Source organism: Osmia bicornis, chromosome 9 (assembly GCF_907164935.1).
Source record: "Osmia bicornis bicornis chromosome 9, iOsmBic2.1, whole genome shotgun sequence".
In the NCBI taxonomy this organism is placed as follows: domain Eukaryota; kingdom Metazoa; phylum Arthropoda; class Insecta; order Hymenoptera; family Megachilidae; genus Osmia; species Osmia bicornis.
The window spans coordinates 8479893-9056608 of NC_060224.1; the positions used below are offsets into that span (position 1 = coordinate 8479893).

General features: G+C 36.5%; 23 protein-coding genes, 4 long non-coding RNA genes, 4 other non-coding genes and 5 pseudogenes across 56 annotated transcripts; 19 read left to right on the plus strand and 17 right to left on the minus strand.

Annotated features, from left to right (window-relative positions):
- The first annotated feature begins 6295 nt into the window (after positions 1-6295).
- LOC114878228 (transferrin) lies at positions 6296-14552 on the plus strand. Of its 5 annotated transcripts, none has more exons than XM_029191794.2 (16): positions 6296-6741; positions 7119-7254; positions 7771-7879; positions 7995-8128; positions 8216-8343; positions 8421-8565; positions 8646-8803; positions 9837-9958; positions 10036-10181; positions 10363-10609; positions 10679-10827; positions 10954-11121; positions 11199-11297; positions 11369-11484; positions 12294-12449; positions 14075-14552. In XM_029191794.2, the coding sequence occupies exons 2-16, from the start codon at positions 7161-7163 to the stop codon at positions 14255-14257; spliced, it is 2154 nt and encodes a 717-aa protein (XP_029047627.1). In that variant the 5' UTR covers positions 6296-6741; positions 7119-7160; the 3' UTR covers positions 14258-14552. The 5 variants fall into 5 exon arrangements, with proteins under 5 accessions (XP_029047627.1, XP_029047626.1, XP_029047625.1 ...); XM_029191793.2 differs by having other exon boundaries at positions 6298-6741; positions 7161-7254; XM_029191792.2 differs by lacking the exon at positions 6296-6741 and adding an exon at positions 6748-6868 and having other exon boundaries at positions 7161-7254.
- LOC114878240 (isoaspartyl peptidase/L-asparaginase-like) lies at positions 12460-14063 on the minus strand. 2 transcript variants are annotated; one of them, XM_046287007.1, is made up of 3 exons: positions 13814-14063; positions 13509-13737; positions 12460-13449 (listed from the first exon to the last, which is right to left on the minus strand). In XM_046287007.1, exons 1-3 carry the CDS (start codon positions 13973-13975, stop codon positions 13067-13069), a joined length of 774 nt encoding a protein of 257 aa, XP_046142963.1. In that variant the 5' UTR covers positions 13976-14063; the 3' UTR covers positions 12460-13066. The 2 variants fall into 2 exon arrangements, with proteins under 2 accessions (XP_046142963.1, XP_046142962.1); XM_046287006.1 differs by lacking the exon at positions 13814-14063 and having other exon boundaries at positions 12460-13013; positions 13094-13735.
- Positions 14553-14637: 85 nt separating the features above from the next.
- Positions 14638-18993, minus strand: LOC114878225 (cytoplasmic dynein 2 intermediate chain 1). The gene is made up of 15 exons (XM_029191787.2): positions 18930-18993; positions 17929-18648; positions 17750-17869; positions 17504-17673; positions 17207-17357; positions 16997-17137; positions 16494-16940; positions 16256-16428; positions 15963-16179; positions 15740-15891; positions 15520-15665; positions 15391-15449; positions 15164-15318; positions 14950-15082; positions 14638-14883 (listed from the first exon to the last, which is right to left on the minus strand). The coding sequence occupies exons 1-15, from the start codon at positions 18939-18941 to the stop codon at positions 14761-14763; spliced, it is 2919 nt and encodes a 972-aa protein (XP_029047620.2). The 5' UTR covers positions 18942-18993; the 3' UTR covers positions 14638-14760.
- An 8483-nt stretch (positions 18994-27476) lies between these two features.
- On the plus strand, positions 27477-30762 carry LOC114878233 (CCAAT/enhancer-binding protein delta). Its single transcript, XM_029191804.2, has 5 exons — positions 27477-27585; positions 28708-28947; positions 29228-29409; positions 29539-30249; positions 30364-30762. The coding sequence occupies exons 1-4, from the start codon at positions 27477-27479 to the stop codon at positions 29746-29748; spliced, it is 741 nt and encodes a 246-aa protein (XP_029047637.1). The 3' UTR covers positions 29749-30249; positions 30364-30762.
- Trnah-gug lies at positions 27795-27866 on the plus strand. Its single transcript has one exon. It is a non-coding gene; the product is annotated as a tRNA-His (tRNA).
- On the minus strand, positions 28413-28485 carry Trnar-ccu. Its single transcript has one exon. It is a non-coding gene; the product is annotated as a tRNA-Arg (tRNA).
- Trnam-cau lies at positions 29050-29122 on the plus strand. Its single transcript has one exon. It is a non-coding gene; the product is annotated as a tRNA-Met (tRNA).
- A 1181-nt stretch (positions 30763-31943) lies between the features above and the next one.
- LOC123988119 lies at positions 31944-33486 on the minus strand. The gene is made up of 2 exons (XR_006829657.1): positions 33423-33486; positions 31944-32999 (listed from the first exon to the last, which is right to left on the minus strand). It is a non-coding gene; the product is annotated as an uncharacterized LOC123988119 (long non-coding RNA).
- A 141-nt stretch (positions 33487-33627) lies between these two features.
- LOC114878232 lies at positions 33628-40635 on the plus strand. 2 transcript variants are annotated; one of them, XM_029191802.2, is made up of 5 exons: positions 33628-33716; positions 36831-36965; positions 37068-37351; positions 39812-40045; positions 40120-40635. In XM_029191802.2, the coding sequence occupies exons 1-5, from the start codon at positions 33644-33646 to the stop codon at positions 40588-40590; spliced, it is 1197 nt and encodes a 398-aa protein (XP_029047635.2). In that variant the 5' UTR covers positions 33628-33643; the 3' UTR covers positions 40591-40635. The 2 variants fall into 2 exon arrangements, with proteins under 2 accessions (XP_029047635.2, XP_029047636.2); XM_029191803.2 differs by lacking the exon at positions 33628-33716 and having other exon boundaries at positions 36914-37000.
- On the minus strand, positions 40584-45614 carry LOC114878235. 4 transcript variants are annotated; one of them, XM_029191807.2, is made up of 7 exons: positions 45523-45614; positions 45035-45199; positions 43315-43535; positions 42222-42339; positions 41942-42079; positions 41607-41793; positions 40847-41549 (listed from the first exon to the last, which is right to left on the minus strand). In XM_029191807.2, exons 3-7 carry the CDS (start codon positions 43325-43327, stop codon positions 41505-41507), a joined length of 501 nt encoding a protein of 166 aa, XP_029047640.1. In that variant the 5' UTR covers positions 43328-43535; positions 45035-45199; positions 45523-45614; the 3' UTR covers positions 40847-41504. The 4 variants fall into 4 exon arrangements, with proteins under 4 accessions (XP_029047642.1, XP_029047640.1, XP_046142967.1 ...); XM_046287011.1 differs by lacking the exon at positions 43315-43535; XM_029191809.2 differs by lacking the exons at positions 40847-41549; positions 45035-45199; positions 45523-45614 and adding an exon at positions 40584-40636 and having other exon boundaries at positions 41550-41793.
- An 85-nt stretch (positions 45615-45699) lies between these two features.
- On the plus strand, positions 45700-46877 carry LOC114878236 (general odorant-binding protein 56d-like). Its single transcript, XM_029191810.2, has 5 exons — positions 45700-45839; positions 46055-46130; positions 46251-46342; positions 46415-46523; positions 46672-46877. The coding sequence occupies exons 1-5, from the start codon at positions 45792-45794 to the stop codon at positions 46749-46751; spliced, it is 405 nt and encodes a 134-aa protein (XP_029047643.2). The 5' UTR covers positions 45700-45791; the 3' UTR covers positions 46752-46877.
- Positions 46878-47704: 827 nt separating this feature from the next.
- Positions 47705-48756, plus strand: LOC114878237 (general odorant-binding protein 19d). The gene is made up of 5 exons (XM_029191811.2): positions 47705-47821; positions 47920-47998; positions 48069-48160; positions 48407-48512; positions 48580-48756. The coding sequence occupies exons 1-5, from the start codon at positions 47774-47776 to the stop codon at positions 48657-48659; spliced, it is 405 nt and encodes a 134-aa protein (XP_029047644.1). The 5' UTR covers positions 47705-47773; the 3' UTR covers positions 48660-48756.
- Positions 48757-49190: 434 nt separating this feature from the next.
- LOC114878229 (signal recognition particle subunit SRP72) lies at positions 49191-52345 on the plus strand. The gene is made up of 8 exons (XM_029191797.2): positions 49191-49340; positions 49452-49569; positions 49652-49907; positions 49977-50456; positions 50536-50898; positions 51228-51532; positions 51621-51833; positions 51911-52345. The coding sequence occupies exons 1-8, from the start codon at positions 49241-49243 to the stop codon at positions 52044-52046; spliced, it is 1971 nt and encodes a 656-aa protein (XP_029047630.1). The 5' UTR covers positions 49191-49240; the 3' UTR covers positions 52047-52345.
- LOC114878230 (coiled-coil domain-containing protein R3HCC1L) lies at positions 52332-60378 on the minus strand. 5 transcript variants are annotated; one of them, XM_029191798.2, is made up of 8 exons: positions 60137-60378; positions 57917-58063; positions 56605-56738; positions 56410-56527; positions 55376-56321; positions 54504-54744; positions 54194-54430; positions 52332-53452 (listed from the first exon to the last, which is right to left on the minus strand). In XM_029191798.2, the coding sequence occupies exons 1-8, from the start codon at positions 60214-60216 to the stop codon at positions 53388-53390; spliced, it is 1968 nt and encodes a 655-aa protein (XP_029047631.2). In that variant the 5' UTR covers positions 60217-60378; the 3' UTR covers positions 52332-53387. The 5 variants fall into 5 exon arrangements, with proteins under 5 accessions (XP_029047631.2, XP_029047632.2, XP_029047633.2 ...); XM_029191799.2 differs by having other exon boundaries at positions 60088-60224; XM_029191800.2 differs by lacking the exon at positions 60137-60378 and adding an exon at positions 58178-59436.
- Positions 60379-61013: 635 nt separating this feature from the next.
- On the minus strand, positions 61014-63585 carry LOC114878234 (polycomb group RING finger protein 3). 2 transcript variants are annotated; one of them, XM_029191806.2, is made up of 5 exons: positions 63384-63585; positions 62762-63055; positions 62540-62685; positions 62321-62464; positions 61014-62254 (listed from the first exon to the last, which is right to left on the minus strand). In XM_029191806.2, exons 2-5 carry the CDS (start codon positions 63036-63038, stop codon positions 62129-62131), a joined length of 693 nt encoding a protein of 230 aa, XP_029047639.1. In that variant the 5' UTR covers positions 63039-63055; positions 63384-63585; the 3' UTR covers positions 61014-62128. The 2 variants fall into 2 exon arrangements, with proteins under 2 accessions (XP_029047639.1, XP_046142964.1); XM_046287008.1 differs by having other exon boundaries at positions 62762-63585.
- Positions 63586-63901: 316 nt separating this feature from the next.
- On the minus strand, positions 63902-113016 carry LOC114878227 (fibroblast growth factor receptor homolog 1-like). 3 transcript variants are annotated; one of them, XM_029191790.2, is made up of 11 exons: positions 112402-113016; positions 80919-81060; positions 70173-70517; positions 69668-70060; positions 69174-69355; positions 68101-68233; positions 67531-68019; positions 65815-66313; positions 65598-65738; positions 65406-65511; positions 63902-65318 (listed from the first exon to the last, which is right to left on the minus strand). In XM_029191790.2, the coding sequence occupies exons 2-11, from the start codon at positions 81001-81003 to the stop codon at positions 65211-65213; spliced, it is 2481 nt and encodes an 826-aa protein (XP_029047623.1). In that variant the 5' UTR covers positions 81004-81060; positions 112402-113016; the 3' UTR covers positions 63902-65210. The 3 variants fall into 3 exon arrangements, with proteins under 3 accessions (XP_029047623.1, XP_029047621.1, XP_029047622.1); XM_029191788.2 differs by lacking the exon at positions 69174-69355 and adding an exon at positions 68539-68726 and having other exon boundaries at positions 112402-113013; XM_029191789.2 differs by lacking the exons at positions 69174-69355; positions 112402-113016 and adding exons at positions 68539-68726; positions 95299-95674.
- A 283-nt stretch (positions 113017-113299) lies between these two features.
- LOC114878241 lies at positions 113300-138167 on the plus strand. Its single transcript, XR_003789714.2, has 4 exons — positions 113300-113464; positions 131817-131982; positions 132524-132773; positions 135162-138167. It is a non-coding gene; the product is annotated as an uncharacterized LOC114878241 (long non-coding RNA).
- An 8944-nt stretch (positions 138168-147111) lies between these two features.
- Positions 147112-147183, plus strand: Trnah-gug. Its single transcript has one exon. It is a non-coding gene; the product is annotated as a tRNA-His (tRNA).
- A 25-nt stretch (positions 147184-147208) lies between these two features.
- Positions 147209-156010, minus strand: LOC114878244 (E3 ubiquitin-protein ligase MARCHF2-like). 3 transcript variants are annotated; one of them, XR_003789718.2, is made up of 8 exons: positions 155614-156010; positions 155203-155514; positions 155028-155141; positions 153686-153857; positions 153086-153260; positions 152829-153019; positions 147686-148116; positions 147209-147595 (listed from the first exon to the last, which is right to left on the minus strand). XR_003789718.2 is itself a non-coding variant. In XM_029191824.2 (7 exons), the coding sequence occupies exons 2-7, from the start codon at positions 155243-155245 to the stop codon at positions 148074-148076; spliced, it is 738 nt and encodes a 245-aa protein (XP_029047657.2). In that variant the 5' UTR covers positions 155246-155514; positions 155614-156010; the 3' UTR covers positions 147209-148073. The 3 variants fall into 3 exon arrangements, 2 of the variants coding, with proteins under 2 accessions (XP_029047657.2, XP_029047655.1); XM_029191824.2 differs by having other exon boundaries at positions 147209-148116; XM_029191822.2 differs by lacking the exons at positions 147209-147595; positions 147686-148116 and adding an exon at positions 152231-152774.
- An 18761-nt stretch (positions 156011-174771) lies between these two features.
- LOC114878253 (dentin sialophosphoprotein-like) lies at positions 174772-181076 on the minus strand. Its single transcript, XM_046287181.1, has 7 exons — positions 180884-181076; positions 180344-180683; positions 179980-180257; positions 179797-179910; positions 178962-179126; positions 177337-178817; positions 174772-177300 (listed from the first exon to the last, which is right to left on the minus strand). The coding sequence occupies exons 1-7, from the start codon at positions 180930-180932 to the stop codon at positions 174940-174942; spliced, it is 4788 nt and encodes a 1595-aa protein (XP_046143137.1). The 5' UTR covers positions 180933-181076; the 3' UTR covers positions 174772-174939.
- Positions 181077-197661: 16585 nt separating this feature from the next.
- On the plus strand, positions 197662-199610 carry LOC114881787. 2 transcript variants are annotated; one of them, XR_006829678.1, is made up of 4 exons: positions 197662-197750; positions 198561-198756; positions 198902-199047; positions 199196-199609. It is a non-coding gene; the product is annotated as an uncharacterized LOC114881787 (long non-coding RNA). The 2 variants fall into 2 exon arrangements; XR_006829677.1 differs by having other exon boundaries at positions 198561-199047; positions 199196-199610.
- A 7767-nt stretch (positions 199611-207377) lies between these two features.
- On the minus strand, positions 207378-208241 carry LOC123988145. The gene is made up of 3 exons (XM_046287182.1): positions 207933-208241; positions 207700-207859; positions 207378-207490 (listed from the first exon to the last, which is right to left on the minus strand). The coding sequence occupies exons 1-3, from the start codon at positions 208239-208241 to the stop codon at positions 207378-207380; spliced, it is 582 nt and encodes a 193-aa protein (XP_046143138.1).
- A 9490-nt stretch (positions 208242-217731) lies between these two features.
- LOC123988146 lies at positions 217732-219350 on the plus strand. The gene is made up of 2 exons (XM_046287183.1): positions 217732-217820; positions 217929-219350. Exons 1-2 carry the CDS (start codon positions 217732-217734, stop codon positions 219319-219321), a joined length of 1482 nt encoding a protein of 493 aa, XP_046143139.1. The 3' UTR covers positions 219322-219350.
- Positions 219351-221261: 1911 nt separating this feature from the next.
- LOC114880681 lies at positions 221262-226549 on the minus strand. Its single transcript, XR_003790119.2, has 2 exons — positions 226421-226549; positions 221262-224080 (listed from the first exon to the last, which is right to left on the minus strand). It is a non-coding gene; the product is annotated as an uncharacterized LOC114880681 (long non-coding RNA).
- A 2762-nt stretch (positions 226550-229311) lies between these two features.
- LOC114880683 (prion-like-(Q/N-rich) domain-bearing protein 25) lies at positions 229312-257575 on the minus strand. The gene is made up of 14 exons (XM_029196957.2): positions 257547-257575; positions 256186-256321; positions 249671-249865; positions 247072-247212; positions 246859-246999; positions 242808-242966; positions 241959-242084; positions 239054-239176; positions 236707-236994; positions 234108-234224; positions 233889-234008; positions 233166-233321; positions 231314-231475; positions 229312-229414 (listed from the first exon to the last, which is right to left on the minus strand). The coding sequence occupies exons 2-14, from the start codon at positions 256244-256246 to the stop codon at positions 229341-229343; spliced, it is 1863 nt and encodes a 620-aa protein (XP_029052790.2). The 5' UTR covers positions 256247-256321; positions 257547-257575; the 3' UTR covers positions 229312-229340.
- Positions 257576-258968: 1393 nt separating this feature from the next.
- Positions 258969-268998, plus strand: LOC114880687 (stress response protein NST1-like). 3 transcript variants are annotated; one of them, XM_046287117.1, is made up of 5 exons: positions 258969-259077; positions 262672-265131; positions 265249-265369; positions 266399-266804; positions 268719-268998. In XM_046287117.1, the coding sequence occupies exons 1-4, from the start codon at positions 259050-259052 to the stop codon at positions 266580-266582; spliced, it is 2793 nt and encodes a 930-aa protein (XP_046143073.1). In that variant the 5' UTR covers positions 258969-259049; the 3' UTR covers positions 266583-266804; positions 268719-268998. The 3 variants fall into 3 exon arrangements, with proteins under 3 accessions (XP_046143073.1, XP_046143071.1, XP_046143072.1); XM_046287115.1 differs by having other exon boundaries at positions 262672-265369; XM_046287116.1 differs by having other exon boundaries at positions 262672-265369; positions 266399-266791.
- Positions 268999-280300: 11302 nt separating this feature from the next.
- On the plus strand, positions 280301-297103 carry LOC114880686. Its single transcript, XM_029196964.2, has 4 exons — positions 280301-281189; positions 282061-282210; positions 294865-294999; positions 296270-297103. Exons 1-4 carry the CDS (start codon positions 281042-281044, stop codon positions 296350-296352), a joined length of 516 nt encoding a protein of 171 aa, XP_029052797.1. The 5' UTR covers positions 280301-281041; the 3' UTR covers positions 296353-297103.
- Positions 297104-297195: 92 nt separating this feature from the next.
- LOC114880685 (EEF1A lysine methyltransferase 2) lies at positions 297196-302065 on the minus strand. Of its 3 annotated transcripts, none has more exons than XM_046287119.1 (5): positions 302036-302065; positions 300459-300527; positions 300282-300380; positions 299538-299950; positions 297196-298033 (listed from the first exon to the last, which is right to left on the minus strand). In XM_046287119.1, the coding sequence occupies exons 2-5, from the start codon at positions 300512-300514 to the stop codon at positions 297918-297920; spliced, it is 684 nt and encodes a 227-aa protein (XP_046143075.1). In that variant the 5' UTR covers positions 300515-300527; positions 302036-302065; the 3' UTR covers positions 297196-297917. The 3 variants fall into 3 exon arrangements, with proteins under 3 accessions (XP_046143075.1, XP_029052795.1, XP_029052796.1); XM_029196962.1 differs by lacking the exon at positions 302036-302065 and adding an exon at positions 300592-300684 and having other exon boundaries at positions 300459-300517; XM_029196963.1 differs by lacking the exon at positions 302036-302065 and adding an exon at positions 300592-300680.
- On the plus strand, positions 300834-313858 carry LOC114880684 (ferrochelatase, mitochondrial). 2 transcript variants are annotated; one of them, XM_046287118.1, is made up of 8 exons: positions 300834-300917; positions 302056-302257; positions 302343-302564; positions 302688-302789; positions 303076-303241; positions 303334-303441; positions 310176-310340; positions 313467-313858. In XM_046287118.1, the coding sequence occupies exons 1-8, from the start codon at positions 300884-300886 to the stop codon at positions 313662-313664; spliced, it is 1197 nt and encodes a 398-aa protein (XP_046143074.1). In that variant the 5' UTR covers positions 300834-300883; the 3' UTR covers positions 313665-313858. The 2 variants fall into 2 exon arrangements, with proteins under 2 accessions (XP_046143074.1, XP_029052792.1); XM_029196959.2 differs by lacking the exon at positions 313467-313858 and adding an exon at positions 310485-310730.
- Positions 313859-322002: 8144 nt separating this feature from the next.
- LOC114881651 lies at positions 322003-322122 on the minus strand (annotated as a pseudogene).
- A 9272-nt stretch (positions 322123-331394) lies between these two features.
- Positions 331395-331514, plus strand: LOC123988181 (annotated as a pseudogene).
- A 12494-nt stretch (positions 331515-344008) lies between these two features.
- Positions 344009-344128, plus strand: LOC123988182 (annotated as a pseudogene).
- Positions 344129-382799: 38671 nt separating this feature from the next.
- LOC123988183 lies at positions 382800-382919 on the plus strand (annotated as a pseudogene).
- Positions 382920-441144: 58225 nt separating this feature from the next.
- On the minus strand, positions 441145-444308 carry LOC114881447. 2 transcript variants are annotated; one of them, XM_029198249.2, is made up of 6 exons: positions 444185-444308; positions 442843-443090; positions 442578-442664; positions 442418-442480; positions 442281-442328; positions 441145-441536 (listed from the first exon to the last, which is right to left on the minus strand). In XM_029198249.2, exons 2-6 carry the CDS (start codon positions 443036-443038, stop codon positions 441493-441495), a joined length of 438 nt encoding a protein of 145 aa, XP_029054082.1. In that variant the 5' UTR covers positions 443039-443090; positions 444185-444308; the 3' UTR covers positions 441145-441492. The 2 variants fall into 2 exon arrangements, with proteins under 2 accessions (XP_029054082.1, XP_046143076.1); XM_046287120.1 differs by lacking the exon at positions 444185-444308 and having other exon boundaries at positions 442843-443159.
- A 25547-nt stretch (positions 444309-469855) lies between these two features.
- On the plus strand, positions 469856-469975 carry LOC114881381 (annotated as a pseudogene).
- Positions 469976-519153: 49178 nt separating this feature from the next.
- LOC114881400 lies at positions 519154-521010 on the minus strand. The gene has a single exon (XM_029198181.2). It carries the CDS (start codon positions 521008-521010, stop codon positions 519154-519156), a length of 1857 nt encoding a protein of 618 aa, XP_029054014.2.
- Between the last annotated feature and the right edge of the window lie 55706 nt (positions 521011-576716).

The window sequence follows — 576716 nt, forward strand, 5'->3', positions numbered from 1 at the left end:
ATGAATGCTCGTAGCTTCTGCCTGCCCAAGCTCTGGGCAGAATCAAGCAGCCACAGTGGAAATCCCTGTTAGTGTTTTAGAACCATCAGTAAATATTGGGGTGGATCCTCTATAACTAGTAGAAAGGATCTCTTGAAATTTTGAATTAATGTCATCTGAATTCTTCAAACTGAGCCCTGTAGTGGTGTCACATAGAACTGGGAGTTCAGACTGATCTTGATAAGATCCAAACAAACACTCCTTAGAGTTGATGAGAAGGGGTTTCAGAGACCAAATTTGTTGAATGATACGAGTAATGAGATTAGTAGGGCGACGGATCTGTGGTCTGAGATTGTCAATACTGGACAGATATGCAGCAAGTTGACTATTGAGAAAGTGAGCAGAGTTTGTCAGTATCTTTGTAGTATGCTTTTTACCTAGGTACTCAGCACGTAAAGCAAGGGGTGGAAGTTTGGCTTCAGCGAGGGTGACGTTGCTAGGTGTGGAATTCCTCAAACCCAATGAGAGTCTAGTGGCAGCTAGCTGAATTCTCTCCAGTTTTTGGATGAGCCCATGCTGGTGAGGAGAAAAAATGTGAAGACAATATTCTATTTTGGAGTGAATGAGACCTCTATATATGGACAGAAGAGTGTCCTTTTGAAGCAGGAGTAGCAGATTCAGCAGATTGTTGAATCATCTCAACGAAGACAGAGTACTGATCGAAAGGATGTAAGTCAAGAAACTCCCTAGAGAGGAAAACAGGAGTGAGAGATTCAAGATGGTCAGAGTAAGCGCGCCAGTCAATTCGTTTTGTAGTGAGTCTGTTTCGCCGTTGTTTGAAGATGAAACGGGTAGTTTGCACGGATATGTGTAAGGGGAAGTGATCGGATCCCCAGGGGTCGTTAATTTGAAAAGTAAGTATTTTGTGAGCAAAATTGCAGGGAGAAATGACAAGATCAAGATTACTGCCTTGCTAGTTGAAGTGTCCAAGATATGTCGGATGGTTGATATTGTGAATCATACAGTTTGTGTCTTCAAGAACTTGAAGAAAATGTTCCCCTGCCCGTGAATTATTTATGCAGTTCCATGCTTCATGGTGACAGTTAAAATCACCGACCAAAATAAATGGTCCTTGCTGTTGAAGTTGCTGCAGGAGCTGATACCACTTGTCCTGATCGAAATCCGAAGACGGGGGTCTGTAGCATGTACAAATAGTGAGATGCAAGTCGCTTAGACTAATACGGATGGTGAGTGATTCCGTCAAGTTATCATCGATGAAAATGGAGCTGATGTGGGACCAGAGGAGGTTCTTCTTTAGGAAGATGGCGATACCACCACCCCTTCGACAAGATCTGTCTCTTCTGATTATAGAGAAACCAGGAAGACTAAATGACAAGTTGGGGTTGAGCCAAGTCTCAACGCAAATTATAACATCATATGAGGACGAAATAAGCTCTAAATCTGGCTTCTTGCTGACAATGTTCCGGCAATTCGAAAACAGCACGTTGAAATTGGCTGTTTGTGCAGTATCCATGTTTATTTGTTTTTGGAGATTGAAGAGGAAGAGATGTTCTTGACGAGAAATTTGCTGGTGGGAAGAGATTTGGATTTTAAGCTGCTGTTCAGCTACTGGGAGTCCAGGCGACAGTGTGACCGGCACCGGGTGCGACCCCTGGTGTCGGATGCTAGACACTCGGTATGGGCACCGGTATGCCAGGCGTGGAGGGCTTCGGAGTAATATACATAAGGTCTCGGAGCTCTCCTCTATCGCCAGTGTTGGTCGCCGTGGGGTTTTAGTCAGTAGGAATCTGACACTCCCCCGTCGACCGCCCCCAAAGGACGGCGGGGGGTCTTATGCAAGATTTCCCCACGTTAACAAAAAAAAAAAAGAAACAATCTGTAGACACCGATACGAGTAAAGGTAGCTGGCTGTGGCACCGTTGTCAACCGTTCGACCTAAAGCGAAGTGAAACTCCCTCAGTCTTATAGCGACTGCTGAGGGGTGCATATCTACCTGTTAAACATACATATACCCTCATTTTATTTTCTGCATATGTTTAATATGCTGTATTTATCCTCTTAGCTTATTAAATAAACACTTCGTGACATGAATTCGTAACATTGTGGCAAAAACGCGTAATCGAGGTCTCGCGTTTTGCAACATCGTTGTGTATTCAGGATCAAACGCCTCACAGAATTTCAGTTTCCTTTGATGCAATAGCGTTCTGGAGCGTAATAATATTGCAAAACATGAGGCCGGGGTTGCGCGTTTTGCAGCATTGTTGTGACCTCATAACAAGCTGTACCCAGAAAATTCTAGCATGTCATGGAGCAACAACACTGATGCAAAACGCATTGGATATTTATTGTTGGATATCCAGGATCAAATGCCTCACCGAATTTGAGTTTCCTTTGATGCATTAGCGCTCTGGAGCGCAGCACTGTTGCAGAACGTGAGGCCGGGGTTGCGCGTTTTGCGACAATGTTGCGGCCTCGTGAGGAGCAAAAATTCTGTGAGGTGCTTGCCCCCTGGCCGCGTAACAATGTTGCTAAACGAGAAATCCTGGTTGCGCGTTTTGCAACACTGTTACGAATCCCGAAAGCGCGATTTAAGAAATGTAAGTGACGGCGGGATATAAGGGTTGCTGGAGTATGAGGAATGAAGGGATGTGAGGCAAGCAGAGATACATACAAAGGATGCTTATATGTAAGGGATGCAGGGATATAAACGAAGCAGAGATGCAAGGGTATAGGTATGTAAGGGATGCAGGGATATAAAGAAGGCAGGGATGTACGATCATTGTCTTTTGGTATCGGTAGCAACTAACTGTAATTAATTATTTTGATAACCGACTTTCGAATCGAGTTCATTATTTATTTTACTGGTTAATGAACGAACCGATGTTACTAGCACAGTAGAAGCTGGATAAATGCAAGCGAGATTGGGACCCAAACATTGCATATATCCAGGCGAGGTATCGATTCTATGTTGTTTGTTCTATTATTATTTTTTATTTACTGTGTTACGGCGCAACCTCGTATCGGCTCTTTACCGTTAGCTTGTAAATTAGTTTAATTTTCAATAGGAAGAAACTGTCCGATTTGAAGGAAATTACGGACTTTTCCTAACATCATAAAGCACCTAATTTGCAGTCAATAATTCGACTGCTCAGAAATAATCTGAAAATGGCGCAACAATAAGTTTATGAAGTCATCGACCAGTTTAGTACTTGCTAGAAATGTTTAATAAATAGATATAATTTAAACTATATCGTGTTTCGTTTCATTTTAATTAGAAACATCTCACAAATGCGTTAGTAATAGTTTCATTAAGAAAAGGTCAAAAATAAAAAAATTGTATCGTTGAATTAGTATTAGTCACACCGATATTACAGTCGGATCATATTACACGGTTTCCTCGCCTAGCAGCTCGGTTCGGCTTAGGGGGATCCCCCCAAGTGGAGGGGATAGCGATGTTGCATATATCCAGCCAAACTTTTGTTGCATATATCCAGCTTTTACTGTATGCCTTTCCGACAGTGAGAATCGTACCGACCTACGGAATCTGTATTACCATCACCCCACAAACCTATGGGGGCTTATCCTATATTAAAGATTAAAAGTTAAAACATTCGATTGTACAAATTAAAAGATTTATTGAAAAGGGAATTTTGAAAGGCTGACATGTCTTAATGGTTCGAGGATTTAGTACAGAATGAATGTTCATAAAAGCAATTCCAATTTGTTTTAAACATGACAAATGAACGGATAAATATGGTTCGACAAAGGTGGTGGTGAAAAATCCTGATAGCGTAATCTTCCTTATCGACATCGACGTCGGCCGCCACAATACTCCCCCCCGAGTGAAGAAGTCATCGTAGAAAAGATTCTTCAGGAAACGTCTAAAGTTGAGGCTTGATCAAGTATTGGGCTTTTTCATACCGTGGGGAGTGTGTCGTCAATGGTCACCCTAGGAGAGGGGTTACGATTTCTGGTCGCAAATGAGGTCCTTGTAGGTCCGTGCCTGCGTAGACGCATGATGTGTTGCTCTGCTGCTGCAATTAGGACTGTTGCATGATACGTTGCTGTAAAGAGCTCTAGAAGAATTAAGACTGCTCGCTGTAGTTGATCTTCTTCCTGATTATTGGATATTCAATACAAAAGGAAAAAGGAGAGAGAGAGCGTTTCGTCTGGTTACTACTAGTGGACTCGACAGAAAGGCATTCTAGGAAGATCGTGCTTTAGATGCGGGACAATGAATAACGTCAGAGGTTGGTTGTATTTGGCCCGTTGCTGACTTAATTGAGAAACGTACAACCTCTGGAGTAGCGTCGCCATGAGTGCGAGGGGAATGGTGCCATCACTTCCATCCTGCTCAATGTGAAGAAACCACGGGATGAGATTCAACCGTGTGTGTCCCGGTGCCTCTTGAATGATGTGTAATGTGTTGTAAGGCGTTTGCGACCAATTCTTCTGCTTATTTGAGTGAGGCGAACGTGTTGCTCAAGCCGATGCAGTCGTATACGCTGCTGTTCTAGGATTACCGACCATGGAAAACATTTCTTCGCCCGAGAAAATTAAAGTTCCTTCTTCCTTGTTGTTTTCAAAATTGTTGCGGATTGTTTTTCTTTTTTATCACGTCGGGGTCACCAAAAATGTGGGAGCTTATTTCACATTTAAATTGAACGAATTGCGTATAAATTGTAATAATATATTTGGAATTGATAAATTTAAAGGTTTACATGTCTGAATGGATTGAGAATTTGGCGAGGAATGAATAGTTATAAAAGTAATGCTAATTTGTTTAAAATGACAAATGAACAATAAACGTAGCTATAAAAAGGTGGCGGTGAGAATAATCTTCAATCTTCCTTATCGACAACGGCCGCCACAAACCTATGGAAGATTTATTCCATGTATGAAATGAATAGTTAGAGTTTTAATATTGAAAATATGTATTTGAAAATGTTGTTATAAATGCAGATACGTGTTTTAGTTTGAATTGCTCAGCGAAGAATGAATGGTTACAAAAGTAATTCTGATTTGTTTAAAATAACAAAAGAACAATAAACGTTGCTACAAAAAGTTGGCGGTGAGAAAATTCTTCAATCTGCCTTATCGACAGCGGCCGCCACAGACCGGGGAACACTAGCGCTACCTATCAAGCCACAGCGAAAGCTATGCGACAACTTACCGACTGCCAAATGATCGATTGATAAGTCGACAACCTAGCGATTGTCGAATGATCAGTCGATAAATTGGCAACTTACAGACAGCCGGCAGGACGACCGATAAGCTGACAATTAACAGCTTCAGCTGCTTCCTAATAGATGACACAAATGTTCCCCAATTTATTTTCGAGTACTCACTGTTTAATTTCACATACTTTGTTGAGAGATAATTTGAAATGTAATAGGAACATCAGTATACATTATAAACGTTGCTGTCAATGTTGATTAAAATTATCTCATTAGTATGAAGTCCGCTGTTCACCGGATATGCATTTATATATTATTTGTTAGCTGCATCAGAAAGAAAATCAAAATATAACTGTCTGAAATATAAAACTTCATTCATCAATCTAATTATTTGATTACTAAAATATCTTTTTATCATTTTATTAAGACGTATTTAGCTGAATTAGATTGGAAGATGTGAATTTCTCAACAAATTTTTATACAATGCAAGAAAGTAATACCGATAATAGAAAATGATAGAACGGACACGTGTCTGGTTGAAACTATGCTGCATATGGATGACAATAATTCACTCGCAATCGTCGTTTCTGACAATTGTAGCATTAACAAAGTAATTCAGTAGCAATTGTCGGGTGACTCAGGTTCCTTTATGAGCAGGCCAATATCAAGAGAAATTGTCATTGCAAGAAAAGTTTGAAATTTTAATAGGAGATGCGGTGCAATATCAATTCCCATATTATGTCTCAATTGAGTCTCTAAAATGGAATTCTAATATGTAATTAGAAACTTTAAAATAAAAATATCTTTCTTGTAGCTATAACTATGGTAATATTAAAATCCATGACGATATTTGAATTCCTATATTTTACATTCTGAGTATTACAGTGCTGTCGTAGACTCATCGGGAAAATACGCGGAAAGATCGAACAAAATCTTCACCTGCGTATAGAAGGTGAATTTTTTGTACAAACCATTTCAAGTTCCATAATTTATCAAATGTATTGCTACGAATGCAATCTTTGTTCAATAAATACTTCTTATTTTTTCAATTATCTAAGAAAGTCTGACAATCAATGATCATCGTTGTTCTTCAGCATTTGGATTCATCTGAAGCTATCGAGGAACATTAACATTATCTACTGTACCGTTGCGTGTATTACGCAGAGCCCCCACCAGCTTCAATAATTCCAGTTCCCTACTGGACTTTTGGCCGCATCAACAGCCAGCGACGATTTAATCCAGTCTTCGTGCGACTACATGTGTGCATACGTGTTGAACGCAAAGAAATTCTCCATGTGTTCGAGCACCATGTGGTAAACTCTCTCTGATCATCGCCTGTTGAGTTTCTAGTGGTCATCGAGTTAAGCTTTTGTTCAATGTAACCGAACCATCCGATTTTTTCTTTTCTTCATAATACACTATTAGTTATCTCGGTTCCGTTCTTACGTTACTTCTGTGCCATCGTTTTATTTATTTCGAGCGTGAAACGTGGTCAGGTTTATACATCCAGAGAAACAAAGAACTGGTCACGTATGAAGAGAACCCGGTGTTTCATTTCGTAGAGGTACGTCCGACGAGCGTCGGATAACTATGTACTGTTTCAATGATGTCATCTTGCGGTTCGTCTAATTAATAAAGTATAGGCAAAAGTTTTGTGTTTCATTAACATCGTCATGCTTCTAGTCAACAAGGTATCGCTTGATCACTGAAACTGTTAAACCGATAATGTTTCTTGAATGTATTTTGCGTGAGAGATTGATGTAATATTTAGTAGACGTTTTTTATAAATTTCTGCAATGAATACGAATCCGTAAGCTGTTTTTTTCCATCATCCTTAATTCTTGAGAAATACATATTGAACAGTGTTATTACTAGAACAGTGTAATTTTTCTGTATAATTTCGTATAAGATAGAAAACAATCGTATATGTATGTTCTCTAGCAAATTAAAGTGATTAAGGACTTATCAATTTTTCCTCTTAAGATGTTGGCTGGTCAGACACCGAAAATGGATATTCGGTTGTTCGTTCTATTACTTCTTCATGCGTTCTTCCATGAACATGTAAACGCTGAACACTGTAAGTATACGAGATATTATTATCTACCATTTATTAAAAAAGAACGAATTGAAGAGGCATAAGATTTCCAATAACAGTGATAGCACTGTGTTTGTAAATTAAATACGAATGTAACAAGTTAAATATGTACATTCTATTTTATAACGAGTTTGCCGAATCGACAGTAACCTTGAAATTGGAACCGTGGTATGAAATCAGTATTGCATACTGTTCAAAATAACCGGTTTATAATTATGCACAAATGAAACCGTACAATATCAATCATTTTGTAATTTCAAATAAATTATTGAATATTCTAAAGCTTTTATCAGATGATTATATTAATTATTCTAACGCCTTTATTAAATAATCAGATTTATGATATTTGCTGCGGTTAAACTCGAACGGACACTATGATTGATATTGTACAATAAAACAAAATAGTTTGTTAACGTTGTAAACGTGAAGAAATGTTTATCGTGAACAGTATGTAATTTTAATGCAATTATTCAAGTAAATAAAAAGGTGGCATTTCAGTGAAACTGTGCGTGGTGGAAAGCGTTCACACGTCAAAAAGGATCAGTAGACTATGCCCGCAATTGGTAACCACGGGGAGTCAGGTAGAGTGTGTTATAGGAAACGATAGGCGAGTATAACAAATTCATAAGAAGATTGAAAAATCTCGTATCCGTTTAAAAATCATTAATCAGCATCATTCGTTCACCATGCTTATCGTTTGAACGCGTTGTCGAATTGCGTAGATTCAATTGCCTGCGACGATTGACTATGGCCAATGCCGATTTTGCCGTGTTGGAACCAGAAGATCTCGTCGCGGCCTCCGCGTACAACGAATACAATATTCTAGTCACGAACGAGCTAAGATTATTCCCAGATGGTAATTACAAAGTAAATCGAATACCATCAAAATTATTCGTACATTTGAGGGATCTCTGATGTTCCATCGTTATTGTTACATTCGTAGAAAAGCAGCGTTACGAGATGGTAGTTTTGGTTCACAAGGACGTGAAGAACATATGGGACGTTAAGAGTAAAATCTTTTGCCATCCTGGACTCGATAACACCGACGATTGGACCAATGCTTTCTCTACGGTTAATGTCTTCACAACAATCGTTTTATACTTTCAAAGAGATACCATACAAATTAAGAATACCTGTCTTAATTACAGTACTTCGAAAAGTGGGTAATACTGAAACAATGCGATCCAGAGAAGACATTGATGGAGAACAGAATGACCGGCTTGTCTGATTTCTTTGACGCGGCGTGTATCGCTGGTCCCTGGTCCGCGGACTCTGTATTCGATAGCAAATTAAGTAGGTGTACCGATGGTTAAAGCTAGTCAAGTGAACTTACATTCGTTTATGAAGAATTACTCCGATCTTCTTAATCGTAGAATCAAAGTACAGGAATCTTTGTGCCGCATGCGACAATTCTGCTGGCTGTTATTCGAGTGATAAATATCACGGTCGAGAGGGTGCCTTGTTATGTCTCACCGACAACGCAGGTGACATAGCATGGGTCAGATTAAACGATACTCTAGAACATTTCAAGGTAGGCAGATCAGATCCTGATCCGTTCAAGATAATTAGAGGATTGTTTAAATAGTTTTACTCTTATTAGAGATTCATCGTGTTCACCTGAATTGCCTTGGAATTTGATATATTCTACAGGATGAGTCAGATAAAATGTTACAAAGTATTATCTCCGGAACCGAAACCTTATCGACCTAATTCTTTTTTTTAAATTAAATGGTACGAAGTACCTGATCGTGTGGTGTATAAAAGATTTTTCTAAAGTGGCTACCATAAGGTCAAAACAACCTGACATCGTCTTTCTTAAATGGAATGCTTTACCTGAACCATTTTTTAATATTTCTAACAGTTAACGATTTATGGCAAAGGGAATAATGGAGTAACGAATACGCAGAGGCGTTCAAGGAAAATGAAGCAGATGTATTTTGTGTTAAAATTCATTTCATTAAATATTGCAAATGACGATCATTTACTTGTTAACATTTATTTCTTCTTTTTCCAATACTATGACTCTTACAATATTGTGTATCGGACAACATTATTGCAGGTACTAACTTACAAGCATTTTGCATTTGATTTTGTATTCGAAAACTCGAATACACGATGCTTGTCAGTTGGTAAATGCAACAGTCTGATGTACGTCATAACATTATGAAAGAAATAAATACATGTTTACAAGAAAATGGTCGTCACCTTCAATACTTGATAAAATGAATTTTCAGGCAAAATATGTCTGTTTTAATTTTCCTTTGCCATAAATCATTAACCATCATATAAATGTTATCCAAAAGCTATTTAAATAAAAAGAAATTAGTATAGCTTCCAATTTAAAGAAGACGACGAATCTATTTTAGAAACAGTTTTATACGCCACACAATCAGGTATCTCGTATCATTTAATTAAAAAAAAAGAATTAGGTCGATAGCTGCAATAGTTTGTAATATTTTATCTGATTCACCCGGTAGATCCATAGAAACACGAGCCTCTAATTGTTTTGAACAACACAGTATCCTGAGATTTCCATCAGCTAACGAATCAACATGTAAAAACAGGATGAACGAATTAACAAGGAAAATTACAATTACCTTTGTCCCGATGGTACCACGAGGCCGGTAAAGTTCGACAAACCCTGTGTGTGGATAACGAAACCATGGCCAGTGATTGTTGCTAGATCGTTAGTAGAAACGTTATAAGCTGGACAATTCGTACCATCAACAGTATGGTTTTTAAGCGATTGTTGCGTTTTACCAGAGAGATAGCGGAAAAGGTTGAGAAGTTGATGAGCTCCCTGAAGACGGAGAAGTACGGTTGGATACTTCGCGACTTGTTAGAGAACTATCATCCAACGCCGGTGAGCACAGATACTCTGGAAACGCCGGAGGACTTCCTAATCAGATGTAATTAACAATTAATTACAACGTTGATGAAGCAAAAGAAAACATTCGTAATTTTACAAAATTTTTCAAACCTACATACAGTAGCTCTTTTCGTTAATCTAAAAATGTTTGATCCTTCAGACGATAATGAAGCTTTCAGTGCACTTTATAATAATCACAACAACGATGTGTATAATCGTAGTTCCTCGATTCATGAGCGCCAACAACCATGCAACGTGCCATCCATCGAGAAGAGTACGATGGTGCGTCGCGTCGAACCTAGAAGAGAAAAAATGCCGATGGCTTAGAGAAGCTGCTATCGTTTACGGCGTGGAACCAGCAATTTCCTGCATCCAAGAGCCGACGAGAGCGTCGTGCATGAAGGATTTGAAGACTCAGCGAGCGGATATATTTGTCGCCAGGCCGGAAGAGCTATTCGAGGCCAGAAAGTGAGCAAATATCACTCGTAAGTTCATAGAAGATAGACGTTTTCTATAGTGTGTAGAGTGCTGTTTCAGGATGGGTCTTAAAACGATCGTACAAGCAACACCTAAGAAGAATAACCAGTTTGTCAGAATCGCGGCAGTGGTCAAACAGGATTCATGGTTCAAGAGTTTGAAAGACCTGAAGGGAGCTAAGGCATGCTTCACGGGATACAGAGATGTCGGTGAGGATAAAGAAACAATTTCTCCAACTGCAAGCGGATAAATCCTGTTAGAATATTTTATGAGAAATATTTATACAGAATTAATTTACAAACAGCTGGGTTTTTTTTGGAACGATTCCCTTACAGGATGGAACGCCTTCGTGACTGCTCTGAAGAATATTTCAAATTCGAAGTACGGTTGTTCGGATGTGAGCATGATTGGAAAATTTTTCGAAAAGAGCTCTATCCTTGGTTTGAGCGACAATAACGAGCAAATGCCAGATAATTTTCACTCTTTACCTAAACCTATACAAAGTAGGTACACGTGTCTGGATTAGCAAGAGAGAAGACGTGACTTAAACATTGATCGAAATAAACAAATTAATTTGTAGCAAATAAAGCTGGAATCGATTTGAGTGCTCTTTACTGTATGATGTCCGGTCTTGGAGATGTGGCTTTTGTCGACCTGAAGAATATCGATGGGAAGACTGGTAAATATATTTTAAATATCAAGGATATCTGAAACATTTTTAACTTACTGGAGATATTGTAACAATCGTAGGAAGTTCAACGCAAAATAGCAACAATCAGGCGAGAAAAAAAGATTATCGAACGCTATGCTTCAATGAAATGGATACCGATGAAGTGTGTTTACTTGCATGGGCCCCGTTGAGCGCGGTAATTTCTCTGGAACAAAGACACGATTAAAATATTCTAGAAACGACGTTTAATTTAATATACAGGGTGTCCAAAACCATCCGTCCAGGGATGTTAACTTCTCATTGTCAGATAAGCATATTCGACAAAAATGTTTGGGATAAAAGTTGCAGAGATCAATGGAGGACGTAAGTCCATGACCTTGTATTTGATCTTCGGATCCATTTTCAAGGTTATTTGGAAGTCAGTACGTGTTTTTTAAATGGGAACCCCTAAACGCGAAATTTCACGTTCAGATATGTATTTATGTCCTACATTAAAATGACTTCTAGAGGCCATTCAAAGGTCAAATCACTATCCAAACTCGAGGTCAAGCATAGAGGCCTAGTATAATGTAAGTCGACCTATCAATGACCTCGGAAATGGAGAACAAGCTTAACGTCGGAGACAAGTTTATGAATCAGATGCCTCGTTCAATCTTAATGCCTGTATTTAGTGTCATTTTTTATTTACCACTAAACAATGATTTGATCTCTGAATAGCCTCTAGAAGTCATTTTAATGTAGGACATAAGTACATATCTGAACGTGAAATTTCGTGCTCTTTCAGAATCCGTAGTCAAAAATAGGGGTTCCCATTTAAAAAACACGTACTGACCTCCAAATAACCTTGAAAATGGATCCGAAGGTCAAATACAAGGTCATGGACTTACGTCCTCCATTGATCCCTGCAACTTTTATCCGAAACATTTTTGCCGAATATGCATATCTGAGAAGTTAACACCCCAGAACGGGTGGCTTTGGACACCCTGTATAATATATTGTTTTCAGGTGATAGCTCATGAAAATATAACAGACTTACGACGGGAAGAGATTTACACGATGCTGTTGGAAATGGATAAACTTTTCGGGAACACCTTCAAGGGTCAAACACCTGCGTTTTCAATGTATGGAATATATGATACGAATCATAGCATCATATTTCCGGTATGTGAAAGTATATTTCTATCTATCCGTAAACCAATAAATAAATAAGAATATTTATAGATGTATTATATTAACAACTATTTAATCTTCGTCTGAGGAATTGCACATGCAGTCTAAAGGTCGTTCGAGCACATCTACTTTCTCCCAAAACTTTTCATTTTGCTCTAAACCGTAATAAACGTAACCCTTCTGACAAAAAGCCCAAGGAAAATGCAAGCATTTAAAAGAAACGCAAGGATCGCCTTTTGCGTTCAACGCAATGCAACCTATATTAGACTCTCCCGTTTCTTGTTCAAAATTGTCTAGCACTGCGTTTACTGCGTTACTTATTTCAGCATCTTCAGATAAATATCGAATTATTTTTCGCGCAGGAGCATAACAATAGATATTTGTATCGTTGCCAGAAATGGAAACGGAGCCATGTTCATCAGTGTAAATGCCGCAGCCAATCACCGTGCCAGTTGCACTTATAGAACCAATCGGCTTTCTAGGTTCTCCCGCCGTTGATGTACCGCTTGCGAGTCGTCTTTTTCGATCAAATGCAACTACCCCAACTGCGCTAGTCTAAAAATAATTTTCTTATCCATCATTTGCAACATACCGCATTATTTTCATAGTTAAAAAAGTAAAGAAACAAAGCATACCTCCAAAAGTATTGGCTCGTCGAACAAGCCGTCCGAATCAAACGATGACACGCGATAAGGATACGATTCTCCTTCCATGGATCGCTTCAAAATACAGTCTGAATCGCATTCTTTCTTTCCTTCGGCATTATCTTCCCATTCGTTATTATCGTTATCCTTTTCGTTCAAATAATTTGGACAATCGAACATTGTGCAAGACCCATACGACTTGTATTCACCCGAACTGTATGACGTTACGGATTCGCGCATGCTCAGTGTTCCCGGCGGTAAAATTTGAATTCCGTTATCCAAGGCAAACTTCTGAGCTCCATTTTCAACGATTAGCACGTGGTCTGTATTTTCTAACACTTTTCTTGCTATATAATAGATCTAATTTTACGAAATTTTATTAAGCAGCCGAGTAATTAAAACGAACCTAGGGAGATAGGATGTTCTATGTCACGAACAGCACCCACACAACCGGCATCATTTACAGTCATGATAGCAGCATCAGTAACAACTTCATCATTAATATCTAAAGAACCTCCTTTAGCACAATTAAACAGTGACCGACTTTCCATGTACGAAATTGCTTTTTCTACTGCCACTACTGCTGATTTACCATTGATAAGGGCGCTGTACGCTTCTATCGCTGCATTTTTAACCTATCAGCGTAAATCAAATGAGTTTACAAGCATCTTTGCAAAAGAGAATAGCAGTCAATGAAATGTTTTCTGTAACCTCGAAAAGCATACGTTCCCGTTTCTTTCGTGGTATTCTTCCTGCACCTCCATGAACTATTATAACAGGATCTACATGAATTTGATGCTTCTTTTTCTCCGGCTTTGCCTCAGCATTGATCCGCGCTAAAATCTGATCGATCCAAGAGCAATAATCGCACATTGTATATGTGTAACAAGAAATTTTTATAGAAAATTATTGCATGTATGAATTAGCATGAAATATCAAAAACAAATTCAAATGTTTCTTTTTTTTTTGCAGGAAGAAACGCAACATTTACAAATCGAGGTTCATCAGATACAACGAGTACCAAGTTACACCAATATTGTTGACGATCTTGCAAATCAAACTCATTGCAATGGCGCGAAAAGTTTAGATTTCCATTGCAATATGATTTACAGCCTCGTTTTTGTTGTATTTTTAAATATAGTGCTGAATAAATAAAAATAAATATTCTTCTTTCATTTTTTAAGTGTATAGAGATCTTAGCATATCTATATTTGGATAAAGTGATACTTAGATTAATAAAAATTTGTTTCAGAGTAATATTTTTATTAATAGTATATTGTTTAAATGTCTCGTTATATTATAAAATGATCGTTTGTATATAATTTATGGACGGCTTCATTTTTGTGAATGATCGTGAAGAATGTGCATAGTAAATAACACTACTTTTGTACAAATGGTGATTGTTACTAATTGCAAACGAATGCAATAATTAAAAATTATTTTAAATTTATACACACACTGTTTAAAATTTCTTCTTCAGCTCTCTGTGAATAAAAATGCAAAATTAATACCAATATCACATGTTCATCACTGCTGTACAAGATTGTCCTTTAAATTAAATACATAATTTAAGGCACAAAAAATCCATGTTTATGTTCACTGGAAGTATAAAAAGCTTCAAATCCCTCGAGCAAACTTCAGTAGCAATGTTCTTTCTATTATAAAATCGTAACGTATCGTAGAAAAGTATTTAATTCCTCTAAATAATCTTCTTTTTTAGTATAACGAACATTTGCTTTTAGTTTATGTATTTCTACATTTCCGGACTCCGTTCCAAAGGCCTAAAAACATTGTTTTGTTTGTATTATCTTTTTATAAATTATGATACACACGAAAATTCGACGTACTAAATATTGATGAGACATGTCTTGCTTTGTTTTACAGGATGATAATTGCATACTGCTTATATATCCACTGTTTTGCATGTTTACTGTGTACGTTGGATGTATATCACTATTACTCAAGTCCCACATATGTACACTATAACATTGATATAAAAATTTGTATCACAAAAATATTTAAATTATTTAAGGTAATCATTGTTTTGTCCGTCTTCCTTACCGTGAATTATTGTCCAATACAAAAATTGTGAATGGCTTCGATTTTGACCACTGTACCGACTTTATTTCATATTTATTCTCCTCGTCCTTTAATTGTAAAATTGGTTTCTCAATATTTAAAGAATGTAATCGAATTGTTCCATCATCACAACCAACCTACAATGAAAAAGATAAAAATCATTTTAGGTAAGGCGAAATTTAAAGTACAGAAAATGCAAAAAATTTTACCAGAAAGAAAGAATGTCCAAATGGACATGTCTCTATACAAGTTACATTTCCACAGGGATCTGAAATATTATATTTAATATAAATTAATAATACGTTACTTAAATTTGATTTGCGTTGTTTATAACTTACTAGTATCAAAGTTTCCATATACAGCAGGATTAGCTTTGTTACCAACGCAAGTAGCATGCAAAATATTGCTACTGTTAGTGGCAATATAAAGATTGTTGCTATCAACACAATCCACATGCATATCAATAAATGCAGCTGCATCAATCCTTTTAAATAGTTCAAAACTTTTAATGAGATCTATATTTTACACATGGTACATAGATTGTTATAGGATATTTACTTTTTTCGATTATCAAATTGTAAAAGAACTTCCTGACTTTTAACCAGTCTTACGCTACCCCAAAACGATAATCCTAAATCGTCAACATTTATTCCCATGCTATGCAAAACGCTCCATATTATAAGAGAACCTTTTTCATTTAAGCTACATATCTGTTATTTTAGAAAACACAAGGATGTTAATCAAACATTTTTAAATTACGCATATAGTAATTTTAACAAACCTGTATTGGTACAAATTTATTGCTACGCTGTTCTAATGATTTTTCTTCGATCTTAGATAATATACGTATTGCAACTATTTGTGACGTATGAATATTTGTTTCTGTATTTGTTGTTGTATAAGTGGACATTCGTATCGTCCAATTTCGTTCATTTGCTTTATCTATCACTTTGTGATGCCACATTTCATCTTCCTTCAAATCCCAAAGACTTATTGATCTATTATTTAAAATATTCAATAGTTTTACTAAAACATAACTTGCATTAATTAAAAATAAATGATAAAATAGCATACCCATCTTGAAGTCCAGCAAATACAACATTATAATTGGTCAAATGGAAACAACACGCAGTAATAGGACAGGTCGAATAAAATAATTTTATTGGCATGGATGGTTCAGAAATATTCCAAACACATCCAATACAACAATCAGTTATGTAATCCTGTATATTAGATGTTTCAATTTCCTATTAAAAATAAATAATGTATTTTTTGTTGCTTAGATTTCATTTTTTAATATATAAATTCTTACCTCTTCAACAGCTGAATGAATAGTCATTAATATTTTATTTAAAACCTCAGAATAATGAATTATTGTCACTGGTCTGCCAGCCAAAAATGTAATTGAACCTATAGAAAGTTTAACAACTCCGTCGCTGAAAGGCACTTGCTTTTCATTTTTAAAAACATTACCCCCGGATCGTCTTTCTTCTAATAAAGACAATACAACTCTTCTTGCACGACTGAGAAAATCACATAATCGTAATACATCAAACGATGGTGATGATATAGAGTTCACAGTTTCAACATCACTGTCATCTCCAACTCCAATTTGATCCATTCTAAACAAGTCTAAATCTTCTTTGGTTTTTAAATTACTTCTACAAGTTATTGGAAATTGAGTCCATTTATTTCCGAGTACAATCTTCTCCGTTTGTGTTTCTACATCGATATTATCTTCACCGGTTTGTGTAGATATCTATAAATCAGGTACATTAATTGTTTAGTAAGAATACTATTATGTAGTCAACATACTTGTTGTGTATTTAATTTTCCATAATTTCGAATGAATTCCTCATACGGTATAGGCGAACACTCTAAAAGAGACCACTCCATGACATCTAATTTGATCATTTCTAATAGCTCTTCTCCTCTGCTTAAACTTTTTTTCGATTTCTGAAAGTAATAGTAGTTAATGATAATAATACAAAATTGAATTACTTTATTTTAATCTATATTTATTACCTTCATTTTATGATTTTCTTTGGGTTTACGAAACTCGATAAATGAAGTTTGTGAGAGCGCGGGTGATTTTGTAAAGTCGCCAGAACGACTATCTTCAAAGCCTTCGTCAGTAGATGATGGTAACGATTTATTTTCCGACAATCTATCTTCACTGTATTAAAAAAAAACAACATGTATACGTTAAATTATAATTCAAATAAATTACTAGTACAATAATTATTAAATCATTTAATGGAGAGATACAAATTATACAGTAAAATTTAGTTATTTTGGAAGCTGATTTTATTCAGAACAAACCTATAGGTTTTATTAATTGGATGTCTTATCTCAAGGAGAGAAGATATCTTTGGATCATTTGCAAGTGATTCTATTCTCGCTGCCCTTTTTCTAGCTTCTGTAAGTTCATAATGACCAGAATCATGCATGTGTTCTTCCTCCTTATGATCAGCACTATTCACAACTTTTCGCTGTAATGAAATGATGATTCGAAACAAAAGGCTTATTACATTTAACATTATTTTAGAGCTAAATAAATATTAATACTTGTTTTGTTGTTTGTAGTTCAATTGGGTTTACAGGTAAATTATTCTGGCTGTTGCTGGTTTCCTCGCTTACTTCAGATGTTTCACTATCGGTACACTCTTGGAAATCAGATTCATAATCCTGCAAATAAATTTTAAAAATTTATCAACTGTATTTTATCGTTTAATTTTGTATTTTACCTCAAAATCATCTTCATAATCATATTCACTATCTATTTGATTTGTCTCTGACTGATTATTTTTACTTTGATCTACTTTTTGTGTAGAGTCTGATCTGTTTGTAGCAGAGTGTAACATTCTTATTTCACTAGGGCTCAATGTTCTGGATAGTCTACGTTGTCTAGACTCTGTTTTTGTCTCAGGTATTTCTGCAGTTGACTTTGATTTAACTTTTACTTCATTCTTTGGAACTGGATTAGTATTTTTGTTAGTTAATCTAGCATTAAGTTTGTTTGTCACTGATTGTGGTACATATATCGTACTCGTTCCTCTTTTTTCTGAATAACTACTCTGAATTTTTTCATTAGATTTGTGGCTTTTTGGTGCATTATTACTACTTGATCTCCTTATAAAGTTATCTGATGTTTTAGAAGATGAAATGTTTCTCGTAGATGTTTTAGAACTCTTAACATTTAATACAGGTGTAGAGGATGAAGTTTCTCTGATAGATTTGCTTTGAGGTGATCTAACTGATTGTTTTGAAGAGATTTTAGACGATTGTGATAATTTTGGGCGACTGTCATCCTCTCTCTTTTGTTCAGTGCTCTTAGATGTTCTAATCCGTCTTGATTCCAACTTTTCAGAATCCTCTGATTCTTTATTAGAGGATGAACTTTTTGATTTAGACTTGATATTAGATTGAGATACATCTTTGGTGCTTGAAACCTTTTTAATTGCTCCCTGAAAGAAATATTAACAAGTTAATGCTTAAAAATTGAAAAGTCTATATCATTATAACACTATTACATGTACATGTCTCGCTAGTACTGTCTAAAGAAAGTCAATAAATTCGAGGTTGATTGTTGATGTAAACCCTTAGCTTGAAATGTCAAGTTCATGAAACTATAATGACTACGCATGAAAGTGTAAATGACATAAGCGTAATCGTATATATTCAAATGCGCTGTGCAAGAAAATAAAACATTAAATGTATTTCGTTTCCAAATATAAGAAAATATCACCTTATGAAACATTATTCTTCTAATAGGTGTTGACAGCTACACGACCACCATGATGTAAACTACTATCATCATTCCTCTAACAGCGCTATTCGTAGCTATCGAAAGAACTATGTATTGCCTTCCTTTTTAATATCGTCTACCGGTAAAAACTTTAAACACAAATTTGTAATTTGGCACATTTATATTATTTCTTTAAAAAAATTTCAATTTATAGAAATAATACAAAATTAATAAGTGCTATTAATTACACGAGAGTGTCTGTATTTCAAATCCTTTTTTAAAACATTCTTCTTCCATTCTTCTTAATGATTATTCAAATATAATAAAATGAAATCAGAATGAGACCAAAAAACAGAGGTTATTGGCCTGAGCCCATAGAGGTAGACCAAAGGAAGAAACAGGAAAGGTAAATGGAATTGCGACTATTAATCATTTTTATTCTCATTAATAATTGTACATGATAAATAGCTTAGCAGCTCGAGGTAAAAATAATACAAATCCTGAACAAAATCTACTCCGAAGACAAGATCAAAAATCGACGGTTACTGATTTGGTATACAAGTATTTAAGAAAAGTTGCATACACAGATAGCGTTCGAAAACAGCGTAACAATGCATGCAGTAAATTTCGTAAAGGAAATGCGAGAAGGAAAACCATTCATCCACCTCGCAGATATTCAAACGCAGGTATAGTTTTCGCACGGAATCAATTATATTACGAGTTTATTGCGTTTCAAATTTAATCAATGTATTTTGCGGACAGAGCGACCCCATGTTGGTTGCGATCTTAACGATATTCTTACGAGGCATATTAATGTTACAATTAATATTAATATTATTTTTATATACAGGGTGTTTCGTTTAAAACAGGCCACCTAAATATTTCCTCTATCTCTGAAAATACAAAAAATGTTTCTGACGTAATCTAACTGGTTTCAGAAGACGAATCAGATGGAAGAACCGTTTTTTATAAATTGTAATTTTTTAATCGTTTTTTTAAGGTTACTCGTGTTTAAATTTTAGAGTCCACGGTCACTTCAAGGTCGTGCTATTAAACATGTATGAATGCACAATAATATTTGCTATAATATACAACAACAAAAAATGTGTGTACATACGTAAAAAACACGAGTGACCTAGAAAAAACGATTAAAAAATTACAATTTATAAAAAACGATTCTTCCATCTGATTCGTCTTTTGAAACCATTTAGATTACGTCAGAAACATTTTTTGTATTTTCAGAGATAGAGGGGATATTTAGGTGGCCTGTTTTAAAAGAAACACCCTGTATTACATACCTTTAATGTTTTAGAAAACAGCGAGGTAAAGTCCTATCTACGAAAGGCACTTTCATTCGCGATAGATTCTGGTTATTTAATTCCAACCGATCGAACCGGAAAGTTTTTGCGCATCTCTCCAAATATGTTGAATCACGAAGAGTAAAAGTACAATTAAAGGAAAAACAATATAAAACCAGAAAAATATCGTACAGTAATTTTAGTGAGAGATACGTGTAAAATAACGATGTATAATAACGATATATAATAAAATGACATATGTTTTTATATAAATTTATAACAATTTATGCACATCAAAATTTTCATATCACAATGAGAAAGGAGGTTGCATACATGGATTTACAAAAGTGAAGAAATCTGTAATTTAAATTAAAATATCTTGTAAGAAAAGCACGGAATTAATAGAGAAATTTAATTATTCTGAGGGCGTCGATCTTTTCGTCGCTCGCATTCTCTTCGACAACGCTCAATCCATCTTTCAAGCTCTTTTTCTGTTTCTATGGCCTTTTTGGACCGTATTTGATTTTGCGACTCATCCGCATTGTTTATTTCAAAATCCTCTTCATCCATTTCTTTCACAATTTCTGCTGCTCTATCTATTCTTGTATCACCAGTTTCCATTGTTTGATTATTAATTCGTCTCATGCTCGGGGTACCCATCAGAGACTCGTGAACCGACTTTCGTCGTCTTTTATCTTTCTTTTCTAACGCATGCTGCATATTTTCTTGTATTTTGGAAACGTTATCTTCATCCGTTAAAGTTGAGCTGCAAGTGCACTCTGCTGATTCTTCGGTTAACTTATCTTCTTCACGATTATTCCGTTCTCTTTTTGTATTTGTTCTTTCTAAATCTCTAGCTGCTGCACTTTTGGAAACTCTTCGGCGCTTGCTCGTAGTTCGTCCTGTTTCTTCATCATGCGGTGTTTCACAGATACAAGTATTCTTTGACCTATCTTTCTTATGGGATTTTGGAATTTTGGATTTTGGATAGGATAAGGAACAATCTTTTGGACTATTGGAGCATGTAATTCGATTCATGGAAGCGGCGTCTGGTCCGATTAAATGATATTCATTTTCAAGTAATTCCATAGCGAATCTGTAGTAAAATTCCACGAAAATAATTATGAATTGATATGACAAATTGATTGACTCGCAAGAAGAACAAAAGAAAATTCAACATGGGGTGTACTTCCTTAAGTTCTTTCTGGAGTAAATCTTAAAACTATAATTTATGTTTCATCAAGCTAGCTCGACTAAAGGAAGCGTTACAATTAACAGTCTGAACAGCAAACGAAATTGGTCGATAGATGCACGGTCTGCGAACGAGATAAACGGTTTGCATTTGCCTTGAAACGCGATCGTGTCTCACGCGAGACACAATTTGCGCCTGACGCAGAACTAACCCTTGGGAACAGACCTGTTTCACCGCGGTTCGCACCTGAGCGTAAAGGTCACCGTCGTCGCGGTAATTCTTCTGGATATAGTCGACGATATCGTCGATCGAGGAGGTCGGCAGGAAATCATCCTCGTCGTTCTGCAACGACCTCATCGCCTCCATGACACGCAAGGAAAATCTTGACGAGTTTTCAGCGATGCGAATACACTCGCAAAGTTTCTGCAAGAACCACAATCTTTTTACGACGAATAATAAAAATTTTATTCATTATTCTCAGCGACCAGAATTTTCTGTCCTCAACTTTTTCGACAACAGGAAGAACATCCTCCGCACAATCTGCCGGACAACCCTCTGAGCTGTCTTCGTCTTTGTCTTCTTGCCTGTCTTCCTCAAGAATTTCATCGAATATCTTGTATGCCTCTTCCGTCGATAATCTTCTATGCGTCGAATTCTGCATAATTGCTTTCAACGATTAATAAGGAAAATAATCAAATGTAAGAGAAGTAGCCTGTAATTTTGTTGAATGCATGAATTTCGAGATTATGTGGAATCAACCTGAAGAAAGCTACACATGATAACAATATATTTACAGTAATTTGCACAGCTCAGTCGATATAATCAATAGGTAGACCTTTTTATACATATACAGGTACTAATTCTACTATTATACATAGATTCACTGAAGAAATGGAAAAGAAAAATTTTGATAAATATTAGTGAAGAAAGAGGTGTTTTTTTTCTGTGAAAAAAAATGACATTTTCTCTGATTAGGTCTATGGCTTCTGTTTCAACAGAATCGTCTAATTTCTAATCGTTTTTCTGGCATCAAACAGAGGCTCGCTGATCAATCCACCAGGAAGGCTGGATTGTCCCTATCAAATCCATCTTGCTTTCGCGTTACATGAGTTTCCTTTGTAATTGTGTTTTCCACGCGGCGGTATCGATTTGCAATTTAAATAACAGTACAGTAAAGGGGCGGTGTGTTGGACTTGGAGAGGAAAAAATAGGAGGAGCGTTTGATCGCTGGAGGGAGTACCGTGTAAAATATTAATAAGAAACAATCACTGGATGATGCCTGTCCTTACACGGAAACGACACGCTCTTTTCTATTCAGCAACATTCTCTAAAAAATGCTATGAATTATTCAGCCTTTGATGTTTGTAATGTCGCTTCAATAATGCCATATAATAAAATTACACGTAGTTTCTCTTTTCAAGCGATAATAAATGTTCTCTGCGTTATTGCAGGTGGAATATAACTTTCTACAGCATTCTTTTTCATTTATTTCGTTTGAAGAATAATTTCACAGGAAGTAGAACATATGAAATTGAATTAATGGGAGAATTATTTTTGATCAACTAAGAATAGAGGACATCGTTTCCAAATGAAAACAGTCCATTATTAGGTAATTATGAATTTATAAAATAATACTTCCATGAGGAGAATCATTATATTATTTACACAAACTCCAAATCACTTTATACCGTAGTTTTCAGGGAAATATATTCAATAGATTCCCAAACTTTCAGGAACCGACGCGAAGAAAAATAGAAGACGAAGAATGGTAACAAGCTCGGATGAGTTCCTAGTTTTCTCTTCTTTTCCCTTGAAATTTCGCGGAAAGTGTGGGTTGTTGTTTCAAGCCTGATAACAACAACGAGTTGGCCTGCCAAGAATTACCTAGACGAGTGCGGATAAGAACCGTGCTGGCACGGTAAGCCACAATTTGCCAACAGCCTGGGAACCGAAGGGCTGCTTATGACTTTCATGCCCTACACAAGACTAAACAGTCTAAATGATTAAGTTCTGGTTACCGAAGAATAGCGTTTCGATGCATCCCATTAGAACTTGCAATGTCTTGATTAATTTATTTTCAAACAGAGGATCAGAAAGATCAGAAATGGGTTTGTAATGTTTCGAATTTTGTCAAGTTATCATTCTTAGAATTCTACTACTCTTATTTACGGTATATAGGGTAAGAAGATACGTTGCTTAGGGCGTCTGGAAAATATCGCCTGTTACCCCCGTTGAGGGCACTCGGACAGCCCTTTCTCAGAAATTGCGGTGCTGAAAAAGAAAGATCTTTGACCAGCAATTCTGCATTCTTGTACCGAACTTGGTGCGAAACGCATCATTTTCAAAATGGAAGTATACATATTAAATTTAACAGAGTTTTGTGCGTTTTCTCGATCATGTGCTTTAATAATAATAATAATTTGTCATTACTCTTTTTAATAATAAAAAAGGTGTAAGAAAGTAAAGTGAACCGACAAGGTTTCAACAAGTATTTGTTTCAGTAGCTCGCAAACGGAACGTCTGTTCTCCGTGTACGAAGGTGATGAACACGAAGGAAGATCACGCACTGCACCGTCTTGTACACCTGTAAGCGACATCATGGCGAGGGGGTCGCGTGTCTGACCCTTAATTTCATCCTCCGTGCCCGTTCACCTTTTTCGCGTAGGAGGCACGGTTTCCTTTTGCCCTCGCACGAAGTCACGATTCGTGACGCCCGTTGTTTCACAACTCGAGCGAAGTTATCTCATCAAGTCGTCACGAGGACGCGATTCCGCCGACTGTGCTCATTGCCGAAGATGCGATTAAAGTTTCTTAGTATATCACCTCATCTCTTCTTTCGTTCCGTATCAGGTATGTACCGATTAGCAAATTTTCCTTTACATTACTTCTTCTTCTGTACTTTCTTGCAGGAAGAAACGCGTCGCACAGTGGTCCAGAACTGAAAAACTGTTCAAACCTTGAAATGAACAGAATAATCTGTAATCTTTTAAATGATAGAATTTATCATTTTACATTGTAGCTATATGAAAAATATTATTTATAAACAAAAGCAAAAATAATTGTTATTTAATATTAATTATCTAATGTAGAACTTTATAGTAGCCATTTTAACACATCAGGCAATTCCGGGGACGGCTACGCTTTAAACAATAATAATTTTCGTTATGAGACGAAGTGGGACGTGATTTTGGCATGATTATATAGGGAAAAGTATGATGAAAATATTTCACTTTGAAAAAATGCGATACTATTTGGAGCTCAAAAGATAATGTGGAAAATTATGGAAAACTGACGATTCTCTTTAGTCCATTGAGTATTATTATTTTTTTTTTAGTAAATTATAAACAAAAAATTCCTAATTCAAGGTGCATTCTCATTATAGACAAATATTCTTCCTTCATAAAAAAAAAAAATGAACAGAAATATTAAATATACTTTGCAAACTTCAATAAGAACAAAGGTAAATTTTTTCGGTAGAAAATGGTGTTTATGAAATGTTGATCTTTAAACACTTGTTTCAATCACAATCGTCAATACATTGACTGCCATGGAGGTCACCGGTGACCGACACCTCACATTTTTTACAACTGAATAAGTAGTTACAGAAAATAGAAGGCAAACTTTAAATAGTTTCAGTATTATACTAATAATGTAAGGTACAGTTCTGAAAATTTTCATTTGAAAATGAACTGATCATATTTTTAATACTAACATGTTTAGTATTTTTGACTAGACATGGCCTTTTCTACCGTGTCAGTTAATGCGAATAAATTTCATTATTGTCATCATTTTGGAAAGTGGTGGACATTTGAAAAGCTAAATACATTCGATAAACATCGATATGAGGAAATTAATCTTTTAGCAAACGAACAGCTAATTCTTCGATCTGGACCACCGTGCGTCGTAGATCATCGAGATTCCTATTGGCCTTTAAAAATGAAGAATACAGTAGGCGAAAATTGATGGCGGCACGAAGATATCGGCCGTGTGTGTAATCCGTCGTTTCCAGGACAGCGATTAGGCAGATTAGCCTGAGGTCGCGCATCGTTATGGGGTTGAAGGGGTTTCGGGGTGAGTCCGGGGCTCAGGAGGTCACATGACGTGATGTCACGTTACTCGTTGGTCGCGGACAGGTGTTTGGGTTCGCACGAGCAGAGAGACCAAGCAAGCAAGAACCATTGCGGAGGGCGTTTGCTATCGCAAATCCAGCCACATAATGATAACGAGCGGCCGACAAAGCGACGAGGATAACATTCGTAATGCCAGAAGGGGCTCGTTCATCATTTCTGCTTCTTTGGAAGAACATTTTGATTTAACAGACGACACATGCAGAATACAAATAAACTTAATATTATAGGTCTCTTTCATAGCTGTATAAAATGAAAAGTAGAGAATTTTGGTTGATAGATGAATTAAAGTTCTAAAATGAAGAATTAATATCGAAGGAAAAAATGATTCATTCTGTTTCTTAATCGCACTTACACCTGGCGAACTTACGGAAACAGACTGTTGTTTCTAAGACACCTGTACTACGACCTCGTGAGATCACGGCCACATGGTACAAGCGCATCACCCTTCAACGCTAAATTAGATATTACGATAACAAATGGCGTTATTTAACCCAGAATGCGCCCCTGAGTTAAATTTGAACAGGTAATAAAACTCAAATTGCTCGTCCCCTTTTTTCGTCTACGAAAAGGACACGCTATCCCATAAATCGTCGTAACACCTGCAATCTTTTTGCGAGGAGTTACAATTCTACGACAAGGATCTCTGTTACAACTTTACTAGAATTTGTAAACAATATATTATAAAAGGTTTGGAATATTTTATTTGCTCGAATGATATTCGAGTAATGTTTTTCATACTTAGTTGAAGAAACACTTAACTCGCGCAGAAAGCAATCGATCTTTTGACCAATAATTTCCACGCGATCGTATAAAGGGGGCTGTAACATTGATGAGGAAGAGTAGAAACAATTTGAAGTCCCGTTTCGACCTCATCAATGTTGCAAGCCCCTCGATGTTGGCCGTCGTCGTCTAATTTACTTCATAATAATTACTGACGCATTAAACATTCGTAAGTAACATGAAAGTGTCAGCTGCTGATTGTCCCAGAAACATTAGAAACACGTAGCCGTCCAGTGGCCTGGTACCGTGTGGAAATGTTCTTGTGTAAGTAATATACAAGTACAGATAGTCACAAAGTGTAAGGAAACTTTGTTGAAAGTTGAGGGTAGATTGTACTTTTTGAAAATGGCGAATGGATATGAGGATATCAAAGAAGAACCAAAGTAAAAACTTTCATATTTAATTAGTTAAAGCTTCAAAATTGAACTTTATTCATTAATTTGATATTATTTATAATATTAAATACTCCATCAACTTATACTGGTCTTTTCTTTTTATAGGGAACAAAAGCTCTTTAGCTTGCTCTAAGACTCTTGAAGAGGAGGAACAATGAATTTCAATATATTTCATGAAGAATAGCACTTCAACGATTTTCGACGTTAATGTTATTCTTCTTCATTTTATTATTGTGTGTAAGAGTTTGACAACCTGGGATTGGCCAGTCAGCCTGGCTTTTGACTTGCTTGACCACTGAAAGTCCTTGCCGCCTGTTCACCCTTGGCGACTCAGGGGCGGAACAATCGTTCTGTTGAACGGTGCGCATGTACAGAAGGGCGGGAACCACCCCTTGCGACGGCGAATTGGAGGATTTGCCCGTAGAAAGGTATGTGGTAATAGAACACGTGACTCAAGACGTTAATAGGGTCGACAAGAAGTCGCGTCATACAAGTTCAGCATCGAATAGTCGAATTATCATACGAATCATCGGAACTGTGAAAATATTTGTGGTGAACAGACAAGCATCGTAAAACTTGTCTGTATTCATTTTTAGAAATAACGAAAACGAGGATTTCGGTGACTGATGATATTTAAACAAAAACTTTGACAGGCTCTGCTGTTTCGTTGGAAAGGAAGAAGGATGGTTTGACTGTACTTTAAGAATTACTCCGTCGGTGTTTTGAAGTTTCGAGCAATTTGTTTAGGAGGAATGAGCTCTCACACGCATGCAAGAGCTATTTGCAGCGGAAGTACAGTGTCCAGCGCGTTTTCTGCATTGCATCTTTTAAGAAGCTACAGCCTTTTCACGCCTACTTCGGGTACTTTGGATAAATTTACTTCATAATTATAATAGCATTAAGACTATTCAATGGTATTAAACATTCTAGTCGGTTCTTAGCTATGAATTTTGTGCGCGATTCGGTGAAAAAACTCGTGGGATTACGTATTGTTATGGATAAATGAACAAGTTGGTCGATATGAAGTTCGACTTTGGTCACTTTCCGCTTTATTCTCAACTCCTTCGATAGCCGTGATCGTCTAGTGGTTAGGACCCTACGTTGTGGCCGTAGTAACCCAGGTTCGAATCCTGGTCACGGCAATGTGCCCATGACACATTGTCACGGTGGAGGTTTTCTTTTTTTCTTTTCATTTTTAATTTTATTTCTAATCACATTTATTATATATCCTTTTCTTCTTTAATTTATTCTTATATTATGATTCTTTTCCTTTTTTTTGGTAGATGTGAAAAATATACAGATCATATAGTTTTTTTTTACCATATATTTTTCTTGTTACACTATCATTAACAGTGATGCAAAGATATTTATAAGACCGTAGCATTCATTATAATAATCGTATGCATATAAGGATTAGCTGTTGTAAAACAGACTGAGCGAGACAAGGATTTAATGAAGCACGCAATGTTGCTTGTTTAATATCTTTACGATTGATCGAATGCATGAATTCAGGTAATATTACTGAAACTATTATCCTTAGGCAGATTATGAAATATTGCTTAAAAATGAATTTCGACACTTTTTTCTTTTTCACTTGATTTGATATCTTCAATAATTTTATGTAACGTTTTTTATTTTATTTGGAGTATCATTAGATGGGAAAAACTATAAAAAAAGAATTTTTGTTTTACCCCTGGTGGGACTCGAACCCACAATCCCCGGTTTAGGAGACCGATGCCTTATCCATTAGGCCACAGGGGCGGTTGGTGAAGAGGATGTTTAACATCGATTCGATTCTGCTACCGCATAATACAATTATATACTGTTAATTTATTTATTATTATCAACTATAAGATACAAATGAATCATTACCTGCAGATAATAATATTTATAATACACTATAAACTTGAAAAATAATGCAATATTTGTTAAAATTGACTGATTTGAATTATGCAAATCCTAATAATTATACTCAATTTATAGATTTATGCAGATACGAGCCATATAATTCCAAGGATTATGGTTTTGGAAATCCGGAAATTTTAGCAAATTCTAATACATCGGATACAGGAATCGGCCGAACATTATCGCCATTGACACCCTCGTCCTTATCAGCTACATTCTCACTTTCGGGTTCTCTGATTCAACCCCCATTCTTAACAACAGTACCACCTTTAATGCAATCTATAAGCGTACCGCAACCATTTACGAATGCCAATGCAAGTAAGTTAATTTTTTATTCATTTTTTAATTTATAATATTAAATAACATATCAATTTTTACAATTTACTATAAAGAAATTATTTAAAAAACGAGTTGCCAACGGTCCCGGTAGCGCAGTAGGCAGCGCGTAAGTCTCATAATCTTAAGGTCGTGAGTTCGATCCTCACCCGGGGCAAATTGTTTTTGCATTTTTTCTCTCCAGTCAAAAGTACTTTGCATTCTACGTTACATTAATATAAGTTTTATTGTTAGATTAATTAAATGCTTGTCGATAAAGCAGGTAACGCGGTAGCACATCACTTTTTGGGCGCGAACGCTATTGCCAGTGTTCATAAACGACCTAGAAGTGAAAAGAAACCAATTCCCGATGATCAGAAAGACGAGAAATATTATGAAAGACGTAAACGAAATAATCAAGCTGCGAAGAAATCCCGCGACGCTCGTAAAATTCGAGAAGACCACGTGAGTAAAACTGTCTCTATAATTGCTCATTGAATTTCATACTACGTAGTAATTTTAAATTAATGATTATGTTATAAATGAACACCAATGTACATGCTTCATATTAACTTGAATCAAAGTATATTGCAGATTGCATTACGAGCAACTATGCTGGAACATGAGAACGCTATCTTGAGAGCACAAGTAATAACCCTTCGGGAGGAAGCCCAATGTCTTCGACACATGTTGATTAAACAACAGGCGCCTCCGTTACAATCCATCGACCGTTCGATTTCCTCGATGACACCTGTTACATTATCACCCCCACATTCCGCAACGACTTTGGATTGCCAGATTTAAAACAAAGCAATCCTCGTAAACAATATTTTTGATATTCTAAAAAGATTAAGTTAGAAAATATGTTATAACATAATATTAATTTATTTTGTATTATATCTCGTTATGTTGAGGATTCTTCATTTTACTTTTCTCATAAACTTATCAGAAATTACGTGTTACGTTTTCATTTTTTAAAGTAAACAAGGATTATAATGTAAATAGCAATAAACGTATCATTTCATAACTGTTAAAGAATAAAAAAATTAATGTATTATAAATATGTGACCTTATTGTTATGTAACAATTATTTAATATGTAGATCACTTTGATGGTGTCAGAGATATTTTTGGTAAGCGAATACTTATATATACGAGTTGGTGTAAAAATAAAAATTTCAACTACGACGTTAGATTATTAAATCTTTATTATTACCCACATCGCAGGTATAAGTTAGATTACGAGTTACATAACAAAGCAATACTCTAATGAGTTTAATGCAACTATATGTAAATAAATAACGGAGTAAGTTTTTATTTATTCTGAGATTATTAGGGAAAAATCTTGTCAGTAACTTAGCTTTTGATTACATAATTTATACAATTTTATTTATTCAGACGTAGATGTTTGTATTCACAGTTCTAAATTACTGGAATCAGAGTTGGAGTTTAGAAGAAATTTACAATTCACTATAATTTCAATTTCTCTACCGAACTAATCGTAAGAATTTTGTGTTGGCCAACCTGTTTAAAAGCATGCACTATTGTGCGCGAATCCATATATCGTATTTTGTTTTATGTATTTAGAAGTGGAAGAAGGGAGGATTATCGTTTAGCTGTGCTTGACGTTTTTTATTTTTCTCGTTGTTTATAGTACGGGATTTTACGAATATTCTTGAATTCTTTTCATATTGCTATCAAAAACTGAAGCTGTATCAATGGATTAGTCTTGTAGATTGTGCGAATGGGGATACTTGAATTGCGTTCATTAGATTTGTGCAGTTTTTTATGAATATTTCAAGTAACGATAATAAAAAAAATGGCATATCCGGGTATAGCATGTGTATTAATCGGAGTTACCTTAGCTACACTTTTATATTATATGTTTGGAAACAATGAACAAGAACAAACACACCCTCCATATAATACGGGATCCAGGTACAGAGGGTCAAACGATCATTACGAAAATAACTACAGTTCTTACTCAGAGTAGGTGTTAAAAATATAAAGGTGATTAAGTCTTATAATTAAATAAAAAATACTGTACCTCTGTTCTCAGTGATTATCACGAGAGGAGACGGGCTTCTAGTGGCTTAAGGGATTTTGACGAATGTACAATATGTTTAAATCCATTGACAAATGGCAGAAAAATTGTACTAAAAACATGTAGTCATGCTTTTCATAAAAAGTGTATCGAAGAATGGAAGTCTAGATCTTATCAGGTAAATTCTATGAACAAAGTCGTTTCTTAAAATGGCAGTTTTTCTTTGCGATTATTCTATTTAATAATTTTGCATTGCATCAAATTTCATCTAAATGTTACAGAAATCATGTCCCAATTGCAGATGTCCATTTGAATAGGACTGCCAAATTCAATAATGAATAAATATTGATTAGTACAAGACTTTTGTACTCGTTGAATGTTTTAGAATGTACATTAGAAACTAAGATAACATTACATCAAAATTTCTTTGTTATCAATATTGCTAATCAAAAGGGACTATTGAACCATTTGTTATGACAAAGAATTCTACTTGGAAATAATTTTTTACACCTGACAAATCGAAGCAAGAAAGTGTTATCTTATAAAGGGATACTATATTTAACATAAGAATTTTGTGCTCCCTTATATTAACGCTAAAGTTATTATACAGCTACCATATTTGTATAAAACTACATGCCTTATCTTTTCAATATAGTATATATTACAGGGTTATACATGTTATGCCAGATGCTGTGATTTAGCAAATTTACTGCGATATATTTTTAATTATGAAATTTAAAATATGTTGTATGGTATAGTTTAAAATTACTATTTAATATTTTAAATAACAAGTATGTACAAAAGTAAAAACATGTGAGTTAGTTACTTTAAAAGTATACTTAAAATATAAGCATTTTATGAAATGCATATTACAAATAATATTATATAAGTAATTCTACAAGCACTTTACTTAGGAGATTATCCATTAAATAATGTTATATTCTTATACACATAAGGTTTTGATATAAATCATGTGAAGCATTTCTATTGAAATATAACATTTATAGCCCTGTGAAAAAACATGTTGATATATACATATAAATTTCATTAGTAATAATACTTCATTCTCTTTTATATACTAAATTGAAAATAATCATGAAAAAATGAAAGTTAAAATACATTTCTCAGTTTAGTGTTCTTTTGTTCTTTTTTGTTGTTTTGTATTGATTCATAAATTTAATTGTTTGGTAGTAACTTCATTCTGTAAATAAGTTTAGCTATTGATACATTTCATACCACTCATATGTACTTTAGCTTATTTATAGGACTCATTCAAATACTTCATAAATTGTTTTATTTAATAAGGTTCCAATTCCTATTGTTATAACTATTAACAAAAAGTGAAATGTTTAAAAATTATGTTGTTTAAATCTTAACTAAAAGTTTAGTGAATTATCTTACTGTATAAGTTAACAAATGTCATTATAAACACCATTAAAATGAGAAAAGTGTGATGTTTAAATGAAAAACTGTTACATACTGAGATATAGCTTATGAACACTAGATTAAAAAGCGCATTCTTAAAAGTGTAAATTAGAATATGCTTTTAAATAATAAACCGTGTGATTGAAATTATATTTAAAGTATTTTAATAGACATAGCTCATCCATATATTACACAATCACTTTTACTGTATTATTAGAAATTCAATAATATTAATATTTCTATCACTTTGTGCTTCTAACCTTGACAGTGTAAAGTTTTAGGTTTAACGTTTAAAAAACGAAAAACAGTTAGAGAATGTGTGAAACGAATTAATGATTGCAGGGAAAGAAAATTATTGTATACATAAATAAAAATATAAGAAATACAATATGTATATATATATATATATAAGTATTTACCAATGTAATCCATATATCTGCCCGTGTAGTACACTTTCCATTTCACTAATCGCAAATGGCTAGCGTGGTTTCCGGTTCACTTGTTTTGTCTCCCTTTCGTAACCGTGACCATAAATCGTGATTGCTTTCTACTTCTCGTATTGTTCAATATCAAGTCAAGTGTAATACCTAAGCATTACAAACTTTTTCTTTAATCAACAGATGTGTAATAAAGGTTAAAAAGTTTTTAAAGTTATATATCAATGCGCGTACAAATATTATGCATATGTATAGTAGCGATAAGATATTTAATTTGCGGAAAAAATTAAAATACTTAAATTTAAACCAGCAAGATTGAAAAACTCTGTTGACAATAATAGCGCGCAAACATTTGAAGTACGTATGTAGGAAATGAGCATGCGCGCGTAGATAATAATTTTCAAATAAAAAGCGCGCAACCATGTCGAAACTTTCAATTTAATACGAGGGTTAATATGTTATACGTCCGTAATTTTCTTTGGCATCCTCGTAACACCATACACGATGGCTGTAAGCGAAGGTAATGTTTGTCCAGTGAGCGGCACGAGGAAATGGGAAGAATCGGTCAGTTACCTGAGAAACACTCAAACTGGTAGCAGGACGATCAGTGTTGTTGATCGTTAACCTCAAAGTTCTCTGGTGTTCTCCAGCGGTCAGTAACGGTAGCGACAACTTATAAGGGATATAAAAGTGGTGGGATAAAACGTGTCAACAATGACAGACATTTAAAAATTTTTGAGTTTCACAGACTTTCTGCCACTCGACTGTCAAAATGTGCGAACAATCCGAATACGATGCAGTGTTTGCTGATGATTTTGTGTATTATTTGTATGACCGCAACTTCAGAAACTATCGAGGAAGAACGAGGTAAGAGATTGAAACACAAATAACTTAATAACGGTTCCCGCATAGGTATTTTTTTTTTACTACTAACAATAAATATTTAAAATTCATTTGAAATATTCTATTTTCTTCTTTGCTTCCTCTCTAACAATTAATATGCGACAACTTGAAGTAAAAACGATTAAACTTGGTACTATTTTATTAAAATTAATAAATAAATCTTCAATAATCATGTTCTGCTGCTATATCCTTGAGTACACATTGATGCTGTAATTCAGATAATCGTAATTACATGGTTACAGTATTTCCAAGTGAATCGCTGTAATTTTAGCGCGCATAAAGGATTCCACGGTTGTTTCGATCATGAATTATATTCGGAGGGGTATTCGTTATAAGGCGACGACAAGATCGTAAAAGTAGCACCATAGCGTCTCGAATCGGGACACGATCGTCATGGTAACCGCTCGAAGCCGAGAGCTATTGGATTAACGGTGAAATTATTTCATTCGATGGCCATCAATGAATCATTGCGGCATAGTTAACACAAATGTCTTAATGTAAGACAACGTTTGTATTCCTTTTGAAATTAGCCGATCTATTTTGCAAAGACACGACACGCGCGACCGTGAATCGCTGCGAAGCTGAAAATCGATTGTCCCATTTCTCTGGACCGGTTTCACGATTGTCAAGCAGGCCAAAACAAGTTTTCATTAATCTTCGATTTCGCTCGTATTACACGCATGTGTAGAAGATAATTAAACGAATTCCAGTTTAACCAAGTAGCGCCTTCGGTCGCTCTTCTTTTAGGAAAGTCTGTTATCATGACAAAATTTGCCTTCTTCTTTTCCTTTAGCCTTTCTACATTTTCTTTCAAGTTAATCTACAGACTTTTTTCTTTCTTCCTTACAGAATGAATTCGCACGAACCTCGTTGGCGTTTCTTTATCTTTTCATCTAGTCACGTTGGATAAAAAAAAAATTTTTTAAGAGTAGACATTTATTCTCACCTCTGAATGGCCGCTTGCAATTAATTATTTCCGTAGCAGTCTAAAGCTAAACGGTGAGATAATTAACTCGACGACAAAATAACGTTTCTCTGTTAAAGCACTGACCAGAAACCCGTTCCCGTTTGTGGGCGCCTGTTCTTTAATTGCGGAAGTGTGATGGGAAACGTGCCGTAACACCAAACACGGTAACGTTGTATCGGTTGTACATAATAATTATGGTTTCAATATTGAACCATGTATTATACACGCGGAGGAGAACGGTGAAAGCTTTTCCTGGTTGCAACTTTTAAAACATTTAAAGCAGGAACTTGCAATTTTGTGTCGAAAAATTTCCTCTGTAATTATATATCATTGCTTTATCATGTTCAAGATCTTAGAAGGTATTTAATCATCATTGTATAATACACCCTCCCGTCCACCGTTTAAAACAGAATACATACCTCGTTTAAAATTGGATCAAATGACTTCAGGTTTCTCGAGAAGCTATACAAATTAATTTACTAAGATATGTGCCTTTGTCGTTTTAAAAAATTAAAGTTTGCCGAAATCGGGAATAAAATAGTAAAAGGCAATTTTTTAACTTTTTTATCTGAACCTGTAACGAAAATTTTAAATGTAACATTTGTAAATTTAAGTATATTATGTGTATGCTGAAAATTTCATCGAGATCGGTCGATGCACTTAGAAGTTATAAGTAATTAAAATTTCCAAAAATCGCGACCTTTAATTACTTATAGCTTCTAAGTGCATCGACCGATCTCGATGAAATCTACCAAAGACATATTTTAAATTTTCGTTATAGGCTTACATAAAAAAGTTGAAAAACTGACCTTCACTACTTTTTTTCACGATTGCAACAAATTGTAATTTTTTAAAACGACAAAGGCACATATCTTAGTAAATTAATTTATGTAGCTTCTCGAGAAACTTGAAGTCATTTGGTCCAATTTTAAACGAGATACTTTGTTTTGAACGGTGGACGAATACTTTTGCGGCAGGGTATACGTAAATCTGATATTATCCTTATCTCTCTGGGACGGAGTTTCAAGCGAATTTACAGATTGTAGCGAGGATCATTGAGTACATAACGAGGTTTTGAGTCCTTTGGTGACTTATAGGTCGCCTGGTACACATGGTGTAACTGTTTAAACCAGGTTCGAGTTGCAGCCGCGTGGGGGAGTATGTGGGATGTCGCACACACTCGTACACTTGATAATCCTAGTCGACGATGCAATGAAAGCAGAAACCCTCTGGGGTTTTCGTTTTTTCTACCTGAATAACACGTGAGACACGTTGAAACGAGGATCTAGCTGGGTTTCTAATAAACATATTATGTTATTCTCGATAATATTATTTGCATCATTAACTGTGGTTCACAAGGGGCAGTATAGTTGTCCGCGTTTCTCCTCCGCAAGATCTCGCTACTTAAATAGTTCCATGCGAATCTATCCTTTCGACTTCGTACGCGTTGAACTTTCTAGCTTCGTCGAATCAGGTTTAATTCACCTATAATGACACCATAAACGTGTTTTCTCTTATCACAGCGAAATTACTATTACTCGAATTGGGAGGATATTGAACACCTGCGACTCTTGCCTGATCGTTTATTAGCCAATCCGTATCTTAGATTGAAAATCTTGATAAGGGGACTATAGCATTTAGACTTTCTGTCACTTTTATACAGGCTAAACAGTAAAAGTTATCGAAAAAATTCTTACGCCATTGTCTTTAATGGCCGAAAAAAAAAATTTTTCCGGTCTGACCGGAAATTACCGAAAATGACCGAAAAAGAGTTGGCTCTAGAGCGAATCTCACTCTACTTCACTTTAGCTTGTTTTTACCCTTTGTGTATTCCTGGTAATTAGTCTGTCTGTAATTAGTTTTAGGCGTAGTTGGAGACTTTTTCGTGTCGTTACTAGCGAAGAAAATGATGTCTACAAATTACTTCCTCTTAGAGTTTTTCTGATTAACTGTTACGTTATGTTATCACTCCTCCTAGTTACTGTAGGCGTAATACAAATGTAATTTTATTTATTATTTTTACATTTACTTGGGCTTCAGCCCAAGATGGCGTATCAGGGGAGACGCCCCCTATATTGCCAAAAATGTAATTTTAATTTATTTAATTGCAGTAAAGGAGTTGGTACGAGACTGGGCACCTCTGGTATGGCTTGCACCTGGTGAGTTGTTTCTACCCCTTGGGGTACCCGAGTTTCTCGACAACATGCAGTCGGACGACGATTACCTTCGCACCAGAATCGACGTAGGTAAATGATGAACGGAATACCCTTTGAAGAGACGGGTAGGAAAAAATGATCAAAGTTGTTTCTTCTATCGATCCAAATTCATGCGTTAATTTACGTTGGCAGAGATACTGCTGAGGAACCGATCGTCGTTCTTGTACGGCAGAAAGCCAGCGGGCACGGTGCCAGTTTATGCTGTGATCAAGAATTGCGCCACTTCGGACACTACCATAAATGTGATCAATCTAAAAACCATCAGAGATGAAAGAAAGTTGCGTAGAAAAAAAGATGAAACATCGATAGTATCAAGAAATGCGCTACAGACTGATCCAGATTTTGGATCGTCAATGATCCTTACCAATGATGTACCAGGTACAATCTGGAACGGTGCTACTAAAGCTGGTGCAGAGGTAAGTTCAACCTTTTATAATTCATACAAGGCGTCCCGTAACTCCCGGAAATGGGGGGTTGCTGGGGTGATTCTGAACAACATTTTCCGTTACCAAAATGTCGTTTGAAGTTTCGTTTTTGAGTTATTAACGAAAAACACTGGCCAATCAGAGCGCGTCTTTAGCGCGGACCGAACCACGAGAGCGTTGGCTTTCAGACGCGCTCGGTCGTGGTTGTGAACAAACCCATTGGCACAGCGTCGGTATCAAGCGAAGCGTGCGATAAATGTTATATCGTCTTAAATTAAGAACAATGTGGAATTATTCGTTAGGATAAGTTTCCGAATGTTCCCACCAAAATTGAGAACTCAGGTTCGGTATATAACCTAAATTGACTACCAGAAACCGATTAAAATTCGTTTTAGAGCGAATGTCTTACCGTTTTTGAGATATCGATGTAAGCAATTGTTGTACGGCTGAACTTTACTTTACCAGATCCAAAATTTTTGACATTTTTTTCTTTTAATCTATAGTTTTTGATGTGTAGAATCCAAATATGCAAGTCTTAACTTTAGGAATCCAATGGTTAAAAATTTATAAGCGTGTAAAGTTTGACACTTTTAGTGCATTTGCTACGTTACTGTGACGCCATATTGGCTTCTTGTCCAATGAACGGTGTCGCTAGCTGCAGACAGACGCATGTGGGCATAGACATATGAAATATAGACGGAGCCTTTCTACGAGGGGAAACTGATAATCGCGGCAAGGGGGGAACTCATCTGACTTCGACTATTTTCGTAAGCGCAGACTCGGGTATGTTCGGCTTTTCGCATCCGTACGATGAGTTGCATTGAACTTGTCGCAGTGAAGTTGGCTACAAATTCACTACGCATTCACGCCGCGTCGACGAGTGAATGCGTGGCCAACTTCGCTGCGACAAGTTCAATGCAACTCATCGTCGGTGTATGTATGTAACACTCAGTCCCATCGAAGTTGTCGCAGTGAAGTTGGCTACAAATTCACTAACGCATTCACGCAGCGTCGGTGAGCCAATGGCGAGATCGGTTCACCGACGCTGCGGCGTGAATGTGTTAGTGAATGTGTAGCCAACTTCGCTGCGACAAGTTCAATGCAACTCAGTGTACACTCAGTCCCATCGAAGTTGTCGCAGTGAAGTTGGCGCGCTAACGCCGCCGCGGCGTGAATGCGTTAGCGCGCCAACTTCACTGCGACAACTTCGATGGGACTGATCTATCTATCTTGGATTTCGCCCATAAAGGGCTGGCGTACTTTGGGGACTTATCCGTCCCCTTTTGCCCAACGAAAACTAGCGTCCACGCGCATAGGGAGATGTGCTGGCAGCGTGGCTGCCAGCACCAAACTCTCGCGCATTTTTGAATTTTTCTTACTCTTACATTTTTCCTTCTATTATTATCGTTACATCGTCATTCTATTTTAATCTCTTTCTCTTCTTTAGGGTTCGCTCGTCTGTGTATATGTGTGTGTGTACGTGTGTGTGTGTGTGCGTGTATGTGTACCTGTGTGTATGTTTTGTGTGACCCCTTTTAGTCGCCTCTTACGACAGGCAGGGGATACCGTGGCCGTATTCTAAGCCCCTCGAGCCACAGGGGGCCGACGATGGGACTGAGTGTATTATACATCCATGTGAAATGTGAGCCGAATACTACCGAATCTTGCCGGAATAAGTCGAAGTCAGACGAGTCCCCTCCTCGCCCCGATTATCAGAGCCCCCCTTACCTAAAGTAGCAGTTTATGCTCCGTCTATATTTCATATCTCTATGCATGTGGGTACCGATCACTTTAGCGGGTACAGTCAAACCGTAAATTTGATGCTGTCTGAGTTAGTTAGGTTTATATTTATTTTACAAACAGACTGTATTGCCCATGTGAGAACCAATCAGGTTATACATATAAGGAAATATGGCGTCACAGTAACGTAGCAAATCCGCTAAAAATGTCAAACTTTACATACTTATAAATTTTTAACCATTGGATTCCTAAAGTTAAGACTTGCATATTTGGATTCTACACATCAAAAACTATAGATTAAAAGAAAAAAAGGTCCAAAATTTTGGGTCCGGTAAAGTAAAGTTTTACCCTGAAATCAACTTTAATCGGTTTCTTGTAGTCAATTTAGGTTATATACCAAACCTGAGTTCTCAATTTTGGTGGGGCCATTCGGAAACACAGCCATTCGTTATTCATGAATAATGAATGCGTTTGTTCACGACCATGACCGAGCGCGGCTGAAAGCCAACGCTCTCGTGGTTCGGCCCGCGCTAAAGGCGCGCTCTGATTGGCCAATGTTTTTTGTTAATAACTTAAAAACAAAGCTTCAAACGACATTATGGTAAAGGAAAATGTTGTTCAGAATCACCCCAGCAACCCCCCCATTTCCAGGACACCTTGTATACGTTGGATCCGATAACAGGTGTATTTGAAAGGTGGAACTGTTTGCAGAAAGCTGGGGATTTTGAAATGAATAAGAAAAAAGGGAACAGATCCCGGAAGCTACACTTTCACGTGACCTATTGGATGTTCTATCCGTTTAGCGAGGGAAAGGCAGTTTGCGTTCTGGATCTCGGATTTTTTGGTAGTTGGCCGATACCTACTGTGGGCGGTATGTGCTTTGGAATGCTGAAGGAGTACGGGAACCACGTGGGCGATTGGGAACACATGAGCTTTTACTTTAAGGTAAACTCCCAGTTAGTCCTTAGTATGTTTTTGCCTCTGTACTGAATTGACATGAAATCATTTTTTAAATCTAGGATGTTAGTTACCCTTCAGCGATGTACGTGTCCGCTCACGATGCGGGAGCGTTCTACCGATACGACCTACGAAGCGGTACATTCGTATATGAAAGTCAAGAAACGAGAAAAGGCATCTTCCAGAAGCCTATATTCCCTGAAAGAGTATTCACTGCTGGTGGTTCTCATCCGATACTGTTCAGCGCGAGAGGATCTCACGGGCTTTGGACAGCGCCAGGGAAGCATAAGTTCGTCAGATTACCGCGTCTTTACGATGAAAGTGGTTTTGGAACCGCATGGCCAACGTGGAAGAAGATGGAATTGCTGCTGAAAGAGGATAACAGTGTCTTACCTAGCTGGATGACTTTCAAGGGTAAATGGGGTAATCCTAAAAGCAATTGTCATCCTTTGGCCAGGCTTGGTTTCAACATCTGCGAATTCGTTGACGGACCGACAGGTATACCCATGAAACGGTCGAGTTTTCGTTGCTGACGATCATTTCTTCTATGTATTTGTGTGATGTTTTCAAATGTATTGACTGTGAACGCAAAAATTGAATAATGTTAATAGCTAAGAGACATGTAAGTATAACGTTTGTGACTTTGCATCATTAGTACAACGTGTAATGAAATTTTAAGCTTGTTCAAAATTAGTTGACCAAACTCAATGATCAATTAATTTTGAACAAAAATACACGTGATAAGGTTTAATGAGAGATTATTGTTAATAATGGAAGAAACGTAGGACATTTTACATTGTTGAAGTTATTTATTTTAATAGGTTGTGTCAGTTCAGCAAAGGATTAGAAAACAGCGTCGTCAATCGTAAAGTTCACTTTTGATTAATGATATCTTTCTCGTGATAAGTTTATACTCGATGTAAAACGATCATAAAATACAATTTCGTTATTACAGATAGATTAATGATAGACGCTCAAAGGTGTAATAGACTTTGATATAGGCATTGCGTGATACGTTCTCGTTTAAGAAGAAACAGTAGGCAAATGCGGTATTTAGCGATTACTTGTTAATTACATATCTCGATGTGATCCTTTAAGAAGGCTGATTAAAAGAACACTTAAATTCTCACGTCGAGTTCGTCGTTGTAAGATCGTCGACGCGAGAGAAGATACGGAGTCTTGCAGTTGTCTTGTAGGCCTGTGAAATCAGGCCGAAAGCAGCATTTTACTGAACATTGCATATTTCGAAAGTTACATCGTGCATTTAAGTTAAGATTAATTCTATATTAATGTAACGGGTGCACATACGATCTCTTATAACTAAAAACAACGATCACGAATCATTGCTAATTGACTGCAACGATCACGAATCATTGCAAAAATCCGGCTAATCGCACGATTTAAGTTCGAAATAAGGAACGTTCTCGTGATTTGCGTTTATTCCCTGCTATTGTGTTTTATCCGAAATCGTTCTTGATTTTCCACCCCTCACCTGTGAAAAGAAACATTCCAGTAACAATATTGTTATCAACGAGATCTACTCCGAGACCTCATCCATGTTTGCTTTGTCCACTCCAACGTTGTGTATTCCATTCCTCAGCAGCGGTGTACCCTTGTCTTTTCCTAAAACGCGGGCGTTCAACTGAATCTGCAACGGGGTTCCTTCCTTGCAACACATTACCTGCACTTCCTGCTTTAAAATTTTTTCCTTATATGCTAGCAGCTCTATTTTTAACCTGTTACAGAAAAAAAGGAGCTTTTTGAGATTCTTATTTTACCAACTGTACAAACTATGAAAATAGTGTTTAATATTTTTAATAATTTATAAAAAAAAAAAAAAATAAAAAAAAAATGTAACTGCTTTTGCAAAACAATGTGTTTTACTTTAGGCCATCTTTTTCCTGTTTCAAATCAATGATATGACTATTAGGATTATGACGTCCGGTCGTTATTGCTGGGGGATTATTCTGTCCACCTTTGTGTGTACATGGGTTCCAAGGAATCGAGAATTCTACGTGGTATCTGAAAAGAAAAACAACAAAATCGGTATGATAATGTATTCGTTTTATTTATGGAACTAACTGAATTCCTTAGCAATTAATTTACAAGGTGTTCCAAAGAGGTTGTACACACATTTTGTTACATAAAAAGAAAAACAAAGAACCTGTGATTAAGTTGTAAAAATCCAAGATGAGCATCTATTTGTCCATGTCGTTGTGGTTGTATCATAATATTGTTGTCTTTCCCGAGACCGCTTCCCCCACTAAAGTGTACGTGATGCTCTAAACATAGTTTTTATTATTAATAAAAAAACGAAAAGGATAAGAACAGTATACACAAACATATCGGGCGTCTCGTATATATTATGTAAATTCACGATTAGAAGTACTGATATCGCGAAATACCCAGACGTTTCTGAGATCTCTTTTTATCTAAATGTAACGCGATGTAAACATACTTATTTACAATAACAGACATTAATGCTGAATGTTTTGATGTTGTAACATGTTAATGCAACATTGCATTATATTTAATTGGATGAGTGACCAAAAAACGCATCGACAGATAATATGTATACGTAACTTTAAATACTAATGGATTAAGCATGATAAGATTACAGGGAGTTTTAGAAATCGATCAAGTGTAACCACGTAAGTTTTCTGTTTATACCTGGACGGAAACATGTTCAAAGACAAGGTTGCATCAAATTAGTATTCTATTCGTTAGATAATCTCTAATGTTTACTAATGTATGTTCAACATTAGAATAATTGTATCAATTTATACAATATTATGAGTTTCTAAACATTGATTAGATATCGACTGATAACTAAACAAGGTCGTAAATTTCGAAAAGGTTATGATACACCTTTCATGTATCGACCTTGATAGTACACAAAGCTTACGCGGGAAAACTTTAAAAAATCGAATTCTTCGAAGTGAATAAACAATGAGAGGTCATTCGATAGTTGACATATTCGAAATGGCGCGCTTTCAAATGACCCAATTATGAGCGCATTCTAACCTAATACGTTAACCATGAACCGGCATCGGATCAAGTGTTCAAGCGTATGATTTTCGATGACAAGAACAATCGAGAATGATTTTTTAATCGTACAGATGGATTTACCGATGCTCATTCATAAATCATCGATAATAAGTCGTTAATTCAAAAAGTACAGAGCGATGAATTTTAATTACGTTAAAAGTGACAGGCTGAGATGGAAATGATTCTATCGTCAAATTATATTCTTTTACCTTTATCTCCCATGTTTTCTAAGACAGTGTGACAGTTGTACTCTCATACTACACACAACTAATTTAATATTCTGTAATTCAACGACTAAAGTCCTCTTCCATGTGTAGGTGTATGCATGTCACTTGGTGCATCAAATAATTTCATATGTCCCTACAGGTGGCAGCACTACTTTCCACCGATGGTAACATCTTTTTTTTTTTAAATTTCATTGTTGAAAATTCTATAAAAAATGATTAAAAATATGTTTCTCACGATATTGTAAAATCAAAATTATATTAACGATAACACACATGATATACTGATTTATAAATGAACTATTTGATGCACATTATCAATATCTTTTTTATAAACAAAATAGAAGTGGTTCAGTTTCCTATAAATTACAGAAATTTCAAAATTTCTATGACGAACAAAAATTGCATTCAAGAAATATTGAAATGTTACAAGAAACGATTTTCATATAAATCTTTTCCAGATAAATATTCTTGTATAGATTGTGTTTAAAATGCAGCGCTAGTTGCAATTTTAATTAACCACATGACATAATCACACTTGATTATTGATTATTCAGTGTTTTCATAGTTTCGAACGAGTAATGGAGCGTTGGAAATAACACGAACGGTATTCGAAATGAAATAATTGCAATCATTACTTGCTAATTCGTCGTGTTTTCTTAGAATTTTCAAATGATGATTTTCTTGAATCAATTTTCAACACGACAAACTGTTAACGCTACATCGGTGGAGTGTAAATTAATTAGCATTTTAAACGCCACATTTCAGATATACATATATATATAGATTCAATTTTATAATTTATCACTCGTCTGCAATGGAAACGTGCGAGGTGAACAGTTGTCACTCCTTTTTTTTCAATTCTACAGAGATACTTGCATACGTGCTTATTATGTTATCATTTAAACAGCAACTGACCCCCAAGAAATCTCTCGAACTTCTTATCACCTCATTTTTCACGCCAAAGTCTCTTTTATAGAAGAAACATTTTATTATAAGACTTTCTCCTTATGTATTAGGTAATAAGAAGAAAACAATAAGCGTAATGTTTCTAATTCAAGTTAAACGCACCGTAGAAATATATTTGTAGCATCGGGCTATTAGTGATATTCCTTAGTCGTTACCGTGATAAAAATATCAGGAATTAATTTTTTAATCTAACATTCCAATGTCTCATCGTTTACTTTGTAACTTTCTGAAATTAAATGAGATAAATCCATAACGCTGATCACTGCTGACCCGCATGGTTATCAAAGGATTAACAATTCTAAGAATTAATTTTATAATATAATATTTAGAATTATTGTCGACTCAAAATTATAAACTTTAATCAACAGGCAAGTTTATACCGAATAATTACTTGCGTAACCGCGTTTTACACTTGTGCACCTTACGTTAGGATAATTAAAGCGCGCATCTGATCATCGCAAGATCGTCGCGGTGATTCTTCACAGTCAGGTACAGACTAAAGCTATACGGTTACAAACTTCACCATGACCTTCGAGAACAATAAAGGATCACAAAAATCACGCGCGATCGGCTCGATCCAATATCGAAATTCGATAACTTGCTCGCCGCAAGAAAATAATACTGGATACGTTAGTTACTCATGAATTATTTCATACCAGTTCGAATCATTCGACAAACGATAATACAAATCATTTCTGGTCTTTTTTTATAACAGTACCAAGAGAAAAAAACTGACCTTTCGAATGATATATTATTTCTTCAATCGCTTAGGGCGTTGCTTTTTTTAGGATTGGTGAGAAGAAAAAAGTTTGATCGATTGATTTGGACAAACCGTTCCGGGAATAAAAACGAAAAGTCCCGTACGATTCTGCTCTCAATCATCTTTGATATCCGGTGACTCCTGAAACGTCCAAATAAAAACAGACAATTTATTATACAATATTTCGTTAATACACGGTGTTAAAACAAATTAAACTAAAGAATTAAAAATTACTTAATCCTTTTGTTACCGTTAAAATTTTCTTTCTTCTGTGTAACTAACAAAAATAAAATTACCACAAAATTCTCTTTCTAATAACTTTTTGCTTTTAAAATATTATATATCAAGAGTAAATTATTTAACAAATTATTTAAAAAAACAAGAAAAGAAAGGATAGAAGACATATTTATTTTACTGAACTTTTTTTACGTGAACCATGAAAACAAAATAAACATAGTACGTACGTCCTGGAACAGTTATGTAAGCAAGGAACATTATATCTCATCAGAGGCAAAATATCGGTGCGCTTCTCCCCGAAAAATAGACAACCGTTTGTTGACCGATGGAGGGAGGGAACCTTGGCTTGCCCCATCAACATCTTGCGAGCAGTGATTGCAACTACAACTATAAAAGCTCGTGAAAGATTCGATGTGTTATTCAGTTCTTCTTGAACATCCGACCAGACTTCGCTTGTATATCGCAAAAAACGAACTCGAAAAATAAATAATAAACCATGAAGACTATCGCAGTTATCTTTGCTTTCTGCCTCGTCGGTGCTTTGGTAAAGAATTTTGCGATTTTTCGTTTCTCTTCGTTGCTATTCGAAGAGTATCTTTTTATATCAATCGAGCTAGAAAGAAGAAAATTATGTTAGAAGAATTTTTCTTGCTGTTATGTTTTTATATTACTTTGATGCCTACACTTCTTTCCGTATTTACTTATTTTTTATGCTTTGTTGCTATTCATTTGTCGCTTATTTATTATTACACTTTCCAGGCACTCACTGAGGAACAAAAAGCCAAACTGACCCAACACAAGAATGCTTGTATCACCGAAACCGGAGTTGACGCACGTAAGTAGAATTTAACGACACACTGCAAATAAGAAGGAAAACAGTCAGAACACCTGTTAGTAATTTATGTAAAAAAAAAAGTAGTATTGTTAGAATTAATCGAGATTATTTTCTCTTCAGAGGTGGTAGAAAATGCGAAATCCGGTAACTTTGCTGAGAATGACGATAAATTGGCCTGCTTCTCCTCTTGCATGTTGAAGAAGATCGGCATCGTAAGTGAGAGATTCGTTTAAATGAAATTGTTCGTGGAGAAACGAAAAATTACATTTTTCTTTTCATTATAGATGGGTGAGGACGGTACCGTGAACCTTGATGTTGCCAGACAAAGGGCTCCCGCCAATGTTCCCAAGGATCAGGTTGAGAGTGTCATCAACAAGTGCAAAGACAGCGCTAGTAAGTAATATTCTGTGGACTTTAGAATCTTCTTTTTAACTATTCAAGCTACTTGAACTTTTAATTTTTCAAACTATTCAACTGACATTTGGAATGAGGTGGCCATTGTTCAAAAGTAACATTACTTAATAATTAATACTTCTTCCAGCTGGACCAAATGACTGTAAAAAAGCAGCCAATTTGGTGAAATGTTTCGTGGACAACAAATCCTTCAACGTACTCAACTAAATTATTCATCCAGAAAGAAGAAGCAATCTAACTACTAATTGTAATCTTTTTTATAATAATTCGCACATCAATCGGCAGATACACTTGTAAATATAAATTATGAAATAAATAGTTGACAATACCTAATTTTTTTTTTTTTTTTAACTTTATACATACGTTGCGATAAAGTTTCATGTAAAGAAAAGTTCCAGAATTTCAAAAGCTTAAAAATGAAAGAATAATGTACTGAAGTAGAAGTTACATCTTTGAGAAACTTATTTTATATTATGTATTCGACAAAAGCTTATCAAATGTTTTATAATTTCTTAATCTCAAGTGGTACGCGAATCATTGTGTCTACCATTGCTTAAATATTATTAAATAAAGTTAAGAAATTTATTTACCCAACAAATCGATGAGCTGGAGCAGATGTATTCCATCCTCTAACCAGTCAAGTTTCATTTTTATCCGACTTCGAAAAGGAGGAGGATACTCAATTCGATGTGTATATTTTGTCGTTCCCCAGTTGAATTGGCAAGTATCGTTTCCATCGTCCTTGCATTTTTACGACCATAAATTCGTTCCAGATTATAAATCTCTCTATTGTATAAAGCGATAATAAGATCGCTCATCTTACCAATGTCATCAACGAATCTTAATAAGAATTAGTACTACAATCAATACCTTTTAAGAAAAGAGATAAGCTATGATCTAATACATTCTATTAATTATTTTATATTTACAAAACTGGTAATAAATATAAATATTTAGATTGATATATCGAAAAAACGAAGCGCATACTATTGTATTCATTTTTAATTTATACACATACTATAAAGATTATTGTAAATTGTCGAAGACGAAATAAAACGATCTCACCTGAAGAACAATAAGTCATTAATGCCAAGATGGAAATGTATATCAAAGATAACAAAAATTGAACAGTGATGTATATAAGAGCTGTTAGAATAGTGCACGTATCAAAGTCTGCTGTGCATTCCTTCTGTATTCAATAATTCACTTCAATTTTATCCGAAGAAATCATGAAGACCATTTTTATTCTTCTTACTGTTCACTTGACCTGTTCATGGGTAAATTTCACAATCCTTATATCGCTATATAGTAATCGTCTCTATTTCTAAATTGTTACAAAATTTAATAGTAACTCAATTTTGTTTGTACTTTTCAGGCATGGCTGTCCAGCGAGGATCAAGAACAGATAAAAAAATTTAGTGCAAATTGCTCAGTAGAGCTTGGGACTACCATCGGTATGTTAAAAGTAAAATAAGTGATAAAAATACAACAGGAACGTAAAATAAGTTGATGTTTAAATTTTAGGAGAGCTGCAGCTAGCATTGGTTGGCGAGTCTCATGCATCTGAAGACAAACTTAAATGTTTTGCAGCCTGTCTCCTGAAAAAAATGGATATTGTAAGATTTTGAACTGTGGTTCCATTGTTATTTTCTGTAAAAATTACAAAATTTATATTTTCCGTACCGCTCCGCTATATGAAATAGCGCTATCTGTGTTGAAGAGAAGAACTAAAATTTTCTACTTTATCATGTAAATTCATCCCCTGTTCAATTATACCACTAATAAGTCGGAAACACATTGTATTTAATATTTGCACGCGTAGACTTCGAATTCAGAATTCAAATTTTGTAATCTTATTACAGATGAACGAAGATGGTACTATAAATAAAGAAGTTATCAAATCAAAAGCACCAAAGGATATGCCAGAAAAAGAAATCGAAGAGATTATTCAGAAATGCACCAATACAGGTAAATATTCTCAATTTTAATCCCAATTTTTAATAACGAAATTTAATTCAATTAAATAATGTTTCAGGTGGAAAAGATGATTGCGAGAAAGCAGGTAACTTTCTGAAATGCGCCATAAAAACCGTCGTTAACAAAGAGTTCAATTAGATCTTGACATTAGTAATATATGGAATGGATGTGTTAATTAATCAGGAAAATGTATCTGCAAGTGAAATTTAATAAATAAACAATTCGTATTGTTAAATATGTAAATTTTTATTCATGGTCTTTCACTATCTTAAAAAAGATCGCCACAAAAATTGAACCACTAAAGTCATCTGGCGGAGAATCTCGAAAATAACAAAAAACATTTTTAATTTCCGAATTTAACCCTTTTAGTGAACTATAATGCAATTATTTGATTTATATTACAATAGTGAATGATCTATTTACACAATAAAGCGCAAAAGTTATTTATTTTATAATAAAAAGCAATTCTCGTTGTCTACTGTCAAGTGGCGCTAAACATATCTTTTTGAAAGCGCGCATTGGTATAAAATTAAAAAAACATATAAAAATAAGGCCTGCACAGTAATTTTAGTTTATTACATAATTACTTGATAATAAGATGATGGTTTCTTTTACTACTGTATTAATTAAACACTTGTAATATTTTCATTAGTGGTCAATCCAGTACCTTACCCCTTGTTCCGCACTTCCACGTTGGACACGGTCGCAATCTCGGCAACATGGCCGCGAAAGAGAGTAACCTTCCTGCTCTTTATTCGGAATTAAATAAATTAGGTCAGAACGGAGAGTACGAGAGAGCTATAAAAGTTGCAAATCGAAGTAAGTTTTTCCAAAGCTACCAATTGCACTGGTACCTGTACATTTATTATTAGCATAACCTGTACTCTGTTTCTTTTAAAAACAGCATGTGTTTAAAAACAAATGTTTTAGTTTTAGGTATTTCTCAAGATGAGGAAGCTGCATTTCATTGTAAAATTATTTGCTACATTCAGTTGTCCAAATTTAATGATGCTCTTCAGTTTATTACTAAAAATCCCAAACTAGCAGGGTATGATAATTATTCCATATGATAATGCACATAGATGTACTTTGAAGTCATATTTTCTAAGGAAATTAATTTTCTGTTTTAGTAACTTGGATTTTGAGAAAGCATATTGTTTATACCGGTTGAATCAAGTACCAGAAGCTTTGAAGGTGGTAGAAAATGTCTCAAATCCTTCTTTAAAGCTTAAAGAACTCAAAGCTCAAATACTGTATCGTCTTGAGAAGTATGAGGAATGTTTTTCTGTATATAGAGATATCATAAAGAATTCCCACGATGAATATGAGGATGAAAGAGAAGCAAATCTTGCAGCAGTTATTGTAAATCTAGCAATTGAGGGTTCTGTAAGTTTTTAATAATTAGAATTATTGTAATCTAATCCAATAATTACTTTTGACGTATCATTTTAATAGGATTTAGAAGTTCCTGTGCTACGCGAAGATACATATGAATTAACATATAATACAGCATGTCGTTTAATTGCACAAGGCAATAGAGGAGATAAAAGTATTTTAATCGAGGCAGAGAAAAAGCTTAGAGTAGCAGAGAAAATGTGCAAAGAAGGTTTGGAAGAAGATGGAGTTGCAGAGGAAGAAATAGAAGATGAACTAGGAATTATTAGAGTTCAGCTTGGATGCTGTCTACAACTCCAAGGCCGTGAAAAAGAAGCTCAAGCATTATACACTTCTGCTTTAAAAGCAAAACCAGATGATATAGCTTTAGTAGCAGTTGCAAGCAATAACCTTGTGTGCCTCAATAAAGATCAGAATGTATTTGATAGTAAGAAAAGAATGAAGAGTGCTACTCATGAGAGCCTAGAACATAAGTTAACTTCCGGACAAAGAAGAACTATTGCATATAACCAGTGTTTATTAGCTTTATATACTGATCAGGTATGGATCTAGATAGTAGTATAATATTTCATCGTTACAGTCCATGTTTTACAGTATGCATCTTTTTATCTATACACAGGCTGAGCAATGTCAACAACTTTGCAATAAACTTGCTAAGGATTATCCTGCATTAGCTGCAGATGCAATGTTCGTAAAGGCAGTACAACTTGCTAAAGAGGGTAAAGCAAAGGAAGCAGTAAAATTATTAACACCATATGCTGTTGGAGAAAAGGAGTTACAAATGAAACTGGTTTGTGTGCAACTTTTGTTAAGTCAGGATGAAAGAGAAGAAGCAATTAATATTCTAGAAAATTTGAATGAAAGAGATAGATCGTTACCTGGTGTAGTCAGTGCTCTTGTAACTTTGCATATGGCTAACAATAATCGTGAAAAAGCATCAACCGCCTTGAAGAATGCAGTAAATTATTACAAAAAGAATAAAGTAAGTATATTTATCTTTTACCGCTTTTTAGCCAACCCGTATCTAACGATAAGATTGAAAATCTTGAGAAGGAGGCTAAAGCATTTAGACTTTCTGTCACTTTTGTACAGGCCAAACGGTAAGAGTTATTGAAAAAATTCTTACGCTATTGTGTTTAGTAGGTCAAAATCTCAACTAATGGCCGAAAATTTTTTTTTTTTGCCACTTCAAAATAAGTTGATGAAAAGTTTTAATTTAGTTCCAAGGGTTGGCTTTAGAGCGAATCTTGCTCTACTTTTACCTAGTTATTTTTCTAATTTTACTACTTTCTATTCAATAATTACCATTAGGAAACTACTGCTAATTTGGGAGAGTTGTGGCGGCAAGCCGCCGATTTCTACCTGCGTGCAGGGGAAGTTAAAGTGGCAGCTGATATTTTACAAGAAATGGTAGATGCATCGCCTTCTGATACTAAAACATTAGCACAATTAGTAGTAGCGTACGTGCAGTTCTGTCCTGAGAAAGCACAGCTCCTATCTAAGCGCTTACCACCTCTTCACGACCTCTCTGAAAGAACCGATGTCGATGCTTTGGAGAGTAGTAACTGGATAATCGGTACCAAAGTGATTAAGAAAAAAATAGAACCATCTCCTGGGTAAGTTTACTCTTCCTTCAAATCGTCTATTAAAACTTTCACTCGTTCTGTAAATAACTCTATGACTAATAATTAATATGTTGTGTAGCAAACCTGCTGTTGATGTAACCCAAAAGAAACGTAAAAAACGCAAACGTAAAGGAAAATTGCCCAAGAACTACGATCCAAATATTCCACCTGATCCTGAACGATGGTTACCCAGGCACGAACGTAGTGGATTCCGAAAGAAACGGGATAGAAGAAACCGCGATGCCGCTATGAAGGGCACCCAAGGCGCTGCTGCAGGAGCCAGCGATCTTTAGTATGTATTATTCAAAATTTATGTATGTAGGTTATTTAATAATTAATAATTGTTATACTAATTTGTATCTTTTACAGTGACATTACTAAAATGCCTACGAATACTAAACCTTCTCCTAATCCACGACACAGCCCGGCGGTTGAAACTTCTGGACCGCGACAACAACAACGGAAAGTTCAACAGAAAAAGAAAAAGAAGGGAGGAAAATGGTAATGACAAATGTTTATCGTCACGTTGAATTTGGTTGAATTATCATGTACGAAATATACAGCATAGTTAATAGTGCTACGTCAATCGATAACCGAGGGATATCAAGTCTAATGAATCGAGTAACTTTTCTAGTTATACATACATTTTTTACCATTGTACATATGTACTGTACATGATACTGCCATTTTAAAAGAAACATAATATACATCAGTTTGTTCAATTAAACAAAAACTTTATGTTTCTGAATTTGTTAGTAAGCTAAGAATAAGTAAAAATATATGAAGAAAATATGGTACATAAAATATTTTTTATTCTTCATCATTTTTTTCTTTTAAATTCATTTGTCAACTTCTGACAAAATTCAGTAATATAATATACAATATAGGTAACATGTTTTCTTGTGTACATTGACTAGGATTTGGCGCTACATACTTTTATTCCTCTGTTGGTAACAATTGTATATAAAAATACAATCTGTTTTAAGCTTTCTGTTTTTCTTTAAATAAGTCTGTAATATGTGTAGACAGATTATGATTGTGCGTCAGATTTTAACATTTAACAGATTTATATACGTACGTGTATATATATCTATACAAGTGATATTATTTATATATGCTATATTTTGTTTTATACAGCACTATAATACCACATTGTATTTTAGTACAGCTTTATCATCGTGAAATCATAACTTTGTGAAGACACTTTTTTATTACATATCACTGCTTGCAAATCGATGTATGTGCTCGCACTTAATGCATTCACGTGTAAAGGGATACATCTTCATTTTCTACTACTCTAACTTATTGTCTCGTATTATCATTGCACAACACAGCATTCTTTATCGTCATATATATAAATTTCTAACAGAGGCAACTGTCGAGGTAAGAATAACCACGTATCGTAAAACCTTTCTACTTCTGTTTCATAGATTTTTCTAATATTTAGGGCTGTAAATTGCCCAAGTCTAAAGAGTTTTACTTAAAATACTTAATACCCTTTCATTAAAAAATAATGCAACAGGCACGCTCGTTTAACTGGTCTGAACATTATGATATGCATATATGTGTATATATATATGTGTGTGTGTGTAGAAAATAAACAAGCATTGGAAACTCATTTGTCAGTTCGAAGCAAATACAACATCCGTTACGGTATTCCGTCATGCCACACTCATCTATTGGCAAGTTATCCCGTGTTCCCAAAACCAATCGCCAAATCAGTTCGACAAAATGAGTTTGTCTGAGATAAAAATAGATGAGTAAGGCACAAAATGCATGTAAATGTCATCAAACACTTACATATAATGTAAGTCATTATCAATTATCACATTACCAACAAACGATGCTACTTTTCGGGAATTATACCTTCCCAAGCATCCTCTCGTTGCTTATTGGCCAACCTACGTTTTTCTGAAACAATCCAAAGAACCATGTTCTTTTTACTTTTTCATCACTTAACACGTATTTCGGCTGAACTTTACTTTAGTGGACCCAAAATTTTGGACCTTTATTTTAAATATATAGTTTTTGATGTATAGAATCCAAAAATGTAAAATCCAGTGGTTAAAAAGTTATGAGCGTTTAAAGTTTGACACTTTTAGTGCATTAGCTACGTTACTGTGACGCCATATTGGCTTCTTGTCCAATGAACGGTGTCGCTAGCAGCAGGCAGCAGGTGCCGACCACTTTAGCGGGTTTAGTCAAACCGTAAATTTGATACTGTCCAAGTTAGTTAAGTTTATATTTATCTTTGTTAGACAGAGAGGGTACAGCCCATGCTTATTGCTTCTACTGTATCAATTTTATGAGTAATTTAATAAATACCTATTTGTACTGCAACCGGTCAAATGACCTGTCGCGTTAAATGACGCTAGGTTACACGTGTTTATCGGATTTAACAAATAAAAATATAAATAAATGATGTAAAATTAATTGTATATATTTAATAGAAAAAGTCATAAAGTCAAATGTGAAAAAGCGATAACATTTTATGCGAATTTTCTAATCAAAAGTTTACAACCGGTTATTTGACTGGTCCGTGGTACGTTTAGTGTTAAATACAGCTAGTGATGGAAGCCATACCCAAAAAAATTTGATGTCCCCTAAAGTAAAGTTTTACCCATATTTCCATATAAATAAAATGATATTTACCTTTCGCTTCACGCAGTATGTTTTTCTCGTGTTCGCGTTCTTGCCTAGCAGTGGCTAATTTCACTCCTAAAGCACCTGTAACCAAGCGTCTGGCTAATGCCGCGCAAGTTTCTGGACGACTCCTGTAAGGTTGCAAGAATTCTGCGCTCCTTTTCGCTTTTGTTTTACTCAAGGCCGTTGCCTCGCTTAGCGGTCTTGTTTTAACAAACGGATGATCGGATGCCAATACCTCGGCAGCTAAAAATTAATCAAACATAAATATCCGTCCATAGCAACAATTCAAACCATGCCAGTTTGTTTTTTTAATTACCAACAAGAGGACTACTGAATACTCCAAGACAATGCGTATCGTCCACCCATTTCAATTCGAAACCACCATTTTTGAAGGGACTGAAAACAGCCGCTAAATCGCTTGTCTTGAATTCCGACGGAAAATTATATATTTCAACAACATGAGCAAATTCGTCGCTGGATACTTCGATGTGTTTAGTGTATGTCTTGTAATCGCTTTTTGGTTGCTCGATCACAACATCACCAACTGCAGACGTTAACTAAAAGCGATATTACAATTTTTAATTGATAGATCGAGGAACAGTAATCGTATGAATACAGTAAAATCTCTCTAGTTGTCCATTTGTTGCCCTGCTGACAGTGTCCTTTGGTTTTGTCCTACGCCTACATATGTATTTCTCACCCGACGCCCTATGTTCTATTCGTTCCAGTCAGTCAGGCAATACGCGACGCGGCTTTTTTGATGATAAAGCACTGTAACTTCTTTAATATTAATTTTCTTTACCTACGGATTACCTGCTGATTAAAATGAGATCAAACACGATATACTTTGGAGCACATTTACTTAATTTTATGTACACAAGGGAACATCCCAAATGCGAATTTTTTTTTCGTCCATATAGTCCAAATTATGTCATCTTTGGTCTCATTTTAATCAGAAAAATTGTACCAATACGTTAAAACAATTTGCATCCAGAAAATTCTAAAAATAAGAAAGTTAAATTGTTAATTTCTCGGCTTCTACGGCTCTTATGCTATCCTTCTCATTTACGACTTGTCGCAGGAAATCAAAAGCAGCCGCGAGGCTCCAAAAATCGTGTCTATCCTGCCTACATTATCCATTTTCGCTTCTCAGCTTACGGACAACTAGAGAGATTTTACTGTACTTACCTCTTCTATGAGCGTTGGATCCAGACAGTCACCATTGTCATCGAATAAACTATCCCAGTCACATTCGTCCCTATTTATTTTTTTAATGGGCGGAGAAGGTGGCGGTGCCGGTTTACTTTTATGTCTTACAACTTTTTTCACCTTTTTCGATTCCGGTGGCGTGATAGGAACAGGAGTCGATTCTTTAACAGTTTGCGGTTCTTTCTGTACAGCATTTGAAATGATCAATACCTCCGAAACAATATTACTGTGTATCATTTGCGCATTCTTTTGATTCGTTATCTCATCTTTATTCGAAAGCTTCGTATTATTCATGTTATTATTCGTTGCTGGATCAGTTGTGTTAATATTATCCTTATATTCATCAGATCTGTCTACTTCCTCGTTAATATTAACTTCTTCGCTATATACACATGTTTCAAACGAATCTAAACTACTCTTATTTTCGCTAGAATTATTAGATACTTCTTGTTCTTCGATCGTCTGCGACGGAAATGCATTCGTTATCTCGCATTTTACATCATTGATAATAAAATTATTTGTCTCCTTTGGCACGTCGTCATTTAAGCTATCCGATTGTTTAATTTTCTCTCTAACATTAGATTCTACAGTAGATTCCTCCGGCACAGTTGTAGACACTGTATCCTTTGAATCTCCCCGAAGACAGTGACTGTCTTCGCGCTCCAAGTCACTTTGATCCTTATCAGAACACATGTTTGATCCCTTTTCCGTACATTCTGCGCTTTGCTGAACATCAGCATCCGTTTCTTTTAGATTTACGTTAAACTTTGATTGTCCATGAGACACAGAGGATGAAGACGAACCGTCTTTAACAGTACGATTAACGTGAACGGCTTCTACAGATTGGGGGCTTCCTTCGGTTTCTAAACTTCTACGATGTCTTGGTACATAAACAGCGCGATCCGGTCTTCTCTTACGAATAGTTCTATTGAAAATGACAGATCTATTAATATGCTTCTCTTAAGAAACATTTACAAGTACAATATCAGAATCTAATTCGCCTAATCTATTACTTTATAGACGACGAATCGGTAGGCTGCGCTTGAACTTGGTCCACGTTTCCTTGAGGCTCGTTTCTGGCTCTCCTTGCAGCTGGTGGTCTATAGATTTCAACCGTTGGCGTTGACTTGGCTAAAACGAATTAGAATTCGATAACATTCAGGTCAGGCTGTTAATTATAAGGAGTTTCGAAAATTTTCGTCACTCACCTTGTCTTTGAACTCGCACACGTTCTGGCGAAGCGGACGGCGATCGGCGTCCTTCGACGCCCATCTCGAGCAGCTTGTCGCTATCCTTCGTGGCGCAGTTCGGCTTATGCTGCACACCATTCAGTTTTGGATCCCTTAAACGTCAAAATGAAACAATTATAGATTACAATGTTATTCGAACGTTATTTTTTCTTTTTAAGTTAAACAAACAGTTTTCCGATACATTCGACCAGCACGATGCGACGACCTTGAGTTGGTCAGTTTCACTTTCGTTTGCCTCCGCTACACGTAGCGTCGTAGTAAGAATTCCAGTCTTGTAAACTCATTTCGTAATCGTGTTAGACCTGTCTGCTAATTTCGCATGAATCTGATCCAATTGATAGCACGCCCTACTTTTGTAACAGTTAATTATTCATTCACAAACTTTGAGTTACTTATTCGTCGATAACTTACAAGTACTTTTTACCACAAAATATTTATATTCTATATTACAGGTAATAACAGATGGGCATAGTCGTTTTAATAGTTTCAAAAATATCGCTAAAAAGTACTGACAACTGTTATCTTTTACGATTATATTGACAAACGAAATGAATTTACGCAAAAGGCACCGATCACATGTCACGATCAATACGCATTTGTCAGATTTTCAATCGGCAGATTATCGATCGGAGGAAGATCGATAAATTGTACGTATCGAATTCGTTTAACCCATTTCTTCTCAAAAATAAAAATTGTGAAAAAATATGGTATTTTGTCATCAATTTTACTTTAAAATAATCGAAATAACATTATAAATATTAAACACTAGTTTAAACAACGTTGGGAGTTTTCTGGTAAAAAAATAAAAAATTTTTATTTGCTCAAAATGTACAACATCGTTGATTACATGAAAAAACTGACCAAATTTTGAGAAACACTCTGTGTTGCATATGTTTTCAGTAATTAATTTTTTTCACGAAGTGTTAGACCAATTGTGAAATATAAACACATAGACAGTGAGTTAAACTTCGTGTTGTGTGCACGCAACACTGGGAAGAAATGGGTTAACCCTTTCAATACGGCGAAAAAAAATCAGTTCGAATGCGCCCCATTACCTGGAACAGTTATTTCTCTTCCAGGTGATTATTACAATGAAATAACTTTTCTGCCTGAAAGGCTGAAAGTCTTTTAGAGACGCATAAACGACGCACCATCAACAACAATGTTGTTACAAGCTTCATTGATGGGCCATCATATGTCCCAAACTGGGACAGCATATGTCCCGTCCGGTGTGAAAGGGTTAAATCACAGAAACGCAACGCATTGATACCTTATCACGTCACTCTTGTAACAAACGACGGTTCTTCTCGCCGAACCCTGACCGATGGAGAAGGTGTGCAGATCGACGAACCGATCTTGCACCAGTTGGTGTATGATGAATCTCCGATAGTTGTTTACAGGTGGAAAGACGAGTACTCTGTAAAAGTGAAAAGAAAACGCGTTACGATCGTGGCTGAAAGCGAGACCGTACTGAAGACGGCTGACGGTGAACGTAACCGCCTTGCCCCGGGCCCGGGCCACTCGACCGTACTTATCGTCCGTATCCCGTCAGATGAACACCATGAACGCCGCGCGGCGCCGGCTTAACTTTTACATAACGTTCACTTTCTCCTTCGTTACTTTCCTTAAATTAGAGTCATCCTTGCACTCGTAACCCTATCGCATACCGTTACCGTCTTACGACCTTGCTATAACGTTTCACCGTGTAACCGCTGTTCGAGCTTTGGAAACCGGCTATTACGTTCGACCGGCTCGGCGCAAAACGCATTTAATTTATTAAATACATGTATACATAGGACGTAACCAGAGGCATGCATGCTTTTAGAAAGTACACAGATGATATCGTAATAAGAGGAGGAACAGGAAGTGTATTTGGAAGTCGATACAGCCGATACAGTAGAGTGTTTGCAATCGTATATAAACGATCCAAGGAGCGTAACGAAAGCGAGATAGGTTTTCACCTTTACGGATTGTTAAATTACACGTCGATCCGTTCAAGTGGAACGAAGCGTGTTGCGCGCGGTACAATCACGCGGCTACGTGTGCTTTCATGAACCAAAAGAAATGAAATCAGTCGAAGAAAACAATCGTGTACATAATCCTGTTTTTCTCTGACTCGTTCCAAGTTCTATCTTCTAATTACGTTTACCGTCACGAGCAAATCGACAAGCCTTGAACTACAAAGAAGAAACAGACTGATGAATCTCGTAAGCGTTGCGTGGTTCACGTAATCGCGCGTATACGTGAGCGTCATACGCTAAGCGAGCTCTTGCACTCGGTAGATTGACAATTATCCATGTCGTTGGCCATAGGTTATTCAAAATCGCTGCCTTCTTTTTTCACCCGTCATTTCGATAGTTACGCAACACTGCGCACGCTTCGATCTTCGATTTGAAAAATCTTTTTTCTCTATCCGACTAATCAGCTTCGTTACGGAACGAGGGTCGTGAATATTCGCTAGGTGAATGAAACGAGTAAAAATAATATTAATAACATTAATGGTATTACAAATATTACAATGTCCTTATGTAATATTTTCATTGGTAGTTAACCTCAAACAGAGCGCAATTGATTATTTTCGTCGTCATTAATGAAGATAATGCGTTTCATTAAACTTTGCGTTTCGTATAAATTTTTCTTCATTATCTAACGACGGATACAATTTCCGTAGCTTATGAAGGGCTACTTAACCAATATCCGCGGTTTCAAAACCTGTCGTCTTTTATTTACTCGTACAAAGTGCAAAGACGAAAGATAACCGCAATTAAAGATCGATGCAATGGTTGAATAATAAAATAAAAACCACCGACTCGTGAGACGCTTTTTTATTTTCATTCAGTTTGGTAAAAATAGATAGGTTTGGGAAAAACGTGTCGACGTTCGAAGTACGCGGGCTATGCAAATAAAAAAAAAAATATATGAGGAATTTACTAACGTAACGGCACTATCTAAAGATGTACGTAGCAGCGGCTACGAAGACTGGAGAACGATATCAGCCATTTACCTTTGCCACGAGATATTTATATACCGTATACACGGAGACCGTAAAAGAATTCTATAATTCAGAGGTAGCACGGTGTCATTATAAATCTTCTTCAAGATCTTAAAAGCTCGCTTTAATTGTCTTCGAATTACGATACAATTGCAAGTCAAGGATGCGGATAAATTGAACGTAACTCAATTGTGCCACGTAATACCTGATAAATCGATATGATAAATTGCGATTTTTTAAACAAACGCTACTTGTTATGTGTATCATTTTCGTTTTTCTTTCTTTTCATAAAAATGACAGACGTCACATATCTACGTATTGTATTTTCGAAGCGGTAAGATCAATGACTTTTTGGAGAAAGCTGTGCGATTCACCGTAGTAAACACTGGTAGAAATCGAAAGTGAAGAATAATGATCGAAGACAAGTAGTAAAAAACTACTGATCTAACCTTTAAAGGCGCGTCGTTGCATCAGGAAACGTGATCGTTTGGCTCCTACCTTTTCCGTCTCTTGTCCCTTGAAAATAGAGTCACGTCGTGCTCCACGTCTTCGGAGAAAAGACTGTCTTGCAAGCTCATTTATTTGTGAAACTACACTTCAAACTTATACACAAGAAATCACCGAAACATAAACTTAAATTCATTGAAAAATTATTCACTTAAATCACATTCGTCGTGCTGCCGAACAGCAACAGTCCCTGCTTAACGCGCATTGACCACAACTACTTGCAACTACTTTGGAATGCTTTGCGCATGCGTTGTCGTTTCGACGTTTGCGCATGCGCATACATGTTTCAACCTGCTCGACGTCTGCGCATGTACTCAGTCAGTCAGTTTGGTTAGTTTTAAACCGTAAATAGTTGAATTTGGTGCGAAAGTGCCCGCCACGCTGCTGTTTCTCTCTACTTATTTATTCAGATAATTAATGTAAGTCTTTAAATTCAAATACTAATTCTACATAGAATTGAGTTGTTTATACTTTTGTGCAATTTTTTTCTACGAAAAACAAAATATTGTGTTAATACTTGCGAAGTTGAAAGTTTAACAATTTCTAGAAATCGCACCATTATAATAGAAGCACGCTATACTTTTTTGATAATATTATAATTTGTCAAGTATTTGTTTCATGGCTTTCATTTTTTTCTTCATTTAATGATATTTATAAACATAATTTTGAATTATTTTATGCATTTGATTAATATTTCCATTTTATAATGGCAATTTTGCAATTACGTACCATTAAGTAATTCAAACGCTATTTTGTTTTCAGTAGTTACGAATAATGAAAAAATTGAATGAAATGACTTTTAAACTTTCAGCTTGTTCAGTCATATACGATCATGTACAAATTGTTTAGAGTATTAATTAGACTGATACTGTACAAAACATATTTATTTAATAATTTATGAAGATACACACATAGTGTACAACATACAAGCCCTAGCATTCGTAAAATGCCGCTACTTTATAAAGTCGATTTCATTTCATTTCATTTCCCTAGAATATTTATATACAATCACACGGTTCTTTTTTTTTTTTGCTTTACACTGTTTGTTTAAATTTCATTTACTACAAGCGATAAGATGCCCCGTGTTTCGCTCAACGCGTCGTTGTCCTTATCAAATCACTCGAGAAAATATGTCACATCTGATAAAATTCTGTTATTGTTCGGCATTGAGAGAAACTCGGGGCTGAGTTAGAATGTGTACAGCGCATAAACATACAAAGTTAAAAGGGCACCAAACAATCCCGTCTGGTGCCGGCTTCTTTTCTTTCCTTCTTTTCTCTAATACAAAGCTGCGTCTACGCGCAATATTATCAGAATTCTGTCAAAAAATATTCTATATACAATTAGGGTATGTATAAAAAGAAAGTCACGTCTTAAGATTATGAAGAATTGTTCCGTTGTCGTGTACGGAAAAAGTAACAAATCTTCATTCGCGGTAGACACTGTCCACCACTTTCCTATCTCAGAACAAAGAAGGTCCAAGTTTTTATAAAAGAACGATAGAAGAATACGTAACATTTCAATTAAATAGATATACAGTTCTGCGATTTTGTAGACAGACACAAAGCTTTTTTTCCTCTCGTGTACAGTGTCGCATTGTTTTCTTGGCCTACTTATGAATGTACGTTAAGGAAAGCTAACGAAATAAAACTTAAAGAACTGAGTTAATGTAACTCAGTGTAATTAAAAAGTAAGTTAAAAGATAATCGAATATAGGAGAATGGAATTGCTACTTTTAAAAACATGTTGCTAACGACTATTCTGGTTAAGTTAATACAGTAGAAAGATATAAGTCTAAAGTCATTTTTCTTTTGCCACGAAAAACCGTTTCCGCCTGCGAAATTCAATCTTGAATTCTTCCTGTGCGGGAATATAGAAATAAGTACTACAACGGACAATACACGGATAGAACTTGGAAACATATAAACAAAGTCACAGATTTGTTGTGATTTCCATCGGATACTGAACACAGAAATATTAGTCTTAAATGTCTATTCGTGGTCTATATTGTAGCCTTAAGGGTGGGTCCCGGAACCTCCATCTTGTTACATAAACAAACTTTAACGTGTGGTCCTTACCTAATAGTTCATCATTGCACAAAATATCAATCTGCAAACGAGGCACATCAATTAACTGAAATCTTTAACAGAGATATCTTTAATACTTTATACTTACATCCCGATATTTTTCCATTCCGTTCAATACCTTCTTTGCAATGAATTTTTTCAAATGCGTGATAGTTGCTTGGGCAGAGCACCTAATAAATCTTCGTTTCAAAGTCTTCAGACTTGTGTTCATACACTCCAAGCATACATTAACCTTTGAAAATACATAATAGTTAGATTAATTGAAATGTAATTTGAAATATGGGCTTGTTGTTTTAAATATAATTACCTGTTCATCTGCACGATGGTAGTCTGATTCGGCGTGTGCATCCGCAGTTGCTTTTTCTTCCTCAACTTCTCCGGCATTAGGTAGGATATCTTTGGGGCAAGGTAAACCTCTTGCTCTATAAAATTCTCTTTCTCTTTTAATTTCATCTGAAATAATATATCATTAAATACATAGAGAAACCCATTTATCTTTGTCGATTCCATTCAGAACAGAGTTACTAACTTTCTTGAAGATCAGGAACTAATTTGTAGACAATATCTTGCATAGTTCTGTCGAAACTTATATATTGAAGCGGATGCGACTGATGTATAACTATCTGACATGTCGGACAGGTGTGTTTTTCTTCTAAATGTTTTACTAAACAACTCTTGCAAAAAGTGTGTAAACATTCTGTCACAGTAGTGGCGTCTATCAAATATCCTCTGCATATCTTGCATGTTATATGACTGTTTAATGTCTTCAATTTGATTCTCCTCTCCATGACACTGGTGATCACCATTTAATAAATGTCACTACCTGCGATATCACATAATTATCGTTATGGGTATCATGGAATTGTTCCAAAATTATTATACTTCAAAGACTTTGAGCATACACGTCAGTGTGCAAAATTTTTATTTGCAAAAATGATCATGCAATTTTGACAGAACTCTTGGAAAGTGACAAGGTATTGCAAACAAAGTAAATTCTCTGTAGAAATGAAATTAAGTCAAATCAGTTACGATCGTCACATCATCTGACGGGTTTGTCGTTTGACGAGGACCGAAAGAAAGTCCAGTGATGAACGATTAGCGTGAAGAAATAAATTCGTTGCTCCAGAAAAAGTGGGTTATCGGATTCTAACCTCAATGTCGAGTGTAGGACACAACGGTAACTTTCACTCGATCTATTCGTTAGGAAGTTTCGAGAAAACGGTCCGTACCATCCTTGGCATCTTTGATCATAAAATCGAAGCTAAATGGAAGAATAAAAACTAAAATGTTCCACTAAAAATCTGGTAAAAACAACTTAGCATAAATGTGGCTGATGACAACAAAACGAACTGATCGCAGCGCCATCGGTCCTCCATAGTTAACTTTTCTCTGAACACGCGGTTTCGTCGAATGGTGGGGGTTCGATATCCTCTTATCGTTAATCAATCACGGGACTTAGGCAGATCAATTTGTCTGATTGTCTCATTACGTTAATTATCATGTCTTTTTTTAGAGTCGTTAGAACTTAATTGTTTTCGCTTCTCATTTCTACTCCGTCACCAGATTCGTTATGACTCTTATATCTTTCAACCATCTGATTTTATACTTAACAAAGTAGAGTATTGATAAAAGTAGAAAAAACATTTGAAAATAATAAATAGACAGAGAGTAATGTGGGTACAGTTTCCAGTGATTTATTCGAGATGAAACTCACGTTACAATAATAATCCAATATTTGCGCAGACTATACATACGATCCTACCTTGGTAAATGCTGATTTACTGGCTACCTTTAGGTGTGTCGGGTAACAGGAGAAACATTTTTTAAATAAACAATCATCGCCGCTATATACAAAGTTTTCCGACTCTACGAACGCGCGTTTATATACTCTCGTTAAATCAACGTGGTGTGTCCTTTTGTTTCTTTATTTTACACATACATTATTCCGCTTGACGTTGATACAAAAAAGAAAGAAAGGAGAAAAATAAAACAGAGAATGAATCCCTAAACAGGCCCTAAGTAACAATATACAAGAAATAAATTATCTACGACTAAACGCCACTCCTCGCATGTATCATTTATACATCTTTCACATTTTGTGTACATCGGACTTGGACGATTAATGATTGGAGAAACTTTGCAAATCTCGCGCGATCAGATATTTAACGTTAGACAAGCAAGCACGCGATATCGCGTGAGCCAAATGAGCTCTTCCCCCACGTAAAAATCTTCAAAAATGCGCGAAAACTCGCGGTTCAATGTCCTTTTTCGCGTATAAACACTTAACTTTGTATACGATTTATCGTTTACTACTATATATTACAGAGAAACGTAAAACTGTATCAATTGACTAGTTACAAACACGTTTCGCATCGAGATGAATCGATTTCCTGTGTAAATTATCTCTTCCCATTCCTCTATCCCTGGGTAACAAAAGCCCTGGCTGAAAATTGCCTAAGCTTCTCACATTCTTCCCAAGGCACTTGTTAATGGCACGGTAATAAACATGTACAAAATTCGACGACGTTGAAACGCTTTGGGTTATTCTTCTTCTCTATTCGAAAACAATATTGTTCGTTGACGCACTAAAGTGTTCAATGTGTTGATCGAACGAATCACGATATCATTGCGAAGGTGAAAATGTTCCAACGTTTGAAAGATCGTCGGGATACTACAGGATAACAGGAAAATAAATACAGTGTTTTCTCCGTATGAAGATCAGTCTCTTCGAAGGCCTCGAGTTCCGTTTTCTTGATAATCGTTCTTCCTATCATCTTCCTTAACACTACAGGATACGCGCTAACAGGTCAATACTGATTTATATTATTTGGCGTGTTCGTTAGGTCAGTCGATCGACTTCCATACCTCGGAGCTTTTCCTTCGTTTCATTTTTTTTTTTCTTTTTTATTATTTTTCTTTTTCGCTTCGTTTTTATTCGTTATTCTCGTTGAACGTTTCAATGGGCATTGAAATCATCCTCACAGGAGGTATGGAAAGTTTTCTTCACTCCCGTCGTCGTCCGCGTCGCTGGACTCTTGACTGGAAGGCGGTGTATCTAATTGCGGAAGACCAAGGTCCAAATATTCCTGAAATTGAGATCACGAGAGAAAACGTAAACGGGAAATTCTTGATTCGTACATACGATAAATTTGATTTGAACAACTATTTCTCACTTCGTTCGCAGTTATCGTCAATATCCTATCGAGATCTTCTACCAGTTCCCCAAACATTGGTCTCTCGTTGGGCTGATAGCTCCAGCAGTCTCTCATCAACATGTATCTGTAGCAAGGAAATTATTATTTTCTTTTTTCTTATAATGGATAATTTAATAGGTAGAATAAAGAGAATGGTCTCGCCGTTCTTACATTTCTATGGAACAACACGGTGGTTTTTCCATTCGGTGTCCAGTCCTTAGTAACTGGAACAATTTTTCCACGGACGGTACGGACGGATAAGGGGTGCCACCCAATGTCATGATCTCCCACAACAGAATTCCGTACGACCATCTGAAACATTGAATATTGTCAGAAGAAATCTCGATGAATTTTTTTTTGCCACTTTAAGATTTCTTTATTTACTTACACGTCGGACTGAGTGGTATAGACCCGATGAAACAAAGCCTCGGGCGCCATCCATTTAACCGGAAGTCTTCCGTCTGTCGTTTTCCTGTAATAGTCGTGACAGTGGATATCCCTGGCGAGTCCAAAGTCCGCGATCTTCAACACGTATTCGTCGCTGACCAGGACGTTCCTGGCCGCCAAATCCCTATGAATACATCTTCTGCTAGCCAAGTATTCCATACCCCTGGCTACTTGGTACGCGAACGACACCAAGTCCTTTTGCGTGAGCGTTTTTTTCTCCTTCTGCTCTTGGCCGATCGTTGGTTCGTATCCTGACGATGGTCTGTGATCACGAAGGAAGTCTCGTAAATTGCCGTGTGGCGCGAATTCCACGACAACGTATAACGGTCCTCCTTGTGTACACGCGCCTAGCAGATTGATGATGTTCACGTGTTTACCGATCATCTTCATCATCTCCATTTCGGAAACCAAGTCCATCATCTCGGCGTCTGTGTGGCCCTCTGTAACAGATTTATCGTATAATTAACTTCTGTAATGTGATTGGTGATTGTTTAACTGAGCCTTGTGGGGTTGATAACCCGCTCTGTCATTCCCAAGGTTTTGCTTATACTGGCGGTGGTAAAGGGCGCTATAGCGCTAATTAACTATCCACTCCGCAGCAGCCACCACCCTTCAAGTGGCGCCGGGTATAGATAAATTGTCCACTCATGGGGAATCACAAACGTGCCGTTCGGGGCCTTGCAGCCAGCCCCAGCGGGGTCATGTGCCAACCCCTCCTCCCCGTGGTGTGGCCCAGGCACCGGTTTACCGGTGGAAAACGGGGCTCTGGCTGTGGACATGAAGCGCCTCGTGGGTTGAGCTGGGACCACGTAGGTAAGCTTGTTAAAGTAAAAGCGTCCTAGAATAAAACTCCTTACACGTCGACGAAGAGTTTGGTGTTGGATCTTCTCCCCCGTGCGATGATCGGTTCGCCGCGAGCGTAATTGCTCCGGCCCGTCTCCGCGGCGGGAGGTTGAGTTGGGTGGTAGATAACTCAAGCGCTACGCGCCATTTAACATCGCCGGTATAAGCGAAAGCTTCGGAACGGTAGAGCGGGTTTCCCAACCCCACAAGGCTCTTTACTGACAATAACCCACTGATGGGGAATCACAAACGTGCCGTTCGGGGCTTTGCAGCCAGCCCCAGCGGTGTCATGTGCCAACCCTTCCTCCTCGTGGTGTAGACCGGGCAAACGGGGCTCTGGCTATGGGCGTAAAGCGCCTGGTGGGTGTAGTTGCTAACCCACTCAGGTTAGTTTGTCAAAGTAAAAGCGTCCTAGACCAAAATTCTTTACACGCCGACAATGAGTCAAGTGTTGGGCCTTCCGTACTTGCACGATGATTGGCTAGCCCATGAGCGCAATGACTAATCCGGCGCCACTTGGTTGGGAGGTGGCTGCTGGGGAGTAGATTTAATAGCGCAATCGCACCCTTTAACACCGCCGGTATAAGTGTAAACTTGGGATTGGCAGAACGGGTCATAAACCCCACGATGCTCATTTAAACAATAATCTACCCACTCATGGAACTTGTCAATCATTGTGTTCGGATCCGGAAGACCCAACACTTGACTCTTCGTCGACGTAAGGAATTTTGATTATGGGTCGAAAAAACTACACCCACCAGGCGCTTCACGCCCGTTAGCTTTTATAAGATATGAAATAATAGTGTTCACATACCTTTCAGCATTTTTACAGCGACGACGTTAGGGATTCCAGGTTTGCCAGTGTTCGTTTGCGCTCTGACCACTTTTCCAAAAGCACCCTCTCCCAAAGTGTTTCCCAAGATCAAATGTTCCCTGGACAGTTCCCAGGCACTGTCCACCGGGAGTTCGTATTCAGAAATGCTTCCTCCGTTGCTATCCTCTGCGGCGACGGTTGATTTTTGTTTCTCGATTTTCACCACAGGCATCAGCAAGGGTTCTTGAACGTTCTGAGCGTTCACCAGATTCTGTTTCTCGACGATCACCTTTTTGGTCCATTGAGTAACAACCGCGGCTCTCGCTGTCTCAATGGCCAGCAATTTCTTCATCTTCTCGCGTTTTAAACGGTGGAAGATATATATGACCACCACTACGCCCACGGCGAAGAAAATGAAGAGAACAGCCGCGAGGACGTTGACGAGAATCTGTGGTTTCGCTGTTATCGGCATTCCCTGTTCTTCCAGAGCTAATTATCAGAAAAAAATTAATTTCTCACATTCGAATAACGTCTGACTGTGTACTTAGGAATTATCAGGTATTCTCTTACTTTCGACCACTCGAAGATAGGCACTGCTGAAAGTTTCTCCCAAGGCATTTTGCGCGATACAAGTGTACCATCCTTCGTCTTGTTCAGTTACATTATATAACTTCAGTACTTCAGGATTCTCTGCGCCTCCAGCCTATAACAAAGAAAAAATCAAGTTTGTCTACTTCGGTAATTAATCTTAAGCAGGAAGTATCTAACAAGCGAAGGATTCTAATCGTCGTTAACACTACTATCGAGGCACTACATGACCAAGCATTTCTTTCCATGAAAAAATATTTAATATAAAATATTGCAGTTGGGTTTTAATTATAGTGTAAGGTTTTAGGAAACGAAAGCGTTAATCACAAACACCGCTGAGTTAAGAAGAATATTTGATTAAGAATAGAGAGGAGGTAGAAGCAGAGTGTCGTGCAGTTTGAAATAGTTCTACGTGCCCACCTTGACCTCCACCCGGAAACTTTGATTGGTTTTGTTGACAGTGTCGAAAGAGGTGTGATAACCGTGATACCATTCGAGGTGGCGATGCGCATCCGATAGAACCTCACAGGTCATAGTAACGTTGTCTCCTATCAGAACGGTCGTGTTTCTCGGTGGCCTGGTCAGTATTGGCCGATGTTTCACGGTCTCTATAGGAAAAAATAGACCCAACCACCTTCTTTACCAAGCTCGAGAATTCTAGGATAGTAGAGAGAAAAAGGGAACCACTTGGAACCGAGCAATTACGAATTTTCTATTATTTAGATTCTATTATTCTATTATTCAAAGTTCCAAGTTCCAAGGCTCCAAGTGATCAGTCCTCAGAAATTAGACAGGAACAAACACAGAATTATCAAGAACAGATACACGAATGAAACAACGAGTTGTTATTAAAAACGAGTTCTTCCAGCTGGAATCTGAAATTGTATAAGGCACAAGAGTTCCTCCACCATCGTTAGTCACTACGGTATTTATAATGATCTGCCGCACCAGCCTGGTCAATATTCCACGTGTAAATGAATCTAGGATTAAAGAGGATCGTTTAATTCGTCGAGAAGACACAGGAACCTCCACCATCGACAAGCTGCTGTCTGTACCTGGAGCAGAATTCCATTCGGTGAATTTTCTTGGTCAACCGGGTATTCGACTACCTTCAGCCACTGTATGTATGGCTCTAGATCAGACACGATCGGACACTTGAATGTCACCGTGCTGTTCATCACCGCTGTCACGTTCTTCGGGAAATCCTCGTTGATGTACGGTTTATGAGGGAAACGTTCTACACATTTATTTCAGCAAAATGTCACGACAGGAATTTTTCAAATTATCGCAGACCATTCGTCCCCATTTCAGGACGGTGAATTTAGAATTTGAAAGAATAGGAAGTAGAATTTTCTTCGTGGCTGGTGTGAAATTAAAAAGAATTTAATTTCAGCGTCCTGAAATGTGGATGATGGACTTATAATAAGCTGGAAATTCATAGGGAATTTAACTTCTTCTCAAAATCTAAATCACTCAGGACAGCTACTTAACAGAAGCAACGAGTAACCAGCAATTATTTCTTTCTGTTTAATTAATCAAGCTCACTCACCGACAATATCAACCTTGGAGGTGCGATTGATGCATCCCAGGTAATTGCACACGACGCAGGTGTAATTACCACTGTCTTCAGGTACTAGATCCTCCAATCTGAATATCCACTTGGTGATCACCGGTTCGCCGAGCTTCCTTTTCGGTTCTTTGTTGTTCTTTAACCAGGTGATATTTGGCGTTGGATTGCCAAAGCTCGGACACCTGAGACGTAACATATTTCCAGCTGGTTTCACCACTACATTAGGCATCTCGACGCTTTTGTTGAACGACGGTGCTCGTTCTGGAGCGGTGTTGTTGTGTTCACCAGCTGTCTCGTTCTCGTTCTTATCGTTATCAAGATCGCTGTCCACGTTGTCGCTGTCCAGATGCAGCGACCGCGTCTCTGGCAGGTCTGCAATGATTAAATTGATAATTGCAAATTGAAGTTTACAATCTTCCATCTAACATATCTAATTAGACGCGAAGCAGAGATTTAGAGAGGGTGTTGTCAACCGTATACTAACTTCTCGGTTCCATTTCCAATTCGTTGGTCTCCTCTTCGGGTTTGTGAGCAGTCAGTTTCTCGGTTTCGTGCTGGTAGCCATCGTTCTGTAACGACTCAATTCGTATCGTCACGTTCCTCCATTCGAGCATCCCGATCGATTCGACCAGACAACCGTACGAGCCAGAGTCTTCGGGTTCGACGTACTTGAATCTCAAGGACTGCTTCATCAGCCGTATTCTAGGCGACGACGGCCGGAAGGTCTTGTCGCCCTTGTACCAGGACGTTTCTGAGTTCGAGCTCATAGAGCATCGTAGAATCAGTTTCTCACCGACCGGTACCGTCATCTCCTCGGGATGATCTAGATCTGTAACAATTAATTAAGATATCTCTTGATTTTCATTATTCGACTAACCCAGCAGAAAATTAATATTCCTGTTCATTTAACACGATTCAGTCTCCTAAACGGCGAATTTACGAAGATAAATCGAAAACGTTCGCTGCTTGGCAACAGTCTTCATCTTCTAATTCGATTCTTCCGCGAATCGTGGTTGCAATAAACACTGTCGAAATTGAGTCGAAGTTGAAAGTTGCGCTATACGATCCGAATTTCCAGCTGCTTTACGCGGAACAGCCTTCTTCTCATTCTAAAAAAGGTACCCCGAGAGAAAAGCTCGATCGTAATTGCTTTCAGTTGTCAAAACAATCTTTGTTCGATGATCAACTTTGTTGTTCCCTTGCTTCGTGGAAATTAAAACATTCATAATTTTGCAGGATACAAAAAGGAAGGTAAAAATCGTAAGAGTTATAGGTTGTTAAACGAATTCCAGTAGCGGAATAGGTTAACGATAGTTACAGTTCGCGTTTGGAATTTCAACAGACACCAAGCGACGCGTGTAAAACGGTGATCCAACATCAAGTAAGTTGAATCGCATCTCAACCTTGAAAACGAGCGCGTACGCGTCAGGTCTGATCGCGCAAAACGAAGAGTTTCGATTATTACTTGGCTCTGGTTGCCCGCTTCGCGAAAATCGCAGCCAGCCTCGAGCAAGGAAACTCGTTTTCCACGCGGTCCATTCATGAATTCTCGGCGTCGAGGTGTCGCCATTTGGACATCAGCCAGAGACGAATCGCGACACTGTCCCTTTTGACGTTCCATCTGGAATCGTCTCGTCCCTCTTTCCTCCTCCTCTTCCCCTCGACGACGATTTCGTTTCTTCCCTGTGGCCAGAACGCGTCTGACTCTGACTAAATTTAGAGGTCTGACGAGGGCGTCTGCACTCCTCCTCTCCTTATGGCTCGAAAGCTTGCGATTACGCTTTGAAAGCCTGTCTGTCCGTTCGTCTGTCTCGAAACCATTATTCGAATCGCAGGTATCGCTAATGAAAATATCATGGAAATTTTAAGGTTCTGTCATTTGAATTCTCTCATCCTTCCCCGTAGGCATCCTTAAAGAAAATTACAATGTATAGGGGGTCCCGTGTGTATAGTCAAAAATTTTGCCGTTTGAATTTTCCCGCCCTTCTTTGTAGGCATCTGTAGAGAAAATTATAGCTGTGTTTCCGAATGGCCGCACAAAAATTGAGAACTCAGGTTCGGTATATAACCTAAATTGACTATAAGAAACCGATTAAACTTGGTTTCAGAGCTGGATGTCTTACCGTTTTCGAGATATCGTGGTAAGGTTAGGTTAGATTAGGTTAGGTTCTGTGTATGCGCAGTATCGAACAGCGCATACGTAGTCCCAAAATTGTACAAAAATTTCTTACCACGATATCTGAAAAACGGTAAGTCATCCAGCTCTAAAACCAATTTTAATCGGTTTCTGAAGCTGAGTTCTCAATTTTGGCGGGGCCATTCGGAAACTTATCCAAAATTATAATGTAACGAAGGGAAGCCCACGCATATTGTCAAAATTGGGATTTTCAGAATTTTTGCTTTCCCTAAGGAAGCCTAATTTAATCGCTGAGTGTACTCCTCTGCAAAACACTGAGTGTGCTTTAATTCAATCTCGTTTCTCGATTTCTTTTGTCCACGATGTCTAAACATCCTCAACATTCGAGCACAACAAGAGCTCTCTTCTCTTCCTGTCGACGGAAGTCGATCAAGTTTATTGTCTTTGCCGCCAGTTCCGTTCCCGCTTCGTTTTTATTTTTCTCTCGGACACGTGTCACGCGTGTGTCAAGCAAACATACTATGTACCGTCGTCGCTCCATCGATTTCTCCAAATCAATCCTCTGACTCACAATCAGCTGGCTCGTTGTATTTATATTTCCTCTGAAATCAGTAATGACTTGATTTGTTTTTCAAAGTTCGCCAAGATGTCTCGCTTTTTCCGAGGATCATCGGCAGTTCGGATGAAATTCGATTTCTGTGTATGTACAAGAGGGAAGGTGGGCCATCTGGTGGAATCCAGGCGCCAGGAATAGTGATAAACATTTCGAGAGGCTCGCATTTTGCTTCTTTGTCTTCTCTTTGTCGCTCCTGTGAGCTTGATCGCGCGAAAGTCCGCTGCTTCTGGCAAGTCTACTCGAATAAAACGCCATACACCAAATCCAACGATTGGCATAAACAAATTCTGGCAAGGTTACACGAAACGAGCATACGTACGTGATCCCTTTAAAGTTTCAACTTTGATATTTCCATGTTGAATTTCAATAGATTCTATTGAACTGTACCTGATAAATTTTCATTTCGAATTTGAAGATTTAAAAAAATCAATCAGTCAGATCGAGACTGAACGCCTTCAACCCTATTTTCTATTGCATTCAATTGCAACTGGCGCTCATTGTTCGAGAAATAGAACGTGAGAATTCATCGTAGTTTCGTTTAGGGTGCATTAGCCATTTAGCTAATGGTTTAGACCTGAATCTCTCTCGTTTGACAACCTGAATCAAGCTTCCACGTTTATTTACTCTCGTTTCCATTCGGACGTCCACCTTTTCACGCGTTCCATTACGCGGCGGCACGATTTCCTTCCCGTTTTCCTTCACCGATACGATCAAAGTGTGCCCGATTTTTCAACTTTTAAACACCATATAAATATTATCGTTGGAAGCCACGAACTTAAGTATATAAAGTTTAACTTGTTAGATTGATCGTGAAATTAGTTCAAAGGCGAATGCTATGCAGAGCGCTTGACCGAACCGTGTAAAAGAAACAATCAAAATCGATACAGTTTACGCTATCCCTACAATTTCCAGGCACGCCAGCTTCTGTTTAGAAACGGCATAGCATTTCGTTACACCCAGCCTCCTCTGGTCAATATACCTTGCTAACTATTTTAATGAATTTAAAACAAACCGACAGACCTTCCTATTTATACGTGTGTATATCTACTATTAACCATCAGCTGTAATTACAAATCAATACCACGGTCAATAAACAAATTATTGACTTTTCTAACAATTTACCAATTACTTTTTCAGATACGTCTAGTTTTTATGTATCCCATGGGACGAGGTTGTGCGTTGAAGATCTTCAGAAGTTACCGCATTAAACGGCGAGTTAGTACCATTAATTCCCATAGAAATCAGTGATCTTGTTTCAAGAAGATCTTCTATAAAACCTGAGTCTTTGATAGTTACTTTACAACCGTGTTAGAATTGTAAAATAAATTTTATAAGAAGTTTCTTGGTTTTTTGCGACGCGAAGAAAGGAAACGGTAGCTTCCTTGTTCGATACGCCAATTAATCGATAGAAAAATCTAAAGTTTCCGGCTATTAATTATTTATCGACAAATACCGCGACGAACACGTGTATCTCGCCACGGCAATCAGCGTCACGATAAGATAGAAAGAAGGAAAAACGGAGCAAAACCAAATACGGTTAACCTGTTTTTATTTCAGTGTAGAATTCATTCCATTTACGGTGGAACGAAGTTGATAATCCCAAGGGAATGTCCACTTGAGGTTGATTTTTGCGCAATTCTAGCATTCGCGATTTTGCCAAATTTGGATACTGGCACACGCGTCGATCGCTATTCTTTTCTTTTTTTAACTGGAACAGTTAGATGACAGTATTAAAAAATACCACTTACACTGTACCAATTTGAAGCTCAAAGTTTAATGAAAATGATTGTATCAACGTGTCATTAACCCTTTGACTGCTGAGGATTCTAGACTTGGACGTTTTGTGTGTACGAAATAAGAATCAAGACAATAACACTTATTACTTTACTTTTTATTCCATTTCATTTCTCAGTTTATTTTCTCATTTCTTTTTCTTTTTCAGTGTTTTGTTATATCATTATAATGTGATAACGTATGGTGTGTAATTAGTAATATGCGTTGATAACTATTATTTATGATTAGTATATACAAAAAATAATCTATGGACGTAGATATGCTTCCATTGTTTGCACCGATAGCTTCCATCGGACGCATAGCAGTCAAAGGGTTAATATTTTAAATAGAAAATGACTGGTACGTTGAAGCAATCGGTATGTTGAAATAAACCGTGTCTTCAGCTTCGTTAGAGCAGTGCTACGTCGATTTGGTCCTGTAAATAGCGTCTGAGATGTAACGAGGTATCGTAGGGCTAGTCGTAGGACAGCTTAGTGATTTATGTCCCTTTAATTGCGTTGCCCCTTTAACACCTTCCAGTCAGAAGCTGCACGGTTATCTTAGCTTTCTGATTCTTTGGAGTCGACCGAGGTAGACCACTTACAGTAGGCAAGTCGTTTACATTCGTATCGGGAGTGGATTGAATCTCTCGAGATTTATGCTCCTTTCGCGTGAAAGATAAATTGGATCGTCAGCAAGAGATTTATTTGAATTGCGTAATGAAGATCATTAGTTTTGTAATAGTAATATTTTCAACGCGCACAAAATTATTTTAGATAATTATTTCGATAGACTCGTGTGAAAAAGAAAAAAGCAAAGGGAAACGAAAGGGTTCAAGGTATCGAGTTGCTTTTATTCCATAGAATTAATTACGGATACTCAATCCGCTTGGTACACGGGTTAGTTGAGCGCGAAAAAGCGTTCTCCAAGTCAGATCTCGGGATTAAGACGATCAAGATACGATCTAAACCGCGTGGGATCAATGTAATCCGAAACCAACGTGGAAAACCATCGGAGTTTCTGTTTGGCCCTTGTACTAGAAGGGCCCCTCTTTATTCCACGAGACCAGCTGAAAAATAGAACCGGCTAAGAGGAATTAATCTGACTACGTTGTCGGGTACGTGGTGACAACGACTACGTATTTATCCTTAATTTTCCAGCAGAAAGATAACCGGCCTTTCGACACAGTAATAAGTAACTTCAATAAGTGTCTCTTTAAATGAAGTTAACATTCTTAACGCGACAAACGAGTTTTCTATATAAGCCAAGTCAACTTGATGGTAATCTGTTGATGTCTGTTTGGTTGCTTTTCAACATTCTTCCCTTCGTTAGTTTGCTTCTCGTACCATGCTTCCCTATGCCTTCCGAAAGCTCGGCGACGCACGGTACTTGGGATCTATGTAATTTTTAATTTCTATTTCGCCAGTTATTTTAATATTCGAAAATTCCAAAATTTCAGTATTCCAATTCATTCTACTACCTTTAATATCGCAATATTTAAATTTTCGGTAAAAGTAGGGGATTACTCCCTAACAATCTTGGGAAGTTTATTGTAAAGTACGTTGCTCGACCTTCGGTGCTCAATCAAAAGAGACATATCCGGAGATAAACAGATAAAACTAAGATCAACGTCAAAGTTTTCTGGAAATGACTCAACTACTTCAGACAGCTTGTTATTGTCACGTGAGAGCTATTGTGTCTTAGAGACATGTCGTGTGATTTATAGGACAAGTACAAGATACCAGGATTATTTAAATGAGAATCAAGTTTTAATGAGATCGTATCGTTTTATCGTGTTGGGACATAAAACCTTATTTTGTTAGAATGACGATAATCTGGATTCTACGATACAAGAAACAACAAAACGACGACAGTAATTGCGCAATTGATATAAACGTCAAAGAAAAGAATCATACAAAAATAAAATTAGTATATTCTGTAATGGGTTTGATATTAAAGATAAGTCATTGAACCTTCAGAATTTTATCAATTTGACGCATTTAATTTTGCTGATTATACTAAAGTAAAAGTTAAACAGTCTTCACCGTGTAATGACTACGTTAATTAACCCTCGATCTGTGTTAATTCGAGTCTCAAGTACATCAGTGGCAACATCGAAACGCTGTTTCATCAGAAAGATGAATCACTATCCATCATTGAACATTAACGAATCATTAATCTTTGATCCGTTGAAATTAGAACTGGTCTAATTAAAAGAAAATTAGTTCATCAAAAAGATAGCACTGGAGGTTATTAATCTTTATTATTGGAATTAAGTATTCCAATAATTTTTGGTTATGGAAGAAGAACCCCTCCGCAGTTTTGGAGTCATATTCACCCTGACCTCTACCTAATTACTTCAATGGTTAAAATTCACCTCCTTCTGCTATTTGTAGAGGACTGGGGGAATCTATTAGAAACGCAGTCAAGATAGAGAGCTGAAGACTCGTCGTCGGACATCTTGGACGTTCTAATTAAGATTCCATCTTGGTGGGTTCGTTATTTGATATAAAACAACGGTCGATAAAAAAGAGAAGACGTTCAGAAGGATACGCACGACTGACAGATAGAAACGTTGAACGATTTGACGGCGGGAGATTCAAGTGCGGGTTGGTCAGGTACAAAACGACCTACACGGGGTTGTCTGCATAATTATACCTTAAAAAGGATGATCCCTTTCGAGAGATTAAGGGACACTGCTCAAGACCGGCTGCTATCTTAATGAGCGTACGCAGCTAAGGCTTGTCTGCCCTCGTCTAGCGATGCCAGACAATCGTAATTAAGCTACGGGCTTTGTCCGAGGTCAAGCATACGTGTTTTCAGCCTTGCGATCGCTCGTTATCTTCAACAGAAATATTGGGAAATATAAAGTAGGTACACACGATAACCGTAATCCTATGCTTTCATTGGGGCAAAGATTCTTCTTTGCTGCGACCATTCATTTAACGATCAGTTTAACTATTCATTAGGCAGCTGGAATGATTATTAACAATATTTACTTTGGGAATAATTATTCAGTCGGTTTATGTATTCGTGAATAGATTAAGTGAGATCACAGATGAATCTTGGATAATGGAACGTATCGCAGGAAGTTTAATTAGTCTATCCTCGATAGCCTTGCTTCAGCCGTTCGTATGGAAATAAAGGTGGATTTCGAATTGTTAGATGATCCAGCTAACGAAATCTTCGTGTCCTGCTGATGGTCCGTTCGCAAATCGCGCTCCTCTGCCATCTCTTTCATTGTCCAATTGGTAATATCAGCCGCTATTACCCTGTTGAATACATTTAATAGACAAAGGATTGGCAGAGGTTCTCATTCGGTGGTGAAGAAACGGCACACGGTTCTGAGCCGTGGAAACGCGGTCGACGAGGTTGAGAGTATCGTGGACGGTTTGCTAATAACGGGCGAGCCCGGCTGTACATATGGCATTCAATGACCGGCCAATTGGACAATTGAGCTCAATCATAATAATACACGTATATACACGGATCGTTGCAACGCTCGCATTTCGGCTTGTTATCAATAAATTTATTTGCCGGAAAGTAAATTCACCCGTTCGCGTCCTGGTTTCAATGATTTTCAACATTGTCATACCATCTAAAAAATTAATATACTAAAAATTGTTCGAGCGTTAGTGGCAAATATGTTAAGAGTTAGGCCGCTCTAGAGCAAGAAAAAATAGGCATATTTTGGGAATATTTTTTTTTTAAATGATGAAATAAATCCAAATTCTTTAAGCATGCCTTTATTTTACAACTAATAAACTTTAAAAATTAATTTTTGTACAGTGATTCAAGTCAAAATATGGGCTCTGCAGCATTTCTTCGATGACGCCTCTTTTTTGTAGGGCTAAACGGCCGGACCAGCAGCTCTTGCAATTTTTAACTTAGAATAAAAAACCAAAATATTTTCGATTATACATATATGAGAAAAGTTACCGAACTACGTAGGACTTTTTGGATATATCAATTTTTGCAAAAATGGCGTATTTTTTAAGAGAAAATGTAAAATTTCAAGAAAAAATCGCCAGAAAATTATTTATAACAAAAGAACTATGCAATATAATGAAAAAATCCTACGTAGTTCGGTAGAGAATTTAGTTTCCAATATACTGTTAAATTTTCCAATCAATTGCTGATGATCTGTTTCATTTATGAGTCCGGCCAGTTTGAAAAATGCGGTTTCGAGAAAAATGCGTTTAAAGTCGTCAGTAACAGGCACAGCAGACCGGAAGGGGCTGCGGCAGAATTCGAAATTCGAGTACTTAGAGATTTTTCCCACCCATAATTTTTTGCCATATCATTTTTAAAATATTAACGCGTTGAACGCCACAGTGAAATTGGGTATTTTTTGGGGGGACGTATTAAAGCTCTAATTGCTTATAATAGTAATAATTAATTTTTAAATTTCAAATTTCAAGCTTTCTATTTGCCATTTCACATTATTTGTACCATAGCAATATTACTTAAAATAATGTTTTTCTATTGTTTTCTTCTAATTATTCAGGCCTATGTAAATTGCGAAGCCGGTCACTGGTGACCTCCATGGCATTCAACGTGTTAAGGCACCTTTTAAGGAAAAAAAATTTCGATTTTTTCCAAATTCTAGAGTGGCCTAATCCCTTAAGGGTTGAAATCCTTGCAATCCTCATACATTTATCTTTGCTTCAAACTTCATGAAAATCCATACAACTGTCGATATTATCAGTGACCCAACACTACCAAATTTTCATACAAGCATACCTAATCTATAATCTTCTCCTTAACATGGACAACGTATCGCGTCGAGTAAACAAAGATTAAAGATTAAATTAAAAAACTCGCATGGAATATCCGCGTTTCCTCGGATATCTTAGGTAAATTCTCGTTAAGGAAAAGCGAAGAAAGGAAGAGAATCGGCGTTCAGGGGGATCCTAATAAAACGCCAGGTAGCTTTTGGCCCGAACTTCACCTATCAATGGGCGCACACGTGTGCAATTGCTGGGAATTTCCTAGGAAACGTCGACTTCCAGCAAAATACCGTTTAGAGAAAGCGTTTAATGGCAAGCTAGGGCTGCATGCCAGATGTTGGCCTACGTTTTCCATCGGTCGACCAATGAAATTCGACTTTGACCGTGTTCCTGGAATAATCACTGTCCCATTGTGCGTGAAAAACTTTAATGAAAGCAGGCCAACGTAACGTGTTTATTACGCTCCGGCAGGTTCTCGATCCGACGTGTCGGAATCCTAATCGATTTCACCACCAATTCAGTCTCAGTATGTTTAAATGACTCACGAACAAAGTCGATGACATTCGAAGAAATCGATAGCCATGGAAAAAGCAGCATTTAATATTTCGTGGAAATTTTGGGTAATTTGGAGGGAAATTTCAACGTTTGAGGATGTTTGAGGGTGTTGGAGGGAGAATGATCGTGCTTGAGAAAAGACGATTATTATTTTCCAATTAAAAAACGATTCACTTTTAAAAGATTCAAATTTAAAATCGATTTGAATTGCCAAATACATTTAAATGGCTTCGAAAAAAAAAACAATCATGATACGATATCGGCTATCGCAAGTCATTCTAGTCATTCTATTAATACGTTGAATGACATGTCACCCATATCTGGGTGACACTTGAATTGTCAAAGGAAACCATTACATATCTATATTATTAGGAATTTGATTACTTATCTAATTAGAAATATTTTTATTAGGTATTTGAAATAACGGATAATGGAAATAACAGCATATTCGGAAAATAATAAATAAAATTTAAAAAAAAATAAAAATATCTAACGAAATTTTCAATAGCGTTTGCCTGGCAGTCAACGTGTTAATCAAGATATCTACTAATATTTTATAATTCGGGAGAAGACGGTAACAGAATAATCCAATGATATGAGATTAAATTTTAATTAAATTAAATCGTAGTCGTGTTGATTATACACTTTTTGAATTTATTTATAGCTGCAAAAGGTGCCAACAAAGTTTGTAGAAAAATCTATACAAATCACCCAAAGTTTCTTCTTGCATTTCCCAAAACACATTATTTTATTCATCATCAAAGCGCAAGAATGCGTCTTCCTGTCAAAGAGACGAAAATTAAAAATACTTGCGCGGATAGAAGCAGTAGGATAGTCTTTCTTACGATCATGATCCGACGTCTTTTATCATCCTCGAATCTTTCCAAGTCCCTTCTTTCGTCTTCTCGAATCTATTTTAATTTTTTTCCCCTCTTCGTTCCATTCATTCCACCCCGTCACCATCTTCTCTTCGTTTCTCTCTTTTTTCTTGCCCCGCGAAAATATCCTGACTTTCCTTTATAAATCCACTCGCGTCTATGCTCGTAAGCATCTTACCACTTTTTCTTTTCTTCCAGCATCTTTTTGCTCGACGAGGAAAGAAAAATTTAGCATCAGCCAACGGACGAGGAAGAGCGAACCAAAAGTAGACGTTCGAACGCTAAACTTAATCGCATCGCGACTGAAAAGGAATCCCCGAGGACGGTGTAGTTTGTATTTTTAGCTTTTTTCATTTTCATTCCTGATGGAATAGCGACGATCTTTCGTTTGCACTTTTCCTTCGCGAAACATTTTCTCGATTATTTACATATTTCAAATTCTTCGAATTTTTGTCGAAAGCGATTTGATTTTTCACAGTTTGCTCATGCTGAATGGAATAATATACGAGCTATTGTGTACACGTAATTAATGATTTCTTACCTAATCGTACGAATTGTCCTTGGATGGATCGATCGATCTTCAGGATCAGTAGTATCCCAAAGATCAGACATTTCGCGATCGCCATCCCGACTTCTTCGACAGTAGATACACAGATAGCTAGTGGCGCGGCATTAGTGACTTTCTGAAACAAAATATACACCATTATTGAAAATTTATTGAAAAACACAAATTCAGAATTGTAAGCATAAAACTGCGTCATCGATAGGTTTAGGAACATTCCCAAACTTTCCTTACGCGTCCGAGGCAAATTCAGACCGATAGATAGTAGAGGTGTGCGAGTACTCGATTTATTCGAGTACTCGAATTTCGAGTCGAACAATGATCGGTCGGTCGAGCCGAGTCGATCGCTTGAATTTACTACTCGAATATTCGAATATGTAGTTCGATTTTTTCGAGTAGTTCGTCGATTTCGAGTAGCTCGGCAAATTCAAGCGATCGACTCGGCTCGACCGACCGATCATTGTTCGACTCGAAATTCGAGTACTCGAATAAATCGAGTTTCACAAGGGCTCGAATATTCGAGTAGTTCAATTTTTTCGAGTAGCTCGCTTTTATATCAAACAGTTCGTCGATTTCGAGTAGCTCGGCAAATTCAACCGATCGACTCGGCTCGAACAATCGAAGCGAGTTCAGCTCGGCTTGTAAATTACGAGTACTCGCACACCTCTATTAGATACATAGATTCACGACATTCTTGGACGACACGGCGTGGTTCCGCGATTTACGATTAAACGAGTATACGGTGAATAAATTATATTTTGTGAATCCTGACTAACTCACGAGTTTATTTAAAACGTCCAATTTATAAATTAAACTGGAGAGAATATCAATTTTCAAAAAGGATTTCTTAGAAAAGCCAATCGAGCTTTTAATCAAAATGTTGAACAGCAACAGATCCTGCAAGGGAAGCTGAAGAACTTTCCTAGTTGTACGGTGCACGTGATCTATGGGGGTCGAGTGCATCGCAACGATGCACCGGACGTGTTCTGGTACTCGAATTCAGGCCTGCTTCGAAGGCAAGGAGCCGGCCATGTGTTTTCTAGGGTAGGTCTATTATTTCTTTATGGCGAAGGACGACACCGCGCGCCCGATAGTAGTACATTCTATAAAGTATACCCAGTCGAGCGTACTTTTCGATCGGATTTATGACAATTCGCCACGCGTGCCGCGATTCTGATGTTACTTTATGGGACCCCTTACAAACCGGTCCCCTGGTTACCTTTTAAACGCCTCTCTATTTATAAAGAGGCTGTCTTGGTCTGTTACTTTTGTCCCTGTTATCCCATAGATAGTGTCTAGTTAGTTATATTTCATGAATTTTTTCATGGTATTTCATCTGATGATCTAGGATCATTATTTGGTGTTTTTTTTTTTTTAAATGAAATTATGAAGTATCAGCTGGTGATGGAACATTAAATTTATGGGGAATTATATGTAGATTAGTACAGGTAGGTGCTTGTAAGTAATAAAAGGATATTAAGTGGTGATTATGGAATATTAAGTAATTATAATATTTTATATTTTCATGGGAACGATGATGTCAAATTACTCGTCGAGTACTAAACGTTCCAAGATAATTAAAACGACCATAATCTAACACTTTAATTAAACGGTATCAACATATTTCTTCGGGTCAGTTTGAAATATCTAATCAAGCTTAATTGCAATTTACGAGTTCACCAGAAATCTACAGAACAATTCTGAAACAGGTTTTCAACGACTTATATTGTTGGTAACAGAGTCGGTAAATCGAGGTGAAATATTTCAAGCTGATTGAAAATTATTACCGAAGTTCTCAGTTTGAAAGATCACGTTTGCCTAGAGATCGACCGTCCGCGAAACTGCCTTCGTAAAGATCGCATTAACGACACCGGAAATCCATAAAACCGTACGATGAGTTCAATTTCGAAAGATTTACTTGCACTCTCGGCGAACTTGTTTACCCCGCAAAAAGACACATTATGTACCACGTTTGCGGTACCTAGACAAGCATCCGGCTAAGGGTCTTCACCGTTCGTTTATCTTTGTGTGTCGCAAATTGCTTACGAGTCTGTTCCTAACAACCGTGAACCCTGTAACGAAGTTGTATGTACAACCTATTGTTTCAGTCTAACAAGGTTCAAGTATTTTTCATTCGCGGAGACACGTTAATTACAATTCCGCCTCCAGAACTATCCTATTTTCCATTTTGTAATATTTGGAAATTGAATTTTCCGTTTGAAACACTTTCAAGTCCCATCAAGATCAACGCCAATCCACATAACAATCAACGATTGACTTACTTAGCCGGCAGTTTAAATAGATCGGGACGATAACGAGGCAGGAACACGTAGGCAATCCAATTTTCCAATTTTCTCGACTGACGAGTTGCTCTCACTCTCGGTTCGTCAATTACGGTGCAGCCTTTCGTTCCGCCAACACGCGATAACAAATTGAAATTCGTCCATTTTTCTTTCACTCTGAATCTACGATTTTCAACCATCCCCTTTGATCGACTCGATTTCCATACGTAAATGGAGAAAGACACGTGTACACCGTGGAGAAAAAAAAATCTATTTCACTTTCGAATTCATATCGACACCCATATACATATTGTATACGTATATAAAAGCTTGAATATTTCGGAGCCTCTTTATTTATGCGTTCACGCTTTATCGAGCGTAGAGAGACCTGCTGTCCGGTAAATAAGATAATGTATTCGATCCTGTCATGCAACAGCTACGAGAAAGACCTCGTCCCACCTCCTATCTGATAAGATTAAAAGCAACGTCTATTCACGCGACTGTCGCGGCTAATTCGAAGCGTATCGCGTGCGATGATCCTCGCCTGCTCGCCCTTTCCGAGCCGATTACACTGTCGCGTCGCGCCTCGTCTTCGTAATTCGCGAGTGATCAACCGACTAGAAGCTCGCCTTACACTTATCTTGCAACTTTTCGAGCATCCCTTTGCTCTTCTTGGATAAGTTTCCGAATGGTCTTACTAAAATTGAGAACTCGAGTTCGGTATATAACCTAAATTGACTACCAAAAAAGGATTAAAATTGGTTTCAGAGCTGGATGTCATACCGTTTTTGAGATATCGTGGTAAGGTTAGGTTAGGTTAGGTTAGGTTTTGTGTAAGTTGTATCGAGTAGCATATGATCAATATCTAATAGCGTATACGATTAAATTATAATTCCTTAGGGAAAGCAGAAATTCTCAAAATCGTAATTTTGACAATATGCATGGGCTTCCCTTCGTTACATTATAATGTTGGGATAAGTTTCCGAATGGCCCCACCAAAATTGAGAACTCAGGTTCGGTATATAACCTAAATTGACTACCAGGAACCGATTAAAATTGGTTTCAGAGCTGGATGTCATACCGTTTTTGAGATATCGTGGTAAGGTTAGGTTAGGTTAGGTTAGGTTTTGTGTAAGTTGTATCGAATAGCATATGATCAGTATCGAATAGCGCATACGATTAAATTATGCTTCCTTAGGGAAAGCAGAAATTCTCAAAATCGTAATTTTGACAATATGCATGGGCTTTCCTTCGTTACATTATAATGTTGGGATAAGTTTCCGAATGGCCCCGCCAAAATTGAGAACTCAGGTTCAGTATATAACCTAAATTGACTACCAGAAACCGATTAAAATTGGTTTCAGAACTGGATGTCCTACCGTTTTTGAGATATCGTGGTAAGAAATTTTTGTACAATTTTAGGACTACGTATGCGCTATTCGATACTGCGCATACACAGAACCTAACCTAATCTAACCTAACCTTACCACGATATGTATCTCGAAAACGGTAAGACATCCAGTTCTGAAACCAACTTTAATCGGTTTCTTGTAGTCAATTTAGGTTATATACCGAACCTGAGTTCTCAATTTTGGCGGGGCCATTCGAAAACACTGCCTTCTCCTTTTTTCTTCATTCGATTCAAGAGATCAAAAATTGGCTCATGTTTTCGTCAGCCACCCTGGCGTATTTGAAATTCAGTTTATTTGCACTAATTCGCCATCTTTTCAGACAATCGAGAAACTACTATTACGACATCGACGCGCAGACAATGTTTGTTTTTCTTACGATTCGCCTGGTTCACGATGCGTGTCTAAAAATTGATTGTTATTCTGATTTCGTCCGTGAACTAACGCGCATAGAAATCAAGTTTTATTTTTAGTTTGATTCGAGCTAATAAAAGGAGATTTGCAAAATTTATAATAATCAATTTGGTATACTTGGAAGAAGTTTGATTATACCGTAAAAGGTGATAATTATGTATTGCGTATGACGTTAAAAGGTGTTCATATAAATCTACATCGAAAATTTCAATTTGTCCGCGCGGGAAAGATCGAACGAAAGGTCGTTGATAAATTCACGTGGCCATTAATTGTTGAAGTAGGGTGGAATATATTGTAAAGGGACACGAGAATCGGCAGCTTTGATGTCGGTGAATGCGTAAATCAGCCGATTTCCTTCGACAAATCTCGTGGAGAGTGGTACCTGCCCATCCCCGAAATTTATGCTAAGCGAACCCCTCGGGTGGTCCTTCGTTTAACATCACAGACTGCCACTAAATTTGAATTCCTTCAGGGATGACCATGACTTTCGTCCTGTCATATTATCCTATCGACTGTACGATATATTGTTCCCCGAGAAAGCGTAAAGGACCCCCTTATTACACGCCTTAAATCGCACCCTTCAAGGAGGCGTTGCCTGTATTTTACATTTTCTCAATCAAACTAATCAATCTGAGGTCGGTTTTTCATTATCAAACAAAATTTCGACGATTTCAACCAATTTGGAAGAAATTCATAATATTTTTATTTTACAGTTTGAGTAACCATAACCTTGGCCTTTGAAATTTTATGATGGCACAAGAAGCCATTAATTATACCAGAAAAGTTCATCTCGTAACATTCTTCTTTTTGGAATTCTTCAAGTCAATCTGGCGACCAGATTTTCGCCATCGACTCCCAAGGACCCTGAAGACCCGCAAATTCTGAAACTCGACTCCTCGTCCATGTCCTTTTCCCTCAGACCTCAAACAGAGTGGGTTTTCTCACGAGAATCTTTTTGAGAAACAAAAAAAATGAAGAAACCAGACACACCGTACGCGTGTGCCCAGAATACATGTGTGGAGGGTGGAACAGGTGACAGGATCCAAAGAGAATTTTTCCCTCGGAAACTCGTGAGAGAATCTTTTGAATCTCTGGATTACCTCTAAAGAATATTAATCGTCCTCTGAGGATTCATAACTTGTTTTTTTTTTTCTTTCTTTTGACTTATTTTCTTAGGACTTGTTGAAAGTGACAGCACACCTTGGTCAGTCGTTAGAAGGTTTCAAAAAAATGATCTCTCAGGACGAAGGATTCTCAAAAACTCGTTTGGATGGTAATGAAGAAATAATTGTTGAAGGGTACAAATGGGTATTTTGAGGTTCGATTTTATTGAAATTAGCTTCAGAAGCTCGTTAAGATGGTAATGAAGAAATAAGATATAATAAATGCAAGATAGTTTCTAATTAGAAATTGATAATTACGAACGAAATATTAAAACAGCGTTTCTATTAAGATTGATCAAATTACGATGTGATCATAATTTGTCATCAAAATGTTCAAAGTCTAAGAATTATCGGATCAATTTTCGGTGACGTCTGACCGCGTGCTTGATTAACTTTATCTTGAGAACAAAAATAGGGATGACGTTTTCAAATTGACTACGATGGATTAAGCGAATTCAGATTTTGAAGCAATCTCTGGCATCGTTAGAGATATTTAATAACGTAATTATTCCTTATCGAGACAATAAAATCTAGAAAATAAACTGAGAGAGATGGAATCAAAAACGACCTAGTAACTCAAATTTTCTATTAATAAGAATCTGACATCGATATCATGATTTCTCTTTTGTATGATTATAATCTTTTTTCTTTAAACAGAACTATTCTCTAAATTTTCTTCAATTTTTCTTTGAAAGTTTCTCATAGCATCCTCCTCTAAAGTTCTGTACATTGAAACTTTCCCTCTCGAAAAACGTATCCCACCGAGCATCCTTAAATAACTGGCGAACACCTCGAAACTTTCTCTTCAACAATGAAAAACGGCGCCGTTAAATGAATTTCCGCCCAGTCGGTTAATAAAAACTGCACCGGTCCAGCGAGACAGTGTTCAGACCGTCAAATTACCACCTTGTCGGACACCAAATTTCCGACCTAAGTCACTATAATTATGGGTGGTCTTTAGTACGCCACCCCGATGAAACAAGCCCGATCGATTTCGTTCAATTTGTTCAGCTTCGAGAATACTTGTTCTCGAGAAAGAATGTTTAAAAGAAGAACAATATTTTCTAATTAGAAAAAATACTCTCCATCCCATACAAGACACACATTTGCTTATAAATGACTGATTTTTTCCCTAAGACTCGGGTGTGAACGAGGATTTTATGGGAAGAATGCGGTTTCTTAGGTTTGTTTCTTGCTTTTTCCCCTTTCTGGTTGATACGTTGATACCAGGATCGTTTGCTATCGTGATCCAGGCTCGTTTACACGAAAAGGGCATTAGCTTCATTGTCTCGTTAAACGAAGATGCGAAGGATACCGTAGATAACGCTGCTAATTGAGATTCGATGCGATGGAAAAGTCGGTTTCCGTGGATCGAAACGATCGGTGGCTGGTCGACGTTTTACCAGGGGTTTGTAGAATCGCCGGGGTCTTCAGGGTGGGAGAGCGTTGGGATAGCTTAAGAACAATGTTGGGAGTTCCTAAGGATAACAGTAGAATCTAGGGAGATCGTACGGCGTATCTAGGGAAAGCTTAAGGAGAGCCTAGGGAGATCCTAAGGGGAACTTAGGGAGAACCGAAGGAAAACCTAGGGAAGCCTAATCTAGAAACCTCCTTCCCTTTCACAAAATGAAAATTCTTCAACTTTATGACCAGACGAAGGAAAAGTTTACTTCTAGCCTCATTCAAAATGCGTGGATCAACCCCGGAGCTGATGGTTTTTTAGCGGTTACGCGTTTTCGAGGCAACTGGCGCCCCGTTTACGTTGCTTTTACGAGACGCGTCGTAAAGCAATGGAAATTCTTGGATTTTATGACCGAATGCCGGGGAAAATTTTGTTTTCATAACGTGACCGTGGGTTTTCGAATCTAACAGTTTAATTTATATGTTTGGAGAAAATGATGGATCGGTTGGAAAGAGTTACTTTTGTCAGATAAACATCGAGGGACTGATAATAACTGTTACATTCTTATGAGTAAATTTATTCCACGATATTTCAACAGTGGGTCCAAAAAGTCTGTGTACACTGTTTAAAACAGAATACCTCATTTACACTTGGACCAAATGACTTGAGGTTTTTCGAGAAGCTATATAAAATAATTTACTAAGATATGTGATTTCGACGTTTTAAAAAATTACAATTTGTTGAAATCGTGAAAGAAATAGAACGTGACTAGTTCCGTTCTTAGATGAAAAGTCGCGATTTTCGGAAATTTTAATTACTTGTAACTTTTAAACGCGTTGACCGATCTCGATGAAATTTTCAACACACACATAACTTATTTGAATCTACGAAAGAAATATTTAAAATTATCATTATAGGTTCGCATAAAAAAGTTGAAAAGTTACTCTTCACTATTTTCTTTCATGATTTCAACAAATTGTAATTTCTTAAAACGACAAAAGTACATTTCTTAGTAAATTAATTTATATAGCTTCTCGAGAAACCTCAAGTCATTTGGTCTAATTGTAAATGTGGTATTCTGTTTTAAACAGTGTACGCAGACTTTTTGGACCCACTGTATGTATCTAAGAATATCAATGTTGTCAAATGCTTATCATATCTAACACCTTTTGATTACCAATTATCAGAAGAGCTCTGGCTTTTTTCTAATCATAAATGGAATTCTCCCGAAATTACAGTGATTTAACCAGCGAGTCTTCTTTCATTTCCATGTTATTTAAATGAGACAAGGGTAGAAATTGATAGTTCGAGGCTTCGAATTTGCTACGCTTCTACTCTGGCATTATTTCTTTCGAACACGTGGGTCTAATATCTGTTCTCCAGATTTTACAGCCTAGAACCTCGTTTTAATGAATAAAAATAACACCCTTCTTTAACGCGTTCTCACTTTCAAATTCCACAAGACATTCCATCATTTATAAAACGTTCTTTAGTTACTTCTTTCGAGTTGTAAAATCAGAGTAGCAGAGAAGGGAGTAAGTTTGTTTCTTTCTTCTGAAAGAAATTAGGAAAGAGAATCTCTGTTGGACCACCCACACTGCGAACGGTGCAACCTTACGCACAGAGTCACATGGGGTTGGAACGGATATTCCCCTGTAAGCGGCTTACTTTAAGAATCGACACCCTTCCGGATATTTCAGGATAACGTTAACCCCTGTCAACCTGTTTCGAAAATAATTTATCGCGATAATCAATTTCCGCTTTACATCGATTCAGATAAAACTGTCCCGCAACCAGATAAATTGAAAAAAGAAAACAGAGAATACCTCGCAAATCACGGACATTCTTGCGAAAACCGGAAATCACCCAAGGGTCTTAAATTGTTCGCCTCGCGAAAGGACAATTTCTGTGTCACGTTTACAAAGTTGTTCTGAAAGGACATTTTCAAAAGCGTGCAACCCGTATGAAAGAAAACAAGGAACCAGAGCGCGCACACATAGGTACACGTGTGTAGGTACGTGTGTACGTTCTAAGAAAGGATTCGCTTGTTGCGTTTGTTGCGTTGGCGTGAAATAGTGACACCGATGGACGGCCTAGCACGTGCTTCCGGTTTATGGCTCAGCCAGTTGTACGGTTTATGGTGCAGGATTTATGGGCCGGACTACGGTTCACAGGAGCGTTGCCTTCCAGAAAAGCAGACTGTACCTTCACGAACCCTTCCCTTCTCCCTTTCCCTTTGATCCAACGCCGACGAGGTGGGTGGACGAGATTTCTCAACCGCGAGAAGTTAACGAAACGGCATCGATTAAACGCCCTTTCTCCGCGCGAACCGAACGCGAGCAAAACGTTCTCCTGTTTCGGGATCGGTTCATAAATTTTCGGGGATCGCATCGCTTTGTCCTGGAAATCGACCCTATTTATTCCTTACGATTTTACACCTAACGCTTCTCACCCGATTCTTTTTCACATTCCCCGTATGTTAGGGTGCTTTTTCTTTCCCGTCTTGTTTGATTTTTATAAATCTTTTATAAATTCTTCCAAGTTTGCTATCTTATAATTGCACAAGCTCGTTCAAACCAATTACGTAAAGTGACGTACTAACAAGATTTCGATAATAAAAAAAGAGCTTATCGAATATTTACTTTTTCTACCACCTCAACCCTTTATCTGATTGCTTCTGCTATTGCACAAACAGTAATCTAAGATCGTTCAAAATCCATTACGTAAACTTGTATCCTAACAGTAAGAAAAAAGAAAAGAAAAAAGGAAACTTATCATTTTCTTTTTTTCCAATTAGAAACGATGCGAGTCACGCCTACCTACCCATCCCTATTTCGTGTTTGCATTCGTACGGTTACCTATTTACCTTCCACTCGAACAGTGCGTATCTTCGTCTATTCTCCGAGTAGGGTGAAAAAGGAAACGCGAAAGTCGTCTCTAAAAGCACAGAAGCTCGCTGAAGAAGCAGCAGAGGCGCAAGAACGGATTCTCGATCAATATTTAAGCAAGCGCGGTAGGTTTTATCGAACCGACCGCGCGGGAATAATTTGTTTCAGCCTTTTAGGGAGCTTCTAAAAAGAGAAGAGCAAACGGTTCGATTAAACGGAGCAAATTTAACCCCTCGCGATACGACCGCTTTTACGTCAAGGATTAACGACCGATTCTGTTTCTATAAACCGATTGGAATCGTTTCGAACGACGATGAAATTTGTTTCACGACCTTCCGTGAGTCAGCCGGCTTTTAAGCACCACGTTTCTGGAATTTATCCACTTCCTTTCGTTCTCTGTTTTTTATTTTATTCTTCAAAGTATACAGAAAAGGGATTTTATAGGAAACTTTAATGATTAGGGTAGCAGAACATAAAGTAGACATTGCAGTTTACTGAACCATGTTTGCATTTTTTATGCAAATTTTATTTATCATGCAATCTAAGTTGCTTTCAGCGTCTCAGAAAAAAGATTCTCTTTACACTCTTACTATTTGCAAAACTCTTCAATCTCTACGTTTACACTGTGTCTTGTCTAAGATAATGAAACATGGATCTTATAACTTGTATCTTGATCAGAGTAATTACGTATCGATTAAGGGACCACTGATTGATATTTCACCCGTTTGATCGAGGGATATCAAAAGACAGTAAATTTTAATAAAATCATGATTCTCTATTTTTTATTTTATTCTTCAAAGTATACAGAAAAGGGATTTTAAATGAAACTTTAATGATTAAAGTAGTAGAACATAAAGTAGACATTGCAGTTTACTGAACCATGTTTGCATTTCTTATGTAAATTTTATTTACCATGCAATCTAAGTTGCTTTCAGGGTCTTAGAAAAAAAATTCTCTTTACACTCTTACTATTTGCAAAACTCTTCAATCTCTACGTTTACACTGTGTCTTGTCTAAGATAATGAAACATGGATCTTATAACTTGTATCTTGATCAGAGTAATTATGTATCGATTAAGGATCCAGTGATTGATATTTCACCCGTTCGATCGCGAGATATTAAAAGACAGTAAGTGTTAATAAAATCATGTTTCATTGAAGTTTAATCACTGTATTCGAAAAATACAGTGGACGATCTCTGGTAGAAAATTCTATCACGTTCCTCGTTGCCGACGCTGGTGACGTTTATTACCCATCGATCACCATCTTCTTCGCTACCTGTCTTACAAGAAGCTATATGGTACATCGTATCAGAATTTATAAAATCTATGATACTTGTATCGTCGCGCAGGATCATAGTTTAATGGCAAAAAAATTAGGAATCCATTATTGACTATTCTGTCAACGTGAAATTTGCTTCCATTTTCTCTAAACAATTTTTAAGAGTGTTCAATCTTTTATGGTAAATCAAGGGATGTATTCATAAGCATGAAGGGACGTTTAAAATAGAGTGCAACTACTCTATACAAAAGAACTGTGCTTTCAGTTCAACCGGAAACCACTATCCATACAATTTAAGAGAAAAGAAAAAAAAAATGTTAGCAAGTAAAGCAACAAGTACGAGTTTTAACCCTAGAGCAAACAATAGAGTTACCTAGTCACGGAGGTACCTTTTCATTGCCATTCTTCGCGCGAGCCCTCGGCAGTTCCGCGAAAAAATGGACTTGTGAATGCAAACGAGCAGGAAAGATGAGCAAATGAAGGAAAGCTCTTACAGTGATGGAACAATTTTGAATGTTGGCGCCATGTAATAGAGTTGTCCGGTCACGAAGGTACTTTTACCATTACCATTGTCTATGCAAATCGTCGTTTTCCTTGAAAGCTCGCAATTCTGTTAGAAAATAGAGTCGCTAGAGCGGTGTAATAAATCTGAAATCCTAGCGCCATGTGATAGAGTTAGCCGGTCACGAAGGTGCCATTTCATTGCCATTCTTCGCGCGAGTCGTCGGCGCGGCGCGGCACGGCGGCGTTTCCCTCGTAAGCTCTTGCGAGAAAATCGACTCGATCGCTTTGCTAGCGCGAATACGCGATCCGAAACGTACCGTTCGCGATATAAATATTCCAAGTACGCGCACGCTTCTCCCTGTGTATGCGCCTCACGGGGCCATTCTCTATCGTGGCTGCTCGATCGCGAGAAACACCCAACATGGTGAATGTCGCGTCGTACGGAGCAAGACGAATCCATAGGGACGGACCGGGATCGTTTTCAGACGTTTTCGAAAGCCTTTTGCGATCGTTCCGTCGCGTTACGTCAACTTGTTCGAAGCAGCGAGCAACGAGTCAAGTTCCTCGAACACCAACAACCGTCCAATCGAGGCCATTGCCAATGGATACTTGAGACGTTTTTGTAGTTAGTTCATCTTTTTTTTTTTTAATTTTACCGCCTTCTGGGAAAGGTACACGACTATTAAGATGTTTTGGAGCGTAAGAAGGATACTTTGTGAGTACCGTTTAATTCTAAAGAAACGGTATTACAAAATTAGGTAAAGTTTCAAATAAAGAGTTCTAGAGATACTAACAAATTTATTGCCCTTCGTCCTTTCACTTGACGAATTGAAATTCCACACCACGAACCAAGGAAAGAAACATTTCCCTAACCGAAGAAACCTTCCCTTCGCGACACGATTTTTAATAGGGACTCGTACGATTCCTAACGTGGTCACCGCTAACGGTCCTGCCTATTGATCGCTATATCAATCACTATGTCAACAAAAAAACACCTAACAGAGGAAATATTCATTGATAATGATTCAGAAGCACTCCTTTCGATTCAATACGCAAGCAGAGAATTTTAAACAGAGAGACCAAGGTGACTTTACCTAACCTTGGATAATAAGAAAGAATCTGTAGCTCTTTATTAAAATAAATAACAAGGAAATTATTCGATCGAATTGATTATTACACAAGAGGAACTGCAACGACAGGATTGATATAAATATTAACACGGTGTACTCGATTCGTTGATAAAGGAAGTACGTTTTAGGATCACGGCTACGTGAAAACTTGAGGAAGAATTTATAAACACGTTTCAAGGCGATGAAGACTTCATTTTCTTCGCCAGTATATCTTTAATACGTGAGCAGGAACGTGTCGTTGGTGATGGTTTAAGCTAGCTGACTGGCTGGATGTTTCAGCTAAAAAGGGACACTCGTGCTACACCCGCGTGAATAACAAAAGGCTAATGGAACGTGCGTTGCCTTCCGAGCAGAGCGAAGGGAGAAACAGGGAAGTGCGGCGCGTGATTGTAGAATATATTCAATCTACGATCTTACGATCGTCAATACGATGAATTTGTCGGCGAATCAGCCGAGAAACGGACATTTTTATCGCCTACCTTAACCAACCCTCGCCAAAATAACTTACTAATTACTATGAGACGTGACAATAATCACCTTCCACTCCGTGTAACGACCGATCAGTGTGGTTTCGAGTTTTCACGTCACGAACGATAACGTTTCTATCAAATTTTCTATCTTCGGTGTTTGCCCAACACCGTTTATCGTTTCCGCGTTATCAAAGGTTCACGGTTGCAGGTACCTTTTTCGAGTGGGCCCTTCGGTTAGATAAGAGATTATCAAGCGTTATCGTTAACCTAGCACAAGAATCTTTGCATAGACCCATCACGGTACATTTCTTGAAAATTCAAGTTCAACCCCTCGGTAGAGAGGCTAACGAATCTAATTAGAATACCCTAGCAAGAAACGGTCTATAGAACAGGAAACAAGAATAAAGCACGGAAGCGAGCATCTTTTTGCGCTGGCAGTGTATCTATTCGCCTGGGACGCATTTCTGTCTGGAAAGTTTATTTCGTTCGGCACGGCGCGCCTTATGTGCCCGCTTCAGGGAAGCGCCTTTGTGACCTGGACCCGTTCTCTCTCCTGTCACCCGAAAAACATCTGCTCCGCGACAGAGAGCACTAGAAAGACTTTTTTTTTTACGAATCGCGCATAGATCCAGCGAACAGTGAACGCCTTATGTGTTCGAGTCGAGTAAAGTAGAAAAAAGAAAAATACAAATCACTTCGTTAACCGACGAAAATTTATACTCCCCCTATGTGCTCATTAACAAACGTGCACCGTATATGGGACACATAGTGAACCTTTTTTTCCCCCGTTCCTTTACGGTAGGCCGCGTTTTATTTCTCTCGAAAAGGAATCGCAAAAATTCGGTCGACGCGACGGTTGCTCGTGTTTCAGAAAATTAATTAATTCGAAGTGGGTCAACGAGCAAGGGGGGTGGGATTTCAAGAAAGTTTTCCAACGACACGTAGAACTGAAAGGCAAGCGATCTTGATCGTTTATCAGTTAAAGGGAAAAATTGAAGGAGAAAATCGTAGATTACGACGGTGGTTATTTAGTTTAACTGACGTTAAGTCGATGATTTACTCGGTCGTTTAACCGGAGAAAATTTGTATTATACGTACGTTTCGATATTTCCGCCTACCGTCTAATGGGTTTTATTAAGTGCGCGTACTAGCTCGCTTCTTGCTACCAGTTGCCCGATAAGAAACGATCAAGTGGCCTGAGAAAAACGAGGGAGTGCCGTTAAATTAAGTCATGCTTTTCCACCGGCCTTCTTGCTCCATTTGTCTCTCTAACTGTAACTCTTAACGATCGCTTTGAATCTTCTTCAGATAGGTATTCTTTTTCGCGCAGATAACTTAGAAAGCCTTTACGAGTAACCTGTGAAAAGAAATGAAACTACCCTATTTCGGATCCAAAGAATCCAACCAATTCACTCACCAATTATCAACCTTCTACGATAGCCCTAATTTCAAATCCTTCGTGGTACACGATCCTTGGGAGATTCATGTTCGAACCGAATCGAACACCAAAGACTGTTTTCTTCGGTTTAGTCGGTGACACGGTACACACAATCGCTAGACGCGTTCGCCGATCCTCGTAATGGACAGTTTCCTGAGCAGACAGGGACTACTATGACGGCGATCAAACAGATGCATAATCCGCGTGGACGCGACAAAGAGAGACGCACAAGACACGAGAGACAGGCAGACGGAACACGACAGACGGTCTCTTGACCCCTGCACTATCTCTTTTTCTCCCTTGTACGACCGAAATTACCAACAGAACGAGGAGAATCACGCGCGATGTTTGTGCGCCGGCGGCACGTTTTCATCTGACAGACCGCGGCCCGCCGCGTGTCGTACCTGCTGCTGCGCACGCGTATTGCGCCGCGCCTACTCATTGGCTGCCCATTGATCGAAACTGCACGTGGTTTGGTCACGTGCGATGCACAATTCCGATGCTCACGAGTAGGGTGAATGGACGAGAGGGTGGAGGTTGTATTGTTTTCGCGTTTCGCCCAATTAATGAATGAACCTTTTTGTAACCCCTTATCTTATGATTTTCTCGATAGTCACGTCTGATACATGTGGATTTATGTTATGGATTTGTCTAATTCATTTAGCCGTTACTGCGGATCAACGTCAATCGGCAAGGAAATGTCTACCTAGGTTACTGACAAATTTCTTCATTTTTAAGAATTACGATCACATGCATGGTTATGTCATATTCGGTTACACTCGATCGCAGTTGAACTGGTCTCGCTTAATCAATCGAGGATTTATATTGATCCAAGTCGAAACGAGTTTCTACTATTTATTCGATATCGCGGCCAGTATCTGGCAACTACGTTCCAATTGATTAATTGAAACTAATTAGAATGTACGTGTAAGCAGATAATATAATCAATATCTACTTGATATCAGAAAGCGTAGAACGTTGAAAATAATAAAATATAAAAAATGATTGTTTACGGGGACTTAGATCACGGATGATTATAAATGTTTACTCATCAGTAAATCCTCCATCTGTCGTCATAATATCGACGTAGATGGATAGACGAGCCACGATTTGTTTTGCAACGCTTGTTATATGCACTACGAGTCCCTGGCATGTTTGCGAACCTCGTCGTACGACCACTTTTATTGTCCGCTTGCGAAAGGTGCGAACTGTCAATTCCTGGGCGCTGTTCAACAGCGTTGGCGTTCATCTTGACCCAACTGAACAATGCAATGAATCGGTGAACGACCCCTTCCTCGCTTTTCACCACGCAAATTTTCTATCGTCGATCGACGGTCCACTTAACGAACGACGAATACAAAATTAGCAATCAAAGTCTGGTAAGAAATAAGATCTCCTCCCATTTGCATCTTACAATTTTTCATCCCGTTTCGAACCGTTGTTCGGCGATGGTGTTTTCGGAGGTTGATTGTCCGTTGAAAAATGAACAGCATCCCCGAATCACCGGATTCCCGGAACGCGACTGAATGAATGACAAAAACGACGACGCACGTGCGCCGTTTCCGGCGTTGCAGCAAATCACGAGGTGCTTCCGGTGGATGGGTTCGGGGACGACGAGATCCACGATATGTATATGCCCGACACGAAACGGGACGCGTACTTTTTCTAAATTACGTGAATACATTCACAATGACTGTTTAGCAGATTAGACGCCGATAAGATTGCCACCCGGCTTTCATTGATGTCTCGATGAAAATGCTTTTCGAATCGATCGGATACAAGTAAATCTACGCTTTCTTATCCATCCCTTAAGAGAGGAAATGGAAAAAAATTACAGAAAGATTTAAGAACCATTAACGATCGACTTTCTCGAGAAAACATTATCCATTCCGTTTAAAATGTGAAAGAAATCTTAACATTCCAGCAAACGTTGACTCACGCGTACTTAAATGCGTCTACCATTATTTCTTCGAAATCAAAACGCTGAGTGAAGATTTCTTTCAATCCGTATCGTTGACATTCTTCGCTGTCGACGTTTTACGCGCTCGAAACACTCAACGCGGCTCCCATTAAAAATTCCCAAAACAAATCCATGAGTCGTTGAAGGGGGTAATAAAAGAGCGGCGAGACAGCAGCCAGCCGTTTTCGATTTTTCCACAGCGCGGCTATTATTTCGGGCCGCGTTTCGGCATAATTTCTAAAGTTCTTAGAAAACGACATCCAAAGGTTCCGAACGGGCCGGCATTACCGGAAAATCATGGTAGACGTGTCCCTTCCGTTGCCGAGGAAGTCCTCTAATGAACTTTCTTTCGAATAATGCACAGCAGATGCAGGACTCTTCCTAACTTTCCTTTCTCGACGTCTATAGACTCTTTTCCTGGACAAACCGCGTACAGTTGTTTCATTTTTTTCCATCATCGTCTCGACAGTCGATGTAATCGATCGTTGAAAGAATTCAGCTTAATCGGTCCGTGACTTCACGAACGAGGGTTCTCGTCGTACGATAAACGCACGGGGAGAGTACGGTGGGCGTTTTATGCTAATCAACCGGAGCGTTTCGCCTCGAAGGACCCACCACGGAAAGCAAAAAATTCTCGGCACACAATGGGCTTGACACGATCGAGCTTTCACTCGGTCGACGCATTATCGTTGCTCGAGATGAAACCCCCTGACGGTTTCGCTACTATCACTTCGACAATGTTCTTCTATACAGGGTGTTTTATTAAACAATTCATCAAAGAAAATAAGAAATTTCTTATGTAGGAGAGGAGAGAAAAAGGCGTTTCGTCTCGGGATCGTCTGCCAGACTCGGCAGTGGAGTTGACAACAGATCCCTGCCCCACACACCTATCATACCGCAATTCGGAACTCCTATATATTCGAACTGCCAGCGAGAACACTGTCATCTCGTCGCCACCTAGCGGTCCCTGGCCCGAACTAAAGGCGTCCGGAGAGACGAAACCCTCTCCCGCTCCACTAAATGGCTACACGTCTGTATTTTAAATTTCTTTATAATCTACATAAGAGAAGAAAAGTATTTTAAAAATAGTGTAATTTTATTTAAAAACGTAGAAGAATATTATTATTGGTATCGTATAACTGTTTTGATGGAATTTTTGTTCGTATTTCTATAAATAAAGTAGAGACGATTTCGTTCTATATTTGATGGGTCACCCTGTATATCGAAGTCTGTCTCCTCGTCCAATATAAATCTCTTCGATCAGGAGCGCAGAGACAAATACTGTTGTCACCGGACGACAAGCCGTTTACAAGCAGAGGAAACGAACGTTGTTGGTAGCCTCGTCGGAGAGATAGTCGTTCCGAGATCATGGATCATTTGTCCGTAGTGATCTTTCTAACGCTGTCAAACGGCTCTAGCCAAGTACAGCCGTGCCGTTTTACCTGTAGGTACGATGTGATTTAAAGTCACGTGCAATTTCGCGGACACTCCGTGTAATGGCCTTTTGTTTCCTCGCCTTCAATGCTTCATCGTGGGACGTCTTGTTACCAGTCTTGTTACCAGTCGTTCTTTGATATAGTGTTCCCTATTTTCTTTTCTAGAGCAGGTGTGATACTTTTGTTAGTAGATACAGAAACGTAACCCTTTGTTTTATTTAATAAAGAATATTTTACTTAATTTTCGGCGAAACTGTAAACTCTCACCATTCGAATATCAAGGATGAACACATACCTATGTAGAAGATGCAGACTCTAGAGAAGAAGTCTCCGACTGGTCAGCGCTGAATCAACGTTCTAGTGGTTTCTTTTCTCATCGCGAACTCGACAATGAACCGTAAAACCAGGCTTTTACATTAGAATGAGCCCACATGTGACAGAAGCATCAAGTTCTCAACGGAACGTCGCACAATGACCGATTCACGGTCACGGCACGATGCGACAATACATGCTTGTTTGCCAGCACAATGAACAAACACGGTTGATCCGCACTGGGACAGCTGCACGTGAGAAAATATTTGGGAACTCGCGGACATTTTCAGAGAAAAATTCGTCCAGGGGTAGTCTTCTATATGTAGACACCTGTTAATATCGTTTCGACGATGCCAGGGAATCAGAAGGGAAAAGGGACCAGTTGCAATCCGCGTACACTTTTCTTGCCTGTTATTCCGATAACTCCATTAGTCGAGCTACTCGAGTATTCAATTAAATTCACGCGTACATCCACTTTATACACGAGATGATCCGATTAACAAGATCGTAGCTGGTATTCGATTCAGTGGACGATCGTTCTTGTCCAATCAGCTCGCGGTGACTTTGCCAACTGATATTTCACTGATTCCTTGTGGGTCGACCAGGTCGGACGCGTCACCTTTCGTAACGAGGGCTTATTTATCCGACTCGCGATCTTCTGGACCACCGCGACGAAAACTGGTTTCCCATTGAATGAGTAAAGACGACACACGCGAAGGATGTACCGGTTTACATAACGCATCCACCCTGATCCTGATATCGGGAGCCAATGATGCACGATTCCTGTATTTATGACTCTACCCGAGGGAACAGCTACGAAATTTGAACGTCTACCAATGTTGCAGCCAACAAAGTTGGTATATGCACCTTAATATTTACCGAGGACACAATCACGCTATCCTTTCTCATGAATCTCTCACGAATCTCTTCAACTAATTATCATCCATGGTTCTGCTAAGAGCAAACATAAATCTCAATCTCTACGCTCTCAATCGGCCGGCTAAGCCCTCCATTGAATTTCAAATCAGCCCCGACGACTCTGTCAATGAAAAGCAACGAGATAAAAGAAAGCGAATGAAACGAGATGGAGGGAAAGAAAAAAGAAACGGAGAGTGAAGTACGTGCAGAGGATCGATCGTGGATCGTATCTGGTCCCGAAGCAATTATTCCGAATGTCCCTGTCGTGATCGCGAATAGGGTAGCTCGTGTATCGCGATAACTCGACCATCTCGCACCTGTACGAGTTTCGAGGGTACCGAGGGGAATCTTATCAACGGAAGCTGTACGGCGAGAAACGTTACGCGATAAGAAAGTGGAGAACGATCGTTCGATCGCAATCAGTCTCCATGTTATCGCCTCGATTTACCGTGGAATTATTGTTCTCTTTTAAGCCGGATTGACATTGCTGCTGTTCGATCGAAATGCAATCAGCATTTGAACGATCGCTTAATTACCCAAGGACGATCTTGTATCGCGTTTCGACGTTGCTGCTTCTTTGAATCTGCTTGATGTATGAACTTGGATTTCTTTTTCTGGAAGACATTCAAGTGTTTGAGGCTTTGTAAGTTTTATTTTGTACTCGTTGATGATGAGTATGATCGCGTGAAGTGTAAAAAAGGTTCAGATAAATATATTTTTGAAATGAAGATAAAATCAGAAAATTTGAAACACAATCTATATAAATGAAGAATCGATAGCTATAATCATCCAAAGAATGAGCCTCGTCCATTTCTTTTTCTTCAACTTCTTTCTTCGGTTCTCAATCAATATACTCAAGGAAATCAGCTTTATTACAAGGTCATCAAATTTCGCTATTTATGAAGAAAAAGAAAAGGAACGACCGCCACGAGGTTTCAACGCAATAATACATTATATCGAAGGTTAATTACCGCAAGATTCCCTCAGTCGTCCAGCATAGTTATTATTTACGGATACGGTTATTACTTGACCAACTATATTTCTTTCAATCATACATTATATATAACAGTTGCGAGCGAAGGTAACGGAGAGAAAGAGATGCCCGGCGCGTTCCTCGAGGGTGCACAGGGCGACATAAAAAGATAGGTAACATCGTTACGTTTCCCTGTTACCCATTAGCATATCCGATTATGGTACGCGATGCGCACTGGAACGAGATAATTAGAAAAGATTGCGTCAAGAGTTCGTTTTGCAGTATACGTTAGCCAGACAACGTAACACCTCGAATATACCGCTTCTTATTCTTCTATTTTTCAATACTTCAAGCTCGCGTTCACCACCAGGAAATGAATTATGATCGACAGACGCGTATATCTGTTCCAACGAAAGGAAAACATCGTCTCGTTGATTTTCATTAGTCGCTCGTGTTTCTTCGAACGATCGGAGATACGATCAGGAGACGACAGTGAACCCGTCAACCGTTTCACTGAAATAACCACAAAGATTTTTCTTTTTTTTTCTTATGATGTTCTGCAAATTGGATCCTGAGGAGATCTTTCGGCTGTGTTTCCGAATGGCCCTACCAAAATTGAGAACTCAGGTTCGGTATATAACCTAAATTGACTACAAGAAACCGATTAACGTTGGTTTCAGAGTTGGATGTCTTACCGTTTTAGAGATATCGTGGTAAGGTTAGGTTAGGTTAGGTTAGGTTAGGTTAGATTCCAACAGGAATTTAAATTCAGAAAAAATAATTTGGTAGATTAAAATAAAGAATATTTCAAATCGCAGTATTGAATATCGCATACGTAGTTCCAAAATTGTACCGAACCTGAGTTCTCAATTTTGGTGGGGCCATTCGGAAACTTATCCGATCTTTCTTATTTCTCCACACGCGTTGAAAGATAAGGGCTGCTTTAACGTTCATTTTTTTTTAAATTCGAGTGCTGTCATTTTTTATCGATACTGTATCTTTGAAAATTGATGACAACATCGTTCGAATACCTCCCAGAAGGTTCGCGCATCTCTTTTCTTCAGCATCCCTTTGGTCATCGATAAAATCTCACGCTAACCTGTGAACAACTTGTGGTATCCTTTACGAAACAAATGAGAAAAATGAAGATAAAGGAAGAAAATATGTCTAGTAGCCGTGGTATGTTATTCGATGCCAATCAAGATTAAGAGAGCACGATCTTCGAAGAAGAACAGTCTCATTATTTCGTGGCAGCGGTTACCACCGATGCTATACTTGCCTTAATGATGATTAATACAACTCGCTACTTGTATCGTCGTCTTGGAGAATAACAAGGATCGTACAGTTTCTTACGTAAATATTGTCTCATTAAAATTAGACATATCGATTAGACAGACGTTCTTTCTATTTTAAGCTTCTCTGGTGTTTGAAATTGTAATAATTTAAATATGTATAAACGACAGGCTATGTTGGTTCGTTTCGAGGAATCTTTCTCAGATCCTTTTGTCTTCTGTTCACGATCTAGTACGCATCGTCGCGTAGTAATTGGCGGAATGAGCACAACGAGGTCGAGTGATTGGCGAGTCTCTCTCTTCGTAAACTTCCTTCGAGTCTTCGACTTTCGTCTCGTCTGCTGCTTAATTATTCCATCAATTAATTTTCGAACAATTCTCCAGGAAGTCCTTTAAACAAATCCTGGTATCTCTCCTTTTTTTTTTTTAAATAATAGAATCGATGAGCTCGAGGCGACGGATTCTCACGTAGCCAAAACTTTTTATTACATTTGGCTCGAGTCATCTTTTCTGCGGATACTACGCATGCAGGATTCTATTTTTATTCGTTTTCTTTCCGATCCTCCTTGTATATTTCACTCGAGAAGATTGCGGCTTGAATTCGAAGCAGACACAAACATCCATGTATTTATATTAAAAGAAAAATAGAGTCGGGCTTGTATTTTGAACAGGGGACTATACTTACCCGTCCATAAGCAAACGTGCTTCTTTCAAACTTAATATTGGTAAATGTCTACAATTAGGGCCCTAATGAGAAATCAATTGAAAAGAGGTAAATTCTATGTATTTTTGCCACTCGAATCCAAAACTGTTGATAAAATTTAGGGGTCGCTTGAATTTTTTAAGGTACATAGGTTAGGTTAGGTTATTAGAAAAAATATAACTTACCTCACGGTAAAAGCTTGACCAGTCAACAATAGTCTCCTTGAAAAGAATAACTTCAAAGTGTGAATTTAAACGAAGTGTTAGAAGTGGTACGTGGCTAGCCAATTCTAATCTTGAAATCACGACGATTGCCCGTTTTATTGGATATTTTCTCATGATGCGTTCTCCGCGCTGTGCATTCTATGAACAGGTATTAGAACTGAGCAAGGAGACTATTGTTGACTGGTCAAGTTTTTACCGTGAGGTAAGTTATATTTTTTCTTCTAATCTAATCTAACCTATGTGGGTTAGTGACGCGCTTTAAAAGTACTGTCTACCCCACGAAGTCAATAACTTTTGAAAATAATGATTTTATGTCAACATTTATCACAATATCTTCAAATTTTATCAACAGTTTTGGATTCGGGGAGAAAAAATACATACAATTTACCTCTTTTCAATTGATTTCTCGTTGGGGCCATAATTGTAGACATTGACCTTAATATTTTCTACATTTTCCAAGTAACTGGCAAAATTTGAAGTTTCGGTCAGAAAATATTTGAGATTGAATTGTTGCCATCGCAGTTACAAAGAGACTCACGATTTCGCTCCACCCCGTGAACACATTCCATAGAACAATGCGGTGCAACGAACGTGATCCACGGTTACTCGAGCGTTGCACGATTTACGTATCAATTGCGATTAATCGGCTCGACTTCCTAGTCGACTTAACCCGGACACGTTGTCCCAGTCTCTATCGATGCACGAAAAGAAAGGAGGAACAGCGGTGAAGGAAAACGTGCTGGCGAACCGTCGCGTCGCGTCGCGTCGCGTCGAACCAATAATTTCCCTTGGCGATAGATCATCAATATTTATAGTCGGCGGCTACGAGGAACGCCTTATAAACCTATTTGCGGGCAACGATAATACAACCTCCTAATAGTCTGATTGCATAATAATGCTGACCGCAGCTGCGGTGTACCGCAAATAAGAGATGCCTCGATGACTTCTCGGCAACTTTTCTTTTTCCCTCTCTTTCTTTCTCTCTCTCTCTGCCAATCTTCCATCCGTTTTCTTTCTGGCTATCCTCCGACTGTATTCAATTCGCAGGAAATTTTAGTGGTTGACAATCCGAGTAAAATAAAAGCTTAGGGGAGAGTTGCCGAATTTGGACCGTCGCTTAGATTGGACCCATCACCTTATATTACCTCCTATAACAAATAATATTGCAGTATAGGCAGCATATCTAACATTGATGTATACTACGCTGATGCAACCATTCATCAATGTTAGATATGCTGCCTATACTGCGATATTATTTGTTATAGGAGGTAATATAAGGTGATGGGTCCAATCTAGGCGACGGTCCAAATTCGGCAACTCTCCTCTACTAGGGATGTGCGGGTACCCGGTATTACGGGCTCGGGCGGGCGTCCAATACATGCGCGCAGTCGGGTAGCCCGACTATTTCGGTTTCGGTCGGGTACAGTCAGGCAGATCCGGACGAGCTCCCGCTACCCGCAAAATCTGTTTTATATGGAATTTTGGAATAAGACAATTTGCCCGACTGCTTTCCGAACCGACCCGACTAGTCGGGAACCCGAGACATTAGTCGGGCCGCGCATCGCTAAAGCTTACATTCCAAAATGTACTTAAACTGATTTCTCGAAATAATAATAAATCATCGAAGGTGGTTTATACCAACCCTGAAAATACGTGGCTCGATGTACTCGGACGGCAGTTCGTTGGTGCTTCGCGAACGATGATTCTTGTCCAAACAAATCCAACGATCCTCGGAGGAAACCGCGAGACCGATGTTTCAAAATAAGTGAACGTTTGTTTCGTCGGTAGGTGGATCTTGAAACGACCCTAACACGATGAACCGGGAGGCTGGGGACGAGGGGTTGAACAAGAGCAAGATCGCTCGCTCTCTCTCGTGGCACGCGTCGGTGTTTTTTTTCAGGCTCGTTGAAAGACGTCCCTGACGAGGCCCACCTGGCCTCACCGATGTAGCCAGATTGATGATTTAAGGTTCTCGATGATACACTTTTAACCCTTTCGCTGACACTTCATCGCCTGGTCGCATTATAGGTTCTTTCAACGTTCATTTTTCTATTAATAGATCCTTGCTTTTGAATCAGCCTGTGATTTGTGAACAATCATACGCTGCACGCGTATCCTCTTCTTATCCTGTTATCTCGTAGCCTTTTTTCAAATAACAATAGTAAAGAAGAAACTCGGTTGCTCCGTTTTTTTTTCCTTCGGCATCTAAGGATTCCGTTTCGTTGGCCGATCCGCTTTGTCTCGCACGCACGCCTCCCGTGCGCACTGAGCGCGGCAATTAGCGAATTCAGATTTCAAGCGATAAATTAAAGCCACGAGCACGAGTCGGTATGAAGCGCACGTGCACCAGGTATATCCGGATACCTGGTGCACTCGGGATGCTCTATCATGCGTGCTAACATTCCCTCCTATCATCCTGTAATTGCGTTCCGTTTATCTTCAGTCGTGGAACACCAGTCGATAAAACTGAGGATTTTAATTCGCATTACTTTCTTGCCATTACCTGATCGCCATTAGAAACGTTTATTGTCGAACGATACATTGATCTTGTTCTAATCAATTTTATTGGCTCACCGATAATTCAACGTTCCTATTTTTTATTGCAAACCTCATCGACACTTTGAAGAAACTCATTTGCATATTAATTAGCCGGTTTTATTACTGTTCACCGTCGAGTATTTAATAAGAACATTAATAGCGGTATAAATAATGTCATCTGTCATAAAATTCCATGTCTCTTAACTCGATTTCACGTACTGTAGCTTCATTATGTCGCGTCTGGTTATTAGCGGATAGAATCCGATTTATTTCCTTCCGGAAACCACGTGTCCGGCGTAATAAGTCCGGCCACGATTAAATCGTCGCCGGTGAATCTTTCCTTTCCGTCGCTCGTGTATCAATTAACTCTCGCGACGCGTTTTCGTTTTATCGTTATTAGCTCGTCGAATCTTCTCCGTTAGTCGGTTAAAACTTTATTAAACCGATACAAGCTTAATATCGTTGCGATTATCACATAGTAATAGCTGATCGAGGAGCTCGACGTCAACGAGTCGAATACATAACTCGATAACGTGCTAGCGATCAACGTGTTCTTTCAACGGGGATCGGTTAATTACGACTTGTTGCTGGTACGCGAGATTTAGCCGGTTCACTTGATGATTTCAGGCGATAATTTTATGCCGTTGATGAGAAAACGAGCAAACTGGACGTGTTTCAGACGCGATGATTATTGATGAAGGCTCGTGGAGTAAGATGAGATGTAATTAGAAGATGGAGATCGATGCTTCTGTGCTACGATTACTTTTGTTTCTTTTTTCCGAGGATTTTGGCGATGAGACGATGATGATACCGCAGTTAATGAGGATCAAGGATTTTCAGACGATGAGATACTTTGAGAACGATGGCGGGAAAAATGAAACATAAGAAATTCTCGATTTCTGATACAAATTAATTATCAATCATTAAACCGATTTAAGAAGACTTCAGAAGGGACAATAATAATTTATTTATATACAACTTGTATACGATCTTCCCACGAACGTCACCTTAGCAGAGAGTCAAAGTCTCGAGCTTAAGGCCTGGTCGGTCGAAGCATAGTCGAGGACGAAAAGTGGTCCTTAACTGCACTTGACTTTCGAGACGAAGGCCAGAAAGAATGAAAGAAGAAGAGGGGCTCTCCGCAGGGTGGTGGCCGGCTTGTTTGGTCAAAAGGAGGGATAGAAACGTCCATTATTCTATTCCGGCGAAGTGAGGCCGGCAATCTGGCCTTATAAAATAAACCACTCTAGCACGGTTGCTCGTGGTCGGTGCGATCTGTCAAATAAATCGTAGCTCGTTTCTTACCGGCTTTACTTACCCGTCGCCTCTCTCTCACTCTTTCTCTTTCTTTCTCCTCTTTATCCGTGTTTTATTTCGTTCTCTAGCCACCACGATCGTGTTCGTGAAACGAAACGATCGTATAGAGACAGTGGAGAAAGAGATTCGTCTTCGACGAGATCTCGTGAAGAGGATTAAGAAGACGAAGAAGCTCGCAGTAAAGCGTACAATGCGTTCCACTGTGTGGATCTACCTCTTCTTCTTCTTCTTCTTCTCCTTCTTCAGCTTCGACGTGGAACGCGATTTCAGCTTTGTTGGGCAGCGTGTTTAATGCGGACCAGAGATCTGATTGCTTCCGTTCTTCTGCTACTTTTCGCATCTGTTTTTTCTCTTCTCTGCTAGCTCCTCTCAAAGGAACACTTTTCTTTCCATTCTTCTTTTATTCTCTGATCATTATTATTATTTTCTTTGGCTTCGTTGAAGTAGCTTTACGTTCTATTGTTTCCTTTTTCTTTAAGAGACTCTTTCATCTTCTACTTATTGTCACTGTAATTATAATGGTTTTTTTTTAGTCTGATTTGTGTTCCATTATGTCTCGTGTTTTATACCTTTCTTCATTATTAATTATTATTAATTTGAAACGTTTTCGAGATCAGTGAATTGTTCGATCAGATTCGTTACAAAAGGAAACGTGTACCTATTAATGCACCTTTATCTAAGAGATCTATTTTAATGATTCCACGAAGGTATACCCCTAAACGTCATGCGATACCCATTAAAAGTAATGATTAATCTAACCTAAAGTCGAATTGTAAATTGTAGATGCTGTTGAATTCGAAATAACAACGAATCCTAAAAAGGAATCTCCGTGTCTTTAATTAAACGTTGCCTCGTGCTAATGAGGGCCAGCTAATGATCACGATAATCGACGGGAGTTTAAATCGAAAGCAGAAGAGTACGAGGAAAGAGTGAATCGTTTAATCGAACGAAGGATTCATCGTTCACCCGTCTAATTGGAAATAAAATTCAAAGGCTATTAGCGAATCCTTCAAACGGATCAAATTATTTTACCATTATGAAGAAACAATTCGTCATATGTCATTAATTTTTTTCTCTCTCGTCTTGTTTGTGCTGCTTATTTATCTATTTTTTATTATAACGGATATACTGATCGAACGAACGATGCCTGTTTCCTGGCTACCACCCGGCAATTAGTTCCAGTTAAGGGTAAAGTTATTCCGTTCTCGATTTATAATTCATTATTCGTTTAGAGTGGTACAATAATAATGAACTGCCATCCATTCTCTGCAAACATTTCATCGACATTGAATTTCTGCCCTGGTGAGCGCTCAGCTTGGTCGTTTTAATCGCCATCCAGAAAAATAACCATAATTATGCTGACCAGTCGGCGGAAGTTTCGCGAGAAGAGATGTATAATAACTGCGAGTATTATCAATCGCGTTTCTTTCATTCTGCGATAAAATCATGCAACCATGATTCCATTTAATTTTTCTTTATGCATTTCCGATTGGAAAAAGGAACTGTCTGTTAGTTGAAAATTGATGTATGTAACGATAACGAACGTAGATATTGTACAAAGATATTCCTTGAAATTTGCAAAATCAAAAAAGCACCCCCCCCCGTTTGATATAAAAAGACTCGAATCTATCTAAAGAATATATCGCCTCGATTAAAATGACGTCGAATCTCGACACTTGATCGTTAACCAATTGCTTTTTTAAATATTTGCCCCGATATTAGCAGGCAGATGATCAAGTTAAAGGGAAGAAAAGGTTGTAAAACTAATGGCCACTTTATTACGCGTGTGATTGATGTTCGTAGCGAGCAGACACTTGAACGTGTCTCTTTAATCTGCCAAGCAACGTATAGTACGTTCCCGTCCATTAACCGGAAGCTACAAAACCCACGGTCCACGCGATCACTTGCCCGTTCTAGCTGCATACGTACAGACGTATATACGCGTAATTCATCTCGCGTGTATATTATCATTTGCGAGGCTCGATCCGCTCGTGTAAACACCGGAAGCGGCGCATCGCTACTGCACGATCATAGAATCCGGTAAAATCGCTCCCAATCGCGACCTTTACCGCTTCTACCTTCTCTATCGTTCAAACGCTCCTTTCATTCCAAAAGAATGATCCCTCTTAGCGGGATCGTACCGTTGTTTAAATGAGTTTTAAGGGGTTAGGCCACTCTAGAATATTGAAAACATCGAAATTTTTTTCTTTTTCCTTAAAAGGTGCCTTAATGTCTTAAAAATGATATGGTAAAAGATTATGGGTGGGAAAAATCTCTGAGTACTCGAATTTCGAACTACCGGTCTGCTGTGAGCATTACTGAAAACTTTAAACGCATTTTTCAAACTGGCCAGACTCATAAATCAAACAGATCATCACCAATCGATTTGAAAATTTAACAGTAGATTCTCATTTTCATTATATTGCATAGTTCTTTTGTTATAAATAATTTTCTAGCGATTTTTTCTTGAAATTTTACATTTTCTCTTAAAAAACGCCATTTTTGCAAAAATCAATATATCAAAAAAATCCTACGTAGTTCGGTAGCTAAAATATTTTGGTGTTTTATCCTAAGTTAAAAATTGCAAGAGCTGCTCTACAAAAAAGAGGCGTCATCGAAGAAATGCTCTAGAGCCCATATTTTCACTTAAATCACTATACAAAAATTAATTTTTTAAGTTTATTAGTTTTAAAATAAAGGTATGCTTACTGGATTTGAATTTATTCCATCATTTAAAAAAAAAAAGTTCCCAAAATATGCCTATTTTTGCTTGCTCTAGAGTGGCCTATGATGAGGTTTGAGAGGGTTAATTTTACATTTTAATTCATTGTTTTTTTTCTAATCTTCATTAATTATCTACGTTTCTTCGATCAGTCCCTTGATCGTCAATTAAAATCTCCATAAACATCAACTAATCCTCTTTAGACCGTTTTTAAACACCTCGATCGTTCATTTTAACCATAGATATCTCTAATCTCCTCGTCTATAGCTCCATAAATCGTTGATCACCTATTGGGTTACACTTTTGCTTTACTTTCAATCGATCACAAGGACATAGCACATATAATCCGTGATGATCGGCATGAGAAAAAATGGGATTAATAATCGAATTCTATTCACCTAGAATTCGGGATTAGAACAAACAAAATTCAACGTCTCGTTCCCTCTCTGTCAGTCCTTGTCAGTCGATCTGGAATCTGGATTAAAGAAGCTTAGCAAGTCGCGTCGTCGAGACGCGAGGGAAGAGATTAAATAAAGCCGGAATAAATTATCCTTCCCCCTTGTTACTTCTATCTCTTTCTTTCGCGCTTTTCTACGATCCTCTCTCTTTATCGTCGACCGTTCAGACCAGTAGCCCGGTTAAACGACGAGAATTGGGGTAATTTCGCCGTATACTTTTCATGCAAACTGAACGACCACCGAAATCTTACGGACCTCCATGATTTTCGAGCTGATGAAAATCGTAAGGACAAATCCTTGATTGCTAAGATTTGTTATCGCTTTAATGAACGATTCCGGATCGATGAGGCGCGAGACTGTTGGAATATAATAAATATTTAAATAAAAAAATATTTTTTAAATACCACTTTTTAAGACGGACAAAAAAATATAAAATAATTTTTCCTAGCCCCATACAGATTCATAACCCCATATAGATAGTCCTGAAAATTTGTGATTGTGAATTTTTAATAGCTATGAAAATACTTGGAAGATTTAAAACGAAAAACGTGGGGCGCATGCAATAGATAATTGATGCATAAATAGTTCACCTAAGACACTAACAATTTCATTGCACTGCAGATGATATGAACTGTTGTGTGAGTTTTCTCAACGGCAGCTACTCTCTACACTCCTTACTATTATCTTCCGCCCTAGGTTTTTCGTTTTAAATCTTCCAAGTATTTTCATAGCTATTAAAAATTCACAATCACAAATTTTCAGTACTATCTGTATGGGGCTAAGAAAAATTATTTTATACTTTTTTATCCGTCTTAAAAACGTGGTATTTAAAAAATATTTTTTTATTTAAATAATTATTTTCTGCTTTTTAGTCTTGTGTGTGTGAAATTTTTAAATTTTTAAATATTAAATAATAATAAGTAATACTTTGTATTAAAAATTTTAATTAAAAAAATTTTCGCTGTCCCTGCATTTTTTATAAATGCGTCGAATAATAAAACAAATGAATCGGGCAACGCCAATGTAATCATTCTCAATCGAGCCGTTAACGAATAAAATTTACAAATTTCTGCCTAGCCGAATCTAACGAACAGACAGACAAGAAAGCGAGTTGATAAAAACGTGGTAAAATACCAAGTGAAACTGATGATAAGTTTTTCAGTTAAAAAATAAATTGATGGAATTTTGATTAGCTGATAACATTTGGAAATATCGCAAGGATCTATCATCGAATTTCTATGGTGGAGAATGACGAGACGGATGCACAAAGCGACTTCTTTGTGGATGATCATCGATCGTAGATCAGCCAAGCCGATAAGTGAGGTTCGCGATCGAGAAGAACGTAGTGCTACGTCGAAATGACAAACGCGAGATATTCATGAGACTGATAGTCGCAATGTTTACAGGCTCGCGTTCCTTTCCTTTATTTTCTAACCTTTCGCCTGTACCTGTTTGTTTTCTTCCTTTCTTTGCATACGACAGCTTGGTACTCCGATCGATAGGGAGTTCCATGTAGTCTGGGGATGTTATTGATCATACTAATATCTTTCCATGCGAACATCTCGAGACGCCGTATGATAAATCATCGGAGCTATCTGTCAATTTTTATTCAATCAAATTTGTAGAATATAAAAATGTTCCTGTCGGATTGATATTTTAATAAAGGCGCGTTAATATTCGACTGATGATTATATTACGCGTTTCAACAGATCAATCAACAGTGTCAAAGATGATTCGGCTCAATCTATAAATCGTTGTCCGAGTGACGCACGGATTTTCGTCCCATACTCGCGCGTTTCGATCGAGAAATTGTACGGCCGGGACCGGAAATGCGTACTCGCCACCGGAAACGTGATTTTCGCGCGTCAATCTGTCTCTCTTTCTCTTGCTACCAACTTTATGTTTACACCCTTGAGGTTAAATTTAGATTTTTCAAATATCACCTTATTAATTTGAATTATTTAATCGATATTGTTTACAAATTTTTGTAATTTTTTGAAATAATTTAGAAAATATTAAGTAGCAAAAATGTAATGAAGTATTTGAATACAAAGCTGGCAGAGTATTTCTGTTTCCAAACAAAGTCATCATCGCTTTGTATCCCCATCGATCAACAAACATTACCCCTCCTTCTAGTTTGTGTTTCGGAAATTCTGCCAGAAGGTCGATTTCCGTGAAGCATCGTTAGTTTGCGAGCATGTTCGAAGCGCAACAGAGCATCGTACTTACCAGTCGCGATCTCCTTTCCTTCCAAGAAGAGCCGTTTGTCGTAACGATCCCGAATCTGGGTTGTCGGTGGTTCTGGCTTTTCTCACTCGATCCCTTGCAGTCGATCCAACGATACGGCTGTCGAGGATCCTCGTCGATCCTGGAATCGCGTGCTCGCCGTCAGGAAATTCGCTTCTCTCGCGGAGGAAGCTGATTCACCGCGCGCGCATTCCTCCTGTTATTTCAGGCGAGCTAAACAGCGTCGTTATAAATCCTCCTCCTCTTCGTTCCGTACTCGTTCCATCCTCAACGAGAACCAAACTCGAACACTTTTGACAGTACTGTCAATAATTTATTCGCCAAATATTCTGTTTCTTTTTTTCGTGAAAGCACCTGTTCCACCCCCGTGAGACACTCACTGAACAACCGAAAGTCACACTTGTTATAATCCAGAATTAAGAGTACGCTGGTTCGCCACTATAGGGTGCAAAGATCACCCTCGCTGATCCTGCTGCGGGGATCACGATACATTGACGATGACGAAGAGACACCGGTCCAAGATGACTGACTGGCTGTGACTGCCGTCGCGACACTGACACGAAGAGTAGCGCGTTCGAGGATGCGCTCGAGGAAAGCTCGGGGCGAAGTGCCAGAAGAGTCGTCGCTTGAAATAACCGCTCGTCCACGAGCTCCCTCCGCCAACCCTCGTAGCTTCTAGTTCCTCTCCCCACTACACTCTTTCGCTGCACCGGCTAAACTCTTGCTCGCTCCCCACTTCACCCTGATGCCGTGACTTTGAATCGTTCTGTCTTTCTTGATCGTTATACAGTGCCATCATGCTTCTCCCTCTTGTTCTTTTACGACACTCCGCGCTGCGCCGCGTGCGGATGGACGCGCGCTCGCGCGCACGTGCGTGCAGCGTCACGAGTTTTCGCGCCACTAACGCCGTGCCGGCCCGCGGCCCGCGGACCGTGAAACGCACGATGGAATTTATTGCGTCGCTAATGGGAAATGGAAATGCTACCAGGGACAACCGAGACAGCTCATGGGACGTGGAACCGATGATGACGAAGAGATTGGAAAGGTTAGTGGAAAGTTTTATTGTACAAATGTTCGAATTCGATTGGGATAAGTTTCCGAATGGCTCCACCAAAATTGAGAACTCAACTTCGGTATATAACCTAAATTGAGTACCAGAAAGCTATTAAAATTGTATTCAGAGCTGGATGTCTTACCGTTTTTAAAATATCGCGGTACAATTTTGTACAATTTTGTATAGTTTTCGAATGCCCGCTCTCAAAATTGAGAACTTAGGTTCGGTATATAACCTAAATTGACTACTAGAAATCGATTAAAATTGCTTTCAGAGCTGGATGTCTTACCGTTTTTGAGATATCGTGGTAAGAAATTTTTGTACAATTTTGGAACTACTTATGCGCTATTCGATACTGAGCATGCGCTATTCAACACTGCGCATGCGCTATTCGATACTGCGCATACACAGAACCTAACCTAATCTTACCACGATATCTCAAAAACGGTAAGACATCCAGCTCTGAAACCAACTTTAATCGGTTTCTTGTGGTCAATTTAGGTTATATACCGAACTTGAGTTCTCAATTTTGGCGGAGTCATTCGGAAACACAGCCTTCGATTGATATCAGTGCCAGTTTAAAATAATTATCTGATGAGAAAGAAATCATTATCCTTATTTCATAAAGACGGTAGCTATCTCATTTGAACAAGTACCTCGTACTACTAGGAAGATAAAACTACACCCTTTTGTAAAAATGAAATGAAAAATAAAAAAACTAAAAATAACACCGGATCGTGGTCGGAAAGAATGTCGATTGCACGTTGGTTCAGGAGGAAACACACTCGTTATTCAATCAGTAGCCGTCTCTATCGATGGCTGGAAACAAGGAGTATGGCGAACTGCTGTTGGGTAATCATGGGAATAATCGAACAGCCTATGGCGTTTGATCGTGAAAAATATGAAAGTGTAGTTTGATCCTTTGGTTAAACACTTGGCATTGCTTTGGAAGCTTCCAGCGAGCAGGTAATTCCGGATCCGTTCACCGAGCAACCCCTATTTTTCTTCCGTGCCCTGCCATCGTTTCTGTGCCATCAACGAAACACGTTTTCGACATGTGTTACCCAGGAATCGTTTCTCCCTCTAGACATTGAACACCATAACAGCATTTCCACTCCCTTTTCCGTAGTATGCTGGTTATTTATAGAGGGAAACGATGACTGGTTCGATCGCGATGACTAGCTTACACCTTGGGGCAAGTGTCATTCAGGATGTTGGAGGATCGCGGCTGATTTTTCTGGAGGTTCACCTTGGTATCATTAACTTTTCACTTGTTTTTTGTTTCATACATAAATTGCTTTTCAATTAGATAGAATAATGAAAAATATTAGTAAGCAAAGTTTCATCGCAGTTTCAACAGTCTTCGATTCTCTGCGATCTAAACGGCAATTACTATCTTACCCACCTTTCTCCGCGCTCTTTACTGCCTCGAGAACCAGTTTCTCTTCAGCAACAATGTAGAAAAATGGTTAATTAAGCCCTGGCACGAGTTACGTGCGGGCAAAGCAGCTCGCAATTCATCTGTCCGTTGGTTAATCCCGTTAAAGAACCTCGTAATTTACCTCGATGATTCACTGATTTATTTTTGCCCCCTAATTCCATGCTACGGATCGACGTAGGTGTTTCGTGATTTATCTAGGATATATTGAATGAAAGGGTTCTTGTTATCAATTTCCTACATAAATCTACGTTCATCAAGAATAATTGTAATCATTGAATTTTCATTTTCAAATGATTTTCACATTAGCTTTGTGCGTCTGAAAGTTACAAAGATGTTTGTGGATTCAACGGATAGGACAGGGCCCGGAAATCTGAGAGAACATAAATCAGGCGAAAGTTGACCTAAAAAAATCGCCAAAAGGCCGACCCTCCAGTCACTTGATACATATCTTAACACCATCAGTATTGTTTGACCGCAGCTTTACGACTTCCAGCTGTTTTCAGTAGTGGTGCGAAAAAAAAAGGATGCAGAAAATTTCCACCCTCTTCCTTCTTCCTGTCTTCCAGAAACTGTTAAGAAATTTTAGATTGTTCTGCTCAATGTTAATTACCTTTAATTTTTCAAATGAAATTTCTATTTTTTTACATCACGAATCGATGCATCAGTGTTTCTGGAAGTTCAGAAAGATAATTCGAGGAAAGCTGAAGGGTGAGAGGGGTAAAAGGGAAAAGGAAAGGAAAATCTTTCAATGGGAGTGCTCGTAGTCGTTCGACTGTCATCGAGGGAGAACCATGAATTGTCTCACGCTGTTGGGACACTCGTTGCTCCTTCCCGTGACTTTTTAAGATTTTTATTTTTCCAACCGGCCAAAAGAACCACGGTTTCAGGAATCCCTGTACATCCACCCACGCTCATTTGAAATAAGTCCTTGGTAGGATGATCGACGTTCTCGTTCTGGGACACTGGTCTCGTGTACCCCTAAACACATCTTTGTTCTACTTAAAAAACCATCAAATTGTGGGAAATTCTAGAAACATTTTTCTTTTTTATTTTTTCTTTAAGTAAATTTCAGTAGCTGAAAATTTGTGTGAAATTCGATCGGATTGATTTCTAAATCGGATTTTCGAATAATCGCACGTTCGAATGATAGATTAGAAATTGAAACAACGGAAGTTTTCGAGCCACAGAGCACTCGTGTTCCGAAACTATCGCGAAACGTTTCGATTTCAAAGTTGATTCTATGCTCGAACGGATAAACACCGGATTCCGTCACTGAAAATAACCTGGAAAATTGATTGAATTCTTGCGGCTAGCAGCGAGTCGCGCGGGTTACCGCTGAAACTACGCTCTAGTTTCTTTAAAATATTACTGAACAAATTCGAAATGTTTGATTTTGATAGATAACTGAAAAATTGTGAAATACAGGTAAGTCTCGATTAATGCTAGTTCACATAGTGCGATAATCGATTTAGTGCGAATTTTAAAATGATACCAGGTCACATTTAATGCGAACAAAAATTCAGTTAATGCGAGGCTTGCGAGATTTCTTTCGATCCAGACATGGATCGAAGCATGCAAGTTAACAGAGACTTGGATAAAATACTGCGGGCTTATCATCACATATGCGAAGATATGAAAAAGCAGAAGAAAGTGCAATCAACACTGTTAAAATACTTAAAAAAATAATAAACATGTATATTTCAAAATTTTTATCGTATATTTAATTTAACTAAGAACCAATTCCTATATTTCAAGTATTCGAATAGTACGAATTCAAATAATGCGAACAATTTCTGGGAATTATTACTCGTACTAATCGAGACCTGCCTGTATAACTTTTATTCAACGAGCACATTGGGATATAGAATTGAATTTTGGCGAAGCATTTCTTAGGATTTAATGGGAAGTTCGATGTTAAAAACGATTATCGAAGAGCGTAGGCGAAGTGGCCACTTCGTGCTCGTATTTCCAGCACGGTTCTTTTTCTATTCGCTTTTCAAGTGGTTCAACATCCGCTGTTAATTGCATCCTGCGATCGTTTCAAGGAACGTGCTGTACAATGAATTCCTCTGAACTTCTGCAATCTTCATATTTGCACTCTGATCGTATTATAAAATCATTCAGAGCCAACTATTACAATCCATTTGCTTTTCATCTATTTTTCTAATCAAATAATCGTCTATGTTTTAATTACACGTACATCGTATGATAAGTGCTCATTTAACCAGCATTAAATTTATCCATCTCGTAATCAGATTTGACAAAGTTTCTCGCCCATGAAAATTGAATACAAGGTATCTTGTATGTTCATTCATTCATCATCGTGTTCGATTAATTGAAAATTAATTGGCGATCTGTCGGCGATTTTTCCATCTTGGTATTTGACACAGAACCACGCGAGGTCTTCTGTAATTAAGATCGTCAGCTTAAGCATGGAACAGGTTTCCCATTAATTACTCGCGATCCCATTGATTAAGTCTACGCGATGTTTGCCACTTGAGAGATTTCTTTGGATACTCATTTCCATGTTATTAATTAACGAATCAAATTAATAATAATATTTATAAATTATTATGCGATGAATTGAGATAATGTTTTGCGTAAATTGTTGTTAATCATCGAAGTTGGCGAATTTTCTCCATCATTCGTGAATCCCTAGCTCGTTTCTATTTTCGCGAGATTGATCGGCGCACGTGTCGACGCGAGTAACCGAGAATGACAATGATCATACTGTCGGCTAGGATTTAAATGAGCCGTGAAATCGTGGCTGATTGCTGGCCACCAGAGAGAAGAGGCTTCTAGTTCACTGACATTTCATTGAAACGACTGGACGCCACTGGTGGACAATTATTGAAGGAAAACCGATGTAAATGAAACGTGTCTGATTGTTGAAACACAGCGAATTCAAAGTAAAAATTTAAAATAATTTGAATTTAAAAAAAAATTATGTAAATATTTATATTTATAGAAACGCTCGTGGTCTTTATTTTAGATTCCAAAATTTCGATTGCAAAGTTAAAATTCATTTAAATAGGGATATGTAAAGAAAGCGAAAGATTCGTGTGCAACTTCTTCCGGCGCGTTTGCCATCGCGAGACCTCGTTTATTATTAACTCTCATTCGAATCGAAACATATATACGTACACAGTATGGTAGATTCCCTTTGAAGAGCGCTCGTACGGGCCCGTAACAGACTAAACAGCGTTTCCAGGTATCGAGTTGGTGAAAAAGCACGCTTTCGTGGACTCTTTTTAGCGAGCAAGCGCGTAAACGTTGTCATAATAACGCGGTATCCCAGAAACTCACAGCGACCAGTTTTCCAGGAATCCCTGTGTATATTTTTCAAACTGTGTATTCACTTTTCAAAAATACCACCCTTATAAATTAAAGTAATTCGAAGGCTGTTCAATTTCTAAGCAGAGTAAAAATAAACTCTTTGCGAAACAATCTACCGTCGAGGAAACGGGAAATTAAATCAGTGACCTCTCCATCGATCCTTGAAAAGGTCAAAGCATCAATTCCACGGCTGGATAAACTTCGTTTCACCGAGTTACTGAAAAATTTGAAGAAACCTCCTCCTAGTCTTCGCCCTAAAATGAAATCGTGTCCCAAGCCAGGCTACAAAATCAGAGGAACAAAATTGAAATTGAAATTGGAATTGAAAAACTCGTTTAGCTCGTGTCCGGAAAACAGGGCATCTAAGCGTGAAATCGTTTCCTGGACCGATACACGAGTTGAAGGGTGTGTACGCGTCGCATGGTTTTCCCATAGAGCTGGTCGTATGCGATCCACCTGAAGGAGGACACGATTGCCACGGCTGGAACTGGTCATTAGCGATGGAAGGAAGCAACGAGGATGACCGGAAGCCACGCACGGAGATGTGACTCGCGGGGCTGGGTCCTTTATGTCGGCGCGCCCGCTTGTCGACGTGCAACGGTCAACAACCGACGACCATTCGTGTCGATTCGTTTATTCTTTCGTCATTATGTTTACTATCGGATAATGATAAATTAATAGATTTCTAGAATTTATCAAATATTTTATTGTTTGCAAATTACAGTTTGTAGATGTTAGAGGTATTTGGAATGGTATGAATGATACCTAATTTATTTTGTTTAAAAATTTCTTCTTTTATTTAAAGTACATTTGTTCACGTATAAACAAGGTGAGTCGGATAGACTGTTACAAAGAATTTTTCGGGAACCGTAGCAGCTGTCGATCTAATTCTTTTTTTAAATTAAATGGTACGAAATCCCTGATTGTGTGGTGTATACAAAATTTGGATAAGTTTCCGAATGGCCCGACCAAAATTGGAAACTCAGGTTCGGTATGTAACCTAAATTGACTACCAGAAACCTATTAAAATTGGTTTCAGAGCTGGATGTCCTATCGTTTTTGAGATATCGTGGTAAGAAATTTTTGTACAATTTTGGGACTACTTATGCGCTATTCGATACTGAGCATGCGCTATTCAATACTGCGCATACACAGAACCTAACCTAATCTAACCTAACCTTACCACGATATCTCGAAAACGGTAAGACATCCAGCTCTGAAACCAACTTTACTCGATTTCTTGTAGTCAATTTAGGTTATATACCGAATCTGAGTTCTCAATTTTGGTGGGGCCGTTCGGAAACACAGCCTAAAATTTTTCTAAACTGGCTTCAATAGAATGCTATACTAATCTTTTTTATTTAAATAGCTTTTATCAAACTGAATAACATTTACCTGGACCATTTTTGAATTAACGATTATGGGAAAGGGAATAATGGAGAAACGAATACGCAGAGGCGTCCAAGGAAAATGAAGCAGACGTATTTTGTGTTAAAATTCATTTTATTAAATATTAAAAATAACGACGATTTACTTGTTAACATGTATTTCTTCTTTTTTAAATACTATGACTCTTATAATATTGTGTATCGGACAACATTATTGCAGGTACCGACTTACAAGCATTCTGCATTCGGTTTTTTTTTGTAAGGGCTTGTGAAGCATAAAGTAATGGAAACTTCACTTACCACAAAAGAAAAAATGAAAATTTAATTTAATTAATAGAAGTATATGACCCTTATTCAAAATCTGACAGACACACAAAAGTCGTGACACAAGCACATTCAATGGAGCGTGCTAAAAAAAGAATTAGGTCGATAGCTGCTATAGTTTCTGAGATAATAGTTTGTAACACTTTATCTGATCCACCCTGTACGATGAGAAGGTAGAACGTGTCCTCCCAAATTTAAAATTCAGCCCGTCATGAGAGTCAAAGTTTCGGTGTCTTATTGCGATGCAGTAGTCATATCCGTGAAGATGTATCGCTTCCGGTTGAAACCTCCCCTGCGAAAGCTGCTTTCTCGTTTTCTCCTGATCGAGGAGAGCCTGAGAGTGTCCTTGAGCCTTCGTGAGGATACTCTTGAAGAGATGTAACGTGTCTTGCTTAGAAAAAAAAAAGGTTATTCATGCACGTCCTTGTGTTTTCACGTTCACTGGCCGAGTAATTCTATCGTACCTCTCTCGTTTTATTTCAAAAATAAAAATGAATACTCTCAGAGGTCTTGTTAATTATTCGTTGCAACTAAAATGCTTCGAAAGTCATCAATTAGAAAGCGATGGGGAAGCTAGAAAATTTTGCTCAATTTTCATGGTCCTGACCGTGGGATTTCGTGGGCGTGTCGTGTTCTTCCGTGTAGAAACATGCCGGAAGAAAATCTTTCCCATAAAAATGTCCGTAGGAGAGGCCACTCGACCAACTGTTGACCGTGATTCTGCACCGGGCCGGAAAGCCTCCTGCGACCATGTAATCTTTCCAAAAAACACCGGAACAGCTTGAACAAGAGATATTCTGTATCACAGAAATTCCGCAATAATTTTTCTCTTTTCATCTCGTAAAAAAAGAATTCCGTTAAATTTTCAGCTAAAAATTTAGTTTCTGTTAAGAAAAAAATTAAGGAAATAGTTCTACATAGTAAGGTTAGAAAAAATATTATTCCTCGGTCGGTGTCGTTCCAGAAGGTGGAACGTTCAGGGAATAATTTATAGAAATCGGAAATAATGGAGGGATGGGAAGGAAAACACAAGAAAGATATAAAGCTGTCGCAGCGTGGTGATCGTCAGCTAGTTGTCATCACCCGGATACATTTCGTTCCACTTTTCTCCCACCTTGTCGTTTTTCTCGAGATCGAAGATCCTTCGGTATCTTTCACAGAAACAGAGGGCGCTGGATTTCACGCTTCACACGAGAAGCTTCTCAAGCTTCGAGTAAACGATAAATAACCTTCAAATTTATATTTGAAGATATCTAATTGTAAGTAGAATCTCGTTTCCTTCTTAACTTTTGTTGGCACGGAGCAAGCGGAATGGTTAATCAGCGTATTCCGATCAAAAAGATGCAAGTCTGGAAAGGAAATGGGTGTAATATACACCGGTGTAATATTTGTAAATCACGCAAACGGAAGTTCGGGATTGAAGCTCATTTTTAACTCAGCTAGAAGAGATTAATTCCAGGACGTGTTTCTTCCTAGTTTCTTTTCATTCAGAAACTTTACCATCCATTCAGTCTACTTCCATGTGGTTTATCCATTTTTTATCCGTCAGAATGTAATCTATCGTTGATAAAAAATTTTCAAAATGCAACCGGTTGGATGATTTTTTTTGCATTAGTCTAATGGTCGCTTTGAAAAGAGCGAGCAGGAACAGGTGAGCAAGTAGAAGTAATTATCGCGTCATGGTCGAGTCACAGGCACACCTGGCGAACAAAACAGAAAGCTTCGCTCGATGAACGCTAGAAAGATAGTTTGCGTGCTATCGCAATTATGCACGTGCGATTACGTTTACCTACCACGAGTATCGTCGCTGACCTCCACGGGGCTCAGTGTCAGGTTCAGTGTTAATTAGCGTGAACCGAGTGCCGATACCGGGCTTCGCTTTCATCGCTGAACAGACCCTCGAAAAGATTGCCAGACGATAAGCACGCTTTTATGCCTCTTCGAGGTCATCAGGCCAACGGGCTATCATCCTGTATCCTGCTTCAGAGACACTCAATTTCAATGCTTAAGGGGTTAGGCCACTCAAGAATTTTGAAAAAATCGGAAATTTTTTTTTTTTTGGTTAAAAGGTGCCTTATGTCTTAAAAATGATATGGCAAAAGATTATGGGTGAGAAAAATCTCTGAATACTCGAATTTCGAATTCTGGCGTAGCCCCTCCAAGTCTACTGCGCCTATTAGGCCAGACTCTTTTGTTATAGTTCTTTTGTTATAAATAATTTTCTAGCGATTTTTTCTTGAAATTTTACATTTTCTCTTAAAAAAATACGCCATTTGTGCAAAAATCAATATATCCAAAAAATCCTACCTAGTTCGGTATTTGTTCTCATATATAATCGAAAATATTTTGGTTTTTTATCCTAAGTTAACACTAGAACTACCAAAGGGGTCAAAATGACTTGCTTCAAGTTTCTTATTTTAAGATTTTAGAATTCTATCGTGGTATTTTTGCTGGAATGTATGTTGGCTATTATCGAGATAAAGAATGGATATATGTATATATTAAATTGTTTCATCCCGTGTTTATTTAATTTTCTGTATTATTTTCAACTTAGAAATTAGTGTGCATCAAACGTCGGTAGTTCTAGTGTTAAAAACTGCAGGAGCTGCTGGTCCGGTCGTTTAGCCCTTTAAAAAAGAGGCGTCATCGAAGAAATGCTGCAAAGCCCATATTTTGACTTGAAACACTATACAAAAATTAATTTTTATAGATTATTAGTTGTAAAATAAAGGCATGCTTACAGAATTTGGATTTATTTCATCATTTAAAAAAAAAATTCCCAAAATATGCCTATTTTTTCTTGCTCTAGTAGAATGGTCTAACCGCCTAACCTTTCTCTAATTTCACATGTGAACAAATTCATACAGGTTTGAAATTATATTTCAAATTTTACCTGTTTCGGCTACCGTTGCCCGTAAAAAACGAGATCAGGCTGCCAGTTTCACGTAAGCTCTTCGAAGGACGTACCTTTCATAAGTTTCCCTTATTTCGCGCGAAAGGGCAGATGTTTCGAGGTAAGAAAAAAAGGAACCTGTCCCATCGGGTCCGGTGAGAACGTCTGGTCGTTTGAAGAAACTGCTGACCTTAAGATTTGCAATTTAATTGCAAGGAGCGACACCGCTCTCCTACAAATTGAATATTTTGTGTCCACGATTGCGATCGACAGGAAATAGTGACGGCGCGACGTTCTCCAATTCAGTCTTATAATTATGCAAAACGAGCCGACCACCTAGCGATCGTTGGAGGTTTTAAGTAATTAGACGAACTTGGGGGATTCGGATTTATTTGATAGCCGCTTGAAAAGATTGTCCGAATGAAGATAAGATGGGAATTCTTTCGGATAATTCAGCGATTATTTTGCTCCGATTTATCGGCTGATCGTACGAATGAAATTCTGCAAAGGTACGACGCTCAAGTAATTGCTCTGTCCACGTTTCGCGATAAAATCGAACGTTGAGTTAAGATAAGCACCTCATTGACAGCGCGAGCCACAACCAACGCAATGATTATACTCCGCATGGCGGAGTCGTAAATCAGTTGCAATTGCAACCTGTTGCTCGCTTCTGTTCGCGTGTTCTACACCTTGTCTCGAGGAGATGTTACATCGCGGAAAGACGAACAGTATCGTGGGAAAACGTGTTCCGATCATTCCAGTGAAAAACTACTTATCGATTCCATGAAATCGATTAATTTTACTCGTCGAATCGCTTGACTCGTAGAGAAAATAGATTTCTCTGATTAAAATTCGATACATTATTCAGAGATAAACATTCTTTGAGACTTTGTAAACCATTCGGTAGATCCTTAAGGAAATTGAAATCAATTTTCATTTTTAACCGAAGTGAAATTGATGATCGTGTAATGGAACCGGTCAGCTTTCAACCGGAAGTGTAGCAATGTCTACGACAGTCTCGAGTGTTTGCAGTGTTAACCAATGAGCTGAGGAAGTTTTGCATCATGTTTAATGGGAATTATATAATAAATCACGGTTAGAAAGCGTCCAAGGGGGTCGAAACTTGGTACAAAGTACAATTAGAAAATGGCATTAGAAATGCATATTCAAGAATAAACGATTTCCTTGTGTGTAATTACTCTGATAAGAAGTTAATTGAACAATAATTTTTCTGATAAATTTCAATTAAAAGACGACTTAATGAGTCGAAAGCGATAACCAGTTGTTATAATGTTTCTGAGGCAAGTAATATAAATAATTTACACAAATGTAAATCGTCGATTCAATTATGTAACTTGTTAAACGAATGTCTGTTACAATCTCGTTAGATAATACTTTGGCTTGGCAATTATCCTAATTGCTTCGATTACTTATCTTTATCAATTAATTGAATTTATGTTATCTGTGTAATGAAAAGATATGTTATATCATTCAATTACAACGTATACCTTCGGTGCAGAATGGGAAAACAGTGGAAATGAAAATCGTGTCGATGGATCAATATAAAATTGCATCCTTGGAGAAGCGTGTCTCTCAGCTGGCTAAATATAATTCGTCCTTGGGCATTCTTGGTTCGAACAATCTTGCAACGATCGGTCGACGACGACCAGGAGGACGACGGAGAGTAGAAGATCGGCAGGATCCTCACGTCGGACAAGTTAACAACCCCTTCGAATTGGAAATAAGGATTCATTGGTTCGTGGAAGGGGTGGAGCGGAGGGCCACTCGAAAATCAAGATGTCAACGATGCTCGACGATTGTATAGAATTCGGAATCAGTCTCGCCGGATGCGCGGCCATTTTAGAATCGACCAACGAACGCTTTGCTTCGTTTCGCGAGACGATTTCGTGATATTTTTGATAATCGATCGGTGATTGATCAATGATTGAAGATTTTTTATAAAATTCCATTATTTTTTTTCTTAATCCTCATTAGTATGGGTGAAGGATTGAAATGATTTCGTGGATGAAATAGTAAGACAAAGGGTTTCATTAAATTTGTTAAAGATAAAATTAAAAATATAGTTAGCATGTTTTTAGTTAATGTTTCGACGCAGGAAGGTGTCGATTGAAATGCATGGGACGTTCTTACCAGTCGACGGATACAAACGTCCATCTTTGTTTTTGATTGCCGAAACGACTGCCGCTAATTAATTATTCTTCTCTCTTCTTTGCGCGTGAGCGTTCGGATCGAAGATTTCGAAACACATCCCAATTGCGAGGCTTTCGATTGCTAAAAGTATTTTCTCGTTGCAGTTACTTCATTTTATTCTTTCACTAATAATTTCAGCTCCTTATTATGTATATGCTTACCATTGCTATTGAAACAATCCTTTTCTATAATTAACCGAATGATACGGCCTTCCTTCCGGTCGATAGAAATGACCGAGTCATCGTGCGGAATTGCTTCTATCCAGAACAATGAATCTCAGTACAGGAAAATGTATATTTTCAAGAATACCATAACCTGAAGAAAGATCCCTTATGATTTCCCTTTTCCTGTCTTAAAACGCTAATATAGTTGATGCATATTAATAACTAATTTTCGATGAAACTAATTGCAAGATTCATAAGATTCCACTTCTCTTCTTAGGATCTGCCCAAAGTTCTGCCTAGGCTCTATTTAGCTAATCGAGCAAATTGAAAATTCTTAAATGAACTCGAGCAATTATTCAGTGTAACAACTTCCTTTATTAAATAGCAAAGGCATCCACGTGTTAGGTTGGTTGGACGAATCGCGACCCAGTGCACGTCTCGGAGATACGTCGAGCGCGTGGCTCGTGGCGAATAAATCCTTTAATTAACCCACCGGATCGGTTCTCATAGGAGGGTGAAAGCAGGTAAAGAAGAGGACGCGGCGGGGAGGTTGGTGGATCACAATGGGAGGGCAGACACATGTCCCGTCATACGAATATGCCTGATTCGAAGCGGTGAATCGCAGGAAGCCTTCCTACGACACGTTCATCGTACACCTCTTCCTGCCGTCCTCGTTGCTTGCTTTGCCTGTCTGCCATACCGTCCTATATTTAGAAAGCGGCCATTACGTCCACTTCCCTAATAAATTCACCATAATTGCGAGCGGCCGAGTGTGACGCGCGCTTTTATGCAAATCCACCGGTTTTTGCGACCTGCCTCCGCCATAGAAACCGCTCGTTACACATCGCCGCGGCGTAACTAATTAACACCGTAATTAACGAACTGGACTTGGCTCGATTCGCGACCCTAAACTGATCCTTGGAAGTGTGCCGAGTTTCGTCCTTCCTTTCCACTCAATTTCGGATGTGTCATTTGTATCTTTCATTTTGCTAGAATCGCATCCACCAACGGGATATACATACTTAGAGAGCATAGTAAATCTAATAGATAGACCATAAATCCAGAGATGTTAGGAAAAACAAAAATTATTGGTTGTAAAACCGGCCAAGCATCGTAGATGAATAAAAGCGAGTTCGTGCATTACCAGCAAAGTATTGCTAATTACATATCTAGAATTCGCGCTGTGCACATAACCGGGGGCGGTAATTAATACGTGTCTCCAATGTCCCATCAATAGAATTAATAACGTACTTCCGGTGATGATCGGTAACAGGACGATCGGCGATTAAATGCAAATATGGATCGTCGATTCAACGACACCACGAATTATTCCCCTGTACTTTCGTTTATATCTCTTGAAATATCCTACATAAATTTTCTATAAAAACCTTCCTACGCCTCGTCGATTTGGATTACAGTTTTTATTATTATTTCATTATTTCACGGATATAATTCACTTAATCGAAGGTGGAGCATAACAGTTATATTAGCAGGCAAAAACTGTAGAGTAATTGAAGAATTAACTCGAAGTTTCATCTAATATACTGTTCCAGGCACTTATAAAAGGCAAGAGATGATCGCGATTAGATCTGCCGGTAAAGCGTAGCCATGCCTTTTAAAACGTTTATAAAGTCTATTCGAGAGATTTTATCGAGCGATTCGCGATAGATTCACCGAGATAAAGGCTCGTCGTGAATGACCGTTCGAACTCGATGCAGACCCTTTGAAAATCGTTTTCACCGCCATTGTTATCCGGGATGATCGCGTCGACAGCGGAACACGTTTCGTTCGCGCAATTTTAATCGCGAGACTTGGCCTCACACGAAGCGTACATCAAACGATTCTTATTCCCGACAGGTAGAAGGATAAAGTAATAATCGTTTATTACTATCCGTGGAATTGAGAAGGAAACGCGCGTGCGTATTCCTTGTTTTGTTTAACGGTGTTTGCGAATGAAACTGAAGTTCTATGAGTTCTCTTCGATTCAACAATTGTAGAATTTTAGAATATTACAGTATTTAAAATTTCGGGTATTAGAATATTTGAATGTTGAGGAAAAATTTCCGAGTTCTAAAGTTGGGTACCGTGCGTCGCCGACTCCCCGGATGAACCGAAAATTCAGATATTTCCTCATAGGTAATCAAGAAACAAATATTTCCTTACACTAATATCTCGAGGCTTTTAAGCTTCAAATACGAGAATCACGAGGATTCAGAAGCGCAAATTATTCTTGGTAACAGCTTATTTTGCTCCATCCGCGCCGGACTTATTCGTACGGACAGCTGCTCACAAGAGAACGAGATTCGCGATCATTCAAATTGCAGTTGCGCCTGTAATTTGCACGAATAATTCGACCGTTTCGCGTGTAATCGTCAACAGAATCATCGTGACTTCAAATTGCTTCGAAGCGAAACGCAATGCTTACCTGCTCCGCTTCTGATTGCAACAATAATTAGCCTCGCGATCGTTTCGCTTCTAATCGTAAGCATAATTAGTGGAAATCGTGTTCGCGGACGTGATTAATACGGGACAAGTAATTAGTGTGACTTTTAACTGTATTGGTTGCGATTTGTGGCTGTAATTAATATCCTTCTCTATTCTGACGTTTGATTAGCTACATTTCAGAGATACATATATTATTTTAATTAGTCTGTATGTTTTTCTTAGCGAACTCTAGAATTATTTCCAAGATAAATTTAACTTAACTTTTTCAGCAAAATTTACCGCAGAAACAACAGAGAGTTGTTAAAATATCCTCGTTCACGATACATTGTAATTCGTTGGCCCGTTTTACGCAGCAGTGTATAAATAAACGAATGAAATAAATATACGCGTTTATGTGTTTTAAGGAAGATCCATGCGTTTCGAATTAAGCCGCGCGATCGGTGACGATTTAAAAAGTGGGGGTGATTTGCGAGATCGAAAGGGAAGGAATCCTCGATAAAAATTCGCTGGCTACGTGGACACTGTAAATTTTCCAGACTCATATATATATCTCGATAAAATACGGAACACCAGCTGAATTTATAGCCAACGAACAACGTTTTCACAGTTCACCGGAGAACGTTGCTTAAAATAATACGCAAGAGTATGAACCCGATGACGCGTATGAGACTCGTTTGCGTGGTAATTTGTTTAAATGAGGGATGCTGTTCAAAGACACGCTTGATAAATTGTTCGAGAAAGTAGAATTTCTTTACTTTTTATTTAAAACGAGTTGAAGTTTGATCTCGAAGAGATTAAGAAGTATGTAGCAAATGCTGAAAGCATTTCTGATCAATTAAGTCTTGAATTCCAGAAACAGTGGAACTAGATTAAATTAATTTTCAGATTTATCGTTGCATAAATTTCTTTTTATTTCGAATGCAAACAGATCGGTGTTATTCTTTGCTTCCAAAGAAAGAAAAATGATGAAAACACAAATTTATGCGATGTATACTTAATTTTATAAAGTGTAATTTCGATGATAAATCAATTGGATGACGCGGTAGGTAGGTGTGACATTAATTGCTCGTATTTCATGCGGCAAATACTGGGAAAACTTGTGTAACATGCCATTAAAATCCGAAGACGCGTAAATTTATGGAACAACGGAATAAATATCTTGAGAATATTAGAAAAATTTAATAGCACGGCGATGCTGGCTTGGAAAGAAAACAAATATTCTTAGGTTTTGTAAAATTATACCCCATAAATTAGATGTCAAGTTTCTAATCAGATCGATGATCGAAAATCAAAGTGATCGATCGAATTGAAAGGATATATGTAGAAGAGAAAAAGAAAGATTGGTGCATCTTATGGAGTCGATATCGACGCCCTCCGGAGGATCGGCCTTTAATACCAGCCGGCTCGCGAAACACCGGTAATGGGATTTTATGGTGGTGAGCGGCGGCGTTTCGCGGTGTAAATTGCACGTTGCATCGATTTACGAGGCGAACAGTAATTTCCATCGTCTTCTAGCCGCCGAACAGAGCGTATATATGCAACGCGGGTACCCGCTTGTGATAAATACGTCGAGGGAACGTGTTCTAACCAGCGCGCTAGAAAATTGTCCCTCCTAGAATTATGGTTCCCGTAGGTTTTGCATCCAACAGGATCAGGAATCACGCGCGACTTGCTTACATCGAAGTTACGCTTGGAATCCTCGTTTATCCTTGCGAAGAGGTGTTAAAATTCCGCTTTCAATCGAACATGTGCTTGTTCTTTATAGTTTCTTATGGAGTTAGGCCACTCTAGGGCAAGAAAAAATAGGCATATTATGGGCATTATTTTTTTTTTAATGTTGGAATAAATCCAAATTCTGTAAGCATGCCTTTATTTTACAACTAATAAACTTTAAAAATTAATTTTTGTATAGTGATTCAAGTGAAAATATGGGCTCTGCAGCATTTCTTCGATGACGCCTTTTTTTGTAGGGCTAAACGACAGGACCAGCAACTCCTGCAGTTTTTAACACTAGAACTACCGACGTTTGATGCACACTAATTTCTAAGTTGAAAATAATACAGAAAAGTAAATAAACACGGGATGAATATATAAATATATCCATTCTTTATCTCGATAATAGCCAACATACATTCCAGCAAAAATACCACGATAGAATTCTATAAATTAATTTATAAATTAAATTAAGAAACTTGAAACAAGTCATTTTGACCCTTTTGATAGTTCTAGTGTTAACTTAGGATAAAAAACCAAAATATTTTCGATTATATATGAGAACAGATACCGAACTAGGTAGGACTTTTGGATATATTGATTCTTGCACAAATGGCGTATTTTTTTAAGAGAAAATGTAAAATTTCAAGAAAAAATCGCTAGAAAATTATTTATAACAAAAGAATTATGCAATATAATGAAAAAATCCTACGTAGTTCGGTAGAGAATTTAGTTTAGAATATACTGTTAAATTTTCAAATCGATTGGTGATGATCTGTTTGATTTATGAGTCTGGCCAGTTTGAAAAATGCGATTTCGAGAAAAATGCGTTTAAAGTTTTCAGTAATATTTCGAATTCGAAATTCGAGTACTTAGAGATTTTTCCCATAATGCATAGTCTTTTGCCATATCATTTTTAAAACATTAAGGCACCTTTTAAGCAAAAAAAAAATTTCGATTTTTTCAAAATTCTAGAGTGGCCTAACCCCTTAAGCATTTTTGTGTCTATGGAATTAAGCGATTCTTGATTATTTTTTATCATTCTCTTTTTCCACTAACTATGTCTTGTGGTTTTGGATAGCACCTTCTCGTGGTTCACGTTCGTTCATCCTAGTTTTCTATTTTTCTCGACCGTTTCTCCATCGTCGGAGCAAAAATAGCCTCGTTATGTTACTTGCTGCTCGATATTTTTAGCACCATTCGGAAAATTATGTAACCAATACGGATTTCGTTCGGATTAAACCGTTCTCCTCGACTGATTTACCCTTCCTTTTTCCTTAAAATTTATTTTTCATTCTTTTATTTACACAAATATATCGGTTAGATTTAGAGGTGTTTTTCCGAAGCCAACAAACGTATAATATAATCTACTTAAAAATATTTGAATATTCGAAGAAATTTCAGTCGATTTGAGGAACATATCGTCAGTTCCACACGTGTATTACAATTTCAGTTGGAAAAACAAATCACACATCCCAGGAAATGATTGCGGTTTGCCTCGAATGGAAATCACGAGAGTCTTGAAAAGAAACTCCATGAAATTATTTCAAAATACACTTTGCAATTACACCGAGCATTCCTTTCTCTACGTGATATAATTTCATCCGTAAAAACTTGCACATCCATCAAAGATTTCTTCGTTCGTTATCAAAGAACAAAACATTCCGATTCCCTGCTCACAAAATCAAATAGCAAATCCTGATCATTACGTATGATGATTCTCGAATATCATCTAGCGTTGCGGTATTATACCGTTTCCTTCTCGAAGAAATATCGAGCCGATTCGAGTTTCTCGAGAAGATATTTCTTTTATTTCGATTCTTTTGGAATTCGAGGATATTCTTGAGTTTAAGCGACTTGACGGGGGACTTTATGCTACTGCAGCTAACAAAAGCCACTGTGACCAATAAAACTAAGTAGCGGCTAATAGAACGATAAAGAATCTGAGATAGTATCGTTGCAGGTTCTAAATAAGGGTTTCTTCCTTTTATGGCGTAAGGTATAATGATTTGAATTTCCTATGATTTTAAAATACAGAGGGGGGCATTAATAGCTGTCGTAAAATAACAAAGTAAATAAAAATATTATGCAAGGATAGTTTTATAATCTTTACTATTTTGTTTTGGCAAATAATATCGCAATGAACCTAAATATTATTTCTTCAACTTCCCAATTAAAGAACCATTAAGAAACCTCGTAAACTCATCGTCTTACTTTATTTCCTTGCAAGTTACATGAAAAGGCTTTCGCTAGAGCCGAAGGGGTAAGTGTCGAGAGGGTTGATCGAGTTGCCCGATGGATCAGAAGGAAACGTCGAAGGAACGAAGACCCGGGGCTCTATTACTTATGCAGTCTGCGCTAGTATACGGCTTGCATTGCTGCACGACTGCTTGCTTACCCTTCGTAACGTGTACTTTATTCTTTCCAGATGCGCTCGCGCCGATAGCTACTGGCGATTCGCTCGTTTAACAGCGTAACGGCGAGCCAGCAGGAGTCAGGGCCGGTGACTGGCATCGTGGAAGAAGAAACAGAGGGAAACAGAGACAGAGGGAGAAGGATAAAAACGTGGCTGGACCCTAGGAGGGTGCTAGAAGGTGGGTACAGTCGCTAGAAAGGATATAGAAAACGAGAACTTGATTCGTTGCTCTTTTTATTTTTTCCTCCTTTCTTCATCGCCAAACCTTCGACGAGGGACAGAATTTATTTATATAAAGTACGATAGTATTTTATTCTAAATTTTCAATTTATTTTCTTATTTCCGCAATCTCGATGCTTCGAACCCAACAAATTACCTCGCAGTTTCAAATAATTAGCAGATCAATGTCCGATACGATTTGCATCAGAACGTGATCGTAAAATAGAACGTTTATGAATCGAAATGTATTAACTGGTTACAAACTCGAGTATCATCAAGGTAACACCCTTGACACGAGGCACCGCGTAGATAACGATACGAAAGAGTGGTTGAATTTTCAAGTGCGTGGCAATAACATTCCTTCCCTGTCCTGTAATCTTAGCGAAATAGCGCGATATTACCTTGGTTCGTTTACGGCCGGTAGCAGTTGGTAGCAGTTGCGTGTAGAACACGCAGTAAAGATTTTATTGCGCTAAACACACGCCGTTTCTTTCGAGCAGGGTAAAAACCTGATCCGACTAATCATTTCGAGCAGTGTTACCACGCATCCATAATTGGAAGCGTAATTGGAACCTGACCAGTGGTCAGGTGAAAAGTCGCGGTTTTTTCCCCCTCAACGTCGGACACGGATTAATGCCGGGCAACTTGATGGAAAGTAAAAGGAGAAGAGCTTGAATGTTGGGATAAACGGAGGTCAGGAATAAGGGCAGAGAGAAAAACGCGTCGGGATCATTCTGAAAGTGACAGAGGGTGAGTACAGTTAGCAGAGAATTTTATTCACTCGATGACCCACGAGGGTACTCGAAAAATGTTCAGTTAATTAATTGGGGTTTTAATTTTAATTAATTAGGTCCCAAGTCTTCACCGATCCAATCTGCCCCTGCTTTTACCAAAATATCACTTACACAAAAACGTAGCATCGTAACAGGCTTGAATGCGTGTTAAAAGCGTTCACGCTCGAATTTCCATCGCGCGTGCAAGCGTGCTAGTAACAAACGTGCCCATGGATGCGTGAAAACGAACACGCGAAACGCTTCCTTCCGTTTCGAGAGAAAAAAAAAAAAAAAAGAACATTTCCGCGCCTCGATCCTTCCTCGCGAACGCTCCGATAAAATTATTCGATCAAACTTTAATTATCTTGACGCCCGTGTATCGCTTCGATATGAAGTTAACAACGCGGTTGAGCGTGGTTCCCGAACTACAAGATGGCGAGCGCAGAGAGGAAACGCTGTTAGATCGGATATCCGTTGAACAAGAAATTAGGGTAATTTCTGCCCGCTCTTGTAATTGATAGCGGGGTTGAATAATTCATCGGGGTGGGTATGCAAAACGAAAGATCCTTATCACGCAGCGATTAGATTCTCGTTATTAGACTCGGCTTGTACGTTTTTCCAATTTAAAAAACATTCATAATTTTCTTTTTTCATTAAAACTATAAAAAGTCATGAAGAATCCTTTATTATTTATTTGTATTATTTATTTGAACACTAGGAATTCGTTATCGTTCCTTTTTTTAAATAATCGATACAATGATAAAATATGATTTCAAAGAACGAATACCACAGACACGCGTCATTCAAGCTGAAGCACGCAAAAGAAATGCAAAATAAGCGATTAAAAAAGGTTAATGAATCACGCAAACGAGCGACGGCGTGAATTAATATGTAAAGCAGCGTATCAGAGATTTAGAACGAGTCTCATTATTGCCCATCAGCTTCGTTATCGTCGTCATTACCCTTGATCGACTGATTCCCGTTAAACGTTCGCCTCTGATTACATTTATTGAGATAATCGATCGCCCTTAGTATTATGCTAATGCACACCCTTCGGTACCTGCAGTGTTTGCGTCCACATCAATTGACGCGCCACCTGTAATTTCTTCGCTTTCCGTCGCTTCTCCATTACGAGAACCACCTTCACGGATCGCTGATCCGTAGACGTTCGAAGAGTGATGTAGTGTTTATTGAATTTTTCTTGAAAAATTTTCCTTAAAGGATAGATGAAATTTCGGATAACTTTCCGAATGGCCCCACTAAAATTGAGAATTCAGGTTCGGTATATAACTTAAATTAACTGCCAGAAACCGATTAAAATTGGTTTCAGAGCTGGATGTCTCACCGTTTTTGAGATATCGTGATAAGAAATTTTTGTACAATTTTGGGACTACGTATGCACTATTCGATACTGCGCATGTACAAAACCTAACCTAATCTAATCTAACCTAACCTTACCACGGTATCTCGAAAACGGTAAGACATCCAGCTCTGAAACCAACTTTAATCGGTTTCTGGCAGTTAATTTAGGTTATATACCGAACCTGAATTCTCAATTTTGGTGGAGTCACAGGGAAACACAGCCGAAATTTCTGTTCTATAAGTAAGAAGAATTCAGCAGCTTTCTCCGTCGAACGAGATTGGCAAATGTTGGAGAGGAAAAGAAAGAAGTGTCACGTCGTGGGGGCCAAGACGAGAAAATAAATAGCGTGTATCGCGAGAGGGCGGATGTCGATGGGAACGAAAGTGGGCGGATATAACCATAGAGCACGTGGCCGGCTCGCGCTTTCGATCACCATAAAGATCGAGATTTATCACGATCGACTTGTGTTGCACCGCTTGTTCCTTCCTTCTGCTATAAATTTACCAACAATCCATGTTCGGTGCTTTGAAAATTCATTTCCTTAGTGTCTCGAGTCGCTTTTGTATTTTATATTTCAAAGTACCTATTATTTATCGTTAATTCACTTACCATTAAAATGGATCCTCCTAAACGAGAAAAAAGGATTACCCCCATAACGAACCTCTGAACCATCATAAAGTAGGTAGAAAAAAGGAAAAGGTGCTTTATCAGAGCTGCTGCCAAAACCACTAGAAACTCGTTTTAGAGAGGGATCCTCGGCAAGGCTCGCCGAAAACTGTCCCCCACGAAACGATTAGCCTGTTATCGTAATTTTCGCCAGGAAAATAAGAAGTCACGGAGAGTCGCAGGCTGAATAAATGGTGGGGTGGGACACATTAGAATGATTAAGGCGGGGCTTTGACTATCGTTGACACGCGTGTAAAACCGGTTATCTGCGCCCACGATGCATTATTTCGCTCTCAACGCCGGTGTTTCGCGATAACGAACCGATCTTTCTTCCAGCATGGGTCCCCGTGGTCGGGCCGTAGGAAATTAACCGAACGTACGAGGGGAAAAAGAAGCTGACCGAGAGGAGAAAGAAGAAGAAGAAGAGGAAGAAGAGGAGGAAGAAGAAGAAGAAGCCGCGGCTCGCGCGCGACCAACACTCGTAAACCGTTCAATCAAACGAGCCAGGATGAATCGTAAAGCGTGGTGCTGGTCGCGGTAGCGTTTCACAGATTAAATAGAAGTTTTTACGAGAAGGAACGAACCACCGGGAATCACGCTCGATTATTTCAAAGTGTAGAGGACATTCTACGTTGTGGGAATAATGGGGATGTTGGAATGCTTGGTAGCTGAAAGGGAAATGGGTTTGTAGATTATGGGGTTTCGGGTAATGTCTCCTGGCGAATGGTACATTGCATGAGATTGCGATTCCCTTGATGATTTCTCCAGATCTTTTTATCCTTTCGAATCGTGGAGATTGTAGATTTTATGAATGAGACGTCGAGAGAATCGGGCATACTGTATAATATTTACTATGTCTCGAGATGAGTATTCTCCGTGCAAAGAGTTAATATTATCCTATACCGGGTACTTAATGTCGAACACGTTTTCGAGCGTACGTCAGCAGGGCAATAAATACGTGCTGGCTCGCAGATAAGAGCGCATTAAGCTTGAAGGGGAGCAGAAGAAACGTTTTCTAGGAGCGCATAACTTCTTCTCCGTTGTAATTCAACAGTTATTTCGCCGGCACGGCAACGAGGATAGTTAAATCATCGCGGGACGCTAGCATCGATCATGCCGAGGGCTTGTTACCGTCTCACCGTGAAACTGTTTGTATCTGTCTATCTCGCCAGTAAAGAATCTTATCCGTTCGTCCATCTACCTTCCCTATTTCAAGCTGCTACCACGCAAGTAGCGTTTCCTCGGTGACTTAAATACCTTCAACTCCCCCTAAAACACCTGAACCGTCTACGGGATCCTGCTGAGTCTTTGTGTCACTCCTACTGGATTCCGATCTGCTTTTATCGAGTTCCTTCGCTCCTTTCTCCCATTCCTTTATCGCTATGTTGAATAAGGACAGGCGAACACCGTAAACGGACCCTGATCAATCTTTTCCTATCTTGGTCGAAAGGGTTGCTTTCACTGGAAGGTGATATGGGTAGATTTTGGCGAACATCGAATGAAAAGAAACGAAGGGGCAATTATAGAAGCAAACAAAGGTAAATGTCTATAATTAGGGCCCTAACGAAAAATCAATTGAAAATAGGTAAACTCTATGTTATAAATCTGGGGGTCGCTTGTGGTAAATATTGACATAAAATCATTATTTTCAAAAGTTAATGACTTTGTGGGGTAGACAGTACTTTTATAGCGCGTCACTAATCTACATAAGTTAGGTTAGGTTATCAGAAAAAATATAACTTACCTCATGGCAAAAACTTGACAATCCAATAAAACGTGCAATCGTCGTGATATCAAGATTAAAATTGGTTAGCCACGTACCACTTCTAACGCTTCGTTTAAATTCACACTTTGAAGTTATTCTTTTCAAGGAGACTATTGTTGACTGGTCAAGTTTTCTGATAACCTAACCTAACCTATGTATCTTAAAAAACACAAACGACCCCCAAATTTGTTCAACAGTTTTGGATTCGAGGTGCAAAAATACATAGAATTTACCTCACTTCAATTGATTTCTCGTTGGGCTCCTAATTATAGACATTTACCCAAACAAACACCCACGAGCCGGAAGTTTCATGCTGGTAGCTTTGTCGGTGAATTGTAGGAAAAGTCGGTGCCGAGTAAATTAATCGCGTGGCCCGGCGTCAATTAACCAATACCCCCATTACCGTCCATCAAAACGATATTTACGAAGATTAATCGAGCGAAGAGCGTACCGTTAATCGAGTCGAAGACGGTTTTAAGGCACCGTTCACAACGCCGGGATCACCGTGAAAGGAGCGATCGTAACGCGTTACGCTCGTACATACGTAACACGCGCAGCTGCTTCCGGATGCGATTGCCGGAAGTGCTGCTAGCTACATTCTTATCAACGCGATTTATGCACGTGCACGCCGATTTATGCGATACTCGTTACGTTCGCGACACGAGATCACGTATCAAATGTGAAAAGAACATTTTCCGTGGAAAGTGCGAGATTAAAATAATAAACAAAATGATCCTGCATTTTGCGTTCGAATCTAATTTTTCGTTTCTTTCTTTTTTCTTTTTTTTTACAGAATTCATTCAATTTTACTCGCCTCTTCGTATATTTGTATTGAATTGTACGTTCACCAATGGAAACCAGTTTGAACATCCTATAAAGTATCCTCTCAATTGAAAGGATTTTTATAGTCAAGTAGCTACATTCAATAAAACCTGTTTCTTCGTTTTCAAATGAAAACACAGACACCTTCATAAATTTCACGCCGCGTCTTTAAATCTTTCTTCTACACTAAAGATTGTCTAGGTGTTTTATAGAAAAACTTCTTCTCCCGATTCATAAATTTCATACACATACCCGATTTCTTTGTATCACCAATGATCATCGATTCAATCGATCGCTCTGCCGCTTGTTAGCGTAATTCTATATTGTCGACCGGTCGAGTTAATTGCTATCATTCAATTACAGTTGTTCGTCACGAATCGCGAACGATTCCTAATGCTGGACGTACGATTGAATCGATCGAAGAATGACGAACGAGTAACAGTAGTTTTCTTGACTGGTTCGAAGCATGAAATATACCGGAATACAGTTATGACTCGTTTCTATGTCCAACCGGGTCTTAGATGCATTGACAAACGATAATTGCAACGTGGAAGTTGAAGACGTGATTCGAAACTCTAATGCGAATATATTAGGCGAAGATAACGTTAACGATGCTCGAAGAGATTAATAGGCGATCGATTTAAAACCAATCACCTTTTATAAAAAAGTTCATCCACGAATCGATCCATCCTGGATTAATTAAGTTCGATGCAATCATTGACGTGTGAAATTACTCTTGTAACTCTAAATAAAAAATCAAGGCGTTAGATTTGGAAATGAATTATTTATAATATCCTTGAAGATCGTGTAAAAAAAAAAAGTATATAGAAGAATCAGTGCATGAGGTACCCGGTAGTGGTCAATGAATACTCGTACAACCGTTGCGTTGCTCGGATTAGACGGGAGTGTCCACAATGACTGTATTATAGTTATTGCCTAGTACGAACACGCTGATGACGGTATTATACTGATTGCCATTTAACATAATCACTGTCACTCTGCTGTCGAGCGTCGCGAGTACATACTGTTTCTGGAGGTTGACGACCCTTGACCCCATAGATACGGGACACAAGTGTTTCCTGAAAAGAAGAAACAATTGTCTGTCTGATTGTCGCTTATATTGGAAGTCTCTTGTAAACTTGCGAATGATATCGTGTAGGGGAAATTGGGAAGGGTCACTTCATGCTAGTTTGCGCTGGTTGGATGTTGTATGAACAATTGCTCATTCCTTTTACTTCAGTTCCTTTTTTTTATTTATTACCATCGCGTTTAATTTGATTGAAAATGTTAGGAAAATGAAAATCAATTGCGAGATTTGGATGTGTTTGAAGTTTATCGTTGATAATGGCTGGAAAATGCATCGGCGCGATGTAAAATAACGAAGAAGCGTTACGTGGAATCGTGTACGAGGGTTAGCCGAGGAAAGATTAGTATATCTGCCGTGATATAGTAGCGGCGGGTAACGAGGGAAACGGTCGGTGTTGCTCGCGTGTGCTGCACGAGCGGAGAGGTTCTCGCGAGCGCAAATTGGACGATGGGCTTGTGCACTCGAGATAAATAAACGCCATAGGGGGTTAGGAGGCCGCATGCGGGTATGGTGGAAGTTAGTGGTGGACGACAATCGAATAAATTTGCACGAGTCTCGATCTTTCTTCGTCCTTTGCCACTCTCTTTCCTTCACACTCCTCAGAACAGTCACTCGGTAATAACTTGTACCCAGTTTAGCATTTAGGATTATAATAGGTCCTTTTTTACACTTCACAGAATTTTCGAAAGAAATTTCTTGCGCAATTCATCGACAGATTGCTCACTCGATCAGACGCTACGAGTTTGTCACGAATGGCTGGGGGGTACGATGAAAAAATACGATAGGGCTAATAAAGGCTTAGAAAGCGACGTTTGCCCTCGGGAACCGCGGCACGATTTACGATGTCTCGTGTATCATTATCGTATTCCACTCTGAGTACGATTGCATCGCGTAATAGAAGGTATCGTGCAATCGAACGATAATTCATAGTGATGGTAATGTACGTCACGCGGTATGAATACTATACTCGATTGATTATTTATCGATATAGCCGTAATATTTCTCGCGTGACAAAATTGCTAGAACAAGCTTTAATTTTTAAGTATTACGCGTTACACTCTAGCTCTTACGAATAACTTCGAATTTATAATGGCTGTGTTTCCGAATGGCTCCACCAAAATTGAGAACTCAGGTTCGGTATATAACCTAAATTGACTACAAGATTAAAGTTGGTTTCAGAGCTGGATGTCTTACCGTTTTCGAAATATCGTGGTAAGGTTATGTTACGTTCTGTGTATGCGCAGTATCGAATAGCGCATGCGCAGTATTGAATAGCGCATGCTCAGTATCGAATAGCGCATACGTAGTCCCAAAATTGTATACAAATTTCTTACCACGATATCTCAAAAACGGTAAGACATCCAGCTCTGAAACCAATTTTAATCGGTTTTTGGTAGTCAATTTAGATTATATACCGAACCTGAGTTCTCAATTTTGTTGGGGTCATTCGGAAACTTATTCTACATAATAAAATAAATAAGAATACTTTGGTTTCGAATTTGGAGATTCCAGTAACAAAGAAATTGAAATAGAGGCGATTCAGCGTCGCGACGCCTCGCCTGCTGACACTGTGTTTACATCGTGGCACGAGCGAAACAGCGACCACGTGTACCTCGCTGACACGCAAACATAAACGAGCTAAAAAAGCTTCTGCTAGCACGTGGCCGTGATTGACCCCTTATCACGCGATTGAAAAAATGTCTTCTGCTTCACGCTTGGTAAAAAAATGAATAACATAACCAGACCTCGTGTACCTGTTTTGTGTAAGATCGTCGTTTATTTTCGAGGAAAATTGCGTTGTCCAATGACACGAGAAGCGTAAGTTGGTGCACATGCTGTTATCATATTTTGTAGCTCGCGCCAGATGCCAGACCCTTGCGGCTGGTTACTTCTCCTCTCATATTCCTGCGCGTGGATATTTTCGGAAGTTGTCGAAAAAAAAAGGGTTGAGAAAGAAGGGGAACAGTCTAGTTTGTACACGGGGTTGCTTCGAGGAACACACCCCTTTTTCCCAAGAGAAAAGAAAATAATCCTTCGAAGCATTATACGGAGCAGATTGAATTAATTTAATCGTCCGTATCTGGATCTCGATCTTCCAAAGATGGTGGTGCGATAATAATTCGTCGATCGATCGAGTCCATGCAAGGATTATATTTATGAATATTCCTGCAACGATATTTCAGTATTCGCTTCTTTCTCAACAGTTAAAGATTCACACTCATTAACGCGAATCGTTTTAATCCATAAAACCAAGAGGGTATCATAATTGGTTGGTGGAGGATCGCAGAGAATTTAATCCATCGACCGGTCCGTTTGTCTTCTGATTTATCGGAACGTTTACGGTAATGTCCCGAGGGACTTTGCTCGAGTATCATCATCGAAACGATTCTCTGTCTCGTTACAACTTCGTATTTATTCGATCCTTCGATTCCATGCTCGTTACTCTGTTTCGGACGTTCCTTTGGTAATTTCTAAGTGACACTCGTAATAATAATCGTATTAACCGTGGACAGGGGTGAATTTAATTTTGCAGTCGGAAAATTGACCACGGCCAAAGGGAGACGCGGCATACCGACTAATTTCACCTTTTAACATGTTAATATCTCAATTTCTCAAGCTTTATTACAACGATATTTTAACACCTTAATACGCCGAGCATTAAGCGTCTTACCGATCGTGTGTATCAGGTTTTGGTTTTCGATTTCATGCGTAACGCAACGGGATTATAAAGTATGATATTTCAGTGCCTTAATATCCTGCTTAGCTTTAAACGCTATACAGCGTTACGAGAGGTTTTAATGGTTCGATAGGTTCGCTATTAAAATTGATATTAAAATTCCTGTGTATCGGTCGCTTTGGGTATTAAACTTTAATAATTCAATATCACATGTCCCCTAGTATCTCGATAAACATCCGACCCAGAACGTGTTCCAGTTTCGCGATGTATCAGCATCTTAATCCGCTCAGCTACAATATGTAGTAACATATCAATATCGGAAGATTGACTTCAATAAATTAGATATGTATTTACGTCTAGATGTCTCCTGCTAGTAACCAGCTCCTGGTATCGGTACCATTAATATTTCAACCTTTCAGTCTTCGATAGATAAATACCCATGGTGTACCAACATTGCACATAATCTAGTACCGGAACGATGGGATCTTGTTAAATCGATGTCTCAAGGGTGTGCGACTTCAGTGGTGCAATATTTCTTGGTACAGGGTAGTGAAAAATTAACGGTTATGGTTTATAATTGTACCTGAAATTTTACATTGTTGCACTATTGTTCTAATCATCGATAGGAGAGACCGTAATCGAAAGTAACGTTAGAAATAAATCAAAAACTATTGGGAGCATTATCGCAGATTTTGAACATATAATGCAAAATTATAATTGAAATTCGTATATCCGTGTTTTTTATCCGACTTAAAGGAGGAGGATATTCAATTCGATGTGTATATTTTTTTTTTTTTCAAGAATATAGATACGAAATTAATATATATATTTAACAAAATGACTTTTCGACACCTTAAAATTACTTTTCTTTAGTGACTTCAAATTGTGATACAAATATTCCTTGTGCAAGTAGGTGCTTTTTCTTTCTTTTAATCTTTAATTTGATTCTTCTGAATGTAATACTGGTCGTTAGCTGACACATTTAAGCGGATTGTTAGTGAAAATTTATAATCCAAATTCAAAAGCATGGTCAGGGACGATTGTAACATTAGCAGCCAGGGTCGGTTTTAACTTTACAATCCACCCCCGCTGATACAACGTCTAGTCATAGAAGTATACTTTATAAAGCGTGAAGAAAAACAAAGAAACAAAAAAAAAAACAAAAAACCATATAATCTGAATTTGAAAGAAAAAAAAATCGTAAAAACAAGAGCAAGAACGAGAATGAGAAATGTAATGACAAAGAAGATAATGAGTATTATTATCTTGTATACTTTGATGCGTATGTACTTCAGTAAGGCAAAGGAAAAATGAGTGCAGTGCATGGAACGTCACGATTGGACGCACAAAGAATGCACTAAATAATATGATTTATACGTCCGTGATAACTGTAAAACCGTGTAATCTATACTCAAGTAAAGCTATTGTAATTTTTTTTTAAATTTCATTTATATTTAGTTTTTTTTGTATAAACACAATTATTTTATTTCGCTGTAAGTTGTCGAGGAGGTAAATGAAAAATCGTTTTTTCATTGACGACGTGTATTCAGCAACGATATTGTGCAGATTACGTCTCTTGTTCCATTCCCGCTTTTATGTTTTCACACGCACGCACATTCACGCGTATCCCCAGAATGGTTTTGGGGGGTTGCAACGCGACAAAATTACCATCCGATTTCTTCGAAAGGGTGGCATCACTTTTGATGCCGGCTCGTCGTCGACGAAGCAAGGCACGTAGCTAATCTTCGCCATTTCTTACATCTTCATGTTAGAAAATCCGGTGACGACGACCGAAGGCTAAACTACCCAACGCCTAATTTCACGGTCAAAAAGATGTTGGCCAAATTTACAGGACCTCCCCCAAATGGCATGCAAGGATTCCGGGTTTTTCAGAACAAGAAGACTTTTTCGAGCAAGGAAAGTCAATTCTGCTTGGCCTGCCATAATAGCCGCATCGCGAAATTTATTTAAATCCCGTTTTATTAAATCCGATCCCTTGACTCTTCTTACATTCATTTATTATTATAATTTAGTTTAATTAGTTATAATTTATTATAATAAATTAAATTTATTATAATTTAGTTTAATATATTGATTTAAAAAGAAAATGTATACCATCAACCGCCCAGTCGAACAGGACGGTGGTAACACTTTTTCTCGTCCCCATTTGTTTTTAATAACTTATTAGTTATTATTTGTTAAATATAAAGCGAAATTACTATAACTTAATAATGTCAAATAACTATGTAATATTGGTAAATGTCTACAATTAAGGCGCCAACGAGAAATCAATTGAAAAGAGATAAATTCTATGTATTTTTGCCCCCCGAATCCAAAGCTATTGACAAAATTTGGGGATCGCTTGTATTTACTAAGATATTGGGGTAAATATTGAGATAAAATCATTCTTTTCAAGGAGACTATTGATGACTGGTCAAGCTTTTGCCGTCAGGTAAGTTATATTTTTTCTGATAACCTAACCTAACCTATGAACCTTAAAAAATTCAAGCGACCCCCAAATTTTATCAACAGTTTTGGATTCGAGGGGTAAAAATACATAGAATTTTACCTCTTTTCAATTGATTTCTCGTTAGGGCCCTGATTGTAGACATTTACCGTAATATTTTAGTATAACCATTTTTCTTGTCAATGTAATAGTTTTTGCGTAATTATAGTCCAAAGTGAAATTGTTACTTTCGACTCCGGTCTTCCCTATTTTACCGTCGTTATCCAATAAAATTGAAAAAACATAACGCGTATTGCGATGATCGTTACGGCGGGTATATATCACCCTACAGTTACTGGATCAATTATTTTCTCATGATAACGAGACCGAGAATATCCAGCCTAAACGCGGCAGTAATATCGTCCATCATTTACCAACGCTACGGGGCTTAACAATCCTCGTTAAATCCGCAGAAAGGAGCAAAAGTCCCAAGATCGATATCGGGTCGACGTTAACGCGAACTAACGAGTGTCTATTTTGTTTTCCCTGTTTTTGCTGCTCGTGGTCTGGAAAACGCGGCGCGTTGAAAAACATAGCGATCGTGTTCCTTTCTCGTGTCGTTACATCGTTAACGAACAGACAGAGGATGTAGTTTCGCGGTTAAATACGAGCCGATTATGCGACCGACAAGACATTCATCGGACGGATAGGAAAAGGAGAAGAAACGTGGCAGCAAAAGGCTTCGTGTCACTTCCTTCTACTGTCTCGAGATTAGTGCCACTTATTTATTGTTCCCGGTATCCTACTTTTATCTCTTCTCGGTTGCAATGATCTTCTGACGAGATTCTTTATTTTTTTAATACATAACGCAGGTTTTTCTTGGATCGGATGAGATCTACTCGACGATTTACTTGTTTTTGCAGGTAGACTAATTGTAAGTCTCGCTTACTGTTTTGGTAGCTGAAGGTTCATTAAAATATGTATTATATTTAACTATTATCGATTACATGATATAAAAGTATCGCAAAGTTTTCGAATTCCTTATCAGTTTCACGACAGGTATAAATTGTTAATACAAAACATGATGTAAATATGCGCAATACGTACTTTGTTCTATTTATCATAAATTTGATCCTTGATATTTAAAAGTAATTCCTGGATGATAACATTGTACATGAAACACGATACAGAGTATGCAATTTATAAAGTAATACAATTTAACGTGTAGAAATCACTTGGTGTACGTAACTTGATCTATTTGCATAATTAAGCTGGTGGTTATGGCCAATAATAACATGGCGACGGCATGGTAATTACTGGCATTACTGATAATAATCGTTAATAGCAATAGTTAACGCGGTTAATAACAGTAATGAATAACAATATTTCACGGACCATAGAATGTATCGTGATAATAATCGTTAATCAATGGTATGGATATTTTTTAGATGTTTTATTTATCGAATGTACCGGGGAATGCCTTAATTAACGAACATCTAATAAATGTAGTATGCAACATCACCGAGCTATATCTTTGTACTCTTTATTAAAGCGCGATTAATTAACTCTCTCGCTGTGGTTTCCATGAAACTTGATAGATAATTTATTCACGATTTATTTCTATATTCATAGGAAAAATTTATTTCTTCATCTTAATTAAAACACATTTAATTAGGTAACACATTAAGAAATATTATAGTAAGTACAAATATTGTATTATCCAGTTTACATTATTAAGTTTAAGGGTTCTCAACTCTTAAAAAAAAAAAACAAAAATAGTTATCAAAGAGAATATTATAAATTTAAAAAATGACATTAGGTTCTGCTAAAAATTAATGAATTTTGATACCCGTTATATACACACTTCCGGGGTGTTTTCGTAGGATCAGCCTTTCCGTTACGACTCTTTTTATCTTTTCCGTCCACGTGACACCTCGAAGCGCAGAAACGTGACCGGGTTTCCGCATTAACATTTCGACAGGAAGACACGTTGATACCGCGGAAGGGTTGTTACCTTTTACCAATTAACAAGCTGAACATAGTGTATGTAATAGTTTCTTGTACACTTTCGTTCAAAAATTTCATCGTATTCGTTAAAACACAGTGTATAATTAAAATTAGAGAAAAATACCTATTTCCACACATGTTAAACGTTTACATGACAGCCACTTCGTTCAACATGAAAATTAAGATAATATAAAATCATATGATGTATCGTTATTTTATCTGCGGGTTTGGTGAGGTCATTTATCAGTGTCATTAATGTTTGCAATTACAGTAAGTTCTGACATGTTAATCTCTCATTATCGGAATTAATTTGGATAATTTATGATTGCAGTGTCATAAAAGAATACCGAGTTATCTTATTCCAAGTGGAATATTATTAGTATACTCGCGATCAAATCAGGAAAAATGAGATCCCGGCTACCAACCTTTTCCACCTTTCCCACCTGGGCCCCATATACGTATAAAACACACCTCTTAATTTTTAATCACATTTTCACTCGAGAAATTAAAGTGAAAATTTGCATTCATTTAATTAATTATATAAATGGAAGTGGATGTTTTATTGTGGGATTAAAAAAAATTAAACACTTTCATCTTCTATGATATATATATATATAATTATTATTTATTATATGTAAGAAAATACTTGGAGCTAAACACATATTAAACTCTTAAAATACAGTAAAACCTCGATAAGTCGTTACTCAAGGGTTTTTGATTTTTCACGACTTCAGTTTTCAATCTAACAATCTGAAAAAATTCTGTAATATGTGCCTCGCAAATAGAAATGTGTCTGATTTTTTTCAGAATTTTCGAATGTCATTAAATAGGAGCAATTGGCCAAAAACCTCATAATTACATTTTTACCCATAACTACCCTCCCAGATGAGATACGGGGTTGAAACTTGGCACAGACTAGTTTTTTTTTATCACCTATCGAATGGTTCATAGCAAGTCGAATTTGGTTTGGGGGCACTTTTGACCATCTTATCCGGCTATACCCTTTTAACGACTTAAGCGGAGTAAAAACCATATAAATTTTAAAATGACGAGGAAAAGAATATGACGATTTATCCGAGTGACGACTTATGGAGGTTTGACTGTAATTGAAACAAAAATATAAATTGCATCATTCATGAACACTAAAACGTAGAACCATAATTTCTAAGCCAAAGAACTAAAACGCAATAAGCTTTAGCTTCAACTGAAAAACATAACGTCTCTTTTTGATTTCACTCAGGTTCGCCAACCCTCCATCACCAAAAGCCGCCGATCTCAGTCATCCAATATATGAAAAAAAAATTTGCTACGCGACATCCCATCACGTTTGAAGTGTGCAGAGGTGATTGCATAACTGGCACAAAACTAGAGCTAACGCAATGGCTGGTTGAATAGAAAGGCTTTCACGGTCGATCGATCAAGTCGGCCGCTGTTAGTATCGATCATCGACGATCGTGGTCGATTCAATGAAATCCTCCAACAGCCGTGATCGTCTAGTGGTTAGGACCCTACGTTGTGGCCGTAGTAACCCAGGTTCGAATCCTGGTCACGGCAATGTGCCAATAAACGCATTGTCACGGCAGAGGTTTTCATTATTTATTTTTTTCACAAAGTTTTGATAACAAATATTCCAAGGTGATATTTGAACATCGTTGCAAAATATCTAAAAACATTCTATTCGTCAGAAGAACGAATTGTGCGGAATTGTGCGCAAGAAATTTCCTGTTGAATCAACAGGAAGTCCTTGGATGGATTTTTATTTGCCGCTTGTACAAGCATCGCGGGCCGGTGAACTGCATCGTGACAGGTTCGTTGGAACATGTAGCACGTTGCGGTAGGTCCTTGTCACGGGAGCGATAAATCTCCCATGGATTCACCAATATTTGCGCCGAAGACAAGATGTTGTCTTTCTCTCGTTCACGTTTCCTAGAAGTTCTAGCAAAAGTTCCTCCTCGACGCGTTCGTTCTCCGAGAAGAAACAAATTGACTGTTACACGTTGTGCGTAGATAGCCAGAGGCAATAAATTCATTAAGTATCCTCGATAATACCACCAACCGGTAGAATTTCATGTATTTTTGTCGTGAACATGCACGTTGGTTCCGTGGACCGTGTCCCATGACGTAACCCTTGCAATGTGGAGTAATGTGTATGACGAAGAAAACGCTGCACTTGAATTTTTTTTTTTTAAACAAACCATCTTATAGAAGTGGATTACAATTATCAGGTCGTAAAGATTTTTAAACGGTATAAATTCGGAAGAAAGAAAGCTGACCTCGAACTCGTTGAAAAATTCTAAATATACTTGGCTGTCGATTGGTCTCTTCGTTCGGCGAGGCTCGCATACAATATGAACGTTAAATCGTGTTCCTTGGCACAGTTCCATCGTTTTCGTTCCCGTGGCCGACATACGTTATCATCTCGTGGAATTCGATTTTCAATCTTATCACGTGCACACTATGCAATACACATCCTTCCCTCCCTTGCACCTTTATTGATAACAGGGTGTAAATCATTAGCCAATATTGCAATTGTTGGATAACATGTAAGAAGAACGAAAAAAAAAAATTAATGGTCCCCGAATTAGCAATATTTTTAGCAGTACTAAATATTTCTTCGAAAAACACGAACATAATAAAATCACGATTACAACGAATGAGTTACAAGATCACTCGTTAATTTCACCAGGAGAGTGCTTGTAAAACGTCTCGTCTCACGAAAGAGATCGAGGGTGGCGGTGAAAAAAGGTATAGGATGATCCTAAATGAATGGCGACGTTGCTGAAAAATTATCACCAGCATTAATTATTTATACTGTATCGTTTTAATTATTAATAACCGCGATAAATAAGTATCACGATGCAATTATAAGAGGTCGAGATCGCCGAAAAGGAGAAGGGTGCGAGGGGGTGTGTTGAGAAAATAAAAAGGAACGAAAGGGGGCTAAAGAAAGTGATTCGAAAGGAGAAGGCGTTTCGATTTATTGGCTCGCGTGTTGGAAACTGGTGGTGCTTGTTAAACCGCTTTTACAGGCGGCCAGATACCTTTATCATCGACTATAAATTTCGGCAGCGCCCCGATAGAAAGGATCCACGTTCGTAATTGGCAATAATTCAGCTGGCAGCTCGCGGGAAACGAGTATGTCGATTCTCGATGCTTGCTTCAGGATCGCGTTCGACCAAACTGATAGCCGGATCAACGATTCTTCGTGCTGTATATACAAATTGAGACGTTTGTACTCGGTTGCTCGTTTGGAAATCGTGCAAATTCGAATCGCACCTTTTCTACACTGTTATTCAGAAGTTTCTAATTAAGAATTAATCGATGGTAAGTCAGGAAGGTTAGGTTTGGGTTTAGGTTTAGGTTAGGTTTAATCTAACATTTAGGTTACTTTAACTTCCTGGTAGAAAACATAAAACATGGCTATTATGAAATTAGGTATTGGGGGATGCAGATAAGGTAGAGATTCTTAGGTAAAGTATTAGATTCTTTTAGGTATTTTTAATCATTAAATAGCCAGCCATGAATCGCGAAACTGGAAAGAAATTATCGTCTGCACATCTCTAATCTGGTTCGACAAGGCTCTTAACGAGGGTTAAAAATACGAGGCCGACAGGGCGAAACCCATGGATTAGAAAACCGGATTATTTATGCAGAAATTTCACGCGTTCCTGCCCCCGATTCGCTCCTAATCCTCCAAGGATACGTATCCAGTTGTAAACTTTCTTCAAGGTGTCGTCTTTCAACGCCCACCAATCTTCCTTTTTATCGTTGCCAACTCTTTGCCAAATTCGATGAATTTATTCGTACAAATCCTATAATTTGAGAACGTACACTTAACACGTGACGGGCTAAAAATTCGTGTACCTCTGTTTTCGATCCTCTTTTTACCCTTTCAAGTTCACCCTGTCAGAGGGAAGGGTTCGCAGTTGCCTGTCGTTCTTCCCGTTTTTTCTCGATCGTCTAGGAGGCTAGAACGCGTCACGTGCCGTTGTAGAATCTGGAAGAACCGGATGCAATCCGCGGTGATGGCGCGTAAAAGATTCATTTCTTCCTCGAGTCGAATCCACGTGGAAGAATCTCGGCGCAGACCTTCTATTTTCAACCGAACCCTTGGATCGTCGGGATGACAGCGACCCTTGTATTTGCTCTTTTTTACCCCGTCCTTTCGAACCCTTCGCTAGCATTTTTTTGGCGGACGTCGAGGCAATATCAATTTGTATAATGGCAATCGTTTGGGGTTGCAAGGCGTGCCTTGAAAGATAATAAAAAATATTCTACATATATCCATGAAATTGTTAGATCCGCAGATAATTGTCACTTAACTCGAGATCAAGTCAATTTATATAATTCCCGGAATGTACCCCAGGTCGTTGAGTTTCGCGTGATACGTAAAGATAAGGATAGTCCTCGTTATTTGGTACGTTGTTTCATTTCCTGGATAGAAATCGCCTGGAGTTATGCAAAGTGGCTGTTGGCTCTTGTACCGTGTTCTTCGAGAAAAGTAAATAACGCGTATGGGGTCGAATTAAAAAGAAACTAGGATGCAGAATACACGCAACCTTTAATGATTCGAAGAATCGAACAAAGTTGCAGAAATGGTACACTTGAACCATAAGTGCGCTTGTCTTAATCTGCGAGAATCTGCAATAAACGTTTAATCGACTTCTAACGATACATGATGGCTTTTGCATTAAGCAAATGAGTCGGGGATAAAGCAACGATCGTGCATATACAGGGTGTCCCGGCTTAAGTGTTATAATTCCGTTATTTCGTAACTATTAATGATACAAAAAATTGTTGATATGGAAATTGCATGGAAAAAGGAGGCCTATGTTTTGGCAGAAGTGAAAAATCTTTTGCATTAATAGTTTAAGAGATATGATGGTCAAGTTTCGTTTTTCAAATGGAACTATATATTTTTTTTTACTTCATGTGATAGTGCTTCTCAAGACGAATTCATTAAGCTTTAATGTATACACTGGATTTTAATTAATTTTCAAGATATAACGTTTACAAATTTACATCCTGGTTTGAATGGCAAGTCGTGGCCAAAAGCGGCCCTATTATTGCGGTAAGTGCCATAGCGACTATTCTTTGGATCTGCCGTTCCTAGTGTAGACCTCCGCTGTGGCACTTGCCACAACAATATCACCGCCTCAAATCGAGACGTATCTACTGAAAATTTGTAAACGTTATATCTTGAAAACTATTTAATTAAAATCGTCCCATTTAAAAAACAAAACTTGACCATCATATCTCTTAAACTAATAATGCAAAAGATTTTTCACTTCCGCCAAAACATAGGCCCCTTTTTGCCATACAATTCCCATATCAACAATTTTTTGTATCATTAATAGTTACGGAATAAGGGAATTATAACATTTAAGCCGGGACACCCTGTATGTATAGATAACGATATGCGGACTTTCTGAGTGCAGAGGAAGTACAGTAATTAGTTGATTACTCGTTCTAACAAGGTCTGAAATGAAAACCTGAGAAGTGGCAAATAGTTTTAGTTAATAATAAAAAATATAGAAGATTACGCGGTCGTTTCGAACATTTGCAATTTAGTTTATATTTAATAGAGTAACTCGGTCGCTGTTCTTCAATAGCCATTTATTCTACTATTGCAGTCAAGAACTTAAAAATTCGATAAAGCGAAGGCATGTATGGAGGTGGGTGTACGTCGCGGGATAATAAGTGTCGGCGGCATACAGAAACTGTTAACCGCAGAAGACGCGTCCCCTTGCAATTACGAGAAACCTGATTAAAACGCTGCCGAGCAACTGCCGTTAATTTCACGTGGAACAAGTAGAAAATTGAGTTTCCTCCTGCGGCTAGAAAGGATGTGCATCGAGTGAAAAATCAACGAACGATCGACGATGCGGCGGAGGAGATACATAACGCGACCGCAGCGAAATTTCCTCAACATAGTTCGTTCATCTCCGTTCTGCTTTTTATTTTTTAAACAATTATTCTTCTACGTCCACGAAAGAATCGGTTGAATATTTTAGAATGTGATTAAGTGAACTGATATAATGAATTTAATTGAAGGAGAGAACGTATGGGATAGTTTTATGAAATCTCTTTCTGCTTTTTATTTTTTAAACAATTATTCTCCTACGTCCACGAAAGAATCGGTTGAATATTTTAGAATGTGATTAAGTGAACTGATATAATGAATTTAATTGAAGGAGAGAATGTATGGGATAGTTTTATGAAATTTTGTATGGAACTGCTTGGTTGTTTATTGAAATTGCAATTAGTACAGGGAGATTCTCGTAATAACTCGTAATCAATCGAGAGTGAAATCGAACAGGATACATCTCGGGAGCTGGTTTACCCAGTCACAACTCGTTTCTCTTCCTTCCGTTCTATATAAACTCCCCTTTTCTTAATTCAATAAATCATAGAACGTTTCAACCATCAATTTATTAAAAGTTGTCAGACCGTAATCGATAAAATACATTGTACAAATTATTAGTGTAAACTTATTCGTATATAATCGTTTTACTTATTAAATTGATTAAATTATTCAGAACATAGAACAAAGAATAATGGATATTGAAATTTCAACGAATAATTGCTTTGCCTTTGAAAGAAATAAATGTAGATAGAATTGAATTTAACCGTCCGGTAAATTAGATGCAATTATCTGAAATTTAACGATGAATTTAACCATGTTCTCGTTTACATTCAATATCAGGTTTAGCAGTAATATAAGCACCAATATCGTGACAATCATGGAAGGAAATTAGAAGGGGTGTACTTCGCGAAACAGAGAACCGGAAACTACGTGGAAGCTCGCGTTCTCTTCTATGCAATTAATTATCCTTGATGGTCGTTAATTAGCTTCGATTAAAACCGCCTTTTAATTAAATGCAATTACTAGCGATTAAATCTTGCGTGGCGTGTGTACGATGCGACGCGACGGAGGGAATCTTTTCTATCCCGATCGACCGATCGCGTCCCGGGTATCCGTCGATTCATCGTTCATGCTTCTCCAATGATCGAATTGTTCGATCGGCCGATCGGAGGATGCTTGTTCTCGTCTCAAAGTCGATTCCGCGAGAATCGCGTCGTCGGGAACCAAACGAATCACAAAATTGCTTCTCCAATAACGACGCCATCGACGACCGTGCAATCTAACGATATCGATGTAAAAATTCGAACTTTCAAATTTTATTTAATTAACATACCTGCCCAAAGTTATTATCCAGCCCCAATAGGCGACCAAAGTTAGGGAACAGGTTGGAAGCATAGCGACGATCATCCATGGTACATTGTGCAATCTGTTTTTTATCAACATTCTTAGAGCCAGTGCGCAAATATAGCAAGAAAACAGAGCCAACGGTGTAGTGACAATTAGATAAAGCACATCCAAGAACATCTGAAAAACGAGCGACGGTTCTAAATAAAATCACCATCTTTAGATTCCAGAATGGTTTGGTGTTACCTGTCGGGTCACTATCACGGTATTGAACCATATCGCGATACTCCTAAAGATATTGTAACGCGGCACCCTTTTAGTAGCGTATTTGTAACCACAAAGCTCGCACCTCGTGTGACCCGATTCCGTCAACCATCTCTCGAGACACTCCGCGTGTACCAGGGCCACTGTTCCGCGACACCTGTTCGATCGTCGCCGGATTAAGGTCAAGAATGGAACGGTATTCCGAACAATTTGTCTCTATAGAATCTAATAGAATCTAATTGAATTACTGTGTCGAGTTTGAAACCCCTATTACCAACTTGTGATTCGTGTAATAGTTACAAGCCGTGATTCTTTCGTGCCAAGTTAATTGAAAAGATCGTCAACGTAATCGACTCGTGCCACATTCTCCCCCAATTCGAAAATACTTCTAATCGAGTACAATAAAACAGAAGCCAGTTCGAAAGGAGTGTAGCACTCTCCTGTTACAAGAGTTGTGTTTGACAGTAGGCTAATCTAGATGTAACCTAGATTCGAGTCGAATCAAATGCAACTACCGTGGGCACAACCGCGTTATCTGATCCGGTGAAATTGATAAATTGCGCTAAGTATTGATAAACTCACTTGCAAGCTGAGATCAAAGGACCGAGATACGAGTAGGAGGATATTGTCGATGTCTCGCTGTCAACCTGTCCCACAGTTCTGCTCTGTCTCGTACGAGTCCCTCGATCCTCCTCGTTCCGCGGATAACCGCCCATGTGACATATTCGACAGATATCGCCTGAGATACGAGATTCTAAAATACAAATATAAATAATTTTAAATACCGAATATACTAATTCGAATCCCAGCGGCCGAGATGTTATCACGTTGGCGGATGACTATAGCGTCACTTTCAGTAGCGAAAGGATTAAAAAGGCAAACTGAGAACTCGAAAGTTCCAATGGTCAAATTATTACTCCTCGAATTCCGATATGGGCGTAAAACGCCTGGTGGGTGTAGTCGCTAACCCACTCAGGTTAGTTTTTTCGGCCCAAAATCAAAATTCCTTACTCCGACGAAGAGTCCCATGAGTGGACAGGTTGTTGTCTAAACCTGCTCTGCCGTTCTCAGTTTAGCTTATACTGGCTGTGTTCAAGGGCGCAATTGCGCTAAAAACATTAATCCCCAGTAGCCACCACCCCCAAATAGCGCCGGGTATGGATAAACTGTCTGCTCATGGACTTGCTAAAAAGTTAACCTGAGTGGGTTAACGACTCCACCCATCAGGCGCCTTACGCCCGTCCCTATGAGTGGACAACTTATCCATCCCCGGCGCCACTTGGAGGGTGGTGGCTGTTGAGGGATGGATATTTATATAGCGCTATCGCGCCCTTTACCACCGCCATAGCGATGTGCGGCCCGACTCGGGTTCCCGACTAGTCGGGTCGGTTCGAAAACGTGCAGTCGGGTGGCCCGACTATTTCGGGTTCGGTCGGGTACAGTCGGGCAAAGTCGGTCGAGTTTCATGTCAATTCTCATGTACTTGTTAATACTTGCAATAACCATGTGCAAAATCGGTTTTATATATGGAATTTTGGAGTAAGATAATTTTTATTATGTGGGAAAATAATACTTGTAACGAATTGCAAGTATTAACAAGTATATGAGAGTCGGATCGCGTGCCGTGGCCCGCGGGAGATCGTCCGAATCTGCCCGACCGTACCCGACCGAACCCGGAATAGTCGGACTACCCGACTGCACGCTTGTATCTGACGTCCGCCCGAGCCCGTAATATCGGGTACCCGCACATCCTTACACCACCGGTATAAGGTTAAGCTTCGGAACGGCAGAGCGGATCGTAAACCCCACAAGACTCATTGAAACAATCACCTTAGAATTCCGATCATTAAAATGTTAATGATGGATGACCTACAGTCATCTGTAGTACCGTAAGGGTTAAAAGTCTGGCAATAAACATAGGTACCATTATTGTTGTCCTTCGAATCGTCCTTCGTTCTGTAACACTGTTTCGGATCGGTGGTTATCTCTCGAAGAATATCACGTCTTTCCACCAGGACGTGCTTATCTTCGGGCTGATCTAAAATGGGAAAAATTAAAGGGTGAACCATGACACGAACATCGTTCGGCCGTTTTCTAACCTGTACCGTTCGCGATATCGTCATCGAGCTGATCGGTGGACATCAAAATGGCGATGGTAACATCGTGTATCCACGTATCCTAACGTAGCGAATTTTTCGGATGTTCTTATTTGTCGCGATGGTGAGGATCTTTATTTTTGACGATACATGGGCACCGATTCCTGCGGGAAGCAGGAAAGCTCTCCGCAGCCTCTGACAATTGAACAACGACTAAAGTCTCGTTCACACTGACAAAAACTTGTCAATCCAGCGATAGACCTTTTTTCGTCCTCGCATAAAACTTGAGGTGTACTTTCAAGAAATTTCATATTCCTGTGAAAATTAATCCTTGTTTATATGAAAATTTCTTATTAAAATATTCTTATATTCATATTCTGTATATGGACTTTTTATCGCTATACAAACTCTTACGCTAGAATCCGATAGTTTGCGTAGAAATGGAAAATTTCATGGTACAACATCAAAAACGCGATACGATCATTTATTAAATGGCCCAATTCGTTGCGGTTCACCTGCGGTTACCGAGTAAAATTATGTATGTATATACCAGCAATAATGTGTCTTCGCCATCTCGACACGCTCATTTGCATGAAACTCATGGGCATAAATTTTCAATATTATATATTTTACAATTTGACTATTAAATGCTTATGGGTTCGTTAAATAGCAGTGTGACATGGTTGGTTGACAGGAGATTATACCGCGTTTATGGCTCGAAATAAAATTCAATCCGATGTTGCAATCTTGGCACAAGCTTTTCCACGGAAGTGGGCAAACTTCTCATCATATTTAACACGTATCAATTCGACACGATCCCCCGATAATCGCCGCTCGAACGCACGTACACGCCTACAATAGCGCGCGCGTTCGAGCGTAATCTGGTCACACGAGTTTAACATCCGTATAGAGACTTGCAAGCTTGTCACGTAACGTTTCCATGCTATGCAATATAAACGTGTATCGGCTTTCATCCACGTAGCAAGCGTGTACATGTTGCAGTTAAATGTTGTAACACAGCCTCGTCCTGCAATTTCAGCACGTTTGCAGTCAAACCTGCACCTATCGTCAAACGACGACACGCCCATTACGGTTAATCAGCTATAATACGTATAATAATCGATGATTGCTCCGGTAAGATTTTTTATAGCTGCCATCAATTTCAAACGATTAACAAATTTGTTGTAAATTTGAAATTTGTCACGTTCAATCCCTTGGATTCAGGTATTTTTTAATTAACTTTCATCTGAATGGAAAGTTAAATTCGTAAGTAATTTTATGCTCGATGCTTAAAAGTGTGCATTCTTCAATTGCCACGTTTGCACGAAAGATGTAATCAGCGTATCCTTAAATTAACTAAATAAGTGGTATTCATAATTCATGGGATGGTTTCGCTTAATTCACTTAATGAAGAGCCCCTTATTAAGAGGAGCGGTGCCAAGTGAGCAAAATTTAGCAGAGGGACGAAGATGATCCAGGAAGAAGATCTGTTTCTGCACGAAGGGCTCCGTAGCTCTAATTAGGCGCGTGCTCCGGCGAATTTTCAACAGGAAGTGGCAACGCGTGGACACGATAAATCACCAGGACTAGGGCGATTACAGCGATTTCCTGAAAATCTTACGTGTGTACCTTGATGAACGAGACACGCAAGAACGAACGAGATTCGAGCTTAATATTTCCGCAGTCTAGACACTGGGTATTTGGGAAACGGTTTCCGGTCCTGAAAATTAACTTAGCACGTGATTATTATTAGATTGTTGGTTGCCGACTTCCGGTCACCTCATTCTAGATTTTATCAAATTCTTCTACTAAAAGTACTTACTTCTTTTCCTCTTTTTATCATTTTCAAAAACTACTTGATGACATAAAAGTGTTTCGAAATAGTATCTGTAGTATACCAGATTAAAGTTTAAATTTTATCAAAAATGACTGTAGAAATGCCCCATAATGCAATAGTAATTTTCGTGAAATTTCAATGAAAAAGAAAATTTAGAAGATGAGGAAACATCCTTCAAGAGAAATCCAATCAGAATTTCCGCGTTGAACTATCAACGAAGAGTATGGAGCTGGAAGCATCCTCTCGAGAGCAGGTGCCAACTTGGCGTTTATTTCTTTATCGTTTTTCCTTCCTCACTCTATCCCGTGGTTATCTTACTCGTGTCCAGAGCGAAACGTCAAGATGCATTTCCACGTCTTGATATTTCTGCCAGGTGGCGAGTTAGACGGCTTTCTGCTCGTTTTCTGCTCGACGTTTTTGGTTCAAGATTAATCAAAACCGTCTGGAAATAGTTTCAGACCGCTGGCCATCATGCTTTCCCAGGGATGGAAAGGGGCGTTGGTGGACAACGCAATTCGGTGGCACAACATGCGATGTTAATTTTCTTCGTCTTCTTCCTTTTACCAGGGAACACACTTTACCAATGAATGCACTTAAAATCGCTGTTACGACTATTCTGGATTAAATTTTCGTTTCTTTCATTTTCAATGTTCAACCTTACTTTCTGTATAAAGTAGCATTCTATAGTGTATAATATAATACGCAACATAGTATTCTGTTATCAATATTAATAATTCGAGGGCCATTATCACTTATTCGAGATTTTAATATTCACTGTTTGTTTAAAGTGAAATTGTATATTCTGAAAATTTTTTTTAATTTCTGAAATATTTTAAATCTTCTAGTGTTAGAAGCAGTTCTAACAGAAACTTAAGCTTTATCGCAGAACGAAAGTGACCGAAGTAAATGAAACTCGGGGATGGACCAAGGCTGGGTCATGTTCAAGCTGAATGAACCTGGAGGTCCATTCATAATCGATCTACTTACCTACGTGATTTTATTTGGCTAACAGTGCCAAAAACCATTCATTGAGCACTGATCCTCCAGTGTGAATAACCTTTTATACAGTTGGACCCATCACAAATCTTACATGCGTTGTCGTCTCTATCTTCAAATTACTATTCCCTTCAATTTAACCTTTCCACTCGATAAAATATGTCTTCAACATAATATAAATATTTAAATTTGTTATTCTTTCTTTCTCAATTATTCCTGACGCCAATCATCAGCGATGTCCTATGTTAACCCTTTCGGTCACGACTTATTTTTTTCTTGAAAAAAAAGTCGAGGCTCTGCACAGCAGTTCTTTGAATGAAATGATGATTTTTCAGTTGTATAAAATATCTCGAAGGAGGTCCCCGGGTTGGAGGGGGGAGGATAACATTATGATTAGGTGGACATAAGTTAAAAATTCAAAATGTTAAACAAGATTTTCTGCATAATCTTGTTGGTTTTCACCTTCAAAAACGCACTTTTCTACCCAAAACTACAATTCTGCTTGTATCCTCAGAAAACTAAGTGGACAGGGTTCACGCCAAAGATGGGTGACCGTATGCTGTTGGCAACCGAAAAAGAAAAAAGTAATGCAAAATAATTAACAAAATGTTCGTTGGGCAAAATAGGGGCTAAAGAGCCCCTACAAAGCGCAATTCTGGAGAGAAATACTCCGGATAAACCGGTTCACAGTTTAGTGTTTTTTGTGATCATACGATTTAAAAAGAGAGGTCGACACCGGTGTCAAATAGAATCTATGGTTGTGGCCATATGAGGACAATGTTTAAAAACGGTAAAATTTACCGAATTTAGATAATAATATATGTCAACCATGTGTATAGTATGTCCTCATATAAAGATGCCATGACCGAAAGGGTTAAAACCATCATTGACCATCGAGAGTTCCATTTTACCAATAAAATTCTATTCCAAGGAAGAAGCAACCGGAAAGAGCGTATCAACGTCAAAATCGTTGGCGAAACGCAAGAAACAAGAAGCGAAGCAGCTCGACAGGTCCAGTTATCGGTGCATTACGATTCCAAACGACATCCAGCGCTAAATTTAGCGATGGAATTCGCGCGAGCGAATGCCAGTCTGAAATCGAACGCTCTTCGATGTTCCGTCGCGAATTCCTTCGCGACAAAATAGCAGCGCGAACCGACGGACAAACACAGCGTGGAATTTGTTTAACGTGAAAATTCGATGTACGGAATCGAATGGGAAGGAAGGGGCTGTTGAACGCAACCCTCTAAAGATAGCGTGGAGCTCGGTTCAGCGCGGGCCATTTTCCTTTCTCGTTTTCTCGTTTTCTTGTTCTTTCGTGGATCGCAATTTATAGAAGCACTCGGCACCTGTCACCTTCCCTGTGGCCAACATGCATTTCTCCACAGCAACAGGAATAGCTGGCAAACAGGGGACAAGTAAAAAGAAAATGGTCACAGTGGTGCTTTCACCCTTCTGTTTTCGTGATTATCGTTAATGGACCCGCTGGTCCATTTGCGGAATGACAAAAGGAAACTTCATTTCATGACATAAAAGTGTCCCAAAATAGCACTTGTGGCATATCAATTTGTAGCTCAAAGTTTGATAAAAATCACTGTATAAATGATTAATACGAAATTGGATAAAAAATAAGTCTAACCAACTGACTGCTTAGCGAATATGCAATTACCAATTACTCGAAGAATGCAGAGAAAAGGCGGCAAACGCGATGTCCGGTGGAAGAAATAACCTGGCGCAATAAAAATTTGTTGAATAAAACACGAAACATCGTGTTGCGGATCCGTGTAGCTTGTTAACGAGCTCGATACTCACGGTATCGTCTTCATGACCGGACAATTCATATGATAATATCGTCGACACGCGTTTTTTGATACAACGTAGACTCGTCTCGAGATTTTCACCGCGTAAAAACTGGTTCTGAACGAAGCGAAATACTCGGATCAAATTATTGACAGAGATAGTTTAAAGGATTTCCTTGAGAGATAAAGGATTTACTTGAAAATCCGTACCGCATATTTTACGTTGAAATTTTCATTTCTCTACATCAACAACTTCTGTTTCACGATAAATAATCAAATCTAATCAAACCTTATTTGCATAAAATTCCACAGTCTATTTTCTGAAATAGTGCACGATATTAAATATCGATGTTACTCGTAATTAACACTTCCTATCAAGATACAAGTACATACAGAACCGTACATATGTATCGATAAATCGGACACACTGAAGCGATTAATCATAATTAATTAAAGAACATGGTTGCACGGTTTGTAGATTGTTATTAATGAAGCATCTAATGAATGCAAGAAAGCAGGGATCATTATATCGGTTTAATACAAGTTGGTCTCTTCGAGACAGGATTAATCCAATTACCATGGTGCAGTCCTGAGAAAGGATCTACAGGATCGAGATCGATCGTTGGCGGACGCCTTCAAGGACAACCTTGAGTAGAAACTAACACTTGCTTCACGTGTTAACAAACCATAACCAATTAAAAGGAGATTTCGAAGTATTTTTTGCTCCTGCTCGTTGGCTATCGATCATGCTCGAGATCCATCCTGATCCTCGTAGATCATTCGAAACGAGAATCATGTTAAAACAACGAACAGACAGACAGTTTCGTCGTTAACTCTGGAACCGCCTCGTTTTGTTCTCGTTTGGAAGATAATTTCAAACGAGTATATTAGCGAAATTTTAATTGTTTGATAACGATCAAGAAATGGAAGCGTTTCAGGTAAAAATGGAGTGAAGATCGCGAGCTGGTACGAATCTTCTCCACCCCGTTCACCGAAAGAACAACATCGAGAGGCAACGAGCGAGCCCAGATGGGTGTCGCTTTACGAGCGACCGTTTTTTTGCCGTCTGTGTTTGCGTTTGTCGTGTAAACGACACGAGTGCCATGTCCAACGACACGCGGGTGGCATTTATCGCCCCGAATAATGCAAACTAGCCTTGCCCGAACCCGAACCGCTCGCTAGTTTCTTCGGAGGGCGATCGTCGTTGAATGGTTCCATCTTTAGATACTCCACCGGACATATTTGTCTCGTATCGCGCGAATAGAAAAAGCTGCCTCATCGAGCGTGTTAATCGATGCACGGGACATTACCGGATCAATATTCCAAGGAAATAGTGGCTGGCTACTGTGTAATAAGCAATTGAATCACGTAAGACAAGCGCCGTCGCTAATGCTTAAAGACGTCGGCTCACGTGGCCAACCACTTCCTGTTAATGTTCCGTCCGCTGCACCGTGTACTAACAACAGCCTCTGTGTCTTCGCTTTGTTACCACTCGGATATTACAACGCGAAACGCGGTCATCGCGATATCCTCGAGTTCGCTGCCATGCCGTCTACAGGCTGATCCATAAACCCTGGAAAAATGCAGAAGCGGATGAGAAGCGGACGGAATGCTATTGGGAAACTTGCAAAGCGTATTACAGTTAAATGGAAGGGAAGCGGACTATGAATGGACAGCGAGCGGATCGAGTCACCTTGTTCTGTCTCCTAAGAACACCAACGATAAAACCCAACGATCTCATAACTTCTCCCGGTCTCTCAAAGTTTCCGGTTCCAACACAAACGAAGACACCCCGTGTTCGGGATCGTCGTTCCAGAAACAGTCATCGCTTGTTCCTTTCTTCCCCTCTGAACAAATGTATTAGATTCCACGAAGAGAAAAAAGGATTGCAATCGCAATGGAACGAGGCTCGATGTGCGATCGAGGGGCAAAAACCGTTTCGAGGATCGATGCTTTTCTACCGATCGCTCGATTCCGCGTCGAACATTTTTCTACGCGTTTCCTGTGATTTATCTAACTGCCTGTCGCTGGACACGATTTCAGAAGACGGGGATAGAAATAATGGACGCGCGAGAAAGAATCGTTTTGGTCATCTTTCCTTTCAGGAAGATCGCAGTTTGCGCTTCTTGCTGTTGCCACAGAGATTCGTTCCGCTCTGTACGAACGATTTGTTAACGGTTCCGTTGATCGAAGGGAAGTTATCTAGCGTAAATTCAGCAAAAACCAAGCGGATTCTAAGGTGCATTGAAAACAAACCACCGTAAGACGCAAGATAGCCTCGATTTTCCGTGCTTTCGACTACGTAACAGTCGACGATACGCGCGACAAACACGACTGAATCCTATTTTTGCGGATGCACTAGACAGTTGGACGTCTCCTCCGGTGATGCTATTTGCGTATCATCGACGGACCAACTATAACACCGGTGCACCGCTGTTTTCGTTCCCGGTTCTGTTGTTTTTCGACCGGTGACGTGCCCGTCCGTAGATCGAAAGATTAGTGAGAAAAAAAGATACGATATTATACGTGACACGAAAGATAAGTTTCCGAATGGCCTCACTAAAATTGAGAACTCAGATTCGGTATATAACCTAAATTGGCTACCAGAAACCGATTAAAACTGGTTTCAGAGCTGGATGTCTTACCGTTTTTGAGATATCGTTGTACAATTTTGGGACTACGTATGCGCTATTCAATACTGCGGATTCACAGAATCTAACCTAACCTTACCTAACCTTACCACGATATCTCGAAAACGGTAAGACACTCAGTTCTGAAACCAACTTTAATCGGTTTCTTGTAGTCAATTTAGGTTATATACCGAACCTGAGTTCTCAATTTTAGTGGGGCCATTCGGAAACACAGCCAACACGAATTTCTTTTCTGACAGAAAGCCGAGAAACAGTTGAAGATAAATAAAAGACCAGCTATTGGTGATTACCAAAAAAACTAAAGCTAGAATTTGTCCCAATTTCATGGGACACCTTGTATATTTGAACGATTCCTTTGGAAGGCTTTTTCCAAGAGCGAAAGCCAGTACCTACACCTCGTGGAAAGATGGTCAGCCGACAATAATAGTTGGTGTAACCAGCAGCGTACGATAATACATCGGCGAGGCCTTAGGAGAGTTGATGGAATCCAAGCATGGCGGAACGAGCGTAGTTGTAGGGCCAGTGAACCGCGGAATTTATAGTCTAGGATGGTCCGTCGAGCGGGGTTCGCGGTCGAACCACGATGTCCGAGTTGCCTCGTAACGTTCACCGCCATCTGAAATAGACGACACTAAGCGACTCTAAATGCAACGCTTGCGAGCTGCGTGTGTCATCGTCTGGCCACGCTGTTACGCTTTCTCTCCTGCAACAACTGTTGCACACCCTAACGAACCTTGCCGGAATATAATAAGAAGCCGGACCATCCACCGCAGACGCTTGATTCCTGGCCAAATTTATCTTTTCCTTCTTTCCAGACGTTCCAATGCTTTCTCTTTGCTCTTTGTATGTACTTTGCGCTCTGTTCTGCGGGCTTTAGCCTTCCCCCAGTTATGCGAAGGGATTTGAAATCGTACAGTATTTTAAGAAAATCTCAGGTGTCTGCTAAGAAAATAACAACCACCATCCATAGTAGTATCGATATGCGAGTCAAAAGATTTCGAAATCTCAATATCTGAGGCAATACTTTAAGGCTTTCCACTGAAGGGGGATCGTAATTGTGCATCATTCGCCCCTTACATACAAATAACAAGTTCAATTTTCGGCTATGGAGATCATTTTTGATGAAAAATATGAGAAAATTCTGAGAAATTAAAGATCTAGGTAAAAAAATGATGCAGACGATTACATTTAGTGGTGAAAATGATCCATTGTATGGTGGAGAGCGGGGACAAAAGTAACAATTTGACTTTAAATTATGATTACGCAGAAATTATTACACTTAAACGAAAACATTACATAGTTATTTGACGTTATTAAGTTACAGCAATTTCGCTTTATAACAAGTAATATTCAAATTATTAATAAAAAATGGAGACCGGAGAAAGTGTTACAATCATCCCTAACGGATGGTCGGTTGTAACACTGCATGAAATCGTAACTAATACAAATCTGTCTTTAAAAGATTAAAATATTTATTAATATAAAGGATAATAATAAATGGAAAAAGGTAAAATTTGTAGTGAATTATTGGGTATCGCAATTGTAGAAAATAAAAAGGTACGTTTTGGCTTCATATGCCCAATCTTTATATTCGCTATATTGAACCTATTTTTCATTTTGTTTGTTCGTATTGTAGGATTTTATATAAACAAATCGTTACAATTGTTCTCGAGCATACGTTTGGATTTACATTACAAATTTTCACTAAAGAGACGCTTAAAAGTGTTAACTATCACTATTACACTCAGAAGAGTCAAATGAAAGATTAAAAGAAAGGATAAGCACTTACTTGGGTAAAGAATATTTATATTACAATTTTAAAACACAAAGAAAAAATTACTGTAGGATATCTAAACGTCATATATATAAATTGATATCATTTTAATTGGGAAATTTAAATAATGCAGGAATTTAATTTTATTTATAACTTAAATGTTGAATTACTAAATAAAGAATAAACACGTTGTCCACAACATATTTTTTAATAATAATATTATCTTCAATGTAGTATTAATTTCAAACATAGTTTATGTAAGTTAATATGTAAAATACTGAAGTTACATATGTGATTGTATACAAAAAAAAGAGAAAAAATTAAATCAACAGCATTATTCTATGAAAAATTTATAATAATTTAGGGTAGATTAAAGTTTTTATTTCAGATTCCGTTAACAGTTCTTTTTTAACCTCAATTGCGTATTTATCTTCAAGGGATATTAATTTTTTAATTAATTCTTAATTAATTTAATTTGAATTAATTACTATTAATTGCCTATCTATATCGTTAGAACATATTTGCGTGTACTTTAATTATAATTCCGCATTGTATGTCCCTTTGCGATAATAGCTGTAATAGAGTTTGAATTATCTACAATAATACTTTCGCCTCCCTTTCCCCTACATATATCAATTTTGAAATATAAAATTGCCAATGTCAACGCAGTTCCCAGCAAGCTGACATTTCACCGAACGAAATCGTCTCGCGAATCGTTGATCGTACAGTGTCAAAATCCGCCACACCCAAAAAAGCATATCTCAGGATCAATCTGGAATCACTTTGAGAGCCGGTTTCATCCGACGTAGCTTCCCACCTGGAGCGATACAATAAAGACATCCTGTAAGACGTCGAGCAATAAAGCCTTGTTTCTCTAGCGTCGATTTCCTGGAAATCGAAGGATCTTCATCAATGCGAGGTAATTTTCTTTCCTACGAGGTACCTATAGCTTGTTTTAAATTACGTTGAAACTAATGACGGCAATAAGATCGGTCAACGATGATCCGTAAACGCGGACACGAAGACTGTGCCCTTCCTGAGATACTGATGATTGCTCATACCTCGTCTAAGAAGGAGGGTACACGCAGTGGGATATCCTGGAACCGAGTGATTCGTTCTGGAAATGACTAATCAACCAGAATCATTGATTTAAATCGTATCTCGTTTCGTGATCTGTTTAAATTACTCACTTGTGTCTTCAAGATCAGTATCGAAGAAACGATTTTGGTTTATTAAGGATTATTATTCCAAAAAGAGGCATTAGAAATGAGGCGTAGCCATCAGCAACAACGAACAGTAGTCACATAACGTTGGGTCTAAACAGGTCTAACCGTATGTCACCAGAACGTGAGCAAGAACCGCAAATACCTACCGATATCCGAGCAGCATACAGGCTCGATACCCATGGCAGCTGATCCCAAAAGCCTCGTGCCGTTTTATTTAAAGAACACCGTATCGTTGGTTGGATCACGGCGAACGAACGCTGCCACCGGTCTAAATCCGCTGTCCCGTAAATCATTGGACCGGTTTATGGTGTGCACACGCGGAACGCGTTCGAAGGCGCGTGTCGAATGGTTCGCCCATGAAATCCTCCTATCGATCAGCGGATCCATCGATACTCTTCGCCTTAACTCTTAACGATCCACCAATCGTTCGATCGATGATTTACTCGTTGTTTACGGATGTTTGCTTTCGGTTCAGACGATCCGAATTGCCAATGATTTACATAGGTGCTTTTCGAAGTGAAACTTCGCAACAACAAACCGAGGATCCGTCCGGAAGGTCGGCGACGCATGGCATTTTGGTTCCAGTCCCTTTGTCTCGAGTGGAACTTCGATCCTTCTTAAAACTATTTTACTTTACAAACATATTATTTAACACTCTACTATCCAAGTCCTTAATACTACCAGTACCCTAATAAATTCCATGTTCCAACTTGCATCATTACCAACATGTTGGTATTACGTTCTAATCTTAAAATATCCCTAGCATTCCAACCAATTGCACGTGCCAAACGTTCAGCCTAGTAATCCCGAAGCAAAGTAACCAAATAACTGGTTGAAAACACAGCTCCCTTTCCGTGAACAGGCACGCCACGGTACAGCAAAATAGCAAGCACGAGGGCATAGCTAAATTCGCGTTCGCGTAAATCAGCATCCAGCACGTGCTCCACTTGAACACGTGCTCCACGAAAGGTGCGTACACGCATTCACAGCCCGTTCCAGACCTTTTTAATTATTTTCTCCGCCGTGCCCGTTTTACCGCTAATCTATTTGCATTTCGCGCGATGACATGCGTTTTCGAGAGTTTACCCTCTTCCTCTTTTGCAAAAACCTGCGTCATTTATACAGTAGTAATGGAGAAGAAAGTATGAATAGACATAAATAGAAAAATCAAACCGAGAAATTTGTGGAATTTCATACGGAACGTGCTGTATAAATATAAATATTATAGACATTACCTATCTTCTGTTTTTTCTCTTTTTCAAATTTGGCCTAATAGAAATTCGGGTAGTAATATGAGACAATGTTACTTTTGAGAAAAATAAAGTTGTAAAACTAAGATAGAACATTAATAATGATAAATTATATATAACAGGACGTCAAATATAATAAGACAGCGTGATAGGCATTAAATCCACAATTCCCGTTTAGAAACTTTAGAAAATTTTTTATCGCAAAATAGCACATCACAAATATGTTCATTTTATTATTTAGTAATAAATTAAAAAATGTAATAGTAATATAAGCATGTCTTATATTGCTACCAATTGCTATTTATAATTATTTATCATAATTAAAACACAAATACTTTAAATATCCTTTGACGTACTAATACTATGACTATTATAGTATAACTTACCCCTTTTGCTTTTTTAAAACTCACAAATTAAACCAAAATAAATTCAGACGTAGTAACTTTCTATTACTAAAAGTTAAAAGTTAAAATGTTTGTTAAACAAAACACAAGTCATAATACTTGATATACAATCATTGTTAATAGTGTTAATACTACATACGGGTTAAAACCTTAGTATCTCATATTTCTACCCTATTTCATATTCGTACCTTCTCTACTCTGGCGGGTTCTGAAAGAAAAAAGGAAACGGCGTTAATGTCGCGAAACTACCCGCTAGACGGTTTGTCTGCTCGAAACCTTGTCCCGTCTGCCCTTCAGGTTTGAATTTAGACAGAGATCAATTCTAGGAAAGGGCCTGTTCCTCGTCCGTACCCTCGTCATGCGCTTTTTTGCAAACTGCCACCAAAATAGCTGAAACTTATTAATTGATAACTGTTTCAATCTGTCGAGCAATGTCAAGAAAATTTTCAAATTCTTTTCAAAAACTCAGCAATTGAAATACCTATAAAGTTTGTTTAGAAAGGGATAAAAGATTCTCAGGAGAACTTGGAAAATTTAGTTCCGTCTCTTTTACGTCGTTCCGGATTTTTTCACAGATTTGTCACAGCGGGAAGAAAAATTGTGAGAAAATACAGAAGGGAAGGTTCTACCCTCGCTATGTGTACTTCACGATTTAAATAGAACCCAAAGCGTATCCTGACTTTAAAGTAATTTTTTCATCATCTTTTTTTCTTTTCCACCCTCGAAGAGTGGCAAGAGAATTTCAGAGCGGCGTGAATCTTAATTAGCGACGCCATCGTGTGAAAATTGAGCGGCGGTTCATTTTCTTTCTCCGTTGTAGAAATAAAAATATCTCAAACAGTGGTGTAATAATAGAATTTAAAGCTGATACAACGTTCCTTTGTGTCTAAGGGTGCGAAGGGTTAATCTCAGCGTAAAGGCGGCAATTAAAACACGAAAATCCTTATTCCAACTCGTTACCTGGTTCATCTCCGAATTTTCATCATCGTGAACGATATTCTCCTCTCATTAGGGACGTTTGTCAGTCACCTCTCGCCCCTTAACTCCACTTCACCCCACCTCTTCTCCTCTACTCGCATTTTCCAAAGACTATTCTCGTATCCTCATTATGTTCCCGTCGGGCTAAAAGAAGAGAGAGTAGAATGGCGAAGAATGACGACCCGTTGGCCACCAAACGTTTGTTTAGCTTTTGAGTGAAAACGGGCCACCGATGTCGTTGGATAAAAAGAAATGGCGGGGACGAAAGTAGGAAGGTGTTAATTGGACAGCTGTCCAAGTTTTTGTAGCGCGTGAGCTTCGAGGGTGTTCGGTGCAAAAATAAGTAGCTATCAGATTGATTAGATATATAATTTCAAATTAAAGAGGTTGACACTCGATAAGGCTGGAAAATCGAAAGAAGAGCATCTTTCGAATTCCAGCAAAAGCGAAACGTTTCTTTTCTTATTTCCAGCGTGGAAACCTAGAAGAGGTTGGCGTCGCCACACGTGTTGTCGCGTCGCTCGTGCCTTTTTCGGCTTCCTTTTTATTTCTTCGCTTCAACAGGACGCGTAAGGACGTCTCTCCTGACGCGTGCAACCAGGGACCGAGTTTTTTTTCCAAGCATCCTTCTTTGATTTAAGCTCTTTTGTTCCTCATTTCACGGGCCCCTTTTTTCTCTCAATGCTAAATCATTTTTTCTTTTAGCCTATTTATTTCACAAACGAAATGTTTGCTCCGCACAGACAAATTCTCATTGCATTTTTTTGCAAGTGTAATCATCCGATCGCGTGGGAAATAGTCGCGAGTCAAACCAGGTCGACTTTCGAAACCGATCGATTCTCATACGGTATTCTAGATACAGTTTCCAAGAATCTAGTGAAACTGGTAGAAAAATTCGCGAGAAAGTCGGGAGAAAATCGTATATCAAAATGCATGAGCTTCTTGGTGGAATGAACTCCAGGTAGACGGAGGACAAGTTAAAGCAATGAAATTTTAATTACTTTAACTAGTCAATGAACCTACATGATGAGTCAGATAAGGTATTACAAATTACTATATCAGAAACTATAGCAGTTATAGGCCTAATTTCTTTTTTAAATTAAATGATAAGACGTGTACAAAAAATTTTCTGAATGGCTACCATGGGGTTAAATTAAGTATAGGATGCTATACTAATTTTTTTTTATTTAAATAGCTTTTATTAAGCTGGGTAACACTCAATTTTTAATATTTTTAAAGCTGAAGTATTTTGTCACAAAATACATTTTAATAAATATTGAATATGATGACCATTTAGTTGTAAACATGTATTTGAAGCATAAATTAATGGAAACTTCACTTACCGCAAAAGGAGATATGCAAACTCGATTACAGAATGCTTGTCAGTTGGTAGATGCAACAGTATTGTCTGATGCACGTCATAATATTAAGAAAAGAAGAAATACACGTTTATAAGTAAATAGACATCATTTGCAATATTTAACCCTCAGACGGCGGACCATGGAGAGAGTCCCAATTTTAATTTAGTTTTGTATTTCAAAGTATTTTCATTTTCTAAATTTTACACTACTCCTTTAAAGATTATTCTACTAATATATGAAACCCTTTCGTTGCAAAATTATATACAGGTCCTCCTACAACATGGCATCCTATAACACGGTTTCGCTCTAACACGATAAGAAAATTTGCGAAAGTGAAGATGATATCGTTCAACCAAAAAAACATTCTCGTTTGATTGTACTGACGATGAGTAGTGATGAGGAAGAAATTTATTAAATTAAGGTTACATTAAATGAAAATTGTTGATATATATATATGTATATATATGTTTATTAATATTATGATATATATGTAAGTATTCTATTTGTATAAGTATATATCCATCGAGACTTCTTTTCGACACACATTTCTTTGTTCACTTATGGTTCTACATCTAACAATACAATACCACTGACAATACTACCACCTTCAACCTCTAGTTACTTTTTGTCTTTTTTTACTCAGCCTACAGATGTCGCGCTTATAATATAAATTTACAAACTAACAAAAATAATATTTTTTGTCTTTTCTTTTCGTTTTGTGTTATACATACATTTATATTTTTAATAAAAATTGAGTTGCGTATATGGAATTAAAAAAAAATGTTTGTTTTTAATAAGTTTTTGAAACGTAACCCCCCTTTTTGTACTGGCTCTGGGTCTCATAACACGGTTTCACACAACACGGCATTTTCTAGGAACCTATCTACCGTGTTATAGGAGGGTTACCTGTATTTAACTTTGTAACCATGATAAATTGGTAACACAAGGAATCTGTTGGACAGACAGGATTTATTGAATTAGCTAGGATTACATGGTCAAGGTTTAAGATACAGTTGCTTTCATTTATTCGTAGAAGACATTTTACGTTTAGCGCAATGCTCATAATTCTCCCGTTCGATAGACGTCCAGGTATTATCGCCGAACTCTCCATATCGAACGGGCGGGTGTCCAGAAAACTAATTCTATGTACTAGGGTGTCCAGGAGATGCTCTATATTCTCTCGATCGATAGAAATCGGTCCAGGAATTATCGCCGTACTCTCCTTGGCGATCGAGCGTCCAGGAACGGTTCTCCCGTACTCTCCTGTCGGAGTACCTAACCTGCCGATCAAGAGCGGTTGATGGTCTTACCTTGTCCTCTCTCCCTCGGATAACAGCAGGCAAAATTGCCCGAGTCGGTCGCGAGCCCTTAATTTATATCTGTTCGTTGCTATATGCGGCCGCCATAATCGACGATCGCGTTGTCAAGAATGAATTTGACGTTTTCCGCGCTCGCGTTTCGCGGCTTTGCTCGCGCCTCGCGTCTCCGCCTCCCGCGATAGCCTATACTTGACCTTTCTCGAAATTGTCTGGACGCTTCCAGACCGTGTCATTTTCGCAAAGTTTCTTCTACCATTGTTACAACTTTAAGTTAACATCCTTATATACGTTCTGTAAGTTAGGGTCACGATTGACCCAGGCTCCGCTGTTCAAGGGTTAATAAAATTAATTTTAAGGCGAAATATTCGCACCTTCAATATTTTCTTTGCCGTAAATCGTGAATTATTAGGAATATCAAAAAATGGTTACAGTAAATGTTATTCAGTTTAATAAAAGCTATTTAAATAAAAATAAATTAGAAAAAATTTTTACGCACCACATAATCAGGTATGCACTTTGTAGTATTTAATTTAAAAAAAGAACTAAATCGATAGCTGCTATACTTTTCGAAATAATAATTTGTAACATTTTTTCTGACTCACCCTGTATAATGAAATTGTAAATTAACACGTAGACTGCACGCAAAAACTGTTGAAAATTTCATTAAATAATTCTAAGAAATATAGTCTATTTCGTTTTCAATCGGCATTCTGCTCGCTTAGCCGTGTTTGCAAGGAGTGGTAAAAGTATTGAGATTCCGAGTAATAACGTTTATCAATTCCAGCGGGAGATCGTCGGGTATTCGTAGCATCTGCGAAGTAGTAGCAAAGTTGCACACTCGAGTACACTTTTCTTTCCTCCCTCTAGTGCAGATGGCGATCGTTACTCGCTTATACGGTGCCGCTCGTAGATCTACGATTGCGTTAAAATTACGACGGATAGATTGGCCGGTGGTCGACAAAAGCGACGTTTTGTCGCGCTCACGGTTCGTGTGAAAAAGCACAAGAATGCTAACCGAATGGAGGAGAAGATAAAACGCCAGCCGCTTTTGTTACTGAATTTTCAATACTGCATCCGACTCGAATTCCTTAGGGATCTTCTGAATCTAGATTGTTAACGTTCCTTGCGACAGAGATCTTCGCTGCTAATTTCAAGGGAATTTTGATGAATTACTTTCTTCATTCCATAAAGAGACTTTAGAAAATCAGACCGAAATCAATATTTCAACTCTATGTACCTTCAAATTTGATTTACCATCGTCTTTGAAATGATATCTATCAAGTTTTGGCAAGCGTCTGGGTCAATATTTTGTCAGAGAATTTTTATACGTGGACGGGGTACACGGATCGTTGGAATTCTTAAAATTACGATGAAATTGCGCGAAATAGATTGGCGATGCTGGCAAAACCGTTTCGTCGTGCTCACGGCTCGCGAGAAGAAGTCGAGGAATGCAGAGGATAGATAAAAGAAGAAGCGAAGGAAACACGTGCAGCTTTTCATCGCGGGAAACGGGGATTTCTGAAGCCTGTGAAGGGAGCAGCCGGGTAATAGAGCCGCGAAACAACGCGTCCAGGTTAAATGAACTCGTTAATTGTTCTTCCGCAATAGAGCGTCGCGACGTGCAGCCAAGTGCATCGGTTTAAATCCACTTGTTACCGGCCAACCATCGTCATTTCTTCCTGAATCGTTCGAATAGAGGAAGCCTTTCTTCACCCTTCCATTGGTAACACCAAATGGTGGTAAATAAAAGTTGCGTTTATATGAAAACTATTAAAAATTTGCAATTTTCACGCGGAATCCAATTATAGATAAGATAGGCTAAATAAAAAAAACGGTATTATACTATAATACAAAAGCAATTAAAAAGTAATTAATAGATTAGTGAGCAATTAAGTCATTCGTATTACTGGCATAAGTTAAATATGAAAAATTAAATGAAGGTGGTGTAATTATAAAAATCTGAATTCATTTATGTTTCAACCCAAGATGAAAGTATCAAAGGAGATTGTAAGGGAAGCCAGTGACAAACCTGGTTGTTTCTGTTAGCGGTTTCTCAAAGAAGAAGGGGTGAAGTCGATGCAAAGCGCGACGGTTCATCGTTCCACGAATAATAAGCCGTTCTTTTTTGTCAGTAGTGTAACAGAAATGCCGATGGCCACACAAATCTGGCTCGTTTGATCTCGCTTGAAATAGTAAGGCCGCACACCGACAACGTTTCTCTTTTCTTTTACCCTTCCCTGCATTTTTTCCACTGCATTTTTTAGTAGTAGTAATTTCCTCATGGTGTGTAGAAGTCGTATTAATATACATAACTCTCCATGACGATTTTAATGCATACCAATTGTAAAATTAAATATTTTTCAAAAATCAACGGCATGTCAATTGCTTTTTAATTCAACCCAGCGCTATCCACGCAGTGACACGCAAAAACGGCCTAAACTACTCAACAACTTGTCGACTAATTTTCAGAAAAGTAAATTAACTAGAGGCACCATCTATTAAAAACCGGCGGAAGCGAATAAACAACTTACCAGCCGGTTTTCCGAAACTGGTATGACATCTACATCCGGACAGCTGTCTCGCCAAAAAGTGTATTTTCACTAGAAGTGTGCGGACAATCTTTTTGCGAATAGATATCTAAGTACTTTCGGAAAGTTCGGATTTGGCTGAGATTCTGCAAATAGCTTCATTTTGCATAAAAACAATATTTGCGAGAAGGATTTTTGGTGACTCATAGGCTAAGACTCAAAATTTTGCGAAAAATGTTTTACCATATTAGTGCAATTTCCTGCATTACAGACACCGCGTAAAATAAGGTTACCACAGTATTCTGTATACGTTCTTCCAATAATGTCTTCCAATAATTGATAAAATGGATCTTCTCCGCTTTTCTTTTCTTTCGTCCTCAAGAAAGCTCGGCATTCCCGTTCCCGGTATTGACACTGTATCGGTAAAGCAGAGAATGACATTACCGTAGTAATATTACAACAGCACTTAAAATATTTTTGGTACTGTTGCACAATATGATTGTTCAACAAATCCCCACCCCATAAAATATAGCATAACTTAAGGTGATGCGAGCGTCGAGGCCGAACTCCGAATTCCGAGTCGATAAAACAGTCAACGTTGCATCGAAAATTATACCGAACAGAAACTGATTTCAGCGCCACCGCAGTTATTGCATCCAACTAACGGCATCCTATTCTACGTCACTTGTCGCATACACCTAAATGACACACGGATGCTACGATAGCTAAATGTATGTCACCGCCAAAGTATAAAATACGATACTGCATATATCAACTAGGAAATGTATGAATGACCTAATTCCTTCAGCCAAATGTTATATATACATTTATTGTAATATAACATAACCAACCGAGTGAAAGTAAATGTCAGCGACATCTGTCACTCGTACCACCGATAGTAACTTGCCTGCAGAAACAGTAAAAAAGCGGCGATCCCATATCCTATACTAATGCGTGATGCGTCGTGTCACAGACACAACGGATAGGCAGAATTCAATGATAGTTTCGACAGCTTTCCGAAAATATCTCTAAAACTAAGGCCGAGTGACAGTTATATATTTAGGAAAAAGTTGTTCAAAATGTTGATTTCTACACATATTTAAAAATCATCGGAATCGGAGGAAACCCATTTATTTTTAACTATTTTTAATGTTTTCATTACAAGGAAAAATGCTACGCATTACTGGTACTTACAGATATAATAATATAAGAATCTGTCGTGTGAACAACAAAATAAAAAGTAGTTGGAATAAACTATAAATTTGTTATATTTTAACATTCCGGTTTTTAATGAAGATTTGGCAACATTTCATTAAAATATAGGAACAATTTACATTTAAAACTGCTATTACTTTACAATCATTATCACAGTGATTACAATTCAGTTAAAGTACTAAACTTTTAATTTATTTTTCAAATTTAAAAGTAAAAATAAATGCGTAAACGATAAAATAACAAACATTACTCAGTCATTTTATAAAAACATACAATTACATTAAATTATATTACACGTACAACTATATTACATATACAATTACATTACATCATATTTAAACTTATATATTTTTAAAACCTGCAGATTATGTTTCAGAAAAAAAGTAAATTCAAACTTCGATATCAATGTTTCTCTAAATACCTTGAATTTGTAGCGATCACTTTTCGCTTAAACGAAACTACGCTTCGAATTTTCTTTTTCTTCTTTATTTTTTGCATGTTTACAACAGCGAAGTGAGTTGTACTTCCACAGGAACTTAACGACTCGAAATCTTCTTCCACATATACATTTTCTACTTCTTTAGCCTTTAAATTAAACATTGAACGGGATGGTAATATTTGATCTTTTATCTTTGATAATTTCCTCTTTTTCAGTGGTTTCGATGGAACGTCAGATAAATCTTCAAGCAGTTCAACAGATAGTCGTTTAATACCCCGTGTACTTTCTGCTTTATTATCTTTAATTTTTTGCTTTTTGGATTCTGGTTTTTCATTTTCAAGTTCTCTTTCTTGCAATCTTTTTTTTTGTTTTTTCTTTTCCTTTTCTTTATTAACTTTTATACTATCAGTAACTTTTAATGCTTCCTTTAGTGGTTCAGAAAATTTAACGACTGTTGGTCCTTCATCTGAATCCGGCACTATGTCCGTAGATTGTTGTGATTTATTAGATTTTTTAACAGGTTTTACTTCACTTTTTGCATCTTCTGCCACTAATTTATGCTGTTTCTTTAACAATTTTTCAGCTGAAATGTTTTTATCTTGTGAAGTATCATTTGGTGATACATTTTGTTTTTTCTTGGGTAATTTATTAGTTAAAATTTTTTCTTGTGAAGAAGCATCTTCCGACACTAATTTTTTCTTTTTCTTAGGCAATTTGATAACTGCTGTTTCATCATTCTGCACAGCAATGTCTTTTGATAATTTTTGTGTTTTCTTAGATATCCTGGTAGTTGGAATTTCTTCATTTGACAAGGCTTCTGAAATTTTCTTCTTCTTCTTCTTCTTCCCTGATACTTGATTTTCTGAACAAATATCTGAAAGATCTTCAGTTATTTCTTTTTCCTGTTTCTTCTTTACTTTTTTAGGTTTCTTAGCAATTTTTATCGTCGTATCAGTGATTTCTTCGTGTGATTCTTCTTCTTCTACATCTTTATTAATATCAATATGTGCTATTTTCTGTTTCTTCTTCTTTTTCTCTTTCTTCTTCTCTTCATTAAAAGATACCTCTTCAAACTTTTTATTCTTATCAGTATCAATGGTAGAAACAACATTTTTATCTTCATTTACGATTTGTGATTCTATTTCTTCAAGAAAACTGTCTTCAATTAATATAGTAGCATTACTTTTCTCCGCTGTTTGTTTTCGTTTTTTATGCTTTTTCCGACGGTCGACTTTTAAAATATTGTCGGCTACACTGAGAAGTTTCTGTTTTAACGAAGTATCTAAGTCTAGTACTGAATAAGATAATGTCTCTGAATTTGGTGTATTAACATTTTCACTTTCTTCTCTGGGCTGGTTCAATGCATTATTCTGTTCATCATTATCATTGGCATCTACTAATTTTTTAAATACAGTGTCCAACTTTAATACTGGTGCACTTTCATTTAATTTGTCTTTTTTCAAATATTTTGTTGTTGGTGTGTCACTATCGGGAACTAAATTCGACTTATTTAAGTTTGCTATTTTAGGAGACAATGGTTTTGAAAATTTCGTTTTTTCCACCAATTCCTCTAATCCACATGAAAAACGCTTATCCACCAGATTCTCTTTACTTTTTATTTTACCTAATTTTTTAAAAGTGTCTTTTGTTTTTAAACTTGTATCCTCAATTTTATCTATATCTGAAGAAGCATTTACTTTACCATCATTTGTATTTTGTGTCTTTATGCTGTCATCAAACCCATTTGACTTAGGTAAATAATGACTTTTAGGTGTACTGCATTTCATAATTGATTTACTAAGTTTCTGACTTCGTTTATTAAATATTGATTGAGAATCATTCAATGATAACTCTATATCCTCAAGTATAAATTCACTTGAAGCGTGCTTTTTCTGTTTTGTTGTTTTCATTTTAAGAGAATTTGATAACGATGAATCGGATAAGTTGTTCTCTTCTTCACTTTTTTCGCTTTGAGATATATCTACTTTTTTAAGCTTTTTCTTCCTGCTAGTTTGAATCGTGCTTAAACGATCAGATATCTCTAATTTGTTTTTTTGTTTGCTAGAGGTATCTATTAATTTATCTACATCTTCTTCAATATTTTCTCGTTCATTCTTATTTTGTGATTCTTCTTCAGTCATACCTCCTTTTATTTTGTCCTCAATTGCATCTGGTTCTTGCACTTGCATTGCTTCGTCTTGTTCTTTTATTTTTTTTTCCTGACTTTTTTCAGTGTCTTCATCAGTATGTAATTCTTCAATTTCAATTTCTTCATTTACTTTCTCTTCTTCTTCTTCACTTTCTTCATTGACCTTCTCTTCTTCTCCTTCACTTTCTTCAATTTCAATTTCTTCACTGGCTTTCTCTCCTTCTTCTTCACTTTCTTCATTGACCTTCTCTCCTTCTCCTTCTCGTTCACTTTCTTCAACTTCTTCAACAATAAAATCTTCAGTGTCTTTATCAGCATGTAATTCTCCAATTTCAATTTCTTCATTGGTTTTCTCTCCTTCTTCACTTTCTTCATTGATCTTCTCCCCTTCTCCTTCACTTTCCTCATCTTCTTCAACATCATCAACAATAAAATCGTCAAGATCTGATCCATTATCTTCTGGATCTGATGATTCCGTTTCTGATGCTCTGCATTCGTCTCCTCGTACATCATCATCGGAAAACTTAGAAATGTCTTTACCAGCAAGATTGTATTCTTTTTCAATATCCGAGTCCATACTTTTATCAGATTCGTTACTATCAATATTAGATGCTTCATCTAACATAAATTTAGGTAACTCTATAGTTTTATTTTCTGAATCACCAGATTCACTTTTACTATCATCAGAATCTGATTCAATGGTCCTTATTGCTGAACGGTTTCTACTGAATTTCTTTTTAGCATTACTTTTCTTTTCAGGAATACTGGAATCTTTAGATTCATTTTCAGATTCTTCTATACAGTTTCTTTGTTTTCTTGAAGAAATATTTAAGGACCGTTTCTCTTTATCATTTCTAGCTGATTTATTTATGACACTTTCACTTTCCATTTCTTTTTGAATAGATTTATTTAAAGATTTCCTGCTTACATCTACTTTAGAGGTTAACTTGTTAAGCGATTTTCGTTTTTTTGTAATACTTTCGGACAAATTCTCTTCCGCTTCCATTGTTTTATGAGATTTGTTTAAACTTTTTCGTTCAGGTGATTTCCAACTCGAAACATTACGTTTAAAAGTGGAATGCTCATTCCATTTTTCTGTTATTGATTTATCCTGATTTTCATTTTCTGTTTCATCCTTAAAATCTTTCATATTTGTCGCTTCGTTATCTATGTCATTTTCATTTATACTTGTGTCTTTACTATCATTCATCTTGTCTACTGATTTATTCATTTTCATTTTTTCATTCTTCTGTGCTTTTCCAGAATCCCTTTGCATTTTTAACAGAACAGTATCATCCGAGTCATAATCAGAGGCTTCTTTCTCTTTTGCTGTTTTTATATTTTCAGCAGCCAACCATGCTTCTCTGTCAACTAAAACGAGATCACATTCAGTTTCCATTTCAGTTTCAAGTCTCTCTGTTGACATTGAATGTATCGAATTCTTATCAATATCATCATTCTTTTCTTTCCATTCAGCAGATGGAATATTTTGAAATAAATTCCCTGCAGTTATGCCAGAATCATTATCTTCAACAGCATCATTTTCTTGATTCTTATTGCATGTTTCTTGAATGGACTCGGATTTTTGTGCATCCGATCCTGATTTCTCAGTAGATTTGTTTTTTAACGTTGATGAATCACTCGCATATTCCTCTTCTTTCAGTTCTTCTTCATTAAGCTCAATTGGCGTCTCTGTAACAGTGAAAGGTGGACTACTTTTAACCACGTCAGTTACGTTATCTTGATCTACGTTAGTAAATTTAGCACTACCCTTTTCTTTTCATTCAGCAGCTGAAATATTTTGAAATAAAGTTGCAGTTATGTCAGAATCATTACCTTCAACAGCTTCACTTCCTTGATTCTTGTTGCATGTTTCTTGAATGGACTCGGATTTTTGTTCATCTGATCCTGATTTTTCTGTAGATTTATTTTTTAACGGTGATGAATCATTCGCAGATTCTTCTTTTTTTGGTACTTTTTCATCAAGCTCAGTTGACATGTCTGTAACAATGAAAGGTGGACCACTTTTAACCACGCCAATTACGCTATCTTGATCTGCATTAATAGATTTAGCATTATTCATATTAGGGAATGATATATTTGTTTTACTTATACTTTTAAGTTCAGATGTCCAACAAAGGTACTGTCTGAAAAGAAAGCAGAAAAAGTAGCTAACTGGATTACATACAGAGCTGACAGGGGATTTCCAATAACCAAGACTGTTTTATTAGATAGTGTGCAAAATTATTTAACCAGTTTAAAGAAACAGACACCATTTAAAGATAATCGACCTGGTCGACACTGGTATCAAGGATTTCTCAAGCATCACCGTAATATAGCTCGTCGAATCCCGCCGATCCTACACATTATTAAAATACTGTAATATAAACACCAGTGGCATTGTTTAAATAATGAAATTATTTTCTCATACTGGTTCTATAGTTACGAAACGTCGTAAAAACAGTCCTTGAATTATTTTACTTTTCTTTTTTAAAAATTTATTTTGTTCATTTTATTTGCAATATAGTTTTTCAACATTTCCCTTTATATCATGCATTTACTTCAATTCACTTTAAAATGTATTATTTGGAATTAGGACATTTTGAAGTGGTTCTATAGTTATGATACACAGTATATATACAGGTTATTATAACGAATAAATCAAACTTACCGCTAATATCTTCTATGCTTTTCTCATTCACAACATTGCAACTTGAGTCAAAATTACCTTCTGCATTTGACATTGATTCATGTTTCTGGGCTGATTTAAGAGAACTGTTTAAACCTAAAATTTTTCTCAAATATATACATCAAATCATTAACAACGTTAAATAAAAAAGAAGGAGTAATGTACCCATTTCTTTAATTTCGCTAACATTAGGTAATGTGCGATCTAATGCCACCACTAGAATTTTCATAATCTCTTCTTTCTCCTCTACAACAGTAGTTTCTGAAGGTACTATTGATGCTCGTGTTCTCATCTTATTGGATGTATGTATAAATTCACACTCATTTTTATCCATATGCTTATTTTCTTCAACGCTTTCAGGTTCCATAGAACTGGCTCTGGTATTACGTGTAACTCGCATTGGTGGTGTTTTTGACTCTGAACCAGCTCTTGTAAATCGTGTACTGTAAAAATAAAGTAATACAAAGTAATACAAAATTATTTCAATGGTAAGAATTGTGTTCTGATAATAAATAATTACTACACATACTTTCTTCGATTATTAGTTTTGTTAAACACATCACCCATAATACTATTTCTATTTCTTTTAGTTGGTGTCATAGTATTAGCATCACTTTTTGTGTCTTCACTAACATTTGAAGATATAGAATTCATCCTAGAACGTAAGGGCCTTTGTTTTTCAGTTGTAGTAATATTATCCATTGTATCTGTTCGGTTCCTTGTTACTCTTGTCTGGGTATTACTAACGTTACTAGTATTACTTGAAAATGATTCGGGTGAGGATTCATTTTGCTTAACTGTTTTAATTCGGGAGCTGCGACGAAGTGATGAATCGACTGAGAGTACATCAGCTAAACGAGTCTTGCGACCTAATATTTTTAAATAAATATAAAAAACTAAAAATAAACATCGTATAAAATGTAAGATATTTATTTTACACCAGTGTAAAAGAAAAAATGTTATAGTTTATGAAATTAAAAGGTCTGTAAGGGTGAGACCGAATTGACCGTTACAATCAATGATCTGGTGAGTCGCATGGGTGTAAAACCAAAAAACAAAAGATACGAACCGGGCTTTGGATCTACATCTTCTTCTGAATCTCTTGTAGAACGTGGCATTTTATTTATGAATTAAATCATGTATCAGGCAGTAATTAATATTAAAAATAAATAACACTTGACATGAAACGAATTACAAGCACGTGCTATGCCTGAATTTAAACTGCTAGCTAAACTTCTCAATACACGGTGCGCAGTGCGCAAAACATTTGTCGTTGAAAAAGCATGCAGAGACCTCAAGTGACGAGATATTAAAATATTTCGATTTCTGTGACAAAATTCGTTATAAAGTTTTATTTAAAAGTAACTTAAATAATGAAACATCAATTAAAAATATTATCTACATGAAAAATCGCAAAAATCGTTATGCATTATAATTAAAGTAGAAGGTTTTATAATTTTATAACAGTTACAAAATATATTAGCGTAGTAACAAAAATGCGGGAGAACTGTAACGGTTTGGGGCAGAGATGGGATATGGGACGGGTTTTCTTGCGCATGCGCGGCGATTTTAGTATCAGTACAGTACAAGTTTCAATAAAATGGAATACCTTAATCACCCACCATAATTTTGCAAAAATAGTTATAATCTGATTGTAAAAAATGAATGTATAACATATATATGTATACATAATTCACACGTTTCCTTTTTTGGGGGGTGTAGGAAAGGGACGGGTACTAAAATAACTGTAAACAAAATATATAATGAAAAATAAAATATTTTATTTGGCAGAATCAATTAAAGAATACCAACATTTGCTGCTAGGAAATAACTGCCAAAGGAAAATTGCCAAAACCTTGTCAGTATTCACAAAACAAAAGTTACATTTATAAAATCAACATAAATATTAACATAATTATAAATATATAATTAATAAAAATAAAAAACAATTTGTAAAATAATTATAATCCCTAGTTGCGCCACCACATAGATACGTCCCTGTAAAAGTCGAGCATGCGCAAGAAAATCCGTCCCATATCCCATCTCCCATCACTGGGTTGGGGCGTCGCGTCATGGAGTTATTAGACGATCCCTACCCCAGACACCTATCGTACCGTTATTCGGAACTTACATATATCCCAATATATCCCAACGGCATGCCGGGCGAGCGCATGCGAGAGGCTCCGTTCAATCTCGCCGCTATCTAGCGCTCCCCGGCCCGAACTCAAGGCGTCCGGGGAGACGAAACTCTCCCCTCCATTAAACGTCTACAAACTAAAGATGATATTCTCACTTTATTAAAAGTAAGAATATCGGCGAAATTTCACGGCTACGATTTAGTATATGGGCTGCCCCCCCCCCCAGGGAGGTGGGGAAGATAGTCGGATAGCTTGGAGGATGAGGATCACAAATATGGTGGTTCCAGGTGTCCAAGTCTTAAGGGGGTGGAGATACAGGGGTTGGAAGTTACGATGAACTTGAATTTCACTCGCCGCAAGCGACCGAGCGATAGGGATCGTATGACAGAGAGCAGTGAACGTGACAGAATGAATTTGAAGTACGAAAGACGAGGATGAGCGTGAAAGAAAGACAGAGTTATTGGAGGTAAAAGGAAATGCATAACGCGGTGTGAGGTCAGTCGAAGACGATAGCGAATGGAGAAGAGAGCGAGGAAATAAACGTTTTTACCAGACTATTTTAATAAAAGTGACTCGACTTTGTAAATATAAAGCTTTAAAAGCAAATACTGAAAAGCAAAATTGAACAACTGTGACGCAAAAATACTGCACTACTAATATCAGCTGGCAAATGTGGTTTTCAGGCCACCTAGGCTTGTGCCAAACGCTACGCACCATCCACCCCGCCTAGACATCGCACAGAGGGACAAAACGGCTTTCGGCGATCAAAATTCGATTTTCGTGAATTCGAAAATTGAAAAACTATTTGCATACATCGATAGAGAACAAACTGTTGTTTAACGTAGTGTAATCCGTTTTTTCATATTTTCTTCCGTTTTGCTGTGGTCCGCACTAAAAGTCAGTAGAAATTCATCAGAACAAAACGCTGATGATATTACCCGTAACTTCAATGTACGATTGTAAAGAACTTTACTCGAAAAGATAAAATTCAAATGAATTATAAAGTTTACTAGATTAGTATAGATTCTATTCAGTGCATAAAGTAAGTTAAAATGTTAACAACTTTTTAAATAATAGGATCTGATTGAAACGAAGTACATTTAACTAAAACCTTAACTTTTTGTATGATTTTAAAAAATTGCAACCACTTGCGGCGGGTTTAATTATTACTGCCATAAAGAGTGACCCTTCTATTTTATTACTAATTCTCAAGGAATTAAACACATTTGATTTATATGTAGGTTAGGTTAGGCTAGATAAATTTCCGGAAGGCGGCCGGCAACGCTATAACAGTCGTCGTATCTCCAAAGTTTTGAATAGGACACCCTATAGATAGTCAGGTTGGAACCCCAGCTGTGTCAACGGCTGTTCGACACTTGACGATGTCAGCTTACTACATCGAAGACGGTTGTGTTAGTTACGTCTGTATAGGAAAAATTCTATGTATTGTACGAAAGTTTTTAATTAATATCTCGGAAACTAATAGGAAGCCGAAGACACCACTTTATATTTGGGGTCCCCTCCTCCCTCCCCCTGCCCCTCAAAATTTCATCTTGATCGGCGACCGGTCGTATTCGGAACTTCATTCCAACTTTTTCCTGGTCCAAAAATCATCGAAATTGAGGAGGACGTATTTGTTCTGCAGTTTTACGAAAAAAAAAATAATAATAGCAACCAAAAATAATCACAGCCAAGCGTGAACATAGAAAGGGACAGATAGTGGAGGAGATAGAGGTCCAAGGATTCAAAGCGAGGAGCCGAAACGTATCGCTGTGACTAATACTAATTCAACAATAAAACCTTTTTACTTTTGACTTTTTCTCAATGAAACTTTTACTAATGCATTGGTGAGATTTTTCTGATTAAAATGATACCAAACATGATACAATTTGGACTAATTGCCTTGACGACCTCGCTAATAAGCCTATGCTCCAACAGTGCATATGTTACCGCTAAAGTGCGAAAGCCGTTAATGTTCACATTACCTAGTTAATCTGCAGATTAACTGATCTGCTCCGTTAATGGGCGGAATCAAGAGCTTTCCACACTTTACCTGGGTAATATGCACATTAACGGCTTCCGTGTCGTTAAAGTGTGAAAGTTTGTTTCCCTCATTTCCTTCCCTCACTTCTTCACCTCTATCGCGCCACTTTTAGTTTGGTTACGTTAGTGTTTTGTCGTCGCCGCTTGTTTTTATTTCTCATAATTTGCGTTTGCTGCTAGTGCGTAGCAAAAAAGTTATTAACATTTAAAGTATTCAATTTGTCCCGTCTACTGGGGGGCTGTGCCCCCCAGACCCCCCCTACGAACTACACTAACTAGTACCAATAGCCATTTTTGATATGATGTAATTTAATATAATCGTTTTATTTAAATAAATATGTTACATTGTATATTGTGTTTATTATTTCCTTATAATAAAAATGGGTATCAGTATTAGTTAGTGTAGTATATAAGGGGGGTCTGGGAGGCGCAGCCCCCCGGGCACCGAAACGAATTTAATATATACATAGTTCAACTCGTGGGAGATGTTTTCACAGAAGCCGTAATTCTGTAGATTTACCATTGATTCTACAGGGAGATTCTCTCGGCGCACTACACAATAGCCGCCCCGCACAATGGAACCCTGCTGTGTTTGCGGGCAAAAAGCCCAGGAGGTCAAGTCGCCGGACTGCTCTGTGTTTTGGGTCCGGCGTCTTGACCTCCTGGGCTTTTTGCCCGCAAACACAGCAGGGTTCCATTGTGCGGGGCGGCTATTGTGTTGCGCGCCGAAAGAATCTCCCTGTATCAACTAATTTGTTGATTGTTTGATTGTATTAACTGGATTCTTTAGATATCTAAAAATAAGTAATTAACGTTATATTAATTTAAGCGTATAGAAACGTTGGTGTTGTTCTAACAAAGATCTTATTTTCACTTTAACGAGTGCCTAGTAGGTAATGTGAGAAATGAAATAATTTTCAGCACATTAACAGATCACCAGTGACTATAGATGGTAGAAGACTGGACATGCCTTTGTTCTCAAAGGCTCGTGAATTTGTGCTTTGGGTGCTGGCCAGGTCGGTAACGTCGGTCTTGTCCCTTGTTATCCGCGTGTCCCACTATCCGACCATCCAGCCCATATATTTATAAAGCGTCCTATTCCACCCGCTAATTGTTCGGGGTGCGCTAGAAATAATCCGACACGTTTATGGGGAAAATAGCACAATGTTTATTTGTAAGGCTTTAACAATGAGAACCAATTTTTGTCGAGCACGCTAAACAACTTAATCGAACTGGTCGAACTAGAAGTCCTAACGCGTACCGTGACGGTTTGAATTCAGACGCCATGAAAGTCGTTGTTACGAACTTCAGGGAAGACCCGAAAAGGCATCCGAACCTAGAGAGTAAACTCTAACGCGACAGCGAGCCGCTGTAGGCGCGGTAGCGCCACAGTGCCTCGAGAACGAACGCCATCTGCTCTATCCTAATATAAAAATGTGAAACACTTCGCACTACAACAGTCTAATACGCGTTGACGGTAACAGAAGATTGCTTCGATACCCAGGATTGTACCCCTTTGCTTATAGCCTTCAGCTCAGCGTTGCCATATCTTAGTAGACAAAGAAAGAGAATACACGCAACGAGATAAAATGAGATAGATACATGTCTAGTCACCGACGAGATACTGTTAAAGACTGCCAACTCCTGTGTTAAAGTTCGGCACGCCAAGTGGGCCCAGTGGGCCTGGGATACGATCGGTAAATAGGAATGATGGATAATGTAGAATAGTGATATTACCCATTGTACCCCCGAAAAAAACTGTTATACCACCAACGAGATGATTTAGCTTTGTGACAGTACAATAATTATCTCGTCGGTGCTGCTTGGAAAACAATTATATTTTACCTTATAATTGTATTACATTCTTATTGTAATACAATAATATAATTATTGTAATAATCGATACTAAATAAATATATGAAAAATAAGAATATTTGATATATAACATTCTGAAAAAATACAAGAACTGAATAAAAAATAATTCGAAAATTACTGTTATATTTATAAAATAATGATTCTTAAACCAAAAATATCATTTAACTGTTAACAGAGACTCGTCTCTTAGCAGACTGTTAACAGGTGGGCATTTTTACCTTTTTCACAGGTAGCAGAAGTAGGCATTTTTAACAGAGAATGACATACTAAGCGCTTAGTATATTCCCTTATTCTGCCATGTGGTGAACAGAGTCGAACGTCCCAAACGTTTGAAAGTTCGCGTCCTTGCATACCCCGCGCTGACACTGGCGCACTCAAGGGGGGGCTACGGGGCTCTAGCATCCCCCAAAGAAAAAGGAAGGGGAGCAACAGAAAATTTTCCAAAACCTGTTCCTAATTAAATTAGTGTTACTGTTTATGTCACATATTAATAACACTGTTTTTTGTATTAAAAATATTTTTATTCGTTCAACTTAGTTACTTTTATGAACAAATTCTGAGTGCGTCATTGCCCGCACATACCCCATCATGGCCCATCATTGACTGTCCTTTCTTTTTCAAAGTTTTATGGCAAGACTTTATAACAGAAAACAAACCCCGAATATTCTGAAAGGTCGCAGACTGTGTCAAGCAGTGGACAAATTTGTATATACTATTGTGGTAATTTTAGATATTTATTTTTTCGTGGAATACAAATCTAACACTGAAAATACCACGACTTACAAGGAAGGGTTTTTAGATGTCCGCCTCCGATTGTTTGGATTTTTGGATATGTGTTAAAGGATCGAAAAATAAGGTATACGTATTTTTTTATTTTTGCCCGTTTTCATATTTAGGGGGTGAAACGACCCCTTAAAATTTTGGGGTACAATAGGCTATCTCGGAAATTATCATAGATAGAAGAAAACTTTTGAAGGAAAAGTTTCATGGTTTTTTATGAACATATAACAACTGGTCATAAATTTTGTAAAAAATAATTTGTTTATAACATTATTTTAAAAGTAATCACAATTTACATAATAACAAAAAAGAACATAAATTTTTTTCTGAATCCATTGATGTATTATATGCTGTTTGCCTTTTACATTTTTGCATATTTTAAAATTAAATATGTATCGCGCACATACGCCGGGTCGCGGTCATACCAGATATGGATGTACGGTTAATATCCATTACGATATCTAGCGTTTACCACGTATACTAGGCATTAATACAGTTATTTAAAGCTTACAATATTAATAAAAATTATATTAGTATTATGCAGTATTATTGAACTCATTTCAAAATCGATGAAATTATTTATCAATTTAATTTAATTTAATTTAGACAAATTTCTAAATATATTATAAATATATTAAATTAAAAATATATTAAATGTCTAAATATATTTAAATATATCAATTACCTTCAGTGTTACGATGCACATGAAACAGCAATGTTAATAATCATCTCCATGATTATTGAAAAAGGACAATGTTAATTTTTCAGAGATTTTTTCGTTGCCGTGTATTGAAAATTTGCCTGTTGGTTTGTGATACGGAGGTAAGCATCGGGCCGATCCGAAAATTGTACCTTTTTTACCGTTCAAAGGAAGGGTTCGGAGATTACTTGCAGAGTAAAAACAACATACTTGTAAACCCAAGAGAATACATGAAATGCTATGTATGTCAAGTGAAAACATGACACTTGAGGCACGGATACAATCATTGATAGTTTCTATGCGAGCGAATATGCATTTCTTGTTTTTTTAACATTTTCAATTTTTTAAAACTTCCGAATATTAAAATTACGTTATTTTCAAACATTCTATTTGACGGTATCGGAGAAATTACAAATATAATTGGTGCGCCCCATTTCAGGCAAACTTTGAATCATCGACAACGAGAAACTCTTTTACACCATGATTTTACACGTGTTAAGAAAGAAAAAAATGTTCAAAAATATTTTTTAAAGTTCTACAGTAGGTACTAAGCGACAGACTCCTACAATAAAGAAACAGCATGGAGCAAGCCGTACCGATTCTTTCAACAAACGAAGAAAAATTATTAGTATTATTTTCATTTTCTAAATTTGACACTGTTTCTTTAAAAATTATTCTTCCAATGTATGAAACTCTTTCGTTTAAAAATTATACATTTAACTGTAGTATTATATCCTTGTATGTGTTTTGTAAGTTTAGATCATGATTTACCCAGGCTCCGTTGTAAAAGGTAAATAAATTACTCTTTAACAATTTCAACTTAAATTTTTGCGACCAATGTGATCATAAAGTATCATTTAATATGGATAATCTCACCATAAGGTATCATTTGGCATAGAATTAGGGGATAAAGTTCCGAATGTCCCCGGTAACCGATCAAGATGAAATGAGGGGAATGGCGAGGGGACCCCAAATATAAAGTGGTATCTTCGGCTTCCTATTAGTTTCCGAGATATTAATTAAAAACTTTCGGTACAATAGTTAGAATAATTACTTTTTATTCCTCGATAATTAACTGCAAAGTTCGTGTAGCGTAAGAAAATTTATGTAAAAGTAGAATGTAATTATATCAAGTCGGAAAGATTAACCCGCGCATGTCGAATGCAGTGTCATTCTAACCCAGCTATAAAAAAATAAAATATGCAAAATATAGAAAGGTTATTTATAGAAGAGAGTATATTTTTAATTCTTTAAAAAACCTAGTCTTGGAACTTGTACACAATAATATTTTAATTATGGGTCAAAATGGCCTTAATCCAGAATGTGCATTTTCCGAGAATTAAAACTAAAATAACAATAATATTAATTTACAGCGTCCGTAGCAAATATATTAAAGGGTCAAATTGGAAATGGTATGTTTACTCTAACTATTTATATAAAATTCACATTATTTACCATTATTCTAAGTTTATCATCAGAAAGCAGCAAATTCAACCAGTGTATTATACATATTCTCATCGCGAATTATAAGAAATACCGGGACTGTAAAAAATTAACTCGAACACACTGTATTTGAAAGCAGAACGCGGAACGAGTAGCAAGGATTTTGTCGCAGCGATTTCCTTGCAGTTGGTTTATACACATTGGATCGCGTGCCCGGTATTACCCTTTCTTATATGTGTCTTGCGTTATGTGCTAACTAATCACTACAGAGGCCAAGGTCGCCACTGACGATCCTCGACTCGTCTCAAGCGGTATACATATAGCGATCCCTCCAGAGATTCATGGTAAAAACACTTCTCCTTTATTGAAAAACTTTATACAGGGTGTTCTATGCTACATAATATCTAGAAAAAGGTTTATGTAAACATATCGTTAGTAATTGAAGATTATGACCAGCAAGTAGTACTTACTTTAGACTATCTGAAATACAGAGCGGTCCGAAATTCATTGTTATAAATGGGGTCAGAGTGATTTTATAATAACGAAATTGCATGGAAGGCTTCGTTTTCGAGAAAGATGTATTTGAACATCAGCTTAAATCCGTGTATACCTGATTAACAGCCGATGTTACGGATTATTTTTAAATATGTTCTCGAATTTTATTTGTGGGGAAACGTGAAAAGATTAGTTTATTCTAAAGACGTAAGTCGAACATTTAAAACGACGAAGCATGGTGGCATTGGAGAAAATAAAAATTTGGGATACGCATTGAACAATGAGACAAAATTTAGTTCGAAGGCTAAAATTTTGAATACGAAAAAATGGTTAGTACTTTGAACAATATTTTGCCTTAAAAATGTGAACTAAACAAATAAATAATAAACTAAGCTCAACTAACAATATAATGGTTACTTTATTTAAGTACACGCGTACTTAAACTGATTTTCAAATGCATTTTTCTTAAAAACGAAGCCTCCCACACAATTTTGTTATTCTTGATTTTCGTCTTATTTTAAGCTACAGAATCACCCTGACCCCATTTTTACCATGAATTGCGGATTACTCTGTGTATTCGATTTATTACACTATGTTACACACAGCATAAGAAAAATACGGGGAACTATACATCAAAATTTGCATACGTTATAAATGAAGGAGACAGAAGTGTACAACCTAAAGCTACAATCACATGAGCCGTTGATTTAAATCAATGTAGTATAGACAATACATGAATGTTAAACAGTACACGCAAATATTTATGAGGAGTGGACCGAAGAAAGGCGTTGCAGCTCTTAGAGGAGGTAAGACAGCGAAGTGCATCTTGACAGGATGTTATCCAGTTGCGGCATAGGACCTACTTAAATCTTTAAGAGAAAAGTAGGTTAAGGATCGGCGACGGTGATGGCGTCGTCTGCACTGGTCAAAGCAAGTTCCGGTTTCGTTTTTTGACGTATGTAAGTACCGAACACAAGAAGTCCCGCGGGACGGCACAGAGGTAAGAGGAGGTACTACGCACACATCGACTAACCCTCTTAGTTTCACACGAGTCCAAATAATAGATGTGACCGCTTCGACCAATCGCAGGACCGAAAGTATGTATAAGCTGAGATAGGGTACGACCAATTAGATTTCATTATTGTCATGGGACTTCTTATGTTCGGTGGGCAGTACTACAGGTTTACTGATGATAAGTCCTGCTTCTGTGGCGCTGTAGCCGATATATGTAGTAAGGCAAGCCTGTCCAAGTAGGGGAAATTACTCCTGGAACACATGTTTTTGGTCCCCTTCCAACGCTGCTCCTTCAAGTATGGTGGGACGGTTCCGACTGCCATCTCTCCGAGGAGACAATACCGCCGCTAGGAAAGACGGAGAGACGGCAGTCGGAACCGTCTCACCTTACTAGAAGGAGCAGCGTTGGAAGGGGACCAAAAACATGTATTCCAGGAGTGGATTCCCCTATTTGGACAGGCCTGTAGTAAGGCATCCCTTTCTTCTTGAATGTTCGCTTTTCGGCCTCCACAGGGAGGCTCGATTGAGGACCTCCGTTTCTTCCACCGTTACAAAATTTATTAATTGCTCTAACAATAAGTACAGTCATGTTTAGGCTATTTAGAATAATACTAGGATTGAGGAATATCAATACGTAGAATAAGAACTAATAATTTTAAGAATGATACAATAGATGTAAACATGATATTAGTGTAAATGTAAGGATTATATGTGTATTCTCTCATGGGATTCGAGAAACCAAGGGAGATTTTTTCTTGAATAAAAAAAGAAGTTTCTTTCAGCGGTTAAAATTGTCCAGAAACGGCATACTACTTCGTGTTGTTTCGAAAGGTCATCGCTTTACTTATTGACTTGTACGCAGTGGCCCGCTGGAATAAGATAACGTTCAGACTACGGAAGTAACTTGCAAGAGAGGAGGAGAGGGATAAGCTCATACTAATAGCCTACCAGGAAGGCAATTTTCCTCTTTCTTACTCTTGGATCTGGGTCTATCCCCCTTGCAAGTTACAGTAATGCCTCCATTTACGCGGATTTATTTTAACGCGCTTGAGCTACTGGAGCCCAGATGTCACCACGATGCGTTATTTGAAAATACAGAATCGGGAATTCCCTAATGTAATTTATTTCGTAATTGCGTGAACTTTTTAAAAGGCTTTAGTTAAAACTTTTCTACCCCAGTAAGAGCTAAATACATATTTGAGAATCTGGAACGGTGGTTCCATTTACGCGCTGTTTTTGTGAAACGAATTACCTGCGTAAATGGCGGGATTACTGTACTTGCCTAGTCTACACGACATTTAAATTAAGGATCTTCTAGAGTCTAGAAGACAGAATTTTCCCGAGTTGCCTCCATCTGGGCAATGTCGAAGAATCTGAATATGGTAGGTCAGCCTCGCACTTCTTCGCAGATAATCGTCTTGTCGAGCGCTTCTAGGATGATAGATTCTCAAACTACTAATCATGTTTTTCTTTTCAGATATCAGGAAAAGGTTGAAGATCATATTCTTTTTTTGCCTTCTGTTTCAATGTCTCTTTTATTTTATACATCCTAGGGTACGTTCTATTAACGTCCGCGTTCTCAAACGCAAAAACTGAATATTTCTGTAGCTCAGCGATGCTCAAGGGAGTTACGGGCTTTCTCCACTCCGCGTGACAAATAGTCTGTGACAAAAAAAGAGAAATTCTGTTCTATACTTTATCTGCCACAACATATTTAATGGGATAGGACATAGAGTGGAGAAAGTCCAGCGCTCCCTCGAACATCACTGAGCCAGCGGAATGGTTAGTTTTTGGGGTATATTTTTTAAAAATTTGAATATTTTTCCGCGCTTCTGTGAATTTGAAAAGTGGCACAAAAATATGATAACGATAACAATAATTTCAATACGTAATTGCAGTTACTATAACTTCTAAAAAATTAATCTTCAACTAAAAAAGAAAAGAGAAAGCACCGATTTAAGCACCTACGATCAAGAAAAAGTAAAGGGCGTAGGGATGCCGCGGTAGGACCAGTGACGCTGTTGAAACAAACTTCAACACTCTGGTACATATCGTATTTATTGTTTAAGTTAATTTTATTTCTCTAACTTCTATACCATTTGTGTGAATGTGAATCCATTCAAAATATACATAAAAATGCGAAGTAGAAGTTACTCTTCCAGGTGAAATAACTGGTTTTTCATTTTTTTAACTACGGCGTATCTTAACAAAAGATCTGAAAAAATTCGAAAGTACCTAATAGTCATGCTGATATGTTATTACTAAAATAATATATTTACTACGTTTTTGCTTGGCAAGTTCAAAGTAAACTACGCGCCACGAGCAATTATGCTGACCTGAACTCTGCATACAGATGTCATGGTCGTCGTTCGTGACGTCATCCATGAGGTCTTCAGTACGACTAACGATAAAATGACCGTGGCCAGTAAGTGGAACGCAAACACGGTCATTTCGGGTGTGAGTAAAACGCGCCCTTTATACTCTCCGCCCCAACGCAACGTAGTGATTCTATCACCCTGCGTGTTTCAAAATGTATTTTAAAATTCGTCCCAGACTGAAAGTGCAAACACTCTCTCCTATTTCGTCACTTTTATCCGTTATTCTAAGATCTTCCTTATATTTATTTTAAATTAGTACTTTATTTATGATTGCAATCAAAGGTCATTATACATTTCCAATATTTTCTTTTATATCTTATACATAAAATCTGTACACTGGTATTTTCCTGTTAATCATTCGACCTTGGTTCACAGTGTACTGTGGTATAAAGACAACTTATAACGGATCTGAACAAAACATGCAAAAGTATCTCTTCGAGTATTTAACAAAGACATTTACAAATCTTATATAATAGAAATTACTTTTTGAATTTGGGCAATGTCAAATTATTTAAGAAAAGTAACTAAAACTCACTTTTAATATTTAGGTGATATCGGTTAAAAAGGTGAAAAGGAATAACGTATATCAAACAATAATTTTTAATCAATTATTTACTTTTGCTTAACGTTTTTTTTCTGAACCCCATTTTACAGTATATGTATACTCGACATTGTTCAATATTTATGTAGCTTAATGCACTTTACTTCGCAACTCGTGAAACAATTTTGACCTGAAGTAATACTTATTTAAATGAATTTTATATGCGGAACACGCAAGTACCTGCTACCCCTACGAATTTATTTGCATGTTTTGTATGTGGACAAGTTACACATAGCCACATGTGTGATACATGTAGTTGCATGTGTGACTCTTATACCGCAGGAAGGACGTTACGAATAATTGAAGTACATACATTTATTCCACGAATATGTTATTTTTGTTTTTGTTACGTTAGAGTACGTAAGATTAACAGTAGAGTCGAGTGGGGGAGGTAATAATACGTTAAATATATCTAAACATTGAATAGAAGTTAACATAAATTTTGGATCTACAGAATGTTCGGTAGGACAAATTTTTGAGATAATTCTGTGGGTCAAAATAAGTCAAAAATTAGGAATGACGAAATACCGTTCGCGGCTTTGTCTTTAAGTTATTGAAATTAAAAGATTCGGATGAAAAACCTCTAAAACCGGTAATCTGCATAACATTGACGATTGAACGTAGTGTCACTAGAGGTGTTTATAGTCATAGGCAACAGTCTTTGAATACTAAAAGCTTATTATTAGACAGAGTTACCGCATTGCATAACGCATTCTGACATAAAACAGAAGAAGCGCATTTTTCGACCGGATTTTTGCAAAAACCCGTGGCATTCAAACGGTTAATGTGACATGTGAACAGTTAGCAATATTGAATTAATTTTAGTGAGTTTAGTGTGCGTTACAACATTTCTTCTGAGATTAAAGAAAAGGGTTTGTTGCTAGGTAACGATTTGTCAGCACTTTATATCATACTGTAACGAAAAGGAACACAATATCACGTAATAGACTTCTAGTATTCATTAACCATTGGCTGTGGCTGTACACACCCCTATCGGTTTCAGGCGTTTTTTATTCGAATGTTTTAACGTTAATACTGAAAAACAAAGCCACGAACACTGTGTTTTTTTCCTGACTTTCGTCTTATTTTGACCCGCAGAATCATCTCTTCAAATTTGTCCCGCCTGTTGTCGAACACCCTCTGTAATGAAAAATGACATTTGGAATAGACCTATCAATCTCCCAACAGTAAATGTAGATAACCAATAGACGCATAACAAAATAACTTTCCGGTACCCTAAGGTAACTTTTTCTTACTGATTTAAAATTGTAATATTAATACTCCTTTTGTAATTATGTGCTTGTTCTTTTTCTTAATCTTTAATTTGATATTTTTTTAAGTAATGCTGATCGTTTCATAACAATTTTAAGGGCCTTGTTGATCAAAATTTATAATTTAAGTTCAAAAGCACGGACGGGGTTGATTGCAACATTAGTAGCTGGGGTCGGTTATAACGTTTCCAGTGACTAAACAGATAAACAATATTATTTCCTTCTTTAAACGAAACTTTATACCATAAGCACACCAAATGAAAAATGAGAGCAATATACTGAAAGTAAGGATTAGGCCTATATTTATCATAATTACAATATCAAATAATTACTTACAAATACGTTAATTTTTTAATTATAATTTAAGTCAATAAATATTAAAGTTTTATAAATTTTTATTAAATTTGTGTTGCTATCGACTACATGCAGTGTTATACAACCGACTCGGAGTCGCGGATGATTGTCATATTTACTTTCTCTAGATATAGGTATTCTGAGAAGAAAGAGCAACTATAGCGTATAAAATAGAAAGATGCCATTTTTGATGTATTATACCAACAAATACGACCATAAAAAAGGTATCGAACAATTCTTCGGAATTCAATTCATTTATTAGTGTAGTTTATTATGATCTATTAATTAACTGCGTGACTATAGAATTAGGGGGAAGTTGCCGATATCGTACTGGTCTCCTAAATCGTACCACATTCAAATTTTGCTTAATGTTGAATGGCGACACCAGCTAGCAACATCTTTTATAAGCTAAGACATATATATTCCTATAAAACCTTAAATAGTGTATCAAAATCAATTACAGTACCTGTTCTAACAAATTTGAAAAAGCAGGTCAGCCTAATGTAAAATTTTAATCATGTTGCGCTTGTACTGTCTCTTTTAAAAATAATTGAATGATATTTATTTTTACATAAATATAAGCCTACGTTTTTATGTGCATGTGCCAATTTTCAAATCATGTTAAAACTTACTTATAAATAAAATAAAATAAAATTATAAAAGAGCCGGCGAGTAGCCTAAATCGTACTGCGGCGTAGTTTCCCAAATCGTACCAGTACGAGTTAAACAATTGATCAATATTTTAGATATTTTTTTTAGGTTATAGTTATGTCAAAAAGGAAGTACGGACAGTGAAGTGCAAATAACATGAATAAGGCTATAATAAAACATACGTCTTCAACTAGTGCATCTGCAAATATTTCTGTATCGCTTAATGAAGAGGAGTGGTTCTGCAGTTTGTATGAAGAAGTTCAACTTGAAAATATAATACAATGTTTAAGGGTATATGAGGCCAGTGCAGGCGTGTCAAAACCACAAAATGTTATTATTGTCCTCAATGTTAAATAAAATCAATTTATTATTTATAACTCAGAGATAGGATATTGAAAACTAACCAGTACGATTTAGGATACCGGTTGCCAAAATCGTACCTTTGTATCATTTTTTTACTAATGCATGTAAGACATAACAACTGCGTTCAAAATGCAGTTAACGTTGTCCACAGGTTATTTAAATGATATTCTATAAAATTGCTCAGCTAAATTCTCAAACAGACATACCAGAGCTTCATATTATGCATAATATCTTAAGTGGTACGATTTCGGCAACTTCCCCCTACATCGAGATGATAGTTTTATAACTTAGCAGGATTAGCTGGAAATAAACGGAAATAAAAGTAAATATTTATTTATTGTCGCATTATTGTCGCATTATCGTCATTTCTAAGTTAAATAAGAAATTATTGAAAAATGGCATATTATCTAATGTGGCATGTTACACTGAATTACAGTACCTAAAAATCAAAGGAAAAAAAGTGGTGGGGTCGTACGTTACACCGGTTTTGAGGAACACACCTTGCTTTGCGTTGCTCTCGCATATTCTAGATTCTAGAACATGACTATAAAGATACGCATCCAACTGCAAATAAGAAAATATTGAAGACGGGAACGTATCAAAGGCAAATATTTAAAATTCAAAGTTCTGTATTTTTTAAACAAATTTGGAACTTAGATCCCACTGAATTCTCATGTGCACTATATCATATTTCATTTTGATCAAAATCCTTATTGTTCTGAACGAGAATGAAATTAATCAAAAATATGTATAGTTCTTTCACCGTTTACGTATCAAGATCTGTTTCCTTTCTTCTTGCAACGTGTGTTTCTCGTAGTCGTCGTTCCTATTTGCATTTTCTTGTGCTATTCGAGTATTCACCGATAATATCTGCTTCTTGAATCATTTAGAAATGCAAAACATAAAGAGATACATGTGTCTCCGATAAACATTGCACAAATAGAACTGTTTTCGTTTAACCGATGATATCTTAACGTGGCAAGGTATAATACCAAGCATGAGAAAAAGAGCAAGGTTCGAGGCCCTTCTAGTTGTTGATACACAGGATATCACATAACTGGTGGTACAATCGAGAAAAAGTAAAATTCTAAATGAGAAAATAAACAATAAATTATTTAAATACTTCAATTCATTTTCGAAGAAGTCAATTTTAAATATTTACATTTTGGAATGTTTTGTATTTTTTGCATAACATATGTGAAAGGTTTCATCGCAATCGGTACATTCCCTGCAGCATAAACGCCGGAAGATATAAATGAAGTATTACGTTTTTTGCGATAAAAGTCGTTAGGAATGAAAAAATACAAAGTATTTTTTTTACGGGACCAATGGGAAGCTATACTCCATAAGACGCAAAAAGTTTCATTCCGATTGGTCAATCCGTCTCGACGTAATCGGTGAACATTAAAAAAAAAAAAAAAAAAAAAACATACACATCGAATTGAGTATCCTCCTCCTTTTCGAAGTCGGATAATAATTGCAATTCTGCCAATGCAACATTGGCAGATGTGTCCAATAATTTGCAGAAGCGCACACAAAAATACATCAAGGTATCAGGAAATCATTTCCAATTTTCCTATAATTATATCCTATCATTTTTTGTAAAATGTGCCAAGAATGGAATTACATAAAAAAAAGCAAACAGTTCAGAAAATAATTGTGTTTACAAATTAGGATAGGGTATCGACCCCGGAGGCACACGTTACACACACGGAGTCATCTCGGTCCGGGTAGGTCCCCGCTGACATGTAACAATGCAGACCTCTTCATGGTGCGGTCAAGGGGTTCCTGTGTGTCCGGCTGCGAGAGGATTACCCTGTACATGTTTAAGTACTGTTCATAAATAAGTAATGTTCATAAATAAAAATAAAAATAATCAACTAATATATGTTTAAGCGAGCTCAAACAAAGTTTAACTTAACAAATTTATTTTGTGATTAAAATTATATTTCACTAAAAAACAGAGATACATTTTTTGTACAGTGATTTTTTAAAAATACCGCAAATTTAAAACAAATAGAAAAAAAAAATATTTTCCGTCGGATTAAATGAATAAAAGTAGACTTTGATATCACTGCTTTCGAAAATATAGAATTAACGCAAAATGACAGGGAGTGGTATAAATATTTGTTATTTATAAAAGCTACACCATAAATCAAGATATTCCAGTATATTTATGGCGCCAATCTTAAAACTGTTTATTTTTGTTTGCAATTTTACATAAATTGTGTTGATATCAATAAAAATAACATTATACTTCTTAACCCTTTTAGTGCCGGGCGAAATAGAGGTGCCTATGCGAGAAAAACCGGCCGAATTTCACAGTTTTACAAATTTATTTTGAGATAGAGTTCTCCCGCAATGCGAATAGTAAAGCGCTACGAGGCGCGGACCGATATATCGGCTCTGGCACTTCTCGCCAGTGTAGCAGGAACCGATATATCGGCTCCCGGCACTCAAAGGCTTAAGCAGCGTTTCGATCAAAACAGTATTTTGAAAAAATATTATTTTATATTTTTGTGTTGGAATCTTTTAATTTTTTCAATTGTATCACCAGTTATATAACATCCTGTATAATGTCGCACATTGAAGACGCTTCAAGTAACGTGCACACAATTTCAATGATGACGTCACTTCCAGATAGCACGAGTCGCTTCTAACCCATTTCACGAGGAAAGAAGCCAGGTCAAGCCTTTATCAGCTGTCCATCTGGTTGGCGTGTGACCTTTCACATCCTTTTGCACTCAACCACCGACGAATAACGAATGAAACGAAACAGTGTGATTGATCGACTACCACCGGTTTTATTCAACGTTAGATAAAACACAGGAAATCGGTAAATGGATAAACGCTTTTTATTTTATTGATTTTCGATTCCGATGTAATCAATGTTTCACTCCCAGAAATTATTTTACGCCTCGTCAACACTTTTATTTCGTCACGATTTTAAACTGAACATTGGTGATTCTCATATTTCACAGTTTACATATCGGAAGCTTGTTAATCGATTTTTTGATACTATTTTTTGTTGACTGAAAAGTAATTAATAAATCTTTTATTAATAATGATTCATCCATAAACAAAGAGACATTGACGTAATTTGGACCTTCTATTTTGAAAATCTTAGGTAAGTAACTAGGTAGAAACCGGGGTGGGTCTGATTTCCCAACAATGTAAGCTGTCCCCTCTCCAAAAATATGGACCCTTCATCATTCTAAAATGTCGCAATTCTACTATTGTACAATTTTATAATTTTAAAATTCAAAAATTTCCAGATTTTAGATTTACAAAAATACAAGAACGCAAAAATACAAAAATACAAAAGTACAAAAGTACAAGAATACAAAATTTCGAAATTTCTAAGGGACCAAGCCTACCCCAGAAAGCGGTCATAGTTATGGCAGTGATTATAATAGCGGAATGGTAGGATTACACCGACGTGGTGTCGATACACTTGATCACGACCACGGCTTGAACGCAGAGCATACCCAACACTCTCGCGCCCGCGCTAAAGGCGCGCTCTGATTGGCCAGTGTTTTTCGTTAATAATTTGAAAACGAGGCCTTAACCAACATTTTGGCAAAGGAGAAAGTTGGTTAGAATGACCTCAGCAATTATCCCTCCACGGGTCCTACCCCAGTTCTGGGACACCCTGTATAAAATGCAAATTATAAGTTTAATTTAATTTATATAATTTACAATTTAAAATGATAATTATATCTAAATATATAATATTATAATAAATATATGCATATATGATGTTATAACTTAAGATAAAGAAGGTAAAGAACCTGTTACTGCCCGGTGCAGTTCCGTCAAACTTTGGGGTCCGTGCCTGCATTAGTGGTAGTTTTATCTATTCTTATTAATTATGTATTATTCTTTTTTTTTTAATTCATTCAGTTTATGATAAACTTGTGAAACATATGCAGATAATTAACATGGGTCAATTTTAACAAATTTATATGTTAGTTTATACATTAACGTAATTTATATAAATCTTAATTAAAGATTATTACTTCATTCCTAGGAAAAAGTTATGACACTCTTACTAATAAATATCTAAATAGTGCTATAAAAGATAGTCAAAACATTGAAAATCAATAAACAATGTTCACAAAATTCAATATAATGGTCCAGGTATTAAATAAAAAACAGGGAAGGTAATTAGTACAGTGAAATTGGACTACTAGTCACCTACGTAACTTTTTTAAAACTATTTTATTGGAAAATTGTTTATTATTTTCAATGTTTTTAGTAAAAAGAATTAATTCAATAGAAATGATTATTGATATTGTGATTTTATTTTCACACAAAAATATATGTAGCTCTAATAATTTAATCACAACAATCAATAATAAATCATCAAACAAGCACCAAGATATATAAAAAAAATGCCTATCAGATATTACAAATCTAAAAAGAAAAATAAATTAAAATTTATTACGGGGTGTATTTTTTTTCCATTCGTTTTTAATTTCACATTTGTTTTGGATAATTTACAGTGATGAACTACATATAACAGAATCAAATGAACCGTGTACAGGAAAGAGTGTTGTTAGAGCATGTTTCGCATGGAATTGCATGTCTTTCTCTTGTGCTATATGAAGGCACATTTGTAAATCCTTGATAAAATTCAGAGATAAGGGAATACGGAACATAGGAGTAATCTATTCGACTATAGGAACGCGAAGAAATCATACAGTTGGAAAAAGATTATAATAGCTGACATTTATGAAAGTACTAGAATGAGTGCGTCGAATACTGCGGTTTAGTTTCTAACTGAGGCGCAGTTATCGATAACGTTATCGATAAATATTGATAATATCGTTAGATATCCGTAACCCTTTCATTTACACATTATTTGATAACTACGAACAATTTTTTCTTCCATTTATATCCTTTTTATACAACGTATAAAAGATTCATAAAATAATTTTAACATTTTAAAAAGTGTTTCATATTCATTTTCTTTTATCCCTATTACTCAGAAAAATAGATTTTCTTATTTTCAAAAGTAAAAAAGAGACTAGAATGGTTCTGCCCCCCCCCCCCCCCCCCCGTATATGGATCGAAATGCAAGATACATTGCACAGAAGACAATATATACGATAATGTTCTTGTAAAAGTATGAATGAAAACTCTTCGTACAGGAGAATCAAAGAATATCCGGAGTTTCTCAGTTTCTCCGTATAAGTTCCCCAAGATCAATTCAAAGCTGAGTCGTCACTACTGTTGACCTTTAAATTAGGTTCGGTTTGAAATTCAAACGAAATTAGATTTGAATAATAAAATTTATTACGCGTTGACTTTTACGCGAAATTAATTTGTACACCTAATATTCTATGCAATAGGAATTATCGATGTCGTAAGTCTTTTCTATCTTTTCTTAATATTAATAATAAAGCTATTTTACGTTAAAGTAACAAACCATAACGATATTTTAAGAATACTATCGATATTTCGTTAAGTGTCAATAAAATATCAATAACTTATTAATGCAATACCTCTATTTTATAATTTAAAAACAAGCAAAGTTCTTAAATAGATTTCATAATAATAGCAATAAACTATGATATATTGAAATTAATTATAACTATACAATGTGTTGAGCAACGTCAACTTTATCACAAAATAAAGCACAAGGAATAAAAGGCGAGATAAGTGTAATAAGCATTACAATACTGGTAATAGGTCGATGATTTAATACCTGATGACGCGTAGATTGGAGATGATAAATTATTCTCGGAACATATCGCTCATTTGCGATAACAAAGGCATAACTCAAAAATTACGATTTTAAGGAAAACGAGTTTAAATGATTTAAACCGACAACATTTTGTAAGAACATTGAGTTAGAACGCTAATTAATATAAAATGTCTAGTATACACAAAAATATTATAAACTGAATTGATTAATTGATTGAAAGATATGTACATAATTCTATTAAAAATAAAATACAAATTTGACGTTCATACATCTTTTATACATCCATAAAAATTATTGAAATATGAAATTATTTTTCCCTTGATGCCATTTAACTTTAGCTATAACATTTGTTAATATAATCAATAGTTTCATAAATATATCAGATTAATAATATTTGTAAAAGTTTGAAAATCTTCGTATATTATTAAGAACCGCTTTATTGTAATAAATAATGTTTCATTTTCAATATCATTCTGGTACGAACTTCAAATAAGTAAATAATAAAAATTTAATAAAATGTTTATCGTAGAATTCGTCACACCCTTTGTTAAATATTGTGTTGCAAACATTACATTCTTTCAGCTGTAGAGGTGGAGTAGCAATATAGGAGGTCAGACATTGAACGGATCTATATTTAAGAAATATGCCTTGACCTCTCTTTTCAGTGACGTCATTGTTATAGAGGACGTCATCGAAGACTTTCCAAGAACATTGCTCCTTAAGATTAGTGGTTACGTCTAAAATCGCGTGTTCGTTGTTTCAGTCCATAATCAGTTATTGGGCTTTTATGGACGTAATTTTCATAAATTAATTCCTCTGGAGAAAGTAAGTGGTTCTATTCGAATCAAATGTGTTTCAACCCCTGGGCGATAAAACTTGGCTCAACAAACCCTAAATCTGGTATCATAATTAGACTGTGGATGTTTATGCATGTGAAGAGAAATATATGCATACATATGTACAGAACGCACGTACAATTTCTGTGAAACAACTCATCGATTTACTAGGATAAGAGGATATCTAAAAATTCTATATAAATTAAGGATCAACGAGAGTAACAATAGCACCTCTGGCGCAGTGAAAGTGAAAAACGAAAATATAATTCATGTTTCTCGGATATAATTTTGGAAAAAATTCATCCTAATTATGATATTCATATTCAGGTAAAGTATATCGAACACGACACAGAAAATCGGACTCTACATATGTATATGGAGTTGGATAAATGTATAAAGAGTATTTTTAAAAAAGAATTATTAGAGAATATTACTTATTTCCAAAATGTTTGAATTACGAAATTGTTCAAGAACCTATTTAGGTCAATATGGCTGTTCACTATTGCTCTGTCCTTGTCCAATGGACAAGGCGTAACTTAATTAGACCTTTGGGGAGGGGGTATTTCAGAATTTTTAGAATTTTAGAAATCCGGAATTTTGAAATTTCGAAATTTTAAGCATCTGGAATTTTGAAACCTGGAATAGTAATCTGGATTTTTCGAAGTTTGAAATCCTGATATTTTGAAATATTTAAAAATTATAACTGTACAACTCTGTGATGTAGAAAATCTGTTTGAAATTTTTTAATATTGAAGTTTTGAAACTTTGCAATTTTGGAATCTTAACATTTTAGGAAGGTGGAGGATCGCATGTTTAGGAAAGGGTCAGACCAGATTTTTAAGGCAGCGTGGCCCACCCTTACCTTAACCTAGTTACCCCAATGTCACTGTTCCTCTGTGAAGAACAGATCTCCGTTTTGATACAATTAATTTTTTTGTACTTGCCCTAAAATATTAGATATTATTATTATTTTCCAGAAGTAAGCAAATTATTGCATGAAGAATTAATTTTTGTTTTGTATAAGTATTTTATTAAAAATATAACCAAAATATGTGTATAATCTCTCTTAAGTTCCTATGTATAAAATATACTTTCCTTGGTGATACTTGAAGTCTTGAATTTGGGAAAAGCGCCTAAAACTAGCAATCTGTCCAGCAACGATGATCAATAACTAAAAGACAAAGCCGCGAACGGTATTTCGTCGTTCTTGATGTTCGTCTTATTTCGTCCTACTTGTTGTTCAACACACTGTATATATATTTGTAAATATTTTTAGCAGTATTAATAACTAAGTGTTATTATTTTGTCAGTATTTTATAGTCCATAAAATTTGAATTTTTGTACAGTATAAATATTCCAATTTCAGTGACTGTGTTTATTTTTTTAATGTACAATTGGAAAAATGGATGAGGTTGATTAGGTTATCTTCTCGTGGCCGCCTTACGACCGTTTATTTAATATCCTTAACATTAATTAATGAAAATGTTAACTAAGTAAATATCAGTCTTTTAATTTTGGTAATATGTATTTATAAAAAAATTAAGAATCGCTGACTTGAAATACTGATTTTAAAAAAGCATATACAGGGTGTTCGATAACAGGTGAGACTTACCTCATGCTATTCTTATTCTCGGTACTGCAGCACTTGGCTTCCTCTTCTTGGTTATGACTGTACCCGCCCCTGCTGACCTGACGTTCAGTTGTTGGTGCTGGGCAGATTGTGGGTTTTTGGTGCTTTTTAATCAAATTTTTAAACGTTAATTACTGGAAAACAAAGCCGCAAACGCTGTTTCGTCATTCTTGATTTTCGTCTTATTTTGATCCCTAGAATCACCCCTTAAAAAATCTCCCACCTGTTGTCGAACACCCTGTATATACTTACAATGTAAGACAAAAGCTTACATTAAACCATCTCTAAAACCCTTTATACAAATAATAATTAAACGTAACTTACTTTTAAGCGCCGTAAATTGGCAGACCCCTCTATCGTAAGGAGGTTCTCGTTTCAAAGTTCAATGTACTTATTCACCAGTTGCATCAGAAGTACGTTGTCATCGATTATCAAGAGTGCTAAATATGACGTGCTACAGGTAATTATGTAAGAACATTTTCATGTTAACGTGGAATACAGAGTAGCTCTTGTATTAATAGTACATCTACATTTATTGATCGTAGGTAAGTAGATTATACCTAGTGGATTAGGAATATAGTGGATAATCAAGCTAATATTATGATCGGATAAAACAAGTCACATGTCTTATGCTTTCGATGGTATCATGCCTTCAATTATATTAAAATATTTTCCTTTTTATTATGCTTAACATATACGTAAATAGACAATTTGAAACTATATTTTGACATGTCCGCAACACTGCTTTATTTCATCAGTGCACAGTAAAATGCATACTTATAAGTAGACTGCGGAACTTTATGCAAATGCCTATTTTTGTACGAAGCAAATAAACAGCTATGACTAACAGAAATATGTTTTAGCATTAGATCTTAAAAATAGACTTTATATTTTACGTATGTGCGTATTTTTCGCGTATACAAAATCTTTTTTAAAAGAATGAAAGCTTCCCAAAAATATCAAGAATTCTTAAAATTAAAAAGAACTACTAACGGAGTATTCAGATGACATTTTAAAATTCTATTGAAGTAAATTTACTTATGCTCTAGAAATACCGGTGAAATATGTATTCTAATGCTTAAAATTACATCTCGATAAAATGCCACAAATGGCATCAATTCCCAGTTGATAATAATTTGAATTACTGTTGAAACTTAATTCAAAAAAATACTGTGATGGTTTTATTTTAAAAGAGTGTAATAGTTTACAGGTTTACATATTAAGAAGTTTGATAACACTGCCCAACAAATTTAAATTTTTTTTTTGTTTTCCAATAGTCATTAGGTGATCGTTGTAGAGCTTCTCGTCCTAAACACGAATCCGAAAACCGAGTTGCTCTCAGTTTTCGAAAAACACGAGTTTTTGTAAAAACATGTGTTTTAGGGAGAAAATGAACTATTTCGCGGAAACTAAAAACGCTAGAACATTCGCATTGGTTTTAAAAGATAGAGGAGAGTTTCCCGAATATATTGATATATATAGTTATTATATTATATGATTCTGAATAGATGTAAATGTCGATGAAAGTTTAAAAAACAGCACGCATTTCCTATGTATTACTTTTGTATTTTTAAGAAAAGTTCTTTATTCAGCGCGAATTCTCTATACAGCACCGAATTCTGCAGACATTTTCGAAGAAGAAACTATATGGGATAGTGTTGGAGCAGTATGCAATTCGAGTAAATCGAAAAAATATCTGCCGGTGACGCGTGCACGGCGTTTTGCCGCCGGACGGCCTATAGCTCGCTCTCCTGTGCTAGTCAGTGCCGTAACTACGCGTAATCAACACCAATGGTGGGGTTTAATGTATTGGGTTAGCCAACTAGGTCTGTTGTCCGCTTCGCTTCTAACACAATAATGAGCGCAACCCCTATTCAGTAAGGGCTAATTTGTAGTGAAAAGCTTAAATGGTGATATTGATTTGTAATCAAATTTAGGAACTTTCTTGCCCGTGAATTTTTAGAGCGAAGCTCTCCTTGGCGCGTTCGGCAGTAAGATCGGTTCGAACGAACGTTACGATTCCCCTATAGGGGAATTTCGGTCCCCTCTCCTCTAATTCTCTCATCCAGCGAAATTTCGCGTCGATCGTGCGTACAAAAACGTTCGCGACAAAAGACGATCACGCTCTCGCGTACGGCAGATCGGCGTTTTTTTTTTTCATTTTCAATTGTACCATAAAATTACTAAAAAAACAATTCTAAATTATTTAACTGTAAATTTACGCATTATGATTTGAGCTTCGCTCTTATCGGCCGTCCTGCGACGGCCACGTGTTTTTTTGAAGTGAAAACTTCTTTAGGCGCGTTGAGCAATTTTCGGTAGGGGAAAATTTTATGGGTTCGCGTCACCGACATGCTCGAAATGACGATCAACTGCTCTGGTACCAGACTGGCACACGCGCTATAAGGGTAACGTGTCGTGCAACATTAGTGCTGTGTATATCTATACAAGTAAAAATAAATTGAGTACGTGGAAAGTATCAATATTTGTGTTTAAAAATTTGATATTATTTATTTTTTAGTTTTTTAATATTTAACCGGTAATTATTTAGATTACGGACAGTAACTCCGATTTCGATGATTTTTAAAATGTTGTAGCCCAGATAGCACAGAAACATTTCATGTATGTCCATCGAACGTCCATGCTGGACGTTTCGGACGTACGGAGAATGTCCCGTTAACATCCATATGTCCCCTATAAGTCCTGGTTATGTCCTTTAAAGATCCTAGGAAGGTGCCTGTTAAAAAGTGGAACGTCCAGGGGACGTCCTGTGCGTACATTCTCAGGATGTTTTCTGAACGTCCTAAAGTAACATTCTCTGTACGTTGTGTGAACGTTTACAAAACGTTGCAGAACGCTATACTAACGTCTTGAAAAGCGTACAAGGAACGTATTCGGAACGTCCGAAAGTAACATTCTCTGTACGTTGTGTGAACGTTTACAAAACGTTGCAGAACGCTATACTAACGTCTTGAAAAGCGTACAAGGAACGTATTCGGAACGTCCGAAAGTAACATTCTCTGTACGTTGTGTGAACGTTTACAAAACGTTGCAGAACGCTATACTAACGTCTTGAAAAGCGTACAAGGAACGTATTCGGAACGTCCGAAAGTAACATTCTCTGTACGTTGTGTGAACGTTTACAAAACGTTGCAGAACGCTATACTAACGTCTTGAAATGCGTACAAGGAATGTTTTTTGAACATTTAAAATTACAAAACATTTTCTGTACTTTTTTTTATAATTTTTATTTTCATTACATTTTCATTTTAATGTTTATGCTACAAATCTTTTACAATGGTTTTGTTTCGTTCAGCAGCTCTCCTTAACCAAGATTGTATGGATACTTCGGTTTCTTTTTTATTTTTGCATATTCTTGATGTTTCTGCTGCGTCTAAACAACAGAAATTCAGTTGAATAATATATTCAATTCGATACAAATAAATATAAAAAATAACATATGATGGATACCGACTATACATTTTTCATACATATATATATACATAGAATTGTACGCACAACCATTTCATAAAGAAGAATAAAAAATCGGTATGCATCGTATACGAATAACATGTGTTGTCGTCTTAAAGAAGGCATAATTACCTATTATTGCTTTGGCCACTTTCGTGGTATAAAATTTCTTCTTCCCTTTTTTCCCAAACCAACTGTACGTCATTGCTAAATCATTACTGAGTACTGTTGTTAATACTCGCTTAACAAAATCGTAATTATTGGCACCTCCTACGGAACCTAATTCGTTCACCTGCAAATTAAATATGTTTTTAGAATCAAGTGTGAACATATATTGTTATAGTCAATATATTTTATGTAATTACTGCATCTCTGTAATTCTCTTCATATTGAAGATGCGTCTCCAGTTTTTCCAAGTCCTCTTCAGTCCGGAGTGGGTAAGAAATATTTAATTTGAATATAGATTTTATGTCCTGATCTTTTGTTGGTTTTTCCTTTAAATGATTTTCTATCGCTTCAACTCGTGTTAATATATCGCATAGCAAAGTTCGTTGAAGGTGCAGCTGTTCTATTAACGGTTTTAAGTATGTTTCAATTGTGCTCCCACTTGGAGAAGTTTCCGCTCTAGTTGCCGTTTCTTGGTTTTCTGGAAAATTAGATTTTTTGAGCACCATGTTTACAAATATTTCCGTATATACGTTAGATTCTAAACAGATCTATAAACTTACCAATAATTACAGAATTTTTTGATACCGCTGCATTTTGTTCATCGTTCTCCTTCGTGCATGTAACTAAAAAGAATAATCATTTTTGCAACAGAGATATAACAAGCACAAAAGGAAAAAAGTTACGCAACTACAAATACGACACTATACCATAGCATTAAATTTGTTATTTACATACCAAACTTTCCTTTCTTCTTCAATATCGGAGGCGAAGGTAATGTCGACTCCGACTCTTCGTCATCGCTACTTAATAGTAATTGCTCCCGTTCTTCATTTCTTTTCCTCTTTCTCCCTTCTATTTCTGACTGCAAGTCAGAAGTATCTTCCGCGGTTATAGCTTTAGCCCTGGCTCTTGCATAATCATCTGAAAGGATTTTTAAATATCATGTAATTATTTTAATCTCATTTTATAATAAAATCTATAACTTACCAAATGTGCCATTCGAGAAAAGTTTTATCTTATGCTTCTCCCAGCTGTCGTTCACCGGCTCACATTTTTTTATAGCATTTGTGAGCCTGCCGTGCGGTAAAGATGGCCAATGGCAATAGCCATCTACCACCTACACTGACGGTACCGCTTCTACCGTGCCATCTTCCAAAAATTGCACAATGCTCCACCGGTTCATAATTCGTTCTGAAAAATTCATATATTAATCACTTTATCGTATTTAAACAAAGTAGGTAAATTTCCGTACCACCCTAGTGAGGTATTACCCCTGGCACGTTACGGTTTTTTTGTACGTGGGTAGTTCGCCAATAGCCCTATCGTCCCACGATTATACTAATCTTATGTATAACACAACTGCAATATGTATATATACACACGTCCTTATGAGGTACAATGTAGCAGCGGGAAAACAATAATTTTTCTTTCCATTTCTAATTTAACATATTTATTCGAAACATCTGTAATATTGAAAATTTCTAAAGGACCCAAAGAAGAAGATTGTATCAAAAAAATTCCAATGTCTGACGATTTGCACGGACTCTCATAAAAATCTTGTAGATGTAAAAATTTCCTACCAACTATTTTATGCGATTCATCTGATAATATTAAATTTTCCACAACAATAATGTCCCCATTTATAAGAGAACAACAATTGTTAGGTTCAGTAGTTTTCAAGCTGAAGTTATGGAAATCAACGCGACTAAATTGTTTCGTAACACTAATATTATTATTTGTTAATGGCCCCTTAAAATGTTCATTTCCAAAAATAGGAAATGTATTATTAGCCACTGATCCCTTCATAGAAACATTACATTTTTCTATATACCGTTTTACTATTTGTTGCAATATTTTATCGTTTTTTCGAATAGATTTTAAAATTGTCTGTAAAAAATTTTCAAATTGGAAAGCACTGAAATTGTCAAGAGGTCCATATTTCTTAACATCATCTGTAATGTGTATAAGATTATGTATATTATGAGATATATTCTGAGGTCCATATAATAGTTTAAAAGTCGTGATAAAATACTGTAATAATTGCGATGCAAAGTCAATAAAATCGAAATACTTTGAATTTGATAAAATAGTGATTGCTACATGTAATGAAAGAAAATTCGAATATTTATCTTTACTTAAATTATTCAACAAAACTACAGGGCCAGTGTAAAGTAAAAATTGTCTAAATTCTGTTGCTTTCCATCGTTTTAATTCAATTAATGTTCGCGGTTTTCTATTAAATTCTAGTGGTATGTACTTTGCTAAAGATACTAAGGAATTAGAGATGTTTGTAAACTGCAAGTTTGAAATTTTTGTGGATGGTTTGCCGCAGCACCATAAGTTTAAAAGTAACTTTTTCATGACACCCAAACAAATTAAGTGCATGTAATCTAATGGAAAAGAATCGATCATGTTAATACCCGGAATATTTTCTAAAATAGATGTACCCATATGATGGTCATCATCAACTTTCGATCTGAATCCTATATCAGTTCTTAATCGAATATTATTTAAAGTCGGAAAACATACCCTATTATCAATAAAATCCCCTTCAATATGACATTTTGTACAAGAATAATAACCCGTATGACCTTTTATACATTTAATTGAAGATTTTGCAGGAGCATCGCAAATGAATGAGTTTATGTGTAAAGAATATAAATGTTCATGAATTAAAAATCCGTCGTTAACTAGGCTTATTGCCTCTTCAACAAAATTACTTAAAAAGCTATTAATATTTTTTGGTTTTTGATAACCATGATAAATGCCAACCATTTCAACATTTTTATGTCCTCTAATACTACAAAGAATTGGATGCACTTGGCTACTGGAACTTTTCGACAATGGAAGACCGTCAATATTAATGTTAATTTCAATTTTATTGTCCTTAATAAAAGAAAAATCTATAAATTGAATGAGTTTTGAAATAGCATTTTTTAAACCAAAATGATAGTAATGCCCTGGTTCAATCTCTTTAGTAACTACCTCCCTACATGTTTTTAAAAGACTTCTGGCGTCTGTTGGCAAATTATCTGGTATGGGCTTTTGTAATATAGAAAGTAAATCATTGATAGCGACATGCGAAATATTATATTTTATAGCCCATTCTGCTAAAACGACATGAAAATTTTCATTATTTTGTTCTGTTAATAACTCGTCTATTGAATTTGTAGAATTTAGCCTTTCTGTTCTTTCTTCGATTGAAGGAAGATTAGTCTGAACATTTTCCACAAGAATTTCATTTGTACTTGTACTGTTTTGTTGTGTACTTGTATTGCTGTTATTTGTACTGTTGTGTTGTGTACTTGTATTGCTGTTACTTGTACTGTTGTGTTGTGTACTTGTATTGTTGTTAATTATCGATGAGGTAGAAGCTTCCCCGTAAAATGGTAAAGATCTTTTAGCACGCATATAATACTTGTGTAATTTCCTCTTGCCGGTCATGATTTAATAAATTCAGAAATTAAGAAATTAAGGAATTAAGTTAATTAAGAAAAAAGCTACACTTACCTGAGACGGCAGAAAAACTTGTCAAACACTATAAACACCAGTCAGGAATTCACACTGAAACTGTACGGAGACTCACTGCACGTCTTCTCGCAACAACGTTTCACGAAAAAGTGTCGATGGTGGCTCGTCATATTCCCCAGTTTTCCGGGATCTGTTTTCTGTTTAGGCCTTGTCATAAAACAGCAGGCCCCAAACGTCGGTCTTTCTCGCCGAGCGGGTGACGTACGGGTCATTTTACCCTATTTTGGACAACTGGTCAATTACTGGCCGCGCGGCCCATCGGGAGGAAGGGAAACATATTATTGCATTTAATTTTGTAAAACGAAAAACTACTTGATCTTCGAAATCCTTTGGTCGATTATCTATATATCGTTCAAATCATCATTCTGCCGGTTTCGAATTTGTTTAGAAGTTACTGACCTTCCAAGTTTGCAATTTTTGCCCATTTTGACGAAAACAGGCTTCACTTACGAATTATTATTTCAGGAACTCTTTGTCTGATTGAGCTATTTTTTCAACCTCGATAATTAACTTAATAATGTCGAAAAATGTCAACAAATTGAAAATTGGCGTCACAATGAGCTGGAAAAGTACGCGATGTACCCCCGTTTCAGGTAGGCGAGTTGTGCGCTCCGAAATAATGATTAAAAAGGTGTCGTTGGCCAAGAATGGTTACTAATATAGTTTTCCAGGCATAAATGGGGTCAGTTAGTCGTATACGAGGTCTGCTGGTATTGCTTTGAAATCTCCGGTATAGACAATTGACCATAATAACGGAACGCACGATCCTTACCTACTTACCTGAAACGGAGGTACATCACGTCCTTTTCCACCTCATTGTGACGCCAATTTTGGGTCCTGTTTTCATCTCCTTAGCATGGGTGAATCGCATGTACAAAAAAAAAAAAAAAAAAAATATATACACATCGAATTGAGTATCCTCCTCCTTTTCCAAGTCGGATAAAAAGAAAGTTTGGTGTGGAAATGGCTAGCAGGGTTTGTGGTAAGCAGATCAGCAAAATTAATTTCAAAAGCCGTATCCCATTAAATTTCAGCACCACGTTTTTTTCCCCGTTGAGTTCTACCGACGACCATAGTAATAAAGGGTACGCGCCATAAACTGGAGATTCGCACAAAGTCCTAAGAACATTCGTAAAACTTAAGAAAAGGGCGTTCTTAGAACATACGAAACATACGTCTCATCTATGTCCGTAGGATTTTCAAGACGGACGTTCCTAGGACATACGAAACGTTCGTCCTACGGACGTCCGTAGGATTTTCAAGACGGACGTTCCTAGGACATACGAAATGGTCGCCCTATCGACGTCCGTAGGACTTTCAAGACGGACGTTCCTAGGACATACGAAATATAGACGGACGTTCCTAGGACATACGAAATGGTCGCCCCACGGACGTCCGTAGGACTTTCAAGACGGACGTTCCTAGGACATACGAAATATACGTCGTACGGACGTACGTAGGACTTTCAAGACGGACGTTCCTAGGACATACGAAATATACGTTTTGTGGACATCCCAAGGATGTTCAAAATGGACGTTGGACGTTCGGACATAATCTGGACATGAAACGGACGTCCCTGGGATGTACGGTGCTATCTGGGAGAAATCAACATTTTGAACAACTTTTTCCTATACATATAACCGCCGCTCGGCCTTAGTTTTCGAGATATTTTCGAAAAACTGTCGAAACTAATACATTGAATTCTGCCTGTCGTGTGTGTCCGTGTACTTCTTACGCGTCAGTGTGCGATCGCCGCTTTTCTATTGTTTTTGCAGGCAGCAGCACGGTGACCGGCACCAATATACATATACATATATCCCAGATAGCACCGTACATCCCAGGGACGTCCGTTTCATGTCCAGATTATGTCCGAACGTCCAACGTCCATTTTGAACATCCTTGGGATGTCCACAAAACGTATATTTCGTATCTCCTAGGAAACATTCCTTATATGGCTTTCAAGACGTTAATATAGCGTTCTGCAACGTTTTGTAAACGTTCACACAACGTACAGAGAATGTTACTTTCGGACGTTCCGAATACGTTCCTTGTACGCTTTTCAAGACGTTAGTATAGCGTTCTGCAACGTTTTGTAAACGTTCACACAACGTACAGAGAATGTTACTTTCGGACGTTCCGAATACGTTCCTTGTACGCTTTTCAAGACGTTAGTATAGCGTTCTGCAACGTTTTGTAAACGTTCACACAACGTACAGAGAATGTTACTTTCGGACGTTCCGAATACGTTCCTTGTACGCTTTTCAAGACGTTAGTATAGCGTTCTGCAACGTTTTGTAAACGTTCACACAACGTACAGAGAATGTTACTTTAGGACGTTCAGAAAACATCCTGAGAATGTACGCACAGGACGTCCCCTGGACGTTCCACTTTTTAACAAGCACATTCCTAGGATCTTTAAAGGACATAACCAGGACTTATAGGGGACATATGGATGTTAACGGGACATTCTCCGTACGTCCGAAACGTCCAGCATGGACGTTCGATGGACATACATGAAATGTTTCTGTGCTATCTGGGATGTATATTCATATATAACGGGTGGACTTAAAAATTAAATTTAACTAATTTTAATGATTTTAAATCGCACTTAATTTACAAATTATGAAATTTTAATTTTTGATACTACAATTAATTTGAAAATTCAAAAAAAGCCATTGTTATTTCATAGTTTTAAGTTTTCACTTCTGTCGACAGTCCCCATGACTGTTTTCGATTTTTTTATTTTACATGCTTTTTCATTGAAGATCAGTTTTTTGTGATTATTCCACCATGGTTGGTCCGATTTTTGATTTCAATAGCCTATAACCATCACATTGTGATCATGGTGCGCTGTCCCAAATTTGGTCAAGATTGGATAAGCGGTCTAAGGGAGTCTCTTGAAAACGAAATATGTACATTTTTCAGAAAAAATTGAGCTTCGCTCGCTGCGCTTAATAAGTAATATCGGATTTTTCCGTTTGGAAGCGTCGCTGCTGTTTTTAAAACGAAAGACTAACCACCTATAAAACGTATATATTATCTAAAAGCTGAGATTTCAATGCGTTTAAAAAAACATTCATCGTGAGTGGTTAGATTTTTTTAGTGTTTATTTTGATTTGAAAATGAGTGACGAGAAAGTTTATTTTTGTGCAGTCATGCTTTTCTATTGAAAAAGGAAGAAATGCGGTTCAAACGGTAAAAAAGATTACTGATGCTCATGAAGAAGGTGTTAATGAAAAAATGGTGCAAAGATGGTTCAAAAAGTTTCGGGATGGAAATCTTAATCTCACCGATGAAAAACGTTCTGGCAGACCAATCACGATGAATATTTTTTTAAATTACACGTTGAAATCTCAGCTTTTAGATAATAATTTAGATAATAGGTTATGGTTAGTTTTCTATTTTAAAAACAGCAGCGACGCTTTCAAACGGAAAAATCCGACATTACTTATTGGCCAACCCAATACATTCGCTTTTTATATCTATAATATTTGATTTTTTCTTACTATTATTATTTCTCTTTCATTGTTATTCACTATTATTTTTAGATACTAATAATAAAATGATAAAATACTTTAATTTAAAATTTTAAAATCGATTGACGAGCATTACGACTTTAACAATTGACACTTGATTGAAGACAGTTTTGAAATTTGCTTATAATATAGAAAAAATAAAGTGTATAAGATAAAGAATTACCTGCAGTAAACGAATCTAAAAATTTGGAAGTTTATTTATTATGGAAATATAATTTTCTACTTTATGATTTTCAAGAAAATTATAAGAAGGTTTCTTGTAAATTCAATACTATTGAAAGCTTTTTCGAGATGAAAATGTAATACAATTCTCTTAGGTTTAGCGATAATGAGGAAGTAAGAACGCTTGTCGTTAGCGTTCTTTCCAAATGTAAGCTCCACTTGACGTTTCTTTCGAACACTCGCTACAATCGGCGAAACAATAAGTATTTTTTCTATATCATAAATTAATTTCAAAACTGTCTTCAATCGAGTGTCGATTGATAAAGTCGATTGATAAAATAGCAAGTGGTGTACACTCTGTACACGACCCTACTGATACGACGTTCAATCGTCGATATTGTGTTAATTACCGGTTTTAGACGCTTTTTGCTTGAATCTCTTAACGCTAGTAACTAGAATAAAAAACGAAGCCGTAAATGCTATTTTGTCATTCTTATTTTAAGTCTTGCCGTCCTCACCGATTTTCGTGATCTTGAAATATGTTGTCAAGGTCATCATTCTGAACAACTTTTCCCTATACATCTTACCGCCACTCGGCCTTATTTTCCGAGATATTCGTAAAAAACTGTAGTTATACTTATGTCACCAGTACACTGTATTCTGGGGAAAATGGAGACTGAATGGTGATTGAAGTGGTTTGAGGTTAGGGTTAGGGTTAGGGTTAGGATTAGAGCGTACATGACGTGATACGAGAGCTAATATAACTCGTTATGGAACTCGAACGTTTCATTACGTGGGATATATAGCTGAGTTTTGATTCCAACGTCAACAATGATGTTAATGAGCGTATAATGGCATTTTTCGACATGATGGCCGGAATGCTTCCGATTTCTGACGAAACACAAAATGAATAACAGGTATACAATATATAAAAGGTGAAAGAAAGAGTAATTATAACATGAAAAACTCACAACCAAACCCCTAACCCTAACCCTGACCTCAAACCATTTCAATCACCATTCAGTCTCCATTTTTCCCAGAATACAGTGTACTCGTAATCTAAGTTTAACTAAAGATTTTTGCAAATATCTCGGAAACTAAGGCCGAGCGGCGGTAACATGTATAGGAAAAGTTGTTCAGAATGATGACCTTGACAACATATTTCAAGGTCACGAAAATCGGTGAGGAGGGCAAACTTCTAAATAATTACCGACAATAATTTTCAACATTAAAAAATCAATAGTAGGCTAATTCTTCTAGATTAAAATAATAAAAAAACAAATTTAATTCAATAAATAGCTGCCAGGATAGGAATTCATAAACATTATATAATTCATTTTTATTGCCAAATTAAAAAAACTATTTTTTGAACAAATTCGAAATTAACAAAACCATAACTCTCCCCCCTTTCCTTTTTGCACGCACTACATCATATTTCATTGAAAATAAGATCTTGGACATTGATGTTAAAAAAGCAATCAATCTAGCGTGAATAACCCTCTCAAATGCGGAAGACCTTTTCTCTGAATTATTTGCCAGATTAAGCGATAAGCTTGACCGATTATTAAAACTGATATCACGTTTCGACAGAGTTGATTAATTATTGTTTGCCTATATACGTTACATAAAACTTTTCTTTTACCGCTTATCAAAATCCAGTGTTGATAACGCACTTATCAGAGATTGATATTGATTGCCTGTGTTTTTAAGTTTTCTGAAGTAATCATTTAATACAGAAAAAAAAGCAAAATATTTCATGCTTGTACATAGAATAATATATCAAATATTGATTTATTTAAATATACAAGTAATAATAATATAATATAAATATAGTTTCAGTGAACTTGTAGAAAAGGGGTTCCCCTCCGATTTTGATAATTGTTAAATATGTTGTAAAATTCGTCATTTTAGCAACTATTTTCTTCTAACAAGGAAACATACCGAACTGTCCGTCTCCGATTTCAATGAAACTCGGTGGATATATTAAGCAGGTGAAAATGAGGGACACGTATTTTTTATAGCTGCCTAATCGCAAATTTAGGGGGTGAAATCACCCTTCAGCAGAAGTTTTAGCAGATAAATGGTTTCTCGAAAACTATCACGGATATAACAAAATTTCTTAGGGAAAAGTTTCATGGTTTCTTGAGGTAAAACAAAAAGTGGTCACAGATTTTGTAAAAAGTAATTTGTTTATAACAAAAAAATTTATTGTTACATTATTTTAAGAGATACAAAAACTTACATAATGACAAAAAAGAACCGAAATTTTTTTCTGAATCTATTGATATATAATACGATAGATTTGCCTCCTACAGTTTTGTAAATTTTTATATAATTCCGCAGACGAAGACTGGTACTGAGGCATGCAGACATTAAGATAACAGAATTATCATTATGTACTTAACATACGTATTTTTACAGGCCGGTATATGCCTGTGGAAATAACAAATAATAATTGATGGAGCGTTTTGAAAATATCAATTCGTGATAATACGATTGAATTTCAGAACGACATTTTAATGTTAGTGTTTTGCACACAGACACTTTGTGCTGAAGAAATTTTATTTATCTGTGGTCATAAAGCATACTAATGAAGTTCAGTCAGATAATTGTGATACCGGGTACACAGGGTATATAAACGTCAATGTACAAAATACTTACCAAAAAATCGTTATCTGCGTGCAATAATATTCTTATTTTCTACTTTTTATCAGAGTATAAAAAGAGCGCGGGATTCGTTGTACTGTCATTTACTAGCAACCACGTAATGGTGAATATTAATCCGATTAATGTTATTAATCTTCTGTTTGATACCTTTCGCATCAATTATTGGCTGGAAATTTCGATCACTGATGCGTAAATTCAATTAAAAGAGAATTTAGCAGAGATTCTTCGTAAAGCTATGGAAGATAATTCATTTGAATGGGAACAGTTCAATCAGTTAGACTTCGAGAAACATTTTAGTGTTCATAATGCTCATATCGTTGAAGATCAGGATACAGAAGATAAAGAGTATGCAGCGCCGACAACCACTGTATGTTCACAGAATGAAGACGAAATTGATTTCAAATATAAAAAGGATGCCGTTGAATATTGGACAAGTGGGAAGACAGGTAAACGGTCAATAACAGCGGTAAAACATCGTTTTAGAAAAGTTACTTCAGAGCGACAACTACGGCGCTGGATGGATCAAGTACGTGAAGGTGGATCACGCAAAGATAAATTACTGCGTATAAGTGATCATACATTGCAAAACTTTATAGAGGCTATGGACAAACAGTTAATAGTTCACGATGTAGACCTACAACGTTGGGCTTTAAACGCAAAAAGAATGGTTAATCTTAAGGGTTTTGTCGCCTCTTCCTGTTGGGTATGGAAGTTTAAAAGAATGCACGGAATTGTATCTCGTAAGGTTACCAAATTTGTTACGAAACATGAAATTTATTCGAGAAACGTGGAAATTGCACAATGTGAAGTTTTCATCAATGAAGTGAAGTCGCGCCTAACAGCAAACGGACCCGAAAATGTCTTTAATTCCGATCAGAGTGGATTCAACCTCGAACATCACTCTGGTAGAACGTTGGCTTACCGAGGGTCAAAAAAGGTGGAAAGTGTAGTTCAGTCTGTGCCATCAACAACTCAGAGCTATACGATTCAACCTACGATATCCGCGGCTGGCAAACTCCTTTCTCCTCTTTTGATTGTACTTAAGGAAGTTGGCGGAGAGTTTGGACCGAGGGTTCAAGAAACTATGTTTAGGCCGAACAATGTTTTTATACTGGCTTCCACGTCTGGGAAACTAACATCAGCCCATCTGAAAACTTGGTTAAAGGATGTGTTTTTTCCTAACGTCGGATCGTCAAGTGTTTTATTGTTAGACTCCTGGGGAGGTCAGTGTTCTAAAACGGTTTCGGAGGCTACGCCACATGATAAAGAATTAAAGCACCTTATCATACCGAAAGGCACAACGGGAAGAATTCAGCCGCTAGATGTTTACGGATTTCGAGTTTGGAAAAATTTTGTTAAACGCTTCTCGGACATGGTTATACTTTACGATTACAATGTTAATCTTCATTTAAGAAACAATATTATTAAGCTTCAATCTCTGACACACAATCAGTTCTCTTCGCCAAGATTTACAGATCTTTTCAAATACGCGTGGTTTAAGAGCGGCTATATAGAAAACAGTCCCCCTCATTTTCACAATCCAGTAGATTTTTGTTTCGGTGCAAATTCAGCACCAATATGTGACATTTGTGGAAATGCTGCTATTATTACCTGTGCGTGGTGTAAAAAATCATTTTGCTTCCAAAATTTCTTTACGGAATACCATTTCTGTGAAACTTATGTTCAGTAAATTCAGTCTTCATACTACTAATATTACATTTCTTGTATCATGATTGGGATAAATAAATTCACTAACGAAAAGTACACACGCCAAGGGTATTTAATTTTCATTCGAAATGAAACGATATCAATTATTAAATTTGACGAAATCATCCTGGTCCGATAGCGATCATATACATGCATAAAAGTAAAGAAACTGGTAGCCTTCTCGAATTTAATGTCTACTACTTCTGTAATTTTTATATCAATTTTGTTCTTAACGTATATTAATTTCCAAGTAACAAATTATTTCCTAACAATGTCATATTGTAATGCATACTAATGTAATTGAGATTACTATTGCAAATTTTAGATGATTTTGCTATGAAAATGCGTATCTCATAAAAATAATCATCCGTATGCCTATACAATATACATGTATACATTGTGACCCTTTTAAGGGGGTGTACCCTATGTATACAATACAATTATAAAGTCGGTGGGCGCCAGCCACTTGTTGTGGCGATTGGAATAAAATAATTTTTAATAGAAAATACAACCGACTTCGAAATGCACTAAAAAGTATGAAATAATTTCTATTTCTACCCAACAGCTATTAATAATAAAACCTATTTACTCGTTAAATAGTATACTAAATACATTTCAACCTTTCCGGAGGCGGCGCAAAATTAAAAACTTTTCTTCTACTAGGAAGATCCTAGTTCAGACGTTCTATCAAATCGTTATTGGCAGCATCGTATATTCGGGTACTTTTCATTTTGTGCCGCCTCCGAAAAGGCTGAAATGTATTTAGTATACTATTTAACGAGTAAATAGGTTTTATTAATAGCTGTTGGGTATTTGTATAAATGAAGTAGATATTATTTCATATTTTTTAGTGCATTTCGAAGTCGGTTGTATTTTTGTTAGAAATTATTCTATTTCATACTTTTTAGTAGAACGAGCAATATTTGTATGTAGGAGGGGCATGGTGAAATAAACACACACCGTAATCTGCCTAGAAATACTATATTATATTTTGACGTCCGGCTTCTAAAGGTGGGTACAGACATGCAACAGAACACATGAACGTATCTCCGTCGCGCAACACACTGTGCAACATTTGTTGTTGCGCGACGATGTTACGTTGTGGACGTACACAGAATCTCGTGGCGTATCATCAGCGCGTAGCATTATGCCGTCTCATCAGTTCATGGTTTGTGTGCACGTCCGAACTTGCATAGATGGGGTGTATCGTGAATGCGTAACATTTCTTTGATGTGACGATGAAAAACCGACAATTGATGGCACGTTGCGATGTTACGATGTTATACTGATACGCTGTTACGGTGTGGCGTCCACACTTGAAATGTCTGTACCCACCTTCAAATGCGAAAGGTATCATCGCGATCGGTATGTATGTATGTATGTATGTATGCATGCATGTATGTATGCATGTATGTATGCATGTATGTATGTATGTATGTATGTATGTATGTATGTACATGCCTTGCAGAGTATGTATAGAAACAGTAGAGAATCGGCGACTGCATGCTAACTCATACACCGCCAGAGACACGTATATAGGCATACGTAGAATTCAATGTCGAGTAGTAACAATAGTTTTTCACGAATATCTCGGAAACTAAAGCTTTCCGTTAATTATGCATAATGGAAAAGTTGTTCAGAATCAGGCCCAGCGACAACATATTAAAGGGTCATTGACATTGTCCTATGTTGAGATTAAAAACTTCCTGTATTTTGCAATAACAATGAAAAAATGCAAAATTTTTCTTTAATGGGACCAACTGGAAGACATACCTTACAAGATGCAAAAGATTTCATTCCGATTGGTCCAACCATCTCGGAGTAATCGGTGAACACACACTGTTCCGAATAACTGGAATATCAAAAGGGTAGGATATAAGGTGGAATTGGCGTCACCGGTAATAAATAAATTGAACACAAGAATTGAGATGAAAAAGCAAAAGAAAAATGAATTTATTATATCGGAAAATAAATTACTCTACTCTACGGGTACCGGCTGTACAAAACTCCAGTCGAAAGTAGAGAAAAAGCCTGGTCCCAATAAAAGAAAATTAGATTAAATGAATGCCTGGAATTGAAAAAAGGCAACAAATATTTAAACGTAGAAACTTACGCAAACTAGAGATACAAATAAAACGCAATTGAATGATCATTCAAAACTTGAAATAACGGACGCAATGAGAGCTCTCTTATAGCCGATGTACACGGTGCGAGAAATCTCGTTCGTGAAAAGCGTTCGAGGCTCGCATCTCGAAACTTGCATGCGTGAAGGTGTTGACACGATTCGAGATATAAATCGAATGTACCAACGCGTTTGATTCGAGCTCAAGGTTTAACCGTTTATTAACTGACGGGACTTATAAGTTTCGTCAGTTTTCTCATGGTACTGTATTAATTTAAACGCTTTGAGACCCATTGGGGCTTTAAAGTCCACTCCAGCCAATAAAAAGAGACTATAAATTGTGGTATAGTTCAGACATGTCCGGGTATATTTACGAGTTTCATTAGGATCGAGGGAAGAAGAATGAAATAGATAAAAAAAAGCAGTAATCAAAGGGTTAAAATGACAGAATGCACATGGCCTGCCTGGCCTGTCGTTCTTTCCGAATTCATTTTCGCGCGAGTCACGAACGAGAACTCGCCAAATTTCCAACATGTTGGAAACCGATTCGAGCTCGTGCGTGCTAATATGCGTGCACGCGCGTAAAACGTGTACACGATACGAGCTCGCATGCGAGTAGCATTCGAGGGCTTCTCGTACGAGATTTCTCGCACCGTGTACATCGGCTATTACCCTAAATCGCAATCGAATGGCGCCTCGCCGCCGTCACAGCAGATCGCCGTGGACCTTGCAACAATACTTCCTGATCACAAGAAGGGTCCCGCAATCGGGGACAAAGTGACCGTAAACACGCGTCACTAGCTGCACTGCTAGCCAGGTGGGCAGATTCAGGTTACGCAGGGGAGTCCGCAAAGGTTGGGAATGCTACGGATGGAAATCTTGGGGCAGATGGTCTTTAGGGATCGAGAAAGAGGTAGGGCGTTATCGCGATTTACAAGAAATGATACGCGAGAAATGGCCGTTACTGAACTCAGAGTTATAATTAATAATGTTAAGAGCTTACCAGTATCGCAGGATATGCTCTTACACTCACTCTCGCACTCTCGATACTCTATTCTCAATACTCTATATTCGCTCCCAAAATTGCAATACTCTATATTCGCCCGCTAACAAAATCTAATTGAAACAAAATCTGTTGCAGCGACGGCGAGCCTGTGGCAGGGAATTTTGGGGAGGGGATACAGGTCGGGGATTGGGTCTTCTGGTCGGGTCAGGGGCTAATTGGGCGAGGGATCAATATTGAATGGGGATTGACCGGTGATCGGGATCGATAGGGCTGGTAAAGGCTTATTGGTGTTGTCTACTGGGTGAGAGTCTGCGGGCTTGGCGAACAGATAGCTCCACTGGGGCGTTTGAGAACTTCTTTTGGCCGGACTCCGCTGGTCACGGGACGTCCTCCCAGTGGCACTCCGGTGTCATCGCCGGTCGGGCCACAAAGATGTCGTTCGGGGCCTTACAGCCAGCCCCAGCGATGACATGTGCCAACCCCTCCTCCCCGTGGTGTGGCCGGAGCACCGGTTTACCCGTGGCAAACGGGGCTCTGGCTGTGGACGTGAAGCGCCTCGTGGGTTGAGCTGGGACCACGTAGGTAAGCTTGTTAAAGTAAAAGCGTCCTAGAATAAAACTCCTTACACGCCGACAAAGAGTCTGCTGTTGGATCTTCTCCCCCGTGCGATGATCGGTTCGCCGTGAGCGTAATTGCTCCGGCCCGTCTCCACGGCGGGAGGTTGAGTTGGGTGGTAGATAACTCAAGCGTTATGCGCCATTTAACATCGCCGGTATAAGCGAAAGCTTCGGAACGGCAGAGCGTGTTTATTAACACCACAAGGCTCCTCATTGACAATAAGCTGTCTTCGCCGGTCGGACTACAAAGATGCCGTTCGGGGCCTTGCAGCCAGCTCCAGCGGTGACATGCGCCAACCCCTCCTTTTCGCGGTGTGGTCCGGGCACCTGTTTACCGGTGGCAAACGGGGCTCTGGCTGTGGACGTTAAGCGCCTGGTGGCTGTGGCTGGAAACCATTCAGGTTAGCTTGATAAAGTAAATGCGTCCTAGAGCAAAACTCTGTACACGCCGACGAAGAGTCTGATGTTGGGTCTTCCGTACCCGTACGATGATTGGCTTGCCATAAGTGGAATTGCTCCGGCCCGTCACCCCTTGATACGGAGGTGACGCTGGAAGTGGATTGATAGTAGCGCAAAAGCGCCCTTTAACACCACCGGTATAAGCGGAAGCTTCGGAACAGCAGAGCGGGTTCCAAACCCCACAAGGCTCATTATTAACAATAACCTGTCTTCGCCGGTCTCTGCAGCTCTTCTTCACTCTCGATTTTCACTCTGGCCCTTATCGGCCCGATACTGGTGCTTGGGAAAGGCGTGATGCGGGTACAGGCGTGGTAATAGAGTGAAAGCCAAGCGATGTAACGGGGGGGGGGATCGTGTCATTACGTTACAACACCCCCCTCCCCCCCCGCCTTGATTGAACGTACGGATGTCACTATATCTCTCTCTCATTCCTCCATTTCGTTCGCTCTCATACCAGGTTTGGGTTGCTCTGGGATCAATCTGCGTGATTTTTTGTTACACGGAGTAAAATAAGAAAATACAGCCGTTAAGGGTGAACCTGTAAGAAGATTGAATTGGATCATCTGGCCAAACAAAATAGACAAAAAAAATTTTTAGGATAGAATGGAGTTAGAAATGTTGCTTGCCGTTCCTATTTGGTTCAATTCGTGCCTCAATTTTTTGGAGGGGAGGAATTCTGTTAGGTCGTTCGGGGGGGGGGGGGGGGGGGGAGTCGTCACAGTCGGGTCTGCTGGTCAGTTGCGGGGCGGACTGTCTCGTCGTTGTACAAAAATCGGCCTCTATTGTGTAGGGCGGCGTCCGTGTCTGTCCGTCGTGGTTGTGGCGAAGAGCGGGATCAGGGCAAGGGGCTTACTGAGGGGAGATTAGGGAAGACGGCGTTCGGGCCTATTGGAGGAATGAGGGCGTGGGGATTCGGAGGGCCATAAGGACCGGGATTATGTGGGCGCGGGATCCGGGAAGTGGGATCGGCATTTCCGAGGAGGCTGCGTCGACTCTTCCCGCAGACCTCATCTCCTGTTTCCCGACACATCCGGTGCTTATTTCAGGCAGTTCGGTGCTAAATGGTCAGATTCGCCACATTTGTAACAATAATAACGCGTTTGTTTTTTTTTGCAATGCGCCCGCCAGTGTCCCGGCTGGTGACAGTTAAAGCACTCGCCGGGAAAGAGAATGGGATCGGGAGAGGGACTGCGTTGGTGGGAACCAGAGGTGGCTGGAAAAGATGGAACCGAAGGTGGGCTGTTAGAGGTACGGGATGAGGTGGGCGATCGGGGTTGGCTGGAACGAGAAGTTTTGTGGCATCGTTTCCGGGATGTGATAGGTGGGGTGGAGGGGATACTCGGCCCGGGAAGTTCCCCCCGGGGGCTTCGGGATGTGGTAGGAGGGGTGTCGGATTTAGGAAGGGCTTTATGGCGCTTTGGGGTTGATGAAAGGGGCGAGGGGCGTGGAAAGCTATCAGCTACTACAGCTAACCTCCTTTTTGGATTCCGCACGGGAGTACACTCGGGGGGGGGGGGGGGGGTATTATGGGAGACGCTAGGTGAGGGCTGAAAAGGGTTAGTATGGGATAGAGCGGGTTCGGTTTGAAGCGAGGGCCTTAGGGAAAAATCGGGAAAAGGGGTATACGAGATTGGGTTCAAGGGGTATCGTGGTGGTTCCGTCGGGAGGCAATCATCGGCCATATCGTTAATCGGGTCCCATGGGGCGGCTTCTCGGCCGAAAACGCGGCGGACCTCCGACCGGAAGTAGCGGTCCCGAAGTTCGTCTATGCTCCCGCGTAAGTTCAAATGGGCATGGCGCATGAACTGGATCAAGTGGATGAACAGCAATTCGTTGATCTCTTTACGCATCGTATCTTGCACGGTCATTTCCATTTTCGCGGTGTAATTCAGGGAGAGGGGGGTTACGAGAGTAAGAAAAGGGGAAGGGGCAAAAAGAATCCGTAGGTTGGAGCTTTACCGGGGTTACTAGGAAAAGATAAAAAAACAGGATGGGGATACAAGTTCAAAATTATAGCACAGAAAGATATCAGACACACTAAAATTTTAAAAATCGGCAAGTAGCGCAATAAGAGTATTCGAAGTCGGCAAAAGGGCACGACAAGAATATTGAAATCGGCGAAACAAAGCAAAAAAATTATGGCACAGATTATCAATTTCAGTAGGTATACAACAGGTTCTTAAAAATTTTTGAAATCCAATGTTTGGTCGAAAACGGTTTTTCGGCTCGTTTGGGAGGCACTACTAGTTTTTATTTCGGTTCTTAGGAATGTCGCGTCTCTCAATCACAACACCGTGCGTATTTCTCGCACGGCCGCGTTCAACCGGCAACAACAGAAAAAAGTGGCAACAAGGGTATCAGTAATGTTAACGGGCACCTTCTGCGTAGTTTTCGTCGGTTTCAAATTTTATAACGGTGAAATAGAAATTTCTCGATCGAGAGAGTCTCGAATTTTGGGCTCTCCTGGCCTCACGTTGGGCGCCTTTCTGACTCTTTCGCGAGGGTGTACTCTATACACCGGTTTACAAAATTCTTATCGTTCGTTGGACGCCAGTCACTCGTTGTGGCGATTGGTAAAAGGAGGATTTTGGGTTCTTCTACAGTAGTTTGGGGACTCGCGGCTCGACCGTGGCCGACCGTCACATTCTACGCGGGGAGTATGCAGGGAGAAGAGAGGCTGGGGATTGGAATGTCAGGGGTGAAGGGCTCGATGAAGGTTCTTTGCGTTACGCAATCGAATATCGAAAGGGAACAGGGGATCTTTAGGAATGGGAACAGGGGGTAATACGGTATCGCGATTAATAAACAATTGGGCGCGGAAGATGGACGTGATCGGACCCAAATTTACAATTGTAAAGGGGTAACAAAGGGGACTCACCAATTCCGCTACACTCGAACACACACTCCAATTTCTCTTTCTCTAGGATCGCTTATGTCTCACTCTACAAATCTTAGACGCTCGCTCTTATCGCTTTCGCTAACAAAATCTCAATTTGCTACTATACTCGCTTTGCACGCCAAAATCTAAGTGCTCACTTATCGCCGTCGCGATGACGGCGAGCCCGTCGCAGCGAATTTGGGGTGGGGATGTAGGTCGGGGATTGGATCTATCTTCCGGATCAAAAGCTAATTGGGTAAGGGATATCGATTGGGGATTGGCCGGTGATCGGGATCGATCATTGCGAATTATTTCCCCAATCAAGTTGGGAATTCTCCTGATCGTAATAATGGTAATTGTGGAGATTCAGTATACCTTTATTTGTGAAAGTACATTCGTCCGTATAAAAAATGTAACGAAAAAACAGGGGATCAGCTATAGCTTGTTGAACAAAGTCGCTGCAGAATTCTCTCCTCCCGATTTTGTCGCGATAAAATAATTGCTGCACTCGCTGGAAATGATAAGGATGAACCTTATCATCTTTCAGAATTTGGTGAACAATTACGGGACTAAACAACGTTTGAATTATTTAAATAATTAATTAATTCCGTCTCCATTCGACTCTCGGCGCATGCGGCGCATGACGCTCAGCGGAGGCTAGTCTCCTACTCCGCGGGTCTTGCCACTCAAGCTGCGCGCTGATTGGTCAATTTTTCAATTTTCAACAACAAAATATGATTAAACTACTGATCCCATCGAAAAATGCTACAGAACTTTTCGCTTCGATTTTTCATGATCTATCCAACGGTGTAGAGGTACAATTTTTTACGTTACTTATACATCTGGGTTAGATTAGGCCATATTAATATTCCGGCTGCCTTTAGGCAGCCGGCCACGCAAGTCTTTTGAACTTTTGTACAAGTTCACCACAGTTTCTTTAAAATATTATGAGTTAAACATTAAAGTACATAATAAATAAATAAAACAAAATATTACACACGTCGAATTATTTTTAACATAATGGATCTTATTGTTTAAAAAGTTTTTTTTAAAGTAAGATTTATTTAACGTTATCGTAGTTCTGTTATTTTACTCCCCTTATTTGACGAATAATTTGTTGAATGAAAGAAACCTACTTCATTAAAGTCAGCCATCCAGAATCGGGTTGCTCCTATTATTAAAAATTTAATTTTTAAAGATAATATAATATTTCGAATTAGGAACGCTGGAAAAAGGTGAAGCAAAAAATTTTAATGATAGGAGACAAGAAATATTTTCAATATATTTATTAACAATGAAGTGTTTATGTTTTGCAAAAAGAAGCAAAAGTTTCACAGTACCATATATTATTTTATGTAGTATACTTTCAATACAGAGTGGTATGATAAATCGATCTAATCTGGAATAAAAAAAAATAGAGAGTGTATAAAACGTGTGGTGTAACTGGGCAGGATGTGGTCTCACACTGAAAAATAAGCCAAAGAAAAGACTAATATTTCTTCGTTTAAAGCTGCCGTCTCTGAAATTTTCTTGTTTGGAGTTGGATGTATACAGCCAGTATAGTCAGTTTTCTAGAAAATTTGAGACTAACGCGAAGCAAGGGCGCGTAGATTCCATTCCACCACTCTTTTTACTCCAATTTTTGGGTATAAAAAGTGTAGTAACGGCACTAAGGGTTCTAAGGTTACGCTAAAAGAATCACACGTGTTGGCGTCGGGAAGTCTTTATTATAACTGCCGATTTCGACGATCGTGTTTTGACACGTCCGGAGGTCTCGCGACCTCTCGATACGCGACCTTTGGTGGATGCACTTAATTAGGATCGGTTACCGACTACCGATATTATAAAAGGTTGGCGGCGAAGGCACCTCGGATCTATAATAGTTAAAGTCTAAAAAGGTTCAGTACGCGTCAGTACGATTCATTTACGGAAAATCTCTACAACAAAGAAACTCTGCAAAATGGGGTGTTTAAGTCCTCTTCGAGATATCGCCTAACCGTACAGTACGTTGTCTGCTGTTAGGCATTATTATTACCGTTGTAGTCCGCCCCCCGTTTGCTCGCGTCCGTTAAAACCGAGAAGGATTAGATTCTTGCTTCGCGGAATCGAAACCTAATTCCTTTAACTCAATTCAATTTAAAGTTGTAAATCTAGAATCGATTCATTCAATACTGCAACAATTACACACAACGGAAAGTTTTACCGAAAATCTTCTAACATATTTTATTATGTTTTATTTTATAAACTCAGAGTATCTGTGAAGAGAAACCAACGCGTATTATGCTTTCAAAAGAAAATTTAAGTATTTTCAAAAAATATTAATTTTATTGACTTTTCTATAAAAGTGCGGAATATTACTTAGTTTCGCCCGGTATAAAAAGCACTGTAAATATTCTGAAGCTTTAAAAAAGAAATAACATAAACTTCTATCAATTAAAGTATCTAAACAATGTGAAATGAATCTATGGCTCTTTGATTCGAAGTACAAAGATTTGTATGTCAATAAGTTATTTAGTAAAGAACATCTAAAAAAAAGATAAAACTGTTAATAAATATATTATCAATAGTTATCCTGATAGCATTCGTTTATTTAGTTTTATTTTATAGTTTAAATAATACCCTTGTCTACCTAATAACATTCTCGGTTATTAATTTGTTGATAAAATTCTGTTAATTAAATTTTACTGGAATATACTTTTGTTTTGTTTAAAGACATACAGTTATGATCAATAAATTTTTACATCTTACCACACTGCAATAATTCTAATTAATTATGTTGTTTGAGTTGAAAACTAAATTTTATAATTACATTATATTTATATTTTGTACATTTATTATAAAAACAAAACAGAGATATACATACAATATATTTAAACATAACATTCCTTCTGATTTGAGATAAGTACCTTATGTAATATATTCAACGATTAAATAAACAACTTATCAATAATAGTAGTGAAAGCAGCCACGTCGAAACATTTGCAATACTGCTACCTGAAAAAAGTGGTGCAGTTGAGTTAAATGAAATTAATAACATATTAATTATAAAATAAGAAAATAAAACTTATTAATAATAAGGTTTAACATTTTTTGGAACAAGGTTAGGAATGGATCCAGAAAAGATTACATATTGCTTTTTATTAGAGATGGGGAACAAAGTAACTAGTTAGTTACTTTCAATAAAGTAACTAAGAGTAAAGAAAAGTACGTTCTTGACAATATATCTCAAAGAAAAAAAGTATTATTTTGGAGAATTTTTTTAATTACTTTCTAATAATTTAAGTAACTAGTTATTAAGCAGATAGCTACCCAAAATATGACCAGTAACTACCGATACTTGAAAGTAACTATATTCCCTATCAGTACCCTTTATGTTTTTAGACACTTCACCCCCTGTATTATCTTTTTAGTTGAGAATATAAAGTTGTTTTAGAAAATTTCGATAATAAAAATTTAAAATTGAAAGAAAGAAAGAATTTGGTGCGAAAAAATCAAATTGATAATCTTGCACAACTTTTAAACTAACAATTACACATACACCAGTTTAGAACTACAAGCACACTTGCTGTTAAATTAAATATAAAATAGAAAAATAAATTAATAAACGATGAATACATTTTACTGTATACATTCTTATAAAAATTAATCCTATAATACAAAATAAGAAACATGAAGACAGTGATGTTGACTAATTTACTCTAATATTAATCAACCACCTTGAGTTCTCTGATATTATAATAAATCTTGATTTATGCAGTAGTATAAACGCATTGTTAAATGCATGTCCTATTTAGCTTTGACATTTCACGGAATTAGAAATGCATACACAGCACTAAAAAGAGGTATAAAACGAAAATACCAGAGGAAGAATAAGAGAAAAATCATAGTTTCAAAGAAACCGCTTGGTTTTTTGTCCCATGTTCTGTGAAGAGGTTTAGTTCAAATGGGTTTCGTCGCTTTGCAGACATTCTTTATCGTGCTTTGCAATCGTAAAAATTGCAATACAACATTGAGGAGGGCATGCGAGCAGTAAGGAGGTAATTGCAAGCACATTACTTCTGCCGCATAAAAGAATTTCACAAGCAGACCAAAAAAAAACAGTGTTTAAACTTTCGACCTCTTATTTCTCCTGCATCGTTGAAAATCAAATCCAACCAAACCTAACCTAACCATTTCAATGCTAATTACTTTTAATAAATATACCATCTGTGCTTATGCAAAATTGTTTTGAATGGAGCTCATTTTTATTTCATTTAAATGTTGAAAAACTAGACAATTGAATAAGAAGCATTTAAAAGATCTAGTTTAGTAAATATAAATGCGTTTATAGTTTATTACCTAACTCTTGTGCTCCGTTCAAAGTAATATTAACTCCATCAATCTTGACTAGGTCAATCGTGACCCAAACTTATAAAACATATATATATGTACAAGGTTAAATGTATAAATTTTAAACGAACGAGTTTTATATATTGGAAGAATAATTTTTAAAGGAATAGTGTAAAAGTTAGGAAATGAAAATAATATGAAGCAAAAAATTAAATTAAAATTAGGACTCTCTCCATGGTCCGCCGCGCCGCGCCGTCCAAGGATTATTTCCCAGAAGCGGAAATATGTTATTTTCAAAATAGTTGAACAAACCGTTCCTTTGACATTGCATACTTGATTGCTAACGTTAAATATTCCATCACGCGATATCGCGTGCTCGGTCGGTAATGTTTCAACGTTACGACGTATAGCGACCGACCCGATTCTCGGTAACGAACGCGTTCAGACAAACAAATATTTAGTTATATTTATTTAAATTTATCAGAATTTCCATTTTAGATCAATTTAATCCGAACGGTACACAAAGGTTAAATGTTTAATTGAATTTAAGTTAAGGTTACTTACTATTATGGTTGTGGATATTATACTCTTCATGTAATCTACACATAGTTTTGTTTCCTTCGATGTAATTCCAATCGCATGAGCAAATCCCATTCTTGCAGACCGCTCGATTTTTGTTGGCATCCAGATAACATTCCCCCAGATTATCACATTTCATACCAAGGACTGAAACAATTATGTTGATAAGAATATTCTGATTAATTAACATGCTTGCAAGATTTTACCACAAAATTCAGTATGCAATTACTCACGAAGATCTTGGTACGCCTCATATAAAGGACATTTTAATTAAAATAAATAATAACTTTGACAACTTTTTAATTATTAGATCGAATTCAAAATTGAAATCTAAGGTTGATTAAACTTAACCTAACATTTCACAATTTGTTAAGTTAGAGTAAGTTAGGCTAATATAATTTGTTCGTAGAAATTATTAGTAAAGATAAATACAATGTCTATAAAAAGTATAGAATGTTATCCTCAATATTACATCTTTAATACTTATATTTTTCGACCTTCTTTTATTCATAACTCTTTAAAAACAACGACCGACAAGTAAAACCTTTACAACAGTATTTAGGGTGATAACCTAGACAACATATTAAATAATCATTGAGATCAGAGATGTTCTAAGTATTAAACGTCAGGATTTTACAATCGCGGTTTGGTTTATTAAGTCTGATCTATTTAAGGAGGTAGATCGAATACTTTTGGTCGATTTACCAAAGGTATGATCTTAGAAATTAGTTTTTCATAACCTTAATGTGCATTATTACACTTGCAATCAAATCAGTCTTTCATAGGGAAAATGATGATATGGGGAAAGTACGAGTTCTTAAAATCTTTATTTTTACGATATTAATAAAAATATACTAGAAAAAATAACAACTTTTAATTATTGTATATTATAAATTTTAGCATATAACTGAGAAGTATGAATAATAACATAAATATTAAGTTAAATTTTCCCGCGTAAATGTTTATACCCAAAAGGTGGTAGGCCACAGACCTACATACAGGGTGTTCGACAACAGGTGGGCAATATTTTAAGGGGTGATTCTAGGGATCAAAATAAGTCGAAAATCAAGAATAACGAAATAGCGTTTACGGCTTTGTTTTCCAAATTCGAGTAAAAAGTGCCAGAAACCTGCAATCCGCTCAGCACCGACGACCGAACGTCAGCTGAGCAGGGGTCGGTACAGTCATAACCAAGAAACGAAGCCGAATGGTGGGGTACCGAGAAACAGAATAGCACGAGGTAAGTTTCTACTATTGAACGATTCTTGGTTATGACTGTACCCACCCCTGCTGATCTGACGTTCAGTCGTCGGTGCCAGGCAGATTGCAGGTTTTCGGCGCCTTTTACTTGAATTTTTAAACGTTAATTACTAGAAAACAAAGCCGCAAATGCTGTTTCGTCATTCTTGATTTTCGTCTTATTTTGATCCCTAGAATCACCCCTTAAAAAATCTCCCACCTGTTGTCGAACACTCTGTATAAGGGACCTCCTACCATCCAATGTCACTTCCCGCGGAACCGCCACCTGGGACGGACAAAAACTAATTTTCTACATTGTTATTTTCCCCAAGAATGCCTACGAGGCAGAGATGTACTTTTGTTGGATTTGTTATTACTAGAAGTTTACGTGTGCGTACATAAATGACGTTACAGCTAGGAACTCCTTCGTGTGTGTAATGCACCCCAGCTATAATGTCACCTGCGCACGCGCATGCAGCCTCCTAGTAAGAGAAAAATGGCATGCAAATTCACTAGCAGGATTTTTCACAGTTCACGCTATTACCATTTTCCCTAGGGAAATCTAATTTGACTGTAAGTGTACAAGTTCTGTTCGTACCTTTACGTTTAAAACATCCATTCAATTTGAGATGATATCCTTCAGGACAACCACATATTGAGTCTTCAGTCGAATTATTTTTGTTTAAACAAATACTATCTGATACACCAGCGAAACACTGAATGTCCTCCTCGCATGGTTTACCAAACGATGCAACTAAATAAAAAGAGAATAATTGAATTTGTAATTTTACTGCTGTAGTTGTTATACATAAATAATATTTGTACACGACTATATGTTATAGCTTATCAAATATAATGCACTTAACGATAATTTATTCCTGATGTACTGATTGAAGTGATTACAATTGTTTACATTCGAAATAAAATATAAAAATTTTCAGATCTAATACGAAACTACAAAATCATTTTAAACCAAAACCAACTGAACAACTATTATAAATGATATTTAAATAAGAAAATTTTTGTTTATTTTTAAAATTAAATTTCTCAATAGTTGAGATTGATGAAAAAGGACTTTTTAATTCGGTGCGGACAAAAATTAAAAATAGGAGACTTGAAGGCACCTTTTATTTTTATTCTTGATTAATAATTAATTAAAATACGTGTGTGATCTCTGCGTATTGCACAATTAATTTCATAGCTAATGTTTTCTGTTTTCAATCATCAGTTTTCTGATATAGTACTTACATACATCTTTATTTTTTCACAAATTTGCACAATATTTTGTTATAACTGTTGTTGCATAGAACTTATTTCTTACCTGGTTTACACAAGTTGACCGATGGAGCTACGTATCCTTCTACACAACTGCAAACATTTGAGAGACACTTTGAATTTTCTGGTTTACACTCCTCGTCATTAGTGCAATTAGAATTGATACCTTTAGAAATAAATTTTTAGTAGAATCTTCGATTGCACTGTGCATAGGAATAAAAGAATACTGTCAATTATAACTATACAATTGAAAATAAAAAATTACCTGACACACATTCGTTATCTAATTCGTAGTAATAAGTTTCACAAGCACAAGTTTCGTTCACGCATGCTGCATTTTTTGTAACGCATTGATTATCTTTCTCGCATCTCTTTCCAAGTCCTGGCAGTAAATTCAACAGAAACATTATAAATTTTTAAAATAATATTGTTATTAGTATTAGGAGTACACTATCGAATATGGTGAACTTTTCTAATTATAAAGACACTCAATAATACGTGCAGGGCCGGCTCTGAAATTTCGGGGGTCCGAGGCGAGCTCCGAAAAAGGGCCCCTTCACATATACAATGTATGACATAAAAAAAGTATCTCAAATAAATAAAATTAACATTAAAGCTTGTATAACTAATTTAGATTTGCATTCTTAGACGCAAAATTGTCTTATGGGGGGGGCCCTGGACCTTGGGGGGCCCTAACGATAACCCATAACCCTTCCCTCACCTTACCCCTTTCTCCCTGCCCGCCGGTGTCGGGCCGATGGAGGCGACGGACTGACCCAACGAGGACCACCCTCAACAGGAGCTTCGAGGCCGGCGACAGATACCCATCCCTCCAGCGAACAAGGAGCAACGTGGGACTTCCAAAAATTCCGATGAAGCTGCCCAAAGGCTTACGCAAACGTCCACCCGGAGTCAGCTGTCGCCGAGCCCGAAGACCTCAGCCCACCTGTCATTGAAGGATGTCCGTCAGCCCCATCAACCCCGATCACCGGTATATCGAAGATCGATAATCGATTCAGCCCGTTGCCGGAAGAGGCCCCCTTCCTAGACCCATCCCCTCCCCAAAATATCCCGCGACGGGATACGCGACTAGGCTATCGTTATATAGAGATTTCAGAAAGCGTTAAGAGAGTTATAAAGAGTGTGATAGAAAGATTGCGAGAGATTGTGTGAGTGCTGGACAGCGATCTTGGTAAGCTTTCCGATTATTAATTGTTAAAGTTTGAGGTGATAACGACACCTTCTCGTCCGCGTATTTCGCCTTCCGCGTTCGGTATTTCCGCGTCTTCTCGAGAGCCCTTTTCCTGCCCTCAAAGTTCCCTTCTGTGTTCCTCCCCTCCCATAATAGTCCTCCCAGCGTACTCCCCCGCGAAACTGTACGGACGTAAGAGCCCGAAAACCCATCCACTGTAAACGCCCTAACACCCCCTTTTTCCCTTTTTTGATTTCGATTGCCACAGCGAATGGCTGACGCCCAACAAGCTTGTATTGCGAAAATCACCCCGATATAGAGTGCACCCACGTTACAATCCGGGTCACACCATAAATGACATGATAGGCATTAAATCCATAATTCGCCTTTACAATCTCTGGAAAATCTTTTATCGCAAAATATGCACATTTTACATGTTCATATTTTTATTTTACTATTTGTAGTAGTAATATAAAACTGTCTCATATAGCTACGAATCAATTATTATCTGCCGTTTGTCATCTGTGATTGTTTTTCATAACCAAAACACAAACGCTTCAAATATCCCCTACTAATACCATGATTATTATAATATAACTTATCCGTTTTGCTTTTTTAAAACTCACAAAATAAACCAAAGTAAACACTTCAAGAAGCAGGAGTAGAAACTTTCTATTACGGCAAAAAGGTAAAATGCACGTTAAACAAAACAATGATACCTATCAAGAATAATTGTTATTGGAGAGTATTTTATTCGTTTTAATACTTGATGTACAATAATTGTTAAAAGTGTTAATACTGCGTACGGGTTAAAACTTTGGTATCTCATATTTCTACCCCATCTTACATTAGTTACTAATGATTAGTATCATTCCCTTTACAAATTAATTCGGTACCTCTAGTACTACGCCTTCTTAATTACCAATTTAAATTTGAATATTTTTTCGCGCTTCTCTATATTTGAAAAGTAGCGCGAAAATATGGCAACAATAAAAATTATTTTAATAATTGAAGTTACTCCGACTTTTGAAAAATAAATGTTCAATTAAAAAAAAACAAAGGCACTATGCAAGAGCCTCCTTTGCTTACATCACTATTTTCCAGAAGAAGCCCACCGTACCCGATACTCCACAAATTAATTCAGTGCATTTCAGGATTTACTGGAGTGACAGTAAGATCTCTAACGGGCTAGCAATGAAATATGGGGAAGTAATTCACGCTTTTTGGACAAACACTTAGAAAATTGCGTAATGATTATGATATTCATATTCAGAAAGAGTACTTATGTATTTTAAATTTGAGTGTTTTCCGGGCTTTTATGGATTTGAAATGGTACTGGTAAATGGCGTAAGTCCATTTTTTAATTATTCTTCTAAGGTGGACCAGGTCCCTTAGAAATTTTTAAATTTTATAATTTTGGAAATCTGGAATTTTGAAATTCTGGAATTCTGAAATTTTCGAGGTTTATAATTTTGAAATCTAAAAATTAGAATGGTAAAGGTCTAGATGTTTTAGGAGAGGCAAGTCTAGGTTTTTAAAGAAGGCAGACCTACCCTGGTCCTTACCTAGTAAGGCCAATTATTAAACTTATTAATTATTTAATTTTAACTATGAAAATTTGTGTATATTAGGACCGAAAAATTCTTATTTTGATGAAATTTTAATTTCCTACCTGCTGAAGTTTCGACGCAAGCTGTTTTTTTGGAATTCGGAATAGTTCCATTTGGACATGAACATATGTTTTTTGTGCAAGATAATTTAGTAGTGTTATCACTAAGATAGCAATCTACTTCTTGTTGACATTCTTCACCAATTCTTTTCTTTATCCAACAGAATAATTCAGCTTCATCAAATCGAGAATTTTCGTTACAAACACATTCTTCATTGTAACAAATCGCATCCGGCCCAAAAATATAACACTGTATATCTGATTGACAAGAATACGCGTATCTTCTAATTGCTATAACAAATGCAAAACGTAATTATTTATTCAATGCTATCCAAAGATTATTAATTATTTAAAAAATTAATTTGAATAGCGTTAATATTATACTAATAATGTGATATGTAAAATTATTATTTTTCTTAAGTTGAGTAATTAATCCTTATCAATTATATCATATGTACGACGACGTATTACACATTTTCTGTATATAAAATAAAAAAGCAACAATTTATAAATATAATCCCGGGGAAACTTCCGAAAGGCCCCATCACCCCAGGACAACCAAGTTTCGGATTCATAGTAATTGAGGGACGAGAAATCGAATGAGACCATTTTCAGAACTGGCAAATAAACCGTTCTCGAGATATACAGGGTATTCTAAAAGTGCGGAAACCCCATATTATCTTGATAAGAACTCATTTCCACACAAAACGACTAACCCTTACCCTAACCCTAACCCTAACCCTAACCCTAACCTAGGTTAGGTTAGTCATTTTCCGTGAAAATGCGTTCTTATCGAGGTAATAGGGGGTTTCCGCACTTTTAGAATACCCTGTATATCTCGAGAACGGTTTATTTGCCAGTTCTGAAAATGGTCTCATTCGATTTCTCGTCCCTCAATTACTATAAATCCGAAGTTTGGTTATCCTGGGGTGGTGGGGCCTTTCGGAAGTATACCTATAATCCCTGATCGTTTAATTAAAACCACTTAGTATTTTCATCATTTTTCAACCGTTTAATCAAATTAAAAAGCATAAACGAACTTTAATAATACAGTTTATCAATTATTGATGTTATATTTAATAAGAAAAAAATACTGCTTTTCTGTGTTAATTTTGGATTGAAACTTTTTCACAATCAAAGTCCTAATAGCCCAGATTTGAACGTGTAAAGCTGCATACACATTTGTTACCGCGACCTGTTACCTAGCCAGCAGGTCATGGTAACAAATGTGGACTATGTCTTGTAACTGTATACCGTTACTTATTTCTTAGTTCGGCTGTTTCGTGCACTGTTGGAATAATTACTCGCTCCAAAGGAAGTAACCAAATAAATAAGTACGAGTGGAGAGTAACAAGCGTAAGTAACAGTTAATAGATTTAGAAACGAATTTCACACCGAACCTCGTTACCAAAATATGAAGCAACGAGTTTCAGTAACAAGGCTAACAAGGAGAGGACCCCAAGTGTGACGCTGACTTTTTGATGAACTTTTGCACAATGACAGAGCTTGAAAAACGGAAGTTAATGATACCCGGTTTTGGGCGTCGACGGTTATTAGTTTATGAGATATTTAATGTTAAAGTTATTATCCTGCTTATGGTCTGAAGTATAGAAAATCTTTCCAGCAAGGAGGATTGCGGTGTAACCGGTGAGGCGTCGGCCTCTCAGTAGGTGGATGTTTTTTGTCGTGGGTTCAAATCCCGTTGGACAGATTTTTTCAACGTGTTGCAATATTTCACTTTTTCCTTTTTTTTTTTTAAATAAATATACATTTTTGCTATTATAATTGATTAATAAATATTTTTGAACAATTTTTTATATTTTTAAACAATTTTATTTAATTATTGTTTTGAATATAAGTTATACGTGAACCGAGAAGGTAGTTTTTATAAAAAAATGCGAAACCTAAAGAAGGAAAAAGTGAAATATTGTAACATGTTGAAAAAATCTGTTCAACGGGATTTGAACTCGCGACAAAAATCATCCACCTACCGCGAGGCCGAAGTTTTACCCGTTATGGCACCATCCTTGTTGAAAGTACTTCCAATACTTCAGAGCATAAGCAGGGTAATAACTTTAACATTAAATATCTCATAAACTAATAACCGTCTACGCCCAAAACCGGATATCATTAGCGTCAGTTTTTCAAGCACTATCATTGTGCAAAGGCTCATCAAAAAGTCAGCTTCACACTTGGGGCCCTCTCTTTGTAAGTAACCCATGTGTACGCAGCTTTAAAGTGGTGATCCAAAATCACTTATTGTTAGTGCGGCAGCCATTTTATCCGAAAGTATATCGTTGTTAACGTAATCTAAATGTGACTACTTATTTATAGTTCTAATATTGCATACCTTTTGCACATTCTCTATTGTCTTCAGTAGCAACTCTTTCTATTTCACAATGCCACCTGCCATTTCGACATTCCGAATACTCGATAACAGCGTTATCGGAAGGTTGGCACGGTTCACCAAGCTCTAAAATAATATTTTGATTAAAATGCATTTTCTTTTTATTTTATTGATAAACATAATTACGATAATTAATAGATTTCAGGAAATATCGTGGATTTAAAATATCTCAAATCATTAAAAAAGGTGCTGATAATCATTCATGTACAAAGTATACATATAATAATTCCAGTACCACTTTGTATATAAATGTTAATTGCACAATACTATTTTTTAGTTAAATCAGTCAAAAATTTCAATCAAAAATGTGAATTAAAAATCGGGTGATGCCAGTATACATACAGTTAATATACACAACAGCCAGTGCTTACACTATTTACAGTGCCCATTTGAAAATTCCATTCTGAATATTGAGAAAACAACGCACTTTGGAAAAAAATGTTAAATATAAAAGTTTCGTAATTTTAAAGGGAAAATATTAAGGAAATTTCCATGGTCCTCTTTGGGAATACTGAAACTAAAATAAAGTATGCTATCATTTTAAGATGAAGTTTGATAAGGAAATGATCCACACAAAAGTTTTTTTTCTTTTCTCCCTAAAATAAGAATCTGTGAAGAAATATGCAGATTTCCATTTGAAAAAAGAAAGTTAACTGTTAAATATCCTTGAAATAAATAAAAAATGAAATAATAAATAAAAAGTAATTTAAAACCATGAAACTTCTATATTCAACATTTTTCCCAAAAATGTGTTGTTTTCGAGATATTTGAATTTAAAGTTTTCAAATGAACACCCTGTATGTTGTTTAATAAGTTGCACATTGATGTAACTAGATGGGAACCAGGATTAACCTGGCCGCAGGCCAGGTCCTAAAATTTGTGAACTAGCTTTCTCCTCGTTTTAAAACTTTAAGATTCTAAAATTACTAAATTACAGAATTACAAAATTACAGAATTACAAAATTCAAAAATTTCAGTATTCCCAAAGTCCACATTTTCAAAATGATGTTTCACATATTGCAACTTCTGGAATTTCAGAATTACAAAATTTTATATATATATATGGACTTCTGGAATTCTTAAATTTTTGAATTTTGTAATTCTGTAATTTAGTAATTTTAGAATCTTAAAGTTTTAAAATGTGGAGAAAGCTAGTTTACATGTTCATATATACATATAATGTGGCGATTCTTCTAATTTTACCCATGCTGAGACATTTCGTTTCTATTTCGGCAAAATTTCAACGGAACTTGGCTAACCTTAGAAAACATTTTATGTAGTTACGCCAATGATATCGTATCAAGTGATTTGCACACAAATGCAATATAGAGTATGGAAGTGATAATCCAAATCGAGATAAACTGACTTATGACGTTTGGTTTCCCAATTAAGATTTTTCTTGTTACTAATTAATCGAATTTATGTACTGTGATAAATTTAACTAAATGTTTTATTTTTTGTACTTGAACAATTTTACATACATATAAAGTTGTTTGCATTTTATTGTACTCTACCGCTTTGCAGCAGAAAAAGGTTAAGATAAGTTAAAAAGTATCCCAAAATTTTGTGTAAGATCGGCACACTTATTTTTTAATAATCCGTTAAACATATTTAAACATTTATAGTACACCTGGAACTCCTTTTATACTACTTTATACTCTTGTGTAACGTAGGCCTTCCTTACCGAAGGATAAGTATAGAGAGAGAAACCTGCTGTCATTTATTTTTCTTTTAACACTTTGATAATCGTACATTTTGTAAAATTTGTGACTTGCTATTTCACATTTTTTTTTATACCTAATAAAAATTATCGATAGAAACTTATATTTGATAGCTTAATTTAGTATACGCTGCGAAATTATTAATTTTCGTAATTTTGCAATTTACATCTAATAAAGTAGATAAAAATACACCGAAGAATAGTAACGTTCGTGACGGTTTCGAAGAAACGTGTAACGGTCGAAGCCGCCATTACGCGTAACGGCCGCGCCCGTTCAAAGAACACGCAGTGCTAGTTCGAGTGGGGTGTGAAATATTAAAATTACGAATACGTAACAGTGACCATTAAAGTTTTACACCTAACATATTTCTTTTCAAAATTACAATGGAAATCATACAACAAAGGTTTAAGATGATCTATATCATATAAAGTGTATATTATATCATAAAACTGTACCGTTGTCTTCTAAAATATTCCAACAATGAAATATTTTAAAAGCAAATCACACTACAAGGCAATAACAAATAAATGGGCAGATTTTTTAACGAAATATCTATACTCAAAATATAGTCACTAGAACTAGTTTTCAGGATTTTTTACTTACCTCTTATCACTTTTGGATTTATTTAAGAATACTGTGTAAATCAGAAAATAGATGTAATCTATACACTATAGTATGTAAATACATTATACAAATAAAATAATACAATGTTCATGTACAGTATCGAGCAAAATAGGATTCTCTAGAAAAAATGGCATTAGAGGCGAAACAATTTTATTTTTGACAACGTTAACATTAAATATGATTTAGAAATAAAATAATATAATGATTAATTAATAAATTTTAAAAAATGTACTATATAATTAAGAAATATAACTTTATACACAAATGGTGGGAGGCCATAGACTTATACATACATAAGTACATATATGTATATAGGAATCTCTGCCCTAGATTGTCACTTCCCGCCAGAACTACCTATACAATGTATAGTATACATAGAATGAGCTGGGAATCTGGGGAAGCCAGGGGAATCGCCATTTTCCCTGACAAAACCTATCATGAACGGTACTGTACAATCACGAAAGGAAAACCAACTGTATAAAAGATGGACTAGTTTATCATACCTGGAATGCATTTACCAACTTCTTCAACAAAGAAATGAGCTCGACGACATGTACAGGTCTGAGTAATAGGGTCACAATATGCGTCTAAGCGTTCGCAATGCTTATTCTCTGTACAATTGCTAATTGCTATTAAAAGAAATCATACTTATAAATTGTTAGCTATTATAGAATATAAGGTAGAGCCAGACTCTTAAATTCTCCATTCATCAAAAATTCATGAATTATAAACTTTTAAAAAAGTTACAATAATTTCGAAAAAAATTGCTGAAAATTTTAACGAGTTTTACCTTTTTGAACATTTTTAATCGGTAAAACATTAGTGTAGACCAGTGGTAGTAAACCTGGTCCCTACCGCCCACTATAAAATAGTGGGCGTTCCAGCTTTCATGGTAGGCGGTAGGGGTTTTGTCCGATACTGAAGCACTTTCCTTTTTTTTTAATTTAATTGACTTTTTAAAAACATTGAAATGGAAATTTTACTTCCATTACTACTTCCTCACTTCCTTTACTACAAGTAAAGTTACTTCCCTAATTTATAAATCATCATTACTGTGGAACCGGTGGGCGGTTAGAAAATTTGACTACTAACAGAGATTCAAAAGTGGGCGGTAGGTATAAAAAGGTTGACTACCCCTGGTGTAGATTCTACACTAGATTAATTGAAAATCACCTTTTAAATTATTAGTTTATTCTAGAGGTCAGGTAAAAACCTTACTGTTATGAGATATTATGAAATTTTACCAAATGGATGTTTAGAAAAATTATACTATACCTTAAATGTTAACATAGCAAAATAATGCACATCTATCTTATACATGCATCTATAAAAATAAATTTTAACATACATACCTTTTTGAAACGAGTAACTATTTTGAGTAACGTCGTCATCGTTTAAGGATTTTGATATGTGGACGCTTTTATCCGGCAAAGCACATGTATTCTCAATATCGCAAAATGCAGTACTGTTAAATCTGCAGTCGTTATTTATGAAACATTTTTCACCAACACCTATACGAAATAAACATCAAAATTATACAATTTACAAGGACTTAGTTTATTGCTAAGAACAGATTCTTTATCAATTTCAGCTTCAGTAGATTTTTAAAAAATCGCAAAATAAACAACTTTTATAATCTTTGAACAATTTTACGACTTCTTTGTATGGTAGATCTACTCAAGTGAATCCGAGCGTGTTAAATACTGTATAGAATGAGCTTTTGTTGTATTATTATTTCTACAAATTTTTCAGACTGTTAGAGAGAAAAAATAAATCAAAGAATGATAATCAGTCTTTTTCATTTGAAGGTCCATTTTCGAGAAAATTGGGTTTAAGAGTATTCTGGGAAATTCATTGACATGAAATTTCATCAACTAAAATCAATTAGATGTTAAACATATTACAACACCGATTCTCGTACATAACTAAAAGTCACCGACTTTCCTCGAAATCCAATTTTCTCGAAAACGAAATCTCAAATAAAAAATTTTTTCTCGATTCATTTTTGTTTCGACCACCTAATCTGAGACATTCTGCATGTCAAATGGATTTGATGACACAAAAGTGTGGCATATTAATTGGAAGTTTTAAATTTGAAGAAAATTACTAGAAAAACCTTTTGTTATTAGTTGCCAGTAATAATAAATAATGAATCAATGCAGTGGTTTGTAATATGTATATTAGATTATTACATAAAAATATTAATAAGATTTGATGATGTAGAATTACTATAAAATAGTAGTTATGGTACACCAATTTGAAGCTTCAAGTTTGACGAAAATGACTACATAAACATTTCGTTAACATCCTTAACACGTTGACTGCCAGGCAAACGCTATTGAAAATTTCATTAGATAATATTTATATTTTAAAAAAATTTTATTAATTACTTTTCGAATATTTTGTTATTTACATTATCCGTTATTTCAAATACCTAATAAAAATATTTCTAATTATTAGGTGATGACACTTCTTAATTGTCCGGAGGGTAGGAGCACGTTCCAAATAAACGCTCTGACTGAATGTTTTTTTGGGCAGTCCCAACAGTCACGCCTTTCCGAAATGTGAATAGCATTATATGCTGCAAATGTACCTTTTCGTTCTCCATTTTGAAAAATCTTTCTTACGCATAAATAGACTTATCTGAACAATGTCTGAAACTAATGTTGCACGTGACACTATAACCTATTCAGGGGGTCTATATAACCAAACAAAAATAATATAGCTGGAAAACAATGGTGAAGTTTGCAACATCGGGCACGGGCAACATGAAAATCGGGCACGAACTTTTGTAATCACCTAATAGATAAGTAACCAAATTCCTAACAATATAAATAATGACTTCCTTTGGCAATTCAAGTATTACCCAAATATGGGTTAGACGGCATTCAACAGGAGTAATTCACGTTTTACACGTTTTCCGAGGAACCCGTAATTGTGTAATTCATGTTCAGGAGAAATATGTATACCCATCGACATACAGGGCACTTGGAAAAATGGTAAAAAAATGTTTTTCTACAGAAACATATTTTTTATAAGGATTTAAAAGCCAAATTGTGAAATTGAGTTCTGTACGATGCTGTATAATTGGGCAAAGAATATTTTTGAAAAAGAATCATGAGAAAATATTTTCTTCATCTCAAAATCTTTGAACAAAAAGATCGCTTTAAAATTTTTTTATATTAACACTAGAGATGGCGTGAACTGTTACTTATAAATCACTTGTGATACGATCACGTTCGTTCTCAATCATGGCAATTTTTCACACTGATTTGTGATCCTTCGTGATCGCTTCTGATTGATGGAGAACTGTTCTTTTCATGCGTTACAATCTTAGACCATGTAGTATATGGTCTAAGGTTACAGAAAAGAAAAGTGAAATATAAATTTTTTATTTATATTATAAGCAGCTATTGTCACGTAAACTATATTTCAATTCAATCAAGATAAAAAATTACGATCACAGTGAGCAATTAATTAAAATAAAAAATATCACGATCACGGTCGTAAATGAAGTTAAATCACGGCTAGAATTGTGATTTTTCGATCACTGTGATAAATCATTGTTAGTGATTTTGCACGTCAACCCTAATCAACACAGTTATTTCACTCGTGCTATCCTTGTCTCTCCAGACAGGAGACAGTGGAGTTTCTCATTTTCCTCGCATAAGGCCCCCAAAACCGATTCGAAATTGTGCCGTTATTTCTGTTGACTCGTAAATCGTAAACTGGTGCAAATTGGAATTTAACTTTTTTTATCATAAATATGATTACAAAAGTAAAAATTATAAAATTGCTAATAATACTGCATGGTGTCATTTGCTTGCTTCAGTTTTGGTATAGCGTTACTGATATGATACGAATATTGAAATAATATTGACTTCAAGTCCTTTCTACAAATCCACATGAGTGTTGAATAGTATTAGTTAACTTTGTATTAACAACATACAATTTTATAAATCTCAATGCCTGCCTCGTTGAAAATTAATATTTTTAAGCTTTATATAATTATTTTAAAACACTTCAAAATGAACAGGTGCGCAGTAAAACCTACATAGTAGTGTCCACTGATGACAAGATGTCCCGCGGGACGGCACAGGGGCAAGGGGGGACCCTCGTTCGCTCCGCCAGTTCCCCACCGTTTGATGCTTTCGTAACGCCAACGTTTGGGTTTTTGACGACGCACGTTACATTGGCGTAGGATTTCTGTGTTTACGAGGGTCGAGTTTTTTGACCTACCGTTAATCATTTCGTACTTCATTTAATATATTTAATATATCATTTCGTACTTAAAAAAAATACCTCAAGTGGTTTAGTTTGATTTCGAAAAAATTTTTCTGTTTTAAAGCATATGCCACTACCTTTCGGATCCACTGTATGTCTACGCTAATGCTCGCCTCGCACTATCTCACTCAGTTTCGATACGTCTCATCAACTTTCTTCGTCATATGGTCTGAATTAGTGTGCGTGATCGTTTTAGCCAATAGCTCGTAAGAACCGAAAATGCATGTGAAATGAGGTGTCTCCCTCCCATTCTGACCAATCAGATTTGCGGCCTTCTCATGGGATATCTTGTCATCGGTGCACAGTACGTATATGTGTAGAAACAAACATACTACAAACATGTATGCTGATATAAACTTTAACCGTAAATTTCCATCTCAGAAAGTGCTGAAAAGAATTATTTTATTGTGCAACTTTGCACATCTTGCATCTACTATGCACTTTATTCTATTTTACTTCACTTACCATACGTTTAACATTCTCACGTATATCATAAATCAGGCCTGTCTAACTGCTATGTACAGGGTGATTCTCTCGCTACGTAAGACAAAAGCCGTGCCGCACAATGGAACCCCTGCTGTTCCGTTTCTTGTCTTCGTCTCAGCCATAAACACACACAGAGCAGTCTTGGGTCCGGCGATATGGCCCCTGGGTCTCTTTACCCGCAAAAACAGCAGGGTTCGATTGTGCGGCACGGCTTTTGTCTTGCGTAGTGGGAGAATCACACTGTAAACGCGAAAGATCCACTGCTCCCACTCTTACCGCTTTAGACGTCCCCCACCAACTACTAGTGTTAGTAGTGGGGCAGCAGTTTCTAGTAGCTATTTTTATTTTTGTAGGACTAGGAATACGTGCCAAATATTGAAAGAGTCGGGAAACCAACTGGAAGAGTGGGGGGAGCCGAACGCGAGCTGCGTGGTAGGGGAAGGAGCCACGAGTGGCCCGCGGGCCGCAGGTTAGACAAGCCTGACATAAATGAATATACGTTCGGAGTCTAGTACAGTAAAAGCTGGATATATGCAACGAAAGATAAGCTGGATATATGCAACGTCTAGGTTCCAATGTTTGTTGCATATACCCAGCTTTTACTGTAATGAGAAAACAAAATTAATACTCTACCTTTCGTTTCTGGACGGCAACTTCTGTATTCACGTTGATAATATCCAGGACTACATTTGCAAATTCCATCGACACAAGATACTGCCTCGAAGTCACCAATTATATGGCAATCAACGTCCTTGAGACAATTTCCAAATAATTCTACAAGAATACACTTTATGAATGACGTACCGCATCATTTATATTCTGTTGCTATACATATACAAAATGTACCTGAATATTTATTACATCTCCCATACATGTAGTAGTATCCTTCAGCACATACGCAAGTCGAATTAATGCAAGTTCCGCCACGGAATAAATATTTAGAACATTGTGTCGATTCCTCGCAGTAGTCGCCATACGCAGTAGCAACTGTTAATGTTGTAAAAATAAATAGTTTAATAATAAATTCTAAAGCGGAGGTTGTGTGGTTGCCTCGGGACCGTAGGATATTTCAAGGGAGCCGAAAATCAGCTACATATTAAACTATGTGTACACGAGAGAGAAAAAATGGTAGAGTGTAGAGAAAAATCTCTGTAGAGACATGTAGAGACGTGTACACCGAGTTTCATCGAACTTGTCGCGGCGTGTGACTCTAACACATATTCACGACCGCAGTCGATTGGTTGCAGTCCCTCCTTCGCGTGCCCCTCGCTAATCGGCTCTGCGGCATTAATGTGTTAGTGTCATACACCGCGACAAGTTCGATGAAACTCAACATACACACCTTGTAGAGCTGCACGGTGGAGATTTCTCTACCGTATAAACACCTCTCATCAGTAGAGAAATTTTTGTCTCTACATCGGCTCTACGAATTGTACATCGAGATTTATAACTTAGTAGAGCTCTGCTTTGTGTTCTGTGCTTTATTTTGACATAGCTAACGAATTTTTAAGAATGTGAAGGAAAGGAACTATTAAAGATAGAATGCTATTTATTGAATTAAAAAAAAATCGCCAGTTTATTTTAACCTGCAGAAGCAGTGGGAGGGTTGGCTGAGCACTTTTTATGAAACAAAGTCTTTGATATTTTTGAACGCCATTTTAAGATCAAACTCTATGACAGGAACGTTCAAGAAATTGTATGCATGGGCACTTGAGTGCTGGCCAAGGTTACCAGGAGTACTTACAATAAGCTCTCATTATATTTCCACGTGACCAGTTTGATGTCTATATGGATTTTACACCATCATAGTCTATGAAAATGATACATTTCTAATCCACTCCTACAGCTCTGCCTACGATTACCTGAACGATAATTGCTATAAGCAGAATCTACCGTACAGGAAACATGGCCGTTTGAGGATTGTGTGACGCCATAAAGAGTAGTGAAGGAAGAATGGTTATGGTTGCCGTCGGTAAGGATGTCATATACATCTATACATAAGTATGCTATCTACACATATACAGTGTACTAATATTCATAGTCGCCGTATGGTGTGAATAAGCTGTATTAGTATTCAGGGTTTCCTAGAGAGAGTGAGTTTTAGAGAGATGATTACTGAGGTGATTCTGAACAACTTTTTCCTTTGCTAAAATGGTGGTTCAGGCTTAATTTTAGAGTTATCAATAAAAAACACTGTCCAATTAGAGCCTGCGTAGAGTGTGGGCTGAATCGCAAGAGTATTGGCTACTGATTACGTTCAAACCGCTGCTGTCATGAACAACCACAAGCTTCATTTTTGAATTAAACAAGGTAGCGATAGTGATTAGTAAACCAATCACAATGCTTCGCAACGGCTTCTGATACGTGAATGAATAAAATGAACCATTGTGAAAGTAGGACACCCCCCATATCTTATGACCCCGACCACCTAGAGACACAAACTCTTCGGCTATAAACTACACTCGGTTAGATCTTTCCAACGACACCCTTATCAAGTCTCTAGCCCTCGTGGTTGCTGAGTCAAAAGTCGTCATGGACGGACGGACAGGCAAACCGGGGATATAAGGCTTCACGCCGATACTACTCCGCTTCGCTCTGTATCTGCTCCTACGTATCAGAAGCCTAAAAATGGAATTTCCGATGCGTGTGTTTCGCTTTCGAACAGCTGATAGCTGAGCAGAGAGCCCATTCTCTAGTGTCTGGGGTCAGGATTCGGATGAAGAGAGACGTGAAAAGACAAGGATGCACATCTACCTAGTCTTGAGGACAATGACTGATTTATAGTTTTAAAGTACTAGACAGATGTGCATCTTTGTCTTTTCGTGACTCTTTTCGTCCGGACACTGACCCACAACCTGCACAGCTGTCAGCTGTTCAAAAGTGATCGGAGCTGTATGTACAGGGTGATCTTCTCGCTAGTGGGCTCAAAGGAAGTGCCGCCACAATAGCATGAAGTGGCCCAAGTCCTTTTTCTGTCATCGACACCTTTTCACGGACACAGCTACAGTATGCACCCCCGTCGAGAAAAGGGCTTGGGTCCATTCATAATGATGTGGCGGCATTCCCTTTGAGTCCACTGGCAAGAGGATCACCCTGTATAATATTGAAATAGCCTACCAACTTCCACGCGACTCTCGCCCGATGCAAACATGGCCCACGGCCATGTTACTATTATACTTGTTGAACGTTCCTGCTTTAGGGAGGCTATAATTAGAATAAAATATTAGTTATATGAAAACAATGAAAATTTAATAAGTAAATTAAATAGAAATCTAAATTCATAAAAATACTGATTACCTCTTCATAAAAATATTAATAATTTTATTAGTTTACCTACATTTAAATACAATCGGGGGCCTACATTGCCACCCTTACCTTTACTAGTTTAAAATAACGCTCCATTGGTCATGCAAGGGTTAATCGCAGAATATTTTTAGTAATTTACCTCGAAGACATGATGTCAAAGGTCCATTGTAAACATAACCGGTAGAGCACTGACATGTGCCATTTGTACAATGGGTGGAAGGTACTGGACAATCTTCATTAGAATCACATTTCCAATCAATATCAACTTGCAATATTTCATCGTCAATAGTGTGTCCTTTTAGTAAATCAATAATATTATATGTTGAACCTGAAACTGTCAATTAAAAGTTAATAGGTACCTAATATAACATGCAGTACGGAATTAAGATTTCTGGGGGCGGGGACTATTACATCGTCAACGGCCCTCTTAATTGATAAACTTGATTAAAAAATTGAAATTTATTCTCAATAAAATAACATTTAATCATAAAGGGAAAAATCAATAGTAAAAGTAAATTTTATTCAATATTTTTTGGTACAGTGAAAGGTAAGTTTAAAAGGAGGCCCCTTGAAAAGTAAGGCCTGAGACTGTAGCTCTCTTAGACCTCCCCTTCCATTTTAATGATTTCACTATTATTAAAATTAAGTTTTACTATTTATTATGACCAAACTTATTTGAATATCATCTATCTACTAAAATACTACCTTATTATTATAAAAATAATATTTTATTAGGTGAAAAATAACATTTAGATAATTTGATAATTTTAAACTAAAATTTAGTTTCAATAATAGTAGAATATTGTTATTGTAATAAAGTACTTTTATAATAATAGAAAAATACTATTAAAATATTAATTGGAGAGAGAATTAAGCAGGAAGAGAGGGACGGTGAGGGTGGAAGAAAATTAATGTTAGTGGTAATGGAGGAAGAAAAAGATAAGGAAGACTTGCTGACAAGAAGGGAAAGAATTAGATATGAATGGAACGTATGGATAGATAAGGATCTGACAGAAGAGGAAAGGAAGTTAAGGACAGAGGAGGTGGCTAATACAAGAGAAAGAAAGATTTGAAAGAGAGCGGGGAAGATGGGTTATATTTAATGACTGCAGACTATGGATGGAGGGGACTGAATGGCTATGAGTGGAGGGAAAGAAGCTATGAGTAGAGGCGAACAAGGAGTTTAAGGGGTTAGGCCACTCTAGAGCAAGAAAAAATAGGCATATTTTGGGAATTTTTTTTTAAATAATGGAATAAATATAAATTCTGTAAGCATGCCTTTATTTTACAACTAATAAACTTTAGAAATTAATTTTTGTGTAGTGATTCAAGTCAAAATATGGGCTCTGTAGCATTTCTTCGACGACGCCTTTTTTTGGTAATTATGCATAAAAGGAATAGGCATATTTTGGGAATTTTTTTTTAAATAATGGAATAAATATAAATTCTGTAAGCATGCCTTTATTTTACAACTAATAAACTTTAGAAATTAATTTTTGTGTAGTGATTCAAGTCAAAATATGGGCTCTGTAGCATTTCTTCGACGACGCCTTTTTTTGGTAATTATGCATAAAAGGACCCCCACCCCCAATGACCTTGATCTTGACATATGTTGTCAAGGTCATGACCCTGAGTAACGTTGGCCTTGAGAAATGTGGTGGTCGCGATCCGTTCAAAAGATACGAAGCATTAAAGTTTTCGCCTTGTTTCGCGTTTTCGCGTTTTAAGCAACCTTTTCCTATACATATAACCGCCGCTTGGCCATAGTACCAACACTGGTCGAAGAAACAATTGTGAAAAAGGGCAATCCAGGTGTCCATCGATGGTTAGTGAGATAAAAAGAGCGGGTGCCTTTTGGTAAATTCTAACATGCACATAATGCTTGCCGGGCATAGTGTTGTTGTTTATAAAAGTAGTAGACGACAAGCGGCCGTCATTTTTATCCGACTTCGAAAAGGAGGAGGATACTCAATTCGATGTGTATATATATATATATATTTTTTTTTTATGTATGTTCACCGATTACACCGAGACGGATGGACCAATCGGCACGAAACCTTTTGCATCTGGTAGAGTATGTCTCCCCATTGGTCCCGTAAAAAAAATATTTTGCATTTTTTCATTCCTAACGACTTTTATCGCAAAAAACGTAATACATACTTCATTTATATCTTCCGGCGTTTATGCTGCAGAGAATGTACCGATTGCGATGAAACCCTTCACATTTAGTAGGAGGTATATTCGCAATGGTCCCACTTGCAAAAATTTATGGAATTTGTTAATAACTACTGTTATAGCAAAAAATCTATTCCTTCATGTTACTCTGCAAGGAATGTATCGTTCGCGATGAAACCTTTCATATTTAGTAGGATATACAGGGTGTCACGCGACTACCTCAACAGCCGAAGAGGGATGATTGCTAAGGTGATTCTAAACAACTTTTTCCTTTTACCAAAATGTTGGTTCAGGCTTGGTTTTCGAGTTAATAATAAAAAACACCGACCAATCCGAACGCGTATAGCGCGCAGTCCCAGGGACTGCAGTGTCGGGTACGAAAACCGGGCCTGACGTAGGTCGCGAACGAACGGCTTGGCACCCCGTTGGCATAGCACAATAGATATACACAGCACTAATGTTGCACGACACGTTACCCTTATAGCGCGTGTGCCAGTCTGGTACCAGAGCAGTTGATCGTCATTTCGAGCATGTCGGTGACGCGAACCCATAAGATTTTCCCCTACCGAAAATCGCTCAACGCGCCTAAAGAAGTTTTCACTTCAAAAAATCAGCTAAAACACACTTTAATGCAAACAGAAATAGTATTAAATGCAAGGCGCATTTTTTTTTATGACAAATATTTCTTTGTCATCTAATACGACATGAATAAGAAAACGAATGCCAAAGAAAACAAAAAACTGATAAATGTATATTATGAGTGTAGTATACTGATTGGGTCTAGGTTGCAATGCCGAGTATTACCAAACCAATTCTTTAATGCTTCTTTGTTAGTCAAAAACATAACGAATTGCAATATGACATAGCCTATGTGCATCTCGAAAGAATAAGCTGTCCAACAGTGCAAATTTCATTAAAATCGAATTAGCCGTTTAAACGTGGATGAGGAAGAAACGATCAGACATTTTCACTTTTATACATTAAGGCGCGTATCATTAGAATCGCGCGTGACAAAAAACAACGCATCGATAATAGTACCTCATGGGTGATGTGGAAATCTATTATTACGGTTGTCGCCCTAAAGCCGGGTATCCACCGGTATCAAACGCCCGTATCGTATCACCGTTCCGAACCCTTTTGGATAGTCAGGCGTTGTCTCGTTGCATGCCACGGCGTGATACGGCTCGGACAATAGTTCTTCGTTTCTTGAAATAAACTCCTATAGGCGAGAAGTTTCGATTTGCTGCATGCTGTTTCTTTAGTGTAATTATCCAAACCATATCGTGTTTGGTATCATTTTAATCAGAAAAACGTCACAAATATCTTGGTAACAGTTTTATAAGAAAAAAATGAAAAATAACAAAGTTCAGTCGTTGCATTAGTATTATCTCACTGATATATCCGATTCCAAATCATATTATCTCGTGCCTCAAGTGTCATGTTTCCACTTGACATAGCATTTCGGGCCTTCGCCTGGGTATGTTCTTTTTACGTTTCAAGTGGTTTCCGAACCTATGCTTTGAATGGCAAGAAACCGACAATTTTCGGATCGGCCCGTTCCTTCACTTCCGTATCACAGCCCAATAGAACTTTCGATACTCGGCAACGGAAAAATCTCTGGAAAATTAACATTCGGATTTTTCGGATGGGTCCGTTGCCTCCGTTCCTTTGGAACGGCACGCAGCAAAACGAAACTTCTCGCCTGTAGTGGCCCAGTCCTATTGCCTAACCGTTTCTATCAAGAAACGGAGAAATGTTGTCCAAGCTGCAGCACGCCGTTGCATGCAACGAGGCAACTCCTGCCCATTCAAAAAGGTTCGGAACGGTGATACGATACGGGCGTTTGATACCGGTGGATACCCGGCTTTAATGCGCCATGCGCGATTCATATGATACGCGCTTGAGGTTACCCAAGCACTACGGTCGCCGCAGGGGCCAAGTCGCGCGGCGCGGGAAAGGAGGCGTGACATCTGAAAATCGGCCGAGAAGAGCAGTTAATTCCGAAGCCTGATCTATAACATATTTGAAGCTCACGGAAATCTGTTTTTTTTATTTTTTGGAAAATAAAAGGTAGCCTATGTCCTTCCTAAGGATGCAATCTATCTCCTTGCCAAGTTTTATCGAAATCTGTTCAGCGGTTTAGGCGTGAAAAGGTAACAAACAGACAAACAGACAGACAGACAGAATTACTTTCGCATTTATAATATTAGTATGGAAGTATGGATTTCTATTCTACACCGATAAACACCGAAAAAAAGCGAAAACTTTAATGCTTCGTAACTTTTGAACGGATCGCGACCGCCACGTTTCTCAAGGTCAAGGTTACTCAGGGTCATGACCTTGACAATATATGTCAAGGTCAAAGTCATCACGGGTGGGGGTCTTTTTGTGCATAATTACCCTTTTTTTGCAGGGCTAAACGGCCGGACCAGCAGCTCCTGCAGTTTTTAACTTAGGATAAAAAACCAAAATATTTTTGATTATACAGGGTGTCCAACGACTACGTCAACAATCGAAGAGGGATGATTGACAAGGTGATTCTAAAAAAATAATTTTTAACAAAAAAAAAAATCCGACTTCAAAATGCACTAAAAAGTATAAAATAATTTCTATTTCATTTATATCTGTATTCCACAGCTATTAATACAATCTACTTAATCGTTAAATAGGATACTAAATATATTTCAAAGTTTTCGGGGGCGGCGCAAAATTAAAAATACCCGAACAAACGGTGCTGCTAATAACGATTTGATTGTGGTATGGCAAACTTGGTAATTAATAGGTTGTAAGAGAAAAATTATCGGTCCGGCTGAAAACATTTGTAATTGTAACGATTGTATCAGAAATTGGCAGCACTTCTGATGTACATGCAGTATAGTGCAGTTCACGAGAGACCATACTTAACTCGCGCCGTTCACCAGGTCTAGAGAGATTTTTAATAACGTGTGTTATTCCCTTCTCCAGTTTGCTTCTTATTATACTTTGCGATCATATAAATGGTGGGCAGAAATATATGACGTACGATAACTGAAAACCGGTGATGATATTGTAAAGTTTCACGATGCAATGAAAATTCTATTATTTTCCGGAAAAACATGATGTGAACGCAATGTAAGAAGCAAGCTGTAAAGGGGAATCACACGCACTATTCAAAATTTCCCTAGAACTACTGATGAGCTGCGCTAGTTAGTGCGGTCACTCGTGAACTGCAGTATAGTTAATTCGCAATCGGTTTGTTGATTCCCGTTGAATATTGTTTACTTGCAATTATCAAATGGGTGATTTATCATAGGTTGCCGACGCCGGAGTTAGGATCTTCCTAGTGGAGGAAAAGCTTTTAATTTTGCGCCGCCTCCGAAAACTTTGAAATATATTTAGTATCCTATTTAACGATTAAGTAGATTGTATTAATAGCTGTGGAATACAGATATAAATGAAATGGAAATTATTTTATACTTTTTAGTGCATTTTGAAGTCGGATTTTTTTTTTTGTTAAAAATTATTTTTTTAATTCATTATTCGATACAACTTTCGCCCAGCGAATCCTATTATACCGATGCGGTGCTGATGCACTTGATCACGACCACGGTTTGAACGCAGAGCATACCCAACACTCTCGCGGTTCGGCGAACTTCCTAAAGTTGTTTAGAATGACCTCAGCAATCATCCCTCCACGGGTCCTACCCCAGTTCTGGGACACCCTGTATTATAATAGATGATAATTCTATAAAAGCGCCTTTATGTACCCCGCAGGGGAATCACAATAAATATACTACTACTTTACTATTAAAATATTATTAATTAGTAGGTAGTAGTTAAATGTTAATATTTTACTATTAAAGATATTTATAGATGGCATTTATTTTTAAATACTTACATATGCTAATGTTTTTATTAAATATTGGAATCACACTAAACATTATTATATTTCATTGCAAGGATGAATTATAGAAAAATTATGTATATTTAAAATAATGTACCAAGAATTTGTTTCTATTGTTTTATGTATTTTTATGTGTGTAAGAAAAGAATTATATTCTACATATTTTGAACTGCTTATTTCATTTATTATAAGGAATACATATTTTGATAACTATTTAACTATTTTAATTTGCTTTTTTCTTTAACTGATCCCTGATAAAAGTGCAATTAAAAATTCTGTATATCAAGACGAAAAATCTTTTTCTACTAATCGTAAAAAATAAAAAAAATGTTTTTAAAGAAGATAATTATATGCAAAATAATGAGTATTCAATTGTAATTGAATGTAAGTTAATTATTGATAAATTGTATAATTATAGTGCTTTACAATGTATTAAATAAAATTAACAATAAAATCTGTATAAATATAATATTTATATGAAAACGAATTTGTATTACGATTGCAAAAGCATCACTTAAGACAACAATGAAATAGATATTTTAATACACTGATTTCAGTATATATAAACTATTATATAAATTTATACAAAACCATACCTGGATATAGAAAACATTGCAAGCAAAGTAAAAAACTAACCACAGTTTGTACACGAGTCATGATTGTCACACTTATTTCTAATGAAAAGATGAATTTCTGACGTGATGATTGTAGGTATTATCAAAACGTTCATATCTGATAGAATTTGAACACCTGTACTGTTATCAAAAGAAATATCGGCAGAAATGATCTGATAATGGTATTTTCTCGCAATTTAGTTTTCTTATTTATTGAATCAATAAATAAAGAAAATTTCATGTATTATAATTATTGAAATTAAATCAAAATACATCAAGACAATATATTTTGCATAATTCATAATTAATACAGAAAATGATAATAATATTTGGTATTATGCAATATACATATGGATTAATAGAAGCGTTGGATCGTGGATGCTTCGTTTTGAAAACAAATACATTTGAAAATCAATTTAAGCACATACATATGTACCTAACTATTCACCGATGTTACGGATTATTTTTAATTATTTTCTCGATTTTTATCTATGGAGGAACGTGAAAAGAGTAGTTTATTCTGCAGACATTGTAAGTCTTGACATTTAATACGACGAATCATGTACGATGTAGCATTTGAAGAAACAAAAATTTGGGATATGCAGTAAACAGCGAGTCAAAATTTAGTTCGAAGACTACAACTTTGTATATAAGAAAATGATCAATATTCTGGGGAAACTTCCGAAAGGCCCCATCACCCCAGGACAACCAAACTTCGGATTTATAGTAATTGAGGGACGAGAAATCGAATGAGACCATTTTCAGAACTGGCAAATAAACCGTACTCGAGATATACAGGGTATTCTAAAAGTGCGGAAACCCCCTATTATCTTGATAAGAATACATTGCCACGCAAAATGACTAACCCTAACCCTAACCCTAACCCTAACCCTAACCTAGGTTAGGTTAGTCATTTTCCGTAAAAATGCGTTCTTATCGAGATAATAGGGGGTTTCCGCACTTTTAGAATACCCTGTATATCTCGAGAATGGTTTATTTGCCAGTTCTGAAAATGGTCTCATTCGATTTCTCGTCCCTCAATTACTATAAATCCGAAGTTTGGTTGTCCTGGGGTGATGGGGCCTTTCGGAAGTATACCCAATATTCTGAACAATATCTTGCCTAAGAAATGTACACTAGACAAATAAATAATAAACTAAGCTCAACTAACAATACAATGGTTACGTTATTATCTTAAATTATTATATTTAATGTATTAAAACAATTACAGCAACGTTCCGTAATGGAATTGGTAACACGGTTAATAGTTACGTACATACCTACCTACTTAAATTGATTTTCAAATGCTTCTATTTCGAAAACCAAGCTTCCAACGCAATTACGTTATTCTTGATTTTCGTCTTATTTTGAGCCATAAAATCACTCTGACCCCATTTGTACCATAAATTTCAGACCACTCTGTACGTAAATCTGTGAACCATTTGACAATAAAGACTGAGAGGTTTTATTCTGTAACAGCGAGTCGCACACGCGCTAGTATGAACTACAGAAATCTGGCCCAATGGCGGGCCAGAGTGAGTGACTTATTGTTAGGTGCAATGGTCGGCGGACGAGCAAAGTGCAAAGAACAGGATGAGTAAGCGGGTACAGGAGGCTAAATGAGTTGGTATTTGGAAAGTATGATTAAGATGTCTGTGGCAGGATGATTCTAACATGTTTGTGCTACGGTATCTGTGTTGGCGGAGAGATGGTCTTATGTATACATCACCACCACTTGCGCATAAACGTTTACACGGGAAAATTTGATACAATGTTTACTTTGTTATTGGTACTTTTCAGTTACGTGCTAAATTTTATAATATTTAATATTATAAACATATATTATATTACTTTTAATAATAATATCGTGAAAATTAGGATTGTGAGAATTCCTAATTTCCCTATATCTATCTCTATTTTCCCTAGGGAATTCTGATTTGATCAAGATTGTACATAGCTTATACAATTACTAGGTTATCTACATATTTGATTTTTCTTTTCCCCATAACAACGGTTTAGGACAGGCTTAGAAATGAAATAGTCTTTTCGTCCTATATTCAGAAGTTACAGCCCCTTTCTCCCACCAAGTATCTCGGGCCCCGCAACAACCGCAGTCCTCGATACACCTCAGGCGCGTGCCATATGAAGCGCGCCTAGCACATTAAGGCTACACTTGTATCAATAGGTTTCCCAAATCGAATTTTCCCAAATTTGATTAAAATTTTGATAGTGAAATTTAGAATATTTTCCAAATTTATTTTTTAACGCAATTTATTATTTTTTTATTTTTTGTACGACAGAAAAGATTCTAATGCGACGAAAATCCTTATCACACGACACAGTGGAAACACTGGGTATTTCCCGGGGTATTCCCCGTAGGGAATTCCACTGACAAAAACAAACGCATCAATAATACTCCATGGGTGATGTGGAAACCTATTGATACGAGTGTAGCTGTAATGCGCCAGGCGCGATTCATATGGCACGCGCCTGAGGTGTACCGAGGGCTATGGTCGTTGCGCGGTTTGGGCCGCGCAACGGCAGAAAAGGGGCGGAGCTTCCTTAATTCCTTAGCCTGCTTTAGGATATGAAACTTTAGAAAATACATGATAATTAACAAAACGGACAGGTTTCCTTATTGACAACCGCATAAAACGATCATGCACGACCCGTAAAAGATATCACTTGACCTACAGCTTGTAGTAGGAGAATAAGCTTTATCGTTTCTCTGACCTTTTATTTCTCTTTTCGCTAAACTTTGCCAGGTCGAGGTTAATTTGTACTTTTGCGTTTACCATTTAAAATGCTTTCTCAGTCGACAGTTAGTATGTAATTGATCGTTCATCATGAAGGAACACAAGAGCATCAGCAACGGTGAGTTTGTTTTTCATAAGTTAACTTTGCTATAAACTTTATAATACACAGAAGAATACGTGTGTCGTTCTACATTGTGTCGCACATTTGAGTGATCGCAAAAATTACATTTTTTAATTTAGTGAAATTAAATTATTCTTTAATTGTACCGTTGGATGCAAGGCCCTCAGTGCCAAAAGTATATCTGAAGATTACAGAATTAGATATTTTTCATATATAGTGAATTTTTCTACAGTGTTTGAACATTTTATACCTCAATAAATTAATAAATTAATCAATAAATCATATTTTAATTATGGTGTACTATTAAACCCTTTTTACATAAAGCGTTGAGATATGAAGAACAATATTATATTTTTAAATTATATTTTTTTATTATTGATTTAATATTTAAATATTATCTGAAAACACTGAATACACCTATGTACTATTAAATTCTGATTTTGACCCCTTCTGTTATCTAATTGTAAAAATAAAGTAAGGTATTTATTTTCAAAACGAAAATTAATTTTATTTCTTTTGTACAAAAAATGCATCTTTTTCATGTCTGTTTCCACAAATACACTATAAAAAAGTACTATCTGTTTCCACTGTTAAGCGTCGAATTAAATGGGGATCTAAGGAGGCTACAGATCCGGACCCCATTTTGCAAAGAACCCTGTTATAAATCTTTCATCTACTATATAACAAAATATCGCATGAAATTTTTTTTTATTGGTGTTCTTTTCTGTGATTGAATGTTATTGAATTTTATTTAGAATAAATTTCAATTCTTGAACCAAGGGGGTTCTTGAAGATAGACGTGGGCCCCTACCACTTCTTAATCCGGTCCTACCACTGTTGATATGTATGTATTTGGTGTAGATAAGAATTAAAGTCAGTCGGTTAACATTGATTTCCAAAAATGACTATAGTGTCGTTAGTAATTGTAAAAATACCGCAATTAGAAGTTATACTTATGTAAAAAAAGATAAAAAATTTAATCATGCATTATGCTGAAAAAGGTCATTCTTGCATCCAATAGTACTATTGTAATTCAATTAAATATCAATTAATATTTCAAATTTATGTATAAATCAAAATTTAAACTTGCAATTTAAATACACTTCTGAAAATTAATGAAATGTGACATCAAAAGATTTAAATAAATGTTGTAACAACTTCAGATTATTATGTACGTGTCATTTGAACTCTGATATATGCTTCTGATAAGTGAATCAAGTCAATTTTCAGAAAGCAAACATACATGTCGTCGTCATCCTATAATTTCGTAAACAAATAGTTTATTACGTTTGTTTTTTTAAAGTTTTAAATAATCTTTAATGTACGGTTCTGTAAATGTTAATAATATGCATTGATATATTATGATACCAAATTGCAATACAAAATTAATTATATCAAATGCAATTAAAATTTTTTAGCAAATACGTAAACTATGGACATTTACATCGGGACGATTGTAGAAAACTTGAAATTTATTTACCAATATTTCTATCTAATTGTATCGTAATTAGTTAAGTCCACTTCAGTTATTTATACATTAGAAAATAAAACAATTACAGTATCTTATGATTAAATAATTTATTTTAGTTTGTAAAATAAGCAAATATAAAATGTTCTGAAGTATAATCTAATGAAGACACTACCAAGATACTAGAAACTACTATTATACTAACAATTTAATTCTACAATATGAATTAATTAATTAAAATTTCATAACTTTTGAGGATTCACCTTTAATTTTATATCCATGTCATTTATAGGTATAATTTATTCTATATTATCTTATGTAATTGACTCTGTTGTTCTTCTCATCGTCAGATCTACATATGTATATGATCTGAAATGAAAATCACATTTACGTAGGCATTATGTTTTCAAATATTTCTTCTTAATATTCAATGTATTTAAAATGTTTGTTTATTTCTTTAGTATTTCACATTCCTGAAGTACAAATTGTTTCGAAAATTTAAAATATGGAACATGATTTAAATGTCGCTCATTTGCTGCAATAGTGACCTAACCTAAAAGTAAAGATTTTAGCGTCATAATTTCGTAAGGGTAAATTATAATGCCAAATGGATATAATGAAGCGTCGAATCTGTATAAAAGTGTAGAGTCAAAAAATTTTCCATTCATCAACTCTTCTTGCACATGCTTTTCTGTAATAGATATCAAAGGTTCGTCCAAAAAGTCGGCAACGTGTGGAATTTGGGCACACTAATATGCTTTTATTTTTCAACTTATTTACAATTCAAATCTTGCTACCGTTTATGAGAAATACATTCACCTACTTGTCACTGTACACCAGTATGTATAAAAATAACCGATAAATTATTCCTTAATCATACTCGTTATACACATCGCTAAATTAGTCTTGACATGCGTAATAAAAATACATATGTACATAGTTTTATTTATAGTTCATTACATTGATATTGATATCTCTGCAAATCCAAATACTCTATTAAGTTTTTCCTATCAAGTCAAATAATTTCCATATGAAACATTTTGTCGCATATTTAATAGTTAACGAAATGATAACATGTACCTGATGTATATACACTTAAACCAGATATACTGTATTTCTTTTATGATTATATTTTTTTAGTGCGATATTTAATTAGTAAATATTACTTCTGTTGTATCCAAAACCTATCATTTTCTTAAAACGTCATACTGATGATCACCAAGACCTCCTGACCCAAAGAAATACGAACGTGAAGTATAAATAAGAACAACGTAGTTAACCCCTTCGCCTATAATTTTTTCGATAATTGCGTCAGTCAGAGTTAACTATTCATTGCTTCAGTTTGAAAATAAATAAAGAAATGTGTGCGTAGCATTCAACGATCCTTAATAAAATTAAACTAATGGCCTTTACCACATTTGAACTGTAAGTTACGTCACGAGTGCGACACGATGCGAAAGAATTTAATTTTCCTTTCATACGTCATACATATTGATAGTCGACTCTCGTTATATTGCCACGTGAGCGATTTGACCTTCACATGGATTTTCAGGCATACTAGTGCCATTTATAGCCTATGAAGATGGTATATTTCTATCTCTCCTTTTTCCCCTTTCAAATGAGAGTTTTGGAATTTGAAAAATTTTTTCGCTCTTGCAGTGCCAACCGCGGCAATGTAACAAGAGTCTATTGTATATTGAGGGTCAACAGGAGTAACGGCCCAAGTCCTAATGGGAGCTATTTCGGGGGTATTATTCGGGGAAACTGAAAATTTCCAGGGGATTCTTGTCTTTCCTGCATGGAAAAACAAGGACAGCGCAATAATTGAGCAGCCATATTGACACAAAACAATATTTTTTCATGACTCTTTTTTCAAAATATTTTTTTACAATTACCCTGCGCCGTGCAAAGCCTGATTTTGCTTTTAAAACCTTATAAAAAATACGTCGATGTAGAAGAAATATTGTAAGTGCTCTGAACCTATGCTTCTTTTGAACATTTCCTGTTGTTACTTTTCTGTATTTCATTTCTACTCCGCCAGAGGTGCTACTGTCACTCCTGTTGCCCCTTAAAATTGATAAAATTCATAAGTTTACTTCACCTTTACATTCTGTTTATCTCAGATAAGCTCGTCAGCTTAGAAGATGGGTTAATTCCCAATATAGAGACTTCCTACGTTAAACGTATGGTGAGAACAACAAATGGCTGTAAACAATTGGTACAGTGCATAAAATTTCTGTTGTATTTTGAATTGTTGCTATTCGTCGGATGGGCTTTTTACACCATAATGGAAACATATACTGTTGAATCAATGGAGCACAAAATTACGGACAGTATTCGAGATTCGGAATCGCACAACTCACACTCTCGACAATTACCTTACGAAGAAACGACAATCATACCTAGCAATTTTCTTGCGGAAATGGAAAATTTATTACAGACAGAAAAGACATTGGAGAAAACCCTTGAGGAACAATTTAATAAACAACTACACAGTGTTGAAACTGGTATGAATTTTGTCACAACGACAGAAGAACCTAATTTGAAGAAGGTCGAAGAAGATAACATCAGAGCCAAACATTCTCCTTTATTAGTGACTAAAGTTCCAAGATTACTAGTAGAAGAACTTGAGAAAGATTTCGAGACCAATGAATCCGAAAGTTTATTACCGATAGAAGACGCATTGGAGAAAATTCTTAAGGAACAATTTAAGAAACACAGTGTTGAAACTGATATGAATTTTGTCACAACGACAGAAGAACCTAATTCGAAGAAGGTCGAAGAAGATCACATCAAAGCCGCACGTTCTCCTTTATTAATGACTAATGTTCCAAAATTGGTAGTAGAAGAACTTGAGAAAGATTTCGAGACCAATGAATCCGAAAGTTTATTACCGATAGAAGACGCATTGGAGAAAATTCTTAAGGAACAATTTAAGAAACACAGTGTTGAAACTGATATGAATTTTGTCACAACGACAGAAGAACCTAATTCGAAGAAGGTCGAAGAAGATCACATCAAAGCCGCACGTTCCCCTTTATTAATGACTAATGTTCCAAAATTGGTAGTAGAAGAACTTGACAAAGATTTCGAGACCAATGAATCCGAAAGTTTATTACCGATAGAAAATGCATTGCAGAAAACCCTTGAGGAACAATTTAAGAAACAATTACACAGTATTGAAACTGATATGAATTTTGTTACAACGACAGAAGAACCTATTTCGAAGAAGGTCGAAGAAGATCACATCAAAGCCGCACGTTCTCCTTTATTAATGACTAATGTTCCAAAATTGGTAGTAGAAGAACTTGACAAAGATTTCGAGACCAATGAATCCGAAAGTTTATTACCGATAGAAAATGCATTGCAGAAAACCCTTGAGGAACAATTTAAGAAACAACTACACAGTATTGACACTGATATGAATTTTGTCACAACGACAGAAGAACCTAATTCGAAGAAGGTCGAAGGAGATCACATCAAAGCCGCACGTTCTCCTTTATTAATGACTAATGTTCCAAAATTGGTAGTAGAAGAACTTGAGAAAGATTTCGAGACCAATGAATCCGAAAGTTTATTACCGATAGAAAATGCATTGCAGAAAACCCTTGAGGAACAATTTAAGAAACAATTACACAGTATTGAAACTGATATGAATTTTGTTACAACGACAGAAGAACCTAATTCGAAGAAGGTCGAAGAAGATCACATCAAAGCCGCACGTTCTCCTTTATTAGTGACTAATGTTCCAAAATTACTAGTAGAAGAAATTGAGAAAGATTTCGAGACCAATTATTCCGAAAGTTTATCCCAGATAGAAAATGCATTCGATAAAATCCTTGACGAATTATTTAATAAACAACTACACAGTGGTGAAACTAATATGAATTTTGACACAACGAGAAAAGAACCTAATTTGGAGAAGGTCGAAGAAGACCACATTAGAGCCAAACATTCTCCTTTATTAGTGACTAGTGTTCCAAGATTGGTAGTAGAAGAACTTGAGAAAGATTTGGAGACCAATGAATCCGAAGATACTAATCCTGATTCATCCAAGTCGGAAGATACTAATTCTGATTCATCCAAATCAGAAGAACCAAGTCTGGTATGGAATTTTGGTTTCCTTCCATTCCCGAACATTTATAATATTAAAGCACAATCAGAATCGAGCCCGAATGACAGCGACAAATCGGAGAGTACAGAAATTGTAGAAGAACTTTTAGAAATGGATAACCATAGAGCAACAGATGGTATTGACAAAGAGACCGCTGTCTTAATAGACCAGATATTGTTGTCATTAATATTACAGGAAGCTCGTCGCGACGGCCAAATAATGAACATTTCAGAAGATGACATGAACCCTAAACTTCAGGACTCGACGTTTGGCGAACAGTTCTATGGCATGGATGGAGACGATACACGTCTAATGACATCATTTCAAACCGATTCTGGAAGCGAAGATTGGAAAGATGATTCTGTTTACGATGATATCATCATTAATCGAAGTGTTCGTGAAAATACGAACGACAGAACACCAGGAGATTTTAATGAACAAAATCATGAATTCACTCCGATGATTGGAGGTGATTTTATTGAAGTAAATCCAAATACGAATGTCGATGACATACAAGCTGTTATAAGAAGTTACTTAAATTCAAAGCAAGGCGAAGTTGGAAGGGGTGAAATATTTTCATTTCCAGATGCTAAATCTGGGGAAACTGCGAAACAGAATTTTGAACCAGACATGTCTTCGTGGATATCTGGGACAGACGAAGTATACGATCCACCGGTATTCACTGGGGCAGATATCTCATGGGCCAAGTATGAATTTCTCATAGCTTCAAAGTCTAAGTTCTGTTCAACGCTTAGACAATGCAAACCAAAAGCGATGCCAAATGCCATTTAAAAGCAGTTTTTTTTTTCACACGTACTATTTTTCGCTCGCAAGAGCTTAGGTGGAACGCGAATTTCATAGCACTTCTTGTCAACGGAAGACATTATAAAAGGTGATCCAAAATTCATGGTACAAATGGAAACAGAGTGATTCCATGGCTTAAAATAGAACGAAAATCAAGAATAACGAAATTGCATGAGAGGTTTTCTTCTAAAGAAAAATGCATTTAAGAATAAGTTTAAGTACACGTCTACTTAACTAATAACCGATGTTACCGATTCCATTATAGGACGTTGCTATGACTATTTTTACACGTTACACGTTATAAACAAAGATAATAAAGTAACCATTGTATTGTTTATTGAGCTTAGTTTATTTGTTTAGTGTAGATTTTTTAAGCAAGATATTGTTCAAAATGTTAACAATTTTCTCGTATACAATATTACAGCCTTCGAACTAAATATCTCACTGTTTACTGCGTATCCCAAATTTATATTTTTACCATGTTTTAAATGTTCAAGACTCACGATGTCTTCAGAATAAACTATTCTTTTCACGTTTCCCCACAGATAAAAATCGAGAAAATAATAAAAAATAATCCGTGGCATCGGTTAATAATTACGCACATACGTATTTAAATTGATTTTCAAATGCATCTATCTCGAAACCGAAGCCTCCAACGCAATTACGTTATTCTTAACTCTCGTCTTGTTTTAAACCATGGAATCATCCTGACTCCATTTGTACCATGAATTTTGGACCATCCTGTATACTCACATAGGCATTTCCACTCCGGCATGTCCCCGTTACAATAGAAAACTGTGTGGGTGCGTATGTACGTGTGAAAAACAACGGCCTTCAAGTAGCAGTCGACATCGTTTTTGGTTTGCGTTGCGAGAAAATTATCTTGTAGCGTAGAAATATTCTTGTAATCTTTAATTTATTTATTGTTACAGATCAATAGATAAGAGGGGTATTTCTGATGTAAGCATGAATCAAGAACTTCCATACATGCGTGTGGAAAATGTAGAAGGATTCGATGAGCGTTTAGTACCACAGTTTCCTGACAAATTAAATCAAAATAATGTAATGAGTAGACTGAGACCGGAAATTGCGGAGACGTCGTATCGCCGCCGCTAAAACCTTATTTTAACTGCCCCGCCCTTTTTGCATCTTTCACATGTCATTCTACTCGTCTTGTGATTCTATTACAGATGCACACGCATGAGTAAAATTCTATGAACTAGTAAGAAAGGTTTATGTGAATATCTTAAAATCTTGTAATTTCCACCAAGAACGACAATCATATTCGTATTAAAGGGCGGGGGGTTAAAGTAAAGTTCAATCGCGTAAGTAACGAAGGTACATATAATTATTTTTTAATATCTAAAGACTATAGAAGGTATAATAGAATAGGATTAATTGGGATTGTTACATATTAACCCTATATGCTCCTAGCGAAAGCTATCTGTATGGACTAAGGATGCATATATGTTCGAAAATAATTTTCTTGTATAATTTCATTTGGTGTACAGGAATTACAATTATAACTTAGTTGCGCCTTGCGTATTTAATTAATATAGTTCACATTAGCAAAAAAAAGTAACCCATCCCCAACGATCGCAACCGCTGGGTGCATGCCGTCCACGCGGATTGCTTCTACCGGAAGTATTCAGGTACTCAAAGGGTGAAATGTTAGGTTTTAGACTATAGAAAGTCTTATACAATTTGCTATTACACAAGTATCACAAAATAATAATTATTACATATCAGTTTAATTGGTTTAAATGGTCAGAGTTAACCATGACCAAAACTTACAAAATGTATACAAGGGTATTGACCTAAATTTGATTGTATAACTTTAAACGAAAGGGTTTCATATATTAAAAACACAATTTTTTAAGAAGCAGTATAGGATTTAAGAAATAAAAATAATATAAAATGCAAAATTTAATTAAAATTGAGGCTTTCTTTATGGTCCGTCTTCTGAAGGTTAAAGCTAAAGGTTTGATAAAAATATCTACATAAATGTTTCAACAATATTCTTGATATAAAACTGATTGTTAACTGCAATAAACACTAGCTTATACCATTTTTTTTAAATAGAATTTCATCAAACTTATATACAAGGTGTTTGACAACAAGTAGAACAAATTTTAAGAAATGATTTTAATGATCTTAAGAAATGACTGTGCCACCTGCGAGACTTTTTGTCATCGGTGGACAGTATGTGTTTGAAATATCTTTTGAATATGTAAACATGCATAAATAATCAAGGTAAAGAAACTAATTAAAATACGCAGTGATAATGAGCGCCACATTAGGGTATCAAAATCGGCAATTTGATTATCGATCGAGGAATTGATGTTTCGACAAACTGCATTATCAATCAAAAATGCATGTGGTGAGGAGTATTCCCTATGGCTGAATGGGACGCGAAAGTAGAAATGGAGTTCTATGTTCTACATTCAAAATTATTTTATTACCTACATATTCGAAATGTCTTTGGATTTCTAAACATTTATTAAATATTTCGAATATTTAATAATACTAATGGATGCACAGCCTTATTTTTACATAGTCTTATTTTTAAACCTTCCTTAACCGTAGAAACAATCGCCATTTGCGTTACCCCATAAAAATGAATTTAACGTTGGTAAATCAAGTGATAGAGGTAACTACAAAATCAGACCACATAATTATAGGATTACATAAAACATAAACTGATGACTATTGTTTCTATAACAAAGGAAGGTATGAAAATAACATGTATTACCTGTGCATCAGTTACTTCATTAGTGTTATTAAATATTCAAAGTAATACAGTAGATGCTCGCTAATTCAATTATCATGTACTTCCCCGTAAAGAATGCCTCATACTCACTAACTGAATATTAGTAATATGTGAACAATGAATATTTATAAATTTATGACATATAAAAATATAAAAAGAGTACTTCTAAGAATTACTTCTTAGAATTACTACGAAGAATTACTTCTAAAAAATAAGTATAACATATTCAGAATATGCAAAATGTATGAAATATAAGAAACAAAGGGATACTTTTGCTTAGCTTAAAAAAAAAGAATGTGTGTTTAATAAATAAATAAAGAAATAAAATATTATATTGTAGCACTTATAATAATTAAGTTTCTCTATTGAGATTAAAAGACGTGAATTTTAATTTCAATATAACTCTATTTCAAATGTAATAATATACATATTCTGCATCGTAAGGTATTTTATAGCTAATGATAAATATTTAATAATTTCAGGAAGATCATTACATACTCTGATAGAAGATGAGAAATCTGCATCTCTTTCGGATAATTTCATCCCTGAGGAAAAGAATTTATTACCACGACAAATTGCAACTGTTTGTATTTACGAGCAACAACTAATGAAAATCGATTTTAACGAATTTTAACGATTTTAGCGAATCTTTATTTAAATCAATTATTTTATTTGAACGACGATTATATCTCACAAGAGTTTCCATCGGATTATTTAACAAAATAAAGAAAAATAAATTATTTCTTAAGATTTAAAAGCAAATTTTTTATATATTTTTTAACCAAATATATATATAACTCACTGTATACCTACTTTAAAATTATAAAAGAAACTTTTACAAAATTTTTTCACCTTTTTTTTTTAATTTAACCTAACCCAGAATTCAACTTCCCTAATTAGCATTAAACGTGTTTATAATTACAAATATCACTCGTAAAGCTTAGTAGCATTTGACAAAACCATGTCGCAAAATAATTAATGCATCATTCGCACAACTGCGCATGGGCCTTGAACTTATTTATGCTAATATGTAACGATTTACACCAGAGTTAGTCTGATAACGTTTCTATACGTCGGCTAATAGGCAATTACAATTGGTTGGTCAGCGATTACGAACTGGTGAAGTAGGTCAGTCTTACCATTTTTGAAGGAGATCCGTATCGAAGAACGCACATAACCCTTATAACTTTTTTATGATGTGCTATAAATTGAATACCTCCTTTTAAGAAGCCGGCTATTAAACCCGTTATTCAATTTGCAATGCCATTTGGATCACAATTGAGTATTATTTAAATAAACTTTGAATAAAACAATTATTCAAAAATAAAAAATGATTTTGGAATATTATTGGAATTAATCTTTTATATAACTTAAATAGATTTTTATTTGAACAAAAAATTATTAGGTACTTATTATTAAATAAATTCATTTTATTCAAGTGTTACGTTCCCGTCTCCAAAAATTTCGTTATTTGGAGCTGGATGTATAGACAATGACACTTGGCATAGTCCGTCTTTTAGATTCTAGAAGACTGACTTCTAGAATCTAGAATATTTGAGACCAAGGCGATTCAAGGGCGCGGTCCCACGCAACCACGTAACGTCCGTCCCCACCATTCTTTTTACTCCAATTTTTGGGTATAAAAAGGATGGCAACGAAAGCACCTCGGGTTTGAGTAAAGTCTAGAAAGGGTTTAGTACGTGTCAGTCTCCTTCGAACTACACTTATGCATTAGTTAACCGTTGTAGTCCGTCCCCAATTTGCTCGCGTTCGTTAAATTCTCGCTTCGCGGAATCGAAACTCAACACCTTTAGCTCAATTCACTTTATTCCCTTGATAATCTGTTATCAATATAATTGTGGTATCAGTAACGCTATTAGATAAAGGCCAATTTGAGCCTGCGCCCTGGAATGGCCTTTTTCCGAAATATGTGCAACTTCATCATTCTCCAATTGTAAAATTCCGAAATTCTGGAATTTCAAGACTTTAGAATTAAAACATTTCAGATTCCTTACATTTCGGGATTCAAAAATTACAAATTTTCAAAATTGCAGACTTCAAAAATAAAAAAATTCTGAGATTCTAAAATACAAAAATATATAAAAGTAACAAAATTTAAAACTTTCAAAATTCTAAAATTCAGGATTTTCAAAATTCTAAAATTTCTAAATTTCTAAAGGACCTAGCCTATCCCAGAACAAGGTACAAGTTACGCCATTGTTCGGTATTCTTTGGACTTGTAACATTTAACAGGCATTTCTCATCAATTTTTGTACGCTGAATTTGAATGTAACAACCATTTTTCACTAATACTCTCGGTTTTTGATAAACTTGATTTTTGAGAAAATGTACATTTCATCTTTGAAAATGTGGTGCACTAGATCAGAGATAGTTGCTTAGTTTTTTACGCAAACTATTCTACAACCTCTCCTTAATAAAATAATGTAAATTATTATGCATAATGAGTCCTATAAATAACGATTAAAGTGCAAAAGAATGTTTTACCTTTAAAAGAGAGTTTTTTAATTCATTTCAAAGAATTAAAAATTTGTACAAAAAAAAATAGATAAAGCAGAATATCGCATGACACTTAACGTGTTAATAAAAAAATCATATATTCAATTTATATAGTACTGTTAATAGAGTACGTAGTTAAAATTTGAATATCGTTTTAGTGGTTGGAGTGAAAATGTGTCATAAATTTGGACTATAGCGTGGTTCGAAATCCAACAAGTTGTTTGGTCGATTGGCCATAGTGCGGGATTGCTGTTATCGGTCATCACAACCATTCAGTAAGAGAAATTTTTAAAATCGATCAATATCTTCTCTTCGTGCTACGTGACCAACACGTATTAAAGCGAATATTAATTACTCTAATATAATTATACATATAGTCATAATTACATTTATCTAATTACATAACTGTTATTGTTAATACAAATGTAACTATATATTTAGAAATAAATAAATACGGATTTATTAAGTAACTAAACCTGAAGCCTTTGACAACGGACCATGGAGAAAATCCAAATTTTAATTTAATTTTGTGTTTCGTATTATTTTCATTTCCTAAATTTTACACTGATGATTTAAAAATGATTATTTTAATACATAAAACCCTTTAGTTTAAAAATTATACATTTAACAAGTAAATATCCTTATATACATTTTTTAAGCATGGGTCACGATTTACCGAGTTCAAGGGTTAAGCAATTTAAATACTCTAATTGTTATAAAGGCTCATAAAACATTATTTTTACTGAAAGTTGAATTATTAATAACATGTGAGACAATACTTCAATACTTCATATCCAAAAAAGCCTCATTGAATGTACCAAAGTATTCCATGCGCGGGGTAGAGTCGTACAATTTTCTGTTTTCAAGAAACAAAGTTTTGTTTAATAACATGATGATTTCTTATTTCATTTGCTTATATATATTGTTGTTATAAATGTATTTCAACCACATTTAATATAAACTGGTAAACAAAATTCCAAAACTGCATGTAGGATCCCGATTTTCCCCGACAATAGATTCTCGTTATATTGCCATATGAGCAATTTGACATTCACATGGTTTTTAAACTAATGCTATCTCCCCACTTCCCTTCAAACGAGAGTTTAGAAGCTTGACAAATTTTCTACTTCTACAGCCCCGTAGGTGGCAATATAACGAGAGTCCACTGTATTATAAAAGATACGATAACAACATGACTCTTTTCATCTTGCAATTACGTCGATCCAATTTTTATCGTGAATAACAATTTGACCATTAATACCTAATTTAATGAGATCCGGGCTAAAGTTCCGTTTGCCTGATGCTAGGGACAGGCTTGCATATTCACTTTCATGATAAATAAAATATTTAAATCAAAATAATTTTGATTATTGTTTGTTTAATTTTTAAGGATTTGTTAATGTTTTCAAAATTATAATTTGAGAATTCACTATTTTTCGATGCTTTTATGTGAAATGGCAAAATATTTCTTTATAATTCTTAATTTTCTTTTCGTTCAACGCTTCTTCCATTATTTATGGTAATTATAAGCCGCTGTTAAAAATTACACGCTGACCTTATGGTTGTAACCCTGAAAGGAATGAGAAATTAAACTGGAATGTTTCAATTTAGAGAGTGCATAAATCATACAGAAATCAATTACAAATCTTCTTCATGTATAGGTAATTGGTGCTTTGTACAGAACATACATATACAGTGAGTCGCGTAAGCATTTTTATCCTTTCAATTAGTAACTGAACGCGCATGATACTTTCTCCATAGAAACTCTATATGAAATGTTTCGACAAAAACTGTCGTATGTTTTGTCAGAAGCATTGGCGTTGCTAACGATTTTCTCTAGAGTAGGCCAAGTCCCTTAGCTTTAATATTAACAGTGTCAACTGTTTAATTTCCTACATTTGACATTTTACGAGAGAATCTTAGAATTTTAGAACTTCAGAATTTTCGAATTTTGAAAGTTTAGAATTTTAGAAGGAGGGGACAAACCCACCCTAACCCCTACCTAGTTACGCCAATGCTCATAAGTCAGATAGGGATCAAAATATTGTGAAAATCTTGTGTCCAACAATAAAAAATTTAAATTTATTTATTATTCCATTGTTCAAATTCATAAGAAATAATCAATAATAACCATATATTTGTACATGCAATAATATATTCTCGCCATATTTATTTTCAAAGAAAAAGTGAAAAATAATTCTGTATATTATTCATATACGATATATCCCTATCTTTATTGAAACATTATGATCGAAAATAATGTTTTTGTTGATAAGAAATAAATTCTCAAAAATTTCATATTTTTCAAACTAATCAAGGTGGTCTAACCTCTTAATTGAGAGGGTACGATACTTCTGCAACTTGCTGTAAGTGAATCACCTGAATATTCATGAGTAACATCCGATAATTCGTTTCTCTTTCGAAAATACGAGACAGGGTCGACTGCCACAAAGTCTTCGTGATATGTCGACAGCTTCTAGTAAATTGATGCTCGAAAATAGTACAACAGATCTAGCGTGCAGGAAGACAGATTTTTACACATTTAAGCCACAAAATGATAGGACTAGTGTTATAAATTTCTAAACCTCTTCGTGCAAACTTCAGTGCCAACAGCGCCACGGTCATCATCTGAATAACATAATCTTTTCTAAATAACTCTCCAGTTCAGTGATTTTATTTAAATAATAAACAACCAATTCAACGCCCTGTATAAAGTGCTAACAAATCGTTGATTAGCACTAACCCTTCTTTTAATCTTGAAATAAATGTTATAAGGCATACCGTACTCACTAAAAATTAATATTTTTGTCACATTAAAAACTACAGCACTTATTTAGGAACAGAATAGCACGCGGTGGGGTTCTAGTATTCAATGACTGTTAGCAATGACTATACACTCCCTTATTGACACGACGTTCAATCATCGGTGCTGTGCAGATTGCTCACTTTTAGGCGCTTTTTAACGTTAATAACTATGAAAGTAAGCTATGCATGCGATTTTGTCATTCTTGATTTTCGCCTTATTTTGAACCTCAGAATAATTTCTTAAAATTTGTCCCACCTGTTGTCGAATATCTTGTATATAGGCTCCTCCCCTGTGTATGAATGATTTGATATCTATTTTATTATTCTCAATTATATATTAAATTTTATAGTATGTAATAATAAAAAATTATAGTATTTTGTTTTAAAATCATTTTTGATGTTAACATCGTCGAAATTAAAATTTTAAGAATTCCTTTCGAATTCTTTTCGCTTGCTCTGTAACGCCATTTTAACCGACTTCGAAAAAGAAGGAAGTTACTCAATTCGATCAGTATATTTTTATTACTTGTCTAAACAAATAATTATATAATAAGAAATAAACCCATACGATTACCAACAATATTAAAACTGTTATACTGTATGTTGCACAAATTATGTACATGTCGATAATTATGTCGTCAAAATTATTCAAATCGATTCAAATGTACATTCAAAAATGTATGTATATTACGGTGGTGCTTAAAGTTCTACTTTTATAATAGTACTTAGGCATCTTAAGATTTTGATCTCTACTCTCTATGTTGAAAACCAGACCTGACTAAAATTTAATTACATTTCATAATGTCTGCTTATTAATATTCGAAATTATTAACTTATTTAGTTTATTAATATTTTGTGTTGATGGAGAATTACACAAACAAAGAACAAAGACAGCATTTGTTACTATTAGTCAAGCAATTTCAACAACAACCTCATTATCCTAATAATATTATTTGCGAAATGGGCTTTTATAAATATAAATTAACTATTCTTAACAGTTACTAGTTCACAAATGTACTTTATAATAATACATATTTTAACGTTACATAAATATGTTTAAAAATCGTAATATGCTGGAAAAAGAGCATTCTTTTTCTTAAAAAATACAAAATTCAATGAATGTTAGCAGCTCCTAATATTTAACTGAAAAAATAAAATTCTTGTTTCTTATTAATAAGGATTAACACTTTGACATGGTTATCCATGAAGAAATAAATAAAAATTCTTTTTTCATTAAATAAGCATCACCCTAATACATGTGTACATATTTTTCTGAATAAATTGTTCGTTGTTAGATCAATAACCTTCAATGGTATCTTACATTTTAAATCAAATTTACTTTCGTGATACATAGGAAAGTTGTATGACCGGCCAGATTTCGTGACTTGTGTACAATAAAATACAGCTTTTCGTGCACAGTTTCTTCGAAAACCTTGATAAGCATTACGATTTTCTTTCATTATATTAAGCTCATTTGGAAACGAGATTTATCAGATTTTATATAAAATCTTGTTTATTAAAAATGTGATTGCTTTTAAATATTAATTTTCAAACAATGGATGCTGGATTATTCAAGACTCAGATTTAAATCTATTTTATATCAAATTGATACTGTAACTGGAAGGTAGCGTATTTAAACAGGGCTGAAACCATACCTTTCTAATAAGAGAAAAACGCAAAAGAATTTTGTCCGTATCTTATTAACATTAAAACTATTGACGTTTGATGCACCCTTATTGTAAGGTTGAAAATAATGTAGAAAATTAAATAAAAAAAGATTGAAACACAATTTGATGTATACATCCATTCGTTATCTCAACAATAGCCAACATACATTTCAACAAAAATACCTCGATAAAATTTGTAATTTAAAATAAGAAACTTGAAACCAGTCATTTTGACTGGTTTGGTAGTTCTAGTGTCGTGATAATATTGAGTCAAATTTTCTTCATTTTTGTTTACTTCCTATAACGATTCCTGACATTTCTGAAAATATTAAAAAAAAGGTTTTTAATTTCTTCATAGGGGGTCAATTGGAGGGGGAGAGAGGGTTTCATCTCCCCAGACGTCCTTTAGTTCGGTCCGAGGACCACTAGGTGGCGGCGAGATGACAGTGACAGTGTTCTCGCAAGCGGTCGCCCGGCATGCAGTTCGAATATGTATAGAAGTTCCGAATTGCAGTATGATAGGTGTCTGCGGCAGGGATTGTCTGTTGTCAGCCCCATTAAAACGAATCTGACAGACGATCCCAAGGCGAAACGTCTTTTTCTCCCCTCTCCTACAATAGGATAATAGTAATTGTTCAATTATACAAAAAATATGCTTGGTGAGTCACCTAGCTTAGTCACCTTAATTATATCCGTTATTTTTTAAGATATGAAAAATGTTAATTCAAGTATAATATAGCAGTAATATGTTGATAGACAAAATTATAACACTCCATTCAATCCTCACTAACATGTGTTTGCAAGGTGTCTCAATTTACTCTTAATTTACCCCAAGCTTTTTTTAAAATGTTGACGTTTAGCAAAATACACAGGTCCAATAAGTTTTCAAATAAAACTTAATATTTTTGTTCAAACAAGTCAATTCTTCGAAGCATTTATGTGAAAAAGTGTTAAGATACAGTATCAAAATGATTAGTAATTTGTAAGATATTTCAATAAGATATCACTGTTAATATTAAAAAACATCTTATAGTTTAGTTTAATTATGCATATTTTCTTAATTTTAAGGGATAATATCTTTTAAGTTTTATTTTTGTTTAAATGAAAATTTGTTATATTAATGGTTTAATTTATGAAAATGTTAGTTAAAAATAAATGGCCCTGTTTTAGATGCAATGTTATGTAATACAAATACAATATTAACACTATATTTACCGGAAGCCTAATAATAGGCTTTTAACAAATATCAATTAATAATCTTTTAATTATTACAAACTGGCCTATAACTCTGTTAACATAATAAAAATTAGGTGTACTTAATAGAAAATTGAAAATAAGAGTTACACCTTTTGATCTTTAGCTATTGTTAAGCTCTAAGGTGATAATGCTTATCTATTTTGTCACCCGTAAATAATATGTTAAGCCGTAGTTCTGATAATTTTCAAGGTATCTTATAATCCTTTCTAGTAGTACAACTTTTCTGTATATAAAGGAATTTAAAAAATTCCAAAGTTAGTTGTGCAATTTCAATTCTGTAATCAAAAACTCACAGCAAAAACGTTCGAAGGTACTCACAATCAAATCAGGCTACCCTAGGAAAAATTGTGCTGTAGGGAAAACAAAAATTTTTATAATGATTTCGAAACAAAATAAAATGATTTGTAATTATTAAATATTGGAAAATTTAATATAAAAATAAGCAATGTTAATAATAACATAAATATGAGTTCAATTTTCCTGCGTAAAGTGATGAAGCTAGACCGCGCCGCGGCTGCAACGCGGCATTACAAACTGTACGCGGTGTTTCGTTTTTACCACGAACACGCGCCGCGCATGGAACGAACCATGAATTTCAATGCGCATTCGCCATCAGTTCAATGTTTTCGGTACTTGGGCTCGAACGCGGCAAACCCGAAAGCTTCGTACAGACTTGAACATTACGCCGAACAACAAACGGAAGCAATTTTTGACACATTCGCGCTTATTTTCTTTGATGTCGGAAAAGAAACCGACCAGTGATGAGAACTTCGCAAACCATTTGCCGAACGGCAAGCTCATGACCCGGTCCAAACTAGTGTTTCGTTTGCTGTTCGGTTCGTTGTTCTGTTTGTGGTTTGGCGTAATGTTCAGGTCTGTACGAAGCTGAAGAAAACCGTCCACACTGCGGCAAGGAACCCCTTTGTGTTCGCGCAAAAGATATATTCGCCCAAATACGTTCGTTCCATGCCGCGTTGCTGCCGCGTTGCTGCCGCGTTGCTGCCGCGTTGCTGCCGCGTTGCAGCCGCGTTGCAGCCGCGACGCGCTCGTCTGGACCCAGCTTTACATTGTAATTTTCCTCGGGAATGTCCATGGAAAAGGGCAAAATTGCAGGACATCATGATTTTACTTGCAGAAGTCTAATTTGATCACGAGTGTACTATGGCCCAAATACAATTTAAAAAAATTTAAGGTAAAATATTTTTAAGCAATTGATTTTCGGAATGTACCGATCGCGATGAAACCTTTAACATGTAGTAGGAGATATTTCCGCGATGATCCCACTAGCAAACATTTTTTATTAACCATCTAAATTCGATCAATACATTTTTTTTGGCTTATAGTTATTAGCTAACTAATAAAAACGCAAAACCACCCTGCGGTATCCTACAAATATTGCTCGTTCCACTTAAAAGTGTGTGATACAATAATTTTTAACAAAAAATACAACCGACTTCGAGATGCACTAAAAAGTATAAAATAATTTATATTTCATTTATTCAACTACGTGACAATTATTTATAAAACCTCTTGCTGCATTAATAAAATGCGCTAAAAAGTATGAAATAATTTCTATTTCATTTACACCAATACTCTATAGATATTAATAAAACCTTTTTAATCGTTAAATAATATACTAAATACATTTCAACCTTTCCGAAGGCGGCGCAAAATTAAAAATAGCCGAATAATCGATGATGTCAATAACAATTTGATTGCGGTATGGCGAACTTGGTAATTAATAAGCAGCAAGAAAAAATACGCAACGTATGGCTGATAACATTTGTAATTATTACGTAATTATTGTAATATGTACATGTCGTTAATCCGCAATGGGTATGTTGATTCTCGTTGAAAATTGTTTACTTGAAATTATCACTTGACTTGGTGATCCGCAGGTCATAGGTTGCCGACGCTTGAACTCCGAAAAGGTTGAAATGTACATATTTAACGATTAAGTAGGTTTTATTAATTACTGTTGAGTATTGGTATAAACGAAATAGAAGGAAGTTTTATTAATAATTGTCACGTAGTTGTATAAACGAAATATAAATTATTTTACACTTTTTGGCGCATTTTGAAGTCGGTTATATTTTTTGTTAAAAATTATTTTTTAATTTAATTTTGTATTTCATATTATTCTCATTTTCTAAATTTTATACTGCTCCTTTAAAAATTATTCTTCCCATATATGAAACTCTTTCGTTTCAAAATTATATATTTAACGTTAGATTTATATTTCTGTATACGTTCTGTAAGTTTAGGTTACAATTGACCCAGGCTCCGCTACTCAAAATTCAAGTTTGTGTTACGTTGATTCCTAGGGAAGCAGTCTTCGAAAATGATTGAATTTATGGATGTAGCAGCCCTTACGGGGTATTTTAGGCTTAGCAGTTTTTTTCTATGCTTCAGAGATGTTTCCTCAGCTTCAATCAAAATACTTCCAACAGGGCTAGTATGAAATGCACCAGTTGTGAGTCTTAGCCCGGTGTTGCGGACTGTTTCAACTTTTATGAGAACATCTGTTTTGGCAGAGTTGTATATTACTGATGTGTAGTCTAATTTGGATCGGACAATTGCTTTATAGGCCTGTGTGAGCACGGTTTTGTCTGCTCCCTAGTTGTTATATGCTAGTGCTTTTATTATTTTTATACTTAACCGGCCATAGTAAATTATCACATGCACATATCCTCAACAATAGTCCTCCCAGTACCTGCGAAATATGCAACGTAAATCTAACCATTCACCACACCATCATTGAATGCAGAAAATTCACGCAAGTAAGGAGAAGACTGAATTTTAAGGCCAACCTTACGGAAGTGATCACATCGACATTGCATCAGGACACAGTGATCACATTCTGTAACACCATCGGAATACTGGACAAGCTATGAAGACCCTACTGATAATACAGCTCCCTGCCACATATCCCTAACGTACCTGTAATTCTTAATACAGTCGCTAATAACCTCTGTTATTGATGCGACTATAAACTCTTAATTTAAAAAAAAAAAGTCAAGTGCCAAATGATTAGATAGTTAACAGTTCTGTTTTGTTTACAAACAGGTTTACTCTGATCGAGTTCGAATTGCAAAAACTTATTCCACATATTATAAAGATTATTTTATATTACCTTTTACTATTTAAAATACACGCCATTTTTGCAATTTTTTCCGTTTTATAACTTAACTATTGTACATACGCTATCTACTAGCTGTCATTTTGTAGGTAATTCAATACGAGCAAGAACATGTAAAACATTTTTGCATACAGAGCAATCTTAAGAAGTTAGTTCAGAAAATCCCGCAATCGGAACGTTAAATTAATTAATGTTAATTAAGCACAGGATCACATAGTACATACTAATTCATATAAATTGTTCTGTACATTAAAGTTCTCAATAACTGCGGAAAAAAGTTTTACTGTTATCTTAAAAATGCCATAATTAGGTAAAGTCAACTAGAACTAATAGTGCAATATAATGTTTCCAATGCATTGCAGATATGCACTATCGCTACAAATATCATTTTGCGAATTATTTTTAATTTTGTTGCAAATGAAACTTCAAATGCTTTTTTCTAGAAGTAATATTGATGTGGACAATGTTATAGTGCAATATATTATGTTTATACAATAATTAATAAAAAAATGGTAACACTTAAATAGTTTTTGCACCTTTATAAAAGGACAGAAGTTTCAAAAAAACAAACGAAATTTAGATGCTTCGTATTAGCAATATAAATTTATATCAGCAACATAATATATTTACAAAACGTTTAAGAAAAACAATTGTAACTAATAATAGTTTTATATCTATTTATAGAAATGTACAATTTGATTGCAAAGAAATTCAAAGCCAAATACTTTTTTTCTAGGAATACAGATTACAACATGTGTTTATAGATAACAACATTTAAGAAAAAGTGATAACAAAGCTTCTGGATATCTGTAATAAAAAGAAACTGCGTTGCAAGAAAATCAGAGTTTAGGTGGTTTCCTCTAGCAGTAAGGTATACTGCTCAATTCCACCCGACCACAACTTGTACTGCGATCGAAACTTAAAGGAGACAAAGCATACTCCGATTGTTCGACGACGTGGTAGGCCAACTACGTTTTGGTGTACTTTCCCCTTTGATGGTGGCAGCACATGGGGCACAGGGTGGGGATGCTTCAAATGCTTAAAAGGCCTTCCAACGTCCTTGTGACACGCAGTTCTCGAATAGAACGTAATAGCACCCTGTTGAAGTACAGTAGTTAGTATCTTAAAAGTGCGACAGAATTCTAATTCAATTTTTGCGGGAACATTTCATTATAGTAATTTGTGATACGATCACGATAATAATAATCAAGATACCAGTGTTACATTGAAATCAAAATCTCGATAAGTTCAACATCATCGTAATAAAAAATCATCAGGATTTTAGTGAAGAAGAAGAAGAAGTGACTTTTCATTTGAATTCAGAGTTTTGCATTTTTTCAATTCAGTGAGCAGTGAATGGACCAAGTGATTATCAACAGTTTCAAGTATATCGTAGCCGCAACAAGTAAATACCGAAGAAATGCAAAAAGGAGGAAGTGTCCAGATATTTGCGTCGTTCCTTTTGCTGGTCTTTTTTGTGTCACCATCCTCGACTTGGGCCCTTACGACGTTTGGTAAAACCAACCCCCAAACTCAAAATCAAAACCCTCCACCACCGCCTACCCCAGGTTTGTTCAAATACATGTATATCTTTTTAATATTAATGATATTTAATTTTTTACAAAATTTCTTCATAAATATAATATTTATTATAGAATTTAAGAGTTTTTTATTATCATAACTGAATAAACAATGGAAATATTAACTATTAAGAATTTTCTTTTAACATTTCAACCCTTGGACGGCGGACTCTGAAGAGAGCCCCAATTTTAATTTAGTATTGTATTTTATATTATTTTCATTTTTTATATTTTATACTGTTCTATATTTATATTGTTTAAACATCATTGTTCCAATTTATAAAATCGTTTCGTTTAAAAATTATATATTTAACTTTCAGTTGATACTCTTGCATACAGTTTGTAAGTCGGGATCACGATTGACACAGGCTCCGCTTTTCTGGGGTTGAAAATAATAAATCTTCTCGTCGCTTTACTTTAATTTAACTATAATTTAAAACTTATTTAATCCTTGTGTAGACAATCGGGCAACCGGTGTCCATTTCTATATTTTTCTCTCAACAGTTTTTCATATTTTGCTAAAAATATTGCAAAATCGCTTCGGATTTTCTATCTTAGAACACTTTTATGATTACTCTCATTTCCAAAATAAAAAATGATTAATGTTAAAGTTTCAACGGTTTTCATAGGTACCCAAGGGTGACTTTACAAGGATTAACAAAATTTAGTTTACTCTGTTACGCTATAAAAATTGTTTCCTTCAAAGGCTAAAACTTTAATAAATGTTATCAATGAAATATTAAATTTTGCAAGTTTGATAAAAGAATTTATGACAGTTTTAAATAAATGAGAATAAATATATGAAAATTGATTTAAAAAATTGTTTACAATTATGCATAAAAATTCGTTGCAATTTCAGTGGGAAAGGCCCGGGAATGTAAATTAGAATCCGAGTGCGCTGGTATTCAAAATACAACATGTATGGCAGATCCTCGAGATGGAAGGACGCGTTGCCTATGCGGTGACTATTCTGCGCCTCTTAATGGCGCGTGCACTAACAAATATAAAGGTAACCACATTTTCTAGAAAATATTTTATTCATACGTGGCCATATCTTATCGCTTTTTAATATTCCTGGTGAACCTTCAAACCGCTGATACAACGACATTTGAATTTTAATCTTAGGTCTCGGAGACCGACACAGTGATTAATGTTAAATATTTTGTTATTATTGAATCTACAATGTTTATCATCGCTGTAACTAATTATCTAAAAAAGAAAATAACATTTTTCATCGGCTCTGATCGAATCAGACATTTGGGTTCAGAAGATTAATGCGTCTAATAATATTACATTTCTTCCCAATATATTTTCTTCTTTTTTTCAAAATTTATAATAAATTATTTTGTAATGATCAGCTGTCAAAATAACACAAAAAATGGATAAAGTTCCGAATGTCTCCAGTCTCCGATCAAGATGAAATTTTGAGGGGGAGGGGGGTGGGGGCAGGAGGCAAGGAAACTTTTTTATTTGACTTTTTTTTATGAAATTTTTACCAGCACATTGGTGAGATTTTTCTGATTTAAATAATCATACACGATATAATTTGAACTATAATTACTTGCTAAAATTGATGTTAAAAGTTAGCGAAAAGCCAGAGAGATCGAATCAAAACATTGTATGTACTTACATACGCAGTGAAGGTATCGAATTTTGTCCGAACATCTAGCCAATCTTTTCTTGCACTTATCCAGCTTTTACTGTACATTGAAAACGCAAAACTAGTACAAGGAGAAAAATTTTGTTAGCAAAGATGAACTCCTTTTTATATTATTTACTAAAATATGAAAATCAAGTTCGTTTTTCTAATGGAAGAACATAATTTTCTTCTGATCGTTTATAATAGAGCTTTGATAAATTTATTAATCTCTACTGTAAATACCCGATTTCCATTAGTGTTTGAAATACCATGCTTACAAATTTACTAATTTTTCAAGAAGAAACTCTGTCCAAATAGAAAGTATCAATGATGATTAGTTTCTGCACTTTTCATACCATTTTTCATACCTTGGAAAATAATAATTTGAAAAATATAACAATATGCTAAAAAATCTTCAATACGTTAAAGAATACAGGGTTGTCCAGACTTAAATATCTTCTATGTGATGAAGGTTGTAATAACTTCGAACCATAGAATACCCCATGGAATCACCCTATTCCTATTTGTCCCGTGAATTTCAAACGACCCTCTATACATTCTCCAATTTTTAATGTAATGAACATTTTTTAGATTAACTTGACAACATTAAACAGTTCTATTCTAATTAGTCTATTAATACCTAGATAAGATTCAATAACTCAAGAAAAAATGATAAAAAGCAGCTTTGAGTTACTTCACAAAGCAAAATGCAATGTTTAAAAAATTTTACATTATTATAGCCAGATTGTATGTATGTAACGTATAATCATAAAATAATTTCTGCAGGGACTCGATAAAACAACAATGAGAAATTAGGAATACATAAACATTTTTCTATTTCTTGTTAAAGTAACGACAAAACACCATTATATCCCATACCGAAACAGTTTACTATATATTTTATAATTTACCCTTTGAAGCATCACAGTAATAAAAAATCAATCAATAAACAAAGTGGCATAAATTAAAACGCTTCGTACATGCTTCGAAGTTATGAGAATTTAGTTTACTTTTTACGTGAGTTGATTCTTCAAAACATTTTACGCAAAAATGTATGAAGGTACAATGTGAAAAAAGTCAACAGTTCATGAGATATCTGAAATTCTTGTATGAAATACTTTTATTTAACACTTAAAATATCGTGACACGAGCTGTTAATTTTTTAACATTATAATTCAATCCTTTTTACCGATGTTCCAAAGAATTGACTTACATACAAAAGAAAAAAAAAAATATGCAGCTCTATTTGAAAAAATAATTGTGAACTCTTCAGAACGCCTCCACTCGGGAACTAGCACATGCTTATTATTGTACATATACTCCATTCGGCACTATTTAATGTTGCCTCATGAAATTCTTCTCTATTTTCTACTATGTTAAAATTAATTTTTGTTTTAGTTACATAGAACACCTAACGATGGAAATTCAAACCTTCTTCTTGTAAAATTTCAAGCAATAACTTAAACGCGTTTAAGCTTCGAAATACTTTGAATTTTAATCAACCTCTAGAAGTGGAATTTTGGAAATTTTGGAAATTTTGAGATTTTGAAACCAAGGTCATTTCGAAAAATGAAGTTTGGTCTCTAGTGACCTCGAAAGCGGCTGCTTCTGCATATACGACGCGATTACCTGGAAATGGTAACTCTGTATTACCGTTTCTATCATGATTCGCACAAGGTTTATCTCACTGTCCGATAATATAATCAATTAGTACTTTGATATTCACTGTGCATTTTTCACATAAAAAACTTACAGTTTCGTGTGCTGATTATGAATCTACAAACCATTTTTAAGAAATTTGAATTTTCGCATTTAAGTCAATTTTGTGATGCAATTATAAACGATAATTAGAGACGGAAAAACATCAATTTTTAGGGGATATTTCTTTATTTGTCTTGAAAAGTAATAGTTTAGCAAAAAAAAAATCTGACGGAGCTGCCGTTTTCTATAAGGAAACATTTACAAAAAGTTATGACATAGATCTGTTTTTTTAAATCACAAAATAGTACATGATCTTGGTTTCAACTGTTTCAAGCCTATCAAAACCTACAAACCTTTCGAAATTTCAAAACTTTTCAGATTTTAAGGACTTTCAAGGTTTAACACGTTCGCGACGGGATGTGTCACCGGTGGTACATTCTTGTCTATCCCATAAGGCTGGTTCAGACACGGTTAGTAGTTTAGTCGAGTGGCGAGTAGTTTAGTGTATGGACACTAGAGTTTAGTCGAGTAGTTTAGTAAAACGGTTTAGTCGAGTCGATCCGTTTCATTGGATTTTGCTGGTCGAGTAGGCTTCCCCCACCACTAACTAAGCTTGCCCTACCACTAACTAGCCTTCGAGACAGACCTGTCCGGACGCATTTCTTTAGTCAAGGGATATATCTTGAACTCTTGATTTTCAAAGCTCAACTGTACTAGTCCGGACACTTTTCTATGCACTAAACGGTTTAGTAGTAAGTAGCTACTCCCCACTCGACTAAATTACTAGCCGTGTCTGAACCAGCCTATAGGACGGGATGAGCCACCAGTGGTACATACACAATTGTCTCATCGGGCGGGCTGACCCACCGGTGGTACATGAACTATTACCGCGTAGCATTTAAATAATTGATTACTGTAATTGACAAATTTTTTTTAACCCCGCCCCACGGCGAAGACACTAAATTCAGGCCCCGTCGCGGACGTGTTAAACCAGCGCTGAATTAATGTGCATGCGCATATTGAAGGCTGGCAACATATAACCACACACATTTTTTTCTCACGTATATGAAATATATCTTATTGACGTATATTGAAATTGTATTGTTAAATTAGCACTTCCGGTTACAAACGCGAAAGCTGCTAACGGTCTCAAAAGTTCCTTTCGGTGTTTCCGGCTTATCCTGATTTCATATCAGTTACCCGTTTGTCTCTTATTTATTGTAGTTCTCGAGATTTCGCAATCACTATGGTTGGCTTTTTTTGGGTATTGTCAACCAATGAAATAGACGAACGGTTGAGGCAGGTCATGTGCGTTCTGTCTGCGCGATTCCCCTTCTTAAGGGAAAGTCCTCCAACTTGGGGGTGTCATAAACGAAAGGACATACTGTCGAAGGCGTTCTCATGACCGAGGATTTTTGGGACGGCAGGACATTCTTGTTCTGTAAAGTTGAATATTTGCAATTTGTGTTTAAGATTGATTATCTCGAAAACTATAAAAGTTAGATAAAAATGTGTGGTGATCTTTATTTTTCACATCTGTACGCTTCAACTCGCTAACACGCTCTAATTCTACTTCGACTCCGAAAAGACGCTTTTAATTACAATAGTACGACCAGGTGTCACTGCCAGCGATTGTAAACAGACGCGTAAATTTAGCAGTTACCATAAATGGTTTAGAGATTCGGATCCAGCACACAAAAATCTATAAGAATCACCCATGAAAAATTACAAAATCAAATAACTATTGCAATTTATCAAACGTTGATGTAGGTGGATGATTTTCACTGTGAGGTTCATTTCGGACATGATTCTATTTGCAATGCCATATCTCGATTATTATTCAACAGAATCTTTTACTTTTAGATTATATTATGTAGTTATTTATGTAGAATAATTTAATATGCGCAATCATTATATTTTATTTGTACTTATTGTTTTATTTGGACTAATATACGCTCCGTTACGGATGGACGATTTTCACTGAGAGTGCGTGTATATGTATCCTTTAGTTCGTACACTGTGTATTGTCATATTTTCAACCATACCCCATACAACAACAATTATTATTATTATTTGCTTTTTATAATTAGTAAAGACATGAAGGCTTTTATTAATATTTGACTTTTTACATACAAACAATTCAATATTTCGCGGCACCCAGTTTGAGAACCACTGGTGCAGACTAACAGTTCTGTATCAATGGTACACTTATCACTAACTAAATTATACGTTTTAACCCGTTCGACTTGACTTTTTTCATTTGGATTCTTTTGATTGCCTAAGTAAGAATTATCCTACACGTTTCTTTATTATTTATTGTCACAGTTGCCAATCAAACATAGTAGTATGAATTAAAACAAAATTTGAAATAATGCACATTTTTTTTGTATAATTATTTCGTTAAAAATAAAATAAAAGTACATATATGTCAGTGATACAATTACCTTTACAATTTCTCTTAAATTCCTTGGTGGCATTGAAATTTTTGAATTTTAATTTTGACGGTAGGCATTTATGAGTCGATATATTGAGAACCGCTGGTATAGATGCAACCATCTAAACATTGATAAAACATTGAGTAAAAACAGACTTATGTAGCAGAACGTACAGAAATTTTACTTATAATTAGTTATAACAGTTAACTTTCAAATTGCTACTTTATATTATTAGTACAATAATTTTTCTTTTCTTTCCTATTTTTCTTTTCATGGTAATCAACATAAATTTTCGGTAATTATCGAGATCAACTCCACCGATTTCGCTCATTTTTTAATATGTTGTTGGGATGATGATTCTAAACAATCTTTTGGTTGGCCGTTTCGTGGCCGCGTTGCGGTTTTTATAAGCGCTAGCGCAATAACAACGCCGAAGTGTTATTGACGTTTAGTTTGAACTAGGCCTATTTTAAATTGTAGCGCTCTTAATCCGAAACAAAATTAAAAATTTAGCGAAATCGGTGTGGTTGACAAGATATCGATAATTACCTAATTCTCTCATTTGAAACCCTTTTTCATTTTTATTCTTTATATTTTACATTATTCTGTTAAATCTTATTTTTCCAATCCACAATATGTATGCCCACTTTAACTGAAGTTACTAAAATATCGTAAAGAGGAGTAAAAGTATTTAAAAAATGTTGTTAGAAAAGTTGTTTGATGTGAGAGAGATCATAATGTAATACAAACGACTTTTTTATGGATGAAGTACCGGAAGAGATGTGAAGGTCAAGATCGTTTTTTCTTAATGTAACCCTATATTTTTTTATTCATAATATTGTGACTTTTGTTAAAATTAATTCAAGATTATGGTACACAATGATATTTCGTTTTATAGAAAATTGTATATTTTTAAGATCCTATGTTAAATGCTCTTAATTGTTGCATATAATTAATTATATCCCTTTCCTCGGTGTTCTGGGTCATTAAGTAGGGCATGGCAGCTGGCTTAGGCCGCGTTCAGACTATGCAATAAAGTTGTACAACTTCCGAATGGTATTTCTACAAGAGAAAACCATTTTCTTTTTCGGACGGCATACCTGGTACAGGCACGGCCAGAAACACAGAAATTCGGACCCGAAGTTGCACGGAAAGTTGTACAACTTTACTGCATAGTCTGAATGCGGCTTTAGAGATATGGAATACCAAACCTTACAATTGAGAATTAAAAGCGACAACAATTTAATAAAAAAACTTCTAAAAAATAAAGTTGATGTGAAGTATTTATAAGTTACAAATATTCAAATTTCGTGCCGTTCAAGTACCTATTTTTCGTATACAAATACGTGTAAAAGATACATAGGTGTATTTATTAAGAAGGGGGAGAGGGTAACAAACTTCCATAACCAAGAAAAAGTTAATATTCCCTGAAGCCGTTATTTAACCATTTGCATCTAACATCAGTACACTGTTCCGGTAGACAAACTTTCTTACTTGTAAAATTATGTCAAAGATTATTCTATGAAACTGAAATATCAAAATATCGTAATATTCATTCCAAGTACAATCCGGAAAATCACAATCCGATATTGTAGACATCTTTGGAAGCTATAACAATTTATGTCATTTACCGTGAAAAGCGTTGGATCAAAGAGGTTAAAATATGGTGTCAATTTCAGAACAAATGTTAATAACATTGTCGAACACATACTTTGTTTTCCAATAACCAACAAGTGATTCTTGTAAATTTGCATGTACTAATTACGAATCAGCAAACTGTTTTTCTTCGTCACATGTTTAAATATATTATAAAAATCTGTATTATCTGCTACAAGAATTTCTATAACTTTGACGGTTAAAACACAACCGATTTTTAAAGTTTAAAATTTTACTTCTTTTTTTAAAACTAAGAATTAGTTTTAAAATAAATTAGCAATAATAATTATTGCAAAGCTGAAAAAAATTAAAATTAGTTGCAAAGTGTCGGTGGTGCAAAAATCTCATTATACATGAAAGTCGCTCGTTTAAAAATTTGCATGTCTAATATTTATCAATGCACCATAAAACATATTTCTGGGTCACAATTGGCTCGGTACTGCTATTAGAAGATTAAATTGTACCTATTACTTTCCATCAAATTTTGTTTAACCAAAATTAACTGCAATCTTTTTTGAAATCTTTTAGACATACTTTATTTTTACTCTTATGTAATTACCAAAAATATTCATGATAAACATGAAAATTGTTTGACAATTGTAATATTCAATATTCTGGTATATTTTATTTTCATTTTAAGGAAAACACAAGCTAAGGTTTTAGAAAAAGAAATAGAATATTTTTTGCACATTATCAACTACTGTCATTTGCATATACCCACGTGTTGGTACTAGCACTGTGGTTATCTATGCAAATTGGAAAGCTTTAAGAATATCACTGCGACCTGCCGAGTAGTATAAAGTTTTCTGAAATACACTCGCTACTTCATGAAGTGTACGGAAAAATCAATATATTATTTAGTACATGAATCACTTCAACGTTGCTGCCAGTGGTGCAACATATTTCAATTAATTAATGTCAAACATACTACTGTATTCGAATCTTTAATATTAAGGATTGTTTCACAAAAGGCGAAGGTATGAATTATATGTACAGTCACTCTCACCCGTAACGGGGCGTATATTAGTCTAAATGAAACAATAAATACAAATAAAATACAATGATTGCGCATATTCAATGTATTCTACACAAATAACTACATAATATACTCGAAAAGCAAAAGATTCTGTTGAATAATAATCGAGATATAACATTGTAAATAGAAACATGTCCAAAATGAACCTCACAGTGAAAATCGTCCACCTACAATAACGTTTGATAAATTGCAATAGTTAATTGATTTTGGAATTTTTAATGAATGATTCTCATAGATTTTTTTATGCTGGATCCGAATTTCTGAACCATTTTCATCCAACTTTTATAGTTTTCGAGATAATCAATGTTAAACAGAAATTGCAATTATTCAACTTTGGAATTGATTTATGCTTTTACAATTGCAGATATTGAGGTTCTTTTTTCACATAATAATTCTGTGGAATGTACTGAATAAAATGATATAAATTGTTATTACATTATAGACATGTAAATATATTTAAATAATAATGGAAGTGGAAGAGACGCCTAAGTTGAATAATTGCAATTTCTGTTTAACATTGATTATCTCGAAAACTATAAAAGTTAGATGAAAATAGTTTAGAAATTCGGATTCAGCATAAAAAAATCTATAAGAATCCCTCATTAAAAATTACAAAATCAATTAACTATTGCAATTTATCAAACGTTATTGTAGGTGGACGATTTTCACTGTGAGGTTTATTTCGGACATGATTCTATTTGCAATGCCATATCTCGATTATTATTCAACAGAATCGTTTGCTTTTCGAGTATATTATGTAGTTATTTATGTAGAATAATTTAATATGCACAGTCATTGTATTTTATTTGTATTTATTGTTTTATTTAGACTAATATACGCCCCGTTGCAGGTGGACGATTTTCACTGTAAATGACTGTAGGTATATTTAACACTATAACTATCGGCGTTTGATGCATACTTATTTTTAAATTGAAAATAATGTGGAAAATTAACTAGATGAAGGATGAAACATAATTTAATACACACATCCATACTTCATCTCGACAATAGCCAACAAACATAAAATTTTTAATTTAAAATAACAAACTTGAAACTAGTGTTAAAAAATATAAATGTTTAAAGCAAAATAAATACATACTTAAGACATGAATGCTTTTTAAGAAAATTGGTTGTGTTTATTTAATGGATATAAGAACATAGGTTAGATTATATTCGTTACTTGTGAATATATTTATTAACCAGATTAGAGTAAGTGCATACATTGACTAGGAATAGACTAGGAAATGTATGCATTTACTGATATAACACTTTTGCTGTAGCATATACATACATTATATTTAAATATGCATTAAAGACATTATTTTGTTTCATTACAGTGAATGTGTATAATTAAATATTATGCAGGTTGATTTATATTTTTGTATCTGTAAAATATACATACAACTTTTAAGTAATATTGTTAAATCTTGAAAACGGACTCTTAAACGTTTCAAAGTGATTTTCATTGACTCATTGAATTTTCCTTAAAATTAAATGAGATACAAAAAAATCAATTAAAAAGTAGATATTCTGCTCAAGGAAGGGAAATCTTTTGGTGTACATGATTAAGTTGTAAGTGAAGGCTTTAAGGAGATTTTAAAATAAACTACCATTTTTATTTTTATTATTTATTTTTTTAATAATGTAATTCTATATTTTTGTTTTCTACATCCTAATAAAGTTCTTTAAAACGAATTCAACGATCTATGATATTATCATCATCACTCATCAAGAAATATTATAATTGATTTATATAGAAATAAAGAAACGAAAGAAAACAATTAGTCTAATTATAGAGGATGTTCGACAACAGGTAGGACAAATTTTAGGAGATGGCTCTGGGGGTCAAAATAATAACGTTTGTGACTTTGTTTTTTTAGTTATTAACGTTAAAGGACTCGAGGGAAAAGCGCGCACAGCATCGACGATTGAACGTCGTGTCAGTACGGGTTTGTACAATCACAGGCATGATAATTGAATACTAGAAGCTTATCACGTGATATTGTGTTCCTTTTTGTTACAGTATGAAATAAAGTGTTAACAGATCGTTCCTTAGCATTAAACTTCTCTTTTTACTCACAGAGGAAATATGATAACACACATTGAACTCACTGAAATTAATTCACGATTGCCAACTGTACACACGTCACATTAAATATTGCAGCACTTGGAAACAGAATAGTACGTGTGTAGTAAGCTTTTAGTATTCAACGACTGTTGCCTACGTCTATACACGCCCTTACTGACACGACGTCCAATCGTCGATGCTGTGCAGATTGTCGGTTTTAGGCGCTTTTCATCCGAATCTTTTAATTTTGATAACTAGAAAACAAAGCCGCGAACCGTATTCCGTCATGATGTTCGTCTTATTTTGACCCTCCGAATGATCTCCTAAAATTTGTTCCACCTACTGTAAAACACCCTTGGTCCTACTTTGCAAGGGGCATCGTTGTTAGCCTTCTACATATTTCTTATGTCAAAAACTGTTATTAAATTTTATTTACCATTGCCTTTTTCTGTACGATTAAATGTTATTTGATTTGATTTAGAATAAATTTCAATTTTTCAACCAAGTTTATTAACCAGAGGGATCCCTCGAAGGTTTGATTGCCCCGGGCTACAGAATTCTTAATCAAGTCCTGATTAGAAACTTTTGATTGATTGTTTGTTGCAATTAATAATCAGTTATTCTGCATTAAGAATATTAATAAATTATTTATACAGATTCATATTTTAGGTTGTCATATCAGACTATCAATGTTTCCTAATAAAAAATTGGTTGAACCTAACAAAAATATCCTAAACTGATATTTTAAAAGGAAGTTATTGAGAAGTTTGAAGAGAAAGCAATTTACAAAGTCATAAATATCAGAGATCAAAAAAAGATTAATTCAGAAATTTAGCTGTTTGATTTGATTATAGGATTGCTGTAAATAATTACTTTACCACTCAGAACATAGAATTTTAGATAATTTCAGGTAAAATTGTACGCTGTAGTGGAAGTTGAAAATTGATCGACCGTTAAAAGTCATGCCGAGAGAACGTTTGCATGAAATTGCCTGTTAACGTGGAATTAAAACGCACCGAACTTTTGTGATAACACTGTTCAACAAATTTGAACTTTTTCCGATTTTCTGATCTTCAGTAAGCGATTCTTTGAAAGTTATTGAAAGTCACCGAACTGGATATATTCTGAACAATAATTAAACATATTTGGCTTATTCTAAGCAAAAGTAAATAAATTTATCAAATATAAAATATTTCTTACATATAAAAGATGGAATAACAATATTATATTGCATAAATAAGTATTTAAATAATATATTTCTCAATGAGATATAAATTGAATGTGTATGATTTGGATTTAAATATATAAAAATATACTGCTAAATTATTATAAAATTTAAATATACAGCGGGTATCAAAAATATTAGTACACTCTTTAAAGCACAATACTTAACTTTTTTTAAATTGCATCAGGCAACTTAAGGAAACGACAGTTGGTCCAAATCGCAAAGAAAATAGCGAAGGTCTCTTTTTATAACATTTTTATCTGAGTTAGTAAAGAAAATATGAATAATACCTTTTGTAAATTTCCACCGGAATTGTCGACATTGTTCCATTAAAATTCCATCAAAGTGTATTGACTTGGCGAAGGCACAAAAATAAATGAATATATGGTCACGTTTTCGGCACGGCTACCGTCACGCCGTTTGCCGATAACTCGAGTATTTATTCACACCCATAAGGATTGTCCCTTTCGCAAGCACGGTACTAACTCTACCGATTTCGCCTGTAACTTGACGGCCTCAAATTGTAGACTTCGTCTTTCCGTGCACGCTTTGACCTTCATAGACTTGGCAGCCAACTCCTGCCGAGGTTTGAAATGGCCTCGAATCGACACCTTCATCGAGCCTAGCACGCGGAAGGTTTAACGGCCACAGAAAACCCCAGGGTTTTCCTCGCACACTGGGCTATGCCGTTAAAAACTGGCATACTTCAGTTTTTATCATCAATATAACAAATAAATGATAAAAACATTCGTGTCTTTAGCTATCGTCGAACCACTCTGACAATCATTTACATAATTTAAACCGAAATTATAGAAAAATAATATACTGGTTTTAACATATTCATAACTAATAACATAAATCGTACACTGAGTCATACAAATAAACAAAATTAAGTTATTTGAAAATCATAGTTTTTAAATCTAAGTATTTCAATGCTTATCGTTTGTTTCTGCAGCAACCAATTTTAATGAAATTTTCAGTATGTAAATTTCTTATTTCGCACGTTGCAACTGAAGGCCGTAGATCTACCTTTTATAAATCAAACCGTAGGTCCTCACAATGTGAATCTACCCCTTCACACATACTATACTTTCTGAAACCCACAGTAGACTTCAAAAGATCGTTCTAGATTCAATATATTAAATTTACAAAAGGTGTTGTTCAAACTTTCATTATGGGTTTAGACAAAAAAGGTTGCGAAAAATGGCTTTCCTTATTTTTTTCCCTCCATAATAAAAATTGTAGCTAACACATATGTATGCACAGGGTGTCCGCGCTAAAGTGTGACAGGCATTTTATTTCGTAACTATTGATGATACAAAAAATTGTTTCTATGAAAATTGCACGGTACAATGGGGCCTATGTTTTGGCGTAAACGAAAATTTATTTACATTATTAGTTTAAAAGATATGATGGTCAAGTTTCGTTTTTTAAATGGAACTGTATATTTTTTTTCAGATCATGTGATAGTGCTTTTTAAGACGAATTTATTAAGCTGTAATGTATACACCCGATTTTAATTAGTTTTCAAGATATAACGTTTACAAATTTCCCGGGTTTCAGTGGATACGTCTCGGTTTGAGTAGCAAGTCGAAAAAGCGGCCCTATTGTTGCGGTTTCTTATTTTTTGGGTCTGCCGTTCCAAAATATTCATAAAACAACAGTCCTTTTCAAGTGATTCTAATTAACCATTGCAAATTATTCTTTTCGTTAACAAATATTTTGTACAAGCTGTTATTGTTGTCTAAACTTCTACTAATTTTAATAAAACTACTTACTTGTCATATTACATTATCATATTTTATCTAAAGCAAAATGTAATCTTGTTAAACAAAAGATTATTATTACTTTCAAATTACCGCAGCAATATATTATGATTAATTAGCATGTATTTTGTTTTTAGCTCTACACACATCATGTAACGAAGATTCCGAATGCATTGATGGCGCACATTGCGTGCAACGAAACGCGACCATGTCTGGAAAACGTTGCTATTGTCAAGAAGGATATTACGAAGAAAACCCTTTGGTTTGCAACGGTATGGAACGTTTATACCTAAACTTTTAATATAATAAAATTGAATTACTATCCGAATAAGTACTTACATATATTGTTGATGTATAGGAACGAATGATACAATTGGATAATAAATAATTCTAAAATCTAAATGAGGAAACAAATAAAAAATGTAAAATAACATTTTTTTATTAAGATTTCATTTTCAAAACAATTAAATTTAAAATTCATTGAGTATGCATAGACTTACATATGTACTTATCTAAAAGTCTTGATGTAATGAAATCTTATACCTATTGGAGTTATTAATAAACATTGATAGCACCATACATATTATCGAGATATATATATATAGATATATAGAATAGAATATAACTATGATAGTTTAGATTTACAGTGATTTATACATAGATTGATGAAATTTTAGCCTCGTCTAAATGTTTTTTTGAGAAAAAAAGATATAAAATTTATTTATAGCAAACATAGGAAATTCAAAAAGGATCTTCAATATAGAAACAAATAAAGCTTAGCTAAAAAAGTATATTTTTGTTTTTTGCATATTTGCATCATCTAAAATGTAACGCTGTCTTATGCAGTGTCATTAACTTTCTGATCCCTTCCAATAAAAATGAAGATCTTTCTACATTAATTTTTGTATTAATATGTTTTTCTTACTATTTAGAATTTAGAGCTTCTAAAACTCCTTTAATGTCTTATTTTAAATTTAGAAAAAGGAAGAAATTCAAAGTGGCTAAGTTTCCAAGTGAATATAATCCTATCTAAATTCTCATAAAATACTCCAAACAGTATTTTTCATTGAACAATAACTGTTATTATATCTTCAAAAATTATTATATCAATCTATCTCCAAGATAGATACATATTAATGATCAAAGCCTACAAGAGTGCATGTTTAAGCTCTTCTTCTTGTTAGAAAAAATAATTTATTCATTTTTAAGTAGTAATGTTCTTTAATGTGCTATGCTTGTAATCTTTAATTATTACATTAATCAGTCTTCTTCATTTGCAATTAACAGTAACTTAAACTTTATTCACATGAAGAGAGTTCAAAAAATTCTAATATGCTCTGCTTTATGCTATTGTAGTTTCTTTTTACTGTCACAAACTTTACATTACAATGCATGGTGCAGTATTAATTAAGTGATTAAATTTTTATTACATGAATTAAAAGATATTAAAAACTTTTTGAATTCTTTATGTATGCAGTATATTAATATATGTATAATTGTAGTTATATAAAGTTTCTAATAATAATAAATTCTTTTTTGCAGGTAGTGCATCCTCCAACCTTACGATTCACATAGTTCTGTTAGTTACTTTAAGCCTTTTAAAACAAAACCTTAATTTCTTGTAAGTTGAAACATTATTCTCAATATGATTGAATTTGGTTAATTTCAAAGTTGTGTACATTTTTTTGGAATATGAATCAATCAAAAATATGATATTATATATGTAATATCAAGAATTAATTTTACATCAAACACAATCCAAATAACTACAATAATATAATTTTTAATAATATAATATAAGTCAATGAAGTCAATCATATACTATAAATTAAATTTAAAAACTATATTTGAAACAGATTATTTATAAACGAAATAATCTACTATATACATTATATAAAACCTTTAGATAAAAAGCAATATATGTATTTATATGACATTGCTCTCTTAATCCTTTAATTTTCAATCTTCTCAGAATTTTGTCCTTGTGCTTATTTCAAATGATGTTTTACTTTATCTATTTCTATTTTTAAAAATCAATAGCAATTTTTTTCATTCAGGTACAGACTTAATGTTTGTTGCCTAAAACATATTTTCATATTTGTGAACTATAACATAATGTGATTTATAATTATTTATAATATCAGTTAATCTATAACAAAATCATCTATTCTACCATATAATAAGAGCGTAATTAAAAACATGCATGATATCACATTATCATTTGAATCATACCATGTAAAGACTTTATAATAACATTTAATGAAAAATTTTATGTACATTTTATTATAGTTTCAATTTCTTTATCATACACCAGTTTTAAATTTACAAAATCTGGCTCTTATTTATGAAGTTAGATGACATTATGTAATTAATCAAAAAAAGTATTGTATTAGGATGTAAGATAAAATACAATATATTGCCACTTTAAGTACCTCAACAATGTATACAAAAATCTGTTAGATATGTAATCACATGTAAACTTAATTTTTATTTTATACAGATTTGCAAAACATTGATTCATCCAATTACGTATATACTAGCGTATGCGAATTTGTATTTAGTTTATTATTAAAATTACATTAGAAGTGTTACGGTACTATAGATTTTAGATTTCTGAAATATACCTTGTATTAATAATTTCCAATTTATGTAAGAATATAATTTTTCAAAATTTATCAAATTTTGGCTTTTTAAAAATCTGTTTTCAATTCTTATGAAAGAACAATAGAAATGATATAAAAATTTGCTAATATTATTGATATTGATACGTTAGAAAATCTTTTCATTAGTTACATGAACGCATAAACAAATTGTTTCACACCTCGTTCTTCATTATAAATTATATTGCACATTTTAGTCCAACAATTCAAATATACATAACAAACAAATGCAAAGTTCTTATATGCCAATGATGCCTTAAATATCAACGTGACTGTTTAAAAGTATATATTTATTAATTAATTATTGAGTATCAGTAATTCATACTAATACCGATTTATTAAATCAAATCTAGCAGCAGCATTCATTTCATTTACTTAATAATGATAGTATAATAGTACACTATATTATTCATCTTCGCTGATATAATGAACATATTGGTAAAATATTTGCGTTACACATAAATAAATATTTTATTACGCATAAGGATTATGAAAGGGGATTAAATAGAAAATTTCGTGTATTGCATCGATCAGTTCTCTAATTTATTGTATTTTTTTTTTTGAAGAACTAATTGTGTTATGGTGTTTCCACGTTGTCCGCCAAAGAGAAATGTATCAGTAGGGAGTACGTTTAGAATGTCAAAATCTGAAATATTTCAAATTATATTAATGCTATCAATATCATCGTGTATATCGTTGAGAATAGAAATTAATAGAAATCTTACAAAATTACAAAACGTATTAGTACTATTCCTACCACTGTCAAATAATACAGGTATAAATAAAGGAATAAATTCATTTCATTTAATGCATACAATATGTTAACTAATAATTGAAACGGAATTGTACATATCATGAAACGATTTTATATGTATTTGCAAAGACAATCTACATATATGCACATATATAATATGATTATTTTGGTATATTAAGAAAATTCTTATAGTAATTATCAAATATGTGGTAAAATAGTACAAAAAAGTGAAAATTTTAGAAACAAAAGGTATCAAAATGATAATATTTTTAATTATGAATCAACAAATAAAACAATATAGCAAAAAGTGCGTTAAGCAATGGTAATAAAAATAACAGTTCTTTGTGATTGTAATATATTATTCTTTATTATGCTGTAACGTCACTTTATTCCTTTTAGTGAAATTGTTAATTTTTCTTTGCTTAATAAAAATGCATGCATATATGTATACATAAACATATATGTATATGTATACATCTATATTATAAATTGTAAATTTCAGAACTTCTAACCATATCCACTATTACTATGTCCAACTGTAAAAATAGGTAATAAATAATAACACCCTTTGTAGTGCGTTCAGTGTTCCTGATTTTTAAATTATTTATAATAATTTCATGAAAAAGTTGTAAATAAAAATAATTCGATTTTAAGTGTTAGTAAGTTATAATTAAAATATAGCTATAAAAGAGGATTACTTTTAGTAGATAAATTAAAACTTTAATGTTTTCATAGGAAATTATATACATAATTCCAAGTTAAAATTGAAAAACGATCAGAATAAATTTTGTATTAACATACATATACTTTCATAATATTGAATTTTATGATATTATGCTATTGGTAATACTAAAAATCGTATCTTAATAGCAGTTAAAAGCTAATTACTTTTAAGCATATATTTTCTTTGAAACATTATTATAAGTAATTAAAAAATCAAGGATGTCAATACAATTAAAACTGTATCTTGTAAAATAAGTAAAAACATTATACATCTTTGTTTTATAAAAGTATTATTGTCAATTAAACTGGTTAACTTGTATGACTTAAATAGCATGTTATTTTAAAAAATGGGAGGAATAGTACTATTTTGTCCTAATGTTTATATACATATTAAATAGTACTATATGTAACTTTCACTTACTATATTGTATAACTACGTGTAATACAATAATCCTTTGAGGCCCAATATATTATTTTATATAATGCAAAATATTTGTATTTAATTTGTTCAGTGATTTATTAACTGTAGATTTTAATTTAACATCAATAACTTTAAAACGTTTCTAGATATACTCAAACCCATTAATATTGAGCTAATTCTAAGTATTTAATGAGCCACAAGGGATTAAGAAATGTAATTTCTGCTTCAATTGATAATATAATTTTTGCTTACAATTTTCAAAATGCTTTCCTATTTCCTCTTTAGTCCAATTACACGAAGTTAAAACTAGATAACCAGCAGGTTGCAGAATTTTATACACATTTTCTATATATTTTTGTCGTTTTGTTGCACGATCCTCTGGATGTAAACTGATCGCATCATAAGTTCCTTTATCGTGTACTAATTTAAAATCTATTGGTAATTCAGAATTTGTTAAATTCAATATATCACAAACCCTTAAGTCAATCAACAGATTGTTTTCTTTCATTATTTCTTTAGCTAAATTGATTGCCTTTTGTGAATAATCTGCACCCATTAAATTTTTAAAACCCACTTTTGCAAGTTCAACTAATGTCATTCCATTTCCACATCCTATATCAATTATTTTATCATCCTTGCAAAGTGTCAGTTGTGTACCAATCCAACTGAAATTTTGAACAAAATTTTAATAGAAAATACATTTTACATCTCTCTGAAATATATTTTTATATGTATTACATATAATTACTTGCATAAAAAATAATGTTATGTTTAAAATTGTACATTTAACGATATATGTGGATAAAATTATAATATGCGTTCATTTTAAACAAACAAATAAAAGTTTTTATTTCTCTGGTTTGAAAATTTGAAAATGCTACCCTTTAGCGATGATTTAATTTTAACTTTTGCGGTGCACTAAAGATAGCAGCAGTAGTCTTATTGTTTATATGTTCGTTTTAATGACATTTTTCGGGAATTGTTCAAATGCCTTACCGTACAACTTTTAGTGAATTATTCCTGCCGAACCATATCTCGCCGGTATCCCCGTGATCCTTAAAATTATCAAGTTCTTCGGAATATATCCTTTCCCAACTATAATACAATAGTGACTGTATAAAGTAATGCTTATCGGGTGTTTCATACTTACGTGCATGGTATGTAATTACTTACTAATCAAGAGTACCTAAATCTGATGGGCCAAGTTCTTCAATGCCTTGATCTGCCATAATCTAATTAAAACTTTTTAATTTTATCAAAAATATTATTCACTATCTCATATATTAAATATATAACATTAACTTACGGATGTATTTGTATGTAATTAGTAGTTAGTAGTAAACACTGCAATATGTTTAGAAAATTTCTATAAATGCAAAACGTGTAATCACATTATGCGGCACATTATTATACACACATAACCGTACTTCTGAATCTAACCTCCAACTAACACTGCCATTACTCTTTTCGTCATCGTGATTGTGCATAAACCTGCATAGAGATATAAGAATCTTATATCTGTACAATTAAGTCAGTCTTGTGCGCTTGTGATTGTTTGTTACATTCGTTGCTGTTTACAAAGTGATAGTTTGTTAAAAATGACAAGTAGTTTAATAAACATAGTGCAATTTGGTAAGTAAAGATTATATTTAACATATTATATTATCGATGTCTATAGTTTACTATAAAATTATAAAACTATTTTGCTGCATGTATAATGTTAAATTAAGAGTTAATTTGTAAAATATTGTTTTACATTCATTTTTGTTATTACATGTTGCAACAAAGCTATAAAATACTTACGAAGCTATTGAATATCATTATCAAATATCAGTATAGCTATTAAAAGTTATATTAAAGGCATAGAAATTTCAAACAAGTATATTATGTAGAAGACCTTTCAAAAACATAAATGAGAACACTCATAGAAAATTAGTTGTTTTACTTTGTCATTAATGTATTTCTTTCCTTTAATCTTAACAATTTCAATTTTATATAATAAACATTTATATATATTTCATACAGACTATTAGTAAGTTCTACTAATTTATTGTCAGAAGTTTAATTTGTTAATATCTTAAATATTCAATTTAATATAATATTTATATTATCAGAATTATCCAAATTTAAATCTATTCAGTTTATAGTTGAATTTAATTGTTCTCATTGATAATCATTTATTAGCAGCATTTTTAAAAAAAATGTTCACATTTTTAAATAATATACTAGATATTTCTAACATTGTTTACATAGTACATAATTTCTACCATTTGTCAGTATTGAAGGTATCCTTAAAATAGCAAATCTTTAATTGACAGTCATAGTTTTTAAACATCCATGATGATATTTTTTAGCATAGTATTCTACTTTTTTAAATTACTTTATGCACAACAGCAGTTTCATTTTATTATTAATGGAAGTTTTGCATTTTAAATATTTTGGTTTTTTTAGTTATCAGTAATTTTAAGTTTTTTTGATTAGTTTTTTTAAAAACATTTTCTTTTATTGACAAGTAATAATTGTCATTTATCTAATTTTGTTATGTACATAAAATGCATCTTAGAATTGAATAGAGTTCTAATACACGTAACAGTCAAAAGAAGCAAGAACATTACTTCTGAAATAGTGTTTTTTACAATTTTGTTCTAAGTTTTATAGTTTTGTTACAAAGTGTACATACATATATTCAATATTGTTAGATTTAATTTTCTATAGTACATTTGCTGCTGTTATCAAAATAATTGACATACATTTTTATGTTGTGATTTAGCAAAACAATGCGAAAGATCTTCCATTTCATTTTGGCGTCAATTTTCTGTGGCAACAAATTTGAAACAAATAAATGATAATTCTACGCCAAAAACAGGTGTTTTAATGTTGAATATGGGTGGACCTGGTAGTCTCGAAGAGGTCCATGAATACTTACTACGTATAATGACTGATCGTGATATGATTCAGTTACCATTTCAAAGGTTTAATTGCTAGTCTTTGATTACATAAATTTTATATTAAGAAAAATATATATATATATCTTTGTAATATAAATATGCATTACAGTCGTTTAGGTCCGTGGATTGCAAAATCTCGTACACCTAAGGTGCAGAAAAAATATGCAGAAATTGGTGGTAAATCGCCTATTTTAGAGTGGACAAATAAACAGGGTAAACTTTTATGTGAGAAATTGGATAAAATTTCACCAGAAACTGCACCCCATAAACATTATGTTGCGTTTCGTTATGCAAATCCTCTTACTGAAAATACGCTTCAACAAATACAGCAGTAAGAATGTAGATGTATCTCTGAATTTGAATATGTCTAAAATATAAACAAGAGTAATTAAAGCAGTTAATAATCATAACAGACGCTTTTGTTGTTTATATCATCTACATATTTCCATTTCAGAGATGGTGTTCAGCATACAATATTATTTTCTCAATATCCACAATATTCTTGTGCTACAAGTGGATCAAGTTTTATCGAGATATATAAATATTATACAAAAAGGTAGTTACTTATGAATTTGTTTCTGTAATATTGTTAATATACATTTCTTAATATATATTTACCTTTATTTACTGAAAACGTGAAAAATTTTAAAAACGAAACAGAAAAGGTTACAAACAAATTCTTAAATTTTTTACATTATAAATCACATTAGTTTATGCCCAATTTATCTTAATTAATAATTAATATTAAGTTTTAATTTGTTTTTATGTAAATGTAGTATAGAATGAATATTGATTTATTATCCACAATTGCTATTTTACATTCAACAATTCAAAATTTACAGGCAGCCTCCAAGTAATATGAAATGGAGTATAATAGATAGATGGGCAATACACCCATTGTTTATACAGACAATTACTGAAAGAATTAAAGAAGAATTAGCTCAGTTTCCTGAGGATGTTAGAAATGACGTTATAATTTTATTTTCTGCCCATTCACTGCCATTAAAGGTTACTTTTCAACATTAAAAATAAATTAATAGTTTAATCAAAGTTTACATTATAAATCTTAAAAACTCGTATTTTGTACCATTTAATTTTAGGCAGTATGCCGGGGAGATCCTTATGCATCTGAAGTGGCAAGCACAGTTGCTCTAGTAATGGAACAATTACAGTATTGTAATCCGTACAAATTAGTATGGCAATCAAAGGTACAAAGACTATTTTATTAAATGTTTGTTTGTCACCATTATTACTTTTCCATTAACACTTGTTAAATTTTCTTTTAACATGTATTATCTTTAACACTTTTCAGTGTTATATGCTATTTGAAGATAAATTACTTTTCCTAATAGTTAAAAAACGTGAACATAAATTTCATACCAAATAATGTACAATGTAATTTTTGTAATGTGACTAATTGAGTTATATTCTAAACTACAAGATATATGATAAAAATTGTTTGTAGGAAAAAAATGTTCTATACAAAGAAACATATTTTCTGACAAATACAATCAATTTTTAGGTGGAAGCACCAATATTTCAATATTAATGCCATTTTTTGTTATGAAACTTTATAGTACTCAACCACTCCATTAAGGGCACAAAATACTTTGTATAAATTTGATATTTTGAAGCTTATTTATATTTTCTGCTTTCATAAAATATGTATATACATATATGTATATGTATGTAGGTATCAATGAAAGGCTGGAAATCTCTGTGTTCCAATTTAATTAAAACAGCAAAACAATTTTTAATATTTTATATAACCTTCTCAGTTATTGATAAGAGGCTCATTTCTTGAAAATATACTTCCTGAATATTTTGCATAAGAACATAGTTTTTAAATATTAAGTAACCTAATGGAGCAAAGCTTATATTTACAAAATTTGCAATAACCTCAATATTTTTTGAAGAAAGCTGCAAACATATAAAATTATGGGGTGTTTATAACAGAGGGCAGATTACTGTATTTCACCATGGGTTAATGGTATTTTTTTCATTACAAATTTAACAACTTATAGTATAGGATCATTCAGTTAGTATTAAAGCTACCCCTGTTCACCTTAAGGTATCGTCTTCAGTATAGAACGTAGTCTAGATATCCAAGAAATAGAAAAGTAGACCAGAATTGTATTGCGTTTAGATCTTGTTAGTGAACTCGTGAGCAAAGATAAATTTATAATCACACTTAACGCTGTTTGAGGCTTCTGGGTTTTAGCTGCGTCTAGCGGGCTTTATATAAGCTTCTATATAAAGTACTTTATATAGAATTAACTATTTCAGCGCGCCTTTAGACCCCTGAAGGAGCTAACTGTAATGACGGTGGAACGTTGAGGAAGAAGTTTCTGCTGGACACGGCTTATGCCCGAAAGTCTTAAACAGTGTTAACTTTGAATGTCATTCGGGTCACCGGTGACCGGTACTACGAATTTACTATTATTGAATAACTGAGGCAAAAAGAAGGTAAAAGAAAAATTTTAAATGACATATTAGGCAGATACCTTTTTTAAGATATAAGTGGTCTTTTATTTTTTATTTTGATATAACGTATTTATTATATACTGAACTATTCAAATCGAATTGTTAATCTTGAGTTATTTATATCTTGAAAATGAAGCTTCAAATTGTAAAATGATAAAGATAATTTTAATTTTTTGTTGTCATGGTGAATTTACAGTTTTCAGGCTGTACATTTTATATAAATACATTGTATATTCAGCCAGATATTTAGCCCGGGATTTTTTAAGAGAAATTCAAATAGTTGTTATATTATATAATTCTGTAAATAACTCAATCGATCGCTTTACAAATATGTATAGGTAATTCGTCCTGTATACAATATGGTCCACTGAAAAATAAACAGTTAAATATCTCTTTAAGTATAAAATTGTAAAAAATGTCTCAGTATTGAAGTTACATGACATTATTGGAGTAAACACATTGATAGAAAACTAATTTCTGTTTTTTAAACATGGTCATAAGTATTTTCTTAAATGAACTGATGGACAGAAATATATTTCTCTTTTCATAGTGTCATAGTTCTTATATTGGCCTTCAAATAATCTTAAACCAAAAAAGTCACATTTTTACACATGAAATAAAGAAGTTAGAATTGAACGTTACATTAAGTGTTTAAAGTGATAGCCTTCGGGGTTAATAAATTTTCCAGCATGGATAATCACTGACTGCATTGCATGTTTGATGGTATCTGCTTCAATCGTGGCACAAGCTCTAATGATACGTGAAACGTGCAATTCTGACCCCTTTATTTCCACTACAAAAATGCAATTTCTTCTGGTTCAAAGTTATTGGAAAGTCAACTACTGGCTTGAATATTTTCTCTTAAGAATACAACACTATGACAACAGAAATACATATATCCAGTCATTTGAAAAAACAGTGATGACTATAATACCTCAAAAAGTAATTTAAAAAAAAATTAATTTTCTATCGACAGATGTAAGTGCGTATGTATGTGTTTATTCTATTGAGACATGCAATTTTATACTGAGACAATAATTTTGTATTTAAAGAAATATTTGAGCCAGCCATTTGTCAAATCGATTAATTCTACTAAACAAAAAATAAAGAAATTGATAAAATATAAAAAGTTAAGCGTCAATTAAGCGCTTTGACATTAAAATTTTTAAAAATTCAAAAAATGGAATCGATCACTTTGACCTGTGAACGATTCGTTTAGATGTTCAACTTTAATGGGCCATCCTGTATATTATAATACAGATCAAAAATTACGAAAGATATACGGGAAACGGCTTACATATTTTATAATACAAAGTTCTAAAGTTATCGTCTTCAGCAACTTTATTAATATCTGATTGATATCGCACTCTTGAATACTTATAAAAATTTATATAGAGTGAAACATAATTCAGATCACTTATGCAATAATTACTTCGATGAATTATTTCTTTATATGTTTTATATAAAATGTTCGAAATTTTGTTTTTCTTTTGTGCAGTTTCATTTCTCAAGAAATTATTCATATAATTTTTTGAAATTAATATCATTTAAAAACTAGAAAAAAATTTTGAAAGTTTTATTTGTTTCATGGTAATTTAAATGGTTTTTTTTATTTTATTACAAATTGCAATTTTAATTTTTAATGTGTGATGTGAATACATATAAGTATTCAAAGTGCTTAGTAATAACATTTTATATGTAAAAAAAAATAATACATTTTTTTTATATAAAAATTTGTAATTATACAGGATAGTCCACGTAACTGTTACAAATCACAGTTGCCTTTTTAGTGTAATTAAAAGGAGAATGTTGGAGAAAAAAGATAAATAGTGCAAATACATAGTACTACATATGTATGTAGGACCATATATTTTTTGCAAACACAGCATTGCATGTTTACTTAACAGTTCCATTTTTTTAAATGGAATTGCATATTTCTTTTTAAACGGATCGATTTTTCAGAATATTGTGCATGAAAAAGTGTTCAGATACCGTTTCTCAGAAATCAATACTTTAGATTCAAAAGCGAGAGATTTAAGAAAAATGTAATGTATTTTTTTTTGTGGAACTATATAGATTAATTGTTTTATCGTGATACTTTTATGCGTTGAATGTTTCGAAGAATCGATCTATGTGAAAACATATATACATACAGTTTCATTTAAAATAGTAATGCATGCACACACATTGTTCCATTTGTAAAAAATAGATGATCTTGCATAGTATTTTTTGAACTGTTTATTTCTTCTCCTAACATATTTTTTCTAATTGCACTGCAAAGAAAGTTATAATAGCAGGGTGAACCATACTACATACAAGGTGTTCCAAAATTGAACAATCAAATTAGTATATTCTATAATTAAATACTTAAGTATATTTACCCTAAATAATATACTCTAAATAATAGTAAAAATTAAATCGTATAGTACACTCAGCAAACTTGCTGCCACAAGGTACATACAAGTTGTTTCGTATGTGTAGGATCCACTTCAGGGATGGACAGGGTCACGAAAACAATAAAAAACATTCGTATAAACAGGTGTCCTATTTGACTTTGTTTCAAAGTTATAGCCACTTTTGTACTTCAATAATTCACAAATGCTTACTTTCACAAAAGGTGCTCGAAATGGCCATCCTTAAGTTCACAGCCATCATATCAAAGAATTTTGCAATTTTTCAAAAATATTAGGTGTATTTTACATCTGTTGGCAGTCTTGTATACTTGCATCCAATGCTGAATTAAGAGGAACTACAACCCGGCCCTACTTTGTAGAGGGCCCCATTATAAGCCTTCCATTTATGTAAAAAAATATTAAGTGAAATTTTTTTTACTATTGCTCGATTTCTGTACTATTAAACATTATTTAATTTTATTTAGAATAAATTTATATTTTTGAGTCAAGGTTATTAATCAAGGGGGTCCCTCGAAGGTTTGATAACCTCAGGGCTTTAGAAATCTTAACCGGTCCTGCGTGCACCAGAAATTTCTACATATGGATGTGATACACATACATATAAGACACATGTTTACAGAAACTTTTTTCATTGTTTTTGTCTTCTATCCATTCTTGAAGTGGGTCCCACATACGGTGAACTTATAGAAAAGCTACTTCCCCTCCGATTTCGATGATTTTTAAATATGTTGTAAAAATCGACATTTTAAGTAACTTTCTTCATCTAAGCTATATATCGGACCCGATTAGATTGGGAGATATTCACAAAAAACTATGACTACTACTGTGTTGAATTTCACCTGTACGTATACATCCGCGGCTGTGGGTGCGTCGGCAAACGACCCTCGCGGTTGACAGAAACAGTAAGTCTCGTACTCACTAGAGCATTCGTGCGCCGAAAGCGTTCGTTTGGGCAAAAATGCTCAAGTCTGTACGAGGCTTACTGTTTCTGTCAACCTAATTTCAATAATTTTGAAATTAGATTTGCGTGGCCGGCCGCCTAACGGCGGTATGACCTAATATAACATTAGTATGACCTAATTTAACCTAATCTAGACATATAACGAAAAAAATTATATTCCGTCAACATTGATACTAATTATTGTGCACCACAAGATTATCTGCCGTCCGTACTAATGTTGATGGTATTTTGTTTTTTCTGTTATTTATGCATCCAGGTTAAATTAGGTTAGGTTATATTAATATTCCAGTCGCTTTTAGGTGGCTGGCCACACGGGTCAAATGTTATAATTTGATTTTTTAATTCATCCGTTGTATGTACGCATAGAAGCCGGATCACATGGTGTTGCTTACAGAAACGGTAGGCAAGCGAGCCGGCACACACTCAGCCACAGACGCATACGTATAGACAGAATTCGCTGCAGTAGTAACAATATTCTTTCGCGAATATCTCGCAAATAGCTTAAAGAAAAAAAGTTGCTTAAAATGTCGATTTTTACGACATTTAAAAATCATCGAAATCGGAGGGGGAGTAGCTTTAAGTTCACCCCACATATTATGAACAACCCTGTATATAACTAAAATTCTCAAGAAACGACAGTAAATAATGTCACGATATTCAGGACCATATACTGCAACTCTAAAACGGTAGAAGATAAAATAAAATTTCATTAGGCACGATCAAATGGGTGGAGTATTAGGTAATGCATGTTTCGGTTTTGGAAGTTAAGGCGTTTTAAACATTTTAAGGTTTATGTACCATTTGAGTTTGCTTTATGAAATTAATGCCATTTGTTACCATTTTAAAGCTGTAGCTTGGCCCAATTATGTAGAACACCTTGTATTACATGGAGCACATTGATACTATACGAAACAATTGCTTTATACGGCCGTGGCTCAAGTTTCAGGTTTTTACCACCCATAAATTACCGTTTCAGCGATCGGATTTCGTATACATACTTCGGCTTTTGAAATATTTTATAACCCCACTATATCGTGGTGACGACTATAATATTCTTCTAACCACCAATTTCAATGAAAATGCCATAAAACTAACTTTAATATCTTCTAATACATATCTAACAAATTAACTGTTTTAAATTCTAAGTTCCAGGATTTACTATTTTTATTTTATCTTTTCACTTATTCTATTCATACAGTGTGTCCCAGGTTTTTCCCAATAAAATGCACGAGTATATTCTGTAAGTGAAAATAATACAGGAATGTTACATGAAAATTGATTACAAATGTATCGATTTAAAAGTATAATGAAATTATTGAACGCATAAAATAATAAAATAGATTCTATTTATTTTATATGTGTAATCACACAGCATGTATTTTCTAACGATTCAGTATCAGTGATAGTAAATATTATTATAAGCGCTTTCCTAGTATTGTTAATTTCTGATTTCAAAATATGATATTTATACACGGCTATAATCGTGATATCGATATTCTACGAAATTTATTATACTACAGAATTCCTGGATATTCTACTCAGTTTCAGTAATTACATTATTAATCCTTTGCACTAGTTCTTCATGTGAAACTATATTTACAATATAAATTCGAGAGATAGAATCTCCATTGGCGTATCTGATAATAAGTAGAGGCCAGTTTGTAAAGTCTTATCTTAATAATATATATTAAAATGCAATATGTAACTAAAAAAATAAAACATACAGTACTGTTCTTATTGTTAATAAAGCAAGGGAACCTAATCGAACATAAATAGAAATTCCAGTTACGCCACTAGTAATGACTATAAAAATCAAGTAATACAAAATTCAATTATTTTGGGGACCAGAAGGTTCCGTTAACATTTTCGTATAACTTTATAACAAAACGTTTATAATATACTTTTATATAACATTCTTTTCTTATTTTTATGTACAGAATAAACTTATATTTTGTTGGGAAAAATCTGGAGTATCCTGTACATAAAAGGTAATGGTTATTTTCTTCTTTCGTATAGTCTGCATATCATCTAAAGAACTTAAGCTTTGTATTATATTTTAATATGTTCAGTAATTTGTATTTAGGTTGGACCTGTATCTTGGTTGGCGCCCTTCACCGACGATGCTATCAAAGCTTATGTTAAGCAGGGGAAAAAGCATTTTATTTTAGTACCGGTAGCATTTGTTAATGAACATATTGAAACTCTTCACGAGCTGGATATTGAATATTGTAAAGAGTTAGCGGAAGAAGTAAGTATTAACGATTTAATCATTAATTGTTACGGTGTAATGCAAATATTATTTGAAAAACTGAAAAAGAAATTTTCTATAACGTTGTACTGAAGCATTTAAAGGCTCTTCTCTTTTTAATTTCCATGTAAAAACTAACATTAGTGATTGAAATTGGCAAATTATAAGGATTGACTCAATTGAAAACTATTGGGACAATAGTACAAGGAAAGAACCCTAGTTAGTCGACTTCAGTTTTAATATGCTTTTAAAGGTGGGTAGTGAGGTAATGAATCCAATGGTTGAACGAACACGATTGATTGAACAGGTCTAGTTATTGAACGCTTTTTAACCGACTTCGAAAAGGAGGAGGTTACTCAATTCGATCAGTATGTTTTTTTTTTTTTTTTTGCAACCTTTTGAACCTTTTTTTCTTTTGAAACCTTTTGCATCTTGTAGGGTATGTCTTCCGATTGGTCCTATTAAAAAAAAAATTTTCATTTTTTAATTGTTATTGCGAAATACAGGAAGTTTTTAATCTCAAGATTGGACGATTTCAATGACCTTTTAATATGTTGTCGGGGGCATGATTCTGAACAACTTTTTCCTTATGCATAATTAACGGAAAGCTTTAGTTTCCGAGATATTCGTGAAAAACTACATATTGTTACTACTACATTGAGTTCTACTGTTTCAATATACATACATACAGTGTGTCCCAGCTTAAATGTTATAATTCCGTTATTTCGTAACTATTAATGATACAAAAAATTGTTGATATGGGAATTGCACGGTAAAAGGTGGCCTATGTTTTGGCCAAAGTGAAAAATCTTTTGCATTATTAGTTTATGAGATATGATGGTCAAGTTTCGTTTTTCAAACGGAACTACATATTTTTTTTTAGTTCATGTGATAGTGCTCCTCGAGACGAATTTATTAAGCTTTAATGTATACACTCAATTTTAATTAGTTTTCAAAATATAACGTTTAAATATTTCCCGATTTTCAGTAGATGCATCTCGGTTGAGTGGCAAGTTGTAAAAGCGGCCCTACTGTTGAGGTAAGAGCCATAGCGGGGGTCTACGCTAGGAACGGCAGACCCAAAGAATAACCGCTGTGACACTTACCGCAACAATAGGTCCGCTTTTACAACTTGCCACTCAAACCGAGACGCATCTACTGAAAATCGGGAAATTTGTAAACGTTATATCTTGAAAACTAATTAAAATCGAGTGTATACATTAAAGCTTAATAAATTCGTCTTGAGAAGCACTATCACATGAACTAAAAAAAAATATGTAGTTCCGTTTGAAAAACGAAACTTGACCATCATATCTCTTAAACTAATAATGCAAAAGATTTTTCACTTCGGCCAAAACATAGGCCCCCTTTTACCGTGCAATTCCCATATCAACAATTTTTTGTATCATTAATAGTTACGGAATAACGGAATTATAACACTTAAGCTGGGACACACTGTATGTATACTCTGCAAGGCATGTACCGATTGCGATGAAACCTTTCACAGAGATATTTCCGCGATATCTCACTTGCAAAAATTTTTATGCAATTTGTTATTGTTAATAACTATTGTTATAACAAAAACCCTATTCCTTGGTGTTATTTTGCACGGATTGTACCTATCGCGATGAAACCTTTCACATTTAATAAAAGATATTTCCGCGATGATCCCACTTGCAAAAATGTATAGAACTTGTTATCGTTAAAAACTATCGTTATTGTAGTTAACCAATAAGAACGGTAAACCACCTTACGGCATCCTACAAATACTGCTCGTTCCACTAAAAAGTGTGAAATAAAATGTATTTTTTAACAAAAAATACAACCGATTTCATAATGCACTAAAAAGTATGAAATAATTTCTACTTCATTTATACAAATACCCAACAGCTATTAATAAAACCTATTTACTCGTTAAATAGTACACTAAATACATTTCAACCTTTTCGGAGGCGGCGCAAAATTAAAAATACCCGAGTATACGATGCTGCCAATAACGATTTGATAGGTTGCCGACGACTGAACTGGGATCTTCCTAGTAGAAGAAAGTTTTTAATTTTGCGCCGCCTCCGAAAAGATTGAAATGTATTTAGTATACTATTTAACGAGTAAGTAGGTTTTATTACTAGCTGTTGGGTATTTGTATAAATGAAGTAGAAATTATCTCATACTTTTTAGTGCATTTCAAAGTCGGTTGTATTTTTTGTTAAAAATTATTTTATTTTGCGTCTGTTTGGTGAAAAGCGTTTAATTACTAGGACTATTCAAATACTTGTTCATGTTCTACCGCTGGGCCTGAGTACAGTAGAATGCCGGATTATTAAACTATGAGCCTTGTGTCTGTAAGGCAGTAAAAATGAAGAAAATAATCTCAAAAACAGCCAAGCTTAATACAGTAATACAGTTTATTAACAGAAATAAAATGAATGAACATAAAATATCGAATTTTGTTAATATATTTTCATCATTTGATTATTATCACAGTGGATGAGGCAACCGAATTATTACATGAAGACTTTTTTTTAAAATCTTCTTGGTTTAAAAAAATCTTACATATCTTCAATACATAGTTTAAACACAAAGTTATAAAGCAGTAATATGATGGTTCTCATTAATTCAGTCTTTTATTGTCTTCACTTGTAAAGGAAAGTGAATTCATATCAAATACTCTTTTTACGCATATACAATATTTATGTTACCGTAAGTAGAGGCATTCGCAACTATACTGAAAAGTTTGTTAATGTGTACATGTAATTTTGTATAAGCATAAATACAATTTCACAGTAAATTGAATCTAAATTGTTAACGGAAATAAGTTGCAATTATAAACCTGTACAAAGTACATGCTGGTTGTAAAAACTTTAATGGACGAACTTATATACAAGCAGCACTAATAGATTATAAATTCTTACCTAAACCGTGTTGTTTCAATACCAAAGCTACATTGTTAAAAAAAGTTTAGATGTAAATCAGAAATAATAATAGGGTCCTTTTCTTGTTAGTGACATTTGATGTATGACCCGTACGTTACTTATGGGTATAGGTATCTACAGATATCTATTTTAAGACCCCATCATAGTAGTTAAGAATATTATGAAGACAACTTTCTCATTTTCTCATTTTCAGCTTGGAATTGAAAGAATAAGAAGAACTGCGGCACCAAATGATCATCCCATATTCATAGAAGCTTTGGCAGATATTGTTCATTCACACCTCAAATCAAATAAACCTATAAGCCCTATGTTTCTAACACGTTGTCCTCATTGTATAAGTAAAAACTGTGCAGATAGTAAAAATTGGTATGCACAAATATGTAAAAATTAAAAACAATGAAAAGTATAGAAAAAGATGCTTAACATATATGTATTGTATTATTTATATGTACAAACTAAATACTATAAGAGACTGTCGATTTTGTTAAATATATTTAATAAGTACAGATAGGTATTGTATTACATAAAGAACATAATAATTCTGTCATACAATGTTTTACATAAAATGTTAATATTTGTTGAGAAGAGTCTTGTTTTTTCTATTCCTTTTACTTCCTTCTTTTCATTTATACGCACAAGATATATTCATCAAAGTGAAATATGAATATAAATTGAAATACATTTTGTATGTTAAAGGACATTCTGTAACAAATACAATAAATTTTATACTTTAATATTAAAGTTTGTCAAGTACATAATGAATAATATTGAAGATAAATGAAATTCTAAAAAAAGTTTCAGAACTAATACTTGTTAATTATTTAGTAAACATATTTTCTTTTATAATTTATTGTTTATTATAAATGGATTAATGTAATATTCGAATGAAAAATATTAAATATTAGTTTTTGATTTTTTCATGGTTATTTACAAAAAATATATCGCATACTTTAATGTTTGCAATATAAATTGTTTTATATTTGAAACAAGTTCATAGTTGAAAATACATATTTTATAACTCCGAAATGAATTTTGGTATCCATGTTTATTAAGACATTTTTGTCTGTTTTGTTGAATATTAGATGCTCTTGAATTTTACCCCAATTTTCTTTAACATCCGCATATATATGAGATTCCTTAAATGGTGTTATAAAAATAAATTTTATTATACATATACATATAAGTAATTTAAATGTCGCCCCTTTGATTGGTCATTCTTGTGAATAATAACCTGCATACCTGTTTGTGGTAGCCCTGCCAGGTGTTCTCAGATTTGTATGACCCGAAATAAGAATTGCGTTTTTATGTACATGTACGTGCCCAGTGGACGGTACCGTTTCTTAAGGGCTGTTCCTTACACGCACACAACAGGAAAGAAACATAGGTATACCTGACACTTTCTGGAACAACTCCTTGCTTTGAAATCTGACCTTTTCCAGTCCTTAGCCACAGTCAACTTGCGTGACAATACTGTGTACTTTATGATACTGTTTAGTTTATGAATCTTTTTAACTACCAGGAGCGTCATTATGATTTTTTTAGAGTTTGCTGTTAGTTGATCCATGCTCTTCTAAGCTGAAGACGGGAAAGGGGATGCTCTGCGAAACATTAAAACCATGAAAATAAAAACTTTAAAGTTTAAAATCATGAGAGACAAGAATTTAATTTTTAATAACGTTTTTTATCAACAAAAGTAAAAACATAAAATTTCAAAATCATGGAAGGCAAGGGATAGAGAGTCTTATACGTCTGACAACAAATTATTTTTATTGAAAATTGTTGTTAAGAATATTATAATCTGATTATCATCATGAATATTATCATCTGATTTCGGCCATACCAGTAATGACACCCCTACTAAATACTGTGGAGGGGATAATAAAACCTAGCAGGGGGGATTCTACGTGTAGAAATAAAGTGAAAATATATAATGGAATTTTTTCATAAGAAGCTTAATTTTTGCGACAATCAAAAAAAAGATTTGAGGTTTATGTGGACGCTTGACTATCTACAGTCTTTATGTGATTGCATACCGGTGGAACTGTAAAAAGAAGTTAAAAAAAAAGTACTGGATGAAATTATTTGATTTTTTTTGTTAATATAAGAAAATAAGGTAATTATTGAGATTAGATTACACCTCACCGATTTTGATGAAATTTAAACATGTTGTAAAATTAGACATTTTGAACAACTTTTTCCTATATATATAACCGCTGCTCGGCCTTAGTTTTCGAGATATTTCCGGAAAACTGTCGAAACTAATACATTAAATTCTGCCGTTCATGTACGTCGCTGTTACATCTTACGCGTTAGTGTGCGAACTGCACCAATTATGTACTTTATAGCAGTTTATGGCGGGGCCATAAAGGGCCCGCACGAAGGTCCTATACAGTACAACGTTTAACTCGTTCGATCTGCAGCGGGAACTTACTTTTAGTTTCGATTAGATAGAAAAAGGTTAGGTTAGGTTAAGGGGTAACACCACTTTGACCGCTTCAAATTTAAGGCTTTTTTGGGAATTTTTTCTTAAGAAATGGAAAGTGTTTATGAAAATCCAATTAGATTGATTTATTATACATGTATTAAAGTAGATATAGTTTTTTTGTTTTATTGATATGTGCAAAAATGGCGGCTTGACAGCTGATGATCGGAAACGCTTCGAAAAAACATTGTCAAATGGTGGGCACGATAACTCAACCCAGATATGACCTAGAACAATGAAACAAAGGGATTTAGATTTCTTAATCCAAACGCTAGTGAAATACGTAGCCGTTTTCAAAAATATGCATTTTTAATAAAATGGCATCGATTTAAAGTAAAAGCTTAATTTTTGACCAGAAATTTCGTGCTTTGAAGTTGTACAGAAAATCGAAATATCAATATTTTGAAAAAATCCTACGTATTTCACTAAAAAAATATGTGACGATTAAATTACAAAAAGATTCAAGAAGATTGATTGAAAATTGGCGGAGCTAGAGTGCCCACCGATTTTGAAAGTACTGTTTCGAGAAAAACGCGTTTAAAGTTTTGAAATGTGTTCTGGACATGAAGAAATGAAAAATTCGACTGTTTTAAATTTTTTATCATTAATCTGCTATCCCAAGAACATAAACCTGCCCTTTCATGTTTAAATATTCTTCCTCATTCTCTTTCCTCGAAGATTGTAAGGTAGAGCGTGCCTCTTTTGCCGCATCTGTCAAAGAGCGCTCGGCGTGGTTGATCCGTTTAGCGTCGGCTTCCAGACAAAAATTGTATGATTGGACACTAATATCCATCTCCAAAGCTTTCATAATTGGGAGAATGTTTATCAGGGCATCAATAAAATTGCACACAGCAATATCAGTCGCTATTTTCAAGACTTTTTTGCTGCTTGAATAAGATTCTGGAGCCAAATTCCAAACGGTAGCATTGAAGCTTTCGTGGCTATTTTTTAAAGACATCCATTGTGTATTAGAGAAGTTAGACATCAAAAGGTAGGACATTAGGTTGTACCTTCTCAATAGGGATTAATTTGACACCGGTAGTCGTTTCGAAGCAGTCCGACGCGCTTGGAAAAGAGCTTGAAATTTCAAGGAAACAAATTTCTTTCAGGTAATAACGCTTTTGCCCCATATTCTAGAAGGTTCAAAGCATCTTTTAAGCCAATAAAAAAAAAATCGATTTTTCGAAAAATTTACAGTGGTGTTACCCCTTAAGTTAGTCAGCGAAAATGTACTAATAAAAAAAAGGCCTGAATGGCTTTAGTCAGTGAAAAATAACTATCTATTTCATATCTTAAAAAAACATATAATCCTGGCAGCCTGGCAGAGTTTAGACTCTTAAACATTCAAAAAATATTAATATTAAATTATTTTTTGGCTCTGCAGAGCTCTGTACAGGAGCTTCGTACGGGCCCGTTATGGCCCCTGCCATAAACTGCCATAAAGTAATTTGTGCAGTTCGAGGCCCACCAAAATATTGTGGTCCTTTGCGAATATTTCTTCAGTATGAACTAATCCATCAGGACTATTTAAATTAAATTTTTTTTCATCGGAAAAGGTCACCTGTATAAAATTACTTTTACAACAATTCTAAAAAATGTAATCAATAACGTGAATTACCTGATCTCAGTCTCTACCGATATTGGCAGGTGCGAACCTCATTCTTCCCTCTTTATGTCGAGGCAAAAGCCGTTAGGTAGTTTTTATTATACTTTCTGTCTTTTAATGTGTTTATTGTTTTTTATAAAGCGATGTATCGTTGAACGGGAATCATTTAATTGAAGTTCCGACTTAATCTGTGTAATTGCTAATGGCATTGACAATGTGACGTTCTGAACGGGCAGAGAGCTTTTTTTTGGACCTCCCTTTTTGTTTAAATTATAACCACGTAGAGTTTTTAGAAATTCCATTACTACATGGCGCGAACGATTAAGTTCGTGCAATTTCGCGGATTTTTAAATTCACCTCTCGAAATTCTAATATTTTACTTTTTTCTGATTCAGTCAAATAAGTTCCGCGTGTTATTATGATACTATAAATACCTAACATACAAAGCTAGATTGTTGAAACAAAACTGATGGAAAAACGCATTCTAAAGCATTGTTTAGCGCTTGGTTCTATAGTTACGAAATAGCAAAAAACAATATTTATGTCATCTATTGTTTTTTTAGGCGCGTATTGTTAATGTTTTATTTTAAAACATACATACCTTTTGAACGTGCTCTCTCCAACCATATATGTATTGCTTTCAATTCAATTTAAGATATATTATTTAAAACTTAACAATTTTAGGGTCGTTCTATAGTTATGATACGCAATGTATTTTTAACTACTCGATTGCCGCGATCGCTTTCGCACTCCGCAGTACACACATATATACACACGTTTACACACGTAGTGTGACAGCCCGATAAGATCCGTTCTGGACTCCGATTCATCCCGTCAACCCACATCGATGACGACCCAACAATCTCTGGACCACTGAGTCATTCTTATGACTAACACTGACTCCGGGATTCGACACAGGAAGGGCTTTCCTTCCCTATCAGCAAGAACCTTAAGCCTCGTACTGACTTGTGCATTTGTGCGTTCGGGCAAAAATGCTCAAGTGAGTACGGCCCGTTAATGTGTTCGCAAAGGCCCTGGACACGAACGAACGCTTTCCGACGGCTGTCGGTCCATCAAAGGATATTCGTGCGAACAATTTTACTGTGCCGGTTACAAATTTCCAAGTACCGTTAGTCGACCGCTGTCGAATTTACCCTTCGGAAAAACTCAGTTTATGATATGGCCTGATGAACCGTCATAAACTGATTTTCGAAATCCGGAACAATTTTTGATATTAATTGTTTGGATACTTTAAACAGATACTGAAGACTCGTATATGAATCTCTCGTTGCTAAAAAACGTAGCGTTATCGCTAAGCGTTCTTTCACCGTCACAGCTTTTCTAAATCTGGTGTTTTTTTGTATTTTGGGGCCGATAGCATTTATTAAAAATTCAAAATCTTCTGACGACATCCGCACAAAATTTTTAAAATGTCCACTAGCTTCTATCTGTAAATCTCTAACTAGTTTTTCACCACTAGAGGTTGCTCTATTTGTATACATCTGACTAATCCACCATCGTTTATCTTGATTTTTTCTTCTTTTTCTTTTAATTATTGTGTTCATAATAATATACACTGCACTGGCGATCGTGACATCTGTTCCTGTCGACATTCTGACTTAGACTGGTTCACGGTAGAAAGAACCTTTCTACATAGAATCCAGATACAAAGGTTTACGGTACCCCAAGTAGAAAGGTTACACGAACAGCCGGAGAAAGGGTCTAGCCGTATAAGCATAGTGAATCGGCCCCAGCAACAATTTCGGTTGATATTTATACCAAATAATGCTTTTTGCCTAAACAACAATTGTGGGCATTTTCAACCCCCCACCCCCTCTGATAAGGGAGATATGAGGGTAAAACCCTAAAACTTTACTATTTTTTTTCTCGGAAACTATTTAAGATATTTGAACACATTAAAGTGCAAATAGTAGGTATTCATTAGCTGTATTTCATACTTTTTTTCAAAATTTTTATCCGTTGATTAAAGGTTGAAAATTAATAAATAAATGTTTGAAGGTGATTTTTATAAACAATCCCTTGAGTGACACCCACCGAAAAAATTAAGAATAATCCTTTACTATTTAGCTATTATCTGTAAAAGTTTCAAGAGTGTCGGATTGGTACATCATAGTTAAAAAAAAATAAAACCAATGCAACGCCCTTTCATAAGGCAAAGCCAGGCTGAACGCTAGAGGCGCTCAACCTAACCGACCTATAGGGGGATAGGGGGCCGCGCCGACCAGCCACGTTTCTCATACCAGAAACAGCTCTCAGAAAAGTATGAACTCTTCTTTCCCTAAACTGTGTGTTTGTTAACAGTTATTTATTTAAATAATATATTAACAATTAAAATTTTTTAATTAAATTTTCTCATGTTAACTTTTAGCCTCCGTGTTTTCACGGCGTTCCTCGTTTTAAATATGTGAGAGCCCTAAATCACAGATTTATATCATGTCTTGAACAATGGCACTATGTTAGATGCCATTAGTTGTCCTTTTACTAGTCGAAGAAGGTATCACAGGTATAACTGCAATATTATTCTATTCAACGTTGTAAAGAACATAGACTTCTATAGCTATTTCCGTCTTTACCTTTTCACGTACGTGTTACTTTTAATTAAATTATAGCTGGTACCTGTGAATAGTTGTGACTAAGGTCTTCCTCGTTTTAAGTATATGGGCGCCCTGAAAAGGGTTAATTATGTCATAAATTTTAACTCACTTATTTGATAAAACTAACATTATTCCAGTTATTGATGAAAATAGCGACGAAGATTAAAACTTATTTATAAGCGTGTTTTCTTAAAAAAAGTTTTCGAGTATTCTTTTTCAAATCATCTACTTCAATCTGGCGATACATAACACAATCAGCTCATTTTAGGGCTTAAAAACGAGAAACACCTTAGTTGCATTTATATAAGGGAGTCATTTGTAACGTACAACACAATCAGCTCGTTTTAGGGCTCCCACATACTTAAAACGAGGAACACCGTGAAAACACGGACGTTAAAAGTTAAGATTAGAAAACTTAATTAAAAAATTTAAATTATTAATATATTATTTAAATAAATGACTGTTAACTAACACACAGGTTAGGGAAAGAAGAGTTCATACTTTTCTGAGAGCTGTTTCTTGTATGAGAAACGTGGCTGGTCGGCGCGGCCCCCTATCCCCCTATAGGTCGGTTAGGTTGAGCGCCTCTAGCGTTCAGCCTGGCTTTGCCTTATGAAAGGGCGTTGCATTGGTTTTATTTTTTTTTAACTATGATGTACCAATCCGACACTCTTGAAACTTTTACAGATAATAGCTAAATAGTAAAGGATTATTCTTAATTTTTTCGGTGGGTGTCACTCAAGAGATTGTTTATAAAAATCACTTTCAAAAATTTATTTATTAATTTACAACCTTTAATCAACGGATAAAAATTAAAAAAAAAAGTATGAAATTCAGCTAATGAATACCTACTATTTGCACTTTAATGTGTTCAAATATCTTAAATAGTTTCCGAGAAAAAAGATAGTAAAGTTTTAGGGTTTTACCCTCATATCTCCCTTATCAGAGGGGGTAGGGGGTTGAAATTGCACACAATTGTTGTTTAGGCAAAAAGCATTATGTAGTATAAATATCAACTGAAATTGTTGCTGGGGCCGATTCACTATGCTTATACGGCTAGACCCTTTCACGTTCGTTCGCCGAGAGCATTCGTTTGGGCAAAACGCACAAGTCAGTACGAGGCTTATAATAAGGCCCTGAACTTTCATAGACGGACTGAATATTAAAAGAGTTCTTAAGTATTTGTTTTTTTCTACCACGATCCTTTTTGGGGTGACGATGGATAAGGACTTCGAAGTCGCTGAACCATCGACCGTCTTCGACAACTTTATGGCTAGGATGTTTATGGTTTCGAGATGATGGCTGGTGGCCCACAAGGCACGTGGCTATCGCGTATCTTGGGAGGGACTGTTTACACTGTCAACTTCACGTCTCCGTCTTGGGCGCGTCAATAAAACTTATTTAGTTGAAACCTTATTCTAATGCAGCGTATCAGCATTTACAAGAAAACTCCAGTTTTGAGTTTCCGACACCTTCTACGTCCACTTTTTATGCGCAATCAAATAATTTGAATTCGTAAAATTATAACTACTGCAGTTCTGACAATTGTAATTTACATATGTTGCAATCGTTTAATGGAGGGGGTTTTCGTCTCCCTGGACGCCTTGAGTTCGGATCGGGGAGCGCTAGGTGGCGGCGAGAGGAACCGTGCTCTCGCAAGCGCTCGCCCGGCATGCGGCTCCAATATATACAACTTTCGAACCGCGGTATAATAGGTGTCTGGGGCAGGGGTCGTCTGTTGTCAGCCTCACTGACGACGAGTCTAACAGACGATCCCGAGATGAAAACACCGTTTGTTTTCTTTCGACTGCTACACATATATATAATTCTTCATCATAAACAAAAGTGGACGCAGACCCTCTCGAATGTTCAAAACCCAAGTTTTCTTTTAAATATTGATACGTCGTATTAAAATGAAGGTATCAATATATTCGAACATTTGTGTATAATTGAAATATTTATTATGAAATAGAAGAGAATTTCATTGAATAGAGTTATCAAAATTTTAATTCGAGAAAAAAAAGAGTACCAACAGCACGCGGAGTTCCCAAGCGGTCACCCATCCAAGTACTATCCGCGCCGAACTTAGCTTGACTGCGGTGATCGGACGAGAACCTGTATAATCCTAAGTCGTATGGCCGTTGGCTGAAAGATACACTCTTTTACATCGAGAAACTGTTAAAAGTCTAAAAAATACACGATATCATAAAAATATAGACAAATTGCTGTTTAATTCATAATCCACAATCTGCCAAAGTTACATAACAAATGGAAATTACTAATAATTTTATACTCATAAATATAAATAAAATTTGTTCGGCATTTTACACGAGTATAGCTGATATTGCCACGTAACATTTTATTCGCGGAATAATCAATTTTTAAACGTAATCTTCCTTCTACTGCAGAGAAATTAGCATTAAAGACATTCTCGTTTTTATACATTAGCCACAGCATATTGCGTATAAAATAAAAATGCAAATTTTACACCGAAGTATCTAAGATCTTAATTATTATTTCCTACCACGGTCCCTTTTGGCGTGATAGTAGTACAAACCGTCAACCGCTATTGTCATCAATCCAACTCCCAGTGCTCGCACATATACAACAAATATATAATTAAATTAAAATTGTGGTTCTTTTCATGGTCCGCCGTCCGAGGGTTAATAAATGCAACTATTAGTACCGCTAAAATGTATTATTAATCAGCGTTATTCATGCAAGTATAGTGGGATCCGATTATTATAATCACACATAATGTTATCAATCGGTATTACATTATTTCTTTTAAATAATGTACTGGCAAAAAAGAATCTAGCATTGAGAAGTACTGCTATAATGTCACAGGGGACAAACTGTAAAAATTCTTAATAAATTCATACTAAATACACTTTTCTTCGAAAATTACTTTTAACCGAAGCATACCTTTTACCGATAATTATCGATATCTCATCAACCTCACCGATTTCGCTCATTTTTTAATATCTTGTTGGGGCGATGATTTTAAGCAACTTTTTCCTATAGATATAACCGCCGCTCGGCTTTAGTTTTCGAGATATTTGCAAAAGAACATTGCTGCTATCGCAGTGAATTCTGCGTATACCTACACGTCTGTGGCGGTGTGTTCGTCAGTATAGGATAGTTGGTTTCTGTAAACGCAGCATGGTAAATATCCGTCAAGCAGTATACATAACGGGTGGAATTTAAAAATCCAATATTAATTTAACCTAACCTTAGCTAATTTAATACAAAATTAAATTAGTGAACTTGGTAGTTATTTTTTTTTTTTTTTTTATTTCAAAAAGTCCTAGGCTTTCATGTTCGCCCATGGACTGGTATACAAATTGTGCTTACTTTCTATACAGATTGTGCTTACTCCCTATAAAGATTTGCTTACTTACTTACTGTACATCTTATGATCATAGTAATATTGCATTCAGCGTAAAGCTGTGACGTCAGGTACATGAATTCTTATGTAAATCTAATGAATCTAGACTCGTTGACAGTTTGTGACGCAGCGCGTTACCTTAACCTAACTTATTTATATTGATATATTATTGAGAAATAAGAAGTGACTTATTATACGTAGTTCTTTGATAAGCGGTTTGGCAAGAAAAATATCAATGTTCAACGGGAGTTGCCAGCCCCTGTGCCGGAGGTAATTTAGGAGAACCGGTCTGTGCGTTTCTGTCAGTGAGCACTGCCATAGTACATGGTTTAAATTCTCCGCTGCCATTCCACATTGACATTGGGGGGAGTCGACTACTCTTATTCGATGTGCCTCCTTGAGGCTGTAATGGTCTGCCCGAGCGCGACATATCCACGATATGATGTTCCTAGGCAACGTCACCTGGTGGAACCAGGGCTTGGTGTTGCCCTTGAAAAAGGACCTGAAATACCTACTTCCTGTGGGTGTGTGACCTTGCGATTTGTTTATCCAGATTTGTGAGGAAAGTGCCCACATTTCCTCCCTATACTTGACGAACATGTCACTCACTGGAACCTTTCAGAAGGCATGGGGAAGATTGTACGTGGCTCTCTTTGCCAGTCCATCCGCTATCTCGTTTCCAGTCAAACCTTTGTGGGCTGGAATCCACAGAAACTTGATGCGGTCCGGGGACTGGATTGTGTGAATGAGTTGCTTGAGCTTCTGTCTGGTTTCCACTATGTACCTATTTTGGTGAGTTGGCTCAGCGCTAAGCAGTGATTGGATAACACTGAGCAAATCTGAGCAGATAAGAAAGCGATGATCCGGGTGATTAGCTGCCATGTCCAGAGCTCTGCTTATTGCAATACACTCTGCTGTGAAAACTGTGGTGTGGTTGTTGAGGCTGATCATCTCTGCCTGAGCCGTCCCCTGGCAAACCCAAGCCACGCCATTCGAAATCCCATCGGGTGTTTTGGAACCATCTGTGAATACCGGGAGGAATTCACAGTATTTGATGGTTAATAACTCGGAAAATTGAACGTTGATGTGATTGCAGTCCTTCAGTGAGTGTCCATCCACCAGGTTAAATACGTCTTCGCCTATATTATTTAACTGAACCCCAAGCAACAATTGAAAATTCAAATCGGAGGCCACCATATAACGGCTTGGCCAAATTTCCCTAATCGCTTCAGCGGTAACAGTGAGAGAAGGAGTGCCTCTCAGCCTCTGCCCCAAAAGATCGTAGTAACGGTTTATTTGGTCCAATAAGAAGTGTGAGGGGTTTGCCAAGATTTTGGTAATGTGTTTCTTGCCCGCGAACAGAGCGCGCTGCTCCAGTGGTGGTAACTTGGCTTCTGTGAGGGTTACATTTATGGGAGTGGAGTTTCTCAGGCCCAGAGCAAGCCTCGCAGCCGCTAACTGAATTCTTTCAATTTTTTGCAGCATCCTTGTGCTCCTGGGAAGAGTAATGTGTAGGCAGTACTCTATTTCGGAACGGATGAGACTTTTATATATCGTTACGAGGGTGTTAGGTTCCGTGCCCCTCCAGGTGCCTCGAAGAAACCTAATAATGTTGAGCGATTTGCGTGCCTGGGTGCTGACGGCTTCTGTGTGGCGGTGAAAGTTGAGTTTTTGATCGATATGGATGCCAAGGAATTTTGCCGAAGTTACATTGCTTATCTCTGTGTTCCCCAGTTTGATTGATATAGGTCCCGGAGGGTTAACCCTGTCGTTGAATACCATAAATTCGGATTTGGATGGAGCGATGTTTAATCCTAGTGCGTTTAGCTTGTTTATCATGGTGTTGGCGACTGATTCTATCTGTTGGTAGGCGATTTGCTGGTTGGGATTGGTCGTAAAGATACCTATATCATCAGCGAATTGGAGGATGGTTGTGTCGTCCGGAAGATCCGAGTCAACGTCGATCATATACAGCGTATAGAGAAGAGGGCTCAAGACCCCACCTTGAGGAACGCCTTTGTGAACTTCACGGACAATGCTCTGGGTTTGTCCTGTTTCGTCTGTTGCATGAAAGTGGGCTCTTCTGAAATTGGTGAGCCTGTGTATGAAATGTAATGGATTAGAGGAAATTCCGAGATGAGTGAGCTTCCGGATCAGGAGGTCAGGAATGACATTGTCGAAAGCCGCTTCAATGTCCAAGAAAACAGCCGAGGTGGTATGGCCCAAGAGGAGACCACTGTCAATCTGAGTAGTTAATCCCAGAATGTTGTCAGCTGTGCACCGGTTTTTCCGAAAACCGGACTGTCTTTCCGGAAGAAGATTACGGTACTCGAGCCAATAGTTCAGTCTGTACGCTACCAGCTTCTCAAGCAGTTTGCAGGCACAAGAAGCCAAGGCTACCGGTCTAAGGCCCTTTCGATTAGCCTTCGGAATGAAATGGATTCTGCAATCCCGCCACTCTTCCGGGTATGTATGCTGTGTGTAGATGCTGTTTAACGAATCAAGCAATGCCAGTCTCCACGAATCAAGAAGGTTCTTGAACATAGTGTATTCCAAACCGTCCATGCCTGGAGCCGACTTGGTTTTAAGATTGCTGATGGCGAAGTTGAGCTCTTGGAACGTGAAGCCAGTGTCGAGAGAAGGATCGGCGTTGTTAGCCACAATTTCTCTGGGTGCCCCGCCCACCCAAGGGGGGCACAGTTCATCAATAAGAGTGACTATTTCTCTAAACTGAGGAGGATTATCTGTTGTATCTGTTTTGGTCCAGCTGTTCTTGAATATTTTAATTTTTTCCCAGAACTGGGTAATATCGGTGTAGGCATTCAGTTCGGACGCCATTCCTCGGAAACTGTCCTTCTTCTTGCCTCTTATTAAATTCCTGGTTGCTGCTGCTTGCCTTTTGTAAGCCACCTAGTCCGTCGATGCTCCAGTATGCTGCCATTTGGAACCGGGTTCCTGTAGCGCTCCGGAGGAATGGGTTTTGGTTTCGGTGTTGCTTCTTTTGCTGCTTCTATCATCTTGCTTGTGTCTAGGCTCAGAAAGCCATCTGTGAACAAAATCGGGTATTCTGACTCCAGTAATATTTTATATTTGAACCAATCCGTTCGTTTGAAGGTGATTCTGTTGGTGGGAGTCCTGTGAATGTGTTTTTCCATTTGTATGTGCACCGAAATGGGGAAATGGTCTGAGCCCCAAAGGTCGTTTTGTTGTTCTGTGTTGATAAGATGAGCCATGGTGCACGGAGAGATTATTAAGTCCAGGTTACTATTGCGTTGCCCAAACTGTCCGATGTGAGTGGAAGAGGTGTCATTAAGGATGACGCAAGCGTTATGGTGCAGAGCTTGGAGCAGAAGTTCTCCCGACCTGTCCGTGGTTTCACAATTCCAGGCTACGTGGTGAGCGTTGAAGTCTCCCAGTAAGATGAATTGGGTATGAGTGTTAAGCACACTCAGAAGACGATCCCATTTGTCCTGTTGAAGTACCACCCCTGGAGGCCTGTAGCAGAGACAAATGGGCAGGCTGACTCCTTTGCATGTCAATTTTGTTGTTAGGGACTCAGTGATCCCGTCTTCTACTAAGATGTCCGGCATTATGCTCCATTGGAGGGAGTTTTTGACGAAGATCGCCAGGCCGCCCCCTCGCCGATTACCCTTGCCTTTCCTTATGGTTTTAAATCCTGGAATTTTAAAATTGGTATTAGGGTTGAGCCATGTTTCCGTGATGGCCAGAATATCGAACGAGGATGAGTGTTTCCATAGTTCCTCTCTTTTGTTGGCCAATTGCCTGCTATTCCAAAGTAAGATTTTAATTCCCATAACTGTACTATCCATTGTTATGCTTTAACTTTGAGGGTTTCCTGGACCATGACCTTGGACTTTGCTTCTGGCTTACTGATTACAAGGTGCTTCGTGTTCGCTTTCTTAGCAGTGGCCTGATGGCTGGAGCTGCTGCTCTGTTTCTCATCTACTTGTGTGACTTGTGATTGAATTTCGGATGAAGAATATTCTTTTCTTTGTACTTTTGATGTTGATGGTGACCCTACCTTCTCAACCAAGTGAGTGGTCGCCGGATGAGATTTGGAGTAGGTTTTAAAAGTCTTATCACTCCAATGATTGAACGTATGTCCTGATGGACGAGACATGCCCCCAATAGTTTTAAGTTTGAATTCCCCCTCCAACGTTGGTGCAGGGAGAGAAGGAAAATTATGTTGCGGAGTGACTTTGGGAATGTCCTTCTGAGTTGTAGGGAGTACTGCAAATTGTTCCATGTTCTGTTTAGCCCGTGAGCACGCTTCATAGATACTTATATTATTGTAAGCCATTATTGTGTTGATCTCCTTTTCGTACTTCATTTTTGGATAGTCACTATGAAAGGTGCGGTGACTACCTTGGCAATGTATGCATTTGGTATCCTTTCCTGTGCACTCGTGCTCCTCCTGATTCTTAATATTACCACAATTTAGGCACACAGGGAGTGACCTGCATTTGGTTTGAGAGTGCCTAAATTTGCCACAGTTCCTGCATGTTCTTATCCTTTCAATCTAAGGTTCTATGTTTTTGTTGAGAAGTCCATACAATTGTATTTTAGTTGGGAGTGTTGACCCCTCGAAAGTAATAAGGACTGTTTCGCTGGGAACCCAGGAAACCTCTTTGGTGGTAGAATCAACCTGTCTTCTGTCCATCCGCTTGGCCTGGATTATCTTGCATGGGGATACTGCTAGATCCAGGAGGTCCTCGATTGGATATTCCAAGCTAAAGCCTTTCAGCAAACCTTTCCTTTCTACAGAGTGGCGAGGCACAAAGGCCTCCAGCCCATGCTCTCCTACCTTTGGAGATAAGATCAGTCTGTTTGCCTCCATACCGTTGTTGAACACGGCCTCTGCTTTGTTGAAGCCTCTGGGACGCAGTTGATGAGCTCCTGCCTTCATTGAATGTAGTGCTTTCGCAATTGCTACCATGTTGTGACTCCTATTTTTTTTACAATGCGTTTCAGCCAGTCGAATTTCAACCAGGGCTGGACCACTGTGAGCCTCAGAGTACATTCTTACAGTAGGAATGTTTGGTATGCTATTGGTATTTTTCCTTTTCATATTTTCTTTCTCATCCCCTGCTGGGGAAGGGCACTTTCTTTTGAGCGGTTCCAAAAGCGTGCTGTTACCAGGTTTCTTTTTTTTGGGACTGACCACAGTCCACACCTCCTCTGCTTCCGTCTCCATTGTGGTGCTCTGAATCTCTCCCGGTCCCGCAGGGCCAGGGAGAGGAGAATGCGGGTGTACCCGCGACAGGTTAGCGTGGGTAAGCTAACCTCAAAATCCTGCGAGGACGATTCGCCGTGTGTATTACTTTCTCCAACCCGAAGGGTTCCTATTTCCTTTTCGCAAAAGCACTTCTTGAGACTCTCCAATTGCTTTCCTTGCGCCAATACTGCGTTTCAATTAAAAATTCTAAAATCACTCCGAATCACCATCGATTTTTTCACCGATCCCGATCGATTTTTCGAAACAGGGGGACGTAACTTGGTAGTTAGGTAAGATTAATATTCTGACCGCCATCAAGCGGCCGGCCACGCAACCCAAAATTCAAAATCATTGAAATCAGTCAAGTTCGATATTCTAGTTCACCCATTATAGTCCTTGGGTTTCGGCCGCCGCAATCTGCTTACAAAAAATAATTTTTAACAAAAAATACAACCGACTTCGAAATGCACTAAAAGGTATGAAATAATTTCTACTTCATTTATACAAATACCCAACAGCTATTAATAAAACCTATTTACTCGTTAAATCGTATACTAAATACATTTCAACCTTTTCGGAGGCGGCGTAAAATTATTTTCAGCAGCGAGGGCTGCCACGGTGCGCTATATAAAATCCACGCGTTTGGTCAGTCAGAATTTATCGAAGCGGGACAATTCTATCATTTGGGTTGAAAGAAGGATAGCATGATCACCGTACATCTCACTCTAAACACGCGCCAATGTTTCGCTTTCGTTCTTCAGGCATATCGTCGCGATGCCTCTGGCGAGATGAGCGTTTGAATGTGTTTGTAAAAATACTTGAGGCGCTGTTGCCTTCCTCGATCGTGTTGCGCGCACGCTAGCTGAGAAACCTTTCAAGTTCGTACCAGACCACGCAAGTGGCTCCACCAGGCCCAACGAAAAAACTGCTGTAATACCGACGTCCCAAATCGGAGAGGTCACGTGCCGTGTCTACCCCCTTAAAAAGAGGGGATAAGTGGTGGTCCATGCTGACGCACACACCGCCACGGACGTGTAGGTATACGCAGAATTCATTGGCGTAGTAGCAACTTTAGTTAGCAAATATCTCGAAAATTAAGGCCGAGCGGCGATTATATGTTTAGGAAAAAGTTGCTTAGAATCATCATCCCAACAATATATTAAAAAATGAGCGAAATCGGTGGGGTAGACGAGATGTCGATAATAATTACCCTTTCACCTTTTATCTTCATGATTGTATAGCAAGAATTTTTAAAGAATACATAAATTAAATCTTTTCCTGAAGTGTTCCCTTTATCATTTCAAACTAAATTATTGTAGTGAATGGGGATCATAATTGTCATAAACCTCTGTAGGCAATCACATGTTTTCAAACGCGTTAGACAGTTTAGTTCTTTTATTCTCAGGCTTGAGTTCTTATTGTCAGACTTTAAAAGAATTTGGAAAAATTCTGAAATATTTATCAAAGTCTCTATCAAAGTTGTCTGTTTAGTCAAATGTTTAAAACTTTTTTCAATAAAAATAAAAACCTGAAGGAAAGTCCGAAAAAATGGGAATTCGTTTGGGTCCTCATCGACCCAGATTGCTTACGGAGGGATAATTATTCGTAATAAATTGAGTTCAGTAATGAAGTTTCTTTGTCCTCTGTTTAAATATTACCAGCAAAAAGTAACAAGCGGATTCCATTAGGTACACTTATCGCGCTAAATCTACCGCGCTATTTAAGTAGGTACTTGAGAAACATGGTTTTCGTACCATATACAGTCACTCACAGTGAAAATCGTCCACGCGCAACGGGGCGTATATTAGTCTAAATAAAACAATAAATACAAATAAAATACAATGATTGCGCATATTAAATTATTCTACATAAATAACTACATAATATACTCGAAAAGCAAAAGATTCTGTTGAATAATAATCGAGATATAACATTGCAAATAGAAACATGTCCGAAATAAACCTCACAGTGAAAATCGTCCACCTACAACAACGTTTGATAAATTGCTGTTAGATTATGGGGATTGTTATAATAAAATGCACAATATATTTCAATCCAAAATACTTTATTTAAAGGCTCGGAAGGACGTCTTCTCACTATGACGATTTGACACGAAGTGGCGAGAAAGCCCGTAAGGACAAAGCTAGAAAAATCGGTTGCCCACTTAAAGGTTCTACGAAGACCAAGACTGCATTCAGTCTGTTACCCAGGCCCTCAGGTATAAACAGTCCCAGGCCTATGGGTCCGTTGACGTCTGGTCCATAAACAAACCGTTAAAGCACGCAGTGTTTCTCAAATTAAATTAAATTTATTTTTGCTTTCTAGCTGACGCATTGTTAATAATCCAACAATTGCAATAGTTAATTGATTTTGGAATTTCTAATGAGTGATTCTTATAAATTTTTTTATGCTGAATCCGAATTTCTAAACCATTTTCATCTAACTTTTATAGTTTTCGAGATAATCAATGTTAAACAAAAATTGCAACTATTCAACTTTGGAATTGATTTATGCTTTTACAATAGCAGATAATCAGGTTCTTTTTTCACGTAATAATTCTGCGGAATGTACCTAATAAAATGATATAAATTGTTATTACATTATAGACATGTAAATATGTTAGCTATGGTGTTATAGCGGTGACAGTAGTAAAATTATTAGTAATTTCCATTTGTTTACGTAACTTTGGCAGATTTTGGATTATGAATTAAACAGCAATTTATCTATGTTTTTATAACATTGTGTATTCTTCAGACTTTTAACAGTTTCTTGATGTAAAAGAGAGTATCTTTCAGCCAACGGCCATACGACTTAGGATTATACAGGTTCTCGTCCGATCACCGCAGTCAAGCTAAGTTCGGCGCGGATAGTACTTGGATGGGTGACCGCTTGGGAACTCCGCGTGCTGTTGGCACTCTTTTTTTTCGAATTAAAATTTTGAGAACACTATTCAATAAAATTCTCTTCCATTTCATAATAAATAGTGTTCAATTGCACAAATGTTTGAATATATCGATACCTTCATTCTATTGTAATACGACGTATCAGTATTTTAAAGAAAACTTGACTTTAAAAGGAATCAACGCAACTCCGTTGACGGTCAGCACAAGGACAGTATGCCATTTTGTTTACGACACTCCCAAGTTGAAATGTTTTGTACGAATAAATAAACAAAAAAACTGTATCCTACACCTTGTAACCTCACCTAATCCGAATAAATCCTGTCTTTCAACAGATTTCCTTGAATTTCAATTTAACTATGGCTACACAGTGAATTAAATTCATTTTTATTTTCATTTAAACGCAATAGTTATTTTGTCTTTTTAAATATGCTCTCTTAGAATTCATCCTTCGTATATGCTGGCATTGTGATTGAAATTCAAGAATTGTCCTATACCATGAAATTCGAACGATACGCGAGACTGACGCGCTAAGATCACTGGAGAGAGGTACCAGGCGACTCAACGTTTAATGCATTAACGTACATGGAAACTTTGACGGCTTTTTTCTAGGAGAAGGGTTGATTTCCGGCACATGGTTCCTTTCAGACTTTTTATCCCCTCGATGAGCACTATGATAAGCCAATAAAAAAATTTGACCTTGAAATTAGGGGTCAAGGTCAATTTTGCGGTCGCTTTCTTTGACAGATCTCCACCGATCCAGAGGTGTAGAATCACCCCATATAGGTCGTGACATTTAATTTTTTTACACCCTGTACAAGGGGGTGTTATAAAATGTACTACGGGGCAAGGTACTTATTACTACATATTCAAATCTATTTGAGGGATTAATTCTATGGCAGATACAAATATTTAAAACAGTGTTCAAAAGTATCAAAAACTTTGTTTTATAATAAGCGCTCAGTCGTTTTATAAAAACATATAAATATATTTATATGTATAACAAATCTTAGCATTCTATGTTTAATAGTTCCTTTCCTACACATTCTTAAAAATTCGTTAGCTATATCAAAATAAAGCGCATGAAACTAGGTAGAGCTCTACCAACTTATGCATCTCGATGCGTAGAGACGTAGAGACGATGTAGAGACAAAAATTTCTCTACTGGGGCTGTTTACACGGTAGAGAAATCTACACAAAAAGGCTCTCAGGTAGAGAGACCGTAGAGCTCTACGGTGCAGCTCTACAAGGTGTGTACACGTCTCTACGTGTCTCTACCGAGAGTTCTCTCTACACTCTACCATTTTTGATCCGACTTCGAAAAGGAGGAGGATACTCAATTCGATCAGTATATATATATTTTTTTATTATTATTTTTTTTTCCTGGCTTTGTTTACCGATTACTCCGAGATGAATGGACCAATCGGAATGAAATCTTTTGCGTCTTGTAGGATATGTCTTCCGATTGGTCTTGTTATAAAAACATTTCGAATTTTTTTATTCCGAACGATTTTTATTGCAAAAAAACGTACTATTTCATGTACGTCCGGTGTATGTTCACCGATTATTCTGAGACGGATAGACCAATCGGAATGAAACTTTTTGCATCTTGTACAGTACAACTCCCCATTGGTCCCGTAGAAAAAATATTTTGCGTTTTTTTATTCCTAACGACTTTTTTTTCTAAATGTACGTTCGCTGATTACTCCGAGACGGATGGACCAATCGGAATGAAATCTTTTGCGTCTTGTAGGATATGTCTTCCGATTGGTCCCATTATAAAAACATTTCGGGTTTCTTTATTCCGAACGGTTTTCATTATTGCAAAATATGTTCTGGTTCAAGGAATGCACCGATTGCGATGAAAGTTTTCACATTTCGTAGATCATTCCACGATGATTCCATTTCCAAAAATTTAGGTAACTTCTTATTGTTAATAACTATTTTTATTATAATAAAAAGCCTATTCTTTAGGGTTACCCTCCAAGGAATATACCGATCGCGATTTTTCAAAGTTGTCCCTGCAAGTAAACTTCGTCAGTTTCATTACCAATTGGTTGCTAATACGATCTCCTTCAAATACTGCTCGTTCCACTAAAAAGTGTGAAATAAAATAATTTTTAACAAAAAAAAATCCGACTTCGAAATGCACTAAAAAGTATAAAATAATTTCTATTTCATTCATACCAATATTCCATAGCTATTAATAATATCTACTTAATCGTTAAATAGGATACCAAATACATTTCAAAATTTTCGGAGGCGGTGCAAAATTAAAAACTTTTCCTCTACTAGGAAGATCCTAACTCGGGCGTCGGCAACCTATGATAAATCACCCATTTGATAATTTCAAGTAAATAATATTCAACGGGAATCAACAAACCCATTGCGAATTAACTATACTGCAGTTCACGAGTGACCGCACTTAACTCGCGCAGCTAGTGACCTACTGAGGTCTAGGGAGATTTTTAATAGTGCGTGTGATTCCCCTTTACAGCTTGTTTCTTACTTTGCGTTCATATCATTCTTTTTTGCGACAAATAATAGGAATTTCATTGTATCGTGAAACTTTACAATATCATCACCGGTTATCAGTTATCGTACGTCATATATTTCTGCCCACCATTTATATGATCGCAAAGTATAATAAGAAGCAAGCTGTAGAGGGGAATAACACACGTTATTAAAAATCTCTCTAGACCTAGTGAGCGGCGCGAGTTAAGTATGGTCTCTCGTGAATTGCAGCATAGTGTATGTCCATCAGGAGTGCTGCCAATTTCTCATACAATCGTTACAATTACAAATGTTTTCAGCCGGACCTATAATTTCTCTCTTGCGACTTATTAATTACCAAGTTTGCCATACCGCAATGAAATCGTTATTGGCAGCATCGTTTGTTCGGGTATTTTTAATTTTGCGCCGCCTCCGAAAACTTTGAAACGTATTTGGTATCCTATTTAACGATTAAGTAGATATTATTAATAGCTATGGAATATTGGTATGAATGAAATAGAAATTATTTTATACTTTTTAGTGCATTTCGAAGTCGGATTTTTTTTTTTTGTTAAAAATTATTTTATTTCTCTCTCGTGTACACTTACCTTTAATAGTGTTCCTAAAGATCTGACCATCGTGAAGTCGAGCGTGCCTTCTGGTAAGAGGACTATGAGGAACAGCCCAGCGCTTACCCCAAAACCTTGAAATTATTGCATACACGTGCTTGAACAGTTCTGCCACGCGATTTTATTGTACCTACCCGTATTTTATTACTAACACGTGGGTGGGACGCTCTGTACATTTCTACTTTTTTAAGTTTTATATACTTTTAAACACAGGTTGACTGCCACGCTGAAATTGCTGAAAACTTCTTTCACGTGTATACATATTTTTATTTTTAATAACAAAACTTATGTAGTATGTTCACGATATTTCATTATACAAGGTGAATCAGATAAATTGTTACAAACTATTATCTTGGAAACTATAGCAGCTACCGACCTAACTTTTTTTTAAATTAAATGGTACAAAGTGTCTGATTGGTGTATAAAAAAGTTTTCTAAAGTGGCTATACTAATTTTTATTTATTTAAATAGCTTTTATCAAATTGAACGACGTTTATTCGAACCATTTTTTGATATCACTAATAATTAACAGTTTATGGTAGAGGGAATATTACAGGAGCGATTACGCACAGGTGTTGAAGGAGGATTAAAACAGACGTATTTTGTATTAAAATTCATTTTATTAAATATTGAATCATTTATTTGTTAATACTTACGTATTTCTTCTTTTTTTAATATTATAACTCTTATAATATTTTGTATCGGATAACATTATTATAGGTACCGACTTACAAGCATTTACATTCGATTTTTTCTTGTAAGGGTATGTGAAGCATAAAGTAATGAAAACTTCGCTTACCACAAAAGAAGATATGATAACTCGAATACAAAATGCTTAATTGTTAAGTTAATTGATAAATGCCACAGTAAGAAAAGAAGAATATTTACAAGTAAAAGTCGTCATCTTCAATATTTATTAAAATGAATTTCAAGAAGAAATAAGTCTGTTTTAATTCTCCTTCGACGCCCATGCGTATTCGCTCCTTCAATATTCCCTTTTCCAGAAATCGTTAACTATTAGGAATATCAAATAATGGTTTGAATAAATATTATCCAGTTTGATAAAAATTATTTAAATAAATAAAAATTAGTGTTGCATTCCATTTAAAAAAGATGACGTAGATTAAAAAAAATGTTATGTATATTTCACGAATCAGACATTTTGTACTATTTAATTCAAAAAAAGAATTAGATCAAAAGCTGCTATGGTTACCGAGATAATAGTTTGTAACGCTTTATTTGACTCACCCTGTATATCTGTGTTATCCATAATTTCAAGTAATGGAGGTATCCTTCCGAAAGGCTTATTTGGCCAGCTGACTGAAATTTAAGGTGCAAGAAGGGGAGGAGGAGTCGATCCTAAATAAAACGATAAAACTTTAATCTTCGACTATTGATTAGTTTCCGAAATATTAATAAAAAATTTTCAGTACAATACATTGAATTCTGCCTATTGCGAATATCTCGAAGGCTAAAGTCGAGCAACAACAACATACAGAACTACGTTCTTAAATGAAAAGTCACGATTTTCGGAAAGGGTATAGCCGGGTAAGGTAGGCAAACTGACCCTTGAACCAAATTAAATTTAGAATGCGTCATTCGATAGCATATCAAAAGAAAATACTGTACACCAAGTTTCAACCCTTTATCTTAACATGGGGGAACGCCAGATCGATTTAGAATACATATTCTAAAAAAACAGGAAATAAAAATTCGAAGTAGAAGTTACTTTTTCATGCGAAATAATTGGTTTTTGATTTTTTTAACTACGTTGCACCACAACAAAAAATCCGAAAAAATTCAAGAGTAATAGTTATACTAATATGTTATTACCACCGTAATATAAAAGTAGTGTTCTTACATTTTCAATAACAAATCGCGTTTCTTCAGATTGTTTGTTCGGTTTTTCATTTTTTACAACTAGGATTTGCAATGAAAAAATCTGAAAAAATTCCCTAATATGCGCTACCGTGTTTGTAGTGTATCAGAATTTTTTCAGAATTTTCGGATGTTATTAAACAGGAGAAATGGGGCACGATCTGGCGTTTCTTTTGCCCCTTCTCACTGCCCCCCTGATTAAGATAAAGGGTTGAAAATTGGTGTACAGTATTTTCTTTTGATATGCTATCGAATGACGTATTCTGAATTTAATTTGCTTCAAGGGCCATTTTGCCTACCTTACCCGGCTATACCCTTTTAATTACTTGTAACTTTTAAACGCGTTGATCGATCTTGATGAAATTTTCAGCACACACATAACTTATTTGAATTTACGAAAGACATATTTTAAATTTTCATTATAGGCTCACATAAAAAAGTTGAAAAATTACCCTTCACTATTTTTTTTCCTGATTTCAACAAATTGTAATTTTTTAAAACGACAAAAGCACATATCTTAGTAAACTAATTAGTATAACTTTCGAGAAACCTGAAGTCATTTGGTCCAATTTTAAGCGAGGTATTCTGTTTTAAACGGTGTTTGTAAGTTTGTGGTCACCACTGTATGTATAAAGGGAAAAGTTGTTCAGAAGGCTGACCTTGACAACATATTTCAAAGTCATTGAAATCGATGAGGTCGTTTGTTTTGTAAATAATTACCATAAATCCTTAGTTTGAATATTTCCTTTTGAAGATTTAGTAGTTTGAATTGTGTATGTATGTAACACTTAAGGAGGGAGGGTCAAGTAAACAGGCATTTTTTTTCGAATTTATTGTGAAGAGAGCATAATGTTTTTTTATTTACGATCAACGGCATGTTATTATATAGCATTTAAAGAATATATATAAATTTTAGGATTATAAAAATGTTTATAAATGAAGGAGCAGCAGTTGGTTGAAGTTGGCTTCTCGAGAATGCGCCGTGCAGCCTACAGGTCGCTGTAATTATCTGAAATCAAAAGCTCAAAAGTTTTTCGTTAAAATATGATAATATACTTTGCATAAACCTAAATGTAAAAGAAAATTTCAAAAATTAAAAATTCTGCGCCACTTTGAAGAAAAATCACCACATTTTTTATATAGAAATAGTTATAAACATTGTTTGTTTCAATTTAAAAAAAAGTCTTTAGGTTCATGCAAAGGGGAATATATTAAGGAATATTCGTGCCAAAAATAATCGGTTGAGAAATGGCTGAGCTACATTGCACGGCGCGTAAAATTTTGTGTTTTGAGATAAACGCGTTTAAAGTTTGCGGAAGGAAAAATAGTCTTTTACGAAACTTACAGCTTATGTGAGGTTAATCAGCGATGCCAGGGCTGTGTAGTAAACCCTCTTCTTCTTGAAATTCGCTCAGCAAAGCCTGCTATTTCTCTTTTCGAGCAGTTCTTGCCTCTTTTGTCCTCTCTCGGCCGCGGCGCTCCTAACTGCTAATACGATGTACGTCATACGTATTAGCAAACTGCTTACACTGCAGCCCGATTTGCAGTTGTAAATCGTTCATAACTTGTAAAATAAAGATGTAACCTTCATTAAACATGCCGGCAGCCAAATATGCAGCACTTTCAATAATTTTTAAGCCGCAGTTTAGATGCTTAGGGGCCAGACGCCACAGTAGCGTTAAAACTTTCATTTCCGTTTTGCGTGTAGCCACCTAAGCATCTCTCAAGCAAATCATCGCAGCAGAAGTCGATGTATATTGGAAGAATGGCCTTCTGCACATCTGGATGTAGCGGAACAGGATACCTGTGCTCCGCACCGTTCGGAGCGCGTCACTTTAACGACGTTGTAGGTACACTTAGATTTCGAATTTCTATTTGAAACGGTCAGAGCACATTCTCCAGATAGTAAATTAATTTTCTAAGCAAAAAAAAGAAGGTGAAAATTTTTCATTTTACTTGACCCTCCCCCTTCAAATTATATTTTCAAGATAAACCCTTTGGAGGATGAAATCTTTAAAATTAACGCACATGTTCTTCTTTCATCTTATGTCTGATGAACAACGTTTAGGAGTAAAACGTTTTTTGAATTTTTCTTCAAAATACATCAGTGATTCTTTTTTATTTATATCCAAGACACACCGGGCTTTTAACTATTATATATTGCTGTTCTCTCCGTACATTGTACGGACACGGCTTTTACTACCCCCTTAGTTCAAGAATTGTTTTCGAAGTCATTATGATTTCCTTTTTGACTTCAAGCGAAAAGTAACGTCAAAATACAGATAAAACATAATTTTCTGTCATTTTTAGAGCAAACGTAACCAATTGAAATCATTAAAAAATTAGAACATTCTTGACGCAATTTCAAAATTTTACTGAACCGTGAAAGGGTTAAATAAGACACAGCGCAATACCATAATTCATTAGAAATTATCATAAATCCAAGAAATTGATCAGAAAGTGTTTATTACCATAAGATTGTTGTTGTTTATTAAAATTTTCATTGTTGTAGAACCAAGTTTTATAACGCTTTTGCTAGTTACAGTATGTTTTATGTTATTAATAATCTAGAGGCTTATAAAAATTAGAATGGCAGGTAGAACTCCACTGCGATGATACTGGTTATAAAGTACGGCAGGGACACCACTGGTTTTCATACGTTTTCAAAGGAGAAAGTACTTGGTAGAGGTGAAACATGTGTCAGGGTCAATACAGTTACGGACGTGACATAGTTATATTGTCGTTAGATGAAAAATCGCGGTTTTCGAAAATTTTAATTACTTATAACTTCTAAGTGCATTGCCCGTTCTCGATGAAATTTTCCGCATACACCGACCTTATTTGGATCTACAAAAGACATATTTTACATTTTCATTATAGACACGTATAAAAAAGTTGAAAAATTACGCTTCACTGTTTTTTATCACGATTTCGACAAACTGTAATTTTTTAAAACAGCAAAAGTACATATCTTATTAGTACATTAATTTTTATAGCTTCTCAAAAAGTCTCAAGTCATTTGAGAATGTGTAGCCAACTTCACTGCGACGAGTTCGATGCAACTCACAATCAGTGTACGTTTTGCGATTATGTTCCTTCCTTCTATGCTAAATTTTCAGGCTTAAATCTTGAAGTAGAAACCTAATTTTTACACATTACTGTAATGTTATACTTAGCAAAAATGTTTCTCTATCGTGTGATATGATTAGATTTTCTCCTAGATTGTTAGTTTTTGAAATACAGGGTCTTTCAATAAGAGCGATAGGTCTTTCAACTGTCACAGCCGCCATGTTTGTTATTCAGTTGTCAGAGGCACGTGATATTTATACTAACGATCAGTAGTGCTTGGCAAGTCATTATGAATAGATACTCAGTTGCTCAACGCGTTGAAATTATTAACATTTATTATCAAAGTTCTTGTTCAATTCGAAAAACATTTCATGCACTTCGTTCAATTTATGGTCAACATACAGAGTCGACCAACAGAACTCACAATTCGTCGTTTGGTATAAAAATTCGAAGCCACTGGTTCAGTTGTTGATCAACACATTCTGACACATCAACGTACCGCTGACTTGCGAGGATACGAGTACATTTTTTAAAGCTGCCATTAATACCTATTTTGGTTTCCTAAAGAAAACCGCTACGTCTCCGATTACACTTCGCTTCACTGGTTGAAGGAGGATCTCCCTAGTAGTAGGGAGTAAAATGTATCATTTATGAAATAGACTTATGAGAACATTTATCGAATTTTCACTGTATTTGAAAATAGGAGCCCCTGCTCCATAGATGTCTGTTTACCTGCGCTACCGATATAATTCTCTGTACCACGCTACAAAATTACGCTACAAATACGCAACATACAGGCTGCTGGACAACGTCGCCTGTCGTCACCATTGGGGGTCCTAAGCGTGGGATTGTCCTTCGAGGGTCGTGGCATTAGAGGACATTTTTGGGACCGTCAGGGCATTCGAGTGTACGACAGCATGCGAGCTGCACGCACCGGAAGAATTTAGTTCGTTCAATAAATTCTCAATTGTTTCATTTGCGTTTGTGCGTAATTCTCTGCATCCTGTGAAACCGTTATTCGCCCATTCTTACACAACATAGACTCTTTGTCCGTTTTCGGGAGTATCACAGATAGATACTACAAAATTTTATTGCTTGTTTTAGCTATGAATTTTTAATTTTGAACGAGGGAAACATACATCATAAATGCACTAGGGGGGCTTGCGTCTCCTCTACATCTACTCTATAAACTATCAATAATAAAAATTCTTATGAAAATTCTGATTATTAATTGAAATATACCTGAATATAAATGCGAAACGCCACGTATGTTAAACTTTTAATTCTCGTTAAATAAGTTCTAGAAAATCGCGTTGAAAGTTAGCCTTGTATTACTATCATTATTATAAAAAGAAGGAAGGGGTGACAAGGCTCAGTGCTTAGGAAAAGGTTAACATGACGCCCCTGGCTCTATATAAACAAATAGAGTTGATTTTGAAATTTCCGAAAATCCTGTACCCACAAAAAACTTATTCTTGCGGTATTCTGACTTCTTTGATTCAGAATAATTATTGTGAATTTTGTTTCGTATTTTTGGAAATAACGCAGATATTTACTCTGTATGTGTATTTACGGAGTTATACAAATAAAATGAAATAAAGCTATTTACACAGCCTTCTACACAACAGAGACACGACATCTTTTACCCCTAATAAACCGAAGGTTATCTCAAGTTTCTTTAGATCGAACTAAAGGACACGCGCAGAAATAAGAATTAATCGATACAAGTAAACACGAGCGAATGCTCGATACTTTTATTTCGATATCAAGTATTCCTATATCAATACTAAGGAGGTATCGAGAAGTACTCATATCGAATGGGGTCAGCATCGATAGCCTTTATACATATACATTTATAAACTTACACTCAGATATCCTACATTTCTATTTAATTGTAAAAGAAAAAAATATGTTACGGGGGGATGTTAAATATTTATTAAAATATGTATGTACATACGTATAAAATTAAGTTACAAAAAAAAACATAAGTATATACTTTATACGTGGCACTCAACATTTTATTCCTTTTCGACACGTATTACTTCTATACCTGTCACCATAACATTGAAAAACTAAGAATAATAATTAAATAAAACAAGTTAAATTGAAATTATTTTTACGGCTATTCTCCGTACAAACAATTTGTTCTTACTTGTTTTATGCGTCGTCTGGGAGGTTCTTAGAAAAGGCCCATAAATAAAAGCACGCAAAATTCCAAAATGCGTTTTAACTGCGCGGCTGAGACTTGCAACGCAGCTGGTTAGGAGGTTATTCAATTCGATCAGTTATATACATATATCTTTTTTCTATGTGTGTTCACCGATTACTCCGAGATGAATGGACCAATCGGAACAAAATCTTTTGCATCTTGTAGAGTACGTCTCCCGATTGGTCCCGTTAAATAAAAATTTTCATTTTTTCATTGCTAAGGATTATTATTGCAAAAAACAGGAAGTTTCTAATCTCAACATCGGATGATTTCAATAACCCTTTAATATGTTGTCGGGGTCATGATTTTGAACAACTTTATCATTTAGTTTCCGAGATATTCGTGAAAAACTATTGTTACTATTACATTGAATTCTACAGTGTGTCCGCGCTAAAGTGTGACAGACGTTTTATTTTGTAACTATTGATGGTATGAAAAATTGTTTATATGGAAATTGCACGGTACAAGGGGGCCTATGTTTTGGCGTGAACGAAAATTTAAATTATTAGTTTAAAAGATATGATGGTCAAGTTTCGTTTTTTAAATGGAACTATATATTTTTTTCACATCATGTGATAGTGCTTTTCAAGACGAATTCAGTAAGCTTTGATGTATACACCCGATTTTAATTAGTTTTCAAGATATAACGTTTACAAATTTCCCGATTTTCAGTAGATACGTGTCGGTTAGAGTGGCAAGTCGTAAAAGGGGCCTTATTGTTGCGGTTTCTTATTCTTTGGGTCTGCCGTTCCTAGCGCAGATCCCCGCTGAGGCATTGACCGCTACAATAGAGCCGCTTTTACGACTTGCTACTCACCGTCAAACCGAAACGTATCTACTAAAAATCGGGAAATTTGTAAACGTTATATCTTGAAAACTAATTAAAATCGGGTGCATACATTAAAGCTTAATGAATTCGTCTTGAAAAGCACTATCACATGATGTGAAAAAAAATATATAGTTCCATTTAAAAAACGAAACTTCACCATCATATCTTTTAAACTAATAATGTAAATAAATTTTCGTTCACGCCAAAACATGGGCCCCCTTGTACCGTGCAATTTCCATATAAACAATTTTTCCTATCATCAATAGTTACGAAATAAAACGTCTGTCACACTTTAGCGCGGACACGCTGTACGTATGCCTACGAGTCTCTGGCGGTGTATGGGTCAGCATGCAGACGCCGATTCTCTACTGTTTCTATGTATATGCATGTCGCGTCGCGCGTCGACCGAAAATCAGTATACATACAGTCACTCACAGTGAAAATCGTCCACCCGCAACGGGGCGTATATTAGTTTAAATAAAACAATAAGTACAAATAAAATACAATGATTGCGCATATTAAATTATTCTACATAAATAACTACATAATATACTCGAAAAGCAAAAGATTCTGTTGAATAATAATCGAGATATAACATTGTAAATAGAAACATGTCCGAAATGAACCTCACAGTGAAAATTGTGCACCTACAAGAACGTTTGATAAATTGCAATAGTTAATTGATTTTGTAATTTTTAATGAGTGATTCTTATAGATTTTTTTATGCTGAATCCGAATTTCTAAACCATTTTCATCTAACTTTTATAGTTTTCGAGATAATCAATGTTAAACAGAAATTGCAATTATTCAACTTTGGAATTGATTTATGCCTTTACAATAGCAAATATTCAGGTTATTTTTTCACGTAATAATTCTGTGGAATGTACCGAATAAAATGATATAAATTGTTATTACATTATAGACATGTAAATATATTTAAATAATAATGGAAGTGGAAGGGACGCCTAAATCGCACGAACGTCGGCTGATATTTCCTATTATATTTTAAAAACTAACAATCTAGAAGAAAATCTGATTATATCACACGATAGAGAAACATTTTTGCTAAGTATAATATTAAAGCAATGTGTAAAAATTAGGTATCTACTTTGAAATTTAAGCCTGATAACTTGGCATAGAAGGAAGGAACATACTCGCAAAACGTACCCAACAAACAGGTCGACCGTAAGTATTGAGAACTACTGCTGTCACCGCTATAACGCCATCTGTTAGATATCTATTAGCTATGGTGTTATAGCGGTGACAGTAGTAAAATTATTAGTAATTTCCATTTGTTTACGTAGCTTTGGCAGATTTTGGATTATGAATTAAACATTTTTATAACAATGTGTATTTTTCAGACTTTTAACAGTTTCTCGATGTAAAAGAGTGTATCTTTCAGCCAACGGCCATACGACTTAGGATTATACAGGTTCTCGTCCGATCACCGCAGTCAAGCTAAGTTCGGCGCGGATAGTACTTGGATGGGTGACCGCTTGGGAACTCCGCGTGCTGTTGGCACTCTTTTTTTTCTCGAATTAAAATTTTGATAACTCTATTCAATTAAATTCTCTTCCATTTCATAATAAATAGTTCAATTGCACAAATGTTTGAATATATCGATACCTTCATTCTATTGTAATACGACGTATCAGTATTTTAAAGAAAACTTGACTTTAAAAGGAATTAACGCAACTCCGTTGACGGTCAGCACAAGGACAGTATGCCATTTTGTTTACGACTCTCCCAAGTTGAAGAACTTTCCCTTAAGAAGGGAAAATGCGTTGACAGAACGCACATGGCCTGCCTCAACCGTTTGTTTATGTATTTCGAATTTTCTAAGAATTGTTGGAATTGTTATTTTCCTTAACCTCCACAGTACCGGCGCGGCGCGGCGGTTTGAACCATTCCAGAGAGGGGCAGGGGGCCACGATTGGGTCCACACGGGTCCCTAACTTGACCTTGCTTTTACAAATATTTTGAACTGATATTGTATTATTTTATCATCGTGTGATATAATCAGATTTTCTCCTAGATTGTTAGTTTTTAAAATATAATAGGAAATATCAGCCAAACGTTCGTGCGATTTAGGCGTCCCTTCCACTTCCATTATTATTAAAATATATTTACATGTCTATAATGTAATAACAATTTATGTCATTTTATTCGGTACATTCCACAGAATTATTCCGTGAAAAAATAACCTGAATATCTGCTATTGTAAAGGCATAAATGAATTCCAAAGTTGAATAATTGCAATTTCTGTTTAACATTGATTATCTCGAAAACTATAAAAGTTAGATGAAAATGGTTTAGAAATTCGGATTCAGCATACAAAAATCTATAAGAATCACCCATGAAAAATTACAAAATCAAATAACTATTGCAATTTATCAAACGTTGTTGTAGGTGGACGATTTTCACTGTGAGGTTCATTTCGGACATGTTTCTATTTGCAATGCTATATCTCGATTATTATTCAACAGAATCTTTTGCTTTTCGAGTATATTATGTAGTTATTTATGTAGAATAATTTAATATGCACAGTCATTGTATTTTATTTGTATTTATTGTTTTATTTAGACTAATATACGCCCCGTTGCAGGTGGACGATTTTCACTGTACATACATATACATATGTATAATAACTATTGTTATTGCAAAATCCTATTCTTTAGCATTACTCTGCAAGGATCGCACCGATCGCGATGAAACCTTTCACATCTCGTAGATCTTTCCACGATGATCCCATTTGCAAAAATTTATGTAACTTCTTATTGTTAATAACTATTGTTATAGCAAAATACCCTGTTCCTTGGTGTTACTCTGCAAGGCATATACCGATCGCGATGAAAGCTTTCATATCTACTAGGAGATGTTTCCACGATGATCCCACTTGCAAAAATATATGGAACTTGTTATCGTTAATAACTATCGGTATTGCAATTAACCAATAAGAACGGTAAATCATCTTACGGCATCCTACAAATACTGCTCGTTCCATTAAAAAGTGTGAAATAAAATAATTTTTAACAAAAAATACAACCAACTTCAAAATGCGCTAAAAGGTGTAAAATAACTTATATTTCATTTCTACAACAAAATGCACTAAAAAGTATGAACATTTCTATTTCATTTATACAAATACCCAACAGCTATTAATAAAACCTATTTACTCATTAAATAGTATACTAACAAGGGACATTACACGCCGATTTTGATGCCCTTTGAATATGATATACGATTCAGAAAAATATTTGACACGTATTTCTTTTTATCGGCAATCATCCATGCTGAAGGGGTGAAAATAGCCCCCAAAGTTGGGATTGCAAAACATATTTTCTTGAATATCTCAGGAACTACATATTAGGTGTAGGCGAAAAATTCAAAAACTTTTGATAAATTTATTTTGTAGCCATTGTTTAATTGAAATATAAGGAAATCTGTTGAAAGACAGGATTTATTCGGATTAGGTGAGGATACAAGGTGTAGGATACAGTTTTCTTGTTTATTCATTCGTACAAAACATTCTATGACGAGCGCCATGATTATACTCTTCCCGTTCGATAGGCGTCCAGGTATTATCGCCGAACTCTCCATATCGAACGGGCGTTTAGAAGACTAACTTTACTAGGGCGTCCAGGAGATGCTCTGTACTCTCTCGACCGACAGGCGTCCAGGTATTATCGCCGTACTCTCCGTGCCGGTCGAGTGTCCAGGAACAGGTCTCCCGTACTCTCCCTTCTTCCGGTAGGCGTCCAGGTATTGTCGCCGAACTCTCCTACCGGGATCTCTCTCTCTCTTCTCCGGCAGGCGTCCAGGTATTGTCGCCGTACTCTCCTGCTGGAGTCCCTAACCTGCTGACCAAGAGCGGCCGATGGTCTTACCTCGTTCTTTCTCTCTGTTAACAGCGAAATAGACGGAGGCATTCGCGAGCCCTTAATTTATATCCGCTCGTTGCTATCCGCGGTCGCCGAAATCAACGATCTCGTCGTCAGGAATGAATTTGGCGTTTTCCGCGCTCGCGTTCCGCGTCTCCGCTCGCGCCTCGCGTCTCTGCCTCCCGCGATGCTCTATCATCGACTTTCTCGAAATTGTCTGGACGTTTCCAGACTGCGTCGCTTTTGCGAAGCTTCTTTTTACTGGTGTTACAATTTGTTTAAAAAATATATTGAAAAATAATTTATTTTTGTCATTTTTTTTTGGTAAAATGTTGATCTATTTTTATAAAAATTTGTATAAGTAACCTATACATCTTGACAAAGAATGCGGATAAATTGGAACTTTTAAGTTCACTATCATAGCAGATATTACTACGTTGCAAATTGTACTCACATCTCGACTCCGCTAGCCCTCTATAGCGATGTCTACGTTTGATTTTGATATAAATTTGTGTAATATTATTCAATTAATTTACGCTATGCTTTGTTAATCGTTTCATGAGTAGTGGAAAACGGCATGGCAAATAAAAGTACCGGCAATCCCCATCGTAAAAGAGCTAAATACAACTGACGTGAGGAATCTTGCTGTACGATTACTTTTATACCCTGCTGTATATTTTTTAAACAAATAAATTTATCAAAAAGATGGCTACATAGAAAAATTTGCTATTCAGAAACACACAATCCATTTTGAATTTTTCGCCTACACCTAATAGTTCCTAAGATATTCAAGAAAATATGTTTTGCAACCCCAACTTTGGGAGCTATTTTCACCCCTTCAGCATGGACGATTGCCGATAAAAATAAATACGTGTCAAATATTTTTATGAGTTCTATATCACACTCAAAGGGCATAAAAATCGGCGTGTGTCAATTGGGTAATGTCCCTTGTAAATACATTTCAACCTTTTGGGAGGCGGCGCAAAATTAAATATACCCGAATAAACGATGCTGCCAATAACGATTCGATTGCGGTATGGCGAACTTGGTAATTAACAAGTCGTAAGAAAAAATACGGAACGTTATAGGCAGGGGTCGGAAACTGTCACTGATTTTTTTGGCTTTTCAATTTTAGTTCCCTGATGACGGACAGTACGTAGATAGCGCTACTACGACGACAATGAGCGCCGCCTATATTGGCGTTGATTGGCGTCGTTTGGCGTGGTTTGGCGTCATGGCGTCATAGCGTCCGTTTTGGTGGAGTCCAAATAATTAATAATTATTAATTTATTATCGTATCCCTACAGCTGGCTGCTTTAAATCACAGATTTATGATTTAAAGATAAGAAATCAGCTAAATCATAAACCTATGATTTTTAGCAGTCACTTTATGACTATCAAAAATTTCGTATTCTATATATACATATACAGGGTGTCCCACGTAACACTTTTCACGATTTTTCAAGTACTTACGATAATCTAACAAAAAAATATTTTTAATAAAAGTTTATCAGTTTTCGATTGACTATACACTCCAATAAAAAAAAGTTAAAAAAAATTTTTTTTCCGTAATTGTCAAGGTCACCTACAATTTTTTAAATGACACTTTATATTTTTGACATTATGGTATTATAGCCCGTATCAGGGCGAATTCAACGACCTAGTACACCATGACCTTTGGATAACCTTGAAGGCAAGGAACTGAAAACTTCAACAAAAAATGTATACATGATAGTTCACGCAAGATGCGTTCTCCAAATACATATATTTACATATATTTTAAACATTTAATTTTTTATACTTTTATATTTCTTTAGTGCGTAAGGTTCACTCAAATAAACTAGTGTGTAAGTTAAACTTGTTTTTTTTAATTTTATTTTACAATATATATACATATATATCAATAATATAATATTATTGTACATGTATATAACAACATGTATATAACAATATAAAAAATGTTATTCGACATAGCTTTTACAGTAGTGAAATTCTTCAAAACAGTGTTTGAAACATAAATATTTTTTACACTAACAATAAGCACAAGGAACTATAGCTAATTCTCCGCATATATCGCACCGATAAATTTTGTCAACCTGTTTTGTAAAACAATAATCGACTGGATTTTCATAGCGTGCCGGACGTTCTTCTATATATCCACTTTTGTACTACGAATGCTTAAACAAATTTTGGAATCTAGGTGAAGACAACTGATTATGTACAAGAGATTGGAGTTTTATGATATTATTTCGTTGATGTAAAATAACGTCATGATTCAATAAAATGACCTGATCGGAAAAAGTTTTTACAAAATTTTTCCAAATTCGAAAACCAAGAAGATCAAGAGGCTGTAGTCTTCCTGTCGTCTTTTTCGGTATTGTCAGAAAAAGTACTTCTTTTCCTTCAGGAACAAGGTGTTGCAAAGCATTTGAACAGTGTCCATTCCATGAATCTAGTAGGAGAACGCTTCGGGATCCCTAGTTTGTTAAAAATACATCAGTAAACCAAGTTTTAAAGTGCTCTGAAGTTAATTTGTTAGATATTGAAGCAGAAACATGAACATTTGGAGCATTGAATAAACTTTCTTTTAGTCTTGGTCCGAACTGTCTGCTTGATTCCTTTAAAACTATGTAAAGCGGTGAAAGCAATGTTCCATTTGCAGATACAGTAGGTTGTATGGTATAACTATGAGTGGTTGATGATATGGACAGTACGACAGCTTCAATGGTTTTTGATTCCCTTGCAGCTAGCGTTCGACCAGAATGAAGTTCTAAATTAAAACCACTTTCGTCCGAATTAAATACATTTTCTACGCCATAACTACGAGTATTAATATTCGGTTTCACAACTTGAATAAAATTATCGATATCTGTATCTATTTCTTGAGAATTTTCACGTTCCCGGTAAGTTACAAATTTTGTTATTTTCCGCGAAACTATTCCATGCAGTTTTTTAAATTTAAATATCTACCACTTTTCTGCTTTAAATGTTGGCAAATCAATGTTTTCTTTTGCTTCTAATGCCCATTTTCGAATATCAGTATCATGGTCTATGGATCCTCTTTCAAGAGCATCACGAAACATCTAAAGAGTAAAATCCGAATTTTTGAACGTGTTTCGGGAATAACATGTTTACCTTTTTAAAAAATATCATACGCCTACAATAATACGATTTTATATAAACGCAAATATCTTATAAAACGTATATAGGTTCTATCAACGTCGCAAGTACTATAAGTCGAGTTAACGGTCAATACACACAAATCAAACAACTTAAATAAAAAATTCCATCGGAATAATTAAAACAACTATACACTATAATACATCGTTAAATTCATAATAAATAGGCGCTTTTATTGATTGAAAAAAAGTAAAGTTTTTCAAAACGGAGGGGGAGGGGGAATTCAATTTTGCAAAAAGGATGATTTAAAAAAAAAATTTTACACGCAGCTATATAGACCTTAAGAAACGGTATAACTTTTATTTCAACTATTTTTTGATATCTTTTGTTGTTTACGATTTATAAGCACGTATATAGAAAGGGCGGTTCGGATAAAAGGGTTGATATTTCCCTCACAGTGAAAAACGGGCACCAACGAATTACAGTTATCTTCATAAACAGGTCTAATAAATATTTATGCAAAGTTTCATTAAAATCGGAGTGTATCAGTCCCCGATGTTCCCTTGTTAGTGTATTAATACCATGTTAATGGTTTTATGTATATATTGTATATGTAAACTGAATACTTACAATCTTCTTTTTCTTCTTTTCATTTGCATCCAGGTGTCTTATTGCTCTATTTTAATAGAGATAGCCTCTGACACTGTAATAAAAATTTTTATTAACAATTATTTACATATGCTATAAAAAGTATACATAAAAGTTATTACCAAGTAAGTTCAGTGTTGGAACTACTGATGTTGTTAATCTTTTCCTCATGAGGTATTTTTCTTTAAAGTAGCTACTACAGATCACTCGGAATTTCAGTTTTCAGGTGGAAGCACTGACTTTGGGTTGCCACATATGTACTTCCACCCACTCTACCATCCTCTTCTTATCCTTTCTCTCTTAGGGGAAGGAGAACATCCTGCTGTTTTCGTTAATACACCCTCTGATGATGCATATTTTCTTCCTCTTTCTTTAAAGATACATTTTAATAATTAAAATTAAATATATTACTAAAATAGCAATGTAAACAGTTATGTTTCCAATAACAATTTTAAAAAATTCTGTACTTACTTAATTTCTACCTTCTACTCCTGTTGCTGCATCTCATCAGCAGAAGTTATTGAAAAACCTAAAAACCTAGAAAAAACTTTAAAAAATATCTTTTTAAATAATAATAATAGCAATAGTAATAATTATAATAATGGAATTCACGAACCTGGAAATTCAGTCACCTACGCTGCCACCATGCGCAACCATGTGCGCCATATTTCTTTTGTCTCTTTAAACTCTGAAACAATTGAAAAACGCGGCTACAGATTTCGCGGGAACATGACGTCACGATATCTTTAGATGAGTGTTAAAATCAGTGATACAAGCTATGCATGTAGAGAAGTGACATCAGCGCCTCCTGGTAGTGAAGCGTAAATCTAAAATTTGCATAAAAATCACAAGAGTGGAGTTTGGTGGGCCTGGTCACGCGACTACGCGTTTATTATTCTCGGAAGATCACGAAATGGAATCGCCTGATAAATTATTGCAGAAACCGTTGGAATAATCGTCTGTTACGTTGTCTTTTGGCTACGCGTCTACAGTCTAGTAGAAGAAAAGATCTAATTTTGCGCCGCCTCTGAAAAGGTTGAAATGTATTTAGGGTACTATTTAACGAGTAAAAAGGCTTTGTTAATAGCTGTTGGGTATTTGTATAAATGAAATAGAAGTTATTTCATTAGGAAATAGAAATTATTTCATACTTTTTAGTGCATTTTGTTGTAAAAATGAAGTATAAGTTATTTTACACTTTTTAGCGCATATTGAAGTCGGTTGTCTTTTTTTTTTTTAATTATTTTATCGTGTGTGCGGTGAAGTGATTGTGTCTCTTTCGATGCTATAAAATTTCGTTATGTTCAAATTCTCGTCAACGGTTCCGTCTGCTACAATGAAAAAATAGGACGTAACTAGGAGTGTCTCGATCCATAACAATTGATTTAGTAAATATAACATTTTTTTACCATTTTATTATGATTTGTTTTATACAATTCAATCAGTTAAATATATGTACAAATTATTCCACATAATTGGACCAAGCTATAGCACCTAGAATGTAATAAGTTAAAAGTGAAATGTTTAATGAAAAAATTTGAAATATCTCACAAATTATTGCTACATTTGATATTGTACCTTCATACTTGTTTACGTAGAAAATTTACAAAGAAATGACATATGTGAAAAATTGAGTTCCGTAACAAAAATGCAAATATACTCTTTTTTAAAAATATGATGTTGCATTCTTTATTTTACATAAAAAAAGTATTAAAATAAAATGTATAAAAAAGATAATTTGTGAGATATTACAAATCGTTGTACAAAAAAATATCTTAATTTGGAATACCTCATGAACTGTTAGTTTGAAATTTTTCAAAAGCCTTTGCCCGCATCACATGATACTCTATTTAATATTAATCACTTTTATCTAATAAAATTCTATTCCATCTTTAACCGTTTTAAAGCTACAGTATCTTGTATATTACAAAAATTTTAAATACAAACTTCCTGATTTTAGATACATAGGGGTGCGCTATAATTTTGCACAGTCATTACTTTTGATGTTTCTGTATAATTGAGCAAAATTTTACCAACATTAGTGCTTCGAATGTTGCGCGCGCCCCTCGAAGGTATTTTCGAAACGTTCATTATCGACATTGTGTTTTACACGTAACACAGATAACTCATGCGTAGCATTAGTGAACACCCTGCATATAGGGCGTTCTACAGACTTATATACAAACTTTGCCAGTATATTTCACACCTAAAAATAATAATATATTGCCTACAATGAAAAGCTTGAGAAAATAAGTTTATTGTATGTTAAAGAGCAATGTATAAAATATAGGGTTCGATTTTATTTGTAATAGTAACCCTTCGGTTTCTTTGCAGGTTACTCCCAAGGGAGTTATCGCGGCGACAACAGAGAGCGTCTGCCGCGCTCGAAGTATCGAACGTGAGTGGTGTGGCGCTAGATGTCATGGCCGTGACGCTTATATAAATGCGCGGCGTCGCCGTCAAGCGCGCTCAGTATGTGTCGTGTTCTGCGAGCTGGAACGTCGTCTGTGATGGCGGCTCGAGTGCGGTTGAAGATGCAATGCGGCACCGTTATGTCGTTGTTCATTGTGATCGTGGTGTTGTGTGGTGTTGATCTTGTGTGTGGAATGTTCGAGCATCGCCACTGCAATCATCAGCATCCCCGGCCACACGAGGTAAGCGCCATACAAAGGGAATAGCTTACATTCTCTTTTTTCTTCCTTGCTCTTTCCCTTTTTTCACCTTTGTTGTCTCCGTTCGTTTGGTAGACTCACGCCATCCAAGCAGCTCGACTTCTCGTTATAACCGCCACTTTCTTTCTTTTCTCAATTAATCTTTATTCAGAAAATTACTTCTTCGTTGTATTTCTGGATTTTGCTAACCAAGGAATCACGAATTTCAACAAAGCGTGCGTTTCACGTGACACGTGTTCTGGCTGTCTTTCTTGTATACGCACCTGGTATCTTGCGTGCGTCCTACTTTATTTTGAACCAATGAACGTTGCTCTCCTTTATTAAGTGGACGCTTAAGTACTCTCGTATTATTGTGCTATTAATCATTTTTATTATTGCCGACGCACGGCCGATATTCTCGTAACACGCTTTGCCTCTAATCTAAAGTGCTTTTCATTAATACGTTTAGTTTACGACGCAAGTGCAATGACACGAATCTCGTTCCATTTTCAATATTAAGTTCGCGAAGTTTTCTGCGAGAATGAAGATTGATTTTGCCGTGTTAACTGGTGCTCAAAGTGCACATTCTTCAATAATTGAAACGTGTTACGATTAACAGTGCTCATTGGAATGTATCTTTCGTGGATCGTGTAAAGAAAGGTGGTCGTGAACTTGTTTCATGCGCCGGCGAACCACGTGTTTTTGAAGCATACACGTGCCAGTGCGTTTTTGCTGTACAACATTTCACTGCTGACGCCTCATTTAGCTCATTACGCTTTAATTTTCTCTAACCAGCGGGAAGATATAATTTTCAGATAACTTTATCCTGTTCCTTCAACATGTTGTAGCAAAAACTATTTTTATTATGTATCGAGGTGCACGAGCTGCTAGGGATGACGTCGATTCATCGATAATATTGTTAAGATATCGTTAAATAGAATGGGAACAACCGAAGGAAAATATAACTCGCAATTTTGTTCTTCAAATCTATGTATTTTAATATGAAGATCAAACAAAAAAAAGTATATTTGAATAATAAAATTAAGTTAAATTAGGTTTCAAGGTAATTTAACCGTTATGTTTAATCGTGTAACTAGGTAGGAACAGGGGCGAATCCCCCCACCCCCAAATTTAGACTGATTCAGAATTCTTAAATTCTAATATTCTGCAGTTCTAAAATTTTAAAACTGAGATTTTCAGGTTTTGAAATTCCATAATTGTAAGATTTTTGTGTTCTATAATCCCTAAATTGTGAGATTTTAAAATTCTAAAATCGCATGATTTCAAGGTTCTTAAATTATAAAGTTCCGAAATTAAAAGATTTCAAGGTTCTAAAGTTTCAAAATTACCAGATTTCAAAGTTCCAAAATTGTAGAATTCTAAAATTGAAAGATTTTAAAATTTCCAAATTTCAAAGTTCTGAAGTTCTTTAATTTAAACGTTCTAAAATTCTGAAACACCATAATTTCAAAATTCTAAGTTTTTCTCGTAAAATTCTATGTAAAGGGCAAAATCTTAAACAACGGACACTGCTATTAATAAAAATAAGAGATGTGTTGGCCCATTCCAGAAAAAATCCTAGTTACATTAACGGTTATGTTCCACTTCAGTCACTTATATTAGTCTTGATCTTTTGTAAGTAATCTGGGTCGTTAACGGCACGAATGAAAGCCTTTCTCTCGAATTTGCATTTTTATAAACCTAAAAGTTTTACAATTTTGATGTAACGAACGATTGTATAATACAGTAGCAATTTCGATAACTATGCCAATTTTGTTTTAGATTTTGTAAATTTCGAAAACTGTAAAATGTCGAACGACCTATTTTGCCGATGAAGTATAAAAAAAGTTTACCTACATATGCAGGATTAACGATGTTTTAATGACGTTGATGTATCGTTAAGTACTGATAGAATATCGATAATCAACAATATTACATACTTGTTTTGTGTGATATTAAATTAAATTTTATCATAATACATGTACATACACATGTATACGTTACAATTAGACTGAAATATATAATATACAAACTATCGGTTTGAGAAGAAATTGTCATTTTTTGAAGTATAACATTGTAGCAAAATACCACTTACATAAGTTATAACTGTTGCAAATTTTATGAATAAATCAGGCACTTTTGTAATGATCTCAAATTTCGTCATGCTTGCTTATTTAATTTGTCCATACGGCTCATTTTGAAGGCTTCATATCTTGTGATGGATATTTGTCAAATTAATGTAATATTGTGCATTTGTTAGCTGAACTTCTTCTATCCGATATATTAAATTATCGGTAGCCTTCGTTACAAAGTAGAGATTAAAATCTCTAAAGTAACAGTAGACGAATTTCATGTTGATTTACTATTCGCTGCAACTAATAACCAGCCATTTTATAACAGTCACAGTAACGCCAAAGTGTAACCATTTTCATCAAACTTTAACTTTCAAATAGAAGAGTCTGGATTAATCGGGACCCAAATTTACAAAACATATTAACTAAATCTAAACTTAAATACTTAATTTTGAAGGTACAGTGTAAAACTTAGAAAATGAAAATAATATGAAGTACAAAATTAAATTAAAATGGGGCTTTCTCCCTGGTCCGTCGTCCGAGGGTTAAACTTCAAATTGATCTAGCATAAGCGATATTCTAGGATAATTTTACTTCACTAAATCGTGTTAAGCCTTTTATATTTCGAAAACATTAATTTTTTAACAACTTACAAATGTATATTAGGTATACTGATGTAAACAAGATGTTTAAACAATATGAAATGTGTATAATTTGCATCATAATATTTAGAAGAAAATGTGAAAAAATATTTTTACATAAATATTTGCAGTTTAGGGATAACCTAGCAGTGAACAGTAATTTGCTGGCATTTTAATTCATTTTTTAGATATCTCTGTATTTTGATGATGAAATAAACAACTGTAAGCGTCTGTATACTTATTTTGTTTCTATTTTCCGACGCATCTATTCTGTTACGTACATGTCTCTAAATGGTACTAATTAATTGTTCGTGCTGTAATATCCTGAGAAACGTTTCACTTATCCATTTTGAACCGCGTATAATTCAAGGCTATCTGTTCCTCCATACTGAAAGTGTAAATACAATGTAACCCAGATCTTTTACTAGCAATTCATAGCTGGAAATTATTATCTTAAATTACTACAAAGATATCTGTTACGTATATGGAACAATTTAATGTTACAATTGTAAAGTGATATTATTTCAATTGAATTTGGTTAATTCATATTTTGTGTAGACACATGTTTATTTTTGTTGTTGTTAAATAAGTAACATTTGTTAGTAATCTTTTTGGAATTATTTTGTTATTTATTTATTATTGTTTGCGTTTTTGTATACGAATTACCAATACAATGTTGTCCAAAAATATGGGACCATTATATTCAAAATTACATTTTCTTCTTTAAAATAATTTCAGTGGATATAATTTTCAAGTGAGATTTTGGAGATATATTATTATCAGTTGTTTTATAACGATATACTATTATTACATATCTGCTCTTTTATTAATATAAAAAGAATGAGACAATAATAATTTAACAATACAACTTCTTTATTTGTTATTTTTGCTAAATGAAACTTTTACCAATGTAATTGTCAGGTTTTCATGATTAAAATAAAACCAAACACGATATAATTTTTACTATATGGACAAAAAAAAAATTCGCATTGGGATGTTCCCTTGTACACAGAATAAGCAAATATAATCCAAATTATAACATGTTTGATCTTGTTTCAATAAGAACAATCTCACAAATGCGTTAGTACGTTTCATTTGAAAAAAATAAAAAAATTTCATGGTTGCATTAGTATTGTCTCACTGATATATTGAAGCTTGAATCAGGTTACACTATTCGCTCATCCAGCTTCGTTGTTCCTCGAGGGGGATCCCCCTAAGTGCTTTGAGGATGGTTACCTGGAATTTATCCAATGGATCTCACCGGGTGCTTATCCAACTTATACTGTGTATACAAATAGATATTGTAGGTTGATATTTTAAGTTAACAATTTACTATTGAAAATGCAAATGGTCAGTTATGATTTACTATTATCGTTTACACATCTTTCTAACAAAGAATTACTTCTTGCAACGTATTAAATAAAATCATTGGTAAGTATGAAAAATGAAATCAAGTTGGTTCATAAATTTGTTTATATTTTATTTTTTCCTCAATCCAGGTCGCATTGTAAGGAATATCGTTTATTTATCGAATAGAAAAGCAATGTTAATTAATATACAATTGTTTGAATAAATGAATATTCATTGAATTTTATAATTTGCCACACTTTATAAGTTGTGGATGAATTTATGAACAGACCTGATATTTTCACATAGTTGTCATTAGATATTTGAAAAATGTTGCTTTATGCCAGTAAGAATATGTAGTGGTCTGGTCTGGTTTCGTCGTATCCTTGGAGAATGGCTTCTTCCATATTGTTTGTTTTGATGCGAAACCCACTTTTACTTATCTAAAACAGAAAATCTTTGAACATGTTCATTTTTTATATTTATTTAAAAAATAATTATATAATACTAGTAGTTTGTTACACTATGTGAAACAGAATTAATAGTTTACAAATGCAAGGATTTAATTTAAGATGTGTAGTTCAGTATAATAAATTCTTAGAATTTAAGATTGGAACATGGTCGTCTGCTGCTTTTTGTCTTTTAATTACTAAACAGGAAATTAGGTGGACGCTTATTTAGTCGAAATTTTAAATTTAAGAAAACAGAAAATTTGAAATATAATGATGAACGTAAACGAATATTATTAAGTTCTTCACATTTTTTACCGAAAACATACGAAATATTGTTTAATTTTAATAATTGTAGAATACGCGCTTGCAGGGCTGAAAAAGTCCGAGAGATTGGTAGAAAATGAAATTGAATACTCTTCTTTTTATTAAATTTTTTTCAGTAATTGTATATCTATAAGTATTAATTTGCAAAAAGTACAAGTTTTAACTTTGGCCCTAAAAACATGATGACCTTTATTTAATAAAGTCATTAGTATTATTTTCATATTAATGAATGCTTAAATTATATATTATTATCCAAATATTATCGATATCAATATTATTAATCCTTTGCGGACGAATGTCGCCGCAGCGGCGGCAAACAGATGACGAAAGTCAATGCGAAAATCAGTCGACTCTCTTTTCTAAAACTATAAAAAGTAAATTACCTGATCCAATATCTGAGGTTCTGCCGATCGGATTTACCCATGAAAGTAGCTTCTACATATGCAGCACTGATGCTATTGAATTTTGAAAAATATAGGTCAAGGGGTTAAAGGGGAAACGAGGGGATGGGGCTTTATCTTGAAGGAACGAGATTGAACGAAAATTTAGCTCGTATGAGTTTTTAGCTTATAAAGATAGAATATAAGAGATAAAAATATTTTTCACCACAAGTTACTTCTAACTTTAAACGCGTGATTTTTCTTCATTTTTATAAACATTTTATAAGTTTGATATATATTGGTATATGTTCAGTAACTTCTTAGAATTCATTACTGAAAATTTCTTTAAATGAACTGGTGCCTAGAAGAAAGGCTTATGTTACATTTTATCAAATTTAAAGGGTGGCGTATAAATAGTTCATTGTTTTATTTATTTACTCGTTACAGTTCACTTCATGTAGGTTTTGATATCTACAGCCATTTTTAAGTATTAAAAACTTCGAAGAAACGTTTTTTACAATACATTGTTCTTTTTTCCTGGAAAACAACTTCTGAAAAGTTTGTAACATACGCATTTCTTTTAGGCACTTCAAATATGCTTTTCTGAATCTTTGGAAAATAGGTCAAAATATATGAAAAATGGAATTCCATAGTACATACAGAAAAGCGGTGATAATGTATATGTTAAAACCTGACTTGTCACTTCTGTTGAAAAAAAAACTATAACAAAGAAATAATCATTCCACAAAATTAATTTTTATTCTTGAATAACTTCATTTTATTTGCAATTTTTATCTGAAAATTATTTGAATAAGAAATTATTTATTATTTGTAAATATGCCGGTTTTATGTAAACACGGAATTTATTATTTATTAAATTTATGTATATTGTACCATACGAGGCTGATAATCTTTGGCAATTAATGCGATATAAATAAATAAATAAATACCAAATGTAATTTTTTGTATCTATACATATGTATGTATTAAAAATTATAAATTGTTCTGTTACGTACATATACTCTTATGTGAAAAATCTATTTTTAGTATTGTATAAAGTAATTCCTGAAAGGAGGAATGACTCTCTTTTGTCGCGTTTAACAGTTTTAAGGGAAAATCTTTTTTTCTCACAGAACATGGTTATATAAAGGTAACTTACAGTTTCTTCAAACTAGCTCTTAAAACGATTTATGTAATACGCAAAATCGTATGTATACTTCTCAACATTATTGAAAAACAATTGTATGTTGAATTTATTTATGGTAACTTTGATATGTAGAAAGTCTAATATGATTTTTTAGTTATTTATTTATTTATTTAGTGTTTAGAGTCGCATCAACATCAAAGGTTCTTAGCGACTGTCTATTAAGTTAAATACTCATTATGGAACACTAATTCAGAGAAAAGGAGAAAAGACTATGGGTTCCCCAGAATTTATAGTCTATTGAGAATTCCGATGGTATTGCAGAATGTGATCAGTGTATTCTGGTAGGATGTTCAAGTGATTGTTTCGGTGAGGTTGTCCTTAATATTTAGTCTTATTCATACTTCGTTGTATTTTCTGCATTCTAGAATAATGTGGTTGATAATGTTGTAGACTGCCGTGATTTGATGACATGAAAGTATCGCAAAATAGCACTTCTGACATAACAATTTGAAGTTTAAAATTTGAAAATAGCTTTTTCACTAACGTGGTCGGCAAATTGAGTGTTGCATTTCCGGGCCTGATTTTATATTGTTCTAGGCTTTAAGAAAATTCGGACAAATTTTGAGAAATAACCTTGAAAATAAAATATGAATAACCTTGAGAATAACCTTGAAAAATAAAAATTTCGCGTGATGTTCAGCGACCTAATTTGTCGTCAGATGGTTAATTATAAATTAATTATAACATCCACTTAGAATTTAGAAAGTTTAGCATGATTTTGACTTAAAAATATCAGGAAACAGCACTTTTGGCGTATCAGTTTGAAGCTTAAAATTACAAGTAACTAGGAATCGTTTTTTCGACTCAAAGGCTCGAACCATAACGCCCTCTCGACTCCTTCCTCGATTTTATTTCTACATCCCTTCTCGAAGTATCTTTAATAAAAGAAATTTCTTTAAGAAATCGTCCACTTGCTTTCAGCGAACTTTTGTGGCGCGGTTTCTGCTTCTACGTAGTCGATACGCGATGCCGCGTCCAGACACAAAGCGATTCACCGACGACCGATCACAGCCGGCCGTCGCGTCGCGTCGCAGAGGAAGAGCGGCTTACACCTTTCATCGATGCTTTTGGCTATTTGCCTTCTTAATCGCGTTCAATTACCGAAACTGCCTATAAAGATTCCGTGAAATCTTCGGCCTTCTTTTGCGATCGGTGCGGCGTCCCGGTTCAAAGACTTTTACATATGGCAGCGAAACTAAAATGCGCGAGTTTCAAACCTCGCGCGCCGCACCGATCCCTGATTCCGGGACTGTCATTATATAAATTATTTATTATTAAATTTTACTATTTTTAATTCAAATTAATTTTTAAATTAATATTTTTATATTAAATTTATTTAAAAAATATTAAAATTATTTTATAACTTAGTTATTTATTTATTAATATATGTATATATATTTGGATATACAAGGTGTCCCAGAACTGGGGTAGGAGCCGAAGAGGGATGATTGCTGAGATCATTCTAAACAACTTTTTCCTTTGCCAAAATGTTGGTAAAGGCTTCGTTTTCTAGTTATTAACGAAAAAACACTGGCCAATCAGAGCGCGCCGTTAGTGCGGGCCGAATCACGAGAGTGTTGGGTATGCTCCGCGCGGTCGTGATCAAGTGCATCGGCACTACGTCGGTATAATAGGATTCGTTGGGCAAAAGTTGTATCGAATAATGAATTAAAAAAAGAAAGAAATAATAGTATCGAATTATTGATTGCTCATGAACAACGAATCCTATTACACCGACGTGGTGCCGACGCACTTGATCACGACCACGGTTTGAACGCAGAGCATACCCAACACTCTCGTGGTTCGGCCCGCGCTAAGGGCGCACTCTGATTGGCCACTGTTTTTCGTTAATAACTCGAAAACGAAGCCTTAAACAACATTTTGGCAAAGGAAAAAGTTGTTTAGAATGATCTCAGCAATCATCCCTCTTCGGCTCCTACCCCAGTTCTGGGACACCCTGTATATATATCCAAGGAATCCCAGAGTGCCAAATATTCCCAATCATCGTTGCATACTCCTAAATCTCTTTCGATCGCCAGTGATCTTGTAGACAGCCTTCCGGCTACAGTACGAGTTAGCTCATCCGTGTTCGGTTCTTACCTCTCCCGAGTAGCTTGGACTCTCGGTGCTATGGTAAGGATCACAACCGCCGAGTAGTTTTATACTCTCGGTATTACGGTGATATTTGCCACTCCCGAGCGGTTTTATACCCTCGGTACTACGGCAAATGTACGGCCACAGGTTTCCCTGTGCACGTAAAGGCTTCTTCTAGGCATGGGCAAACCCATGCACTACTGACTTAGATCTAGTGCTCTCGAAAGCCCTTTTAACACATAGGTCAAGGACTGTTAACTATGTTTGAATAAAAATAAATATCTCCCTCTGGTTTTCCATACACATATATGTACATTTATTTACCGGAGTTCTATCCGTAACAAATATCTTATTAACATTCTTTATATTAAACGATTAGTTATTCGTTAGAGTACGCAATAAATCTACCAATTTGCATCTTATTGTTAGTATTGTCCATCCAAAAATTCTACAGAAGTAGAACAGTTTAGAAAGAGGACAGTCATGATCTTTGTATAGGCACGGAGGGTCTTCACTGATTTTAAAGTTAACTCTGATTTTTGAAATAAAACTATATTATTTTTTGTTTAGCTCAACCCTTATAAGAATTCAACATACAAAAATATTTTCAATCTACAAGTGAGGTTTTATACAAAAATCTCACGACTCGTCGATCTTTTTGACATAGCATTAACAATTTTTTATGTATAATGTTCACAAGAATGCAATTTTTTAAACTTCAGGAGGTATTTTTTGAATATTTTTTACAGGCTTACTGTTAAATGAAATCACATTGACAAATTGCAGTTTTTTCAAAACGATGGAAACGAGGGTCACTTGCAATGTATGGTTTATTATTCCTCTTCTGGGGTTTCAAGGCGCTTTTTTGTTTCGCAAGGAGCGTTCCCCCAACCTTGCTTACAATGATATCCTGAAGTACAAAATTATAAATACAATTATAAATAAAATAAAATACAACACAGAAAAAAACACATAAAAAAGAAAAATAAACTAACCATTTCCCCTTGCATCTGCCTCATACCGTATTCTATTATTACTTTTAATTAAATGAACCGAAATTAACAAAAATTATATCTGCATACAGCCGCTGCTAAAACTAAATCAAAATAACATTTATAGAATACAATATATAGACTACATTAAACTGAACTAAAATATAATATATATAAAATGTAATACTAAATCAACTAATCAACTAAATTATCATGTAAAGAATAACAAACGAGCAGAAGTCTTGATCTCAAAAAAAAATATGTATAGGGAATAAAAGCAGACCTCACCACTTTGACACCTTGGGACCTAAGCCTGATAATTAAATTAAATTAGACTCAATTAAATTAAATAAGTGCGGATACAATCTGGCCGCTATAACTAGAACTACAACTAAAATATTCCATTCTTTGTCAGCATCCACTGTCTCAGACTAGGCTTGGCTTTGGATCTTCTGTTCGGTTCCTCTTCTCCTTTCCTCTTCCTCATTCTTCTTCTTGTTACGGGAAACGGGGGTCACTTAATAAACGGTTTCTTCTAGCTTGTGTTAAAAAAAAAAAGAAAAAAAAATCATTATATCCAGTTTTAAGATAATTATTCTGTTCTAAAAAATATTCAGACACTTATAAAGGTAACAATGATTATGAATTACATTAAGCTGAGTCTTTCATAGGATCTCTTTTGTTGCATCACGCGTTGCAAGTATGTTAGCAGGTTATAAATATTTTTAAATAATTTTATACGCGGCCATTTTTCCATAAGACGGGTTTTCTAAATTTCGGTTTGGAATTTAATATAACAGTTATCTGACATTCTTTTATCCAATTTATCACATAAGTTTTGTAGAATATTCAATATTAGTTATAATAAATTACAAATTACAAAATTGCGGAATTTTTATAATGATTTAATGCCAGTTATCTATGGCAAAGTGTTTTTTAAAATTTATATCTTTTCTGTCCTTATATTGGTAGCAAAATTTATTAAAATTATTCTTTAAAATGGTTGAGAGGGTCGTACAAAGTAACGAATCGGGAAATATAAATATGCTTGAAAATTCTTTTGAAGCAAATAATATAATATACAAATTTTCTGCTTTACGGTACATAAATTATTGGTATTAAAGAAAATGTAAATAAGCATTTTTAATAGTTTAGGTTTGTTCAAGCTGGCGCAAACAATTGTAAAATGATCGTTTTTAACAACTTCGCGGTGTTGACAACAAATTGGCCTTATACATATATTATCTGAAATGTCATCAATAAATGTTTTGAATTCAGTTTGTTTTCCTTCAAAGTTGTAGTTTTCTGTCACTATCGTAAGTTTTATATTTGCTATCGTTGATTATATAGATATTTAAAAAAGAGAGAGAGAGAGAGAGAGAGAGAAAAGAAAAAAAAATTCGCATGTTGAAGATTTTTGTTTTAATGTACTGCATTTATACTGTGACCCTTTCGGGGGTTCACTCTATACAGAGAGGGGGTGTCGCGAAATACAAACTTTTGTTGGGCGCCAGCCACTGACTGTGGCAACTGAAATCGAAACGGGGAAAAAGGGGTAAAAGGGACTTGTACAAATGGAGGGGTCTCTGGCACTTTCGTCCGTACAATTTCGCGGGGGAGTGCGCGAGGAGGAAATAGTGGAGGACAGGAAGGTGCAGGGTCGGGATGGGTTCTCGCGGGGTCTCTACGTTACGCGTAGCCGGAATAAAAATCCGGGGGTTCGAAACGAGAAGGGGTACGTTGCCAAACTCAAGAATACAAGAAAACCTTAGAATCGGAAGGGCTTACCAAAAGCCTTACACGCACTCGCACCACACACAAGCTCACGCTTCGAAATCGCTTCCTAAAAATCTCTAAAAATCTCTAAACTCTCTCTATATACTCTTTACGCAACGATAGCCTTAAGGCTGGTTCAGACACGGCTAGTAGTTTAGTCGAGTGGGGAGTAGCTACTTACTACTAAACCGTTTAGTGCATAGAAAAGTGTCCGGACTAGTACAGTTGAACTTTGAAAATCAAGAGTTCAAGATATATCCCTTGACTAAAGAAATGCGTCCGGACAGGTCTGTCCCGAAGGGCAGTTAGTGGTGGGGCAAGCCTAGTTAGTGGTGGGGGAAGCCTACTCGACCAGCAAAATCCAATGAAACGGATCGACTCGACTAAACCGTTTTACTAAACTACTCGACTAAACTCTAGTGTCCATACACTAAACTACTCGCCACTCGACTAAACTACTAGCCGTGTCTGAACCAGCCTTTAGGCTCATTGGCCATCGCGGGATGTTTTTGGGAGGGGATGGGGTTTTGGAAGGGGGCCTCTTCCGGCACGGGACTGATCGATTATCGATTTTCGATACACCGGTGATCGGGGTCGATGGGGCTGACGGACTTCCTGCAGTAACGGGTGGGCTGAGGTCTTCGGGCTCGGCGACAGATGGCTCCGGGTGGACGTTTACGTCAGTTTGGGCCGCTTCCTCATAATCTCTGGAAAACTCCTCGGTGCTCTGCGTTTGTTGGAGGGGTGAATCTGCCGCCGGCCTCGAAGCTCCTGGTGAGGGTGATCCTCGTTGGTCTGTCCGTGGCCTCCACCGGCCCGACACCGGTGGGCGAGGAGAAAGGGGTACGGTGAGGGAAGGGTTAGAGGTTACCGTTAGGTGGGGGAAACGCAGCGATTGTAACGGTAGGGCACGGGTGCCACCACGTTACAATACATATGGCTTTCTTCTAGTTATTCACTTGTTCTTCTGAATGAAAACGTGATGTGTCTCTTCACTCGCGTGAGAATATTTACATCGAAAAATTTTATTTAATTTCTATTTTATTAGTAATAATTCATGGTTACATATTAAACTTCATAACAGTTATTTATTAAAAATCACACATCCTTAATTGAAGTTTGCCTTGGGGGCAGACAAATTTATTGACCTTTTTTTTATATTCTGATAGTATATATTCGACAAGAAAAATAAAAAAATGCAAGTTTTTACTTTAGAAATCCATCTGTTTAAAAGTTTCCTGTACGTAAAAGTGAACATTTTTACGTATTTTTGTGGTTAGTTTGATGCCATATTGAATTCATTCTATAATCTGATTGGTCTGCATAGACGAGCTTCGAAATGCTGTCGACAAGACTAACCGGACCTAATACGTGCAGAGCATATTGTGATAAAGACATTGGAGATGCTAGGTGACAGAATGCTATTAAAATTCCTTTTGTACACACTTACAAAGTTTTTCATCACAAGTAACGTAACTTCCTTTAGAAATTCGATTGAAAAACTTCTACTAGACTAGGTTATGCGATTCGTCACCCTACCTATAATCTTTCTTTTTCGTCTAGCCTGCTTTTGTAAAATTCATTTATATACACTAATGGGACTTGTCTCGTTTATTAAAATAAATAAATAAAATACGTTAAAAATACTCATCCTTACATACACGTAACTTTTAAACAGATCTATTTCTAAAGTTGAAACTTGCATTTCTGAATTTTTCTCATTGAAAACTATTAGAATATATAAAAAGATGACAATAAGTATGTGTGCTCCAAAGTAAAATACAGCCGGTTTGTGAGACTCTTACATATTCAAAATCTGACTCAGAAATAAAATATCTAATAAACTAAAAGTAATGAAGTAAAAACATTAATTGTTTTTTAAATAGAAATAGTTGCAAAATTATATACAGATAACTTTTTTTTTACTATGTAGAATAATCATTTTCTAAGAAAACAGTATTATTGGATTCAATTTTGTTGCTCGCTGTAATTGTTGTAACTATTTCACGACTATTTCAGACAGTGTTATAGAAGCAAATTGAGCGAAAGTGCATAGTATACGGAAGTGCTCTTATCTTGAGAATGGTATCAAAAAGAATTTGAATACGAATAAAAGTTTACGGTCCGCAAAGTGTGTTGGTTTATGCTTATTGTTTCTCCGTGCACTTGAATTCCGCTGTTACGAGCTTCAGTTGCTGGATCCTGAAAACTTTTTCATTGGATATTCTATAACAGCATCGTCACGTGTTGATTTTCGTCGTTATTACTTTCTGGTATAATTCATAATTCAGTACGCTCAGTTTGTTTCAGAAAGAAGCACGGGAAAAGAGTCACGATTGAATTACCCGACCCAATATTGGCAACTGGCCAAATATTTTTCCTGGCTTCTTTATTGTCATTTCATAATGCAGCGTTCGTCTTCAGGGTTTCGAATTTACGAAAGCCGTAGATTTATTCCGCGTCACTGCTTCTCCCTTCACTTTGTCCTATAAATTATTGCATTGTCTTTAAAAATGTTTGGAAAGATACTGATTGTTAAAAACATTAGTTTCTTTAGTTTCCTCCTAATTTTTCAAGTGTAGTTCAATATTTGATATTCGATATTTACAAGAAAATTATTACTAAAAATTACATTTGATTTTGTTTCTTTTATTGGCTTACCATTTTATGCAAATATATAATGTCTCACGTAACACTTTACGATTTTTCAAGTACTTGTGATAATCTGACAAAAAATATTTTAAACAAAAGTTGACCAGTTTTCAATTGGCTATACATTGCAATAAAACAGTTCGAAAAGTTTTTTTCGATAATTTACAAGGTCACCTTCATTTTTTTAAATGGCACTTTATAATTTTGACTTAATAATATTATAGCCTATATCAAGACGAATTCAACAAATACATTGTTCCATATTTTGTAGTCAAAATAGATTATTTAGTTTTACTCTTTTTGAAATGTCTGGAAGAGTTAAATCATTTATGAAAGTCTCAGCACGTAAAATGTTAAAATCTTTTACTGGTGCCAGTAGAGATCTAGATCGTCTGCAAACGGTTAAAGAGTTAACACTGTTTTAAAACAGAAAACGTATATTACTGCTTTTGATATTTCTATGGTTAATAAAATTCTTAGAACCGAGTTAATGTGGCTTGGTAATGTGTACAATTGGACTACAAGGTTGATGTTACGAGTTACTTAATGCAAAATTAGTTTGAGCTATTTGTGAAACTACAGCAACTACTGAATTTTTGTCTTTTGTGGATAACTAGGTATTACTAATGTTATTTTATTTAAATGCTTTATTTTATGGCAGGATGCAACTAGATTTGGTATACAAAACACACTTGTTTGTTAGAAATTATGTAAGATGTTAACCATTTGAAAGTTCTGGGGTAAGTGCCGTGGAGTTCATCACAGTTCTCTTACCAAAAGGCATAGGCTTCCCCACTCCGTGGCCAGATCCTTCAGGAACAAAGTTCTCGTTCTTTCGCAATACGGCGTCGGGCCGCTTGCCTTCTCTAAACACTCTTCATTCAAACAAACAATCCTTCGATACCTGATACAGCTGAGCTGAGTGAGAGAGCCACCGTGGTCAACAGCCATCCTCGGTCACCAGGACTGTTTAGTCTCACTCACCTTCTTATAACCTCATGCGGCCCAAGTTCCCATCATAAATCCATCGAAAGCGAAATAGCGTCGGGCTATCTGCTTTCGACTTTAGCTGACAACTCTTTGAAACAAAATGCTCTTTCGCGACGCATTAAATGGAAAAGCATACAAAGACAAAATAACTAAAACATAATAAACATATAACATAAATTACACATGTCTGTGAAGTTGGCCTCTCATTGTCAAAAATTTGAAAAATTGATAAGAGTTCTGAATGCCCCTCTAAGAGTTCTAGAGTTCTCTATCAGTTTTAAAAATAGTTCCGTCGATTAAAGTACCGAAAATAGCATTTCAAGGTATGGGGGGGCCAACTTCTCATTTTCGCAACTTTGAAGAGCTATAACTTTTTTGCTATCAACTTTAGCACTTTGGTTGTTAAGGATAATTGATAGAACTCTTAGAGGGGCATTCAGAACTCTTATCAATTTTTCAAATTTTTGATAATGAGGGGCCAACTTCACAGAGGTAAATTACACACTTCTTTAGCAAGATTTAACAAAAATGCATAGATTCGAAAACTTAGTCTTTAACTCTCGGATAGTGGACCATGGAGAAAGCCACAATTTTAATTTAGTTTTGTATATTCCATGTCATGTTCATTTTCTAAATTTTACACAATTGTTTTAAAAATTATTCTTCCAACATATAACAATCGTTTAACAATTATACATTTAATTTTAGAATAATATAATTACACATGTTTTGTAAGCTTGGGTCACGATTGATTCGTCGTCAGGCTCCACTGCACAGTATCAATCGTAGTGTCCGTTCGTCTAGTGAAGTGTTTCCCAAACTTCCGACATCTGTGTACCGTTTCTATAATTTTCGTAACACTGAGTACCCCTCGTAAAAAAAATTGCATATACTTTAATAACAAAATATATTTATTTTTTCCTTCTTTAGTACATAAACAAAATAATAATAAACGTAAAATAAAATTCATTCAGCGCGTACCCCCACCAAACTCTTCCCATTTCCCACGGGATACGCGTACCACACATTGGGAAACGCCGGTCTAGTGAAAAAGCACCGAAGGGGAAAGTGCCCCTACCACCTCATGTGAATGAGGCATAATGGCTGCGCGCTCGCGCGTGACCCCTCATTCACATGAGGTGGTGGGGACACCTGCCCCTTCAGTGCTTTTTCATTAGACGAACGGACACTGTGATTGATTTTGTACAAGGGTTGAATGGCGCAAGATTTGGACAACTATAACTTACAAATACCTCGCATCAGCTTTATTTTGTAAACGTTTTTATAATTAATTTGTGGTGGTTTATAATTTTCGATTGCACGGTCTGGGATTTCGTATTGTTTACAGTAAACTCCCGTATAACGCGTCAAAGATATTGCGGTCAATGCTTTTATAAATGCGATCCTCGTACAACGCGTATGCATGCCACTTAATTTTTTAAAAACTGCCCTATGTGATAAAACAGAAATAAAAATTGGCATGGCAATAATCATACCAAACATGTTACTTTAGATTATTTGTGTTATATGAGAAATATTATACAGCGCGATTTCCTATAACGCGAATTCATACTAAACGTACTGTATTACCCGCGTTATACGGAAGTATACTGTATATCCTTTTTCCCTAGATTGTTGAGTGTTAAAAAATTATGGCGACCGTTATGTCAAACACCTCGATTCAGATTAGAATTGTTTGCATTATTACTATTGGTAATGTCATTTGAACATTTGATTACTTTTCCCGGAGGTAAATATTAATAATGTATAAGTTATACCTGCAAAATATAGTCTTATATTACATATTCGTAGTTGGTCGACAGACGCGTTGAATATACGAATTAAATTTCATTTTGATATCGTTCGTTCAGTACTAACGATATCCGATAACGTTGATGGCCCTTATCGATGGATAATGATTATTTCGCTACATGGCTCGGATTACCGTATTTCCTCGCTATCGAAATGATACGTATGCTTTCTTTGGCCTTTGCAATAGTTTCATTTCATAAAATCGAGCTATACCTATAGGTACTTTTATTTATATTTATACAGAAATTAAATATGTGCGCCGTCAAAGGACAGTAATCTCATAAAAATCGCCTAAAATCACTGATCTACAGTGAGCAAAAAAAGTATTCATACACCGTTTAAAACAGAATACCTCGTTTAAAATTGAACCAAATGACTTCAGGTTTCTCGAGAAGTTATACAAATTAATTTACTATGATATGTGTCTTTGTCGTTTTCAAAAATTGAAATTTGCCGAAATCGGGAAAGAAATAATAAAAGACAATTTTTTAACTTTTTTATCGGACCTTGTAACGAAAATTTAAAATATGACATTTGTAAATTTAAGTACGTTATGTGTATGCTGAAAATTTCATCGAAATCGATCAATACACTTAGAAGTTACAAGTAATTAAAATTTCCGAAAATTGCAACTTGTAACTTCTAACAATAAGTGTATTGACCGATTTCGATGTTCAGCATACATATACCAAGGATTTCTTTAAATCTACGAAGAATATATTTTAAATTTTCATTATGGGCTCGCATAAGAAAGTTCAAAAATTACCCTTCACTATTTTTTTCACGATTTCAACAAATTGTAATTTTTTAAAGCAACAAAAGCACATATCTTAGTAAATTAATTTTTATAGCTTCTCAAAAAACCTCAAATCATTTGGACCAATTTTAAATGTGGTATTCTGTTTTAAACTGTGTATAAATACTTTTTTTGATCATTGTATATAACTGGATACAGCATGACGCTCTACGCCTGTGGTTTTTCAAATTCGCCATCTTTGAGAATTGACCACTTCTCCCCCTGGCAAAGGGCGCCAAACTAAGCTGTTCCACACACTACAGTGTGTATTGCATGTATATTTTTTATTAATTAGTTCAGTTTACAATTAGAAATTTGCATATATCTAAAAAATATGTACGAAACATACAAAGAAATGCGCTTAAAAGTATATGTAGATAAAATCGCGTTACCTCCAGACTTTCAGTCGGTTACCTTACCGACTCCACCTATGGCGCCGCTGTTGTTAGCCATCTCTCACAACTGAAATACCATACGCATAGAATTGTTTAAACTGCAATATCTCGAAAACAAAGGCCCATTCTATCAAAACCAATGAGGGTTTTATAACACTGTATGTATACTACAACTTGTCCCTACTGCCGATCCAAAAGCGATTTCCTTACCTTGGCAGTCCCCTTGCGAGACGTCGTATATCGTATCCAGTTATATAGATCAGTGCCTAGAATAGACTCCCGTTATGCTATGTATTGCCACGTGAGCGATTCGACATTCACATGGGTTTTAAAGCATACTAGTGCCACCCTTTCACAGCCGTAATCTATGAAACTGATACATTTCTGTTATGGCGTACTGTGGTTCTTCTGCCCTGGTGGAAAGATGCCACTAATACCTCACACGTCGAATTAACTTTGTGTGAGTGATTTAATATGATGTTGAGATGAGTTATTTCTTTAAACCGCGTGTTGGGTGAGATTCGTGGTCGTGGTAAAATGTAAGTAATGAAGTGGTGAGAGAAGTCTGGTATTTATGCTAAAGGATCTAGCCGTATAAGCATAGTGAATCGGCCCCAGCAACACTTACGGTTGATATTTATACCACATAATGCTTTTTGCCTAAACAACAACTGTGTGCAATTTCAACCCCCTACCCCCTCTGATAAGGGAGATATGAGGGTAAAACCGAAAACCTTTATCACTTTTTTTCTCGCAAACTATTTAAGATATTTGATCACATTAAAGTGCAAATAGTAGATATTCATTAGCTGTATATCATGTTTTTTTTTTCAAAATTTTTATTCGATGATTAAGGGTTGAAAATTAATAAATAAATTTTTGAAAATGATTTTTATAAACAATCCCTTGGATGACACCCACCGAAAAAATTACGAATAATCCTTTACTATTTAACTAGTATCTGTAAAAATTTCAAGAGTGTCGGATTGGTACATCATAGTTAAAAAAAAATAAAACCAATGCAACGCCCTTTCATAAGGCAAAGCCGGCCTGAACGTTAGAGGCGCTCAACCTAACCGACCTACAGGGGAATACGTAGCGCCGACCCGCCACGTTTCTCGTACCAGAAACAGCTCTCAGAAAAGTATGAGTTCTTCTTTCCCTAAACTGTGTGTTATTTAACAGTCATTTATTTAAATAATATATTAACAATTTAAATTTTTTAATTAAGTTTTCTGGTCCTAACTTTTAACGTCCGTGTTTTCACGGTGTTTCTCGTTTTAAGTATGTGGGAGCCCTAACAAGAGCTGATTATGTTGTACGTTACAAATGGCACCCTTTGATAAATGCAACTAAGGTGTTCCTCGTTTTAAGTATGTGGGAGCCCTGAAAAGGGCTGATTATTAAGCCCTAAAAAGAGCTGATTGTGTTATGTATTGTCAGGTTGAAGTATATGATTTGAAACAGAACACTCAAAAACTTATTTTAAAAAAACACGCTTGTAAATAAGTTTTAATCTTCGTCGCTATTTTCATCAATAACTGGAATAATGTTAGTACATTTCCAGGTAGTACTGGTACGCTATAATATAATTAACCCTTTTCAGGGCGACCATATACTTAAAACGAGGAAAACCTTAGTTACAACTATTCACAGGCACCAGCTACAATTTAATTAAAAGTAATACGTGCGTGAAAAGGTAAAGACGGAAATAGTTATAGAAGTCTATGTTCTTTACAGCGTTGAATAGAATGATATTGCAGTTATACCTGTGATACCTTCTTCGACTATTAAAAGGACAACTAATGGCATCTAACACAGCGCCATTGTTCAAGACATGATATAAATCTGTGATTTAGGGCTCCCACATACTTAAAATAGAGAAACACCGTGAAAACACGGACGTTAAAAGTTAGGACCAGAAAACTTAATTAAAAAATTTAAATTGTTAATATATTATTTAAATAAATGACTGTTAACTAACACACAGTTTAGGAAAAGAAGAGCTCATACTTTTCTGAGAGCTGTTTCTGGTACGAGAAACGTGGCGGGTCAGCGTTACGTATTCCCCTGTAGGTCGGTTAGGTTGAGCGCCTCTATCGTTCAGGCCGGCTTTGCCTTATGAAAGGGCGTTGCATTGGTTTTATTTTTTTTTAACTATGATATACCAATCCGACACTCTTGAAACTTTTACAGATAATAGTTAAATAGTAAAGGATTATTCGTAATTTTTTCGGTGGGTGTCATCCAAGGGATTGTTTATAAAAATCATTTTCAAAAATTTATTTATTAATTTTCAACCCTTAATCATCGAATAAAAATTTTGAAAAAAAATATGATATACAGCTAATGAATACCTACTATTTGCACTTTAATGTGATCAAATATCTTAAATAGTTTGCGAGAAAAAAAATGATAAAGGTTTTCGGTTTTACCCTCATATCTCCCTTATCAGAGGGGGTAGGGGGTTGAAATTGCATACAATTGTTGTTTAGGCAAAAAGCATTATGTGGTATAAATATTAACCGAAAGTGTTGCTGGGGCCGATTCACTATGCTTATACGGCTAGACCCTTTAGTAGCTGCTGGTTTGCGTGTTTCACCAATCAGCACTTAGTACTGCAGTCTTTGTTTAATATGTCAGGTTGTACCTGCAAGTGCTTTGTTCGGGAAACACCCACGGGTCGCGATGCGTCAGATATTTTGGGCGCGTTTTACCCGACTTCAATCATCACTATGGTCTGAAGGTTTCGTCGCAACAATTTCTACCCTTGCAAACTTCCCCTTTTCCCTTCAAACGAGAGCTTGATAAATTTGCCACTTTTACAGCTCCGTTGTCGGCAATATAATGAAAGACAAAGTGTGACACAATTTAATAAGTGAGAAGTATTAATTTTATTCTTCACAAGTCTTATCTGTTCTTTTTACAAAATTTCACTACATTTTTTATCCATAATCTGAAGTATTCAATACTTGGCAGTCGGAGTGTTCATGCAAGATGGTCGATTCTTCATTGGAACAAATTTATTGTATATAATCCTTATTTGTTGGTGTAACTAGGAATTTTGTTTGGGATTCACCAGGGTACTCTCCACCTTATTAGTAAATAATTAGATATCAGATACTCCTAAATTTTAAGTTCTTTAGAAATAAGGCATCTGGATGTCGTCACTTCTTGACAGTGCTAATCCCTTTCAGCCCTCTCTGATTTTCACAAAAGCAAAGGAACAGACTCATGGACCTCAAGGACGTTTAGAATTTAGAACATAAATGATATCTCTTTCAGAAAGTCTCAGATATTCTCCTCTCTCTCTCTCAACCACCAGTCCTAACCTTTACGTTGACGTACATGTATCTTTCACCCTCTCAACAGAATTCTTTTTACTGTTTTTTATACCAGAGCTACCCATCCGCGTACAATCATTGTACCCAGCTTGCATTAGAAAAACCTTAACTTATGGTCAGAAAAATGAGGCTTTTTATTGCAATTTAAGTTTAATACAGAGTACAAAAATAGTGAAGATTTATACTTTTTAGTAATCAAAGTGTTTAATTTGTTTAACTCTGGGATCACGACAAGGAATATTATTGTATGTTTTGTATTTATTATTAATTGCATTCCGGCCCAATTATCTTCCTATTAAAATTACATTCTGTGAAGTAATGAATCATTTTTAATATTTTCTGGTAGGTGGAGGAGAGGGACCCCTGTGAAGTTAGCACCACAAGTGTAAAAAACGCTGGTTTTTTCAACAGTTCTTGTTGCACCCCAAAGAATTCTATAGTTCTTCGCTATTTTCGAAAATAGTTCCATTTGTTTAACAGAAATAATGCAAATTAAATATTTGTGTGCTAACTTCACCTTTCTTTTTACAAAATTCCGCTATGACACTGCTTTCCTTACAGTTATCGCCATAATTGATCAGTGCACTGAAGAGAACTCCTTGGGGTGCTACAAGAACTGTTGAAACAATTTAAATTTTTTTCAAAAATTTTTTCAAAATTTCGAAAAATGGAAATTCATTTTTTTCCTTGCAGTTCTGTTAGCACCCCGGCGAGTTCTAACGGAAAGTCCAATGATAAAAATGCGTGGGATTCACCAGAAAATAGTTACGGTCCAGATAAAATTTTAGATTTGGAAGGATGGGAACTAGTTCTCATTTGGCCGGCGCGGCGCACAGTGGGACAAAACGGCTTTCGGCAATCAAAAATCTGTAACTTCGGTTCTATTGGAAATATTTTAATGCAATTTTGGGAAGTTATTGCCTATATTATGATACTTAAGTTGTACCAATATAAATCATATTGAACTACAGGGTGTCAAAATATTCACGTATAAATTGTAACGCGTTCAATATTCTTCACTTGTTAGATATATTTTATGTCATTTAACAAAAATTTGACTCAAAACTGTTAATAACTATAAGAAAAACGGATTTAATAATTAAAAAATGACAAAACATGTGTTATTATAATATATTTATTTATATTTATTATGATCGATACCAAATCATTCGTGAAAACAGTTTCGACAATTATGAAAATTTATTATGGCATATTGCAAGCACGAAATAAAGTTTTGGATGACGAATATACACGTGGAATGCAGTTAACTGGTTAATAATCGTATCTGTTACTGCTTTTCTATCTTCGTGCGCAGCGGCCAAGATGGGTGTAATTTCATTCAATCGCCATTTTCTTGAAAAAGTGCAAAAAAGTGCAACCGATTTTTTCAGATTCCAATAGAGGAAGGTTCACTCTTTCATGTAGTAATAATTAAACATGTGGCAAGTTGTGGCATTTTTTTGAAATCAAACTCAAAGTTGAGATTTTAGTTAAATGTACTTCGTTTCAATCAGATCCTATTATTTAAAAAGTTGTTAACATTTTAACTTACTTTATGCACTGAATAGAATCTATACTATCCTAGTAAACTTTATCATTCATTTGAATTGTATCTTTCCGAGTAAAATTCATTAGAATCGTACATTGAAGTTACGGATAATATTATTATCAGCGTTTCGTTTTGACGAATTTCTACTGACTTTGAGTGCGGACCACAGCAAAACGGAAGAAAATATGAAAAAACGGATTACACTACGTTAAACTAAAGTTTATTCTCTATCGATGTATGTAATTAGTTTTTCAATTTTCGAATTCACGAAAATCGAATTTTGATCGCCGAAAGCCGTTTTGTCCCACTGTGAGGCGTAACGACCAAACTGGCTACCAATCATGTATTATTTTGGTAATTATTGAGATTAGGTTACACCTCACCGATTTTGATGAAATTTAAATATGTTGTAAAATTAGACATTTTGAACAACTTTTTCTTATAGCTATAACCGCCGCTCGGCCTTAGTTTTTGAGATATTTTCGAAAAACTGTTGAAACTAACACATTGAATTCTGGCTATCCGTGTGTGTCCGTGACAACGTACGCATTAGTATGGGATCGCCGCTTTTCTACTGTTTTTGCAGGCAGCAGCACGGCAACCGACATCAATATATATATACATATATTACGGGTCGGCTTAAAAATTAAATTTAACTAATTTCCATGATTTTGAATCTCAGTAAGTGTGTCTGGTCGCCGTCAGGCGACCAGAATATCACTTTACCCTAACCTAATTTAATTCACTGATTAGGTAGAGGAGATTGGGTAGGCAGTTCACATTCCACATTTAAGACAAGTTGTTCGGTTAAAAGAAAAAAATAATACATGATTGGTAGCCAGTTTGGCCGTTACGCCGCACAGTGGGGTATTTCGCCAATTTAGCTGGCCAAAAGTCGATTTTTCAAGTTTGTCGTAGGTAGAAATGAGTTGGTACCTGAGAAAGGCTGTTAATATCGACTTTTACTACGCGATCGATCAATCTTTATCCGAGGTCCTGGGGCAAGTGCCATGCCGTTCCTCATGGTCCTCTTACCAGAAGATCTAAAATCTTCCCCACTCCGTGGCCAGATCCTTCTAGAAAATCCTTATCTTTTCCACGTGCCATGCGGTACCATGATTTCGGGTCATCGGCCACACGCGCGTTCCTTCGAGGATTGGCGATCGAACTCTCTATCACCTTTCCATAAACAAAACAACCGCGACTCTTAAGGTACGAATACACGAGAGAGTAAAAATGGTAGAGCTCTACGTGAGAGAGAGATTTGCTCTACCATACGCGTGTACACTGAGTTGCAATGAACTTGTCGCAGTGAAGTTGGCTCCAGATTTACTGACACATTCACGCCGCGTCGGTGAGACGATGGGCGAGATCGACTCACCGACGCGGCGTGAATGTGTCAGTAAATCTGGAGCCAACTTCACTGCGACAAGTTCATTGCAACTCAGTGTACACTCAGTCCCATCGAAGTTGTCGCAGTGAAGTTGGCGCGTTAACGCATTCACGCCGCGGCGGCGTTAGCGCGCCAACTTCACTGCGACAACTTCGATGGGACTGAGTGTACACTTAGCTTTAGAATTCGTCGCACCTCGAGTACCAACTACCGCCGGCCCAAGTCCGATGACAGACATATGACTCGGGGTATCGATAGCCTAAAGCCTCGTACTGACTTGTGTATTTTGCCCAAACGAATGCTCTCGGCGAACGAACGTGAAATTTCTCCGGCTGTTCGCGCAAACCTTTCTACCTGGGGTACCGTAAACCTTTGTATCTGGGTTCTATGTAGAAAGGTTCTTTCTACCGTGAACCAGTCGAAATCAGAATGTCGATAGGAACAGATGTCACGATCGCCAGTGCAGCGTATATTATTATGAACACAATAATTAAAAGAAAAAGAAGAAGAAAAAATCAAGATAAACGATGGTGGATTAGTCAGATGTATAAAAATAGAGCAACCTCTAGTGGTGAAAAACTAGTTAGAGATTTACAGATAGAAGCTAGTGGACATTTTAAAAATTTTGTGCGGATTTCGTCAGAAGATTTTGAATTTTTAATAAATGCTATCGGCCCCAAAATACAAAAAACGACACCAGATTTAGAAAAGCTCTGACGGTGAAAGAACGCTTAGCGATAACGCTACGTTTTTTAGCAACGGGAGATTCATATACGAGTCTTCAGTATCTGTTTAAAGTATCCAAACAATTAATATTAAAAATTGTTCCGGATTTCGAAAATCAGTTTATGTCGGTTCAACAAGCCATATCATAAACTGAGTTTTTCCGAAGGGTAAGTTCGACAGCGGTCGACTAACGGTACTTGGAAATTTGTAACCGGCATAGTAAAATTGTTCGCACGAATATCCTTTGATGGACCGACAGCCGTCGGAAAGCGTTCGTTCGTGTCCAGGGCCTTCGCAAACACATAACGGGCGTTTTCGGCGCACGAATGCTCTAGTGAGTACGACGCTACAGCCGTCGAAAAGCGTTCGTTCGTGCTCTGGGCCTTCGCGAACACATTAACGGGCCGTACTCACTTCAGCATTTTTGCCCGAACGAACGTTTTCGGCGCATAAATGCACAGGTCAGTACGAGGCTTAAAGAATCCTGAGAAATCCTTGAAAAGCAGGTCAAAGCCCCAAATGCATTGACCCTGCCACGTATCAACCCTTGCACACGTGCTGACGCTAACAAGGCAAATAGTTGGGGGGCAATAAGCTGCAAATTTTTTTCCCGTTTTACACTTCCATGCAGTGATATGGTCATTTTCATTCGTACTTTCTGTCACGGTGTTTGTGCCTTTCTCGGTGTCTTCCGCGTGAAGCTACTTTGCAGTGCCATAATTATTGTTTACGGTGAATATTAAAAAAAAAACAGTTATGGATAGTTTAGAAGCAGGTAAGTGTGTGTGTTTATAAAAGATTTAATCGTAAATCAATTAATTTCAATACAGTAAAAGTTATTTAAAGAAAGTAACTCTTTCATTCATTTGAAATGTCATTTCCTTGCTGCTGGATGGAATTTGTTATAGTTCAGGGTCCGTCCCGATAATAATTTTTTATTGATTATGTAGAGGAAGGTTTCTACTTTATAATAGTACAATAATTAGCCGCGGAATCCCGCGAATTTCCATTTTATAAATAAAATAAGATTCAGTAACTGGAAATGACATTTCTTTAGTAATGGTTATATGTAGTATAGAAACTTAAATCTAATTTTTAGGACCATCAGGAGTCAAAATAATGACTCGCAGAGAAATATTTACTCTCATGGAAGAAAAGGAAAATTGTAATTTTGACGAAAAATTAATACTCACCGAAAATGATTTATTTACTAAGGAAGAAAATACAGAAGATGAAATAAAGGAATTAAAACAAGTTTTCATACATAAGATCCGAATTTAAACGTAGATGGATGACAGCGTCTAAAAAGAAAGACATTTTTTTGCGAAGTAATAATGACTGTTTTGGCGGTACATTTGAAATTTCACGAGCTAACACGAGATCGCGAAATGGACGACCATCAAAGACGTTTCAACAGTCAAGTGAACGCACCAAAAGAAGAAAAACAGAGGAACTCCGTAAATCTGCAGACACAGAATCTCATTTACGCTACGGAGATGAAATTGCGTGCTGAAGAGTTCTCCACAGCGAGCAAATAAATATAAAAAGGCATTTGCCAGAAATGTGCAGAGTACATGCTTCAAATTATCTCCATTACAAGCATTGTCAATGTATGTTGAAGCTGATCTGTCACGAAGTCAATATGAAATTATTCGAAGTAGTCGGAAAAAGTTATATCCCTGTTATAGCAAAGTACAAAAAGCAAAAATGGACTGTTATCCGAAAAAAGAAGCATACCATGTAGATGAAACATGTGCAGAAGTAAAGCAGGATGTATTGAACCATACATCTACGAGATTGGTAACCTACTTAGAAGAAGTGTTGGAATTTTTAAGCGACGAAGAAAATAACAATTTTTCATTATAAATTACATTTATATTAAATTTAAGTTAACAATGTATACAACCAACTTTATATTTAGTATATGTGTCATTGTAGGTAAAAAGGCAGGTAAACGGCGATATGCTAAAGGACGAAAAGCGGATACATACCACACCGTAAAGCGGCCCAGGTAATACACAGGCATGGGTTTTCCTCACCCAAAAGAGGTATCATCATAAAAAGGGTATACACAACGGTATATGCAGAAAATATGTATAACGGAACAATTTACAATGCAAGGCTGTGACATACTAAACCAGACAAAATCAAAGAATAAAATTATTTTTAATACTTTTTGATAGTTGTTACTTATTTTTTAATGTCTAAAATTTCTCCTACTATGTTAAAATATCATAAATAAATAAGTACGCACGTTTCTGAATCCATTAGACCACGAAAATAGTTTTGGCCAGCTAAATCGGTCAAATACCCCACTGTGCGCCGGCCAAATGAGAACTAGTTCCCATCCTTCCAAATCTAAAATTTTATCTGGACCGTAACTATTTTCTGGTGAATCCCACGCATTTTTGTCATTGGACTTTCCGTTAGAACTCGCCGAGGTGCTACCAAAACTGCAAGGAAAAAAAATGTATTTTTCGAATTTTGAAAAAAAATTTTGAAAAAAATTTAAATTATTTCAACAGTTCTTGTAGCACCCCAAGGAGTTCTCTTCAGTGCACTGATCAATTATGGCGATAACTGTAAGGAAAGCAGTGTCATAGCGGAATTTTGTAAAAAGAAAGGTGAAGTTAGCACACAAATATTTAATTTGCATTATTTCTGTTAAACAAATGGAACTATTTTCGAAAATAGCAAAGAACTATAGAACTCTTTGGGATGCAACAAGAACTGTTGAAAAAACCAGCGTTTTTTATACTTGGGGTGCTAACTTCACAGGGGCGGAGGGGAGGGTCCACTCAATATTGGGAGTCGAATGAGGGAACTGGTCCTCGCTTGATTACACTAATGTTACATGATAAATCAACTTTGGGGACTCAATTACAATCAAATAGTTTAAACTTATGGTGCAATAAAAAAGTATCACAAATATTTTAATTAATTGTAGGAGGAAAAGGATAATATTCTCCGGTCGTAATAGGAATTGGGGGTCTTAAATAAACTCGTCTCTTCTTTGTCAGAATGCAAAAGATTAATTATGTATCGAACACCGTGAATCATTAAATCGTGTATCGCGGATCGCGGAACCGGATCGTACCGTTACAACATGTATGTCGTTGCTCGGAATCCCTCTGAATCTGCTTCAGACGCGTCAAATACATTCGGAAATGTTCCCGAACCCGGTAATGTCGCAGTTATGTATGTATGTATACGCTTACATAATATTTTATAGAAATTTATTTAGATTTCGAGGTGATTAGTGAGGTGATTTTTAACAACTTTTTCCTTTGCTAAAATGTTGGTTAAGGCCTTATTTTCTAGACATTCGATTCAAAAGAGTTCATGTTATCAGAGATTGGATCTGATCTAATTTTTTCGTCAAACTATTTTTTAACCGACTTCGAAAAGGAGGAGGTTACTCAATTCGATCAGTATGTATGTTTTTTTTTTTTTTTTTTTTTTTTTTTTTTGTGTGTGTTCACCGATTACTCCGAGATGAGTGTACCAATCGGAACGAAACCTTTTACATCTTGTAGGGTATGTCTTCCGGTTGGTCCCATTGAAAAAAAATTTTTCATTTTTTCATTGTTATTGTAAAATACAGGAAGTTTTTAATGTCAAAATTGGACGATTTCAATGAACTTTTAATATGTTGTCGGGGAAATGATTCTGAACAACTTTTTCATTATGCATAATTAACGGAAAGCTTTAGTTTCCGAGATATTCGTAAAAAACTATTGTTACTACTACATTGAGTTCTACGTATGCCTACGTGTCTTTACCGGTGTATGAGTCAACATGCAGTCGCCGATTCTCTACTGTTTCTTGTATACATGTATACTTTCCAAGGCATGAACCGATTGCGATGAAACCTTTCACATTTCCGCGATATCTCACTTGCAAAAATTTATGCAATTTGTTATTGTTAATAACTATTGTTATAACTTGTATGGAACTTGTTATCACTAAAAACTATCGTTGTTGCAATTAACCAATAAGAACGGTAAACCACCTTACGGCATCCTACAAATACCGCTCGTTCCACTAAAAAGTGTGAAATAAAATAATTTTTAACAAAAAATACAACCGACTTCGAAATGCACTAAAAAGTATGAAATAATTTCTACTTCATTTATACAAATACCCAACAGCTATTAATAAAACCTATTTACTCGTTAAATAGTATACTAAATACATTTCAACCTTTTCGGAGGCGGCGCAAAATTAAAAACTTTTCTTATACTAGAAAGATTCAAGCGTCGATAACCTATCAAATCATTATTGACAGCATCGTATATTCGGGTATTTTTAATTTTGCGCCGCCTCCGAAAAGGTTGAAATGTATTTAGTATACTATTTAACGAGTAAATAGGTTTTATTAATAGCTGTTGGGTATTTGTATAAATGAAGTAGAAATTATTTCATACTTTTTAGTGCATTTCGAAGTCGGTTGTATTTTTTGTTAAAAATTATTTTTTAAGTAATCTAGAGATATTTTGTAATTCTACATTCTAAATAATCCTATAGATTTTCTATTGTGCTTAATATTTTGAAATAATGATTAAGTCTTCAGATATTTCGGTGTAAAATTTGCATTTTTATATTATACGCAATATGCTGTGGCTCATGTATAAAAACGAGAATGTCTTTAATGCTCATTTTTCTGCAGTAGAAGAAAGATTGCATTTAAAAATTTTAATATACATTAAAAAGTTGATTATGTACTCAGCGAATAAAATGTTATGTGCCAATATCAGCTACACTAGTGTAAAATACCAAACAAATTTTATTTATATTTATCAATATAAAATTATTAATAATTTCCATGTGTTTACGTAACTTTGGTAGATTTTAGATTATGAATTAAACAGCAAATTGTCTATATTTTTATGACATCGTGTATTCTTTAGACTTTTAACAGTTTCTCGATGTAAAAGAAAGTATCTTTCAGCCAACGGCCATACGACTTAGGATTATACAGGTTCTCGTCCGATCACCGCAGTCAAGCTAAGTTCGGCGCGGATAGTACTTGGATGGGTGACCGCTTGGGAACTCCGCGTGCTGTTGGCACTTTTTTTTTCGAATTAAAATTTTTACAATTCTATTCAATGAAATTCTTTTCTATTTCATAACAAATATTTCAATTATACAAATGTTAGAATATATCGATACCTTCATTCTAATACGATGTACCAATATTTAAAAGAAAACTTGGGTTTTGAACATTCGAGTGGGTCTGCATCCACTTCTGATTATGATAAAGAATTATATATAAATTACAATTGTCAGAACTGCAGTAGTTACAATTTTACGAATTCAAATTATTTGATTGCGCATAAGAAGTGGACGTAGATAGTGTCAGAAACTCAAAACTCGAGTTTTCTAGTAAATGCTGATACATCGCATTAAAATAAAGTTTCAACAACCCTTGGTGCGAAATGCTATAGATGTTTCATAAATTTTATTGACGCGCATTGAAGCCCAAGGCGCAGACGTGAAGTTTACAGTGTAAACAGTCCCTCCCAAGACGCTCGGTAGCCACGTGCCTTGTGGACCACCAGCCATCATCTCGAAACCATAAAGTTATAAAGTTCTAGCCATAAAGTTATCGAAGACGGTCGATGGTTCAGCGACTTTGAAGTCTCTATCCATCGTTTTTCAAAATAATCCTTTCCTCACAAGTATTTACATATCCTGGTCCCCGAGATTCCAATTAGGCCCTCGTTCCAGGCAGGAATTATTGAAAAGATAAACAGCCATGGACAGAATCAGTCATCACCTTACCGTCAGATTGCGTTGCCGATAACATTGTAATGATACACGATGGCAAATTGAAATCTCGACATTTTTATTTAGTCTTATTGTTCGGACATTCATTTTATCGCTCTATATATATACACGATGAACAAAAATGTGTGGAGGTGCGAAATTAAAGGAAATACATGATATTTAAACGAATTTATTAAAGTAAGATACAAGTATGTACATAGTTTTATACAATAATTTGAAGACATGTTTCTTTACACATTTTATTTAAATAATAGCTTATTTTGTTTAAAAACAACACATTATATACTATTAACTTATAATTGAAATCATGTCATTTTATATATTTACATAAAATTGATACTAATTAACGTAAAAACATAGGGCGAGAATATTAACAGTTTAGCCGCGCTAACCACTTCAGATTTGAGATATTGAGTTGGAAGTACATATTTCCGCTGCATTATTTGTGTTTACTTTTATGAAATTTTTGACTACACTTGTATCTATTATCGAAATAATGCTTTCATGAGTGAAGCCGATTTACTAGGATTAATACCTCGATTAGCGATCGCATCAAATCCGTAGGAAGTGGTATACTACATAGAGATTTTCGAGATTAGAAGTCCTAGAATGAATTTGAATATGTATTTGTCTCGTTAATTGGGTAAAAATTAGCACATGTGATAGTAGAAAAATTTTAATGGTTTCTGTAATTTTTCTTGTGACATTTGAAATGCGTCTAAATGACCCATCCCGTAAACTATTGTAAGCACCGCACCGTACCGTTGATCAACCCAAACACGTGGTTGACGATGGATTGAAACAAATAGAATTAAAGGAGAAAACAAAAGAATGTCTTTATTGCGGCCACGCCGCTTAAGGTGGGTACAGACATGCAACAGAACACAGTAACGTATCTCTGTCGCGCAACACACTGTGCAACATTTGTCGTTGCGCGACGATGTTACGTTGTGGACGTACACAGAATCTCGTGGCGTATCATCAGCGCGTAGCATTATGCCGTCCCATCAGTTCATGGTTCGTGTGCACGTCCGAACTTGCATAGATGGGGGTGTATCCTGAACGCGTAACATTTCTTTGATGTGACGACGAAAAACCGACAATTGATGGGACGTTGCGACCTACCTGAACCTGGCACCCGACTTTGAAAAAATCAATTTTTTCCAATTGCATTGTATTCGCCTTCGTTTGTACCCGTTTGTACCACTTTCCTTTTGGTTTGTACCCTAAGGGGGTGAAAATAGTCTAGCACCCTACTTTAACATTTTTTATTTCTTTCAACGCCAATTAAAAAAGAAACGTTTGTACCCGTTTGTACCACCTTCACTTTCGTTTGTACCTGAAGGGGTTCGTTTGCAGAATAATAAACAAAAGTGAGGTGGCATCTAGCAAAATGAATTTGCTCGAGCCGAGTAAGATTTTGATTCCTGGCGGATATAGAAAAGGGGATAGCACGAGAGAAAGAGAAGGAGTATCATGAATGAAACAAAGTAGGGCCGATCGGCGGAAATATACAGGGTGTCATGTAACGTATTTTCACCCTCCTAGATGGGGGGGGGGGGGGGGGGGGGGGGGGGGTGTGATTCTGAACAACTTTTTCCTTTGCGAAAAAGTGGTTTGAAGCTTCCTTTTTGAATTATTAAGGAAAAACACTGACCAATCCGAACGCGTATAATCTAATCTCTTGTCGCCTGTCATTATGTAAAAAAGGAAATTTTAAACATTCCAAATAACAAATAAAAATGTTTGAAATGAAATAATGAATAAAAATTTTAAAACAATTTCAATGAAACTTACCCATTCGTTCGTAAATTTACCTGCTATGTTGAAAGCAGATAATTCCTACCTGGGTCAATCGTGGGTTATTGTGTCGGTCTTCATCACTCGACGAAGAAACACGTGTGCAGAACAGCTGATTTCACGGTCGGGCTAGTGAACTCGCCTCGTTAATTGCACTTAGGTATTGCACTCGCGTAGCCCCTTTTGGGGTCGATTTTTACGAACGAATGGGTAAGTTATATTGAAATTGTTTTAAAATTTTGAAAAAGTTGTTTAGAATCACCCCCCCTACCACCATCTAGGAGGGTGAAAATACGTTTCATGACACCCTGTAGAGTCACACGCTACGACAGATTCGATGAGACTCTGTAATACACATAACGTACGCGACTATAAATAAATCTTGTAGGAATAAAAACTACATGGCATTAATAATTTCAGGAAAGGAATTAAAAAGTAAAGACATGTAAATTGATCTATAATATACAATATTTAATGATTGAAATATAATCAATAAATATAAACAATGCATCTTCTTTCTCCGCGACGTTTACATCGTCGGTTACCATGACAGCCACTCCAGCCACATGTTATTGAAATTTTTTTCATCTGAAATATAATAATGAATTTTAATATAATTGTACCTGCATATGCAGGGTGTCCCAGTCTAAGTGTGACAGAATTATATTAAAATTCATTATTATATTTCAGATGACAAACTTAATCAAGAAAATGCTATACGGTAGGAGGCGGCGGTGGCGGGCTGCCTATTATTGTTAACATATACTAAAAATATATATATGTATAAATAAACATTATAAATCATTACATTTCTTTATTTCTTATTCCCTTTTTGAAATTATTATGTCATGTAGTTTTCATTCCTATAAGTTCTATGGTCGCGTACTTACGTTATGTGTATTACATATTTCATTCATTTTGCCCCTACTAGCACCACGAATCCGTCGTTCTTTAGTATGGGCACATTGACACGGGACGTTTAAATGAAGTCAATAAATCCGGGGTTCAGTCCATCTTTCGTCTTTAGCTACTAACTCTTTCTAGTCAGTGTTTGCTGACTAGACAATCAAATTCGAAAAATGAATCACCTATTCCATAACAGTTGCGGAGTGGACCGGCAATATGTAGTTACATTTATCGAGTTTTCACTGCATATGGTGCAAGTTTTATAATTCATTTTTCGGTAATTATTGAGATTAGGTTACACCTCATCGATTTTGATGAAATTTAAATATATTGTAAAACAACATTTTGAACAGCTTTTTCCTATACATATAACCGCCACTCGGCATTAGTTTTCGAGATATTTTCGAAAAACTGTTGAAACTAACACATTGAATTCTGGCCATCCGTGAGCGTCCGTGACAACGTACGCATTAGTATGGGATCGCCGCTTTTCTACTGTTTCTGCAGGCAACAGCACGACGACCAATGACCAATATACATATACCTTGTGTACTTCTGCATTCATGATTTTAATGTATCGTAGCTATGATGGCACCTAATATAGCCTAACCTAACCCAGTCTACTCTACCTAATCAGTGAATTAAGTTAGGTTAGGGCAAAGTGATATTCTGGTCACCGTAAGGCGACCGGACACACATACTGAAATTCAAAATCATGAAAATTAGTTAAAGGGTATAGCAGGATAAGATGGTCAAAAGTGCCCTTGAGCCGAATTTGCTTCGCAATGCACCATTCGATAGCATATCCCAAAAAACCATGGTACACCAAGTTTCAACCCTGTACCTCAACCGGGAGGGTAGTTACAGGGTAAGAAAGAAAAAGTAGTTTTTGTCATATTTTCCCTATTTAATGGCATTCAAAAAATCTGAAAAAATTCTAGAATATTCTAGCCATGTTTCTTTATGATAGTGAATTTTTTCAGATTTTTCGTCTGCAAATCCTAGGCGTGAAAAATCAAAAACGCAAAAAAAAGTCGAAAAATTGAGATTTCGGGTAGAAGCTTTCGAGATACTAGACTTTTACTTTTACAGTAGTTAGATATTAGCATGATTGGTGTCCGCAATTTTTTTCAGATTTTTCATTCTGGTGCGTCAAACCGAAAAAAATCAAAAACCGATATTTTCGACATATTTCGTGCGATAACATGAGAAATACTTTGAATTTTTACATTTCCTTTACACACTTAGTGCATTATATGATTTCTAACATTTGTGCACTGGATGCAGTAAAATCTGAATGGAGAAAGTGAAGTTATTGCAAATAATTGAAAATTACGCACCTTATCTGCTAAAATATTAGAAAATTTTTCAACGTCGCCGATGGCTAAGTCGGTAAGGTGTCCGTCTATGGAACCGCTGAAAACTGTTTTGTCTCGAGTTCGCGCCCCATGTATGTACAATTTTATTTTTTTTCATAAAACAATTTTTTTTGTAATTATTAATTACATAAGAATATACAATAATCATTTAATAACGTATGAAAATAATTTTGAAATATTTTATTATTAAGTATACATAAAAATAAGTGGTGTACTACCGACTCTTTGGCCATATGTACAATGAAGGTAAAATACACATATATTGCTTTCAATATCCATCATAACCCAACAACCACGCGGCTTTTCAATTAACAAGATATTGGGAGCTATCCGTAATTAGAACAATACGTAATCAGAAAATCGGTAGAAAAAATTCACTATCATAAAGAAACATGGCTAGAATATTCTAGAATTTTTTCAGATTTTTTGAATGCCATTAAATAGGGAAAATATGACAAAAACTACTTTTTCTTTCTTACCCTGTAACTACCCTCCCGGTTGAGGTACAGGGTTGAAACTTGGTGTACCATGGTTTTTTGGGATATGCTATCGAATGGTGCATTGCGAAGCAAATTCGGCTCAAGGGCACTTTTGACCATCTTATCCTGCTATACCCTTTAACTAATTTTCATGATTTTGAATTTCAGTATGTGTGTCCGGTCGCCTTACGGTGACCAGAATATCACTTTACCCTAACCTAACTTAATTCACTGATTAGGTAGAGTAGACTGGGTTAGGTTAGGCTATATTAGGTGCCATCATAGCTACGATACATTAAAATCATGAATGCAGAAGTACACAAGGTATATGTATATTGGTCATTGGTCGTCGTGCTGTTGCCTGCAGAAACAGTAGAAAAGCGGCGATCCCATACTAATGCGTACGTTGTCACGGACGCTCACGGATGGCCAGAATTCAATGTGTTAGTTTCAACAGTTTTTCGAAAATATCTCGAAAACTAAGGCCGAGCGGCGGTTATATATATAGGAAAAAGTTGTTAAAAATGTAGAGTTTTACAACATATTGAAATTTCATGAAAATCGGTGAGGTGTAACCTAATCTCAATAATTAACAAAATTGATTATAAATATGAATAAAAAAGTTTCATGGTTGCACACATCAGTAAGTATATGTATTGTTTCATTCTCGGACCTCTTTCTCTCTCGAGCGCACTATTCTTTTCTATGTCTGGCAGGAATCAAAATCGGCTCGAGCCGATTCATTATGCTGAGCAATTCGTACTATCCCATCAATAGCCATTATTAAAGCTGTACCTCGGTGCACGTTTGTACTAACTTCCACCCTCTCACCTCCCGTTCCTACGAAGAATTTCAAGGTAGAGCGTAGGCTTCTCATTATCACGAAGGAGTGCTCATGTACATAAAGGGTAGGGGGATATTCGAAAGCTAAAGCATCATTATGCTCCAGTATACGATAGGCCAAATCTGCATCTTTAGCCAACGTTACTTCTCTATCGCTATATTCAAAATTCACCATCGAATATTGGTAAGAGATATCGAAATCAACGAACAACCCCTTCTCAAAACATGAATTACAAGTATTACGAATGAACCAAGTACACAAGTTACTTAAATGAACTAAAGCCGTCTGCTCTTCGCCTTAGGCTATGGCGCAAAGAGCGAATATAAAAAGCTTCGTGTTTCTGGATTTATCATACTGATTGTGAGTAAAATGAATTAGATTCAGTATGAAAAGCGCCTGACCCAGGGTTTTATACAGAAATCTTTCAGGCATAAATCGTTGGACTTCTCTTTTTTCATTATCAGTCAATTTCCTGTTCAGCAACTGATTCATTCTATCTCCAAAGTGATAGAGCGCGGCCTGATTAGCAACGAATTCCTTTGGAAACGAGCGTGATAACGTTCTGTTGGATTCTTCTTCATTTCTTCCCCATATTTTTCTCATGTGCCTTCCCACTAATGAATACCTTAAAAGAAGAGTACAGTATTGCCTCGTAATAAGCAAGTGGTCTCGACTTCGAAATAAGCAAGTCGCTATCCCCTCTTCTTTGTTTGAAATCGCCCGCAAAGTGAGAGGTACGAGATATGAGTGAGAGGTCCATGAAAGCGCGAAGCCGATGTTTAGGGTAATAAATTTCACGCTCGACTGAGCAGTGACATCGGTTAGTAGAAGAAGGATGGAATATATGTATATAATGCTTTCTATCCTTGTTCAAAAAATAACATCGCTGCTCGGCCGATCACTATATGATTTGCCGCTACCTCGGATCTCTCACTCGTTTCTCGCGTTCTCTATCGTCCCGTTTCGAGAACAAAGTCAAGCCGAATAGCTACCTCCCTCGAAATAAGCAACGGTTCGGTCCCGAGCCACTTGCTTATTTCGAGGCAATACTGTATTAGCGAAGGGTGATAAACTGTCGGGAATAACGATTCCGTTAACGGAACTTGTTCTATTAAAATTTAGATAGAGTTTTCTAAAATCATGTCCTCCGTATAATGAATACCTCTCGACGTTAGAATCTGGGTCAAACTGTATTTGTCCCTCGATTATATCAACTTCTTCATTAACTGAAAACGTTGGTCGTAGAAAGAACATCGCATCTTCACCATTTTCCGAATAGTCGTGAAAAGATATGCGGGGATATCTCTTAGGAGAAACCCGCGCCACTATCTCCTCCTTCTCTAGAAGTGGGACTGGCCGCGGTGCGGCCACTGCAATCACGGTTGGATTCATGCTATAACTTCTCACTTGGGAAGGTGCAAGCACATTCCCTTGATTGGTAGGATAAACGATACTACTGTAACGAATGACGTATCCCTGGGCTGGAAACCACATCTTCCAGTTGTTCTGCCAAACAACCTGTCAACGACGTTCCACCAAACTAGTCAACTTTGATTATTTTTACCTCATTATGCTGACGATTACAATTGTAACAGATGTGGCAACAGCGTGACAGTAGTCTTAATACGTTGCGGCAACGTATATTCGCGTAGCCGTTGGTGGTGTCAAATTAGAATTTACATTTATCGACTGATTTGTGTTTTTATCGACCTTGATGATAACATGGTTAAATATACCATAAATGCCTCTGACGGAGAATCATTGAACTATTCTTATGTCTATTTTATGCCTGATGCGTGCAAATCGTAGAATCGATTTTACGTCTTCCAGAAGTGATAAATTGTGAAAAATCGAATTTCAGTGATATTGTGCTAGTTCAAGGAAGGGTGGTCTGGTGTGCTATGGGTGAAAAAAACATTAAATCGACAATATTTGCTAAAATGCAGCCGAACGCAGCATTCGGCAGCCATGTTGTTTGCTTACAACAGCGTCTGTCTCAATCTTACAATTTCGAAAATACGATTTTTCTCAACGTATGGTGTTTATTAGCGTTCAAGCGGACCAGATCGACCTGTACCGAAGTCTACCCGTGTGTGCTGTACTCGCGAAAATTTTATGTATGCAATTATCAAGACGAAAAATCGATTCTACGAAATTGAATGTCTCTCTCGCGCATGGCGTATACGTGCATGCTTTCCGTTGATTGTGCAAGTGCACGCATACAGATCATGGCACAAGGAGTCTGTGCCCTTAAACTGAGTTGTCCTTGCCTTGTATCATTGAATTTGTCTTAACGTTATTTACAATGCCAAATGTGTCATTTAAATCAAATATCTCATTGTCAGTGTTTGTCACAAACGTAATTACGTTTCTCAGCTAACAAACTGCATATGCATTATTTGAAATGTTTTTGCGTAGTAACCAGGAACCTTGAGTAACTTATAAATCCGTGAATAAGTAAAACATTGACTTACTTCGAACACCTTCCTTACACGTACATATATTATTATCCAATTGGTTGAGGTGATTCATTTTCCTATCAGTTGATACTACCGATATTAACTAGTTGTAATCAAAAACAGTATATTTCTACTCTACAAATTTGGAGAGTTTCATTGCATTGAGGGAAAAATTGGCCCCCTCCAGCAGTTGTAAATGTATTTGAAAAATATGCATAAAGTAGGTTCTTTTCGAAATAAAAAAGCTGATGAAAAAAATTTTATACCAACTTCTTTTCTTATTTTTTATGTGTAGAATAACATGTTCTGGTTGTTTCTGACCCACCGTGTATTGATCTTTTGAGAACCTTTTTAATAATTTTTGTAATTTAAAAAAGAAAATCAAAATACATTTTACTCTGCTGTTAAAATTCGAAACGTACATTCATCGTACATGGAAGAGGTATTTGTGTGAAACTGTATGTGTGCACGGAAATAAATCTAGTTTTCAACTCCACGAATATAGTCGTAATGAATTCACTGCAGCAGATAACTTAAATAAAGTACTCATTTGTTAATCGACCTAACTGTTGGAGCAAATTCGTTTTTAATTGTAACTACCTTTTCTGCACAGTAGAATAAATCTAATAGAAGTGTTTATATTTATTAAAAATTATGATAATGCTATAAAATATATCAGGATGATCTCGATGTTTAATTCACTCATTGTGTTTGATGATTATACTTGATATCAATATTTCTAAGGTAGCGGAAATAAAAAAATGTTTTAGAGATCACACGTGTTTCAATTTTTGAATAATATTTGAACAATACAGAATTGATGTAAACATGATTTGTGTAATTAGTTTAATGAATCAACTTCTGTTTATCGTGGATAACATCTTTCTTTTGGATAATTTTATCGTTCAATTTATTTCATTTTTATTTGAATAAAGATGTATCTTTTCAAAAGGCTACATACATTTAGGACTAAAGAAACCATAAGTAAACTTATATAACTATTTTGTTTAAGATATTTTGTTATTTGAAGAATCGTTAAATATGTATATTTTAAATAATCATTGTGTAAATTTTGTTCAAAAAGTATAAACAATTGAAAACAGCTTTTATCTGAAACACAAAACAATAATTTATCCTTAAATACATGAAAAGATCTAGTTTTTGATGTAGCTGATTTTGAAAATACTATTCCTTACAAAATAGTAGGTTGCGATTTTTTCATTAAAAAATCATTCTTTTTTAATTTATGAAAAAGTATCTATGATGTTTGAATAAAAGTCCTTGAGTAAAACTGTTACAAACTCACTTTGGTGCCATTAGAGAAATGTAGGTTACCGATTTTGAGAATATCATTTTGAGGAAAACATGTTTAAAGTTTCAACATAATTTTCATTGATTCGAATTTAGAGTGTCTGTTGCAGATTATAACTTAAGTTAATTTTCTAAATTTTTAAACCGACTTCGAAAAAGAGGAGGTTACTCAATTCGATCAGTATGTATTTTTTTTTGTGTGTGTTCACCGATTACTCCGAGATGGATGGACCAATCGGAATGAAACCTTTTGCATCTTGTAGGATATGAAATAATTTCTACTTCATTTATACAAATACCCAACAGCTACTAATAAAACCTATTTACTCGTTAAATAGTATACTAAATACATTTCAACCTTTTCGGAGGCGGCGCAAAATTAAAAATACCCGAATATACGATGCTGCCAATAATGATTTCATAGCTAGTCGACGCCTGAACTAGAATTTTCCTAGTAGAAGAAAAGTTTTTAATTTTGCATCGCTTCCGAAAAGGTTGAAATGTATTTAGTATACTATTTAACGAGTAAATAGGTTTTATTAGTAGCTGTTGGGTATTTGTATAAATGAAGTAGAAATTATTTCATACTTTTTAGTGCACTTCGAAGTCGGTTGTATTTTTCATTAAAAATTATTTTATTAAGTGAAACTGTCAAGAAAAAAGAGTTTAGAAATAGTATTACAGGGCAGTGGCGTAACCATAATTATCTGATAAGAGAGATCAAAACATTAGTTTCATACCTTACTAGTTATCATGGTAATCTTAGATCTGCTTTTTAAAATTTTTGTTTACTCTCAATGACAGTTTCTGAAATTTTAGAACATCCAAAAAAAACATTTTTTATTTTTTAATAGCGAAGAGTCTGCTGATTTCTTCTATCTCCGTTGGTTGCGCTACTGGTACAAGAAATATAATAGTAAAAGATTTCAAAATATTTGTAAAGTTATATTGTGTTAACCACCCGAGGTGTACCGTTTGCAGCCCCTTAATAGTTACAACTATTAATTAGTCTTTTTTATCATATTAAATTATAAGATAGATAAATTAATCATATTGTTGGTTAAGAATGTCTGAACTACGCCTCCTTGTAGGAATTTTTGTAAATTTCGATCCTTAGGTAGACGAATGAAAATGAATGGTCGACGGCCTCGCGTGAAACATACAATACTTTTGTCTTTTTTCTTGTGTGTTACGTCATTCGTTTTTTTCTTTCATTTTACGCTCGCTTTTTTATCCATTCAACTTTGTTGCCTCCAGGGATCGCATGAATTGCACAGAGCCATGCACATTCGAAACTTTTCCACAGCTCTCTCCTGGTACGCTAACTTCAACCCTTCCTTTCATTAAGAAAGATTGTCTCATTTACGATATACCATTAATCATAAAAATAGACTATTTTTCCAGTTCGTTGACTTTTATTCAAATGTACATCTTTAACGAGAACAAAGAGGTTGAATTGACAGTTTGCCTTTGTTCGTTTTTTTTCTTTCCTTTAATTTGGCACAAACTAACTGGAAACAGAAATTGCTTGTTGTAGCTCAGCAGTTCCTCAACCATGTTGTAAACACATGGTATAAAAAACGGAATTCAAAAATAAATATTGTATATTCGGTACTAGTGAGTCGCCAGTTGAAAATCATAACGGTGTACAGTAAAACTTGGATATATGCAACAAACATTGGGACCCAGGCGTTGCATATATCCAGTCGAGGTGTCGAATCTCGGGTTACACGCGACGAGCAGCCAAGCGTGAACGTAGAAAAGGACAGACAGTGGTGGAAAGAGAGAGGTCCGATGATCAAAGGAAAGAGCCGAAACGTATCGGTGTGACTAATACTAATTCAACTATAAAACTTTTTTATTTTTGACTTTTTTTTACTGAAACTTTTACTAACGCATTGGTGAAATTTTTCTGATTAAAATGATACCAAACACGATATAGTTTGAATTATAATTACTTGCTAAAATTGATGTTAAAAGTTGGCGAAAAGCAAAGGAGGATTGGAAATGAAAACCGGTTGCGGCGTCGACTCGGGTTTCAAACGTTGCATATATCCAAGCGAGGTGTCGATTCTGGGCATTTAAACGTTGCATATATCCAAGCGAGGTGTCGATTCTGGGCATTTAAACGTTGCATATATCCAAGCGAGGTGTCGATTCTGGGCATTTAATGTTGCATATATCCAAGCGAGGTGTCGATTCTGCGTCCGTACAAATCGTTTGTACCGTGCCGCCTTACCTATTCTACGTTCGTACACAACATGCGACGTGTTGCATGTTGCATGTTGCGTGTTTCATGTATCTTTGGTGTACGGCCTGCCTTATACATATGTAGTCAAATCATATCGTGTTTGGTACCATTTTAATCAGAAAAATCTCACAAGTGCATTAATAAAAGTTTCATTAAGAAAAAGTTAAAAATAAAAAAGTTTTATCGTTCAATTAGTATTAGTCACACCGATATTACGGTCGGATCATATTACACGGTTTCCTCGCCGAGCGGCTCGGTCCGGCTTAGGGGGATCCCCCCAAGTGGAGGGGATAGCGATGTTGCATATATCCAGACAAACTTCTGTTGCATATATCCAAGTTTTTCTGTAGTATCAAATATTGCAACGGAAGGAAAGCTATTGTCTTTTGATGATTTTGTTCAGGCGTTTCGTTTAAGAAAAATAACACAAATTCATTATACGTACTTTATACGTACGTAACGCGGCAGTAACGCGGCATGGAACGAATGTATTTGGACGAATATTCGTTCGTTTGGACGGCAGCGCCAACATGTCACGCGGCAATACTGTAATGCCGCGCAACGAACCAATTTCTGTCGGTCTTTTGTGCGAACACAAAGGAGTTCCTTGTCACAGTGTGGACGGTTTTCTTCGGGTTTGCCGCGTTCGAGCCCCCAAGTACCGAAAACATAGATTCATTCCATACGCGGCGTGTGTTCATGGTAAAAAACGGAACACCGCACACAGTTTGTAATGCCGCGTTGCTGCCGCGTTGCAGCCGCGGCGCGCTCGTCTGTACCCAGCTTAACACAACGAAAAACGGAAGGTATAAGTTTCCGATTGGCCCCACCAAAATTGAGAACTCAGGTTCGGTATATAACCTAAATTGACTACCAGAAACCGATTAACCCCTTGCACTATGCTGAAACTCGGAAAAAGCCAGGCCAAACACAGGGCGCCCGAATGGCGGGTATAAGAGCCGAGCGGCGCAGACAGAGTGTCGGAACTTTGAAACATGATTTTTTGCGACTGAGTGCGAGAGAGACTAGTTCGAAATCTCGATCACAAGTCAGACTCGTGATATTCAAGTTTGCCCTAAAATTTTCATCATGAGTCAGACTCGTTAAAATAGTGCAAGGGGTTAAAATTGGTTTCAAAGGTGGATGTCTTACCGTTTTTGAGATATCGTGGTAAGAAAGTTTTGTACAATTTTGGGACTACGTATGCGCTATTCGATACTGAGCATGCGCTATTCAATATTGCGCATACACGGAACCTAACCTAACCTTACCACGAATCTCGAAAACGGTAAGACATCCAGCTCTAAAACCAACTTTAATCGGTTTCTTGTAGTCAATTTAGGTTATATACCGAACCTGAGTTCTCAATTTTGGTGGGGCCATTCGGAAACACAGCCAACGGAAGTGTTCAAAGAGCAAAAGAACTGAAAAGACGGTGCTGGCAACGCACTTATACAAAAATAAAAAGGCGCCTTAATACAAAAACCAAATCAAACGTGTGTTCGACATAAAATAATATCCAACATTGCAAGGATTAATATATTGTTAAAAATTAGATGTTACAGTTTGTGTATAACACGATAAGAATTTGCCAAACTGTAAAAGGCAAATAAACTACATAGTAACAACAAAATTTTTAGATTTTGATTTGCTTGGTGCGTGTTTCATGATAAGGTTAAGAACTGCTAATGTACAGCGTTCAACATGGTGGACTGCCTTAGAAATAATGGCGGGAAGCAGAAATGTCGAAAATCTTATTAATATTAACCCCTTTTCCTATAATTTTTTTGATAGTTGCGTTAATCACAGTTATCTATTCATTGCTTGAATTTCAAACTAAATAAAAGAAAAAGAAAATTGAAATATGATGCATACGTGGCATTTAACGATCCTTGATTGGGCAATTTAGAATTAGAGTTAAACTCAAAATTCAACCATATTAAAAGTACCAGCCAAGTTTGATACGTTTGAAGTGTAACTTGTGTCACGAGTGTAATTCGATATCATACTGCAAAGAGTTAAAATTTAGAAGAAGTTGATCTAACTTGTAATCATTGAATATTACAAAATTTAATATACAACTACAAAATATTAGTAATAAAGAAAATATCCATTAAAATTTTCAAGAGTAAATGTTTATACACGAGGCGCTGCTGCGGAAGAATGCCCCATTACTTTCATGTAAACACTTACTCCTGGAAATTTTATAGCTACGTACTAAATTGTATGCTATTCAATTATTAATAATCATTAACTATTTCTAAATTTATCTCTGTACCTATCTTCTAAATCAGAATTTCGAAAACTCCGCCTTGTCGCTCCTTTCTCTAGGCAAGTCTACCAATGCTTCGTACTGTACATTACACAGTTTTTGTTTTGGGTTTAAGTATCTTTCATGTCATATACCTAATTCATAATAACTTTTAGAATAATATTACAATAAATTTTTTGCTATAAAGTAGGTAATTGTTTTCTAACAAAATTTCCTGTTTCCTGTTTCGATGTGAAAAATCGTAAAACTTTACCCTAAAAATGTTTGTGTTGACATCTATTATAGTTTCTGAAACAGCATTTTTTAACCAGAATTTTATGAACGGTAATTTCACCTCTTTAAATTTCAGTTCCGTGGATAAAAAAACAGCGTTTGTTTTTACCTATTTAATAAGTCTGCAAAGTTTCATAAAAATTAAATAGAACTATGGCGTGTTTTCTTGTTAATTTTTTAAAGATTTGGTTCGGTTCAATTCTGGTTTGAAATTGAAATAATACTTTAGAATGTTTCGAGATTGAATATCTTTAGTTTCATCGCATGCGAAAAGTCTAGTTACGAAAAAAATTGTTACAAAATTGAAATTATGTATTATTTATGTAAATTACATAATTATACTTATATTGTGTAGAAATCGTATGAAATAGCATTATGATTAGTGTTTAAATGTTTATGCAAATATACATTTCACGGAATGTAAATAAAGGCAAATCTAGAAGAAAATTTGGTAAAACTTCGTTTTGGGGGACCACAAATTAAGGGGTCCTTTTTTTTGTAGTTTTTGACCTGAAATTTTAGAAAATCCAAGTTAAAAGTTCAGGAAACCAATAGTTTAAGAAATACAAGTGTTTAAAAATGTACCTATTTAGTGACATTTCAGAGGTTAGAATGACGCCATATTGTTTCTACCCATCATCTGATGGGTTCGTTCAAGTGACTAAGTTCAAGTTACCTTATTCGAAAACGTATTGCTCCTTGATTGCTGCGATCAAGGAATCCATAAGATGAATTGTGTGAGATTTGCAGAATTTCCTCCACAAATACTCGCACAGGCGATCGGCAATGTCTTCGTCGTGGAAGCGGCTTCTTCCACGCATCCAATAATTTGCCGGTCGCCAGTTAGCTTCGATTTGTTGCGTATGAGTTCCATCAGGCGCTGTAATTAAAAGATACACAAAACATTCATTTAATATCACACCGATGTGACCGGCCGCCTTACGGCGGCCGGAAATTCTAGTATAGCCTAACCAAACTGAAATAATTACTAACAAATTCGACGCTATGATTCACCATCTTATGGGTGAATCCTTCAGCAGCGAGACCCATGTAACTCCTAAATGAGTCCGTATGGATCTCACTGCCTGCAGCAACATTTTCTTTGATTAGGGGGATCAAGGTTGCCGCTTCCCGGTTTTCAACGACAACCATTCTACAATCGTTGGTCGATGTGTCGACCATGCCAAGTATCCAGTGGCCGTCGATGATACGGCCACGGTTGTACTTGCGCTTGCCGAATTTGGCCTCATCGATCTGAAATAATATTTAAAGTGCAGTAGTAGAAGACAGGAATAATAACAAAATTAATTAAAAACAGTATCAAAATTACCTGTACAAAGATTGCAGAACCTCCTTCATCGATCCCGCCTAATTTCGGCTTGCCCGCTTGCATTTTGCAAACGTGGTCCACTATCATCTCCCGACAATAGCGGAACCACGCTGCAATCGTGTCCGTTGATACCTCCGTTGCAGTAACCTCGTAGGAGAAGTCAGAAGTGAAGCAATACATAAGCCTTAAAAAAAAAATATATATATATATAAGAAACGATTATAAATTTAATTGAAATTAATAATCAAATGATTTCAAATGAAAATTTACTTTATTGCCTTATGCAACGGCAGACGGACATCCTGAAAGAAGGAATCGACTGTGGCCGCGTACTGCTTGCAGTTACCGCGGCCAGCAGGGCATCGGAAACGGCCAAGACCGTGTTCCCCGCCTGCGTAAAGCCTCATGGCCCGTCGATGGGTACTACAATTCTTTGTAGTACGAAGAAGTCCCTTCTCCCTGGCCCATGAAACAGACGATTCCTTCGAAGCGGGCAAGCTGCATAAATCATATTAAATAAAATTCACAAAAACCCAGATAATACATACAAAATATACAGAACATTAAAATGTATAAAGAAAATAACACATAAAATTCAAATACCTGCATAAGTTATACTTTATCGTACTCATTCTTATATATAAATATCGAAAAAAAAACACAAAAAATATAAAAAATAAATAAAAAATAGAAAAAACACACACAAAATCAGTAAAACATACAAAAAACACAGCAACAATAAAACACGGTTCTGAGAATAATGCTACCAAGAATATAACAGTTGAATAAAAAAATTGATAGAGTTATCAAATGATACCTGAAATAAATGAACAGATTTCAAATTTATACGCGAACCTTCGTGCGGACCAATCAGAAGATGGGTAGAAGCAACATGGCGTCATTGTAACCTGTCAAACGTCACTAAAAACGTACATTTTTATACACTTGTATTTCTTAAACTATTGGTTTCCTGGACATTTAACTTGCATTTTCGAATGTTTCAGGTCAAAAACTATAAGATTTGATACTTTCCATCGAGAAATTTGTGGTCCCCCAAGACGAAGTCCAGCCGAAAATTTTGTTGTCATTAAGAGATACTAAAAGTATGTTAATTTTACATGCATTGCATAATGCATATGCTGTAAATATTCATTTTTTAAGAATATATGTTCTAACATATTGCATATTTCATACGGCACATTTCGCTAAGGAAAATGACGCTCTAGATTCTTGGTGAAAAGGTCTATCATTTGTAAAGTTAAAAGTTTAAATTTTGAAATTCCAATTTTTAAAGCTATTGTATTAATTTCTTCCAAATTATTATGAACATGAATATCATCATAATTAGGATTTTTATGAGATTTCCTTCCCCTACATCTCCATTTCCCCAGAAAACGCAATAAAGATAAAACTAAATAAAAAGACAAAAAAATATTAAAATAAAAAATAGTTACAATCAAACAATTCTTTAACAACTTTTTAAATTGAACGTTTATTTTCATTTTTTGGGATACTTGTGAATGAAAATGTGTTGAATTCACGAGTTATAAATAGCAAACAAATGTAGGTTTATCTGTTTCGATTTCTACTGTGGCTGAAATAGGCAGCCCTCCGCAACCGCGGTATTATAATAATTACCCCGGAACTAGAGTTAGGGAAAATAACCGAGGTTAAACAGCATAATACAAAGGGGGATGAAATATATATTATAAAGTATGCCGTACGTCAGTGGCGGTTTTAGCAATATTGACGCCCTGGGCAAGATTATCGTGGCGGCCATTCAGGGGCTCAAAATTTTTAAGAAAAAAAAGACAAGGTAATAAAATGAAACAATGAATCTATAGTTAGATTGTAAAAATTGTTGAACTACATAGGACCTTTACTAATCTAAACGGATCGAAATGAATAAACGCATATGACACTGGGCTACAGATCTAGCGCCCTGGACAATTGCCCAATCGCGTCCTCCTTTAACGCCGGCACTGCCGTACATTACATATTACTTTATTTAATGTTGGTAATGTATTATGTTAAAGCATAACTGATAAAGTGAATTTAAAAATAGATTAATTTTTCAATCCATCTTCAGGACGTTCTATTCTGCTCGGTATTGTACATAACATATTATGTTTATCTCACAAAATTGAATTTTTATGTTAACAACGTCAATATGAAAAAATTGTTAATTATTTAATGTAATGGAAATTATAATCCCTACGTGTAAAATTAATATTGTGATGTACATATGATAAAATGCCTTACATACTTGCATTTGTTTCATGCATATACGCACATTTTATGAGCGTAAATGCTATGTGTATGTTTTCTACATATTCTACGTCCTACGTGCATGACAATCCGGACTACATTTGCTGCTACGAGATGACATTATAATCTGACTAACCGTGTATCTCGATGGTGCTTCCAACTTCCGATCTTGTAATTAGTCCGGTGTTTACGAGGATAGCGAGCGGAGTGGATCGATCTACGCGGTCAATAAACAATCAGTACTCCGAATCCATGAAACGTCTTATTTGATTGTCTAATTTCCTCGATCCGAATGGATTACTACTACAAATATTATTTCAGGTAAATCTGTAGTAGTCTAACAAGGAAAATCTCCCTAACTGACAATTCTGACTTTAATTAAAATTGTAAGATTGCAGAGGGCACAGAGTTATGCAAGAAACGATTTTTGGGGGGGCTGAAATTTACACTACGGAAGTGTAACCCTTCAAAAATTATTATATTTTTCATTTTTTGAAATATCTATCAACTATAAAATTTCTATAAAATTTGTCAGACAGAAATTTCAAAAACTGACTCATTAAACTGCAAAAGGAGAAAATAACTTTTATCAAAAAAATACAACCGACTTCGAGATGCACTAAAAAGTATAAAATAATTTGTATTTCGTTTCTACAACTACGTGACAATTATTAATAAAACCTATTGCTGCATTAACAAAATGCACTAAACAGTATAAAATAATTTCTATTTCTTTTATACCAACATTCCACAGCTATTAATAAAACCTATCTATTGGTTAAATAGTATTCTAAATATATTTCAACCTTTTCGGAGGTGGCGCAAAATTAAAAACCTTCCTTCTACTAGGAAAATCCTAGTTCAGGCGTCGCACAGTGGTCCAATTTACCGATTTGGCTGGCCAAAATTATTTATGATGCTTAATAGGTTTAGGATGCTTCCAAATAATGCCTTATACAGTTTTCTTTCAAAAAAATTATTTTTTTATGTGTTAAATAAGAATTATGTTAAACAAATGAAACAATAAAATAAATTGTTGAAGTAACCAATAAAAACTAGTACAAAATTTTAATATTAAAACTGTTTTTAACCCTAGGTTTACGGACGTTTCTTATATACCTATCTGTACGAGCACCCGTCAAATTGACGGGTAGATGAAAATACGTATTTACTTTAAAAAATCAATTTGTTGAAACTAAGTCTGAGTTGAACAATATAAGACCTCACGTATAAATAAATTATTATTAAGTAGAAACATTTTTTTTTAAGTTATCATGGAAATGTTAACAATAATATAAACGGTACAGGATAATCATTTTTATTGAGCACATTTTTTACAAATGTACTGAATTTCGCTCGTGCATTTTCCGCATACGATCTTTTTGCAATACATACAGCAATTACTGCTTTTATTTTTATTACAATAGCCCAGTTGGCAACTTCTTCGGACTCCTGACGATGGAGGTGACAGAACTGAAACGTCTGAACTTTGATGAACGTTTTCCTTGTTTTCTCCAGCTAATTCCTCGGCTAAACAAAATATAAACTCCTTTCTGGATATTTTCGTTCCGGTTCACTGATCGCTGCCAAATCTAAAATATTATAAAAAACTTGAAGGGGCCATCGAAAACACCCCGCTTTCACACTATATTTGCGTGCCATCTGGTCCGCGACATCGACACCAAACTTTGTTTTATTATAAAAAGTAATAGTTTCTGGAACACATTTACTATTGTCTTCTATTTGTATATTTCTATGTTCGGTGCTTAGAAGGAGGACTTTTACTTTAGGTTTACTTTTATACACAGTAAGCGTGCAGTCTTCTGATTTATATAAATTTGGGGAAAACAACGTCATCTTATCCTTTGTTTCTTTCGCTGGTTTTGGCAGTTCTCTTTTGTTCGACCGGATGGTCCCAACTAAGGTTGTCTTTAGTGCAAACAATTTTTTAGCTTACTCTGATAAGCGATTTCGTTCAATGCGAAGTAACATGACACCCGGGCCATACAATTCGCTTTATGTCACATTATTGAGGCGCTATTGAGATAATGAGTTGGGGGCACCTTAGACTTGTTTTTCACTCTTATGGAAACGTACACTCCGGATTTACACATCGAACGGAAACAGACAATTTCGAACAGACCGCTGCCGCAAGAAGGTTAAAAGAATAAAGTCTGTGTTCCAAAGGTGTCAATTCTTATATAGTAAGCTTTTTGTTGAGGAGGGGATGTCGGTGACCCTTGGTACCTGATGACTCGTCATTGACTAGTCCTGGATGAAACATTTATGTACCCCATCCAGGATTTTGGACTTGTGAAAAACAAGGCTGACTCAATTATTTTGGACGCAGTGGTTCTGGTACGCTTATCTATGTTGCGTCATTAGGTTGGTCATCCAACAATATTTAAATAGTACATTTCTTTCAATTATAAGGGTACTCGATCATGTTTATAAATCTCCGTCCGAAAGTTGTTTTTCATCAGATGAAGAATTTTCTGCAGTATGCAGAGTTTCTGCTGGAAGGAACATTTCAATAGTCTCCTTCAGAAATGGCTTTGTCCTTTTTCTCGGCATCTTTCGTATGCCAGTTAATAATGGATCTGATGTTAAAAGTAATCTGTTAATTATGTCTAGGTTACATGATTCTCTGGAAAATTTTCTTGATAAATTTTGCCTATATAATCTAAAATGTTTGTTGCGAGCTTCGGCTGCTTCCTCCGATAACTGACCAATGGGCGTGTTCAATTATAATTGAACCGTGAAGAAGTACCTTATGCATGGTTGGCGTCATCGGATACCAAGAATACAAATTTATATATAATTTTGCAGTGTCTAGAGTGTATCTATCGAATTTTTTGGTATTTATTTTATGACCACTTGAAATTGTTTCTAAAATTACTGCAAAACGGTATATCAGATCACGGTCTAATCCCGTTATTTCAGCAGACAAATCAGGATTGGCAAAGAATTTTCTGCTGGTATTGCCATCATTAGTATTTTCAAATCCTGGTTTTGGAATATCAATAAGTAAACCTAGTTTACTTTTAAATTCTTTCTGTATGTTCAATTTACGGTCTTTAATCATTTTTTTTGTTGAACATCTGTCTTACGTATAATCCATTTTTTAACGGTGACTTTGTATGATATGTCAAGAATAGAATTTAGTTGTTCGCATGATCAAGGTTCTCGGGTAAGTACCATGCCGTTCCTCATGGTCCTCCTACCAGAAGATGCAAGATCTTCCCCACTCTGTGGCCAGATCCTTCTAGAACACCCTTATCTTTTTACACGTGCCATGCAGCACCATGACTTCGGGTCATCGGCCACACGCGCGTTCCTTCGGCGATCGGCAATCGAACTCTCTATCGCCGTTCCATAAACAATACATCCGCGACTCTTAGAATTCGTCGCACCTCAAGTATCAACTACCGCCGGCCCAAGTCCGATGACAGACATCCTAAGAAATCCTTGAAACGCAGGTCAAAGCCCCAAATGCATTGGCCCTGCCACGTATCAACGATAAATGCAGTAAGCTTTCAAATAATCGAATCCTAGCGTGCAAAATGGATAAACCGAATTCTAATGAATCTGGATTTATATCCTTCACTTGCAGTTTCGTCAAATCATTAAATTCGGTTGACGTTGCTCCGCAAATATAACACCTTCGTGTGGACAATGTTTGAGTGATGGCATTGCATATTTTACCATCAACCATGGTTAAAATCATTTTGTGTTGGATTGAAAAATCTTTTCCCAAAAGTGTCAATTTCGTGGGTTGTAATGAATTTATTGCATTACGTATGAAATCAATTTCGCTTGTTATTACATCAAATATTTTTTTTTACGAATCTAATTCAGATAGGGCGCCAATAGCGCGGAGACGAAGGCGTTGGATTTTGCCATACAAGTTTCTTACCACTTGAAGTACAATTCAATTGTAAAGGTACAAATGAAGATTGAAATATATTTTCATCAGATTCGAATCCATTGTCAAATGCCTGTTTGAAATGACTTTGTTGTGATCCATCACAACCCCACTTTGATATTAAAGACAATGATTTGCACTCGTCTTCATTTAGATTTATCAAAACATGTTCTAAATATGTTAACAACCGGGTGGCGGTATGATTGAGCAAGTCTTGAAGATTTACTTCAGCACATGTGGATGTCACTTGGTACGATTCTTTCTGTGGGTAGCAATTCATTTTTTCCTTTAGTAATTTGTTGTACGATGGACAGAATAAATGATTTGTAGGAGAGAAAAGGCGTTTCTCGTCTCGGGATCGTCTGTCAGACTCGTCCAGTGGGGCTGACAACAGACGATCCCTGCCCCAGACATCTATCGTACCGCTATTCGGAACTTATATATATCCGAACGGCATGCCGGGAGAGCACTTGCGAGAGAACACTAATGTAAGGAAATTTGGTGACTGCGAGGGATGGGATCAATTTACGAAATGTGGGCGTATTAAATCAAGACTGGAACTCGGATTTCGTTCTAAGACTCGTACTTTAATACTGATCAGTGATGTGGACACGTCCACGATCAAGACAAGAGTGTCCTGTAGACAAAACGTTAGCCGTGAGGACGCCTACGTCACCATGGCCCTTTTCCTACCGAGTTTTATGACGCTTTGTCCTTACGGGAAAAACCCGTGACGTAGTAACCGTGGAATACCGTTGCTGAGGTGCACACGGTCCGCTCTAATAGTTGTATTTTTTTAAATTTCTCACACTAATTATCTCGTCGCCACCTAGTGCTCCCCGGCCCAAACTCAAGGCGTCCGGGGAGACGAAACTCTCTCTCCTCTCCACTAAACGCCTACAGCTCGGCCATACCTGACAATTGTCACCGTCCTCGGTCACGCACACAAATGAACACGAGGAACGAGTCACCAAATTCATCTAAATCTCAAATCAATAACAAATCACAAATATGTCAGAACAACAATGAGCGTCAACACGCAGGGACCTATCCCACTTCTGAATTTGTAGGAGAGAAAAGGCGTTTCGTCTCGGGATCGTCTGTCAGACCCGTCAGTGGGGCTGACAACAGACGATCCCTTTTTTTTTTTTTTTTTTAATAACTGTTTATTAGTTTCAGTAGTACAAATATATAATATATGGTTACAAAAAAAAAACAGTTTGGAAAAAAAACAATACGTTATACACGAGTCAAAAATCTACCCGCCCCTGAACATGGGATCTCGCAGACTATACATTCATAACACGCAAATTGCACCTATGCTAAACTAGAATTAACAATGTTTGTTAAATATCAGCTTTCAATATCACAGCTCGCAATAATATGTGTGAGATCAGGGGAAAAAATACAATAAGATTTACTAATGACTAAAAACCCCTAAGTACTTTCTTTGGTGACTTACTAACTAACTTAGACTAACTTAGGAACTAAATAAATACTAAGGTCATAAAATTAAGGAAATATATACATGGAAAGGGGGACCCAAGGACGGTACCCATTAATTACCTAGTTATGTGTGTTCTGTCTGTTGTGACCCCTACTCCGGTTTGATAATTCTCTTACGTGGTAGCTGTCCGCATTCAGCCACCAGTATTTATTAAAAGTTAGTCTGGAGAAATCCAAAAAATCTTTTCGGGGTATAGAAGTGGAGTAACGGAATAGATTTCTTGAATAATTATAGCTATTTGACGTCAACGCTACCCGTTTGTCTGCTTTATTCCTCCGCCAGTGATACAGTATTGGTATATTCTCAGCATTTTGTATAAGTCCTAGATTGTCACAATAGGTGAATGTTTGGGGTGTAATGTATCCATTATCGAGTTGTCGCCTACAGCTGGCTGGAGAAGTATGCGTGAGGGCTTTTATTACAGGGTTACTGCTCTCTGGTAGTTTGCTATAGTAATTTCTAGTGAGGTTGATTAGAAACGAGTCGATTCTGGGTATATCAGCCTTCTGGTAAATCGCCTTATTGCTAATCCGGTGTAGGTATCCAGTGGCCTCTGAACGATATAAATTCGAACAAGTTCTAAGGCATTGTCTTTCGAATCGACGTAAGCGCTCCATCATTGTATGATTTGTATTCCGCATAAGAAATAATAGGCCTAACGAGTAACTGGTATAAGATAATTTTTGTTTTAGTTGTTAGGTGTCACAACAGACGATTCCTGCCCCAGACACCTATCATACCGCTATTCGGAACTTATATATATCCGAACGACATGCCGGGAGAGTACTTGCGAGAGAACACCAATTATCTCGTCGCCACCTAGTGCTCCCCGGCCCAAACTCAAGGCGTCCGGGGAGACGAAACTCTCTCTCCTCTCCACTAAACGCCTACAGATATGACTTTCTGATAATTAAATATTGGTGTTTTGGTAGACCAGCTTCAACAGACATTGACAAGACTTTTGATGACGACAATTGCAATGTTTCATTACATCTGTGCTGGAGTATTGAATAAGCAGTTTTATACTTTTTTGCTCGTTCAGGAGAATTAGTAATTTCTTTCAATACTGTCGAAGCACTTCTTTTTCCTGAAGATTGCAACCTCATTTGAGCAGAAAAAACTAATTCATCAGTATTTGTAGTACTTTGAAGGACTGCCGTTTTCCTCCTCTTTGTTCTACCACTTGATTCCTCGAATGATTTTGATGGCCGACCAGATCGTACTGTAACCACTGGTAATTCAAATGTTCCATTTAACCAGTTGTTCTTTTTGTAAAATCTATCTTTTGTGTTTTGAGCTTTCGACCATCTTTGTTTCAGTTCAGACTTAATACATGAGTATATGAAAATCTCTTCGTAATGTCCTGGACTTGTTCACTAGAATAATTATCATAGGTTGTAATGTAACTTTCAATATACTCCAATTTGTCAGAAAATTGTAAATCTTCTCTGTCCAACATGAGGTCCACTAAGCGTCTCCGAGAGATTAGATTCACTACAATATGTATCATTTAGAACATAAAATAATTGTTAATAAAAAAAAATCCGACTTCGAAATGCACTAAAAAGTATAAAATAAATTCTATTTCATTTATATCTGTATTCTACAGCTATTAATAATATCTACTTAATCGTTAAATCGGATACTAAATACATTTCAAGGAAGATCGTAGTTCAGTCGTCGGCAACCTATAACATATTGCCCATTTAATAATTTCAAGTAAGTTATATTCAACGGGAATCATCATATCCATTGCGGATTAAATATACTGCAGTTCACGAGAGACCATACTTAACTCGCGCAGCTCACTAGATCTACCGAGATTTTTAATAACGTGTGTGATTCCCCTCTACACCTTGCTTCTTACTCTGCAATCATATGATTTTTCCTTTGAAAAGTAATAGGAATTTCATTGTATCGTGTATCTTTACCATATCATCAACGGTTATCAGTTATCGTACATCATATATTTCTATCCACCATTTATATGATCGCAAAGTAAGAAGCAAGCTGTAGAGGGGAATCACACACGTTATTAAAAATCTCGGTAGATCTAGTGAGCTGCGCGAGTTAAGTATGGTCTCTCGTGAATTGCAGTATACATGTACATTTCGGGTATTTTTAATTTTGTGCCGCCGCCGAAAAGGTTGAAATGTACTTAGTATCCTATTTAACGATTAAGTAGCTATTATTAATAGCTATGGAATATTGGTATAAATGAAATAGAAATTATTTTACAGTCTTTAGTGCAATTCTAAGTCGGATTTTTTTTTTGTTAATTGTCACGTCTGGGAAAATTTTACAAATTTGTCCCCTCACGTTCCCTTAACAAGCCTTCGGGTTATAGGAGTCTCCTCATGTAAGGGACGTAAGGAGGGCGAATTACTGCTTCACCTTTTTCTTATTTTCTCCTCGACTCTGTGGTTTCTCATCAAGCCTTCGGGTTATAAGAGACTTCTTCATGTGGGAAATGCACAGGGAAGAGTTTGAGCTTATAATTATTCTATTTTGTCTTTCCTATCCTTTATTCTCTTTACATTTCTTAATTCTTTTCTTTAGTTATTACCCCTCCTTGAAACTATCGTCCTGCTCAACTGCGTAGCAACAGATTTCGAAATAGACAAAAACTCGGGTTCGACCGAGGAGAGGTATCCTAAACAGCGTTCGCTGCGCAGTTAGCCAGTACTTCGCACTATAGGGGTCTCCTCAGGTTAACTGCGCAAAAGCGTAAAGATCAACTTATCTTTTAGATTTTCAACCGATACTCTCCTCTTTTTCACGCGTAAGCGCCAGTCGGTCCCAAACCCGATCGTATGTGCGAATTGAGTGTTGGAATGAAAGTATGAAATAGCATAAAATTCAAATATTCGAATGAGTGCAAAGGGCGAGGAATGAGAACCCTCACCCGCGAACGTTAGCAATATTCGAGAACTGTTTAGAGACGAAGGGTCACACAGAGTAATAAAAGTCTTTGTATCGAATTCCGAGAATTTGCCTGAAACCAAGATCCAACGGTAATTTTCAAATAGTAAGAACGTTCTAGAACTAAATACGCTGCTAATGTAATAGCGAATATTCGATTTAATAATCAAAGAACATGTTAAATAATTGAGGATTTCATTCAAACACCGAATGTTTTACAACATGCGTACTAGCGAAATTCGCGTTGCGATTTATGAACAAATAATTACGGATAACGCTAATCAATTACGCCGACTGCTAGTCAAAAATCGTATGATTGCGATCGATTAATTATTAATACATGATGGTATAATGGATATATCGCTTTTTATCGTTTAGTAGTTCTGATTTAAACATTAGTTCAGATTTAAATAATTGCTGATGATCGTTTATATCTGATATTGAAACCATAGGCGAGAAATGGAATATTCTAGAAAAATCTACGGCGTAGAAACATCAAAAGCCGTTAGACAAAGATGGAACACCAAAAGAGAGAAAGAACATAGTCTAGAGGAATTTAGTTAGCACGCGTCTTCGACCAAAAAGCGACGCGCGCGACGCTGTCGTCACGCGCTATGATTTGTTGGAATGTCCCCACGCAGGACATCATCCTCGCGACGGGCCCTTCCGGCCAGGATCGCGATCGATTCCGATCCCTCTTCGTCGAACAATCGAGTAAGTCGTGACGGGAGCCCGTGCGTTCAGAGATAGAGTTGCCGATTGTACTTTCACGTGATTTAGCTGCGCGGCAAGTCCTATCCGTAGGCAGAGTGTTGCGAGGGTGAAATTCGGAAATACGTTACAAGGACTCAGAGACGCGCACGTTAAGCCTTTTCACACTATTAAAATTTCTATCTTTTCTCTTTCTTTTAATCCGTTTGATCACGCAATTTGCCGTATTAAATTCATTCGCGTTTATAATTATATTTTTCCAAAAATCGTAATCGTCTTGTGATCGTCTCAGTTAATTTTTCATACGCAATAAAGGGCAATCGGGCGCGCGACAAGTGTTAATGCGACAGGTTCCTCATCATCTCTCTCTTGGTGTTCCAGATTCCACAGCGATTATTCCACGATTTCACAGCAATTCCAAACGATATATTTATCGCATAGTACACTCTACAGTTCCACAGTAAGCCTGTTCATTACTAATTTGTCGAGCACGGCATTATCATTGATTTTCTCCATTTTAGATCGTCTCGATTTTTACGTTCAGGTACAGTCTTATAAATAATACGCTATACAAAAATTCTGAATTTTGACCTATCGCGAGTTTGTGTGTGTGATGATTATTCGACTACGATATTTTATCAGGAGCGACCTGTAAAGCCCTCTCGGGTTGTGAGAGCCTCTCCAATCAGGTCGTATCCTTGCGGCCAAATACCGCTAATTTTCCATCTTTGTAATATACTACAAAGCCGAGCAAGTCGTCTAACACCTAGATTTCAATAATCCGTTTAAAATTATATTCGAAGCCCAACTGTAAATCAAAGGAAAAATATCTTTTCTGATCGATTCACATTTTATAAAATAGATTAAGCATCTTTACCCTTGTAAACCAGTATTGATTTAATTTGAATTCATTTAATAGTAATTATCAGTATTATCAAAAATTTAACAGTATTAAAGTTCAATAGTCACTTTCAGTTTGTATCAGTTTCAATAGTTTTGAATTATATTATTTTCTTGCACACTAAACAGTATTAATATTTCTTTCAACTACCATTCCTGATATTATTTTACATTTCAAATATCCGCACGCCAACACAACGTTTCAAGGAGGGACCCGTACGGGACCCAGAACACTGACGAACCCAACGGAAATAAATCTATCCAAATTTCCGTCTTTTAAAATTGTTCTGATCGTAGAGGACGTTAACGCGTCATACGCGGTCAGGGCTGGTGGCAGCGAGACCTTTCTCATCGCGCTTAATTAATAGATTAATTAATAACAGCTAGACTCTTCTCTTTTCTTTTTCTTATCTTTTACGTTGCGCGCTCGCCTCCCGTCGCGCAACGTAACATAATTTATTCTATGTTTGTAATTGGTGTAAGTTCTGTTTTTAAAAAGAGCTTGAGATTTATCATGGTGCTGCACAAAATTATATGTCGATCTCAAATTTATAAATTTTAATATTTTTGAGTGGACCTAAAGTGCAACAAACATCCCCTTTTTCGAGGTAAAAAACTGATTTTACAGATCCCCGCAATTATATTTCCATTTTATTTTAATTACATTTCTATTTAAAATAACACGAAAATGGTAAATATTTCAGTATCATAAATTACAAGAAATTATTACTTTTGAGAAATATTACAATGTCGAGGAAAACAGCAGAATTAAAACGTTTGGAATCTATCGTTTGACGATTTTAGTTGTTTGATATTTAAAATGAATTAATTCCTTTACGAAAGGATTAAATAGATTATGAAGTCAGATTATGAGATAACTGGAAAGAGACATCGCTTACCCGTGAACGAAGTGCAAAAGATTTTCCACGGTAAATTCCCCTACGATCAAAGAGAGTTCCCAGTGGAGTGGCCATAAAAATAAACTAATATGGTCAGCCTTCATGTCAGTGGTTCTTTGCTAAAAAGTTTCTCCGTAGATGGGGTGGAAGACACAGTGTAACAGAAGTATTTTTGTTGGCGGTCTGGTGATGTAAAGAAACTCGGGTAGCAGTTTATATAATTCTAAAATAATCTCGAACACTTAAAAGATCTGGCGAATGTTATATTTATTGTATGTTACTATTATAAATCAAAATTAACTCCGACTCAACATTGTTTTTTTTAAATAAATAATCTAACTCCTGAGGTTTTTTATTTTACAAATAATACAATATTTCTTTCTTGTGTTAGTTCGCTAAATTAAATCTTTAATATGTTTCAAAACGTAATTTAAGAAATAAGTATTATACTTTGATAATTATGAAATAATGAAACCTACATTTTTACATCAAACTTCAGTTAATGATAACACTTTAAGCTGTTGACACTGCAATATTAAATTACAGAATTTAAATAACGATAGAAAATTTGGCTTCTCACATTTTAAAGATGTATACGGTGTTAGTTAAAGATCAAATTATTTACTTTGTAACATATGATTACCTGGTGTACAGCCGAGCATGGGGTCATGGTCGTAACTCGAACTTTCAAAACATGTATAGGGGCATAAACCTAAAGTTAAATGTATAATCCTTAAACGAACGGGTTTCGTATATTAAAATAATAATTTTTAATGGAGTGATGTAAAATTAACAAAATTGAAATAATATGAAGTTGTTACGAGCCGGAGGGGGCAGTTGCGTAGTCGGGGCTTTATTTCGGTTATTGAGTTGTTAATGGGCTTGGCCGGTGTTGTTAATTAACACTGGGAGCCTAAGAAAGTAGACGCGGAGACGAACCTACGTATAGCTAACGTAGGGAGCTCCAGGAGGTTGGTTATCGTAGACGAATCTACGGGTAGCTAACGTAGGGAGTCGTAGGAAATGTTAGTATCAGGTCTCATAATTTGAATTATGAATGATTTAGATTTATTCTCTTGTGCCGGGACTTTAACAGTCGCTGCGTGTGTTACGTTCCGAACAGAAATTTTTATAAATTTTCCTTTTTGTTCTTTTACATTCACTGGATGTGTTTTGATATGTACATGCATTCTTGGAATACCCTAATTGAACGCAGAAACGGTCTTTGATATTTTAAGATAGTCCATCTTTTGGAGACATAACTCAGATTGTGAATATAACAAATTTCTTCCTTGAAATCAACGTGGTCCCACGGTTCGAAATAACGTATCGTCTTTATTTCGGTAGTAAACCGAATCAGTACCATCCAGTACTCACCGGATATAAACCCGAAACATCATTTGTGTGGTTCGATAATGCTGACCACTCTAGAACGTTCCTTATCGACTCCGCGAAGATGATCAAAGTTCTCCATACATATATTATAATAATTCAAATTTTCTTTTAATTTATTAAATTCTGTAACATTGTATTTCTTTCACGCCAGTCAGTCCAAGATGCGAATTAAAAATTTTATTTATCATTCGTTTAGATTTAGTAATTAGTGTTAATTTTGAAAAACATACTTTTCTTCCTATGACTTTAAGATCGAAACAAATTATGTAAAATATACTATACTACAATGAATATCTAAATCTTGATTATAACAGGAAGAGTAAAGGAATATACTCGAATTAGAAAGGGAAAGATTAAACAAAGAGAGAAGAGTATATATCCCTACTGCACCACCGATTAGCGAATCCCGGTTGCTCCCCCATCAACACCACCGCCTAATTCGTTAGGCGCACAACAACGCAATGTAAACAATTTCGGACTAGGCCCGCTCTGCTTTTCTCCAAAAGGTGCAGGGTGCGACACTCTTCGACGTACAATCGCGAGGTGCGTGTCGGTGGGTCTGTGGTATGGTTTAAAGACGAGTTATGTTCTAAGTTGTTTAAAAGTAGCAAATAGGGCAAAAGATCTTGACGTATACAAATTTTTATTTCGATTAAATTTTATTATTTTATTCATTTTACTATTTTTCAAGTTTAATTCATTTATTTCTTTTATAAATATATATATTTACATAGTGTTACGATAGTTTAATAGATTTTGCAATAGTTCGGGTTTTCAAAATTGTTAATCAGTGCAAAATTGTGTGCGGATTCCTCTTCAGCCATAGAATTTGGGAATTTATTACAATATTTTATCATATATTTTGGTGAGTCGTTTCCTTTACGCTTCCATTTTATTTTACGAATATTTTACCGAGGAATTTCCAGTAGTCAGTTTTAATTTCGGGAGTCTTCCCCAGCTGGAGATTTCTAAATTTTATAGTTGCATTTAACCACATGTATGTATGTATGAAAGACCGTTATGATTCGTCGAGATGCGCATGAGCATAAGGGTGTAAGGTGTGTGTGAAAATTATGCGCGCAAAGCGAGAGCCAAGTTATTCTTTTATATATTTTAATATTTAATATGTCTAATCCTACGTTTATTTTGTATCTATCATTTATTATTCATTAAATTCAGTATCTACATAAAGTTTAGGTAAAGTGTTTGACTATTAATATAAAAATCCTCTGCTTCAATCGAATGTGCAATAACAATGTATTTGTAACCAATAATTGTGTGTCTCAATCCATATTGTTCATGAGCTAAATTTGTATTCACATATATTCAAACTCATTATTATATTTTACACTTAATATATATTTTATATCTATTATCATATTTCAATATTTTATATATTTTATTATTGTGACCCTTTCGGGGGTTCACTCTCTACAATCTATTATAAAACTCGTTACAATCGCTGGGCGCCAGCCACTCGTGGTGGCAATCGAAATAAAAAAAAAGGAAAGAGTGTATCGCAGGTGCTTACAGGGGATGGGTCTCGTGGCATTTTCGTCCGTACAGTACTTCGCGGGGGAGTACGAAGTGGAGGACAGTTTAGGGTAGGGAAGAATCTCAGGATGGGAAAAAGGTTCGCAAGAAAGCTCGTGTACGTTACGCGTCGAAAGGGAAGTGTCAAAATCGGGAAATCGAAAAGGGGGGCTGGAAAAGGGGAGGTTCGTCGTAATCTTTGAATAATGCGCGGGCGGAAAAGATTGCCGTTGCCAGTACAGTATTGCTTCGAAATAAGCAACTCGCTATCCCTCTTCTTTGTTTGAAGTCGCCCGCAAAGTGAGAGGTCCATGAAAGCGCGAAGCCGATGTTTAGGGTAATAAATTTCACGCTTGACTGAGCAGTGACATTGGTTAGTAGAAGAAGGAATGAATATATATAATGCTTTCTCAGTCTGGTATATTTGGTTAGAAATAAAGCATAGTGCGAGAATGAGAGGGCATGCTATATTTTATCCTTGTTCAAAAAATAACATCCCTGCTCGGCCGATCACTTTATGATTTGCCGCTATCTCGGATCTCTCACTCGTTTCTCGCGTTCTCTATCGTCCCGTTTCGAGAACAAAGTCAAGCCGAATAGCAACCTGCTTCGAAATAAGCAACTGTTCTGTCCCCAGCTATGTACAGTAATGCTTCGAAATAAGCAAGTGGTCTCTGCTTCGAAATAAGCAACTCGCTATCCCTCTTCTTTGTTTGAAGTCGCCCGCAAAGTGAGAGGTCCATGAAAGCGCGAAGCCGATGTTTAGGGTAATAAATTTCACGCTTGACTGAGCAGTGACAGCGGATAGAAATTTTGCGCCGCCTCCGAAAAGGTTGAAATATATTTAGTATCCTATTTAACGATTAAGTAGATTGTATTAATAGCTGTGGAATACAGATATAAATGAAATAGAAATTATTTTATACTTTTTAGTGCATTTCGAAGTCGGATTTTTTTTCTGTAAAAAATTATTTTATTTCACTCTTTTTAGTGGAACAAGCAGTATTTGAAGGATACCCTATTAGCTACCAATTGGTAAAGAAACTGACGAAGTTTACTTGCAGGGACAATTTTGAAAAATCGCGATCGGTATATTCCTTGGAGGGTAACCTTAAAGAATAGGCTTTTTATTATAATAACAATAGTTATTAACAATAAGAAGTTCCATAAATTTTGGGAAATGGAATCATCGTGGAATGATCTACGAAATGTGAAAACTTTCATCGCAATCGGTGCATTCCTCGAACCAGAACGTATTTTGCAATAATGAAAACCGCAAAAGATTTCATTCCGATTGATCCATCCGTCTCAGAATAAGCGGTGAACATACACCGCACGTACATGAAATAGTACGTTTTTTTGCAATAAAAACCGTTCGGAATAAAAAAATGCGAAATATTTTTATAACGGGACCAATCGGAAGACATACCCTACAAGACGCAAAAGATTTCATTCCGATTGGTCCATTCATCTCGGAGTAATCGGTGAACAAAGCCAGGAAAAAAAAATAATAATTAAAAAAAAAAATACTGATGGAATTGAGTATCCTCCTCCTTTTCGAAGTCGGATAAAAATAGAAGTTTTAAGTTAAGGAATCCATCCGTTAAAAAGTTGTACGTATGTGCAACTGAACATTTTTAGAGTAGTTTCGAGGTTGGTTTAATGCTTTATTGATTCTATCTATAATCTGGTTGATTCACGGGAGGAGCGTCGCATATTCTATTAGAATTTATTTTCAAAAATTCATCTTTTATGTCCCAAAATAAAATTCCGTTTTTGGGTTATGGGGCTGTAGTGTTCGTACAAATTTTAAATAATAAGCATGATTTAATGTTTGTTAATATAATTATTCGAAAATTCATATAATTCTCTATCATATCTTCAAATTTTCAAATATTGCAAAGCAAATTCGTTTGCTCTAATCAGTTTGGTTAAATGGCCCCAGAATTCCATCTGTCTGAATAAGGGTTAACGAGCAAACAAGTTTTGAACGCTTAAAATCAATTAAAGTGTTTTGTTCTGCAGAACTATGGGGGCAGTTGATTGTATTTTAATGATTCACAATGTAAATAGTCGATCGATTTGGAAAGTTAGATACGAAGCAAATAAATGCAAATTATCGTGATACCGATGTCCCGTACCCTGATTTTGCAATATTGCCGTGAATTCGAATAGGTATAAAGAGAGAGAGACAAGAGAAATTAAAACTTGAAATGCCTCATTTGGTTGGGAGGTTTTAAACGTATCAATATTTATGAACAAATAGTTCAGCAGTTACGGCAAAGCGAATATTTGTACGGTAGGACGAATTTTGCAGGATTTGCAGAGGACGAAAATAATGGTAATCCTTGCCGTCCCGGTGCGGCTTTCTGTTAATTCGACTGTAACGTACGATCGATCCGGATCGAAGTACAAATTAGAACTGTCTCTGTTCGTCGTTACCGAAATCCGATCCGATGCTTTTCGCAAATATTTGCACGTAATCATACCTTCGGGTTCGAGGACTTAAATTAATCTATTTATTATTCCGTTTATGAATCGAGTTGGCCAATTTCGAATGTGAATCGTACTTATTTATTAAATCCTTTAAGAATCGGACCGTAATTTACTCTGACCTTATTTGTTGGAGTTTCTCTTCTATAGGTTTTCCAGTGTGCCCGTCTGTCTTTGTCGAACAAAAACGGTAAGAGATAAACGGAAACGGTTTTCGCGATTATGTTCCTCATGGGCTGAAACCGTGCGTTTAAGGGTTTTGGACTTCCGGTTCTGACCGGAAGTGATATAAAACCGGAAGTGAAAATACTGACCATGTCAGATTTCAAAATGAATGTAATATTTAGAATCAACATAAAAAAGGCTTCAAAATGACGGGTGACTCGACTTTATCGATCTGGACTAGACGTTGGTTAAAATGACGAAAAGTTAAAAAATTTACTTAGAATAAAAAAATACCAGTTATGAAATCAGCATTGGAAGATCTTTTTGAAAATCTATTTTTGGACTTCCGGACTCACATTTTTAACTGGAAGTGAAAATATCTCCAAATAGTGACAATATTCTCACTATTGCTGAGCAATAGAGAAGAACTTGTTTTACATTTATTTATCTTCGCATTGACTAAGAGTTAAAAGCAATTACCATAAGATTGGTTCATAAAATTAATTTGAGGTGTTTGTGAAACTGTAGCAACTATTAAATTTTTCTTTTATGAGTAATTAGTTATAATTACTGTTATTTTATTTAAATGCTTTATTTTATGGCAGGATACAACTAAATATGGTACACAAAATACAGTTACACAACTCTTTGAAGTAAAACGCTTATTTTTTCAGCATTAAACGGAAAAGTATGCCAAGGCAAAAAAACTGAGACACAAAATAAATTGCACACTTCTTTGGCATAAATTACAAGAACGCATAGATTTACAAAGGGTATAGCCGCATAAGATGGTCAAAAGTGCCCCTAAACCAAATTCGACTTGCTATGAACCATTCGATTGGTGATAAAAAAAAACCAGTCTGTGCCAAATTTCAACCCTGTATCTCATCTGGGACGGTAGTTACGGATGGAAATGTAATCGCGAAGTTTTTAGCCAATTCTGAAAAATGTCAGAGACATTTCTATTTGTAAGGCACATATTACAGAATTTTTTCAGATTTTTAGATTGAAAACTGAAGCCGTGAAAAATCAAAAACGTCAAAAAATGCTGAAAAATGGCGATTTTATATGGAAGGAGTCGCGGATCTGGATTCATATTTTTTCTATAAATGTATATTATCGATACTATTATTCTCAATTTTTTTGAGAATTTTTGGCCAGGTGCGCCATAGTTTAAAAAATTAAAAACCGGAGTTTTTCGCTGTTTTTTGCGTGTCAGAGTTACTTGTACGGCGAATTTTCGTCTGTTCTTTACGAAGTAAGTGTGTTATACAATGTTCAATGTTTTCACGTACAGTGAAACGCAATAAGAATATAAAAAAAACTAAATAAACCAGAATTATTGAAAGTACTTTATGTGCAGTATATAACAAAAAATCGAAACTTGTTCCAACGATGTCGGTGGTCTTGCTCAACCGCCGCAAGGCTTTTCGTAGGTTCGAGTCCGCTCACGCTGATTATTTTTTCTGTAAAATACATGTTTTTCAGTTTAGTTCAGTGCAGAAACATTAAAAATCACATAATACACTAAGTGTATAAAGGTTCTTTGAAAAATTGAAAGTGTTTCTCATGCTATCGCATGAAATATGTCGAAAATATCGGTTTTTAATTTTTTTAACTATGGCGCACCAGACCAAAAATTCACAAAAAAATGGAGAATAATAGTATCGATAATATACTGTGACCCGTTGTACGTGGGTGCACACTATATTATCGCGCGTCACAAAACAGTTGGGCGCCAGCCACACTGTGGCAATCAGAATCCAAAAAGGGAAAAGGGGTGTTTGGGCGTTTACAATGGACGGGTCTCGGGCACTTGCGTCCGTACAGCTTCGCAGGGTAGTACGTGGGGAGGAATATCGGGGGAAGGGAGGTTGCAGGGTTTGGGAGGGTCCGCACGGGGTTTGTGACGTTACGCGTAGATTAAAAACAAAAAGGGGATCTCGTAACGGGGTCGAAAAGAAGGGGGTCGTTGCCGAACTCAAACAATACAATCGTAATTAATTTAATCAAAGGGCTCACCCAAAACGCTTCACACTCAACTCACACACTTACTCTATCAAACTCTTTATCGCAATACAAAATCTCTCTACCCAAAATCCATATGACATTCTCTATATCGTAGCTTTAGGCCGCGTTCAGACTATGAAACTTTGGCGTGAAACTTTCCGTGAAACTTCGGGTCCGAATTTTTGTGTTTCAGGCCGTGCCTGTACCAGGTATGCCGCCCGAAAAAGAAAATGGTTTTCTCTTGTAGAAATACTAACTTCCGTATTTTTTATCAGATCTTTGCGGAAGCGACGTCAATCGATTCCTTATGTTTTTGCAATCAAAATGAAACCAAACGCGACGTAAGTTGGACAATAATTAACCAAGTTACGTGAAAAATCTAAATGCATAGTTAAAAGCCAATTTTGTTAAAACTAGTCCGGTTTACGTGATATGAGGTATCATTTTAATCGGGAGAACACCAGCAATCCATTGGCACCACTTTCGTACCGATGCGATGAAAAATAAAGAATTTGATGTTTTGGAAAATTAATGCGGTCAGTCGGTTCGACCTTAGGCCGCCGAGCGCCTACCTGGGGCTTGTACCCGGTATGTCATGCGAAAAAGAAAATGGTTGTTTTCTCTTGTCGCCTAGCATTTACCAGCAGCACAGAAAATTGCAAAGGAAAGGAAGGTGGGCTCTGCTGGTTATATTGTCATAGAGCCCGCCCAGTTTTAAACGCAACCGCTGTCGGAAAGAGCGATCCTTTCGAATTAAAGTATGCCCTTAAATATTCCAAATATAGGTAAATCATTTTTTACTGACGGGGACGAAGGTAGTGGTGCTAAAAGGAAATGCAACTTGTTGAGGTGGTGTAATAATCATTTTAATCATACATACAGAGGCACACGCACCCTTCCATACAAATGCACATTCACTCCTTTAAAACTAATCATTAAAACTAACTATACAAACTACATATATACAATTATTTACAAACAGTTTTTACATGTTACTGCAGGATGTATGGTGCCTGTGTAGTGTCATAGTGGTAGAATGTATGGTGCGTGTTGTGTGAGTGGGGGAGTGTTCTGTGAGTGTTGTGTGAGTGGTGGAGTGTTCTGTGGGGGTTGTGTGCAGTGTATAATGTATGTTGCTGCGCTAGCAATATGTTTGTATTTGTTTAAAATGCTGTTGATTTCCTCCTGACACTGCGTTGCTAGGTACGGGGGGAGGGCGCGCATCCGCTTTGCTGTGATGTGGCCATATGCGTCCCAATCGTCCTTCTCGGACCCGGGTGCGTGCAGCATTTCTGTTATGTGCTGCAATTGATCCATTGCTCCAGTGAGTTGATCCATTTTCTTCCTTTTTCCGGGGTTTGAACTCCCGACAAAAGAAGTCGCTGATTGCATCGGCGGGGTTTCCTCCGTCCAAGCCTCGCACGGATCTCCGGTGTTGGGTGGTGGAGCTGGTGATGGTATCGAATTTGGATATGTCTGAAAGAGCGCGAGAACATTAACAATTTTGCACACGAGTATACTACTGATTGCAACGGGATGCATTTAGAGGAATGTAACACGGATGTAATGAGTAAATGAACAGTAACTTACCAGCGCACTCTGGGATTCTCTCCTCCTTCGCGTAGGTCTCATGAATTCATCCATGATACTGATCCATACCAGTCGCGGTCTATAAACTTCTTCGGTCCCCGCGTCTGACCTCATGGAGGCCTCCACGTTTCTCAACTCATTATGATATTGCACTCGTAATACTTTTATTTTATGTTTCGTTTCCACGTGACCCAGGCCATCCTTCTGCATGTCGCGGATTAATAATTCTATGGCCCCCGACCGCATTTGGTTGTTACGATATGAGGGCGATGTGATATCCCACAGACAGTCGTGCTGCTTGTACAGTTCGACGAACTTCACTGTTTCACTTTCGCTCCACTTCATTATCGTGTCACACTCACTGCTAATACTAAACTGCTCCCACGAATCGTTTCTGTTTAAATAGCAGTTTTTTCGAGGTACCTGCATCAAGGCGCGTTATAGTAGGGTAAAGGAGAAATGAGAAAAAGTCAGGACAATTAATATTTCTCACTTCTTGATTAGGCGCGACCCCACGTGCGACCGAAGAAATGAATAGAACGAATGAATAGCAATTCACTTGGACAGCGATAATCCTCAAGCATCCGCCAGCTATCCAGTAATAAACAACACGGTTGGGTCTAACCACTTGCTTATTACGGATCAGGTATACTATTCGGCTTGACTTTGTTCTCGAAACGGGACGATAGAGAACATGAGAATCATAAAGTGATAACTGTTGCTTATTACGGATCAATACCGTACTGTACCAGCTGTGGACAATCACCATATCATAAACCAACCCACTTTTTTTTATTCTTGTAAGCAAAGAAGTAGAATTTTTCAAAAGAGTAAGAAGGTACCGAGAGTACCCTCGGGTGACCTAATATATATATATTATTATTATTATATATATATATAATAATTACTTGAGGCATTCCGCGTGCAGGTAAGAAGATATAATCCGAAAAAAGGGCAACGGTTTAAATGTACGAAAACGTTTATAGTCCAAACAATCATGGTTTATGATTGTGCACAACTGGTACTTAATAGGATAGCTGCCAGATGCTCGACATATTGGCTATTTAACTGCGGAATTTAGTTTTGAAAATTTCTGTTTTGTCCCATCGTGCTCCGCGGCAATAATTCGTTAGTACCATCGAAGCAAGCATAATGCAAACACCAGCGAGAAATAGACGTGCATTGAGGAGCCAGCTTAGAAGAGCTGTGCTGGCAGCAGTTGAAGTGTGCAGAGAAGTGATCCAGGAGGAGATCGACCATCTCGAAGGAAACACCCACCGGCCGTGGGTGCGCCAGTGGATTTCCCAACGACGCGTTGCAGGGGCATCCACCGTTCTGCTGCTAGAGTTATAAGCGGAAAATCACCACGAATATAGAATTCATCTGCGCTTGTCACCGAATCAACTGGAGCAGTTTCTGACGGCGGTGCAGCCCAGAATACAAAGGCAGTACACCCTCTTTCGCGATCCATTGTTTGCCCGCGAAAAATTAGAATGTACATTGTGCTATTTAGCTACGGGGTGTAGCTTTAGAACTATCGAGCAGGTATTCCGGATACCTAAATCAACATTTTCAATGCTGCTCCTCGAAGTTTGCGATGCTATTTTCAACGCGCTGGAGTTCATAAAGGTACGAGCCATTTCAACATCCTCATACACATATTTTCTCAACAATTGTGTATGACTTCTATACTGATTCTCATTGCACTGTAGGTTCCGAGTGGTCCCGCCGAGTGGAGGCAGATCGCCCAAGGATTCTAAGAGCGATGGAATTTCCCGTGGTGCTGTGGAGCCATCGACGGGAAACACATCACCATTCAAGCCCCACCAAACTCAGGGACACAATTTTATAATTATCGAGGGACAAATTCCATAGTTCTCCTGGCAGTTACCGACCACGACTCTCGATTCTTATATATTGACATCCGTCGAAACGGAGTAATGTCCGACGGTGGAGTGTTCAGCAGCAGCGCGTTGCACCCTGCCTTGGAAGGGGGTATGCTACCGGAGGGACATTGTTTCGTGGGTGACGATGCGTTTCCTCTCAAACCGTACTTGCTGAAACCCTACAGGGGTACGCAACTGTCCAGGGGGCAGAAGATTTTTAATTACCGACTCAGCCGTGCCCGCCGCACGGTGGAGAGTGCGTTTGGTATCATGGCGAGTCGATTTCGAATCCTCTACACCAGGATACCATGCGCATTGTCCACCGTGGATAAAATCGTTATGGTGTGTTGCGCTCTTCATAACTGGCTGCGATCAACGAACAAGAAAATACTTCCCCCCCCCCCCCCCCCCGGCTGAGACTGCCGAAATTCCCCTACCGCTCGCAGCAGATTCATCCAACACAGCAAGTGCGGCGGCAAGACTCTTCCGGTACAATGTGATGAATTTTTTTACTGGGGAGGGAGCCGTGCCCTGGCAGGAAGATAGGATATATTAGTATAAGTTGTAAATAATTGTATATATGTAGTTTGTATAGTTAGTTTTAATGATTAGTTTTAATGATTAGTTTTAATGATTAGTTTTAAAGGAGCGAATGTGCATTTGTATGGAAGGGTGCGTGTGCCTCTGTATGTATGATTAAAATGATTATTACACCACCTCAACAAGTTGCATTTCCTTTTAGCACCACTACCTTCGTCCCCGTCAGTAAAAAATGATTTACCTATATTTGGAATATTTAAGGGCATACTTTAATTTGAAAGGATCGCTCTTTCCGACAGCGGTTGCGTTTAAAACTGGGCGGGCTCTATGACAATATAACCAGCAGAGCACACCTTCCTTTCCTTTGCAATTTTCTGTGCTGCTGGTAAATGCTAGGCGACAAGAGAAAACAACCATTTTCTTTTTCGCACGACATACCGAATGCAGGCCCCAGGTAGGCGCTCGACGGCCTAAGGTCGAACCGACCGACCGCATTAATTTTTGAAAACATCAAATTCTTTATTTTTCATCGCATCGGTATGAAAGTGGTACCAATGGATTGCTGGTGTTCTCCCGATTAAAATGATACCTCATATCACGTAAACCGGACTAGTTTTAACAAAATTGGCTTTTAACTATGCATTTAGATTTTTCACGTAACTTGGTTAATTATTGTCCAACTTATGTCGCGTTTGGTTTCATTTTGATTGCAAAAACATAAGGAATCGATTGACGTCGCTTCCGCAAAGATCTGATAAAAAATACGGAAGTTAGTATTTCTACAAGAGAAAACTATTTCATATTTCATACTATCGGGCGGCATACCTGGTACAGGCACGGCCAGACACACAAAAATTCGGATCCGAAGTTTCACGGAAAGTTTCACACCAGAGTTTCATAGTCTGAACGCGGCATTAGACTCATTGCCGGCTCGTCGTCGCGGGATATTATGGAAGGGGATAGGACTAGGAAGGGGGCCTCTTCCGGCAACGGGATAAATCGATTATCGATTGTCGATCTGTCGGGGATCGGGGTCGATGGGGCTGACGGACATTCTGCGGTGACGGGTGGGCTGAGGTCTTCGGGCTCGGCGACAGATGGCTCCGGGAGGGCGTTTGCAAACTTCTGGGCAGCTTCGTCTAATTTTCCGAAGTCCCGCGTTGCTCCTTTCCTCTGGAAGGGTTGAAGGTCTGTCGCCGGCTTCGAAGCTCCTGTTGAGGGTGGTCCTCTTTGTTTCTGTCCGTCGCCTCCATCGGCCCGACACCGGTGGGCAGGGAGAAAGGGGTGAGGTGAGGGAAGGGTTACGGGTTAACGTTAGGTGGGCGTATGAGAGGGAGAAGCGCAGCGATTGTAACGGGGCGGCACGGGAAAAAATATTTCCCAACCAAATTCACATATTTGTTTTTTAACATTTCCCGCAACATGCGGCCTAGCGTTGTCGTGGTGAAAGATGACGTTGTTTCTGTTTACTAAACCTGGGCGTTTTTTGACAAGTTCTTCCTTTAATTTTTGTAACTGAGTACAATATTTATCTGAATTTATAGTATCACCGCTTCGTAACAGCTCAAAATATAAAATTACTTTATAATCCCACCATACACATAACAGAACTTTACGGGGATGCAAGCCTGGTTTTGCACATCGTTCAGGTGTTTGATTTCTCTGAGACCAGCTTCGTTTCCGGTCAGGATTATCGTATAATATCCACTTCTCATCCCCAGTTACCAAGCGTTTAAGAAATGATTCATTTCTGTTGCGTGCAAGTAATGATATGCACGTTGTCATGCGATCAAGACGGTTTCGTTCCGTAAGTTCATGGGGCACCCAAACGTTCAGTTTTGATACCATTCCCAACTTTTTTAAATGTCTATGAATTGTTGTTTTAGGTATTTCTAGAATGTTTGACATCTCCTGAACTGATAAATTTCGCGATTGCTCTACAAGGTCTTGAATTTTGTCTTCCTGTGTCTGAGAAGGACGCCCAGAACGTTCCTCATCTTTTAAACAAAAATTCCCATCTTTAAAACGTTTAAACCATTTTCTACAGGTACGACATGAAAGAGCACTTTCTCCGTAAACAGCATATTGTTTGTCGCAATTGTTGCGGAATTGCCTTTTCGAAATTCATACAACATTAGATGTCGGAAATGAATACGCATTTCACTCATAATTTTTCACTGTTGAAAATCAATGCGTTCACTATTTCACGATCCTATACCGACGAAAAACTCTTTTAGACTGCCCTCGAATAGCTAAACTGAAATGCATTAGTCTCTTATCGCCTTGTGTTTATAAATCGAGGCGTCAAATGTATATATACAAAAGTTGGCACGAACTTATGGGATGACCTAATATTTAATTTTGAAAGAGTTGCCATACATGGCTGTTAGTTCACGATTAAATTTGACAATATTGTAAGAGAAATTCGAAATGTAAAGTGGAAGTGGTTTGATTACCACCCGCTGTTTAAATTGACGATCGTCAGAAATGATGCGGGGAAGGGCATGCGCCGCTTGTTGTGGATCGGAGTAAACCGCGACTCGCGTGGACGGACTCTTCCTTTGTTTAGGAGAGGGGGGGGGGGGGGGGGGGGGGGTCGCTTCTAAACGCCGCTAGGACAGAAAAACGATTGTGCGTGGTGACCGAAGCGCTGTTTTCGTCAGGAACCTTGAAATTGTTTGTATTATCATTAGAATGTCGTTGGGTATTGTGCGCAATTTTGCGCGATTTGACCGTTTTAGGAGACGGAGAGTTAGAAGGTCGATTAGAATTTTTAACTCTTTTGGAATTAGATTCTGATTTAGTTGAGTTGGATGGTTTAGATTTTGAAGCGCGCGCTGTGGCAACGGAAGAACACGATTCAGGCGAGTCGACAGACGAGATGGATCGATTTGAGCGGGCAGGCGATAAGTTAGTCAGTGGTTTAAGAAAATTAGCCGGGGGTGGATTATCCACAGGAAATACATTAGTATTGGAAAAGTCATGAGGTAAATTACGACTCACCGCGTCAGCCGAGGAAGGGCCGAGGACATCAGTAGTATTAAGCGAAGAATAAGATTGTGTATCGGACTCGCATCCGTGATCAGTAGCCGAGTATGAATGCTTCAGCACATTTTCCATAGATAATGAAGATCCGATCCGCGGGGAATCCGCAGGTCGGCTGTATAAATTAACCCGTCGCGAATTGCGACGAGTTCGCACCACAGACAGGTTGGCAAATTATGTGAAAAGACGGAAAACACAGATTAAATACTAAAAAAACGATATAATAAGAGTAATGAATTAAAGATAATACAAATAATAAATGTGATATGATACAAACTGTAGATGTAACACAATAAACTACCGAAAACAATAGAACAAGGAAACAAAGAGAACGTGTCCGACAATGCGCGCGTGATCGCACGTGTGGTTCGTACGACGTCTCAACGCGAACTGGATTGACCATCTTATCCGGCGTTTTTTTTTTTATAATTTTGCAATGAGGTCGGGAGGCAGGGAGGGTGTGCCCGAACTTCCGGGACTCCCGTAAGTTGTCCCTGCGGGCAGATGCTCGCTTACCAACTAATACAAATTAACGTGGTGTTACCAACATAACTGTAGTAATTGGAAGATTTGAATGAAGAGCAGGAAAATTTTCAAAAAAACCCGCTAACAAAATAATCACAGTAGGAAGCTTTGGGAGGTAAGTTGAAAGAGCACTGGGGGCACCAGTGCATATACAGGGCAGAAGCCAAAGAATGTAGCTATACTAGAAAACAAGGAAAGAGGAAGCGCTCAAGACGAGCAGGAAGTGAGAAAACAGAGTCATAGGGTGGGAAAAGGATATATAGAGCGAAAAGGCACATTTTCTTCTGACGTAATAAATTGTACTAGAGGATTTGAATGCTCATCGGCAGAGTAGTTAGAGCGAAGACGAGCCACGTAGTCCTTAATTAGGGGTACTTTTGCAATGTCATGAAGTGAGGCTGTGGGAAATCGTTGAGGTTTGTTTAGAATAGTTTTCAAAATTTTGTTCTGGACTCTCTGAATAGTAGTTTTGCAATATTTGGGGCATATTGGCCACCAAATTTGAGAACCGTAGGTCAAGACCGGACGGATGCACATTTTGTAGATGCTGAGGCGAATGGAGACGTGTAACGGAGAGGTGTTGTTGAGGTGCTTATGGAGCGTGTGGTATACAACCAAGGCCTTCTTGGTGCGGTCCTGAGCGGCGCAGAACCAACGGAAACTATGGTGGAGTACAATGCCCAGGTAGCGCGCAGTGGGGGACCAGGGAATAACAATATTGTTAATGGAAATATGGTAATTAGCCATGATGGGAAAATCCCTCCTGCGTCGGGTGAATAATACAGCCTCGGACTTGTTCGGATTAATTTTTAGTTTCCAGTCAGCGAAGTACTCAAGAATGGCGTCCAGATACTGTTGTAATTTAAAAATGAGGTGTGAGAATCTGACGGAAGAGGTTAAAATAGCCGTATCGTCGGCAAAGAGAGCCAAGATACAGTTGAGGCACTGAGGGATATCATTTATGAAGATACTGAACAAGAGGGGAGCCAAGATGGAGCCCTGTGGCACTCCAGCACAAATTTTGAAGAAAGAGGATTGAGAGCCCAGAATTTGCACAAATAGTTGGCGATTATTGAGATAAGAACGAAGCAGCAGAATAAGTATTGGATGTAGTTTGATACGATCCAATTTGAAGAGGAGCGCATCATGCCAGACAGTATCGAAGGCCTTGGCAAGGTCAAGCAAGACCATTCCCACAGCGCGACGAATATTTAGCTCTTCGGAAATAAATTGGGAGATTCGAGCAACTTGTTGCAGTGTCGAGTGCTGTTGACGGAATCCAAATTGTTGGTTGATGATAATTTTGTTCGATGAGAGGTGTGAGGATATGGCAGAGAAAATAACTTTTTCGAAGAGTTTGCCGGGAATTGATAAAAGGCTTATGGGCCTGTAACTGGCAGGGATGTTTTTCGGTTTCCCGGGTTTGAGGATGGGAACGACCTTTGCAATTTTCCAGGCCTCTGGAAAGTAGGCTAGTTTAATGGAGTTACGGAACAGATAATAAAGTTGAACGGTGATTTTGAATGAGGCGTATTTTAACATAGGAGTTGAGATTCTGTCTGGGCCAGGAGATTTACGATTTTTCAAATGGCGAATGTAGTCGAAGATACGGCGAGGTGAAAGATCCAGATCAGCTACAGGCATGTTGTCCTCGAGAATTGAATTAGAGTTGTTGTGTAGGTTGGAAATAAAATCCTCAACTGGCGGAGAGTGCGGTGAGCTTAGAGATGATGCACTGTTGTGAACGTTGGCAAAGTGGCTAGCAAGGACCTCGGCTTTTTCGTAGTCAGAGCAAGCAGTGCCAGAGTTGTGAGCAAGTGGTGGAAGTCTTCTTGAGCCGCCTGTGGACGATATTGCACGGTATGTGCTCCAAAAGGTTGGATCAGGTTTTTCGAATGAAGCTAGTTTATTAATCCAGTTGGTGTTACGGAGAACGGAGATACGTTTCCTGATAGCTGCGGATAGATCATGAATTCTATCATGAAGCGAGTAGCTGCCAATCCTTTGGCCCAGTCTCCTCAAACGCCTCCTGACTGCTATGAGTGACTGAAGTTCGGAGTCATTTGTCAAGTGGTTATGTTTGGTGGTGGAATTATCAACACGAGTGGTGGCCCGACGATGGCACGCGTGAAGAAATGAGGTCAAGGTTTTAATGGAATTGTGAATGTCGTCAGTGGAACAATGTTTGGATTGAATTTTGAAATTCGAGGTTAGCTGGTTATAGAGTTCCCAGTCCGTAGCCCTGTCGAGACCAACAGGCCGTGTTGAACCAGACACAGAAAGGACGACCGGAGAATGGTCGGAACTCAGCTGATCCAGGGTTGTACAAGAGAAGTTCTGAGTGCAATTGGAGATGAAAAAGTCAATGACCGAAGGTCTACAGTGAGTGGAAATCCTGGTGAACGCGTCGGGATGGATGATTCTGTAGTCAGAACTGATCATGTGGTCAAAAACTGTTTTGCCGTTAACGTTATTGGCATAGTTATTCCAAGAAGAGTGTTTGGCATTCCAATCGCCACCAATCAAGAATGGGGATCCTATCCGAACCAGTTGATCGAGATCGGCACGAGAGATGATGTTCGTAGGGGCAGATTATACCACCCCTAAAAAGAGTTTGGGATTGGTAAGTTTAATGAAACATGATATGAGATTAGAAGAAGTCGAGGGGTAATTAATGACAGAAAATTCCAGAGCATTATGAATGATTATGGCAACTCCACCATGGGGTCGACCAGAGGGAAGAGGGGAATCCTGCCTTATTACAGAATACCTAGGAATTGAGAAATCTAAGTCAGGCTTTAACCAAGTTTCCGTAATCAGGATAATTTCGGCCCGGGTCGAGGCAATCATATGTATTAGTTCGTTGCGTCGCCTTTGCAACGAGCGTGCATTCCATAGAATAATTTTGGGGAACATTGCTAACCAAGGTTCTGAAATACCGACCAGATAGCCTGGAACCTCTGAAACTGAGTATTACAGCCGCGGAGCACCTGTATTAATGATTTCACAATATTAAGAATTGAGTTGATGTCAACTAACTAGTTCAACGCGCCCATCGCCTCTTTGAGTTCTAAGATGGATCCAATATTTGTTCCATTTGGATCATCGATGACAGAACGATGCAAGGTTGGCCTAGGATTTTGGCCAGATACAACCGCAGCATAAGACGCCCGGTTGGCTGAATGAAAGTTATCCGAAGGTAAAATAGGAGGTTGATTAGAGTGAATAGGCACTGAAGGATTACAAATTGGAGGACCACGAGGCGGAGGTGATTTGACCTCCCGAGCTTGAAGATATTTGCTCAGGGCCGGGCATTTAGAATAGTTAGCCGTATGAGCGCCGCTGTAGTTGACGCATTTTGGAGGTTCATTCAAGGTTTTCTCACAGGTGGAGGAATGATGTTTTCCTGCACATTTGACGCAGGCCGCAGGAAAATTACAGTTTGTGGCGGAGTGCCCAAAGGCCTGGCATCTGAAACATTAGGTAAATTTCTTATTGGAGAGAAATCTGTCCCAATAGATTCGAACATTAAAGAGATAGTCTATCTTAGAGACTTCAGACACCGTGGTGCCGGGAGGGAAATTAACCCAAAATATAGAAAAGTTGCGAGGCAAGGATGAGTCTGAACGGCGTATCGGAACGCAATTGATTGGCTTTAAGCCGTTGACCTTCAATTCTTGGAGTATGTCCTCCGTCGGAGTATCGGGAAGCCCTTTGAGCACCATGCTGAGAGCTTCTTCATCGTTCATCGTGAATGTAAAGAACGGAACGTTGCCCTCGCGAAGCAAGGCTTGAAATTGTTTGAAAGGTGTGACAGAGTCAAATTGGAGACGTATTTTGTTGCCAAGGTATTTGATCTTGAAGCAATTACCATACGAATCAATGAGTTGCTGGTTCAATTTGGCAATGCCATATGAGAACCCGGAAACATAAAGAGGAGGGGGTTTAATTGAAATTTTCTTGCGTGGACTGTTGTCGATATCGGTAATTCGTGGCAGCGCGCGTGTCGTTTGAGCCTGAGCACTCTTGTCGGCTGAAGATGGTTTAGAAGCCTTGGCAGGAACTGTAGAATCCTCTCGTGAGAACGCCGAAAGAATCGCGAAGCGATTGGAAACGGGAACGGTGGGGATAGAGTCAACCTCCATGGCCCCCTCGCCATCACAATGAATGTTAGAAGCGACACTAGCCGAAGAAATGTTTGAAGAATTTACAGTAGCATTGTTGTCAATCGGCTTATTTGAATGAGCCATGCCCTTCGCGGGGGAGAGAGCACTCGGGCTAAGTCGTTTACGTGGTTTCTTGCCTCTGTTTACCTTCACGGGCGCGTTAGCACGAACGGAAGAATTCGAGTCTACCGACGAAGCAGTGCGATAAGGAGAAGCCGGGCGAAGATCGAGCTCGCTGATTGGTGCGGAGGTACTACCCTGCGCGGCATGACGTACTGCGAAGAAGCGACGCTAGCGGGGGGATTTACTTGGAGGTTAATCCCTTGGTTGACCTCAAAATCAAGCCCGGAAGAAGGCTCATGGACAACAACAGCTTCCGGATCGTCAGGATCACGTGAGGACTTCGCCTCAGCGAAAAGCCTGAGGTTTTCTTCCGTCAGCCTACAGAGCCGCTGAGACACTGGACCGCTTTGAAAGAGGAGAACCCTCTTCGCACCGGATTTAGTTCTTCTAGTGGGCCTTCCAGCCAGCACTAGGGACACTTAATTAACTAATGCACTGAACAATGTTTATGCACTATGTAACAAATAAAGAGTAAGTTAAATGGGGCGAATCAAAACGCCAAACGGAACACCACACAAACTGCGTAGCACTAACGAAAAACAAACGAAACTCGGGAGCTCGAAGAAACACACGTGCTCTCGGCGACAGTCCGCGAGTGAATGCGCGAACTGTTTGACCATCTTATCCGGCTATGCCCTTTATCGTATTTGATCTTCAAACGGCGGACCATGGAGAGAACCCCAATTTTAATCTAATTTTGTACTTCATATTAACTTCATTTTTATCCGACTTCGAAAAGGAGGAGGATACTCAATTCGATCAGCATATACAGGGTGTACAATGACTACGTGTTCAACATTTGAGGGATGATTGTTTAGAAGTTGTTTAGAATCACATTGTCAATCATCCCTCAAACGTTGAACACGTAGTCATTGTACACCCTGTATATATATATACTTTTTTTCTGGCTTTGTTCGCCGATTACTCCGAGATGGATGGACCAATCGGAACGAAACCTTTTGCATCTTGTAGAGTATGTCTTCCGATTGGTCCCGTTCAAAAAACATTTTACATTTTTCCGTTGCCAAGGATTATTATTGCAAAAAAACAGAAAGTTTCTAATCTCAACATAGGTTGATTTCAATGACCCTTTAATATGTTGTCGGGGGTATGATGCTGAAGAACTTTTTTATTATGCATAATCAACTGAAAGCTTTAGTTTCCGAGATATTCGTGAAAAACTATTGTTACTACAGGATTGCCTCGTAATAAGCAACACGCTCGGGTCTGGCCTGTTGCTTATTACGGATCAGGTAGGCTATTCGGCTCGACTTTGTTCTCGAAACGGGACGATAGAGAACACGAGAAACGAGTGAGAGATCCGAGGTAGCGGCAAATCATAAAGTGATCGGCCGAGCAAGGATGTTATTTTTTGAACAAGGATAGAATATAGCATGCCCTCTCATTCTCGCACTATTTCGCTTATTTCAAGGCAAATATGCTAGACTAAGAAAGCATATATTCCATCCTTCTTCTACTAACCGATGTCACTGCTCAGTCGAGCGTGACAATTTATTACCCAAAACATCGGCTTCTCACTCAGTTTTCAGACCTCTCACTTTGCGGGCGACATTAAACGAAAAGGTGGGGATAGAGATTTGCTTATTTCGAGCCAGCAAACTGTTGCTTATTACGGATCAATACTGTACTACATTGAATTCTACGTATGCCTACGTGTATTCTACCGCCTACTCTGACGGTGTTATGGGTCAGAATGCAATCGCCTGTCTCTACTGTTTCTATACACATATTGCGTCGACCATAAACCAGTATACAAGTAAGTCTCGATTAATGCTAGTTCACATAGTGCGATATTCGGTTTAGTGCGAATTTTAAAATGATACCAGGTCGCGTTTAATGCGAACAAAAATTCAGTTAATGCGAGGTTTGCGAGGGTTTTTTCGATCCAGACATGGATCGAAGCATGCAAGTTAACAGAGACTTAGATAAAATACTGCGGGTTTATCATCACATATACGGAGATATGAAAAAGCAGGGGAAAGTGCAATCAACACTGTTGAAATACTTTAAAAAATAATAAACAAGTTTATGCTATTATAATTTAATAATATACGTATGAAAGGTATATTTCAAAATTTGAATCGTATTTTTTCTTTAACTAAGAACCAATTCCTATATTTCAAATATTCGAATAGTACGAATTCAAATAATGCGAACAACTTCTGAAATTTATTACTCGCACTAATCGAGACCTACCTGTACATATATAATAACTATTGTTATTGCAAATTCCTATTCTTTGAGCGCAGCGAGCGAAGCTCAATTTCTCCCGAAAAGTGTATTTCGTTTTCCAGAGACTCCTCTTAGACAGCTTATCCAATCTTCACCAAATTTGGCACAGCGTATCATGACCTCAATGTGATGGTAATAGGCTATTGAAATAAAAAATTGGTCCAAGCATGGTGAAATAATCACAAAAAAATTGATCTTCAATGAAAAAGCATTGAAATAAAAACGTGGCTGTCGCGGGACGGCCGATAAGAGCGAAGCTCAAGTCATAATGCGTAAATTTACAGTTAAATAAATTAGAATTCTTTTTTAGTAATTTTATGGTACAATTGAAAACGAAAAAGGAACGCCGCTCTGCCGTACCATAGGGTGAGATCGTCTTTTGTCGCGAACGTTCTTGTACTGTTCGTTGCTGGTAAGTTGCTGGTAAGTTGCTGGTAAGTTGCTGTCCAATCAAATTCGTTGATCTGCCTCCAGTCACACGTATTATGTATATTGGCCGAGGCCCACAAATCTATCGCGTGACGAACGTCGTTAAGGACAGACATTGAAACAGAATGAGATGAGGCGATAGCGAGCGACGATTCGGACGTATTGGCGTAGACGTAGATTCGGGGTTTACATTAATAAGAAAACAGGAGAATTTTTACACTTTCCATAATGTAATTACCATAAATTTTGCGTAATAACAACTGTTGTCAAAAACGAGTATTATAAAAAGTCCATTAATATCCCGAACAAATAGCATGTTTATATAGTTATATGTATCCCCCGCGAATACGGAAATTTTACGCCTATGCAATGTGACCGCTGACTTCTCAAGTTGCGGGTTACTGGAGGGGATTAGGTGGATCGAACGCACAGTCCCCGTGCCCCTCGGTCGGTTCAGTTTGTTGGTACTCGGCAACTTACCAGCAATGAACAGTACTTACGTACGATCGACGCGGATTTTCGCTGGATGAGAGAATTAGAGGAGAGGGAGTCGAAATTCCCCTGTATGGGAATCGCAACGTTTCTTCGAACCGATCTTACTGCCGAACGCGCCAAGGAGAGGTTCGCTCTAAAAATTCACGCGCAAGAAAATTCCTAAATTTAATTACAAATCGATATCACCATTTAAGCTTGTAACGTTTTGTCTTTTGCTACTTATGCGAAGGAGAATGTAACGCGAGTAGTACGAGCGTACGATTACCCCTTCGAGTTTCAAGGAGTGGTTTGCGTTCGCGAAGGCAGAAGGAACGGTGAAGTCAGTAACGAGACGTAGTTTTGCGGTGTAACAAAATATTGATTTATTCAAAAAAGATAGTGACTGGAGTATGGCAAAAGAGCCTATCACGGAATGGTAGCAGCACCGCAAATATTATGGCAGTTTACGCGTTTAACAATCAACGGAACGCAATTCTCATCTACTAGATGTTCAATAGACGCGCTGATTATAAAAATATAATATATAACGGACTTGACTAGATTGATCGTCAATAAGTCGTACCAAGCACCGTAAAAACGCCGTAAAAACGCACCACTAACTGCACGGCTAGCCAGGTGGGCAGAATCAACCGATCGCAGAACTGTGCGCACAGTTAGCCGTCTGAACCACCCACAAGATCGCCCGGCCGCACAGTGGGACAAAACGGCTTTCGGCGATCAAAATTATGTAACTTCGGTTCTATAGGAAATATTTTAATGAAATTTTGGGAAGTTTTTGCCTACATTATGGTACATAAGCTGAATCAATATGAATCATATTGAACTACAGGGGGTCAAAATATTCACATATAAAGTATAACGCGTTCAATATCCTTCACTTGTTAGTAACTATAATAAAAACGGATTTAATAATTAAAAAATGACAAAACATGTGTTATTATAATATATTTATTTACATTTATTATGATCTATACCAAATCATTAGTGAAAATAGTTTCGACAATTATGAAAATTTATTATGGCATATTGCAAGCACGAAATAAAGTTTTGGATGACGAATATACACGTGGAATGCAGTTAACGGGTTAATAATCGTATCTGGTACTGTTTTTCTATCATCGTGCGCAGCGGCCAAGATGGGTGTAATTTCATTCAATCGCCATTTTCTTGAAAAAGTGCAAAAAAGTGCAACCGATTTTTTCAGATTCTAATAGACGAAGGTTCACTCTTTCATGTAGTAATAATTAAACATGTGGCAAGTTGTGGCATTTTTTAAAAATCAAACTCAGAGTTGAGATTTTAGTTAAATGTACTTCGTTTCAATCAGATCCTATTATTTAAAAAGTTGTTAACATTTTAACTTACTTTATGCACTGAATAGAATCTATACTATCCTAGTAAACTTTATCATTCATTTGAATTGTATCTTTCCGAGTAAAATTCATTAGAATCGTACATTGAAGTTACGGATAATATCAGCGTTTCGTCTTGACGAATTTCTACTGACTTTGAGTGCGAACCACGGCAAAACAGAAGCACACATTTAAAAACTCGGATTACACTACGTTAAACTACATTTTATTTTCTATCGATGTATGTAATTAGTTTTTCAATTTTCGAATTCACGAAAATCGAATTTTGATCGCCGAAAGCCGTTTTGTTCCACTGTGGGCCGTGCAGATAAATGACAGCACCTAGTTGCTTCAACAAGAGGACCCACGCCCGACAGCCACAGCGCCCGACAGCCACAGCGCCCGTCAACGAACACCACCAGTCCAAGAGCCAAAACACAATTCACTCTTTTACAAGATTCGGAAAACTCAGAAAAACTCTGGGAAAGCACCCGCACAAATTGACCGATCACGGTTCAATGCGCGGGCCCGGTCTCGGGCCATACCCCGCCACCACCGCCGACACGCTGCCCGCGCCTGCGCAGGGTTGTGTGACATCGTCCAACCGCAGACCCTCGCGCAGCGCCAAATTTAAAACCAACCGCTCGAGCAAGTATGCAATCGCGCGACGCGAACACAATTAATGCTGCAAGTTATGACATTGTTTGCAAATGCGAGGAAAACTGTTCACCCGACTCCCTTTCCCGTTCAGGGGTACACGCGAGTGCAGTCAAGAATGAGGGATTGTCATTCCACACTTCTCACTCACTTCTGCACGAAAATTCGTCTCCGTCCTGCTCGTATCGTGATTTTCATGACATTTTACATACATACATTGCATTCATCACACACACTGTACACATTACAAAATTCTGTATACATTGCACTCATTACACACACTGTATACATTACAAAATACTGTATACATTGCATACATTCCATACATTGCACACATTCCATACATTACTTACTTCCTACTTATATGAAGAGCTCGTGTTATAAGTGGATCCGAAGACGCAGGCTCCTCTGATCCGTTTATAACACGATTTACTCTTCCTATATAATTCTTGACAACATATATGACACATTGATGTATCACATATGTTGTCAAAGAATTGCCATGTTCGGAGCATGTCAATTTAAAATCCACATGCTTCGAAATGCATAATTTTAGAGTCGCAATAAGGTTCGGAGTGTGCGCTATCTGTGGCATATTAGCGAGGCAAATAGACACTACCTGCGTTATTAATGATCTACACGCAGCACGCATCGATGAACCTTGAGAAACATTGATTTCAAAAACTAATGCCAAACAAAATTTGCAGGTGGTGTTCTTCTTCAGAACACCCCGTGAAACATACTGAACTACTGTTAATACAGTGGATTCAGCAGCTGCCGAAACGTTGTAATTTAGAAAAATAGTAGAATTGTCGATCATCGACGCAGCTGGAGTAGGTGACAAATATTTTTTGAGACTAATTAAAAAGTTTGCGGATTCTTCAGATTCGCAGTTAGTATCCGCACTTACCAACTGCGAATAGGAATTTAAGAGCAATGTCCTATAATACCCGTGAAAGGCAGTACACGTTGGATTAGTATTTCGCGTACCATGCTGTCTAATCTGTCCGAAAAAGTTTTCTAAGGCATCTTGGTTAAAATTTTGACCAATAATGTGGGAAAATCCAAGATTACCTAGAAGTGTTGTTAAAAATTTAAAATTTTGTAGCGTTCTAATCCAATTGTGTACTACCAGTGGACGCTCTTTATCCGCAAACTTTCTTTTGATAAATGTCATGCTTCGAAAAACATTAATTCCTACATCCCAGATATTGAGTCTTTCGCAGTTCATATCTACTACCGGAAGAGGACGACTACTGTTGACACTGTCGAAAATATCATTCATAAAATGAATGAATCGAGCAGTGTCAATACCTTCTAAAGGCATTTCACGCGTACCGTACACACTCTTAACTTTATTGCGACTCATGAGTGTCATGACGGACCCAACCGATTGACTAATAAAAACCTGCGCGCAATACTTAACCTTCATTTTCCTAATTTTATCAACTACTACATGCTTTGCAGTAAGCTTCTGTAGAACTCGGTCCTGAGAAGAAGCATTACTGCTATCAATAAAATATAAATCTTCCACGTGTGACCATTTACCCACACGTGGAACATTATCCGCTAAATGGAATTGCAAATCTTTAGTCAAAAGATTGTTCCGCATGCAGTTTAATAGGTGCGGAGGATCAAAGAGCAGCACGATTTCATTTTCATCAATAACAATTATATCATGTCGTAATGGATTCGACTGCTGAAAGGCATTTCTTTTCGAATAATCTATTAGGCATTGTATTGCCTTACAATTCGTGCTGCCTTGGTCACAAACTGAGGCTACAACTACAATGCCGGCCTGACATGCACGGCGAACTAATTCTTTAAACATCCTAACGATGCTCTCCGCGGAAGAAGTACCCCTACAAAAAGTATATGCTACAGGTTGCTTCCAAGGTCGCGCTCCGTGTATGCCTTTCAACATTCACACCATGGCATGATCCGCGATATCTAATGAACGCGAAAAACCGGAGTCTACAAATCCTTCAACTATGTCCATTGAAGGATTGTAGACCAGTGACGGCGATAATTTAATTTCGTCGAAAAGCAGAATAGCGTATCTGCTTTTCTCGTCTTGAAAGGACTCGGACCGCTCTTCGAGTTCATGAAATACGTTGTCGCAAATTCCAGCTCTTAGTGGAATGTGCGACAATAATTTCCGAAGCGTTTCGATGCTTGGCAAAACAAATAATTTTGACAAATATCGAAACGCTTTTGGACTTTGCTTATAAATACTTAATGCTAGTACCTTTTCCTCTTCCGTGAAGCGTCGTCCGTAGATGGGTTTTCCCTCGTTGCGCATCTGGGCGGAAATCATCGCGTGCAGGGGTGTAGGCAAGTTTTCCAAAACTTGGCATACACCTACCTGCACGAGACGCTCTATCTTCTTGATGCGGTCCTTCGTTGCCATCTGCCGCCGCTTGCATTGCCGCGCCGCCTTCAGTACCGCTGCCACGGCGCTGTAGACTCGTTGCTGCAGGGGCTTCTCCACGATGTTGTCTATGAGCACCGACCAGATACTGTTAAAGACTGCCAGCCCCTGTGTTAACCCTTTGCACTCGAGGCCTTTTTCGCTTGCGCGAACCAGCAACTCGAGACGATTTCGGCCAAATTAGATAAATATTTCACAGGTACTTTAAAAACATTTATAAACAAACAAGCGTATACAAATAATAAAATTTCACCAGTTTATTCATTAATACGTCGAAAAGAACAAACTTTGATAAATATTACACTCTGTAATTAGTTTTGGTGTGATATTTTGTGAAACTATACCCAAGATGCATCCTAGGTTTATCAGGATACGTATCACAGTAATACGAAATTTCCCGCCTACCTCCAGGTGTGTTACGGCCAGAGCAAACCTTGCAGTCCCTTTTTGTCCCTTTTAGTATTACGCGAAGCTTCCCGTTTAGTCGGATTTCATCGGAATGCGACGTAGACGCCTGCTCTCGTTGCTGGCGATATGATCCTCTCAATTGTTCGACAAGTGTTTTCAGAAATCGCAAATGGCTCAGTGGCTTTTCCCCTCTTTTGGTCTTTTCTAGTTTATACAAAAGGTATGAATTGACCACGGAAATTTCAATGCCCCAAAAAAAAGCTCGAGTTCACACCTGAAATCGGCCGGGCGCCGTATCGGCGCCGCTCGAGTTCTCACCTCAAATCGGCCGGGCGCCGTATCGGCGCCGCTCGAGTGCAAAGGGTTAAAGTTCGGCACGCCAAGTGGGTCCAGTGGGCCTGGGGTACGATCGGTAAATAGGAATGATGGATAATGTAGAATAGTGATATTACCCACTGTACCGCCGAAAAAAACTGTTATACCACCAACGAGATGATTTAGCTTTGCCACAGTACAATAATTATCTCGTCGGTGCTGCTTGGAAAACAATTATATTTTACCTTATAATTGTATTACATTCTTATTGTAATACAATAATACAATTATTGTAATAATCGATACTAAATAAATATATGAAAAATAAGAATATTTGATATATATCAAGGGGGGATTAAGGGGCTCTAGCATCCCCCAAAGAAAAAGGAAGGAGAACAACAGAAAATTTTCCAAAATCTGTTCCTAATTAAATTAGTATTACTGTTTATGTCACATATTAATAACACTGTTTTTTGTATTAAAAATATTTTTATTCGTTCAACTTAGCTCCCTCCAAGAACAAATTTTGAGTGCGTCATTGCCCGCACATACCCCATCACGGCCCATTACTGACTGTCCTTTCTTTTTCAAAGTTTTATGGCAAGACTTTATAACAGAAAACAGACCCCGAATATTCTGAAAGGTCGCAGACTGCGTCAAGCAGTGGACAAATTTGTATATACTATTGTGGTAATTTTAGATATTCATTTTTTCATGGAATACAAATCTAACACTGAAAATACCGCGGCTTACAATTAGTTACTTTTACAATTACCGCAGCATATTCTGAATAAATAAATAAATATAATTCAAACTATATCGTGTTTGGTATCATTTTAATCAGAAAAATCTCACAAATGCGTTAGTAAAAGTTTCATTAAGAAAAAGTTAAAAATAAAAAAGTTTTATCGTTGAATTAGTATTAGTCACACCGATATTACACTGGTCGAGCGTCTCGGTCGCCTAGGGTGATCCCCCCAAGTGGAGAGGATAGCGATGTTGCACTTATCCAGCCAATCTTTTGTTGTACTTATCCAGCTTTTACTTACTATTAAATAAAAGATTTTATTGAAATACATTTCTCTTCTTTTCGACACCTGTTACTTATCATATTATTATGCTACAAAACCTATGTAATATTTTTTATTCATTTTTATTTCTAAATGATTTCTAAATGAAATTAGAAGAAAATAATTTTTTTTCTAATTTTTTTTTCTATTCGTCATTTTTTCTAAATGAATATTCCTTTTCCTTAAAAACACATACCCTAAACTTAGAACTAGAGTTCGTCATTTATTAAAAAAATAATTTCCAATGAACTAAAGAGGGTTATTAAGTTACCTCCTTTAAAAAATTTTACGTCTTAAAAAGTATCTCCGAAAGGTTTGTAAAACGAACTGATCTCGAATCACCGAAGAAATAATAATAGCATTGACCAGATAAAATATCATCTCATGTCTCATGATACAGTTCAGCACCGAACCTCGTCGTTGGTAAACTCACTGATTCTGGTTCTGTTTCTTACTGCGGCCGCAATGTATTCTAGAGGGCGTACGAAAACGTCGACCTTTTTCGCCGCCGCGAACTCCCATAAGGCTGGCAGTTTTTAACAGTATCTCGTCGGTGCCCTGAGCATCTTCAGTATATTACCTGCAGAAGGAAACATACAATAAAATTACTCTGTAAAGGATATATAAAGTTATATAAAGTACTATATAGTTTACATGTGTATTACTGCCATGTATACCGTATACACAGTGTAATTTATCCATGCAAACGCATAATATCGACTAATAGAGACTAGGGTGGCGCACTGAGCTCGACCTTAAATGGAGCATGTAAATATAACTCTGAGAGTACCTCCAGTTACGAGGAAGTGTATCCGATTTGGAGTACATCAATCTGGGGTATATTATTTCCTTGTACTTGCAAAGAAAAAATACGTCAAATAATGCACGTAAGAAATCCATAAAGTAAAAATTTCAGTTGTATATGTTACCAGCATTGTATGAAAAGCAAGCATTGTATAGAATGCCTGGCGTTTTTGAGCAAAGTATAAAATATCCCAATTATTTTAATATTACATCAACTTTGGATTGATATTGCCTAGGCATTCTGTACAGTGTTTGCTTTTCATACATGGCCAGTAACATGTACAAATGATAAAAAAAAAAGGAGTAGAATATCAACAATTTCCTTTCAGTAAGAAATAAAATTGTGTACATTTCTCCCATTTTATCATATGGGTGCAACAAGGAATGTTTAATGGAATTAATTAAATTGTACCGCTTTGAGGTAATAACTTCAAATATTTTTTTATTTATTCTATATTCTTTGCAGTGTTGTCCTGCACTTATGATTACTTAACCTAATATTTGAATACTTATTTCATACCTTTCTGGGCTTGTGATCGCTGATGCTCTCTTCCAGGGACAGCACAATCTGTAATTGTATAAAAGACTTAATAAAAGTTCCCTTTAAATGACTCATGCATATTTAATACTAATATCCAGTAATATAGGAACTCATACCTCCATTATGCAATGGCTTCTCTTCTTTTAGACTTAGTCTGTCTAAGTCGTTGCATTGGATTTCTACAAACAACAGAAGAATATTTGTTAAACATACCAGTCTACAACTAAGAAAGATAGTAAAACCAAAAGTAATATTCGTTTATGGTAACAGACTAACCTCTGGATGGTCCAGGAAGTGCTGTGTATTCCACATGTCCCACGATGCCACTCTTATCGTCCACTCCCCCGGTGCAGTCAGGTTTGCCTGTCAGAACAAAATTAAATAACATTATAGATACATTTCATGCTAGAAGTATTATTATGTATTTTCAGTATACAGGTGTCTTGCTCTATTTTAATAGAGGCAGCCTTTGACACTGTATAATACATATTTTCATTAACAATTATCTACATACGCTGTACAAATTATGTAAGAATATTACCTGATACGTTCAGTGTTGGAACTGCTGACGTTGTCAGCTTCTTCGTCATAATATATTTGCTCTCGAAGTGGCTGCTGCAGACTACCCGGTATTTTAGTTTTTCAGGTGGAAGCAGTGACAAAATTGGGTTGTCACATGCTTCCACCCACTGCATCATCCTCTCCTTATCCTTTTCTCCAGGGGGCAAGGTAAACATCCTTGTATCTTGGTTCCTGCATCCTCTCACACTGCATTTTTTCTTGCTGTTTCTTTAAACATACATTTTGATAATTACAATCTTATCTTAGAAACGTTACGTTAAAAAGAAACTGCTTAAATTAAAGCAAACAATATACTATTAAATCATTAATGTATAAAGAGTTATTGTTTTCAATACCAATTTTAAAAAATTCTGTACTTACTTACTTTCTATCTTCTTCTGCTGTTGCTCGCGCGCCGCGAGGCGAGCGCGCAACGTAAAAGATAAAAAGAAAAAAAAAAGAAAAAGAATTTCAGTTGTTAATTTTTCTGAATTGATTGATTAATGCGATGAGAAAGGTCTCGCTGCCAGCAGCCCTGACCGCGTATGACGCGTTAACGTCCTCTACGATCAGAACAATTTTAAAAGACGGAAATTAGATATTTATTCCCGTTGGGTTCGTCAGTGTTCTAGGTCCCGTACGGGTCCCTCCTTGAAACGTTGTGTTGGTGTGCGTGGATTTGATATAAGAAAGGTGTTATAATTCAAAGAAATCAAATAAACTGGTTAGTGTGCAAAAATGAGATGTAATTCAAAGAAACTATTGCAGCTAACAAAGAAAACTGATTACTGAAATAATACTGATAAATATGATTTGATAAATAGCTGAATTTGAATATAAACAGTTATAATTTACAAGGGTAAAGATGCTTAACCTATTGTATAATAATGACTATACTTTGACTGGAAAATCGTGTAAAATATATATATAAACAGCCTTTGATTCGAATTGAGATCGATTATTATAAATTGTAAACGCTTGTATATTTTATTACTCAACGACTATCTCGACAAATCAGAAATTGGGAAAAATAGCGGATTCACTCCGCGAGGGAACGACTTGAATGAAGAGACTCTTATAACCCGAAGGCTTTGCAAGTCGTCCCTCGATTATACCTCGTAGTCGAGACAATCGTTTCAGAAAAACCGCGATTTGGAAAATACAGAAAATATATATATTTATCGGTACCTGAGTATGAGAAACGAGACGATCTAAAATGCAGAGACTCTTATAACCCGTAGACTTAATAGATCGCCCGTTTTGCCTTGTTGAAATATCGATAATAATGCCGTGCTCGACAAATTAGTAATAAACAGGCTTACCGTGGAACTGTAGAATACAATATATGAAAAATCGCTTTGATGTTCGCTGTGAAATCGTTGAATAATCGCTGTTGAATCTGGAACACCAAGAGAGAGATGAGGAAACTGTCGCACTAACACTTGTCGCGCGCCCGATTGCCCTTTTATTGCGAATGAGAATTTAACTAGACAATAGACAAGACACGAGACGATTACGATTTTCAAAATAGTATAATTATAAACGCGAATGAATCTAATTCGGAAAAATACGCGATCAAACGGATTAAAAAGAAAAGAGAAAAGATAGAGGTTTAATAGTAGGAAAAGGCTTTACGTGCGCGTCACTGAGTCTTTGCCGCGTATTCGCGAAATTCACCCTCACGACACTCTGCCTAACGGGTAGGACTTGCCGCGCAGCTAATTTACACAAAGTACAATCGGCAACTCCATCTCTGAACGCACGGGCTCCCGTCACGACTTACTCGATTGTTCGACGAAGAGGGATCGGAATCGATCGCGATCCTGGCCGGAAGGGCCCGTCGCGAGGATGATGTCCTGCGTGGGGACATTCCAACAAATCATAGCGCGTGACGACAGCGTCGCGCGCGTCGCTATTGGTCGAAGACGCGTGCTAGCTAAATTCCTCTAGACTATGTTCTTTCTCTCTCTTGGTGTTCCATCTCTGTCTAACAGCTTTTCGGTGTTTCTACGCCGTAGAATTTTCCTGGAATATTCCATTCTCGCTTACAGTTTCAATATTAGATATAAAAGATTTAAATCAGAACTAATGCAACTAATGAATTATATCCGCCGGTCTATTATGTATATAAATAATTGATCAGTGATCGCGAGATTCTTTGATTAACAATTGGCGGTTTTGTAATTATTTGTTCGTAGGTCGCAACACGAATCGCTGGTACGCTCGTTGTAAAGCATTCGGTGTTCGTATGAAATCTTCGATTATTTAGTATATTCATCGTCTTTGATTATTAAGTCGAAAATTCGTTATTACATTAGCAGCGTAGTTAGATCGAGAACGTTCTTGCTATTTGAAAATTACCGTTGGGTCTTGGTTTCAGGCAAATTCTCCGAATTCGATACAAAGACTTTTATTGCCCCGTTCGACCCTTCGCCCCTAAACAGTCTTCGAACGCTTGCTAACGCTTGCTTGCGAGGGTTCTCATTCCTCATTTATTCTTTCAACCAAATATTCAAATAGATACATCAATCCGCGTTTCCACTCCAGCACTCATTTCACGCATACGATCGGATTAGGGACCGACTGGCGCCCACGCGTGCAAAAGAGGAGGGTATCGGTTGAAAATCCAAAAGATAAATTGATCTTTACGCTTTTGCGCAGTTAACTTGAGGAGACCCCTATAATGCGAAGCACTGGCTAACTGCGCAGCGAACACTGTTTATGATACCTCTCCTCGGTCGAACCCGAGTTTTTGTCTAGTTCGAAATCTGTTACTACGCAGTTGAGCACGACGATAGTTTCAAGGAGGGGTAATAATTAAAGAAAAGAATTAAGAAATGTAAAGAGAATAAAGGATAGAAATGACAAAATAGAATAATTATAAACTCAAACTCTTCCCTGTGCTTTTCCCACATGAAGAAGTCTCTTATAACCCGAAGGCTTGATAAGGGAACGTGAGGCGGACAAATTTGTAAAATTTTCCAGACGTGACAAATCCTCCCCCCTTAAAACTATCGCGGCCCTCGGCGATATCGATGGTTGAGCTCATCGCTCACGGTACTTGTCGCGGTGTGCTTGACCTAATGTAGTATCGGCGCGTATACCCTATCGCGTACACTGTGGAGGACCAGGCTCGGCCGTACGGTGGTCCAACGACCGGCACTCGTCCCCCCGACACTGAGCCTGAGCAACGCCGTTCTCCCCTGCCGACGAACAATCTCCGTCACACCGTGGAGCGTGCGGTCCGTCACTGCGAGGCATCCCTCCACGTCCAATGTTCTCAGGCGGAGGCACCCCGTGGCGGCTCCATAGACGTCCTCGTCATTGATTCCCTGGCTGTCCCGGGCGCGTATTTCCTCCAGGCTGGCTATCATCCCCAGTACTTGTCCGCCCACAGAGGGATGAAGGTTGTTAATAGCTAATCGCGTCAGCTCGGGCAATGTAGACAGCGGCTCCAATGCGAACTGGCCGCGAATGTTTGAGCAGCCTGATAAGTCGAGTTCGGTGAGCCTCACCAAGTGTCTCCCGATATTGATGACGAAAACGTTCGCCACCCATCCACAGAACATGGTAGTTAGTGTTCTTAGTTCGATGAACACTTCTGCGATCGTGCGAGCTGTTTCGATCACCCTGGGTGCCTCAATTTCCCCTTCTTGTCCTTCGTCTGGCAAAGGCGCGAAATCGACGTCGATGATGACCAGTTCTCTTAACGATACACAATATCTTTAGTTGTGTATGTTACAATCAGTGATACAAGCTATGCATGTAGAGAAGCGATATTAGCGCCGCCTGGAAGTCCGGGGTGAGTTAAAATTTGCATCAACTTCACTAGAGTGGAGCTTGGAGGGCCTGACCAGAGTGTCGATCGATGGATCGACACTCAGCTCCTTCGATCCGGCGTTCGAAGGAGGGGATACGCGCATGCGCAAGAACGCACGCGCACCGCTATGACGAAAATAGAAGGGATAGCACGTACCATCGCTACAGTTCCGATTTCCCCTGAAAAATCTATACTACTTTATACTATACTATGTAACGTACAAATGTACGGTTACAAGCTTTTCACTACAAATTAGCCCGTACTGAATAGGAGTTGCGCTCATTATTGTGTTAGTAGCGAAGCGGACAACAGACCTAGTTAGCGCTACTTTGCAAGGAATGTACCGATCGCGATGAAACCTTTCACATCTCGTAGATCTTTCCGCGATGATCCCATTTGCAAAAATTTGTGGAATTTGTTATTGTTAATAACTATTGTTATAGCAAGAAACATATTCGCTGGTATTACTCTGTAAGGAATGTACCGATCGCGATGAAAGCTTTCCAATCTAATAGGAGATACTTCCGCGAGGAGCTCGATTCCAAAAATGTATGGAATTTATTATTGTTAGTAACAATTGTTATAGCTAAAAGCTTATTTCTTGGTGTTACTCTGCAAGGAATAAACCAATCGCGAAGAAACCGTTTGTAACGGGCAATGTGTTTAACGTGGGCATTTTGTAAAATGACCGGGCATTGTGTAGAATGCCCGTTCGAAAAGACATTGTGTAAAATGTCCGTAACAAGTTTTGGTCAATCTATAAAATGTCCGATCATTATACAGAATATCTAGAGGGTGGTGGTCAATGTATCGAAACGCTCTTGTTACATAGATGTGATAGGTTAGATTAGGCTACATATATAAATCCGGCCGCCGTAGCCGCGACGCGCTATAAGGCGACCGGCAACACTTTCCTAAGACAATAGTGTTGTTTAAATAATAACAAAAGCGATGCCGGCCGCTTCACGGCGGCCGGATTTAAATGCGTGGCCCATCCTAACCTATCAAATCTATGTATGGTTTTAATAATAACAACAATAATAATAATAATAATAATAATAAGTTTAATGTCAACGAGGCGTGGGTATTATATAAAATGTCCGGGCTATTTGTGAAATACTTGCCCATTATATACATTGCCCAGAAGAATTTGTAATCTACACAATGTCCGGTCATTTTACAAAATGCCCACGTTGAACACATTGCCCGTAAAACCTTTCACATCTAAAGGTGGGTACAGACATGCAACAGAACACAGTAACGTATCACCGTCGTGTAAAGGTGGGTACAGACATGCAACATAATGCAGTAACGTATCTCCGTCGCGCAACACACTGTGCAACATTTGTCGTTGCGCGACGATGTTACGTTGTGGACGTACACAGAACCTCGTGGCGTATCATCAGCGCGTAGCATTATGCCGTCCCATCAGTTTATGTTCGTCTTCCAAGCATAAATGGACATTGCGGCTGCAGCCTATATAGTTATGCATTTTTTAGTAAAAAGGAAAAAACGTAGATCAAGGCGTTGGTGGCAGGTGCAATTATATACAAGTAGAAGTACATATGGCGGTCATCATTTACTGTTAGATCTAAGCTTTCAATCAGTGAGTGGCTTATATAAAAATTTCACAAGAATGTCGCCAACAGATTTTGAGTGGTTGATAAAGTTAACACGTTGAGTGCTACGCCGGTCCCTAGGGACCGGCAGTGGACTTTCCGTTCAGCCGGCGCCGGTCCCTGGGGACCGGCAATCGATTTTTCGTTTAAGCGGCGTGGATTCTCGGCATCAAATGCTCACGCGCTTGGGCGACACCGAGCCGAGCGCTGCCGGCTGAGCGGAAAGTCTAGCGAAATCGGCACCGCACTCAACGTGTTAATTGGTCCCAAAATAAAACGAAACGATACGCATTTGAGAAAGGCGATTTCTGTTCAAGAAAGGTTAGCAGTAACCATTCGTTTTCTGGCGACTGGGGATTCTTTCACTAGTCTGCAGTACCTTTTCAAAATATCTAAGCAATCGATAAGCACCATAGTTCCAGAAGTGTGTGAAGCTCTCATAGAAGGATTAAAAGATAATATACAGGTATGGGAATTGGAACTTTATTTATTAAAACAAATATTTATAGTATGTGAATAAGATGAGATTATGGTTTGATATCTTGTTGTTCGTCCATATCCGGCATGTCCAAAGACCCGGTGAATATCGATGAGGACTGTGAGGAAGCGCTGGCGCTGGCAGAAGTAGAATTGATAGAACGATGAAAACTTGATGGACCGTGAAGTGATAAATACTGGGTATTCTGCGACTGAGGGCCGCAAGTTGAATACTCAATTATAGTTGAATAATTAGAAGGTGTTGGAGAAGTTAGTGGTAATTGGGAAGTATGGGATTGCGACGAATAAGAACGTTGAGGTACTGGATTGTCCACATGTCGGGTATCTTGCTGGGGTACAGAATAATGGAAATTGTAGGGAGCGATTGGGTTGGAATGATTCTGAAAGGCAAGAGAAGGACCTACAGCTGAAGGTTGATCATAGTACCCCCTGTCCGCCTTAAATAAAATACTCATGATTGCTTCTTGCACAGCAGTTTGCGCGACATTAGAATATTTGTAAAGTTTCCGAGCAACAAGATTCCCAAAAATTTCGCATTCGGTTACTTCTTTTGCCTTTGATGCATTTGACAGTATTTCAAAAGCTGCATCCAACTTTTGGTCAACTGCACACTTTCTTTTTCGGGTTGCACACCGTTGTATCAGCGGTGTAACAAGCGCTTGGTTATTAATACTATCGGCAGGCAGCGGAGTCCTCACAGCCTCGTCATCTTCTTGACTGGCGTCTATTGCATCTAGGTTATCGATAGTGTCATTGTCTACATCACTGCATTCGTCTGATTCTTTTTCAATCTGAAATGAAATTAGAAACACGTAATTTTTGCAGATACCAAACACATCAGAAGCATGGTTAGAAGTGGCGAAAGTATATAACAATAGATGGAACTTTCCACATTGCCTCGGAGCATTAGACGGAAAACACGTCGTTTTGCGAGCACCTATTAGTTCGGGAAACGAGTTTTTTAATTATACATCGACATTTAGCATCGTTCTTTTTGCATTAGTGGATGCAGATTACAACTTTTTGTATGTCGATGCTGGAGGTCAGGGGAGAATTTCAGATGGTGGAATATTTAAAAATTGTTCCCTGTATAAGAAACTGCAGAACAATGAGTTAAATTTGCCGCAAGCAGAGCCTTTGGATGGTAGACACCGCGAAGTTCCTTATTTCTTCATTGGAGATGAAGCATTTGGTCTAACTAGCACATTAATGAAACCGTTTTCGGGTATACATCGGAAGGGATCATTTCAGAGAATTTTTAATTACCGACTATCGCGCGCACGAAGAGTTGTGGAGAATGTCTTTGGTATTGCCTCAGCAATATTTCAGGTACTCCGTAAACCTCTATTGTTGGAACCCGAAAAAGCTACGCTTATTGTACTGACAGTAGCCCATTTGCATAATTTTTTACGAAAAAGCTCGACTTCTTGCCAACTGTACACGCCACATGAAATATTTGATAGAGAACGAGAGGGGCAATTTGTACCAGGAACGTATAGAAGTATAGCTAGTGAGCCTATGTATTCTTTACTTTCTCTAAGCAGGATTCCCAGAAGACCATCTACAGATGCTACACAAATTCGAGAGGAATTGGCGGATTTCTTTCAAAATGAAGGCAGCATTTTGTGGCAAGACAATTATTCATGAACAATGTAATGACATATATCTTGCAATATATACATACAGTAATGCTTCGAAATAAGCAAGTGGCTTGGGACCGAACAGTTGCTTATTTCGAAGCAGGTATGCTATTCGGCTTGACTTTGTTCTCGAAACGGGACGATAGAGAACGCGAGAAACGAGTGAGAGATCCGAGGTAGCGGCAAATCATAAAGTGATCGGCCGAGCAGCGATGTTATTTTTTGGACAAGGATAGAATATAGCATGCCCTCTCATTCTCGCACTATGCTTTATTTCGAAGCAAATATACCAGACTGAGAAAGCATTATATATATTCCATCCTTCTTCTACTAACCGATGTCACTGCTCAGTCGAGCGTGAAATTTATTACACTAAACATCGGCTTCGCGCTTTCATGGACCTCTCACTCATTTCTCGTACCTCTCACTTTGCGGGCGACTTGAAACAAAGAAGAGGGGATACGGAGTTGCTTATTTCGAAGCAGAGACCACTTGCTTATTTCGAAGCATTACTGTATATATATATACTTACAGTACTGCGTGTATCACGAACTTTGTTTTTGTCCCAGAGAAACAGTAAACTCTTGAAAGCAAACCAACTACTCTCGTACACATCCGAACGCCCTACAATAAAAAAATACTGCTTAACTTATACCACTTAATTTTCTGATACAATTCTTCATTTTGTTTATTATGTTTTTCTGTACTATGAAATAACCAACTCTACATATTTATTAACACTTACCTTTTCCTGTGCCACATATTTATTAACACTTACCTTTTCCTGTGCCGTGGCTTTTTTTGATTTTTGCTTTTTCGCGCCTGAGTGCTAATAGCAATGCATTCATTTTTTTCTTGCACTCATCTCTTGTGGTGCTTAGCTCTTGTGCTATTTTATCCCATGCATCACTTTTTTTAATTTTATGATAATACTGGGGATGCTGAGCATCCCACAATATTTCATGTTTTCGATAATTTTCGATTAATTGCAGCACAATCTCTTCGGTCCACTTCATTCTTCACAGATTACAATACTGACTAAATGCGATGTTCTTCTGTATGGACGCATGCAGGTTCGTATGCACGTCCAAACTTGCATAGATGGGGTGTATCGTGAATGCGTAACATTTCTTTAATGTGACGGCGAAAAACCGACAACTGATGGGACGTTGCGATGTTACGGTGTGGCGTCCACACTTGATACACGACGGAGTTACGTTACTGTGTTCTGTTGCAAGTCTGTACCCACCTTAACACACTGTGCAACATTTGTCGTTGCGCGACGATGTAAAGCCGGGTATCCACCGGTATCAAACGCCCGTATCGTATCACCGTTCCGAACCCTTTTGAATAGGCAGGCGTTGCCTCGTTGCATGCCACGGCGTGACACGGCTCGGACTACATTTCTTCGTTTCTTGATAGAAACGGTTAGGCAATAGGACTGGGCCACTACAGGCGAGGAGTTTTGTTTTGCTGCGTGCCGTTCCACAGGAACGGAGGCAACGGACCCATCCGAAAAATTTGTCGATTCTTTGCCGTTCCATCGAAGGAAAGGTTCATGCGTTTGCACTTGACATAGCGTTTCGTGCCGTCACTTGGATTCATTTCAAAATCGATGAAATTATTTATGAACTTAATCTAATTTAATTTAGATAAATTTTATCGTCTAAATATATTTAAACAGATCAATTATCTTCAGTGATACGCTGTACATAAAAGAGCAATGTTAATAATCACCTGTATGATTATTGAAACTGGACAATGTTAATTTTCCAGAGATTTTTCCGTTGCCGAGTATCGAAAGTTCTATTGGGCTGTGATACGGAAGTGAAGGAACGGGCCGATCCGAAAATTGTCGGTTTCTTGCCATTCAAAGCATAGGTTTGGAAACCACTTGAAACGTAAAAACAACATACCCAGGCGAAAGCCCGCAATGCTATGTCAAGTGGAAACATGACACTTGAGGAACGAGATAATATGATTTGGAATTGGATATATCAGTGAGATAATACTAATGCAACGACTAAACTTTGTTATTTTTCATTTTTTTCTTAAAAAACTGTTACCAAGATATTTGTGACGTTTTTCTGATTAAAATGATACCAAACACGATATGGTTTGGATAATTACACTAAAGAAACAGCATGCAGCAAATCGAAACTTCTCGCCTATAGGAGTTTATTGCAAGACACGAAGAACTATGGTCCGAGCCGTATCACGCCGTGGCATGCAACGAGGCAACGCTTGCCTATTCAAAAGAGTTCGGAACGATGATACGATACGGGTGTTTGATACCGGTGGATACTCGGCTTTACGTTGTGGACCTACACAGAATCTCGTGGCGTATCATCAGTGCGTAGCATTATGCCGTCCCATCAGTTCATGGTTCGTAAGCACGTCCAAACTTGCATAGATGGGGTGTATCGTGAATGCGTAACATTTCTTTGATGTGACGGCGAAAAACCGACAATTGATGGGACGTTGCGATGTTACGATGTTACGCTGTTACGATGTGGCGTCCACACTTGATACACGACGGAGTTACGTTACTGTGTTCTGTTGCATGTCTGTACCCACCTTAATGTATGTACATACATGTATACTGCATTTCACGAGAGACCATACCTAACTTGCACAGCTCACTAGGTCTAGGGAGATTTTTAATAACGTGTGTGATTCCCCTCTACAGCTTGCTTCTTACTTTCTGATTATATAAATGGTGGACAGAAATATATGATGTACGATAACTGATAAGCGATGATGACATGGTAAAGATACACGATACAATGAAATTCTTATTATTTTTCAAAGAAAAAAATTATATGATCGTAAAGTAAGAAGCAAGCTGTAGAGGGGAATCACACACGTTATTAAAAATGTTCCTAGACCTAGTAAGCTGCACGAGTTAAATGGTCTCTCGTGAACTACAGTACATATAGTCAATCCGCAATGGGTATATTGATTCCCGTTGAATATTGTTTACTTGAAATTATCAAATGGGTCATTTGTCACCGGTTGCCGACGCCTGAACTAGGATCTTCTTAGTAGAAGAAAAGTTTTTAATTTTGCACCGCCTCCGAAAAGGTTGAAATGTATTTAGTATCCTATTTAACGATTAAGTAGATTTTATTAATAGCTGTAGAATACTGGTATAAATGAAATAGAAATTATTTTACACTTTTTAGTGCGTTTCGAAGTCAGATTTTTTTTGTTACAAATTATTTTATCTAAATTTTACACTATTCTTTTCAAAATTATTCCCTGATGTGTCAAACTCTTTCGTTTAAAAATTGAACTTTTGACTTTAGGTTAATGTCGTTGTATATATTTTGTAAAAGATCGCAATTTACCCGAGGCTCCGCTGTTCAGGAGTTACAGCAATATATACAATAGTATGTATGTACAGTGAGTGCAAAAAGTGTGTTTAAAACAGAACACCTCATTTAAAATTGGACCAAATGACTTGAGGTTTTTTATGAAGTTATACAAATTAATTTACTAAGATATGTGCTTTTGTCGTTTTAAAAAATTACAATTTGTTGAAATCGTGAAAGAAAATAGTAAAAGGCAATTTTTTAAACTTTTTTATCTGAATTTGCAATGAAAATTTAAAATATGACATTTGTAAATTTAACCGTGTGATGTATATGCAGAAAATTTCATCGAGATCGGTCAATGCACTTTGAAGTTACAAGTAATTAAATTTTCCGAAAATCGCGACTTTTCACATAAAAGACACATAACTAGTTATGTTCTTTATCCATTACTTATTTGAATCTACGAAAGACATATTTTAAATTTTCATTATAGGCTCACATAAAGAAGATGAAAAATTACCCTTTACTATTTTCTTTCACGATTTCAACAAATTGTAATTTTTTAAACCGACAAAAGCACATATCTTATCGTTAGTAAATTAATTTGTATAACTTCTCAAAAAACTTAAAGTCATTTGGTCCAATTTTAAATGAGGTATTCTGTTTTAAACGGTGTACAAACACTTTTTTCACTCAGTGTACATTGCAAAGGGTCTAAAAGCATTTTAAAATGTAATCACAATATAGATCTTGTATGCAATAAATGCAAATTAAAAGTTTTTGAGTTGAGCCACTTTTCATTGCGAAGCACTAGAATGAGAAATCTGCGGAGATTTCGTGTGTAACAGAAAAAAAGTAGTTTCAAGTATTTATTATTGTTATAAGTTCCCCATTTAATGCAGATTAATTATTACTAATGATCATTAGCGTAATTAAGTAGGGTTCATGGTATGTAGCTAAACAGTCATCAGATTTGTAAAATTTTATCTCAATAAAAATAAATATTTGGACTCTGAGGGAATATGTATGTAAAGCGTATTAAAATAAAAATAAAATAATTAACGTTGAAATGAACTACTACTAGACACTTGATATTTTTAGTAAAGTTAAAGAGTCTGACCCATTCCAGATAAAAATTCTAGTTACTTCACTGTTCATCACTTTATTTTATTACATTGTGAGAGATGGCTGTAAATTGTACGTGAATATTCTATAGGTACATGTTATTAATAAAATCTTTCAACTTAGAATCAAAAGAATATACTGTCGTATTAGTAACATAGCCAGTTGATGAATCATGCTTTGTACTGTTTCTTGTGCAATCCATCGTGTATCTTGAACTTACAGCATTAGTATATAAACCGGTTTCCTTGACACGGATCTTTTATTGAATGGAAACTTGAGATAGCATTCTGTTCTAAAGCATGTAAGGCTGTCCTACGCAAAAATGGACTGAGCCGTCTGAAGTAAAATATTGTATACAAAAATGTTTAAAATACTTCAAAAATTGATTTTTCAACATTGCGTCTCATTACTTTTTTTATATGGTGTTACAAGAATTCTGTATCAAGATAGATGTACAGATTTCTGAGAAGAAAGTGCACTTGCATTTTTTCATTTTTTAACGCAACTGCTTATTTTTTATGTCGCATACACTAATTTTGCGGTCAAAAATATTTATCCATCTATACTTCTCTACATTTACAAAATACGTGTCATATCTTCCTCTTCATTGACGTACGTAAGAATTTTTCTAGAATGGGATAGGCCCTTAAAAATTTTAATATTGGAGCCTTGTAATTTTGTAATTCTCGAGTTTAAAATTTTGGTAAGAGTTTTGGTAATCTGGAATCTTTTTTTTGATTGGGTAGGATATTACAATCAATTCTTACCGAAAATGTTTAGTAATTATGATGTCGTGTTACCATGGCATGATATGATGTAACCTTACAGTAAGGTTACCTCTTTTGACACATATCTTAATAAATGAAAGTATCTCTTGCTAGTTGAATCTATTGTGTAGAATTTGGAATCTTAGAATTTTGAAAATTTGAAAACTTGGAAGACAAAGTTTTCGGAGGCGGCGCAAAATTAAAAACTTTTCCTCTACTAGGAAGATCCTAACTCGGGCGTCGGCAACCCATGATAAATGACCCATTTGATAATTTCAAGTAAACCATATTCAACTGGAGTCAACATACCCATTGAGAATTAACTATACTGCAGTTCACGAGTGACCACACTTAACTCGCGCAGCTCACTGGGTCTAGAGAGATTTTTAATAGCCCGTGTGATTCCCCTTTACAGCTTGCTTCTTTACTTTGCGTTCACATCATTTTTTTTTTTCGAAAAATAATAGGAATTTCATTGTATCGTGAAACTTTACAATATCATCACCGGTTATCAGTTATCGTACGTCATCTGTATATTTCTGCCCATCATTTATATGTAAAGCATAACAAGAAGCAAGCTGTAGAGGGGAATAACACACGTTACTAAAAATCTCTTTAGACCTAGTGAGCTACGCGAGTTAAGTATGGTCTCTCGTGAACTGCAGTACAGTGCATGTACATCAGGAGTGCTGCCAATTTCTGACATAATCGTTACAATTACAAATGTTTTCAGCCGGACCTATAACGTTCCGCTCTTCCTCTTACGACTTATTAATTATCAAGCTTGCCATACCGCAATCAAATCGTTATTGGCAGCATCGTTTATTCGGGTATTTTTAATTTTGCGCCGCCTCCGAAAACTTTGAAATGTATTTGGTATCCTATTTAACGATTATGTAGATATTATTAATAGTTATGGAATATTGGTATAAATGAAATAGAAATTGTTTGACACTTTTTAATGCATTTCGAAGTCGGATTTGTTTTTTGTTAAAAATTATTTTATTTCACAATTTTTAGTGGAACGTGTAGTACTTGTAGGATAGTGTAAGGTGATTTTAGATTTCTGTTGTTTAGCTAATAACCATAAACCGAAAAAAATTGACCGAATTTAAGTTGTTAATAAACAACAAATTTCATGAATTTTTGTAAGTGGGATCATCGCGGATATACCTCCTACTAAATGTGAAAGGTTTCATCGCTATCGGTACATTCCCTGCAGCATAAACGCTGGAAGATATAAATGAAGTATTACGTATTTTGCGCTAAACGTCGTTAGGAATGAAAAAATACAACAATTCTTTTGCAGGACCAATTAGAAGATATACTCTACAAGATGCAAAATTTTCAATCCGACTGGTCTATCCGTATCGCGGTAATCGGTGAAAAATGTAAATCAAGCATTACGTTCTTGCAAAAAAATCGTTAGCAATGAAAAAATGCAAAATGCCTTTCTGACGGGACCAAGTGGGAGATATACTCTACAAGATGCAAGAAGTTTCGTCCCGATTGGTCTATCCGTCTCGGAGTAATCGGCGAACGTACGACGCACATACATGAAATAGTACGTTTTTCTGCAAGAAAAAGTATTCGAAATGAAAAATATAAAAGGTTTTTTTAACGGGACCAATCTGGGCACATACTTTAGAAGATCCAAAAGGTTTCGTTCCGATTGGTTCATCCGTTTCGGAATAATCGGCGAACATACATTTAGAAAAAAAAGTCGTTAGGAATGAAAAATGTAAAATGTTTTTTTAGCGGGACCAATCAGGTGACATACTCTACTAGAAGCAAAAGGTTTCGTTCCGATTGGTCCATCTGTCTCAGAGTAATCGGCGAACATACATTTAGAAGAAAAAATCATTAGGAATGAAAAAATGCAAAATATTTTTGTTACGGGATCAATAGGGAGTTGTACTGTACAGGATGCAAACAGTTTCATTCCGATCGGTCCATCCGGCTCAGAAAAATCGGTGAACATACACCGCACGTACAGGAAATAGTAAATTTTTTTGCAATAAAAAGCGTTCGGAATGAAAAAATGTAAAATGTTTGTATAACGGGACCAATCGGGAGACATACCCTACCAGATGCAAAAGGTTTTGTTCCGATTGGTCCATCCGTCTCGGCGTAATCGGTGAACATAAAAAAAAAAAAAAAAAAAAAAATACACATCGAATTGAGTATCCTCCTCCTTTTCGAAGTCAGATAAAAAATAAAGAAATGACAAAATTTTGGGGCAGAATTACCCGAACTTGCGATATTCGCTGTTATGTAGTTGACTCCTGGTATCACAGAACTAGTATTCGCGGTTCAGACCTATATGAACCTGGCACCTGACTTTGAAAAATTAAATTTCTCCAAATTGTATTGCATTCCCCTTCGTTTGTATCCGTTTGTACCACTTTCCTTTTCGTTTGTACCTTAAGGGGTAACACCACTGTAAAGGGTATAGCCGGATAAGGTGGTTAAAAGTGCCTCCAAACCAAATTCGACTTGCTATGAACCATTCGATAGGTGATAAAAAAAACCAGTCTGTGCCAAGTTTCAACCCTGTATCTCATCTGGGAGGGTAGTTACGGGTAAAAATGTGATTGCGAGGTTTTTGGCCAATTTCTCCTATTTATTGACATTCGAAAATTCTGTAAAAAATCAGAGACATTTCTACTTGTGAGGCACATATTACAGAATTTTTTCAGATTTTTATATTGAAAACTGAAGCCGTGAAAAATCAGAAACGTCGAAAAATTCTGAAAAATGGCGATTTTGTATTGAAGGAGATGAGGTCCTACGATCATATTTTTTTTATAAGTGTATATTATTGATACTATCATCCTCAATTTTTTTCAGATTTTTGGCAGAGGTGCGCCATAGTTAAAAAAATTAAAAACAGATTTTTTCGCTGTTTTTTGCGTGTTAGAGTTACTTATTCGACGAATTTTCGTCTGTTATTTATCAAATACATGGTATATACACTGTTCAATGTTTTTACATGCAGTGGAATAGAATAGGAATTAAACTAAACAAACCTAATTGATAAAAGTACGTTACGTCCGTTATATTTCAAAAGATTGAAGGTATTTTCAGCGGAGCTCTTACCCAAGCGCGTCGGACTGCTTCGAAACGACTACCGGTGTCAAATTAATCCCTGTTGGGAAGGTACAACCTAATGTCCTTCCTTTTCTAATACACAATGGATGTCTTCAGAAAATAGCAACGAAAGCTTTAATGCTACCGTTTGGAATTTGGCTCCAGAATCTTATTCAAGCAGCAAAATAGTCTTGAAAATAGCGACTGATATCGCTGTGTGCAATTTTAATGATGGCCTGACAAACATTCTCCGAATTATGAAAGCTTTGGAGATGGATATTGGTGTCCAATCATACAATTTTTGTGTGGAAGCCGACGCTAAGCGGATCAACCACGCCGAGCGCTCTTTGACAGATGCGGCAAAAGAGGCACGCTCTACCTTACAATCTTCGAGGAAAGAGAATAAGGAAGAATATTTAAACATGGAAGGGCAGCTTTTATGTTCCTGGGATAGCAGATTAATGATAAAAAATTTAAAACAGTGGAATTTTTCATTTCTTCATGTCCATAACACATTTCAAAACTTTAAACGCGTTTTTCTCGAAACACGATTTCTCAAAACGGCACGCAGCATAACGCGAACAATTTTCATTCTCTTCATTCGAATTTTTAACAATATCTTTAAAATAACATTTCGAAGTGAAATACGTACAGGATTTTCGATAAGTTAATTTAAACATTACTTATTAACACTATGCCGTCCGCGCGTCTAATCTAGATTTTTTCGTGTCGTGTCGGTGCAACTGACTTACATAATTTCGCTTCTTATCGTTAGTTCCCATGTCTTAATCCACCTCTGTGAAGTTGGCCCCTCATTATCAAAAATTTGAAAAATTGATAAGAGTTCTGAATGCCCCCCTAAGAGTTCTAGAGTTCTCTATCAGTTTTGAAAATAGTTCCGTCGATTAAAGTACCGAAAATAGCATTTGAAGGTATGGGGGGGCCAACTTCTCATTTTCGCAATTTTGAAGAGCTATAACTTTTTTGCTATCAACTTTAGCACTTTGGTTGTTAAGGATAATTGATAGAACTCTTTTGGGGGCTACCAGAACTCCGTGACTGGAAGCACGCGATGTATTCGGAACCTCCAAGTTCTCTTCACCAATAGGTGGATCTTTTATCCAAGATTCGGCTATTTTTAGTAAGAAGTCATAAAAGTGGAGTTTCTTACATTCTGCATTATAATATTGTTGTAGTACGAACGCGTTATATAAAGCGCAATTGATAAGATATAATGCCACTTTTTTTGACTATTTTATAGTTTTCCGGTATATAGGGTAATAACACAAAAATTGATCCGCTCGGTCTACTCCCTTCATATATTTATTATAATTCAAAATAGATGCGGGTTTTCTAATCGTAGTATTGGTTTTTCTGCATTTCTTCGTTGTGTCAACCAAATCGCCATTGTGTATAGTAGAAATTATTCTTATTATTTTCGTCTTCGTTGGTTTCCATATTTGCGCCAGTACTGCTCCTCGTCGTGGATATTTGGTTTCGAACATATCTAGTCTGTAGTTTTTCAACTTTGCCGGTAGTCCCCTATTTTGCCGGAGTGTTCCACAAACACGAATTTTTTTCACAAGCAGATCTTCGGCAAGGTCAACGCTGTTGTAATAATTATCCATATACAAGTGGTGCCATTTTCCAGTAACGTTTTCCAATCATTTTGTCACTGTATCCTTTAAGGGTTTTTTACTACCAGAGTATATTTGAAAACGGGAAATATATCCTGTCATGGAATCACAAAGCATCCGGACAAGTATACCGTACTTAGTAATTTTGGAGGGGTTATATACTTTAAAACTTAGTCGCCCACGCCACGGTATCATTCCTTCATCTATTGTAATATTTTGGCCAAGATTGAAATTTTCTTGAAATTTTTTTGAAAAATAGTCAATTACTCCTTGTACTTTAAACAGTCGGTCGGCATTGTCAGGAATGTTGCTATTATCGCAGAAATGTAAAAAGGATAGTATTTGACGAAATCTGTTGCGGGACATAGTTTTGCCAAATATCGGTGTTCCAAAAGCGGATTTGTTGACCAATAATCGTCAGTCCTTGGTTTTTTAATGATTCCCATAAGAATTATTAGCCCAAACCATTTTTTTAATTCGGCTGCCGTGACATCGAAGAATTTTCCACTTTTCTTATCGGGCTTCCTCTTGGGAGCATTTTGGTCGTAGTACCTGTTCGTTTCCGTGCTAATAAATTCGAATAAGTCATTCCCAGTAAATAGTCCAACGATGTCCTCGATATTATTTGCATCTTTGGGAAGTATGCTAGAGCCGAAAGATCCTTCGAAATCATTATTGTTCCGTGGTAAATCAAGGTCAGACCACTCTCTACCGTTATCATCGTCTGATTCCTCGGTATCACTTGGTAGCGGTATTGGTGGCCGAATTCTCCGTCTGTATATCTCAGATTCATCCGAAGATGTTGTCTCATTTTCTTTTTCTGAAGACGCAATGTCTTCTACCTCCTTACGATCTTCAAATTCGGATGGAACATCCGACAATACGTCTACACACTCGTCACGTGCAACGGCGTCTTCCTTTTCGTCTGCCATTGTCGAAGCGAAGGGCAAGGTTTAAAACACAAAGCTTCTACGTTCGAAATTTACTGTTAGGTAAACAGAACACGCAACAATAACCAACAATAACTTTCGTTCCACAGATTTGAACACCACAATACAGCCATCGGCGCATGCGCAATAGTTTTCGAATGGCACCAACGTGGAGCCACCGGCACTTACCCATTAGTTTTTGCATGGCACCAACGTGGAGCCACCGGCACTTACCCAATAGTTTTTTCATGGCACCAACGTGGAGCCACCGACACTTACCCGATAGTTTTTGCATGGCACAAACGTGGAGCCACCGGACGTCATAGTGTTAACAAATGATTGTCCTCTTTTTAGAGAAAATTGAACGCTTTTTATTCAAATACTCACCAATCACACAAAAATCAATATTTTTAAAATCCCCTACGTATTTCACTAGCTATAAGCGTGTAGATTACGTGATATATTTTTCTTTCTCATAGATTTAAAGGGTCTAGCCGTATAAGCATAGTGAATCGGCCCCAGCAACAATTTCGGTTGATATTTATACTACATAATGCGTTTTGCCTAAACAACAATTGTGTGCAATTTTAACCCCCTACCCCCTCTGATAAGGGAGATACGAAGGTAAAACCCCAAAAGTTTACTATTGTTTTTCTCGGAAACTATTTAAGATATTTGAACACATTACAGTGCGAATAGTAATTATTTATTAACTGTATTTCATATTTTTTTTCCAAATTTTTTTCCGATTAAGGGTTGAAAATTAATAAATAAATTTTTGAAAGTGATTTTTATAAACAATCCCTTGGATGACACCCACCGAAAAAATTAAGAATAATCCTTTACTATTTAACTATTATCTGTGAAAGTTTCAAGAGTTTCGGATTGGTACATCATAGTTAAAAAAAAATAAAGCCAATGCAACGCCCTTTCATAAGGCAAAGCTAGGCTGAATTTTAGAGGCGCTCAACCTAACCGACCTATAGGGAAATACGTTGCGGCGCCGCGCCGATTCGCCACGTTTCTCATACCAGAAACAGCTCTCAGAAAAGTATGAACTCTTCTTTCCCTAAACTGTGTGTTAGTTAACAGTCATTTATTTAAATAATATACTAATATTTTTAATTTTTTAATTAGGTTTTCTGATCTTAACTTTTAACGTCCGTGTTTTCACGGTGTTCCTCGTTTTAAGTATGTGGGAGCCATAAAAAGAGCTGATTGTGTTGTACGTTACAAATGGCCCCCTCATTTAAATGCAACTAAGGTGTTTCTTGATTTTTAACCGACTTCGAAAAGGAGGAGGTTACTCAATTCGATCAGTATGTATTTTTTTTTTTTTTGTGTTCACCGATTACAGTAAAACCTGGATAAATGCAACGAAAGAATGCTTGGATAAGTGCAACATCGCTATCCCCTCCACTTGGGGGGATCTCCCTAAGCCGAACCGAGCCGCTCGGCGAGGAAACCGTGTAATATGATCCGACCGTAATATCGATGTGACTAATACTAATTGAACGATAAAACTTTTTTATTTTTAACTTTTTCTTAATTAAACTTCTACTAACGCATTTGTGAGATTTTTCTGATTAAAATGACACCAAACACGATATAGTTTGAATTATATTTATAAACAATAGTAATCGAATAAACAACATAGAATTGACACCACGACTGAATATAAATGATGTTGGCTGAATGCAAAAGATGTGTACGGACACAGAATCGGCATGTCGGCTGAATACAAAACATGTGTACGGACACAGAGTCGGCATGTCGGCTGAATAGAAAACATGTGTACAGACGCAGAATCGACACCTCGCTTGGATAAATGCAACATTAAATACCCAGAATCGACACCTCGCTTGGATAAATGCAACATTAAATGCCCAGAATCGACACCTTGCTTGGATAAATGCAACATTAAATGCCCAGAATCGCCACCGTGCTTGGATAAATGAAACCTTTGAAACCAGAGCCAACACCGCGACTGGTTTTGATGTCGATCTCTGTTGCTTTTTGCCAACCTTTAACATCAATTTTAGCAAGTAATTATAATTGAAACTATGTCGTGTTTGGTACCATTGTAATCAGAAAAATTTCACCGATGCGTTAGTAAAAGTTTCAATAAAAAAAAGTCAAAAATAAAAAAGTTTTATACTTCAATTAGTATTAGTCACACCGATACGTTTCGGCTCTTTCCTTTGATCATCGGACCTCTCTCTTTCCACCACTGTCTGTCTCTTTCTACGTTCACGCTTGGCTGGTCGTCGCGTGTAATCCCAGATTCGACACCTCGCTTGGATAAATGCAACCACTGGGTCCCAATGTTGGTTGCATTTATCCAGGTTTTACTGTACTCCGAAATGGATGTACCAATCGGAACGAAACCTTTTACATCTTGTAGGGTATGTCTTCCGTAGTGATGCGCATGAGACGAGACGAGACGAGATTTCTGCGATCTCGATCTTGATCTCGAAAAATCTCGAAACATGCATATCGATCTCGAATTTTCGAGAATCTCGAATATATGATCTCGATCTCGATCTCGATCTCGACGAGATCTTGGCGAGATCTTGACGAGATTGGCGATACAAAATATAGTTCAAAATATGCCAAGATCTGTTAAAATTTTAGCAGGAAAGTGTATACTGTATACTATATATACTTGGTGTTCCTACCTTAACCTTTTTTTAAAAGACTTGAAAGTTGTAAGGTCTCTACTGTCGACAAAAAATTAGTTACAAAAGTTATTGTCAATTATTTACACATCTTCAGAAGTTAATAATAATTTTACTGGATGTCTTGTAGCTCTCCTATGTTGCATAAAACACCCTGTATATGTTTGCATATTTGTATTTTATAATTCAATTTTATAAATGTAACTCCTAAAATAATATGAGCAATAAGTTTTCAATAAGCAATTTTATATTAAAATTCTAGACAAAGGTCATGTAGTAAGTCAAAATACAAAAGCAAATAAATTTTATCAAAATTTAATTATGTAAAATAAAAGTAAATAAATTTATCAAAATTTATTACAATAATGCGTGTAAGTTCGAGGTGTACCACGAATTCAGACATATTAATGACCTGGCAGATTCAGCAGTTAGCTGGTTACGGTGCTTGCGTATAATTAAACCAGCCTTAGAAAATAAACGTTCTCCTGGAACAGACGTGGCCGGTGTTCCTAGGAAGTCCCGAGCCATTGTTGATAAACAGGGATACTCTTCTGAATGAGTTGACCACCATGACAGTATGTCAACATCCTTATCCGCTCTTCTTGTGTTATAATATTTTGTTAATTCATTTGTCCAATCTAAATCGCTGACAGATTTCTCATACACAACACTCATATCAATGTCATCGTCATCGTCAGTCGAGGATTTACGGAAATCATTATTTAGGGAGCTATCTGAAGAAATAAAATATTTGTTCTTATACAAGTCTTCAAATTTTTTAATACTTTGATCTTTCATTTCTTTTCCCCAGGTTGTGGTATTGAAACTTTCAATTTTATGCCTCGGATCTAGTATGAGGCAAATACAGTAAATCCAGTTACATTTATAATAATGTTTCAGTAATTTATCTCGACCAGCTTGGTATGCATTGAACAATTTATCAGTACGGTTTAAAGTTCGCATCTTATTTTCGATTTTATCTAAAAGCATATTGAATGCTACTATAACGTACGGTAAGGATACATAGCTGTCACCGCCAAGAAGAGTAGATACAGTTTTAAAATGTTTTAGAAATTTCTGTACTTCTAAGCACAAACACCATTCCTCTTCGGATAGTAAATACATGTGAAATGCAGTATTACTTTGAAACAGACTAATCAGTGCAGGCTTTAACAATAATGCAACTTTGAGCATGTCATGAATCGAGTTCCAGCGTGTACACACATCGATCTTTGGCGACAAAAACTTGGTGCCAGTCATGGTGCATGCACTTTTCAGCATATTTGTATTTTGCTCAGATCTTTTTAATTTTAAAAAGAGACCCCTAATTTTTTTAATGGGACTATTGAGAGCATTATTATTTGTTGTAACCACATTATCTTCATCTTCAGAATAATCGGAATTACTTTCTTCACACTCTTCCGAATCATCTAATTGTATTTCATGCAGCATATCCTGAACTCCCAAATTTAAGATATGCGCAAAGCATCGAAAATGACAATCTTCACAGTCGAAATCGATACCTTCACTTTGTAAAATTAACTGTAGCTCTCCAATAAATACAGTATTACTAGCAACATTGTCCAAGACGATACCTATGATCACCACATCTACTTTAGCAAAATTGTTAAATAATTTTCAACATTTTCTTATTATCCGTAAACAGTACTTTGTTTCGAGAAAATAAAAAATCGAGAAGTTACAAATTTAAACGATACAATTTCATTGTTTGCAACTGTACGTGATATTACCTTGAATCTTCGACTCAATATTGAAGTTTTTTAAAGAATTGTAGAACAACATTGCTATGTCCTTGCCAGTGTGGGCTCCGTTGGATGGAACGAAATCTAAAACTATGGACTGTAGTTTCCAGCTAGCATCCACAAAATGTGCAGTAATACCATAAAAGGATTTTCCAGCAATGGACGTCCAACCATCGACCGTGAAGGAAATTTTGGATTTATTAGTTTCCAGTATATTGATTACTGCATCTTTCTTCTTTTTAAATATTTCCAATACACTCCTTTTCATAGTATCGCGTTTGGGATACTCAATGTTAGGATTTAATGCAGTAAAAAAGTTCTGTGTGGCAGTATCATCAAAAAAATTGAAGGGCAAATATTTTGTTGCCAACCACTGTACTATTTTTTCTTTGAAGCTAGTATTGCTACATGAAGCCTGATCCTGATATTAAAAATAAATGATATTTATTTTTATTAATTTTTATTAACAAATAAATGTTATTTATGAACGTTATAAAAAGAACGTAAGCAACCTAATTTATAAATCTCAATAAAATTATATATTAAGTCTGTAGGGAAATTTTAATTTAATTATAAAATAGTTATTAAGGTTAACGTAAATAAAATAAAAATAAAAAGCTTATATACGGTAAATAGAGTTTTAGTATGCAAATTTTGAAGACTACAAACATTTTTTTTTATATACATAATCTTAAATTAAGTTGGTTGATTTTCAAAGAGAGTATCATCATGAGTGAATTTCGAGAACATTTTGTGTGTCCATCTTAAATTTCGTAAAGCGAAAACGGGTTAAATATATGACAATTTTGTTGAGTCAAATGTGCAATATGTAATTTGCGTGGAAACAAAATATCTTGTAACAAAATTAACCGTGAGTGGTATTTGGAAAACATATCTAACAATAGCTGTACTCTTTTTACGTGTTATTCACTTTATCAAATCATGCTTGTTAATTTGCATGATTTCTTAATTATTTGTATATACAACACCTCATGCCTATATACATTCATTTATATTTTACTAAAATTACCTTCGTTTGCAGAAAATGTAAAAGTTGCTGATTATTTGATTGTGAAGTGGATCCGTACAATTTATTAAATTCTTTTCTGTGAGCAATTTTTAAATGTCTTTTCAATCCCGTGGTGTTCGATTGTTTCATTTTTATGATTTTCTTTATTTTTTGTGTTTCGCATAACTTGCATATTCCAAACTTTTCTTTTTTATCATCTACATCCACATTATAATATATTAAAAGTTTTGTTCTTTGCGGTGTAGATGAAGAAGATAATATACAAGGCTCTTCTCGACCGCCACTGTCAGAGTCTGATGAATTTGCACAATGCTGACGTTTAGACATGATTGCAGTGTTTCTAGCTGAATTTTTCCTTTCACTTCTAATATTCAAATATACGTTTTCCTCGGAAGGCACAGCCGAACTGTCTGTCTCTTCTACCTCTTCTCTCGATATGTTCGAAAACCGGCAACGTTTTTCCGAATAAGTTCAATACACGCTGCGCGTGTACGATCTTTGTCGGCGCGCACTTATTGCGCCTAGATACAAAACAAAGAAACCAAAGGCCCGCTGACTGCCGGTCGGGACTTGCCATCAAAGGAGGAGCGACTTGCAATATAAACAAAATTGTATGTGGCGTCGTTTCTTAGCGCAGCAGTCACGACGTTATATGTATTGTCGATTGGTTAAATAATAAAATATTTTGTTGAGATCTCGTCAAGATCTCGACGAGAATTTTAAATAATCTTGATCTCGTCGAGATCTCGATATGCTGAATCTCGATATCGATCTCGAATCTTACAAGTAATCTCGATCTCGATTCTCGTCTCGATTTCGAGACGAGATCGAGACGAGATCGAGATTTATCTCGTCTCGTGCGCATCACTAGTCTTCCGGTTGGTCCCATTCAAAAAAAATTTTTCATTTTTCCATTGTTATTGCAAAATACAGGAAGTTTTTAATGTCAAAAGTGGACGATTTCAATAACCTTTTAATATGTTGTCAGGGACATGATTCTGAACAACTTTTTCATTATGTATAATTAACGGAAAGCTTTAGTTTCCGAGATATTCGTAAAAAACTATTATTACTACTACATTGAATTCTACGTATGCCTACGTGTCTCTACCGGTGTATGTGTCAGCATGCAGTCGCCGATTCTCTACTGTTTCTTGTATACGTGTATACTCTCCAAGGTATGAACCGATTGCGATGAAACCTTTCACATTTCCGCGATATCTCACTTGGAAAAATTTATGCAATTTGTTATTGTTAATAACTATTGTTATAACTGGTATGGAACTTGTTATCGTTAAAAACTATCGTTATTGCAATTAACCAATAAGAACGGTAAACCACCTTACGGCATCCTACAAATACTGCCCGTTCCACTAAAAAGTGTGAAATAAAATAATTTTTAACAAAAAATACAGCCGACTTCGAAATGCACTAAAAAGTATGAAATAATTTCTACTTCATTTATACAAATACCCAACAGCTATTAATAAAACCTATTTACTCGTTAAATCGTATACTAAATACATTTCAACCTTTTCAGAGGGGGCGCAAAATTAAAAATACCCGAATATACGATGATGCCAATAACGATTTGATAGGTTGCTGACGCCTGAACTAGGATCTTCCTAGTAGAAGAAAGTTTTTAATTTTACGCCGCCTCCGAAAAGGTTGAAATGTATTTAGTATACGATTTAACGAGTAAATAGGTTTTATGAATAGCTGTTGGGTATTTGTATAAATGAAGTAGAAATTATTTCATACTTTTTAGTGCATTTCGAAGTCGGTTGTATTTTTTGTTAAAAATTATTTTTTGCAAGCAGATTGCGGCGGCCGAAACCCAAGGACTATAATAGGTGAACTAGAAAATCGAACTTGACTGATTTCAATGATTTTGAATTTTGGGTTGCGTGGCCGGCCGCTTGATGGCGGTCAGAATATTAATCTTACCTAACTACCAAGTTCACTAATTTAATTTTGTATTAAATTAGCTAAGGTTAGGTTAAATTAATATTGGATTTTTAAATTCCACCCGTTATGTATACTGCTTGACGGATATTTACCATGCTGCGTTTACAGAAACCAGCTATCCTATACTGACGAACACACCGCCACAGACGTGTAGGTATACGCAGAATTCACTGCGATAGGAGCAATGTTCTTTTGCCAATATCTCGAAAACTAAAGCCGAGCGGCGGTTATATCTATAGGAAAAAAGTTGCTTAAAATCATCGCCCCAACAACATATTAAAAAATGAGCGAAATCGGTGAGGTTGATCAGATATCGATAATTACCGGTAAAAGGTATGCTTCGGTTAAAAGTAATTTTCGAAGAAAAGTGCATTTAGTATGAATTTATTAAGAATTTTTACAGTTTGTCCCCTGTGACATTATAGCAGTACTTCTCAATGCTAGATTCTTTTTTGCCAGTACATTATTTAAAAGAAATAATGTAATACCGATTGATAACATTAGGTGTGATTATAATAATCGGATCCCACTGTACTTGCATGAATAACGCTGATTAATAATAGATTTTAGCGGTACTAATAGTTGCATTTATTAACCCTCGGACGGCGGACCATGAAAAGAACCACAATTTTAATTTAATTATATATTTGTTGTATATGTGTGAGCACTGGGAGTTGGATTGATGACAATAGCGGTTGACGGTTTGTACTACTATCACGCCAAAAGGGATCGTGGTAGGAAATAATAATTAAGATCTTAGATACTTCGGTGTAAAATTTGCATTTTTATTTTATACGCAATATGCTGTGGCTAATGTATAAAAACGAGAATGTCTTTAATGCTAATTTTTCTGCAGTAGAAGGAAGATTACATTTAAAAATTGATTATTCCGCGAATAAAATATTACGTGGCAATATCAGCTATACTCGTGTAAAATGCCGAACAAATTTTATTTATATTTATGAGTATAAAATTATTAGTAATTTCCATTTGTTACGTAACTTTGGCAGATTGTGGATTATGAATTAAACAGCAATTTGTCTATATTTTTATGACATCGTGTATTCGTTAGACTTTTAACTGTTTCTCGATGTAAAAGGGTGTATCTTTCAGCCAACGGCCATACGACTTAGGATTATACAGGTTCTCGTCCGATCACCGCAGTCAAGCTAAGTTCGGCGCGGATAGTACTTGGATGGGTGACCGCTTGGGAACTCCGCGTGCTGTTGGTATTCTTTTTTTTCTCGAATTAAAATTTCTGATAACTCTATTCAATGAAATTCTCTTCTATTTCATAATAAATATTTCAATTATACAAATATTCGAATATATCGATACCTTCATTCTAATACGACGTATCAATATTTAAAAGAAAACTTGGGTTTTGAACATTCGAGAGGGTCTGCGTCCACTTTTGTTTATCATGAAGAATTATATATGTATATTGGAACTCAAGGCGTCTGGGGAGACGAAAACCCCCTCCATTAAACGATTGCGACATATGTAAATTACAATTGTCAGAACTGCAGTAGTTATAATTTTACGAATTCAAATTATTTGATTGCGCATAAGAAGTGGACGTAGAAGGTGTTGGAAACTCAAAACTGGAGTTCTCTTGTAAATGCTGATACGCTGTATTAGAATAAGGTTTCAACTAAATAAATTTTATTGACGCGCCCAAGACGGAGATGTGAAGTTGACAGTGTAAACAGTCCCTCCCAAGATACTCGATAGCCACGTGCCTTGTAGGCCACCAGCCATCATCTCGAAACCATAAACGTCCTAGCCATAAAGTTGTCGAAGATGGTCGATGGTTCAGCGACTTCGAAGTCCCTATCCATCGTCACCCCAAAAAGGATCGTGGTAGAAAAAAACAAATACTTAAGAACTCTTTTAATATTCAGTCCGTCTATGAAAGTTCAGGGCCTTATTATAAGCCTTGTACTGACTTGTGCGTTTTGCCCAAACGAATGCTCTCAGCGAACGAACGTGAAATTTCTCCGGCTGTTCACATAAACTTTTCTACTTGGGGTACCGTAAACCTTTGTATCTGGATTCTATGTAGAAAGGTTCTTTCTACCGTGAACCAGTCGAAGTCAGAATGTCGACAGGAACAGATGTCACGATCGCCAGTGCAGTGTATATTATTATGAACACAATAATTAAAAGAAAAAGAAGAAGAAAAAATCAAGATAAACAATGGTGGATTAGTCAGATGTATAAAAATAGAGCAACCTCTAGTGGTGAAAAACTAATTAGAGATTTACAGATAGAAGCTAGTGGACATTTTAAAAATTTTGTGCGGATGTCGTCAGAAGATTTTGAATTTTTAATAAACGCTATCGGCCCCAAAATACAAAAAAACACCAGATTTAGAAAAGCTGTGACGGTGAAAAAACGCTTAGCGATAACGCTACGTTTTTTAGCAACGACAGATTCATATACGAGTCTTCAGTATCTGTTTAAAGTATCCAAACAATTAATATTAAAAATTGTTCCGGATTTCGAAAATCAGTTTATGACGATTCATCAGGCCATATCATAAACTGAGTTTTTCCGAAGGGTAAATTCGACAGCGGTCGACTAACGGTACTTGGAAAGGGTCTAGCGGCTAGACATACGGCCGTAAACATACGCCTAGACTCTAGCCGTATAAGCATAGTGAATCGGCCCCAGCAACAATTTCGGTTGATATTTATACCACATAATGCTTTTTGCCTAAACAACAATTGTGGGCAATTTCAACCCCCTACCCGCTCTGATAAGGGAGATATGAGGGTAAAACCCTAAAACTTTACTATTTTTTTTCTCGGAAACTATTTAAGATATTTGAACACGTTAAAGTGCAAATAGTAGGTATTCATTAGCTGTATTTCATACTTTTTTTCAAAATTTTTATCCATTGATTAAAGGTTGAAAATTAATAAATGAATTTTTGAAAGTGATTTTTATAAACAATCCCTTGAGTGACACCCACCGAAAAAATTAAGAATAATCCTTTACTATTTAGCTATTATCTGTAAAAGTTTCAAGAGTGTCGGATTGGTACATCATAGTTAAAAAAAAATAAAACCAATGCAACGCCCTTTCATAATGCAAAGCCAGGCTGAACGCTAGAGGCGCTCAACCTAACCAACCTATAGGGGAATAGGGGGCAGCGTCGACCAGCCACGTTTCTCATTCCAGAAACAGCTCTCAGAAAAGTATGAACTCTTCTTCCCCTAAACTGTGTGTTAGTTAACAGTCATTTATTTAAATAATATATTAATAATTTAAATTTTTTAATTAGGTTTTCTAATCTTAACTTTTAACGTCCGTGTTTTCACGGTGTTCCTCGTTTTAAGTATGTGGGAGCCCTAAAAAGAGCTGATTGTGTTGTACGTTACAAATGGCTCCCTTATATAAATGCAACTAAGGTGTTTCTCGTTTTTAAGCCCTAAAATGAGCTGATTGTGTTATTTATCGCCAGATTGAAGTAAATGATTTGAAAAAGAATACTCGAAAACTTTTTTAAAACAAAACGCATTTGTAAATAAGTTTTAATCTTCGTCGCTATTTTCATCAATAACTGGAATAATGTTACTTTTATCAAATAAGTGAGTTAAAATTTACAACATAATTAACCCTTTTCAGGGCGCCCATATACTTAAAACGAGGAAGACTTTAGTTACAACTATTCACAGGTACCAGCTATAATTTAATTAAAAGTAATACGTACGTAAAAAGGTAAAGACGGAAATAGTTATAGAAGTCTATGTTCTTTACAACGTTGAATAGAATGATATTGTAGTTATACCTGTGATACCTTCTTCGACTATTAAAAGGACAACTAATGGCATCTAACATAGTGGCATTGTTCAAGACATGATATAAATCTGTGATTTAGGGCTCTCACATATTTGAAACGAAGAACGCTGTGAAAACACGGACATTAAAAGCTAAGATCAGAAAACTTAATTAAACAATTTAAATTATTAATATATTATTTAAATAAGTGACTGTTAACTAACACACAGTTTAGGGAAAGAAGAGTTCACACTTTTCTGAGAGCTGTTTCTGGTATGAGAAACGTGGCGGGTCGGCGCGGCGCAACGTATTCCCCTATAGGTCGGTTAGGTTGAGCGCCTCTAACGTTCTGCCTAGCTTTGCCTTATGAAAGAGCGTTGCATTGGTTTTATTTTTTTTTAACTATGATGTACCAATCCAGCACTCTTGAAACTTTTTTACAGATAATAGTTAAATAGTAAAGGATTTGTTATCGGCGAACGACGCGCGTGTGATGGTTGCCAACCGTTTAGTGGATCTCCCACCGATTCGTAGCTAAGATCGCTCGATTGTAAAAGCTCTACTTCCGGAACGCATGGCGTACACGTCGGAACGCGTTATTGTACGATTAATCATATTTTATCACATATTTTATAATAAATACTTTTGCACATTTAACCGTGTCGTGTTCCACTGCCGCTCCCACTCCTGCCATCAGGATTATTCTTAATTTTTTCGGTGGGTGTCACTCAAGGGATTGTTTATAAAAATCACTTTCAAAAATTTATTTATTAATTTTCAACCTTTAATCATAGGATAAAAGTTTTGAAAAAAAGTTTGAAATGCAGTTAATGAATACCTACTATTTGCACTTTAATGTGTTCAAATATCTTAAATAGTTTCCGAGAAAAAAATAGTAAACTTTTGGAGTTTTACCCTCATATCTCCCTTATCAGAGGGGGTAGGAAGTTGAAATTGCACACAATTGTTGTTTAGGCAAAAAGTATTATGTGATATAAATATCAACCGAAATTGTTGCTGGGGCCATTTCACTATGCTTATACGGCTAGACCCTTTGCACCAGCTACACTGCGTGCCGCAGAGCACTGAAAATTAAACATGCCTTGCTAGAATGGCTTCAGTGCCGCCATTTTTTAATATTTCTTAATTAAAATTTTTTTTTTAATACCTAAATATATGCTTAATAACTGTCCCCAATATTATTATTCTATTATCTTTCTTTCCATCCAAGAAAAATTGCCAAAAAGACGCTTTGTTTCGAGCTGTTACAGTGGTGTTACCCCTTAAGGGGTGAAAAGATATAAGGGGGTGAAAATACCGTAGCACCCCACTTTAACATTTTTTATTTCTGTCAACGCCATAAAAAAAAGAAACGTTTGTACCCGTTTGTACCACCTTCACTTTCGTCTGTCCCCCTAGGGGTTCGTTTGTACCGATTTTTGAAAATGACCCCAAGAGGTAACTTCGCCATTTTTGAAGATTTTTCAGATCTTCTTGCGGGTTCTGTTTCCTAGTCGTTTGTACCCGTTTGTACCGATTTGTGAAAAAACCCCAATGGGTAACCGGGAATTTTTGTTTTATATTACTTAACAATCATTAATTATATGCACAATATCATTCCGTTTCGTGCGAAGAGAATTATCGCGTTAAACTTATTTTGCAGATGGTGTGATAAACTTTTACGATACTTTGAATGCTAAATGTTATATTTTCTCAATAGTTCTTTCATTAATCATTCGATATGTTCCATTGTGAGTATCACTCAAAATCGTACATTAAGTATATTTGAAAATAATACTCAATATATATTTTTGTCAGATTAACAGTTGCTATCTTTTTTGTAAGGTCGAGCCATCAGGTTTTGCGTTGTTTTCTGTTACTCAGCACATAAGAGATCTCATTTATCTCGGATAGTTCTTTTCTTTTAACCAACCACTATAGAGGTTTCGACTAATGCATAGGTTGTGAAATTCTGTAGGTCGTAGATTTGGAGTTAGTAATATTAGGTAAGCAATATTTGTGGTCTTTATGTGATTAATATAAAAAATCTTCGAAAATGGTTGCGTTACCCCTTGGGGTCAGTTTTAGAAATCGGTACAAACGAACCCTTAGGGGTACAAACGAAAGTGAAGGTGGTACAAACGGGTACAAACGTTTCTTTTTTTCATGGCGTTGAGAGAGATAAAAAATGTTAAAGTGGGATGTTACGGTATTTTTACCCCCTTATATCTTTTCATCCCTTAAGGTACAAACGAAAAGGAAAGTGGTACAAACGGGTACAAACGAAGGGGAATACAATACAATTTGGAGAAATTTAATTTTTCAAAGTCGGGTGCCAGGTTCACATAGGTGCGGTTCAGTTATCCACGGACTTGGATTTTGTTTTCCTAATGTATTATAGTACAGCCCAGGAGAAAGATAGATAAAGAATACTATAAATATATATTTAATGTAGGCAATATTTTATATTTATTAGCATATAGTTTCCATATTTAATTTGACACACATGACTAATATGTACTTTTTGCAATCAAAGGTTTCCGTAGTTTCTTCTCAGTAATTGATGGATTTGTTTTTGTTGCAGGTAAGAATATCACGTTGAAAGAGGGTGTGTACAAGCTTGTTGAAAAAGCGGTAAGCAGATATAAACTTGTTGTATTGGGGGGGGACATAATTATCAACACTTTGACTGCTACATTGAAGCTATTGAAAACCTTATTGAAAAATATATTTTTTTAAACAAATCTTATTTATTGTTTCTGTAATATTTAATTCTATCTCTTATCCATAATTACGTATATTTAATACGAATATGCATTTCTTACTATATAAGTTGAAGTTTCTAATAATACTAGTAATTGATTACATATTGTAGGAAATGTAACGTCACCCACACGTGTATGATACGGCAGTCAAAGGATTATGATTTAACTGACGAGTTGTTTTTCTCCCTATCTCTCTCCATGTCGGGCATTTGTTAGGACAGCGCATTAGAATATGAATCATCTATTAAGTAACTATTCACAGAAATAGCCGCCCGTATGCCTATACATGTACAGTAAAACCTGGATATATGCAACAAAAGTTTGTCTGGATATATGCAACATCGGTATCCCCTCCACTTGGGGGGATCCCCCTAAGCCGAACCGAGCCGCTCGGCGAGGAAACCGTGTAATATGATCCGACCGTAATATCGATGTGACTAATACTAGTTGAACGATAAAACTTTTTTATTTTTAACTTTTTCTTAATGAAACTTTTACTAATGCATTTGTGAGATTTTTCTGATTAAAATGGTACCAAACACGATATGATTTGGCTACATATGTATAAGACAGGCCGTACACCAAAGATACATGAAACACGCAACATGCAACATGCAACACGTCGCATGTTGTGTACGAACGTAGAATAGGTAACGCGGCACGGTACAAACGATTTGTACGGACGGAGAATCGACACCTCGCTTGGATATATGCAACATTAAATGCCCAGAATCGACACCTCGCTTGGATATTTGCAACGTTTAAATGCCCAGAATCGACACCTCGCTTGGATATATGCAACGTTTAAATGCCCAGAATCGACACCTCGACTGGATATATGCAACGCCTGGGTCCCAATGTTTGTTGCATATATCCAAGTTTTACTGTATATCTCGTGCGGCTGTATCTCGGCGGATTCGAGCGTTCTGCGTATTTTATGAAAATTTACAAAACTGTAAGAGGCAAATCTATCATATTATATATCAATGAATTCAGAAAAAAATGTCGATTCTTTTTTGTCATAATGTAAATTTTTATATCTCTTAAAATAATGTAACAATAAATTTTTTTGTTATAAACAAACCACTTTTTACAAAATCTGTGATCACCTTTTGTTTTACCTCAAGAAACCATGAATCTCTTCCTTAAGAAGTTTTCTTATATCTGTGATAGTTTTCGAGATACCATTTTTCTGCTGAAACTTCAAGAGGTGATTTTACCCCCTTAACTTGCGATTGGGCCGCTATAAAAAAATACGTGTCTCTTATTTTCACCTGCTTAATATATCCACTGAGTTTCATTGAAATCGGAGACGGACAGTTCGGTATGGTTCCTTGTCAGTTACGCCAATGCTTCTAATTGCTCCTTTTCTTAGTTCGTTGGTCGAAACAAATTTTTTACCTTATACAATCTACATTGAACACGAAGTTTCTACGATATTGTGCTATTGATTCTTGCTATTCTTTCGGAATACTATAAACACAACCGATACTATACTATCCTGGATAAATGCAACGAAAGAATGCTTGGATAAGTGCAACATCGCTATCCCCTCCACTTGGGGGGATCCCCCTAAGCCGAACCGAGCCGCTCGGCGAGGAAACCGTGTAATATGATCCGACCGTAATATCGATGTGACTAATACTAATTGAACGATAAAACTTTTTTATTTTTAACTTTTTCTTAATTAAACTTCTACTAACGCATTTGTGAGATTTTTCTGATTAAAATGACACCAAACACGATATAGTTTGAATTATATTTATAAACAATAGTAATCGAATAAACAACATAGAATTGACACCACAACTGAACATAAATGATATCGGCTGAATAGAAAACATGTGTACGGACACAGAGTCGGCATGTCGGTTGAATAGAAAACATGTGTACAGACGCAGAATCGACACCTCGCTTGGATAAATGCAACATTAAATACCCAGAATCGACACCTCGCTTGGATAAATGCAACATTAAATGCCCAGAATCGACACCTTGCTTGGATAAATGCAACATTAAATGCCCAGAATCGCCACCGTGCTTGGATAAATGAAACCTTTGAAACCAGAGCCAACACCGCGACTGGTTTTGATGTCGATCTCTGTTGCTTTTTGCCAACCTTTAACATCAATTTTAGCAAGTAATTATAATTGAAACTATATCGTGTTTGGTACCATTGTAATCAGAAAAATTTCACCAATGCGTTAGTAAAAGTTTCAATAAAAAAAAGTCAAAAATAAAAAAGTTTTATACTTCAATTAGTATTAGTCACACCGATACGTTTCGGCTCTTTCCTTTGATCATCGGACCTCTCTCTTTCCACCACTGTCTGTCTCTTTCTACGTTCACGCTTGGCTGGTCGTCGCGTGTAATCCGAGATTCGACACCTCGCTTGGATAAATGCAACCACTGGGTCCCAATGTTGGTTGCATTTATCCAGGTTTTACTGTACCTAGTATATATTATAGTATACAACAAAGCGCTGTAATAAATACTTACTATAGTATAGAGGTACCTAACTATTTTTTCCTCGTGAGCCACATGCTCCCACCATCAGTTAATCCATTCCCCCACTACCTAACACTAGAACTACCGACGTTTTATGCATACTTATTTTTAAGTTGCAAATAATGTAAACAATTAAATAGATAAAGGATCAAATATAATTTAATAAATACATCCATTCTTTATCTCGACAATAACCAACATACGTTTTACCAAAAATAGCTTTAGAAAATTTATAATTTAAAATAAGAAACTTGCAAGCAGTCATTTTGACTTGGTGGTTTAATAGTGCTTATTGGATTATGGGATTAGTTTAATAAAAGTCATTAATTCAATTTTCACTATGATATTTATTTTAAAAGCTTAGAAGGACGTCTATACTGTGCTAAGCTCAAGCAAGGAATGAAACCTCCTGAAAATGCACGCAGAAAACTAGCGCCCACTTTCAGAAAGAAGAATAACGGCCCCGGGCCTTCAATGTGTTTATTGCACCAGACCCTTAGGTCTGGTACGGCTCGAAACCCATCGACTCTGGTGACAGAGCTAGGCCTTTGTCTGATAGTCAGTGTCCCTCAACATAGAGATTCGTTTTTGTCTATACATTATAATATTATTCCAACAGTGCTAGTGTCAAAAGGGTCGTACAAAGTAACGGATCGAAAAATATAGGTATTTTTGACAAATTTTTCAACCATAAAAATGTTGTGTTTTATGATATATAAATTATCAGTATTGGAAAAGATATAAAAAATGTATTTTAATAGTTCTATCAATATTCGTGCTGTTGTACACAATTTTAAAACAGCTCTAAAAAAAGAATGTCGTGGCGTTGACAAATTGATCGTACACTTTATTTGAAATAAAAACCAACACAATTTAGCAACTACATATGATTACATTTATGTTCACTAACAAACTAGCGAACATATCAAAAAATATTTTTAAATTTTACTAATTTCTTGTGTGATAAAAATTTAATAAAATTAAATCATTTTTATTAACTAAAAAGCAGTTACGTATTGTAAAAGACGTTTTGCAAAATGCAACATTTAATGACATCGATTGGATTATTAGTTGCTTTTTTATTTACTATCAGCGCGGCCGAAAAATATCATTTCGAGAAAGACGCATTTAAAGTTTGATTACCAGATTATTAGTACTTAGCTCGAAATTAAAAATTCATTCATTCTTAGTTAATTCTTTGAATTTCGTTCTAAAGCTATATTGGTATATTCATGGAATGTGTATCTATCGAAATATGTGGAAAAAGATACCAATTGATTTTTCCGACCTCTTACGGTGTACGACTTTTCAGTTCATTAATCATTATTTCATGCACACCTAGTCATGCATTATAATAGTATATGTATGTAGGTAGAGTAGAGTGTAGAAACAATGTCATATCATTTTTCACGTATCACTATTTGTCATTCTCTACAATAGTCTTTCTCGGTAAAGACGAAATTTCGAATTACTAAACTTACCGGCTCTTGAGCTTATAAAGAATAAAAATACTGTATTCTTAACTAATATCAAACTACTCATATGAATAATTAGAACACGGATGAGGATTGGTAATTTCTTATTAATGTGATATTTGGAGGCGAGTCACTTCGTTGACAAGTGTCGGTATATCAACGGAAATAGTACTTGGTCCTATTCATAATACGGAAAACATAGTAATCGGTCTGTTAAAGCGGCAATAGATTGTTATTGCGTCATGTAAGCTCACATGCTGTTACATTGGTTAATTTAAATCGTAGCATGCATAGAAATATGAATGTTATTTGGAGTTTTTTCGTAAATGTTGTTTAATGTTTATGGTCATAATGTTCAGTCTTTATGGGATGTTTATGGTTAATAATCTTTATTCTATTCAATGTGAGATAAAAGTAACTTATAATATTATTTTGCATTCTTATATTAGGTTAAGAATCATCTTCATTAGATGACTTTAATAATCAACAATATATTTGCAATCCATTTTCCAACCATCCACGAAAACCTTCTATGGACATGCGTAACTTTGAGGTAACATACCAGATTTCCGTGGTGTATTCAAAACCCTTCATTTTTTGCATTGCGTTTGCATTTTGCGAATTACTAGTATCATAATAATTGAATTTTAATGTGACGTAATGAATAAAGGAGAGGGCACGAATATAGGATGTCCATTTTATTTTTTGGTGTAGAGTCTCAAAATAGTCATAAATAGAAAAATTAAACAGAGATATTTGAGGAATTTCATGCGGACTGTACTGTATAAATATAAATATTATAGACTTTACAAAACTTCTGTTTTGGGTGAACTTGTAGATGAGCTACTCCTCCTCCGATTTTAATGATTTTTAAATATGTTGTAAAATTCGTTATTTTAAGCAACTTTTTTCCTCTGAGCTATATGTCGGACCCGATTAGTTTGCGAGATATTCGCGAAAGAATATTGTTACTACTACAGCGAATTCTGCCTATCCGTATGTGCCCGTGGCCATGTGTGCGTCGGCTCTCTTGCCTACCGTTTCTGCAAGCAACAGCGTGTAGTCCGGCTCCTAATCATACAACGGGTCAGCTGAAAAATCAAATTATAACATTTGACTCGCGTGGCCAGCCGCCCAGATGCGGCTAGAATATTGATGTAATCTATCCTAACCTAACCTACATGTATAAGTAACAGAAAAATAAAATACTGTTGCTTACATGTCCGATTAAGTATACCTACACACGTATAAGTAACAGAAAAATAAAATACTGTTAGCTACATGTCCAGATTAGGTTAGGTTAGGCTATATTAATATTCCGGCCGACTTTAGGTAAATAATTTCAAATTATTGAAATTAGTTAAATTTAATTTTAAGTTCACCCGTTATATGAATAGTAGTCGGGTCATGTGGTGGTGCTGTTGACAGAAACACTAGAGAAGCGAGGGTCGCCTGCCGATGCACCCACAGCCGCGACGTATACGTGCAGGCGAAATTCAATGGAATATAGTACTCTTAGTTTTTCGCGAATATCTCGCAAACTAATCTAGTCCGACATATAAATCATGAAAATCGGAGGGGGAGTAACTCATCTACAAGTTCACTCTGTTTTGTTTTCACTTTTTCTAATTGATAGCAAATTCGGGTAGTAATGAGACATGTTACTTTTGAGAAAAATAAAGTTATAAAACTAAGATAAAAATACAATAGTACAACTATTATGTATTTAAACGAATGTCTGTGAAGTTGGCATATCATTTTCCAGCAGATCACAAATTGAAGGGAATTCTTTTTGCATGCAGTCGAGTTCTATAATTCCTGATAGTTTTTAGTGATAGTTCTACTGATTTTATCCAAAAATTAGCAGCAGAGCAGAGGTGATAGTTGTTTTGCCCAAAAAACTTAGATTTTCGTATATACAGGTGATATGCTAGTCGATTCTCGATAGTTCTGTTAATTGTAATCGATTTCTCGTGTAGTTCTGGCGATGTACATTACATTTCCAAAGAGTTCTGATGATAAGAACAATTAGAAAATTTTTTAAACAATTATTTTACTCGGAAATCTCGTATTTTTGAATATAGATATGATATGCTATGGTATTCGATAGTTCTGTTTAGTATGAAATAGTTTGCGTGTAGTTTTTAGCATGTATAATGCCTTCCCAAAAATTCTGCTTTTTATTTTTTATTATTTAGTTTTATTCTATCTAGGATAAGTATGTATAAGAAAAAGTCTTTTTAGTTCAGTATGTATTCGTTTCAACTTATATTAGAGAAAATATTTTTTGTATCTTTGTATTCAATCATTACTATATTTCTTTTAATTCCTAGCTCTCTATTTAACTGTACCGCTTCTTACAAGTAAACCTACCCAAGTTTATTTGATGTTATTTTATTCCATCTGCTTAGGATAATAAAGATATGATGTATATTAGTTTAGTTTATTTTATGTTACTTCATTTTATTTTACTATACTTAATTTGGTTCAAAGTTCAATTTTTATATATTTCTCGCCAATTCGTATAGCTACCAATATCTATACTCAGTAATTCTATCAGGAATTATAGAACTCGATTGCATGCAAAAAGAACTCCCTTTAATTTGTGATCTGCCGGAAAATGATCTGCTACGGGCAGTTAGCAGATCATTTTTTCGATCGATGTTTTTTCGATAAAATGAATAGAACTATCACTAAAAACTATCAGGAATTATAGAACTCGACTGCATGCGAAAAGAACTCCCTTTAATTTTTGATCTGCTGGAAAATGATATGCCAACTTCACAGACATTTTAAACGAAGCATTTCTTTTATTTTGCCCATAAGTGGCCTGATAGGCATTAAATTCACAGTTCTTCTTTACAATCTTCAGGAAATCTTTTATTGTGAAATATGCACTTTTTATGTTTTCTATATAATGTTAACTACAAATTTGAAAATGAAGTGATATAAGACCGTCCTATATTGCTACCAATATCTCACATTTCTACCAATTTGTCATTTCACTATTTATTATTTATCACCACTAAAACAAATACTTGAAACATGATTATTGTAGTATAAATTACTAGAGTTACTTTATTGAAACACAAAATAAAACCAAACGCACATTTGGGAAATTATTGAAATTAGGTTACACCTCACCGATTTTTATGAAATTTAAATATATTTTAAAACTCGGCATTTTGAACAACTTTTTCCTATACATATAACCGCCGCTCGGCCTTAGTTTTCGAGATATTTTTGAAAAACTGTTGAAACTAACACATTGAATTCTGGGCATCCGTGTGTATCCGTGACAACGTACGCGTTAGTATGGGATCGCCGCTTTTCTACTGTTTCTGCAGGCAACAGCACGGCGACCAATGACCAATATATACCTTGTGTACTTCTGCATTCATCATTTCAATGTATCGTAGCTATGATGGCACCTGGGAATTTAATATAGCCTAACCTAACCCAATCTACTCTACCTAATCAGTGAATTAAGTTAGGTTAGGGTAAAGTGATATTCTGGTCGCCGTTAGGCGACTAGACACACATACTGAGATTCAAAATTATGAAAATTAGTTAAATTTAATTTTTAAGCCCACCCGTAATATATGTATATATATATGTATATTGATGTCGGTCGCCGTGCTGCTGTCTGCAAAAACAGTAGAAAAGCGGCGATCCCATACTGATGCGTACGTTGTCACGGGGACACACGGATGCCCAGAATTCAATGTGTTAGTTTCAACAGTTTTTCAAAAATATCTCGAAAACTAAGGCCGAGCGGCGGTTATATGTATAGGAAAAAGTTGTTCAAAATGTCTAATTTTACAACATATTTAAATTTCATCAAAATCGGTGAGGTGTAACCTAATCTCAATAATTACCAAGGATACCTAGTGGTTTAGTGATTTCACGAATCGTGCGATCAGTGAAGAACGATAGAAACAACGTGTATACCTACGTAGCGAAAGCTGGGTCGGATCTTATTGCATTCTACCTTCCTGTTCAATGAAATTGCAAAAGAAATTTACAGTAACCGATATGTAGTATCCGAACGGTCTGCGTTTCAATGAAAACCTCTTGTCCGATATACATACATCCTAGGAACGTGTCTTATCGAGTGGTATCACTGAATAATATTTATCTGCTACCAATGAAGGAGTGAGGGAAAGACGTATTGTGTTTTTGATTTTACAACTTGGCAAGTTATCCGTGACACTTTTCGCTGAAATATTTGAAATTTATCGTTCTTTATTCGCATAGAATTTTTCTTTTTCTGTAGTAGCATAAAATAAAATTTCTAATAGTTTGTAATAAGAAAAGTAACAGAGAAAAGGATGCGATTTGAACCCCTCGATTTTTGTAATATGTCTAGGTATAAGTAATAGGGGATGCTTAATATGAAAAGAACTATAATATTATTACTTGCTAATCATGTTTTATAACATCACTAAAATTCTTATAATATGAATATGTAGGTGCATAGTACACCAATTTGTCAAGAGTTACGTTTTTTTTCTGCTGGAACATTTGAAGTTGATCGTTTTTTTATTTACATAGAATTTCTCTTTTTATTTTAAGTAAAGATTTAACATTGCATCCATTGCTAAATCATCAGCGATGGGAGTTGAATTTTATTTTAGGTTACGTAATATTATTGACTTTGTTTTATGTATTTATGTATTAGCATTTGCCGACAAAGGTTTGAAAATATAAGTTTCAATTGTAGGAATCCATCCGTTTAAAAGTTGTTTGTATGGAAAGCTGAGTTTTTAGCGACCTTTTGAGGTTACTTTGTCACGTTATTGACTTCTACCCATACAACGATTGTCTACAAAACTAACCTAACCTAACACGTGCAGAGCACATCTAGATAGATAATTGAGTTATTCCGTCGAAAATGTGCACTACATGAATAGGTAAAAAATACGTAAAAAAACCCTCAGCTTCACATGTACGTAACTTCTGAGCGAATAGATTCCTCAAGTTAAAACTTGTATTTTTGAATTTTTCTCGTTGAATACTATCGAAATGTATATAGAAAAAGTAAATCATTTTGTGCCTCCAAGTAAAGTTTAGTTTAAAGAATTTTCTTTCAAATTCGTATTTCCATTAAACGAAATTTAAAAAATGTTGGTCAACGAATAATTGTATAATGTAGCAAAGACTTTATTAATTCTGCTAGAACGGTTTGATTTTTAAAAGTTTAAAATGATAAAGTGGGCATCTAGTTCGCCAACGAAGTGTGACACAGAGGGGATGAATACGAAGTATTTGTAATTTTGCTTTCGCTTCACTTTATTGCATATTCAGCATTGAAAATATTTTAATTAACACAGTTGCTTTTGTAATCCGTTTCTACAAGCATTATTCGTAGAAAAATCAACAGCAGATAAAAGGTTATTATGGTAGCTACATGAACTGTATTGTGTATTTCATAATTGCGCGTTGATTGGCGTAACAAAATTCTCTTATGCAAGAATTATGTAGTGCTCACTATCAGGTGTCTCTGATCTGGTAAAATATTTCTTCGAACACATTTCTGGTATTAAAACGAAATAAAACTTGTTTAATTTTCATTTGGGTATACTTTCGAAAGGCCCCATCACCCTAGGACAACCAAACTTCGGATTTATAGTAATTGAGGGACGAGAAATCGAATGAGACCATTTTCAGAACTGGCAAATAAACCGTTCTCGAGATATACAGGGTATTCTAAAAGTGCGGAAACCCCCTATTATCTTAATAAGAACGCATTTCCACGCAAAATGACTAACCCTAACCCTAACCTAGATTAGGTTAGTCATTTTCTGTGAAAATGCGTTCTTATCGAGGTAATAGGGAGTTTCCGCACTTTTAGAATACCCTGTATATCTCGAGAATGGTTTATTTGGCAGTTCTGAAAATGGTCTCATTCGATTTCTCGTCCCTCAATTACTATAAATCCGAAGTTTGGTTGTCCTGGGGTGATGGGGCCTTTCCGAAGTTTCCCCTTTCATTTTTATAAAATGCCACAACGTCCACATAAATAGAAAATTAATTACTAGAGTTTGTTTAATTTTATGAAAAAGTATAGTGGCACAAAGTAGTACAGTCTCCACTGAATAAATGAACTGATGGATCTGGTTTTAATTAACGGTAAAAATTTATTCGTTGCATGCTTTTATGTGTGTGTACCAAATATTTCTGTTGATAGAAATATAATATTTTTTCGGAAATATTAATTTATATTGAAATAATATTCATTGCTGTCTATAAATTTCTTCGTTTCAAGTAACTATTAAACAGTCGATAATACAAAAAATGTAAAGAATGGTTTTTGATGGCTTTTATGCAGACTGCAATTATGTAAAGCGAAAATTGTTCACTGCTATTAAATGGTCGCTTTGTACTTTTTGAATGGGTGTATTGTTTCTTCTACCAAAGAACCAGCTTTTTTGTGCTAAAAATCCAAATGTTGATGAAACATTCATGACGTTATTTTCAACAAACTTTAAACTTCTAAATAATATGCTATAAATTTGTGGTACTTTTATGTTGTCAAATTAAAATGCTTTCATGAGTAAGTTAAAATATGCAATAATTTTAATAGTAATAATGTATGCGGTAATACTTTTTTAATAGTTTTCTTCAAAGTTTAGTAATAATCCTAATGACAATAATGCATACAATGGTATTTGTTACGAAATTGTGTAATAAATCTTTCTGCAATATTAGATATTATTATAGGAAAACAAGAAATACCAATTATTTCTCATTATTATTTCTTGTATACTTTTTGTACAGTACTGTAAGATTTGAAGACGAAAGAAGAAATTGGTTAGTTAGATCGTTTATTACATATAGAGAGGAAAAAATTAATACAGTAATACAATAAATGAAAACGTTTAGAGTCCTCTCAGACTGCAGACTTTCTATCGGCCGATAGTTTGGTCCGGTTCTTAATTAGTATGAAGATGTATGCAAGTGCGCATATTACAACGATTCAGTATCGGCCGATAAATAAGTTTGATGGGCTACACGATTGTATTCAAACTAAACTACATATCCAACTCTTTTCACCCTTTTACTTCTTTCACCAACTCGATTACATATTTAGTTGGTTCAGTGTGCGCGTTAACAGGCCAACCCGACCAAACTATCGGCCGATAGAAAGTCTGCAGTCTGCGGGAGCTCTTACAACGCTACCTCGTCTCGAAACATACCGTCACTCCTTGTCAGCTGTAAAACGCATATCGCGTCGCAGTGAGTCTCGAGGAAACAAAAGAATAACGCCGATATGCGACGTTACTGTGTCCATTCTATAATCGACCTTTCTAGAAAATATTCCTACAGTACCGAGTAGAGATGTTCAATTCACCGGAAAGAGTCGATTCTCGAATGAGAGAATCGATTCCTTTAAAAAATCGAAACCAAAGAATCGGTTTAAGAAGAATTGATTTTTTTTGTTTCCTTTCTTATTTTCATTTTTATAAACAGAATATCTCATACGATTCTTCTGTGCAGCATCGATTATTGTAAATAATCGATCTTTTACTTTTTTATATTTCGTGCTCTTACACGAAAAGCAGGCGCTCCACATTATTTATATTTTAATAACTATTCTTATACTTTTTGTTAGAAGTGAATGTGTTTTTATGGATCAGAAGAATCGATTCTTCTAAAAATTCGAAACCAAAAAGTCGATATAAAAAGAGAATTCATAAGAATCGCCACATAGCTATGTGGTAATAAAATTGTCGCTGAGCGCTCTGATGGGCTATCGGGAGCTCCGTGAAACAAATCGGTGTGACAGCGCCGTGGGCTATACAGGGTGTCCCGTAACACATTTTCACCCTCTGAAGGGGTGGGGTGATTCTTAACAACTTTCTCCTGTGCGAAAAAGTTGTTTGAAGCTTTCTTTTTGAATTATTAAGCAAAAACACTGATCAATCCGAGCGCGTATAGCGCGCGGGCTCAGGGATGGCAGCGTCGACTATGAAAGCGGGGCTTGACGTAGATCGCAAACGAACGGCTAGCCATCCCATTGGCACAGCATAATAAAAAATTGAACTGGTTGAACATTTTTAGTTGTTGTTTAACATAAATACGGAATCTAATCTCTTGTCGCCTGTCATTATGTAAAAAAGGAAATTCTAAACACTCTAAACAACAAATAAAAATGTTTGAAATGGAATAATTAAAAAAAATTTAAAAAGAATTTAAATGAAACTTACTCATTCGTTCCTAAATTAACCTGCTATGCTAAAAGCAAATAATTTTCACTGGGTCACTGTGTCGATCCTAAACTTTCGAAGAACAGCTGATCTCCAGACAAGATCATTGAACCCATTCAACCACACGGTCACTATCACCTTTCACAGAATTTTCGTTCATGTAAATAAACATTTTTATTCGCTGTCACGTTGCACAGATGAAAAACATGTAAAGCCGAGTATCCACTTGTATAAAACGCCCGTATCGTACCACCGTTCCAATCCCTTTTGAAGAGGCAGACGTTGCCTCGTTGCATGTCACGGCGCGCCATTCGGCAAGGACATTCGGTCTTGAGCCTGAGACAGTTCAAGAAACTTTTTTCTACCACGACGTTCTTCAATAAAAAAGCTCAGCTGTACATAAAGACAATTCGATTGAATTTAGTTATTTACGTACAATAATAATTCAAGTCATAAGGTTAAAGTGCGTGAAAAGTGACAGTGATTTTGTGCGGTCGTTTTAGTGAAAAAATCGACCCCGAAAGGGGCTACGCGAGTGCAATACCTAAGTGCAATTAACGAGGCGAGTTCACTAGTTCGACCGTGAAATCAGCTGTTCTGCACACGTGTTTCTTGGTCGAGTGATGAAGACCGACACAATAACCCAGGATTGACCCAGGTAGGAATTATCTGCTTTCAACATAGCAGGTAAATTTACGAACGAATGGGTAAGTTTCATTGAAATTGTTTTAAAATTTTTATTCATTATTTCATTTCAAACATTTTTATTTGTTATTTAGAATGTTTAAAATTTCCTTTTTTACATAATGACAGGCGACAAGAGATTAGATTCCGTATTCGTTTTGAACAACAACAAAAAATGTTTAACTAGTTCAATTTTTTTATTGTGCTATGCTAACGCGGTGCCGAGCCGTTAGTTCGCGACCTATGTCAAGCCTCGCTTCGTAGCTGACGCTGCCGTCCATGAGCCCGCGCGTTATATGCGCTCGGATTGGTCAGTGTTTTGGCATAATAATTCAAAAAGGAAGCTTCAAACCACTTTTTCGCGAAGGAAAAAGTTGTTCAGAATCCCCCCCCCACCATCTGGGAGGGTGAAAATACGTTACATGACACCCTGTATATTTATATATGGAATCCAAAAATACGAGTTGCAAATTTACCAATCCACTAATTTAAAAAACAAACACATATAAAGCCAAAAGCCAAAAGCCATTTTTTTATTTTAAAGCGGAAAGATTACACAAAAGTTTTATGTTTTAAAAAAGCAATTCAAACATTGGCAAGCATACAGGGTCTACCATTTATCTCGCAACCCATGCGCGCGCAAATTGATGAAAATGGCAACAGCGCTAAAATTCGAGAGATGTAAAAACCGTACAGTTAAGTTGGTAATCAACTGAACTGTGGTCCGAGATTCGATTCAGGATACAAGTACATTGGATTTCATCGATTTTGTCGCGGCATGTGACTCTAACACATATTCACGACGGCAGTCAATTGGCTGCAATCCCTCCTTCGTGTGCCCTTCGCCAATCGGCTCTCCGGCGTGAATATGTGTTTCGATGAAACTCGGTGTACTCGTATCCCGAATCAATTACCAACTTAACTGTACGGATTTTTACATCTCTAGAATTTTTGCGCTGTTGCCATTTTCATCAATTTGCTCGCGCATGGGTTGCGAGATAAATGGTAGACTCTGTACTTACTTCTCATACTGTTTCTATATATGTACTGTACAAAATCAAAAAATCAAATCACCAAAGTGATGACTTTTGATAATACAGGAAGCATGCTACAGAAGAAAGCAAAACATTGGAAAAGATAGCAAAAAAGCATATAGGAATTAGAAATATATAAAAACAAAATCTTGAAATATCACAATATTAAAAGCCACATCCAACAGAAATATTTATGCAATAATTAATTATAATTCAATACGTACCAATTTCTGTATTTAAAACTATAATACTTAATCGTTTATAATACGTTAAATGTATAATATGTACTGTACTATGCCACGCTAGCTTTATTCTCGTGGTTTGGTGACAATTAATTCCCTAGAGGGCAAAAAATCGATCTTAGATTCTTACATGAAAGAATCGATTCTGGGCAAAATCGAATACCAAAGAATCGATTCAAAAGATCGAATTTTTTACCGAAACAATCGATTTTCTAAAGAATCGAATCCCAATCGAACATTCCTAGTACCGAGCCTGCTAAGCTTTTTTTAGGAAAAAGAGTAATACAGGAGAAGAAGACCCGAAACTTGAACATATCGAAATTCAAAGGTGGAACATATGAAAGATCAAAGTTTCAACACTTCTGTTGAATCTTATTTTATACTATATATATTTATATTTAACATTACAGAGTACATATTATAATTGATTATTTGAAGGCGCGAACATTACGTAAAACAAAAAGAATAACAGTATATTTTAGATATGGATAATACGGCCCAACGATTGGGCCACAGTCTGTAGTAGGGGTGCACACCTGGCGTATACGCAACGAACCACTCGGCAAGGCGCGTTTGCATCGCCAATAACTTCAAAACTCTAAATCGAACACTTCGAAACTGTAAACTTGAACACTTTGAAACTCTAAACTTGTACACTTCGAAAGTGAAATAATATTTTCACTAGTGTTAAGTTCCAGAGTTGAATAATGGGACCTTTCCCCCGGAACGCCATTTTTCCCAGGAAAACCTACCTTTCCTTTTACTGTACATTAGTTTGCAAATAACACAAGTATCTAATAATTTTAACTCGCGAATGAGACAGAGACGTCAAATACGATCCAAAATTTTGGTACTTTTAAGCATCAACCTTTTGATAGTTAAACATAAAAAATTTTGAATTCAAAATTGCCATATTTGGTAGAAGTAATACATATCTAAAGAGACGGTATAAAGTTTAGAATATGAGAAAGGATTTAAGATCTAACGATAAATCACAAGTTTCGTCAAGACAGACCCGACTTTGTTGTTCAATTGTCAAATTGATTGTAGAAACTTATTCTACTAATTTGATTAATTTTTTGACTATTAATAATGCTAATGTTAAATTATTAATTATAATATGTTCTTCCACCGATGAATTATTGTTATTCTGATGAATTAGTACACTTTATATTTTTCTTGAATTATGAAACTTTGGTACGTTATTCCCTGTAAATCATCTTGAATGAACTTTGAAATCCTCTTTATTGTAATCATAAAACATCATTACTTACTCAAAGCAAGAAATATATCGCTACATGATAGTTGCAAGCATGGCAAGTAGGTAACCTAGAATACGGGAGCTTTCAGAGATTTATTCCTTTTCAAGTACATTATAACGAATTCTTTTTACAGTAACTATTATTTAATTGTGTATTATCGTTACTGTGAAAATGGTACCACATAATCATTAATATTTAAGATTAAGGTACAATATTTTTAAACTGGTAAATATTTAATATACACACAGTTTTAATTTATTTGTTATCGTGTTCATTTCAATTATCCACTATCTATTTTAGTAAAACCGGTTAAATAATGAAAGTAAAATTTTATACAATCAAAATCAAATATACACTGCAGTAATAATTGTTGTATTATAAAAAATATGTATTATTTATTGTTGAAATTCTACCGCTGTTGTAGTGATGCAATATTAAAGTTGTAATAAAGATCCTTTATTATTATAAGTACATACTTTGTTCTATTCCAAATTTTATTAGTATATTTTCGTAATGGCAATTGTGTATTTTCAAAAGCAGGAAATGTTAAAAACAAATACTAGTCTACAATTGTTATAAATGCCAGAATAAAAATCACATTATAGGAATTTTAAATTTTACTCAACTCTGTTTAAAGACAGATTATAATTATCAGAGTTGAATTAGGACACTCTGTATAGAATTACAGTGGGTGCTTGCACCATGGCTATCGTTTGATCATTATTCGGAACAGGTTTATTCCAAGAAATCTTTCGTATTTATCAGCCCAAAGCGTCTATGCCTTTGAACATAATGGAAATAAATATGAGATAAAGTATGAATAGTTGAGACATTACGAGAGTGATTGAAATAATTACTTGTTACAGTGTCGCTGAATGCAAGAAAACAACTTTTTTATTTATTTGCACTTGTATAAGTTTGAGGTACGGTGAATTCTCGTTGTATTTCCACACAGATTTTCAAGCATGTAATTGCTACCCTTTTACCATCATAATCTATGAAAATGATACAATTTTATTTCCCTTTTCTTCCACAACTGTAAGTCTCGAAGCTTGCAATATTTTCCGTCCCCTTAGGGGCAATGTAATGAGAGTCTACTGTACATGATGCATGAAACTATAATGATAAATTCAAAATTTTCTTCATTTTTTCACTGTGTAGCATCGTCAGACACATATACGTATTTGTTTTAGTTTGTAAGTTTGAGAAAATATTTGTAAAGTTAATGTACTTATAGAAAATACCTTCAATAGAAAATATAGTCTACCATATTTTTCTAAGAATGGGAGTTATTGTGTTTAAGTATTATATTCTGGATTTTGTCAATTAAATCCCCATCTCAATAAATGATAAATAATAACGTAGATAATTAATTCTCAATATAACGTAATACATTTTGAAGTAGGTGTGCACTCTTTCAATTATTTTAAATTTGCAACCTATAAGAAACTCATAAATACGAACGAAAATATCCAAGTAACATTAACGTGGAATCTCCAAATAGAAGACATTTTGTTTTGTGGTATTTCAACTAAAAATTGCAACGTATTGTAGGTAAAAATAAGAAATTTAACATTACCCTAAATGAATATTTAGAGGAGTTATACAACGCTGTGAACAATTAACAAAGCGAAATTGTGCACAGCTACCTTGCCACTTACAGTAATTTAAGTGTAAAGAGAAGATGGTTGAAATATCATTTGAAGATCTTCTCGAGATACGTACGAGGGTTAATTTACAAGGAAGCTTGTTACGCATATCCATACGTACATCCCCAAAGGTAGTGGAATGTATGCTAATAGGTAACGACAAGTATGAGACAGTTACGTGAATAGAAGATGCTAGTATCCGTCTCCATTAGTCAGCTAACACGGAACCGTCTTTGGAAATCTAGGTAGGTAGCTCGTGATGTATTGGTAAGCTCGATACTGGTACTTGGAGGATACGTGGGGTACATCTGGGGTGCACGAACCAACGTGAATTCGAGATTCTGAATTCGAATCAATTGGTTGATTCTCCGGGACGTCCGTTCACTCGTCTAATCTAGTCTAATCTTGTTTGTAGGCGGGCCACGATCTGGCCGCCCCCCAGGCTGGAAAATCGAAGGATAGAATGTGTACACAGGGTGGGCTGAATATCGTAGTACAAATCAAGTGAGAGAGATTTTATAGCTCCACCTTGGTCGAAATAATGGAAGGACCGTTTGTTACAGCTTTATTTTCTAAAAAAATAAATTTCGAAATCCAGTAGAGTACATTCGCATTCGAATCAGGCTTTCCTAGAGCATATAACGATATAAGGGAAACGGGACTTCTTAAAATCCTAATTTTGACGATATTAATATTAAAACCGATTTAGAAACAAAATAATGTTTTTTAATTACTAAATATTATAAAAACTGGTTGTAGATCACAGACCTATAAAATGTATCTACTTATATTGGGCCCCTTTTGTTACATTGTTTCATTTCCCTCGGGTGAAGCCTACGGAGAAGGGCGGGAACGTGGGATATCACCATTTTCTCCGGAGAAGTCTGATTTGATCACGAACATACACGTGCACTTGATTGATAACCGGTATTATTTATTTTATGACAAATCATTACTGTGACTGTTGTTAAGAGTTCGGTAAAATTAAAATAAAAAAGTGAAGGTATTAGACTAGGCAAAATTGAGATAAAATAGTATTATAATAATAGTTTTTAATTTTATTCCTTATTACTGCTTTTTTCATTTTTCATTCTTTTATTATTATATTATTATAAATATGTCAAACGCTGACAAATGCGCTTCCTGCAATAGATATACATTGTGTAAAATAAGTACCCGGAATTTGTAAATAAAACTCAAATTGCTTATTTAATCATCCAAATTTATTTTGTTGCCTTCGAAGTAGGCCCCATCTGAAGCAACGCAAATACGCTAACGCTTCTCCCAGTCTTCAAAATATTTTTTAAACGCTGAAGAAGGTAGCGCCTTCAGCTCCTTCAGCGAATTTTCTTTTACGGCCTCTATCGACACAAAATGCCTTCCCCGAAGGAGTAATTTGAGTTTCGGAAATAAGAAAAAGTTTGTTGAGTTCTAAAGTAAGAAAAACTCACATTTGTTGAGTTCTTGGCTAAAAATTCGCGAACCAAGACCGATGTCTGCGGCGGAGCATTATCGTGGTGCAGGATCCAAGAATTGTCTTTCCACACATCTGGCCGTTCCCGACGAATATTTTCACGTAAACGCCTCATGACGTTCAAATAATATTCTTTATTTACTGTTTGTCCATCTGGAAGGAATTTTTTTTTTCGACGTTTTCGTCAGTGGAAACCATTGACGGTCGGCCGGAACGCGGCAAATCTTGCACTTCTTCTCGGCCCTCTTTAAATGCCTTATACCATTTGTATGTTTGCGTTTTTAATAGGCACGATATACCATAGGCTGTCTGTAACATTTTCAACGCTTCGGCACAAGAAATTTCGTTAGACACGCAAAATTTAAGACAAATTCTTTGCTCGACAGTTCTTTCCATCGCCAAAATCGCAGAGCACACATGAGGTCGACTGATGTAAGAAACTGCCGTGAACAAACTGATCGTCATATTGCAATGAAATTTAGCGTAACAATTGAATACAGTGTTGCCTAATTACACCTAAAAATTTGTCTCAATACATGTACTGTAGGACTTGCAAATGAGAAATTCCGGGAACTTATTTGACACAATGTATTATCAAAGTATCGCCGCGCAGAATGATTGTGACATCTGAAAAAATGGCGAAATTCTTAACAGGAAATCTAAAATCTCAAATTGTATTACATGATGTTTTGTGCAATAAATGTAGAATAAAAGCATATAAAAATAATAAATTCGATAGTTCCTGTGATAATACGAATGAAAATGATATGATTGTAGAAAGCTCAGCCTCATCTTCATTTGATGATCCAGATTTTAGTATTCCAGTCGTGAAATCAAGAAAGATGACGTTGTTAAAATTGAAGTTCCTATAAAAAGAACTGTTGCAACACACAAATATTGTTTTATTTGTAATGATACAAAAAATATTCATGTTGTTCCGTTTGAAGCAAAATTAAGACAAAGATTTATATTCCAAAAGGGAACCGATGTTGCCAGAAACATTTAATTAAAAATAAGTTTTATAATGAAGAATTGAAGAATATATCCGTTTATTCACATTTTAGTTTCATCGAGCCTGTGGAACTACAACAATTATTAAATAGCCTAGCAATTACTTGTGATTCATCATTGTTTGACAAAATTGGTGATTTTAATATGCCAGAAGAACAACTATTCATATTCACTGGCTTAACATGGGAAAATATTATAGAATTGAAGACAATGTTAACATCAATGAAGAATTCGGCATCTCGAAGTGTTACACAAACTATTATTATTTTTTTATTTAAATTACGAAGTGGTAACGCAAATGAAACCATTGCTTCTATTTTTCAGTTAGAACATAAACAATTAGTTTCAGATTATTCAAAAGCAGTCATGAATGTCACTAGGGAATATTTAATTAATAATCATACTAGTAATGTAGCTAAATCGTTGTACAATATTGATAACAAATTGTTATTAATTTGTGATGGGACTTACATTCGCCACCAAAAAAGTACGAATAACATATATCAACGAAAATCATTTTTTGGACAAAAAAAGTACCGCCCTGCAAACCTTTTACCATTTGTACAACTGATGGTTATATAGTTGATATGTTAGGTCCGTATTACGCTACCAAAATAATGCTTCAATAATGAAAGAATTAATGACCGATTCAAATGGATTATGTAATTTAATTGAAAAGGGAGATATTTTCATACTCGACCGTGGTTTCAGAGACGTCACAAATATGTTAACTGAAAGGGGTTATGGTGTTTTGATGCCAGCTTTAAAGGGAAAACGAGCTCAATTATCAACCATTGAATGTAACGAATCACGGTTCGTAACAAAACTACGATGGGTAGTAGAAGCTATTCATGGAATTCTGAAACAAAAATATCGCCTTTTAGATAGAAAATTAGATAATAAAATGTTACCAAAAATTGGAATTTACTGTAAAATTACATCATTTTTACAAAATTACTACGGAAAACGTTTAAATTCCGATGCAGGATCATTGGATATTATTACTCAAATGAAAGAAAAAAAGAATCAAAAAAACTCATTGTCGGAAGAAATAGAAAAACATGGTTGGAACAGAAAAAAGCTTATATTTAGCGATATGTATATCTACTTCAGATATTCTTGATTTTCCAGAAATGACAGAAAATGATTTACATATCTTATTCACAGGGTCATACCAATTCTCTCAAGCTATCTCGTATTTGGCCGAAAAAATGAATGAGGATGGTTCAATTACTGCAAAATATGTAAAAGAACAAAATAATATTTTTAAATTGTTTGTAAAATCTCGACATATAAATAAAAAGACATATCGCTGTTACATAGAATATTTGCCAAATACCATCGGTCATTCATGAGTAACACGATATGCTTGCGAATGTGCAAATGGCAAAAGAACAGTTGGTCCACGCTCCCATGTGCTCCACGCGTTATACTGATTTTAGTGTAGCACCACAACAATCGACTTAAAAAAAATATATGTTATAGATAAATGACTAATACATTGTGACCCTTTCGGGGGCTCACTCTATAAAATCTCACTAGATTATTAAACTCTATATTCTCCAAATTTGGGGTTACACTCGTTACAATCGTTGGGCGCCAGCCACTCGCGGTGGCAATCAAAATTGGAAAAAGGGACAGAATGGGTTTTCAGGATTACAAATCCTCAATAGGTAGTTTTTGTCATCCTCAGAAATGCAGAATCTCTCTCTCATACTTATTTCTTCAAGATGACAGTTGGTTGAATTCCACAAATTATTTCCTCCGTCTGCAAGCACAACAACATCCCTTGTCACTCTCTGCCTATGCGATGTATTCCTTTTTATCTTCCAAAGCCTTCTTACTCCATCAATTCCTAGGAGAAGCCTCATCTGAGCTCCAATATGATTTACAGTAAGTGTCTGTAAACTGGTAGCAGTTCCTTTTGCGACGGAATAAAAATCATCTGGTGGATTTTTCCCCTGAGGTCTGATTGCTGAGGTTTCAACTCCATATTGACTTAGGAAACTGCCATCGATATACCAAGAAGTGTATTCAGCATAATGTTTTTCAAAATAGAGGTTTTTCTTCTTACTATCATTTATTGAACAAGCTCCCCTTGCTCTCTTGGTTATATTTATACATTGAGCTATTGATTCAGAATCTACAGCATGAAATAGAGTTGTGGAATCATCACTTGATCTTAGTGTGGATACTGACATTTTTGTTTTGTCCAACCCATATCCTACTGATAGTAAGCCTAGTGTTGTGGATCCAGCATTCATCATTCCCATTAGCATCCCTGGGCTTGCAAACAAGTAGTTGTTATTGTCAATTAATGGTCTTGCCTCTTTCAACCATTCCTGTGTCCTCTTGTTAAATCTACTGATGTCGGAGTTTTTCCAATCGAGTCTGTTGTAATGCTCATTGCTGATTGCCATTGGCCCCATGCCCATAGAAATCCTTTTGATCGACATCAAAAAGTTCCCAGACAATGCAATTTCAGAGAACAGTAGCCCTTCTTTAGATGGTAGTGGGACACCAATTTTCTTTCTTGTAGCAGGGTCAAACATGTATTTGTGCATCATCGCAAAGAGTTCAGGTGACAAGCATTCGTTCCATTTCGTTGCATCCTCTGTCCCTTGAGCTTCAAGAGGGTTGACAACGTGTTTTAAATGAGATGCATTCATGACACTAGTGATCTTGGCTTTCTTTTCTTCTCCCCCTATTGAAATGGTTGCTCCGTTTATCTGTTTTCCGAGTTCTAAGTGGAATTCTTCAATGATGTAAAGAAACATCCTCAAGTGTACGTTTGCAGACGCGATGGCTCTTCTATCCTTCTTACCGCGTTCTTTATGTTTTAAATAAGAAGCAAAAGATCGTGCATGGTTCATAACAACATTCTTGACATCGTCACCACGATGTGTTTGGTTGACAAGTACTTTTTTAGTGGTAGTCTTATCTACTCGTTGTTTGGTTTTCTTATCATATACGTTTGTTTTTATCTGTCGAGTTTCTATAGCTTTCATATGTATCTCTTGTAGGTCTATACATTTAAAGAAACATTGGATCCACTCCAAACATGTGGTGGCCTTCACTCCCAAATTTATTTCGAAGAAATCCACCATTCTCTTATATGCCACACTTGCTGTTACACTTTGATCAGTGAAACAGTCCAGGGTTTGTCTCCCTTTTGTTAAAACATCTGAGTTCTGATTCATTATTTTTAACATGACGGACTTCACAACGTTGTCTATTGCAAGGTGATTTTCTTTGACAAAGTCCATTATCATCAGTTTAACATCACGACCTAAATAATTTGCATGTGTTTCATCAAAAGGGAAAGGTCCTTCTCTTTCATCCCATTGTAATGTCTCAATATTGTACGGGCCAATCTTAACACTCTTGTTGTCTTTTTTCTTGTTATATGAATACGCTCGGAGAATAGTTTCTGCAACTTTTGGCCCTTGGGAGCCATAGCCATGGGGTGGAGTATTTGTATAAATGTATAAGGAGCTAACCATTCCAAGGCTGTTGGTAAGGTCATCAGAAGGTGTTTTCGACTCTACATTAAATTCTTTTTGCTCAATCTTATCTATTAACCCCTTCCCGTGCCATTTAGCTCGACGAAACTCGGGCCCAAGCGGTAGTCGTCAAAGCGCGCTAAACAGACAAGACGCCCGAGAACAGTCGCAATACGTGCCGAAATGTAAAGAGCTTTGATATCTGATATATAGGCATTTTTACGCGTTACCACTGTTGAACTCACAAGTCTGTTCGCGAGTCTGACTCGTGATATTCATGTTTCGCCCGACTATCTGTTCACGAGTCAGACTCGTGATATTCATGTTTGGGCCAAAATCTTCATCACGAGTCAGACTCGTTAAAGTACGGGAAGGGGTTAATGATGAGACCAAAAAGGAATTGGATAACGGTCTAAATCTTAAATTGTTTGGAAATTCCATTTGAAAGTTTTTAAGGGTCTGTTTATACTACAGTGACTCACAGTTTATCGTCCGTAGGACGTCAACGGATCAGATTTCAAACTCACGCCGCGTTCGACCGGCGACACTCGACAAAAAAAAAACAACAACAACAGGAGGTTCTCGGCAACGGGTACCTTCCGCGTCGCGGTTTCGAGATCTTTCGAATTTTAACGGTGGGAATACAAAAATTTTCCTCTACGCGAGAGTTTTTTGAACAAAAATTTTTCCAGGCCCCACGTTGGGTGCCAAATTTGTGACCCTTCGGGGGTCCACTCTATACTATTCTCACTAGATTCTTAAACTCTATATTCTCCGAATTTGGGGTTACACTCGTTACAATCGTTGGGCGCCAGCCACTCGCGGTGGCAATCAAAATTTGGACAAAGGGACAGAATGGGGGTCGTTACAGGGGATGGGACTCGTGGCACTTACGTCCTTACAATCTCGCGGGGGAGTACGCAAGGAGGATTTTCGAGGGTTAGGGAAGATCTCAGGGTGAGGGAGGTTTCTGGAAGTTCGTATACGTTACGCGTAGGAGAATGTTGTGGACGGGAGTAACAGGGGCTGGATAAAAGGGTTTCAAGAAATATAACGGGGGATGACCGGCGCGATACGCGGACACACAAGTTCGCAGTCGAAGATCGCCGTTGCCGAAACTCACAAACTTCTACAATAATATCGGAAGGGCTTACTTGAAACTCCACACACAATCGCACTCGCCAAAAATCGTCTCTATAATCGCTCTCAAAATCTCTATATTCGCTTAATTAGATAGCCTACGGCTCAATGACGGCTCGTCGTCGCTGCCGCGACGACGGGTCCGTCGCGGGATGATTTTTGGGGAGGGGATGGGGAATAGGAAGGGGGCCTTTTCTGGCAACGGAATAGATTGGTTATCGATTGTCGATCTGCCGGTGTTCGGGTTCGATGGGGCTGGCGGATCTCCGGCCGTGGCGGGTGGACTGAGGTCTTCGGGCTCGGCGACAGATGGCTCCGGGTGGACGTTTGTCTCAGCTGCTGGGCCGCTTCGTCTCTTTTTCCGAAGTCCCGCGTTGCTTTTCCTCTCCTGGAGGGTGGGAGGTCTGTCGCCGGCCTCGTAGCTCCTTCTTGCGGGTGATCCCTGTTGTCTCTTGTCCGTCGCCTCCATCGGCCCGACGCCGGCGGGCGGGAAAAAGGGGTGAGGTGTTAGAAGGGTTAAGGGTCATTTCTAGGTGGGATTTGAGGTGGGAGAAGCGCAGCGATTGTAACGGGGGGGCACAGGTGTCACCACGTTACAACATATATGTACAAAGTATGTTTGTGGTGCCCGAACGATAAAGCATTTAAAAAAATTATTAAAATAAACATCATCTTTTTTCAAACATTTACAATAAACAAATTAAGGAAAATAATTTTTTTTTAAATATGTAGATGACAGATGTATGTACAACATATATTTTTTTCAGAATTTTCGAACCAGTAGTTTTTTAAATAAAAAATATTTTGTAAAATTCTTTATTGTTAAATAACATAAAAAATAATGCATATTTCAGGTTAAAAATTTAAGGAAGTTATATACATATCTAGAAGTAATATCTAGCCAAAAATCAAACTAATCCGTTTGGGGGCACTTTTCATATGCATATCCCGTCAGACCCTTTATAGTTTTCGACGTAAACTCTCGACTTTTTGTTGTTGATAAAAAAAAGGAAAAGGTACGAATCAAAAATTCGCTTCAACAAGTACTAGATTTCAATCTTAAGAATATTACTACAAAGTTTGACTCAAATTGGTTCAGTAGTCTTTTAAATACTCATAGTACCAATTTTGAAAACTGCATTTCGAGTTTCAGTTGTCGTACTAGTAAATGCTACACGCTCCACTTTTTACGAATTCTTATATGAAAGTTTGAAAAGGTATTCTAGAAGAATCATACCAACTGAATATACAATTTTTGAAAAATCCACTTTTTTGGTATCACTTCATCAAAGGTATGTAATCCGTTAACCGTTTTAGCCGCTAATTGTACTCTTATATAATATTTTTTATTTATATCCTTAGTGCAGTACTTGAACGTAACTATAAGTTAGTTGTAATTATAGTCATTGTTGTAATTCTGTTTCTTTTCTAATTTTAATAACTTTTCTACCCTAAAAAGTTCCTGTATCGTAGACTTGTTCTGAACAACAGAATCTTTAAAATTCCATTTGTACCACCATGTATGATCCATCCTGTATTTTCAACGAACCGAGTGCCCTAACAAAACAAAAGGTTGTTTGTGCACACCGCACGGTTCTGTACGTTCGATTTTATCCTTTGTTTTTTCGTCGTTCCTGTGTGGCGTAATCAATTTCTACCCTTTTGCGGAACATCCGATCGAACCGTAAATTTTCTGTTCGTATGTCTTTTGGCAGCAAGTTACAATCTGAAACACACGCTACTGGAACGTTTGAAGCTTTCAACGATGAATTTCCTTTGCCTTCCTATCAAGTATTTTCATATTTTTCATTTGTTAATTAATGAATTTCTAATTGTTTAAAATTTATTCAGATTGCTCGCTGATATATGAACATTAAATGTTAATTTTATTGAAGTAAATCATATTTAGTCATTTTATTAACCGTGAATAAACGAGATAAATTAAACTGAATTAAATCATTTAATCCAACAAATTGGATAAATTTAAAATCAATTCTTAAAAATATTTCTATGTAAATTCTGCAGATTACTTGCGATATTATTAAATAAATACAATAATTCATAAAAATATTGGAACGTTAATAATATTTATGTACGGTGTTTCAACATTCAAAATCATAAACTGTATTGTTTGAAACACTGAGGAATCTGTCGCAAAGAGGTAGTTTCAACATTTTCTCACGATCAGTAAAAGTAAAACACAGTTGAACAGCATGTGCAGTAGTTAAACAAATTTATGATGATAAAAATTTATTGCAAAAAATTACTACACAATTACTAACTATTTAAAAATATTATTTACATTTTTGTTTATTTTTTAATGATTCAGGCAATCAAAAAATAATCTTTTTGCATTTCCTCAATCGAAAACTAAATTATAATTCAATTATTATTATTGTACATTTTTAATTATGAAATTAAAGATAAACCACATTTTCTTGAATAAAAAAATAAAAGGAACTGTTCGGATTTGATTAATTTTACCACTTACATATTAACTGTTAAACAGCGTAACTTGAGTCAGTTGCGACCCAAACTTACAAAACATACACAAGGATATTAACTTAAAGTTAAATGTATCATTCTTAAATAAAAAAGTGTGACATGTTGGAAGAATAATTTTTAAAGCAACAAAATTTAATTAAAATAGAAGCTCTCTCCATTACGAGGATTAAACCACGATAGTTATTCTTAAATAATCAGAAAGTAGGTTCCTAACAGTACTATTTGATTTACTGCCAAACTGTGTAACAAATAATAAATCAGATTCATGAGGATTCATTAACGTAAACACATGGGGTTAATAAACGGAATGAAGTTTAATATGGCTGGTGTGTATTGTTAAACTTGTGTCAACTTGCATACATATGTCAGCGCGAGTAATTTGAAATTTCAACCATTTGCGTTCGAGCAGTGTGGAGTAGTATACAGTCACCTTCTGTCTAACTTTGCAAACGTCGATTGAACATGTATATTTACTCTTGATCCTAGCACCTATATCTAGAATTTTCATAGACAGTATAGTAGCCACGTTAATGAAGTGGTAGAGTAAAACAACCTAAAGATTGATTTACCAAATTTACATATCGATTATTCCATTTTAAATTGCGCATGGCAAAAGGATTCAAAATTCTTAATGATATTGAAAAGTGTTTTAGATAAAAGTTGAATTATTGCGGGCGTCGCATAATCTGATATAAATAGCTTTTTGTAGGTAAATGTATAAAGAACACACAGTGCCTTTCATTTTCTTTCTTCTTTAAATTAAACATTTATTTTTAAAAACCCATAGTAATTTCACTTATTCAAAATTGTGATTAAGTGGTGATTAAGAAGAGGCAATATTACAGGCACCGTATTAATGTTTTTTAATTTTCCTTGGTAGTCAGATATTTTGTTCAAACAAATATCTCATTTTCTGATACCATAAGGACAGTAAATAATGAATAATAATCCTTAAAGCTATTTTTGCCCTATTTTCTTTTATCTGGATTTATAATTACTATACAGTCTAAAAATATTATTTCTCGGTTATTTTTTTGTTTAGATATCTACTGTTAGTATTTTATTTCAAAACATACGTTTTCAATATGTATTATATTTTTTGAGCAATGTATTCTTTTAAATTTAATTTAAGATAAAGCACTTAAAATTAATCTATTTTAGCATGATCCCGTAGCTATGCAACACAGTTTGTGGAGACATCTTACAACTCCTACAACATTGACTGACATCGCTGTGGACATCGGTGTCATACCATTCGATTTGTGTAAGTGCTCATACGCATGACGATTGCGGTGGTTTGTTCGTGCCATGATTTTCGATGTATCAGCTAACAACCATTCTGAAGGAGGTTTGCATACTAATAATTTGACAACCTAATGACTTACATACAACCGAGTTGAAACGCTTGAGGCATCACCCTCACTTTTATATAGGGTGGTCTAGTAAAAATCGAACACGTACACTGCTACAGAAAATATTAATGATAATCAATTTTCTAAACAACGATTGTAGTATATATTCAATTTTGATTGGTATAACTAAATATTAATTATATTAGTCTTAATAATAATATTTTATCATTAATGTTAGTATTAATAATAATTCGTTATTTCACTCATTATAAAGATATTGGTTTATGCAGTTTATGTTCAATAATCATAAGACAGTTATGCGAACAGTTACTGTTATAAATTAAAAAATTATATGCCACAACTTACTTAAAGGTATTTATTAATGTGACAAAATTGTGTCGACGTTTTTGATTGTATATTTCACGAATATATGTAAATAATAAGTTTATTATATTATGATTGTCGTTTTAAATAAAATAACGAAATAAAATAGTTTGAAAAGCCTTAAGTGTCCTACTCGAAACGACACAATCTGGAAAAAAGCAAACGTCTATATTGTTCAAAATATTTACCTTGGCAGATTTCAAATATTTTTACTCTATAAAAATATTTTTATAGAATATTTTCTATTTCTAGATTATTTTCTCAAATTTTGTGTACTTCATTATTGTTTCTAAAACGTGTCATGTAATTTATAAATCTTGTTATGTTCTCAATTAAAGCGTAAGCATCAATGGTATAATAACAACAATTTAATACATTCTGTGGAAAATCCATTGAAAAGCACTTCTGTTAATTTATCGATTGACAGTAATCCGTACCCACGTATTTTATAATAACGTTTATTGCCTGATATATTTGTTGTTCATTTTCGATAAGTAGAAATCAGCTTCCTTTGTGTTTTCAATTGAATAGCTTCGCTTCCGCGCGTAAAGGATTGATTTACCGACGATCGTTCCCGTTCTCGTTCAGTTTCTCTTTTTTCAGTATGTCAGGATCGGAAATAGTCTTGCTGTTCACGAAAGTCACCTACGGTCGAAATTGAACGTTTAATCTTAGTAATCTTATCTGTCATTTGTTAGTATCATGCGACTATTTTATTTTGAAAGTGGGATGTTCATCTTGAAAAAATGTTATAAATTGGTTATTAAACAAATATTGTACACTCAAGTATATTTCAATTTTAGTTTTCTCATATTTTTCAAAACTTCTTATATTACTTTTTATTGGTTTATGGGAATTAAGGTATTTTAAGTAATAAAAGAAACATGTATTTTGAATTCTTTGTAATGTTCTCTCTTTAGCGTTTCTACTACGACTGACTGGCAGAGGCCAAAAATCCTCATGCCAGGCGGGCCGGCTCTCATAACCGTGATTTTGCTGTTAATATTAATTTTTATTTTGCCCGTATATCAATACTCCCACTCAAAAAAAAATGAATACATATTTGTAAATGAAAAAAAAATAAGAGAGAAAAAGAAAACATTACCTTTCATTTATTAATGATTGATCTTGGGTAATATGTACATAAATAGTCCAACATTTGTTGCGAGGATTGGGGAAAACCCAATAATAAAAAACCCAATCAGACTATTGTTTTATCTATTAACTATGAACTTATATTGAATACTATTCTAATTATTTTTATTTATTATTTTTTTTCTTTTACTTATTTAAGTTCTTCCAAACCAATATGGTCGCGGATGTAATTGAACTTCACCGCTGGTATTGGCTTTGTGAAGCTATCTGCCAATTGTTCACCTGTTGGAATATATTTAAGTATTATGTCCTTTCGTTCTATTTTTTCTCGCGAAAAATGAGATTTAACATCAATATGTTTTGTTCGCTTATGATCTGTTGTATTACTAGCTATAGCTATACAGCCATTATTGTCTTCGAAAATAGTTATCGGTATTTTTAAATCCACATTTACACTTGACAGTAAGGATTTTAGCCAACAGGCTTCTTTAATACCTTCATACAACGCCATGTATTCGGCTTCGGTTGAAGAAGTTGCAACCGAATTCTGTCTTTTTGTATTCCAACAAATCGTATTTTGATTGAACATTTTAAAAATATATCCTGTTGTACTTTTACGGTCATGCTCATTTCCTGCCCAATCAGAGTCTACATATCCAATTAATATGTCTTTATAATCATTTATTTTGTAGACTAAACGATGCTTTAATGATCCTTTAACATATCTCAATACTCTTTTTAGACTTTGCCATAATTCTTTATTATTCTTGTTTTGGTATCTACTAAGCAAGTTAATGGCTAAGCACAGATCAGGACGTGTACACTGAGTTGCATTGAACTTGTCGCAGTGAAGTTGGCTACAAATTCACTAACGCATTTACGCCGCATTGGTGAGTGAATGCGTGGCCAACTTCACTGCGACAAGTTCAATGCAACTCAGTGTACACTGAGTCCCATCGAAGTTGTCGCAGTGAAGTTGGCGCGCTAACGCCGCCGCGGCGTGAATGCGTTAGCGCGCCAACTTCACTGCGACAACTTCGATGGGACTGAGTGTAGATAGCATGGCGTACATTTGGCAACCAATAACATTTCTGCACGGTGCTTCATAATACTCATCAGAATTTAAAGCAATGTAGTCTAATTTGGCAGGTAATGGCACACTTACACTATTACATTCATCCATTTTGAATTTCTTTAAAACATTTTGCAAATAAATGTGTTGATCTAATGTAATTATACCTTCTTTTCTTTCTACATTAATTCCTAAAAATAATCTTACTTCTTTCATATCTGTCATTAGAAATTTGTTTATTAAATAATTCTTAAAACTTTTCATCGTGTTTTCATCGTATGTTACTATTAAGAGATCGTCAACATATAAGATCACATATATGTTTTTACAAATGTGATTTTTATCAAGAAAATATAACCAACGATCTACCAAGGAGTTTTGGAAACCATGTTCCTTAATAGTCACATCAAAACGTTCATACCAGCATCGCGCCGACTGTTTTAAACCGTACAATGCTTTGTTTAATTTACATACGTGACCCTCTTGTGCATCAATGCCTTCCGGCACACGCATGTAAATCTCTTCTTCTAATCGCCCATTTAAAAAGGCCGTTTTGACATCCATTTGATGAATTAGCAAATTATATTGGTTAGCAAAAGCAAGAAACATTCGAAAAGTCGTGATTCGCGCAACTGGTGCAAAAGTCTCATTGTAGTCCAGTAAATACTGTTGACTAAAATTCACTACCCTTTGCAACCAGTCTTGCTTTGTATCTACATGGATTTCCTTTTTCATCCATTTTAATGTTAAAAATCCACTTGCAACCAACAATATTTTTATGCAAAAAAAAAAAAAGATTGAGTCTCAGCGGAGTCGAACCTACGAAAAGAAGTTTCCAGCGGTTTAGCAGTCAGACGCTTTACCGCTGGACCACCTACACCTCTGAAAATACCTTTAATTTTTTGAAATATAACCGTCTTAACGTAGTTTTATCAATTAGTTTTGTTTAGTTTAATTCCTATTCTATTCCACTGCATGTAAAAACATTGAACAGTGTATATACCATGTATTTGATAAATAACAGACGAAAATTTGTTGAATAAGTAACTCTAACACGCAAAAAACAGCGAAAAAATCGGTTTTTAATTTTTTTAACTATGGCGCACCTCTGCAAAAACTCTGAAAAAAATTGAGGATAATAGTATTAATAATATACACTTATAAACAAAATATGATCGTAGGACCTCATCTCCTTCAATACAAAATCGCCATTTTTCAGGATTTTTCGACGTTTTTGATTTTTCACGGCTTCAGTTTTCAATATAAAAATCTGAAAAAATTCTGTAATATGTGCCTCACAAGTAGAAATGTCTCTGATTTTTTCAGAATTTTCGAATGTCATTAAATAGGAGAAATTGGCCAAAAACCTCGCAATCACATTTTTACCTGTAACTACCCTCCCAGATGAGATACAGGGTTGAAACTTGGTACAGACTGGTTTTTTTTGATCACGTATCGAATGGTTCATAGCAAGTCGAATTTGGTTTGGGGGCACTTTTGACCATCTTATCCGGCTATACCCTTTGTTGTTACTTGAATTGACCCGATTTCCGTAGCAGTGATTTCTTCTCCTTTCTTCGCAACTGATATCTTGATAGGTTTTTCCAACATGGATAGCGTCGTAAAAACATCTCTTTCTTTTACTAGGTGATCCGTAGCGCCTGAGTCAAGTATGAAGTCTATCTTCGTTGAATCATTCGATCCTTTTCTTTTAAGTGCCTGGAACCCTGTCATGAATGCAAAACTGGGACTTTCATCTTGCACTTGAACAGTTTGAATTGTACGCTGGCGATCTTTTGCTGTGGAGGTTTTCTTATAATAAAAACAGTCCTTCTTTTCGTGATTTCGCCTACCACAATGATCACATTTTTGATTATAGTTTTTATTAAATCTTTTATTTTTAAAAACACTATTTTGTTGATAATTTTGTCTTCCATTAAAATTCACTTTGAACCCTTTCTTTTTCTTTATCTTTTCGTTATCAGTTTTTATTTCACTTTGCAACACTTTCGTGCTGGTTTCACTTTTTTCACTTCGTAATTTTACTTCATAGCCTAATAATTTAATTTTCACGAACGCGAGGTTTAAATGTTCGTCCGATTGTGTTTGGATTGCAGTGACAAGTGCATCATACGAATTCGGTAACGTTAACAATAGTCTTGCAACTTTGCTCATTTCATTTAATGTCGCTCCTGCAGCTTGTAATTCTACAATCATTTCATCAAAAAGAATGAAATTGTATATGCAGCGCAGCGTCGACAATATTTTGCGACGATTGAACGTTGCTGTGGAGTTCAGTGTTCTGAACGATAAGTGGACTGTATGTAAATGAATGCACTTGATGTGATTACTGTATTTCTACTTTATTCGATGACCTTTGGAGAGTGTTGCGAGTTGTTACAAGAGTGTCTTTTCGAGAATGTCTCCACTATAATGTCTTGAGAGTTGTCATATCGGGGTTTGTTTTACATAGCTTATATAGTGGTTATTTCTTCTTCGGACAGTGCTGATTGGCTGGTTGTTTGGGAGAGGGGGTGTGTATTCGTACAAATTCTATTGGCTAATTTTTCCTGAGATGAATTTTGGCGACACTCCGCGTGGAGTACCGTTAGGCATCAGGTAGTTTTTCCTGACGCTGCTGGTAATAAAATAATTTTGGAAAGTCCATGTTTCTGCGCACGTAGCCCTTGCCCTTTACCCATTGTTAGGGTCGCGAACTACCTATACTCCTGGACCGTGCGGCCCGGTTACCTGCCTTTTGGGCCTTGTCGCTTAGCGGCGTTTATTAATTTGTATGTCTCTTTATTGGCCTTTGTTTTCGCAGTAACACTCGTCGAATATTCTGTTCTACTACTTAACAGAAATGCTTTAAAAGCGGTATATCTTCTTTAAATTTAAAACACAATAATTTTTTCTCGATAGCCAGCTGAGTCGCCAAGCTCTTCCTATTATATATTGCATCTAATTTTTTAATTATATCTATTGCTGTATCCATCTCTGTTGTAAAACCCAACATTGAATCTGTTAAGTATTCAATAATTATTCCTTTTGCGACTCTCTCGCGTCGCTTCCACTCAGCGTCTGGGTTTTCTGGGCATTTTTTATCTAAAACCATTAGTGCATCCTCCTCAGCTATCAGTGCACGAATTCTATATTTCCAGATTTCGCTTTTCACGTGATCGGCTCTGCGATTGGTGTCATTGGCTGTCACGTGTTACAATTCAGGGCCAAGTTTTATTTGTAACAGTTTAAATGGTCCCTTGCCTGGGGGCTCTTGCATGCAAGGTCAGGCTTATCTTACAATGCGATTTGGGGATTCGGAACCCGTAAGTCGGCCCTGCCCTGTTCACGTGTACGTGTTTATACCATAGATATATGAAAATATAGACGGAGCATAAACTGCTACTTTAGGTAAGGGGGGCTCTGATAATCGGGGCGAGGAGGGGACTCGTCTGACTTCGACTTATTCCGGCAAGACTCGGTAGTATTCGGCTCACATTTCACATGTATGTATGTACATACACCGACGATGAGTTGCATTGAACTTGTCGCAGTGAAGTTGGCCACGCATTCACTCATCGACGCGGCGTGAATGCGTAGTGAATTTGTAGCCAACTTCACTGCGATAAGTTCAATGCAACTCATCGTATGGATGCGAAAAGCCGAACATACCCGAGTCTGCGCTTACGAAAATAGTCGAAGTCAGATGAGTTCCTCCCTTACCGCGATTATCAGTTACCCCTCGTAGAAAGGCTCCGTCTATATTTCATATGTCTATGGTTTATACTTGGTGACTCGTCTCGTTGAACGGAGTATATATCTTTCCCCGTCAAATGGCTTGATATTTCTTTTTATCTTCTTCGCGTCTTCACTCATTTTGCTGACTATCACTTGACACTTGCACTATCACGTTAGTTCAGTTTTAGTGAGATTAAAACTACCACCTTTTTTTTTTTCAAGCTTCACTTTACTTTCACTTTTACCCTATTTATGTGACTGGGCCCATAACCTATTGGTTTATGGGAATTAAGGTATTTTAAGTAATAAAAGAAACACGTATTTTGAATTCTTTGTAATGTTCTCTCTTTAGCGTTTCTACTACGACTGACTGGCATAGGCCAAAAATCCTCATGCCAGGCGGGCCGGCTCTCATTAGCCCTTATCTACTTTTCAACACTTTATGTATACATATGTATTGGGTTACTGACGCCTTTAGTCCAGGGAGTTCGAAGAACTAACTATTGATTCCTGACATCTTATTTAATCATAACCGTGATTGTGCTGTTAATATTAATTTTTATTTTGCCCGTATATCAATACTTTTAAAATAATTATTTATATATATTTTTATTTTAAAGTTGCATCAACCCGAAAGGGTCATTAGCAACCACGCAAGAAAATGTAACATTCCGCAAGAGGAAGAATAAATAAGAAGAAATTTCATAATTAGTATTTATTAAAATATTTATTCATTTTTCGTTTTTATACAATTAGAAATTTGTAACAGTTCGTTTTATTTATTATTGTACTACTTTGATTTAAATAATTATATTCATATTTAATAACTAAAAAGAATCTTATATTTATTAATATTTATATTTAACAAAGAATTTATATACTCCAAAAATATACGTCGATAATTGCCGCGTCGATAAAAGATCGACACAGCGTGCGGAATAAATAGATAGAGACAGCAATAGCGCGTAGAAAGAGATAGGAACAAGCGCAGAATAGAAAGAGACAGCAACAGTGCGTAGACAGAGATAGCGATACGCGCGGAGTCACGTACGCGCAGGTCAAAGTCCAAACACTTCCGCTATCAAAAGTACAGGTAGAAAAAACTGCTACGTCAGCAGTTCTCCGGTATAAATACGAGCGTGCCGCGCAGAGATTTTTCACTTCGATTCTGATCGTAGTCCGACACGGGTCTATGGTACGATTTTTATTTAGAATTCAAGTCGCATAGATTCTTTTGTCGGCAAGGCGGCAAAGGTTCCGCGTCGGACCCGGAGCGCTCAACTATCGGTTCGCAGCGGTTCTCCTACGTGTCAGGTTCGCAACCAAGCTTAACGAGCGAGCGAAAGCCGAAGCTCCTTGGATGCGGCCTATCAGTGACGGCTAAAGTTGCCCAGAAACCGAACTGCGGCCGAACGAGCTAGCTTCTACAGTGTCAGAACGGATCCTAGCCAATTTTCCGACAAATCAATCATTTTATTTAAATTATATTAAATTATAAATTCAAGTTATAGATTTAAAATTTGATAATCGTATCTAGAGCCGCGTTCACTAATCAATTTATTTTTCTCTGTATTTTTATTTTAGGTTGAATTATTTTGTAATTAATAATCTAATTTTCTTCTATTGTATTTCAAATTTAGCACAAACGCGATTGTCAATTTAATTAGTTTATTTTCTTTATATTTTCTAATCCAGGGCGTACTCACTGGACTCGACTAATACAATTATTTTCCTTTTGTATTTCAAAAACAGGGCGCAACATTTGTTAATTAATTACATTAATTCAATTCATTATTTAATTACATTAATTCAATATGTTATTTAATTACATTCAATACTTTTTTATATTACTTACCTTTTTATTTTTATATTATAAACAAACAACAACACATCATTTTCTTGAATAAATCTACATATTTTTTTAGAAAGGAATTAACGTTGGATTTTACTCCTTTACCGCGTGCCACCCGAACCTATAATCCCTTCCTTTATTTTATTATTAAAAAATACGAGTCGCCTTCTCATAGGGAACCGCTCTCCTTACGCGTCGGTGCAGTAGCGTGCTCGCGAATAACTCCGGGACGTTACAAAAAGAAAAACAAAACATAAGTATAGACACAAGGTGACACAAGGTAACCGTCAAACAAGATTTGTAGGAATATAAAAAGGCCAGAAGAATAGAATAAAACACAAACTAGTTTAAAATATTTATTCCGCGGTATAACGTGGTGTTGCTACTTCGACTGACGAAAATCAAGTGCCCTCAGCTTCCTCGGCAAGTTCGTCGTAGCCCACCAACGAAACTCGAGAGCCTGCGCCTACTTTTGAGTTCTGAGAAACGAACTGATCAAGCCTCTTATCAGCTCTTCTTTCAACGCCGCTTCAAACGCCAACTATTTCTTCCTTCATTCCACCACATTCGGCCTTGCTGACCATGTAGTCGTCCTCGGCTATTTTTCTGAAATATATACAAACCAACTGATTAACCAACCATCAACTTACAAGCGAACTACCTCTCACACGTGATACTTGTATACTTTTCTTTGTCCCGAATCAAGAAGTATATATATATTACCAGTATAACCATAGCTAAAGAGACAATTTAAAGTTCACTCTGGGGTCCTGGCCTCCGCTAACAGGTTACATCGTTCGAGGCGACCATTCTCTCACGCGAAACCTGTTAACTTGACCTAATCTGGGGTACTGGCCTCCGCCCAAGGATCACATCGTATGAGTTGACCACTCTCATACGCGAGCATCCCTTGACTCGGCCTAAACTGGGGTCCCAGCCTCGCCCATACTCAACTCATTTCTCACGTCTCTGACCAGAAGACGCAGAGTGAGTCGGACTCCGACTGATTCCTTTCAAACAATTAGAACTAGCTCCGCTTACCAATCTCGTTGAGTAGCGTCGAATGTGACCCATCTCCGCAACCTGTCTACGGCTACCACACTCCGCTGATTCGTTGACTTCCTCAAGTCCCGAAGGTCCTGCACCTCATACCGATCGTTTGGTAGTACCGCCACTATCCTAAATGGCCCCTTAGCCTTAGCCGCCAGCTTTCGACTTTCGCCTGTAGATGGGGGCTCAGAAGTCACCATCACCACATCTCCTACCGCATACTGAGGAGCCTTGCATCGACGAGCGTCGAACATCCTTTTCTGAACAACTTGTTCAGCGTCCGTAGCTGCCTTAGCCTGCTCACGTAATTCCTTCAGATCGACCTCGTCCAATATCCCTTGTATCCCCGACAACAATTTGGCATCTGCCGGGCTACGAGCCTTATAACCCAGAAGCAACTGCGTAGGACTCATTCGCGTGGTTCTGTTAGCAGCACAATTAATTGCAGACTGAACCTTCTTCACTTGTCGGTCCCATAGATCCTCAGGTTGACTTGCACACGTTGCCGCCAAGGAGTTTAGTACGATACCGTTCATACGCTCACACTGCCCATTAGCTCGTGGAGTTGCTACCGCATTAAGGATGTGTTTGATTCCGTACTCACTACAATAAGTCTTAAAGGTATGAGAGGTAAAAGCACTTCCTCTGTCACTGATTATGCGAGTTGGTGCTCCGAATAGTGCAAATAACTGATTAAGTGCTCTAATTACCATTTTAGTGGACGTATTTCTAACCGGCTCTAGCACGCAGAATTTCGTGAACCCATCAATGATTGTAAGTATGTGAGTGTTCTTATGTTTACTTCGTATAAATGGTCCAACATGATCCAAGTGAACTGTATGAAATGGGATAGCCACCTTTTCGATAGGATGCAGCAAGCCAGGTTTCCGCCCACTAGCAGATTTATAATAGAGACAGTTCAGGCATGATTTGACGTACTTTGAAACAAATTTTCTCATTCCCTTAAACCAATAATTTTCCTTTATCTTTTCCAATGTCTTTTCCAGAGCAAAATGGCCTTGATCGTCATGACATAATTTTACCACATTGAATCGGGACATTCGTGGTACCAACCACTTGTTCCCTTCATCGGTTTTACGGAAAACCACACCACCCTTCAGCACATATTTATCAAAATATTGTTTAGTATCTGGCTGAATATCACCTGACTCGAGAATTTTCCGTATGGTTTCAATATCTGAATCCTGCATTTGTGCCGCTCTAACCCACTCTCTTTCGGTGATATCAATCACATTACATTCTATCGGATTGCGGCTCAAATAATCCACATGAGCCACTTGAGTACCAGGACGATAAACTATTTCAAAATTAAAATCCTGCATATACAACCACCACCGAGCAACTCGAGGCTGGATGTCCTTTTTACTAGCAGTCGCCCTGACAGCACTACAATCGGTAACTATAGTGAACTTAATACCTATCAAATATACCCTAAACGCCTTTAATGCTGCCACTACCGCCAACGTTTCTAAATCATACGAATGATACTTTTGCTCTTCCACAGACGTTTTTCGGCTGTAATATGCAACTACTCGTTTCGTCTTACCGTCCTTCTGTACCAATATGGCTCCCAACCCCAATGCACTAGCGTCAGTATGAACTTCAGTCTCACGCGACGGATCATAAAGCATTAACACTGGCCTATTCACCAAAATTTCCTTAATCTCCTTTACCGCCTTGGATTCCCTTTCGCTCCACACCCAAGGAACATCCTTTTTTAACAAATTCGTTAATGGAACCACTCTTTGAGCAAACCTGTGAATAAACTTGCGGAAATATCCAGCCAAACCCAAAAACTGCCGCACCTGTTTCACATTCTGCGGATCTGTTGCTTTTAAAACTGCTTCAATCTTAACGGTACTAGGTCTAACCCCTTCACCCGAAATCTCTCGCCCCAAGTATTCAATTTTCCTTTGGAAAAACCTACACTTCGCTAAATTAAGAGTCAAATTGTTAGCTTCCAAAACCTTCAATACTGCCTCTAACCTTTCAAAAGCTTCTTCCCGGGTTGTAGCTGCTATTAATATATCATCGATATATACTAACGCATATCCCCTCAAAATCTTGTTCATAATTTTCTGAAACACGGCCGGAGCGTTGGTGAGACCGAATGGCATTCTTAAAAATTCCCACTGCCCATCAGGAGTGATAAATGCAGTGAATTTTATAGACTCAGGGTGCATTGGAATCTGATAGAACCCCGATTTCAAATCAAGCGATATGAAAATATTCTTACCAGCCAATTGATCTATTTGATCGTCTATTATTGGTAACGGATAGTTAATACGTTTCGTGCTCTTATTAAGGCCCCGATAATCTATCGCCATACGGACCCCTCCATCTTTCTTACGCACCAATACTATGGGACTGGCGTAAGGTGATGTGCTTTCTCGAATTATCCCGCTGTTCTCCAAATCTTCCACAATCTCCCTAACTTTATCTCGGTCACCCTGAGACATCCGATATGGCCTACAATAAATTGGTTCATCGTTAACCAGCTCTATTTGCACTACTATACAGTCCCTGTTTTGCACCTTACTACACAGTTCCAATTCACAAGCACATGTGTATATCCCACTTCTGATTTGTAGGAATATAAAAAGGCCAGAAGAATAGAATAAAACACAAACTAGTTTAAAATATTTATTCCGCGGTATAACGTGGTGTTGCTACTTCGACTGACGAAAATCAAGTGCCCTCAGCTTCCTCGGCAAGTTCGTCGTAGCCCACCAACGAAACCCGAGAGCCTGCGCCTACTTTTGAGTTCTGAGAAACGAACTGATCAAGCCTCTTATCAGCTCTTCTTTCAACGCCGCTTCAAACGCCAACTATTTCTTCCTTCATTCCACCACAGATTATACCGCATTAAACCAAAACTTAAATTAGGTGAAGAAGATTTACATGTTCCAAAAAATTAAACAGTTTTTTACATGATTCAAAGGTTCTAGTAAGCTCTTCGGCGTCTTCATTCACTTGAAATAGTCTTCTTTCGCTCTCATACACCGGGCACGACGAGATAATGTGATGAATCGACTTCTTTAAGTTACAATTATTACACATTGGAGGGTCCTCTTTTTTGATCAGATGTACGTGGGAAAAATTGGTATGGCCAATTCGTATTCTTGTTAGTATGGTTTGCTGCTTCCTATTGAACAAGAAGGAGGGAGGGGCTTCTTTCAAATATCTCATTCTTGATACAGCGTATGTAAGTAGCGCGAGAGTTTTTCCAGGCAGTGTTCCAATGATTTTTAATAGCTTTGTAGAAAAATGCTACAATAATTTCCTTGCGGAAGGCTGGTATACTTAGATTTTGACTCTCGTTCCCTCTTATTCCTGGATAGGACGGAACCCATCCAATGAGGATCTCTGCCGCTTTATTATTAGATAAAATTACATTATATATGTCAATGATTTGTTTGATGATTGGATTTCCTGAGTTGAGAGTTTCTAAAGCTGAAAGAGTACTCATGGAGTCTGTGTAAATAACGTATTTGTTGTCCTTGTTGTTGACTTCATCTATAAATTTCAGTTCTCTCAATACTGCATATGCCTCATAGGAAAAATTTCAGAAAATGTCTGGAAGTTTCCACCGCCTATCTCCGTCAGGGGTCACCATTCCGCAACCAGTTCCATGCTTCGTTTGGGACCCATCAGTATAGATTTTTATATAGTCAGAATATCGGCTGGCGCTTTCCAGAAATAAGGATTTAAGACCGTCTTGGTTTTCATTTTTCTTTCGAGAATGATCGAAGGTTATTTGTCTTGGAATCTTCAAAAGCCAGGGTGGTGTCTTGAACTCTTCACATGGAAAGGGTGTCAACTAATGACGTGTTTAACTCTTTTAATATGTGGAGGATACGGATGTTAATTGGTTTCGGTAATTTGGTTTTTCGGTTTAAGAGATCAATAAATTTGTTTGAAAAGAGGATCTTTTTCGTAGGGTTAAGCGGGGATGCAGCACTAGTTAAGGCGTACGAGAGTGTATGTTGCATCCTTCTCTAGTAGAGCAGAACAAGATTTTCCTCGCTTAGCAAGCTGTGAATAGGACTAGTGCAAAAAGCTCCAGTTGCTATTCTTGCAGTACTGTTGTTAATTGTATCTAGCTTCTTCATTGTGACCGCGCTCGCAGAGCTATACACCATTGACCCGTAATCAATTTTAGATCTGATTAGAGCTTTGTACGTAATAATGAGAACTTGAAAGTCTGCTCCCCAATTTTTTGAAGCTATTGCTTTCAAAATATTAAGGCTCCTAGTGCAGCTATCTTTTAGCTTCTTGACATGTGGTACCCACGTAAGCCTGCTGTCGAAAGTTAGGCCAAGAATTTTAATTTGGTTGGTTATTGAAAGAATATGATTTCCTAGTCGTAAGGTTCGATCAACCTGCTCCAAAAAACTTCTATTAAAAACTATAACTTTCGATTTACATTCTGAGAATTTAAAGCCCGTTTTAGCTGAAAATAAACTGATTTGATTTAAGGTTTCTTGCATGATACCTTCTGATGTTTTAATATTTTTGCCAGAAACGAATAGATTAAAATCATCAGCGAACAGGGTACGCTTAACTGGAGCCTTAATGATGCAAAAAATCTCATTAATTGCCAGAAGGAAGAAAGTAACGCTCAGTACGGATCCTTGAGGAACTCCATTAATAATTGATGTTTTTTCATACAAGGTATTATTGATACGAACTTGGATGGATCTAAATTTAAGGAAGTTGATCGTAAACTCTAAAATATTTTCGTTTAGCTTGAAGTTTCTCAGTATATTGATGATTCTATCCCTCCCGTCCATATTAAGCCGAGTATCCACCTGTATCGAACGCCCGTATCGTATCACCATTCCGAACCCTTTTGAAGAGGCAGGCGTTGCCTCGTTGCATGCCACGGCATGCTGCGGCTCGGAAAACATTTCTTCGTTTCTTGATAGAAATGGTTCAGCAATAGGACTGGGCCACTACAGGCGAGGAGTTTCGTTTTGCTGCGTGCCGTTCCAAAGGAACGGAGGCAACGGACCCATCCGAAAAATTTGTCGATTCTTTGCCATTGCATCGAAGGAAAGGTTCATGCGTTTGCACTTGACATAGCGTTTCATGCCGTCACTTGTATTTCAAGTTCAATAAATTAACATTTCAATTTATTTGAAATCTTGCGGTATTATTGGATTCATTTCAAAATCGATGAAATTATTTATGAACTTAATCTAATTTAATTTAGACAAATTTTATCGTCTAAATATATTTAAACACATCAATTATCTTCGGTGTTGCGCTATACATAAAAGAGCAATGTTAATAATCACCTGTGTGATTATTGAAAAAGGACAATGTTAATTTTCCAGAGATTTTTCCGTTGCCGAGTATCGAAGGTTCTATTGGTCTGTGATACGGAGGTGAAGAAACGGGCCGATCCGAAAATTGTCGGTTTCTTGCCGTTCAAAGGATAGGTTCGGAGACCACTTGAAACGTAAAAACAACATACCCAGGCGAAGGTCCGAAATGCTATGTCAAGTTTCCACATGACACTTGAGGCACGAGATAATATGATCTGGGATCGGATATATTAGTGAGATACAGTAAAACCTGGATAAATGCAACGAAAGAATGCTTGGATAAGTGCAACATCGCTATTTCCTCCACTTGGGGGGATCCCCCTAGGCCAGGCCTGTCCAAGTAGGGGAATTTACTCCTGGAACACATGTTTTGGGTCCCCTTCCAACGTTGCTCCTTCAAGTAAGATGGGACCGAGGAGACAATACCGCCGCTAGGAAAGACGGAGAGACGGTAGTCGGAACCGTTCCATCTTACTTGAAGGAGCAGCGTTGGAGGGGGGCCCAAAACATGTGTTCCAGGAGCGGATTCCCCTACTTGGACAGGCCTGCCCTAGGCGAACCGAGCCCCTAGACCAAGAAATCGTGTAATATGATTCGACCGTAATATCGGTGTGACTAATACTAATTCAACGATAAAACTTTTTTATTTTTAATTTTTTCTTAATGAAACTTTTACTAACGCATTGGTGAAATTTTTCTGATTAAAATGATACCAAACACGATATAGTTTGAATTATAATTACTTGCTAAAATTAATGTTAAAAGTTGGCGAAAAGCAAGAGAGATCGAAATCAAAACCAGTCGCGGTGTCGGCTCTGGTTTCAAAGGTTTCATTTATCCAGGCGAGGTGTCGATTCTGGGCATTTAATGTTGCATTTATCCAAGCGAGGTGTCGATTCTGGGCATTTAAAGTTGCATTTATCCAAGCGAGGTGTCGATTCTGGGCATTTAATTATTATTATTATTAATTTTAGTTTATAGTCGCATCAACATCAAATGTCATTAGCGACTTAGCCCCACAGGCTCACAATGTTAGTGGTACATAATAATCATAAATGAGAAGTAAATAACGTAGTACAAATATAAACATAAAATAAACATAGATAAAATATAACTAAATATAATTCTAATATATAATAAACATAAGGTATATTAATTCGGTGAGTAGTGTGCCGATATTTATCTTCAGTAGACCATCATAAACTGTTAATAATTCCTATGTCGTTGCAGAATCCAATTATTGCTTCCTGGTACTTCACTGAGACCAGTCAATTCTTCAGGTCGTCCTGGATGTTAAATTTCAATCTTCCTAAATTGTACTTATCACATTTGGTAATAATGTGATCAATTGAGAGCATCACATTGCAGACATCACACATCATACGCGGTTCACCATTCAAAAGACACGCATGAGTCAACCGGGTGTGGCCAGATCTTATCCTTGTAATAGCCACCTGTTCTTTCCTATTAAAGTGAGAATTGGTTTTGAGATCGTAGAAGTAATTGATTGACTTATGGAGAGGGCTAGCTTTGTAACACTTCCATGACTTATTCCACTCAAGCTCGCACAAGGATTCTATATGATTGGTGATATCCAGAGTAGAGTTATAAATGGCATGATTGTTAGGGCGAAGGGTGGTAGCCATTTTAGCCCCGAGGTCGGCCATTTCGTTTCCGTAAATACCTTTATGGGCGGGTATCCATGCAATAATTATTGTTTTCCCTGAATTTAACAAATCATTATACAGTTCTTGAATTGCAACATACATTTCGGTGGTCTGCCTGAATTTAAGACATTTTGCTAACGTAGAAAGAGAGTCAGAGAAGATGATAAATTTGGAGTCAGGAGAGTTAGCAATGAAATTACATGACATGAGAAGTGCATATGTTTCGGCGGAAAAGATACTATTGAAAGAATTCAATCCATGATTGATAGATTCGTCCTGGGTGAAAACCGAGGCTCCTGTTCCAAGATTATTCTTGGAACCATCAACATAGATGTGTTTAAAGGAGGAGTAATTAGCACATAAGGCATTAAATCGGCCTCTCCAATCCTCGTCAGATAAATCTATAACTTCATCCAATTTGAGCGAGGTATCAACAACTGGAGCTTGAAGCAACCAGGGTGGATCCTTGTGGAATCTATTTTTCTCCATTGTGGGTAATGTATAGTTGATATTGTCGAGATACTTTTGAATTCTTAGCCAGGGGGGATCATTACCATGTTGACGATTTACCCTGGACTGGTTTTTAGGAAAAATGTCATCGTGAATGATACCATTCCTCGAAGTCGCAGCTTTAATAGAGTATTTAATACTCAGTAACTTCCTTCTGTGTTGAAGAGATGGTTCACCAGCTTCAATCAAAATACTACCGATGGGACTAGTATGAAATGAACCAGTTGAAATCCTCAGTCCTGTATTATGAGTTGTATTAATTTTATTCAATATGGTTGGTTTGGCAGAATTGTAAATAATAGCTGCATAATCAAGTTTGGAGCGTACAATCGGTTTATAAGCCTGAAGAAGAATGGTTTTCTCAGCTCCCCAGTTACTATAAGCCAATGATTTTAGTATGTTCAATCTTCTTTTGCAGTTGTCAACAAGGCTGTCAATGTGACGGTTCCATTTGAGTCTACTGTCAAAAATTAGTCCAAGAATCTTCGTACAAGAAACCACTTTTAGAAGATTAGTTCCTAAAGTTAGTGAGGGCGGCTGAGATCCACAGCGATTGGTGAATAGAATGCATTCAGTCTTGGTGGATGAAAACTTAAACCCAGTTCTTTTAGCCCAGGCATTTAACTTATCAAGAGACAATTGAATAAAATTTTGAGAGGTACCAATAGATTTTCCTCTACAAAAAATAGTAATGTCATCAGCAAACACTCTTGTGATTGTCGGAAGTTGTGTGATGCTGCACGCTTCGTTGATAGCAATCAGGAACAGAGTAACGCTAAGAACAGCTCCCTGTGGCACACCATTTTCAATCACAGTTTTTTGTGAGAGGAAACCATTAAAACGGACCCGGATACTCCTATTGCTAATAAAGTTGTTAATGAAATGCCACATATTGCCCGTAATACCCATCTCTTTGAGATTGAGCAGAATTTTGTATCTCCACACCATATCGTATGCCTTTTCGATATCAAGGCTAACAGCGAGTACATTGCTTGCTGGCAAAGGCTTCACGGATCCGCGTTTCGAGGCTAACAAGGTGTGAGATGGTGGAGTGGCCAGTTCGAAAACCGAACTGATTGTCAGCTAAGAGATTATTGCGCTCGAGAAACCATCTCAACCGAAAACTGATGATCCTCTCAAGGATCTTGCACATATTACAGGTAAGAGAGATGGGTCTATAGTTGTTAGGTTTAGATGAGTCTTTACCAGGTTTAGCAATAGGGATTACGATCGCTTCATTCCACTTTTTAGGGAACACATGATTAGACCAGATGATATTAAATATATCAAGAAGTATTTCCATTCCAATAGGAGGTAAATTTTTGATAAAAACAGTAGGGATATTGTCGGGACCCGGGCTAGAGTTTTTAGATCGAGAGATAGCTTCATTGAGTTCCCTCTCAGAAATAGGGGTATTAAGAAACGGATAATTGAGATCATCGGTTACATTGATTGTATCTTCTTCCAGGTTACCTTTATATTGTCTGAAGTCCTCATCATAGTTCAACGTACTAGAATTATTTGCGAATGTGAGTGCAAATATATCAGAGATCTGTTGAGGACTAGAGACTATATCATTCGGGTTACACATAATAAACTGCGTGCCGCAACTCTTCCTATTGCCCCTGATTGCATTAATTTTATCCCACACTTCTTTGATGTTAGTCTGCTTGGTTAAGGTTGAGACAAATTTCATCCAGCTATTCTTTTTACTCTGTTTAATAATTTGCCTGGCAGCAGCACGCAACTTTTTAAACTTAATTTTGTTCTCTTCCGAATTATGTCTTTTATAATAATTAAAAGCTCGTTTAGAGTTTTTCAGGGCTTCCCTGCACTGATCATTCCACCAGGGAACAGATTTGTGCTTTTTCGGTGGAGAAGTCACTCCAATAGTTTCGTTAGCCGCCTTAATAATAAAATTAGAAAAGGTTTCGGTAATACTGTCGATATCATTAAGACAGTCTGCAAAATTAAACTCTTGCAGGTAGGAATTAAGTCGTTCCTTATATAGGTTCCATCTAGCATCCTTCAACTTCCATCGTGGGACAAATGAAAAAGTGCTATGATTATTAGGGATATTGAGTAGCTGAATATAGATAGGAAAGTGATCACTATCGTGTAGATCATCCAGTACTGCCCAATCCAGATTATGGACATAATTGGTACTACATATCGTCAAGTCAATACAACTAAAGGTACCTCTGGATACATTAAAGTGTGTGTAATGGTCAGTATTTACCAAAGTAAAATCTGGATTTTCCAATATGGTACCAATAATATCTCCACGGCGATCTGTTGTCACAGAGCCCCATAATGTATTGTGGCTGTTAAAGTCGCCAACTAGAACAAATGGTTTCGGCAGTTGTGCAATCAAGTCATTTATTTCACTCAATTGGAAAGTGTAACTATTTGGTAAATAAATGTTACAGGTGCATAACTTAATTGGAGCTGAAATACCTATCGCAACCGCTTCGACACTAGTTTGAAGCTGAACTTCAGTGGCTACTGCTTCATTTCTAATATAGGTAGCTACCCCTCCGCTGGCATGGTTAACATTGATTCGATTTTTAACAAAGCACTGATAGTTTTTAATTTGTCCAGTAGAATTGTTTTTAAAATTAGTTTCCTGGAGACACACTACCATAGGTTTATAATCTTTTACCAGTAACTGGATCCTCTCGAGCCGAGCAAAAAAACCATTAACGTTCCATTGAATAATGCTATTGTTACGAGCCGGAGGGGGCGGCTGCGTAGCCGGGGCTTAATTTAGGTATATGGTAATTGTTAATGGCTTGACCAGTGTTGTTATTAACACTGGGAGCCTAAGGAAGAAGACGTGGAGACGAACCTACGTATGGCTAACGTAGGGAGCTCCAGGAGGTTGGCTATGGTGGACGAACCTACGTATGGCTAACGTAGGGAGCCACAGGAAAGGTGTAGAGTGGAGGACGAACCTACGTATGGCTAACGTAGGGAGCCTCAGGAGAATGATATGCGGACGAACCTACGTATGGCTAACGTAGGGAGCCGCAGGAAGCGTTAGTATTAGGTCTCGTAACTTGATTGATGTACCTCGAGCGGTAAAGGTACACCTTAGTGGGTTTCTGGACAGTAAATATAATTGTACAATAGTATGCAAATTAAACTAGTATGAGTTTATTCTCGATTCCGGACCTTACAATTGTTGTGTGTAATTGTCGCGGTATTCAATGAATTGAACTCTAAGTTGCACGTTTGAAATGAGTTGAATAAAATAAGTTTAGTTTCGATTCCGCGAAGCAAGAATCTAATCCTTCTCGGTTTTCACGAACACGAGCAAACGGGGGCGGATTACAACGATTATAATAATGCTTAACAGCCGACAACGTACTGTATAGTTACTGTGAGTGCTTGAAAGGGACTTGAATACCCGATCTCGCAGAGTTTCCTCGTTGCAGAGATTATCCGAAAAAGAACGTACTGACGTGTATCGAACTGATTCTAGACTTCAACTAGACCCGAGGTGCCCTTGTCGCCACCCTTTTTATACTCAAAAACTAGAGTAAAAAGGGTGGTGGGGACTGACTCTACGTGACCCGTAGGACCGCGCCCTTGCTTTGCGTTGGTCTCGAATTTTCTAGAAGACGGTTGGTGTCGGGTGCACACATCCGATTCCATATAAGGAAATTTCTTGAGAAGGGTTTGTAACACCATATAAGGAAATTTCCAAGACGGATACGTAACATCTCCCCTCTAAGATGAAACATCGTTTGTTACGATGCTTTCACCATTCGGAGTCGGATGAGTACACCAAAATTGCCAAATGATTCTATTACTTTTGAACTGAACTATTGCGATGTGTGGTGTGCGTGTATGTAATTGTGTATATGTGGGGATTTAGCTTAGGGAGTTTTTGATTGATGGCCACCGTTGCTGGTTGATCGGTTGGATGCTGGTCCTTGGAGTGGCTGGTCCCATGTTGGTGGAGGGGTGCCTGGGCGCAGTTTCCTGCGTTTCCTCAGGCTATCACTCGGCGTCCAGGTTGTGATGTTGTCATCGGTGATCTGGGCCAGGAGCAACCCATTCTCCCAGATGTAGGACACCGCAGGTTGTCGGTTCTCCTTTCCTCGTTGCGATGCCATTGAGGTTCCCTGGTCGATTGCCTTTGGGTCTCGTGTCTGGCTGGCACGTCCAAGGTTGAACTTGCTGCTGCCTGGCTGGAAAGATCCCTGTGACCTTATAATGGACCCGGTGCGGTACTCCTTGAGCCAACTACCCATTTGTCCGGTTTGTATTGCGATCGTCCTTTGCGGTGTTTAAATTATCTGCTGCTATGTTGCGGGTTTCAGTCAGTCTTGTGATTAGATGAGTGAGGTAAGTTCCATAAGTATCCAATTCTTCTCCTTCTGGAAAAGAACTTGGTTGTCGGGCTGGTTTTCCAAAGATCAGCTCGTGCGGGGTGAAATTGGTAGCTTCGTGAACTGACGTGTTGTAGGATAGCGTTGCGAAAGGTAGGTACAGGTCCCAGTCCTCGTATGAATCCATGTAATGTTTTAAGTATTCTATAAGTACGATATGACTTCTCTCCAGAGAACCATTGGTTTGTGGTCTGTAACCTGAAGTAGTAACTTGTTTAATTTTGAAAATTTCTGCCAAGTGCGTCATGACTTTTCCCATAAAGCTTGTTCCTCTATCCGTTAAAATTTCACGAGGTGTTCCGAAAATTGAAATGAAATGTCTCGCGAACGCATCAGCTATGGTTGTAGCTTTGATGTTTGGTAGTGCAACGGCTATGCAATATTTGGTCAAGTTATCCTGCATGGTTAAGATGTGGCGGTTTCCCCCAGAAGTCTCAGGGAGTGGTCCAACAGTGTCTAGAGCGATTTTATCAAACGCTTCCAATGGTGTGTCTGTGATTAGCATCGGTTGTCGAGTTTTCGCTCTTACTAACTTCTGTTCCTGACAGCTTTTGCATTTCCTGATGAACTCTTGAATATCATTTCTCATTCCTGGCCATGAATATTTTGCTCTTATACGTTTGTAGGTTTTGTTACTCCTTTATGTCCTCCTAATAAACTGCTATGGGCTTCCTCTATTATTTGTTTTCGGATGTTTTCAGATGGTAACCTTATTGTTCCCAGGCATAGGGTAATCTCTATGCTGGTATCTTTAAATACTTTATTAATCAGGGCTTGATATCTCTGAATGGTAGGTCGATCCTGCTTCCTGGTTATAGTCAGTCGAATATTTGTTGTCCTGGTTTCTCTGAGAGCGGTTCTCAAGTTTTGCAGTGCCGAAACGACGTCTTCTTCTTTGATTTCTTCCCAAAAATTCCGTGTAACAAAAACGGTAAAGATTTGAAATTCTTGCCTGGATGTGGTAATGACTTGTCCTTTCTTTGGATTATTGTTGCAGAGGTCCTCCTTTCCGAGATAGCCAACATCGACAAGCATTCTTCCTCCAGGATCAATTAGTTGGCAATCTGCGGATGTCAAGTGTGCGTAATTTCCCTTTGTGGTGATGAGCGTTTCTTCGCAATTTATTATTTTACAGCGGCCGTGATCATCTTGTTCTTCTTCCGATGATGAGTCTTCTGGGTGTGATGATAATGAGTCCGCTGCTGATTCATAGCAGATGGGCAGAGTATTACTAAAGTGCATTGGAGTGCTTTCTTGAATTTGTGTACCCAGTGGAGTCTGCGGTCTGGCAGGTTGTAGGGGTGGTTGTAAACCTTGAACATCTGGTCCGTCTGTTGGTGGTGTAGGAGGGTCAGGTAGTTCCACGACAGTAGACGCAGGCCTTATGGTAGTCTGACTGTTTTCCTCTTCGTCGAAAGATATTAAATCTTCAGTATTTTGTGGAGTCTCGGAAGTGGTTGGACTTGGTATGAAATGACCAGCGGTTTGAGTGGAATGCGCTATTGGCATAAATGGAGAGGTTAGGTTGATATCATCCCGTAGTTCCAACAGATTTTGTGAAGGGGTAGGTAATGGTGATTTTATGATTGGTGTGATCCTGTCGGTTGGATCTTGATGTATTTTCCTTCTTCTAATTGATCGGGGTTGAGGCGTGATTGTCGCTTCATCAGAACTGCTGGTATCTTCCGTGTATGTTGGTCTTTTCTCCCGATCTCGTCGCAATTCATGGATGCGTCGACCAATGGTATCCGGCTGAGGGTCCGGGTTTGGTATTGGCACTTTGAACTCCTTGTCTTCTCGTGGAATCAAAGGGAGACAGACTGTAGGAGGGTTCCGGGATAAAGCGTCTGCGTTTTTGTTTATTTTCCCAGGCTTGTGAATAACATCGTACTCGTATTCTAAGAGTCTTAATTTCCATTTTACTAGCCGTGAAGTGGGGTCCTTAACTGAATGTAACCAAACCAGCGGTCGATGATCCGTGACAAGTGTAAATCTTCGTCCGAAGACATATGGTCGGAAATACTGTACTGCGTATACCATGGCTAGACACTCCTTTTCCGTTGCTGAATAATTTCTTTCGGCTGGATTCAAACTTCGAGAAGCGTATGCAATTGGTAAGTCTCGTCCAATTTCTCCTTGGCTTAAAACTGCCCCAATCGCATGATCCGAAGCATCCGTCGTGATAACAAATGGTCGTTCAAAATCTGGATATTGTAATATTGGTTGTGTACAGAGTTCTTTACACAATAGTTCAAAACTCCCTTGTTGTTCTTCAGTCCATTGGAAAGGGGTTCCTTTTCCCAACAGCTGAACTAGTGGTTTTGCCTTTAGAGAGTAATCCTTGATGAATCGGCGATAGTATCCCGTCAGTCCCAGAAACTGTTGCACATTCTTCTGTGTTTTTGGAATCGGAAAGTTTTTTACGGCGTGAAGTTTCCTAGGATCTGGTTTAACCCCGTCAGCAGACAAAATGTGTCCCAGATAGGCAACCTCTTTGCGTAGGAATTCGCATTTATTAGTCTGTAGAGTAAGTCCATATTCCCTGAGGCGATCGAATAGTTTTTTAACTTTAATTTCGTGTTCACGCAGCGATGAAGAAAAAACAATCATATCATCTATGAACACAAGTACGTTTTCCAGGCCTGATGTTACCCGGTTCATGACGCGTTGGAATGTCGGTGGTGCGTTCTTCAAACCAAAAGGCATACGCACAAACTCGAAATGTCCATGTGGGGTTGTAAACGCGGTCTTCTGTCTGTCCTTTGGGTTCATTTCAATCTGATGAAATCCATTTGCCAAATCAAATATTGAGAAGTATTTTGCTCCGCCTACCTTGTCTAGTATTTCTGGAATATTAGGTAATGGAAACTTGTCGCCTGTTGTTTTTTCGTTTAATGCACGAAAGTCGATTACCATTCGCCAACGTTTGTTACCATCGGCGTCCGGTTTCTTCGGTACAATCCATAAAGGAGAATTGTATGGTGAGGTGGATGGTCTAATAATACCCTGCGATAGCAGAGCTCCAACCTGTCGTTGTATCTCCTCCTGATGTACTGGTGGGTACCGATACTGTCTAGTATTAATCGGAATGTCGTCTGTTGTGTAAATAGAGTGATGAAAATTTGGAACCTTGCCCAGGTTATCTCCAGGTAGGAAAAATCTATCAGAAAATTCCCTGACAATTTTGAACACATGTTGTCGTTCTTCAGAGTTTAGATGATCGGTCCTTAAAAGATCTTGGATACGTGTAGTTCTGTCTTCCTTTGTTTCCTTTGCTAGATACGAAGGAATAGGATCGTCATCTGATGAGTCAAAAATCTCATACGGATGTATGCGTTGTGGTTCAATGTCGATTTCGATTTCGTCTTCTCCGGTGTTTGTGGCTAGGACATAGCAAATTCCATCATGATTGCAGACTGCTGCTTCTCCAATGTAGACCTGTTCAGGAGTCTTGATTCGTGCTAGGTACCCTTCCATAACCTCCGGATTTGCGACTGGAACTGCAATTTGGAGAGCTGTGCGTCCTGGCAATCTATGTTTAATTGGCAATACTGGATGCAGTTCCATCTCCTCAGCGTTACTGAAGAATATAGGTTTAATAGGTTGGTTACGAGTTACCAAGGTTTTATGGTAATAGGAAATTTCAGCCCCTTCCTGTAATAAAAAAGGGCTTCCTATGAGTCCATCAGCGGAAATAGGCAAGTCCTCTACTACGTAAAATTCCGTAGCAGATCCATTAATTTGCAAACTGGTAGTTCCCAAGGTTCGGATCGTAGATGATGCGAGCCCAGCGATTTTAAGACCTTCCTTCGATGTGATTCCGGCCTTTTCTCCTAGGGCATGAAGAACTACCAGATTTACAGAAGCTCCTCCATCAATTAGAAATTCTCCCGTTCCTTTTTCCAGTTCTGGAACCTTGATCCTGATGCGTGGGGTTGGTGCTTCCTTGATTCGTCTTCCTGTTTCTGGTCTGCAAATCGGACCATTTTCCGGCGATCTTCGTTGCGTACGCTCACCGCCTCGCCGTTTGGGTGAGCGTTGTTGGAGTTTAAAGGTTTCCTCAAAGGTGAGAAATTCCCTCGTGACTCCCTTCGATACTGGAATCGGGGTCTTTCGCGGCGAGGTGATTTTTCACAATCCTTCCAACCGTGTCCGACCGTACTGCAGTTTGCGCAATAAAAGTCGTAAACATCGTGTTTGGTGTTGAACGGCTCGTCATATTTTGGCGCCTCCGGTGAGTGGTTTGGAGAGCGTGAATAATCATGCTTACGTAAAGTCAACGCCGTTGCACGTGAAGCTCGTTCTTCGAACTCCGGTTCGGAACCAGATGTGCTGCGATCCCTTGGTCTTTGCCGATAGGGTGACGGTGACTGAGGGTACACACGCCTGTGTTCCTTCTCTCGAGGACGTCTCCAGCTGGGAAAATCCTCTTCTCTACGACGACTAGGTGATGCCTTCTCCTGAATCTGTCGTCGGTTCTTGAGGCGACGTTCAATTTGTAACACAGCTTCGTACGCCTCTTCTAAAGTTTTAATCTTTTTGTCCAGAGCGGCGATTCTCCAGGCCACACGCTCCGGTAAACCCTCAAGGAAATTCTCCAAGATGTCCATTTCCATCTCCTTGATGAGCTGATCCACGTTGGTCGTGTACCTCTCGCGGATCGCGATACGAGATCCATGGGCAAGTTTGCTGGCTCTGTCGATGTACTTCCTTAGTGATTCGTCCTCACGGATTTTAAGGCGCGAAACCTCAGCTTGGAAATACGCCAAGTTCTTCCCAGGAGCGTATCGTTTTTTCAAATGTTGTAACAATTGAGTTACATTGTTGAATTGTTTATCTTGGATACTAATCCGCGCCGGACCGGTGAGTTTAGTCAACACGATACTCAGATACTCTGTTTCCGACGTATCTGGTATTAACGCGAGCCCGTTTTCTACACTCTGAGCGAAAACCGACAAAGCTGGATTCTCGCCATCGAAAGTGGGTATCGGCGCGGTAGCGAATTGAATACAATTACGCTGTGTTAACAAGGCCATAGAATTAGCCATTGTTAAGGTAAGATTCGCGACTTCGTCAGCCGAAAGCCTGGTTTCTGGCATTTTAACGCGAAAATCCTATAGAACAATTATAATACAAGTCCAGTTGTATCCACGGTATCCTTACGGATATTTATTCAGTGGATCCCACCGCTGTCACCAGTTTTGTTACGAGCCGGAGGGGGCGGCTGCGTAGCCGGGGCTTAATTTAGGTATATGGTAATTGTTAATGGCTTGACCAGTGTTGTTATTAACACTGGGAGCCTAAGGAAGAAGACGTGGAGACGAACCTACGTATGGCTAACGTAGGGAGCTCCAGGAGGTTGGCTATGGTGGACGAACCTACGTATGGCTAACGTAGGGAGCCACAGGAAAGGTGTAGAGTGGAGGACGAACCTACGTATGGCTAACGTAGGGAGCCTCAGGAGAATGATATGCGGACGAACCTACGTATGGCTAACGTAGGGAGCCGCAGGAAGCGTTAGTATTAGGTCTCGTAACTTGATTGATGTACCTCGAGCGGTAAAGGTACACCTTAGTGGGTTTCTGGACAGTAAATATAATTGTACAATAGTATGCAAATTAAACTAGTATGAGTTTATTCTCGATTCCGGACCTTACAATTGTTGTGTGTAATTGTCGCGGTATTCAATGAATTGAACTCTAAGTTGCACGTTTGAAATGAGTTGAATAAAATAAGTTTAGTTTCGATTCCGCGAAGCAAGAATCTAATCCTTCTCGGTTTTCACGAACACGAGCAAACGGGGGCGGATTACAACGATTATAATAATGCTTAACAGCCGACAACGTACTGTATAGTTACTGTGAGTGCTTGAAAGGGACTTGAATACCCGATCTCGCAGAGTTTCCTCGTTGCAGAGATTATCCGAAAAAGAACGTACTGACGTGTATCGAACTGATTCTAGACTTCAACTAGACCCGAGGTGCCCTTGTCGCCACCCTTTTTATACTCAAAAACTAGAGTAAAAAGGGTGGTGGGGACTGACTCTACGTGACCCGTAGGACCGCGCCCTTGCTTTGCGTTGGTCTCGAATTTTCTAGAAGACGGTTGGTGTCGGGTGCACACATCCGATTCCATATAAGGAAATTTCTTGAGAAGGGTTTGTAACACCATATAAGGAAATTTCCAAGACGGATACGTAACACTATTCATTATAATTGTACAATACTTCAGAGACAACTTATTTAAAATTATTCGGAGATTTCAGGCTCAGATTCTTCGGTGTCTAGATTTGTCAAACCTTTCTTTAATTTATTAAGAATTCTTGTGAACCTGCTTTTAATAGATCGCTCATTAAGGTGCGGGTAAAGGTCGAATAACATATTCACTAAGGATTGAGTATCACTTGTGTAGTCTTTGGCAATGCTAATAGAATCACCAGATCCAAAAGAATTTTCTAGAAAACCTTTAAATTGGTCATAGTTAAGAATAAACTTTCCAGGTGATGATTGGATGACTTGCTTAATAGGATCAATTAGTTCATCAATTGATTTGGTTTGGGTTCCTTCTTGGCTTGAGTTAGCTATTAGTTTTTCAGTTTTAGTTTTCTTCTTTGGCTTAACTTCTTTATCCGTTGATAAATTGTCTTTAGCCTTAGTGTGTTGTGATGACCCCGTTGAACTTGTAGAGAGAGGTCGTTTAATGGGAGACGGATCATTGATCGTATAGATTTCTGCAGTTTGCAAGGTACAATTCGGAGAGACAAACGTTAAAGGTGGGGTTTCGTTTGCGGCATACGGACAGTTGTTTTCCTGATTACTAGCGGCAAGAACGGAATCATGAATACAAATATCATTAGAAGTAATGAGTTCAGAGGTATTAATAGGCAGAATAGTTGTGTTTTCTTGCGTAACTTCCACTACAGGTTCTTCATTGATAGTAACCTCATTGTCGATTTCATTGACGATTATTTTGTCACTTGTATTTGGCACGCTTTTAACAGTAGGACATTGTCTCGCGATGTGACCATCTTTCTTGCACAGAAAACATTTGAGTTGGTCTGTAGACGGGTAAATCCAATAAGTGGTATCGTCAAATCTGATCTGTATACTATCCGGAAGTTTGTTTACATCATCCGGGTGTACAAAGACCTGACGCCTAAAACTAAGGATATGCGAGTAACCTTCGTCTGATAATTCAGCTCTTAGGAATGACACAGCAGACACACGTCTAATGTTCATGTCATTCAGAACGTTTTCTATAAGCGAGTGCGGAATCGTAGGATAAACGTTGGACAGTACGATGCGTACATTTTTAGTAATAAGAGACGTTGGTTATTAACCAATATTTGCGAGTGTTTAGCCGTCAAATCATTTACAATGTCTTTACTGGCTAAGAACAGACAAATTCTAGCATTGGAAATTCTAGTAGCAAATCGGATGTTTTCTGGTTTCACTAATTTTCCTACTGACTTAATATATTCCTTCAGCTCAATGCCTTCTTTAGATTCGATAACTATTGCTTGATCTCTTTTCGGAAACTGACTATTTTGAGCAATACTTGCGTAGCTTGTATTCTTGTTCTGACTTGACTCATTCGTGTTAGCAACTTGGGATGTAGATGGTTCAGTATTGTGGGTCATTGGATGACCCCTGTAGTCAGAAGTCATCTTGGCGTTTAGGAGTCTCGTAGTACAAAAAACCACACAAACTGGTGGTCACCCTTAAGTGATTGATTCACAAGTACTAAATATATAGCTGATTACACACTCTACAATTGGAACAGAAATAATGAAACACGCAGAACTAGCGACACAACGTAAACAAAAGAGAGGTTAACGTCTGATCGCTTTGACCGCTCGTCGAAGACTGTGGGGGCATTTAATGTTGTATTTATCCAAGCGAGGTGTCGATTCTGCGTCCGTACACATGTTTTGTGTTCAGCCGACATGCCGATTCTGTGTCTGTACACATGTTTTGTATTTAGCCGACACGGTCGAATCATATTACACGGTTTCCTGGTCGAGCGGCTCGGTTGGCCTAGGGGGATCCCCCCCCCAGTGGAGGGGATAGCGATGTTGCACTTATCCAAGCATTCTTTCGTTGCATTTATCCAGGTTTTACTGCATATATATTCCATCCTTCTTCTACTAACCGATGTCACTGCTCAGTCGAGCGTGAAATTTATTACCCTAAACATCGGCTTCGCGCTTTCATGGACCTCTCACTCATTTCTCGTACCTCTCACTTTGCGGGCGACTTCAAACAAAGAAGAGGGGATAGCGAGTTGCTTATTTCGAAGCAGAGACCACTTGCTTATTTCGAAGCATTACTGTAGTCATAAACCGCTCGCCTAAACTTAACGGTACCATTCCGGTACCAACGTCACCCTACATACTTGGAACTTGGAAAAACCAGCTACGTAGGCTTCGTACCTTCGCCCTTTCCACGCGACAATTTTCGCACACCCACCAACTTCCACCATGTACCCTGACAACCAATTAAACTCCACGATATTTTTCCTTTCCTACATTGTTACCCCCAATTCTTTAACTCCTCCCTATTCTCGCATAATATAAGAAACTCCGTCGTAGCAGCATCAGAACAACTGCAATCGTTAAACAGAGTTATCGAACAGATTGATATATCTGACGAGCTCAACGTATACTTATATTTAAAATTAAATTTTCTATCCTCCGAGTCAAATGTGTATTAGAATTAAAGACAACATATATACAACTCTTATAATTTGTTATTCATTTGGGAGTTAATACCAATACTATTAAGCTACCCAACTTCGCGTTAAACTAAACGTGATGAATTAACAACCAGTATTGTATTCTATAGTTAAGAAAATCGGAAAGTGGTTGCTATCCAGAAACTCAGAGGAGACCTGCCAATCTAGTAGATTCGCAATGTCAGGAGAGCAAATGGAAAGGTCAATGCAGCTCAAACCGCCCGATGCCACGTTGAAGTGTGTGAGGTCCTTATTATTAAGGAGGATCAAATCATTATCATCAAAAAACTTCTGAATAAGTTTACCTCTTTGGTCGGTTTTATCTGACTCCCAAAGGGTGTTATGACTATTGAAATCACCCATGACAATGAACTGATTTAGTAATTCGGATAGATCTTTAGACTGTAAGCGATGACTGACTGGAATGTAGACGCTACAGATTGTAATCAATCTGTTTGCTAGAGAAAGAGGTGACTGCCACTGCTTCTAAATTGGTATCGACAGAGATATTGGTTTTGAATATGTAGTCTTTTATGTAGATGGCCACTCCACCACTTGCAGAGAGGCAGTTTCTTCTATTTTTGAACAAAATATCACAGTTTTTAATTTTGGTGTAGCTAGATTCCTTGAAGTTAGTTTTCTGGATACAGACGATATCAGCATCGTTACCAGTTATAAGTTGCTGGAGGTATTCGTAGTGTGATCTTAAGCCGTTTTGTTCCACTGGATAATTTTGGTACTCATTCGTTAAGTTTATTCGGTTCGGTAATTGTTGGTTGGAAATTGTCGTCTTCCTCAGACGAGGTAGGATATGGTGACGAGAGTTCAGGCGACAACGGCTTCCTTAATTTGTTCATGATGCGGGAGAATCTGTGTTTGATACACCTCTCTTTGAGAAAAGGATATAATTTTTCCATAAGAGATATCAGTTCATCTATGTTACTAGTGTACTCATCAGCTATCTCTCTTGCAGCGGGCGATCCATGAACATTTTCCATAAAACTTTTAAATTCAATGTAATTTACCAAGGAATCGGGATTGTTTAGAACCTCTTTGAGAGGAGATAGCATTTCTTCAAGTGATCTTACTGGAATATCATCATCTTTGGTTTTCTTTAGTTTCTCTGGTTTCTTGAGCGGCATTGTCGTTGGTTTCTTTATTTTTAACTGGTCTACGGTCGGTTCTATCGATTTATCTGAAACTGTCGTGCTCACCTCGGATCTGGTTCGCTTCAGGTGTGTATTCCATAAGAGGCACAGTTGGGGTGACCTCGTTCGCAACAGCGTTAGGTGTAAGAACGTCCACAGTGTTTATTCTTTCAATGTTTTGAGTCGTTGTATTCTCGAGGTCAGCAGTTTTATTTTGATTATTTTCGTTGGCTGGGCAGTCTTTAGCACGATGTCCATCTTCTTTGCATATAAAACATTTCAAATTATCGGAAGATGGATAGATCCAATAAGCTGTGTACTCGTGGTTTATTTGAATGGCGTCGGGAATTTTGTTAACATCATCCGGATGGATGAAGACTTGTCGCCGGAAGCTGAAAATGTGGGTATAACCTTGATCCGACAAACCAGCCCTTAAGAAGTACACAGAGGATTCTCTTCTGACCTTGAGTTTGTCAAGCACTTCTTCGATTAAAATATGTGGAATCGTAGGATAAACGTTTAAGAAGATTATTCTTCTATGTTTGACTAGTAGAGGTCGCAGTTCTACGTGTTGATTTGCTATAATAACTTTAGTATACTTGTTGGTTAATTCGTCGGCTATGTCTTTAGTGGCCAGAAAGATGCAAATTCTGTTGTTTGATATTCTAGAGGCGAACCGAATATTTGCCGGATTTGTTAGATTTCTAACAGCTTTGATATAATCTTTAAGTTCAATTCCGTTTTTGGTTTCCATGATGATCGCTTGTTCTTTTTTGGGAAACATATTGCTCTGCGCAACTGAGGCGTAACTGGCTTTGTTAGAACTTTCAGTACTGGTACATTGGGTTGCTGGTTTAGTGGAATGACTCCTGTAGTCAGAGGTCATTCTAGTGTTGTTGTTGCGAGAGCAACGGCTGTTAAAGTAATCACTGAACTGGTTATCACTATTAGAAACACTTGATAACGGAAAATTTATAACATAACAAGAGAACGCGACAGACCACTCGAGGTCAGAAGTGTTTACTCTCGCACTGATAGAAACACGACCGTACTTGACGACAGTCGACACACGAATGCCACCAAATCGCCCGCCACGAAATCTTCCTCGCTTATCCGTGAATTGTAGTCTTGTGGCACGGCAGCCGGTTTTCAATAATTATTTTTGTTGGCTGCGAGGAACGATAAATAGTTTTTAATAATGGTTGTAAACAGTTGAGTTTGTTTTCACGATTGCCCGATTCTTTCCAATGGCGCTTAACACTTAAGTTTAGTGTTGAATCATTAATGATAATATAAATTCTTTTATAAAGATGTTAATATTTTCTATTAGTGATGGAGAATTTAGTTACTTTTAAAAACCGGTAATTACCGCTTACATCTTTTGTGACTACTTAGTTACCAACTACAGGGTGATTCTCTCGGCGCGCAACACAATAGCCGTGCCGCACAATGGAACCCCTGTTATTCCGTTTCTTGTCTTCGTCTCAGCCATAAACACACACAGACCAGTTTTGGGTCCGGCGACATGGCCCCTGGGTCTTTTTACCCGCAAACACAGCAGGGTTCCATTGTGCAGGGCGGCTATTGTGTTGCGCGCCGAGAGAAATACCCTGTATTTAAGTCGTTGAAAAGTAACTAAAGGAATTAAGTACTCAAAAATAACCGAAACAAATTACTTTAGAACTTGCGTTTATTAGAAAATAAAACAATCAACAAAGTGGAATGCTTAATTTCTTAATTATATTAATTTTTTTATTTTTTATTATTAATATACAGGGTGTTACCTGTAACGTTACTCACAATTTTTCACCCACTTGGAGCCATCTGATTAAAAAAATTTTACAACAAGAGTTGCAGGGTATGAAGTGCACAATAGATATCTCGTAGATATCTATATAGATAGATAACAAAAACTTTGAAAATAGTTTGTTTTCATGGCGAAGTTGGGGTCACCTTGGGTTTTATAAATAGGACCATATATTTTTCTTGTTTACTATATTTAGAGGACATCAAGACGAATTCAAAACACATATTACATGATATTTTTACTAACATATTACTTGATTTACAGAAGTGTAAATGTGAAATATTCAGATTTTCGTCGTATTTGACTTTGATAGTGCAAACATTATTTGACCCCGAAGAAATTACTGAATGTAAACACACGACTAGAACATAAGATAAATGCACTTTATTTAATTACATGTTCGAAATGCATTCCGCCTTCTGCGACGCAATATTCTGCTCTTTTACAGAAGTTTGAATGCGTTGCTGCAGTTAGATTTGCTGGATCTACAGCTCTGCATGCTGAGATGATTCTTTCTTGCAATTCTTCAATATTATTAATTGGTGAATTGGTACAACGGACTGTAAATATCTCGATAAAAAAAAATCAAGTGGTGATAAGTCTGGGGAACGAGCTGGCCACCGTTATTTCGTCATTGCAGTTCCTTCGTTAGTCCTTTTTTGTTTCCACACAAGATCGTACTTCCAAATACGACGAAAGGCTAAATATTTTACATTTCCACTTCTGTAAATCAAGTAATATATTAGTAAAAATATCATGTAATATGTGTTTTGAATTCGTCTCGATATCCTCTAAATATGGTAAACAAAAAAAATATATGGTCCTATTTGTTAAACCCAAGGTGACCTCGACTTCGCCATGACAACAAACAGTTTTCAAAATTTTTGTTACTGATATCTATTGTGCACTTCATACCCTGCAACTCTTGTTCTACACTTCTTTTTGTCAGATGGCTGCAAGTAGGTGAGAAATCGTGAGTAACGTTACAGGTAACACCCTGTATATTAATAACTATACTACTAGATACATTTGTTCACTGTAAAATATCACTTTTGATACCATCCCTTTCCTTTGAACTATATTGACAAAAACATTGCCTTTTCGATTTAGTTACTTTTTTAAGTAATTAGGTAGTTGCAGTTCAACTTCTTAGCTACTGTTTCCTCATCTCGATTTCCTATATTAGAATCTTGGAAGTTTCGAGGTTTTTAGGTCGAATTCTCCGTTGACGACTACTGTGTTTGCTTATAACTTTTACAGTATTTGATAAAATCTTGTTAAAATGTGTATTATTACTTCAATCATATCCATAACATTTGCTTACTGAGTCTGATAATTTTTGGAATTTAATTTCTCAAAATTACATTAAAAACGGTCTTCTACACTAGAATACTCTCTTAAACATAATATTACAATACATTTCAAACACAATAATTTCATTTTATATACTTACAGCCATTGAGGTATAAGAGGGATTGAAGTGCCCCTTAAAGTTGCAATTAGGTAGCTACGATAAACTACATGTTTATTTTCTCCTATTTAATAGGTTTGCGAAGTTTCATCAAAATCGGAAACGGACACTCTGGTATGTTCCCTTGTTCGTTACTAAAGACGATAAACAGATCAGAGTAAACTCCTGTAGAAAGTGGAGATATCCCCTTCGAGAGCCATTCAATAGGTACTATGTAGTACGTATCCTGCAGAATGGACCTATCGAGTCTTCTTACAAGGAAACTATGCTAACAAGGGTTTTCATGATCGTACGACACTTTACTCTGATTATTATCAGGAATTCTAGAACAACTTGCCGGTAATTGTAATTAGAAAACTAATCTGAAACTTTTAGTTAGTTTGCTTGTTGTTTTTAATTTGTATATATTACTGTACAAGTGTAATTTAGTAAATGCATACTATTATTAAATAATGCATCTATTTACTAAATTACATTTAGTATTAAGCTTCAGCATTAAAAATTAACGTGTTTAGTGTAACATGTACAAGATGAAACTGGGTTAAACTATAGTTTGAAAATTGTAGAAAATAGAAAAAGTTTTCAATGGATAAAATAGAGAAAATTATGTCGGTTCAAGTATCATGTGACACGTATCTTGGCATTCAGAAATAGAATGCTTTTCAAAGACTTTAAGATTATTCTCATATTTTTAAAATGGAAGTGCATATTTGTTTGTATAGATTGATTTTTAAATAATACATTAAAAACATTAAAATGAGCAATTCGTGCGACCATGAAGAGATCCTTAATTTTCATTTAATTTTGTACTTCATTTTTTGAATTCGACATTGTCCCTTTAAAAGTTTGTGACCCGATTTCGTGGGTGCACTCAATATTGGAAATAGGTGGTGAAACAAAATAAAAATTAGAAAATACTTTTAAATAAAAAAACTTTATTTGAGCACTTGGAAGAGCACGTCCGTACAGCTTGGAAGAAACAGTCAGACTAAGAAAGGGCAGTGACGAAGAATTCGTCACGTACCCATAGACTCTATCGGTCCTATTCATTGTCTAAATAAGCCAAGAAGGAACACAGCTGCACCCTTTTGACTTGTGTCTCGAAAAAGAAACGCAATACGCACGTCGATGGTTTTTGTAAACGGAACGAAAGAAAAACTTTCACTTCTTGAAAGATAAAAACCAACACTCTATACCGGGGGGGGCTTTTCACAATATACAGTCAGCCGCAAAAGTATTCGTCCATGTACCGTATTCGATGTATATGGAAGAAATGGAAGGCAAATAAATGTATAATTTTTCATTTAAAGGGATAGAAGTAAACCTTTATTTACGTAAAACAAGATACCACTCGCGAAAGTTGATAAATATCATACAGAAAGAAAAAATTAAGGAATATGTTGCGGTATGTCAGAAAATGGGACCGCAAAAGTATTCGTCCACGAACTATTATGTTAAATAAAACACTTGAATTCGTTTAAAACAAGCGAAAAACAGCATTCTCAGTAGCGATTATGTTTTGTCAACTAGTTACAATTCCGCACAGTCCGTCTTCAGTAAGTACGCAATTAATATCCACCATGAATCGCAAAAAATGTGAAACATCTCTATCCGAACGTGAAATTATTGTTAAATTATTTAAAGAGGGTAAATCCGAGCGCAAAATAGGGACCATAATAGGAAGATCTAGAAGTACAATACAGTATATTCTAAAAAAATTTAAAGAAGAAAATATGATTATAAATAAAGCGCGATCAGGCAGACCCAGGAAATTGACTTCTCGTGAAGAGACGAGTATTGTAAGGGCTGTTAAAAAGAATCCGCAAATTTCCGGACCTGAATTGCGGGAAAACGTGCAATCGGCGTCAGGAAAAGTTGTCAGTGTCGATACAGTTCAACGTGTGCTGCATAGAGCAAGTTTTAAGAGTCGAAAGAGTCGGAGAAAACCGTGGATCAATGCAACAAATAGAAAGAAGAGATTGCAATTCGCCAAAAAGTATGTTTCAAAGCCAGAAGAATTTTGGAAACGCGTTATTTTTACAGATGAAACAAAAATTTGTGTTTTTGATGCCCCTCGTAGGAATGTATGGCGAAGACCGAATACTGCATATCAAAAAGAAAACTTGACACCTACAGTCAAGCACGGAGGTGCATCATTAATGGTGTGGGGAAGCATGTCGGCGACTGGAGTTGGAGAGTATCATTTTATAGAGGGTATAATGGGTCAGTGGATGTATTTAAATATTCTAAAGGAACATTTATTGGTAAGTGCCGAAAAATTGGGTATAAGAAATAATTTTATATTTCAACAAGACAATGACCCAAAGCACACCGCTCGCATTGTCCAAGAATGGATCCTCTATAATACCCCACATTACCTTCGAACACCACCCCAGTCGCCGGACATCAACCCCATAGAAAATCTATGGAGCGAGATTAAAAAAAAAATTCAAAAAAGACCACCTAAAAATAAAGAAGAACTAAAGGAGCGATTTAAAGAAGAATGGCAAACAATATCTGTAAATTTTACAGAAAAATTAATAAAATCAATGCCTAGAAGACTTGAGGCTATAATCAGATCTAACGGATATCCTACAAAATATTAAATTAATAACATTAAACAACTAATTTTAAGTTTAAAATATCTATACTTTTACAAAACCATCGATGGACGAATACTTTTGCGGTCCCATTTTCTGACATACCGCAACATATTCCTTAATTTTTTCTTTGTGTATGATATTTATCAACTTTCGCGAATGGTATCTTGTTTTACGTAAATAAAGGTTTACTTCTATACCTTTAAATGAAAAATTGTACATTTATTTGCCTTCCATTTCTTCCATATACATCGAATACGGTACATGGACGAATACTTTTGCGGCTGACTGTAACTTTCGTTGGGCGCCAGCCACTCGCTGTGGCGATCACAATCAAAAAGGGGGAAAGGGGTATTAGGGTTTCGGGCACTTACGTCCTTACAATCTCGCGGGGGAGTACGCTGGGAGGAGTATTGGGGGAAGGGAGGTCGCAGGGTTGGAAAGGTTCTCACGGAGTTCTTTACGTTACGCGTAGAATGAAGTTGACAAAAAAGGGGGATCTTGAAATGGGGGTCGGAAAAAGGTGGTCGTTGCCGAAACTCAGAACAATACAATAGTAAGATAAGGGCTTACCAAAACACCTCACACACCAAACTCGCACAATCTCTCTCTCTATCAAACTCTTTATGACTCTCTAAAACGCTCTCTATACAGTAAAACCTGGATAAATGCAACCAACATTGGGACCCAGTGGTTGCATTTATCCAAGCGAAGTGTCAAATCTCAGGTTACACGCGACGACCAGCCAAGCATGAACGTAGAAAGAGACAGACAGTGGCGGAAAGAGAGAGGTCCGATGATCAAAGGAAAGAGCCGAAACGTATCGGTGTGACTAATACTAATTGAAGTATAAAACTTTTTTATTTTTGACTTTTTTTTATTGAAACTTTTACTAACGCATTAGTGAAATTTTTCTGATTATAATGGTACCAAACACGATATAGTTTCAATTATAATTACTTGCTAAAATTGATGTTAAAGGTTGGCGAAAAGCAACAGAGATCGAAATCAAAACCAGTCGCGATGTTGGCTCTGGTTTCAAAGGTTTCATTTATCCAAGCACGGTGGCGATTCTGGGCATTTAATGTTGCATTTATCCAAGCGAGGTGTCGATTCTGCGTCTGTACACATGTTTTCTATTCAGCCGACATGCCGACTCTGTGTCCGTACACATGTTTTCTATTCAGCCGACATGCCGATTCTGTGTCCGTACACATCTTTTGTATTCAGCCGACATCATTTATATTCAGTCGTGGTGTCAATTCTATGTTGTTTATTCTATTACTATTGTTTATAAATATAATTCAAACTATATCGTGTTTGGTGTCATTTTAATCAGAAAAATCTCACAAATGCGTTAGTAAAAGTTTCATTAAGAAAAAGTTAAAAATAAAAAAGTTTTATCGTTCAATTAGTATTAGTCACACCGATATTACGGTCGGATCATATTACACGGTTTCCTCGTCGAGCGGCTCGGTTCACCTAGGGGGATCCCCCCAAGTGGAGGGGATAGCGATGTTGCACTTATCCAAGCATTCTTTCGTTGCATTTATCCAGGTTTTACTGTACTCGGTACAATGATAGCCTAAGGCTCAATGACGGCTTGTCGTCGCTGCTGCGACGACGAGACCGTCGCGGGATATTTTTGGGGAGGGGTTGGGTCTCGGATGGGGGGCCTCTTCCGGCAACGGGATGGATCGATTATCGATCTTCGATATATCGGTGATCGGGGTCGATGGGGCTGACGGACATCCTTCAATGACGGGTGGGCTGAGGTCTTCGGGCTCGGCGACAGATGGCTCCGGGTGGACGTTTGCGTCAGCCTTTGGGCAGCTTCATCGGAGTTTTTGGAAGTCCCACGTTGCTCCTTGTTCGCTGGAAGGATGGGTATCTGTCGCCGGCCTCGAAGCTCCTGTTGAGGGTGGTCCTCGGTGCTTGTATCCGTCGCCTCCATCGGCCCGTCACACAGTGGTCCAGAACGTCGTTGTAGGAGTTCAAATGAATAATTTGGTTAAAACAACTGAATCTCCAGAAATCAATTCAAAGAAAAGCTGTTTTTAATTTAATAAATAGACAATTACTTATTTACGATACACCAAGTTAATAATAAAATGAAACAGTACACATTGGAAATAAACAAAGATAGAATTTATTATTACAATTATTGATAATAGAAAAATCAATTATCATCGTCCGAATCACTATCACTTAGCAATAATTTTTTCATATAATTTTCAAAAACTGATTCTGTCTTTTTTAAATTCCTTCTTTTAGATATTGAAATCGTAGATATTACACAATCTGAGGAAACAAGTAACGTATGAAACAAATCCAATATTGTTTCTTTTCTGGACATTTTTCTCGTGTGAAATTCTCTGAAATTTCGAAAATCCTTGTTACGTGCTTCTAATGCTTCTTCCGAAAACATACCAATTGGCAGTGTTGCTTCTTTTATTATCTCCGCACCATGTATTAAAATCCTGTGCACACTCGATGGCATATAATACCAGGAATAATTTTCAACGTATATTTTAAAAGTTTCAAGGGAATATTTCTTATATAAATTTGGATCGATGCTTTTAGAACTTGATAATACTTCTAAAATAACGCCTAATCTTTTTATTAATTCTTCATGAATTTCTGTTATGGAAGAGGCTATTTTATAATTTCTAAAAAACTGTCTCGCGGTATTTCCATCATTTGTTGTACCGGAACCAGGTTTAGGCATATCTACTAATAGATTTAGTTTCATTTTAAGATTTTCTTGAACTTGTTTCTTTCTTGCTTCATAATTTATTTTTTCTTCAGCATTCCTGATTTGCCATTTTTTTATGTCGAGTCGATAAGCAATGTGTAAAAGACATTCTAAGCATCTTATCCAGGTATGAAGAGTCGAAAGGCCATATGTATAATTATTTACATTACAAGGAAGATTTTTTATTTTCTCCAAATCATTTATAATTTTCGGCTTTGCTTTGCAGATAGAACATGTTTGCATTGAAGTATCTGTTATGGCACCAAATGCTTTACCATCAATCATAGTTAATTTATAAATATATTTAACAGAAATTTCGTGTTCACCAACTACTGCATTTAATATGGATAAATTTGATATTTGATCTTCTATCTTTTTTACTTCATTAACTATTAAATTATTATTTTCCTGTTGAAACATAATCTTTATTGGGCGACAAAATCTCGTAGAACATGGTTTAGGGTTTTTCCAAATAATGCGATTACTGATATTAGTTTTCAGAATCAAGGGCACCATGCAGATAGCGAATAGAAATTCATCAGTATTTTCAGGTTCAGAAAATTTCTGTTTATACATTGCGTGGCCTGAGCTGCCGTCACAACCCCATTTTAAAATGAAAGTTAGCCCTCGAGATAACTCTTCTGAATGATTTTTCAAAGAATCGTCTAAGCATTTTATTAGTCTTTTCGCAGTATGATCAGTAATGCTTTGAATATTTATTTCTGCCGAATTATCGCTAACTATGATTGGAGATGAGGGATAACATTCCTTTTTGGCATCAAGAAGTTTATTATAGGAAGAATATATATCAACATGACGATCTACAGCACCTAATCTCATTAATTGATATGAATTTTTTGAGAAATCACCGTCAATATATAGCGATAGAGCTTCTTCAGGTGTGTATTTGATTACACTTGTTGGTGTTGATGTCATTTTGCTTAATGCATTTTTTGCCTCTTCTGAAGAACATTCGGTAATATGTTTTATCGCTTTTGCAACATTTCGTTGTCCCGAAACATTAAATGAAATAGAAGCAGCATGACTAAGTTCATGTGAATTAAAATTACTAAAGATTCGACTTTTCTCCTTTTGGAACTTTTTGATAAGTGTAAAATAAAATAAAAGAAATAAGTTTAATTATACACTACTTTATTTAAATGAACCTTACACACTAATATAATATAAAGGTAGAAAAGATTAAACGCTTAGAATATAAAAAGAAAACTGCGTATATACGCATCTTGCGCGGACTATCATATAATATATAGCGAATACAGCAGCAAACGGCTGCGAACAAGGCGCACACCGGCGTCCCCGTCATGGCGGGAAACGCAAATCTCTTCAATAAGTCTTTAAATTCTATATGGACGGATTTCGATTCTATATCACATTTTCCTGTGTTGGATGTATTCAGATTTTCTTGTGGCGTTAAATAAATTTCCATATCTTTATTCAGCCAATTATTTTCTTTCTTCAAAAAGTTTGAATAGGATCGATCGCATTTTTTCCACTTCTCGACTACTTTTTTACAAAACTTTTGCACTTGTAATTTAATTGTAAAACGATTATTGTCAATACCAGTTACATTACTTTCAAAATTTTCATAAATATATAAACAAATCTCTTTGCATTTATCTTCTTTTGAAAGATTATTATGCCAAACCTTAAAGATATCTCGTCTATTTATGCTGATCAAATTTAAAAAAACCGTAAATATTTTAATACACCCGCAAAAAGACGCACTTGGAAATAGCTATATTTTAAACAATTAGAGTTGAGCTACAAAATAAAACAAAAACGAAGTCGGGCACTGACGGGCATCAATAATTATTAACCTCCAAACATTATTTTTATAAAACATTTTTAACTAGGCCTATTTTCAATATATGAAATGCAAGATAAAGAATGAAAAATATACCTTTGGAAGCTTTATTAGCCATAGTAACACTAAAGTAATTCAATATGATTAAAAATAAAGTCACCAATCGAATTAATATAATTGATAACAATATGTGAAAAAACAAGCTTCTCGTCTAGAATTCTTCAAGACTGTATTTTTTTGTTTTATATCCAACTTCACGTTAAACTATTGTTGCCAACATCGTTAAGAAATACTTACATGTCGATATTCATACTTTTTTAAGACATTTGATGACATTACATTTATTGATTTTGAACCGCTAAATCATAACGTTGGACCACCGTGCGACACCGGTGGGCAGGTGAAAGGGGTAAGGTGAGGGAAGGGTTAGAGGTTATCTTAATGTGGGCTTGTGAGGTGGGAGAAGCGCAGCGATTGTAACGGGGGGGCACGGGTGTCACCACGTTACAAGTTATTCTTATAATATGTAATACTCAGTTTTACATATACATAATTTCTAAACAGATAGATTCTTAGATTTGAAATTAGTATTTTTGAGTTTTTGTTTCTGTTAAATATGTTGAAAGTATTAAAAAAGAATCAATAAGTTTGTGTGCCCCAAAGTTCCAAGCTAAATTAAAGAATGAAGCATTAATTTTATACAAAAATTATGTAATTAAAATTCTTCACATTACCTTCGGTAATGAATTTTTGCGTTTCTTTTATTACCTACATGCTTAGTTTACTGATCGTTTTTACACATTACTTGTATTTGCATCATAAACAACGACTTGGAAGCAAATGACAAGAAAATAGGAAAACATGTATCAAAAGTGCAGCGACCTGTATGACATCTTAGAAATACGTTATTTTGAAATTAGCTACTGTAGTAGTGTATTACATTACCACAAATGTAGGTCGACAGCCAGTCTCTCGCCGCAATGGAAATCGAAATTTACAGTTTAACCTGTAGTGCTCTCATCTCACGACACATGGAATTCAAGGATAGCTGTATCTAGCCACAGAAATATGCAGACTACTATATGCATCAATTTCACTACAAATGGGAACTTGTATCTATGGTCATTCCACTCGCCTGCATATCTCTGTATAATACATGAACTCTATCTGTATGTAGAGCTCGAAATAGAATTTGGTAAAAATGGCTTGTTCATAACACTACTCGTATACATTCATGTGTACCCAAGGTGCCCCGGCACTGACGATGCAACCGGGAAAGGGATGATTCTCCCTAAAAAAAAAAATAAAAAAATGCTAGAAACATCGGATGAAACTTTTTTTCATATGCTACTTTGTTCTGGAGAAAATTAAATTAAAAAAATTTTCAAACTGTTGAAATTGTCATCTTCTTTGTTGTAAACAAAGTTTTTACAAAAAATTTCAATAGTTTTCAAGTTCAATTTTGAAAAAACAAAAACAAATTATGTTTTTCATGTTTGGCTCATTTTTGCGCGTAGAGTCACATCCCTTCTGCGATTGTATCATTCATATCAATACACCCTTTCTACAGTGGCTCACGAAAGTATTTGAACGTGTTTGCATTTATAAATTTTAATCAATAAAATGTGTATATTAAATATAACTGTTTAATACAGAGTGGTATTTATAGGAAGAGAAAAATCGAAAATTCTCAGACTTAACATTTCCCACAATCAATACAAATTTCATTACGGTATCAGTATTCATAATTAAAATTATAATTAGCTTTTTAACGCAATAGTAATTACGAATCATGTAATACGATGAACATGCATTAATAAAATAACATAATAACGATTTTAAATTATACATTGCACACATGTAGAATAATGAAATAATTTTGTTTATATATGTATTGCAGATTGCTCTGTTTTGTAAAAGAATTCAAATAATGTTCTATATTTCATTTTTAGAATATTCTAGTGACTATGAAACACTTACAACACTTGTTAGTGGTGGGAATCTATTTCAAGCTAATGCAACTTCATCTATGTTTCAAAAAGTTATTCTTATTAATCAAGAAATTAAAATTAACTAAAATGATAATAAAATTAACCTTCTGTCGGGAATAACCGTTTAAAACAATAAAAAATTAGAAAGGAATTCTAGTGTTTAAGAATTTCGGGAATTTTTTTAATCTGGTGGCGGAGGGGATTTGAATCTTAGAACTGAATATTTTGTAAACTACTCACGTCTTAAATCTAACTCCTAAAAGGAATACATCACATTAAAACCTCTAAAAATAAGTACCTTTAGTCTAAATACCATAGTATGTTTCGTAAGTTTTAGATTACAATTGACCTAGCCATTCGAGGAACATCCATAAAAGAATATCTGTCTTCTATGTATTATACAATGTGGCAAAGAATATATTGTATGAATATATAATTTTTTTGAATAATATAGACATAAAAAGTTTAGAATACCAATAAATTCTTGACTCATTGTATTTTTTTGCTAGCATGTTACAAAAATATTCGGAGTGTCGTTATCTGCACTTAATGTCTGGAAACAACTGTGTACAGAAATATCATTAAATCGTAAACGCAAATCACTTGCGTATATGTGCCCATAATTATGAAAGTGGTCTAAGTCATATATTTCTTGTTTCGAGATATTTAATGAATCGCATTTGAATAAATTAAAAAATATTTTTACATTATGCGACATTTTAATTTATAATTTTATTAGTCTTGATTAATGGAAATTTATTATAGACATGAAATTTTGTGTGAATTTCATGGGAAAATGTTGTTTTTAAAGCTTGAATTGACTTAGACCATTTTCAAAATTAACTGAATGTCCTATAATTGACTTAAAGTAATAAAAAATTGTGATTTTTATTTGAAACAACAACTTTAACGAAATAATTCATAAACATTTATTAATCATTTTTAAAAAGTAATCCATTTTTATCATAATTTCGAGTTTTTAAGATTTTTAAAATGTTCCTGAAAAACTGGAGGGATGTATGGTAGTAAACACATAAGATCTTTATGTGTTTCTTCCGTTACTGGTCTAGTGGTGTTGTATAATGGAAGTAATTGAATATTTTCGTATATTTTTGGTCTTCTTCTTTTAGGTGAAAGATCCAAAACTTGGAATTCAGAATCATCTAAAGAAGTCTTATAAAACATTTTATAAGGTTCATTTTTCAAGAATCTCATCCATTGAATTTTTAGCCAAGAGACAGATTCGCCCGCGGTATTTTTTACTCCCCTTGTTATTGATTTTTCAAGTGATTTCGTTGAAATAAAATCCGGTTGCGACATTCGTTTGATCGAAAATGTATTTCTTTTTCTACAATTTTCGATCAATTCATGGTAATGTTCAGGATTGTATAATTAATTTGCTTTTTTTATGTTCATCTCTATCAAACTAAAATCACGCGACAAAGAGGGCCACGCGGTATTTTCAAGTTATGTTTATATAATTTCTTTAAATTGTTGACTTAGACCACTTTCATAATTAACACTAAATGAATTCCGTATAACGTTGTAATTACAACTACTATCTAAAGGTTCATTTTTGACGATATCGTAAAAATTACATTGAATAAATTTAGTTTAAAATCATGTCGTGTGAAATAAGTGATAAATTCATTTTTTTTCAAATTTTGACTTAGACCACTTTCATAATTATGGGCACATATATTCATACACATTTAAGAATATTGGTATATATCAAGTTGGAGACTCCGAGATTACGGTGGCTAGAACAATGAGGGTTGAACTACAACGCTGCGCCCAGGACGGAGTACAAGCAAAGATTTCATTACAGATACTGGGAAATGAGACTGACATTGTACAACAATAATAACACTCGATTCGCCGTACTGGAGGGCCAAATGTACCTATACACAATGCTTATCCATGTCGCTTGCATGTTACTGAGCTGATAAAGGTGTTGCGGAATGTAACTGATACGACTCTAGTAGCATTTCTGCAATAATTTATTACATATATACATGTATTATGTTGAATGTCGTCTGGGTAGGTTAAAATAATTATTTTTTCGATCAGCATTTGTAGTTCTTACTCTTTAAATTGAATGCAAATTAGTTAGACGCCATTTCTGAATAAAAGAAACTAAACATTTAAATAAAGACACCTAATGATTATATGAAAAAAAAAACTGACAGAACAAAGGTAGCAATATGTAATGGTAGAAAATAATTTTTTAACTCGTTTTTTAAATGAAATTCTTTCAAAAAATCACTTTCTTTTTTTTTAAATGAAATATATTTCTTTTAGTAATTATGCAGAAAGGGGGTTCTAACTCACATACCTCGGACCTTGAAATATGTTGTATGGAGGAAGGTACTAAGCAATCATTGGCGTAAAACTAGATAAGGGCTATGGTGGACTTGCCTTCCCATTCCCCTATTGAGTATTGGCCTCCTCACCATTCTAAGATTCTAACTATAAATTTCCATCTCCAAAGTTGTACAACATTTTAATATTCCAAAATTCTTTCACTTGACGCTGTTCATAATGCTAAAGTACTTGGCTTAGCTTAGAAAAAATATCCTACGTAGTTACACCAACATGAGTAATGTGCACCTTGTCCGGGATTTTATTATGACAAAACGAAAATTATACTTGTTACATTACATTTCCTGCAATGTGAGTGGTTAAAAATAGAATCGTATATGCATTTACATAGGCTTGCAGTGCAGTGGTAAAGTATTAAGTTCGGTTAGGCGGGGTTAGATTTTCAAGAGGTTCTAGAGAGTGCAAACCGAGCGAATGAAAAATTACAAACCTCACTTTAATTAAATCAAAATTATAACGTTTTTCATAATTGCCATTTTTTTTACGTCAGGCGTTCCTTTAGAGAAAAATCAATAATTCATGAACTGTTCCAAATTTTTGGAATTTAAAATTTGTCTTTATATCATTTTATGCAGGATATTCCGAAAAATTAAGTATATTTTTCAAATATTCTTTATAAATACAATGTTTCATGTTTTTAAGAAATTCAGAAATATGGGATTTTTATTTTAGTTCTATTTAACGATCGAACGGTCCAGTATTTTTATTTTCCTATTTTATTGAGTTTGCACCTCTATAGTTTACAGATTTATAAAGAAATGAAACCATCGAACGATAAGATGAATGTATCGATCGAAACATTTTAGTGAGAAGGTTAACTTAAATGGGAAAGAATAAAATATAGAACGGAATTTGATGTTTTCACGTAAATGTCATACATTCTTAGTTTTATTTTTCACTCATGTGTAGATTCACAGATTAGCGTTTGAACGTACATCAAACATTTACGCAGCATTGATGACATACCGGAACAGAAGTCGTTAACTTTCTCGAGCGACGCTTTCACGTGCACGATCGTTGGGATGGTAGTCACGTTATCGTTTGATTACGTTCGAAAACTGAGCCTTTTCTAGAAAAAGCCTTTTGCCCGACCGTAAAACGCAATAACATCGTCAAAATTGTGACTAGTAAAAGTATAACTACAAAGTAAAATCAGTAAAAAGATTGTAAAATTTAAAAAATGTAACCCTGAAATATGTTTATAAAAAGAAAATTATTTTTTTTAATGTCATTGTTTTATGGAACTTGAAACCGTCGAAGGGGAAACTTAAATATGAGGTTATTTTTACCTATAACTACATTGTATCTTCTGTATCTGTTTTAAATTTAGTTATTTGACACAAAATATTAGCTAACAATGTAATTGTTAAGAATAAAAATCATTTATTTTCAAATTTCAATGTTTCAGCTTTCTATTTGCCGTTTACATTATTTGTATCATAATAAGGATAAGTTTGCGAATGGCCCCACCAAAATTGAGAACTTACGAGGTTCTGTATATAACCTAAATTGACTATCAGAAACCGATTGGAATTGGTTTCAGAGCTGGATGTCTTACCGTTTTTGAGATATCTGAATAATATTTTCTTTTAATTATTCAGGCATGTGTAATTTGCTGTATCGGTCACTGGCGTTCAACGTGTTATGATTCATATGGAATATAGGACATATTGTTTTCATTAAAAAAGCCTAAGTAAACACAGAAGGAAAACCCGATTGTTTCCGAGATCATGACAGACAGACTATACTAGCTTCTCAATATTTACAGATATTCCGCATGCTATGATAACAGACCGATTATTATCGGTCAAGTCCCCTGTTATGAGGTATGTGCGGAAATATAATGAGTACATTCAGAAAGCAGTTTATAAATATCGAGGAAAATATCGCATGCGGTATCTAGAAGCCAGTAAGTCAGCATGATTCTATCGTTAATAAAAAATGATAATATCTCGGAAACGGTGTTTTTTCGACGTATGTTTAGTGAGACTTTTTTAATCAGAATAGTACTACTGGCCATCAAATCACATTTCCCCACGAAAAATGTTAATGTCCCGAGTTCTCACCCTTCCCAATGGGCATCCTCGGGGAAAATGACAATGTAGCGAAGGGGTGGCCTTATGTGGGGAAGTGGGGTATTTTTATACGAATTTTATAAGAGAACTTTTATTATTTTAATACTGTTAATGGAATTACATATTTTTCTCTATACAGTATTGCCTCGAAATAAGCAAGTGGTCTCGACTTCGAAATAAGCAAGTCGCTATCCCCTCTTCTTTGTTTGAAGTCGCCCGCAAAGTGAGAGGTACGAGAAATGAGTGAGAGGTCCATGAAAGCGCGAAGCCGATGTTTAGGGTAATAAATTTCACGCTTGACTGAGCAGTGACATCGGTTAGTAGAAGAAGGATGGAATATATGTATATAATGCTTTCTATCCTTGTTCAAAAAATAACATCGCTGCTCGGCCGATCACTTTATGATTTGCCGCTACCTCGCGTTTTCTATCGTCCCGTTTCGAGAACAAAGTCAAGCCGAATAGCTACCTCCCTCGAAATAAGCAACGGTTTCGAGCCCGAGCCACTTGCTTATTTCGTGGCAATACTGTACAGTAAAGACTCGATAAGTGTTCGAAAGGATCTATTCGTTAACTGTTCGCGGTTTATCCCCACCACTGGGGAGGGGGGGGTTTCCCCTCGGAGCAAGCCCGGGAGCAATATGACATGGCGCGGCTTTCCTTTGAAGATCTGTGTCGCATTTGTATGGATGAGACAACATTAATGCAGCGATGAAATTTTTTTATTTTGCCCTTTTTTTTAATAACAATTCCATTAACATATTGGTGAGACTTTTCTGATTAAAATGAGACCAAACACGATATTGTTACAATAATTTTAACTAATCTGAATAATATTAAAATAATTTACTTTGTGTGAATGCTCACTTTATATACTAAATTAACGGCGAATGAATAGCAGCAATGATTAGGTAATTTTTTATAAAAATGAATAATTTTAATCAGAAAAATTTCATGTATTAATAACATTTTTATTTAAAAACCATAATTTATAAATAAAAAAATGTTGTTATTGCATTAGTGAAGTTTCATGAATATGTAGGCATTTAATTTTTAACGCTTATGTCAGCTCCGAATCCATGTCTCTTTCTACGTTGACGTTGCGCCGGCAAAATACAAACAGTTAGTGGAATCGAATCTTCTGTTCGCTAAATGTTCCTCGCCGGTCCCAAATTCTGAACACTTATCGAGTCTTTAATGTAGATTGATTCTATATAAGGTATAGTATATAAAAAACCTGGAGCTCTTATATAAAAATCTTCATATTGCATTCTAATTCTTTTTTATACGTAATGTTTAGAAGAATAGATTGTGTAAAAGAAACATATTCAAATGTTAAGGGCTTTGTTCTTGTATACTTCGTGATATACATATTTGGTATGTTCCGATTTTAAGGGGCTATACCAGTGTGACACTTTTGAAAAATCGATTTTTTTGCATTTTTTGAAAGTCTATACTCTAGAATATCATATTAAAATTTTAAGGTTGAATCTCAAATAGTTTAGGAATGGCAGCGTTCTAAAGAGTAACTGCTGGCATGTCAAAAACGCGTTTACCGCCGATGGGTCGCGTTTTTCTCAAAACGGTACAGTAAAACCTGGATAAATGCAACCAACATTGGGACCCAGTGGTTGCATTTATCCAAGCGAGGTGTCGAATCTCGGATTACACGCGACGACCAGCCAAGCGTGAACGTAGAAAGAGACAGACAGTGGTGGAAAGAGAGAGGTCCGATGATCAAAGGAAAGAGCCGAAACGTATCGGTGTGACTAATACTAATTCAACTATAAAACTTTTTTATTTTTGACTTTTTTTTATTGAAACTTTTACTAACGCATCGGTGAAATTTTTCTGATTACAATGGTACCAAACACGATATAGTTTCAATTATAATTACTTGCTAAAATTGATGTTAAAGGTTGGCAAAAAGCAACAGAGATCGACATCAAAACCAGTCGCGGTGTTGGCTCTGGTTTCAAAGGTTTCATTTATCCAAGCACGGTGGCGATTCTGGGCATTTAATGTTGCATTTATCCAAGCAAGGTGTCGATTCTGGGCATTTAATGTTGCATTTATCCAAGCGAGGTGTCGATTCTGGGTATTTAATGTTGCATTTATCCAAGCGAGGTGTCGATTCTGCGTCTGTACACATGTTTTCTATTCAGCCGACATGCCGACTCTGTGTCCGTACACATGTTTTGTATTCAGCCGACATGCCGATTCTGTGTCCGTACACATGTTTTGTATTCAGCCGACATGCCGATTCTGTGTCCGTACACATGTTTTCTATTCAGCCGATATCATTTATGTTCAGTTGTGGTGTCAATTCTATGTTGTTTATTCGATTACTATTGTTTATAAATATAATTCAAACTATATCGTGTTTGGTGTCATTTTAATCAGAAAAATCTCACAAATGCGTTAGTAGAAGTTTAATTAAGAAAAAGTTAAAAATAAAAAAGTTTTATCGTTCAATTAGTATTAGTCACATCGATATTACGGTCGGATCATATTACACGGTTTCCTCGCCGAGCGGCTCGGTTCGGCTTAGGGAGATCCCCCCAAGTGGAGGGGATAGCGATGTTGCACTTATCCAAGCATTCTTTCGTTGCATTTATCCAGGTTTTACTGTATCTCTCAAATTTGCTGCAGCTCTAACTCGAATACAAATTATTGCATCGACTCGAAACTTTTTCAGCGTGTTCTGTACATGTTTTATCATACCATGAACTAGGACTTTTTTGACTGGATGAAAAATGTCAATTTGGCATTAAAAAAACTATTATTTTGTAACTGGGCGGTCTGGGCAGTGCGCACGGCGTTGCGCACCGCGGTCGGTTTCCCCGTGCCAGGGTTCGCTTGGGAACAGGTTCGGTGAAATAACGAGTCGGTGTTAGTATCAAAAATAGAAATGTTTATTCAAAAATAAAAAAAAATAAAATAAAGAGGGCGGTTATAATGTAGCCGGCCGCGGCCCCGGGTGTCGCCGTGGATGGTTGCGGCGGTATCTCCTGCCGTTCTCGCTATAACAGAAAATAAGCTACCGGTAAGCTGGCGATGGAGCCGTGTCGCACTTAGCCTAGTTGTACATTGGCTTACGAACTACGATCGGGACCCGGCCCGTCACAGAAGTCGCGCGGTCTTACAAACTAGCGCAGGTCGTAGCTGTCGCTACGCGGTCTTAAGAACTAACGCAGGTCGTAGCTGTCGCTACGTGGTATTACAGGCTACGGCGCGGAGTGAAAGCGCGGCGCGGAGCGCGAGCGTGAACGAGAGAGACGCGGTGCTCTGGCGCGCGCGTGAAACGCGGAGTCGTCGAAGACTAGGAAAGGGCTGGACCCATTCGGGCCGTCACACAGTGGCGAGAATCGCCGAAAACGTGGACAAAATTAATATCTTAAAATGTGAGGTAAATTAATCAAATAAATTACAATATTATAATTGCGGAAGGATAGTACTATATGTTTCTAATGAAAAATATTTTATTTTTATATAGTGTGACTTGAAAGTTACATTTAAATTGTTAATTAGAATCGCACATCTTTTTTTATACGTGTAATATTAAAAAAATGAAAAGAAATGCACAATATAATACATATATACATTAGTATATACAAAATAGATAATATTTACTGATAAACATACTTATATACATAAATTATTCTAAGTTGCTTTCCTGTTCATCTTCTACTTCTTCTACTTCTTCTTCAGATTCGTTGATATTAGCAATATCGAAAAATTGAATTACATCTCGCAGATATGTTTTTCCTTTTTTCGGCCATACCATCCTCATACATAAAAAACTTTAAAGTCACACTATATAAACATACAATATTTTTCATTAAAAAAGTATATTATTATCCTTCCACAACTGTAATATTGTAATTTATTTCATTAATTTACCTCACATTTTTAAATATTAATTTTCTCCACGATTTCGGGCAAATTCGTCACTGCGTGTAACTAACTTTCCTCCCCTGAAAATTTGAGTGAAAGAAGAAAGGGAGTTTCTGTAAACAGCTGCAAAAAGCAGTGCTAAAATACTTTTATAACTTGACTGGTCCGTACGTGTCATGTACGCTAATAGGGTGCGCGTGTGCACAAAAATGTGAATAACTCAGAAGACCGCAAATTACCGCAAAATATTTTTACAGATCCTTATTCAGGAAACTTCCAGCTTTAATTTAAGCCTAATTTGAACGTGTAGATCCGTGTAGAACACAACTTTTACCATACATAAACATTAAATACGTCCATTCTTTCTATTTCGTCCTATATCACAGTTAAAAATAAACATTTTGTTGTGCAAATTACATAATTATATTCAAAAGGGATCATATAAAGTGGCAATATTAGCGAAAGAACATAATAGTTAAAAAATAATGAACAGCATTATGTTAAACTTTGCCCGATGAAACTGACTTCACAAAATCATCAACTTTGAAGGCTCATATCTGCTGAATGGTAATAATAAAATCATTAAAAGTGTCAGAACATTATGCACACATTCCTTATGAACAAGTTCCATTAAACAGATTTCAAAAATTCCGATTTTCATTTTTTGACTTTTGTCCACGTTTTCGGCGATTCTCGCCACTGTGCGTCGGTCTTTTATTCAAAAGTCGCGCTGCGGTGGAGTTGCTGCCCGCTTGCCTAACGCGGCTATCTTCTCGTACACCGTGGTCAAACCTAGCAGTGAACGAGACGACGACCAATCCTGGCTGGCCCTGGGTTAAGCCTCGGGACGGCTGCTGGATCGTTTGGGAGCTGCCAGCCCGTGACGTACGTCACGGCCCGACTGCCGGTGAACTCGTCGCCTGGACAAACCGCGACGTCGAGTCTGCCGGTGCTCCGGCCCGACCTCCTAGGATGTCTGCTCGGGGCCGAGGCCCCGAGGCAACTCATCGATCCACGCGTCGATCGATTCTACTTATAGCCTCGCTCGCGGGAGTGGGGCGGCCTTCGCGGTGGGGGCCCGCGATGCGCGACGCCGATTCGCGGCTGTCGTCGCAATTTTTGTAGGATAAATTCCAAACTTTTTTTCAAAACTTCGCCATTTGGTCAGATTTTGATATTTTTCAAAAATCCTAGTTCATGGTACTGTTTGATTTTAAGCACTCAGGTGGCTGCAATCACTGCAGCAGTGGAACAACTTTTGTTTGGAGCCCTGGGAGATAGCGCATAGGTCGCTTGTTTTTTATTATTTTTGTACCAAAAAATTGTTATAGATATATGATTTATAACTAAATACATCCCTGAAATTTAAAAACATTGGATGTAATATTTCTTAAATGTAGGAGAGAGAAAGGCGTTTCGTCTCGGGATCGTATGTCAGACTCGTCAGTGGGGCTTACAACAGACGATCCATGCCCCAACACCTATCGCACCGCTATTCCGAACTTATATATATTCGAACGACATGCCGGGAGAGCACTTGCGAGAGAACACGGATCATCTCGTCGCCACCTAGCGCTCCCCGGCCCGAACTCAAGACGTCCGGGGAGACGAAACTCTCTTCCCTCCACTAAACGCCTACATAAACAAAAAAGTTCCCGAAAATCACCTAATTTTAGAGCAGTTACACTGGTATAGCCCCTTAAGGCAACTCAGTTATATACAGTTGCGAGGCCCAAAAAATGCCGTTTTTTGTGATTTTTTTTTCGAAAAGCATATGAATATATTTGTTTCAACTTTTTGCACATTACAATACAACTATTGAAGAGTCTTCAGGAATTTTTCCAAGTAAAAATATGCTGTTTACAGCAAAATATTGTAATATTCCCGAGGCGCCTTGAAAAAAACTTGATTTGCGGTGACCACTTTTTCTCGTTCCCAGGTTATCTGAAACAAACAGGCAAAATAATGCCGTTACTATATAGGGGGAGTTCCCCTAGTGGCGGACGCTTATGGTTTTTCTTAAATAAATAAGAAAAAATTATATTTTAGTCTTTTTATTCTCCTTTATTTATAAGTTAAGAACATTAGAAATCTAAATAAACGAACAAAATAATCAACATTATCATAATAGTTAACTTAAATAAACGTTAAACTTTGGTATATGATTTTAAGAGATGATTAAGTGGCACCTAGTACCGGACACAGTAAAACTTACTGCTTTAACTCAGTACAGTTTCAGTATAATTTGCAGTGATCACAAATATAATGATCCGAACATTCGGGAATATCGGCACAAGCCTCGTGTGCCCATTTTAGGCAGTTTGAACAGTGAATCCAATCTTCTTCATTTGTGACGGTTTATCCCTGCCGGTGGGTGCCGACTCAGTCGGTTGGCCGGGGGACTCGAGAATGAGTGAGGCGAGTGTATGTGTAAACGATAGGTTTTATTCTAAGTGCTTATATTTACAAGATATACAGTATACTTTTTTTTTTTTTAAGAAACTGTTTATTAGGAACTGTAATACATAAGGTGAATATATGGTTACAAAAAAACAGATCGTAGAAAAAAAACCAGAAAAAAATAGGAGTAATACAAAAATCCACCTGCCTTCCGAATGAAGGTCTCGTGACCTGAACAATCATATGCCCATTGTAGCAATATGAAAAATAACTGCGCAATATAAATATAAATCAGCTTCCAATATCACAGCTTAATCTTATCGCATACTTGAGATCAGGGGAAAACAAAATAAAATTTAATGACAACTATGTAAAAACCCCTTAAGACAATCTTTGGTAAAAAAAAACATATGAACTAATCTAACCTAACTTAAAAACTACGATAAACTAAGAACATATGTACAAGAAGAAAGTGAGCGACCAATGTCGGCCCACGAAATAATCGATTAGGATGAACCAATATTATGGTTCCCTTGTCGGCTCTTGATCTCAAATATGTGGCAACTGTCCGCAACGAGCCACCAATACTTCTCAAAATTAAGTCTGGAGAAATCCAGATAGTCCCTATGAGGGATGGCGGTAGAATACTTAAATCTATTTCTAAAGTTGATATAATCGGTGGGGGTAAACGCAATCCTCTTGTCAGCTTTATTTCTCCTCCAATGATATAATATGGGGATGTTATTGGCGTTTTGGATTAAGCGTAGCTTATCACAATAAGTAAAAGTTTGTGGTGTTGTGTATCCGTTGTTTAGTTGTCGCGAGCTGTTAGCCGGGGTGGTCTGCGAGAGAGATTTAATAACCGGATTGCAGCTATTAGGAAGTTTATTGTAGTAATTTCTAGATAAGTTTATGAGAAAAGAATCGATCCGGGGGATGTTCGCTTTTTGATAAATAGCCTTATTACTGATATAATGTAGATATCCAGTACTTTCTTTCCGATACATCCTGGTGCAGGCTTTAAGGCATTGCCTCTCAAAAAGGCGCAGTTTTTCCATCATTGTATGGTTCGTGTTCCACCATATTGGAGCAGCGTAAGAAATGATCGGTCTAATTAGAAGTTGGTAAAGTATGATTTTGGATTTGGTTGAGAGATGTCTGTTATGAAAAATTTTTGAATTAGCACGGAACGCTGCGCGAGCTTTACTTATTTGTGTATCAATATGTGTGTTCCCTCTTAGCAGATAATCAAGGTGGTATCCTAAATATTTAACAGTCTTTTTATGGGGGATTGTAACTCTTAAATCTGTGCCTGGCATGGTTGTGGTGATGTGGAAGTCCCTGTAACCCCTGCGATTCTTCGTTGAAAGCCGCTCAAGAGGCTTCCGGAACAACATCGTCTCGCATTTAGCTGGGTTCAGGCGAAGGCTCCAATTAAAAAAATATTTATTAATTTTTTCTGTGACGTTTTCCAAATCATCCCTCACTTGCTCGACCCTAGTACCGGTAGCGTAAACGACGAAGTCGTCCGCAAAGGCCATCGAAGACGGATGTCCTGGCTTATTTAGATCGAATAGGTTCAGTGGGTCGCTTGCATAAATATTGAATAAAATGGGGGAATTAACAGTACCCTGCTGAAGACCTTCAAGGATCTTAAATGTTTCCGACGATATATTGGCGCCGTCCGATGTGACGAAAGTCTTATCACTGATCATACACCACACCATATGAATCAGCCAGGACGGAAACCCTTTCTTTTGAAGCTTATAAAGTAGGCCATTCAGCCACACAGAATTAAACGCTTTTTCCAAATCCAGAAAGGCAGCCCCAACAAAAAAACTATTACCCACACTAGAATTAATGTCTGAGAGAAATTTGTGGATAGCATGTACGGTGGAGTGTTGATACTTGAAGCCAAATTGGCTATCCGAAATAATGTTGTGAGCTTGGCAAAAAGAAGAGATGATGGTATTAATGCAAGCCTCAAACACTTTGCTCAAAGCTGGGGTAAGGCTAATGGGCCTATAGCTGGCCGGATTGTTTGGATCTTTTCCTTTTTTTAGAATCGGCAGAACTTTTGCACACTTCCAGGCTGCTGGAAAGTAACAATGGTAAAGACAGTTATTAAATAGTATGGTGAGCGCCATGATGAGGTTTCCAGGAAGAAATTTTAAGACTATGGGAGGAATATTGTCTAGTCCACAAGATGTTTTGTTAGGAAGCTTTTTGAGAATGTACTGAATGTAGTATGGGCTGCAGAATGGATTAAAATCCATATCCAGCGTGGGGTGGGCGGCACTATTATTATCCGTGAAAGTAGTGATGGTCAATCCCAATTGCCTTCTGTTTCCTAAATCAGCCTTGATGTTCTGGGCTGCGGTATCCACAATGTGCCTAAGAGGGGAGTCGGCATTTAGGTTCATAGGTGAATTGATCGTCTCGTAATGAGCTCCGATAACATTCAATTTGTCTATGGGATCCGAGAATCGGTATTTGTTGTTATCAACAGGGATGTTATTAACGTTACAACCGCTGCGCGTGACCAAAGAATTGTTGTCTGAGTCAATATAAATGGTGTCAATAGATGGAGGTTGTTTAGGGCGCAGAAGGGCATTATTTTTTGGAAAAAAAGAATCAGCCTTACGGTGGTCAACTGCATGGAGGAGTTTTCCCCAGCAGATTGCCGAAATTCACAGCGCAGATGATAAGAAATGTTTTTGAGAGTTTCTTTTGCTAAGCTAATAAGTGGGGACCGTGCAGTCGGAATTAAACGATTGAGCTTATGCAGAATATTGACAATACGTCTTCTTTTGCGTTGTAACCGAAGAATTTTACTATTAATATATTTATCGATATTATTGGCACGGTGCGCTGATAATTTTGGTACTACTTCAGATATGGTTTCATTAATGACGTTAGTAATTGTTTGTAGCTCAGTGTTGATTTCGTCAATCGTAAGATTGCGATTGTCAGGGATGGAAGCAGTATATCTCTCACCAAGTTTCTGCGTGAATTTTTCCCAATCCGTAGCCTTAACATTCCTTCGTTGCGTCTGAGCAGTTGGGGGGCGAGATAACATCGGATCTGTAGAAAAATTGAATTTTAACGAAATCGCCATATGGTCACTGTCATATGGTAAGGTGATTGCTTTATCGCTATTCGTGTCTATACGAGCATCTATGAGAAAGACGTCAAGAAATGTTTGGGTCGGCATATAGGTTGGCGAGAGAGGAGGAATGACTCTCAGCTTATAATGCTGTTCATTTGAAGTTTCCCATCGTTGGAAAACCGCCCCCTTCTATTGTACATCCTATCTCCCCAGTGTTTACACCTCGTGTTGAGGTCGCCTGCGATAATATAAAATGTGTCAGAGTTCATCAAATCAAGCTCACGAAAGAGCGTATCCAGCTCATCAATGAAAAGACTCCTATTATCACTAATGGCATAGATACTTATCACAAACAGAGTTTTCATCAGGCTAGTTGAAAGCTTGATTATTGTACACTCTATGAGTTGAAAAGTATTAACGCATGGGAGATTAATAGTTTTAAAGCTGATGTTCTTGCCAACCAGAACAGCTGTACCCCCACCTCCACCATGTCTGGATCGATCATTCCTAACTAAATAGTGGTCCCTAAAGGAGAGCTTATGCTTAGAGTTAAGTTTAGTCTCAGACAATAAAATGATGTTGTGCTTATACTTATGAATAAAGTCCATTAGTTCTAGTCTACGGTGTAGTGCCCCTAAAGAGTTTACATTAATGGCGGCAATCTCAACGGAGTGCAAATCATCGCGTGTCGCCATCTTGGATGGAGGTAAACATTGAATTTAAGATAAATTCAATTTTTTCGGTGTTGACTGCAATTTGCGTCGCTAGTGTGTTAAATTGCATTGATACTGCAGCAATAAGGTCCGCCTTGAGGTCATTGATCCATGCCGGTGCTCTTGGTGATGACTGGTCCGCTGGGGTCCTCATTGGGTCCTGGGTGAAATTGCTCGCTCCAGAGGGAGGTGGGTGATTCTGAGATAAACTTCCCAATCGACGGTTTGATTCCGATAGTACCGGTGCGCTCCTTTTATCAGGGGGTTTGACAGCATCCGCAAAGCTGACACCATTTTTGACGTTCATTGAAGTAGCCCTAATACTCCGCATAATTTTATGCCTTACAACATTTTATGCTCTTTCTTGCGCTGTATAGCAAATTTTATTAGGGGGCAACCCTTGTAGGAGGCTGGGTGTCCGTTTTCTCCACAGTTTGCACATTTAAGGGCAGCCTTGTCCAAAGGTTCTGTAATTTGGCAAGCACTAGGCTCATGTGATTGAGCACACTTGACGCACCTGTAAGCTAGATTGCAATTTTTACTAGCGTGTCCAAGTCTTTGACATTTCCTGCATTGATAAATTGATGGCTTACGTAGGTGCTCCCACCTTATTCTCTGGTACGCCAGGGTCTTTATTTTAAATAATTCTGAAATCCGGCTACTTGAAGATAAATGAACTAAATGAAAAAATTTATCCGGATAGCTCTTATTAAATATAAACTTAGATACACTAATAACTTCAACGTTTGGAAGTTGGAACTCCATAATCTCCTGCTTAATTTCTTCACAGGAGAAATCCCCTCTGATGCCTTTGACAATTATAGGTTTTGGTTTACTGCTCTTTGGTGTAAAGGTGTAAAATTTAACATTACATTCCATAAACTTCTCCTTAAGTTTATGGAAATGATCGAGCTGATGTGTATTCACAGTGTGGTTGATCCTGTCTATTTCTTTTTCAAAAAATCAGATTTGCTTGGGCAAATGACTTTAACCATGTCAAGCAATGCCTTGAACGACGAGCCTGTGACAAAAATCGGTGCGGGTTTGGGCCCTTTACCAGTTTTTTTAGGATTCTCTGTAATGTCATGAGACTTTTCTGCGATGATAGCATCATCAATCTCCATATTTCTCAAGAGCGGTTGGTATCTATTTCCATCTTCTGCAATTGCTGTAGGAATAGTGGAAGGATATTCACGTATCCTGGCGGTCTTCTTCGGTTGTGCCCAGTCGCTAGTGGATGGGCCAGGAGTTTGTTCGTCAAGTGTAGAGATGGCGCTGCCGCTTGATGACTGCGAGCCACGCCGCTTCCTAGCTCCTTGAAGGTTAGGGGCTACTTGATTAATATTCACAAAATTTTTACTATTTTCTTTCATTAAGTCTTTGTAAAGTTTCTCTATCTGCAATGAATGCAGTTTCGGAGGATTAGATTCCTGACGGGCACGCACTTGTTTCGTGAGATCAGGCAACACTGGACGTGCACTATTGGATGGCGTCTTACCATTTTTATTTTTTGTGGCTTGCGAAGCCATAACCAAGGCAGTTTTACGGGGTAAACCCGCATAAATGTTTAATGAGGCCTCAATAATACATAAAACAATAGTCTAAAATAAACAGAAAGAAAAGATTAGATGCACAAACACAGAAATCACCCGCGTTATTAGCACGACGCTCTAACCAACTCCGCGTTATTAGCACGACGCTCTAACCAACTCCGCGTTCCGCGTTATTAGCACGACGCTCTAACCAACTGAGCTAATCCGCGTTATTGATATTGTAGGACAAAAAGACGAGGGTTGTATTTTTGATCTTTATTCCTTGAACGTTCTGGTTCGACTGACTGTCGAACGTCTCCACGTGCCTTCCGAAGCGCTCGACCAATTCGCTACGCACTACGCGCGGCCAATCTACAAAATATATGGCCTGTCACCATCAAGAGGCTATGCGTAGACGATACTCGAGACGCAGCTTATCTCGCCTACAGTCTCGGCCATCCTGACAATATGACCGTCCCGGTCAACTCATACAAAAAAACATAAAACGCAAGATTAAAACGCAATTTATACTAAATATCACACGCATATACTAAATAAAAAACACACATGAAACAAGAAATACACACAAAAGAGAAGAGAAAAAAAACACAAGAAATATAAAATCGCAATAAAACAAAACAAACACTTCTCTACATTTACACTATTTCGCATCCCACAGTTTCATCTGGTCCACACTTATAGTTCCAGTATATGGAATCTGAGTCAATTGGAATCCGTCGATATCAGAAACAATATATCGATCAAAATCCAGTACGCGTTTCACCACATAAGGTCCCTTGTATTTGGGAATAAGTTTTTTATTCACCCCTGGCGTTGTATCGTAATTCTTAATCACAACATAGTCACCTTCTTTATAGACAGTGGGAGGCTTTCGCTTTACATTATAATACCGCGAATTTTCCTCCTGTATCTTCGAAATAGCTACACAAGCGGCGTCTCTAATCGAAGGAAGATCTCGCTCTTCCGTTGACAACGATTGAAGAAGTTCACGCAGCCGGTCGTTGGACTTTCCGGATTGTACAACTCCAAACAACAATTCACTAGGTGTACTACCTGTGGATCTACACAACGTATTGTTTAAAGCATACTCCACAGGAGCCAGCGCGTAACTCCACTTATTTGGGGATTCGATCAATTTCGACAGCATTGGCGTAATAGTTCGATTAAACCTTTCAACTTGGCCGTTTGCACGAGGCGTACCTACAGCGACCAATACATGCTCGATAGCCCACTCTTCAACAAAAGACGCAAACTTGGCAGAGGTGAAACAACTTCCGCGATCACTTATCAAACGTTTCGGCTTACTATACGACCGAAAATAATCACTCAAACTCTTTATCGCTTCATCAGCGGTTGTAGACCGACAAGGATACAATCGCGTGAATTTGGTAAACCCATCGACAACTGACAAAATATGCTTGAACCCATGACCAGATTTTTCAAGTGGTCCATAATGGTCGATATGGACCGTCTGAAAAGGTATATCCCCTTTCGGTAAACTGTACAAATATCCCTCGCGTCTACCACTAGTCGGCGAGAACTCAATACACTTCAAACAATTGGCAATGTACTCCCTTACCTTCTCGCGAAGCCTCGGAAACCAATACACACGACTTATATTATCTACTACTTTATCAATTCCTACATGTCCAATATCATCATGACAAGTACGGATGACATTATCTTCCAAACATTCTGGCACATAAAACAATAGCTTTCGGTTTTTCGTCTTACGATAGACTAGTCCATCACGCAATTCAAAATACTTATCCTCCTCGTTTTCTAACCGATCTCGAATTTTTATAATTCCCTCATCTTTGTCCTGTTTCACCGACAAAATTCGTTCAAAACTATTACTTTCCAGTACAAGTATTCCATGGCATCGACTGAGTGCATCGACATGAGACATTTTCGTGCCTGGTCGATGTTCAATAGTATAGTCATAGGCCTGCAAAAATAGAGCCCATCTCGAGATGCGAGGATTAACATTATGCTTACCGAGCGTCAAGCGAAAACTATCACAGTCTGTGAGAATCTTAAACCGAATACCAAACAAATAAATATGAAATCTTTGAATAGCGTACACTACAGCTAAACGCTCTAACTCAAAGCTATGATACTTAGACTCTGCCTCTGTAGTCCGTTTACTAAAATAAAATACTGGTTTGAGCAGTCCATCTAATTGCTTTTGCATCAAAATAGCTCCAAAACCACTAGAGCTGGCGTCGCAATGTAACTCTGTCACGAGTTTCGGCGAATAGATTACCAAAATCGGTCGCGACGCTAAACAAGTTTTCAATGTCTCAAACGCGGACAACTCTTCAGGACCAAACCGAAATTCGACATTTTTCTTAACTAAATCATACAAAGGCTTTGCAATGTTAGAAAAATTTTTGATAAAACGACGGAAATAACTCGCCAGACAAACAAATCTATGAGCTTCTTTAGAGTTCCGCGGCATAGGATAATTTAAAACTGCTTCCGCCGTATCCTTACCAGGACGTATCCCGTCTTTACAAATCACATACCCAAGATACGTGATCTCCTCGAACAAGAATGAACATTTATCCAACCTAAAGCGCAATCCGTGACGCGACGCATGTCCAAACACTTCTCGCAATATACAAAAGTGTTCTTCGATATCTTCCGTGGCAATAAGGATATCATCAAGGTATAACAGTATCTTATTCTGCCGCAACAATTCCGCAAATATCGAGTTCACAAAACGCTGAAATACGCGTGGAGCATTCGTCAAGCCGAAGGGCATCCTAATGTATTCAAACTGCCCAAGCGGGGTCACAAAGGACGTAAACTTCACACTCTGTTCATTGACACGCACATGATGAAAGCCATTCTTCAAATCCAGACAACTAAAGTAACGCTTGTCACGTAGACGATCCAAATGATCATCAATAAGTGGGGTTGGAAAATTGTCTTTGATTGTGATCTTGTTGATTTCCCTATAATCGACGCACAACCGCAATTCACCATTCTTTTTCCGAACGAGAACAATTGGACTTGCATACGGCGAGTTGCTTGGCCGAATAACTTTATCCTTCAGCAATTGATCCAAAACAATTTTTAACTTTTCTTTATCCGAAAACGCTAGTCTACGCGGTCGAAAGCTAATGGGCTGATCGTGTTTTAGACTGATCACCATCTCCACATTATCCGGAGCAGGATCTACGCGTTTATTATTCAAATATTCTTCCGTGAACAAATCTCGAAGTTTTTCGGACACACTGTGACTGATTCGTTGATTAATATTCAAATTCTGATCGTCACTTGCTTTTTCATCATCACAATCAATAAGAAAAATTTCATTCAGCATACCGGCTGGCTCGTGTTCCTCTACAGGATTACAATTTACCTCAGATACTACTGCGGTCTCTTTTAACGATAAAGAAATATGAGGGGACGCCATAAAATCTCTTCCCAACAATGCGACACAATTCATCGTGCCCTCGGGTACTACATAAAAGTTAAGATTTAACGAAACATCATTAACAGTACAATCAGTAGGGAATAACGCCAAAACATTTAATTTTGATCCGTTGATGCCGTAAAACGTGTTACTATTCTCAGCAATGGGTTTTCGCGCGCGAAGAGGAACAAAATCCTCCTTGATTAGACTAATAGGAGAACCCGAATCTATCATCGCGACAACATTAGAAGTGCAAACATTACCAAGTCCATCCGCCACTGCGTATGACAACGATACTACGTACGGAGCAATCTTCGTATCCGCCTCAACCATGTTGGTCGTGTTTCCTAAGGCTGGTGGTTTTGGTGATCCCTTCGGACAATCTCGAATCCTATGCTGTGTACTGCCGCATCCAAAGCATGACCCTCTTTCCCGCGTCGCTGGTCGTGGACACGCACTCGAAAAATGACCTGTCTCCGAACAATTATAACACCGTACACCATTATCGCGACGCGTCGACACAGCCGCTCCTCTCGTAGACGGTTTTGTACTGTCCTTCTTCATCAATTGGCACTTTATTTCCCAATATCGCTTTCGCATGAAAGTAATCCGCAAAGGATTCGTTTGGCTGCCACTTACGCCTCTCAAAGTCTTTACGTAGCTTCAATTTATTTGGACGCTGATTAAACATGCGATCCATGCTCTCAAGCAACTCAGCAACTCCGAGTTGTAGATGCGCCGGTCGCGAATGAAACCAGGCCTGAGCCTTTCCCTTAACTTTCAAACTGATCAACACTTTCATTGATAGTTCATCGATATTATACGTCGTGCGAAGAAGTTCAAGCTGGGTCCTCCAATTTTGGAACACATCCTTTTCTCCACTAAAGTCCGGCAAAAGATCAGCGATCGCACGTATTCCGATCGTCGAAACCCGACTTCCAGCACTTGTCACGGGGGTAGCAACGTCCACGCTTCCTCGCAACATTCTCACCTCACGCTCGAGCACCTCTTTTTCCCGCCGCAACAACTCTAGTTCGCGGCGCGTTAATTCCGACATATCACTGCGTTCACCGCCGGCCACATCCCGGTGGTGCCTTGCCGAATCCACATTACTCGGCAGAAAAGATTCACCTCGATTTTCCGGCAACACAAATACCGCTGATTCGGGCGCATCCTCCAACCTTGATAGACCAGCCGACCGGCCGGTACCCTCTGGTATCGCTTTCCAAGAAGCCTCATCAATGACAGCAAGTCTAGCAATCAACTCGGCCTTCGAACCACTTGTATGAAGGCCCACCCGCTTTGCAAACTCCTTCAACTGTTGCACTGTGCACGAATTCAAAAATGGCACGCGGTCTTCACCCATGGCGACTAGTAAATATCCAAATCACCGCAGGAAGTCAAAACACAAAGTCACAATTCAGTTACAACCACCTCAATTCAAAACTTCAATGTTCAAACACTTCAATGTTCACACAAGTCCAAATTCAAATGAGTCGAACATATCCAATTCAAATCAATTTCGCCGATAGCAGTCCGCACAAAGCTTCCGGAAACGACAAAACGAAACCGTGACTGTTACAACGACACAAACAATAATGAACGTTCAGAAAATGGCAAAAAGATGCACGATCCCACTTCTGAAGCTGTAGGACAAAAAGACGAGGGTTGTATTTTTGATCTTTATTCCTTGAACGTTCTGGTTCGACTGACTGTCGAACGTCTCCACGTGCCTTCCGAAGCGCTCGACCAATTCGCTACGCACTACGCGCGGCCAATCTACAAAATATATGGCCTGTCACCATCAAGAGGCTATGCGTAGACGATACTCGAGACGCAGCTTATCTCGCCTACAATATACAGTATACTTAACCTACGGCCCTGAGCTTCCTCTCAGTTTACGGATACTTACGGCTACTCTTAATGCTATGCGGCTTATCCTACGGCTTATGGCTACAGTCTTACAACTACGGCTAACGGCGCGGCGCGGTTCGGCGCGGTCACGGTTCGGTCACGGTCACGGTTCGGTCACGGTCACGGTCACGGTCACGGTTCGGCGGTTCGGTTCGGTCACGGTCACGGTCCGGTGGTTCGGTTCGGTTCGGTCACGGTCCGGCGGGCTGGTGTTACAGCAGGAGTGCTAGGTGGTTGTGGAGTTGATGTCATATCTGGGGCGAACGGTCGCGATACGCGTCTCGTTCGTCCCGACAGTGGGAGGACCGTGGCTCCGGCGGACACCCGGCGAGCGTATGGTCCGGCCCGGCCGTCTGTGGTATCCCCGACAGTGGCTGGCGGGAACAGTGATACCTTCAGTGGCGGTCGCAAACGCGTCTCGTCACTGAACACTGCTGGAGGAGGGTAAGGAATCCAGAAACGGGTTTGATCTGTCTCGCTATGGCGCATAAGTTGAATGTCGCTCGGAGAACCGATCTGGCTTTACTCGACTCGCGCCGCGGTATATCTATCCTCGCGAGGCCGTTTGCCTCGCGGGTTCGCGATCCGCGCGGTCGCCACCTGGTGCCGGCGTCGGCACTAGGCGCGAGTCGGCGGTGGTACGGTTGCGGGCCCGCAGGGGCTTGCGAGTTCGCGGCCTCTATGTATATCCTTACACATTGTTTTCCAAACACATTATGCAGAGAGTCTCCTGATTCATATCTCTTGGTTTCAGTATTTTGAATTTAAGCTTTTTTCCTAAGTTTTTCTTTTATTCCTTAATTCTTTTTTTATTTTCTTTCTCAGCAGTTAATAATGCATGGGAAGATGAAGTGAGAATTTCACTTTTTTCAGATCTTCTTGTCCTTGCTTCAGTTCGCTTCTTCTTAGCATCAGGTAACGGGGACAATTTGAGAATACTTTTGTAAACATTAGCAGTAGAACTAATAGACGGCTGTAGGTCTAATATCTCTTGATTTACTCCCGTAGGAAAGTTAGGTGTTCGAGGTGTTTCCATCGTAGAAGTCAAATTTGGTTGATCTCTTATTTCTTCCAGTGGAATATTTGTCATATCACAGCCTAAATAATCAACATCTAAAAATATATTTCTGTTAAAAGCATGAATACCAGTGCACTTGAAGGCAGACACTGCTATTTCTAGTCGATAAACTTTAAGAAATGCTTTTCCCACAAGGCCCGCAATGTCGTAATCGATTATTCGAGCTCCTGCATTTGCTCTCATCCACATATCACATTGTTCGTAATAAGCAGTCTTAAAAGGCTTCATGAATGTCCTGTCTAATGGTTGAAGTTTGTGAGTTGTGTGTGGTGGAGTACTGATTAAGTGAATATAATGATCCCTGCAAAAATTAATAACATCTAAAGTTTTATGGCTACTGTGACCATCGAGAAAGATGAGCGTAGGAGTTTCTTTTGATGGCCGGGCAAATTTTGTAAAATGCTGCAACCATTGTAGGAAAAATTCACTGTTCATCCAACCCTTTGGTTGGGCAACACCTTCACTCTCTGCGGGAGCATTTATCATAAGACTATTCATTCATTCTTTGTCTTGGGAAAATAAAAAACGGAGGTATAAAATATCCACTTGCACTCATGCAAAAAAGAATGGTAATATTCTTGCCCCTTTCAGCTGACGTGAGTTTTCCAACTTGGCGTAATGATTTCTCGGCCAAGACTTTCTGATGTTTTTGCACGTAACTGACTCCCGTTTCATCACAATTGTATATGTTTGAAGTGGTAAAATTATATGTTTGGTAAGTTTTTCGATATTGTCAAAAAAATGTTGAACTTGCGGCTTATTGAAACCCACAGCTCGCATTACACTTGTTGATTCGGGTGTTCTTAGCGAAACGTCAGTGTACCTGGCCATAAAATCATAGTAAAAATGTTTACCAGCCAATCCTTTTTCTGTATTAAAGCGATGGGGAAGTTTTAGTACTACTGCTAAATCATAAGCCAGTTGCAGAAATTCTTTTTTCATTAATGGTAAACAACGATTAGATAGATCTTTCACGTGATTTATTAATTGTTGTTCATATTCTGGTGGGAACGTTTTGGTGAATCTACCTAGTTTAGCCTGTAAAGTAATTTCTCGGCCAGATTTTATACATTTTATTTTATCGCATAAAGTGCTTCTTACAATGCCATATCTTGAAGACGCTTCTCTTAAGCTCATTTCTTTTGCTAGAATTTTCTGAAGCGCAATTTTCAAATTATTTTCATTCTATGAACCTTTTTTCTTATTATTCATGTTGATAGATATATTTTTTAACAAGTGAAACCAAAATAATAAACAGTGATACAAATAGGAAAACACAAAATTGAAATTTGTACTGTCCGACAATAAGGGACACCGTTCTGTCTGGAACCAGGGGACACTGAACGCATCAAACAACAATTTTTTCTGTAAAGAGCAATACACTGTATACACAAAATATGACGGTAATTTGAAGAATACTTACAACAAGATATAATAACACAATTCACACGTCGCTTGGCCGAGAAAATTGATAATTATAATCCTTTAGGATTTATACGATGCACCACATTCTCGTGGAACGCAACAATGAATCGATCTCTTTTGTTGTTCGCATGTGCCTTGAACATGTCGAAACTCGATTATCATTTTTTTCTATCTCTACCACCACTTGCGTGGGATAACGGCTTGCTAGGATTTCAACTGTCACATATATAGGTAATGTCCGGTATTAGGTGCCGTCCGGCGTTAAGGGAACTCCCCCTACTGCAATCTAGTACCTACCTGAACCTGGCACCCGACTTTGAAAAAATCAATTTTTTCCAATTGCATTGTATTCTCCTTCGTGGTACCCGTTTGTAACACTTTTCTTTTCGTTTGTACCCTAAGGGGTGAAAAGATATGAGGGGGTGAAAATAGCCTAGCACCCCACTTTAACATTTTTCAAATCTTTTTACGGGTGCTGTTTCTTAATCGTTTGTACCGACTTTTAAAAAAACCCGCAAGGGACAACTTCGCCATTTTTGAAGATTTTTCAAATCTTTTTAGGGGTGCTGATTCCTAATCGTTTGTACCCGTTTGTACCGCCTTCACTTTTGTTTGTACCCCAAGGGGTTCGTTTGTACCGACTTTTGACAATATCCGCAAGGGGTAACTTCGCCATTTTTTAAGATTTTTCAAATCTTTTTACGGGTGCTGTTTCCTAATCGTTTGTACCCGTTTGTACCGCCTTCACTTTCGTTTGTACCTGAAGGGGTTCGTTTGTACCGACTTTTGAAAAAAGCACCAAGGGGCAACTTTGGCATTGTTGAAGATTTTTCAAATCTCCTTGTGGGTGCTGTTTTCTAATTGTTTAAGCATTAACGCGTATATTTGTTCTAAATATTAAGTACCTTTAAATATTTTCTAATGACTATCTGTTCAAGATTGTCGATAATGAATGATCAAGGTTGTCGATAATATCGATCACTATATATCTGAGAAGACTTGGTCACTTATCATCAAATTTGATTCCGCCGTCCATAATCTAAATAATTACCGAGAAAAACATTACTGTTTCCAACAAAGAATTATTTTCGCGACTCAACAGCACATACAGTAAAACCTGGATAAATGCAACCAACATTGGGACCCAGTGGTTGCATTTATCCAAGCGAGGTGTCGAATCTCGGTTTACACGCGACGACCAGCCAAGCGTGAACGTAGAAAGAGACAGACAGTGGCGGAAAGAGAGAGGTCCGATGATCAAAGGAAAGAGCCGAAACGTATCGGTGTGACTAATACTAATTGAAGTATAAAACTTTTTTATTTTTGACTTTTTTTTATTGAAACTTTTACTAACGCATTGGTGAAATTTTTCTGATTAAACTGGTACCAAACACGATATAGTTTCAATTATAATTACTTGCTAAAATTGATGTTAAAGGTTGGCGAAAAGCACCAGAGATCGAAATCAAAACCAGTCGCGGTGTTGGCTCTGGTTTCAAAGGTTTCATTTATCCAAGCACGGTGGCGATTCTGGGCATTTAATGTTGCATTTATCCAAGCGAGGTGTCGATTCTGGGCATTTAATGTTGCATTTATCCAAGCGAGGTGTCGATTCCGGGCATTTAATGTTGCATTTATCCAAGCGAGGTGTCGATTCTGCGTCTGTACACATGTTTTCTATTCAGCCGACATGCCGACTCTGTGTCCGTACACATGTTTTCTATTCAGCCGACATGCCCATTCTGTGTCCGTACATATCTTTTGTATTCAGCCGACATCATTTATATTCAGTCGTGGTGTCAATTCTATGTTGTTTATTCTATTACTATTGTTTATAAATATAATTCAAACTATATCATGTTTGGTGTCATTTTAATCAGAAAAATCTCACAAATGCGTTAGTAAAAGTTTTATTAAGAAAAAGTTAAAAATAAAAAAGTTTTATCGTTCAATTAGTATTAGTCACACCGATATTACGGTCGGATCATATTACACGATTTCCTCGTCGAGCGGCTCTGTTCGCCTAGGGGGATCCCCCCAAGTGGAGGGGATAGCGATGTTGCACTTATCCAAGCATTCTTTCGTTGCATTTATCCAGGTTTTACTGTATGTACAATGAAACGTATCGAAGTGTAACACGCCTATTTTAATGAAACTTTGGGGAAATATAGGTTTTATAAAAATATTCAACACGTATTTTTTTTTATCTGCCATCGTCCATGTTATGGGGGTGGAAACAGTTTTGCGTTGTTTTCTGTTATTCAGCACATAAGAGATCACATCATCACAAATAGTTCCTTTCTTTTAACGAGCCACTATAGAGTTTCCGACCAACGCATAGACGATGAAATACTGTAGGTCGTAGATTTGAAGTTAGTAATACTAGTTACGTAATATTTATAGTCTTTATGTCATTAATATAAAAAATATACAAAAATGGCAAAGTTGTCCCTTGGTGCTTTTTCCAAAAGTAGGTACAAACGAATCCCTTCAGGTACAAACAAAAGTGAAGGTGGTACAAACGGGTACAAACGATTGGGAAACAGCACCCGTAAAAAGATTTGAAAAATCTTAAAAAATGACGAAGTCACCACTTGGAGGTTTTTTCAAAAAGCGGTACAAACGAACCCCTTGGGGTACAAACGAAAGTGAAGGTGGTACAAACGGGTACAAACGATTAGGAAACAGCACCTGTAAAAAGATTTGAAAAATGTTAAAGTGGGGTGCTAGGCTATTTTCACCCCCTGATATCTTTTCACCCCTTAGGGTACAAACGAAAAGAAAAGTGGTACAAACGGGTACAAACGAAGGAGAATACAATGCAATTGGAAAAAATTGATTTTTTCAAAGTCGGGTGCCAGGTTCAGGTAGGTCAATCTAGTACGTGACCGAAGGATTTTGAAAAAATTTGATTTTTGACAAAATAGCGGATGTTTGAAGTCAACACTTCGATTTTCAGGTAAAATATCGACCGTTTTTCGTCCAGAAAACTGAAAATGTGCAACATAAAAAAAAATCCTTCGATCACGTACTTGTTAGCGTTAGGGCGTTTTTCAAAGCTGAAAAACGTGTCGGGGTCGTACACATGTCTCAGCGGTCACTTGGTGGTGAGAATAGTTGTAGGAAATTAGATAGGATGGCCGATGCAGCCGTTGCAATTAGGATCGGTGACATCTAAGAGTGGCGGATGTTATGTTTACGGCTTGATAGCGAGGAGTTCGGTTGCCGATCGCCGAAGAAGGCGCGTGTGGCCGATAACCTAAAGTCATGGTGCCGCATGGCACGTGTAAAGAGATAAGGGTGTTCTCGAAGGATCTGGCCACAGAGTGGGGAAGATGTTTCATCTTTTGGTAAGAGGACCATGAGAGACGGCATGGCACTTACCCCAGAACCGTCGAACGGGATCGATCGAGTTTTAAAGACAAATTTCTAACATACTAGTCTTTTATGTTCTTAAGAAGTCCTGAAAATTTCATTTAGATCGGCGCAATAGTTTCAGAGAAATCGTGGTCACCGATTTTGAAAACACAGTTTCGAGAAAAACGCGTTTAAAGTTTTAAAAGTAAATTACATGCAGATAATTTTTTTTTTCAACTTACCTTCGAGAATCAACAATCAACCTCGTTTTAACGGCTGTAACTCCCTCTATGGTCTGTTCACACAATAAATAGTCTAAAATAATGTATTACATGGATATCCAAAAAAGTAAGGGGGAGTCGCGCGACAGCCGCTGCCTGGCTCGGGTAGATACAAAACGGCCTGTATCTTCGAAAATTTTGAGCGGCAAGGTTTAAAACTTTCAGAAAATATTCTTAAGACTATATACTTTGAGAAAATAATATTTTTGAAAAATCGATTTTTTCAACTTTGCTAACTGTATATAACCCCTTAATTTCACTTTTTTAATTTATTTTCTATCAAAATATGAGTTTGCATAGACATCCGCAGTTTGTGCATTAGACATTTCATTCAGTTGCAGAATAAATATTTATTTCAAAAAAGATTCATCATTTGACTGTACGTGCAAAAATCAATTTATTTTCTGTATTTAATTTACAATATGTATATTTTTATACGTAACAAACATTCGTATCTGAAAACTGTTTTATTTTCGGTCGTTTTATAACGCACTCACAAATTCCGTACTTTTAGACCGATTATCCGAAAAATCGCTTATCGAAATGGGTTCGCCTCTATTATTTCCAATAATCGACATTTTTACTGTATAGGTTTAAAGTGGCGAGTTTGTACGTGCAATGGTGCACTTTCAGATATGAAAATAAAGCATGAATTGTAGTTTTAAAAGTTTATTAATAATTATGATCGAGGTAAAAATAATTTTTTATAAACTCTCGCATCCTAAACATAGCATTTAATCCTTTTGATTTTGGTGGAATGGATACGTACCATTGAATGTTTGACTTTCTATGGGGCACGTTACACATGTGCATTATTTTATATAAATATATACATTTTAAATTTATTTGATTATACATGTACTACTATATTTTATTGGGAACGAAGACAATAAACAACATCGCAATGTGCAGGATAATTTTAATTTGAGCAGTAAAAAATAAGTAAATCTAAGCGGAAGAAAGTCGGGTGGAAAGGGTTAAATTTTCAACTCAGTTTTTCTTTAGCTATTCATAGAATCTGTATCGCTACATTATGTAATATTTTGATTAGAAATTTGGTGAATGGTCTTTCGATTGAAGTAAAGAAAAAGTTTCTTGTTTGTTAATAATTAACAATTCAGTCAATTATGAGAGATTATAATTAGTTACTGTTTATTATCAATTGCTTCGGCTTTGAATGAGGCCTTTCTAGAGGATGCAAATAAAACATATCTGTTAATAAAAATTCATGAACTATATCTGTAGCTTGGTGTAAGAAGTGTTCTATTTCTGCAGAAATAAGGTTAACCTGGTACATACTAAGACTATAAAGAATTGTATATTCTATATAAAAAACGATAATTTCAAATGCTGTTTAAGAATTACTACAGTGACACTTGTATATGCTAATGTCAACATTTTTTATAAATTAAACTTATTTAATAGGTTTGTGTTTTATTTTCCTCAAGAAACACAAATAATATATAAGCTTTAATTCTCTCTCTTTTTATAACAGAACAAAAATTTGAAGTAGTAGAAACTTTTGTGCCAGATATTATTTAAACATGAATTTTTTATCATGTGTTTATGTACTAATATCTCAACTTTATAAACATTAACGTTGGTATTTCTTACACCAAACCACAGACATATCCAGTGATTTGAATATGCTACGTAATTAATAGTAATATGTTACCTAGTACATGTGGTATCTTATGTGGGTTAAAATTTTATATTAAAATAATGAAGTGTTACAAGAAATTCATAATTTTACTCTGACTGACATGAGATAAGTCACGAATGAGTGATGATACATGACTTATTAATTTTGAAGTTGAAATTGCCTTTATTATTATTTAATGTTGGTACATCTTTATTTTAAAAGTAGTTTATTCAAAGAAATAAATTCGTCTCTTGTCTTTTATTTAAATATCAGATGCGTGCATACAATTTCCTTTTTTGTTTTAAAAATATAGCTGTAAGAGCCAATCTCTCGTCACTGTTTAGTCTGTTCAATTTGAATGTCAAACATTCAACTAATGTACGGTTACTGAAGCACTGCTGTGAATATTCCCATAAAATGTCGTGAGGCTAACGAAGGTGTCACTGTCAGTAGGTCCGTGCTGTAGTAGTGTGAATTGACCTTTATTCATTGATTTTTAACAAACCAGCATCACTGAAACAATTGATAGGATGCAATCCATGCGAAAATGTTACTGCGTATTAACTTGTAACTAGTATGGGGGTCACTAGGGGCCCACGGTATTCACCAAAGGCACACCTTTCATTACACGGGAAAAGCATATTCTTTGGTTATACTATGAACACAGGTGAAAACTGA

Bases quoted from the DNA above. Each gene is read 5' to 3' on its own strand.
- LOC114878228 (XM_029191792.2), top strand. The intron at 7,880-7,994 runs GCGAGTATAACA...CGAATTGCGTAG, and splicing joins TGTGTTATAGGAAACGATAG to ATTCAATTGCCTGCGACGAT. The intron at 10,610-10,678 runs GTGAGCAAATAT...GTGCTGTTTCAG, and splicing joins GAGCTATTCGAGGCCAGAAA to GATGGGTCTTAAAACGATCG.
- LOC114878240 (XM_046287007.1), bottom strand. From the start codon at position 13,975: ATGTGCGATTATTGCTCTTGGATCGATCAGATTTTAGCGCGGATCAAT. The intron at 13,738-13,813 runs GTTACAGAAAAC...TTACGCTGATAG, and splicing joins GGGAACGTATGCTTTTCGAG to GTTAAAAATGCAGCGATAGA. The intron at 13,450-13,508 runs GTTCGTTTTAAT...TCTATTATATAG, and splicing joins AGAACATCCTATCTCCCTAG to CAAGAAAAGTGTTAGAAAAT.
- LOC114878225 (XM_029191787.2), bottom strand. The intron at 16,180-16,255 runs GTATGCTATTTT...TTTAAATAATAG, and splicing joins TTTGCTGGACTTCAAGATGG to ATCAATAAGTCTTTGGGATT. The intron at 15,450-15,519 runs GTAAGTTATAAA...ATAATATTTCAG, and splicing joins ATATGGAAACTTTGATACTA to ATCCCTGTGGAAATGTAACT.
- LOC114878233 (XM_029191804.2), top strand. From the start codon at position 27,477: ATGAGCTCTCACACGCATGCAAGAGCTATTTGCAGCGGAAGTACAGTG. The intron at 27,586-28,707 runs GTACTTTGGATA...CTCAATTTATAG, and splicing joins CCTTTTCACGCCTACTTCGG to ATTTATGCAGATACGAGCCA. The intron at 28,948-29,227 runs GTAAGTTAATTT...TCGATAAAGCAG, and splicing joins ATTTACGAATGCCAATGCAA to GTAACGCGGTAGCACATCAC.
- LOC114878232 (XM_029191802.2), top strand. From the start codon at position 33,644: ATGCAGTGTTTGCTGATGATTTTGTGTATTATTTGTATGACCGCAACT. The intron at 33,717-36,830 runs GTAAGAGATTGA...ATTTAATTGCAG, and splicing joins AACTATCGAGGAAGAACGAG to TAAAGGAGTTGGTACGAGAC. The intron at 36,966-37,067 runs GTAAATGATGAA...TTACGTTGGCAG, and splicing joins TCGCACCAGAATCGACGTAG to AGATACTGCTGAGGAACCGA.
- LOC114878235 (XM_029191807.2), bottom strand. The intron at 41,794-41,941 runs GTAAAACACATT...TTTCTGTAACAG, and splicing joins CAGGAAAAAGATGGCCTAAA to GTTAAAAATAGAGCTGCTAG. The intron at 41,550-41,606 runs GTCTCGGAGTAG...TTCTTTTCACAG, and splicing joins ACAAAGCAAACATGGATGAG to GTGAGGGGTGGAAAATCAAG.
- LOC114878236 (XM_029191810.2), top strand. From the start codon at position 45,792: ATGAAGACTATCGCAGTTATCTTTGCTTTCTGCCTCGTCGGTGCTTTG. The intron at 45,840-46,054 runs GTAAAGAATTTT...TACACTTTCCAG, and splicing joins TCTGCCTCGTCGGTGCTTTG to GCACTCACTGAGGAACAAAA. The intron at 46,343-46,414 runs GTAAGTGAGAGA...TTTTCATTATAG, and splicing joins TGTTGAAGAAGATCGGCATC to ATGGGTGAGGACGGTACCGT.
- LOC114878237 (XM_029191811.2), top strand. From the start codon at position 47,774: ATGAAGACCATTTTTATTCTTCTTACTGTTCACTTGACCTGTTCATGG. The intron at 47,822-47,919 runs GTAAATTTCACA...TGTACTTTTCAG, and splicing joins TTCACTTGACCTGTTCATGG to GCATGGCTGTCCAGCGAGGA. The intron at 48,513-48,579 runs GTAAATATTCTC...ATAATGTTTCAG, and splicing joins TCAGAAATGCACCAATACAG to GTGGAAAAGATGATTGCGAG.
- LOC114878229 (XM_029191797.2), top strand. From the start codon at position 49,241: ATGGCCGCGAAAGAGAGTAACCTTCCTGCTCTTTATTCGGAATTAAAT. The intron at 51,533-51,620 runs GTAAGTTTACTC...TATGTTGTGTAG, and splicing joins AAAATAGAACCATCTCCTGG to CAAACCTGCTGTTGATGTAA. The intron at 51,834-51,910 runs GTATGTATTATT...TATCTTTTACAG, and splicing joins GCAGGAGCCAGCGATCTTTA to TGACATTACTAAAATGCCTA.
- LOC114878230 (XM_029191798.2), bottom strand. From the start codon at position 60,216: ATGAGCTTGCAAGACAGTCTTTTCTCCGAAGACGTGGAGCACGACGTG. The intron at 56,739-57,916 runs GTATCAATGCGT...TTGACGTTTAAG, and splicing joins TACAAGAGTGACGTGATAAG to GGATCCAAAACTGAATGGTG. The intron at 53,453-54,193 runs GTAAATATCATT...GGATTGTTTCAG, and splicing joins CATACTGCGTGAAGCGAAAG to AAAAACGTAGGTTGGCCAAT.
- LOC114878234 (XM_029191806.2), bottom strand. From the start codon at position 63,038: ATGGTGATCACCAGTGTCATGGAGAGGAGAATCAAATTGAAGACATTA. The intron at 62,686-62,761 runs GTTAGTAACTCT...ATATTATTTCAG, and splicing joins AGTTCCTGATCTTCAAGAAA to ATGAAATTAAAAGAGAAAGA. The intron at 62,255-62,320 runs GTAAGTATAAAG...CCTCGTTTGCAG, and splicing joins GAATGGAAAAATATCGGGAT to ATTGATATTTTGTGCAATGA.
- LOC114878227 (XM_029191788.2), bottom strand. From the start codon at position 81,003: ATGGCGATCGCGAAATGTCTGATCTTTGGGATACTACTGATCCTGAAG. The intron at 68,020-68,100 runs GTAAGAGAATAC...TCTGATAATTAG, and splicing joins CTATCTTCGAGTGGTCGAAA to CTCTGGAAGAACAGGGAATG. The intron at 65,512-65,597 runs GTAAGAACGGCG...TCCTTGCTACAG, and splicing joins CCGTGTTGTTCCATAGAAAT to ATACATGTTGATGAGAGACT.
- LOC114878244 (XM_029191822.2), bottom strand. From the start codon at position 155,245: ATGTCCACCGATCAGCTCGATGACGATATCGCGAACGGTACAG. The intron at 153,858-155,027 runs GTACCTATGTTT...TTTGTATTTTAG, and splicing joins TTCGAAGGACAACAATAATG to AATCTCGTATCTCAGGCGAT. The intron at 153,020-153,085 runs GTAACACCAAAC...CTCGTTTTTCAG, and splicing joins CCGTGATAGTGACCCGACAG to ATGTTCTTGGATGTGCTTTA.
- LOC114878253 (XM_046287181.1), bottom strand. From the start codon at position 180,932: ATGCCACGTTCTACAAGAGATTCAGAAGAAGATGTAGATCCAAAGCCC. The intron at 180,684-180,883 runs GTTCGTATCTTT...TAAAAATATTAG, and splicing joins AGATGTAGATCCAAAGCCCG to GTCGCAAGACTCGTTTAGCT. The intron at 179,911-179,979 runs GTACATTACTCC...GAAAAATTTTAG, and splicing joins TAGCGAAATTAAAGAAATGG to GTTTAAACAGTTCTCTTAAA.
- LOC123988145 (XM_046287182.1), bottom strand. From the start codon at position 208,241: ATGGTGCTCAAAAAATCTAATTTTCCAGAAAACCAAGAAACGGCAACT. The intron at 207,860-207,932 runs GTAATTACATAA...TTTAATTTGCAG, and splicing joins AAGAGAATTACAGAGATGCA to GTGAACGAATTAGGTTCCGT. The intron at 207,491-207,699 runs GTAATTATGCCT...TCTGTTGTTTAG, and splicing joins AGTGGCCAAAGCAATAATAG to ACGCAGCAGAAACATCAAGA.
- LOC123988146 (XM_046287183.1), top strand. From the start codon at position 217,732: ATGGTGAATATTAATCCGATTAATGTTATTAATCTTCTGTTTGATACC. The intron at 217,821-217,928 runs GTAAATTCAATT...GAAACATTTTAG, and splicing joins GAAATTTCGATCACTGATGC to TGTTCATAATGCTCATATCG.
- LOC114880683 (XM_029196957.2), bottom strand. From the start codon at position 256,246: ATGACTCGTGTACAAACTGTGGTTAGTTTTTTACTTTGCTTGCAATGT. The intron at 236,995-239,053 runs GTATGCAATATT...CATTTGTTATAG, and splicing joins CAATAGAGAATGTGCAAAAG to CAATTAGAAGATACGCGTAT. The intron at 234,225-236,706 runs GTAGGAAATTAA...ATTTACTGCCAG, and splicing joins TTGCGTCGAAACTTCAGCAG to GACTTGGAAAGAGATGCGAG.
- LOC114880687 (XM_046287115.1), top strand. From the start codon at position 259,050: ATGAAGGAACACAAGAGCATCAGCAACG. The intron at 259,078-262,671 runs GTGAGTTTGTTT...TGTTTATCTCAG, and splicing joins ACACAAGAGCATCAGCAACG to ATAAGCTCGTCAGCTTAGAA. The intron at 265,370-266,398 runs GTATGAATTTCT...TTATTGTTACAG, and splicing joins GCAGATATCTCATGGGCCAA to ATCAATAGATAAGAGGGGTA.
- LOC114880686 (XM_029196964.2), top strand. From the start codon at position 281,042: ATGCAAAAAGGAGGAAGTGTCCAGATATTTGCGTCGTTCCTTTTGCTG. The intron at 282,211-294,864 runs GTAACCACATTT...TTTTGTTTTTAG, and splicing joins GTGCACTAACAAATATAAAG to CTCTACACACATCATGTAAC. The intron at 295,000-296,269 runs GTATGGAACGTT...TCTTTTTTGCAG, and splicing joins AAACCCTTTGGTTTGCAACG to GTAGTGCATCCTCCAACCTT.
- LOC114880685 (XM_046287119.1), bottom strand. From the start codon at position 300,514: ATGGCAGATCAAGGCATTGAAGAACTTGGCCCATCAGATTTAGGTACT. The intron at 300,381-300,458 runs GTAAGTAATTAC...ATTGTATTATAG, and splicing joins GATTTAGGTACTCTTGATTA to TTGGGAAAGGATATATTCCG. The intron at 298,034-299,537 runs GTAAGCAAAAAT...GAAATATTTCAG, and splicing joins AGGAAAGCATTTTGAAAATT to ATTTTGACATTCTAAACGTA.
- LOC114880684 (XM_046287118.1), top strand. From the start codon at position 300,884: ATGACAAGTAGTTTAATAAACATAGTGCAATTTG. The intron at 300,918-302,055 runs GTAAGTAAAGAT...GTTGTGATTTAG, and splicing joins AATAAACATAGTGCAATTTG to CAAAACAATGCGAAAGATCT. The intron at 303,242-303,333 runs GTTACTTTTCAA...ATTTAATTTTAG, and splicing joins CCCATTCACTGCCATTAAAG to GCAGTATGCCGGGGAGATCC.
- LOC114881447 (XM_029198249.2), bottom strand. From the start codon at position 443,038: ATGTTTACCTTGCCCCCTGGAGAAAAGGATAAGGAGAGGATGATGCAG. The intron at 442,481-442,577 runs GTTAGTCTGTTA...TGTTGTTTGTAG, and splicing joins ACTTCCTGGACCATCCAGAG to AAATCCAATGCAACGACTTA. The intron at 442,329-442,417 runs GTATGAGTTCCT...ATACAATTACAG, and splicing joins GAAGCCATTGCATAATGGAG to ATTGTGCTGTCCCTGGAAGA.
- LOC114881400 (XM_029198181.2), bottom strand. From the start codon at position 521,010: ATGGTGTGGAGATACAAAATTCTGCTCAATCTCAAAGAGATGGGTATT.